This window comes from Myodes glareolus, chromosome 1 (genome assembly GCF_982192425.1).
Source record: "Myodes glareolus chromosome 1, mMyoGla1.1, whole genome shotgun sequence".
Lineage (NCBI taxonomy): Eukaryota > Metazoa > Chordata > Mammalia > Rodentia > Cricetidae > Myodes > Myodes glareolus.
In genome coordinates, this window is record NC_142026.1 from 142,811,335 (window position 1) to 143,388,050 (window position 576,716).

Consider the following 576,716-nt stretch of genomic DNA (forward strand, 5'->3'; position numbering starts at 1 on the left):
GCACTGCCTATTTTTTTTTTGAGAAAGTAATTTTATTAAATTATAATAGTTTCCATTTCCGCCCCTCCTCCCAACACCCTCCCACTCCCCCATTCCCTCTCCTCCTCCCTCTCCATCCCTAAAAGTAGTCAGGGTTTCCTGCCCTGTGGGGAGTTCAAGTTCCTCCCCCCTCCCTCCAGGTCCAGGAAGGTGAGTATCCAAACAGACTGGATCCCCAAAATCCAGTATATGCAGAGGATTTATGATCAAACTTCTATTTCTTAAGGATTGGGCTATGCCCAACCTGTACCCTTAACAATAGTTTGTGTTTACTATAAGATGGCTTTTAAGCCAAGATGGAGGCAGGCTGGTTATTTACTTCCTCCCCACTTATCCCATTGTCTTAGCACCCAACTCTAGCAGCAGTTCCATGGGAACCTTACAGCCAAGTCTACAAGAGAAGCAAGTAGGCCAGCAAAGCAATCAGGCAAGCTTCAGATCTTCACCATCCTTTCTTTTCTCTAAATCCAAATCACCATCTTATTTTCACCTCTGTATCAGACTTCCTGATGTTGTCTTTTCTCCTTCTATCCCCATTTACAGGTGACTAAGTAGCTGTTCATCATAGAACATGATAAGTATTTTTATCCTTCCTGTATCTGTCCCTGCTTCTTTAGCCCATTACTTCACAATACCTAGAAACACATTCTACCTTGAATGGAACCCCCAGTGGTTAAACCTGGTAGGATCTCAGAAGCATTCCCGACCAGGCAACACTAAACTCTCTAAGAGTCAGAGAGGTCAACAAAAAACCAAGGAGCAATGCACTCATCCTATAAAGACAAGACCAGATAGATACACCTATAATTACAGTTATACCAAACCCAGATGCCTAGATTCAAGATAAAAACATAGGAATAGCTACGATTATATAGAGGTTAGCAACTTTACTAGAGTAGACCCTGAGAAATGAAACATTCTGAAGCACAAGACACCTTCAATAGCCTTTATGAATGTGTTAGTGGTTCTTGAAGAGGAAATGAACAAATCCATTAAAGAAATCTATGAAAACACAAACAGTTGAAGGAAATGAGTAAAACAGTTCAAGACCTGAATGTAGAAATAAAATCAATAAAGAAAACCCAAACTGAGGGAAATCTGGAAATGAAAAATTTAGGAATTGAACTGGAAAGTCAGAGGTAAGCATCTCCAACAGAGTACAAAAGATGGAAGAGAGAATCTCATACATAGGAGATAGTAAGAAATGGATACCTAAGTAACAAAAATGTTTAATGTTAAAAATCCTAGGCCCAAAACATCCAGGGAATCTGGGACACCATGAGAAAAAACAAAACAAATCTGTAGCATGAGGGCTGGCTTGTTGGGGTTTCTGTCCTGCCCAGTACCCCACAACCAGCAAGCCCAAAGAAAATCACACACAGGAGTCCATAAGGTTATAAACTGATTGGCCCATTAGGTCAGGCTCCTTATTAGTCCTTATAACTTATGTTACCCTATTATCCTTATCTACATTAGCACATGGCTCCGTACCTTTCTCAGCTGGTCAAGTTACATGCTGCCTCTTCGGTGGTCTGCGCAGGAGTGGCAGAGGGACCTTCCTCTTCTGTAGCCTTATTCTATTCTCATTGCCCTGCCTCTACTTCCTGTCTGGTTGACCCGCCTATACTTCCTGCCTGGCCAATCAACGTTTTATTAAAATACATGATTGACAGAATACAGATAATTCTCCTGCACCATTTCCCTCTTTTTTTTTTAAACAAAGGAAAATACCCATAGTCTATTTGTTGGGAATGTGGGCGTAGTATTTCAGGCTACTTCCTGCTGGTTGGGGGCGCTGATGATCTTATGGGGACCTAAAGAAAATTTAGAGTTATAATCAAGTCCTGACTGGAGTATCCTGTGAGTCTTAATCATCTCAGGCAGCGCCTTGAATCCATTCTGGATGTAGAACTCAGACATCTGGGCCATCTGTTCCTACCGGAGATTGCTCAGGTGGTCTCCCTTGGCCAAAGATGACTTTTCTTAACTCTGAATAAATCCAGAGCCTCTCATTTTCTGTGGAAACAAAAGCAAAATCTCTTCTCCAAAGTAACATACCTTTTGACTTCAGTTTTGAAGCCAAGGTATTTTCAAAATGCCTATCTTGGGTTAGTTCAGCGGCATTTATAAACAAAAGTCTTTTAGCAGCTGTTACTCCTTCCTCAGCAATCAAACAATTCAAAGAGAGCACAATAGCATACAGTATCAAGATTCTCTGTATATTTTCCATCTTTGTGCAGCATTATTTTAACCTCTATTTCTTTTATTTTTACTTTTACTTTTGGCTTTTTGAGACAGATTCTCTGTATATATCTTTGTCCTGGAATAACTCTGTAGACCAGGCTGTCCTTGAACTCACAAAGATTCCTCTGTCTCTGCCTCCCCAGTGCTGGGCTCAAAGGTGTGTGCTACCACACCTTGAACTCACAGAGATCTGTCTGTCTCTGTCTCCCAGGCATTGGGATTAAAGGCATGTGCTACCACACCTTGAAGTCACAGAGGTCAATCTCTACCTCTGTCCCTTGAAGTCACAGAGGTCAATATGCCTCTGCCTCCCAGGCATTGGGATTAAAGGTGTGTACCACCACACCCTATATCTCCCTTTCTTTTTTTTTATTTTTAATGACTTTAACCTTTTAGCCTGCATATATTTTTAACACACTGTAAACCATTTAGAGGTTTTCTTCATCTTTGAATCTCTCTTTACTGTATATCTCTCTTTTTCTGACCACATGAGCTTAAAACCGTGGCTTTGACGGCTGGATCTAGGCCATTCCTTAGCTTTCCAGCCTCATGGCAGAGGTACTGCTGAAGCCATTTTTATTGCCACAACTCTGTGGCATTTCAAGGTCCTTGCTAGCAAGCAAGCCACAGCATTCTTCTCACAGACCACACTCAGTCGGACTGCCTGTCTGCAAGAGTCAGAGATTGCCCTGGCAGGACAGCCCAGAAAGCTGGCATTTTAAAACAGTGCAGCTTTTTTCCTGCTCTGCTGAAAACCGAAAAGCATGCATTCAGCTTTTCATCAACACCGTTTAAGTGCTTCGCGGCAGGACTTCTTAAAAGAGCTGCAAGGGTTTGCAGCTAAAGCTGAGTCAGGAAGCCTCTCTTAGATGAGAGCACTTGCTTGCCTCTAGCAAGCAGAGCAGACCCAAGAAATTGCTGCTACCAAGAAAACATGCTTTACTCTATTCTTTCCCAAACTTTCTCAGGCTTTCTGTGCATTCAGTTATCCATGTGGGTGCCATATGTAGCATGAGGGCTGGCTTGTTGGGGTTTCTGTCCTGCCCAGTACCCCACATCCGGCAAGCCCAAAGAAAATCACACACAGGAGTCCATAAGGTTATAAACTGATTGACCCATTAGGTCAGGCTCCTTATTAGTCCTTATAACTTATGTTACCCCATTATCCTTATCTACATTAGCACATGGCTCCGTACCTTTCTCAGCTGGGCAAGTTACATGCTGCCTCTTCGGTGGACTGTGCAGGAGTGGCAGAGGGACCTTCCTCCTCTGTAGCCTTATTCTATTCTCATTGCCCTGCCTCTACTTCCTGTCTGGTTGACCCGCCTATACTTCCTGCCTGGCCAATCAACGTTTTATTAAAATACATGATTGACAGAATGCAGATAATTCTCCTGCAACACAAATCTATGAATGTTAGGGAGAGTGGAAAGAAGAAACTTAGGAAGAAGGCACAGAAAAGGTTTGCAACAAAATAATAAAAGGAAATTTCCCTACCTTGGAGAGGGAGGTGCCTATCAAAGTATAAGAAGTATACAGAACACAAATAAACTGGACCAGAAGGAATTTCCCTTCACCACATAATAATCAAGCATTAAATGTACACAACAAAGAAATAATTATAAAAATTATAAAGGAAAAAGACCAAGTAACAGGAAAAGGCAGACCTGTTAGAATAACATCACACTTCTCAAAGGAGACTCAAAAAGTCAGAAGGGTCTAGATAGATGTTCTATAGATTCTATGGCAGCGATTATCAACTTGAGGGTCTCAACCCCTTTGGGGGGTGAATGACCTTTTCATAAGGGTTACATATTAGATATACTGAATATCCAATATTTATAATTCACAACAGTAACAAAATTACAGTTATGAAGCAGCGACCCAAATAATTTTATGGTTGGAGGTCATCCCAACATGAACTGTATCAAAAGCCTGCAGCATTGCAAAGGATGAGAATGGCTGCACACAGATGCCAGCCAAGATTACTATACAATAAAACTTTCAATCACAATATATTGAAAAGAAAGACATTTCAAGACACAACTAAATTTAAGCAATATCTATTTACAAATCCAGCTGTCCAGAAGGCACTAGAAGGAAAGGGTTGATAAGAACAAGCTAACCACACCCAGGAGAACACAAGGAATAAATAATATCGAGGCAGCAAATCAAAAAAGAGGGAGAGGGACCACATCATCACAACAAAATAACCAGAACCAATCAACACCGCTCATTTTATGACTCTCAACATCAATGTTCACAATTCCCTAATAAAAAACACAAAGACTGCTGGGTGGTGGTGGTGAATGCCTTAATCTCAGCACTCAGGAGGCAGAGGCAGTTGGATCTCTGTGAGTGTGAGGTCAGCCTGTACTACAGAACGAGTTCCAGGACCGACAGGGTTACACAGAAACAGTGTCTCAAAAAATCAACCAACCCATCAACCAAACAAACAATCAAACAACCAAACAACAAACTTCCCCACAGACTAAAAAAATGGATGTGAAAATGTATACATCTTTCTGCTGCTTTTTAAGACATACCTTAACAGTTAGGATAGACATCACCTCAGGGTAAAAGAATAGAAAAAGATATTCCAAGCAAATGGTTCTAAGATGCAAGTTGGTATAGCCATTTTAATGCCTGACAAAACAGACTTCAAACAAAAACTAATCAGAAGAGAGAGAATGACACTACACACTGATCAAAGGAAAAATCCACTAAGAGAACATCACAATTCTTAACATTTATGCACCAAATACAGGGGACCCAAGTTCTTAACAAAAGCTGACTAACTTTTCCTCTGCTAAGATACAATTAAATTGTATCTAGATAAAATTTTCAAAAATGTGTTATTTCGAAGAGTACAATGATTTTATTGAAAGTAAACATTCAAAAATAAAAGAATAAAGTCTTTAGGTATGCACTTATACAAGTGTAGTACACAGGAAAGGCTAAAAATGGAGGAGGGCTATGATCTTAAATTCTGCAGGTTTGTGTCCTACTCTATTATAGTGTAGGATAGAGATAAGATGGTGGAAAAAGAAAAATAAAAAGACAACAGATGTTTATAATGAGCTTGATTTTCATTTCCACTCATATAGACTTAATATAGCTTTGTATAAATGTGACTTGTGTGCACATACACACATCGATAAGTAAGCAGGTAAGTAAATAAATAAATGAACAAATAAAGATATAGAATATGTAATTTCAAATGGCTACAATCCTCATAAAAATCTTGTACCCCACATAAAGAGAGATTTTGATTTAGATATGGCTGTAGATTTGTAGTGACTTCCATCATGAAGATTTTGACATGAGCAAGGAAGTCAGGACCGTGAGGGGTGCGTCCACTCACTGAGACAGTGGGGTTGACCTAATGGGATCTCACCAAGGCCAGCTGGACTGGGACTGATGGAGCATGTGATCAAACCAGACTCTCTGAATGTGGCTGACAATGAGGGCTGACTGAGAAGCCAAGAACAATGGCACTGGGTTCTGATTCTACTGCATGGACTGGCTTTGTGGGGGAGCCTAGTCTGTTTGGATGCTCATCTTCCTAGTCCTGGATGGAGCGGGGAGGACCTTGGTCTTCCCACAGGGCAGGGAACCCTGACTGCTCTTTGGACTGGAGAGGGAGGGGAGAGAGAGGAGGGAGGAGGAGGGAAATGGGAGGAGGTGGAAAATTTTAATAATAAATAAATAAACAAACAAACAAACGAATGAATAAATAAAAGATTTTGTAATTGCTGATTTTTAGGACAAAAAAATCCCTGTCATTAAAATGAAGAGTTAATTGGATTTATTCATTCAAAGCTGGAGCCATATCTGCTTCTCTGGTGGATGTACACACAAATATGGCAATAGTATTGCCGTGACGACTTATAGAGAAAGCTGGACATATGCTACATCAAATGAGGACTAGACAAGGATGCTTTTTTCAGAGGGTACAATTCTATTCACCTCAAAGGACTACAATAACACAGACAAAACAAAAGTAGTGTTAGCTTATTTTAAAACAACTCAGAAATAGACAAGGCCCTCTAATGTCTAACAGTTTACCTGTTACGATCTAATCATTCAAATAGAAATAAAGTATTAGTTCAATGTGCCTTTTATATATGAAAATGATACTTCCTAAATGCTGTTGTCTAAAACACTGAATATACTGTTATAAAATAACTTTTACTTCTATCAACTCAGTCTCAATGCAAGCTGTGTTTTGATATTGTTTAAAGTAATATTTCTCAATTTAAAAGTAACAAATAGAAATGACTATCTGGTTGCAATTAGTATTATAAACATGTTAATACTTTTCAAAAAGTTTTTTTATTTCTGTATAGAATGTCAGTGAACTGTTGTTCTGAGAAACAAATTCTTAGTGTTCTAAGAACAATTTTTTTCTGCATAATTTTTACTTTCTGCAGCACATTGCTGTTCTTGCTGTCTCCTCCTTGTTTTAACTACATCTTTAAGCCCAGTTATATTTATTAAGAGTCCAAAATTCATTCTAGATCAATTACCAGGAACTGATGGCTCATGCAGGTGGCCCTTGCTTTTTAAAGTCTAATCTTCCAAAGTCCCAAACTTTAAAATGATTAGTGTGTGGCCCATTATTTGCAGCAAAATGTTAGTTTCGGAAACTAGCATCTTTGGTTCCATGTGAGTCTCCATGGCACCAATTGTTATTCTCAGCACAGAGACTGTCAGGCTTTGGTGCTTGTAAGACTGTAGACTGACCCTTCAGCAATACTGATCAAGCAGCCTTTGTTTTTCAATGTGCAAGCAATGTATGTCTTATGTAGATTTCGTAGGATAATTGACAGGTTTTCAAATTTATTATTGTGTTTCTACTGGCATTAAACATTTCTAATTATATTCTCTGATTAAAAGGAAAGCGTATGGGTTTTATTCCTAAGACAGTATTTCTAAGGTATTGTTCGGAGGAACAGGATGAATATGCAATTGTTCTCACCTGCTATTTTTAGATCGAGGCTCACACTGTCCTTTGCTACTGAGATTCGTAGGTGCTACCTGGATCATATATATAACTGTGTGTGTATATAACTATATATAGTTATATATGTTTTAACATGTCTATTTATAATATTTATATTATATAGTTTATTGTTTTATGTTCCTAGCTACAATGAGTTGTTCACGTATAATTAGCCAAGAACAGAAAGATTTAGGAAGTGTGCTCCTACAGCAAAATTAGTCTTTGTGAGATTGTCTTTCCTTCTTCTCTCCTTGGAATCCTAGCATCTAGCATAGAATTGTGCACAAGTTAAATCATCAGCACATCACAACTGGGAAATAAATGAAGTGATAATACTTTCTAACCTCAAGTGTCCTAAATTGTCAGGTAAAAGGTAGAACTCAACAAAAAATCTATAGTGTTTATTTATAATATTTCAACATGGGTAAAGGAATAAACTGATTAATTTTTTAGGTGAGAAAAATCCAACATTCCCAATTTTCCACATTTTTAATTTGGTTAGAACTTTTATTATGGTGGGAATATTTTTCCTCTCCAATAATCTTGTGAGTCTATGCTGTTCTTTGTCTTTGGCAGCGTATTTTGAAATCTTTATGTTACAGCTTCAGAGGAAAGTGAGTTCAATAGTATTCAACTCCTTACACTGTCCAGGGAGATAGTCAATGGGGAATTTATTTGCCCCTATATCAGGAATCTGATTTGAAAACCAAAGGGGAGAGACCTACGGAAGGAAAGGGTACACTGCCTGCTCATACATCATTTAAAAACCTTATTAGTCCTTTGAATGCCAATACAGAGGGAGGGAAGGAGAGAGAGAGAGGGAGAGAGGGAGGGATGGAGGAAGGGAGAGAGAGAGAGAGAGAGAGAGAGAGAGAGAGAGAGAGAACAAGCTTTCTTTGATTCTAGTACATCATGAATCTATTCCTTAATGACTGGCCATGTACAAATGTGTAATCACGGTTTACTTACATAAATCAATTGACATTACCCAAAACAACTTTGTATACAGGGATGGGATAGATGCTTGAGAATTAGAGATATGCTCATTATTTGGAGAGCTTGCAGGTTGTCCCAAACAGCAATAGGATTTTATTTAGTGCATGCTGGAGTCTAATAAAAAAGTATTCCCAATGGGCCTAATTCTATACTGCTTCCTGTCATAAAAGATCAGCATGTGTTACAGGAAAATTCTAGGGCAGAAGCCTCTGGAGAGGGAAGAGTCAATTTAATAATGCATTGGCTTCTGATTGTCAAGATGACATACACCTGCACTTCCACAGAGACTACAGTCAGCGATACACCAAATTATCAAAACTATGCACCCTGGATACACAGACACTGGAACACACACTGAAAAATGATTCCTATTGCTCTGCACACAGCATTATTTTTGTCTTTAATACTTAGGCAGTGGCAGTACTAAAGAAACAGAGCCGCGACACTTTTATATATGATTATTTTTTAATCATTTTATTTTTATTTTATAATCACATCCTTCACCACTTCCGTTTCCTCCCTTCATGCCCTCCAACACACCCATCTTTGTTCTCTTCTGTATTTGTGGCTTCTTTTTTCATTAATCATCTGGCATACATGCATATAAATGTATAGTTTTTATAATATATTTCTAAATAGAGAAATATATCCTTCTAAATTTGTATAATGTTGCTTTTATGAATGTTTTGAAGATGACCATTGTCAGCTGATGTGGTAAAATGTTGATTATACTACACATGCATATTTATATGCAGATTTTTGTGTATTATAGGGTCTTTTAAAGCAAATAATTGAGTTATATTTCTTAAGATTTTTCTTTCAGATATCCTTACTGCTGTATCATCCTCCTTTCTCCTTCTTCTGTGTTTGTTATTCAACCGCCACCATAATTAAAGCTCTTTCTCTATTTTTCCCACTTATGCCTTATCTTTGTTAGGGTTATTATTAATGAGATTAAACACCATGACCAAAAGCAACTTGGGAAGGAAAGGGCTTATTTGCCTTACATATCTCAAATTACAGTCTATTGAGAAACCAAGGTGAGAACTCTAACCCAGAAAAAACCTGGAGGCAGGAGCTCATTACTGTAAGAATAATAAGAGTGCTACTTACTGGCTTGTTCCTCATGGCTTCCCCAGTGTACTGTTTTATAGAACTCAGGACCACCAACCCAGGGGAGTCACCACTCACAACAGACCGAGCCTTTTCCCAACAATCACTAACCCTGATTCTATGGACTTGCTAACTTAGCTCAATCCTCTGAATGCATTTTATCAGTTGAGGCTTCCTCCTCTCATACGGCTGTAGTTTGTGCCAAACCGACATGAAATTTGACAGCACATGTGCCCAGATCACCTTTTGTTACTTTTGCTTACTAAAGTTGTTGACTCTTTGATATTAAATTAACCCTAAATTATTTTGTATAAATCAAATAATTTGAATTGAGATTGGTATGTTATTAGGAAGCCATCCACCTCCTTCAATGGCTACAATAATTATTTCCTTAGAGAATGACAATCCAGTACAGAGTAATTAGTACAACAGCAGTTTTGGAGAATACAGTTGATCCAAGCCAGGGAGAATGCACAATTGCTGTTCCTGTGTTAAAGGGCTGTCTATGACTGTTAGGTCTCTACCATCAATCTATTGTCAACTATTATTAGTTTTGTGAAAGGTCAGTTTTCAATAGTGGTATCAGCTATTTTATTCAATGAGAAGATAAAATATACAAAATTAGGGCACTCATGTTTGAAATAGCTATGAAGAATCCATAGTTTACAAAGCGAATGTTGTCAGTAATTTTTACAAATTTCAGTAAAACAGGTTTCCACATAGCGCCACCCTTCTATTGCCTTAAATGGCACTGATAGCTTGATAAGGGGCATATTTGCTCAACTTTCCCTCTCCTGGTTTTGAATCAGCCTCTTGACATTATTTTGATCTTTAAATATACCCATATTTTATCCCCTTTACCCTAGAAATAGTGAGGCAGGGTCTTCTTGAGTCAAAACATGATTTCTTTGAGGCAACAAAGAGCTTACTGATATAAAAGTGATTAAAAATGAATGAATAAGAGTACAGAAACTGGGCCAGATGGATTCCTGCTTTAATTCTCAGAACATAACGTTTGTAAACTGGTTGACGGATAGTTTCTTCAGGTCCCACTTCTTAGTTTATGAACATGTAGGTGCTGTCTTCCTTCTATGAAGAATCATGGTAAATATTACTTTAATTTTTTTGACATGTATAAACAATGTTTCAGAGGTTTTCATTAAAGATTAGTGTTCTTTTTCAAACTGTTGGTTTTGAAATAAAAAAAAAGAGAGTGATTTATGTAATTTTGGAACATCTCCAATTCACAAATTCTTCATTGCAGATTTAAGGGCGTGGAAGGATGTATAAATATTTGGTGAGCAGCCTGAATCATTCCAATAGAAATATTTCACCGCTACTATTTTAGTATGAACTAAAAATGCTCCAGGTCTAGGCTTTGGAATTTGATGCAAATACAGAAGATTAAAAAATACATGCAACATATAAGAACATTTCAGTCCCCACACTCAGTCTTCTATTTTCCACAAACACTCATTGTAAAATAGGAATTTTTCTGACATGTGCTAAAAGAGAGTATATTGTATGTCTGATATATGAGAGAGGTCTGGGCTGGAGTAAGGCAGCAGATAAAGAAGGAGCCATATCACCACTACCACTTCCTAATTCACACAGAAATAGTAAGTGGAATTTTTCCAAAAATCCCCTGCTGTAGTATTCATAAAAATCCTAAAACTGGAAGATAAAACCAGACTTTGCCCTATTCTCTTTTGCCTTTTAAACTCTTATGTGTATATGGTCTATGGACCTGTACTTCACAAGTCATCAGATTTTATTTTTATTTATTATTTCTATAATATTTTGAATGTATAACAACATATAGAATATTAATCCCACCATCAGGATTCATTTGTAATGTAATAGTCAATATCATCATACTAAAAATAAAAAAAATCGAAATTTTATACTCTTAATTATACCTGTTCCCCAAGTCCATATAGATTTCACTTGTGCTTATTTGACTTATAATATGTCTACAAGATTTATTTATGGTGCTGCATGATATAGTAGCTTTTTTGACTGAGGTTCTCTGTTCTGCCTGGTTTCTACAGTTGTTAAGTCCCAAAGAAATCACACAGACGTCTACATTGGCTTTAAACTGATTGGCCTAGTATCTCACGCTTCTTATTAATTAATTCGTATAACTTGTATAGCCCATAATACTTGTCTATGTTAGCCACGTACCTTGGTACCTTTTTTTGGCAAGGCTATCACATCATGCTTGCTCTGTGGCTGGGTCATGACTGCAGACTGCAGAATCATCTTCCCAGAATTCTCATTACCGTGCCTCTACTTCCAGCCTGGTTGCCCTGCCTATACTCCTGTCTGGCTACTGGCCAATCAGTGTTTTATTAATATTCAATTGACAGGGTACAGACCATTGTCCCACAGCATAGCTTGGTCTTTTTAAATACTGTGTAGTATTCTATTGTGAACATATCACAGTTTATAGTTTATTTTTCCATTCTACCTTTTCAGGATATGGCATGTTGTGGATTTTGTATATTATCAACAAGTCTTCTGGGAACACTATTGTACATGTCTTCCTTTGTACATAAGACCTTATTCTTCATTTGTACAGGTATCTAAGAGTGAAATTAGTGAGTCCTAGGACAAATGACGCTAACTACTCTGCCAAGCATTTTTTCAGTGATTGAGTTGCTTTGCAATCCACATCAGCCTGGTTACAATCTCCTTACAACACTGGACGATTCAACTGTTGTGTTGCATGAAGCTCTAGTTTTTTTGTTTTGTTTTGTTTTCTTTTACTATGTGGTGTTTCACTATTAGTATCGATCCATTCTACTGCTGAAATTTATGCAGGTTTTGAGCCAGCATTGTAGAACAAAGTCATCCTTCCTCCGTGGTTTCTGTTTACATTTCCCTGAGGATATAGAGAGCTGATTATCTTCCCAAACCCTTTTTTGAAACGAATAGCAGTTAAACAGTTAAGTGTTATTGTTGAATTGTGTCTCTCTTTCCAATTGATATGCTGAACTCTGCCTTCTGGTACCTCAGAATGTGGTAATAGAATCGTTGGAGATGCAGTTGCTAGGATAAGTTCATACTGACATAAGTTGACCTGTTTTCATATAAAAACTCTTTATGAAAAGCAAAAGAAAAGAGGAAGCTAGGAGAAGAAAATGTCTCAAGACAGGCACCATCTGAAGTGACAGAGGGCAAAGATGGTCATATAAGAATTGGCGAGATGATGCTGAAACCCACAACTCATCCTCTCACTATCCTCAGATGAAATTTACCTTAACACTATAATTTCAGATTTCTGTCCTCTATAGCTTTGCTACAATGTTTCTGTTCCTTTTTTTAAAGATTTAGTTATTTATTTTACATACCAACCACAGTTTTCCCTCCCTACTCTCCTCCCATTCCCTCCCCCCACTTCCTTTCTAACAGCTCTCCACAATCCACTCCTCCTCTGTCTTTTTTCAGAGAGGGTAAGGCATTCCATGAGAGTCAACAAAGCATGGCGTATCAAGTTGAGGCAAGACCAAGCTCTTCCTCACTGCATCAAGGCTAAGCAAGGCATCCCACCACAGGGAATAGGTTCCAAAGAACCACCTCATGTGTCAAGGACAGATCCTGGTCCCACTACTAGGGACCCCCACGAACAGAGCAGCCTACGCAACTACCACCCAGATGCAGAGGGCTGTTTCTGTTCTTCTAAATCACCCATCTTTCAATGCTGGCTTATTGTCACTCTATTAATTCTTAATATAACCCAAAATTGGCCACTCTGTTCTAACTATTCTTTCTATGTTTGCTAATTTTGTTGATACATTGCCAATCTTCAGGGTTAAATGTCACTTATTACAATCTCAATGGGGACCTTCGTTCCTCAGAATATATTTTAAGATCTGCCATCACAGAGGGAGAATTAGTGTGGGAATAAATTACATGAAGTAAAATGATCAAGTTCTATATTAATGGGGTGGGAAACCACTTGATAGTGTCAAACCACCTCGAACACATGAATTTATGGTGGTTTTCCAACTTTGCCTTTCCTCCCCTGGTTCTAAAAAAGGAAAGTGAGTTTTTCACTTGGCTTTTATCCAGGACTGTGTGCACTTCAGAGTCTGCTTAGAAATTCTATTTGTTCACCATATTAATTGATTAGAGATACAATAAAGCAGAAGATTTATGATTCTGCTAATGGTATTTACAAAGGGTTTGTTGATAATCATATAATTTAATTGATTTAAAGCTGCCACAGGAATCATATTTGAAACTCACATTTCAGTGCTATGCTACTTTTGCCCAAGTGAGTTACCTCCATGACATTTGCCATTCCACCATTGTCTGTCTCTGTGAGTTAGAGATTATCAGAAAACTAATGAAGCATTGGGGAATAAAACTATTAATTGCAAAGAATATGAAATTTATGAGGTACTTAGCAAAACACACTACTGCATGGCATAAATACATGGTTTACGTGTATTTATGTAAAAATTACATGGTTTACAACATGCCTCAATAGCGTGTATCTCTAGGAATATTTTTGGCGTCTTAGAAAATAATGCTAAAATAAGAAGAGAAATGAACACCCACGTTTGTTCCTATAGGAAACTATATTACTGACTGAGTATCTAAGCAGGAGGTTGATGTAGGTGGATCTTCTGTCTATGTGTTACTTTCATTGGTCAAATAAAGAGACTGCCTTGGCCTTTCATAGGACAGTAGCTTAGATAGGCGGAGTAGACAGAACAGAATGCTGGGAGAAAGAAGCAGAGTCAGGCAGATGCCATGGATCCAGTTGCCAGGTCAGACATGCAGAATCTTTCCCGGTAAGCCACCACCTCATGGTGCTACACAGATTATTAGAAATGGGGTTAATCAAGATGTGAGAATTAATCAATAAGAGGCTGGAGATAATGGGTCAGGCAGTGTTTAAATGAATACAGTTTCCGTGTAATTATTTTGGGTGTAAACTAGCCGGGGAGCCAGGATCCCGGAGGGAACATAACCCGCCACTCCTTATGCAACAGGAGGTATACAAACACACACACACACACACACACACACAAACACATATACACAAATGGACAAAATGTGATTTTTTCAGTTTCATTTTTCTCTCTTTTGCATTATGACTAAATCAGTGTATCTTAAATGACTTTAATGGCTACTTTGACATCAACTAATCATTACAAAATATTGAGAACTTTGCATTGATATTAGATATGAAAATTGTCTTCATAATTTTTTAAGCTAGAATAGCTAAAGAAAGGGACTAATTCTATTTATGAGGCAACACACAAAAAGGTCCCATATAAAGGTCAAGTGCTTTTCCTATCAACTCTTTTGTCTCTTTTTCTACAAAATTGCCCTTGGTGCATCCTGACATTTCTTTCCCACTATAAGAGGAAGTGTAATATCAAAAGTAGAAAATTTTCAAACCGTACCAGCTTATAGTCTACAAACGTTTCTGAAAATAGCCCATTATCACACCTCTTTTCAGAGCAATACATGACAATATGTCTTTTCCAGTGGCCTAGTAGTCATGATTAGATTTTATAAAAATGATTTACTTTACTGTACAGTATTTTTCATATTGCCTCTGCAACTGGATCACTATCCTAATTTACTGAACTGTGTGCATTTAGCATCAATGAAAAGGCAATTTTTAAAAATTAGTTTTATTGTTGCCTACAAAGTAATGGGTCCCATCCGACATTTTCATAAATGTTTTTTCTTATTTGTCTCTCTCCCACATTGCCTTTCCCTGTTCTAGATTTTTCATTCATTTCTTTTGGATCTTGGTAAACATTCAGCCAGTAGCACCTAAACAGGAATAGACATGGATCACCTACTCGCCTGTGCGTGTTAGGTTTAGTAGTAGCAATCACCAAGCAGGAAGAAGATACTATCAACCATTTTTTGGAAAATGTTCATTTGACTCCAGGCTCCATATAATAAACCTGGATCATATTATCTAAACTGCATTGAAGTATAAAGTACTCTTTATTCCTAGACATTAAGATTATGTATATTTCTAAAGAACTCACCCATTTTTTTTCTTCTTTTCTTTTTTTTTAAACCTGTCAAGTAGAGCTGCTTCTGCCCATATACACTTGGATTTGTAGTCTTGCTTTGGCATGTGGTCAGCACATTGGGTCTACATTGTTAATGAAAACTGACTCTCCATCCTCCCAGGAGTTATCACTGACAATAGTTCCTTAGATAGAGGTGACGCTTTATATTGACCTCCCCTCTCTGCAGGGATTTTGACTGGTTAAAATTGCTCAGGTTTCCTGCACACTGTCACAAATACTGTGCATTCATCTGGACAGCTATCTTGCTGTGTCCAGGAAAACACCTCTGCTTCCTTTGAAGTCATCCATTGCCTTTGTCTTTGACAACCTTTTTCCTGACATCCATAATGATTTCTGAGCCTTTGGAGGAGGGTTCTCATACAGATGCCCCATTTAGGGCTGAGTATTCTCTACACCTTGATAAGTTGTGGATCTCTGTCTTAATTGCCATCTACTACAAAAGGAGGCTTCTTTGATGGGGGTTCAGAGATGTGCTGATCTTGGGTATAATGATAAATCATTAGAAGAAAGTTTAATTTTATGCTCATGTAACAGAGTGTAGTAGTAGATTCTCCCTATTGTTTATCTGGCCAAAGATTTTTGGCCTCAATAGTAGTGCCAGATATGAATTTCAGCTTGTGAAGCAGACCTATAACTGAATCAGAAAGTGAATGGCCACTTCTATGATGTCCACTATGATGTCCATTGCACCATTGCATCTATTGGCATGTATTGCAAGGGGAGGGCCTGCTTGTTCTTCCAGGTCACCCAGCTAGCTTAGCCCTGAAATAACCACACAGAAATTGTATTAATTAAATCACTGCCTGGCCCATTATCTCTAGCCTCTTATTGGCTAACTCTCACATCTTGATTTAACCCGTTTCTATTAATCTGTATATTGCCACATGACAGTGGCTTGCTGGGAAAGATTCAGCATGTCTGATTCTGGCAGCTCCATGGCTGTTCTCTGACTCTTGCTTTCGTCCTCCCAGAATTTAGTTCTGTCTCCTCCACCTACCTAAGTTCTTCCCTATTAACTAGGCCAAGGCAGTTTCTTTATTTGTTATCCAATGAAAGCGACACATGAACAGAATAATCCCCTACACCATTTCCCCTTTTCTGTTTAAACAAAAACAAGCCAGTTGTTATTTTAGCTTTCAGGGTATGGTGGCTAGTTTTATATCGAGTTGACTTGAGCTAGGTATACTTAGGAACAGTGACTCTAGAGTGAGTAAATGCCTCTATAAGATTTTCATGGAGGCATTTTCTTAATAAATGTTGGGGGGGGGATCCCAGCCCATTGTGGGTGTTGCTTGAGTACTATAAGAGGGTAGACTGAGTAAGCCAAGAGGACCAATCCAGTAAGCAGTATTCTTCCATGGTTTCATCATCAGTTCCTGCCTCCCATTTACTACCTTGAGCTCCATCAGATAGACTTATAAGCTGTAAAGTGAAATAAAACCTTTCCTCTCCAAGTTGCTTTTGGTCATAGTGTTTTATCACATTAGTAGAAACCCTAAGACACAGGATCTATACCTGATGGATAAGACTGATGATCGATTGATGATTACTTTTCTTCTTTAGTAGAATGCATAGCATCGTCAGTACCATGAAAGTTATTCTGTAAGGATGAAGCGTCCAGGTCAATACAAACAATATCTCCATATTTTTTGAATCAAGTATGTGGTACCTTCAACAACAGAGTCCCATGGTCATTTTCTGGAGAGTAACCACAGCATTGGCAATAGCTCATAATGTTTGAGGTCTATGGGAACTAACTGGTTAACAGCTCCAAAAGCGGTAACTCATTCCTGGCACTGGACTTTCTATTTCTTAGCCTGTGGTATGTAGATGCATTGTATTTGTTTTGCCTCATTGTAGAATAACTCCATTTAATCTTTTTACATATAAGCATATGAATATATTTTAGTAAGCTTCTATAGTAGTAGGTTGTCATGTGACCTTTTGAGGAGTCTTTAGTGTTAACTCTCCTTCCCCACATTCCCTCTTCTATCTTGCTCTCCCACAATTCACACTGCTTAACCCTTCCCATTCCACTGTTCCTCTTTAAATTTTATACCACTATATTCATCTCTCCTTCCTTGAAGTCATGCCTTACCTTTGAACTATATGTGTATTCAAAATGGAACACAAATCTCTGAAGTGTTAGGAGCTGGAAACAATTCTGAATGAAGTAATCCAGACTCAAAAATCAAGTGTTCCATGTTTTAGAAATACTTCTTAACATATAAGCCCAAAACTTCAGAATTTGTAGAGTCTTGTATGTATGTAATAGGAAAAAAAATAAGGTGCTATGATTCTTTGAGGAATTTAGGGATAAAAGCTGACAAATTAACTGAAAGTCATTGGAAAGACGAACATTTCTGTGTGTGAGCACACATTAAATATGTGTGTGTATGTATAGGCTACACACCGCCTTGGAAATGTTTCTAAAATCTAGAATATTAAAGAAAAATCATGTAAACAACACTTGTAATTTTATTAGATTTTTAAATTTATTTTGATTCTTAAGTAGAAAAAAAAAGAGAAACATGTTTTTCTTCCAAATTACTAACTTGAAAATTAATCCTATGGCTTAAAAGTCACAGAAAATACCTCCCTTTGTCTCTGTCTTTCTCTTTCCATGTGTAGGTATGTGTTTTATCATAATGAGGCATCTTTAAGGGGATAATTGATATTTATAACTGCAGGAATAACTAAACATGAGTAGAGAAAGGATGTTCAGAAAAAGGATTTGGATACTGGTGATTATGATAAAAACAAAAAATTTCTGTCTTCAGTTGAGCATTTACTGTGCCAGATAAAACAATTTCTACATCAAAGTATTTTATATAATAATGCATCATATAGTAACACATAACATATAATGTTATCACATATAATGATATATAGTACTCTATATTATGATAAACTAATAATATACAAATTTTATAGCTTATATAGTATATATTAGTGCATATTGGTAGTAATTTTAAAATGGTAGCCTCTATAAATGAAAATAGAATGCACTAGACAAAGATTGATTCATTTTGAGCAACACAGAAAAAAGTGGCAACCTGAATGCAGATTTTAAATAATGTGATAGTAACAAGGATTGACAAGAACTTATTATTGTACAAAAATTGTAAAATATTTAAATGAATATTAAATTTAGTCTCTATCAAAAGTGATTTGGATTTTTTCACCTCTTTGCCAAAGAACAATCATAACAGTTAGAACCTTAGGGTTAAAAAAATTTATCAACTCAACTCAATTCAATAATATATTTTTAAAGTTAATTCCCTGAGAATTTATAAAATGTGTTTTGTTCAAATTCATTCATTTCCGTGGCTTCTCCCAATCTACTACCAATTCTCTCTCCTCACTGTTTTGTGTATTGCTGGCTTATTTATTTATTTGTGTATTGCTTCCTTGCTTGCTTATTTTTATATCCCAAAAGTCTTAATGTGACCTGTCCATCGATTCTTGGATTGCTGTGTGGCCTTTCATTGGAGTGTGGTCAATTTAGCATAGACCATACTCCTGAAAAAAAAAAAAACAACAAAAAAAGACTGATTTTCCCTCACTCAGCATCATTAATTGCAATAGTTCCTTGGCTAAGGTTAGGACATAGTGCCCACCTTTCTTCTCCATTTGGGAATTTGGTCTGACTTGAACTTACACAGACCTGGAATGTATTGTCACAACCACTATGAGTTCATCGCATAAGTGCCATTTTGTGTTCTGAAAATACTGTTTCTTGTAGCCATCCATTACCCCTGGCTCTTATATCCTTTCTACTTCTCTTTCACACCAAATTTTGAGCCTTGGGAGAAGGGAGTGTTATATAAATGTCACATTTAGGCAGATATTTTGCTGCCTCTTATTCTCTATACCTTGATGACTTGTGGGTCTATGTTAATCATCATTAATCATCATATATTGCGTATAGAACCCTCTTGGATGAAGTTTGAATGAGTGTGGTAAGTCATAAGGAGTCAGTTTAATACTATGTACACTTAGCAGAGTGATAGTAGTAAGCTATCCCCTAGGACCTAGGACCCGTCTCTAGTCAGATGTTCTTCACTCATTACCAGCACAAGGCATAGGTTTCAAATTGTAGAAAGGGTCTTGAATCCAATCAGAAAATAGTTGGCTACTCCTGTGCTGTTTTGGCCACTTTTGCACCAGTGGGTTTGTCTTGCCAGACCAGGTGTTAGCTTGCAGTGATAACAGCTGTGTAATTTGATGATTATTTTACTCCGGTAACATGTGTAGCACCTTCCAGCACTATTAAAGATAGCCAATAGGAATGAAACTTCCAGAACTGGAAAACCTTGACATCTGCTTGACTCAACTGTGTAGCATCTTCATCATTAATGTTTTATTGTCAAGCTCTGGAGAATCACAAATAGTGCAGGCAATTAAGGCTTATGAGAGCTTAATGGCAAACAACTCCAGAGGAGACAATCCACTATGTCAACGGGCTTTCTATTTCTTAGTCTGTGCTGTTGAACTAGTAGGTATATTGTCACCTGTTATAGGATGACTCTATTTTAAACATATACATAGGGAAGTTAATTTGTTGTTGCACAGATTTCCAAATGATTTTTCTAATAGCTCTTTAGTGATATTTATTCTTCCCTGTCTTCCTTCATCTGCCCTATCCTTGGATTCCCCACCGTAATGCAACCTCTCCTGTTCTATTATTTTCCCTCAAGCCTTTAAGCCATGGTTCTCTGTCCCCCAATCTTTGAAAGCCTCTCTACCATAAACCCTTGCTAACTTCCTCCTCTATATTTATATTCCAAATGAAGCATAAATGTCTGAATGCTCAAAACTGGCATTCACAAATGAGAGAGAACATGTGAGATTATGAAATTCACAGGTAAATGGATAGCACTGGAAATAATAATTTTGAGTGAGGTAACTCAGACCCCTCAAAAATCAATTGTATGTTTTTGTAGTGAAAGAGGATCTCTGCAAAGATTAAATGCAATGCAACTCTGGAATAATAAACAGATTATGGGTCTATTCATGATTTAGTGTGCCTTTCTGCATTGAGACATTTAGGTGGGACTATCCAAGAAATGCAGGTCTGACACTTGGCGTTTTGGGCAGCTCCATGCATTCATAATTTTTTTTAAAAAAATAAAAAGCAGCTTCATGCATAAATTCAGTTGTTTAAAAAAACATCTTAATTGAATTTTAATACTTGACTTGATACATGCACATGCAAACTGAATGCAAATAAAAAATCCATTTACTCATTCCCACACCTTTGCATCAAATCTTCCCCCAAGGAGAAGAACACAATATGCAAGTCAAAAAAATTTACTAAATTGGGGACCAATGCCATTTTTACAGTTTTACACATAATGAAATTGAGGGAAAGAAATGGTAAATTATGTCTCTAAGTTTGCTGTTACCATAGACATTATATTCAAACACTTAAAATGTCAACAATTTAGTAACATTTGAACACTTTGGGGGAACTTCTAGGTTTCTCTCGTATTGTAAAACCTCAAAGAAAAGGTAATACTTATTTTTCAAATTAGTAAAATTATAATAATTAAAATACAAAATAAATGGTTATTTATTTATTTATTTGGCATCTTGGATGCAGTTTTCCCTCTCTCTTCTCCTCATAGTCCCCCCACCCACCCCCTTTGGTCCTATTCTTCAATCTACTCCTCCTCTGTTTATGTTCAGGAAAGAAAAAGGTCTCCCATGGATATCAACAAAATATGGCATTTCAAGTCTGTTAAGAGTAAATAGATTGAAATAAAATGGGAATATTGCACAAACAAAATGTTATCTAAATGTTTACATGAAGATAGGTCCTAAAATTAATTTTATTTTCATACTTATTATACCTCTACCTTTACCCTGTGGGGATTTATACGTGATGTCTGCTTGTCTGTGGGTCATGGTATGGCTGCACTCAAAAGAAGTGTCAATACAATGAAAAATCTATTATAATGGAAGTGTATGAAAGATGTCTTATCAACAAGGAAGAGAGATAGAGTTGCTCACAAAGCATGAGAAAAGGATTTTGATTAAACTTTTATCATAAAGACAGAAACACATTTGGTGCCAGGTAGATAATTTTAAAGAGCTGATCAAGTTGTTAGATTGGACTGAGATAAGCCAGGATTCATTTCTCAATTTTGGGATTTTGGTTAAGTTATTCAAACTTTATAGGCCTCAGCTTACTCATCTATGACATCTGGATAACAATAAAGTTATGATTATAAATGGTGTCGGGAATAATAAATGATTATACTGTCTTTTTCTTAAACCAAAACAAAAGGAGTCCAAACTAAGTAAGAGAGAGTATATATAAAATCACACAGGAAGGGAGTGAAAACTCTACCCTTGTTGCCCCAGAAACCTCACACTCCCATTTGTAATTTCCTTCTTACTCTTTATTCTTAATTTTATATATTTATACAGTTCACATTTTGTATTACATACTAAAGATTCATTACCCTTAAAATTTACCCAGCTTTATAACCTGAGAAGATAGCTTAGTTGGTAAAGTACTTATAGGACAAGAATGAGAACTGACATCTATCTATCTATATCTATCTATCTATCTATCTATCTATCTATCTATCTATCTATCTAAATTTTGATTTTGTATTTTTTCTTTTTGTGGTTATTTAAATAGGTATGATCCCCATAGACTCATGTGTTTGAATGCTTGGCCTATAGGGAGTGGCACTATTATGAGATGTGGCCTTGTTAGAGGAAGTGTGTCACTGTGGAAGTGGGCTTTGAGGTCTTGTATGCAACACCCATTGTGGCACAGTTCACTTCCTGCTGTTGCATGCAGATCAAGATCTAAAATCCTCAGTTACCACTCCAGGACCATGCCTGCTTGCATGTTGCCTCGCTTCCTGCCATGACAACAATGAACTAAACCTATGAAACTGCAAGTTGGGCCCAATTAAATGTTTTACTTTATAAGAGTTTCAGTGATCATGGTATCTCTTCATAGCAATAGAGACTCTAATTAAGACACTTTTTAAAAACATTTATTTTATTATTATTTTTGATAATTTTATATATGAATACCATAATTATATAATTTCTACCCATCACTTTCCCCTGCAACTTTTCTATGTTCTTCTACTCTTCTCTCTCTCGCTCTCTCTCTCTCTCAACTTAATGGTTGTTTCTTTAATTGTTGTTTTGAATGAATATATAAATAAAACTTACTGAGTTCATTAGTAAATGTGTTTACTACAAATCCATATCAAAGATTCCAATGCTTCTGATCCATGGGAATGGCAAAGTCTTCATCAGGTCATTCTCAAAGAAATGACAAATGCCTTCCTCTGTTTTATGTACGGATGTTGATAGTGTAAAAATAAAGTAGACCTCCTACCAAGATTGGTTGAACCTGCGTCCTTGTTTGGTTCTATACAATAAACTTACTTGTTCAGTTCAGATTTATAATAAACATCCTGCTGAATTTCCTGGGTGCTGCGGTTGCATCTCCATCACAGCACATGGCCCACTTGATCTGTTTGTCTGTCTGTCCTTTCTTTGATTCCTTGTCATCCCACTCAGGCTAAAACCAAAGCTGTACAGTTTTGTGGTGTAGGTATAAAGAAATGTAAAATCACACAGGTAGATTGATGGAACTTGAAAATATTGTACAGAGTGAGATAATACATACACATTCTTATTTGTGAACCCTAGCTTCAAATCTTTAGATATAAGTATAGTACCTGTAGTAACCATAGAAACCAGGATAGTAAAATGGAGACCAGAGAGAGAGGAAGAGTCCATGAAAGGAAGATAGTTTCATACAGATGCTGTGAAAGGGGAAGTGTGAAAAACAAGGGAGAAATCTTTCTTGGGGATTAAGGAAGAGGACAGATGAAGGATAAAATCATCAAGGATGTTTTAAAAAGTCGTGAGGAAATATGATTGCATGTTTACTTAAAAATAAATAAAGCATGTGTATAAGTGTATGCACATATATATGTGTATATGTATATAATAATTTAAATGAAATTTTACTTCTTGGGAGTGATAGTGCTATCCTAAGGAATCATAGATTAATTAGCCAACAAAACCCTAGGCCTAGTCATGGGAAGCCTTCTGTTGAATCTTGGTCATAGGAGTCCAAAAGACTCCCAAAACAGTAGAGATTATCAATGTTCCTCATGGTTGCCTCTACAACGTGATCATAAGTCATAAGATCCTATTGTTGAAGACAACGCACACCTTGGATAAAGAATTTAGAATAATCGCAATGGAACTTGTCATAGGATTTCTATTGCTGTAATAAAATATTATGACCAAAAACAACTTTGGGAAGAAAGGTTTATTTGGCTACCATATACTGGGTTACAGTCCATTGAGGGAAGTCAAGGCAGAAAACCAGAGAGAGTAGCTAAGACAAAACAGTGCAGGAACACTTTCTGGTTTGTTTCCCTTGGCTTGCTCAATTTGTTCAATTTGTGGTATTAAGCACATGTACAAATAGCAATTTAACAATGGAATGAGTATAAAGAGTACTTGAATGTGGCCTGGGTAGATATGAGGGGTTGTGTTGCAAGGAGGAGATGCTTATTTGTCCCGGCCTCCAAGAACCAAAATAATCACACAGAAACTGTATTAATTAAACCACTGCTAGTCCCAATGGCTCTATCTTCTTATTGGATAACTCTTACATATTAATTTAAACAATTTTTATTAATCTGTGTATCACCACGAATTCGTGGCCTACCAGCAAAGTTTCAGCACATCTATCTCGGGCAGCAGTGGCTCCATGGCATCCCCTGATTGGCCCTTCTTTCTCCCAGCATTCAGTCCAGCCCTCCCCGCCTATCTAAGTTCAGCCCTATCAACAGGCCAAGGCAGTTTCTTTATCCATTAGTGGTAATCACAGAACACAGTGGGGACTCCCACATCAGGGTTGTCTGAGAGTGGGGTCTACAGAATGGAGTTTGTAAAAGGCCTAGATATGGTAACAATAATGACTGACAGAAAAGGTTGCCACAGAAGTGCAGGTAATTAGGAGTCCAAAGTGATGGATGCTACCTGCATTTCCAGTTCAAAAAGAATGATGGCAGTTATTGTACCCAGAAATGTCTGCCTTAGGATTCAGTAAAGTATAGCATTAATCAGGGTTGAGGGGGTGGGTTTTTTAGACACAAAGGGATTTGATGAAATAAGTGAATGTTATCAAAGTGGAAATGAGGAAATACTTTGTGTTGCAAATATTTCATTGTGGGTGTGTGAATTCACGCAGGTCTATGAAATGAAGACTCAGAAACACTGAGACACACAGCTGCAGGGACTCAGTCTCAGTGAACTGAAGCGGCTTTCCTTTGCCTCCCAGCACCTTTATTTTTCCTTATATTTACACTTTAGCTAGAAAATTTCCATATCTCAAAACAAACTGATAGAAGTTTGCAACAATACAATGCCAGGTGCAAATACCTGATTCATGAGGTACCATGGTTTTCGGGTTTCCCCTGAACCAAGCTTTGCATAGGCTTTGTAGCCATAGAAAATTTTCCATCAAGGTTCACATAGGACAACAAAAGGTATTTGTAACTCAAGAGCTAGGCCAGGTATAACCCAGTGGGGTTTCATGACTAATGGAGGTTACTTGCATTGCCTTTGACCTGGTATTCTGCCACAATTTTGCCCTAGGGTGGTATGGGAGAAAACAGATCTACCGAGTAAGTATCTAAGGAAAGTCATATCTCATATAAAGAACAAAGGACTGTTTATTTGTTACTTATGATACAATTTCATCTTCAGATAACTTCCATTCCTCTTCTTAACTCTTCATACCCATGTCTTCTAATAATACTACAGACATTGATCTAAAGGTATACCAGAAGTCTTTTTTATTTGTTTTTTGGAGTAATAGCATGTGGTTTTATTCTACATCCCTGGGCTATCTAGCCTCTGGTTCTTAGTCCCTCAAGCAGCATCAGGTACAGGTTCCATTTTGTGGAATAGGCCTTAAGTTAAATCAGATATTGGTTGCTTATTGACCAACTCCAATATGATAGTTTTTGTTTTATTTTATTATATTTTAGCTTGTTACAATTTTATTATCTCTTAGAAATACTTTTTCTAATAAGAAACAGAAAGGGAGAGGGTCTGGAAATGAGAAGAGTAAAGAGGAACTGGGAGAAGTAGAGAGAGGAGAAACTATGATCAAGATATATTATGTGAGAAAAAAATTCCATTTTCAATAAAAGGTAAAAATAATATTAGAGACACAACTTTTTGCAACATGTTATCTTTTTACAGCTTATCTATTAGAACTAAGTTATTTGATCTTTGCAAGTTAAGGGACTAGACTCCCCTAATTCATAATTTTGTGATACTTTACAGAGAAAAATTACAATGTTCCTTCTCAAACTTTCTCAAGTTTGCTCTGTTGCTCTTTCTAATACACAAATTAACTAGAAGTAAACTGGAGGTGTTCTGTCTTTCCCTACAAAAGTTAAAAAACTTGATAAGGAAACTCATAGACTTAATCCACTGACATTTTCATCGTCCATAAAGACCAAAAACATTAGCCCAATGGTATTCCCGACTTATGTGGGCATTCCCTCTGTGTGTTGTAATTACCATTAATGAATGAAGAAAGTGCTTTGAACCTATAGAAAGGCAGAACTTAAGGTAGGCAGGGAAAGTTAGGCTGAATGCTGAGAGAAAGAAGGGCAGGGTCAGGGAGAAGCCATGGAGCCACAAGAGAAAGACACTGGGAAATTTACTCTTTAAGCCATAGCCATGTGGTGATATATAGATGAATAGAAATGGGTTAAATTAATATGTAAGAGTTAGCTAAGAAGAAGCTAGAGCTAATGGGCCAAGCAGTGATTTAATTAGTACAGTTTCTGTGTGATTATTTCAGGTCTAAGCTAGCTGGGAAGCCAGGAAAAACAAGCACTCTTCACAAACACCCAACCTTGTGTTTAATTGTGGCCTAAACAAGAAGGTGTGGTATTAAGCACATGCAGTAACTAAGGACTGGTTTTCATCTTTGAAAAAGGCTAGAATGTAAGCTTTAAATTAAATTTAGTTAATGTCTGATGTTTACAGTGTTGATAAGTTTTATCCAATGGAATATATCATTTTTTAAAGCTTGATTTATGTGTAAGCTTTAATTTAATGTATTTGTTATTCATTTTAGGAGTGAGAGAATTTAACAAATGTATTTAAATAAAATCAACATAGGTTTGATTAAAACACATTTATTAAATCATTTGTTGCTATTCTTTTCTCAAATGGCAAACTTCTGAGACATTTACTGGTGCTCATTTACTTTGTTTTATGAAATTTAACCAAGCAAGTAGGACTTTAAATATCAATACTATGTTTCTGAGACATAAAATTAAGACTTGTTTACATGATTCTTAATTTTGTTTGTTTTACTTTGAAGTATATTTTCTGAACATTTTCTATCCACAACTCAACTTTTGTGCATCTTATCAGGATCTCCATTGATTAATACTACCTACTTTCTGGGCTTCTTAATCATTTGTAACACAACAGAGTTCTCAAAACTTTATAACTTGTTCTAATAGTGATACTTAGGAGAAAATGAAACATAAGTCCAGCAGGGTTATTCTTTTCTCTCTTTCATGGAATTTAGACTGGTAAGAACACACACACACACACACACACACGCGCACACACACACACAAACACACATGTGCGCACATACATACAATCACACTAACCTCCTGAAAGATTTACAAATGCTACTTTTTATGAAAATGAGATACTCCAAAAGCTATCAAAATAAGTATATTATTTTGAATCTTGGAACAGTTGACTTAAAATTATCAACATACACAGACCCCTATTAAAGAAAACAAAACGTCTTTGAAAACTGACCAGAAGTGGGGTTTCATGGTCCGGTTTCCAGAATTCTAATCTTGGCAGAACTGAATAGTATCAGCGAGTATTTTAGCATATTCAGTCACATTGTAGACTGTAGAGCTGTTGGAAGAGTCAAGTGTGATCTAAACACAAGACTGGACCTGTTTTTCAGTCAGAACTAAGTTCCTGTTTTCACTGGAGAAAAATGTATTACTTGATTTTGCTTGAGAATTGCTTAGAAGTTATTGTGCTTTCTTTTGACTGGTTTTCTGAACCTAGATTCAAATGAAATGTACTAATTAGCCTTTGCTTTTAAAGCACACTCAACAGAAAGAGAATCACTGTTGGGAGTGACTTGATTTTAGTAAAGTTACATGTAATTCTAGTAACAAGTGAGTGGGTTCTTCTCTGTGAATTTAGATCGTATGTCAAAAAAAATCTATAATATTTTTGGAAGAATTACTGTCAGATATCCAATTGTACATTACACAGAAAATTATATCCTGTTAGTCCTTTTTCTATCTTTTGACAGTTTTTCCATCTTCCTGACATTCTTAAAGATTGATTTAAAATTAAATAGAGCTTCCTGTTCATTTTTCAAACATCCTTGATATGATTTACCTACCTGTAGAAGTTTCTTTTGCAAGATTAATCCCCTCCTAAAGTCATTGCCTCAACCTTATCCAAGTCCTATACACATTGTGTATGACAAGTTCCGCCTAAATCAAGATTACATTGATTTTAAAATGCTATCACTGTGGATCTGATTCTTCAGATAATTTTTCTAGTAGTATTAAACTAGTAATTTGCTGTTCCAGACACTTTAAGAAATGATTGATGAAAATTCACAGAGTAAATTGAGGGTAATTTTATTACCTTCATTATTCACCCAGACAACTTGAAGTAAAATCTGTTAAGATCTAACTTTTCAATTTTTCTTTCCTTCTAGGTTTTCTGCAGTGCTTCACACTTAGAAACATTAATTTGACTGCTACTTTTGTTTAGTTTGTTTATTTCACATGCTATTTGGATTCCTCAACTATTGCTATGTCATAGTTAAAATATAACTTTTGAGAATGAAAAATAAACAATATGTCTCTTATTATCACTCAATTGTAAAAATTAGAATAAAATGAGCAGTTACTAATGTTTATATTCTGGAGTTTTATGAATATTTGTGGAACAAGAAAGTGAAAATAACTTTTCAGTATATCTTCATAAATAAGTCAGCACAGGCTTTTACTCAGCTCATTTGTAGAAGGCCTACCAATAATAGTGGATTAATTTATGTGGTTTTAGTAGTCCTTTGGAGATGTTCTAAAATAACAACCCGTGAATGTAAGAACAATAACTACATCAAAGCTACATGGGCTAAAAACTGTGTAGTATGTATAACTTATTTATGGAATCCACGGGAAAAAAGTCACAAGAAGTAAAATTTTGAAATCTTCAACTATAGATTTGTTTATCAGTCTACTCAGTTATTAACAAATAGCCACCTCCATAGGTTTAGTGATCTCAATTTAAAAATAGCAGTTAAATTTCACCTAAGAGTTCAGTAGTGTATCTTACCAAATTTTCAGAAGACCTCATGTATATTAATGTGTCCAATATAAAAAATATTTGTAAATTTTAATAACAGAAAATTCAGATTTAATTAAATAATTATCATAATAAACCTACAAGTGAATATACTAAGCTTTAGTTATTGTTTCAAAATAACATAAATGGAATAGTTGTTCTGGTTATAACAACTTGTGAAATTTTCTATTTTTAAGATTTATTTATTTTATTTTTATTATATGTGTATGAATGTTTTGCCTGAATGTATAGCTCTGTTCCATGTACTCGCAGTGTCTTTACATGCCAGAGGAAGGCACTGGGTTTCTTTTACTAGCGTTACAGACTGTTGTTAGGTTCCACAAAGATGCTGAGATCTGAACCAGGGTCCCTCCAAGAGCAACGAGTGTTTTTAACTACTGAGACGTCTCTCCAGGTCCAGTATTTAAAGTCTTTAACATTATATTTTTCTTGCATTAGTAAAATTAAAATGCACAATAGCATAATATTGGGATATTCTCAGTATCTCCTATCTGTCTCTGTACAGTTTTGCCATTGTGTGTGTATGTGTGTGTGTTGGGGTGTAGTGGTCCATATTCATATTCATATTCATATTCATATGGAGTGGTTCATATTTATGTGAAGGTCAGTAGTTGAGTCAGAAGTCTTTTTTAATCATATCCTCCTTTTTTAATTTTTGTTTTATGTGACAGATTTTCTTACTGAAGATGGAGCTTGCTGATTCACCTAGACTGGTTGTCAAAGGATACGCCTATTTCAAACTTTTCAGGGCGGAGATTTCAGATATTCATTACCAAGTCTCTCTCTCTCTCTCTCTCTCTCTCTCTCTCTCTCTCTCTCTCTCTCTCTGAGTGTTAGGGATATGTCCCAGTGAGTGATAAAATCATGACCAAAAAAAAATTGGTGAGGAAAGGGTTTATTTAGCTTATGCTTCTACATCACTATTCATCATCAAAGTCTGGGCAGGAACTCAGACAGGGCAGAACTTTGAAGTAGGAGGAGTTGCAGAGGCAATGGAAGAGAGCTGTTTACTAGCCTGCTCATCATGGCTTGTTCAGTATGCTTTCTCATAGAAGCTACAATCACAAGCCCAAGGATGGAACCACCTATGAGGGGCTGAGTCCTCCTTCTTCAATCACTAATTAAGAAAATGCATAAAGTCAGATCTTATGGAGGCATTTTCTTAACTAAGTCTCCTTCCCTTCGGATGACTCTATCCTGTGCCAAATTGACATAAAACTAGCGATCACAGGATGCAAACTTATGTCTCTATGTATGTGTAGCGACACTTTACTGGCTGAGTCATCTCCCAAGCTAATCTGCCACTTTTATTGAAGTGGAAATTCATAGACATAGTGTCTCCTGTAAACAGAGGCAGAATTTTTCTTTTGTCTCGACTCTCTGGTCTTAAATAATCACATAAAATTTATGTTATTTATGAAATGTTCAGCTCTAACACAGGTTTATTATTATCTATTACAACTTAAATTAACTCATTTCTATTAATCTACATTTTGCCATGTGGCTTGAGGCTTTACCTGTCCTCTAGGATGTCTTATTCTTCTGGTGGCAGGCTCACATTTCTCTCACTCCACCCTTCTCCATTCCAGTATTTTTGCTTTGGCTTTCCCACCTAGCCTTATTCTGCCTTGCTATAGGCCAAATCAGCTTATTACCAACCAATGAGAATAATACATAGTCACAGCACACAGAAGGATTATCCCACAGCATTCCTTTTGACCCTTCTTCCCTTTGTTTATTACTTCACAGATGATGCCAGAGAATGCTTAAAATTCTATAAATTTTGTCTGATTTAAACACACACACACACACACACACACACACACACACACACACACACTAGAAAGACTTATCAGCTGTGGTCTAGTTAAGCTAACAATGACTGCCTGTGTCTGGAAAGTCCAAGAACAATGACTGCCCATGTATGAAAGGTTCAAGAATAGAGTAATTGTTCTGTCTATGAGGCTGGATGTCTCAACTGGGCTTCAGTATACACCAGAATCCCAAGAAAGTAGGCTCTAATGCTAGGGAAGGAATGGACTTACTAGTGATGGCAGAGGTAGGAGGCAGAGAGAGAAAGAGCTTTCCTCTCCCATGTCCTATATATAAGCTTCCAGCAGCAATATTGTCCCAGATTAGAGATGGGTTTCCCATCTAGAACGTTATAGATTGAAAGTGTGTCTTCCCACCTCAAAGATCCTGGTTAGAAGTGGATCTTCCTACTTCAAAAGACCCCTTAAAGAAAAAAGAAAACCCTTTTAGGTGTGCCCAGTCATTTTTAGATTTTAGTTAATTCCAGAAGTAGTCAAGTTGACAATCAAGAATAGATATCACAAAAGTTTTGTCAGAAATATGGCTATTTTATGTAGGTATGCTTTTTCAGCATAAGTAAGTTTGCTATAGTTTTTCATCATTATATTTAATTTTTGTATTATATGGATAATTAAGATTTTTTACTTTGTTTCACAAAATAAGGACCTCTCCAACTAAATACTTAATTTTTTAAAAAGTAATTTTCACTCCCCAATGAGAAATTAATGATAGAATGGGACAATTTTTGCTAAGTGGAGAAAAATACAAGAAATCTTATGGTAAGAAAATATACAGAGCAATAATAACAGCTTTGTATTCCGATCTTTGAAAGTGGAAAAAGCAAAGATGAAACATCCCTGCTGTAGCCGTTAAATTTATAGTGACTGCAATGTATTGAAAAAGCACCTGCTAAACTGTCTTGGGAACAATGCTTCTGTTGTGCAACAAGTACTTCAGACCTACACAGTTGATGGCTCTCATTCTCAGAAAACTGTCGATAGGTAACTATGGGTTTTTGCGATTCAATAGAACACTATATTTCATAAAACCCTAGATAAATGTTAAAATGTATTGCTTTTAAATACATGTTTTTTAATTTATAAATTGTAACACGATGGCCTGCTTGTTGGGGTTTCTGTACTGCCCAGTCCCCCAGCAATTTAGTCCCAGAGAAAATCACATAGAGATCTCCATAAGTTATAAAACTGACTGGCCCACTAGCTCAGGCTTTGTATTAGCTCTTACAAATTATATTAACCCATTATCCTTATCAATGTTAGCCACATGGCTCAGTACCTTTTTCAGTAAGGCAGGTCACATCTTGCTTCTTCGGTGTCTGGGCAGGAGCCGTGAAAGAGCTTCCTTCTTCCCAGAATACCCCTATTCTCATCTCCTCACCTCTACTTCCTGTCTGGTTGACCCACCTATACTTTCTGCCTAGCCAATCAGCATTTATTTAAAACATGATTGACAAACTATAGACAATTCTCCCGCACCAATAAATGAGTAGTTTAGCTAATTAAAAATAATATATGAGCCTCTTCCCCAGCCTAATCTAACCAACCTTCTTGCACCAGGAACTGAACTTCACTCACAGATTTCTTATTAGCTACTTCTCCCACTCAGCTCCATACCCAGACTTCCCACTTCCTCCTCCAGGGTGTAGCATGAAGTAACAAAGGAAGTCCTCATGTGCAGATCTCATCACAAGAATAGAAATATTATGAAAGATCAAGCCAGTATTTTCTCTCCAAACCATACAAGTTCAAAAAGAATGCTTGCCCAAGAGAATTGCCTAGATGAAGCTGGGGCACAGTATTTAAAAGAACAATCATAAACTTGGTTTAAAAATTCAAGAAATCTGAAGAAGACACCAAGAAACCACTCAATGAAATCAAGGATAATGAGCATAGGTAGAATAAATGCCTGGCTACTGATCCAGAAAAGATAAGGCTGATGTACTTGACAAAGAAAATCCAAGGCTGAGAAAGGAATTCAAGAAGGAGAGAGAAAAACTGAAAAGAAGTCAGGATAAAATGAAGATGGACTTGAAAAACCCAGTTTTCCAACTAGAAAATTCAAAGGAAAGTCTTACAAATAGAGAGAATCAAGCAGAATATAGAATAGAATATTGCCAGGTCTAAGAGGTAACATATACAATATAGTACAAACAAAAAAGAAACATAAAATACTAAAAATATAGAAAAGGAACTAATAAGAAACATTGGACAATGTAGAAAAAAAAGACCAAAGCTTTGAATTATAGGCATAAACAACAAGAAGAATATTAATTTAATGGCAGAAGACAAGATCTTTGAAAGGGTCATAGCAGAAAATTTCCCTAATTTTTCTAACTAGGGAAATATTTATAAAAATTCAAGAAGCACACAGAACACCAAATAGACAAGATTAGAAAAGGAAATCCTCAGGACATTTAAACTAAAAATAAAGTATACATAGCAATGTGTATTGATAGCTTCTTGGGGAATGCAAATCACACATAAAAGAAAATTCAGAATAACAACTGATTTCTCAATGGAAACCTGAAAACCAGACTAACTTGGAGCAATGTATTTCAAGTCCTAAAAGACTCTTTCAAACAAACTAGAAAATTATTTACCATTATTGAAGGAGAAAAAAAAATCAGAATACAAACAGCCTAAAACAATTCATATCCACCAAATGAAACCTAAAGAAACTACAGGAAGCATCATCTCAGGCCAAAGAGAGGCATGAACAGAGCCAAAAGACTGAAAAGACATAATTACCAAAATAAAAAAAGCATTATGATTACAAACATTGACACAATAAAACAACAACACGATGAACACAACTCTCACACATTTCAATAAAACAATTAAATATCAATGGCCTCAATTCTCTAATCAAAAGGCACAGACCAACTAAATGGTTTAAGAAACAAAATCTATCTGTTGCCTCTTAGAAGCCCTTCTTAGTTTTAGATTAGTTTTAGACACTGCCTTAAGTAAAAGGACCGACAAAAATAGAGCAATTAAATGGGACTAAGAAGTGAAAAAGCATTGCTGGATTAATACCTGACAAAAAAGACTTCAAACTAAAACTTCTAAGAAGAGATAAAGATGGACACTCACTCTAATTAAGGGAAATTAAGGGAAGTATTAACCAAGGAATCATTACTATCCTAAATAAATATGCACCAAACTCTGGAACACTATATATCTATATCTATATCTATATCTATATCTATATCTATATCTATATCTATATCTATATCTATCTATCTATTTATATTACTGAATTTAAAGACACAGATAAACATTAATCAGTTAATTAGTAGGTGATTTCAATACTATGTTTTCTCCAAAAGGCATGTCATCTGAACAAAAAATAGAGAAACATCAGAATTAATTAATGTCATACATAAAATGGATTAAACATATCTTTAGAATATTCTATCAGAACACCAAAAGAAAAAACACATTTTACTTAGATCATATGAACACTTTTCTAAAATATACCACATCGTGGGATACAAATTAAGTCATTATAAATTCAAAAAATTTGAAATCATCCCTTTTATCCTATCTGAACAAAATGTAATAAAATGTACCATTATCTGCAAAAAACTCAGCTAATAATTTTGCAAACTTAAGTAGCTTAAATAATATATTATTAAATGATGAATGAGTCAAAGGTAATAAATAGATAAAGAAATAAAGAATTTCCTGGAACTAAATTAAAACATATACAACAACGCCTCTAGGGCATGTTGGAAGTACAAGTGCCAACATTAAATAATTGAGAAGAGCACAAATACTGGCTCAATGATGCAACTCAAACTGTTTGGAAAAATAAGACCAAAAATATCCAAACCCAGCCAATGGCAAGAAATAATAAAAAATAAAAGAGAAGAAATTAAGGAAATAGAAACAAAGAAAACAATACAAAGATCAACAAATCTAGGAACTGGACTGGTTCTTTGAGAGATTAAAACAAATTGGCAGGCTCTTGGCCCAATTAACAAAAAGAGAAGATTGATTCAAATTAACAGACTCATAAATAAACATGGAAACATTATAACAAACATCATAGGAATTCAGAATATTATAAAGGAATATTTTAAAAACATGTCTTCCTTTAAACTAGAAAATCCAAAAGAAATGGATGAATTTCTAAATTCAGCCTAACCACTAAAGTTAAACCAAAAAGAAGTAAAAATTCTAAAAGACCCACAAATAATTAAGAAATTGAAAATGCAATAAAAAGCTTTCTAGTAAAAAAAAGAAAGAAAAGAAATAATGAAGAAAATGAAAGAAAAGGAAAAAAAGCCCAGAACCAGATGAATTCCCAACAGAACCTCTCAGATGTTCTAAGATCAGTGACCAGCTCCTCTTAAACTACTACAAAAACCAAACCAAACCAACCAACCAACCAACCAACCAACCAACCAATCAACCAACCAAACCAACCAACCAACCAACCAACCAACCAACCAAACCAACCAACCAACCAACCAACCAACCAACCAACCATACAAATGGAAAGCACATTCCCAAAGTCTAATACCAAACTGGATAAAGATACAACAACAAAGAAATGAAAACTAAAGGTCAATATTTCTGATGAACAAACACTAAAAATACTCAATAAAATACTTGGAAACAAAATACAAACATACATCAAAAAGATTATACACCATGAACAAACTGAACTTATCCCTAAAATATATGATTCAGGGATGGTTCAACACATGAAACATGATAAATCTAGTAAACCACAATGGCAGGCTTCAAGACAAAAATCACACAATAATTTTAATAGATATAGAAGAAACCTTTGAAAAAATTCAATATTCTTTCATGATAAAAGGTCCTAGAGTGTGTAGTACTAAAGGGAACATACCTGAAAACAATAAAACCTATAAATGAGAAATCCAAAGTCAACATCATCTACCTTGGGGAAAACTTAAAACAATCCAAACAAAAATCCACTGTCCCCACTCTTTTTCAACATTGTGCTCCAAGCCCTAGTTGGAGCTGTAAAGAAAAAAAAAATTAAAGGGACACAAATGAGAAAGAAGTCAGTCTTTCCCTACCTGCAGATGACATGAAACTATACATTAGAGATCCCCCAATGTCTAACAGAAAATTTGTAGAATTGATAACTCCAGCCAAGTAACAGAACACAAAATTAGTTTGCCCAGTTCAATAACTTTTCTATATACCAACAACAAACACATGGAGCAGATCATGTTCATAATAAAAAAGTTATAAACAATTTTCTCATACCCACAGATAAGTGCAGTCTTCACTCCCCATCAAAGAAACTTCTCCTTGAAACAGAAGGATGCCACTGAGGAAAACAACAATCAATCAAAATGCAGAGTTGTGGAGCCTATTTTCAGAGAATACATGTACAAAACATTTCTGCACTTAAGGCTCAGGGAACAGTGTGAGAAAAGAGCCAATGAAGTTGAAGGAGAAAAAAAGAGTAGTATTTGGGAAGGTTTAGAGAGAGGAAAGGGAAGAAAAAACACTCATATTATATTATAGATGTAAAAAACAGAGAAGTCAAATGAAAAAATTAATTAATAAAAAGTTAAAAATATGAGAGAATGAACTTAAAAATATATAAAAAATTAATAATAGATACACAAATGGTAAACATCTTGAAATGCTGATTAGGATATACAAGCTTAAAAGTACCAGGGAAAATGCTACACTGAATAATTCAAAAGAAATAGACATTGTCTTTTTACTTATGGATGATTTTCATAGAATATCATGGAAGTAAGCCTGAGAACTTATACTTCTTTAGGAGTTTCCTTGATTATCTAACATGGATTTTTATCTTGTGGCTGACAGCAGTGTAAGCATGTATGAAGTGAGATACATTATTGAACAGACTTGAATATAAGGCAAATGAGCACAATAGTGTTTTGGAGATTAAGTTGGAGACCGCCACAGAGGCTTATACTTTTTTAAATACTGGGTACATGAAATTGGATTTGGAGATATCGAATGCCACTATTAAGTAGGATAAACAAATTTAAGTTTGCTTACAGTTATGTAGGAATCGAGTGTCACAGACTATCAGTTTACTTAACTCAGTGATTTTTAGATGGTACATTTTTTTTAACTTGAATCTAACTTCATGAAGCCTTGTACTACGAGCAGGATATACCCATGTATGCACATGTGTAAGTGAACTATCTCTTGAGCTAAGGAAATCAGACATTCATTAGGTGGCTCTGAACTTTTACTATATTTTTCACTGGAAATGCATAGCATTATTTTCAGTAATCCACACGGGCATAAAGTGATCTCAGCATACTGGCCTGCATGTTTCCCAGGACAGAGTCTGATATTTATTCGTAGCATTTCTTTCCTTCTTTCCTTCCTTCCTTCCTTCCTTCCTTCCTTCCTTCCTTCCTTCCTTCCTTCCTTTCTTTCTTCCTTCTTTCCTTTCTTCTTTTTTCTTTCTCTCATTCTTTTTTCCCTCAGATCCCTGACAGAGGCTCTGTGGCTTATGCACTTCATGTCCAACTTTATTTCCATCTAAGAAAACTGGAAGATTTACAACTCATTTATCATTATTGCATCACTACCACAGGCTGAAAGCTTATCTTAGGGAAAGTTAATGTGTGCTGTGGTATGGCTCTGCATTTATTAATCCAATGGAAATGAGTGCTCTCTTCCAGGTTGATGCTATTCAAAGACACTAAAGGAAGGGACTTCTTACTTATAACCACCATCAGCTTGGCTTCCCCTTCCCTCTGGATACAGGCAGCAGCCAGCTCTGTATTTTTCCAGCGCTCATCACTGTATTCACAGTATACTTTTCTCAGTTTGCTTGCTATGGCCATTGATTTTGGTGTGCTGTGGTATAATACTCTTGTACACTGTAAAGATTTGTCACTCATATTAGTTTAATAAAACACCAATTGGCCAGTGGTCAGGCAGGAAGTATAGTTGGAGCAACTAGACTAAGAGAATTCTGAGAAGGGGAAAGAGATGCAATCATCCGCCAGATGCAGAGAAAGCAAAATGAGGACTCACTGATAAAAGGTACCAAGCCAAGTCTGGCTAAACATAGACAAGAATTTAACTTTTAAGTGCTAGTTAATAATAAGCCTGAGCTAATAGGCCAAATAGTTGATAATTAATATAAGCCTCTGTGTGTTTCTTTGGGATTGAATACTGTGGGACCAGGCAGGACAGAAACTTCCACCTATATTAGTGTGATTATTGAACCACAATAATTCTTCCCATTAAGCATATATAATGTTATTTAATAAGGAGTTTTACAATGTACTTATTCAGGCACATACTCTTATTTTTAAAAGAAATAACATCTTTTTACTTGGATTAGATTTAATTATGCTCTCTTTGAATAATGTCCCAATTTAATGTCATTCTCCCGCATTGTGATACAGTAGGTTAAAATACACACTATGAAAGTTCAGGCTTTTGTTCAAAAGCCAGAGTTTTTATTCAACACTATAGACAAGTTATTCATCTTTCTTTTGATAAGGGATAATAATAACAACCTTAGAAAGCTGCTTGAGTCAATGTAAGTAAAGTAATCTTTACCTTGCCTGGTGTGTGGTAAGTGACCAATGGATACTATTTGGGATGGACTGAGTACATAATACTTGACACATATTAACAACATAACTATTTATTGAATAATTAAATAGAAGGAAGGTGGGCACAAAAGCTGGATCTTAGCTTCAGAAGTTATATTAGCATTACAGTCTTAAAATGTAGGATTTAATTCCTTTCTCTTCTACAAGATAGTGTCCAAACCTAAAGGATTATGCTTTTTTCACAAGTCTGTTCCATTCAGAACTTTCAACTTATTATACTGCAAATAGCAGACACAAATATTTTTTATTATTCTAAATCAAATTGTTGTAGTTAGTCTAGTCTTTGCCCTTGGGTTCCAGATGACTTGGCATAGCCTTGCTCTGCCACCAAGAGGCCAGAGAATAATCTAAAGTCATCTTTCAGTAAGAGCTGGCCTTATCCTGCAGGATTTTGGCTGCACTCCCAAAGTTGCCTGGTAGCTTACCCAAACTGGCGCTTTTCACCCACAGTGAGAAATTACAAGGCCTGCCCATCACATGTTGAAAGAGCTTCTTGCTGTCTCAACTGTCAGTTTGATTTTTGTTTTTCTGGTATGTAACACTGAAAATGGATCCCAGGAGGCATCTCTCACACTTGTTACTCTCCATTTCCTCAGCCTAACTGAGTGTAAGTAATGGAACTGCATTTTAATGGCTCACTGTCCCCAATGCCCTCCCAACCCTTCGGCAGATCTGCTTTGTAGCTTGACAAATATGACAGGCAAGGCTAACAGACCCTTAGGCCAGTAATTTTCTCATTTTGAATCCATCATGGACATCAAAAAATAATGAGATTTCTTGAAACCATGCCAGCAGTGAGCTCATCTGACACCGACATGATGGATTTACCCAAGCACTTACAAAGAAGTGGCCAGCACACACGGATACCCAGATAATTTTACAATGCATAGTATCGATACATGGAAAATCAGGATTTTAATTTTTTTTAAAAAAAAATCACATTGTCTAGAGTCTGTCTGCTCTCAGAACCTACTCCATTTCCATTTTCCATACCACTTCTGTCACGTGATTTATTCCCTAGTGTGTTACATGGAAATTTAATTCTGCCAGTCTTCTCTTGGGAAATCTGATGAGGGATATTCAAACCAGTGTGCATCACACTGCTGTTGTCATTAAGTGAGCTACTTAAAATGAAAGGTCTAAACTGGACAATGTGAATAGCCTTTAACATGGTCCCAGGACTGATATGCTAATGATTAGAGTGTTGGAAACATTGTTGAGAGACAGGACCTGATCACCATGGGCCACTGTAGAAATAGGCTGCTATTATTAATGATCACAATGCTTATTGTAGAAAATAAACAGATGTAAAAAACATTTTCCATGTTTCTGATAGGTCTATTGCTTTTCTACTTTTGGTCAGTCTGCAAAGAATATAACTTTTTGACACCATGGTAGAGTCAAGGCCACTTAATAGTAGTCTCCTCCAACAATCTACTAGTGGAGTGAAGTCAACTGTCTCCAGACAGCCCAAGATCTGCACTGGGTATTATGATTAGAAAAACCTTGCTTTTGTTCCATCTTAATTTTTGATTTAGAAAAACATGCTAATAGAATGAATGGCTAAGGAGGGCGGCTGAAGCTTCTGTTGCACCAGCAGAACCAGGTGGAGGAAACAGGAATCCCATTGAAACTACTGCTGCACTTGCCTCTATTCTCTGAAAAGGCCCACTGCAGTATCAGAGATCTCATCTGGAGAGAATCCTTATTGAGTCCTGTTTCACTGCCTATATAAAGGCTAACATCTGAGAAAAGCATGGTGCTTCTTTTGTCTATTAGAGAATATAATTAATCCTGAGGCCTTCAGGGGTAACTCGGTAATAGAGCATTTTCCCAACATGTGTGAAATTCTGCTTTCAATCTCTCTGGCCACAATATTTACTTATTGTAAAATAAGTAAATACATAGACACTCATGAGTAATACTATGGTTTAATTAGCAATAACAAGTTCTCCTAAGAGCTTGCTGAAAATACGGAGCCTTCAGGCATACCCCACCTTCATGGTGCAGACTTAGAATTTAGGAAGGTTTTTACTGTAATTTTACAAAAAGCAGAGATACAGTTAGATACAGTACTACCTAAACAGTGAAAGAACAAGGAAAATAGGATGTAGAAATGTGTCTTCTAAACAGAACAGACAGATTTAGAGTCTCTTGAGCCCTTTGAGGTCTAGTGAAGAAACTGAGACTGTTTAGAGAGCTGGGGTGAGAGTGGGTGGCATGCAATCACAGTGATGAACCTGCCTTCGTGCATCCAGAGGTAGAGAAGGTTGTGTGATGGAGGTGACATTCATGATTCTTGTTGAAACCAGAGGTGGCCTTTGCCACACAGGAGAGGTGCTGGTCTGTCTATAAGGAGATGCATCCTAGATATGACGCTGTAACTAGGCTTCTGTTCATAGTATCATGACTGTTCTTGGTTGAATAGAAAATATCCTGATGATTCCTTCAGTCCTTTTAACTAAGGGAAATTATTGTATAATTATTATTTACAGTGAAATGTAGACAAGAGTTAGAATAGAAACCAAAGCAGTTGTCTATCAACGGAGCATGTGAAAGTTACTACATCAGTTATGTCATTCTGAACTGAATGGATTAGTAATCTTATAGGTGAAATTTCATAAACAATGGTCTCTAGAAGTTACTAAATAACATTTTTCTCTTCTAATGTTATAACGGGGTAGGGATTGAGTGGACAGTGGACAATGGTTGCAATTCTTGAGGACCTTGAAAAATTCTAAATCAACCGGCAAGGGAAAAAGTAGACAGGACATTGATTCTGGAAAGTGGAACTCTTATCTATACGAGGAAGACAGTTTTGGAGAGAGGTAGTTCCCTAGAGCTCTGTGACTTTTGAAGAAAACGCCAGATGTAATAGTGCACTGCTTCACTTGCAATTTAGAGAGCAGTTTTATTGGGTGATTTAAAACTCACTTTAGGGTAAAGTTCATCAGTTGTTTTCAGGCTTCTGTGTTACCATGACAGATTTAACACAGCTGGGGAAAACACCACCTTGGCAAACTGGAAGCATGGCTTCCCTACCTAGCACATTACTCTCCTTTTGGCGTCAGCATTTGGTTAGTCTGGGCAGGCAATAATAGTTTTATTCTTTCCATATTATTGGTGGGAGGGTTAGTGGTAACGCATTAAGGGGGAAAGTTATTACTAGGCTGCTTCTAATGCTCACAGGGAGGTCTCCTAATGAAGAAGCTCTGCTCCAGCCAGCTATGCATGTAGGATTTCTCTGCTGCCTTATTGGATCTGGTCCTACATAGTTAACTCAGTTCTCTTTATGTCCTAGAACTAGAGCCAAAATCCCATAGTGTAGCAGGTCAGATTCTTCCCCTGCCACAATCCTCCTACTTTTTGGATAAAATGTATCCAGTAGTGAGACTGTAAAAGCTGTCACTTAGCAATACTTAAATATATGTCTACAACCACATTCATTGCCAAAGAGAGTATGGTTCAGTTATCTGGCTTCTGTGCAGATCAGGAAGCATGGAAGGAGATGAACATTTATTTATAAGCTTTCTTTGTGTGTGTGTGGGGAGGTTGAAAAATAGAAGTGTTCTTTTGACAGACCTAAATCTGTACTTTAGAATCATTTTCACTTTCAGCTTTGGTATTCACATTGTTTAAAACTATAATCACAGCATAGCATAGCACTGAAAAATCATGGGCTCTTCAGTAAGTACCAGACTCGTTCTCATTAGCTGTATCTGATTGCTAGAATTGTGAGTGAGTAGACAATGAGTCAACTGTTATAGCAAAGGAGTTGGAAATTAAGTTGAGGGGTAGACTCAATTGGGTCTTCAGGAAAAACTGTCATGACACAAAATTCTTTTGTTTGCTTTTGACCTGTGTCTCTGTTTTTACCCTACTTTGCTATGAATTGCAGAGATCTGACACTAACAACACACTTCATAATTTCTTTACCCATTAGCTTCGGGCTAGGCTTTATCAGTAGTAAGCATTTGTGAAGACTAAAAATTTAAAAGAAGAAAGAAAAAGCGAAGGTTTTTTATAAGTTTCTTTGGGCAATTTTTAGTACTGGTTTTGTTTGCTCCATAGTCTTAGCTAATGCAAGAAGACACGAAATGCCTCTTGCTTTTCAGTTTCATGAATACCTTCTTCTACTTGTGGTTTTGCAATGCTAGAAATGTTTAATGATTACTGCTACATTTGTTACTTTCTGTCCCTTTGACATTTTGTCTTCTGTAACTTTAGTTACTGATATAAAAAACAGTTTTCTTTATTCATTTTGGCATGAGTTTCATGAAAACAGTTGACTATTCAGCAGCTTTTCTTGGGCAAAAGAAATTCAGAATGGGTAATATGACCATAAGTTTGCATCAGAAACCATGCTAGATTAGAATCAAAAGAAAGCTGAGACTGATTATGAAGAAAGGGGTTGGAAAGAAAACCAAAGCAAACTATTATAAATGAGAAACTATCTGAATGGGATCATAGAAAAATATGGATATTGAAACAGAAAAACATTTTAATTAATACAAATGCTTAAATCTAGAGAGAGGGAGAGAGGGGGAGAGAAAGAGAGAGAGAGAGAGAGAGAGAGAGAGAGAGAGAGAGAGAGAGGGAGGAAGGGAGAGGGAGAGGGAGAGGGAGAGGGAGAGGGAGAGGGAGAGGGAGAGGGAGAGGGAGAGGGAGAGGGAGAGGAGGCGGGGTCGGGAAGATGCCATATAGCCACAAAAGGATTAACATTACACCGGTCAGCCACAGTCTCATGGCAATACATAGATTAATAGAAATAAGTTAATTTAAAATGTAAGAGTTAGCTTTTTACACTTAATGAATATTCTCAACATGGTCTGAGGGGATATATTGCCTAGTACCCAAGTGCTTCTACATTTTTATTCTATTAGCCATATATCCACCCATTCATCAATCTACCTATTTGTCCATTCATACATTTATCTATTCATGCATTTATCTAATTAATCTGTTTCTGGACCAAACTCTTGATCTCCTCTAACACACACACACACACACAGACACACACACACACACACAGACACACACACACACACACACACACGCTTGCGTGTGCACAAACTCCTGCTCTTCTATTACTTTTGCTGATCTTTTTTTAGAAATGCCTATACTTCATTGTATTGCCTCAGAACAAACAACATAAACCAAAATGAAAACTAAATGTCTAATTAATTTATACTGAAAAAAGTTGGAAATAACTTAAGAGACACTTATTACTCTCATGGTGGTGGTGAATATTATTTATATAACAATTTTGGCTAATTTACACAAGGAAAGGACTCTGCTATTGGTGGTAAGGCATTTAGGATTCAAAGCTGCATGTAGAAACTGTTTAACTGCTGTTTAGTCTTTTAGTTTTCTGCTTTTTTTTAAACACCAGTGCTGGGGGTCAACTCTCCTACATACCTATATGAGTTGTACCCCTATCCCTGGAAAACAGGTGTTGAGAAAGAAGAATGTTAGAAGCTTGATAAACAAGTGACAATATTTGAATTGTAGTACAGTATCCTATATAAATGTTCCAGAGTAAATAACCACAGGTGGATGTGTTGCTATAGTTGGATTAATCCTCAGTCATCTGGAAATATGAGTTTCAGATAGTTCAGATCATGAAAATTAAATTAACTCTCTTAACTTCTTTATTTCCCATGTGATAGGCAATCTGTTGCATCTATTACTGTTTCAATTAGTAATTGTTGAAAATGTCGCTGCAGGCTCACCTAGGATGCAGTAAGATATTCTGAAGAACAAGCCGTGGCTCCAGGAGGATCAGCAGAAAAGGTGTTGCAAGGGAGACATTTCTGGATCAAGGAATAAAATTTAAAACTTTCTCTAACTTAAATATGTATCCAGTATCGCATATGAACTTAATAGTATTGCTCTGAATAAAAGTACTATTTAAGGGTTGGAGATAGCTCAGAGAGGGTGAATTCTTGCCTTACAGTATGACAAGCAAGTCTCACTTCACAGTGGTCTATATCATTGTGAATTTTTCAATGGCTTAATTCATTGGTGAATTCACACCTGCATAATATATCACCTTTTGCTGATGGCATCAGTTGGAGTCAAAGTCTTCAACACAAGACCCTTCTTCATGGGTTCTTTATATACAAACTGTAACAACCTGTATAAGAGAATATTACTCAGTGCTGAGAGAAGTAAGATATCACCCTATTAAAAGATACAGATGACTTACAATTGTTAAAGAAGCCACTTTGAAAATGCTGTGTGTCATATGACTTCAATTATATGACATTATATAAAAGACCTATAGAAAATAATTAGTCGTTCAAGTTTCCAGAGGTTTGTACCAAGAAAGACAACCAAATGGTTGAATCATACGTTTTTCTTTGTTTTTTTTTTTTGGTGTATGTATGTATGTATGTATGTATGTATGTAGAGTGAAACAAACTATTCTGGTTGACTTTGTTTTGCAGTCTTGGAATTAGATTCAAAACCTTGCACATGTTGGGGAAGTGCTCAAGTTGCATCTTCAGACTAGCTGTATTTTACTTTCATGAGGTATATGCGACTTTAAGCATATGTGAAAGCAAATAAAACTTAACAGGATGAGGTAAAAATCTTAGTACTTAAAAACATTAAAAAACATTATATAGAAAAACAGTGGATACCAGATGGCATCAGAATGATAAAATAATCTTTCAGTCAAAAATGCATGAAATAACATAATTTAAAGGGACTGGGAAGGATGTGATGAACTAAACACATACAGAAATGAATTGAGTTCATTTGAGTAAAGATAAAACAAATGTTACATACACAGTGTGTTTCAGTAGAAAACATTTTTCTGTCTCAAAGATGCTTTTATTAGTAACCTAATAATATCTCAAATCAGAAATTGAATGTCCTCATAATGCCTCAGGTGGGAAATTCTCTGTTATGAAAATTGTTTCATGTATGTAATCACTGGAAATCGTACATCAAACCATTTTTAAGATTTTCTGGTAAGGTAAATATGGAACATAATTGATTTGTATATCTTATATGAATCTCATTTTAAGACATTTCATTATATATGCAATAAAATATGTTCTATAATTTTTTTTACTAAAAATGTAGACTTTTGTTCATGTGAAGGTATCATTATTGGTTTACTGATCATAATACAAATATCAGAGCCGTAAACAAAATACACAGTGGAGGCTGACTATGAATGCTATGGAAATTCTGTACTACCTTTAATTTTTCTATAACTCTTAAGCTACCTTATAAATTATACGTCACTATAAAGTGTAGATCTGTGATATAGGATTATAGAATAGATATAATAAATGTTAAATTGATAATTATGGAGACTCATATTGGTATATAACAGACCATTTTATTTACTTGTATATATTTTCCACAATAAATTTTATTTCATCTGTAACATTTACATATTTATATGACTATACTGTAATTTTTACACATGTACTCAATGGGTTATGATAAGTCAGAGTACTCAACATCTCCATCAATTCAATCGTCTATTAATTCCTTACATTTCAGGCCATTCAAAGTTCTCTATTCAGATTGTTTCAAACTATATAATATATTGTTAACGATAGTATACTGAAGTGAAATAATCTGTTCCTGCAGTTTTATTTTGCATTTTTGGATGATTAGTGATTTTAGCTCTTTATATAGATTATTTTGAGACATAGCAATTCAGATACTCTGCAGTAGAACCTATCTGTGCTTCTGTACCTGATATATAACCCCTTTCTATCCTTTCCTCCCCTTACTCTTCTCATTATCTGGCAAGCGTTGTCCTATTTTCTCATTTTCTGAGATCAGAACTACCATCAACATATGACTGAGATCATGTGAGTTTTGTATTTTTGTGCCTGGCTCATTTCACTTAACAAAGTGCTTGCTGCAAATATCAGAATTTTATTCTTCTCCTGCTGAATAACAGTTTGTGTGTATATCTATGTATCACATTTTCTTTATTTATTATTCTGTCAATGTATTTCCAAAATCATGATTTTAGATATCATATACCTAGTACTGGGATTGCTGGATCATATAGTAGTGATATTTTTAATTTATTTGCAGATTCACTACTGCTTCCCATAATGGTCATGCTACTTTACATTTACACCAACAGTTTGTAAGAATTACTCTTTCTCTAACTTATTGGTGTGTATTTTTATTTTTGTGATGAGTCTAATCTAACTGGATTGAAGTGATGTCTTTTTTTAACTTTTATTTGTGTTTCACTAATGCTTATGTTCATTCTTTATGTGCTTGTTGGCCTTTTGTATGTTTTCTTTGGAGAAATAGGTTTCAAGTCATCTACCAATCTTAAAACATTTGTACTTCTTTTGGGTATAATAACACGTTCTCCAAAAGTAGATAATGATAAATTACATTTGTAGAATTAGAACTATATGCACTAATTACTATATTACACTTCAGAATAGATTATATTAATTTTGAAATGTTAACTGGATAAGCTCCTTTAATATTTGATACATTTACGAGTCCTAGAACTAAAGTGACAAATTCTTTGTATACAGCTTGACACTTTATTATTTTTTTCAAGAAGCAATTTTTTCTTTTATTTTTAAAACATTTTAGACTTTTTCAGTTATGTACCTATGTGATAGGAGGCAAGCACGTGTATGTGAATTCTTTTTTTTTTTTTACTACTGACATTTTTTATTGGTACCTTAGAGTTTCTTCTTCTTCTTCTTCTTCTTCTTCTTCTTCTTCTTCTTCTTCTTCTTCTTCTTCTTCTTCTTCTTCTTCTTCTTCTTCTTCTTCCTCTTCCTCTTCCTCCTCCTCCTCCTCCTCCTCCTCCTCCTCCTCCTTCCTCTTCCTCTTCCTCTTCCTCTTCTTCTTCTTCTTAAAAATTTTCACCTCCTCCCATTTCCCTCCCCTTTTCCCCACTTCCGCTACCCCTGCTCTCCAGTCCAAAGAGCAGTCAGGGTTCCCTGCCCTGTGGGAAGTCCAAGGTCCTCCCCCCTCCATCCAGGCCTAGGAAGGTGAGCATCCAAACAAACCAGGCTCCCACAAAGCCAGTACATGCAGTAGAATCAAAACCCAGTGCCATTGTCTTTGGCTTCTCAGTCAGCCCTCCTTGTCAGCCACATTCAGAGAGCCCGGTTTGATCATATGCTCCATCAGTCTCAGTTCAGCTGGCCTTGGTAAGTTCCCATTAGATCAGCCCCACTGTCAGAGTGGGTGGGCACACCCCTCGCTGTCCTGACTTCCTTGCTCATGTTCTCCCTCCGTCTGCTCCTCATACGGACCTTGGGGGCGAAGTCCAGTGCTCCAGTGTGGGTCTCTGTCTCTATCTCCATCCATCGCCAGATGAAGCTTCTATGGTGATATGCAAGATATTCATCAGTGTGGCTATAGGATAGGGCCACTTCAGGCTCCCTCTCCTCAGCTGTCCAAGGCTTTAGCTGGGGACATCTCCTTGGACACCAGGAAACCCCTCCAGAGTCCAGTCTCTTGAAAACCCTAAAATGGCTCTCTTAATTGAGATTTTTACTTCTCTACTCTCATATCCACTCTTCCTCGAAACCAACCTTCTAATTCTCCCAAGCTCTCCTCATCCTCCCCTTCTCACTTCTCTCTCCCCATCTTCCCATACGCCCATCCCACCCCAACGCCCAAGCTCTCAATTCTTGCCTGGCAATCTTGACTACTTCCAACATCTAAGAGGAGAACTACATGCTTTTCTTTGGGTTCACCTTCCTATTTAGATTCTCTAGGATCACGAATTATAGGCTCAATTTCCTTTATTTATGGCTAGAGTTCACTAATGAGTGAGTACATACTATATTCCCCCTTTTGGGTCTGGGTTACCTCACTCAGTAAAGTGTTTTCTATTTCCATCCATTTGTATGCAAAATTCAAGGTGTCATTGTTTTTTTTTTTTTTACCGCTGAGTAAAACTCTAATGTGTATATGTTCCCCACCTTTAACCATTCTTCTATTGAGGGGCACCTAGGTTGTTTCCATGTTCTGGCTATTACAAATAGTGCTGCTATGAACATAGTTGAACAAATGCTTTTGTAGTATGATAGGACATCTCTTGGGTATAATCCCAAGAGTGGAATTGCAGCATCCTGAGGGAGGTTGACTCCCAGTTTCCTGAGAAACCGCCACACTGATTTCCACAGTGGCTGCACAAGTTTGCATTCCCACCAACAATGGATGAGTGTTCCCCTCACTCCACATCCTCTCCAGCATAGGCTATCATTGGTGTTTTTGAGTTTAGCTATTCTGACCGTTGTAAAATGGTATCTCAAAGTGGTTTTGATTTGCATTTCCCTGATGGCTAAGGAGGTTGAGCATGACCTTAAGTGTCTTTTGGCCATTCGAATTTCCTGTGTTGTGAATTCTCTGTTCAGTTCAGTACCCCATTTTTTAATTGGGTTAATTAGAGTTTTAGTATCTAGTTTCTTGAGATCTTTGTATATTTTGGAGATCAGACCTTTGTCTGATGAGGGGTTGGTGAAGATCTTCTCCCAGTCAGAAGGTAGCCTTTTTGTCTTACTGACAGTGTCCTTTGCTTTACAAAAGCTTCTCAGTTTCATTAGGTCCCATTTATTCATTGATTCTCTTATTGTCTAAGCTACTGGGGTTCTACTTAGGAAGTGATCTGCTGTGCCTATATCTTGTAGATTACTTCCCACTTTCTCATCTATCAGGTTCGCAATGGTCAGATTAATTTGAGGTCTTTAATCCATTTGGACTTGAGTTTTGTGCATGGTGATAGATATGGATCTACTTTCATTCTTCTACAGGTTGACATCCAGTTATGCCAGCACCATTTGCCAAATATGCTTTCCTTCTTCCATTGTATACCTTTAGCTCCCTTGTCAAAAATCAGGTGTTCATAGGTTTGTGGGTTAATATCCGGGTCTTCTATTAGATTCCAAAGGTCGACTTCTCTCTTCTTATGCCAATACCAAGCTGTTTTCAATACTGTAACTCTGTAATAGAGTTTGAAGTCAGGGATGGTAATGCATCCAGAAGTTCCTTTATTGTATAAGATTGTTTTGGCTATCCTGGGTTTTTTGTTTTGCCATATAAACTTGATTATTGTTCTCTCAAGGTCTGTGAAGATGTTTGATGGGATTTTGATGGGAATTGTATTGAATCTATAGATTGCTTTTGGTAGAATTGCCATTTTTACTATGTTGATTCTCCCAATCCAAGAGCAGTGGAGGTCTTTCCATTTTCTGGTATCCTCCTCAATTTCTTTCTTCAAAGACGTAAAGTTCTTGTGAAATAGGTCTTTCACTTCCTTGGATAGATTAACCCCAAGATATTTTATGCTATTTGTGTCTATCGTGAAAGGTGATGTCTCTCTGATTTCCCTCTCTGCTTCTTTATCCTTTGTGTATAGGAGGTCAACTGATGTTTTGGACTTGATTTTGTATCCTGCCACATTACTAAAGGTGTTTATCTGCTGTAGGAGTTCTTTGGTAGAGTTATTGTGGTCGCTTATGTATACTATCATATCGTCTGCAAATAACAAAAGTTTAACTTCATCCTTTCCAATTTGAATCCCCTTGATCCCCTTATGTTGTCTTATTGCTATTGCTAGAACTTCAAGCATTATATTGAAGAGGTATGGAGAGAGTGGACAGCCTTGTCGTGTTCCTGATTTTAGTGGAATGACTTTGAGTTTCTCTCCATTCAGTTTGATGTTAGCTGTCGGCTTGCTGTATATTGCTTTTATTATATTTAGGTATGATCCTTGTATCCCCAGTCTCTCCAACACCTTTATCATAAATGGGTGTTGGGTGTTGAATTTTGTCAAATACTTTTTCAGAATCCAATGAAATGATCATGTGGTTTTTTTTCTTTCAGTTTATTTATATGACGGATTACATTGATACATTTGCATATGTTGAACCAGCCCCGCATCTCTGGAATAAAGCCTACTTGATCATAATGGATAATTTTTCTAATGCGTTCTTGGATTTGGTTTGCCAGGATTTTATTGAGAATTTTTGCGTCGATGTTCATGAGTGAGATTGGCCTGTAATTCTCTTTCTTGGTTGTGTCTTTGTGTGGTTTTGGTATCAGAGTAACTGTAGCTTCATAAAAGGAGTTTGGCAATGACTCTTCTGTTTCTATATTGTGGAATACATTAAGGAGTATAGGTATTAGCTCTTCCTGAAAGTTCTGGTAGAATTCTGCATTGAAACCATCTTGTCCTGGGCTTTTTTTGGTAGGGAGATATTTGATAACAGCTTCTAATTCTTTGCGACTAACAGATCCATTTAGATTGTTCACCTGTTCTTGGCTCAACTTTGATATATGGTACATATCTAAAAAAATGTCCATTTCTTTTACATTTTCCAACTTTGTGGCATATAAACTTTCGTAGTAAGATCTAATGATTCTCTGAATTTCCTCTGTGTCTGTGGTTATGTCTCCCTTTTCATTTCTGCTCTAATTAATTTGCATGTTCTCTTTCTGCCTTTTGATTAGTTTGGATAGGGGTTTGTCGATCTTGTTGATTTTCTCCAAGAACTAGCTTTTTGTTTCATTGATTCTTTGAGTTGTTTTCTGTGTTTTTATTTTGTTGATTTCAGCCCTCAGTTTGATTATTTCCAATCATCTACTCCTACTGGGTGAATCAGCTTCTTTTTTTTCTAGAGCTTTCAAGTGTGCTGTTAAGTCTCCAATATGTGCTTTCTCCGTTTTCTTTAATTGGGCACTTAGTGCTATGAACATTCCTCTTAGCACTGCTTTCATAGTGTCCCATAGGTTTGAGTATGTTGTGTCTTTATTTTCATTAAATTCAAGGAAGACTTTAATTTCTGTCTTTATTTCTTCCTTGACCCAGGGATGATTTAATAGTTGACAGTTCAACTTTCATGAGTTTCTTGGCTTCCTGGGTGTAGCATTGTTGTTGAATTCTAACTTTAATCCATGGTGATCTGACAAGACACAGGTGGTTACTAATATTTTTTTGTATCTGTGGAAGTTTGCTTTGTTACCCAGTATGTGGTCAATTTTTGAGAAGGTTCCATGAGCTGCAGAGAAGAAGGTCTATTCTTTCCTATTTGGGTGGAGTGTTCTATAGATGTCTGTTAAGTCCATTTGATTCATTACCTCCAATAAATCTCTTATTTCTCTGTTAGGTTTCTGTCTGATTGACCTGTCCATTGGTGAGAGAGGAGTGTTGAAGTCTCCTACTATTAGTGTGTGAGGTTTGATGACTGCCTTGAGTTCTAGAAGAGTTTCTTTTACATACATGGGTGCCTTTATATTAGGGGCATAGATATTCAGGATTGAGACTTCTTCCTGATGAATTGTTCCTGTTATGAGTATGAAATGTCCATCTCTCTCTCTTCTGGTAGATTTTAGTTAGAAGTCAATTTTGTTAGAAATTAGAATGGCCACACTTGCTTGTTTCTTAGGTCCATTTGCTTGGAAAACCTTTTCCCAGCCCTTTACTCTGAGTAGATGTCTGTCTTTGTGGTTGAGGTGTGTTTCTTGTAAACAGCAGAATGTTGGATCCTGTTTTCGTATCCAATCTCTAAGCCTGTGCCTTTTTATAGGTGAATTGAGTCCATTGATATTAAGTGATATTAATGACCAGTGGTTGTTGACTCTGGTCATTTTTTTGGGGGGGGGTAGTAGAGTGCATGTGTTTCCCTTCTTTGAGTTGTGCTTGTGAAAGGTCGCCAAATGTCTGAGTTATTGTAGGCAGTGTTGGGAATGTTGGATTCCTTGGCTGTGATTTTCCTTTAATATTCTTTGTAACGCTGCATTTCTAGCTATGCATTATTTAAATTTGTTTTTATCCTGGAATATTTTGTTTTCTCCATTGATAGTGAACAATAGCTTGGCTGGGTGTAGTAGTCTGGGCTTGCATCCATGGTCTCTTAGTTTCTGCAGTACCTCTATCCAGGACCTTCTGGCTTTCATGGTTTCCATAGAGAAGTCTGGTGTAAGTCTGATAGGTTTACCTTTATAAGTTACTTGATCTTTTTCCTTTGCAGCTCTTAATATCCTTTCTTTAATCAGAATGCTTTGTGTTTTGTTATTATATGGCGAGGGGATGTTTTTTTCTGATTCAGTCTCTTCGGTGTTCTGTATGCTTCTTGAACCTTCATAGGGATATTGTTCTTTAGGTTGGGGAAGTTTTCTTCTATAGTTTTGTTGAATATATTTTCTGCAATATGATCTGCAATTCTTCTCCTTCTTCTACCCCTATTATTCTTAGATTTTTTTTTATTGTGTCCCACATTTCCTGAATGTTTTGTGATGAGAATTTGTTGGATTTGATGTTTTCTTTGGTCAGAGCGTTTAGTTTTTCTATGGTGTCTTCAGAGTCTGAGATTCTTTCTTCTATCTCTTGTATTCTGTTGGTTATGCTTGTTTTTGAAGTCTCTGTTCATTTACTTATATTTTCCATAGCCAGCCAGCCCTCGGTTTGTGTTTTCTTCATTGCCTCCATTTCAGTTTTCAAATCTTGAACTTTTTCCATTACCTGTTTGATTGTTTTTTCTTGGTTTCCCAGAGTTTCATTTACAGATTTACTCATTTCTTTAAACTTTTTGTTATAATTCTCTTCCATTTCTTTACTCGTTTCCTCAATCTTTTTTAATACTTATCTTCCATTTCTTTACGGCAGATTTTCACCTCTTGTTTAAGTTCCTCTATTATTTTCATTAAGATCCGCTTAGAGTCGATTTCTTCTATTTCTTCTGGAGTATGGTGTTCAATTCTACTAGTTTCATAATCTCTGGATTCTGGTGATGTCATGTTGCCTTTCAGGTTGTTGGAGGAATTCTTGCATTGGCACCTGCCCATCTCCTCCTCTCTGGATGAAGCTCCTCAGCACTCTCTGGATAGAACTCCTCAACACTCTCTGGATAGAACTCCTCAGCACTCTCTGGATAGGATTCCTCAACACTCTCTGGATAGGACTCCTCAGCACTCTCTGGATAGGACTCCTCAACACTCTCTGTATAGAACTCCTCAGCACTGCAGCAGGGATAGCTGGTATTCCAAGGACCCAGGAGACAAAAGGGCCACAGCAGTGGGGGCAGGGAGGCATCCCGTGGAACACTGAAGATCCTGCCACAGAAACTGAGGGTGGAGGACCTGTCTAGATTTGGTTTTTTTATTATGTCCCAGATTTCCTGAATGTTTTGTGATGAGTATTTGTTGTATTTGCTGTTTTCTTTGGTCAGAGCGTTTATTTTCTCTATGATGTCTTCATAATCTGAGATTTGCTCTTCTATCTCTTGTATTCTATTGGTTATGCTTGTTCCTGAAGTCTCTGTTTGTTTACCTAGATTTTCCATATCCAGCCGGCCCTCGGTTTGTGTTTTCTTTATTGACTCCATTTCATTTTTCAATTCTTGAACTGATTCCATTACCTGTTTGATTGTTTTTTCTTGGTTTCCCAGGGTATTGTTTACGAATTACTCATTTCCTCAAACTTTTTGTTATATTTCTCTTCCATTTCTTTACTCAATTCTTCAATCTTTTTGTTATATTTCTCTTCTATTTCTTTAAGTGAGTTATTCATACCCTGTTTAAGAGACTCTATTGCTTTCATAACAACACTGTTTTCCACTTCCAGAATAGGGTGTTCAAGTCCTTCTGTCGTAAGATCGCTGGGATCTAGTGTTTTCATGTTGTTTTTCAGATTGTTGTAGGAATTCTTGCCTTAACACCTGCCCATCTTTTTCTTCAGATGCTCTCCAATGGCTCTTCCCTCCGCTGGGTCTTCTGCGGGCTTGTGTGATGGGTCAGGAACACACTTACCCCTCCATTGTATCTTTTGCTACAGGATCCAGGAAAGTGTTTTCTATTTCCATTCATTTGCATTCAAAATTCAAAATGTCATTGTTTTTTACCGCTGAGTAGTACTCTCATGCGTATATATTCCACACTTTCTTTATCCATTCTTCCACTCAGGGGCATCTAGGTTGTTTCCAGGTTCTAGCTATTACAAATAATGCTGCTAGACATAAAGGAGTATTACTATATATTTGTAGTCAGATAAAAAGGTTCATCTCAAAGTATTAGTTATATTCTTACTACTGTGGCCAAATATATGATATAAAGCAACTTAAAAGAGGAGGACTTCTTTGGAGTACATAGTTCAAACGTATAATCTGTCCTGGTGGGCAAGGTGTGGTAGAAAAATGTAAACTGGACCTGTCATAACTGTAGGCAGAAAGCAGAGAGTGGGCAGGAAATGGAGCCAAACCGTTAATCCTAAAGAATCTTCTCTAAGTGACCAATTTCTTCTATGGGTTTTACAGACATCAAAAGTGCTGCCATCTAGGGATCAAGTGTTCAAGAACATGAATTTATGCTGAAAAATTCACATTTAAGCCACAATACTCAAATCATCCTATTGTACTTTTGTGTGTGTGTGTGTGTGTGAGAGAGAGAGAGAGAGAGAGAGAGGGAGAAAGAGAGAGAGAGAGAGAGAGAGAGAGAGAGAGAGAGAAGGAGGGAGGAAGGGAGGGAGGGAGAGAGAGAGCACGAGCGTATATGTATGTTTATGGGTAGGATACACATGCCTGTGATCTGTATATAGGTATGGGCCCGGACAGGGTTGTTGGGTGTCCTGTTTTATAATTCCCTAACTTATTTTCTGAGACAGCACCTCGCACTGCACCTGGTGGCCAATCCTCCTGCATCTAACACTGTACTGGAGTTACAGGTGCAAGTGTGATCACACCTGATGTTTTAGTCTAGTACCACTGTTCAGATTCAAACTCAAGTCATCACACTTGGAATTCATGTGCTGGAAGCTTAGTTCCACCCAAAAAATGTGCTGTTAGGGTATTTGAGACCACCTTCCCTTACTGGGTTAGTTCATTCGAGGAACTAATACAGAATGCCTTTGTTATCGAAGTGACTTCCATCACACAGGCCTTTGTCTTAAATCTGTGCCCCCTGCCATTTTAGGGTGGAGCAAGAAAGCAAGTAGCAATTGTTAGTGCATGACTTTGGAATTTTCAGTCTCTAGAACTGTGAGAAGTAAAGTTATTTTCTTTATAATTATCAACTTCAGATATGCAGTCTTGGTGACAAAAGTCAATGAATATATTAATATTCATGGAGATAAATAACTATATGCACATTTTAAGAGCTATAAGAATATATTCTGACATATTTTGCCATTAATTTCTTTTAAAAAAATCTGCAGGATTTTAGTTGGTCTACTTGACTCTCATCTGCCTTGCATATGCAAACGGAACCATCGTCTTTACTCAATGTACACAATTTACTCAATTTACTCAATTTACACAATGTAGTGTATTGTGTTCTCACGATTCCAGCTGTGTTCTATTATTGATGAAGCTATCAGAAAAAATGAACATCCCAGGGTGAGAAGATAAAAGGAATAGAAATAAGAATAGATGTGGCTGAAACTTGAGGACAGGAACTTGACATCTCTACTGGAAAGTTTTACATATAGGCGATGACACACAGTTTATTACTGTAGCTTCACAAATATGCACAATCTATCCCAACCTCAAATTTTTTTTCTTCTTCTTCTGCTTTTTAATCCATAACACAATCCACAGAGAACTAAATAATGAAATGGAAACTCATCCCAATTAAACCTTATTCTTGCAGAAATATGAATAGTACTATTTTCTTTTATGTTTCCTGTCACTTTGCTTTATCTGTATTAGAATGTGAGATTGCCCAAAAGAAGGCAAACATTTTAAAATAATCTTTATATTATTAGTTTTTTAATTATTATTATTTATAAATTATACTATTACCTCTTTCCCTTTCCTTTCTCCAAACTCTCCCATGTACTTTGCCTGCTTTCAAATTCATAGTCACTTTTTCTTTTACTGTTGTTAAAAAGAGAAATACAACCATCTCAGTCCTGATAGTGCTACCTATATGTGTATTTTCAGGATTGACTGTTTGGTATTGGGTCACCCATTGGTGTGGTCTTCCTTGTGGAAGACTAATTCTCTCACTGTAAATATTTGTCAATTGTCTGTAGTTGTGTAGGGTGAGGACTCCTGAGCTTTCCCCCATCTACATTAGCATGTCTATTCTTGTCATTCTTTTCAGGTCATGTTTAGGCAGTCATGATGGTGATGCTTCACTAATGTAGATCCTGACATTTCTAGGGGACATAATCTCACAGCAAACTCCTTGTTTCTCTGGCTTTTACAGTTTTTCTGCCTCCTCTGAGCCTTTGGTGAAGGAATTGTATTGTAGATGTATCAGTTAGAACTAGGCCCCACATCTCTACATTTTGATTGGTCCTGTTTATCTGTAATGGTCTCCATCTGTTGCAAAGAGAATTTTATTTGATAAGGAGTAAGGATTATACTTTTGTGTGGGAATGAGTACAAATGTTCATAGATTGTTGTTAGAAATTATTGTGATTTAATAAAGTGGTTGTAAATTCTCCTTTTCATAAAGCCATCTCCTTTATGGCTTGTAGGTCTTGTTGAGAGGGTCTTAAGTCAAATAAGAGAGCTATTGATTACCCCAAGGTATGTATTTTATTATCGCACTCTTCTGGTTATCGTGTGATGTTCGACATCACAAGTACTGCCTCTGTAATTCAGGGAACATCACAGAAGAGGAAATCTTCTATGAAACAGTCTCTTATAGAAATGCCTACATAAACAAGGTTGGAACAGTGATATTATCAATGATGTGCTAAATTGGAAAGGCAGAAATTTCATGGGATCCCATTCTTAAACAAGGAACTACTGGTAAGATATGTCTTCTGGGAGGCGAATTATCCTCTCCCAGAGAGAAGAAACCCTCTTATTGGTTGTCCATTACAGAGTGATTGAGCCTGAAACCATATACACACAAACAGTAAAGGTGAACTCAGTATGTGTGTGTGTGTGTGTGTGTGTGTATGTGTGCACGCACACACATATATACAAATAATATGTGTGTACCAGTAATAACCGAAGAAAAAGAGGTTATCAAATTGAGGGTGGGGATAGAACATTTTAGTGGTTTCAGAGATGGTGCCTGGGAATGTAGGAAAGGGAGGGCAAAAGTGATGCAATTCTGCCTTAATTAAAAATACATTTACAAAGCACATAATTTTAAATCTTCTAGCTTTAACCCTGTGCTCCAGGCCCCTCTATGCAACGATGTATAAGTTATCTAGATGCAGTGCAGGAACCCTTGAATTAACAAATCTCCAACGAAGCTCTTAACCACAGGAGTGGGAGGCATCACTTAATTCTTCCTTCTTCCGTCTTGTTGGTTCTCTCTAAGTCTCATAGATCTTTTCTTTTTGCTCCCCTTTTTACTTTTTTTCTCTCTCAACTTCCTTTCACTTCCTCAATACCTTGTGAGGCTGTGTTTGAGCTTTGGAACTCAAGTGATCCTCTTGCATCAGTTTTTGGTGTAGTTTGATCTGCATCGCTGAGCCACCATCTCTGGTTGTATTTTACCTAAGATACTCGCTATTGAAATAATTGTAGCATGGACCAAGTTAATTTTAATTTGAGTATTTTCTCAACTGTCTTGAATTCCTTATCTCTATTCATATTACCAAAAAGGTTTCCTCAATTCAAATATGAACACATTGTTTTTCCTTTCAAATGTTAGGGTCTCCCATTGTTTCTAAGAAAACAGTTTAGCATATAAATAAAGTTCCTAAAATTACTTACTGAACTTTGTGTCAGTGGCAACTCCTTGTGCCAGCATGCTTCTGCTTTTGCTGAAACTATCTCTCTCTGACTCTCTCTCTCTATCTCTGTTTTTCTCCTTTACTTCTTTCTTTCCTCCCCCTTCCTTCCTTCCTTCCTTCCTTCCTTCCTTCCTTCCTTCCTTCCTTCCTTCCTTCCTTCCTTCCTTCCTTTCTTTCTTTCTTTCTTCTTTCTTTCTTTCTTTCTTTCTTCCTGTCTATCTCTCTCTAGTAAAGTATTTCATGATGACTTTCCCTAAATGAACATTTTATAGATATTTCTTGGTATTTCTAGCCTAAAGACAGAAAGTTCTTATGTATTTCTCCCTGAAGTCCTCTTAAAAACACATTTAGCTGTTTTGAAAAGATTGACCTTTTGAGTTTCTTACTGGATTCTGAGAAGATTGAGAGTGTAAGCTATGTCCTCATCTGAAAATATCTTGTATGTTAGGTTACCAAGGTGGAACATAATAAGCACACTGTCAACGCTGGCTCAACGAAAGCAAATGGATTGTCACTTGGCTATAAAGAATTATTATTTATTCTTCTCTAGTGCAGGGATCTGCTCACCTGATATGAGCATCATTTTATTTTCACTGTTGTTTGGTTTGCTTTTGCAGAAAACCATTCCTAGCCTTAAGAACTCATTTCTCTGTGATTTCATTGGCAGTGGCAGCTGTTACATGTTTTCAGCATTGAAAAAAGTAATCTCTACATTTGGATTTGTTGGAAGAAATTAAAATTTATTCCCTTGGACAGAATGAGCAAGCTGTTCTCTACCCATCACTCTAGAGGTCTCCCCCTGGGTGTTTCGCTCTATCAGTCTGGTCAGGCCAACATCTGTTGCTTTGTCTCTCAAGATTTCTCTGGGAACTGTGTTAAATTGGATTAAAACATTCCAATTATTTTTCAGTATCTGAATTGCCTCCACTACAGTGAATTAATTTTGAAGTGAATTCATGAAACTGCTGTATCTTGACCCAAGTTCCTTGCTAATTATTACATATTTTAATTACCTTTACCGAGATTTGTGTTTGTAAGAGATAAAGAATACTATGTGTTGGAGTGTTAGGGAATCTAAACTCAGAGAAGCCTTTTGGTGATATGCTTCTTGCTCTATCTGAGACCTTCAAAATCATTAAATCCTAGGTCCCTTTGGTAGTTTTCAATTCCACAGTAGGGGCATAAGCCCTGTTATGGATTGAATTCCACCTCCCTGACTTTCAGATTTTGAAGTCCTAACCCTGAGTACTTAAGAATGTCCCCTTATTTGGAGATAAGGCTGTGGCAAATTAAAATGAGATCATTGCAGTTGGCTCTGCCCCAATATAACAGCTATCATTAAAAAAAGGAAAAATCTGAAGGCAGACATACATAGAATGAAACTACTGTGTGAATATAAATTTCCCTAGCAGTCTGATCAGAAAAACTGCCAACAAATAAGCAGTTATGGGAGTGGCACAGAACATATTCCCCAGGGACTTCCAAAGAAACCACCCTGATGTCGCTGCAATCTCATGTTCTAGGTTGATTAGCTATGAAGCAATATTTCTATGCTGTTTAAGGATTTGACTTATAACGCTCAATAACGAAGGTCCTACAGAACTGATACAGACCACTGTTCACTTATTTTGTGTGTAAGATAAGTTTATTCATGAGAAGACATCTGATAGAAAGTTATAAAATTCTGCACTTGGCAAAGCAAGAAATGCTAAAAAGTTGAAAGCAAATAAGGTTAAAAGAAGCGAAGTGAGGGAAGTAAGGAGGAAAGACGGGAAAAGGGGAAAAGGGAAGTCTCAAAAGAGAGGAAACAAGGTGTAAAAGGGAGTGGGATCACACAAATTCCACAGTGCAAATGCTACCACTTTCTAACACAGGAGGGACATGTGGTTCAAATCTATATCACCACTCGGTTATTAAGGCTCTATTTACTCACTCAGTATATATTTATTGAGTGCTTACTATATATTAAGCATTATTGCAGATGCTGATCATTTACTAATGAGCAAAATAAATAAAAATCTCTGTCATTAAGGTATTTGCCGTCTGGGAGAGTGTTTGTGTGTGACATTTATTTAAAAATGTTTCAGACTTATTTATTTTATGTGTATGAGTGTCTTGCCTGAATGAATACATGTGCAGCACACACGTTTCCAGCAAGTCATAAGGGGGCCAAATCTCCTAGAAATGATTATGGATGACTGAGCTGCCATGTGGATGCTGGGCACTGAACACAGGCACTCTCTGAGTGGAACAAGTGCTCTTTGCTGCTGAGACATCTATCTTGTCCCGGTGTACGGAACCATTAGTGAACATAAGACCTCAGAAATAGAGGTGCAAATTTAGTCAATATCTAATAGAAGAGGGGAAGGCAGCAAAGGGAAAACAATCTGGGTAGACACATCTCAAGGGCAGATGTTCTAAAGATATATCATGGACAAACTTAAAGAACGGTATGAGCCGTGAGATCAAGATCCATAAAAGGGAGCCCACAGAAACCATTAACTTGGGCTCATAGGAGGTCACAGACTCTGGACCAACAGCTAGGGAGCCTGCATGGGTACCGACCGAGGCCCTCTACATATGTGTGCCAGTTGTGTAGCATGGTTTGTTTGTGAGTCTCCTAGCATTGGGATCAGGGCCTATCTCTAATGCTTGAGCTGGCTTTTGGGAGCCTATACCCCATACTGGCTTGCTTTGCCCTACCTTAAGACAAAGGGAGGAGCTTAGTCCTACCTCAACTTTTTGACAACCAAGGGAGGCCTGCTTTTTTCTGAAGAGAAACAATGGAGGAGTGGATAGGAGGGGGGCAGAGGAGAGGCTGGTGGAGTGAACAGGAGGGGGAGGAGGGAAGGGAAATTGTAGTGGGTATATAAAATAAATGAAAAATTAATTAATTAAAAAATAAAAGAAGAGCAGGAAGATGGTCAGTGTATCTGAAGCAAGAGAGCAAAGAGAGTTCTGAAGCATGAGATCATAGGGATAATTTTGTTTTCTGCTTCTGTTTAATGTGAATCAGTTGAGTACCTAAATTTGACTGGTACACATGAAAATAGTTGAGTTTGGGTTCAAAGGAAAACCTACAGGAGGCTCCAACTGCCTTAGATGTTCAGGTGGAGGTGCTGACCAGCTAGCTAGCACTGGGAAGGAGACTGAATGGTTAGATGCACACTCTGCTGTACAGGAAAGAGGTCTGATCTGGGGTGTGTCCTGATGAGATTTGGAAAGGTCTGGATGTATAATTGTTGTGGGACAAATGGTCTGTATCCTGTCAATTATATTTTAAATAAATGCTGATTGGCCAGTAGCCAGGCAGGACATATAGGTGAGTCAACCAGACAGGAAGTAGAGGAAGGTCAATGAGAACAGAAGAAGGAAGAGGAAAGTTCATTCTGTAGTCCTGGCCCAGCTACAAAACAAGCAAGATGTGACTGCCTCACTGAAAAAGGTATTGAGCCATGTGGCTAACATAGACAAGAATAATGGACTAATATAAGTTATAAGAGTTAATAAGAAGCCTGAGCTAATGGGCCAATCAGTTTATAACTAATGTAAACCTCTGTGTGATTTCTTTGGGACTTAACGATTGGATTGTGGGAACCGGGTGGGACAGAAAACCTCAGACAACATATAATGACTGGAAAATATGACCCATTATTAACCCATCTTAACAGTGAGAATGGAAGGATCTGAGGAATAGAATAATCCCCCACTTGAGGGATCTGGTTTAGAAGTTATGTCTTTAAAGCAGACTCAATTCTTATTACAGCCAGTTAGTAAAGACAGCAAAGAAGTATTTGAGGCTATAGGGAATTTTGCTCACAGGGAATTGTGCAAGATTAATGGAAATTAGTCTCTAGGAATTGAAGAACAATGTTGAGTATGCTGTAATTTACAGAAATATGAGTAAAGAAAGAACATGATTAGATGCATCCTAATGGTTGCACATCACATGAGAGTGAAGGTCAGTTTTGTAGGAGGAAGGCTGGGAATCTTGCCGGGATTGCTAGGCTACAAACTTGACACATGCTATGGAACACACATGGGATGGGAGGGGCCCTGTCTCTGTAAGCAAGCAATTGTTTGCTATTTCTCTGGTAGAACACATACTTCTTTCTAATACCTGTATATTGATGGAAGCTTAAATGTGAGGTTCCCAGCATGCCAAGGCAAAGAGATCACAGATAATAACAGATAATAATACGCCCCCCCCCCCCCCCCGCCATGAAGCAGTTGGGGGAAGGAAACCTCAGAAATTTTCAGCACTGGATGACTTTTCATTCCTCTTGAGTTAAATATGTTTCTGGGAACACAGAAGTAATTGAGATTATCTTACAAGTGTCTGTTTTTTATGTCTTTTTGTTTGACCTCTGACTGGTTAGAAGAAGCTAATGTATTTTGGGGGCTTCAAATGTTTTTTCAAACAGCCAATTTAGTCCAGATAATCTTGAACTAAGTCCCAGGATTCTATGTGGTTATAATTTTGTCTTTAATTTATAATGTTCCGAGCTCTGCTGTAACAGAGACATATACACAATCATCCTACAGCTTCCTCTGGTTGTCTTTAATGTAAACTAAAGTATCAGTCTTGAAAGTAGAGATGTTAAGTTTTTTAAAAAGGGGGAGAAGTGAATGAAAGATTGGGAAGTGATGGAAACAGGGACAATATGGAGTTTGTTGAAAAAACAAATAAGATGTAAAACTGTGACTGGAGTGTGTATTATTGAGAGTTGGAAAGGTCTGGGTGTAGAAAGACTGGAAAAGATGACCAATTACTTACCCATCTCAATGGAGAGTATGGAGGGGTCTGAAGATGAGATTAATTCCCCAGTACTTCATGTAACTCAAGTTACCATAGATCCAGAATTCACTACCCAGAGACTCTCTTGATACATCATTCTTATCAGATTAATCTAAGAGTTATGAACCCCATGAAGATTCAACAGTGATACTGATGCTGTGTTTAATAATGAAAACATTGACGATTTTTTAATACCAGTTATTAATGAGTTGATAATACTTGTGGATTATTTGAGAATAGTTTTCATGTTTGATTAATTTCATTTACAATTATTTCCACATTAGCATTAAACTTACAGTCAACGTTTTAAAACTCAGTTTTGCGCTTAAATTTTTGTGTGGAAAATGGTGACTATGTGGAAATGACTGAGTAGATCCTATGTTCCATGCTCATTTGACAAGTAAACACAAGCCATAGCCTGTCTTCCTAATAATCCTAATGATCACTACTTCCTGTAAAATCCGACTCAAGCTTTATGGGTATTTTCAGGATGGAGCTAAAGCAATCTTATCAGCTTTAATTTGTCACTCTACAGCTTTCTCCGTATTCAGCTCTCACATCCAGAAAGGCCCATAACTTTGAGATTAGCTAAGCCTATGAGATAATGCATCTGATTTCTTAGGCCATCTGTTTTGTGTTGCCAGGGACTTATAAATGCTGGCTAATGCTTGTGTTTCCTTCAGGATACTTTAATCAGTCTTTAGAGATTTGAATGAAAAACTCTACAGCCTTGAGGAAAGATGACTTACTTATTCAGATAAATAAAGATACAGGGAAACTAGAATGACCAAATGAAACAAATAGGGTGCTAAGTCTGAAAGGGAGAAGGCAGATTTCCCAGCAGGAGCCTTATAGTTATAAAAAAAAAAAAAGCTTTAAAATTATCTGGCTCCAAACGAGACTTTCACAAGGTCACTGTGGATGTGAGCTGAGTTCAGCTCTGAAAGTCACCATGCCATTCACTAGGAAACCTTTATGTTCAGAGTGACTCATTGAAAGTGTGCTACAAACACCCAGTGCTAAGGAAATCTGAGATTCTGTGTTATTTAAAAATAGAATAAGGCAGGAGACATAGATTCACATTCAGACTGAAGGATTGCTTTTAGCTGTCAGAGGCTGTTGTCTCTTTTTTATTTGTAATTGAGAGACTTATAATGATTTGAGAGACCAACTTTGGTACACATATACAAGCCCTTACACACACACGTGTGCATGCGCACACACACAAACATACATACACACAAACACAAACACATCTAGAGAGGGGAGAGAAAATAGAAAAGGAAGAAGATGTTAGAGGTCAAAATCACAGACTACTTTTTCTCCTAAAGTTTGCTACTTTTGTATTTTTGGTTGTGAGCCTAGCCTTTAACGGCTGAGCCATCTCTCCAGCCCAGTTTGCTACTTTTTATTGTTTTTATTGAGCTAAATATTTTTCTCTGCTCACTCCATTCCTCTCCCCTCCCCTTCTACCCTTTTCCATCGTCCCCATGCTTCCAATTTACTCAGGAGATCTTGTCTTTTTCTACTTTTCTTGTACATTAGTTCCATGTATGCCTGTTTTAGAGTCCTAATTGTTGTCTAGGTTCTCTGGGATTGTGATTTGTAGGCTTGTTTTCTTTATTTTATGTCTAAAAGTCACTTATGAGTGAATGCATATGATAATTATGGGTCTAGGTTACCTCATCCAATATGATGTTTTCTAGATCCATTCATTTGCCTGCAAATTTCAAGATGTCATTATTTTTTCTGCTGTGTAATACTCCATTGTATAAATGTACCACGTTTTCCTTATCCATTCTTCAGTCGAGGGACATTTAGATTGTTCCCAGGTTCTGACTATGACAGACAATGCTGCTATGAACATAGTTGAACACATGTCCTTGTGGTATGATTGAGCACCCTTTGGGTATATAATCAAAAGTGGTATTGCTGGATCTTGAGAAAGGTTGTTTCCTAATTTTCTGAGAAATCGTCATACTGAAATTCAAAGCAGCTGTACCACTTTGCACTCCCACCAGCAATGGAGGAGTATTCCCTTTGCCCCCCATCCTCTCCAGCATAAGTTGTCATCAGTGTTTTTGATCTTGGCCATTCTTACAGGTGTAACATGGAATCTCAGAGTTGTTTTGATTTGCATTTCTCTGATGACTAAGGATGTTGAACATTTCCTTAAGTGTCTCTCAGCCATTTTAGATTCCTCTCTTTAGAGTTCTCTGTTTAAGTCTGTACCTAATCTTTTTTTATTGGATTATTTGTTCTTTTGATGACCAATTTCTTGAGTTCTTTGTATATTTTGGGGATCAAATCGCTGTCCAATGTGGGGTTGGTGAAAATCTTTTCCCATTCTTGTAGGCTGCCGCAAAATCATAGACTCTTATGTGACAGACTTGGACAAAGCCTCTCTAGTCAAGGCTCAAGGCTCAAATGGAATACCTTACTAAGTCTATGCTCTGGCTGCCTGAACCAGGCTAGTGTGGGGGTTGGAAAGGAAGGTGGAAAAGAGAGACAGCTGCAAAGCAGAGCAATCTGGAGAAACTAACACTGTAGGTAAGAAGCCATGGTTTGAAGAAATTCTAGAAAGAGATCATTTCAGAATGCCTGGCGCAATGCATCTTCTCTTGCCATAACACAAATCTCAAACGTAGAGCTGACACTCTAGCCAGCTTGACTCAGTTCTCACCATACTGAGGAGTGATAGCTCCAAAGTCATGTGTTGGGAGAGTCATCTCAAAGGACTATTACCTAAGTATCTATAGAGTTCCCCTGATCAGCACATAACTTTCTGAAGACATAGCAGTCGTGTTTCAATTATGTCTGCAACCATAGTGCTTAGTCCACAATTTGACCTTGAATAATAGCTTCATAAATAAAAGTATTATATTGTTGGAAATAGTGGATATTTTGTGATCCCTTTACAACTGGAAGAAGACCTGAAGAAAACAAACCAAGTGAAGCATTAGCCCTTGATATTTATTATTTGCTTTCTAACTAGCATTTATAAGTTTTAACTAACATTTCAAAGGTCAAGTATAACAAGAATTAAGAAGCTGTGTACTTTTGTGTTTAAACACATTGTGAACAAGTGTGATTTTTCTTTTGAGTTCTTTAGATTCTTTTTTAAAGCCAAGAAATCACACACACTTAAAGAAATAATACACAGGGTTTATTGATGTTTTTGGTGTAAAACTGATAAGAGATGAATGTTACTTTCATAAGATTCACAGGAGAGGATGGTGAGTTAAGTGGAACATAGCAGGTGGTCAGTCCACTTTGGTGATCATCCTATTGAAGATGGAGATGTCAAATCCCTGTGGTTCTAGAATATTAAGAGAAGAGAGATTGATTTTTGATTTCAATGGTTGTGAGACCATGTTACAGGTCTCAGGTTTAGGAATTCAAAGAGAGGATGAGGGTTTGAGAAGAAAGTCATCTGAGACAACAAATTAAGGTTTATTAACCTTAAGTTAACATTTGCTGGAACCGATTTCCTCTCAAAGGCCATACATACACTGTTCAAATACCCATGATTACAGAGTAAGGAGATGGAGTTTTATGTACGTTTTCAAAAGTATTTTTCAGTATATTATAATGACTTCCTTTCTCTATCCTCAGAAGTAAATTCTCTTCGTTTTAATGTTCTATACCCCTACCCTATTTTCTAATCTTTTTGGGGTTAATGAAGTTTCAATGGTCAATAAAGCCAAGATTTCTCATTGTTTTGTGTTTGATCCACTAGAATTTACCACTGAGGAAGGTAAGAAAGAATCTCTAGAGATTAAAATCATCCTTTAAACATTTCTTCTGTATAGTCAAGAAAGCTAAATCTTTAAAGAAGCTGGAAAAAGAAACTGATGTATGGTTAAAGTATTTTAAGAAATACAATTTTACGTTGTTTCCAGCAAATTCTTCAGTTGAATAGCTACAGAAATTGTGGGGTTCTCAGACCATAAAAATATAATAATCTATTGTAATGTTTAGGAAAAAAGAAGATCTGTTTGTGGGAAAGAAGTATAAGTGTGCTATCAGAACCATCATAGCCAAACCACACGTGTGTGTGTGTGTGTGTGTGTGTGTGTGTGTGTGTTGTATATACTGTTATTTATTTAGATGTGTAGATTTGTGGTATTTTTCCTCAGGTTTAGAGTTTGAATAATATCCAAAGAAATGTTTTCTTATTTCCCACAATCTACAGGGGGCTCATGTTCCCACAGTCTTACTCACATCCTAGACTCTGTTATATTATCTGCCTAGTCTCTTGAGAGTAGGTGATACTTCATCCCTTGGAAATCTAGCTGTCACATGGGTAATGAAACTTGCTGAGGAATGCAGGAAAATCATGAAAATAGGGAAGGCTACTTAAACAATACAGCAACTGCCGAATCTCAATGATGTCAACTCTCAGCGAAGCATGTGTTTTCCCCAAGAAATCTTAGCTGAAGCTCTTGTCATAGCACTGCCTAATATGTATTTTCCACATGATTTCAAACAAAAGAATATTACCAACACACAATGACTGCAGCAGCTAAGTCATCCTGTCAGAACATATGACATTTAGAGAAAAAAAAAATCTCAAGCTAAAGATTTGTTCGGAGACAAAGAGGAAATGTTCATTGTGAAATTTCTGAGGAAAAAAAAGGGCTTGGGTGGGGGTGACTTGGAAGGCCAGCAGACACTCTTTTCTGTTGCAGCTGCTTAAACATCCGCTATGAATTAAGACTTTGGGAGGTTTTCTTTGCTTTATGGCCATGATTCAACTCAGTGGTTTCAAACTTTTACTAAGGACAAACCGGTCTTGAAAATAGGTCTGCTTTCCACTAGTTCTTTAGAAAAGAAAATGTTTAGCTTTCTCCAGTCTGTCAATCTTGTGGTAAGAAAATGCCACCAAGGTACCTTTTATAAGAATTTGCGTGCAGAAACAGCTGTGTAAATCATATAATAAGATTTTCCTTCTTTCATTCAACTAAAATTTGAGTCTACAGCATTTTCAGACACATTATAAAGCAGACTCACACTGAATCCCAATCCAGAAGGGAGTTGCGTGCAACCATGAGAATCTTTCAGAAAGGGACATATGGAGCAAATTCACCTGTGATCCTATAAGCAAACTTGTCCTGGAGCTTTCTGCTTGCTGACAAATAGAAAGGGAAGCAGCTCACCAGCCGAGTTTCTGGAACACTCAGGAAAAATGTCCTTGAGAGATGATATGGAGAGTATTATTCTTTCATGAACTAATATACTTTTCTTGTCAGTTTTAAATGAAAGAAGGTTTTAAATCCCCAAATGGGAGGTGAAATAAAGGCTCCGCAGTACAAAGCAATAACAAGCGAATTGCTGAAACCAATTTCAGCCCCAGAGTAACAGATAACAGTAAATCATTTCCTTCCCCTTTAAAGTGTCCCCTCCCTGACAAAAATAAAATTTGTTCTTAGACACTACCCTTTAATATGTGATTTTTATCTATTTCCATGTTACTTTGTCACTAAAACACTTCATTCCCCTTTTTCATAATAGTCAGAATTAAGATACTATTGAATTTTTTCTTTATTAAAAAAGCATATACATTTTATTTTTAAATTTTTATTGTATTATTGTAGGAATCTACCCTGTTAAATTGTATTCTTAAATATGATTGTATTTTTAATTCATAAAGCAATTCTAGCTGCTTATGAAATACAGTATAACATTTCAATGAATAAGTACAATGTATAATGAAAAAATGAGGATAATTAGGAAATCCATCAAATCAGATACTTATCATTTTTCTGCTTGTGTGTTTCAAATCCTCTGTTGTTAGAAATGGTCCAAGAATGGAATTGTGTGAGGAAAAATCTGAGTGATTATGAGAAAGCTCCAAGAAAACAAGACAGGAGTTTTGTGACCTGTTTCTTCAAAGACATGAAATTCTTTTTGAGCTAATCTTTTGTGCTTCTCCCTCTGTAGCAGATGGGGTGAATTTACTTTCAGATTTTTTCGTTACAATTGGCTATTGTTATTAGTTTATATGTCTCTAGAGAAAAGCATGTTTCTGCCACATTCAACTTGTCTTTGTGATTGTATATTCTATTCATGTGACTCTTAACTCTCAGAGTATAAATTGTAGGATACCCTGAATAAAACTAGTAGTTGCATGAGACAGTAGACCACTTCAATTATTGGCTCCATTCTGTTAGGTTCCACTGTCTTTAGAGTGGTAAATACTCCATTAGCTGCTTAAAATATTCAGTTGCCATTGTCCACCAAAATCATCTCATCCTTTGCAAGAGAATACTAGAAGATTTTTCTCCAATCCAGCTACAGCCCGTGTCACTAATCATTGTCTCTATTCCCTTACCGTCTTCCAGACTGCTAATCATTATTCTCTAGTATATTTCAACTTTCACACATATGAAAATGTGTGGCATCTGTCATTTTTCGTGAATGATTAATTTTAATTAATACAATATCGTCCTTTCATGTTGCTACAAATTACAGAATTTTCTTATTCCACTGGACATTTATAATGTGTGTCCTTCATTTCAGTCATCTGCCAGTAGAATTTAATTTGATTCCATGCTTTGGTTATTATATAAAAAACATGACCATCAAATGTCTCTTCAGCACACTGGTTTCAGTTCCTCTGGATACACACCTGGGAATTAACACAGGATCATATGGCATGTGATATTTCAACCTGTAGTAAATGAGGAGCCTGCATAGTGACAGTAAGGATAGACATTCCTACCAGTTAACACTGTATTATAGTTTATCTCTCTCTATTTGCATTCTCATCAGCTTTTGTTACTTCTTTAATTTCCATAACAGCTTCAGTTGGGACCAGATGATTTGTCATTGTGACTGCCTTTTTCTGATCATTTGTGCTGTTGAACAATTTTTAAGGTGTTTGTTAGCCATTGATAAATTCTTTTTTCTGTTTAAATTGTTTTTATTCTGGAAACTACAGCCTTGATTGGCTCTTAGTTTACAGATGTTTTCTCTCGTTCTCTAGGCACCGTTTACTTGTGTATTTTTAAATTCCATCTGCCCAGTCTATACCTTTTAACTAAGAAATATGATCTGTTTCCTTTCAAGGAAATGTAAATCTGTAAAAACTGACTTCTGCATTTGTGGAGCTCGATTTCCTTCTGTTTTTATTTTGTGCGTCTGGTTTACATTTTTATCTTTGTATGCTGTAAGATGGTAGTTATCAAATTTGTTTCTGGTCTAGAACTCCCATATGTTTTTTGGGAGTCTTCAGTTTTGGCCTGACATGGAAAGAACATATCTTTATGGCAATTTTGAAGGATAAAAACTATCTGAACTTAGTGCTTCGGGTCAGCAACTCTGTGTTTCAGGAAAGTGAATAAACTATCACATTCTTTCCCTCCCTCTAAAACTTCTACTGAATCTACTAACGATCTAACAGGGGTTTCCTTTGTATGTAGTCCAGCTCTTCTCTCTCTGCTCTGAGAATTCTCTTTGTCTTGCATTATCAGTTGACTCTGAAATTTTTCTATATTTTGAATTCTTTATTCCTAGCTTTTAGTACTATTCTGAAGCACATATTCTGAAACTCCAATATTTGGGCAATTTTGGGAACCCTGCCTGGGAGAAGTAAGCCACGGGGTGGGCGTTTCAGGGTTATACCTACTGGTTTTAGTGGCGTTCTCTGTTTCATGGGTCACAGGCAAGTGAGGAAACTCTGCCATACTCTACTACCACCATGAGTCACCACCTTGGCCATGTCTTCCCCACCACAATGAGATGAAATCTTTCTGAAACTAAAGGCAAAAATAACTTTCCCTGTCTTCAGTTGTTTGGTTTGTCCAACACTAACATAATCTGTTCCTATGACTCTTCTTCAACAATCACATTTGAATGGAACAGCATAAGTCTTCAAGGCATTCTCTATTCTTAGTGATTTCTCTCCCCTCCCCTCCCCACCCCTCCCCTTCTCTCCTCTCCCCACCCCTCCCGAAGAATCTGTCATTGCATTTTTTTATTTTTTATTTTTTTAATTTATTTATTTATTTATTAAAAATTTCCCCCTCCTCCCCACCTCCCTTTTCCCTCCCCCTCCCCCCACCCTCCTCCCTCTCCAGTCCTAAGAGTAGTCAGGGTACCTGCCCTGTGGGAAGTCCAAGATCCTCCCCCCTCCATCCAAGTCTAGGAAGGTGAGCATCCAAACAAACCAGGCTCCCACAAAGTCAGTTCATGCAGTAGAATCAAAACCCAGTGCCATTTTCCTTGGTTTCTCAGTCAGACTTCATCGACAGCCACTCTCAGAGAGTCCGGTTTGATCACATGCTCCATCAGTCCCAGTACAGTTGGCCTTGGTGAGCTCCCATTAGATCAGTCCCACCGTCTCAGTGGGTGGACGCACCTCTCGCGGTCCTGACTTCCTATTTTTTTCGTCTGCCTGGGATTTTAAAAAAGACCTGTCTTCAAGCTCTAAGATTACTTCTTGTGGCTGGTCAGTTCTGTTTTCTTAGTTTTGTTTTTAAATTTATAAACTTCATCATAAAAAGAACTTGCTAATTAAGTAAAACATCACACACCTAAAGTAACCATGCCCAATAGCTAATTACCTCAATGAATTTATATGCACTGATAATAGTCATTCCAGAGGGAAGCTGCTGTGTTGTAGTGGCATTGCGCTGCTTCCTTCCTTCCTTCCTTCCTTCCTTCCTTCCTTCCTTCCTTCCTTCCTTCCTTCCTTCCTTCCTTCCTCCCTCCCTCCCTCCCTCCCTCCCTCCCTCCCTCCCTCCCTCCCCCCCCCCCCTCTCTCTCTCTTTTTCCTTCTCTTCATAGGTATAGTTGTGGGGTGTGATCTCTGGAATCTCTCTTAGTAACTTTTCTTCTTTATCCTCCCACTTTTTTGGACAGGTCCTCTCTTTCAAATCCAGAGATCTTAGCATAACTCCTATGGCTAGTGTTCTCTGGGAATCTCATGTCTCTCTCTTTTGAGGCTGGAATTGCAGGTTGGCATCCACAGTTGGTATTGTACGGGTAATGGTGATCGGAATTCTGATCTTCTTGCTGTGCTGAGTCACTGTTCTGTCACTACACTATATTTTTATTTCATATATTGAGTTCTTTGACACGAGATTTATATTCACATTTGACTTATTTTTATAATTTGCATCTTTGATAAATTTCTCATTTATATTATGAGCTGTCATCATACGATAATTGAATTGTCTATTTGTGTTTTATTTTATTACATTCATTTGTTTTCTTTAAAAGTCATTATCTGATTTCCTTTTCTTTAGGATGTAGTGCTGCATGGGTATCATGTTTCTGTGGATAATACCTTCTTTTTCCCTTGTTTCTTGTTCCCTTGTTGTTTGAGTGCCTGATAGGTCAATTGCTTCTACTAACTTTGTAGGATATTTATAGCTATTTGACAAGCTACCCTGCTAGAAGTTCTGTTTGTAGTATACCTTGTAGTAGCTGTGACCTTACTGTTTTCAGCATGTTATATAGAGGTGGAGTTGCTGCACTGGGCACAGTAAGATGCAGATTATACTGCTTAAAATGATAACAGGTGATTGTCAGTGCCTGGAAGCCATATAAGGTTCAGACCACAAAAGAATGTTTGTCAACATTCTTGGATTTCATGGTTAATGTTTTTGGGTCTTTAAGTGTTAGTCCTGTTGTCACGGTTGGGTCCTTGTGGATCAAGCTGCTCAGGACAATTGTTCATCATTTTCCCAATGCCAAGAATAGGCAGAAAGGATATTTGACTGCTTCTTGAGGAAGGATGAAGTGGCATTTCACTTGTTTTTTAATAGATTAAGTTTGCCTGAGGATCAGAAAAGTAAAGAGCCACACTAGCCAGCCTTACAGACCAGGTAGCAATGACAAACAACTTTAATCCCAGTAGCCACACTAGTTTGTCGTAGAAACCAGGCAGTAGTGGTGCATGCCTTTAATCCCAGAAAAAGAGTGGATTATAAAACGGGAGGAGACAGATCTTAGACTCAGTTTCATTCTGAGATTCCTGTAGGCAGGATCACCATTTTCAAACTGAGGTTAAGCTAAGAGCCAGTGGCTGGTTGTTTTCTGTCCTTCAGGTTGCACCCCAATCTCTATCTCTGGGTTTTTATTAATCATGCTTAATTTGGCACCCAACTTTTGGGTACAGATTTATGAAAAAGGTGTTTGCCAGAGGAATTTCAGCAGCTGGTATAGGTCAGAGCCGACCCCAAATCTAGCCACCTGGGTTTGGGAAGAGAAACTAGTGCTTCCATCTCCCATTCACCCCAGGTTAGCTTCCATGTAAAGATGGAAAATACACAGAGAATCTGGACACTGTATGTTATTGTGTTGTCTTTAAATTGTTTGACTGCTGCGGACGGAACAACACCTACTAAAAGACATTTGATAATAAATGCTGCTAGGTTAATTCAACCTATGTGTTTTGAAAATGGCTTGACTCAAAAATTTACATAAAAAGATATATTACTTTGGAGAAGAGGTTTTGTTTTTTTTCTTCCACAGGAAGTGAGAGGCTGTAAATTCATCCAGGTTAAGAAAAATCAGGTTTGATCAAGGAAGAATCCCTGAAAAATCTCCAATAGAAGCATATGGCCCAGATGATCCTTCATTTTAGAGCCCTTTTGTTGCAGTTTTTTCTGAGTTCTACATCCAGAATAGCTTCAAGACTGCTGGTTGAGATGATCCAGGCTCACAGATTACTCCAGTCAGGACTGGGCAATAATCCTAAATTTTCTTTGGGTCCGCATAAGATCATCAGTGCCTCTAATAAGCAGGAAGTATCCTAGAAAACTATGTCAACATTCCCAATAAATGGGAATATTTGTCATTGTTTAGACGTGGTTAGTTATAAATTATGGTGATTGGTAATGTATTGATAATGGTCAGGAAAAACTTAAACAAAGAAAATTAGATTCAAGTTTCTTGTTTTGAAAAGGAAAAAGGTGGATATAGATGCAGTAGGATAAAAGGGTAGATTACTGAATCTATTCTGAAAAGAAGGAAGGATATAGATATGATAAGATAAAAAGGTAGATTATTAAATCTACTTTTAAATATTTTACATTGAATTGGACTTTTTATGTTGTATACAAACTTTATATATTGAAATTAATTTTGTTAGAACCTACTGTACATAGATTTCTACTTTTGTTCAAAGTATTGTATCTATATAACTCATTTAACAATGTAATGCAAATCTCTGGTCCTTGTAAATTATTATTACCAGTTGTTTAGAACAATAAGGAAATGCAGGTTAGTAATTAGTCACCTATTATAATTGAACTTGAAGTCACATTAGATATGTTTTCAAAATCAAACAAAGATATATTTTAGATAGGCCATCTTCAAATTTGGAATTTAAGATGTCTTAATAATATATGTTATTTTTAAGACAATGATACATGTTTACTCCTAGCAGCACCAATCTACTTCAGAAAAGATAATGAACATTGAAGAAACTCCACATGAAGCTTACTTTCTTTGTGCCAAAAGTAAGACACTGGGCAAGAAAATACCCTTGCCTCGACTACAGACAGTATGCTGTCCTAATAAAACAAGTAGGACACAAAAGAGAGTGCAAAATATTGTCAAGACAAGGAGGGAAAGTCCTTCAGAATATTCTACTTCACAGAAAAGTTTATTGGATATGCTAGGCCCAAGATAGATGCCCCAATGTTGCAGAGGAACTTTGGGTTCTAAGATTATAAAATGAGAGGAGACAGCTCTCAGTCTCAGCCTTATTCTGAGATTCCTATAGATAGGATCACTATTTTGAATTAAGGTAAAGGTAAGAGTCAGTGACTTGCTGTGGGACAATGGTCTTGTACTCTGTCACTTGTATTGTTTTAATGAAATACTGATTGGTCAGTATCCAGGCAGGAAGTAGAGGCAGGGATATGAGAACAGGAAAGTTCTAGAAAGAGGAAAGAGTCAGTCTGCAGTCATAACGCAGACACAGAGGAAGAAAAATGGGAATACCTCACCAATAAAAGGTACTGAGACACATGGCTAAAACTGACAAGAATTATGGGCTAATTTACCATGTAATAATTAGTTAATAAGAAAGCCTGAGCTATTAGGTCAACCAGTTTATAATTAATGTAGACCTCTGTGTATTTGTTTGGGACTGAATGGCTGCGGGACCAGGCAGGACAGAAGCTTCTGTCAACAATGACTGGCTGTTTTCTGAATTTCAGGCTGAACCCCAATTTCTGACTCTGGGTTTTTATTAATTGTGTTTCAGAAGGAAATCCTGGGGCCCATAAAGCGACCCAGGGAATAAAAAACACTTGTTACCAGTATCCACATTGTAGAAGGAAAGAACTAATTACTAAAACTTATTCTTAGATCTCCACATAAGCACTGCTGTTGTATGTGTGTGCGCGACCTCCCAGGACACATACACATGCTTACTAAATAAATAAACAAACAAATAAATACGTAAATAAATACATGTTAAAGCTGCTTGTGATTGATTAATCTACTGCTCTCTGGGCTAAATATATGCAGGTGGGTCTGCCTGACTTGTTCTTACACACAATCAAGTTGTTTGGAGTTTTTCCATGGACCTCTGCAGGTAACCACGCAAACTCTCACTGTCAAAGTGCTTTGAGAAACTGAAGAAAGCTGGTAAAAAAATAACGTTATTGGTGCCAAAGGCTGAGTTTGGCAGCTGCAATGTTCAGTGACATAGCTGCTTCAATCCCAGATGGGTAATATCCCCATAGAATACCCTGATACATAATCGTCAGTGGTAGAGGCACAAGAGGAACTGAGCTTTTCACAGAAATGTATGGCAGTGGTGTGGTATACATATGTGGCCTCACTTCATACTAAGCTCACAATCTGTGAGGAACATCTGCTATGGATCTTGCACTTTTCTTTTAACTAACAAAGTCTTCCTTCAAACTTGGTCTCAAAACATTGAATGTAAGATGATATAGACTAGCTCCTTTCTGCACAAGAACATTGTGTTCTCTGTGTTCTTCAGCGCCTCTGCCACTTCCACAAGGTATGTTTGCACTCTGAATCGATTCACAGGAACTATTACACATGTGAGTTCTGTTACCATTTCTATATGTTGATCTACCTATCATTCTATCCTCTATCTATCTATCTATCTATCTCTATCTATCATCTATCTATCTATCTATCTATCTATCTATCTATCTATCTATCTATCTATCTATCTATCTATCTATCTATCTGTCATCTATCTTTCCTCTATAATTTGCCTTTCAACTACTTATATATTCTTTTATCTATCTATCATCTTAAAGTTTTGCTATGTTGCCCAATCCTTTTGTTTCACCCTCTAAGCATTCAGGACCACAGGCATATTCCACCAGACACAGCATCACATGAGTTCAAAAGCTCTCTTTGAAGTGTATTTGCCAAGTGCTTAGTGCAGCTGTACTTTTCAGGCTCTCACCACTCTCTTATGGGAAGAAAATAGAGGTTGGAGAGCAGATAGAAATACATTATAAATCGAGCTTTTTATGAAATTGATTCAACGTGTTTTCAGTATCTCACCTACCTCACTAGAGTTTACAAAGAAATTAAACTATTTTCTTTTAGTAGAGTTCATGGAGAAGCATAACTACAGAACTATTTTATAAATAATTTTTATGAAGTTATGTCCCTTCCTGTTTTAAGATCTAAAGGGCTCTGTTGGGCTTTTTAGAATATGAGGATTCCAAGGAAATAGGCACTACTACAGTGTCCCAAGAGAGCCCAGGACACTGGAGAAAAAAAAAGTTTGAAGATAAACAGAAGTGGTGGGCTTCAGATATATGAAATCAGAATTGTTGAGAAAACAGGAATTCTTTTGAGGAAACATACAAACATCATCAGGATATAAAGAAGATGTGGAGTGGAATGGGTGGAGCAGTATGGAGGATTTAGGAGGCATGGGGGGAGGCCAAACCATAACCAGAATGTATTCTATGCAAAAATTATTTTCAATAAAAATGCTATATACTAAGCAAACACACCAAAACCATAAAACTATAAGAAGTGGTTATTCGAGTGTTAAATAAACTGCTCAAATAATTAAATAAAAAATAAAGAAAAGAAACAGTACACTCTCTGATACAAAGAGAAAAGAGAGTGACCCACTTTCCTTTCTCCTCCAGGATGTTCATTTTGGACAGCTAAGTAATATTCAATAGTAATCATCAGATAATGAGCACCGGTTAACAGTGAGGCATGAGACTTGAACCCAATCACACAAAGTCAATAAAGGCTTGGTTTCTAAGGAGACTGAACAGACATAAAATTTACTCCGTGGAGTGCTGCCCATCTGGCTTGGAATCTGTCATTATACGCACAGCAGGTGGTGTGGTCCTTCCTAGGCTAGAGTTTTTAATTCCTCAGTATGTGCCAATGGCTCTGTTAGGAACTTTAAATTTGTTTCTCATTGGTAATCCTCCAAATTAGTACTGTAGGCTAAATATTATCTACCACCACTGTCAGTCAAAGGAGTCAGAATTTTAGCAATAGATAAAATTGTTCCAAATCCCCTGTAAACAGCAATACTGATATTGGGATATTTTCTGACAAAAAGACAAGACAACATCTAATCTATATGAAGATGCTGGTGTTTCATTCAGGCAAAATATATCACTAATATGCTTGATTCTTTGGTTATCAACTTCCAACTTCCTCCTATTTCTTTTAATCTCCAGTCTAGTTATATATATGAAATGGAAACATAAGAAATGATCATGAAGGAAAATGTTCAAATTGGTTGCACACTTCTTTGGAAGATACAAATAATCTCTCCATCTCCCAGATATGTCTGCATATCTGGGAGGGAGGGACCAAGAGAGGAAGGGAAGAAGTGAGAGGTGAGGGGAAGGAAAGTGTGATCAATTAACTAACTGGAAACATCACACAACACTGTGGAAATCTGAAGTATAGTATTAGTGTTATACTTTCTGTTTAGAGTAAAGGTTAAGATCACAGTATGTTCATTGTCACTGCTCTAGAGATGGTGGGACCTGGGAGAATGGAAACAATAAATGAGATGTTCTAAAGTCTCATGCAAAATCTGACTTTATTCAGAGATTCAGGCAATTTATACTCTGAGGATTAAGAAAAGATTATGTGAGGAAAGAATCATCATTTCAAACTCTATAGAATCACAAGTACAAGCCGCACATTGTAAACTCTTTTTTCAATAGGTAGTTTAAACGTTTAATTGAATAAAGCCAGCAAGCAATATCAATAATGTGTCATAAATACCAGTCTATACACTATATCTGGGAGGAGCTTCAGCACACATTGCAAGAGTAATTCCCACGCTTTGAAGAAACTGGAGTCACACGACTCTTGTCTTGTTTTCTTGTAGTTTTCTCACAAGTACCCAGAATTCTCCTTACATGACTCCATGCCTGGAATGTGTTCCTACACTTTATATATTAAATAATATTGGAAAAGTTAATCATGGATGACGATAGTAAATCCAAGTAATAATTTGGCTTGCTTCTCAGTGGTCTACCACTGGAAACATTAAAGGAAAATAAGTTATGATCATGTTACAGATTTCAACTTTGATTGTTGTGCTTCCATTTCTTTTTATTACACTAATTCTTTCTAAAAACTGCTATCTTTGGAATTAGTTAAGAAAGAGATTAATAAACATTCATAGAGCTGAGTAAACTATACTTATTAAATATTAAATATCTTAATATTATTAATTCAATAGTTCCTTTGCCTCTCACAACCTATATATTTGAAAACAGAACAGACACAAATTAAAATGAATACAAAACTCACTCCAAAGCCTGAAAGATTGGTTCTGTGTTCTTATATGGATATCTTAATCCATAGATATCCATGTATTTAAAAAAAAAAACATGATGTAGGAGTTGAATGTTATCTGTGCAAATCTTCTCATAGACTTTAAATGATCTCTAAGTCACTTACATTGCCTTTGAACAATATGAATGCTATATGAACATTTGTTATTTTATGTACTTTTGTGAACATCTTTATCTATGGATATATTGTTTAGAGAATAACAAAAAAATTCTGTGCAAATTTGATGCAGACACAGTAATTTCCTTTTCTGGTTAGGTGAATCTGCACATGGAGAATCTAAGGACAACAATGGCTGCCTACATATTAGATTCTCATGATATAACTAATTTTGCAAAATAGGTCATTGCATACTGACCTCTTCTTAGTCTTACAAAGATATTCAATTGATATTCCGTTATTTGTTTATCTTGGATAAGATTGAGCTATAACTACTAACAAGCAACCATTTAGCATTTTTCAGTGTTACAAGTCGTTTAATAGATGAATAAACATCATCATTATTCATCAAAAAATGTTAAGGGAGATACAAGATGCATGAGCAAGCATAGAAAACTATATTTAAGTATATGTTTTGTTGAACAAATATTTATTTATCACATAGTAGGGAAGAGGTGTGTCCTCAGAAGAAGAAAATGAGCTCAAGAAAATCAAAAATAATCTATTATCCAAAGATTAGTAATAAGAGCAGTGTGGTTAGACTGAAGTGCTGAAAGTGATGGAAAATGACATCAGAAAGTGCAAACTAATCAGATCATGACTAGACATCACAATGAGGACACTGAGCCCATTTCTCTGTGAAATGGGAAACCAGTGAAGGGTCTTCTTCTGAGGCATTGCCTGATCCAGAGTCTAGTGCAATAGGGACCTGTTGCTACATTTTCTAATTAATATCCTTTGTCTATGATCTGTATCTTCATGGACAATATGTATTCTTGAGTTTCATAGCCTGACCTATCATCAGCAGCACCAGATATTGTCATTTATGTATCCAAATAAATCTCTCTACATTACTGTCTATCTCTACTAGTACTTATGTGCAAATTAAGAGTCAAACTGTTGTAACGTTATTTAATAATTCTTCAGTATCTTCAAGTTTTGTCAGCATTCTTCAGTATCGTTGAGTTTTGAAAGTTTTATTTCCATCTGTTTTTTAAAATTACACTCTTTTGTAAGTTTATTTATTTATTATACATACATTTGCCAGAAGAGGGCACCAGATCTTATTACAAGTGTTTGTGAGCCACCATGTGGTTGCTTGGAATTGAACTCAGGACCTCTAGAAGAGCAGACAGTGCTCTTAACTTCTGAGCCATCTCTCCAGCCTTTTCCATCTGTTTTTAAAAAATCATTTTAGCCAGATGTTGTAGTCCATTCCTGTAGTTACATCAGTGGGGAATCTGAGGTGGGATATTTTTTATATGAGGCCAACCTGTCCACACAGTGAAAACTATATTACTAACAATAAAAAATAAAAACAAAATAAGGGCGTTCACCCACTGATACAAGGGGACTGATCTGATGAGAATTCACCAAGGCCAGTTGGACTGGGACTGAACGAGCACGTGTTCCAACCAGATTCTCTGAATGTGGCCGGATTTTCTGAATATGGCTGGCACGGGGTCTCTCTGAAAAGTCATTGACAATGACACTGGGACTTGTTTCCTGTGCATATACTGGATTTTTGGGATCCAGTCTGTTTGGATGCTCACCTTCCTGGACCTGGAGGGAGGGGAGAGGAACTTGAACTTCCCACAGGGCAGGAAACCCTGACTGCTCTTAGGGATGGAGAAAGAGGAAGAGAGGGAGTGGGGGGAGTGGGAGGATGTTGGGAGGAGGGGCGGAAATGGAAACTTTTATAAATTAATAAACTTTTATAAATTAAAAAAAAAGAAGCTACTTTGGGCCTATGGCAGAGCAGAATAGAGCTAGGCAGAAACTCCAAGCTGAGATAGAGGAGAAAAGAAGGGGAGTCAGGGAGATGTCATGTAGCTGCCAAAGGAGACAGACGCTTGCCCAAACTTTACTGGTAAACCACAAGACTCGTGGTAAAATACACAATAATAGGAATGGGTTAACTTAATATGTAGGAGTTAGTTAATAAGAAGTCTGAGCTAATAGGCTGAGCAGTGTTTTAATTAATACAGTTTCTGGGTGATTATTTCGGGTCTAGGTCACCAGGAAACAAACAAGCAGTCTCCATCTACAAATAACAATATATACTGCCAAAAATTTAAAGAAAAGGGAACCTTTATACACTGTTGATTCCTTACCATAGATGATTGCCCCCATTTCCTCAGTGTGACAGTTCATAACAGCAGGAGAGTGTGGTAGAAGAAGCCACCTGCCTTGGGACGACTGAGAGAAGACTAGTCTCCTGCAATGGTCTTGGAGGAAACATTCTCAGGGGGACTAGCGTCCCCACTGGTTTCCATTTGTTTGAAATTTCACCACCTGCCAATATCACTATGAAACTGTAAACATATGTACCTTTGAGGGCACCCCAGGTCCAAGCTATTACATCTGTCTCAGGGAAGAAGTGAAAGGAGGGGAGAGGAGGGCAGAAGTTCAGAATGAGTGCTTCTGAGTCCCTTACAGTCTCAACTGCAAGTATCTGGTATACCAATATGCCATACTTTGGGGATATCATAGTTTAAGACCCAACATTAGTAATGTTTATCAATAAATGCAGAAAGTTAAAAAAAACAAAATAAGGAATGTACTGTGTACCAGGTTAGAAAATAAATTTTGAGTTTTGGCCAAATGAATATAAGATAATGAAATTCTATCATTTTAGACAAATTTAAGTCGGAAATATTTTTCCTAATAAAATGTTCTGGATGTTACTATTTGAGACCACTCAGAAACATGTTTAATGTACAGTCAAGTAATTTAGGAGATATTGGGATAAATGTTAATTTGGACCATAAATATGTACCTTTGTTTTCATATTTGATGATAGACAGAGAGGAGGTATCAGTTAATGATTATTTTCCTGAAGAGTACTCTTTCTGACTGAGTATTGAAAGTTTGGACTTCCCAGTTAGGCTTCATTTTAAACACAAAGGTAGCACAATCCAGTCAATGAAGCAATTGGCATTTCAAATCAAGATCATACATAAAAGCATGAAATTGTTTCTTTGACACTTTTAGTTTAAGTTGAAAACAGTAAAGATAAACTTTGGGCTTGGTAGAGTGGTTTTTTTTAAGAATATTACATGTGAAAGAACATATAGATATCTAGACACTATTAAATGTCTTGACAAAAAGCCAAATAACTCTTTCTAGGTAGTTATGTGAAAATTGTATTAAGTAAATAGGAATGATGGGACATTTGTCAAGAAACAAGTGGAGCTGACATTGTGAACAATTACAATGACACATTAGAAACAGAAGGCAGGATTTAGTGTGCCTATATCCCAGGCTGTAGCTGACCATTAAAAAATATCACATTTACAGATGTAGTACAGAAAATAAAGGTATAGAAAACTTACATTAGTTGTTAAATCACTGGAAAATATAGCGTACATAGGAACTTTGGATAATATTTAGAGATATTTTTGATTGTTACTGACTTCTGGTAAGTAAAAGTAGGCATGCTGACAGGTATACTACAAATAAACAGAGAAGACTCACAGAAAATATTTACTCACTTCAGTGTATAAAGAATAGCTACCTAGAGTGAACTAACTCAATGAATATTTTTTATGTAAAAACACACAAAGAAATTTTAATTTCTAAAATTGTTCAAGTCAAGATTAATGGTCACCATGACCACACACTGAGTAGGTAATGTTGAAGTATCAGAGGCATTTTGAGTTGCCATCCTAAGATAAAAGACTGGGAGGAAATGGTGATTCTCCATCATGGTGTACTGTATAATAGTTACAAGCACCAAGTTAGATAAACACATATCATTATAGAAAAGCCCAAGCATTTATTAAAAAGTAAGGAGCAAAGCAACATCTTAAGGGAGTGTTTACAATTCTAGTCATTACAGCAATCAGTACTGCTTATATAAAGCAATATTATACATTTTTTTAAATAGCTGACAAATCCTCATTTGCTTGTTTTGATTGATTGGTTGATTCATTCTATTATTTCCAGAGTACTCTACTTTATGTTCTTAGAGGACAAAATACTATGAACTGAGATTATTGTTGTTGTTATAATGCTCATCTGATATCCAGAAATGCATGATGTTAAAATTATCAACTCTAAATAAGAATACTCAAGATCATTACTGATGGCAGTCCAACAGAATTCTAATTATACACATCAATACTCATAGGTCTTTTTTATTATGGAAAGATATGAAAGAAATATTTTTTCAGGCAATAAATATTGCTTAGATTAAGCAAATTTAGAAGCCATACACTGAGATCTTCATGAGAGGCAGGAAGTGAATCAGGAATTGTACAAACCATTTCATATTAGTGATCAGCCCATGATTAAGTTACAATTTCTGCTGAGAATTAGTTAACAGAACATGTGTTAACTCACCTTCAAAAAAAATCTACCTCAAAATTTGGATTAGTGAAGAATGTGTGGGGAGTGTAAATAATTTACTCGAAGCTGAGAGACTATTTGAAACACCTTATTTGAAACCTAAACAGAGTCTGTGTTGAGGTCAAGAACCCATGACCTGGAACAGAAACTTCTGATGACTAATGACAAAACAAAAGAGAATGTGGAAGAAAGGAGGAGGCAGCATTGCTAAGTATTCTGAAGAATGAATCAAAGCAAAACAAGATGATTGATGTCTTTTCTCGGCAGCTTGCAAAGCACTTTCTTTTGCCATAAAATTTATCCAGAGGGAAGGCAATTTCCTAGCCTGTTTGAGGTTAACTGCATTAATTCCTGTACCAAACGTCTGTGATGTCTCCAGTTAAAGCGTCTTCCCAGGTAGTATGGTTGCTAACCAAGGCAACAACAGCCCATGTTGTTCTGGGACCTCTGAGGTCTTCATGGCCAGTATCTTCTAGGAGGGATCCCATTCCTGACAATTTGATCTCCATTAATAAACCAAGCCTTCTGTGAGCAACATTGTCCTCCCATGCAAGAAGATTCTTTTCATGCTCTTCTTTATTTTTAAATTATCTTACGAACAGAAGATTCCTCTAAAGCTCTTCATACATCCTTTGTTTTGGTTAACTCACTCACTAACCCCTCTTCTTCCTTATCCTTCTATATTCATCCAAACTTAATTCTTTACCCCAGAATTTACCCCTCTTGTTCTATATCAACTCTATTCTATTACTACTACAAATTGCTCTGTGACATATTAGGCTTCCATGTAGCTTTTCACATACTTTCTTTGGGTTGGCCTCTCTCCCCTTTCCTCCATATTCCCATCCTCTTTCCCAAGTGAGCCTTTCCACCCTCAGTATTCAAATCTTCCACTCTAATACTATTTATAGTCTTCCATGCCTTCCCTTTTACAAGCCCCTGCAAAGGCCACTTTCTACTTTTCTCACCTCTATTGTGCTCTGAATTAAATACAAAACATTTGAAGCTAAGATTCACATATAAGATAATATGTCCTTCTGGACTTGAGATATATTACTCACTATAGTTTTTCCAGTATCATCTATTTATCTATAAATTTCCTGATTTTATTTTTGTTTAAGCTGTGATGTCCCATTGTAAATATGCACCACATTTTGCGTCTCTCGGAATCTGTTAACAGACATCCAGTTTGATTCCATTTCCTAGCTAAGTGATTAAAGCAGCAGTGAATGTGGGTGTGCAAGTATCTGTGCAGCAGGATATAAAGACCTTTGGATATATGCCCAAGAGTGGTGTATCTGGCTATATGGCAATTTTATTTCTAGTTCTTGAGGAACTTTCAGACTAATGTACAAGGTGGTTGCATTAGTATATATTATCATTAACATGCAAGAGTTCCCTTGTCACCTCATTGATTTCCATTGATATTCCTGATGGTGGCCATTCCGATTGTTGGAAAATGGAATCTCAAAGTATTTTTAATCTGCATTTTCTTGCTGGCTAAGATTTTGAGCCCTTTTAAAAAATTAGGGTCCAAGCCATTTGTAGATTTTCTTTTGAGATTTTCTTGCTGTTTGTTGTTCATTTTGATAACCCATTTTTTAACTGGGTTAAACCTCAGGAAACATAGAGGGGGCAGAAGGAATGTAACAGCTAGGTAATGGTGAGAAGTGTTGCGAAATGTAAATTTCTTCTGCTGGTATTTGCATACATGTCATCCTCATGAACTCATACCAGCTGTGTTGATCTGCCCAAGCTTAATTCAGCCAAAATTCCAGCATAGATGGGGAGATGCTCTCTAGGCCCTATCCATCATCGTTTAGGAACTGCACGTAATCAATAATTGATGGATATGGAGAATCTGGTTTTTATTTTCTCACATATGTGTGGACACTTTTAAATTTCATATGCTCCAGTTGATGAACCCCCCCCACAAATATGAGTAACATAAATTGAACATATTAGGCTATCAAAAAGAGAAGGGGATAATGAAGTTGGGAGGGAACCATAATAGGTATAATTGAAGAAGCTAAATCAGTATGGATATGATCATGATTCACTATATAATATATTAAATTCTCAAAAATAAAAATGTTAACTTAAAACAACAAAAATAAAGCAAAGCAAATATTTTCAATTAAGACAGTATAAGACGAGATCAGGCTTGTTCAGGGTGAACCTTACCAGCCTGGATATAGTAGAGAGGGCCTAGATGTGATAGGCTTTGTTTACTCCTCATGGGAAGCCTTTCCCTCTCTGAGGAGTGGATGGGGTATAAGGTGAGGGGAAGGTGAAGGACCAGGAGGAGGGGAGAGAGTTGGAACTGAGATTGGTATATAAAATTTTAATTAAATAATAACGAATTGTAAAATAAAACATAGAGGGAGATTTAAAAATTAAAAAAGATGGCATAAGAGAATTGAAACAATTTTTCTCACAACAATGAATTATAATTACTTCAGGAATTCAAATTTTAAGTACTCAGACAATAAATTATATGAAGAAGTAAAACAAAATTGAAATGAACAAATAGATTTTTCTTGATCTGAATCCCAGAACACAGTGAGATTAAATTAATTACCAGCTGTAGCCTCCTTCATCTTATATTTTCCTATTTTTTAACAGAAATTAACTGATTAAATTAAAAGGTTGTACTGTACCTCCATTTCCTGGTGGTAACCATAGTTTGACCCAAAAGTAGAGGAAGCATGTCAACCAGTCCATGTGATGGACACTTTAGGTGTCATTCATCCTGCACTTAGGCATTGGAATAATGGGCATGACTAAACAGAAACCTTCATCCCACAGTAGCTCAGTCTCAATTAAGTAGGAGAAGTGGTAATGGCATACAGTCACAGTTCATAGTGACTGGTCTTATAGCAGCTCACATAAAGTGATGTGACCAAGAACAGGGGCTGGAGGCTGATATTGTTCATGACAGAGAAATTGATAATTACTTAAGAATCACCATTAGATCCCATAAACCAAAACAAAATGAAAGACTCATTAGTCTACTCAAGTAGAAGATACAAATGTTCACTATGCCTAAGTGAAGGAGGATGCAACAATCACATTCTTTTTAAGAGAAAAAAATAAAACTAGAAGTAGTTTGAAGGGTAAATTAAATATGGTATGATTATACCCAGATAAGGGAAATGTTTGAAAAGTATAGGCAGATGTAGATAGATAAAAATGTAGTCAAGAAAGATGAAGAAAAATGAGAATTACACATAGAACTTGTTCAGAAGAGAAAATAAATAGTTTGCAAGAGAATCAGGAGTCAGGGGTGGCTTCAGGGGGTTAATATTAGTTTGGATGAATATTATTATTCTTGTTACGGGAGGAGAATATACAAATCCTTAATGAAGATGGAGATCTCTTGACTCCTTAAAAACATAACAGTACCGGAAAAATATTTAATAGAAAATTGAAAATGGAGCATTTGAGAGAAATGAGGTTTGAAAGCACAATATCAAAAACTTCTAGTGGAACCATAAGATGTCATTGTTGACAAGAAGAAAGTAATGTGTTTTTTTGTTTTGTTTTATTTTGTTTTTTTTGTCAGTGTCTCTTAAAGCTCTCACAGTGAGTGACATGTTAAGTTTACTTTCCATCCCTTGGATAAAACTCAGAACAGATTTACTACTACCATTCTTTAACGGTTGAACAAAATTAAACAAAGAAAATGTAAAACAAAAAATATCCATTCTACTAATTTTCTGAAATTATTACAGTTCTGACTTATCTGGGTCGAATATCAAAATGTAAATTGTCCAGGTAAAGGGTTACCGATGAATGTGTCAGCATTAAGTAGAAAGGTATCCCAAATGGCGTCAGGGACAATGAGGGCTGTAGTGAGCCAGGTGTTAGGTCACCATGCCAGAACAAGTTCCTGATCAATGGGCTACTAGCAAATTCACTTTGTCCTCATCCGCTGCCACGGGAGAAAGAAAAGTTACCAGAGTGAAATCCTAGGACATAATATATCAAGCATAATTATACTATTCTAAGTCTCCTGTATGAACTCTTTTACGGACCAAGGAAGACCTGACTATAATACGTGGCAGAACCTATATACACAGTCCTACTTCCCTGGCAATACTTTTCAGCAGGTAAAAACTTTTGAACTGCCTCCGCCCCGAACTCTCTCCTCTATGAACATTACTATTCACTGAAATACAGCTTTAGCTCTGGTTTATACTCACTAACATTGCCAACATCCTATTAATTCTTATATGCAATGACTTATTTCTTTGCTCACTGTGGAGAACATAACAGTGTGAAACATTCCCATGTTACAAAATCCAACTTGTACCCTTTACTTACTTTCCCCACTTCAATTCTGGAGGAGGGTAAGAATGAGGAAAATGAAGCAGTACATTTAAGAAGTTCAGTGAAATATGGGAGCTGGAAGCCCTCAGATTACGAGAAAGCCAGAGTTTAGAAACTAGAGATCGGTGCTTGTATCTAAGATCAGAACAGTTCCACCCATGTCATCCCATCTCCATCTAAGTCCTCTCATACTTTTCTGCACAGCTGAACATATAAACCCTGTCTAGAAAGTAGGATGAGTGATATGTAGGAGCTCGTCCCTGGCCACTTGAAACAAGTACTGAACCCTTCATTACTAGACATGTTTTCCTTCAGCAGCTAAGCCAAAGTAGCATACCTTTGAAAATGTCTTTATTCCCCGGTGTCATGAGGGAAAAAAATTGTTCTGTTTTGAAATCTTCAATTAGGGTAGCTCTAATGGGAATTTTATCTAATTATGGTAAGTTTCTTTATTTTTGCAAACATAACAATCTCTGGGTAAAATCAAAGTGTTTTCTTATTAATCATGCAACAAAAGAAAAAAAACAAATGAATAAAAAATTCAACACCGTTAACTTTGTGCTTTAATTAGATGTTTATAACAGACTAATTGGTTGGAAAATAGATCTTTGGATATAGCAAATTAACAACGCTCCTTTCCATTTGTAGATATTAATAGACGAGAGGGTATGATAATTTTTTGTTTACTAAATATTAGACACTTAATGAAATACGGCATCACTTGCAATCTTTGAGCACTGGTCAGGCAACTGTTTCTGGGAGGCATTTCTCTGGCTTCACTAGAGAAATGGCATTTTGCAAATAAATGCTTTCTTATAAGCTGTAAGCATAGTTAGGAGAAATGGCAATTCTCAGAGCTTCCAAAGCTTTTGATTTTTAAATGTATATTAACAGCAGATTGTCTTCTTTAGTTTTTCAATCTTATTCCACACCAGGACCTAGATAAATGATCTTGCTCATGCAGTTTGCAATGCACACAACAATGGTGATGTGCTCTATAGTTAAAAGCTACACACCTAAAAAGTAGACCCACATAGGTATCCGTATGCCCAAATAGTGTTCCTCACTCTCAGTGTTGCTCCATGTCATACTTCTTCACTTCTTTACAGGTTGAAATGATTCCACTACTTTACAGTAGATTACTTAGAATTGTACAAAAATAGTGAATTCTATAAAATGAGATATATTGTTCAGCAAAATTTTATGATATTCCTACAAAGGTGAATATGCACACAAAGTAATAAATGAAGATTTTCTAAACAAGCACGGACTTTTAATTTATTTTCTTTGAGATTTTCCCTGGAACTTAGTTTTTTAAATATGCCAAAAGAATGGTATTTTTAGAATTTACATTTTAAGGATCTTATAAACCTCACCTGAATACTTGTTCACTGTAGGAGTCATAACAGAATTCAAATGTGGTTTCTGATTCAGGATGGTGAAAAGTAAAAAAGACCTCATCGTGAGTACTCCTGGAGCATCACACCCAGTGTTTTTATTATTTACCTTATTTCTTCCTTAAAATTTTGTTAGAAAAACATTCACTTTCTCAACCTTCTTTCATGTAATAATATAATTCTGAGTAGAGAAAGTACAGTGTGGAAGAGGAGAAAGAGAAAAATGAAAAAGAAAAATCAGAAAAGAAAATAGAATCATAAGGAGAGGGGGGAAGCAACAAGAGGAGTAGAGAAGGGAGAAGATAGAAAAGGAAAAACCAATCTTCCCAATCAAGGAAAATGGAAAGACTCGAATTACAGTGTTGGGGGCCACACTTTTATATGTTTTAGATTGTTGTTAATCATGTTGATAAGTAAAGGTATTTAAAGAAAACAACATTAACCAGATTACACAACATGAAACTTTTGAAAACTGGAACAGTCAAAACAAGTATGTTAGCTTCAAAGCAGGTCTTCCATTATGTCCAACCAGTGATAAATATTAGCCCACTCAAAGATTGATGTATTGATTTATGCCACCAACATTTCATAAATATGTACAAACAGTGAATACCAATGAAATAAGAGTGACAGAACAGTATACTCCACAATGAAGCAATGTGTTCCAGGAGAATGAAAGAACAGGGACGACACCCTAATTTCATCCCCCGCCTATTTAGTCTTCTTTACCCTCAAAATCTGTTCAAAAATATGTGAACTAATCCCCTCCTAAAACCATAGGTGGCCTGACAATACAGATAAACAGGTGTATGGCAAAATTATTGCCAATCCAAGTAACCATCAAGATCAACTCTCATTTTAAACAAACATAATATCTTCATATGAACAGCTATTATTTCCTTCAAAACTGGAGTCGTTATGAAAGATTTTCCACTAATTTAAGGATTTTTAAAATATAACCTTTCGGACCATTAAGGAAATATACTTAGCAATTTTATACTATCCAGTTGTCCTTTCGGGTGGGTTTAACTGGTGGCCAGATGTGTTGCCAGGCCTCAGGATAGGTTTAGTAATTATATTTGTGAAATGTGTTTAATGCAAATGACACTATTAATAAGCAAATACAGTTGTAAATTTTGGGTCTTCAGATACTGGATGCCTGAACTGGCCTTGGCCCATAACCATACTGATGAATATTTTGCATGTCACCACAGAACCTTCATATGGCGATGGATGGAGATAGAGACAGAGACACATATTGGAACACTGGACTTAACTCCCTAGGTCCAAATGAGAAGCACAGAGAGGGAGATGGTGAGCAAGGAAAGCAAAATCAGAGGGGGCCTTCATCCAACGATGGATGGAGATAGAGACGGAGACCCACATTGGAGCACTGGAAGTCAGGACCTCGAAGAGTGCGTTCACCCACTGATACAAGGGGACTGATCGAATGAGAGCTCACCAAGGCCAGCTGGACTGGGACTAAAGTTTTTATATAAAGCAACTTTACACATGTAGATTCATTTCAAATCTTTAATATATATTTAGAACAACTCTCATATGTATTTAAAACAGTTCAATATCTTTCTTATGTAATTAACATGTTGTGCCCTTGAGAAATATATGGTTCTCTATAAGGTAAATTGTTTTCATTAATCATCTTTAAAATACAGTGTCTAAAATATCTGAAAAATTTTGAATTCCTCAATTAATTACTTCTAGCTCTTCAAGAGGAAATCAATAAAAATTGAATAAACTGACTTCCACTTTATGTATTCTCTCTAATATTCAGACAAAGGCTAAAAGTTGATGGTATTTGTGTTCTTAGTAATTTGTAACATTATTTACCTCTTGAGCAATAAAAAGTATCTGTAGAGAGTTTGGCTGCAATTTTCTAAGATGAATTATTGTAGAGAATATACTCTACAATAAATGTTTCATCTCCAGTGTCTGAATGACAATAATTCTATACAAATGATTCCAGGAGAAGCAAGGAATTTTATTTCCATTACACTCTTTGATCAATTTCTCTGTGCAAATACAGTAACTCACCCAACATCCCTTCATTTCTTTTTTCTTTCAAGTTTGGAGATTTGAAAAATATCTGAAAGTTTTAAAGTTAGTATCTGATACACAAACAAAATACCCATTGCAGTCATGTTACAATAACTAATTCTCAGAACATTCTAAAAGATAAGAGATACTGTGTAGTTATTTAGATACACAGGTGGGAAATAACAAGAGTAATCAGACACAGTCTCATATTTGAACTCAGATTCCCTGGAATTCGGAGTGAGATGATAAGCAAGGGAGAGAAAGGCTTAAGTTTGGCAGTAGTGGTGGGAATAAGTTTATCCCCAAACAGAACATAAAATAAATGTGGTCAGATGTTGTTTTTGAAGTTTCACATGACTTTAACAATTGCAGTGCCAAAGTGAGGACGGTCAATCATCAACAGGAACAGGAAACAACAGTTGAATAAATCCTAGCACTTACGCCTTTATACACTTACCCCAGAATCCCAGTGGAAGATTTTCACTATTTCAAGTCTTCAGTTCTAATAGAAGTTTACGTTCAAGAAGCCAAGATGATCTTAATTTATTTGGGGAATATTACATTAGTGTTCTCAGAATAGTAAAGACCATGGAAACCAAAATCTTGCAGAATGAAAACAACAGCTGTCACACAGCTGCTCTCCACACCATAGCTATGGGAAGGGAGTGCCGTGACCTCCACATTGGCTTTGCCTTTAGTTCTATTCAGCTGACCTTGGAGGATTTCCACAGACTTTTTTTCTCTTTACTAGTTGGAAAGTTTTTTTTTTAAAAAAAATAACGGGACTTTGTGTAACTCAAATGGTTATGGAACTGAACATAAAATTCTCAAAAGAAGAAATAAAAATGACTAAGAAATCACTCAAAAAGAGTTCATTGTGCTTAGCAATTTGGAGAATGCAAATTAAAACAAATTTGAGATTTCATTTTGAGCCAGGCAGACTGGCTAATATCAACAAAGTCATCTAGAACAAATGTTGGCAAGGGTGTGAGAAAATGAGAACCCTCATTTACTGTTGGTGGGTGTGTAAACTAGTACAACTACAGTGGAAATTTATGTGAATCATTCTCAAGAAGCTAAAAGTAGATCTACTGCGTGACTTACCCGTACTGCTTCTTCACACGTGCCCAAAGGAGTTGACATCCTTCTCTGCAAATACTTTTTTAACAATGTTTTTCTTTCTAGTCACAACTAGGAAATAGAAACAACCTTCTAAATGACCTTCAACTGATAAATGGATAATAATAAAAATGCAGTACACATACCCAATGGAATACTATTCAGCTTAAAGGAAAACTGAAACTGTGAAATTCGTAGGTAAATAAGTGGATGGTTGGATATAGGTGCAATAAGGGGGAACATGGGCAAAACAGCAGGATGAGACATTCCTGAGGAGGGGAGAAGACAATATAAGAGCCGAAGGAGGAAAAAATAACCATAAGAATATTTTAAAAAACTCTATCACTTTGTGTTTACTTAAAAACTCTAAAGTATCACTTTGTGTTTACTTAAAATTATACATACATATTGTTTAAACAAAGTTATATTTACTTAAAATTATACACACATAGTATATTTATATACATATATATATTATATAATATTAAATGAAGTTATGCCACTTGGAATGATAAAGCTCCCTTAAAGAGCCATAGATTGTATAACAAAAATCCAAGTACCAGGCATGAGAAATGTCAAGTTGTTGGTTATAGGTATACAAGCAACTCCAGAAACAGTATAGACTATTGATGTTGCCCCTGGCTGATTCACAGAATTCAAAAGTAAGACCCCCATTGCTGAGCATAAGTTAGGAGGAATAACTCTGATTCTGACCAAGCTCAGAAGTCTAGTTTTCCGTAGTACCAGAAGGTGCAGATGAGAATTGTCAAGGAGAAAAGCACTGAATTGTCTTATCCAGCTGTGTTGCCCAAGAACCACAACACTTACCAGTACGGCATGATATTATTAATCGTGTAATAGTGGCATTCTTATCTTGACAGTAACTGATAACTGTCTAATTGGACTTACATATCACTCAGCAAGGGGCTTTCTTGTCTGGTATTGTAAACCAAGACCATTATCCATGAGTAGTGAAGGCACAAAACCTAATGAGAAACCTACTACAGGCACTTGTATAAAGCAATACAATTCCTAACTGCATTCTAAACACTTATCCTTTTTACTGGATAGTTTTATATCAACTTAACACAAGAGAGAGTAATTAGAAGGAGAGAGCCTCAATTGAGAAAATGCCCCCTTAAGATCAGGCTTCACACAAGCTTGTAGAACATTTTCTTAATTAGTGATTGATGTAGTAAGGCCCAGCCCATTGTGGGTGGTGCCATCCTTGGGTGGTGGTCCTGGTTTCTACAAGAGAGTTTGTTGAACAATTTATGTGGAGCAAGTCAGTAAGCAGCACCCCTCCACAGCCTCTGTGTCTGCTACTGCCTCCAGGTGCCTGCCTTGTTTTGAGTTCCTGGCCTGACTTCATTCAGTGATGGACTATGGGAATAGAAGCATAAGTCAAATAAACTGTTCCTCCTCAGTTAGCTTTTGGTCCTGCTGTTTCATCATAGCAATAGTAACCCAAACTAAGACATCCTTATACCTACAAATTCATGTAGCTCTCATTTCTCATCAAAGAAGCTTCTCTGTCCAGCAATTGGAGCAGTGATTCTAAACCTGTAGGTCACAACCCCTTTGTGGGTCAAATGACCCTTTCACAGGGATTTTGACTAAATTATAGAAAAACACAAATTTTTACATTATGAATCATAATAGTAGCAAGATACAGTTATGAATTAGCAACTAAAATAATTTTATAACTGGGGGATCACCACAACATTAGAAACTGTATTAAAGGCTCACAGCATTAGGAAGGTTAGGATCACTGAATTAGATAGATTATTACAGAAGGGAACAAATGGTGAAAATACACAGAACTAACTGTGGGGTGTACAGCTCCCACAAATACATCTGCAATACAACACTTATACCTAGAGCTCAGAGAAAAATCATGGAAAAGAGAGAAGAAAGATTAGAAGAACCAGGGCACTCTCTTCTAAATAATTATTTTTTTATTTGCAAGTGGTCAATTTCTGTTTAAGAGAACTAAAACTAAATTAAGGTTAAAATTTAATTGCTAAAAGAAAACATTGTACCATAGACTTCAACCAGAATAAAATCAGCTATATTTTTATCTTTTAGGTATTTTTTTCTATCCTAGTCATGATTTTTCTCTCTGAATATTTAACCATTTTTTAATCAACATTCTTTCCTGATTCTCACATACTTTTACCTTTTTGCTGTCTAGTTTTGTTGGTTTGAAGTCCAAAGTGTAATTAACTGACCCTGGCCAATTCTCAGCTATAGCATCCATTCTAAATTTCTAAACTTGGAGGATTGTTATTGCTATTATTTTAGGTTATTTAAAGCTTTCTACTATATCTTCCTGATTTCTTTCTGTTTCCTTAACATTTAGACACAAAGTTACCATTTAGTTATGTCTAGTCTTTCACTTGTTAAGTTCCTCTCACTGCATTTAATTATTACAGTAGACTCCAACTTTGCCAACACCTCCTACGGGATTAGGAGACTCTTCTGCCTGGTTTCATTCAAATCCATCTTGTTTGTTCTTTACTATCAAATTTGCAATTGTTCTTTTCTCTACATATAACATGTTTTGAAATATTTGCAAATTTTGATTTTGTGTCTCTGTTCTGAAAATCCTTGCTTTAGTTTCTCTTTGGTATAGACTTGAGGGACATCACCCAGATCTTTCTGTGAGGAGGAGGATGCTGTTGAGCTGTGAGGTGCAATCAGCATTGTCTCAACTCCCAGCTTTTCCAGGGTTGTCTCTACCCACTTAAGGGCTTCCTGATTCTGTGGTCATTCACATTCACTGACTGAAGTAAAGCTGAAGAGGATTTAGTCATAGGCACATTCTAATCAGCAAGTAACACCTGCTCAGAGCTCTCATGTGAGTTAACTGATACTTTGTGTGGACTAGATCACATAGTATTTTTTTTTCTCTCTCACTTCAGGAAAATCAGTTTTACTAAAAAAATTAGTTTTAATAAACTAATGAAAGTCTTAACCCTTAAATTTTGCCAATATCTGTTTGGAATCACAGAGAATCTAAACTTGGATGCCAGTCTTCATGTTTGCTGTCACCTTGCCCTCCTTCTGTGCTTTTTGCTTCCTTTATAGCATCTAAAACAATATTATACACGTCGTGTTTGCTTGTTCAGTTATTGCTCTATGTTGTTCATAATTCACTCCTGCTGTTTAATCTGTATTTAAGTAACACAAAATACTATATGGCACATAAAAGCTGTTCAATAATATATGAGCAAAAAAGAAGTAAGTTTCTCTGGGCTGGAGTGAAGTGTCAACCACTACTTTAACATTCTCCTGCAGAACAATGTGTTCCAAGTTGGTAAATACTGTGGGAATTTAACCCATTTGTAAAGTTAGAGATAGACAGTATATACTGATTAGAACTTAACTATTTTAAGAATTAAACACATTTATAGCTATGAGAGACTTATTATATGCTACAAAATACGGTTCTTTCTTCATTTGTAAATGACAACTGGGTCAGACCTTTGGTCATCCAGCTCATCTTTGCATCATTAATCATGATGGATAGTTTATAAAAGCAATTATATTATGTGTGACTTGGATCTTGATGAAAAAAGATAAAAAAAAAACCTACAAGCTCATGCAACACAGCAGTTAGAATTACATTTGGAGAAAGGCTCTACCTTGAACAGCATCCAAATCAGCCAAATCACCATCAGCATCATCTTCTGTAACTCTCTGAGTAGTTAAAACTATCGTTATGTTTCCAACTGCCTGCCAGACTTTGAGAGTCCTCGGTCACCCAGTCCTGGCCTTTAAGTCAGCATAGATTCCTTCTTATCTTATTTGCATTTCAAATCATCTTGGAAATACTTAGATGATTCTGAGGCATGGCAGCAACACTATCATCTGTTACTCATGCACTATGGTGCAGAATCCTGAGGGGTCTCAAGGGATGTTATTAAAATTTTTCTTGATATTAAAACCTGATAGATAAAATAACTCCTTAAATGCATACTAAAAATCTCTTAAACTGTGTGCATTTTCTTCTTCCCAGTATTTAAATCAGTTGTAGTACTATATGTTCAGAGAACAAAATTCACATTTATGTATAGTTACTGGAATGGGTAGTGTTCATGGTGGTATCTGACTCATAACTAGTAATACATAGTATGAAAGACATAATCCATATAATGAGTTATTTAAACTTGAAAAAAATCCTTTTTAGAATTTTGAAAATACTAACTTTTAAAAGCAAACATGAAACAGCTTTGTATATTTGTTTGAATTAGACTAAACTTTCATTACTGTTATTATCCTAATAAAAGCGAACATAATGCTTTATTAAACAGAAATGTGTTATAATTTGGATAGATGAAAGATCATAGTGATAAATGTAGTTCTAAATCATGAGGCACAGGAAAAGTAAGAATAAGCAAGCTAGGGTTTTGTGTAAGAGATGATAATGATGATTGGAGTATGATTTCCAAATGTTTAGAACAAGTGTCGTGAAAGTGACAATACATTACTTGGAATCTTAACAATCAGAGGTCATGGTGGATATGCTTTAGAGAAGCAGCTGTTTTTCCTGACTCTCAATCAATGTGTAAAAACTTTGCCCTTTCTGAGACTCTACCATGAGGGTCACCAGAGTTTATTTAGTGTGGAGTTGGGAAGGATGTGGGCAGTGTCGCTAACTTTGGTTATTTGAAAGTCCTGAGCTGTGAACCCACCAGTGTGAAAGACTCCAACATATGAAACTCATTTTCAAGCCCCATAGGGATCTTCCCAGAGCTCAGTCACCAACTGTCTTCCATCTGTGCAATACACAAAATGTGAATGTTTGTGCCTGAAGTGAAACCAAAGTGATTTACTGTAGACGAAGGATTCTGACAGAGATGCTTACTAGGGCATAGAACATGCAAGCAATGTACGAACAGTGTCTGCATTGGAGTTCCTCATTTTGCTTCATTTTCTCCTTCCTCTGAGGTGGTTTTCATTTTCACAACATGTGAGAAGGTCATAATGAATTATTCAAAACCTGTAATCATGATAAAAAGCAATACAGGATATTTGTTTCTTTGATTTCTAGTTTTTTGATTTCTTTGTCTATTTTAGATATTAGCACTCTATGGAGTTGGTAAAAAAAAATCTTTTCCCATTATGGAGCCAGCTGCTTTATCCTAATGATCATGTCTTTTGTCATACAGAACGTTCTCAGTTTCATGAGATTCTAATTATTAGTGTTGTTTTTAGTGGCTGTGCTATCAGTGTTCTGCTCAGAGACCCTCTTCTTGTATCAATGAGTTCAAGGTTATTCCCCAGTTTCTTGTCTACCAGACTTAGTGCGTCTGGCCTTATTTTGAAGTCCTTGATCCCTTTGAATGTGACTCTGGTACAGGGTGATAAGTATGGATCTCTTTGCATTCTTCTATATGCAGTCAAACAGTTTGTTCACCATTATTTATAGAAGATGCTCTCTTTCTTCCAGTATGTATTTTTTGGCTTCTTTTTTAAAGCAAACCACAAACAAACAAGCAAGCAAACAAGGAAGTGTCCATAGGTGTATAAATTTATGTCTGGGTCTTTAATTTTATTTTACTTATCATGTTTGTTTTTATGACAATGCTAAGCTGTTTCTATTACTATTGTTTTGTGATACAATTTGAAATTGGGGTAGAGATACCTCCAGCAGGTATTTTTCATTATTTAGGATTGTTTTAGCTCTTCTGGATTTTTTTTGTATATGTTTCCATATGAAGTTGAAAATTGTCCTTTTAAAAATTCTGTGCTGTGTTGGAATTTTTATGAGGATTGCATTAAATATGGAGATTTCTTTTGATAGAATGACCACTTTTACCATATCAATTCTACTGATCCATGAGCATGGGAGATCTTTTCATCTTCTGATATCTTCTTCATTTTTTTTCTTTGTTGTTTTAAAGTGTTGTTTTGCCAGTCTTTCACTTGCTTTGTTAGAGTTAAGATATATATATTTTTTAAGGTTTTTTGTGGAAAGATTTTGTTTCCCTGATTTCTTCCTCATTTCATTTGTCATTCATATATTGGAAGGCTACTAATTTTGTAAGTTAATTTTGTATCCTGACACTGCTGAAAGTGTTTATCAGCTGTAGGATAGTCCTAGTGAATTCTTTAGGGTTACTTATGTATACAATCATCTTTAACAAATGGTGCTGGCATAACTGGATGCCAAACTATAGAAGAATGAAAATAGATCCAATGGGCAGACTAAAAAGTCAATGATAATGGCACTGGGATTTGTCTCTACTGCATGTACTGGCTTTTTGGGATCCTATTCTCTTAGGATGCATACCTTCCTAAGCCTGGATATAGGGGAGGGGGAGGGCCATGGAATTCCCACAGGGCAGGGTGCCTTACTCTCTCCTAGGACTGGAGGAGGGTGGGGTGAAGGGCGTGTAGGGGAGTGGGAAAGAAGTGGGAGGATGGGAGGAAGTGGGAATTTTGATTGGTATTATTTATAAAGTAATAAAAAAGAGAAAAAAGGACATGACTACATTGAAACGCTATAAACTACAAGTGACGTCTTTTATAAAGGTAGAGAAGCTGTTTACAAGGCATCTAGGAAAAGAGAAAGAAAAGTATTGTTAGTATTTCGGCTTATGTCCTCATCTGTAGCCACTAAGAGCATTTCCTGTGCACTTTCTCTATGTTCCCTGTTCACCTCTCCCCCCTCTCTCTCTCTCTCTCTCTCTCTCTCTCTCTCTTTCTCTCTCTCTCTCTTTTCTTCTGCTCCTGTCCCCCCCCCAGAGGCCAGTCTCCCCTCTCCCCTTCTGTCTTTTATGTTCCCTTTCCCCTAAAAAAAACTGCTCCATGTGAACTCTGTCACATAGCGTTGCTGTGGGATAATGCTCTTGTACACTGTAAAGATTTGTCACTTGTGTTAGTTTAATAAAATACTGATTAGCCACTAAACAATCAGGAAGTATTGGTGGGGTGACCAGACTAAGAAAATTCTAGGAGGAAGAAGGAAGTGAGTCATTTGCAAGCCAGACACAGAGTAAGCATGATGAATATGCCTCACTGAGAAAAGGCACCAACCATGTGGCTAAGCATAGAAAAGAATTATGAGTTAATTGAAGTTCTAAGAGCTAGTTAATAATAAATCTGAGCTAAAAGGTCAAACAGTTTATAATTAATATAAGCCTCTGTGTATTTCTTTGGTTCTGAATGGCTATGGGATTGGGCAGGACAGAGACTTCTGTCTACAAGTGGTGTTCGAACATTTGACAAGAATTTCCACGTGAAGCCTGGGAAAGCTTTAAAAAAAAAGTGATTCTAGACAAGCAAGAACAGAGTCAAGTGCAGCTTCTTGACAGCTGTCTTTTCTCATTAGGCTCAGTTTGCTGGAGGCAAGCAGAGGTGTGGCTTCTTTAAGAGAGTCTTCCTGACTCAGTATTAGCAGCGAAAACCTTGCAGCTCTTTTAAGAGGCTCTGCTATTAAACACTTAAATGGTGTTTATGAGCAGCCAGCATCAGGGTTCTTGGTGGTGGCTGGACCTAGAAACCCCATAGAGTTGTGACAAGAAATGTGGCTCCCACCAGTACCTCTACCATGAAATTAGACTCCCAGGAATCTAAGGAATGGGGCAGAGTCAACTGCCAAAGCTGCAGTTTTAATCCTAGTCAAGCTGTTTAGCAGATTAAAAACTCATGTGCTCAGAAAAGATAATTTATGCAATAAGATCAGATTCAGATGGAAAAGAAACAAAAAAACCTCTATATGGTTTACAGTATGTTTAAAAATATATGTAAGCTTGGGAGAGAGAAAGTCCTTTTTAAGAAAAGGGGAGTAGTCAGATGTGGTGGCACGTTCCTTTAATCCCAGCACTCAGGAGGCAGAGGCAGGTGGATCTCTTTGAGTTTGAGACCAGCCTGGTCTACAGAGGGAGTTCCAATACAGGCTCCAAAGCTACAGGAAACCCTGTCTTAAAAACAACAACAACCAAGACAAACACATAAACAAAAACCCCAAAATTTAAAAAAAAGCAAAATTAAATCACGAAGAAAGTAGGAAAGTCATGTAAAGATGGAAAATACACAAAGGATCTGGATACTGTATGTTATTTTGCTGTCTTTGAACTGTTTGACTGCTAAGGGAGGAGCAACAGCTGCTAAAAGACATTTGATTATAATGCTGCTGAATTAATCCAACATACATATTTTGAAAATGCCATGACTTCAAAATTAAAGTAAAAAAGTATGTGACTTTGAAGAAGTTTTGATTTTTTTCCCACAGGAAATAAGAGGCTGTAGATTCATTCTGGGTGAAGAAAAAATAAGGCTTGGTCAAGGAAGAACCCCTGAAAAATCTCCAATGGCAACAGATGGCACAGATGATCCAACATTTCAGAGCACCTCTGTTGTAGTTTCCTCTGAGTTCTACATCCAGAATAGCTTTAAGGTGATTGGTTAAGGTGATCCAGCCTCACAGACTACTCCAGTCAGGACTTGACCATAATCCTAAATTTTCTTTGGGTCCCTGTAGGTAGAAGACTGTTAGTTTGTTCCCTGCAGCTCATTCCAGAAAGAATCACACAGAAACTATATTATTTGCTACTCTGTTTGGCCAATCGCTTAAGCATATCTCTGGCTTACTCTTATATCTTAAATTTGCTCATTTCTATTCATCTGTGTATAGCCACATGGCTGTGGCTTACCTGCAAGTTGTCTACATGGCTTCTCCCTGACTCCACCTACTCTCTTTTTATATATGTCTTCCAGCCTGGCTATTTTCTGTTAAGCCATTGTCCAAAAGCAGATTCTTTATTAACCAACAAAAAACAACACATAGACAGAAGGACTTCCCACACCAGGTCCTCATAAGATTATCAGTACCCCCAATCAGCAGGAAGTAGCCTAGAAAATTATGCCCACATTATCAAAAAATGGATTATGGATGTTTGTCTTTGTTTAGCATGTTGGTTACAAGTTGTTATGGAAAATGGTAAGAAAAAAGGCCAAACAAACAAGATTAGATTCAGAGTTCTTGCTTTAAAAAGAAAAAAAGGAGAAATGCTGGAGAATAATGCCCTTGAGACTTTAAAGATTTGTCATTCATATTAGTTTAATAAAACATTGATTGGCCCATAGCCAGGCAGGAAGTATAGGCAGGAAAACCATATGAGGAGAATTCTGGGAAGAGGGAGGCAGATAGTCAGTCACCAGCCAGATGCAGAGAAAACAAGATGAATATGCTTCACTGAGAAAATGTACCAAGTCACATGGGTAAGCTTAGAGAAGAATTATGAGTTAATTGAAATTGTAAGAGATAGTTAATAATAAGCCTGAGCTAAAAGGTCAAATGATTTATACTTAATATAAGCCTCTGTGTGTTTCTTTGGGATGGAATAGCTGTGGGACTGGGCAGGAACTTCTCTCTACATGGTGTTTTTCTCTCTTGTGCAACTCTTTTTTTTTAAATTATAAGTATTATCTGCAAATTCCTAACCCAGTATCCTAACTTCCTTCTGTTAAGCCCAGGATCTTATAGATTTTGTCAACCTCCAATAGCACCAAAAACTAGTGACTGCTAGCCAACTTTCTACCACTTACAAGTTCCATTAGAGAATTGACTTTCAAAGGACAAAACATTGCTTTGCCTCATGATTTCAGTTCATGGTCACTTCAAGTTGCTTTGTTACTTTGGTAAAATAAAGTACATTAAGGAATGCATGGAACAGAGCTTTTCACCTGGTGTTGGAAGGTAAGAGTAGAAGAGGGAGAGAGATAGGAGGGATGCGGAGGTAGAAGGTAATGGAGAGGAGGGAGAAAAATAGACCCAACAGGTACTTGTCTCTGACAACCTACATCCTATAATTAATTTTCATTTTCTAAGGCTTCCATCACCTTCAAATACCCCCATTTTAATCAATCAGAAGAGTCTACTGCTATGGTAAAATCTCTCATTGTCTAATTGAACCTTAAGTCCCATGCCTGAACAATTCTGTATTAGTTTCCAAGCATTTTACACAACTTTACCAGACATTTAATATCTAAGATATAACAGCAACCAAGTACACATTTGTGCTTGGGGAACACTTATTTAAACCATTAACAGCATGCACTACTTTTTAGAATCTAAGTTTGATTCAGACTCATAGGTACTTAAGAAATATAAATACAAGTTCAAGAACAAAGATGCTGTTGAATTTTAAGAGTAAACAAATACATTCAGAAAAGAGAAGCATGTGGCATCTTATATGTGACCTATATTTTCTATTTCTATTTCAATTTTTAAGAGGAAATGTAACTGTTCTCCAGGGAGTTTGGAGGCAGCTATAGAACTAAAAGTTTTACTTTTTTGGTATATCAGTAATTAAATGATGTCATCTATGAGATAACAATGAAAGATAGAGCTTTTCAGAGTAAAACAATAACCCATTTATTTGATAGCATGATGTGCAATCTTTTAAATTGTAGACAATCTCAAGGTTCTTAGTTTATACAGCATTCTTCATATTCTAGTACCAATGGTATTTTCCCCTCACAGTTTTTTTTTTCAGGTATACATTTCTCTGCATAGAACACCAGTTTAGTTTTTAGGTGTTAGCAATGATTTTTATTCTTTTATTATTGAGATTATAGTATAACTATATATTTTTCCCCTTCTTCCCCCCTCCAGCTACCCCATATACCCTTCCTTGCTCTTTTTCAAATTCAAGGCCTTTTTTCATTGTTTCATGCATGCATATATATACATATACATAAATATTCTTAAAATAAACTGCTCAGGTGAGAATGCAAACTTGTGCAGCCACTGTGGAAATCAGTGTGGCGGTTTCTCAGGAAACTGGGAGTCAACCTCCCTCAGGACCCAGCAATTCCACCCTTGGGAATATACCCAAGAGATGCCCTATCATACTACAAAAGCATTTGTTCAACTATGTTCATAGCAGCACTATTTGTAATAGCCAGAACCTGGAAACAACCTAGGTGCCCCTCAATAGAAGAATGGTTAAGAAAGGTGTGGAACATATACACATTAGGGTTTTACTCAGCGGTTAAAAACAATGACATCTTGAATTTTGCATGCAAATGGATGGAAATAGAAAACGCTTTACTGAGTGAGGTAACCCAGATCCCAAAAGAGGAATATGGTATGTACTCACTCATAAGTGGATTCTAGCCATAGTTAAAGGTCTTTGAGCCTATAATTCGTGATCCTAGAAAAGCTAAATAAGAAGGTGAACCTGAAGAAAATCATATGGTTATCCTCCTGGATATTGGAAGTAAACAAGATTGCCAGGCAAACTTGGGTGCAGGGCGGGGGGGAGGTGGAAGTAAGGGGAGATGGTTAGAGAGAAGGGAGGGGGGAGGATTGGGGATGGCTTGGGAGAATGGGATGGGGGGAGGGAGGAAGGATGGATATGGGAGCAGGGAAGTATATATCTCAACTAAGGGAGCCATTTTAGAGTTTGCAAGAGACTTGATTCTAGAGGGGTTCCCAGGCCCAAAGAGAGGTCCCCAGATTATTCCCTGGGCAGCAGAGAAGAGGGTGCCTGAACTGGCCTTGGCCCATAACCATACTGATGAATATTTTGCATATCACCATAGAACCTTCATCTGGCGATGGATGGAGATAGAGACAGAGACCCACATTGGAACACTGGACTTAACTCCCTAGGTCCAAATGAGAAGCAGAAGGAGGGAGAACGTGAGCAAGAAAGGCAGAACCAGAGGGAACCTTCATCTGACGATCGATGGTGATAGAGACGGAGACCCACATTGGAGCACTGGACTGAGCCCCCAAGGTCCAAATGAGGAGCAGAAGGAGGGAGACCATGAAAAAGGAAATCAGGACCGCGAGGGGTGCGTTCACCAGCTGATACAGGGGGACTGATCGAATGAGAGCTCACCAAGGCCAGCTGGACTGGAACTGAATGAGCATGTGACCAAATCGGAGTCTCTGGATGTGGCTGACATGGGGGCTGACTGAGAAGCCATTGACAATGGCTCTGGGTCTTGTTTTGTCTGCATGTAGTGGCCTTTTGGGATCCTAGTCTGGTTGGATGCTCACTTTCCTAGACCTGTAGGGAGAGGGGAGGAACTTGAACTTCCCACAGGGCAGGAAACAATGACTGCTCTTAGGACTGGAGAGGTAGGAGGAGAGGGAGTGGGGGGGAGGAGGAGAGGGAGTAGGGGGAATGGGAGGGTATGGGGAGGAGGGGAGGAGGTGAAAATTTTGATAAACAAATAAATAAATAAATTTGAAAAAAAATTAAAAAAAGAAACTGCTCAAATCCATAGAAAGAACTGTAGGCAATAGTGGAATGCTGAAAATGAGAGAAATAATCTTTTCCTGGGAACAGTACACCAAATGATCAGTCCTGAAAACATACCCACAAATAACATTATACAAACTGAGTAGAATCCCTTTTACTAAATATTTTATTCAGTGTGTGCCTTCATGTGCTTACATATGCAATAACAGTCTCCTCTATTCTCTAGCTTCTTTCAAAATCATATAACTCAAAATATCATAAAAATGCTAAATTTCTAGGAAAGTTTCCCGTTCATGAAAGTCACGATTAATCAATCTAATTAATTCCCATTGTTTGAACTTGGTGTAAGTTTTACTGAATAGCATAAATTAAAAAGGATAATTCATGCATTGAATAATTGAATAAGGATGCTCAATCCAATAGCTTATGTCCCTATCAGACTATTGTCTACTTGTGGATAAAGTCTTCAATGTATGAAAACTATAGTTGAGCAAGAAATAATTGTCAAATGAATGACAGAGTGTTTTCATCAGCAAGGAAGCCCTAGATATTGCAGACAGGGGCTGTTGTTTCATGTTTCTCTTTCTCTAATATGAAAAGGCACAAAGTCAAACCTCATTTAAATAAAATTATTAATTTTAAAGAAAATTAAAGTGTCAATTTTGGGTTCCCAATAATCTGTGTTTTCTCTGTTATATCACTAACAAAAATTATAACTAATACATAATTATTATGAAATATAAATTCTTTCATCAGAGTTTTTTTTAATCATACATACTTAGTGTCAGTACTTATTTGTGTGTGTGTGTGTGTGTGTCCTATAAAGTCTAGACTAGATAGCCACAAATTCCTGGGGTAATCTTCATTATCTTTTCCATAGAGCTAAATAGAAAATTAGTTACATCAACACTTTTACTGAGTATCAAACACAACTTCTTGGCTATTTTTCTCAATCTTTAATTCTGTCCTCAATATGCCTTTGAAAAATTGTTGCAAATGAAAAGAAAACATAATCTGAGATAAAATGTACATATAAATAAGTAGGCAGTGTTTGTTTTTATTCATTCTTTAAATTAATAAATTTTGAAACCAGAGCAATAGATCAGTGACCAAGAGGACTTGATTTTGAAAAAGACCAAACTTTGATTGTTATCGCCCACATGGTAGTGCAAAGCCATCGATAACTCCAATTCCTGGTGGTTCCAATGCTCTCTTCTTTTCTTCCTGGGCAAGGCATGCAGGTGTTGCAGAGGAATATATGCAAGCCAAACAGTCATAAACATAAAGTGAAATAAATAAACATTAAAATATTAAAATAATGGCCGGGCGGTGGTGGTGCTCCCCTTTAATCCCAGCACTGGGGAGGTAGAGGCAGGTGGATCTCTGTGAGTTTGAGGTCAGCCTAGTCTACAAGGGCTAGTTTCAGGACAGCTAGGACTGTCTTGCAAAGCCAAATAAAATAAAATAAAAATAATAAAAAACAAATAAAATAATAAAAGGAAATAAATTTTCCTTCACACAGAGGAAAGGCTTTGAGAATGCTTTTATTTTTGCTAGCAATGCTAGCTAGACTGGATATATCCAATAGATTTGCATAATGAATGACAGAAATAAGTTTTATATCACCGCTAAAGTTAATTAATGAGAGAATGGGACTTATTAAGGATTAGGATTTAGTAGTCCATATAAAATGAAGAATGGTTCTGGAGGATAATGTTGAGTTGAATGAAAACACAGTAAGGCTCATTAGAAAGTGGTTTTATCTGCTCATTGTGATGACCTTTGTACTGCACAGAGGATTTCCAGCCTTTCGTAGGCAATGTGTCTTCTAGAACTATGTATTTCTACTGTGTCAAATGCTAATTTTAGTACACAAATGCTGAAAATTAAATCTTATGACACTAACAAAGTCAATAAATCACACAGATCTAAATCAAGAGTGTTTGCTGATACTGGTTGGCCCAAATCTGTGACCTAAGTTGTAATATATGCATATATTATATTATATTTATGATCTTATAATATATATATATATATATATATATATATGAATTAGAAAATGTACTTTGGAGACTCATTGCCTACTAAAGCATGACAAGTTGAAGGTCTTTATATGTGCCTGTATAAGTACAAATTTACAATGTTTTAGATTAGTAAGATGGTACAAAGAGCAGTTTAATGACTGAGGAGAGATAGGACCACTGTTTTTTCCTCTGGTACAAATATTAACATTTGGTACTCATCCTTATCCAAACTAAGAAGCTTCAAGAGAAATAAATACTATTGCTTCTATTATAAAAGCCCCAATAAGTCTAAGAATATTTTTTCTTTCTAAAAGTTATCATTCAATAATGGCATTGTGATTTAGCCTAAACCAATGCAACGCGAAAAGAAGTGATTTTCTCTGGTGGTCAAACTGATCATCATCCCTTAGTTTGACTGACATGAGATGGATTAGCTTCACTCAGTGTGTGGACCTGTAGGAGATGCTATTGTGTAGTGTGTGTGGAGCTGAATGCAGTATTTCCCTGCCTGATGTAAAAGCTACTAACCCTCTGGTTACCAAAAATTTAAATTTAACATGGTTAAAAATAAAATAGCCTGTAATTGAAGGGTCACTGTTCCAGTGCTTGATAGCCATGTGTTTTGCACGGCTGTGAAAGAACACTTTTTCATTCCCAAATGTTGCACTGGACAATGTGAGTAGGGAGAATCTCAAGGAAACATTGGAAAAATGGGATTAAATCAACCCTGATGATTGATCAGCCTCTGGACTTCCAGGCATGCAAATAAGTAATTATCATTGTTGTTTGAGATAGCTTGAGCTCAGTTTTCGGTTTTTTTTTTTTCATCTAGCAGCATCCTAGCAAATTAGATCTTTGAATTGTTTAAACATTCAAATTTAAGATGTTCTGTGTACTAAGTAAGATATGTAGTTCCTTAAATTTTTCCTATCATCACATCAGGACCCTTAATGTCTATAAAACACTTTTGTTCAATTTATAAGGAAATGATTGAATGAACTGCCAGGCCTCTTACATTTAACAGTTTTCTCACAAAATAGCCTTTTATTTTATTGTTTATCTGAAATCAAATTAATTTATTTGAGTCTTTTGAAATAAAGTACAGCATTCTTGAAATTTTGTGCTAGATAAAAGTTCTACTAAAGCCACCAATTCAAACTGATTTAACTGTACAAAGGCAGCTTCTTTTCAAGGTCTTGTGATTTAAATGGTTTAGCATCAGATGTAACCGTCAACCGTCTTGCACACCATCCCTTCCTATTTATCATATTTAGGTGCAGGATAGGACTCACTAAATGGCAATGTAACAATAGGGGTCAATTATACTTTTATCCTGAAGCAATCACTTTCCTCAGAAAAGTTCAGACCCCCATCTGTGACTTCTGCCTTAGGGGGGCAGTTTTCCTTTGATAATTCCACTTATTGAACTGTCATGTTCCATTGCTCAATTAATTTAGCCTAGGATATGGTTCAATAAAATGTCCCCTCTACTCAGGCATTTTGACTCTCTGTGCTCTTTCAGACCAAACACAATGAAGTCAAGGCATGAGTCCCCGCAGCTGCACACAAAATCTTCCAGACCCTGGATGCCCCGAGGTATCCTCCTGTGGCCCCTGCTTTGGGGCAGATGGCGAGAGAGTGTTACTGATCTTTCTCTATGCCTCTGAGAAGCAACCCAGCTGCTTTTCTGTGGCCCAGGATTGTCAGGTTAAACAAATAACTAAAATCCCCAATAGAGAGCTATGCCTCACATATGACCTCTCAACTCAAAAATAAACCCTTGTCATCACAAAAAGAGTGATTTTTATCTGGCTTGTGCAATGTTCAAAACATCTGTTTAGTCTTCTATTCAGTGATATATTTGAATATTAATAATAGTAAGCCACCACCACTGGCTAAATGTTCTTTAACAATATAAATAAATGTGCGAAATTTTCTCTACTTTAAAAGAAGCACAAAGAGCGAATAGAAAAGTTATTGTCACCCCCACTCTAATCCCACTTTTCTGTTTACAGACTTATTATCAAATTTAATGAATTTCCTTATAGAGATGTTTTTGAGTGCTTGGGGGCACATGCTGATACACACATGTATAGCATGAGTCCAGTCTACATATATGAAATCTTTTTCTGTGCAATATGATGTGTCCAGCTTTATTACTTAGCTAGAAAATATGTTTTGATGCACATAACTACCATTCCACAATGAATCTATATGTTCACTCTCTACCATTTTAATGATTCTTCATGTTAACAACTTTAAGTTGTCTGAAGATCCACAAATATAGTTTTGTGCTCTTGGTAACCATTGAGAGTAAGCATACACTTAATTTTTCATTATTTTTAAACTAGTCTTGGGGAATCACCTATTTTTATGTTCATCTTAATTTTAGGTTAGACTTAGATTGTCATTTTGTATTTATACCTATCTATGATGGATTTGTGATGTTTATGGTGGATAACAAGCTTTGGTTTTACCTCTGCCAGATACTTGTTTGGTTCTTTCTTCTTACATGCCAATATTTTCTATAATGAGTATGTCCATTTTGTTTGTAAAAATAAATTTTCATGTATATATATAATATATATATATAATGTTAACAGTTAAATATGAATGTGGTTATCATATATGATGAGTTATTTTGAAGTATATATGAATTCATCATGGAATTACTAAATATAGGTACTTAATATATTGACTACACATAGTTTGTCATAGTAACACACATTTAAATTAATTAGTAGTGATTTTAAACAAAATAATGCTACTGTTTATAGTCACTATATTTTACAATTGATCTCTTGAACATATTTCTTCTGTGTAATGGGTAGTTTGCATCTTTGATGAACATCTCTGCCCCTGCTAGCAAGCATCCTACTGTATGACATCAGCTTTTCTAGTTTAATATACAAATGACATTTCTCAACATCTTTCTTTATGTAGTTAATTAATTTTGACTAACATATTGGACCTCTGAATACATCTACAGTGGTCCAAATGATAGTGGCTAAATTATATTCTATTGAATGCATTTATCTTATCTTATTTATTTATTTGTTGATGGATTTCTAGATTGACTTCATATTGTGATTATTGTAGGTAAAACTGTAATAAACACAGGATAGCAGATGTCTATGACATATGGATTTGTATCTGTTGAATATGTGCTCACTAAGGGGATTGCTGATCATCTGGTATTTCTATTTATAATGCATTGAGGTTTTCCATTCTGTTTTACATAATGGATCTACAAATGAGTGTCTCCATCAATATTGCAAATAAGTTTCTTTTTTATTAAGGTCCTTTAAATTTCCTCTTTTTAAAAAATCAGTTATGAAATAGTGCTTATAATGTACTCTGATAGTGGTTATGTAACTAGTCTTTCTCTGTCATGGCAGCCAGTTCCCAAATAATTACGCAGTAACTTATTATTAATTATGAAAGCTTGACCTTAGCTTAAGCTTGTCTTTAACTAGCTTTTACATCTTAAATTAACCCATTTCTGTTGATCTACATTCTGTCACATACCACCCCTGTTTCATCCATGTCTGTTTGCATATCTCTCATGTGCCTAGATTCCTTCTTCTTCCTTTCTCTTCCCAGAAGTTCCACCTATACCTCCTGCCTAGCTATTGGCTATTCAGCTTTTTATTATACCAATTAAAGGAACACAACTTCACACAGTGAACAAATATCCCACAACATTTCCCCTTTCTTCGAAATAAAACAGAAAGGTTTAACTCTAACATAGTAAAACAATATACAATAAGAAAAATTATCAGGTAAGAATTATATTTACAATATCCTGTCCATTTGTATTTTGCATATTTGGAAAAATACTCTATTATCTATTGTATCTTGATGAATTTAAAGTTAAATACCTAAACCATTTTTATTATAACTTGTATTATAATCCTAAAACTATCTTTTTAGACCTCAAAACATTTTTAGATAACCAATTTAAGCAAAATAAGTGTAAAAGTTTACAAACCTTATATGCTATATACCTTTTTTGTGATCTTTTTTGAAGTTGGTATCAAGGAAAATTGTAACTATAATTATCTCATCTTTAACTGCATCATAGACCTGAAAAGGATATAATAATGCCTGAGTAAGCACGACATGCACAGCAAGCTAATTTCAAAACTATAGAAATGACAGAAAAATCTGGCTTTCTGGACAGTTACCCAAAGGTCCTCTGCAATGTTGGGGAATCCATCTTTGACCTACAGGCCTAGAATATCTGGCAGACTTTTCTGGGAAGCAGGAATTTTGAAGGACAGTCCTACCTTGTCTTGGCAAGGTTCAGCAGTCACCTTCTGTTGTGTCCTGCTTTTCCAGTTCGGACAACATCCTGCCAGCCATGGAGGCAAGGGCAGTTTCTTGCCCAGTGGCAAGCAAATAGACACAAAAAGCAAATTATCTGTTAAAAATAGACTTCAACTCAAAACCTATCTGAAAAAATGAGAAAGGACACTACATACTCATCAAAAGGAAAAGTCAACCACAGGGATATTGCAGCTCTGAACACATATGGACAAAACACAAGAGCACAAAAGTTAATAAAAAACCACTATTACAGCTAAAATCTCATGTTAACCCCCACACAGTGATAGTAATGACTTAAACCAGAGAATGACTTTGAAAAAAAATCAGGCCTAAAGGCAATTATTGTTTTTTTTTCAAAAGGTATCTTTCTTCTACCTTCTATAAAGGGAAAATTAAGAACTGTATTGGTAAATATGTTGGCTAGGTTATCAAAGGAAAAATAATCTGACAATCTAATTCACAATATTAAACTGATCTTGGGCAGAAAACTTTTAAGAAAAAAACTCTAACAGAAAACTCTCAGGAAGAATTATCAGGGAACAAGGTATGGTGGCTCACACCTGTGATCCCAACAGTTGTGAAACAGAGACCACTGCATATTTGAGGTTAGCCTGGGCCATACAGAATGACTGTGTCTCAAGAAAGAAAGGTGGGGGGGGTAGAAAAAATTAGTATGAGATTTGATGCAATTTATTGACAATAAATTGAAAGTCACTTTTGGATGTGGGCACCAGTATTACAGTACCCACATTTTCTACAAAGAGGAGAATAATTCATATAGCTCAACAAATCACATAGTTCTACATGTTAAACATATATTATAATGGACTGATCACAATTGAAGAGTATTTGTCAAGGATATTATAAAGTATGCCTATCTCTTTAAACTTGAGGTTTATACTCACCAAAAATTATACAGAGAATAGATTTATAGGATCCTATGTCTCATTTCGAATGTAACTGACAGTATAGTGTTGTTCTTTACAAATTTACTAATATACGATTTACCATAATAATGTAAATAAGAGAAGACTTAAAGAAAATTTAATATGTTCAATAGCATTCATGGAGAAATAAAACAAAAATAAAAATCACTCTAGCAAAACCTTGTTTGCGTCTGAAGATAAAAACAAACCTCTTCATTCATTTATGTGAGCTTACAGCTTTTCAAGAGGAAAATTTGTCAAAGAAACTGTAGATATGAAAACTGTTCACATACTTCAACTTTACATTTCTGCCTCTAATGTATGCGAGTAGCATTTATATGGAGAACCATCAAAGCACAGTTTATAATATCAAATGCCTGGAACCAAATAACTGCCTTATGGCAAGACATTGGTTGGACAAATAGAGCTGCATTTATATTAAGAATATTGCATAGTCATTAAAATAAATGAAGATAAATATTGGTTGTGACAACCTGCAGAAGATTATGTGTGTAGTAGTATACTGTTTTAAACAATTTACATTCCTCACTTTGTACAAAGGAATGAGTGCTCATAAATTCTTAAATATACCAAATAGCTGAAATGATACAGAAACTAACAAGACATATTTGCCATTGAAAGACCGTGTGTTAGGTTTAGAAAGGAGACTATTTTATAGTGTCTATGATATTTACATTTTAGTTTTATGTGTTTACTTTTTCTATTGTAAAAGCAATTGATTTCTACCCCTTATAGTTGGTCTGCTCTTAGTTTACAATGAAAGCTTCAGGTGAACCTCACACTTACGTTCCACCACACTTTAGAGAAGTTTCATTTGCCTGCAGTATTTCTAAAACCAAATTTTAACAAAATATATTATAAGTAAACTTCTAGTACTGTTGGCTATTACATAATATGCATCCAATAAACAACACTATTGCTTATGTCTTTATTGATGGCACAGTTTTTATAACTTTTAAGGTTTTTAACTACCATACTGCTTCACAAATTATGTTCAAAACTCTTTTCTTTCCTGATACCTCAAGATAAAGGTTTGAATAGTATTTTTAGGGTTGTAATTTCACCTTAGAAAATACGCAGATGTTTTTAAATTTTTCTTCTCCTGTTTGTTCACATTCCAGCAAAATTTACTGGCACAGAAGAAAGCATGGAGGATTATGAATCAATGAGAGTAATACAAGTGGATGTTGACAATTTGAGCCTGTAGAAACAGCTGTAATTTAAAAAATTACACCAATGTTTACTTCTCTGAAATACCAGGAGCAGTGTTCCTGCAGAACTGCTATTGTAAACAGTGTTGCTTTAGGTAGTGGGATAAATTATGTCCCAGAATTCTAAAGAGCATATCCTTCCTTGTAAATGTGAACTCTTCAAACACAGAGACAGATTTTGGTGAATTCTGAACACTATTGATGGCAGATGTTCACAGACACTAATATTTTAAAAATTCTAATTATTTAATTTGGGCAACCAATCTTAATATGTATAATATTTTGATAATCTTTTATTCACTCAATTTTGGGGACTAGCAATTTTAGGTACTGAGTGGTTGCTTACCAAGAGAACAAAATTGAGAAACCACATAAAACCATTCTGCTTCTTTTAAAGTATTTATCTTTTTATGTTTTCTAAGAATTTCCTAACAGAACTAAAGAAAAGAAATATGTAATATTACAAGTTTTATAAACTGCAAGCAAAACAATAGTTGCATAAACATTTTAGTATTTAAAAAGCGGGTCCACTAAATAACTTTTTAAAATTAATTAATTTATTTATTTATTAAAAATTTCCACCTCCTCCCCACCTCCCATTTCTCTCCCACTCCCCTCAGGAGTATCAGGATTATTACAGAGGAAAGGAGACAGAGCACCATAGGCCTGAATTCCTACTACAGATAACTACCAGATGCCGAGTCATTTAAGGACAGTGCAGCTTAGGTAAGAAGGTGAAGCAGATGTGGGAGCTACCTATGGATGGAGTTTGAGGGTTTTAAGAGCAATATAATTGGTGCAGTCAGAATGAAACCTGAAATTTAGGGCTTTGGCTGATGAGACTCATCTGAGGCATTGACAGACGGATGAAAACAGAAGTTATAGCACTGACTGAGATGGGGTGGAAGCAGACACTCTCTATATTCTTTCACAAGGGAGCAAGTTTTAGTCATTCTGCAAGCATTGCTCAGTAATAAATGTGTGTATTTACACGTGTGTGTATTTGTTCATATATATATATATATATATATATATATATATATATGTATAATTTCTACATTTAAGGTATCACAAATTCTGTTCATCAATTTAATCCTCACCACATTTTAGCTATTCATTCATTTTGGTAGTTCCTGGAGATTCTACCTTATAAACATTACTAACTTCATTCCCCTTCTGTTGCTACCACTCATTAGCAAGCCACACTCATTTATCACTTGGGTAAGGAAAGGGCTTTAAGAAATGTTAAAGGTATTTCCCTGATATACACAAATGCTTAAATGCTTACACCAATTGATTGTTATCTAAATTATTCTTTTGTTAATGTCTTCTCATTTCTTGATTAAAGAATGATGTGGGATTCCCCTCTGTGAATATTATTGGTTAATAAAGGAACTGTTTTGGGCCTATAGCAGAGCTATAGGGGAACAGAGCTAGGTGGGAAAAACTAAACTGAATGCTGGGAGAAAGAAGGCAGAGTCAGAGAGAAACCATGTAGCCCCAACAGACACAGATGTCGGAACTTTACCCAGTAAGCCAGAGCCTTGTGGTGATACACATATTACTAGAAATGGGTTAAATTAAGATATAAATGTTAGCCAATACAAGCTAGAGCAAACGGGTCAAGTAGTGATTTAATTAATATAGTTTCTGTGTGATTTTTTCGGGACTGAGCATACAGGAACCAACAGGCAGCCTCCTTAAAACAAAAGGACATCCCACCTAACATTACCATTGTATAGTTGAGAGTCACTTTTTATGCTTGCAGACATTTTCATGAGTAACCATTACCATACCTATAAATTTACACATTGTTATTATTTTATATAGCTTTCATAATTGATTACATTTATTTTTAATTGTTCACTTGTAAAATTGGTTATTTGAAGAGACATGTCTAGACTCTTGATAACATCTGTGGTGAAATCACCTTCCTGTTTGGTTGTGGGACTATGGTTGCAAGAGGACTTTGTAAGTAAAGTTGCTTGCTGCCAAGTCTGACAATCTAAGTTCAGTGCATCGGACCTACATGGTAGAAGGACGAAACTGACACCTGCAAGTTGTCTTCTGACCTTCACATGCACATCTTGGCACATGTGCACTCCCCACATAAATAAGTAAAAATAAATTAATTTGATTGTGTCCCTTTTGCTGGACATTTTCATCATTAATGCAAAGAATATCCATGGCTTACTTTCTGGTACTGAATAGTCCAAAATAAATAACTGGACTGAAACTTAGGCATATTTAGCATGAAAACAATGATATTTGCTCAAGTTTGCTTCTTTTCCTGCTCACCATCTCCTCACTGTCCCTGAGACCAGCACAGTTTAATGTTAGGTCAAGATTTCTTAAACTGGCCCACTTATTGAACATTTTTATTTTCATGAATTAGGTCTGTACTTCTCCATGATGCAGTTCCTTCCTTCTCATTGCCTTCCTAATGTTCTTGAATTAATCCACTGAAAAATGTCTTCCATCTGTTTTATCATGTGTATCATGATTCTTTCTTTCTTTGCTTGTAACAATATTGTATGCTTTCCTACAGTTTGATTAACTGGGTGTAAGAAGTAGACTCAAACTAGACATTGCCTTCTTAGGAAACTTCTCTAGACCAACCTTAGATGAGTGCTTTATTGTGTGTGTGTGTGTGTGTGTGTGTGTGTATGAAGGAAGATTTACCTACAGTACAAAGGTAACTAGCATTGTGATTGACAAATACACACACAAAGGCTTGGCCCTGCCTTCTTTGTCTATTTTAAATGTCCTCAATCAAGATTAATAATATAGGTAAAATGTTAAATAATGAACAAGGTATTAAGTTAGTTGTCTTTGGGTTGTTGTATCTGGTGAGATTTGCTTTGTGTTTACGTATGTGGTGAATCTGGAAGAAAGTTCCATGAGGTGCTAAGAAGAAAGCCTATAGTTTTGTATGTCTGAGTAAAATGTCCCTCACATATCTTTTAGGTTTATTTAATTTAAAATGTCTGTTAGGTTCAGTATTTCTCTGTTTAGTTTTTGTCTAGATGACTTATCTCTTGGTGAGAGTGGAGTATTAAAATCACCTACTAACAGTACGTGAGGATCACAATGTGATTTAAGCTGTAGGTTTTTTTTTGTTTTGTTTTCAGATTTGGAAGCTTAGATGTTAAGAATTGAAATATCATCCTGGTGGATTTTTCCTTTGATAAATATGTATTGTCCTTTCCTAACTCTTTGGGTTAGTTTTAGTTTGAAGTCTATGTTGTTGGATATTAAAATGGCTACACCAGTTTGTTTCTTAGGTCATATGCTTGGAGTATCTTTTTCCAACTTTTACCCTGAGATAACATTCATCCTTGATGTTGAAATGTGTTTTTTGGATCCACTCTGTTAGTCTGTATGTTTTTATTGGGAAATTTATGCTATTGGTGTTGAGAGATAACCACGGCCAATGATTGTTGACTTCTGTTATGTGGTTGCTGTTGTTGCTATTGGTAGTGTATGCGTGTTTTCCTTCTTTTGATTTTGCTGCTGTGAGATTATTTATTCCGTGTGTGTGATTTTTGGGAAAGTTTGTAGTTAGCCTCTTTAGTAAGGAATTTTCCTCCTAGTACCTTTTGTAGGATTGGATAAATAAATATTACTTAAATTTGGTTTTATACTGAAATGCCTTTTCTCCATGTATGACAATTAAAAGTTTTGCTTCTGTTATTAGTTTGTGCTGCCATCCATGATCTCTAAGAGACTGCAGCATATCTGTACAGGCCCTTCTGGCATTAGTATCTTCATTGAAAAGCCAGGTGAAATTCTTTGTTTTAAATTTTTTATTGATTTAATTGAGCTCTACATTTTTCTCTGCTCCCCTCCCTTCCTCTCTGCTCCCTTTCAGCCCTCTCCCATGGTTCCCATGCTCCCAATTTACTGAAGAGATCTTGTCTTCTACTTCTCCTGTATATTCGATATCCGTAAGTCTCTCTTATGGTCCTCATTTTTGTCTAGGTCCTCTAGGATTGCCATTTGTAGGTTGAGTTTCTTTGCTTTATGGTTAAAAACCACTTACTAGTGAGTACATATGATAATTGTCTTTCAGGGTTTTGTTTACCTCACTCAATATGATGTTTTCTAGCTCCATCCATTTGCCTGCAAATTTCAGATGTCATTGTTTTTTTCTTCTGTGTAGTACTCCATTGTGTAAATGTGCCACATTTCCTTATCCATTCTTCGGTCGAGGGACATTTTGGTTGTTCTAATAGGTCTGCCTTTATATATTACTGGGTCTTTTACCCATGCAACTTTTAATATTCTTTCTTTGTTCTGTAAGTTTAGTGTTTTGATTATTAATTGCCAAGGGGACTTTCTTTTCTTATCTAATCTATCTGGTATTCTGTATGTTTCTTGTACCTTTATAGGCATCTCCTTCTTTAGGTTAGGAATTTTTTTCTTCTATGATTATGTTGGAAATATTTCCTGGGCCTTTGAGCTGAGATTCTATTCCTTTTTTTCCAGTTATTCTTCTTAAATTGGGTCTTTTCATATTGTCCCAAAATTTTTGGGTGTTTTGTGTCAGGAGCTTTTTAGATTTAATTTTTTCTTTGAATGATGAATTTATTTCTCTTTTTAAAATTAATTTATTTAGTTATTTATTAAAAATTTCCACCTTCTCCCCGCCTCCCTTTTCCCTTCTCCTCGCCACCTCCCCCTCCCTCTCTAGTCCTAAGAGCAGTCAGGTTTCCATGCCATTTGGGAAGTACAAGGTCTTCCCCGCTCCATCCAGGTCTATAAAAGTAAGCATCTAAACAAACCAGGCTCCCAAAAAGTCAGTCCATGCAGTAGAATCGAAACCCAGTGCCATTGTCCTTGGCTTCTCAGTCAGTGCTCATTGACAGCCACATTCAGTGTCCAGTTTGCTCACATGCTCCATCACTCCCAGTTCAGCTGGCCTAGGTGAGCTCCCATTAGATCCGTCCCAGTGTCTCAGTGGGTGGACGCACTCCTTGTGGTCCTGACATCCTTGCTCATGTTTTCCCTCCTTCTGCTCCTTATTTGGACCTTGGGAGCTACGTCCAGTGCTCCAATGTGGGTCTATGTCCCGATCTCCATCCATCGCCCGATAAAGGTTCTATGGTGATATGCAAGATATTCATCAGTGTGGCTATGCGACAAGGCCAGTTCAGGTACACTCTCCTCTGCTGCCCAAGGAACAATCTGGGGACCTCTCCTTGGACCTGGGAACCCCTCTAGAATCAAGTCTCTTGCAAACCATAAAATGGCTCCCTTAGTTGAGATATATACTTCCATGCTCCCATATCCATTCTTCCTCCCTTCCCCCATCCAATTCCCCCAAGCTATCCCCCATCCTCCCCTTCTCCCTTCTCTCTAACCATCTCCCCTTACACCCACCCTGAACCCCCTTGCACCCAAGTTTGCATGGCAATCTGGTCTACTTCCAATATCCAGGAGGATAACTATATGATTTCATTTAGGTTTGCCTTCTTATTTAGGTTCTCTAGGATCGCGAATTATAGGCTGGAAGTCCTTTAATTATGACTAGAAACCGCTTATCAGTGAGTACATACCGTATTCCTCCTTTTGGGTCTGGATTACCTCACTCCGTAAAGCGTTTTCTATTTCCATCCATTTGCATGCAAAATTCAAGATGTCATTGTTTTTTACCGCTGAGTAAAACTCTAATGTGTATATGCTCCACACCTTTTTTAACCATTCTTCTATTAGGGGCACCTAGGTTGTTTCCAGGTTCTGGCTATTACAAATAGTGCTGCTATGAACATAGTTGAACAAATGCTTTTGTAGTAAGATATGGCATCTCTTGGTTATATTCCCAAGAGTGGAATTGTTGGGTCCTGAGGTAGGTTTACTCTCAGTTTCCTGAGAAACCACCACACTGATTTCCAAAGTGGCTACACAAGTTTGCAATCCCACCAACAATGGATGAGATCTCCCCTTACTCCACATATTCTCCAGCATAGGCTATCATTGGTGTTTTTGATTTTAGCTATTCTGACATGTGTAAGATGGTATCTCAAAGTTATTTTGATTTGCATTTCCCTGATCGCTAAGGAGGTTGAGCATGACCTTAAGTGTCTTCTGGCCTTTCGAAGTTCTTCTGTTGAGAATTCTCTGTTCAGTTCAGTACCCCATTTATTTTAAATTGGGTTAGAGTTTTAGTGTCTAGTTTCTTGAGTTCTTTGTATATTTTGGAGATCAGACCTTTGTCTGATGAGGGGTTGGTGAAGATTTTCTCCCAGTCAGAAAGTAGCCTTTTTGTCTTACTGACAGTGTCCTTTGCTTTACAGAAGCTTCTTAGTTTCGGGAGGTTCCATTTATTCATTGTTTCTCTTATTGCCTGTGCTACTAGGGTTCTACCTGGGAAGTGGTCTCCTGTGCCCATGTCTTGTAGACTACTTCCCACTTTCTCTTCTATCAGGTTCAATGTGGTCAGATTAATATTGAGGTCTTTAATCCATTTGGACTTGAGTTTTGTGCACGGTGATAGAATTGGATCTACTTTGATTCGTCTACAGGTTGACATCCAGTTATGCCAGCACCACTTGTTAAAGATGCTTTCTTTCTTCCATTGTATATGTTTAGCTCCTTTGTCGAAAATCAGGTTTTCATAGGTTTGTGGGTTAATATCCGTGTCTTCTATTCGATTCCATAGGTCAACTTCTCTGTTTTTATGCCAATACCAAGCTGTTTTCAATACTGTAGCTCTGTAATAGAGTTTGAAGTCAGGGGTGGTAATGCTTTCAGAAGTTCCTTTATTGAGTAAGATTATTTTGGCTATCCTGGGTTTTTTGTTTTTCCATATAAAGTTGATTATTGTTCTCTCAAGGTTCGTGAAGAATTTGGTAGAATTGCCATTTTTACTATGTTGATCCTCTCAATCCAAGAGCAAGGGAGATCCTTCTATTTTCTGGTATCCTCCTCAATTTCTTTCTTCAAAGACTTAAAGTTCTTGTCAAATAATGTCTTTCACTTCCTTGGTTAGAGTTACTCCAAGATACTTTATGCTATTTGTGGCTATCGTGAAAGGTGATGTTTCTCTGATTTCCTTCTCTTTATCCTTTGTGTATAGGAGGGCAACTGATCTTTTGGAGTTGATCTTGTATCCTGCCACATTACTAAAAGTGTTTATCAGCTGTAGGAGTTCTTTGGTAGAGTTTTTGGGTTCGCTTATTTACACTATCATATCATCTGCAAATAACAAAAGTTTAACTTCTTCCATTCCAATTCGAATCCCCTTGATCCTCTTATGTTGTCTTATTGCTACGGCTAGAACTTCAAGCACTATATTGAAGAGGTATGGAGAGAGTGGACAGCCTTGTGTTCCTGACTTTAGTGGAATGGTTTTGAGTTTCTATTGTGTTTTTGATAACTGAAATTTTTCTCTTCCATTTCTTATATTCTATTGGTGAAATAACACAACTTGCCTCTGTAGTTTCTGTTTGAATTCCTAAATTTTTAATTTCAGAATGCCCTCAATTTGAGTTTTCTTTATTTCTTATGATTCCATTTTCAGGCCTTAAATAGTTTTGTTCATATTATTTCATTGTTTTTCTTTGTTTTCTGGTATTCTTTAAAGGATTTATTTATTTCTTGTTTTGTGATCTCTAAACCATACAAGCTGTTTCCAGTCTTCTCCTTGTGCCTGAGTTTATTGGAATATTTAGGACCTGCTGTTTTCTGTTGTAGGTATAGACAGCTTTGTTCCTGGCTGCACAGACCTGAATAATCACACAGAATCTATATTAATCACAACAATGCTTGGCCACTAGCTTAGGCATATTTCTAGCTAGTTCTTAGATCTTAAATTATCCCAAATTTATTATTATTTTATATTTTTCCACTAGCCTCCTGGTTTGTTATCTCTTGCATCTTGGGCAGCTACACGGTATCTGCCTCCTTCGGCAGCTACATGGTACCTCCCTGACTCTGCCTACTCTCTCTATAACTCTTCCAGCCTGGCTATATTCTGTCCTTTTGAAGGCTGAAGCAACTTCTTTATTAATCAATGGTAATAAAACATATTCATAGCATACAGGAGAATCCCACATCATACGGTGGTAGGTTGGTTGGGCTCTAGTAGAGACATATTGCCCAGGATGTTATTGATTGCGTTTTTATGTTGATGTCTAGGCATCTGGGATTGGGAAGATTTTCATTCCTGGTTGACTGGGTGTGTTGTTACTTGGTTTCTGTTTCCTTTCTGGATTTTTAGGAAAGTGTGATTGTTATGTTGCCTGGTAAGACCTGCTCTGTGGATCTGATAGGTGTGGCCACTGGGGGCTCCCGGTAAAATGTGTTTCAAGATATTGGGAACTGACATTTAAGATTGGAAATTGGTGAGAGATCTTAGGAGGTTCACAAGAGGGAGAAAAGCAGAATATCCCATCAGGACCTGATAATTTAGTCTCCCTGGAATAGGGGTTGAGCATGAAGAGAGGACACCCCAGAAGGTCTGCAATAGCACGGGGGTGAAGCAGGATTAATGAAAACCTAGAGACAGATATTGGAGTTCAATCTGAAGACCAGAAAAGCAAAGCAGCCAGTCACTGCCTCTTACCTCGACCTTAGTCCAAAACTGGTGATCCTGCCTCTTGGAATCTCAGTATGAGACTAAGTCTGAGAGCTGTCTCTTCTGTTTTATAATCCTCTCTATTTCTGGGATTAAAGGCATGTACCATTAATGCCTGATTTCTTTGGCAATCTAGTGTGGCTACTGAGATTAAAGGTGTGTACCATTGTGACTACTGGGATTAAAGGTGTGTGTAATTTCTGCCTGGTCTGTAAGGCTGACCATTGTGACTGTTTTACTTTTCTAATCCTTAGCCAAGTTTTATTTATTAAAATCCAAATGAAATGTCACTACAGGGGTTAAAACTGGGGGATTGAATCAGAAGGAGAGGTGAAGATCTACAGTCAGCCTACCTGTTTTCCTGACAGCAGTAGTTTGTGGGTTAGCTGACAGAGTTTGCTATAGTTGGGGGCTGGAATAAAGCAAGGATTAGGGGAGGGAGATAGGAGGGAAAAGATTTGTGGTATCTGCGGGAGATGTGTCTGTATGTGTGAGAGCATGTGTATGTGTAAGCATATGTGTGTATGCCTGTGTGTATGCTTGAGAGTGTGCATACATGTGTGAGCATGTGTATGGGACTGTGTGTATGTACCTGTAGGTGTGAGCATGTGTGTATGCCTTTCTGTGTATCTGTGTGTGTGTAAACATGTGTGTTTGGAAGAACAGGATGGTTGACTCAGGGGATGGTAGGAGGTGAAGAGAATTGATAAAAAGGAAATGTGTCAAAGACAAAGCAAAAAGTCAGGCGCTGCTCTGTTTTTATTCTTAAATGTAATGTTGCTGCAACACTAATTTTCAGACAATTTTCTTGAGGAATCTAATTTCTGCTGTGCTTTTTTTCAGCTGGTTTCCTTATTTGTTGTTTTCATACTCTCAAGGAATGTACTATCAGCCACATTTTCCTATTGCTTTCCTGTCTTTTCCTTATGTTTGCCCTTCTTGGTAGAGCAAATTCAATTTTCTAGCAGCTATGGACAGATTTACAGATCTCTGCTGTAATCTAAGGTTTGTAAAGAGGGTATTAGAAAGGAGGAAAGAAGATGGGAAAGTAGAAAGGGAAGTGAAAAGAGTAAAAGAGAAGAGAGAAGAGGGGGAGATTGGAAAGAGAGAGAGGGAGAGAGAGAGAGAAAGAGAGAGAGAGAGAGAGAGAGAGAGAGAGAGAAGAAGAAGAAGAAGGGAGGGGATGGAAATTATTGTCAAGTTGCAAACTTTCTTGTTTACTCATGAAATGGAATTTCAATACCTGTGTTACTCATGTTTATAATGTTTTTCAAACCCAACTGAATCAAAGAATTAGTGTACTCTTTAACTAAGATGATATTGAGTCTCTGTTTTGTACAAAGAGCAATAAAACACAGATAGGAAATGGAAGTACAAGCTTATCATGAATTTTCTATTCATCCATAAGTGTTCTGGCAGAAGAACAGTTTCCTTAGAAGACTAAAATTGTGGATCAAAGATACATCATCCTTCAAATCATCCACACCTTATTGTCTGTATTTGTTGAAGTACACCTGGGTAAGTCAGTATCTCCAATGCATGGCATCAACATAAACAAGATGGCCCACACCTTTGACTTACACACAGCATAATAACTATACAAACTTGTGATCTTTACACCATGTCTATGAATCATATTGAGAAAGAACTATGTAGCACTTGATTTTCATTATAATATCTAAGAATATTATACACTTTTGTGGTGGTTGATTTCTAAGATGCCCCAAAGAATATCAGAATATCAACTTACTATTTTTGTGTTAAGGGTAAGGTCATTAAATCTGAGTACATACTACATATGCAGTAAGGTTTTATAATAAACTGACATAAGAATACTCTTGACTCCAATTGCAAAGTAATTTATATCAACAAATACAACATGGGGATTCAAAAGATACTGTTTATGGCCCAACATTCACCTCATTATTATAGCCATCAATCACTTTTACATTCCAATTAGCCTCTCTGGCCCATCAGTTCAGCTCTCTCACTAAATAGATTTAAAATGCAGAATTATATCATTATAATGATGAAAAAATGGTCATATGAATTTAAAAATAAACAAGACAAAGATTTGTGAGCTGTTCTGTTTACCAATTCTCTTTCTGTTGCAGTCCTTCGGAAAAACTATGAAATATGACCATACTATTATTAGTAGTTAGAAAGTTTTCAGATAATTAAATAGCTGTAGGAATAAATGAAGTCACCAGCCTAAGAATATGGTATAATTGCATTATGATTATGGAAATATATGAGGCTTATTTCTGAGTTCTCATTGAAATTTCATCAGTCAACCTCAAGAAAGGAATATTTCTTTTCATTCATTTCAAGCAGAGGATAAAATTTAGGACTGGAGAATGAGAACAATCTATTAGGTAAGCAGAAACCATCTTCTTTCATCTCCATGCTCCTACATTTCATCTAAAAATTACATAATTCCAAAGAAAGGTGTATCTCAAAATGATCACACTGACCATCTGTAAAATTACAAATGGTATTATGGCCACATAAAGCATATAATCAATTGCATTCTTATCAGAATTTTTCAGAAGTCTATTTTACAAAGGGTACTTTCAAACTGGTGTCAAAGAGTTTTCAAAAGGAATATTGCTTTTTACTTTAGTTAATAATGAGAGTAGTTCAACTTGTGAAGCCACAAAGTGTTATCTATGCCATCTGGAATGAAAATTCTGCTGATTGAATAGTATATTTAAAACTTTATACCCTTGTGAAATGAGTATTATTGATATTTTTGGGCTTCAAAAGTAAATTTTAGAAATGTTATAAATTGGATTGGGGTCATATTGTGAATTATATAGCTGGTATAAATTCATTCTTTTCAATATTCAGTGAATATGTATCCTAAGTCAAGCTATATAGCTCACACAGGAAGCACAGTTGTTAACTACACTGTGCACATATGCTGTGATGGCAGAGAAATAAACATGTTTGAAAATAATTTTGCTAAGAAAAGAATAAATGCTAATTTTAGCCCAGTAACAGTACTCATGAAGAGAATATAACATAAAATCAAGAAAAGATCCAAAGTGTTCTAGAGACAGAAATGAGCTGTTTATATGTTTGAAGTAACAGGAAGACAGTTCAATTGGAGGTTACAGGGAGTAACCTGAGAAAGTTGTGGAGAGTCAATGCGTTTCTACACAATCAACCAAATTAAAAAGCCTGTGATTGTCATTAAACCCGACAAAATGACATTGTTCTGTTCAGGTGTCCAGCTGACTGATAGAGATATTACCAATTTCTTTTGCAGGAAGACAAGCCAGCTGCTGCTACGTAGCACTCTGACTATGTAGCACACAAGGTATGATAAAAGTCACTAATTGTCTTTCCAAAACGTATGCAAGAAATAGTGTCAACAAGTGAGCGCAGGTAAGATGGTGCTAACACTTGTATCCTGTCACTCCTTCATCTTGGTCATTTGTTATCTTTCACCTAAATTGTGGAACCCACTCCTCAGTTTCCTCCTTCTTCTCAGGTCTATCTGCCACACATCCCACACATTAAACTTACTACTAAACAAAAAAATTTACTTCCTAAACAAAAATTTGTTTATGAAATTCTTTGATATAAAATGATTCAAATTTTTCTCCTCATCCATAGAATTAAATCTAAATATAGATGATGGACTCCACACAGACGACACCCTTGACAGTTTGCCACCTTCCCTCCTTATCCTTTTTATATACAACCACCACGCACCTTCGCTCCCTCCGCCAACTAGCACATGTGCGTTCCTACCCTTTAGTATTGCTAGGCAGAGTATCAGCAGTGGCATCTTACATGAATCTAATTGGAAATAGAGAGCTTAAGGCTTAAGGATTTCACTTTTAAGGAATTAATACCTTTATTGTTTAATGTTTTGCTTTAGATAGTAGAGTCATTCTCTATCCAGTTCCATTTTGTACTTTTCAGACATTGTATCCAATTTTTAAGAAGTTTTTTAACATCTATAATAAATATATTAAATTCATTCCTAAGTACTATGAGATATCTATTGTTTTACATGAGAGATCCAATTACATTATACAATTACTTGATACTGTAGAGCAGTAGTTCTCAACCTTCTTAATGTCTTGGCCCTTTAATACAGTTCTTCATGTTGTGATGAGCCCCAACCATAAAGTTATTTTGTTACTACTTCATAGCTATAATTTTACTATAGTTATGAATCATAATGTAACCACCAGAAATGCAGGATATCTGATTTATGAACCCCCGAAGGGGTCATGACCTACAGTTTGAGAATCACTGCTACAGAAGACTGTTTGGTATTTTGATAAGGACTATTCATCCCTTTGACACTGTGACATGATATTGTTATCTACAAATTTATAATGTTACATTCCCAGTTATTCTAGGATACATATTCCAGAAGAATCACTGGTTGTTCATTCCTGGTAAGATAATAATTCAGTAGCATTCTGACAGGCCTACACAGAATTTGCATCTAAAACAAGACTTAGAAAATTATAGTATCATCAAAGGTTGTGGAACCTCAGAACTCTGAGACCCACCATGTACTTTCAATGGTAGACAAGCTTGAGAAGCCTTTTGTAGTTCTAGGACACTTGGTGTGGGAGGCCCTTCTGTCTATTGTGTTGCTTTTATTGGTTAATGAATAAAGAACTGCTTTGGGATTGTTGATAGGGCAGAACATAAGTAGGTGGGGAAAACTAAATGGAATGCTGGAAGGAAGAAGGCAGAGTCAGAAAGACGCCATGGAGCCACCAAATCTTTGCCGGTAAGCCACTTCCATATGACGATATACAGATTAATATTAATGGGTTAAATTAATATAAGAGTTAATCAATAAGAAGCTAGAGCTAATAGGACAAGCAGTGTTTTAATTAATTCAGTTTCTGTGTGATTATTTTGGGGCTGAGCAGCCGGGAACCAACAACTGTTATTTAATTGAACCCATCTTGGTTTCTCTTTACTGCTTGTTTTGTATAAGCTCTTTTTCTGGCTATCTTCAGACTCTCTCATCTTCCTGACCCAATTCAACTTTCAGAATAAAGCTTCCCTTTTTGTACCAGTCCAACTACATAGATTACTACAGGCTTAGTAAAGTTTGTGTCCCTACAAATCTATAATTCTCTAATTTTAAATTAATTAAATTTAAATTAATTAGAGTTAAATCAAGATTAATTACAAGTATAGTTTTCTTAAAATATACTTAAAATTTTATTTTAAGTTATAAATTATGTGGAAGAATAAAAATTGTTGTACTTAAGACTCATGATTTTTAAAATGTTTAAAAATCTGCTGTCATTTTGTTTTGATTTGTTTTTAAAGCAACATGTCATTTCCCCTAGCCTATTCTTTTCTCTGCTTCCTCTTACAATTGCAGCCACTATATTCTTCTTTCCCATTTATATCCCTGTTTTTAAGGATCCATGTTTTAAGATCCATAATCTCTCTTTTTCTCTTTCTTCCTTCCTGAAGCCCTCCCCCAGCTCTCTCTCTCTCTCTCTCTCTCTCTCTCTCTCTCTCTCTCTCTCTCTCTCTCTCTCTCTCCCTTCCCCCCGTGTGTGTGTGTGTGTGTGTGTGTGTGTGTGTGTGTGTGTGTGTATTTGGTTTTAGTTTGTTTTCTTCTCCAGTTCCTAGCTTATAACACTCTCCCAAATACAGGCCTCCTCGAGGACCAGGTCAAAATGGATCTTGCTACAAATCTCCTAAAGCAGAAAAACAACAACAACAACAACAACAAAAATTAAAAAAAAGACAGCTTTCCTGTGTCTCCCTGTCCAGTCATTTCACAATTTAACTATTCAAGACATCTCCATAAAACCCAAAGGAAGAGGTTTGTGGAGTTTCTGGAAAGCTAACCACGGTGGCTTATGGGAAGAAAACAAGAACTTTTGGATCCATTTGCTAAGAACTCCCCAGGGATGGAAGTTTCTCTTCTAAGGATCCTTTCAGAACTTGCCCTATGTACCTTTTCACCTGGCTGATAGTTTATACCAGGCAAATGCAGGCAAAGTGTTTCTAGTCAAGTGATCAAGCCAGTGGAGATGATCTGTGGGTTGAGCCCTCACTCTGCAGGCTCTGGCATTTCTCCAGATGGGTGATTTTGTAACTCTAAAGTGGATCAGAGGACGACTAACTTTGTCCTCTGCTACAGAACTGACTGTGTCGTTTGTGGAGAAATCTCCAACCTTTCAGACTTACAGAAGTTCTTTGTGCTGATTGTATGGTAAGCACAGAGTGAAAGAGTTTGGATTCACACGAGGAGACACGTGGAGTGAGCCTTAGTGCTCACTAAGGACAAACTTCCTTAGTGAAGTCATGAGGACAAACTTCAGGTTTAAATGGTAAGAAGAAATTTTAGGTATTTTTCTCTTTCCATAGACAAACTTTCAAAATCGTGTCCGTCTTTGAGTATTCTCTTTTCCGATTCTAAATTACATTTATGATAAGATTATCATGTTTATCCTATAGAGCGTATTAGCTCATTGTCTGTAGATTACAAATCCTGAGTTAAAAAAAATGTATAACCTCAAAGTCAACAGGACCCAGCAGAGGAAAAATAAGGCCTGATTTCAGAGAGCTGTTAGCTTTCTAGTTCCCCATAGGCTTCTGATTGGAGCTTATGAACATGCTTTGATATTTTATCCATTCTGTTCAATATAAATTTTAAAACCTTAAAATTTATTCAATATTAATATTGTTTTCAATGAGCAAGCTACACACACTGCCAGAAATAGGACTAATGATTCTCTTCCCTTCTTTCTAAAGTATAATCTCTGCCAGGAAGGAGTCTTAATCTGCAGTGTTGATAATTTCATCTAGTATTCAACCACGTTTTGATATATAACAAACAGTCTGTAAACATTTGATGGAAAAATAAGCAAATATATAAGAAAACACAGCATGGAAAGAATGTCTTGAGACATTGGGCAAGAATTATTGGGCAGAGAATTTAACGAAATAGAAGTATTTTTATTAGAAAATTAAGACTTTATGATGTGGGAAGTCCTTTTATTTCTTAATGAACAAAGAATCTTCCTTGGTCCATGATAGGGCAGAATAGAACTAGGTGGGGGAAACAAAACTGAATGCTGGGAGAAAGAAGGCGAAGTCAGGTGACACCATGTAGCCCTGCTGGAGACAGATGCTGGGGATGGAACTCTACCCAGTAAGCCACAGCCACGTGGCAATACACAGATTAATGGAGATGGCTACTTTAGAATGTAAGAGCTAGCTAATAAGACACTAGAGCTAAAGGCTAAGCAGTGATTTAATTAATACAGTTTCTGTGTGGTTATTTTGAGTCTAGGCAGCCAGAAATGAACAAACTACCTCTACCAACAACTTTCTCTGACTATACCTGTTACTTCATAATAAATTCATTAACTTGTTTACAAGGAAAATCCAAATATGACATGGAGTAAGGAATCTTTTTATGGAGTAGAGAAGGTTGGCACTGGAGAAGTCACTGGGGAGTATAGCACTTGTCTACTAAATGCTGAGTTTAAGCTTTAGAACTAGAAAAAAATATTAGCAAGGGCTAAATTCTATTTCGGATAATGCTGTAGCCCTGACCTTGTATTTTGTCTCTGAGTTCTCATTATTTTTAAGTCCCAAAACTTAATTCTCTAGGTATTAACAAATATCATTCTAAACAAAAGTCACTAAAATATCAGATGAATTTTAGAAGACAGTGAAGAGCATGGTTGTAGCATTTCAAAGAAAGCTAAGGCTGTCTGGGTGTTTGTCTTACAGTGAACTCATGCCCGCTAAAGGTACTGTGAAAAATGAGATTTCACCTTAGGAAATCATGAATGATTACTATCATCTCTCCTTGTGGGAATTACAATTTTCATTGATTTTTCATTTAAAGTTATTTTAAGTAATTTTACAAGTACAGATATGAGAATTTGCCATTTTTAAACTGAAAGAATTTCTAGAAAAGTCAAATTCACTAAATAGGAAATAATGGTTTCTCAGTTTAAGTGATTTATCTTTTTCTTTGAGTAAGAATGATAAAAAATATTTATGGCAAAAAATTGAGAAACACACACTGGTTACTATTTCTTTCCAGGAAAAATATAAGTTGACACAAGGAACCATTATTGTATAGAGAACTCCCCCCCTTTTTAAACTCCCATTGCATCTAAAACTACCGCACAGTATCTTTGGATTCCCATGAGAAATATATACATATATATTTTACAGCACAGGGTAAAAGATCCTGGGAGTAAGAAAAATTCAAAGTCAAGTAGAATGTCTAAAAGAAAGGAAAGAGCAGGGAACCACAGGATGCTGTTTTCTCTTAGAAGCCTGTTCTTTTCTAATGGGACAAAGGGTGTGGATCCAGAGTGGAGGGGAGAGGAGATGACGGGGAGGACGGAGAGGAGGGCACTCTATGATCAGGATATTCTCGATGAGAAAAGAATCTATTTTTTTAAACTGTGTTTTGTTTTTTCCATTTCAAATAATTTAACTAAGGAAAAAAATCCCCACAGGTGTAACCAGCTGCTGGATCTTAGTTAATTCCAGATGTAGTCAAATTGACAACCACCCCTAGCCATCACTGCCTGGGAAAGAGTCCTTTCCTGGTTTCTGTGCTGCTTTGTGAGCAAACCCAGCTTGGTAAATGTACCCAAAACAATTTTGTTATCTCTGAGCTGAGTCAGGCATACAGATTTCAGAAGAGCAAAGCTTATTTCTTTATCTCGTCACTATCTTCCTTCTCGAAATCACTAAAATTTTTCAAAATAAATTGCCTTTCTTGTTAGACTGCTTTGTCAAATCCAGCTCATTTCACATGAGAAGCAGATGGCTCAGCACAGTCCGTACTAGTGGAACTAACGCACAAAGGAAGAAACAAGAAAAGCACATTATTTCCCCAAAGAGCTGCCAATCCAACAGCTGCTTGGAGCAGTTGTAGGTACTGCTCTGTAAAAAGAGCGATCTTTTCTTGGCACAGTGACTCTAGGAAATTACAAAGTGAAAAGTTGGCTTCTTTACACGATTAGTGGAAAATATAAATCCTTTGCTTTTTAGAAACAAATAAGTCAAACAGACTAAAATTATTTATGAAATCTCTCCTTGGGCACAGCTGCTTTTAGATCCCAATGTAAAACATTAATTAAGAAATGAATCGCTTTAACTTATTTTGAAAAATTCATTATTGTTATCCTTTTGAATAAGAATAATGAAAACATAGATGTTAATATGCTTATTTCTAAATTTTAATATCTTAACTTACGGTAGTGCTATGTAGAACAGTTGCTACTTTTAGATTATAATAGTGCACCTTTTGTTTTATAAATATACATATGCTTTCATAATCAGTTTTAGTAGGTTTTCCACAGATACTTTGCTTTTAAGCTTTTAGCAAATATAGCAATGCCTTATCTTTCAAGATCTATCACCTGGTTTGTGGAAGAGCATTTTGAAAGAGGAGTCATTTGTGTATAATTCTCTATTTCTTCAGATGTGACTTGCTATTATGATGCACATTAATGTGCATGCAAGTGAGACAAGAACACATGCTAGATACCTGGCAGAGAAAACAGCAATGCAGTGGGCCATTTCTGCCCTCAACAATTGCATTTTCTCTTATTGGAATTAGATTTGCTCTGTCTTCTCAGAATAAGTATGACTACTCTTTGAGAGTACTTATTTTTATTTCCGTGTAGATCAGTGTTTGCCTGAATGTATGTATGCTAACTGAGTGTTCACGCTTTGTGCCTGTGGGGCCAGAAGGGGGTGTGAGAGCTCCTGATCCGAAGAGGAGAGTTATGAACCACCACAGAGGTCCTGGGAAGCTAACGCAGGCCTTCTTCAAGAGAAATGAGGGATCTTAACCACTGAGGCATCTCTCCAGTCCCAGTACATATTTCTCTTGAAAAATAAAATAATGACACAATGATTTCTTTACACAGGATTGAAAACAATTATAAAAGTTAATACAAAATAGAGCTCCTGTGGGTGTAAATATATTGTGAGGCCTTTATGTGTCACAGCATTCTTTCTGACACGAAATAATTCTAATCTCAGAAAAATTCTATAAATATTTTAAAATGGAATAAATTCTTTATATATAATAGTTTTCTTCAGTTATGTATGAGTACTAACACTAAATAAAACCAAGGCAGTATAAAAAGTTTAGTAAATCCACTATAGTAAAAAGGAAAAATTTCATATACATATGGAATGAGGATGATCTGTATATAGGAAAAAGCAGACAGAGGAGAAACTGATGGGCATATGTCAATTTAAAAACAATGGCTTATTTTTTTCTTTGAATAATCTTATATCTGGCACAGTTTTGTATATGAACATACTTTAAATGCTCTTTAATACTGAGGTTAAATCAAGTTATCTTGGGTTACACCCACATTTATTCAATAATCATTTATTGACAGTTACCTTAACCAGTCATTGTAGAATATAGTATAAGTCATCACTATGTTGTAGAAAACTAACCCAGTCTTCACTCCTCATTCTGGAAACTTATCTTGGAAACAGAAGGAAACCACTGCAGAAATCCACAAGCAGTCAAAGCACAGAGTTGTGTAGTCCAGTTCAAAGGATATATCTACAAAACACTCTCACCCTAATTGTTCAAAGAACACTGTGGCAGATGGGGTGGAAAGATTATAGACATCAACGGATTATTGTGTTCTCTAGTAAAATTCAGTTCTCAACTACATACATGACCTGAAAAAGGACAACAGCAACAGCCATGTCAAGGTAGATGAGGTAAATCTCATCAGGCCTCAACTCTACACAAAGAACTATAGGCAACTGAGCAGAGTTGGAAATGAAAAAGGCGACCTCCTCCAGAGAGGAGGAAGAACACACCAATTGGTTGTAATGTGTCAAACTGTCAGCCCTAAAAGCATACATAGAGGTAGCATTGTATGAATACATATAATAACAATTAGTAGACCAAAAAAGTCACAAATTTGAGGGACAGAATGGGAGGGTATGTGTGAGGGTTTAGAAGAAGAAAAGGAAAAGGAGAAAATCTGTAATTCATTATAATTTAGATACAAAGAGAAATATTATTAGGGTTTTGGGGACTAATTTTATTGTCATCTAATTTTTAAAGTATGTAGTTTAAAATTGTTTTTCTGTAAATAAATACTGTGAGAAATAAAAGGAAGGAAGGAAGGAAAAAGGAAGAAGAAAGGAAGGAAGGAAGGAATGAAGGAATGAAGGAAGGAAGAAAGGAAGGAAGGAAGGAAGAAAATGCAGTTTGTCCAGAGCTAACTAAGGAGATGGAGATTTCTCCATGTTCGACAGAGTCTCACTTAGACACCAGGCCTCTCCAAGTTACTTCAGCATTCAGGGATTGACACGGAGTTCTTGCACAGTCACATTTTGATCGGGTTATCTGTTAGGAAGTGCTGACTGCAGGATCTAACTTAGGAAAATCTGTTTTAACATAATTAGTTCTGGTGGATGTGTTGTTAGAAGCCATGCAATAAGCCAGCTGCACACAATACCGCTAATTCCAGTCAATTTGTCTTTGCCAACTTGTCACAACCCTGAATGCTTACTTTTGAAGAAGCACAGACCCACTGCAACGAATACTGCTGGGCTTCACCTTTATAAAGCTGTTGCTTCAGGCTTTAGAAAGACCAGTGAAGTTAGACTCTATTAGCCTGGCACAGTGGTCCACACCCTCCATTCATAACCTGCTTGGGGAAAGGTTTTGGACTGTTTCCCTAGCAAAATAGTGAGTGCAATGATATTCTTTATTTTTTATAGTTATATTTTAAAAGGAGAAGAGCTGTGGTAATGCAGTATAAATCACAGATACCAGGAGATTAAATGAACTTCCAGTCTTATTTTAATAGTGCTCTTTATTTTTCATATGTTTATAAATTTCCTCTGGGTTTTATAGCCTTAACTCTTTTTTTCATTGTTTAATTAAAAAAACATTTTGTTAAATTTCTTGTTTGGGGTAATTGGTACTGTTTGGAGCAATTGTCACTTTTGAGATGTTTGGCATACTAGTATTCAATGGGAATGAAACAATTTGATGGAATGTAACCTGTTTATACTTTTTAAAGTTTAATATTAACATATACAATGAGTATTATAAAAATTATCATAAACCTTTTAGGAAAGAAGTATGTGCATTTGTGTTTCTCAAAATATAAAATACAAATGAAAAAGCGAATTTATCAGTAGACATATAGTACTTGTCTATAGAAATCCTTGAGATGTAGAACAGGAATACAAAAGTCATTGTAAATTTGTGTTTCTCTCAGTTGGCAGTGTCCATCAGTAGAACAATTTTGGATCTAATGGGTTTTATACTCAGGACATTTTTTAATTTTTGAAGGACATTATTATAGAAAAACAAAACTTTATTCATGCACCTGTAATATTTCTTTACAGGAAAGTTAAAGTATCAATGGTCACAATCATTTTAATATTGATGTTATATCCTATACAGTCTAAGCATGTTTAGTCCCTAGTTGACACTATCCCATGAGCTTGAGCCAATGTGTCCAGGATCAACAGGAGATATGGTTATAAATCATACTCTAAGGACCAGATTAAAATGAGTTGAGGATGCAGTTAGGTGGCACAAATGCTGGTAGGAAATAAAAGGACACAAGCTCATTTCCTCATTTTATCAAGTTCACTTTTAAATTTGTTATCAAAACTTCTTTCAACTTTAGTCCATTTTTCAAATATCTTGGATAATCAAAACTGGACTTCAAGTAGAGTTATTATTTTGATTTCTTCACTAGTTCTGAATTTTGAGAAAATCTGGTGGCAGATAAGTCTGAGACTTTCTGTGAACTCTGTGCTGTGGTTTCATATAATCATAATTTTATTAACTGCTCCTTTATTCATACCTATAAAATATCGCACATGTTACTTGCCCTCTACTGTTATTGTAAATTACTATATGTTATTCCTTTTCCTCATATAAACTTGTTCTTGTTTATCCTTTGAGTTTTATTATTATATCATCCTAAAATGAAGAATAGCCTTAACTGATGCGTGTGCTCAGACATGTTATGTCACCAGGTATTATTCAAATAGTATCACTGAAAACATTACATACGTTGTAAATATTGTCTTTTATTGACAATAATTGCTGTCATACAATACAGCTTGATTACAGTTTTCCCACCCCCTACTCCTTTCAGTTCCTCCCCCTCATTCCCTCGACTCCGGATCCACATTCTTTCTTTCTTTAGGATAAAAAAGAACCAGGCATCTAGTGGTTATTAATAAAATAACATAAAATATAATAAGTTAAACAACAACAAAAAATGGAATAAGACAAAACAACCAAACAAGAAAAAGAGCTAAAGATAAAAGACAAAAAAAGAGAGAAAAAGCACATATAGATGCAGAGACATATGTGTTTTCACACTCAGTAATCCAAAACTGGAAGTTGTAATATATACACAAAGGACCTACATAGTAGAAAGCAAAACACAACAAATGAGTGATTAAAAATACCCTAATTTAACATTATAAGACAAAGAACCTCCAAAGATGCCATTGAATTCATTTTCTGTTGGCCATCTACTGCTGGGCATGGGGCCACCTTTAAGAGCCATTTGTTTCCCCAGTGAAACCCTAGAATAAAAGAAAATTTTCATTAGCAAATGGATATAAATTGGAGATAGCTTCTGAGTTAGGGATAGGGGCATGTGTCTACTTCTCCTTTCAGCTCTAGGATCAATTGGGTACAGACCAGTGAAGGCCCTGTCTATGCTGTCACAGTTTCTGAGTTCATAGGCACATAAGCTGTGCTGTGTTTGGAAGGCCTTGATTCCTTGATGTTCTCCATTCCTTATGACTTGTATTCTCTTTTCTTCTCATCTGCAAAGTTCCCTGAATCCTGGGGGGAGGGATTTGATGGAAGCATCATTTTTTTAGGGCATGTGCTATAATCTCAAGCAATCTTCAGTTTGAAATAAGTAATACTCTCTTAGTACAACATGCAAGACAATCTTTGGCAAACATTCTGTTTTATTTATAATTTAGATTCTTCTCAATATGGGAAGAAAATAGATTTCCAATGTAAAGTGTAAATATGTGTCCTAAAGAAGATACTGCAATAAAGTAAAACAAAGAATTTTTCTTCCTTTATGTTGCAGTTACAAAATTTCTCCATTCTCTTTCCTCCCTCAAAACCCTCCTATATAATCCTTCCCATTGTTTTTTTTAAATTTGTGGTCTATTTATTTTTTTCATTAATTGATTATGTGAGTGTGAGTGTGCATGTGTGCTTTTGTGTGTGTGTCTGTGTGTATTGCTAAATATAACCTGTTCAGTCTATATAATGTTACTTGTATGTATTTTTTATGTTTTAGGACTATTTGATATTGTGTTTTCTTCCTTGGATAAGCCTGCCTTGCTCATTCCCAGTTTTCCTCAGTTACCTGCAGTTCTTTGGGTAATGTTGAGACCTTATGGTTCCATTTTAGCATGTTCATTAGTGCTATTCATGTTTAGCTCACTGTTAAGCAGTCATGCTGGTGAGATGTGTGTAACTTCTGACATTGCTAGGAGACACAATTTCATGGCAAGCTCCCTGGTCCTCTGGCTCTTTACAATCTTTCTTTTCCTGTCTTCCACACTGCTCCTTTAGCATTAGGTGATGGAGTGTTTTATAGAAATGTTTGTTGTACTCTATGACTTTATATTTTGATAGTTGTGAAGGATTTTTCTTGATGAGGACTGAAGAAAGTCACACTCATCTATGGGTTGTCTGTGGACAAATGTTTGTAAATTGTTGTTAGGAATTATACTGGTTTAGTAAATTAATGGCTGTGGAGTCTCCTCCAATAACCATGACTTCACTAGCACCTTGCAGTTAGCTCCCTTTTCAAGCATGGTCTCCCTCTTATCGAGCAAGTCCTGAGTTCAGTTAGAGAGCTGTTGGTTACTGCCAAGACATATTTGCTACTACTGCAACCTTGATGTCATTGTGTCATGCTGGGTGGCATTGATGTGGCTCACAAATGTCATGGTTGGGTGGGAGCATTACAGGTTGCTTCCCTCAATTTGAAGCTTGTACGGTACCTTCTGGCACCATGAAAACTAGCTTTCATGGAGGAAGCACTCAGGTCAGTTCTAGTTTAGTGGCCTCTGGGCCCTGTGTCTGAAGCACATGTGTCCACATCTCACCTTCTTCCCTATTTACATTCCTCCCCCTTCCTAAAGAGCCCACTTTACTCCCTGGGATATCTTAATGGCTCAGTGTGGACATCTTGCAGGGCAGATTCTCTGACTTCCACATTACTCTGTAAGTATTACGTTGTATCTTGTACCCTGAGAATTAACTCAGCACTGAAATTCAGAGCTTTCTTTTCTTGAAGAATTTCAGTACTAGAGCTAGAGAGATGACTCCGATGGAAAAACACTTGCCACACTAGGCTGACAGCCCTAGCTTGATCCCAAGAACACAGAGTGGGAGGGGAGAGTGAACTCCTGAATGTTGTACATTGACCACATGTGTAAGATGGCATGTGTATACCTACAATCATACCACACATATGAGCACACATGCGCATGTGTGCACAAACATACATGTGCAAGCATGCACACACACATACATACCCAGTGGAAAGAGAGAGAATGGACTTCTGAATGTTGTGCACTGACTACATGTGTAATGTGGCATGTGTGAACCTACTACCCCCACACAAATACACACACACAAATAAAATTTTAAAATAATTTCAATATTTTAAATAAAAGTGTGTTTTACTTTTGAACACTTTAATGACAAAAATCAGTGTAATTTCCATTATTAACATTCAAGTTTTATTTCTATTTCAGAATTTGTAGTTCTAAACCTAAATGAAATTTTGCTGTCTCAGCACAATAATGAAAATAACCTGCCAGCAAAAGACAAAAAATAATTAAGTTATTTTTATCATCTATTTATTTAAAATACCATTTTAATATGAAATTTACCCTTTGATGAGTTTATGACTCTTCTAAGAATGCAATTATTTCCTTCTTTAGCATTCTTTCTAATTACTTATAATACATCAATTAAATACTAGGCCACCATTAAATGCTCTACTGTAAATGTGCAGACAAAATCAGATTAAGCAATTAATGATTAAGATTTATATATAAAGCACTGTACTTACCAATACATTGTATACAATTATGGATGAGTAAAAGTGTTTGGCCTCAAGAACATTACTCAAGTAAGACAAATTAAAGTCTATACCTAAAGTTTCCTGGCTGTATAACAAGACAGGAGAGGATTAATATGTGCTTCAACCAAACTATAATATTAAAAATAACTTCAGAAATAATAGTGACTTTTAATCATGATTATAGACAAATATTACATAGGAATCCTCCCCCAACATGCTTTCCCATAAACATGCACACACCTATAGAGAAGGCCAGTAAGTAAAATAAAGTTAAGACAAACAATCAGAAAATCCAAGTCAATGGAAGTTTGAGAGTTCACTGAGTTTGGAAAAGCACTGGAAATCATACCCAACACATGGTAGACAAGTTCTCTGCCTCCGATATGCCTTTGATTATTTGTGATGTGTTCCCAGTAGGGTCGTAGCCATTTCATATGGTAATTCCATTATTAGATTTTTAAGGAGTTTCTATATTTAATTTTTAAAATATATTTTACAGGACTTATTTTATGGAAACATGGGTTAACAGCAAAAAATAAAGATAGCAAATAAGCATGGAAAAAAACTTTAGGCTGTAGTTAATAAACACATTTGGTATTTTTTGTGATTTCTTTCCAATATTAGTCATTAATGGACTAGGTGTTCCACAAAATTTCACCCTAGCTAGAATAGGTATGGTATGTGCCTCACAGGTGTGTTTCTAATCTTGGCATCTCCATGATGTTAAGTAGATAGATGCAAGGGTATAGAGGTCTTCACCAAATGAGATTTAGTCATGGGCTCTTTTAGAGTTGTGGAAGCCTACCATACCAGAATGTTCTGAATGTAAGTGAAGCACTGCAGTAGACTTTCTTGAACCACCAAATCATGACACAGAGACTTATTAGTAGCTATAAATGCTCTGCCTTAGCCTAGGCTTGTCCAACTGGCTCTTGTAACTTTATTTAACCTGTTTTTCTTATCTGCATTTTGCCACAGGGATTTTTACCTTACCTTCCTTCTGTATAACCTTCTTTCTCTGCTTATAACTGTGTCTGTCTGTCTGGACGTTGTCTGTCTGGCGGGCCTCTGGCTGCTCCCTCTCTTTCTCCCTTTTCCCCATTCTCTTCTCGAACCTAGATTCCTCCTCCTCTATTTTCTCTCGGCCCACAAGATCTGCCTATTCCTCTGCTGCCTAGCTATTGGCTGTTCAGCCTTTTTTAGACAATTCAGGTGCCTTAGGCAGGCAAAGCAACACATCTTTACATTGTTAACTAATGCAGCATAAACAAATGTAACGCATCTTTGCCTACAGTAATATTTCACAACAAAACACCATCTTTCATCTAAGTACAGATGCTACTGAATATTAAATTGAAAAACTAATGTTTTGTTCTATTCCTAGGAATATATGAGAGAATTAAAAATATGTTCCCATAAAATCTTAGGCAGATTTTAAGTTAAATTGTTTGTAATGGAAAAAAAGAAAAAAACTAAGTCAAATGCTCCTTAATGACTAAGTTGACACATAAATTTTCTATAGTCAAACAATGGAATATTATTCAGCAGTAAATAAAAATATAGTAGTACATTAGTTACTTTTGTGTTGTTGTGACTAGAGGTCTGAGAGAAGCAAGCAAAAGGAGGAAATCATTTTAACTCATAGTTTCACTTTATCATGGCAGAAAATGCAAGGTGAAGAAGCTCAGTTCTTGGCAGTAGGACTGCATAGTGGAGATGTTTATGTCCTGTCACACCAGGAAGGAAATAGTTGAGCCAATGGTAAGTCTATAATCTTCATGGCCTTTCTAGCGACCATCCTCCCAAACATTCCACAGTCTCCAAGCTAGCACCACCAGATGGGAACTAAGCACCCAGATCATGCGTGACTCTGTGGGAAACACTTCATATTCAAGCTGTTACAAGTAATGAAGGATCTGGAAGATGGAAAAACCTTGAAAAATGTAGAATGCGTGAGAGAACTGAGAAATGAAAGACTATTTAACAATAATTCAGTTATATGAAACACCTAGGACCAGAGAAACTATCAAGAAGAAATTATATTCCTGGTTTTAGGACTCAGTGTGGAGACGAGAAGGGAGAGATTGCTGACTGGCATGCAATTTCTTCTGTGGGAGTGAAAGTGTGATCAATTTAATTGTAATGCTTGTGCAGCTCTATGGGTGCACCTGAATCTACCTAATTGATATCTTAAAGTGTTAATTTCATGGTGCTTGAGTTACCTCAACACAGCTGTACTACAAAAGAAAAATTATGCACATAGTGAAATATTTTTTTTGCAATGGAAATATATAAATCAGTTATTTTTGTGGGAATACACATGAAAACATGAGACATAAGCTTTATGATACATGTGAATGTCAGGATTTTTGTTGTGTGTGTGTGCAAGCTTGTATGTGTGTGAGTATGAATGCATCTCTCATTTATAAATACATATATATATATGTACATAGATATACATAGATATATGAAAAGGATGATAGCACTTATTTAAAATACCCCATCCTTTACTCTTGTATTGAAGAGAGTTTAAATAGATAATGGACATGTTCAAGCATAGATGTTTATTATAAAAATATACCCTCTATTTATATTTGAAATATAGCAAGAAATTTTTTAAAAAGAGGAACATAGTCATTGTTAGAATTGTGAACAAGAAGACATTCTGTTGAGCAATTCTGATTCTTCTGAGCCATCTTCTTTTCTCCTTCAGTCTCCAACTTATAAATGGTGCTATTCGAAATCCTTTGAGAAAGGAACAACTTAGATTCTGTATTAAGGAACTAAGTCAGGAAGTGGCAGTCAGTTATTCACATGTAAGACTGATTTATCAATGGTTGAAATATAAAGTATGAAAATTCCAGCTCAAACATAAATAATTTCAATCAAATTCCATCTGTGAAAACTTCCCACCAGCACAGGAAGAAGTTGTTGCATCCATGTTATCTACCTGACACACAGGGAAGAGCACATAATAGCAGGAGTCTGAATCTAGAACTTAGTGTCTCTATTTTATTACCCATGAGTTTCTGAGGGAGTAGTAGTGTCACTGGTTGATTAGTTAATTTTGAAGGTTTTTTTTTTTTTTTCCAGCGGTCAAGAACAATGACATCTTGAATTTTGAAGGTTTTTAAACTTCTATGTGAGTTATCAGAAATGGCTTTGGTCATTTAGTATAAACGTCTTATTCACAGTTTTAATTATTATAGAAACACATTTTGCAATGCTTCAGCAGAGAAAAAATGGTCTTCCATCCTCAGAGAATCAACACTGTAGATATATGACGTTTTATCACTGTTAGCAAATCACAATACAAAGGTGAACTGTGTCCAAGTGGAGAACCATGTGGGTTATTTCTAATCATGAGGTTGTTGAGGACATAGCAAAAAACCTTAATTTCTTTAATTCAGATTTTCTGCCGTTTGATAGTGAAGTAGCAGCTCAAAGCATACACTCTGAAGTGTGAAAGTTGCTTTTATGAGCTATAATAATTTTTTTCAACCAAAATACAACTATAATTAAAAGATTACTTTGTAGGTTGTGGTTCTTATTCCTGAATAGTCATGTAAATCTATCTTTTAAGTATAGTGCACAGCTCCATGATGCCAAACACTAACACATACTTCACTTGTATTTAACATGTGCCTGATTTAAATTTCAAGGCTGAGTCAACACTGGAATGTTTGTGGAAGGTACAGAATGAGGTAATAACCAAGAGTTTCAGAAAAGAGGGAGAGAGACTAAGAGAGACAAAGAAGGAGAGTCATTGAAAATCACATAGAGAGAAGTATTCAAAAAAAAAAAAGAAATTGGAAATTAGCCAAGACTCCTAAGTAGGAGCTCATATGTAATACAGCTGTCCCTGTTCTTCTCTCTGCAGCTGCTGGGGAATTTTACACATCCAAATTGACCAGTAATTCGACACAGATGAATTTTGTGGGTTATATAATTCTTTGAGTAAGTTCAATTGTTTAAGGTACAGCATACAAACAGAAATTCTTAAACCTTCCCTTCCCTACACTGAGATGAATGAGGGGATACAGAAAGCCTGGGGAGTAGCTAGAAGTACAAGTGGGAGCTAGAGGGCCCAACAAATCAACAACAGAACTCCAAGGTTACTTCTATGTAGGCTAGTTGTTAAAAGTCTCGTAGAACTTGTCCAATTCTACAGAGGTGGTAAAGACAAAGCGGGATTTTAACCTGAGCAGTAGATTCCAGAATGTGTTCACACTGCAAAAATTACAATATTGGTTCAAGAACTATTAGGACCACATATTAGTAGTTAAACTAAATATTTTAAATGCTATTGTTAGTATTGAATAAATATCAATACTTAGTTTTCAAAATACATACAATGTGCCTTTCCATCCCAGTGTCACATCCAGAAACAATATCAATGATCAAAGAGTACATGGTTTCTTGTCAATTACTCCAATTCAGCAATCATGCATGTATTCAGGTATCACATTGTGCCAAGTGGATGAGCAATTATGTTGATCACGTACTTTTTCAGTGTTTACAGAGACTCAAATATCTGTGAATTGATTGTTTGACTTTATATACAAGTATCAAATATTTCTAGAGAATTATGGTTAATCTTGATTATCAACATAAGTGTAGGTAGAGATGCCTAGGAGATTGATAACATACATTTCTGTGTTTCCATAGAGGATTAACTGAAGGGGGCTGACTCAGTGAGTATAGCCTCAACTTTAATTTGTCAAGAGGCTTGACTGAAATTCAAAGGGAAGTCTGGTAGAATAGACATATTTTCTTTCTTCCTCCTGGATGTCATAATGTGAATTATTTTTTTCTTCCTTGCCTTTCCATTGAGATTGATTAATTCCTTTAAAACTGGAAGCTAAAATAAATCTATTTTTCCCTGTGTTGCATCACTGCAGTGACAAATAACTAATACAGCATAGCATCTCATCAGTTTGTACAACTAATATAATAAAGACAAATATACATTTAGTAAAAGAAAAAATGTTGTTTCTTACCAGCATATGGCACAGTTTTAGTAGTTTAATCCTTCATAACTTGGTCACAGTTTGCAACTAAACCCCTTATTTAAGCAATCCTGTATGGGCACATATAAAAGCATGTTCAAGAAAAGAAAAACAAATCACAGTTTCTTACATATACACAATTTTAAGCTAGTTTGTTTTCTTTAATGGCATGGCCCAAGCTCATAATTAAAACAATTTATTTCATATCTTCTGTCTTTTGACTCCCCAAACACATACACCTGTGTCTAAGTGATTAGCCTTACTATGGGTTCTTTATCTGTAAGCCACTCCTAGATGAAAAATATATTTTAAAACTTTCATCTGTATTAAATCTTTTCACATTAGTTCTTTCCTGTATCTATTTTTTAAGCAACATGGTGGAGAAATTATTTGATATCATGCATTTCAGCTAAATTACAAGTAATTTAGGGGTAGTTTAAAGTATAGAAATATAGATACACAGCAGCGTTTTGTCTTAGGGACTTGAGAGTATATGAATTTTTATATCTTGTTTTGGGTCTGAGCAATAATGGCCCTCAAATAGAGAAGAATGACTGTATACTCAAAACTACATAGACATGTAAGCATATATGCTAGTTTTATTTAATTAAATCATGGGTCGTATTGATTACAGCTTTTGGAATATAGTTGCAGTGTTTTCCTTTCTACAATTATATATCAATATAAAACTGAATTTAAACATAGGAAAATCAGAGTTGTCATATTTCATGAAAAATCCACTGCTGACATGAAGACAAAGCAACGTAACTTTGATTTTGCATTTACAAACGGCAGTTGCTTGGTTTTAATTTTATTTTGTGTTTTCGCGAGAGAGATGTGATTGCTCTTGGAGCAATGTCACCTCACATCAGGAGGCAATCAGTTCCCGTAGCATAAATTTTTTTCAGGGGAGAGAATGAGTGATAATGGGCTGTTATCTTTACAAATTCTGCAACATTAGCTGCAGATAAAGGAATTTTCCCAGTGCATTGACAAAGATGTCCAGGTAGCCCCTGGCTGAGTCCCAGTGCTTCTCTCTGTGACCTTTGCCAACAATTCTTGTACGATTTTTATTTCACACAGGAAATCATTACCCAAACAGGGGAGAAATAAATAGAATAATCAACTGGAATTATGTGGCAATTAGATAGTTAATTAATGCCTTGTCCTAGTTCTTAATCATTCATCTGTTATTCAGTATAATCAAGGTTATTTGGTTTTGCTGATGCTTCTCTTCAATATAATTAGTCAGAGACCAGGTCTTAGAAACGAAAGAGAACTGGATGTTCTTATCATCATTCAGTTCAGGGTTTGTAAAAGGAAACTCTGAAAACAAAACAAATGTTCTTTGGTAGGTAATAGGAGGGAAAATTAAGCTTCCTTTTAGTTGTAAACTCATTAATCTCTAGTGAGATGCAAGTATTGATATAAAAATGCTTTATCATAAATGATATGATAAATGTGGACACAGGAAATGGTGCTAAACAGAACATTCAAGGGGAAAGCATTTTGGAGCTCAATTTTTTGTATGCTACTGAAATACAATTGTTTTATAAAATCAAATAAAAATTTTAGTTTATAGTAAGTATAGCTTAAGTGTGAATGAAGTCACTAAAATTACTTCGTTTTAATTGTATACCTTTACATGTGTTGATAGCTTTGGTTTACAGTAATATTTGTACAAATAATTATTTCTTATTGATATCTATGTTCTCTTAGAATGTAGAGATACATTGTTAAGTTTATAGGTTCTTATACTACTTCTGCCAATCTTAAAAGACAGAAATTATTAAAAATTTTAAAAATACAATAAAGAATGAGATGTAAAGGTATATAGTGTGAACATCTATGCACATAGACATTAAGGAAACTATATTTTTGAATATATATATTCAAAACTATGAATTAGAGATATCTGAGGAACTATTTGCAGTTAATGGCAACTAGGAGAGAAAGAGTTAATTTTCTTCTGAGGTGAGATCCACGTGCTACTGCATGAACCCATACCAATGCCTACATGGGCAACTATATTGGACTCAGGAGGTTACTGAAAATAAAGATATAAAAGTATAAATTTGGACACTGAAGTGTTTTAGAGTGTCAGAGACTAGTTTTTACAAAGATACCACTTACCAGGGTATGGGCATAGGGATTATAAAAATAACTAAAGAGAGCTAAGATGCAAGTGAAAACAATAAAACAGAAGTGTAAGATACAACCAGGAGGGAGTTCCAGTGAATACTGAAATTTGCCCGTGTTTAATTTTCTATACACCTTTATACCCCAATACAACATGGGGAAGAGGGCAAAAGACTACTTTAACATGATACAAAGGACAACTAAAACAGTTACTTGCTTGCATACTTTGAGACATTAAGCCATTAATTCATGAGAAAAACATTCTGATATTTAGGCAGTGAACCCAAAATCGATCAAGTACCCTGAAGGGAGCCACACCCTAGCTCAAACCTCCTAATTCAAAAGAAGGAGAAGAAGTATGCTTGAATTCTCTGACCTTTGGTCAGGGTTGTAGGGGATCTACCTGTATGGGTCCTCTTAATGTCCGAAACACCAAGTAACCGTACCTTAGGCAGGGTGTGTAGCCACACTTGTCAACAACTTTGAACAAGCTAAAACTCTATGACCCTCCGATAAGGTGGAATAACCAGAACCAAAAATATACAGATGAGTTACATTACATGGAGTGAGCATGCTATAATTAGGAATATGTATGCATGCACACATTTAGAAATGCATGCAACAACTGATGATAAAAAGAGGCCATGCATTTGAAATAGATAAGAAATATGTGAGAAGGCTTGGAGGAAGGAATCAAAAATAAAAGGAAAAAGTAATTAAAACCATAAACAAAAAAATCACAAAGGCATGGATACATAAATACATCAATTTAGATGGCTAAAAAATCACCAAGCATCACTTTAGAGTCTTAATTTGTGTTTTATGGATCACAAAAGCCATTTTTTTCTACTGATAAAAAGTGAAAAATGCATCATAAGGCACATAACTGTCCAAAATTTGATTTGTAGATGAAAAACTGTTCTGAAATCCATGTTATTTTAGAACAATATAAAAAGGAAACATCACTGCAACTCAATCTCAAAATATTTTTTGGTGCTTCATATTAATGAGCTACTATATGTGAAATATTAAACTCAGACAGCTGCTTTGCCAAAGCAAACCAGCCAGTTAAAATTAGTGTAATCAAGTAATTCCTAAGGTTACATATTTAGGGATGACAATATAAAATCAGTGTTTCTTTGACTCAGAAGGCCTTTGAAAATTCATAGGATGCAGAAAAAAAATCTCTGGGCATGGTATATGGAGTTCTTTTTCTCTGTCCTTTGCAGTGTTATAACTTTCTGGTCCATTTGCTCTTTTTTCCTCTTTCTTTTATCTTCGTCCCATGCAGACCAGGAGACATGAGGATTCAACTTTCTTCTTGTTACTCACTTCACTGTATTTACTTATCATACACTTGCCTGTGTAGCCCTACTCAAAGGTACCCAGGATTTGAGTATAAATATATTAAAGGCAGTATTTTAAATGCAAATAATACCTTTAAATTTAATGTAAAAAATATTTCTGTGTTGGGAATTTGATTCAACACTCTTCCATTAAATCAATCCATTATGAAAGAAAATACTTGAACAAGCTAATGCATAATTATATGTTCAATTAATAATTAAGAAAGACATTTAATATATTCATAATTTTACTATGGAAGTTCTTAAAAATACAAAGGAAGATATAAATATGTAAGGAAAAATATTCACATGTTACAAGAAAGGCATTCAGTGGGAGAAAAAGAGGAAGATTTCCTTAGAAAATGGTACTGGGAACACTGACAGACTAAAGTCAACTTTAAACCATGCATCACACCAGGTTAAATTATTTATGACATTTTCCCTAGGCATAGGCAGAAACAGAATACAAAATTAAGTATTACCAAAATAGAAACCAAGTTTAGTAAAAACTTGAAGCTCCTCTACTCATCAAAAAGAGTGACTAAAATTGAGACATTACTACAAAATGGAGGAGCATTTATATATATCACAAAGGATTTATACTCAGAATATGTATAAAAACTGAACTGTGTTCACATATATAACAATAATACTATGTATAATATGTGTTAAAAGATACTTTTCAGTTTAAGCCACAATCTATACAAATAGGAAAAATATTGAAGAGATAACAATAAAAGACCATTTATACAGAATCCAAAATGTCCTAAAATTAAGACTAAAAATAGAAATGAACCAATGGGGATGTGGAGAATTGAACTCTCATGTAGTTTTAGTAAAAATGTAAATAGTATAAACAAAAGTGTCATAGACTACTACCTCCTTGGAATTTTCCATATAAAAATATCAGAAAAGAATTAGATTGGGCTTTGGGGAGTTAATGTTGGTTCATAATAGGGAAATACACGAAACAGAAAAAAATGTCAAATATGTCATTTAGAAGTCTTTCCTAGATCAGACAGATTTGTGCAAGAGGCAACCATGTTCACCACTTTCTTCTGTATTAGACAATTTGGTAAGTATTTTACATGACGGCTCTCATTATGCCTCTCAACCGCTTTGTGTGGTGGATAGTATTACTTGCATCCCCATGAGGAAACTGATATTCAGAAAGCTAAAAGACAAGCTTACATTTATAGATGCTCAGCGTTTGAGTCAGAATTTCAACTCATTTCTCTCTAGCCCCAGGTCATCATTGCTCTTACTCTAAATTTTCCAGTTACAAAGTTAAATGTCTAACTTTCAGTTTAAAGTGACTGATATGTAATAAGGTGATATTACAGAGTTTCCACTAAATAAAATACTGTATAGTTGGAGGATGTATTTTTCAGTGTTCTCTAGTAACAACTTATAGAACGATTCTCTCTCTCTCTCTCTCTCTCTCTCTCTCTCTCTCTCTCTCTGTCTCTCTCTCTCTCTCTCTCTCTGTCTCTGTCTCTCTCTCTCTCTCTCTCTTTCTCCCTCTCCCTCTCTCTGGAATTTATTAGAATGATATAGGCTAGAGTCTAGCTAACCCAAAAATGGATAACTGTGAATGGAAAGTCCAGGACCCAGTAGTTGCTCAGTTCCTAAGACTGGATATCTCAGCTAGTCTTAAATTTATACTGTAATCTCAAAGAAGTAGGCTTCAATGACAGTGAAAGAATGAATGAATGTGCTAGCAAGGCAAGGGCAAGAAGGCAAAGAGCCAAAGCTTCCTTCTTACATGCACTTACATAGGTTTCCAAGAGAAGGCATTGCTCAGATTTAAGTTATATCTTCCTGCCTCAAAAGTCCAGACTGGAAATGAATTCACCCAAGCAAAAATATCCCTCAGAGTATGCCCTCTTTCTGAATTGTAGTTCATTCCAGATGCAGTCAAGTTGGCAACCAAGGGTAGCCATCACAGAGGGGTACAAAAAAATCTCACAGAATTCAAATACCGTAGTCACCATTTATTTATATTATGAAGGGTGATACAGAAAGATGAAAATTAAACTATAATTTGCCATTTTTATTAGGCAAATAGACAGCACTTAGCATGAGCTTACTTTCGGATTCATGTAGCTGGTATCTGTTCCAGGCAGAAAACTGAATAAGAATCCTTTGCACATAATAGATTACTTCTGTGTCTTTACTGATTCAAAATGTCAATTCCAGGGAAGCAGAAAAAATAAAGGAAAATAAAATTATACAGAAATAAAAAAGAGACTAAAAGAGTGTTTTACACTGATAAATGCACATCAAATTAAACATCTTAGACAGAACTAGACACCAGAGTGTTGCTAGAATACATAATGGAGAGTTGGTTTTCAAATCATTCTTCAAATGAAATAGAAAATTTATGTGCATATAAAGAAGAATGTTTTTCATGCATTTCATATGCTGCCAATATTAGAGAACCATGACTGTTATGTTGCTGACTTAGGCCAGCCAGGTGAACCATGGAGAATCAAAAGAAGTTTACAAAAGTGAAGAAGAAGGATTCCTGCCTTTCCCAGATGTCATAGGCTATTAAATAAAAGGCCTAATTCTAGGTGTGGGGTTCCTCTTTTTCAGTTATTGGTCAGTGTGATCCCAAAGATACCTGAAACAATGCAGGTTATTGGTATTACTCTTCATAAATGAATGGTGAGACCTGATTGCTGAAGAGTCTACATAATTAGGTCATAGAACATGGAGAAATCAAGTTGGGACCAACCTGAAAGCTTCATTCTTCTTGGGTACCTTTTAGAGTAGTGGGAGGTGCTGCACATACTACTAAAGAAGAAGAATAACCATCAATCTCTAGTAGCTGTGCATGTTTTGAGCTATCACAATGATCTGCTTGGCAAGATATTCCCATTGCTACAATACTGACATCAGTGTTAAAGAAATAACTAACCTTTCTCATTGGAATTAAGGCCACTGCACATGATAGAGCTCATACCTGAGATCGTTGGCTGGTCTGAAAACTTGTAGCAGGTTAGTTTGTAGGCCCTAGAGAAGAATCTAATTCTATTCTTCTGCTGACTGTACACAATATTAAACTGCATCATAAGTTCTTATCTCTTTACCCAAAGATTTGTACAGCTCTAAATCCTTATCAGAGATGCTTCTTCTTGTTCTTGTTCTTCTTCTTGTTCTTGTTCTTCTTCTTGTTCTTGTTCTTCTTGTTCTTCTTCTTATTCTTGTTCTTCTTGTTCTTGCTCTTCTTGTTCTCTCTTCCTCCTCCTCCTCCTCCTCCTCCTCCTCCTCTTCCTCCTCCTCCTCCTCCTTCTTCTTCCACATGCCAGAACCATTGGACTGCTCTCAGAGAAGTTTCTTTGTGAAGGAGATGATGACTAATACAGAGACTCACAACCAATTCACATGCAAAGAAAAAGAAGCTGTGGAGCTCTTAGCCCTCACACATCTCTCCCTACAAAGGCTCAGTAATCATTTTGTGAGGGACAGGAGATCTGTAAAGCCAGAGGTAGTAAAATACTGCAGTGAAACATCATTTTACATACAATGTAGTAGCACACATGAACTCAGAAGCTGCAAAATCATTCATGAAACCACCATAATATCAAGTCAGCTGAATTTCCTACATGAATAGTGGAGGGACTCATGATGTTCCTGCCACTCGTGACTAAAGAACGAGCGGTGACTGATAGCTCCTGGGAGAAGTAGAATCAGTTGACTTTGATATGGTCCCCAAAAATCTGCCCATGTTCCAGTGGGTGGCTGTACACCCATGTACTTACTTGCAGTAAGAAGTACAGTCAGACAGTTTAAAAAGTGTATATGAGGTTGGGAGAGGAATGTAGCAAGAGGGATATAGTGCAAGTGGAAGGGAGAGGAGAGGGGTGGGTTTGATCAAAATCCACAATACATTTTAGAAAGTGTTTTGACTTTAATAATTTGACAAAGAACTGAAATTTCAAAAAAAGCTAGACCTAGAGGAAAAAGGGCAAAGATGAAAATAAAGACACCAGGAAAAATTTCTGGAGATACAGAAAGCAAATTGTACATTTGAAGTTATGAAAACAACAAATCTGACAACAAGAAACTGAAGGGCTTGGCATCTGGCTCAGTGTTCATTATGTGCCCAGCATGACTGAGACCTAAGGCTGAGTAGAACCAAGCATGGAAAAATGTATGAAATGTATGAATTAACTTTACTAGAACACTGGAAACACAGAACTGATAACTTATGCCAGAATCACAGAAGTCCTGAAAACTAGGTATTTGAATGTACAGATAAAAATTACTCTTAAGACTTTAGGCTCTGTCTTGGAGCAAAGAATTATATATATACACGTTCTAACAATATTTGTCATTATGATGATAAAGACATAGAGCAGCTAACATCCAATGAAATGTGTTAATCTTAGGTTTCTCAAAACGTGACATTTTTTAAGAAAATGGAGCAAGGTTTACAGAGATTTTAAAATAAAGTATGATCTTAAATTGTGTCGGTAAATAGAGTCCATTGATTCCAGAGAATTCTGTAAAATGGTATAAAACATGGCCCTCACAGTTATTCCACCAAAGAAGGAAAACAACTGAGTATGGTGATTTGAATGAAAATGACCCCAATAGGCTCTTAGATTTGAATGCTTGGTCCTCAGAAAATTGCATTATTTCAAAGGATCAGGAGATGTGGCCTTGTTGAAAGAAGTGTGTCACTTGAGATATTCTTTGAGGTTTCAAGAACAAAAGCCAGGTTCAAAGGATCCCTCTCTCATTTCCTGCTGCCTGTAGATTCAGATGCAGAATCTGTAGCTCCTTCTCTAGCACAATGTCTGCCTGCACACTGCCATGCTTCCTATCAATACTGATAATGAACTAAAATTTTAAACTCTAAGCAAGCCTCCAGTTAAATGCTTCCCTTTATAAAAGTTGGCATAGCCATGGAGTCTCTTCACAGCAATAGAATGTTGACTTAGACAGTATTACCTCAACAATTTTTAGCACTCATTGGTAGAATGACGACTCTGGCACTTTCCACAAACTGTAAACCATAACAAGCAGGGTAGATCTGGGATCTAGAACAAGAACATTAGTGGAACATCACATTCCTTTCATATTTGCTGAAATTCTCTTATATATGAAGGGAAAATTGTATACTTAAAGATTCAAAAGTTTGAAATAGCCTGTGGGCTGAGGATGGAGCAGAATTAGTGTTATCTTCGTATGTATGAGGTTTAATCACTAGAGTGCGCGTGCACACACACATCAATTAACTGAGTACTGGGAGTAAGTATTACACTTGAGCAAGTGATCAATCAGAATGTAGCATAAGATTCAAACGTAATTCAGCAAAAAGAATGTCAGTACCATCATATGAAATGTCCAACAGGTTTCATCTCTACTCACATTATCTGAAGGTAAAATATTTGCAAATTAATCTTAATTTCAAATAAGAACGACCAGTCACTGAACTTTTGGAATATATTGGATGGTTCTATTTGTTTGGTATATATTATTTCACTCCATTTTCAGAACATTTATTTGAAGCAAATATTACTGTTATTCATACTTCTTAAAGGAGGCAAATAAATTAACTGTAACAAGAAGGCAAACAACCGAGACATGAGTCCTTTCTATCTTGACACATGCTCTTTTCAGAGTAATGTATAGTTAGTTCATGAGAAAAACAATAATCTCGGTGCAAGTGTCATCAGAAGACTTTCCTGGCTTCTGTGTTCATTCATCTCCTCACTGAAGTGTCGAAAGCCACCTGTAAAATAGTAGTTCAACATATATTTATCAAATGCTGGCTTCCACTATAAGTTGTTTCCTATCATTATAAAAAATACTGTTGAAAGTAATAAATCCTTCCAGAAAAAACACTAACGCAAACACTAACACTAGCATATAAATATCAATTAATATAAAAATTATGATGTCAGAAAAACCAAATGAATACTTGTAAAGAAAAAGGTCTAGAAAAAACGAACAACCCAAGAATATTAATTTTGAAAATGGGTAACCTCAAAATCTTCATTATATTTGGGTCTCCTAATGATAGGAGTGGGGCATCTCTGACTCTTTTGTCTGCTCTTGGGACACTTTTCCTTCTACTGGGTTGTCTCACTCAGCCTTGATATGAAGGTTTGTGTCTAGTCTTATTGTATCTTGTTATGCCATGTGTGGTGGAGATTCCTGGGAGGCCTACTCTCTTGTGAAGGGAAATAGAGCACCACTGTATCTGGGGGAGAGGTGAAGTTGGGAGGGGAGGAATAGGAGGAGTGGAGGGAGGAAAAAACTTTGGTCAGGATTATTGAAAACAAAAAATAAAAAATACATTTTTCAGTAGGTATTACTCACAGAGAATTTGGTTCACTGCAGAAAAAGTAGCTCAATGATTCTCTACAGACAAGTCAATGGCCCATCTGTCTTTGCCTTGGGCTTTATGAAGGACAGCTAAACACATTGCTTATAGCTGAATAGAGCTTCCATAAAATTTTTCAGCTACAACTTGTGGTAGCTAATAGTCAATTGTTGATCACTTTTAGGTCTCCTGAATAGTTAAATAATATTCTTTGGGTAAAATCATGGCTAATTCTCCTAAAATTTGAAATGACATCACTTTCAGATCTTATTAAAATGATTTCCATGTTTCTAAAAATCTCTTCCTTGCATACTGATTCCTAACCACCTTGGAAGCACCTGCTGTTTGTTTCATTGTTCTGGAATGACTGGTATTATTTGGCCTTCAGCTGGAAGGGTACCAGTCATGTAAATAAATAGCTTTCAACATCCAGCAAAGCCAAAACCAATCCAACACCTTGGCCAAGAAATAGACACATCAGTTTAGCATTATATCTTGACTTTCTCTATCCCTGCCATGGAAGAGATAGCTTTTGCCTAGAAACACTCCTTGATTGTGAAAAATTAAAACTATGAATAACTTTATGTAATCATTTATTAATAATCACATGTCAACAATTAATAATTACTAAATGTTGCATGAACATGTGTGAATATCTTCTTTAGTTTATTTTTGTTTTATTTAGGGTTTGCTCTTTTATCTAAGGTTCAATTATTTTCATGTAGAAACAGGATCTGGCTATATTGTTCAGGCTTTCTTTAAACTTATAATTCTTTTTCTTTATCCTTATGATTGCTAGGATTGCATGACTATGGTCACATATTAAATATTTATTTTCATACAGCATTATGCCCTTTTTCCATTTACATATGAGAAAGATATTTTTTGAAGCCTAAGTACCAAGTCAAATGTGTAACATTTTTATATTCCACAAATTGCTAATAAAGACGGCAAACTCAAATGATACTTTTCTTAGATTCTTAATATTGTGAGGGATTATAATTTATCAACAGTAAGTAATATGGCTATATATTTTTATATGTAATTATCATTTTAGATTATTTCAGAAAGCACATGACTAGATAGTTCTTTCCTTTTGTTAACTTACATAAGTAATCTCACTTTTGGGTGCAAAGACAATAGACTATCACACATGCCAACTTTAGTTTGTCTTATGTATGTTTTTATACCTATCCTTGGGTAAGGCAACTTATTACTAATTTAAGTCCATATTAGCATAACCATTCTTTTATGTGGCTACATTAACAAAAAAGGACAATAAGTTCTTAATGTGATTCTTGTATTAAATTCCTATCTCTAAACATGCATAAAAATTGTAGGAAAGAAAAACAGAAACATAATACACAGAAACTCCAGGACAGGGATCAATCTGAGACTAGGTGAAGGCATCATTTCCAGAAGAAAACAAACATTTTCACCATAACAGTAATGACTGGAGCAAAGACCTATTAAAGAGACAGATGTCACGTCAAGGACTGTGTCAGAAAATTCTATGTTTGCTCCTACTTCAGTACCAAAGTAGTGAGTCTGTGCCAAAGTCCCCATGATCTTTGCAACCTTTATTGATCACTTTGCTAGTAAATAAATATTTTTTTTCTAGAGACTAAAGGTCTGTGTCCACAACATTATCACTTTAGTTCTTTAGTTCGGGATGGAAGGTCAGATTTCAGGGTTGAAAATCTTTTACTTTGCTAGAAGAAGTTACCACCTCAACACAAATATGAGTCTGGGTTATTCTATGCTTTTCACTATAGATGGTTTATAGGAAAGCATTAGTATACTTTAGTATACTGTTCAAAAAGGAAAATAAGAGAAAACAATGAGCTTGCTCAAATATCTCAGTAAGTACATGCAAGTGGCTGTTTACTTCTACAATTAGGTAGCTCTTGTATCTTTACATCCTATCTCCCAAATATGAAATAGAGTGAAATCTCAAAATTGAGATTATTATTAAGCCTTTGTTCAATAATAGTTTTGTTATGTAGCTTTACTTCAGTGATTTAGGACTCTAAGAGAGACATCTGATGAAAACTAACTTCCATTGTTGGCAGATCTCTGCGGCTTATGTGACACAGTTGACTGGCAGCTTAGGTCTTAATTTTTTTAATCATAAATTTTATATCAAAAACAAAAGATTAATTTGTTGATCTAGATCTGCTTTCTTTTCTCAAACAAAACAAAAAACTGAAAATAATCTTCCAACAAAACCATGTTTCACTGAAACCCTGTTACCTTTGTCTGTGCATGTTGAGTGTTTAAATATTTCCTACTCTTTGTCATGAGTCAATAACTCTCCCTTCAGATTTTGAAAGGCTTGTAATAACCTACTTCATCTGGTGAGACACATCTTTATTTCCATGGTGTAGGAGGCAGAAGGAGAGACAGAAGCAAGGGAATCTCCATGAGTTCAAGACCAGCTAGGCCTAAATAATTAGTTTTACCCAAATTCACAATTGACATATTACATTTGATTCATCATCAGATCAAGACTCTAATAGGAGTGTAAGATTTGAAAGGATCATCAGAATTTAGTCATTACACAGGTAAGTGTTCATTCTTCAAATACAGCCTGGTGACAATCTTATTGTAGTACAAATCCTGAGCATCAATATAACAAATTTGCTAATACAATATAACAAATACAACAAAATTCCAAGATACTGTAACTATTCACAACCCAAACTCTAACTAGAAAAAAAATGATTAAAAATGCCAGTTATTTAATTAATTCCACTTTATTTAAATTAAAATAAGTAGACATGAGGTCTGTCTGTAAAAAAAAAAAAATTCCAGCAAGCCTTGAGTAAAAATCAAATGAAGAATTAACATATTTTACTGGGATAAAAATAAAAGCTAAAGTACTCATAGATTTCAGTTATTTCACATTTTTCAAGGTCTGTTTTGCAATACAATAAAAAATTTATAATTGTAATTTATTTCTTAAAATACAAGGTGTTGTTTTACCATCATTACAGTGACTGCACTTTAAACTGCTAGTGACCACCAGCCCCCTTCAACAGTCCCTCACTCCCACACACATCCCCCAGCAAGGCCTTAACCTAGGGGGAATTCTGTTTCCCCAGACAATGGATCTGTTGCTGCCAGGAAATGTAGTTCTAATTAAATCTCTGTTGTTCTAATATAGCTCCATAGATTCAAAGCCTAGGGTGAAAACCTGTGAGCTCAGAGAGTTACAGTGGCAGTTGGCTAACTTTCTCTCTTCACTGGCCCCCTGAAAATCACTCCCTTCCACCCTGCCTCAACTAAATAACCCACATTAAGGTCCTTTCTGATACTTCCAGTCAACCAGTTGCAAATGGCCCTGAGTCCGAGTTAATTTTATTTAATTAACACAAGCATAGCACATCTGTACATAGTTAATACATGCAGTATGAACAAATACAACACATCTTTGCTGATTAAGCAAGTATTCCACAACAGCAAGGACCTTATACTCCTTACATGATACATGATTAATAAAGTAATCTCTGAAGCATACACATTAACCTTAATAAAAAGGATAAAAATATACACACTTTTTGATAAGCTTTCCTGCAATAACATAGAGAAAAACTCTCAAATTACAACAAAAACCCATTGTAATCAAAAGAAAATAAAATATATCTCTCATAACTGCTGGTAAAATAAGAACGGTCAAACAAACAATATCTTTTGTTTGGGATATAGTTTGGGTAATTTATATGGAAACAGCAATGAGAAAAACCCCACACTGTGATGACATGTTTTTTTAAAAACCTGGTAGAAAATGAATGTTATTGACTATGAGTCTCTTCTTATAGTAAAAAGAAACACTTAAAGGAATTAAATTATTTTTAAAAACGGCTTGCAATGAACTGTTCCCAGGAACACACCTTTAATCCCTGCTTCTCCAAAGTCTCTCTCTCTGCTTCTTCCATAATGACCTCTTGATTTTAATTTATTTTCTGTTCTTTACCTTTGTAGGAATTCAGATTGTCAGTTGAGCTGCAAGCATAGCAAACTTTGTCATTATGATAATAATTTACTATAATATATGTTTGGAACTATTTTTGAAAAGAGCTCTAATATGAAAAATAAACTTGGCACAGAAAAAAACTGGTTTTCTGCAATTTATGGTATCCTTCTTACACAATAAAATCTAATAATCATTCTTATGAAAGCCTGAGTCCTCCTTTTAACACACTAAATTACCTGAACATCATGGGAATTAGAACTTTTATTCACCTTGGATGAATCAAATGAAACTGTCTCAGTGGTATAACAATGTGGAAGGAGGTCCAGAAAGCACTTTGTATTTCAGTAAATAGGATCCCTAGGTCTAGGACAGTTGATAGAAAACATTAAATATTTCATGAAGGCTTGATATACTCTCTGCAGATGTATACTGTATAATCAATTCCATTTTTTAAAAAAATTCATAATTTTATTCATGTTTCCATTCAAGACCAATATTTGATATTAAAAACACTTTATAATTGATTGCTGGGTAGGTCTCTAGCCATTATTACTCCAAGAATAAGATAAACATTTAAACAGCAAAAACATTTGCCATGAATGAGGAGAAAGACTTTCCATGACATAAGTGGCCTAAAACAATTATATCCAACAAATGAAACTTAAAGAAAATCTATAAAGTATTATTTTAGGCTGAAGAGAGAAATGAACAAAGCCAAAAGACTGTGGAAGGAGATACAAAATCATAATTATTAAGACATATATACCTGTTCTTGCTCCTGTTATGTCTGTGGTCTCTTTTTCACATCAGTAGTTGTTGCATGCTTATTGGATATATGTATACAAATATATTCTTCAATATAACCTACTCGGTCAGTATAATTCTATTTGTATTTGTGTTTTCTAGATTGAACATTTGGTATTGAATAACCAATTGATATGTTTTTTCCTGAAGTCTATTACTCATACCCTCATCATTCTTTAGTTACTTGTAGGTCTTTGTGTAGAGTTGAGGCCTTGTGGGCTCTTCTCCATACATTCTGGCATGTCTATTGATGTTCTATTTGTTCAGTAATTTTTGAACAGTTGTGTGTAGGAGGGAGGCCACTTGTTTCCCAGCTGCCCAGCAGCTTAGAACCAAAATAATCACACAGCAACTATATTATTTAAATCACTGCTTGGCCCATTAGCTCTAGCTTCTCATTGGCTAGCTCTTACATCTTAATTTAACACATTTCTAGTAATCTGTGTATTGCCATGAGGCTGTGGCTTACCTGGTAAAATTCTGTGTCCAGTGGGGCTACATGGCTTCTCTCTGACTCCACCTTTTCTCTCCCAGCATTCAGTTTAGTTTTCTCTGCCTAGCTAAGTTCTGCCTGTATAGGTCCAAACAGCTTCTTTATTAACCTATTGTATTCACAGCATATAGAGGGGAATCCCACATAACCTCCCCTTTTCTATTTAAATATTGAAATTTTAACTTTAGCATAGTAAAATTACTTATGAAAAAACAGATATAAAGTAAGAATTATAGTTACAACGTTTATATCTACTTTATCTTTCATCATAACTAAGAAAAACTATATTATTACTATCTACTTTTCAATTCCATCGAAGACTCCAGAAGGGTATAATATTATCTAAGTAAACAGGCAGTGCATTGTAAGCAAAATCCAAAACTCTAGAATTGACAGAGACATCTCACTGCCTAGACAGTCACCAAAGTTCTTCTGTACCATTGGGGCACCCATACTACAGGCCCATAGTATTCAGCAGACTTTTCCATGAAGCAGGAAATTTCAAAGGCAGTTCCAGCTATATTGGCAGTTTGTCAGTCACATTCTCCTGTGACCTACAGAATGTCTTGCAGACTCTTTCATGAAGAAGGAACCCTGAAGGATGGTCTCACCTTTAGGCAAGTTCAGCAATCATTTCTTTGTGGGTCCTGCAAGTTCACACAGCATATCATCAAGCAGTCCAGGCAAGAGCAATTTCTTGTCCTAATAGTTAACCAACTCCATAAAGAGCCTCTTTGATGATCATCTTCCTTTTGAAGTAGCTTGGTGTTGCCAGCAGCACATTTGTCTCATTGTCATGAATAGTCTTAAGCTCTTAAAATTCTTTATATGTCTTATTCTGAAGGTCTTTGAAAGATTTGAAGAATACCTATCTAACTGAAATATAGCTCTATATATTTAGAAAACCTAACAAGCATTACTGACTACAAGCTTGACTATTATAGATGATTGTCTATTAACCTATGCTTTTAGTTATAAATTACATTTTTAAATTAGCTACACAAACACAATACCTTAATCAAGACCAGAAATATGCATATAGTAAAATTGACCTTTCAATAAACTAAGATCCATGCCAACACAAATCTCTAGAGCATATCCCCCTTTAAAAGTAATGAAACATTTATAAACAATATTTGGTATTATGGGCATAGTTCTCTCCAGTCTGCTTCCTGCTATTTATTGGGTGAAGTATTATTTTGAGGGGTGGTCACGGTGACCTTCCAGGAGGTCTTGGTTCATCAAACCACATTAGCCTGGAATGAATCCACAGGTTCTCATTTTCTATGGAAACATAAAAAGAACCTCTTTTTCAAAACAACATATCCTTAGGTCCAAAATTTGAAAGCAAGATACCTTTAAAGTATATATGTTGGTTACTTAGCTTCTTCAGTCAAAAAATTCAAAGAAAACACAATAATATACATAATCCAGATTCTCTGTAAATTTTCCGTCTTTACATGGCTTATTAATTTTTTTACTCTATTACTTTTTAATATTTATTTTATTATCTTTACTCCTTTAGTCTATGATTGCCTGTACTCTGCCTCTTTAAAGACTTTATTTTTACCTCTTTTCAAAACTATACTTCTTTTCTTCTCTCTCCCAAGCATATGTACATTTATCCAACACTGTGACCCCTTGAGAAGTTTCTTCTATCTGAATTTGTATTTGTTGTGTATTTATAATTATTTACTGACCAGAAATGCTTCTTAAAATGCTAAGCATTTCTTATGAACTTAAGCGGTGCCATTGCTAGGGGAACTATGGCACTGCCTGCTTGCCTTGCCCAGCCCAACGTGGGGGAGCTCTTTAATGCCTCTGAGTATTTTGTTGATGGTGTTGTTGTTACTTTGGTGGGAAGGCAATTGAGACAGCATCTCCTCTATGTAGCCCTGGTTGTCCTTGAAGTCACTATGTAGAATAGGCTGATCCCTAACTAATGACGATGTATCTGTCTCTGCCTTCTGAATACTAAAATTAAAAGCATGGGTCACAAAGCCTGGCCGGTCAATTCTGAATGTTTGAATGGTTGTGATTTTCTGCAGAGGTCCCCGTCTATTACAAAGGACTAGTCCCTGAGTAAAGATGCCACTTAACTCAATGAGATAATAGGATAAATGTTTAGATTCTTGTTAAGGATTATGCTGGTTTAGTAAGGTAGGGGTTATCAGTTTTCCTCCAAGATTCATGGCTTTCCTATCATGAGTCCTTAGCTAGACTTCCAGTATCTGTCAGTTTCCCTCTTGTTGAGTCTGTCTTACAGTTTTTTTTTGTTGTTGTTTTGTTTTGTTTTTTGAATCTTTATTGAGTTCTTTATATATTCTGAATATTAACCCTCTGTCAGATGTATAGCTGAAAAGAGTCTTTCCTTGTTTGTGGAGTTGTTTTTTTATTTAGTTTTGTTGTTGTTCTTGTTGTTGTTTTTCTTTTTCTTTTTGCTTAGTTAATTGTTTCTTTAGGTGTGCAGAAGCATTTTAGTTTTATAAAGTCCTACTTCCCAATTATTGGCATTAATTCTTTGCACAACTGAGTACCATTTAGAAAGATCTTTCCTACACCTCCATCGTGTAGGATACTGCCTATCTGAGGGTTGGCTACACAACTTTGCATTTTATTTTTCCTGGGGTGTTGTATTGAGACAGAGTCTTTCTATGTAGCCTTGGCTTTCCTGTACTCACTACGTAGATCAGGCTGGCCTCAAACCATCAGCAATTCATCTGTCTCTGTCTCTGTATCTGAAAGTTATTCTGCCTTTTTAATGCTAAAATGCTGTAGTATTTTGCTTTTTGTTATCAGAGTTAAAAATAAATGTTAAATGGATTTTATTTATAAAGTAAATTAGAGAAAGGATAATTCTTACACAAGTGACATTACAAGTGGGATACTGTAATTCTAGATAATGAATAATTTCAAGCAAGAGATCAGGCATATGATAGACTGATTTGGTGAAGGTGTAGTCAAGATAAAGAGTAGTTGATAGCTTCTAAGAAAATATAGAATTATTCTAAACACCTTCACAGTGTAGGCTCCAAAATATAGGATACAGATGATACCAATTAAAAAATAGGACAAATGAGTAAGATCAGATAAAATAGTGATGTAGAAAATGAGCCATAGATCACCTGAGGTCTGAGAGACAATAGTGCAGAAATGTTGTAGCTCAATTAGCTGTCTTCAGTAGGTAAATAACAAGCATAGGTCCTACATTACAAGAGAGTGTAGGCAGAACTGATAAATAAAACAGGGAACAACAAGAGTGTCATAATCCTTTACTTAATCCTCAGGGCATACTTAGCAAGATACCTACACTGTAGGTAGTGTTCAATAAAAGCTTGTTGAATAAATGACAGAAACCACAGGATTCTGGATGTCAGAGTCTATTCTACACACTCTGCATTATTCACGGCCTTCATAACTGTGCTTGTCATTGTTCAGTGAATATTTGCTGAAAGAATGACAGTGCTGACAGTCCTCAAATGTGTTCATGGAAGATGAATCCCACAGGCTTCTGTGGTGTCAGTCTGTCCCTGAGACTGTTTACAAGGTTTTGTTTCCCATATCCTGTGACAGAGTATTTGTCAAATATGTATTTCACATTGAGATTTTGCCACTTTGAGTTATGTGATACTAAGTTAAATTTTAGAATAATTGTTTTCTCTAGTGTTTCTGTAAATTTTGTGTTCTAATCATTCCATAGTTGGCTTATACTTTAGGGTTTTAGATTATGTGGTAATGTTAGTTACAATAACTTTTCAATTGGCAAATAATTTCTCTCAGGAGATTAGAGACATATTCAAGTAACTGTCCTTTGAACAACTTTAATGCAGTGCTAAAAAGCTAATATTCGGTCCTATGACCACTTGTTAGGCTAAGCAGCAAGTTTCACACAATAGTGTTGTGGGATATTTGTATACTCTATGAAGATGCATTCCTGTGATTGATGTAATAAAAAGCAGAATGGCCAATAGCTGGGTGGGAAAAATAGGCCGGACCTACAGGCAGAGAGAGGAAGTCAGAGGGATGAATCCAGGCATGGGGGAGATGTCAGAAGATGGAAGTACAGGAATGGAGAAGTTTTAAAAATCACGTGGTAGAATGTAGATTAATAGAAGCAGATTAATTTTTTATAAGAGGTAGTTTGGGGCTAGCCTAAAGGCCAAGCTTTCATAATTAATAAGAAGTCTCTGTTTTGGTTTAGGGGATTGGCAATCCAAAGATGATCCAACAAAAAGTTTGCTACACACCAGACATCAAATTAGAAGATATGGATTGTTGGTCTAAATTAACCTAAGATACAGAGTACAGATAATAATAGTAAAATCCACTTCATTAAAGAAAGTAGATGGGGCATTCTATGAAGCATTTACTCATGGAATGTTAAAATACATTATATTTATATTGAAGTAATAAATTTATTTATGGATCTTACTCCATTAAGAATCGCAAGAAAACAAAAGAATTAAAACAATTTCTTTCAAATATATGAATAGTGATATAAATATTTGCAACAAATAGGAAGCATATTGTTTTTATTTTAGAAAGCTGATTAACCTGAGAAAATATTTAGCAGAAGTTTGCCCAGTTGTATTTGTTGTTCTTGTTGCCATATACTCTTTAAAACAAAACTTCCTTTCTGCCTCAAGTATCAACAAATTACCAGCAATTATTCTAATATTTTTTTAATTTTCTACTCAACTTATATGTATGATCATATCTTTCCAAAAATATCTGAAATAGATGCTCACTATAATCTTACTTAATTCTTTTTTATACATATATCTTTCTGACTTACTCCTTTGCTAGTTTATAATCAGACAGTGAAGGGGAAAAGCAAGCTGACTGCACAGAACATCAGCTTGTCTATTCTGTGAGGATCCTTTGTCAACCCACATGAGCATTGCTTTGTGAGTCATAGACAATCACTTGTCAAGTATTATCTTCAGTGTGCAATGAGGCACAGCTGAACTATTTTGTAATACAAAAACAAATGATTATCTGGCAAATATGCTCGGAAAATCAAATAAAACCCAAGCCTGACAGTACGTTAGAAATGTCAGGATAGAAACGGCAGCACAACATGTCATGTTATTGATTTTCATTACCAGGGAGAAGTTTGAAATGAAACAAGAAGGAACTTTTTCTCAAACTGCATAACTAATTATAATGTTTTGCAATTGAAAGAAGTTTTATTCTGTGATTGTGGAAGGTTTATTGAATTTTGTAAGGTTTGTTTCTAGCACACAAATTATTTCTTTCCCTTGCATTCTGTTTCCCTCATAATTTACCTGTTTTCTCCATCCTCTCCCTTTTCTCTTTCCAAATTTATTTATCTCTTCTTAATATAGTATTGCTAATTGAGGATGAAAGAAAGAACGATGATCCCAAGGGGGTCTGGAATGAATGTTCTATGTGCTCAACTTATGAATTCATGGTAATCCTGACCTTTCATAATTTAATTGTATGAATGATGCTAATTCAATGTAACTAATGTGCCTATAAATGAATTTTGAAATTGTACAGTTATATAGGAAAGATAATGAAAAGATAAAAAAGATGACCTCTAATAAGTCAAAGAAAAATCTTAGAATATGACATTAACAGGAATAAAGCCTTTTGACACCTTAACCATGGACTTTTAGTCTCCATAAGAGGGAAAAACAAATTTCTGCTGTGTAAGCCACCATGTCTGTGACATCTTTATAGACCAACTCTGACACGCTAATACATAGATGATCCTTTGATTTACAGTGTGATTATTTCGCTATTAACTCATTATAGTTGAAGATATTAAAAGTAAAACATGGGTGTTTAAAATGCTTAACCTAAAAAAATACCCCAGTTTAGCCCCAAGGTCTTCATTAGATGAAGCATTTGTTGTTCATCCTCATGAGAGCTGTACTCAGAGATTGGATCTCTGTGCCAGAGTCAGGAAAGAAGAAGAATTGAAAATTAAAAGATTTATTTCTATTGAATTTGTACTGTTTTCTCACCATTGTAAAGGAATAACCTGTGAGTTGAAACATCCTAACTCATGCTCAATCTTTACTGGGATTCTCTGGAATTATGTCTAACTACTACCAGGAAGTTCCAGGTGTTTGTTTTCCAAGCACTCTTATTTGAAGGCAAAGTATATATATGTAACTTTAGCTTCCATTGCCTTTATTAAGCCTTTGAAGATATGTTGACAACCAGACATTTGAATAGCCTTCTTCCATTAATATTCATTCAGTATCTTGTATTAATATTTATTTGGAAAAATAACTGGAATAACTTAAACTTTATGATAATAAAAAATTATCAGCCACATAACAAAAATTCAAACCCTTGATGGTTGAGACAAATCAGAAGTAGTTACATGGGAAATTAAAAGTAGGTATGAATTTTTGACATCACTGCTCAAAGAAATTGGGTTGTTTTTTTTAACCAGCTGAACCTTGTTGGGTCAATAGTTAATGGAGTAGAACTCTAACAGCTGCAGTTTAAATTCAACAGTATCAAGAGCTTCTTCCCTCCCCCTTTCTTTCTCTTCCTCTTCTTCTTCTTCCTCCTCCTCTTTTTCCTTCTTCTCCTTGCCCTTCTTCTTCTTTCTTTCTTGGAAGACAGTTACTATGTAGGAAACCCAACTATTCTGAAACTTCTGCAGTGAGAAACTCACACCTTGCTACACAATGAGTGTCAGAATTGTCCAGTAACTTCTGAGTCACTAGACCTGTGGGAAAAACTCCTTCAATCTTGACATAGTCATGATTTAATGCTAGGTGTCTTAGTTACTTTTTCTATAACTGTGAAAATACACTGTAATTAATGCAACTCTTAGAAAGCTTTTAACTGTGTGCTTGCTTGCAGTTTCAGAGGGCTAGTCCATGTTCATCATGGACATGGTGGTGTGCAGGTTAGTGTGGTGATATAGTAGTGTTGCCAGCTTAACCTCCTGATCTGCTGACAACAGGCAGAGAGGGAAACACTGGATCTGGCATGGCTAAAAGCCCACATCCAAAGACACACCTTCTCTAACAAGGACACACTTATTCCAACAAGGTCACACTAGGGAAGCCAGGTACCTTCGCCCACAGCAGATCTAGGTTAACATACCTGTTTTAGTTGATTTGGGATGCTATAACAAACTGGTATGGATTAAATGAATAAATCAGTAAATATTTGTTCTGAACAATAGGAAATCCAAAACCAAAGGGTTGACAGAATAGTTTTCTGAAGAGGGTTGGCTTTTACATTTATAGGCAGGTGTCATCATGTTGTATACTCACATAGCATGACAAAGAGGGAGGAAGGAAGGAAAGAGGAAAGAATGGAGACAGACAGATAAAGGGGGAAAAACAGAGGGAGAAAGATAGAGGGAGAACAAACTGATCTCACTCTCAAGGTCTGTCCTAGAGGCCTCATCTCCAAACAACATCATATTGAAAACTGATTTTTGACATAGGAGTAAGGAGGGAAGTGTATTGTTCACAACTGGCCTTGATTAAGATTCTGTAGCTGATCTATATGTGTTGGAAACATTCTACCTGTACCTTCAAGAACCAAGCTGAGATGCTTTCTGATCTTGAGACAAGAGAGTAAAATTAAAGTGTTAATTCAAAGCATTGTATGTTAGAATAGTTTCTGTACAAAAAAAATTGTACTGAAACTATCTTAAGCAAGCTTGTAAGGGTCAGTGGCGGTCACTTAGAGTGTCCTGAAACACATTTAGATAATAAGCACTGAGTAATATGAACTTCCAAATGCTGTGAATTTTTATCTTACCCAGCTTCAAACTTGGAATATTGGTGTAAATATGGATTTCAGTGGTACAGTGACTGCCCTATCAGCATTAGAGTTCTTCTTCAGCATGAAAAACTGCAACAGAAGCCTACTATCTTAGTCACTGCTTAACTGATGGGAAGAGACACCATGACCAAAGAAATCTTTATAAAAGAAACTAATTGGAGCCTTGCTCACAGTTTCAGAGATTTAGTCCATTACCATCATCATGGGGAGCATGGTGGTAGGCATAGCAAATATGGTGTTGGAGTAGTAGCTGAAAATTCTACATCCTGATTTATAGACATTGATACACTTCCTCCAACAAGGCCACACTTCCTAATCCTTCTAATGTTTTCAAATAGTGCCAATTCCTTGTGACCAAGCATTCAAATATAGGCGTCTAGGGGAATGATTCTTATTCAAACCCCCATATCCACTAAGGAATCACTTTGGTCATGACCACACTGCTTGAGGTCTCAGGCACAGTTTCAAGTTAAACTAGTTCAATTTTCTAAATTTAAACAATAATTTGTCTTAGAAAATGTAAGGGATCAGTGTTATAGGATCAATATTTAAAGTGGAACAATTTCAAATTTCTGGGAGCCAAAGCAGTTCTCTGTAATACTACTTTTAATTTTATTTTATATTGATATGTGATATTGTATGTATTTGTTAAGCAAAGCATGATTTTTAAAAGTATTTCTGAATTATAAAATAACCAAATATAGCTAATTGAAATAAGCATTGCCACACATTAATGTTTTATTGTAGTGGTGATGAAGCTATGCCATTTTCTCTAAATAAAGTCAATATGCAATATAATCACCAACTATTAAAAATAACTATCATTTAAAGCTATTTATAAACTATTAAATTGATTCTTTTAGTAATTCTCACAATTATAAGATTTAAAAGTCAACATTGAAAAAAAAGGTTTTCCTAATATTCATACACAGCACCTTATCAGCAATATATATAAACACCTTGAATTGTGTACTCTCACACACATTTCAGTATAGACTAACTGCTTGCTTACCTTTTTATTGTACAATTTTGAAAGATAACATGTCAATTTTTTCCTAAAATTTTGGGCCTTACATCTCTCAAAGTGTGTGTTATGGGGTAGTGTACAAACCACAGAAAATTTCTGCAAAGATTTCAATATAATTGAGGTTATTAAACTGTTAATTTAATAAAACGCACCTCAATAGGGCATTATTGATTCATTGATTAGAAAGAAATCTCTAGAGGCAGCAAGCCATGTGCACCCAGAGACGAGGCACTTGATACTTGCTGGCCTTCTGCTGCTATGTACTTTACTGTGCTGTAAGCCAGTGGGGAATTCTGTGCAAACAAACTAAAACTATATCCATATTACAATGAACACAAAGGAAGAAAACCTAATTAAACACAGATTGGGTTCATTATTGTATAAATCTCCCCTTGGAAAACAAAGTTAATCCTGTGTCCCCAAATATTAAACATGGCACTGCTATCGTAGTACAGAGAGCTAATACACTCATCTTTACCTTGGCTCTACTCAGTCATGTTAACAAGGCATGCGTGTAATAGCTGTGGCTTTTGCTCGTTAGAAGAGGGCCTACAAGATAGATCTGGATTCAACTATCTGGCTAGCTGCACCATTTTCCCCATAAATCTTCTTATACTGAACTTCCTCAATCTCCCTTTGGGACAAGTCAATCAGGGGTTTCAAGTTGAAAAGGTCTTGGTTGTAGTATTGCTCAGTGATTACCGTGTAAACCTTGTAAACCTCTCCAGAATCTGAATCGCACCATGGGAGGCCTGTTACTTCATATGTGGTGTGCAAATTTGAAATATAGCACATTAATTTTTTCTAAAATGGGAACCTATAATTCTAATAAAAGTATACATCACCTCTATCCCCTACAAAGAAATAAAAGGGCTTCTGAATTACTTATTATATTACTGATGGAGAGTAGAAAGAGATTAAAAAATTCTCAGGAAACATAAGAATGCAAAAACAAAACAGGGTAAAGAATTAATAAACACAAGGTAGAAACAAAAATTGCTTCTGAGGACCCTAAGAGAGATACACATGGATCTAATCTACATGGGAAGTAGAAAAAGACAAGATCTCCTGAGTAAAATGGGAGCACGGGGAGCATGGGAGAATATAGAAAGGGAGGAGCAAGGAAGGAGGGGGAGCAGAGAAAAACATAGAGCTTAATAAAAATAATTTAAAAAACTAAAATAAAAGCTCTTGAATTTGACTATATGTCTGCCACTTTTGGCATTGTAGACAAGATTTCTTCAAGCTGACTTTTTATGTGAAATCTAATTAATAAGAGACTATAATAGGAGGGCTTGGAATGATGAAGCCAAATTTTCTTTCCTTATCTAACTTCATAAACAGTGTTCTAACAACTTGGCTCATAGAAATTAATCAAACAAATGATGGCTCCTTAATCTTTTATTTATTTAAGGGACAATATGGAAGGCTGCTCTTTAAGATTTTTAAAATTAACAAAGATTGCAGCAGGAAAATTATCAAGTGATTCTGCCAGTGTTAAAATGATAGAAATATGAATGTGAAGTCTATCGATCAGGTAACTGACATGTTGAGCAAGGATAATTTTCATTGCAAGTTGTAAACACCCTATAATCTTTAGTATTTATTTAGAAGGAAGTTAAAGGTTAAGAGCAGACCCAGAAGACTTCAGGATGCAAGGAACTAGACCAGGGATTTGTTTTTATTTTTTTTATCCTTCATGGTTTACTTTTTATATAATGCCATTGTACATTTTCCAGTGTCTTTGTCACAAAGTTTTAGACAAATGAAATCAAGAAAAATCGGCAATAAAAGAAATGTCCTTATTTGTTCAGAGATGTTACACACAAATCTTTAGGTATACTAAATAAAACTCAGTTTCTTCCCACTCACCAAAAGACAAAGCCTGTGTAATCTTTTTATTTTCATACCCTTTCTTATAAATTCTAATTCACAAACACCTTACTAGTTTTTAAAGACTACTTTAAGCCCTTTCTTAATTATAAAACTTAGAAACCATTTCCCCTCTATAATGTTATAAAGTATCATTTGTAGCAATCATTTTTCAAGCTTTATAAAAATTCTTATATAAATGATGCCCTAAATCAAATCAAATAAAATTTAAAAGTCAATGAGAAAAACAAGTTTAAAAAATCAAAAATATCAATATCTTAGCTTGTTGAAAGATGTAAAATGTCTTTCTTATAATTGTATTGCAACATATAAGAGAAGGCATCATTTCAGTTTTAGGACTTGAATTGGCAAAAATTTAAGAACCTGGGTGAATCAATATAAAATAATGCAAAGATAGGAAAAAGTGGTTTATCAGACAAGTCAATTGATAAATGAAATATGAAGATATACCTAAAATTTGCCAAAATTATAAATAAAAACTTTTAAACATACAAAAAAGACACATTTTATAACTCATTGTTTTTATTATATTTATCAAATACATTATATAAATATTTAAAACAATTTTAAATTAAGTATATATTATTATAAAAGGAGGAACCCTAAAATTATGGATACCAAATATTAATTCCTTCATTGAAATCTAGCGATTCAGCTAGAAGTGGTAGTACATGAATGCCTTAAGATCTAGCGCTTCCTAGGCAGAGGTTGGCTAATCTCTATGAATCTGAGAACAAAAAGGGTCATATAGTGAGTTCCAGGTCATCAGGGCTACATAGAAAAATGCTGTACTAATAGTTAGATGTTTGAAAGACATATGATGGATAGATAGATGATAGATAGATAGATAAATAGATAGATAGATAGATAGATAGATGATAGATAGTAGATATAGATAGTTCTATAAATTGTCATATCATAATTTTCTCCCAAAGTTTATTAGCATAAACAAAGTAGAAAGTGATTAAATATATCTGTCTCTCAACTTCTCTCAATTCAAGTTTCCTCAACTATAAAATGATTGTCTGATATTATTATTATTATCTCTGGTTACTCAACTATCAAATGTCTTTATAATTATCTAAATGTATGTAAAATTAGAGTCTAAAAATGATAATTTCTGTAACTTTAAACATTTAATTCAAAGGGTCAAATTTTCAAGAAGATGGGTCAATTTTTAGGGTTATCATCTTTGATGGAGTTCTTTTTTGTTTCATAAGTCAGCATTTTAATTACAGGGTTCATGTTAGATCGGAGCTCAAAAGTACTTGGTTCTATTTGTTTCAGAATCATATACCTCTTATCAACTGTCATACACAGATTTTTCACTGGTATCATGAGACGATCAGGAGAACTTAAGTGTCTCAGTTTCACCATCAGGAAAGGCACCCCAAGTACCTTTTATACCAGTAGGCAGAAGACAAGTCTCCTCATATTACATTTACATTTGTTGTAAATGAGCATGGCAAAAGAAAAAGTATTTCTTCACAGAAATTTTATGATTCTATTTAAGAAGAACTTCATAAGCAAATTATAATAGACAAATGAATTCTCTTCCTCATTTCAGCACTTAATAGCATGCAATTTCACTACTTACAGAAATTATTCACACTTTATAAGTTCATTCTTTGCCATCTCTCATAAAATAAAATTATTCATGCCTTCATTCATTTATTCTATGCATAATTTGTGAACTAACAATTTATGATTGAAGCATATATCACATGCTTCTGGAGATACACTAATGAGTGCAAAAGAAGTTGGACTCATAGGACACAAACTCATGAAATGATCTTTTTCTTTCCAAATATCTAATTTCCAAACATCTCCTCCTTCACCAGGCGACTGTTACCTCTGTGCAAGGACTATGCCAAGTCCCTTCACAAGTCTTCTGCCCCTGTAATCCATTCTCTAATCTTTAGGAATTCTGCTTTGTTAAAGTTCTCACTGGTATTTGTTGTTAGCCACTGCTATGGCCTGAAAGATAATGAAAGCTATTTCCACTGACAGACTCTAGAGAAGCAGTCATTTGGTGTTATTGTAGGAAGGATAGTGTATAAATGTTGTTTCAAGAAAGATTGCTGACCTGAATAAAGAATATTTTAAAATCCATATAACCCCTCAGGAAGTTTTGGAGAATTTGAAATATTAGTCCGTGAGGACTTACTTTGCTAATGAGGAAAAGCTTGGTCCTTTGGAAGAAAGAAAAAGACCTTTCAGTCATAGTGAATTGAAATGCAATGTGCACATGCTGCTCATTTTCCAAGAAATTATATAACAGAATCCTAATATATGATATTTTTAGTTTTAATATTTTGTGTATGTAATTATTTATGATTTTTCTCCTGTGCTCAAATCGCCAAGCTTGGGCAATCACAAGAATATTAGAACGCACTTTACGCAACCAATGGTCTAGCAAAACCATTGCTTTTGACCTCCCAAGCCATGAGATTTTGATTAGACTTAGAGTACCAATCATGAAATTTCTCTTTTTATATCAGTCTTCAAATTCAATCAGAAAGTAGATGATTAACCATATCAAAAAGCATGCTGTTACTGCATTAATGTATACATTCTTATTAGTTGGGTCCAGCATTGAGCAAAACTACTGATTCCATCCTCCCCTATCACCCTATGTCATCTTTCAACAGTGTAAAAGCTAACCAACAGATTTCTGGGGCAGTTTGTAACTGATTTGTGCATGTCCTCCAATCAAAGTATACTATGTCTTCAGCAATTGGGTCCTACTCTCTAATTCTGATAGGTAGTATTAGCAATAGCCTATGTTTTTTTTTTCAGGACACACAAGCATCATTTTATCTGTCTAGCAAGGTAATCTAGCAAACTTTGAGTGGTAGTTTAAGCATCCTCGTAATTATACCCAAATGGCTTGTATGTGGAATAGCAAAAGCAATGGAAAAAGTAAAATCTCAGCCCTCTGAAGGAAAATGACTGATACTTTCCTTGATATAAATCCTTATTTTGCTGCTCAGATCTCTTTTATAAATAAATATTGAGCAGACAAGGAATAAAATCTGGCATTTCCTTCAAGCATGTAACTTCTGTCTGTTCTACCATTCACTTTCCCAGCATGCAGATAAAAGGGTAAAATAGTTCAATGAGCTATTCCTAACCATTGTGACCATAGAAAGTCAGTGTCTGTGCCTGACAGGAACATACCAACAAAACAGATAATGAACAAAACAAAAGGCTTGGTTTCTGTATTTTCTACAAGGATGTTGTTAATCTTGTTAGCATTTTAATAGCTTTCATATGTCAGACTGCTATAGATAATTACCCATGATTTTGCCCTCAGCTCAATCTTAAAAAATGCCAATCTCATTTACCATTTTATTATTTTTCTTTGTTGGAAAATATTTAGATGTTTTTAGAAGAGTATGACATTAACATAAAATAGCAATATTGGAAGAAAGTATTATAACTAAAACATTGATATTGAGAATAATATGGCAATAAAGAATCAAAAGAAACAGCACAATTTTTAGTATAATCAGTATAGATTATTCCAGGAACATTGATGTAGGAAGGTCATCTGTCTATGTGTTACTTTCATTGGTTAATAAAGAAACTGCCTTGGCTTTTGATAGGACAGCAGCTCAGATAGGCTGAGTAGACAGAACAGGATGCTGGGAGAAAGAAGCAGAGTCAGGCAGACGCCATGCAGCCAGCCACCAGGTCAGACATGCTGAATCGTTCCTGGTAAGCCACCACCTCGTGGTGACATACAGATTATTAGAAATAGGTTAAAGTCAATACGTGAGAGTTAGCCAGTAAGAGGCTGGAGATAATGGGCCAGGCAGTGTTTAAATGAATACAGTTTCTTTGTAATTACTTCGGGTAAAGCTAGCCGTGAGCTGGGTGGCGGGATATAGCCCGCTGCTCCTTATCACTACAGAACATTGCACAGGAATGTTTGCTTCTAAAAGTAAATACCCAATTGGACAACATAAGTCCATGAAAAAAAAAAATACTACTTGTTTACATTGAAATAGGCAGACAAACCCTGAGAAGAAGAGACATCAGAGATCTATCTACCTAAAACTGCCCTCTACTCAACACTTCTCTGGTGACTCACTAAATGCTTCCTCTGTCCTAGAAAGTGAATAATTCATCATGTGAACTTCCCCTCATGGTCAACGTGAAACCAGAAGTGTTTGGTAAAGTTCACTGATTTGTGAATAATGGTGCTGCTCACAACAATGAGCAAATCACATGGAAGGAATCTGCAGGTAATGAGCTGTGCTTGGACTGACTAGGCAACAGTAGTGTTGCAAGCCACAAATGCAACTTTAAATTATCCAGGAGACATATTTTTAAATTGGAAATGAGGAAAATAAATTTCAGTAGTAAAATATTTAATCCAAAGTAATCAAAAAATGATCTTGATGTGCAATTAGTATGAAATATTGAGAGTGTATTGCCCATTACTTTTCTAGCATTTGAAATTGTGTGTTTCTCTTACATTTTATCAAAACCTCTACTTTCCAAATTAACCCCAGTTCAAGGCTTATCATTCATGTGTATCTTCTCTGGAATATTCAAAAATAATTTATAATCGTTCTAACATTATTATTGGTTTGTTAATTTTGTATAAAAATACTGAAAATTATGCTTTATTCCCGGAGAGAAGCTGCAGTTTTAGAAGATTTAAAATGGAAATAATATGTTTTTATTTTTTTTAAACAACCCTTTCTTCTTTTACATACCATCCCAGTTCCCTCTCACTCCTCTCCTCTCTCTGGCCCACCTTCCACCCACCCCATCCCCCATCCACTCCTCAGAGAGGGTAAAGCTTCCCATGGGGAGTCAACAATGTCTGGTGCATTATTTTGAGACAGGACCAAAGCCCTCACCCTTATATCTAGGCTGAGCAAGCTATCCCTCCAAGGAGAATGAATGGGCTCCAAAAAGTCAGTTCAAGCATTAAGCATATATCTTGGTCCCATTGCCAGTGTCTCCACAGACTGCCCAAGCCACACAACTATCACCCACATTCAGAGGGCTTAGTTTGGTCCTATGTAGGTTCCCCTGCTGTCAGTCCAGAGTCAGCCTATTAGCTCAGATCAGTTGTTTCAGTGGATATCCCCATCATGGTCTTGACCCTTTTGCTCATATTATCCTTGTATAAAATCAAATCAGACAATATGCTGGTGTGGATTGGGGAGAAACTCATCAAGTCCTGCCTGAGATGCTAGTGGCAACAAATGCTAAGAGGAGAGGGGGAGAGAGAGAGAGAGAGAGAGAGAGAGAGAGAGAGAGAGAGAGAGAGAGGCGCAGTTTTCTTCAGGGATTTAGCCCCCAAGAGACTACCCATGCTCCAGTACTTGATCCTATACCCATAGACATGTAGGCTTTAGTGAGTAAAGCTGTGACATTTCAAAAGAAGAGTAAATTAAGTTTGAAGAGAGAAGTGGTTGATTGGCTAGCGAATGGATTGAAGAGAAGAAATGGAGAACAGATTTAATTAGAAAATACACTATATGCAGGTATAAAATTCTCAAACAAATAATGGGGGAGAAGATATTTAAAAAGTAAAAATAATGTTTTTTATTGTTTTTAGATTTTTAAAAATTTTTGACAAATATTGACACCACTAATATTTTTCTTTCAGAAGATATTTCATATGTTCATCAGTATGAAATTAAAACACTGTTCACAGAAAACTAAAACTTACATATGTCATAAACCAATTTTATGCTCAGCTTGTCATCAATATTTGTTATAAATCAGTGATGGATAATCTATTCTACCATCAATGTTGTGAGATATATGCTTTGAATATTTGTAGGAAATGATACATAGTTATGTATGCACACAAACACATGCATGTGCTCATTACCTCATGTGTTAAACGTTTAAGTGAAGTTGTCTTATAGAGTTTGATATGGTTTCCACATCACCGATACTGTAGCTGATTCTGTTACAAAAAGTCTGATATCCAAGAAGAGAGCTTTTAGTTTCTTTCATTTCTAAACAAGATTCTTCAAATACACAGTTATGTTTTTATGTTTTCTTTATATGGTAAATCAGAAAATTGAATGGCACATTAATTGGAAATTATTTCTGAAAAGCAGAATTACATTATAATTTGGAAAATGTTTGAGATTTCTTTCTTACTAAAAATGTTTTTGGTAAAGAATGGACTGACACTTTAGTAATCAATCTAGAGTTTTCTCAAAAAAACCCACTATGGATAGAACATTTATATGACCCAGTTATACCACTCCTAGGGATCTACTCAGAAAAAAATCTCAACAAACCTTTCTGAAAAGAAGGCATAAATTGCCATAGATAATATAAAAATGTTCAATATAAGCAGCCATCACCAACTTTGCATTAAAACCAGAATAGGACAACACCTGACCCAACTAAGAATGGATATTCTCAAAATATATATATATATTTTTTTTTTTCTCAGCTAGAAATTTTATTCTCATTTTAGGTATTTTCTATACAAATCTATTTTCTTTTTTTATAGTTTTTTTTAAAGTAATTTTATTAAATTATAAAAGTTTCCATTTACGCCCCTCTTCCCAACACCCTCCCGGAGGAGTGGGGGGGAGTGGGAGGGTGTTGGGAAAAAATATATTTTTTAAAGACTAATGATATCAAATGTGTCGGCGAGACACATGGCAAGAATGTGAAGAACTCTTGGAAATATTAGTGTGAATGTCAATTACTTTCCTAGTATAGAAAAACATGGACCACACGATCCAACAAATCCAGCAAGCATAGATAACTCAGGAAAGTGAAATCGTTAGATATCAGTGTAGACAGAGACTGTATGTTCATTTCCTGGCTGCTCAGACCAAAATAATCATAAAAATGCTATAATAATTACACCACAGTTTGTTCTGTTAGATTAGGCTGCTTAATAACTAACCCTTACATCTCAAATTAACCCGTTTCTATTATTCTATATTCTACCAAGAGACTCGTGGTTTGTTGCCTCTTGCTTCTTAGGCAGCTACATGGGAACTCCTTGACTCTGATTACTCTCTCTATATATCTCTGTTCGGATTTCCTGCCTGGCTTTACTCTGCTAAGGCATTGGTCACAACAGCTTTACTCATCAACCAATAAAAGCAACACATATACAGAAGGACATCCCATATCACATCAGCATATGCATAGGTTTGTAGCATTGTTTATAGTATATAGGATATGAAAATTTTTTGTTTCCATGGATGCTTTTTTTCATCCATCATCTGATGCATGGTAAAAAATGGTTCATAGAATCAAGAAAATACTATTGGTCATAAAATTCTATTAAAATAAATACGTGCTTGGTGGACAGCAGAAAAAGTGTTTGCCACTAATGACTTGAGTTCAGGTCCTGGAACCCACGTAAAAGAAAGGATTGACTCCAGGAAGTTGTCATCTGACTTCCAACCATTTGTTGTGGCACACACACACACACACACAAACACACATACACACACACACACACACACACACACAATGAAAACATTTAAATTGCCATCTTTTTATTCACAAGAACACATACAGAACAGGAAATCCTACATTCAGTGAAGTAATTCAGGCACTGCAAAACAGATACTATAAGTCACATGTAAAAAACAAAAATAATAGTTGATCTTCAGATTGAAAATGATTAAAAAGATCTAAGTTCAGTTCTGAGTATCAACATTGCCAGCTCACAACTGCACGAAACTCTAACTCCACAGAGCAAATTCTCTCTGCTGGCCTCATTCATGAGCTCAAACCTACACACAGACACAGAAAATAATAAATAAATACTTTTTTTTAAAAAAAATAGAAACCTGATTTATATAACTTGAGAGTAGAATGGTAGTTATCAGGTGCCTGGGAGAGCAATGAGAAAGAATGAATGTTAAACTATGAATAGAGAAGAATGAGAATGAGAAAACCTAAAAGGATAGATAAGAAACCTAGTCCTCATTTTAACATTTTACAATGTATGTGTGTATTGGCATATCACATTTATCACATAAAATGAACTACTCTTATTATTTTACAGATCAGTTACAAAAGGAACAAATTTCAAGAAATGGTAACAACTAATTTTTTTTGCATTTTAGAAGAAGATATCTTCTGAAGGGACAATGCAGCTCAAGGGTGTTAGCAGAATCCCTGCTGAGCACAAATCTCAGGACTCAAAGCTAGCACTGTACTACAAATACAGATAATTCATAAATCAGTGCACTTGGACATATAGCTAAAAATTATGTGTACAACAATAATTTTTGCATGTTTTTATATGTTTTGAAGCTTGGGGAAAATTCTGAGAAAAGAAATTCAACCATTTACTAGGAAAGAATCATGTCTCCATTTTCTGGGTACTTCAATTGAAAGGTTTTTAAAAAGTCAAGTCAAAGAAAGAATGTGATTGAATTTGATACTATTTGTAGTAAAATGAGTAAGAACATAAGTCACCTAAGTGTGACTAGAGGGATGGCTCAACAGTTAAGTGCTTTTGCTGCTCTGGTAGAGGGTCCAGGTTCAGTTCCCAGTACCCATGTGGGAGCTCACACTTGTCTCTAACTCTATTTCTGAAGGAAGCAACCCTATCTTATGGCCTTCTCTGGCACTACATGCATGAGCTACACTTACGCACACACAGGCAAAGCACTCACACATATAAAATAAAAATAAATAAAACTAAAGTCATTGGAAGTCTTCTCTGGTTTATTAATGGGTTGCACTTTAACTCAAGACACCCTACACATTTGGGAACTGCACAGTTTCTAGAAAGAAACAAAATAGCTTATGATTGCATTATATAATGACTTACTCAATAAAACTGATTTAATAAAATTAATTAAGTAAGTAAGACCCATGAAGTGTAGGTCCTAAGAACAGATGACCGATCATTGTATCTGTTAACTCACACTGACAAATATAGATATCTAATAGAAACTATTAAAATAAACTCATGTACCACTATAATATCTGCTCTTTCACAACTGATACTTAGAAAATGAATCAGTTTCATTCCCCCAAGTAATCATTGGATTATTGAGCTTTTATATTGATATTAATTGAGCTTAAAAGAATTTCACATTTTAAGTGATTATTCTATTATTCAAAATGTAAATGAGTGAAAAATAAGGGAACAAATGATGGTATGGAACTTTCCTCATCTGTGTTCTTCACAGGTGTGATAGTTTGATGTATTTGGTCCCCATAAGTTCATAGAGAGTGGCACTATTGGGAGGTGTGGCCTTGTTGAAGTAGGTGTGGCTTTGTTGAAGGAAGTGTCTCATATATGCTCAAGCTTTCCTAAGCACAACACACAGACCCTTTCCTGTTGCCTTTAAGTCAACATGCAGTAGCTCTTTCTCCAGCACTATGTCTTCCTGCATGCTGTCATGCTCCCCACTATGATGTTAATGGATTAAATCTCTAAAATTGTAAACTTTCACTTTAGTTAAATATTGTCCTCTATAAGAGTTGCTGTGGTCATGGTGTCTCTTCACATCAAAAGAAACCCTGACTAAGACAATAGGTATTTACACTGTTGTGTTCTATTATCATTACCTGTGAAGCAATGAGTGTTTTTTATTCCTTACTACATTACAAATGTTCCATTTTGCATAAGGGACACTTTAACAGATATTACTATGTGGACTTGCAGGCATTGTTATCGATTTATGGATATTAAAAGTAATTCAGACAAAGAGGTGTAGTAGCAGACCGCTTATTGGTTCCCCCTGCCCAACTGAAATAATAACACAAAACTGTATTAATTAAATCACTGCTTGGCCCATTAGCTCTTTTCTTATTGGCTAGCTCTTACGTCTTAATTTAACCCATTTCCATTAATCTGTGCATCACCATGAGGCTGTGGCCTACCAACAAAGTTTCAGCACATCTGTCTCTGGTGGCAGTTAAATTAAAATGTAAGAGTTAGCCAATAAGAAGCTAGAGCCAATGGCCCAAGCAGTGATTTAATTAATACAGTTTCTTTGTGATTATTTCTTTTCTGGGCAGTCAGGAAACAATAAGCGGCCTGCTGCTACAAATTGGCGCCCATGTGGCCAACTAAAGTCCACTTAAAACCTGAGAGGACTTGAAAAGGAATTCTCAACACAAAAGTACAGAGTTTAACACGGCTTCTTACTGTTTGCTGGCTGTGTGCTGCAGGTCCTTTAAGAGAGGTTTTCCTGACTCAGGGGCAGAAAAAAATTCCATGTCTCTAGAATGCTGGCTTTCTGGGCCATGCTCCCAGCATGACCTCTGGCTCTTTCAGGAGATCCAGCATTTGAATGGGGTGTGAGCAACATGTTGCAGCTTGTTTGGTGACAACATGGACTGGCTGTGTGCCTAGTTATGGGGCATTGTACATGGCTCTCCAAAGCAGCATTTGACTGCTTTGCATGCTGGGTGGCTGGGATGAATAAGCAGCTTTTTATTACAAAGAGGTGGGTTATTTTTAATTTCTCAATGAAATCAAGAGAGTTTTGTTTTAAAGGGAAAAGTAAGAATTTGTTAGCTAGTTATATCTTTCCTCAACCTCCATCATTTTTTACAAGATTCTTGAAATATTTGTTGATTTACTTGAATTTATAAGAATGTAGAAGAATGTCTTATTTAAAACATGGTTGAGCATGACTAAAATCAAATGTGAAGTTGTTATCCACATGTATTTCAGTTTTCTTATTAATCAGGATTAGAAGAAATAAACTAGGCTGTATTAGGAATAGTCTTGATATTTTCTATGTATTATTTGACTTTTTACACTAAGTGAATGTGTCATCTTTAAGGAATATGTGGCTCTGCTCAGTCAGATTGTGGGACTCAAATGTGAATTACGTACTTAACAGCATTCAGTCAAAATAGAATTCAGTTAAGATCGAGGAACATTTACTAAATGTATCAAAAGCTTTTTCATTTTACAGTTGACTAAAACTTGCACAGCACATTTTGCTCACTACTGATAGTTCAAAACAATAAAATAATATAGACAGTGTATCAAATAAATGAACTAAATGAAATATGATGTTTATTTAAAAAATATCTTTTGTGGGCTTTGAGTGCTTCTCAGTGTTTTCTGTCCAATCTCCAATTCAATAGGTTTAATTTAACAAGTGACATTTAGCTCTGATGGATATGAATAATACATATTTTGAAAACATTAATTTCTAAAGCAGTATAAAGTGTACTTTGGGCGCTTTCATCAATTTTATGAAAGGAAATCAGGTGTTCAGAATCACAAGTGATACATTCTCTTCTCAGTTTGTATCTTTCTGTTTGGTTGATTAAGACTTTACATAATTAAACAACCATAGGAATAAAGGGTGTATGACTAATGTCAGCATGAGAGCCATGAATAAAACAAGGCATCCACAAATAAAGGGATTGAGCTATTATGAGGCTTATATATGATAATTTATGTCAAAGTACTTGGAAAACCAAAGCATGGTAATGTAAGGTGTTATTATTACTATTATATGCTTATAATTCTATACCAGTAGAATGACAACCAAATCTATTGTAAGGCAGCATTCTTAGAAGACAATGAAGCTAATTCTCATGATGATTCACAGGTGTCTTTTGTATTTGTAACATTAAGCAAAACGAGCAATCACTAAAAACTCATAGATATTCCAGAAAATTCTCCACTGAGTCTCCATGCAGTGAGAAACGTTTTGTCTGTAAAACATAAAGAGATTTTTTAATATGCCTTTCCTTTTTATTCCATCAAGTTAAGGTAGAGTGAAGTGAGAAATAAGGAATCGGGATAGCTTTACTAATAGTTTTCTACACGAACATAAAGATACTCACTCAAGCTTCTCTCTCTCTCTCTCTCTCTCTCTCTCTCTCTCTCTCTCTCTCCTCTCCCCTCTCCCCCTACTCTCTCTCTCTTTCTCTCTTTTATTACAACTGTATTCAAAAATGCCCATTTTACAAAGTTTGGTGGAATGAAACAATTAAGTACATGTCATAAATCTGAGTATGTAAGTTGTTCAAATGACTGTTAAAAACTGTTGTAAAGTTTCTTCTGTGTTTATCAACCTGTCATAAAGAGAATGTTACCTGCTTATACACTTTCTTGGATTGTCTCACTACCTTCTGGAGACAGGAAGCCATCACAACTTTTTGCCATTGTTTGGGAAGAGCCCCTAAGACCTTCGTTAGCAGCATCATGAAAGCACACATCTACAGCCCTTGATTCCCCTGTAACTGCCATAGTGTCTCTGCTTTGGTCATGGAACAGTTTTGTTCATAAGGGGTACCAGTGTTGAGAGGATGAATGACCAAGCCCCCGTTCCTAACTCAGAAGTTATAGCCAACTGATACCTGCCTGCAAATGTGAAATTCTTTCTCTCTGATGTATTTACAGGCAACTCTTAAGGCCTGGCTCCATGCCTAGCAGGAGCTGAACAACAGAAGCAGTTACATAGCCTGGTCTGTTTGTAAGGCTCCTAGCAGTGGGATTAGGACTTGTCCAGCCTTGATGCAGGGGGAGGAGCTTTGTCCTGCCTCAACTTGATGTGCCAAGCTTTGTTGAAACCCATGGGAGTCCTGCCCTCTTCTGGGTGGAGAGGGAGGAGAGTGGATGGGAAGGTGGATGGAAAGGAGTCAGGCAAGGAAGAAAAGGAGGGGGGAAACTGTGGTCAGTATGTAAAATACATGAAAAAAATATAAATAAATAAAAATGATAAATGGCATTCTTAGAAGTTCTTTAATTTTCCCCTGTAGGTCTTTTGTATATATATATTATGTTTTCAATTTTGTGTTCTTATCCAATTCCTATTTGTGTGAACAATTGTTGTCTCTGCATCTATATGTTCATCTATATGTTTCTTTAGGGGATAGGCTCCTTTTCTTCTGTTTTTCTGCTTTATCCTATTCTGCTTTGTTTATTCTTATCTTATTACATTTCAAGATGTTTGTTTGTTTTCTAATGAGATTTGGGAGAGAATTTGGGTGAGGGTATGATTGGGGAGGAGTTGGGCAAAGAGAAACAGTAACCAGAATATGTCGTATGAAAGAAAGGTCTATTTTCAATTTTAAAAATAGGGAAGGAAAGAAAGAAAGTAAATAAAACACGGAACACCACTTGACTTTACAAAGAAGTGTCTATTCTTTTTCTTTTTTCTTTTTTTTCTTTCTTTCTTTTTTTTTTTTTTTTGATTTTTCGAGACAGGGTTTGACTGTAGTTTTAGAGCCTGTCCTGGAACTAGCTCTATGCAAGGCTAGTTTTCAACCTAGGTTCTTGAGAAATGTTTCTCAAATTATTTTAAAGAAACAATTTTTTATTGCCAATCTATCCAAGACACCCAGTAGTTCAGATACAGTGAATAATGAACGCATGTTAAGTAAATAAAGATATTTATTATATGACACAGATGCCATCATTTTCTTCATTTTATAGCTATAGAGTCCAAGGCTAAAATGCCATAAACTCTGGAAATTAGTTTGTGTGTCAGTGGAAGAACCAGGATGCACTGGGTACTTTGACTACAGAGATGGTTGTAATATCCAAAATGGCCTGGTCTCTTCAAGGTACTACCTAAAGATTGCACATGCTCTTGTCATGATATGGAGCTTATTCATCATCAAATAACCATCAGTGTTATTTGAAAAGAAGGGACTTAGTTCTAAGTGCTTTGACAGTCCATTAGATACTGGGCCTGATAAATGCAACCTTCTTCTTAGGCTTTATAGTGCTGAACATTTTCATGTACGTCTCACTGAAGAATTACAGAATGTATTCTAGACATGATTAGCTCACTAATCTTAACAAAATCTTAACAAAAAAGACAAAGTTAGTAAATTAATTATCCTTGTCTTACAGAAAACACCTGAGGTATACAAGGGCACAAAGTGTATCTGAGGCAAGAACTCAGGTGGTTTCTCTTTCCTTCATCATCCTCAGGGATTCACCAGAGAAACTTTGTGTTTTGTACAGAACTTAAGTTAGGTATCTTTTCCATTTATCACTATATACCATGGACTGAAATTCAAAATCAATTGCAAGTTTAATGTATACCATCTGTTTATTTAATTAAATCTGATAAAGTTATGAAATGGGAATTAATACACTATAGTTTTGCCAATGATATGTTTACCACATTGAACACTGTCACATGATGATAGATGAATTCTTTCTCCATTTTCATTACTGGATGTAATTTCAATACTAACATGAAGGTTGTTGATAAGGATTGTTACGATAGCATAATTGAACTGGTGAGGTGATTTAGTGTGTGAGTCATGATCCCTCAGTCCTAGGCCAAAATTTCAACTCTGTTAAATGTTAAGATTTATGTACCTAAGTAAGTCCTTTAGGTTTATTAATCTTTTTTATTATGGAAATAGAGGTGGCAATAGTATCTATTAGAAGATTCTTTTGAGTATCGCTGGCATGGTGCATTTTCAGGACTTGAATTCAACCAGCTCTCCGGAATAAATAATACTATTATTTATTATAAGTCTTACCATGATTATAACTGAAGTGATGACCTGTTATTATGTCACATGATAAGCTATAAAATTACAGTTCACTATTAGCAGAAAATGTTTAGTAAAACATTGCTGCTATGGAAGCGAGAGAAGAGGACGTGCAAGGACAAGCTGCTTTGGGTACCTTCCATTAAACGGAGGCATTCTTTACTTTCACTCGCATGCCTTGCATAAGATTTGAATCTCTTAATGCAGTCAAACCTACTTTTGGATTATTAATAATATTCACCATTGACTTTGAGTAACCATTCTCATATCAAGGCCCAAATCATGATAACTTATAGTTATTTTATTATTTTTAATTTTAAATAATGTTTTAAACTCTAGGGGCTTTCATGTTGAAATCAAACTTATTCTTGAAAATAGTAGAACAGAAACCCAACTCAGACAAGATTTATGATAAGGATCTAGAGAAACTGACCCCACATTGTACAAGATCATACCTCTGAGATGAAATCTTATTCAACAACTCAATCTCATATTATGTATGCATGGATTGCATACTTCTGCTCTTGGCTTCCAGTCATCTTTCTGAAGCCAGTGCAACAGGCCCTTAGACCTTAGTAGATCCTCAGGCCTTAGCACACTGACTCCATGATGGAAGTATCATTCAGATCCAAAGATTCAGCATAGACAGCACCACCTGCCAAATTCAAAACAAAGACCTAATTCCATCAAAGTCCGTAGTTCTGGGAAAATTTCTAAATATACTAACCTTGTCTGTTTGGCTTTGTAGTTCTGCTTCTGACTAATTGTTTTTGTTAAGTGAAAAAATCTCATCCCAAAGCCAGCCAAAAGTGCTGTACCTCATACTGGATTGCCTTACTCAGTCTTAATACAAGGGGAGGAGTTTATTCCTACCTCAACTTTATATGCCATGCGTAATTGACACCCATGAGAGGCTTGCTCTTTTCTGAAAGGAAACAAAGGAAGAGTGGATGGAGGAAGGGGAAAGTGGCACAAGGGAATGGAAGGAGAAGACGGAGAGGAAACCAGTAGTTGGGATATAAAATAAATGAATAAATTTAATTAATAATAAGAGTAATAAACCTCACTCTGAGAAAGGCTTGTGGCTACACCAGGATCCCCAATACCTAGTGTAGTTGCTGATTAGCCAATAAGGACTTTTTATTGGTATACACCCATGTCTGAACACAGCAGTATTCTCTGGTGGATACCTCACAACACCAGGTTCCTCAGAAAGAGTCAGATTTCATGGTCCCCTGTCCTCTAAATTTCAAGTAGCTTTTTGTTGTTATTCCTTGTAATCAGATCTGACCTTCAGACCATTCCTTAAATCTTTCAGCCTCAGCACCAAGTGTCAAACAACTATTAAAGACCTTGACATCACTTTCACATTTTAGAGAAACAGCTACCGAGCAAATGTTTTGTATTTCCCACAGACTTTGATATTGAATTGTTTTATGTTCGTGTTAATCTTCATTATATTTTTGGTTTTGATGTCTTATTGTGATTTTTTTTATTTTTAGCAGGTTTATCTTGTTTTGCATTCTTGAAATTCTTAGGTACACTACCTATAAATTGAATGGGTTTTAATCAAGAAGACAAATAAAATCAAATAACAGTACAAAATAAATTTGCATTCCCACCAACAATGGATGAGTGTTCCCCTCACTCCACATCCTCTGCAGCATAGGCTATCATTGGTGTTTTTGAGTTTAGCAATTCTGACAGGTGTAAGATGGTATCTCAAAGTGGTTTTGATTTGCATTTCCCTGATCGCTAAGGAGGTTGAGCATGACCTTAAGTGTCTTCTGGCCATTCGAAGTTCATCTGTTGTGAATTCTCTGTTCAGTTCAGTACCCCATTTTTTAATTGGGTTAATTAGAGTTTTAGTGTCTAGTTTCTTGAGTTCTTTGTATATTTTGGAGATCAGACCTTTGTCTGATGAGGGGTTGGTGAAGATCTTTTCCCAGTCCGAAGGTAGCCTTTTTGTCTTACTGACAGTGTCCTTTGCTTTACAGAAGCTTCTCAGTTTCAGGAGGTCCCATTTATTCAATGTTTCTCTTATTGTCTGTGCTACTGGGGTTCTACTTAGGAAGTGGTCTCCTGTGCCTATATCTTGTAGACTACTTCCCACTTTCTCTTCTATCAGGTTCAAAGTGGACAGATTAATGTTGATGTCTTTAATCCATTTGGACTTGAGTTTTGTGCATGGTGATAGATATGGATCTACTTTCATTTTTCTACAGGTTGACATCCAGTTATGCCAGCACCATTTGTTAAAGATGCTTTCCTTCTTCCATTGTATACCTTTAGCTCCCTTGTCAAAAATCAGGTGTTCATAGGTTTGTGGGTTAATATCCGGGTCTTCTATTCGATTCCATAGGTCGACTTCTCTGTTCTTATGCGAATACCAAGCTGTTTTCAACACTGTTGCTCTGTAATAGAGTTTGAAGTCAGGAATGGTAATGCCTCTAGAGGTTCCTTTATTGTATAAGATTGTTTTGGCTATGCTGGGTTTTTTGCTTTGCCATATAAACTTGATTATTGTTCTCTCAAGGTCTGTGAAGAAGTTTGATGGGATTTTGTTGTGGATTGCGTTGAATCTATAGATTGCTTTTGGTAGAATTGCCATTTTTACTATGTTGATTCTCCCAATCCAAGAGCAGGGGAGGTCTTTCCATTTTCTGGTATCCTCCTCAATTTCTTTCTTCAAAGACTTAAAGTTCTTGTCAAATAGGTCTTTCACTTCCTTGGTTAGATTAACCCCAAGATATTTTATGCTATTTGTGGCTATCGTGAAAGGTGATGTTTCTTGTGGAAATCAGTGTGGCGGTTTCTCAGGAAACTGGGAGTCAACCTCCCTCAGGACCCAGCAATTCCACTCTTGGGAATATACCCAAGAGATGCCCTATCATACTACAAAAGTATTTGTTCAATTCTGTTCATAGCTGCACTTTTTGTAACAGCCAGAACATGGAAACAACCTAGGTGCCCCTCAATAGAAGAATGGTTAAAAAAAGTGGGGAACATATACACATTAGAGTTTTACTCAGCGGTAAAAAACAATGACATCTTGAATTTTGCATGCAAATGGATGGAAATAGAAAATGCTTTACTGAGTGATGTAACCCAGACCCAAAAAGAGGAATATGGTATGTACTCACTCATAAGTGGATTCTAGCCATAGTTAAAGGTCTTTGAGTCTATAATTCGTGATCCTAGAGAAGCTAAATAAGAAGGTGAACCTGAAGAAAATCATATAGTTATCCTCCTGGATATTAGAAGTAGACAAGATTGCCAGGCACACTTGGGTGCATGGGGGTGGGGAGGTGGAAGTAAGGGGAGATGGTTAGGGAGAGAGGAGCGGGGAGGATTGGGGATGGCTTGGGGCAATGGGAGGAGGCGAGGGAGGAAGGATGGTTATGGGAGCAGGGAAGTTTATATCTCAACTAAGGGAGCCATTTTAGGGTTTGCAAGAGACTTCATTCTGGAGGGGATCCCAGGTTCATGGAGAGATCCCCAGATTTTTCCCTGGGCAGCAGAGGAGAGGGTGCCTGAATTGGCCTTGGCCCATAACCATACTGATGAATATTTTGCATGTCACCACAGAACCTTCATATGGCGACGAATGGAGATAGAGACAGAGACACATATTGGAACACTGGACTTAACTCCCTAGGTCCAAATGAGAAGCAGAGGGAGGGAGATCGTGAGAAACAGAGGGAGCCTTCATCCGACGATGGATGGAGATAGAGACGGAGACCCACATTGGAGCACTGGACTGAGCCCCCAAGGTCCAAATGAAGAGCAGAAGGAAGGAGAACATGAAAAAGGAAGTCAGGACCGCGAAGGGTGCGTTCACCCACTGATACAAGGAGACTGATGGAATGAGAGCTCACCAAGGCCAGCTGGACTGGGACTGAAGGAGCATGAGATCAAACCGGATTCTCTGAATGTGACTGAAATGGGGGCTGACTGAGAAGCCATTGACAATGGCACTGGGTCTTGCTTCGTCTGCATGTACTGGCTTTTTGGGATCCTGGCCTGTTGGGATGCTCACTTTCCTGTACCTGGAGGGAGGGGAGAGGAACTTGGATTTCCCACAGGGCAGGAAACCCTGATTGCTCTTGGGAATGGTGAGTGAGGAGGAGAGGCAGTGGGGGGAGCGGGAGGGTATTGGGAGGAGGGGAGGAAGTGGAAATTCTTTAAATAAATAAATAAAGGAAAAAAACAGTACAAATAAAATGCACTTAATATTCACTAATTCCAGAGAGACTTTTGTGGGAGGACTCTGATTCAGCCAGTTTTCACTGAACCTATTAATCTCACAAACTATAAAGAGATGTAGAAAACAAGAGTGGACGTGGTGATAAATGGATCGGATTGACTAATCTCCAATTGATTCAAATAGTTCCTGGTGGAGTTAATTAATAATATGTCTGACAGAATCAATCTGTCACTATCATCACCTCCTCTTGGCTGATAGTGTAGAGACAGCTGGACTTCTGACTGAATTCTAAAAGTGGATAATTGCAAACATCAGTTTATTGGGCCATGTTTAGAAAACTAAACAATTGCATGAAATTAATCCGTCTAACTCTGGAGCTCACGTTTCTTCATCAAATGAATAAAAGGTTATTGTTCGGTATTGCTGGGATTTAATGGTAAATTTCAAACACATTTACAATGCTTCTTTGATGACTTTGCAAAGGAACCCAAGTGCCACTGTGTCAGAACTGTTTCCTTCTCGAATCATATTTTTGTATTTAAACTGATAATATGAGGAAAGAGACACATGACAGGTGCTTGAGAGGTGAAGGGACATTGGCTTAAGTCACCTAATCAATATCAAGGGTGTAAATGTTAAGGATGCATCAGTTTTTTTTCTAACTGCATTTTATTGTAAAATCAAGAATTTAATGATGAAATCAATTTTACTTCCATTTTCTAAACATGGTCCAAAGGGGGTTGGGATTAGAGGTTTTTGATTATTACTCTCATAACAGATCTTTATTCCTCAGCTCCCCATATTGTTTTCCACTGTGGTTGTACTAATTTACATTCCCACTAAGACAGCATGAACAGTCCTTTATCTTCATATCCCTATCGGCATTTGTTATAACAGGTATTCTGAGGTCAGGCATTTCCCTGAAGTTTTACTTGATACTTACCTGCTGGCTAGTAAAATTAATCTGATGTTCTATATTTTTGTTAGCTATTTCTTCTTTTGAAAAATGCTCATGTAGGTCATTTTTCATGTTTTAAAATGGATTAGATATGTGATTTTTGTTGTTTTTGCTCTTTATATAGTCTCAATATTAACCCTTATCAGGTGACTAGATGCTAAAGTATTTTACAATCTATATATTTTTCTTTACTATACTAATGATTTCCTTTACTGTGAAGAAGCTTTTTGATCTCATTTGTCAATTTTTTCTTTTTATCCTGTCTGCCTAAAGTTCTATCCTGAAAATCTGTGCCTTTAACAATGTCATAAAAGGTTTCTCTGTAGTATCTTCAGCAGTTTCAGAGTCACAGGTCTTACCTTTACACCATTACTATATCTTTAGCTAACTTTTGAACAGATTGAGTGATAAGAGTCCCATTTCAATATTCTGCATGTCTCACTGACAGTTAAGAAAGTACTTACCCTACTTGATTTTTTGTAATAACTGATAACCCTATTTGCGTTATACTTAAAAGTTAAGCTTATTTTTTTTTCTGGGCTGAGATAGCAAAGATATCTTAATATGGATAGCCAGTCATAAGGCTTTATGTACTGGAAAAGAACATGCTGCCAATGTAACAAAAATTCTTGGTGTACTAGGAGGAAGCCTTTTTTTTTTTTATCCACACTGACTTCTACCAGATATATCTTATCCTGGTCACTTCAGGAACCTCAGGCTGACAATATAAGAATTCACATGTTTCTGCAATTCTGATTTTTATGGATTTTCAAAAATCTCAGATTTTAAAGATGCAATATTCCTTTAAAAAGCTTATAGAACACATGTAGCCTAGGTAAAAGCATTAGCAATTGCCTCGTTGTAAATTATTTTCCAGATGGTAATATGGAATGCAGAAAAGGCTGGGTGACTCTGCATAAAGATTTGTTTTGTTTATTATTTAAAGAATTAGACAACCAGAGTTCCATTTATTGTTTATTCTTAATTTTGAATCTGATCACTGTTACCAAAAGGAGGTAGTTACCAACAGACAATAACTAAAACCTGTATACTGGTAAGAAGGAAGGCTGTAGATAGGTGGCCAGCAGTGGGAACCCTGAAAGAGCATTCATAAATCCAATAAGATTACTTTGCAGACAATTCTGGTCTTTTATGAATAAAATCTTAAATTATCTGTATTAAATTATACACTTGAATTATCTCCTAACATTTTTTTTTCTTTCTTGGGATTGAGACTGGGCAAATATCATTGCATTTTTAATAAAAAAAATAGCTCTTTTGTGCTTCATTTTAAAAATCAATATAGCACAATCTATTCTTATCACAAAAAATAACCAATGGGTAAGTTACAGAATAATGGGTTTGTGATTTTCACTAACAGTCATTTATGAAGATGCCATGTTAGCATTCAGAGTCTATTTTTAGGTTGTTGTTCAGTGAATCAGAATAAGTGCCAGCTCAGTTTCACAATCTAGCTCATGTAATCACAGTGGTACAGGAAGAGATTGGGCATGCACACCCCAGAAAGGTCTGTGCCACAATTTCTGCTTTCATTGCACTAAGCGTAGTTAGATATACTCACGTAGAATGCTCTTAGTCACACAACTGAAAAGTTACTCAGTTTCTACTGCCTTTTTTGAAAATCACCAAATGTCAGTTCCCATCCTGAAAATTCAGAAATTTTCCTTTGTCTTCCTTGTCCTCATGTTTCACACTCTGGCAACTGACATGTTGGCATTTGTTTTAGCTGCTTCTTATACGTTACTACCAAGATGTTTAAGAAACTTCATAGATGTCCAAGAGTTAACCCCAAAGAAGTATTTTTCATGTATATATACATCCAAATGATGATATTTTATTATAAAATTTGCATTCTTTTAGAACAAGACTCTCATTTGATTCCAACACAAACCCAGCACTGCAAATATACTTGAGGGCTTCCTGCTACCACCATTGGCTCTTTCAGAAAAAATCTGTTTTTTTTCTGTTTCAGAATGGAGATTAGACGTGAGTTTATTATCATATTAGTGACTAATTATTAAGTTCCTAAAAACAAATTTCACAAAATTCTGAGGAAAGTAAACAGTTAAATCCAGGAAAACTAAAAGAAATGTAGCTTTGGAAGGCTAAATCCATTTCCATTGAGGAAAACAGATTTTTGCTTGATTGTTGTGTTCCTTTCTTCCTGGAGTTGATAGATATAACAGGTGAGACCAGGAAGATATAGTTAGACTTACTGCTCAGAAACCACAGCTGCACAGTCCGCATGATTGCTACCCTCAATAACATTGGCTATGTTTGTCCCATAAGCTAAAACCAGTAGGTATTTTTAACAATTGGTGCAGGGAACGCAACATGATCTAGAACTAGAGAATTGGGAGCATTTCATTTTTATTTATAGTTATTTATTTATGTGTGTGGTATGGGAATATGTACTTTATATTTGTTTTTAGGAGTACATGTGCATACTTGTGAAGATACACATGCATACTATGTACACATGTACACACAAAAGGCTAGACATCGATTTCTCTCCTCATTTATTTATTTTTTGAGACAAGTTTTCTCATTGAGCCTGAAGATCACCTTTTGGTGAGGCTACCTCATCTTTGCACACCAACGATCTTCCTATCTCTGTCTCCCCGGTACTATGGTTATAGATGCACACTGCTGTGCCCTTCTTTTTCTACATGGTGCAAGGAATACAAACGGAGGCCATTATGTTCATGTGGTCTGATTAAGCATCACCCCAACCTCCTCTATTGACTGTTGAAAAATTGTCCCAAAAGTTAGTGGCTTTAATTAACAACCATCTTATTAGCTTACATAATGGTCATTAAGATCTTTAATTTATAAATGGTAACAATTCTTTTACTTCAAGGTCATTCAGTCAGTCTCAGATGACCTAAGCTAGGGTGGACTAGAAGGCCCAAGAAGGTTTTACTCACATCACTGTTCCTAACAGTTTTCCTACATTGCTGACTTTATATAACTTAGACTCTTCTATAGATTGATTGAAGGCAGGATAGTAGGCCTTCTTAGCAGGATCTCTGACTTCCATGTGTTCTATATGGAAACTATAGACTTTTGAAATCCCAGTAGAGGATTTTTTGTAGTCGTTTCTGCATTATGTTGGTCAAAACAGGCACAGGGTCATCTCAGATTCTGGGAAAGAAGATAAAGACTGGATAATCACTGAGGGAAAGGGGAAAAACAGCCACATTGGAAAACAGCATGTAAGACCTCATGTGTTTCTGTGGGCAGTACATATCTATATTTATATCTAACTATATCTATATCTATATTCACCCTTTCTCCTCAAAATGAGCTATGTTACAGTATCAGACTAGACATGCAGGCTAAGATCTAACCATTTAAATCAGGTTCAGAATAGATATTTTCGTCAAACACAGTTCATCAGATACATCATCTTGGCTTAAGAATACAAAATAATTTATTAGGTGGTTATCATAAAAATTCTTCACATATTATATTTATGTCCACATATAACATAAATAAGTGGTCTCATCCCACATCATCTTTTTAAAAATATCTTGTTCATTTAGTCGAAACTAAGAGTAGATAAAATGAGGTATCTTTTTCTATACTTCAAATTATGATCAACTCATTAGACAAAGGGTAGTTCCACAAATATATTCAGGCTAAGCTATCCTTTATTCCAAGTTATGACTGAGGCTTCCAAGGGCCAAATCTTTATAATACTTAGATGTCCTTTCATCAAAACTAGATCAAAGAACTGACATTGAATTTTTCTGAGATCTTAACAAAAGGTCTTCCAGGAAGATGATAACTTAAATTTGACCCTAAAGGCACATGTTGAAGACAGCACCTTACATTTGACTTCAACCCTTTGTCTTGATCTTAATTTGGAGAATTTTCAGCAGGAGAAGCTAGTAGTGATAATGACTGATTTTCTAATCCATCATGACCTTAATTAGAATCAGTTTCTCTGAACTTTTCCTTGACTATGAAACACTCCCTATTCTGTAGATTTTTCTCACTTTGTTTACTACCAGGCGGTTAAGTCAGGTTAGTTAACACTGTTACTAATCTATCTTAGTCAGATCCACTAACGGTCTTCCTTTCTACCTTACAAGGCACTCAAGGGTACAAACTATGCTGTCAACCTTTCCACCTGTTGTTGAAATAATCCACCTTTCCACCAGGTTCCAGTAACTGTCATCTCCATGCCTTTATACTATCCTTGGTGAATATTCTCAGTTTAAGGCTTTTTCCTTTTTGTGTCTACAAGTGACTCTGTAGTAGTGAGACTAGAAGATTCTTCTGTAAGTTTTGTTTTCATTCAACTGCTAAAGAGCATTGCTATGGTTCTAGTTGGACTGAACATTTTCTTTTTGTTTTAAATTTCAAAGCTTTAGTCAGATTTATGGACAGCCATTAAAAGTGAAGTCTATGCAAAACGGTATATCTGTTCTGCACAAAGCTTGCACAGTTACACTGAAAATACTAGCTTTTTTTCCTACAAAAGCATTGACTCAATGTTAAGGACAGAAAGTGCACATATAAGACGCAAACTAGTGGAGTGGAAAAAGCATATTATATTCTTAAAGATCACTTTATTGTCCTAATTAGCATATATACATAAACATAATTCAGTCTCAATTTGAAACGTCTAATTTATGGGTTAGTACATTATATGAAAGCTCCAAATATTTCATCTTTAAGTAGAATGCTTAACATACTGATACATTTTATTATTTTTCAATTGCTCATTTACAATATTGAATGGATAATGAATTGGAAACCATCCAACATCTTAATGGAAACACATACCAGCATTCTGCCTACAAAGATGAATTCATATTGGCAGAGATAGAGTCAAGATGGAGAGAGGAAGGGAAGTGGGGAGGAGGAAGAAAAAGAAATTAGAGAATGGGAGGGTAGACTTTGAAGTATATGGGAAGACATTTATCCCCCCATTATTTTGAGAAGCCTAATAATTGTGCTGTGTGGTTCAATAAAATTAATTCTTTGTCACACTCTTACATTTCATTTTTTAATTTTTTAGTTTATTTTTGTTTATTTGCTTGATTTTGAGAAAGGGCCTCACTGTTCAACTCAAACTGGTCTAAATACACTCATCCTGCAGACTTCACTTTTGGCTCTCTCTTCTACCATCACAGTTGCTAGGACAAGCAGCAGCTGTGTTTATATCTTACCTTGAAGAAGTGTGAAATTAGAGGAATATGGCAGACCTGGGCAAAATATCACCCAAAGTTTGTTTTAATATATTTAATATGTTTGATAAAGAAATGAAAACTCACAGGAAATCTGTTTGGGCACCTAAATCCGTGTGCATGAGAACATAAGAGAAAAAAATACTTTGTGATTCCAATTTGTGGTTGAACATTCAGGAGTTCATAGGGTTATTAAGCATACCACAGTATCTATTAAGCACTAACCTTTGCCACAGAGACTTGCTGTTCTCCTCAGGAAACAGCACAGAAAGAGAGCCTCTGGTTTCTGTTAGATACATGCGGAATATTGAGCTGATCAAGTCATGTTTGTGATAGCTGTCCAAATATAGACTGTGGGAAAACAAGATAAATTATGGTTGAAGGGGGAAGGCTAATTGATATTAATTAAGTGGTCTAAAATTTCATTTCAATTAAATCACTCTTAATGAGCTTCCTGGTGATTTAGCAATTCTTCCTTTTGTTTATCGTATTACTGTAAGAAAACCACAGTGATACAGGAAAAATATACCATAAGGAAAGCCACATACTCTGATGAAATTGAATATACACCCAATTTTCTGCTTTAAAATCTTTAATAATAAACTCAGGATCTGCCCATTTTTTGTTTATACTCCACTGTGGTTTCGGGTGGGTATGCATATAAAATTATTTTATTCCTATAAATATCAAGTGATATATCCAGCATTATTATCTCCATTTTACATAAAAGAACACTGATACATGGAGAAATAAAAAAAAAACATGTCAGTATTTACACAGACTCCCAGGGGATTTTAACTAGAAAATGTCTTCACAAACAAGGGTCATCCTCAAGTGATCTCTGGTCTTCTTGATGACAAACCTTTTCTTCTAAATCAGTGTTTGTCATCCAGTTAAATTACTCTAGGATTTGAACAAGCAACATCCTTCCTCAATTTATCACAATTTCTTACTCCCTTTTGGTATCAATTTCCTTGAAAATACAAGGAAATATGTCTTTTTGTAGAATTTATGTTCATTGATTCCTAGTTTTGTCACTCCTGTGTCCTCTCGTAAGAGGCTATGGTTATCTCTAAATTTTACATCTACTCAGTTGTACGATACCTTTGATTACTAACCTTGTATTAAACCTAACATTATTTTTGGGTATTAAGAACACATACCACATAATATACGTGAAGGTCAGCTATAATAAACTATATTTTCAGAAACTTAAATATGTATTAAAATTATCTACCATCTACACATATGCACACACACACACACACACACACATACACACACAAGTAGATCATGCTACATGAGCTACAATATAAGCTCAGAGTGCCTGTTTAGTAATATTCATTTAGCAAATAAATGAAAGGGAAAATTATTTATGTTTTTAACTTTCAATATTATAATAATCTTGAATAAATAATTAAAAGTGAAATGACTTCAAATAAATTTTAATTTATATATTAGCAACTTTCAATTCTAATATGACTGATAATCATACAATATTCCTTCCTTATTTTGAGACAGGGTCTCTAAATTATGTAGTGTGAGATGTTCTAGAACTATGTAGACAAGGCTAACCTTTGCCTCACAGAGTTCACTTGTCTTTGCCTCCTGAATGCTGGATTAAGCATCTGTGCCACCATGACTGGCATTGTACAGTTCCTTCTTACATTCAAATACATTAGAATGAGATAAATGGTAGAAAACTCAAAAAGATTTGAGAGATATTTGTTGTGTGATATTTAGTTTATGAGTATTGACAAAATATGCCTGGTAATCAGAGGACAGAGCTAACCATAGAGGCCAGATGGTGGTGGTTCACTTTTAATCACAGCACTTGGGAAGCTCACACCTTTAATCCCAGCATTTAGGAAGCTCATTCCTTGAATCCCAGCACTTGAGAGGCTCAAACCTTTGACCCCAGCACTTAGGAGGCTCTCACTTTTGACCCCAGCACTTGGGAGGCTCACACCTTTGATCCCAGCACTTGGGAGGCTCACACCTTTGACCCTAGCACTTGGGAGGCTCACACCTTTGACCTTAGTACTTGGGAGACTCACACCTTTGAATCCAGCACTTGGGAGGCTCACACCTTTGACCCTAGCACTTGGGAGGAGGAGAGAGGAAGTGATAAGGTGGGGGCAGAGACAGGATCTCAGCCCTGTTTTTGGATGGAGGATGAAACAGGTAGGAAGCAACTGGTGACTGCTCCAGGTTCTCTGGTCCTCTGGGCTTTACCCCAATATTTGACTCCTGATCTTTTATTGATTAAGATTATTTATACTAATGCTTCAAACATTTAGAAAAACAAGGTAACTGTTATTTTCATAATTGATTGTGAGAGGTAAATAATTTTGCTAAATATGAACAGAAGCTTTAATTGTTATCTATCAAATATAAGTAAATGAAAAGAGAGGTAGGAGGAATGAGGGTTAAAAGCCTATAACTGGAATTCTGGGAGCAAGCTACTGCTTAATGGTTCCTAGGATAGTTTGCCATACAGAATATGTGTGGCTTGGGGAAATGTTAACACAGGAAACTGCTCCTTGATTGCACTAGCAGGCCCACTTATACAATCAAACATGTTTAAATGCTTCAGTGACTATGGTGAGTATCTATGACCTTGTGGGGAACAGAAATAATATCTAAATGAATAACATTTTCAAGAAAGACCTCCATCTTCTAGGGAAACATACAAAAAAAAAAGAAGAAGAAGAGGCGGCCCTCAGAAAAAGACAGCATTCAATAAAGGATATACATGACAGATCCTCCCCAATGTGCTGCATCCATTAAGGTGACTTAACTGCGTCATCTTCCCCTAACCCTCAAAATGAAGAGATATTGGCAGTAGCTTGGATGACTCATAACCACAATAACACATTTCACAAGCATCCTCCGGAGCATGAGCCACAATCTATTAGATAACAGCCATTATCCTGCAAGCCAAGAACGCTTTGAAACAAAGACACAAGAGCAAAAGGAAACTGCAGTGTACATAGATGCCCTGGTCAATTCAGAATTGTGTACAAGTATAATTTTAGCTGCATAATTAAACAGTGATTTATCCTTTACATTTTAGCATCAAGTTAAGAAATGTTTCCATTTCTTTTTGGGCTTTTTTGAAATATCCCCTTATGTACTCTTTCCGCTGGTTTTAAATTATGGTATTTTTATTTATTTTTGAGCCTGTATGTAAAAAAAAATCTGCTCTTGGTATTTTAACTTTCATATTTAACATTTAATAAAATATATTCAAAATTAAAATGCTGTCCTAGAACCCAAAGACATGATTTTAATTTTCTTAGATGAAAGTGATTAAAGTACCTGTACAATGCATCAAATCAATAGTCATCATGCTTATTTAAACTATCAAGTGTTATTTACTTTAAACTTCTTGAATTTTGAGCCATACAGAGGGCCATCGGAGGGGTGAGTGTGCTTCGGGCCCGTGGCAGGGGCCCGGCAAGGAGGAGCTAGGACTTTCCCCGACCCCATAGACTCCCAGGTCAGCCTGCTCTGCTGGCTCTACACTGCTAGCGCCTCCGCCAACCATCCCAGCTTCCATCCAGAGGGCCATCAGAGGGGTGAGTTTGCTTCGGGCCTGCAGCAGGGGCCCGGTGAGGAGGAGCTCGGACTTTCCCCGACCCCATAGGCTCCCAGGTCAGCCTGCTCTGCTGGCTCCACCCTGCTAGCGCCCCTGCCAGCCATCCCAGCCTCCAGCCAGTGGGCCATCGGAGGGGTGAGTTTGCTTCAGGCCAGCGGCAGGGGCCCAGTGAGGAGGAGCTCGGACTTTCCCCGACACCATATACTCCCAGGTCAACCTGCAGTGCTGGTTCCACCCTGCTAAGCTCTCCCGCCTGCCATCCCAGCTTCCATCCAGGTACAAATTTCTATATTTCTCCCCTCCCACTGGGGCCATAAAATTTCCCCAGCTCAGCTGCCTTGCACACTGGGCCTGCTCTGTAGGCGCATCCCGGAAAGAGGGAGTGCCTGTGCTTCAATAGCCTGCCTGAGAAAAGGTAGGCATTCTATCAGTGAACTCCCTGCCCAACAAGGGAACCTGACCCACTACCAGAAGTTCCAATAGAGAGCATTTGAACGAAGAGATGGGCAGACGCCAAGGCAAGACCTCCTCCAACAATCTGAAAAACAACATGAAAACACCAGATCCCAACGACCCTACAACAGAAGGATTTGAACACTCTAACCCAGATGAAGTGGAAAAAAGTGCCATTATGAAAGCAATAGAGTCCCTTAAACAGGATATGAATAACTCCCTTAAGGAACTGGTCGAGAAGTATAACAAAAAGTTTGAAGAAATGAGTATAGAAATGGATGAGAAATATAACAAAAAGTTTGAAGAAATAAGTAAATCCGTGAATGATACACTGAGAAACTTCTTGAATTTTGAGAATTTGACAATAAAAATTACTTATTTCTCTTTTTCTAGATATAGATACATTTTATTCAAGAGAAATAAAATTTCAATAAGTCTAAGGAACTGACATTTCTTTAAATTTGTTCCTGTTCATTTTTTAGACCTTGAACATCACATTTAATTTAAAATTATATAGTAGAGTCATAGCACATATAAATCTAATCAAATTTATAAATAAAAGTGTATTTTTACATTGGTAGAACACAATCAATATACAACATAACAAAAATTCTTTATTATGTTAATTGTTTCATAAGAGTTTCTTCCTCCAAATTTAGCAATATTTGTAGCCTGGGAGGCTGACTTTTAGAAATAATATCTAAGGTTTCTTTTGCTGCTGTATTACTATGGTAAATGCTACCTACTCATTTCAGAAGAGAAAGCAGATGAGAACATAGCTTTCTAAAAAGAACTTTTCAGAGATATCTGCTTCCAAGTTCCAGAACCAGTGGATTTTGTGCTTTACATGGTCAGAAACACTTTGTAAATGTGATTAAGTGATAGAGTCTTCAGAAAGGGTTTCTATTATGCATTTCCCTTTTGGGTTTAATATGCTAACACTGTTTTTTGACAAGAGGGACATAGGACTAAATTCATAATGAGGGAATTAAAGACAGAATGATACAAGGTTAGAAATCACAGAGAATGAGATGCAGCTATTTATAATAATGCAACATCAGGATTTTAGTTCAATATGACCCATGTAACATTGTTTACACCAGAACTAAAAGATTAATATATATTCTGTAATCCACTTGGAATGTATATTTGTTAGAGCAACACTCCAAGTCTCAGACATAATGTAAAAACAAGCATTGTTTCTCTCAACACCATCCCTGTAGGAATAACACCAGGTAAGTGATTTCATAAACTAAAGGCTATGACTGGAGTCAGATTTTATTCATTGCATTTAGTGTCTCTAGGACCCAGCAGCCACGAAATTCCCTCCCCTTCAGTCTTTAGCGTCATTCTGTACAACCTTTGTTTGTATTCTTAAACTCTGACAAAAATTATTTAAGTAATCTATCAAACCACTCAGTCTGGAAATGGGAATAGTTCCTTCAGAGACAATGAAACTCTGTAATTTTCAACTACTTACTGAAGCAGATTTTCCTAATTGTTAGTCCATGCATTCTATTTAAATCTATATTTTTGGCACTTTTCATCTGTTTTCAAAGCTATTTATTCATATTTGTTTATTTAGTATATATGTATTGATTGCCAATTATGTGTCTGACCTCATGAATACTAGTTACTGTCTTACTAAGTTTGAAGTCTTATGGGGAAAGGGAAGCAATAATGAATGAGTCACAATACAAATACTACTGTAGTTTTACTTAGTGTGGTGAGTGAGAAATGTAAGAGAGAATGAGTTTTCTTAACTGTGGAAGCTAGACAAATCCTGCTTACTTACTTGAAGAAATGATATGTAACTGAAGATATGAAGTATAAAAAAGAAGAGAAAGTAAGACCACATTGGACAAAAGTAAACCAGAGTCCTACAGTACGAGGCCTGTTGTAGTAGATCCTACCTAGTAAGAAAAACCTCAGCACTGAGGATGGGACAAAACCTGGAGAAACTGGAAATGCAGACCATTAGTATCCAGTTTACTAGATTTTCTTAAATGCTATATTATTGCATGACCTAAATAATGAATCCCATGATCTATTTTTATTTAGATCAATAATTCTGATGAAATATATTCATATTTAAGAGGTTAGGTTCAGCAAATAACAATTTTGGCAACCTAGAATGAAGGAGTGAGCTTCATTAAACAGCTAGAAATGGTTATGGTTGACATTGGCTCTGATATGAGATTAAATTCTAATAGAAAAGTTTTCATTGGAACTGCTTAAAACATTGGCTGATGCTGTTAACAAAGGAAGGAAGTAGTAGAAGAAAGCTAGTTTTAAGAGGAAGTATAATCTGCGAATTGTGAGTTTTAAGATTGAATGACTTCCTTGAATGAAGAAATTTTTCGGTTGGCCTCAGTAGAAAATTCGGTACAAAATGAATCCAGAAAACGATTCCAACAGAATGATTAATGGAGAGGTTACCTGTTAAGAAGAATTCGCATTGTACCTTTGGTAAGTACATTTACCTTTGGAAAAAAAATGGCAAATCTCCTAAGGAACAGGAAAGGTGTAGGCATAGAAGTTAAGGGGAAAATCAGGAGGGAGGTATCATAGAAGAAAAGGGGAAAGAAAGATATGAATCTACCTGATCTTTTGGTATCGAATTCATTAGGTACAAATTTACTTAAGCCACAATTTTCATATATTTCTATATTGTAGTCACAGGTAAGTACAAAGATATTAACAGTGATTTTTGTAGGTGTTCATTGCCACACATTTTCAGTGTAACATCCTGGCATGTACACAAGATACACATGTTTTCATAAAAATATCAGTCATGTATAAGCATGTCAGATTTTGTCTTGACTTCTTTTGTGGAAATCTCTCCAGTAATTAAAAAAAGAAAGTTGGAAGGAAGGAAAGAAGGAAGGAAAGAAGGAAGATGCTTAAAAAACATGAAACATTTCCAAAATATATGCACCCAGCAAGCCAATAAATTAAGTAACCATATTTTTAAAGTAACTTGCTACTTTCCAATGCAGTCATTATAAAGGATTTGGTGTTTAGGCCACTCCAACTCCTAATATTGAAACTCTAGCCCTAATATAAACAGAACTAAGATGTTGGGTTTATGGAGGTAGTCACTGAATTACGAGAGTGGAGTCCTTATAAGTCAGGGTAGTACCCTTATTAAAGGAGTAACATAGAGAACCTTCATATTCTTTTCAACAGATGAGGACACAACAGTTTATGATATGGAATAAGACACTCACCATGTCAGGCCCCAGCCCATGCATTCCGATCTCACACTTCCAGTGTCTGGAATCATAAGAAATAAATTTCTGTTACTGACACTCTGATCTGGCTAAATCAGCAACACAGAAGTACTGTGTAATGGGAAAAAGGCATGGCTGTCATCAGTCGGGAGTTTAGAAATGGTTGGATTGCAGTGAAGACAGAATGTCTTTATGGCTCTTATGACCAAGTTTTGGTATCCCGCTAAACTTCTACAATTATATAAGGCCCTATCCTGTAGTGTTAATGTCTTAGCTACACTTCTAAATAACCTAAATTACCTATTTCATAAGTTGTTATAGTAAAAGAAATCTATAGTCCAGGTCTATTGATAATATAATTCGTATACATAATTTAAAGAATTTCAAAATCAATGAGGAAGGAGGAATTTCTACTTTAAGAGAGCACAGAAAAGGGAAAGAAATCAGTCACACGATCATCCCACAGATGCTTTTTAAAATAAAATCAGGGAAAAGTATGTATAAGAATCCTTTCGTGCGTTTCTCTAGCCATTTTCTTTTTTATGTTTCCACAAGATCTTTTGAAATCTCCTTTCTTGTTTTAATTTATTTTGTTGCCCATAATACTGGGTCAGATTTACCCAGGTCGTCTCTACTATTTATATAAAGGGAGACTGAACTAATCCTTATAAACATTCAGTCACTAGCCAAGCAAAGCTACCCTAGGGGCTGAGAAACACGAGAGCCTTTATGTCCATATGGAGAAATGAACAGTCCTCACAAGGGGTGAGTCCGTCAGAATAAAAGTCAGATTGGCTGGCATTATCCCTGCTACTACTGGTGCTGTAGTAGACCAGCCCTGCACCCTGTAAGCCTGCCCTCTGAACCCACACATTCAGACTTGGATAGAGAAAACTTGAAGCTGGTCCTTGGCTCCAGTCAAGCGAAAGTTTTGTTAGTTACATGGGAAAGGACAAAGCGCGAGGAGCACGCAGTGAAGGGAAGCTGAGGGAGGAGCATGTTATTTAGTTATTCTTTTGATTTTTGTTTCGTTATTTCAAGACATGGTTTCTCTGTGTACCCCTGGCTCTCCTGAAACTTGCTCTGTACTAGGGTTGTCTCGGATTCAGATCCACCAGCCTCTGCCTCCCGAGTGATGGGATTAAAGACACGTGTCACCATACCTGGCTTTGTTTAATTAACTAATTGATTGATTAATTCTGGTTTGGATTTTTTTGACACACTCTTGCTGTGTAACATAGACTGGCCTCAAACTCCCTGAAATCTTTCCTTCAGTCCCTGCTTCCCAAGTGCTGAAACGATAACCACGCAAGAGCATGTCAGATTCATTATTTTTGAGGCAATTCAAATGTGTTAGTTTTGTCTTATTTTATGTTATATTTTAACTTACTATTATCCCTTAGAAGTCTGTTTGTTTTTAGTGGGACACAGAGAGGAGCTGGATCCAGATGAGAGGGGACGTGAATAGAAACTTGGAGAAGGAGAAGAAGAGGGAGACATAATCAAGATTATGTTAGGAACATAAGAGAATATCATGGTGTCTGAAAGTCTTCTCTGGGCAACACGTGAAGCCAACAGGACAGCAGAATACAATTTGGAGAGTAAGATAAAAAAAAAATCTCAAGTTAACTATGGATGACTCCTAGCCATCTATATTATGTGAAGAAAGCTCCATTTTCAATAAAAAGGAAAAAATCGTCTTTATAGAATTCTTTATTCTAGCAATTAACTTTCTAGTGTATCCAATATTTATTCTTACAAAGGTTTTATTACATATTTCACAAGATGCAATAATGCAATAATCTTCTCTATAATAGTAAAATATGGGAAAGAAATTTAATTTATACCAACATGGCTGAGAAATTCATTCATATTATATACATAGCATGAACTATCACACAACTGCGAAACTCTAGAGTAGTTTTTTGTAAATTGGAATGAAATGGTGTTCCTGTACTAATCTTGTGAAAGTTCAGATTAAGTTGCATATGATACAGTTTTCATTGTTTGTAAACGCATAAATGTTGGGAGTGGAACTATTATAATTTGTGATAAGTCAAAGTATTTGGTAAATATTTGAAAAGATACTCAAGAAATAAAGACCATTTTTTTTGTTTTTCAAGACATGATTTTTAATTATACAAGTCCACACAGGAAATGTTAATTATTATTGGCTACCTGGCAAATAAATATTATATAATAAGGTAGATAGATAGATAGATAGATTCTCATGCTAATTAAAATTATTTTAATAGAACAATTCAAGATGATTCCAAAATAAGTTACATAGAAGCATCTAAAATTTCCTTTTACTCATAAGTAGTCTATAATTATTTAAAAATATCAAAATAAATTCAAAATGTTTAAATTTTTTAAATTTTTTATTTTTATTGCATTTAATTATTTTGTGTGCATTTGTGTGTGTGTGTGTGTGTGTGTGTGTATGTGTGTGTTTGCTCACTTAAGTACACTGGTGTATATGTGTGGATGTCAGAGGACAAATTAAGGGGTCAGTTCTCTTTCTGTTATGTAGGTCCCAGGGATTAAACTTAGGTGCTCAGGTCTGGTGGCAACATTTACTCACTGAGAAATTATACTGGCCTGGTTTTGAATTTTTGAATGGAGCCTTTTATATTCTAAAATTATTACAATAACCAAGTTGAAGTGGGCATAGATCATTAAGTCAATTTTAATCACTGTTGTACAGGAATTTCTATTGTTTATTTATAACAATCAAACAAGAATCTTTACTACTTGATATAATGATTAATTTTATTAATTAATTCTAATAATAAATTAAAATTTAATTTAATAATTTAATAGCAGTACTAACTCTGATATTAAAAAAAATAGACTCGATACCAAAAATGCCATAGTCTCAAGTGGAACCATCTTTTCCCTGATCCCAAGATACCTTCTGCATCTGGTGATTTATGTGGACATACAAAAAAAAATCAATAAAATGGGCATACTATCTTTTGGAAGACTTTTATAAAAAGGCATTTCTGACAAAATTATAGCCCGTTTCTTCTTGTGATTTTCTATCCTAGATGGGCTAATTTGTTCACCAATTTTTTGCACAGTCTGTATCATAAATTAAAATAATCCCAGCAGTTTGCTCCTCCATGAACATACAATACATGAGGAAAACAGCACTGACCCCTGAGTTTATATGTAATATTTCAGAGGCATGATTGCATTCAAGGAATAAAATATTATTCAAGGAATAAAATACATTTTAAAGCCAACTATACTATTCCTCTGTGGTTAAGTTTTTTTTTTTTTTTGCTAAAATACTTTGCCCATTTCTTGCTTAACGTATTTAATGAGCAACTGAAAGTGTTGCTCCAAATATGTGCAGATTTTTATCCTTTTCTGAGAAAGAATAGAAATTGTTTAAGAATTTCATTGTTCACAAACCAGAAATAATTAGTAGCTAGCTGTATTTTATATGATGATCTGGATCCAGGCTTTTCATGGTGAGTTTTATGATGACCAGTGAAACAGACATTTAAGAATGTGTCATTCACTCACAGCCATCTCACGATGCAGTGGCAGTCAGAGCACCTAGTAAATTCCTCTGCGTTAGAAACCCTAACTTTAAACACATTCAGCAGGCTAAGATTTTAGAATCTACTTGGAAATGTTATATTTATAAGGTGAAGCAATAACAGACTCTGCAGGCACAGAAATTAATGGATAAAAGGGAGAGTCAACAATGAAGTGTACATGGTGAGCAAATTTGCCTCCCTTCTTCCTTCCCACTGGCTCTTGACTGTGAAGGTTCTCTGAGACAGTTTCAGAACTCACTTCACAGAGGACTCATTTACCTCTCTTGAGATCTCTTCCCTATCCCCCTACTTTCTCTTGCTCAAGTTTGCTTTTGCTCCTCTTTAGCATAAGTCCACCAAAGCACAGTCATTCTTTTTATTGTGTTATTTCTAGTACCTAAACTCTACCTGACACTCAGAAAAAGATTATTTAAAAATGTGAAAATTTAGTCAACAAGATGTTGCATAGATTTTTTTAAACTGATTATTGGACATGTTCGAGAACTTAAATAAGTCTAAACAACTAAAGTTTTTTTCACTGAAGCTTTGTCTTGAAGTTACTGGAAGCCTTGGAAACACAACTAAAAATGGGCACATTGACAGGGAGATGTGGTCAGTCTATGATTATTGACTGAGATGAACTGTAAAGTTTTCCTACTTGATGAATGTTGGCCTGCTTTCACACAAATCAATATAAAAATCTCTCATAGATTTGATGTGATGTGTGAATCAGTTTCTGTACTCAGGGTTTTTCAAGCATTGCTACTTAGAATCAACACACAACAAATAAGACTTTCATATCCTAGCAAAATGCTAAATATACAAAGATGGGAGTAGAATGAAAAATAACAGTGTCAGTTAAGGAAAGTAGGATCTAAAATCAGGCTGCACCTCTTAGATTTTAGTTGTCATTGAGAATCTATAGCATTTTGGAACTAATTCACTTCTGAATTTAATTATCTTAACAATGCTTCCTTCCTAAACTAGTGGGATGTTTTCGCTGATTCAAATACAAAGCATTTTATGTTCTTAGCACACAGAAAGAGCTCGATAAATTATGATTTGTTAGGCAAACCTTACTAAGGTTTTCACTGTTTCCAAAGATTAAGGACTATGTCTTTTGTTCAGAAAATTATTGTTGATTAGTTTCTAGTTATTATTTATTACTGGATATTTAAATATTTCTTTCCATCTTCTACACTTTTGTAGACCAAAAAACCCCTCAAAAAATCATAAAACAACACACTCTCCCTTATTTATAGGATGAGAACTTTCAAAGGTAAGAGAAGGGTCTTTATTGATTAATTCTCAGCCTCTGACACAGTCTCTGGTACACAGTATGATGGCAGAGGCTGCTAGTTCGTTTCCCGACCTCCCTGATGCAAAATAACCACACAGAAATTGTATTAATGGCCCATAGACTCCCAGGTCAGCCTGCTCTGCTGGCTCCACCCTGCTAGCTTCCCCGCCAGCCATCCCAGCTTCCATCCAGAGGGCCTTCAGAGTGGTGAGTTGATTCGGGTCCCCGCGGGCCCAGGGAGGGGGAGCTAGGACTCTCCCCGACCCCATAGACTCCCAGGTCAGCCTGCAGTGCTGTTTCCACCCTGCTAGGCTCTCCCACCTGCCATCCCAGCTTCCATCCAGGTACAAATTTCTATATTTCTCCCCTCCCACTGAGCCCATATAATTTCCCCAGCTCAGCTGCCTTGCACACTGGGCCTGCTCTATAGGGGCATCCCGGAAAGAGGCAGTGCCTGTGGTTCAATACCCTGCTTGGGGAAAGGTAGGCATTCTATCAGTGAACTCCCTGCCCAACAAGGGAACCTGACCCGATACCAGAAGTTCCAATAGAGAGCATTTGATCGAAGAGATGGGCAGACGCCAAGGCAAGACCTCCTCCAACAATCTGAAAAACAACATGAAAATATCAGATCCCAATGACCCTACAACAGAAGGATTTGAACACTCTAACCCAGATGAAGTGGAAAAAAGTGCCATTATGAAAGCAATAGAGTCCCTTAAACAGGATATGAATAACTCCCTTAAGGAGCTGGTCGAGAAGTATAACAAAAAGTTTGAAGAAATGAGTATAGAAATGGATGAGAAATATAACAAAAAGTTTGAAGAAATAAGTAAATCCGTGAGTGATACCCTGAGAATCCAAGAAAAAACAATCAAACAAGTAAAGGAAACAGTCCAAGAATTGAAAACTGAAATGGAGGCAATGAAGAAAACACAAAATGAGAACCGGCTGGATATGGAAAACCTAGGTAAACGAGCGGAGACTACAGAATCAAGCATAACCAATAGAATACAAGAGATAGAAGAACGAATCTCAGATTCTGAAGATACCATAGAGAAAATAAATGCTCTGGTCAGAGAAAACGGCAAATCCAACAAATTCTCTTCACAAAACATTCAGGAAATCTGGGACACAATAAAAAAACCAAATCTAAGAATAATAGGGATTGAAGAAGGAGAAGAACTGCAGATCAAAGGCCCAGAAAATATATTCAACAAAATTATAGAAGAAAACTTTCCCAACCTAAAGAATGATATTCCTATGAAGGTTCAAGAAGCATACAGAACACCGAATAGATTGGATCAGAAAAAAACATCCCCGCGCCATATAATAATCAAAACACAAAACATAAATATTAAAGAAAAAATTTTAAGAGCTGCAAAGGAAAAAGGTCAAGTAACTTATAAAGGTAAACCTATCAGGCTTACACCGGATTTCTCTATGGAAACCATGAAAGCCAGAAGATCCTGGATAGAGGTACTGCAGAAACTAAGAGACCATGGATGCAAACCCAGACTACTATACCCAGCCAAGCTATTGTTCACTATCAACGGAGAAAACAAAATATTCCAGGATAAAAACAAATTTAAACAATACGTAGCTACTAATCCAGCCTTACAGAGAATATTAGAAGGAAAAGCACTACCGAAGGAATCCAACATTCCCAACACGATCTACAATAACTCGAACATCTAGCGACCATTCACAAGCACAAATCAAAGAAGAAAAACACATACACTCTACTACTTAAAAAAAAAAATGACCGGAGTCAACAACCACTGGTCATTAATATCACTTAATATCAATGGACTCAATTCACCTATAAAGAGGCACAGACTTAGAGATTGGATACGAAAACAGGATCCAACATTCTGCTGTTTACAAGAAACACACCTCAACCACAAAGACAGACACTTACTCAGAGTAAAGGGTTGGGATAAGGTTTTCCAAGCAAATGGACCTAAGAAACAAGTGGGCGTGGCCATTCTAATATCTAACAAAATCGACTTCAAACTAAAATCAATCAGAAGAAATGGAGATGGACATTTCATACTCATAACTGGAACAATTCATCAGAAGGAAGTCTCAATCCTGAATATCTATGCTCCTAATATAAAGGCACCCACATATGTAAAAGAAACTCTTCTAGAACTCAAGGCGGTCATCAAACCACACACACTAATAGTAGGAGACTTCAACACTCCTCTCTCACCAATGGACAGGTCAATCAGACAGAAACCAAACAGAGAATTGAGAGACCTATTGGAGGTATTGAATCAAATGGACTTAACAGACATCTATAGAACACTCCACCCAAATAGGAAAGAATATACCTTTTTCTCTGCAGCTCATGGAACCTTCTCGAAAATTGACCACATACTCGGTAACAAAGCAAACTTCCACAGATACAGAAAAATATTAGTAACTACCTGTGTCTTGTCAGATCACCATGGACTAAAATTAGAATTCAACAACAATGCTCCCCCCAGGAAGCCAACAAACTCATGGAAACTGAACAGTCAACTACTAAATCACCCCTGGGTCAAGGAAGAAATAAAGAAAGAAATTAATCTCTTCCTTGAATTTAATGAAAACAAAGACACAACATACTCAAACCTATGGGACACTATGAAAGCAGTGCTAAGAGGAAAGTTCATAGCACTAAGTGCCCAATTAAAGAAAACGGAGAAAGCACACATTGGAGACTTAACAGCACACTTGAAAGATCTAGAAAAAAAAGAAGCTGATTCACCCAGGAGGTCTAGAAGACTGGAAATAATCAAACTGAGGGCTGAAATCAACAAAATAGAAACAGAGAAAACAATCCAAAGAATCAATGAATCAAAAAGCTGGTTCTTGGAGAAAATCAACAAGATTGACAAACCCCTATCCAAGTTAATCAAACGGCAGAGAGAGAACATGCAAATTAATAAGATCAGAAATGAAAAGGGGGACATAACCACAGACACAGAGGAAATTCAGAGAATCATTAGATCTTACTATGAAAGTTTATATGCCACAAAGTTGGAAAATGTAAAAGAAATGGACATTTTTTTAGATAAATACCATATACCAAAGTTGAACCAAGAACAGGTGAACAATCTAAATAGACCTGTTAGTCGCGAAGAGTTAGAAGCTGTTATCAAAAATCTCCCTACCAAAAAAAGCCCAGGACCAGATGGTTTCAATGCAGAATTCTACCAGAACTTCCAGGAAGAGCTAATACCTATACTCCTTAATGTATTCCACAATATAGAAACAGAAGAGTCACTGCCTAACTCCTTTTATGAAGCTACAGTTACCCTAATACCAAAACCACACAAAGACACAACCAAGAAAGAGAATTACAGGCCAATCTCACTCATGAACATCGACGCGAAAATTCTCAATAAAATACTGGCAAACCGAATCCAAGAGCACATTAGAAAAATTATCCATTATGATCAAGTCGGCTTCATTCCAGAGATGCAGGGCTGGTTCAACATACGCAAATCTATCAATGTAATCCATCATATAAATAAACTGAAAGAAAAAAACCATATGATCATCTCACTAGATGCTGAAAAAGCATTTGACAAAATTCAACACCCATTTATGATAAAGGTGTTGGAGAGACTGGGGATACAAGGATCATACCTAAATATAATAAAAGCAATATACACCAAGCCGACAGCTAACATCAAACTGAATGGAGAGAAACTCAAAGCCTTTCCACTAAAATCAGGAACGCGACAAGGCTGTCCACTCTCTCCATACCTCTTCAATATAGTGCTTGAAGTTCTAGCAATAGCAATAAGACAACATAAGGGGATCACGGGGATTCGAATTGGAAAGGATGAAGTTAAACTTTCGTTATTTGCTGACGATATGATAGTGTACATAAGCGACCCCAAAAACTCTACCAAAGAACTCCTACAGCTGATAAACACCTTTAGTAACGTGGCAGGATACAAGATCAACTCCAAAAAATCAGTGACCCTCCTATACACAAAGGATAAAGAAGCAGAGAGGGAAATCAGAGAAGCATCACCTTTCATGATAGCCACAAATAGCATAAAATATCTTGGGGTTACTCTAACCAAGGAAGTGAAAGACCTATTTGACAAGAACTTTAAGTCTTTGAAGAAAGAAATTGAGGAGGATACCAGAAAATGGAAAGACCTCCCCTGCTCTTGGATTGGGAGAATCAACATAGTAAAAATGGCAATTCTACCAAAAGCAATCTATAGATTCAATGCAATCCCCATCAAAATCCCATCAAACTTCTTCACAGACCTTGAGAGAACAATAATCAAGTTTATATGGCAAAACAAAAAACCCAGGATAGCCAAAACAATCTTATACAATAAAAGAACTTCTGGAGGCATTACCATCCCTGACTTCAAACTCTATTATAGAGCTACAGTATTGAAAACAGCTTGGTATTGGCATAAGAACAGAGAAGTCGACCTATGGAACCGAATAGAAGACCCAGATAATAACCCACAAACTTATGAACACCTAATTTTCGACAAGGGAGCTAAAGGTATACAATGGAAGAAGGAAAGCATCTTTAACAAATGGTGCTGGCATAACTGGATGTCAACCTGTAAAAAAATGAAAGTAGATCCATATCTATCACCATGCACAAAAATCAAGTCCAAATGGATTAAAGACATCAACATTAATCCGTCCACTTTGAACCTGATAGAAGAGAAAGTGGGAAGTAGTCTACAAGATTTAGGCACAGGAGGCCTCTTCCTAAGTAGGACCCCAGCAGCACAGACAATAAGAGAAACAATGAATAAATGGGATCTACTGAAACTGGGAAGCTTCTGTAAAGCAAAGGACACTGTCAGTAGGACAAAAAGGCTGCCTTCTGACTGGGAGAAGATCTTCACCAACCCCTCATCAGACAAAGGTCTGATCTCCAAAATATACAAAGAACTCAAGAAACTAGGCACTAAAACTCTAATTAACCCAATTAAAAAATGGGGTACTGAACTTAACAGAGAATTCACATCAGATGAACTTCGAATGGCCAGAAGACACTTAAGGTCATGCTCAACCTCCTTAGCGATCAGGGAAATGCAAATCAAAACCACTTTGAGATACCATCTTACACCTGTCAGAATAGCTAAAGTCAAAAACACCAACGATAGCCTATGCTGGAGAGGATGTGGGGTGAGGGGAACACTCATCCATTGTTGGTGGGAATGCAAACTCGTGCAGCCACTGTGGAAATCAGTGTGGCGGTTTCTCAGGAAACTGGGAGTCAACCTCCCTCAGGACCCAGCAATACCACTCTTGGGAATATACCCTAAAGATTCCCTAACATACTACAAAAGCATTTGTTCAACTATGTTCATAGCTGCACTATTTGTTATAGCCAGAACATGGAAACAACCTAGGTGCCCCTCAATAGAAGAATGGTTAAAAAAGGTGTGGAACATATATACATTAGAGTTTTACTCGGCGGTTAAAAACAATGACATCTTGAATTTTGCATGCAAATGGATGGAAATAGAAAACGCTTTACTGAGTGAGGTAAGCCAGACCCAAAAAGAGGAACACGGTATGTATTCACTCATAAGTGGATTCTAACCATAGTTAAAGGTCTTTGAGCCTATTATTCGTGATCCTAGAGAAGCTAAATAAGAAGATGAACCTGATGAAGATTATTTAGCTATCCACCAGGAGGTAGGAAATAGACAAGAGTCCCAGGTAACCTCGGGTGCATGGGGGGGTGGGAGGGTCGATGGAGGGGGAGAGGGCTAGAGAGAAGGGAGTAGGGGAGGAACGGGGAAAGCTTGGTGGCCGGGGATGGGGGGGGGGAGGGAGGTAGGATGAATATGGGATCAGGGAACAATATATTTCAACTAAGGGAGCCATTTTAGGGTTTACAGGAGACTTGATTATATTTGGGATCCCAGGTCCAAGGAGAAATCCCCCAGATTGCTCTCTGGACAGAGGAGAGGGTGCCTGAATAGGCCGTGGCCCATGACCATACTGATGTATATTTTGCTTATCACCATAGATCCTTCGTCTGGCGAAGGACGGCTATGCAGTCGGAGGCCCACATTGGAGCAACGGATTGAGCCCCCCGAGGTCCGGAGGGGGAGCGGAAGGAGGAGGAACATGAAAGACGAAATCAGTACTGCGAGGGATGCTATCACCCACTGATACAAGGGAACGGATCTGATGAGAATTTACCAGGGCCAGTCGGACTGGGACTGAACGAGGACGTGATCTAGCCAGATTCTCGGAATTTGGCCGGATTCTCTGACTGTGGCTGGCCCGGGGTCTTTCTGAAAAGCCATTGACTATGACACTGGGACCTGTTTCCTCTGCATATGCTGGTTTTTGGGGATCCAGTCTGTTTGGATGCTCGCCTTCCTGGACCTGGAGGGAGGGGGAGGGAGCTGGAGCTTCCCACAGGGCAGGAAACCCTGACTGCCCTGGGGGACGGAGGGGAAGGAGGGGGGGAGTGGGGGGAGTGGGAGGGTGATGGGAGGGGGGGCGGAAATGGAAACTTTTATAATTTAATAAAATTTACTAAAAAAAAAAAAGAAAAAAAAAAGAAAAAAAAAAAAAGAAATTGTATTAATGGCAATAGTGTTTGTCCAATAGCTTAAGTACCACTTACCGAGATAAATCAAGACCAGGTGAACAATCTAAATAGACCTGTTATTAGCGAAGAAATAGAAGCTGTTATCAAAAACCTCCCTACCAAAAAAGCCCAGGATCAGAGGGTTTCAATGCAGAATTCTACCAGAACTTCCAAGAAGAGCTAATACCTATACTCCTTAATGTATTTCACAATATAGAAACAGAACATTCATTACCAAATTCTTTATATGAAACTACAATTACCCTGATACCAAAACAACACAAAGACACAACCAAGAAAGAGAATTACAGGCCAATCTCACTCATGAACATTGACGCAAAAATTCTCAACAAAATACTGGCAAACCGAATCCAAGAACACATTGGAAAAATTATCCATTATGATCAAGTAGGCTTCATCCCAGAGATGCAGGGCTGGTTCAACATACGCAAATCTATCAATGTAATCCATCATATAAATAAACTGAAAGAAAGAAAACCATATGATCATTTCATTAGATGCTGAAAAAGCATTTGACAAAATTCAACACCCATTTATGATAAAGGTGTTGAAGAGATTGGGGATACAAGGATCATACTTAAATATAATAAAAGCTATCTACAGGATGCCGACAGCTAACATCAAATTGAATGGAGAGAATCTCAAAGCCTTTCCACTAAAATCAGGAACACGACAAGGCTGTCCACTCTCATCATACTTCTTGAATATAGTGCTTGAAGTTCTAGCAATAGCAATAAGACAACATAAGGGGATCAAGGGGATTCGAATTGGAAAGGAAGAAGTTAAACTCTCGTTATTTGCAGATGATATGATAGTGTACATAAGTGACCCCAAAAACTCTACCAAAGAACTCCTACAGCAGATAAACACCTTTGGTAATGTGTCAGGGCACAAGATCAACTCCAAAAAATCAGTTGCTCTCCTATACACAAAGGATAAAGAAGCAGGGAGGGAAATCAGAGAAACTTCACCTTTCACGATAGCCACAAATAGCATAAAATATCTCGGGATAACTCTAACCAAGGAAGTGAAAGACCTATTTGACAAGAACTTTAAGTCTTTGAAGAAAGAAATTGAGGAGGATACCAGCAAATGGAAAGACCTCCCTTGCTCTTGGATTGGGAGAATCAACATAGTAAAAATGGCAATCCTACCAAAAGCAATCTATAGATTCAATGCAATCCCCATCAAAACCCCATCAAAATTCTTCACAGACTTTGAGAGAACAATAATCAAGTTTATATGACAAAGCAAAAAACCCAGCATAGCCAAAACAATCTTATACAATAAAGGAACCTCTGGAGACATTACCATCCCTGACTTCAAACTCTATTACAGAGCTACAGTATTGAAAACAGCTTGGTATTGGCATAAGAACAGAGAAGTCGACCTATGGAATCAAATAGAAGACCCGGATATTAACCCACAAACCTATGAACACCTGATTTTCGACAAGGGAGGTAAAGGTATACAATGGAAGAAGAAAAGCATCTTTAACAAATGGTGCTGGCATAACTGGATGTCAACCTGTAGAAAAATGAAAGTAGATCCATATCTATCACCATGCACAAAACTCAAGTCCAAATGGATTAAAGACATCAACATTAATCTGACCACTTTGAACCTGATAGAAGAGAAAGTGGGAATTAGTCTACAAGACATAGGCACAGGAGACCACTTCCTAGTTAGAACTCCACTAGCACAGACAATAAAAGAATCAATGAATAAATGGGACCTCCTGAAACTGAGAAGCTTCTGTAAAGCAAAGGACACTGTCAGTAAGACAAAAAGGCTACCTTCCGACTGGGAGAATATCTTCACCAACCCCTCATCAGACAAAGGTCTGATCTCTAAAATATACAAAGAACTCAAGAAACTAGACACTAAAACTCTAATTAACCCAATTAAAAAAAATGGGGTACTGAACTTAACAGAGAATTCTAAACAGAAGAACTTCGAATGGCCAAAAGACACTTAAGGTCATGCTCAACCTCCTTAGTGATCAAAGAAATGCACATCAAAACCACTTTGAGAAACCATCTTACACCTGTCAGAATGGCTAAACTCAAAATCACCAATGATAGCCTATGCTGGAGAGGATGTGGAGTGAGCGGAACACTCATCCATTGTTAGTGGGAATGCAACCCACCAACAATGGTGGCTATAGCCAAAGGACATGGAAAGGGCAAGATTGGAAAAATCATGAGAAAGACATCTGAGGAGAAAGTATATAGATAGCTCTCTCCAAATGGAAGAAGGATATAAAGATATATGTGCCCAATGTGAATGCTCATCAAAAAGGGACTTCAGCAGGCAAGGAGTTCAATGATCAAGTAGATAGGATGATGTGTTTTGTGAACAATCAGTCTTTTTATTCAGACATCTCTGCCATTGCCCAATGGTCCCTTAGCAAAATGGCTATTGTTGTAGAAATGGTTGTTACACATGGGCTGTACAACTTATTCTTTTTTCACCAAGGCTGACCTGGATACAGCTCTGCTGAGTTTCAATTCTGCCAAAAACACACCAACACTGAGACTCTAACATTGGATATTCCCTGTGATGATTATCCTGAAACCTGGATACTAATTGTCTACATTTGATCATTTCCTTTGTGGAAAAGGTAAAAACACTTTGTACTTACTAGAGTATATACTTGTTGAAGGGGTAGGCTGCTTGTTCATCCTGGCCGTCTGGCTAGCTTATCCCTGAAATAGCCAAACAGAAATTGTATTAATTAAATCACTGCTTGGCCCATTTGCTCTAGCCTCTTATTGGTTAACTCTCACATCTTGATTTATCCCATTTCTATTAATCTGTATGTTACCACATGGCAGTCAGTGGCTTATCAGGAAAGATTCAGCATGTCTGACTCTGGTGGTTCCATGGCAGCTTTCTCTCACTCTGCTTTCTTTTCCAAGCATTCAGTTCTGGTTTTCCCATCTACCTAAGTTCTGCCCTACAAAAGGCAAAGACAATTTCTTTATTCATTAACTAATGAAAGCAACACATAAACAGAAGGACCTCCTACACCAAATATTTACTGAGGTTATGAATTTGCCTTTTCTGTAAATAATGTTTCTGTCAAAATACTACCTATGTCTTACAGTGGACATGTTTTTTCATGGTCTTAGAATCCCATCCTATATTTCTTCTGACTAAGGAAATCACTGTGCAGCCAGAGAAGTGCAACAATGAGCACAATATAAAGGAGCCTACTGGTCTTACCATATCCTCCACGATCCTGCAGAATTTGGCCTAATAGAAAGATAGAATGGCCTTTCAAAGACACAGCTATAGTACCAATTAGTTAGCATAAGTATAGAGGCTGGGGCAAGTGTCTCCAGAAGACTGTATATGCATGCCATGTATCGGAGTTCAATATTTTGCATAATTTCTTCCATAGCTAGGATCCACAGGTCCAGAATTCAAGAGGTAGAAGAGGAAATATTATCACCCCTAGTGATTTACTAGGGAAATTTCTGTTTCCCCTACTGTTGCAGGGAGGTAGCTTACTCATCCCGGCTGCCCAGAACCAAAATAATCACACAGAAAGTCTATTAATTAAAACACTGTTTGCCTCATTAGCTCTAACTTCTTATTGGCTAACACTTGTGTTCTAATTTAATCCATTTCTATTAATTTGTGTATCACCACTTGGCAGTGGCTTACTTGCAAAGTTTCGGCGTGTCTCATTCTGGTGGCTCCATGGTGTCTGTCTGACTCCATCCTTCTTTCTCCCTGTGTTTAGTCCAGTCCTCCCCATCTATCTAAGTTCTGCTCTATCAATAGGCCAAGGCAGTTTCTTTATTCATTAATGGTAATCACAGCACACAGTGGGGACTCCGATATCATCCTACAAGTTTCGTTTCTAGAGCATTGAGCAGTGATCCTGACAGGAAACATAAGAAACTTTCTATTGACCTGGAAGCCTAGACTTCCCCCTGGCCACTTTGGACTTCTGATACACATAAGCCAACAGGATAAGAAAGGAATAACAATAACAGTGATAGAAGGAGTGATTGATCCAGATTACCAAGAGTAAAATGGATTATTTTTCCATAATGGAGGTAAGAAAGATTATATCTGAAGTATAAGAGAATCTAGGACATCTCTTGGTGTTTTCATATCTTGTGATTTAAGTCAGTGGGAAACTACAACAATTTATTCCAGGTAGGATGATAAAGTGACAAACCTTTCAATAATGAAGGTTTGTGTCACTCCTGCAGGAAGTCAAGACCTGCTGAAGGGCTTTCTGAGAATGGAGAAAATTCAGAATGGGTGGTAGATGAAGGTAGTCGTAAATACTAGCTAAGACCACGTGACCAGTTGCAGAAAAATAAGGATTATAATTGACATAAGTGTTTCTGTCATATTTGTTAAAAATGTGTTTGTATAAGTAACTATTTATGTTTTATTTCTGGAATGTCTTTATCATGTAATGTAACATCAACTGAGAAAGTATCACTGGTTATCATATTAAGTTTTGAGATACTAAAAATAGTACCTCAAAGATATTGCCACCTACTATAAATTTATATATGCATATATAATTTTAGTATATTAGCCATAATTATAAGCTGGGTAAACATATTATGTGTTTATGGTTGTATGTGTAATAGTATATATATGACATAATTGTGACATGGTTATTGTGTATATATATATACATGTGTGTGTGACATAATTGTGACATGGTTATTGTTTTCACTTGGATATTAGCATGACATAAAGAGATATGATTATGTGTCAAGTTACAGGGGTGGGCATGTGATAGATATTCTTAGTTGTCACCGTCACTACATCTTACAACCCAAACTTGGCACACCTGTGAGGGATTGTTTTTATAATTAAATCATTCAAACTGAGAAGACTCTCTTTTATGTCTTTTGAGGTAGGAAGGTCCACCCTTAGTCTTGACTACAACTTCTGGTGGCAGCCTATATAAATGACATGAAAGAAGGAAGATTTTTGCTCTTTGTCTTCTTGACTTTGTTTTGCTGGCCAGTCCATTCCTTCACTGACATTACAGCCTACTTTTTTAGGATTCTGCTGTATACTGAAGACCACTGGAGATAATTAGCCTCATGGACTGAACAATTACTAGATTCTTGGACTATCCTTTGTTAGACCATCATTGTTGGACTCGCTGTACTACAGTTGGCTCTATACCTTCAATCAACTGAGCTGTCTCTCTGAAGTTGACTCCTGGACATTCTTTCTGTCATGTTCAATGCTGTCATAACCCTGCTCAACACTTCTACTTTCTTTGTCCTCACTGCCCAGTTGTTAACCCCGAGGTCACCACAACTTTGAAAGTAAAAAAGACAACAAACTAGGTATAGGACAAACCCCAAAGTATGTAGATGTTATGTGCTTCTTAAAACGTTCAGTGAGTAAAACAGCAAGAGAATGTAGTTTGTGAAAGCAGCCTCCATTTGTTTAGTGCTGGTCTATAGAAATGTGATTGAAGATACAGTGTGCTGGGGCATATTAAATTTAGTAAAATGATTTCTTTGATTGCTGAGGAAGAAACTGTCATTACTACTATCAGACACTCAGACCTTTCTTTGTGTGGCTCCTTCATGTCCTCCGTCCATTCTGGGACAAGCGGACACCATTGGCCCCTCAGTGTGTGGTGTCTTGATTAGGTCAAGATTATGTGAAGCCAGAGTAGTAACATAAGTCACAAATCTTTAATCTGTGCCTTAATTTCCTCATCTCTAAAATGGAGACAATAGCATCTAAGATTAATGTTACTACAAAATGTCATAATACAAAATATTTAAAATATTTAATACCTATCATTTCATAAGCTCCAAACTGTTAGTTAGTAGACACTCACTAATGACAAACTTGGAACATGCATTAACTATAAATATGTAGATAATTATCACCATGGAAAGAGTCATATAGAATGAGATTACCTTCTATTGTCTTGTATATACAGAAATAGCAAGGGCACATATGAATAGGAGTTGCATATGGCTAATAAATGGTCAATAACTGGATAATGCATGTTTTGAAAATTAACCTCAGTTACCAGGTAGCACAAAAGTATACAAAACATAAAATTTTCTTGATATCATATTTCATCGCTGAAATTCAAAGTATTTATTTTCATTTGTCGAAGGCACACATGCATATGTATGCACACACACACACACACCCCTCTGCAAAAAACACTGATTATCATATGTCCTTTAAGTGTGTCTTTAACTTTATGCTGTTACCAAATTGGTTTAATAAAAGTACTAATGTTTTTGTTTTAATTTATATGTATTTTATAAAAATAAGCGCTGTCATATCTTCAATGCTAATTTTCAGTTATCTTTTGTGTCATTTTATTATTAAAAAATAAAAAAAGACAACAAACTTGACCAATCATTTTTTCAGGAGAGTACAGAATTGATGATGCACATCCTAAATGTTTGGGTAGCATTTGCTAATCATTAATAATTGTCTGCTCTGCTGAAATAGGAGGACAATAATGCCCTGAATTACTTTGCCAGAAGTGAAGGGAAAGAATTTGAAGATACAAAATCAGGTTACAAAATGGAGTTTTATTTGGTGAGAATCATTACTTTGCAAAACAAGTTGTCTCCAAAGAATTTCATCTTAGTTAGAGTAATGGTTCATCTTTAAAACCCACCAAAATCAAATGGAAATTTAGAAACAATTTAACAAAATGATCAAGTCTAATACAGAATAAGGCTTCCAGGAAGAGGCAGCAAGAGGAATCATTGAGCTTTCTATCTGGTTTTCTGACCATTCTGATGTAGGCACAGATGAGTTGAGAGTATTAATCAAAGAAGATATTTGACTACATCGCTTAAAATACTATTGGGCTATTGATATGGATGATGAAGGAGAGGGGAAAGATGATTTCATCATGAGGGTGAAGATGAAGAGGAAGGATTTCAAGACATTAATGAAAAGAGTAAGGGTGAAGACAAACATAATGAGGAGGAGGAAGGAGAGGATGATGAAAGAGAAGATGACTAATACAACAGAGCACTGATGGAATTCAGTGTTTATTTTAGTTTAGTCTTTTAATTTTTAGTTTTTCTTAGTCTCTGGAAGGAAGTTGTAGTCATTTCCTACATTCATTTTGTGTCTGGTTGCACTGTTTTCAATGTCTCTCTTTTCACAACACCATAATTCTAAACTAATTTTGGGGAATATTGAACAAAATACAACAGAAAAAAAGAATCTCCCACTTTTTGCTTAAATTCATTTTTATCCTTTATTATCTCAAAATTTGTGGATGCAACACTACCAATATGCTCTGAGGGAAAAAAGAAAAGGGTCATTTTTCTGATGAGGGCTGATGGGTGCTAGGCCCCTGTGTATAAGTGAATAGTTGGTGTGGGAGGTCGTTCTGTCTATCTGTTGCTTTTATTGGATAATAAATAAAGAACTGCTTTGAGCCTATGGCAGAGAGGAACAGAACTAGGTGGGGAAAGCTAGACTGTATGCTGGGAGAAAGAAGGGTGGAGTCAGAGATGGATGCTGGAAACTTTATCCGGTAAGCCACAGTCACGTGGTAATACACAGATTAATGGAGATGGGTTAAATTAATATGTAAGAGTTAGCCAATAAGAAGTTAGAGCTAATGGGCCAAGCAGATTTAATTAATACAGTTTCTGTGTGATTATTTTGGTGCTAAGTGACCGGGAACCAACAAGTGGATCTCTCCTCCTACAAATAGTATTCAAGCTTTCTTTTTTTCCTCTGTGTAATGGGCTCAGAGATTTTACTGTCTTTATGTGACTATGGACAGTTAGCATTTGTCAACATGCATTTGTGTACTTTCTCTAGTTTAATAAATAGAAAGAAAAGTTGGGAGGTTTATAGAAGGTCAGTAAAGGGTGAGTTTGTGATGTCTGTGTGGGTTAAGTGGGCATTTAGACAACATGATTTCACTTTTGTCACATTTAATTGTGGTCTAATGAATATCCTTGTATTTATTGCAGTTTAAGATAACACTTTTAAAATAAAAATCCTCTCCTAATAAAAAAGAAAAGTGACATCCGAACAGGGCATGAAAAATACTTGCAAATTAATACGGTAGTGAAGAACTGGTCGGGCATGTCATTCTAGAGCAGTTACACAAACAAATTTAAATCATTGACAAAAATCTATAAAAGGTACAATCAAATGCTGTCCCTGGCTTTTGTTAAGTATTTAGTTGAAGAGTTACAGGCAGGAAAAATGATAAAATTATAAAACCGGATTTTGATGATGGTTTCACAGCAATGTGGGTATACTTGGTTCAGCAGTAAAATTCAGTGCAACTTGGACTAGGAGGCTGAAATATTTGGCTCAAGTTCCCATAAATATTTAGTTTCGAAAATCAAAATAAAACACATCTTTTAAGTTTTTGTAATTATGTTGTCTCCTGTAATTAACTTACTTTTAATGTATCCTAAAAATTTCTTCTCGTTCAAATATGGAACAGCTGTATCATGTGGTGATGAAATCAGGTTTCTTTCCTCCCAGCAATTGTGGCTTTTGCTTCCTTTTACGGGAAAAAGAGAATATGCCATTCTTCTTTTATCTATTTATCTGTCTGTCTATCTGTCTTGAGGTCACATCTTACTAACTTTACTTAGACTTGTGTTCAACTCACTATATATATAGCCCAAGTCGACTTTTAACTTGTTTGATCCTTCTGCCTCAGCCACTGAGTAGCTGCAATGTCAGACGTGTGCTGTCAAATGTGACTTTATAACTTTTCTTTCCTAAAAAGTATTACTTTGTCTAATTCCTGAAACCATGATCTACATTTTTCACTTTAAAATAGAAACAAAATCCAGATCTGGAGTGTAAAAATTAATTTACATTCTGCTGAACAATGTCCTTCAAAGAAAAGGAGGGACATATTTTTTAATTTATTCTATTTTTAATTAAAATAATTATATAATTTCCCATCTCTCCATAGGAACCCTTCCTATGTTCCTCCTACTAATCAAATTTATGGGCTCTGAAACTTTGTTATTTTTAACAATGAAGTATTGTTAATATGTCATATATAACATATATTATATATATATGAAATTGTTAATATGCCATACATAACATATTATATATATGAAATATATGTGTATTTACTGACATATATGGGGCATATATATATTGACAAATAATGGAGCAGTTAGGAGGGGAGGATTAAAGTAACAAACATAACTTTTTGAGTCCATTTAGTGTTTCTTATATGCATATAATTTTAGTGGTGACCGCCTGATAATAAATAACTCATTAGAAGGCTCATCATTAAGGAAGACTAATTCTCCCTCTCAGTAATCATTAATCACCTGTGAGTGGAGTCCTGTTAGAGTTACTTTATGTATGCTGTTATGTCAACTGGTATTGTTATTTCTCAGGTCTTTTTAGGAAGCCATATTGTTGCAACTTTATGATATATCTTTCCTATCATAACTTGACAGTAGACTTCTTGGTTCTCTGATTCTTACCCTTTTCTTCTGCTTTACTGAACTTTAGGTATAGGGACTGTGTTGTAGATATATCAATTGAGGCTAATCACCTCAGTTGGTGGCTGGATAAAAATATAAATAAATTTACCCAGTGGTGTATCATCCACCAGCATCAGTGCAGGTGATTCTCGGAAAAGTAAAATTTAAAGGAATTTTAACTTATACTCCATTTTATCTGCTACAACTTCAACCAATATCTGAAAAAATACAGTGTATTTCAGTTTTAAAGTAACTTTTATGCATCTTAATGTGTTGCATATCAGGAGGGCATAGATTGATTTTCTAAGAGGTTCTCAGTTTCAATGTTACTAGTTTTCATTAAGTCAAACACCAATTTAAAAGGTAAAAACAACTTAAACATTTCTGATTATTTGCATTGCACTTTCAATTAATGGGGCAGTTAAGAGGGGAAAATTAAAGTGCCTTTTTCAATTTGTAAAGAATTTAGTAGCATTAACACCACAACCTGAAAGAGAAAAGGAAACCAGAGCCTGATAAAATTACTCTCCAATAATTTGTTTCATCTTCATTCTTTGCTTGCATCTATAGACTAAATGTAGCAGTCACTTCTTCATAACAAGAGCAAAATTTCCAGAAATAGTATGAGGAGAATTGATGTGGAATTTCCCTCTGTGTGCTGTGATTACCATTGATTAATAAAGAAACTGCTTTGGACCTATAACAAGGCAGAACTTAGCTACATGGAGAAAACTAAACTGAATGCTGGGAGGAAGAAGGTGAAGTCCAGGAGAAGTCATGGAGCCGTGGCTGGAGACAGACACACTGAAATTTTGCTGACAGGCCATGATCACATGGTGGTGCACAGATTAATAGAAATGGGTCAAATTAATATGTAAGAGTTAGCCAATAAGAAGCTAGAGCGAATGGACCAAACAGTGGTTTAATTTATACAGTTTCTGTGTGATTATTTAGGGTCTGAGCTGCCGTGTGTCCTGGAAATAAACAAGCAGCCCTCCTTACAACAGAGAATAGATGGAATCAAGCAGGGACATGGAATCATTAATTCCTTCCCTAAGCATTGATTTTGGGCATTTACTGATTCCAAAAACAGGATTAGGAGCATATGAATTTGATTTAATATTATCAAAATATAGCCTGTTGAGTATATGTATAATTTCAGAATCAGTGTTTGAAAGTTACTAGAAAATAAAAGTAGATAGAGCTAAATTGATATATTGGGACAATTCCATTAAATCAGATGAAAGAAAAAATAATTTAACCAGTGTTAATTTAAGTAAAAAGCAAATTGTTATGTCTTAGAGTTTCTATTGCTGTGATAATACTCCATAACAAAAGCAACCTATAAGAGGAAAGGGTTTATTTCATCTTTCAACTTAGATTCCATTACCTTAGAAAGTCAAGTAGGAACATGGAGGCAGGAGCTGGTACAGAGGCCATGGAGAAGAGCTGCTTCCTGGCTTGTTCCTCATGTCTTGCTTAGCCTGCTTTATTATAAATTCAGGACCACCTGCCCAAGGGTTGTACCACCCACAATGGGCTAAGTTCTCCCATATTAATTAACCAAGTTAAATCACATTACATTGGTTCTGTTTTAATGAGTCATGTTTGTGATTTGAAGAGAGATATAATGAATACAACTCCTGTATATTTAAGACGTTAAAGGTTATGCAAATTATAGTGTAATATTTTTAATTAAATACATCATTATTTCTGAATTACTGTCATGGTCATAATTAAGGTAATGGAGCTTTCACAAACTTGCACTATCATATTTCCACCATTACACTCTGTGTAGTTCATAAAGGCAGTAGAGAGCAATGTTGAAACCTAAGCACCATGGTCTTCATTCTGCATACAGAAAATGGACTTGATGTTTGGACAGTTTTTAAATGTGTTCACACCAAGATCCTATCATGGCTGGGTGGTGGTGGCACACACCATAATCCCAGAACTCGGGAGGCATAACCTGTGTGAGTTTGAGGCTAGCCTGGTCTACAAGAGCTAGTTCCAGGACAGATAGGGCTGTTACACAGAGAAACCCTGTCACAAAAAAGCAAGAAATAAGACAAAACAAAACCCCCCCAAGATCCTGTCATTACTGAGTTTCGATATTCCCCAATTGTAAAGAAGGTATAAAGTCATAAAGATATTTTGGAGTATTAACTAAATGTCAGCTAAAATTCTCTTCCAAGAATATTTAAAATACTCAGGCATTTCCTCTGCCTCAAGGGTTAGAGTATAGAAAATACCTTTACAGAAAGATGAATTAAACACTGCATGATTCAGAATCAGTCTTCCTTGCAGTCAGTGTACTTTGGATTTCAGAACTGAGTCAAATCTTCAACTTTCATAACAAATTATAATTTTCCACTGTGATGAATGACTTTAACTCTTTAATTGCTCTATTTTTCAGCACATATGCCTGTAGTCAGAGACTGCTCATTCATTTCCTGGATGCTCAGAGCTGAAATAATCACACCGGAACTCTATTAATCAAAACACTGCTTGGTCTATTAGATTAGGTTTCTTATTAATTAACTCTTACTTCTTAAATTAACCCATTCGTATTATTTTATATTTTACTGCGAGGCTTGTGGTTTACCTGAATGGTTCTGGAGTGTCTGTCTCCTTGGCAGGTACATGGTTTCTCCCTGATTCTGCCTTCTTTTCTCTTCTATCTCTGCTTGGAATTCCCACCTTGCTCTATTCTGCACTGCAATTGGCCCAAAGAAGATTCTTTATTAATCAACGGTAATAAAACATATACACAGCATACAAAGGGAAATCCTACATCACATGTCAAGTAGCACACTAGGTTAATGTTCATTTTCATCTGTCTCAAGCTTAAAATAGCCTAACCCTGTTACCATTAGACATACACTTCTGTCAGTAAAGACCTCCAGTTGCCATTATGTCCAGAATCTTCCAAACTGTGTTCACTTTGACTCTGAGAGTTAAGTACCACCACTTGACCTCTGCTCTGTGTGATTCCTATCGTCTCTGTTAGCATTGGGTGTCCAAATACACAGCAGTGTATGACTAGTTTCTTAATAATGCATGTTCTTTACATGTTATTATTGCTTGTTTTCTCAGAGCTTATATTAAAAAGTTATTTTGATATGGTATTTTAAAACTCTTTCTCAGTACTTTTGTAAGAGGCACACAATTTTATCTCATTTACAACCTGGTTTTCAAACCCCAATTCCTACTTTAAATTCTGTGCGTAAACTCAGGATAGACTCAAAAGATTTTAGCCTATTTTCAATTCTTTTATTCTCCATATATCCTGGCATGTTCTTCTGTTTTTGCCACATACATTTGTCCGCTATGTAGTTATTTTTAATAGATAGTCCTTTTGTTCTAACACAAAGAAATACGTTTTGTGTTTGTTCTTTACTGAAGATATTCTCTGATCAAATAATACTTTCAAGATAAAAAAACAGTTGTTGGATTGGAAGCAATAATTCAAAGATGAGTTTGGAAGGAGAGATGTGTCATCTTGTAAAATATTTACCTCTGGTGTATTTATGTGGAACACAGATATTGAGACTCTACTCTCCTCTAATAAAGAGGAGGGAAGAGTTTATGTTTTCTTCATAAAGTTTCTGAGTTTGAATTTTCCGAAATTATCCTTAGACGAGAACTTAAAGCTCCACTATTTCCCTAAGAATGTGATCTTAATTTAGCAAACTCACTACCATTGTAAATACAACCTCCTTCTTATTTGTTCCTCTTAATGTTAAACTAGAAATCTGAGTTTCAACACAACCTGCTGTCTAACGTATGAAATAGCTTTTTATTTCTTTACTACACAGGAATATGATTTTAACTGTTAAGGTGACTGAGCTTCTTGCCTTTCCTGGATATTTTAACAGCAATTAGAAACTAACAAAACATTCCAGGCGCTATTGTCTCTTCATTGTTCAAGCATTGCAGGCATTGTAGAGTCACTTGCTTTCCTTCTTCCCCATTTATGCAATATCAGTTCCCTATAAAAGAAATATTTAGTGGTTTCAATGTGACAGTAATTCAAAAATTACCATCTGACAAAAATCTTATCCCAGGAGCCTTTCTTGTAAAACTGTTTGGGTACCACCTGTCATAAGTTGGAGTTGCCAGTCTGTAGACATTAAAACAAGGGTTTTATAAAATTGGATTTTGGACACGGTTCTGTGAAGTGCTGAAGAAAAGAGGGATATGAGCAAAAGGAGATAGGAGGATGCCAACAAAGGATGCCAGATGGAATGCTTGACTGCAGAATTTACGTGGAACCCAATACAAGTAGGAAACACTGGGTGGCAAAGGAACATATATATTAAACATATCCCATATAAGTAACTAGAGATCTAGATTATTTTCTTGTCATTTTTCATCAGTAATTCATTGATTTATGGATATTCATGGAGTTAAGGTGGCTATGTATCTATTAGCAGGGTTATAGAAAACAAAAATAGTCTTTTGGTAAAAAGACAATTGTATCTCCACTTGTAAGCATTGTTCTCAGCACCTTTTTCTGTATTTAAATGCACAGCAACATTTAATGCTCAATATTTCCAATGAATATCCAGCTGTTGAGTTTCTGCTTTCCCCAAGGAAGGTGATCGCCTTTGTCTCTCTATTCCATCTATTTCCCTTATGTACTTGGTAGCTCTATGTTCTGACACATGTAGATTTGGAAAATGGAAAGGAAGTCAAACTGGGGAGCCTGAAAACTTCTGACGGATCTGGCATTGTCACACACTAGTGAAAAGCATTCCTTGGAGCCAGTACTGCTATTAAGCCTGCTTTTTGTCTCCTGGAAATTCTCCTCAGCTTCCCTGGGCTCCCTCCCCATGATGGTCTTTAAATTAAGTCTTTTCTGATTCACAGGCTTCTAATCTTGCAGCCCTAAGAAACCATTAGTTACCAATTCTACCCTAAGGCTTATTTGCTTATGTAGGAATCCAAAATCAAGCAGAATTAAAGTTTACTCCATGCTGGTCTTTTCTGGTATACGTGAAGTTCATAGGTCCTCTGAAAATTTTCCTAACCCTTTGATTCTGCTAATGTTCTGAAAATGTAGATTACCATGCAATCATCTGGCTTTTTTTTTCCACAAGTGAGAAAGTGAAACAGATAATATCGAATGTTTTAGGTATTTCTATAGATGGGTCCAATACCAGTCCTGAATAAGTCTAAGAACAAGAAACCTATTGAAATTCTGTGACTTGTCTAATTGAAACTTCTTCTATAGGCTTAAGAGTGGACACAGAAATTTCTGACTTCCGTTTCAAGGTAGAAAAGAAAACTTTAACAGATCAAAATCGCCATGAATTCCTAAGTCTACTGTCACAACGCCTGAGACAAGACTGAAACAAGATGACTCAATTTTAACAGATTTGTATAATTTTTTTAAAGTAACATTATTTGAAAACTCAAAATGTGTTTGCAGAAATATATTTAGAAATTCATTTCTTATTTCAGAAATATTCTGTGAGTGGGTCAGCAAATATAAATAAGAGAGAAAACCATAACCCATCACTCTAAAAGACACAGATAAACAATAATACATCATTTTGATTGATTGCTACCCAGTAACATGCTATTCCATACATATGGTTCTTACATGCTATAGTAAAGCTCTGTATACAAATTCCCTTTGGTATGCCTTTTGATTTAGTTCTGACATTTTCCATATGATTCCTAATTCTTCACAAAAAGAAATAAAAGGGGCAAATTAATCCATGGAGAAAGACATACTGTAATTTACTTTTCTTCTTCTATTTCTAAACATTATGATTGGCTCCAAATTTTAGCAATTAATACTATAAACATTTCCCAGCCACCAATGCTTTACCTCATGTGTAAGATCTAGCCATGGAGGCAAACATATGGCCAAAGGAAAAACAAGTCCTAAAGATGTAAAGACCTCACATAAGTTTAAACCTTGAACTTGCTGCTGTTTAAGCCTGAGTAGTTAAACTCTGAAAAGTCTGAAAACATGAGCTGAACAGAAACACCACCAATGGACATGCCAGAGTGGATAGAGAAAAGCCCGCATGGCCTCAATCCTACACAAAGAACTATAGGCAACAATGATAAGCTGGGAGCAAAAGAGATGGTGGTCCTTCCCAGGGAAGAGCATGCTTTTTGATTGTTCAGATAAAGTCAGACCTAAGAACATACAAACAAATAACACTATATGAACTGAACAGGTTATATTTAGTACTATACATGTATATACATATATTCATATCATGACAATTAGTTGGAAAAAAAGGCCATGATTTTAAAGAATGGGGAGGGACAAATGGTAGGGCTTGGAGGGAGGAAAGGGAAGGGAGAAATAATGTAATCATAATCTCAAAAAATTAAAAATAAAAATAATAAAAACTAAATTAAAATAAAAAATACATTTATAAAGAAAAGAGTTTAAAGGAGTCAGAATACAACAAGGGCCAAATTCCAGTCTAGTATTAAATAATGAAACTTTAGACAAAAGATGGAGGAAGCCAAAGCCCAAAGATGCTCATATCTGAGAGGTCATTATGAGAAATTATTTTGTCTAAAATGACTATATTTACTTTACATCATAGAAAGTAAAACTCATTAGAAAATCAGATTTTTAGTTAAATTCAATGGTAAAACCTCCAAGGCATACAGATCATGAAGAATATCTAGATAAGTAGAGAGAGTTTACTGGATCTGAAACAAACAAGAGTTTGGGCTCATTTAATGTAAAATAACCACTGCTCTTCTGGTGCAGGAGAATTGTCTGTATTCTGTCAATCATGTATTTTAATAAAACGCTGATTGGCCAGGCAGGAAGTATAGGCGGGTCAACCAGACAGGAAGTAGAGGTGGGGCAATGAGAACAGGAGAAGTCTAGGGATGAGGAAGTTCCCTCCGCCATTCCTGCCCAGATCACCGAGGAGGCAACATGTGAGCTGCCACGCTGAGAAAGGTACTGAGTCGTGTGGCTAACATAGATAATGATAATGGATTAATATAAGTTACAAGGACTAATAAGAAGCCTGACCTAATGGGCCAATCAGTTTATAATCTTATGGAGTCCTGTGTGTGATTTCTCTTTGGGGCATGCCGACTGTGGGGTTTTGGGAGGGACAGATACCCCAACAAGCTGGTCCTCATACCCTCCTGTTACACTATTCCACAAATAACTTTATTGAACTTATCAAATAGAATTGGAGCATATCTACTACAACCTAAATTTCAGATAAACAAGGTGCAGTTTTCCATACAAGTTTTCCTAAATATCACACAGAATATAATAATGTTAAAACTTCAATATTTACTAAAATCCAAATTACCTCGTGTCTCAGTATTTTTATATCAATATAGATCCACTTAACTGTTGCCATCCACATTTCTCATGAAATCTGTCTTAAAGTGCTAATAACTTGTTCAATGTGTTCTAAAAATTCATCTGTGGTCTAGATTATTAAGGCATTATGCCTTCAATTAGGGACCTCTGACAGATTAATATACAGAAATAAATTAGACAGGTCTACCATTGGGAGGAATGATTTGCACACATATTAATCTTGTCTTCTTTTTCCAAGTTATTGTTTTTAGGGAAGTTGGGAGTAGAGATGGATTAAAAATGGAACCACATGGTCACAATGCCTTTGGAAAAAGGAGAGTGGAAGAAGGTTAGCATAATGTTAGAGAAAGGAAACCCCTGATACCACATACAAACTTTTCTCCCTAGTTACCTGAAAGAAATCTAAACCTGTAGTCAAGGAAAGTCAGGATGTGTTCTCAAATGTTAAATGTGTTTTATCAAACTTCATAAGGTCAATTTTTAAGTCAATACCAAAGAAAATCACAAACAATTTTCTTTTATGTTTACCCTATTAAGAAAAACTTCCAAAAGAGGAAAACATTAAAAATTCTATGAATTAGTCTTTACTGATAAATCACACTAATGTGGTTTCCTTTTAAATCTGTTTATTAATTAAGCATTTCTGTGTTTATTTAGTATGAAAACTAAGTTTTCTTAATCAAAAAAATCTTCTCTGCATCTAACTTGGCAAGAATAATTTCCTTTGAAGCAGTGCAAGTCTCAATTTCCTAATTAAAATAAAATAATGGCTTTCTAGTTGGCTGTTGGAAGGTGACATTTAAAGAATTATGAGAACTTCACAAGAAACACCCATGATGAAGAATTAATCCAGGTAGTGGAGCACTCGGCTGATTCAGTGAATGGGTGAAAGAGGTGGCATTTACTTAGTGCCAACCCTGAATGTAGCCATATAAATTGTTTGGCATGTGCAGTATTATGAGTCAAACAGCTTTGTGCCTGTGAAATAATTTTTGATTCCGAGTTCCCTGGAGACAGTTACCAGAAATCACTATTCAGCACATAGAACTTGATTCTTAACGTTGGCTGGAATAGGCTTATTGGTATATGCTCCCTAACAGAATCAAATGACATTCTTACTATCCTTACCTAGGATGTGAACATTCTGAGTCACAACTGAGTTCCAGGATTTTTGATGAGATTTTTAAATTATTAATTAATAACTAACTGTAAAATATAGTCTATTAGGGAGATCGAAAATCTTTACTCTTTTATAAGGAAGAATGCTGGACAAATCAATGGAATAAATATCAAATTCCATGACTGAGGAAATAGTCTAGTTGATAGGCAGTTGCTTGACATGTAAAATTGGGCACCCCTAACACCCATTTAAAAACCAGGCATGCCAGTATATGTCCATAACACCAGGAGGACTTAGGGGAACAGTTTGAATGGATCCCTGACTCTTTCTGCCCAGTAATTTGAACTAAATTGGTGAGAATCGGGCTCAAACAAACAAACAAAAAGAGAGATTAAGAGCTATGAGAAAAGAAAAAGACCATCAACCTCTGGCTTCTACATACATTCATGTATGTGCACCTGCACATACATCCACATTCACAAGTACATACAAACATGTATACAATGTACACACACACACACACACACACACACACACACACACACACAGAAAGAGAAAGAAAGAGAGAGAGAGAGAGAGAGAGAGAGAGAGAGAGAGAGGAGAGAGAGAGAGAGAGGAGAGAAGAGGAGAGGAGAGGAGAGAAGAGGAGAGGAGAGGAGAGGAGAGAGAGAAAGAGAGAGAGAGAGAGAGAGAGAGAGAGAGAGAGAGAGAGAGAGAGAGGAATGAGTACTAATTCAACCAAAATAAATACTGGATGCTAGGTGAGGGAGAGTGTTTCCTCCAGCCACAAGCTTCCACATAGGGTGTAGGGTGTCAGTTGTCCAATCAAATTGTTCAGCCTTAGACCTATGCATATATGAGCAACAAATATTAAATGTACTCAGTAAGTTGTTTCTAAATATGAGAGTATGATATTTTATATTTGTGTGTGTGCTATGCAAGTGTGTATTTTATAAAACAATTACAATGAAAGAAAAGGAGTCGTGAATTGGGAGAAAATATGGCGGGAACAGGCGAAATTGGGGCTAGGACAGGAGTGATATAGGTATAGTATGCATGTATGATGTCTTAAAAATATAATAAATTAAAATAGTAGTTTATTTCATTAAGACAACCTCTAAACATATGAGTTGTTAAGTCAGGGCAGCAAACAGGAGTGGGTGCTTATTTGTGTGTATGTGGGGTAATGATATTTGTATAAACAATGATCTACAGCACATTGTTTCTAGTATTCATCACTAAGCACCAACCTTCATGTGTCTGAAAAAGACTTTTGTTCACCTTAATACTTCTCCTCTATCTCACTCTCTCTTATTAATTTTTATAGAATTACTAACAATATAGCTATCTCATCATAAAGTTTGGAACCATTCCAGATACCTTTGACACCAGTTTTTACTAAATCATCTCACTTTTTCCTGATGAATAGCCACTCTCTGTTCCCACTACTAATGCCTCCAATATATGCACTTTAATATATAGTGCCATATATAAGTTATATTGTGCTATATATAATTTTGATACCAGGTTATTATTTTCACAGGCTGTTATCTCCAGAGTGAGTTGCCTGGAACAAAATCTGATCACTCAGCAAGATAAATATTAAATATCCTCCTCTCAATCATGTTTCCAGCTTTTATGTCCAATCATAAACTATTCCTTACAGATAGGAATATATATTTAAAGACATCCAGAGGAAAAGAATTGCCCATTCTAATACTTTCCAGTGTTCTAAACAATATTCTTCCCTATGTGAAAGTGTGCCTTTTGTAATATATTTTAAAGATTTCCCTACTTTGTTTATTCATAATGTTATGATTTTCATGAATTACAAAATATGTATGAGAGCAATTTGTTAATTTCCCTAATGTATAACCCACCTCTCAATTGCATCCCCATTTCAAAGGCTGCTCATATTTCAGGAAAGGACTAAAACTGTTGAGAAGAACAGTCTTTGACATACAGAACCCTGTCTTCTGTCTGTCAGTATTGACTGTTCAGTCCTTAAAAGCAAAGGTCCTCTAAGAAGCATTACCGTTGCTCTGCATACAAGCTGGTAGAATAGACTCTTTCAGTGGTACCATGACTAAGTGAATTGATAGAAGTTTGTATGTATGTTAGATTTATAGAGTAATACTCACAGCTGATGTATGTAGAAAGGATGGCATAATGTGCTTTGTAATTCTGGCATTTCAGAACCCCACGACAAAAACTTTAAATGAATGAACTAGCATTTCTCAAGAAGGAATACCATAGATTTTAAATTCTCTGAGTATTCCTTAATTATCTCTTTCTCTAAGAATCCATTTGCTCACATTTTTTCCTTTTCTTTGTTGTTCCTCAATTCCAATAAAAATATGATCTTGCTCTTCGTCTTTATTATACCCCACCCCACACATGCACTCCAGTCTACAGAACTCTGTAATAGCAAACAAGGACTTTGAAAGCCAGTGCCAGAAGCCTTTGAAGATTGGAAGGTAGGGGGCTTAGGCACCCTCGGTTCTATGATTTAGTCTGAGATTGGATCCTCCAGCTTGGATTTTGCTTTTGATGACTCCCTAATAGGTAGTGAAAACTCATCTCAACTTGAGATGCTGAATCATTAGATTAAACACAAGACCTGCCCCTAGTGAAGATCTAATTGGAGGTTAGTGTAATTGATATCAAAGCACATTCCACTTTTTTGATATCAATTAGCTGGCTCCCTGCTGCACACTTTTATTTTAGGATTCATTTCTAGTCTTCTTCATAATCGTGCAAAATAAAATACAAAATGTGCTACCTGTAGTGAGAGCTCTATTTAAAAGTCCTCAAAATTGATCTTTCATGGAGAGCTTCAATTAAGTATTTAAATTTCATTTTTATTTTGAATAACTGGGGTGCTAAAAAATAAAAGGATATAGCCAATTCTTCCTAACAATTTTTGTGTTTTTTCTTTCCTGTGTCTAGAATGTTGTGTTGAACATACAAGCTATAATTTTCACTTAGTTAGTAAAGCCAAAATTGTTAAAGTCTAACATAGTGTCTGGTGTCTATATTATTAAATATATGATTAAGAGAGGAATATATTACCTTATAAACATGATTTAAATTTATTGTAGAACAAGAATTCTGTAAATAACAATATATTATATAAAATTTCTAAGCAAAATAAATACCATGTATTTTCATCTCCCAAAATAAGTATGTGTGCCTTTTCTAACTTGTGTTATATAACACATGCATATTTTCTTGTGGTATGATTGAATGTCTTTTGGTTATATACAAAGTAGCAGTATTGTTGAGTCTTGAAGTAGATTGTTTCCTAATTTTCTGAGAAATCACCATACTGATTTCCAAAGTGGCTATACAACTTTGAACTCCCACCAGCAATGCAGGAGAGTTCCCTTTACCCCACATCTTCTCCAGCATAAGTTGTCATCAGTGTTTTTGATCTTAGCCATTCTGACAGGTGTAAGATGAAATCTCAGAGTTGTTTTTATTTACATTTCTCTGATTGCTAAGGATGTTGAACATTTCCTTAAGTGTATTTCAGCCCTTTGAGATTCCTCTGGTGAGAGTTCTCTGTTTAGGTCTGTATTTCTTTTTTTTTTAGATTATTTGTTCTTTTTGTGTCAAGTTTCTTGAGTTCTTTGTATATTTTAGAGGTAAATCCTCTACTTGATGTGGGGTTGGTGAAAACCTTTTTCCAATCTGTAGGCTGCCATTTTGTCTTGGTGACCATGTGCTTCACTTTACAGAAGCTTCTCAGTTTCAGAAGGTCCCATTTATTGATTGTTTCTCTCAGTGTCTTTGCTACTGGTGTTATATTTAGGAAGTGGTCCCCTATACCAATGTGTTCTAGTGTATTTCCCACTTTTTCACTATGAGGTTCAATGTGATTGAATTTATGTTGAGGTCTTTGATCCATTTGGAGTTGAGTTTTGTGCACAACAATAGATATGAATCTGTTTTTATTCTTCTACATGTTGATATCAATTTATGCCAGCACCATTTGTTGAATATGTGTTCTTTTTTCTATTTTATATTTGTAGCTTCTTTGTCAAAAATCAAGTGTTTGTAGGTTTGGGATTGATATTGGGGTCTTCAATTTGATTCAATTGTCTGTTTTTATGCCAATGAAAGGCTGTTTTCATTACTGTAGCTCTGCTATAACAACAATATTTGTAATAGCTGGAACCTGGAAACAATCCAGATGCTCCTCAACTGAAGAATGGATAAGAAAATATAGTATATTTACACAATGGAGTACTACACCATGGTTAAAAAATAATGATATCTTTAGATTTGCAGGAAAATGGACAGATCTAGAATAAAACATATTGAATGAAATAATGTAGACCAAGAAAGACAACTATGTATTCATTCTTAAGTGATTTAAGACATAAAGCAAAGAAAAATCAGCTTACAGTCCACAACCTCAGAGAAACTGGACAACAAAGAGGACTCTAAGAGAGACATACATGTATCTACATAGGAAGGTGAAAAATACAAGATCTCCTGAGGAAATGGGAAGCATGGTGGTCATGGGAGAAGGTAGAATGGGAGAGGGGAGGAAGGGAAGGAAATGGAAAATAATGTATATAGCTCAATAAAAACAATAAAAATAAAAATCATATATATTTCAAATTAACACATTTTATGTAAGTGTTGTTTAGCTATTTCTTCTAAAATAAGGGAAAGTAATACTCATAAGACTTGAGAAACAAAAGGCACTTACTGGATTCAAGAACTGTTACAAGGGCCAGGAATCTTGCTAAATTAGAAAATTTGTCAACTCCCACCACAACGTTCTAAAAGCAGTAAACACGATTGCAGAGAGGAAACTCTTAAACTAGCCAAGTTGCCCACAGTTCAGACTTTTTTAAGTCATTCAGGCTTCGGTGCACTTTTATGTGATGCACCTGCCTTTAAATCACCGAGGCTCTTGTCAGTAAGCCACAAAACTCACTGACTCACTAAACTAGAGCTGGGTGAGATTATACTTTGTTCTGTTATTCCCCTTTCTAAGGTTAATAAAATGTTTGCATCTCTCCAGGAAAATTAACACAACAATAAGTAAACACCTTTATGTTTATCAATTAAAATAATTTTAAAAGAATTACTGTCAAAACAAGTGTCCATAGAAAATAATTTTTGATTCATTAGTCATTGTGTTTTCCCACCACACCTTCTAGCAAGAAAAAATGGGTTGTTCACTACCTGATGAATACAGAATATCTGAATGTATAATTTTGAATATCACAACAAAACCAAACATTAGCACTTGCCCTTGTAAAGTGACATGCCACCAAGAATTTAATAAAACCAACACACTGATGACTATGGTTCAAGTAGGTTTGTGCGCAGAGTCAATAATCTCTGAGTACTGAGGCATGAAGGGCTGTGGTTCACCTGCGTAGAGAAGTCACGAAACATTCACATGTGATTTCTTTCTTTGCTACTGAATTTTCAACTCATATATTTTAAGGACTGAAAATAATATTCAAGAATTTAACTGTTGAATTTGAGTTGAAATTCTGACATATTTGTATCTTACCTTTGAAGGTACTTTTACTCATAATCATCTTTAATTCTTCCTTAGAATATAAAACTTATTGTTGGATAGCATTATTCTAGGCATTGTAAGGATTTCAAAACTATATGAGCTAGTGTCAAATATGAGGGATATAAAAATTATCTAAGGCAAGTATAAGAAGTCACCATTATATATCAAGAAAAGTCACATAAAACAGAAGTGAGTCAAGAAGAAACAGGAGAAATATCATCTTCAAATGCACCTTGAAACCTAGATAAAAAAGTAGTGAGTAGAGAGATAAGAAACCAAGGAGATGCAATGGCTAACAACACTTTTTACTACTTAAAGTCAGCTTACTCACTGAATATTGATATAAAGCATGTGACAATGACTTTGAAAGAAATAGAAATTTATAAGAAAACAGCACATAAATAAGGCTAAATAGATGACTCAACAAGAAGAAGCATTTGTTCAAAGTCCAAAATCCTGAGTTTGATTCTCAGAGATACATGATGGAAGGAAAGAGATTAAAGCAAGTTGTCTTATCGTATCCACATGTGTATGTGACTTGTGTGTTTACCCCATTCCTCACACTAAATGCATAAATACTTGTATTTTGAAAATTAACATTAAAAAGTTAAAGTACAAAAATTAAAAACCACAGGGAAATATGATAAAATTATTAGGAGTTTATTGTTTTTCTATAAACATTGTACACACTTTACATTTTGTTCATACACTATGGTTCATGGTCTATAATATACTGTATGTAGTGCATTCTGGTAATGTTATAATTTTATAGAGAATGCAACAGTATTTATTCATCTTAGATAAAGATATCTTAGATTAGGTAACCATGAGCAAAACAGTCCAAGGAGACCAGAGAGTTCTTCTTGTTGCCCTCCTTATCGCTGATGCTAGTGGAATGTGTGAGAACCAAGATATTTTAAAATTTATATGAAACAAAAGGGAAAACAGCTGTAAAAGATGGGATCCAATAGATGAATGTGTCTAAGGTGGAAAACAGATGTTGCTCTAACTTATTTCCTGTTTCTTCCTGTCAATGATGTAACACTGAATTCAGACATTAAGTCCAGATGGTTTAGGCAAAAGGAGACCTGAAGCCAGAACATTCATCTAAAAAAATGGCAAAAAATAAATAGCTCTTTATATTATATTACAGCTTCTTAATTTCATAGTGTTTAATTTATAAATTTAAACTGTAGCATATTTTAAAAATGTACCTAAGAAGTATTTATATCTGGTCAGATTCAACCAAGAAATTATTTGGAAAGATTATCACAATCAAGTCCAACCACTGTAAACTATTCTTGGCAGCACAGGAAGAGCCATATGACTGAGACTGCAATGAGCATCACATTTTTCTTAACCTCACAGGGAATTAGAGCTAAGATGACTTATCAGACCAAAGAATTGTTGTAAGCATAAATGATAATATTCATTGCAAGAAGTTTAAAAATAAAATTAATAAAGATTGAGCATGAATAAATAAAAGTGGCACAATTGTGGAAAAATAACATTAGAAGTAAGATTTAGAAAGACTAGTAAATTGCTGGGTGGTGGTGGTGCACGTCTTTAATTCCAGCACTCAGGAGGCAGAGGCAGGTGGGTCTCTGTGAGTTCGAGCCTGGTCTATAAGAGTTACTTCCAGGACAGGCTCCAAAGCTACAGAGAAACCATGTCTTGAAAAACAAAACAAACAAACAAGAGCAAAAAAAAAGAAAGACTAGCAAGATAGAATCTTACATGATCTAGAAGATTTCTGGATTCAAAAATCTACTGGAAACTGGAGTGAATCAAAGCTGTAGAGTGTAAACATTGAGCTCAGGTAATTTCAACCTGACAGTTGTTAAGTGTACGAATGGTGTGGGATTCTCCTCTATATGTGTGTTAATATGTTTTATTGTCATTAGTTAATAAAGAATCTGCTTTTGGCCAATGGCTTAACAGAATAAAGCCAAGTGGAAAATTCAAACAGAGATGTATAGAGAGAGCAGGCAGAGTCAGGATGCCATGTAGCTGCTGAAGGAGACAGACACCAGAAAACCATACTGGTAAACCACAATCCCCATAGTAAAATATAAAATAATAGAAATGGGTTAATTTAACATGTAAGAGTTAGTTAATAAGAAGTCTAAGCTAATAGGTCAAGCACTGTTTTAAATAACATGGTTTCTGTGTGATTATTTTGGATCTGGGTAGCTGGGAAAAGAATGAAAAGCCTCTGTCTACAAATGAACTCTATCATAAAAGCATATATAATAAATAAAAGCAACATCTAGTTTAAAAACTAAAAAGGTATTTAAACAGTTTTATTAAATATTAAATACACAATAAAATAAATATTTTTTACTTCTCATTAATTCAACCCTGTCCATCAGAACCTGATATAAGCTATGCCACTCTTGGGAATATACCCAAAGAATGTTTCATTCTACTATAGAGACACTTGCTTGATCATGTTTATTGCTGCTGTATTCATAATAACCAGGAAATGGAAACAACCTAGATGTCCTTCAACAAAAAATGGATAAAGAAAATGTGGTACATTAACACAAGAGAGCTATGAATGAGGACAACATGAAATTTGCAGGCAAATGTATGGAACTAGAAAAAATTATCCTGATTGAGATATCCCAGACTCAGAAAGATACATGCAGTATGTATTAACTTAGATGTGCTTATTAGCTGTTAAGTCAATGATAATAAGCTACAAATCCATAGATCCACAGAGGGTAGGTATAGAGTAAGGGACAAGAAGGAACAAATAGAATAGAACAGGTAGCTATGATAGATGAGGGAGGGCTAGAATGGGTAGATCAAGTGGGGAGGGGTAGTTGTAGGATAGAACACACAGAGAGAGACTAAAGTTGGACTTTCCTTTGGCCTGCCAGCTCACAAATAATGGCATGGATACTTATTGTTAATTATGAAAGCTTGATCTTAGCTTAGGCATTTCCACAAATAGTCTTATAACTTGAATTAACCTGCTTCTGTTAATCTATGTTCCTCCACTTGGCTCAGTTACCTCTCCTCTGTACCATATGTCTGACTCCTTCAGTCTCTCACATGTCCAGATTCATCCTGAGTTCCTCTCTCTGCCTTAAAGTCCTGCCTATTTTCTCTTGCCTAGATATTTGTCATTTAGTTCTTTATTAAACCAATCCCAGTGACAATATTTACATAGTGTAAACAAATATCCCACAATATTTCACCCGTATAATTTTCTGTTGGAATATTAGTGGTCATGCAGAGTGCTCATTCTATAAATAAGCTTTATATAGCTTTCTGTACATGTTTCCATGTTTGCTTCAGAATCGGGTAATTAGAAATTAAATTGATATACCCAAGATAAACTTAATAGTTTATGGTCCTCTAACCATTTGGAGATCTACTGTACATGGTGTTTAAAATTTTTAAGTTTTCTGCAGTGAACCTTTACCATTGCTAATAGAGACCTTTGAGTTCTCCAAAAAGATGCTATGGCCCTGAACCACAAATATACCTGGACTGTGATAATAGTATGAAACTGATGAACACCAACCGAAGAGCAGTTTTAGACTATAAACTACTCAGGACAACTTCAGAGATGCTAACTGAGAGGGTCCAGCCTCACAAACTCCTCCAGTCAGGACTTCAGATAAACTTTGCACTTTCCCATCACACAGAGACTGGATAACAAATGATGCAGTTAACTTACCCAGGACTTGACCATTCTTTTAGCTTTCTTAAAGTCCCTTGAAGATGCCTTCACCCCCAGACAATAAGAAGTAACTTTAAGAAAATGGTACCCCACATTCCTAAGAGATGGGATAGATGTTTTTAGTCATTAGAAGGATTATGGATGTTTATCATCATTTATGGGTTTGGTTGCAATTTGTTTTTGGTCATGGTGAGGGAGAAAACAAAGCAAAGGATATTAGATTCAGGGATCTCTTTCTGAAAATATAAAAAGGGGGTAATATAGAAACTGAAGACAGAAGTCACAGAATAATCTCACACCAGATCAGAATTAGGAATAATAAAGGGTTATTGTATTTAAGGGAAACTTATAGTTCCTGTCCTAGATAACAGTCCTCTGTGTGAACAAGAACAGAGTCTAGCGACCGGAAGCAAGCCAGAATCAAGAGAGTGAGCACATGCTTTACAGCTGCATTTATAGTATAAGAGACCATGGCCAAGTAGGCTGATATCCTAAATGCTTATTGGCTGAAGAAGCAGAATGTGTTCCCACAGCAAGAAATGATAGGGTAGATTATTGAATATACTTTTAAAATAAAAAGCAACTACTGTTCTCAAATACTTTACATTGGTATTGATTTTTGTATGTTGATACAAATTTAAGGTTATTTTGTTATAATATATTTTATACGCACACATACATATGCATATAGTGTTTCTAATCTTGTTTAATGTATTGTACCTATGATTCTCATTTAAAATGTAATGTAAAGTTCTGGTCCTTGAAATCTACTATTACAAACTGTTTAGGACTACTAAATGCATGTTAGTCATCTATAGCAATCAAACTTATAGTCATTTTAGGTATATTTTCAAGGTTAAACAGAAATATGTTTTAGATAGGTGGTCTTCAGGCACTTCAGAGACCTCCAGAATATGTCATTTATGATGTTTCAATAATATAAGACTTTTCATGACTGTAAGATTTGTCTTCTGCTGGCAGTACCAATTTCCTTTAAAAAAATAAAAGATGATGGACATCAAAGAATCTCCATATGGAGTTTGCTTTCTTTATATCAGAGTTAGATACTGAGCTAGAAACTTTCACTGCTGCCTCAACTGCTGACAGTTTCTACATTGGAAAAACAGGATACAAAAGAAGGTGACTGCTGAGATTTGCCAAGACAAGGCATGAAAATCCTTCATAATTCCTACTTCATATAAAAATCTGTCAGATAATCTAGGTTTGTAAGTCAAAGATGAATGCACCAACATTTCAGAGGAACCTTGTTGACTGTCCAGGAAACCATTGTCATTTCTACAATTTTGAAACTTGAATGCTCTGTAAACCCTGTTTGTTGTGATAATATTATGTCCTTCTTGTGTCTTTGATATGGTTGAAGACTAGATAGTTATAGTTTTCCTTGTTACCAAATTTAGAGACTAAACTCACAAAGGAGATGTAAGTATAAAGGTTGAAAGTCAAAGAAGCTTAAGTTGCTTATCTAAGAAAATGTTCTAAGATCTAAAAAATATTTCTAGGTTGGTAATAAAATTATGATAGAAAGTAAATTAGGTACAAAACTTTAGATTTACCAATAAAGATAGATCATAAGTATTTTCTTCAAAATTTCCAAATACAAATGGACTGGACATTGTAAATGTAATCCTTTCTTGATAATTGCTCTTATTGTATATAGTTCTACTGTGTTAGAGTTAAAAAAAACTTTCCCTTTTACAGACAAAGAAGGAGATGTTGCACAATTAATAGAAACTCAGAGATAGAAATTGGGATTCAACCTGAATGTTAGGAAGGCAAAACAGCCAGCCATTGGCTCTTACCTCTACCTCAGTCCAAAAATGATGATCCTGCCTCCAGAAAACCTCAGAATGAGACAGAATCTGAGAATTGTCTCCTTCCATTTTATAATTCTCTCTAGGTCTTGGATTAAGGGTGTGCACCATTACTGCCTGGTTTATATGGCAAGCTAGTGTAGCTACTGGGATTAGAGGTGTGTGTCATTGCTTCCTGGTCTCTAAGACTGGCCAGTGATGCAGTTGTACTTTTCTGATCTTTAAACAAAATTTATTTATTAAAATACAAATGGAATGCCACTATAGGGAGAAATGTCTGATATTCTATTGCACTGTAGATGCTGAGTTTGCATTTGCATTAGTTAATGAAATCTACCTTGAGTCAAGAGGTTGAGTTAGGAACTAGTTGTCAGAAAGTAACCATAGAGAGTCACAGGATATCTGGAAGATGATAGAGATGCTCAGGAAGTAGTAGGGAGGGACTTTGAGTGATGTGTTTTTTTCTTTTTTCTTTTTCTTTTGCTTTGGTGGAGCAGAAGGAAATTCTCTTTAGAAGACACTGGTCTGGAGAGAAAGTCCTCTAGTTGCTACTCAACTTCTCTGGGCTGGCAGGTTTTCACGCTATCCTCTGACACTCAAGTCTTATTGATAAATAGAATGATAGATTTAATTAAAAGCTATATTTAGTAGAAACAACAGAGCCAGTGCTTGTGGAAACAGATTTCCTACCATGCCTCTGCTTGAGCAGCAGGGTTGTTGCCAGAGAAACAGGCTAGTAACTGTGAAGCCACAATTATTGGTTAACATAGCAGTAGATTAAAACACAGCCTCTGTGCCGATGGAAAAAACAACAAAAGACGGCTAGAATTAAGGGGCACTGTGGAAACCTAATACAATAGAAACTTCCTAAAATATATACATGCATGGAGGTGAACCAAGTGAAATAGCTAAATAATGGGGCAGATATGATCCCAAGTGGACATCTGGACATCTTTTGTTACCAAACTAAGCTTTCTCTACCAGGATTGGGTTACAAAAAAAGAAGAAAGGAAAAAAGAATCTGATATCCTACTTTCAAAAAAAAAAAAACAATGAAAGTCAATGCTATTTTGAAATATTTGTAATGACTAAAACATAATTTTTAAATCTTTAAATTCTTCTATGAAAAATTTAAGCATAACTGAAAACAATTTTGTGTTTGGTACAGCTCTCACAGTGGGTGAACATGCTAAAATTCAGTTTTGATTTCATGAAAGTAAATGTAATTATTTTCAGTGCATATTTAGGATACTTTGAATATTATCGTGCATTCTTTGATTCACAGTATATAAGAGTTACAAAGGGAATTTATTTAAGATTTTTATATTTCAATTTCTGAAGAAAGACACTTAAAAGAAATCCCACACTAGCTAAGAATTGAGAAATAGATGGTTATTTATTTAGGAGTAGACTCATAAATCAGAATCCTCTGCTTGAACGGAGATCAGAAACCCAAATCCCACAGCTGGAAAAAGAGAGCAGATGCATGTTCTATATCAGCTTTTATAGTATAAGAGGCCATGGCCCCAGTGGGTGGGTAACCACAGGCTGTAAGACTTTCTACAGCAAATTTCCTTATCAGTATGAGAATATTAGTTCCACTTACCATTAATTAGCGATGTTACGATAGTGTAATAAAACATAAATCTGTTAGATGAGTTATGCATGTATTTGTTGTTGATGATGTGTGAGTCATTCACTAGACAGCTAAGTCTTACCTAATAAAATTCAATACTAAATGTGGTTAAAAGATAATGGCCAGTTAATTTAATAAAGCTCATACAATTACCTAAATAAATCAAATAAAGAACACATATAAAAGTAGTCATTGATATCTTTCACTTATGAACATATCTATAAAAACTCTAAAATGAAAAGTAATATATTATTCTTTTAGACCATGTCTCATCATTAGAAAATTTAAAATTGTATTTACTACATTACTGGTGTGGGAGAATTGTCTGTATTCTGTCAATCATATTTTAATGAAACGCTGATTGGCCAGGCAGGCAGTATAGGTGGGAAAGCCAGACAGGAATTAGGGGTGGAGCAAAGAGACTGGGAGTCTTCTGGAAGCAGAAGCTCCCTCCGCCTCTCCTGCGCAGACCACCAAAGAGACAGGATGTAACCCGCCCAGCTGAGAAAGGTACTGAGCCCTGTAGCTAATGTAGATAAGGATAATGGGGTAACAAAAGTTGTAAGAGCTAATAAAATAGCCTGACCTAATGGGTACGATCAATTTATAATCTTATGGAGTCCTGTATGTGATTTTCCCTTGGGGTATGCCGGTTGTGGGGTACTGGGTGGGACAGAAACCCCAAGAAGCCGGCCCTCATGTTACACATTACTAATGAACTGATAGATAATAATGACATAATAATCATAAAATTATACTTTCAATATTCAGAATTTATTTGGGACAAAAACTTTAGGGAACAATAAGAAGACATGAATATGTAATGGAATAAAGCAAAATTTTTATTTAATGGAATATATACATGAAGAATCCTATAAATCAGGTAATAAATTCACAAGAATATTCCACTGTTACTCATTTTGTTATTAACACTTATTAATATAAAAATCATATTAAAAGAGTAATTAAAATGGTATAGAATTATTAAGGTATAGTTCATCTAGATATAAAATTAGCAGAATAAATTAAAAATTTCATTAGTATCAATAAGAAACCTTAATAAGCTTGTTGAAATCAGGAGAAACCTTTTGAAAAGTATTTAGTTCTCTAAAACTTACACAATTTGAAATAAAATAAAACTGGAAATAACATATTATTAGTAGTAATAAGACCTAATGATTGTAATAGTGAAGAACTAGATTCCCTATCTCATCAGAACTACTGGTTTTTCTGAATGTTGCAAATAAGTAGTGGAAAGAGTACATGATATTGGATAGGCACACTATAATTCTTTTCTAACTAAAAACTTCATTTCAGTAATGCAATTGGCTGTCAATGAATTTAATAATTGTATCTTAAAAATTATAAAGAAATATAATAGTCCATGGGGATTCTAGATTTTAGAAATTCTAAAAAAATACCAAAGCAAAGAATGACCCGACAGTAAACAAACTTGAACTCTGATATAAATACAAAATAACATAACTAAAAGACCACATGCAAAAAATCGGTATAATGAAAGGTGAGGCTTTGACTAGACTAATTTATGTACAGGGTTTCAAAAATGTACAAAGATGTTCCAGTAATTGATTGGCCAAATATAACTTATTTTATATAATTTTAAAGTATTTTTATTTTGTAAATCTCTTTTTTATTAAAAATTTTTATAAAGCTTTTTCCATATTTTCCATAACTATCCCCCATTCCCACTCCCTCCCCTCCTCCTGCTTCTGTTACCTTCCCCGCACCCAACCCCCCACATCCACTGCTCAGCAAGGACAAGGATTCCCATAGGGAGTTAACAAAGTCTGACACTTCACTTCAAGGCAAGCAAGACCAAAGCCCTCCTACCTGTATTTAGGCTGAGTAAGGTATCCCTCCAAAAAGAATATGTTCTTTGAAGCCAGTTCAAACACTAGGGATAAATCCTGGACCCACTGCCAGTGGTCCCACAGACTGTCCAAGCCTCACATCTGTCCCCCACATTCAGTGGGCCTAATTTGGTCCTGTGCAGATTCACCTGCTAGCAATCCAGAGTCAGTGATTATCACTAGCTCAGGTCAGCTGTTCTTGTGGGTGTCACCATCATGGTCTTGACCCCTTTGCTCATATCATTATCCTCCCTCTCTTCACCTGATCTCAGGTAGCTTGGCCCAGTGCTTCTCTGTAGATCTCTGTATCTGCTTCCATAAGTTGCTGGTTGAAGGTTCTATGATGACAATTAAGGTAGTTACCAGTCTGAGTACAGCGGAAGGTCAATTTAGGCCTCCTCTCCATTGCTGCTTAGAGTCTTATCTGGGGTCATTCTTGGGAAGGGGTAACAGATAAGACCTTCTGAGAAAATAAGAAGTGGGGGAGAAGGGAGGGTAAAGGGGGAGGGGAGGAGAGAAGGGTAGGAAGGAGGAGAATGTGAAAAAATGGCATGCCCAAGATGGGGGAAGGACAGTGAGAGAGAGAACAGAAAGAGATATATACCTTGATTGAGAGAGCCATAAAGGGCTATCAAGAAACACAGCACTAGGGAAATGTGTATTTCATATATTATCCTTCCAAATTATTTTGAAGATTGTAAAGACAAAGTCATACTCAATGCCATTAACAATTAAAGTCATAATGTACAATGTAGAATTCATGGAGGAAAGTACTTCTTGAGCAAACACACAAAGGGAATGTCAATGAATCAAAGAATTTCTGCCCAATAGACAGACTGATGATATACGGGACAGTACTCTTCAGGTGAAACAAAATGACATGGAATGTATTATTTCTGAGAGGATATACAAAGTCATAAGGAATCAGTATGATTTCTATAATTAGAAAAAATAATTAAAAACTGCAGGTGTAGCAAGTAAAATGCCTTTCCCAGATGACTGGCTGTTTTACTCACTTTCTTCAAAGCCTTTGCAAATCTGAGAGTTAACTGAGGACTGCACATGGCTTACAGAAGAAACTTTTTGCAGAAAAGAGAAGCCACTGAAGTTTCTGAAATTAGAAAATAGGAAGCTGGACAGAAAGTTTCTAGGACATCATGCAACTCTTCACACTTGCAGGGCAATTAAGAGTCAAAAATCAATGAAATAGGAGGGTTTGTGTCCAACTCTAAATCAATAGTTCACTTTAGATTTCCATGCTTACTGTAAATGAAGAAGGCTGAGGGCTTTTTCCCAAGCACCTTTGGAAACGTGGAGACAGTCTCATTTGTTTCTTAGTCAAGAAGCAAAATGTGCTTATTTTATGCCAATCAGGGATGTGCTGAATATTTCTTGACTATGACTTAATTCTAAATTATCCAAATAACCTTACAAATGAAGATTAGTCACTCATTTTATCTACTCAACTGACAAAAACAAAAATATCCCCAGAAAAGAGCAGTTGATATTCATTTACATTCTATGCTACATATGCAGGAAAACTTTATTAAAACTCCAGCATGAGGAGAAAAGGTCTTTGCTCAAGAGAAAAGTTGGTCTACATATGCATATAATGATTCAGCTACTGCACTTCTGGAGTCAGAAGGTAAAAACATATATATATATATATATGCATACGCAAACACACACACACATATATACATTTATACATGTGCTCATACATGTATGAGCACAAAAGAAACACAAATAGATGAAAAGATCTGGACTATCAACAGAGAATTGTATTAATTTTAAAAATTAAGAAATATTTAATTAAAATTAAAGTATGTACAAATGTCTTTATTTATTTATAATCATGAATGCATTTAGTTCACCAGATAAGTTCCACAGAAAAAAAGAATTGGGGAACTCAAAATAGATCAGGACAAAGTACTTACATAAAATCACAGAAAGATAAAAAATAGAAAATTGTAGAGAAGCAAGTGAGGCAAAAGTTAAATCATAGAAATTTAATAACTAATAGAAATGGGTTAATTTAAGATTAAACAGCTAGCTAGAAACATGCCCGAGTCATCAGCCAAACAATGTTGTAATTACTAAAGTTTTTGTGTGATTATTTGAGTTGGGTGGCCGGGAAACAAACAAGTAGGCAGTCTCTGCTAGAGTTAAGCACTACTTCTTGATAGCTGTATTTTTTTTTCAGATAGGCTCTGTTTGTGAGGCACGGCTCCTTTAAGAAAAAGTAGTTTCCTGGTTCATTCTGCCTCTTTTGGAGGTCTTGTCCTCAAATGGGTTTTTTAAAATTACTTTATAAATAATATCAATCAAAATTTCCACTTCCTCCCCTCCTCCTACTTTCCTCCTGCTCCCCCCCCACCCCCCTCTCCCCCCCCCACCCCCTCCAGTTCTAAGAGAGGGCAAAGTACACTGCCCTGTGGTAAGTCCTTGTTCCTCCATCCAGGCTTAGGAAGGTATGCATCCAAATAAAAAAGGATCTTCAAAAGCCAGTACATGCAGTAGAGACCAATCCCAGTGCCATTATCATTGGCTTCTCAGTCTGCCCCAACTGTCAGTCACATTCAGAGAGTCCAGTTTGATCACATGCTCGTTCAGTCCCAGTCCAGCTGGCTTTGGTGAGTTCCTCTTAGATCAGGCACACTGTCTCAGTGGGTGGACCAACCCTTCGCCGGCCGTCCTGACTCCTGGCTCATTTTCTCCCTCCTTCTGCTCTTCAACTGGATCTTGGGAGCTCAGTCCAGTGCTGCCATGTGGGTCGCAGCTTGCTGCTAGTTGCTTAGTGGTGACTTCGACCCACTGCTTCCCTGGAGCAAGATCTGTGAGCTTCGCTCACAGAGGCGGTGAGCATACCTCCCCCAGGTTGGACTTGGGTTGAGTGAACAGAAAGGGCTGTAGAGTTGGTCCTAGCCACACCTGCTTAGCATTGAAAAAAAAGAAAAAAGAAAAAAGAAGCGCTCCTGTTCAGGAAACCATTACAGATAAGTAATAAAGACAGATTCAGATAAAAAGAGACTTCTGAATGGTTCACTGTGTTTTAAAATTGTACATAAGTTTGGGAGAGAGAAGAAAATGGGTATAGACAGTTATAAAAATATAAATAGTTTTAAAAAATAAAACAAAATCTTTAAAGAGACAGTAAAAGTAAAATAAAAGAGTACAGGTGTCAGATGTCATAGATTAAAGGAATAAAAGAAGCCTTGGAATATGCACAGAGTCTGGCTTGTGTACTTTTTTGTGTTTTTGTTTAATTTTTTGATTGTGAATTACCTACGTACAGAGAGACATTTCATTACACAGGCTGCTTAGTTAAATCAGCACATTTTAAAGGCACTTTGGAAAAGAGGATCTGCTTTTTTTTTTTACATAAGATGAGAACCTATGGATTCCTTCTAGGCTAATGTGATTTGTTGGTACAAGACTCCTCAAATGGTCTCTGTGAACCCTAAAAATACTTCACCCAATGAACAGTACAAATCAGTTTGGAGTAAACAACACCTAAATTTCCAAAATATTTGTTTTCATTTTAAAAGGAATATAATATAGAGATGAATACATTAGTATGGATTTTGGTTTATTGATAAATTTAAGGTCAATTTTGTTATATGTATATTTCTACTCTTGTTTAAGGTATTATGTTTGAGCAGCTCATTTAAAACTATAATGTGTAATTAAAATTACAGATTAATAAATAGTCATTTAAAATAGTCAAGCTTGTATTTTTTTAGTTAGGTTTTCTAGATGTACAGAGATATATTTCAGATGAATAGGTATTCTTCAAATCTTTCAAAGACATATAGCATTTAGAATGTTTTAAGAACTTAGACTTTTATTGTCAGTGAGACATGTCTGCTTCTGGCAACACCATCTACTACAAGATGATGGACATCAAAGAGGCTCCTTATGGAGTTTGCTAGTCATTTAGGCAAGAAACTGCTCTTGCCTGGAGTGCTTGATGGTATACTATATGAACTAGAAATGCAGGACCCACAGAAAAGTGACTGCTGAAATTTCCAAAAAATTGGCATAGTCCTGCTTCACAGAGGAAACTGCTAGATATTCTATAGGACATAGAAAAACGTGACTGACAAACTGCTGATACAGGCAAAACATTCTTTCAAATTTCCTGCTTAACTGAAAAGTCTGGCAGATATTATGGCCCTTAGGCTGAAAATGAATGTCCCATTGTTACAGAAGAATTTTGGGTGACTGTCCAGGCAGTGAGATGTCTCTGCTATTTCTAGAGTTTCAAAAGTTGTTTACAATGCACTGACTGTTAACTTATATAATATTATATCCTTTTGGGGGGTCTTATGGTGTTGAAGATTAGGTAGTTATAGTGATATTTTGCCTTAGTTATGATAAAAGATAAATTATATATAAAACTTTAGACTCACAAAGATAGGATAGATAATAGAGTATTTTCCTTAATTTGGCAAATGTAAATGAACTAAATATTGTAACTATAATTCTTGCTTGATAACTATTTTTTATATTTAATTTTACTATGTTAAAGTTAAAATCTTCCTTTTTAATTAGATAGAACAAGGAAGATGATGTGGAATGTTCTTCTGTATATGCATTGCCTTTATTGGTTAATGAATAAAGCTGCTTTGGCCAATGGTAGGGCAGAAAATAGACAGGCTGGAAGAGATATATAGACAGAGTAGGTGGAGTCAAAGAGATGCCATATAGTTGCCACTGGAAGCTTTGGGTAGGCCACAACCTTGTGGCAATATGCAGATTAATAGAAATGGATTAAATTAAGATATAAGAGCTAGGTAGGAATACACCTATGCTTTTGGCCAAACAATACTGTAATTAATATAGTTTTGGTGTTACTATTTGGGTAAGGAAAGCCTGGAAGCTAACAAGCAGTCTCCTTTCACAAAAATAAAATTGGTGTGGGAATATAGTATTCAAAAATATCTGAAAATATGTCAGGAAAAATAGAAACTCTAAGGAAATGATTGAATAGAATCAGAAAATTAACAGAGGTAAAATACTAAACTCATGTGATCTGAAAAATATTTTAAAACCTATATATTGTATAAATATAAATTATGCATAAATATATTAGAAAAAATTATGATCAATAATGTTAAATTTTGGTTGATGTATGTAAGCATACTAAATGTGCTTCACTGCTAGAGAGGGTCTATGCAGGACAAAGAATTTTAAAAATTGCCTGCAAAGATTTAATTAACATTAGCTCCATATCTCTTTAATCTTCCTGCTAGCTATGGGCAACAGACTTATCACAAAACTCCATAAGGAATTTGTGCAAACATTTCTATCACTGTATCATTGGCTGGGAAGTGGAACAAAAAAAATCTGATTTCCATTTTTAACTATTTATAATGAAATGTGTGAGTCAATCTCTGAAATGCTAAATGTAATTTGGAAACAACATAGTCATATGACCTACTGGGTATGTAGAGTATATCTGTATTTATAGCTAGCTAGTTAAGAGTCTGAAACAGATGACTTGTTTGGGCCCAGGAATTTAAGATTAGCATAGGCAGTAGAGCAAGACCCTATATTAAATTGTTTTTAATAAAATATTTTTATCCACACATGCTATTGTTTAGAAAAATACAAATAATTTGTCTCAAATCTTATGAATCTATGGTACAATGGGAAGGCTATGAACCATATAGGAAGCAAGGGAATTCATATTTGATTACTGTTGGTAGAAACAATAACATAAAGAATAAAAAAACTTAGATACTGAGCACATGGGTGAGGACCTAAAACTAAAGGAAGAAAATGTTTGCAGAGAAAGGAAGAGTGAAATAAAATGGTAAAGTAACAGAGGAGTTAGGGGAAAAGAGTTATGTAGGCTAGTTTTCTGCCAAAAAGAATAGAACAGTGAGAACTCTCTTCAACTTCACACCCCAGTTTTTATAATGGGACTGTTTATTTTTCTAGTGTTCTGCTTTTCGAGTTCTTTGTTTATTCTACACATTAATCCTCTGTCAGATGTATATTTGACAAAGATTTTTTTTTCCATTCCCCAGGCTTCTTCCTCAATGATGTTCTTCTTTGCTGAACTGAAGCATTTTAGTTGTTGCATGAGTATCATCTGTCAAGTGCTGGTCTCATTTACTACACTACTTGAGTCTGTTCAAAAAGTCCTTAACCATGTTTATAAGTTGAAGCATACATCCTAATTTTTCTTCTAATGGATTTAAAATATATTATCAAGTGTTGAAAGGTTCAATGTAGGGGAGTAAAATTCATCACAGTTTCACTCAGTTAAAAACTCTGGAACTAAAATAGCAATCAATCCATTGGCCCATGGATGTTATAGAGTGTAACTAATCACTTTCTGTTTGGATCCAAGACAGAAATCCCATTATCACTCATTTCCAAAGCTTCACTTCAAGAATAGGCATGGAGCTTCTTCACAGGCTATGTGAAAATAAATCATAAATAAGATACAAAAGTTTTCCATCTAGAAATATTGTCCACTACACGTTCTGGGACATATTAAACTAATATATTACTGACTTTTATAATTCACAGACAAACAATTGCTGTGCAAATGATAGACAATATATAGATGATATATGATAGATTTGTAGATAAAGATGAAAGATAAATAGATAACAAAGATGGAGATGATTTATTGATAGATCGTAATAGATAGATAGGTAGATAGATAGATACATATATAGATGATAGGAGGGTAGATGGTTAGATAAATGATAGATAAATTACAGATGATATATAGACAATAGATGGTGCAAAAAATTTTATACTTACTGCTTTTATAATAAAAGTAAAAGGTCTTATGATAATGATCCAAATCTTTCATCCTTGTCTCAATGACAGGAAAACTTGTATAAATAAATCCATTGTATATTCAATTGAAAAAATAATTTCACATGTATTATGACACTTTTTCAAGATCTCTAAGAAATAATTTGGATACATTTTATACTGTTGCTATCATCTTTAACCTGTTAATTAGTTAACTTATATTCGATTATCTAGGAAGAGAGTAGAAAAAGCTTTACCTTGAATACTGTCTCTTTATGATTCTGTTGTTAGTTATCCCAAAGTATTTTTTGTGCTCGTAGCTTAGTCTAAGACATTTGGAAATAAAACTCATGGATTTAACCTCATTAGCAATAGCCTATGCTAATTAAACCAAGAAACAAGCATGATTTGACATTGCAGTCCTTTTGCAAAATGCAAATGGTATGTAAATACCTTCTTCTGGTTTCAAACTTAGATAGAACACAAGATTTATAAAGTAATAAAAGAAATGGAAACCTTATTTTGTCTCTCATTTAACTATTGTTATAATGCCTGGTATAATCTCAGAAAAACATATTTTCCTGGGAACTCTATTGTTTCAAGTATATTGCAATTTGATATTAATAAGAACAGGTATATATATATATATAATATAATTTCTACTTACTTAAGAATAGATTATTTAAGAAGTTTTATATCTCAATAGTTTCCTTATAACCTATGAGTGCTTATTGACCTACTGACTTTAAACAAAGTAAAGTACTTTACTTGTTTAAAATACTTTAAAGAAGTACTTGTTAGTACTTTTAATATGTAAGTATCTTAAATATAAGCAAGCCTTTTACTGCTTCTATTACAGTATATTGTATACAGTAGTTGTATTGTTGATATAACCCAACATCCAATCTTTCCAATATTAGTTAGTCTTTTAAAATTATCAATGAGCTATAACCTATTTCTCAAGGGATTGCAAAGAAAACATCCCTGTGTTGCAGGGAGAACCACTTGTTGGTTCCCAGATGCTCAGCCTCAAAATAATCACACAGTAACTGTATTATTTAAAACATTGCTTGACCCATTAGCCTTAACTTCTTATTGGCTAACTTGTACATCTTAATTTAACCCATTTCCATTAATCTGTGTATCACCATTGATAGTGGCTTACCAGAAAAAAGTTCTCTCTGGCTCCAGCAGGGCAACATGGCTTTTCTCTTGACTCTGCCTTCCTTCTCCCAGCATTCAGCTTAGTTTTCCCCACCTAGCTCTGTTCCTCTATAGCTCTGCTATAGGCCCAATGCCATTCCTTTATTTATCAATGGTAATTGCAGTATACAGAGGGAAATCCCACATCATCCCAGCATACCCATTGATCCCCCACAGAAAAATAAAATAAAATAAAACAGGGAAGCAAATCATTTCAATAAATCAAATCCCACATATTTATCTGTTAATGGAGCCAAATATTGAGTAACTATGTATCCAGAAATAACTGAATTGAAGCTGTTTGCCAGAAATTATCTAATAATTCAGATAGAAGAAAATAAAATAACCATAAGATTCTCTAAAATAAATAGCTTTCTCTATATCTTCATTTAGCCCTGAGAGGGTTCAGGCTCTCAGAACATATAGATGAAGAAGTGTCTTGTTATATACCTAAGTGGGAAAACTTGAGGAAGGTCTTATAGAAATATAAATTGCCAGATGACATCTGCACTTCATATTAGCTCTTACTAAAAATGAGAAACTCACCAGAGACTGAGGAAGTGAAGAAGAAGGAGGGATGAAAAGAGATTAGTCATTGGGTTCAACATTTCAATTGGAAAGAAAAAACAATCTTGGAGTTCCAAGGCCCAGAGGATTAACTATAGATTTAAAAAAATGTATGTTTATCTTCTCAGTCATACACAAAGACCTACAGGAAACCAAGGAATACAGGAGTGGAAGAAATAGATTTCATGCAGGAAATAGCACAATTGACTATCAATATCAAATAATCAGCGTTAAAACATACAAACAAGTAACATTATACAGACATACAGACTGCGCATGTTGTATTTGTATATTTATGAATGTGTGTGCATGTATATATGTATGTAATAACAATCAATGAAAAAGGATGCCATGAATTTGAAAGAATGCAAGGAGGAATATGTGGGCGAGATAAATGGAGGAAAGGAATGGAGAAAATGGTGCAATGGTAGAATTTCTAAAACTAAAGGAAACTGTTTAAAGCTATATTAAGGAGTTAGAAGATTTTTGGGTATTTTTACGCAATAGATTGATGTATGTTTAAAATTATTAATTTAAAAGGGATTTACTTATTACATGTACTCCTATATGAAACATTTTATTGTATTCCTCAAAATTACATAATTGTTATGTGCTATAGACTTCAAAATATAAGTAAATAAAATAAAAAAATCAACATCAATTCTGAAAATATTTTCATTCATAAAAATGTATTCTATTTGCATTTTATTTTGATAATTATAGCAGGATTTGTCAATTATAAGACTTAATGTCCCTTAGATGAAATGTTTGAGAATAGAGAGCACCCAATTTTGAGAAATTCCATATATTTGTAATGTTGTCATACATTTAATCAGTTGAAATTCTCTAATCTCTATATCCAAAATCTGAATGTTTCAAAAGTTCAAGGTATTTTTTGTATCTTCCTGGTGGATTTGAGAATCTTCTTGTTATAAATGCTCTGTAATAATCCAGATATGGTATCATAAGGCATAAGAGTCGCAATACAAGGTCATCTTTCCCTGATTAGAGATCTATACTTTAAAAAAAAGACATGGAGCCAGGTGTTGCGGTAAAGTTCAAGGTATTTTTTGTATCTTCCTGGTGGATTTGAGAATCTTTTTGTTATAAATGCTCTGTTATAATCCAGATATGGTATCATAAGGCATAAGAGTCGCAATGCAAGGTCATCTTTCCCTGATTAGAGATCTATACTTAAAAAAAAAAAGACATGGAGCCAGGTGTTGCAGTTTATACCTTTAACCCTAGTATGGAGGAGGCACAGATGGAAAGATCTGTGAGTTCAAGGCCAGCTTGGTCTAAGTAGTAAGTACAAAATAACCAGGGCTACACGCACATGCGCACACGCGCACACACACACACACACACACACCACACACAAACTAAAAAAATCAGACATGAAAAGAAATACTTGTCTTTGATGAACATTAACTAACAGTATACTTGATAAAGTAAAGCAATTAATTTCTAGAGATGTAATGCTACTTAACCCAAAGAAGTAATATGGGTAGACGGAGGGAAGAAAGGAATTAAAAAATAACTGGAAATCTGCAGGGAAGACACTTGTGAACAATTCCTTTCAAGTGCTTTTGTCAGTAAAACTATAGTAATAATCACATATTACAAATATTATAGATGAAATAGAAAAATGAGCATAAAACACAGATGTTTTCCCAGAAAACAACTACAAAATTAATATAATAATGCATGCCTTTAGAAGAAGGCATAGACTATGATCAGTATTGTAGAAATCTTGGATGTATGCCTTCCTTATTATAATCCTCAGTTCTGCATGAAAATAATTATTATTGTATTTGTAGAAATACTTTTCTCTCTGTCTTTTAATTTACACAAAGTTAAATGATATGAAATACTTCAACTGTTGTCTTTTTGCTTAATATTATCTAAACTAGCCTTTCGGAAAGAAAGATGAAAAGAGAGAAAAATGGAGGAAGAGGGAAAATTGAGAGAAATGGAGAAAGAGAAGTAAAAAAAGAATAATCTGTTTAAGTTAGCCTAACTTTGAGACTAGACTCAGTTTTGAATGCCCCCTCCCAAGTAGAATATAGGAAATGATGTGAGAATTATTATTTAGATTAATACTTGAATGCCAGTCCCTACAGAAGGGTGAATCCCTGCTGGTAAGGCAAAACTGGAAAAAAAAGTCAACTATATCTGTGAGTTTTCTATTAGTGTTATCATAGGAAATATTCCAATATAAAGGCTCCCAAATGTCATGACATCAGCTGCTTATTCATTGACCTTCTTTATAATGCTATCTATACTGACTTCCTGATTTTCCCTGAGTTGTTCTTTATTAAAGAAGGAGCTGGAAGTGGAGAGTTGGCTCAGTGGCTAACAACTCTTTTCACACGTACAGGGAACAGGGGTTCAGTTTACAACACCCATATAACTATAACTACCTGTATCTCTAGTTCCAGGGGATTCCTCACCCCTTCTGTTCTCCACAGGCACGAGACACTCAAGTGGCATGGATGCATTCAGGAACATCCACTGTAGGGGTCAACTAAAACCCTCACAACACTACTTCTATAGAATTGTTTGTGTACATACACATGCTGATTTTATAGTACATGTGCACTTTTAATTTAGTTTCTACTTAATCAGGTGCTGAACCATGTACTGGAGGAGGAGGAAGCAGAAGCGGAAAGCTGTCTTACAGGAAGTGAAAGTTCTCAGAACTGAGAAACAAGAGACATAGAAAAAAAGTTTTGAGACAATTACTCAGGAAACACATCTTGGTCCTAATTCAGGAACATTTTCTGCTTTTATTATGAGTATCACTAACTTGAGTTGCACGGTCCGGTTATTAATGCCTTCCTCTCATTCATTTTAAATGGGAGTCTCTATTGTTGGCACCTCTCTCTGGTTCACTGCTGTATACATGGAGGGACAGAGTCCTTGGATTTTAGGACACGAATATTTGAATCAAGAGTTGCTACAACCCAAATACCTCATCCACAATCAGACCTGATCTATCTGGTTTATGAGAACATAGACTGATTAATTGATGAGATGACAATATGAAGCCATGGGAGCTTAAGAAATGTTGAATATGTTTTGTGTACTCCTAAAACATGAATCACTGGAACTGGAGGTAAGACTGTGACCAATGTGGAATTCACTGACTCACAACTTCCTATAAACATAATATCACAAGATCACTACTTCAGGGGATTTGTGTTTGTCTATGGGATATCAGCAAATTCATTGGATGCAGAGATTCCATAGTTACTTACACATCAGGGTTTGTGGTCTTTGTAAAAATATTCATTCATTCATTCATTCATTCATTCATCTATTTTGTGTGTGCCTGAATATGTGTGTGTGTGTGTGTGTGTGTGTGTGTGTGCATATATACCATGTACAAGCAGAAGTCTGTGGAGATAAGAAGACTAGGTAATTTCCCTGAAGCCAGGGTTACAGAGTCACCATGTTACAAACCTATGTCTTCTACAAGTGCTCTTAACTGCTGGAGTCCTGGAGTGTGTAGAGTTTTGAAACATTGCTACCACTAGGGGTAATTCTAGCTACATGAAGTATCAAACACCACACAGAAAGAGGCACTGGAATGCTCTTTCTTCCTTCTTTCCTTCCTTCCTTCTTTCCTTCCTTCCTTCCTTCCTTCCTTCCTTCCTTCCTTCCTTCCTTCCTTCCTTTCTTTCTTTCTTTCTTTCTTTCTTTCTTTCTTTCTTTCTTTGTTTTTTTCCTAAAGCCTGCATCCAGCAAGTTTTCTAACTGGGTACCTTGGTATGATTAGGTAAATGTAACAAAAGAATTACCCAGCTATTGATTAGGAAGTAATAGCAAATTTCTCTGAAACCCTATGTTGCACAGCATTATCCTCTCAATAGAAATGCAGCCTCTGCACAAAACTAGTTATGTCTCCTTGCAAAAGATCTTTACAAATGGGCTGACTGACTGCAGATATTTTCTTGTAAAAGAAGAGGGTGGTGGTCATTAGCAACTTTACCTGAGTATTCAGCCAGTTGTATGCAATTCTGTTCAAATTGCAAATGGCCTCAGTAGCTGAAAGCTGAGGTTAAAACATAGGCTAGAAAGATGAGGGGAAGGGAATTCCATTTATGCAGCTATAAGAAAGCCAACATATATGCTGGGTGAAAAGTCTACAGTATGGCTTCTTCGGCACACTTTATAAGTAAACCCAATAAACTCACTGATTCCCCAGGGGTATTTGGAGGACTAAAGCTTGGATTTGTTGCTGGAACTTTAGAACAAGTGGGAGTAGATGTCTTGTTCTCACCCTCAATCTTATTCCCTGTGAAATAGTCTCAAAACACACAATTATGCTTGATTAAGGTTAAGAAATAGTAAACATTTAGTTAACAACCCCCTTCACCCTTCACTATCAACTAGTTTTCTCCAAAGATGCTTTAGTTGCTATACTTTATATCCACAAATACATACTATTTTTTTTTCAAGATGGAGTTTCTCTGTAGGTTTGGTGCCTGTCCTGGAATTAGCTCTTGGAGACCTCGAACTCACAGAGATCCGCCTGTCTCTGCCTCCCAAGTGCTGGGATTAAAGGCGTGCACCACCACCGCCGGGCAATACATACTATTTTTTAAAAAGATCTTTACTGAATAAGAGTTTTGTTAGTTGTCCTTAGCAATCTGCTACTAAAAAGATAAATTCAGGTAAATTTGAATATTTTTTTCTGCCTTCTTTGTTTTTAGTGTACGATGATATATAAATTGAGAAGATCTTAAAAGGGTTTTATAGCTTGGATCAAGTCTAAACTTATCTACTCATGCATATTCATGTTTGACATTTGGAATTTAAACTGAAAAATCTGGACTTTTCCTGAAAAATTTTTGCTGAACCTGAAAGGCAAGACTTTGAATGTAGGATGAGAATGGACACCTAATAAAAGGTAACAGAGTCTTAGGATGATTACCAAGCTTTAGTAGTTTACTTGAACAAATATTTTATTTTTTTAAATATTTATTTATTATGTATATAGTGTTCTGTCTACATGTATGCCTGCTGGTCAGGAGAGGATGCCAAATCTTATTACAGATGCTTGTGAGTGACCATGTGGTTGCTGGGAATTGAGCTCAGCACCTCTGGAAGAGAAAGCTGTGCTCTTAACAACTGAGCCAACTCTCCAGCCCCAAATAAATATTTTCTAATTTGCTGAATACATAAGTCAGTTTCCACAGTTCAGAAAATACTGGTGTTTGTAATTTTGCAAGATTGTTACCACTTTTCATAGAAAGTATTTCCTGAGCTTCCTACTCAATCTTTCTTCAAGTTTCCTGAAATGCTTCTATGTTTAAAGTCCTTTTAAAGGACCTTCTTACTAATATCCAAACAGTATGCCAATATTCATTTATGTAAATCTATATTATAATTTAATGCTATTGGCCATGCTTGCTGGTTCTTCTTGGCCTACCCTTCGAACACTTAACTTGTTTTCTCAATTCTGTTTATGTAATTTCTTCTCGAACAAAGTGTATAATTTTTATGCTCCAGCTCATAAAAACCAAGAAAGCTATACCATCAATAGACACATTATTCCCCAGGGAAAACTCTCATTCTACAAGTGATCTGGCATAGAAACTGAGTCCACACAGATGAGTGCTTACCCTGGATCTCCGAAAGAAACACAAACAAGGAAACTCTTGCACCAATCTCCAAAAGAGACAAGAGAAACTGCTTATTGATTTAGAGACATATTACAAAGTGAATTAAATGATGTATATAGACAGAATTCCTTTTCACAAAATCAGTACTTAACATCTACCTGTTTATAGATATCAAATTCAAATTCGAGCACTGTGCATGATGAGAAACCTATATTAAGACAGACACTGACATAAGAGCTGGACAAAAAGAGAATAAAAAGCTGTGGCCCCAGTAAAACTGTATCCACATTAGCCCTCAAAGATTCTTAAATGAAATGTTCATAGAAGGTAGATTTACAGGTGAAATACCAAAACTTATGGGAATAATAATAATAATATGGCCTAAGATGTTATAGACACAAAATTCATATCTAAAAAGTTGAGGCAAATAGGCCAATAAGAAATGGCAGTGATTTAAGTACATCCCATATGTAATCTGCGAAGTTATTAATTCCTTAAAAAATAGAAAAGATATAAACAAGAGAAGTCACACTTGAGAAGTACACTTTGTAAAGTTATTGGAACAAAAACAATTGTACATGGGCCAACTGTGTATGAGATATTCTTGAAAGAAGCACGAAGAAGCTGAAACAAAGAGTTTCGACATAGAAAGATACGTGGGAAAAAAATAAAGAAATCACAACAACCACAGAGACGGTTCAAGCTGGGATATCAACTCAACAAGGTTTAGACTCACTGATGAGACAAACTCTGGGCATGTCTATGAGTGATTGTCTAGGTTCAAGTAATTGAAGTGAGTAGGCCTCCCTAGATTTGGACAATGCCATTCTATGCGACAGATTGAATGAAGAATATAAAGTAAACTAAGCGCTCAGCATTCTCGGCTTATTGACTAAAGATGCCATGTGACCAACTTCCTGGAGCTCATATCCCCATTACTTCTCTGCCATGATGGATTACATTCTAGAAGTAAGAATAAATAAACACTTCCTTCTTTAAGTTTTGCTGGATGTTATGTTTTAGCCACAAGAGGAGTAATACAAATTTCAGTCACTATCTTAGACACTTTTCCCATGAACCCTGAACTTGTATATCCAAGGGTCTACTCTTCTATTTATAAGTGTATGTCTAATGAGTGTCTCCAAATTACATACCTAATATTGTATTTCTAATTCTTTCATCAAAAATCTATGCTATTTACCAATATTTTCATTTCTACCAATGCCAACTTTATCCTTCTACTTACTTGGATCAATTACCTGAATGTAAACTTGGCTTGCCCCAATAAAATATGTAAAAGTTAATATAGTATCAATATGGTAACTAATTTCAAAACACACATCATATCTATCTCTCATCATCTATTCTTCAACCTGCCTGTTTGTGCCTCCTCATATTTCATTAATGATAACATTTCACTATTACAATAGCCTTTCTTCGATCTGCTTGTACTACCCACTCTCAACACAGAAGCTGATGCAGCCTCTTTATACTGAAGTCAAATCCATGGCCATCCTGTGACCAAAATTTAACGACTTCATTTTCATCTGAGTAAACATGACAATTTTATACTTTTCACCAGAGTTTATTAATTATATAAAGTGTTTCATTTTGACTTTCTTGCATATGTATGAAATTGACTTTTATGCTTTACTATCTCTTGATGCTCCCTTTTCCTCAATCACACTCCCCTTCCTAAAAGGTTCACCTTCTACTTTAATGTTTTTTTTTAAAAAAAAAGTAAAAGCTTTCCCAACAACAAAAACCTGTAAATTATTCCACTCTCAATTTTCAAGGGTCTTTCCAATCTGCCATTTGCACACCCACCACCTGCCTCACTCCTTTCTTCCTTTCTCTGTTACTGATAGTGTTCCATATACAGTGGGATTTTTTTAAATAAATTTAATAAACTTTTGAGATTTTTAATATAATACATTTTGAACATATTCAACCCCCAGCAAATTTACCCTAACCAACATTTTTTTTGAGTGGGGAGGGAAGTCAAGACAGGGTTTATCTGTCTCTGGCTTTCATTTTGTAGAGTAGACTCAAACTCACAAAGATCCACATACCCCTTCCTCCAGAGGGTTGAGAATAAAGGCATGGGCCATAACTGACAACCCCTAACCACTTTTTCAATCTGCCCGACCCCTTCCCACTTAACTTTGAGATTCCTTCTGATTTGTTTGTTTGTTTTTTTCCCCATAAAGCCTAGTTGCTTGTGTCTTGGGATTTAGGGCTGCTTTGGTTTGTATCCAGCCTACTTGAAAGTCTCATGATTCAAAAAACTATAACAAAACTGACTCTTCCTCTCCCAGCAGCTGCTATCAAACTCTAGCAGCTCCCCAGCTAGAGGAAGGATAACATAGAGACTTTTCCACCCTCTATACAGTGGGGTTCTTAGGACTCCCTGGTTGTGTCTAATGTGGTGTGTCCTGAGCCTTTGCCTCCGGTTTCTACTTCCTTCTGGAACAGTCCTTATCTAAAAAGTCAAGGCTAATTCTCTCATAAAGTAACTGCTCCAAAGTCTTTTCACTGAGGATTCTTTGACTCTGCTATTTAAACTTCAAATCCGTCTCTCAAACCAAGCATAGTCGGTAACCAGATTAAATACTTATTAAATGTCAGTGATTGATTTACTTGACCTAATTTTTTTTTAGAAATAATGAATTGTTAGGTAATGGTGGTATGAAAACACATTAAATAGAGAAAGCTACTTGATTTCACTGAATTATGTTAGGATACATAATGAACATGGACAAATACATATATTTATATATGATGGTGTCATGATGTAACACTATTTTTTACAGAAAATGTATCTTAACATTTAAAAATGTCATATTGTTCAAAGAAGGTAAAGTATAATTTTAAGGACATGATTTACTCTGAATGAGAAACTAGACCCAAATTAATTTAGCTGTAAATTGCATGGGACATAAGGAGGTGACTATTACAACAAGCCTGGCCACCCACAGGAGTTATTAACCCAATGCTGGTAAGGATCAGCTTGGCAGCCTTAATGTATGTACTGGAGAGTGTTTAACATAACAGTAAGAACTAAAGTCTGTAGCAAATGAGAAAGTACATAGCCAGTAAAGCGAACCAACTATATCACCCCAAAGCTACACTCCCTCAGGAGATATGACTCCTGACTCCTAACAAAAAGTACTAAATTCGCAGACATGCAATTTCTTTGTTTCTGTTGGCAGATTATTATTGCCTGAGATAATTCTAGTGAAAGGCCACATTTAGACATTCTTTAATGGAGAGTTTCCAAATGTGTTAACAGCCCTGCTTCTGTTCCTAGTGTTCTGACTGCAAGAATTACTTAGGTACACTTGAGTGTCTTTGTTTTAAAAATAATTTCAGTGTTTGGTCTTAATCTAGTATTTGAGTCCTTATAGGATTCAGCTGTCATTTCTCTGGTATGCAAACCAGGCGCTTGTAGGAAAGATTCTAGGAAATGACATAGACATTACTTGCCATATGGCTTGCACATGCATTTTCTGCATGCATGGTTAATTCAAGGGCATGAGAAAACACATGCAAGTTCTATTGGGCATAAAAATTCAGATGTTTCTTTGAAATGTTGACCTTAAGATGTTTAACACCTGCAGTATACAGGATATGACAACATCTCCCAAAACTGCAAATCTTCATTGTAAATACTACTGGGAATGGTCATTCATGAAAGGAGGGGGAAGCTTATTATCCACATAAAAGAAATTCCCAATGAGGTAAATTATTAGAACAAAGATAGCTATCTTTTCCAATGGGGTATTTTTCTCAAGGTAGGCAAGGCAGTTATTTTAAATAAAATTTCCATAATCTTACAACCTACACAAACAATGAACAAATAACAAAATGTTCAGGATCAGTCTTGTGCAACAAAACTAAAAATCATGCTTTAACCACTCTGTTTTCTCCTTTGCCATAATAGTAAAATGCGCAATATCCTGAGTTTATAAATGTAATGGCTTGTCTTTCACTTAATTTGAAAATGTCCTGCACAAGGAAAGCATATTCCTATAGGAATAGAAAAACCTGTGACACTTTAACCATAACTATATTTTTAATTAGTATTATATAAGCTATATGAGAGAAGCTATTTTGGTTCCTTAAACCTCTGTCTACTCATCTGTAAATGGGTAACTGACATAACAGGTTATTTTAAGTATAAAATATATTAAGGCAAACTTGCCTGATTTATAAATTATGAGATACTGTCCATAAGATAAAGTAGAGCAAAGATGCATCAAGTAGGAGATGAATCTTAATCCTTTCTCTTGGATGCCATGTTTCTCAAATGTATTTCTCTGTATATAGAAGATCTACTTTAGTGGCGGTGTGACTATTAGGATAGCCTATGACAGCCTTTGTTTCAAATTCTGTGATTTAGGTCATTGCTGAAGCAGAACTAGAAAGTGTTACGGGCAATGGAGTGGAATTGACCAAGATCAAATATCAATAGTAATAACTCACTGTAATTGATATCAAATATCAATAGTAATAACTCACTGTAATTGATGTTTTCTGAGAAGTTTGCAAACATACAAGTTAGGGTACACAAGTCTCTAACCTTTTTCAGAACCGTTATAAAGAAATTACTAATTACTAAAATAGAGCATCTCAGGAATAAGCCAAAACAGAGTAGGGGCAACTAGCAGAGGTGGAGATACAAGGAAGATTTTTCCCCTTCTCTGTTCATTAGATTTGATTATATGCTGATAACAGCATGAGCAAATTTTTCATTACAATTTCTGCTGTGTCTAAAGTAAATACACAGTCACTTTGTAAATATTTAAATTGTGTGTGTGTGTGTGATTGTGTTCTTCCCATCTGTGTCTTCAAATATTATTTAATCTTACAATACATCCTTCAGAAAAAGTATTAACAAAATTACTTAAATAAAACCCTCAGCTTTGTGAAATATGCATGGAGAGACCTGTGATATAAAGATAAGAGAAACATGGAAAAAACTTTGATTCATTTAAACCGAAAAAAAACCTCGTAGGGACATCAGGAACTTGATATATGAGTTACCAAATCTCCATCTTGAGATCAGGTACATACTACAGATGCACCATAATGTTTTTAAACTGTATCCATGCATGGCCTTTGGCTCATTCTTAATATAGTTCTCTAGGCGGCTGCCAATTTTTTGATACTGTTGCACGACATGAAAACATATTTGTCACCCATGTTGAAAATTGTTCTTTCAACTGCTATTATGCAATAAAATCTTTTAAAATGTTTCTTTAAATATTAACAATGTCCTGGTCCTGCCAGAAATTCTGACTCATTTAGTGTGAGTAGAAACCAAACTCCTAGATGTTTCTTAGTATTCTAGCTTGCAATCGTATTGAGAAGCGCAGGTTAAGATTGGAAATAGGCGTGATTATCACTGTGTTCCAAGGGATACAAATTCAAAGAATAAATTAACATGGACCTTTCCTAAAAGATGTAATTGGAAAATAAATTAATAAAAATGTAACTATTGAATCAGACTCTAAATTTTAAAGACTTGAACGTAAAGTTTCTCCAAATGGTTGAAACAGTTAAAATAAGCAATGTGATTAACAGAGGTTTCAAAGTGGAGACAAAGGTAGCTTTATCTTTTCAGCAAATGTTTAATCTATATTTATAACCTATATTGTCTTCATTTCTACTCATGTCCATTTCTTATGAGAGGCAATTACATTTATTTAAAAACCACTCACTTTTTTACATTCTATAAAATTCTTTGCAGTACCCATAGTAATTTTAATAAATGTAAAACGAAGTAATATTTTTCACTAATATCAACTTTTTTCTTTAACTAAAAGGTACACACAAACTACACATGCACACACATAAACTGTAGTCTGAGATTAGCAACAATGTCGTTCTATTCTTATTCCTAAGCTGAAACAAAGAAAATCATTAGAAAAAGTTTTGTGCCAAGGTGAAATGAGAAAGGTGTCTTCAGGACACTGAATGGTCTTCTGCTGAAACTACGGTGAAATCGCTAGTGTCCACTGACATTCTTTAACAATTTGGTAGTTAAAGTCTTTGAGTTACAAATCAGCAGACTTCATTTCAAACATCTGTGGACATTTAACTTTACCAGAAAATTGGCAAAATTATCCTAAAGGATAAAAGACACTTGAGAGTGGTATCAGTCATCCATCATCTCCTCATTCCAGCAGAGAGACAGACTCAGAAAGCTGGCATTGGGCTGGACTCCTGCCTTTTCATGATTGCCAAACTGCTTTCCTTGCTTTCAAGTGCCCCACGAGGTGTTTTCATGGTGAAAATTGTTCACATAAGCATTTATAGTGACTGATGGATGGCCAATTCATCCATGAAAAATGCCTCCAAGTGACCTCTCACCAAACATGTCACTCCGATGACCCAAGTCAAAGAAAAATGTGGCAGTAAGACAAGTTACAAGGGCAAATAGGAGCAAAGACATAAAGAGTAAAAGAAAAAAAAGTACAGCCCCTGAAGATGAATTGTTAGCACCAAGCTTTATTTAATTTCCCTTATTGTCCACCACTCTGTCATTGTTTCCAGGGTTGATGTAAGTTCCTCTCTTAAAAATAAAACAGATAAAAAATTTATAAAAATTATCTGAGACCAAGAAGACAATGAATAAGTCACGGTAAAAGATTTGCTTAAATGTTATTTGCTTTTTATGTTACTACATAATGTAATATATTTAAGGGTAACATTCTCCAAAGTTGTTCTAGGAGGTTTTGGAGTTCCTGGAGGATTTCAGGGCATACACAAGGTGTGTGTGTGTGTGTGTGTGTGTGTGTGTGTGTGTGTGTGTATTGTGTATGTGTGTGTGTTGTGTTTATACACTTCCATTTTCTTATGAAGACATAGAAGATATTCCAGTTTTATATGAAAAGGCTATTAAAGTATATATGTTTGTGTGAGGCTGTATATTTTCAATAGACTTCAAACAAAAGAAGAACTAATTTTGCTCTTTATTTATTCACCCAGATATCAGAAAGATTTATGGAAATATAAAACGATGAGTTTATTATCAATAATATTTACTTTTTAATTTAGAGTGTTTGATACAAATATTTTATTATATAAGCAAGTGTTGAGTTTATTGTTTTTTTTGTTTTGTTTTGGCTTTTCAAGACAGGGTTTTGCTGTAATATTTTTTTATTTTTAGAGCCTGTCCTGGAACTAGCTCTTGTAGACCAGGCTGGCCTCTAACTTACAGAGATCTGCCTGCTTCTGCTTCCTGAGTGCTGGAATTAAAGGTGTGCACCACCGCCACCCGGCCAAGTTTATTGTTGTTTTATTCAACTGATGTATTAAATAAGTATGTTTTAAGTGTTTCAGCTTTAATTTTTTTAGTTCAGTAATTAAAATAATAAAACCCACATAAACTAAAGCTTTGGAGGTTCCTAAAAATTTTAAGGTTTTTCTAATGAACAAGTGACGGGAAAATTTCTGTTTTAAACTACTGGTAACTATGATCAACTAATATTGTATACTTTGTATCACCTGTGATTTTTCTTTTTCTTAAAAAGATAATTGTGTACTAGCATTGACATGTTGATTTCCAATACCATTCAATTAAAGGAGCCAGAGTTTACTTAGACATAGCTGGATCTAGGACTTTGGCAGGAAATATCCGCGATGAGCCAGGAGGATCTTGCCAAGTTGGAAAGCAAGGTAATGCAAAAAAACAATGAACAGCAAAGCGAAGACAAACAAACAGTAATGGTGGAGCCAACTAACAGAGTGACCAGGGATGGAATATCCTAAAAATCAACAAAAATTTTGAAAAGTAATGTTGGTTCATGACTCACAGTAACACTTATTTATTTAATAAATAAATATGTAAATAAACAGACAAAATGAGATGTAAAAAAAGCTGAAAAACAATGTACTCTTAATAATCAACAATCAAGAGCTTACCAATTTGATGGGGAAAGACATGAGAAGAGTGTCAGAGGGAGGAAGTGATAGAGGGAATGTGATGTGATTCCCTGATCATCCCTGGAAACACACATGTGAGTAATATTAAACAGATGTGAAGGTTGTACTTAGGTTGTATTTAACACTGCACATACATATATGTATATAACACAATTGAAAAAAGGTCAAGAATGTGGAAAAGAGCAAAGAGAAGTATGTGGGAGGGTTTGGAGGGAAGAGAGGGAAATTATCTCAAAAATAATTTTAAAAGATATAGTTTAAGTGATCACAGACAAGGAAGGGTTGAACAATCATCACAAAATATAGAGACCTAAGGAGGCATGACAACAAAACACAAAATGGTATCCTAGGTGAGATGCTAGATGAAGAAAAGGCATTAGGTAAGGTAAAGAAAACTTTTTTATCTCTTTCCTCATTTGTAACATTCTTTTTGTTGCTGTTTTCTTTTTTTTTCATAGATTTTATTGAGCTATACATTTCTCTTTGCTCTGCTCCCTTCTGTCCCCCTCCCCTTCAACCTTTCCCATACTCCCCATGCTCCCAACTTGGAAAACTTAAATGAAGCATGACTTTGGTCAGCAAACCAATATTTGTTCTCTCATTATGACAAGTATACTGGATTGGTATATACTGTTAATTAAAGAGAAAACTGGCTACAAGGTTGAATCATCTGAATTATTTTCATGGTTTTGCTTTTGGGTGTTTCCTAGGTCTAAAGCTGTACTAATAATTGAATCATTGATTTCCAATGATGAACATTTTGTCTGAGTTTTAAGGTAAATAAGTAGAAGAAGAAATAATTGTGGAAGATCTATCACCTACCACGATTCTAGGAACACCTGCATGAGAATCTGGGAAAGGAGCTCAATGAAAAGAGATCCCTGCATCTTTCCCCATGGAGTTCTATTACAAGAACAGGTCTGATCTCCACTTGTTAATGAAGATTGATATATTAATCTGAAAAATATTTTCTGTGTCATTATTGACTTTATTAAAAGAAACAGAAGGAAATCTGACCAAATAATAAACAAGCAGCAGATCAAAGAAAAAGAATAAATAAATGATAATAAATAATATAAGTGATATAATATAAATTATAATTATTCATAATCATCTTTGTCAAAATTATTTCAATTATTCCAAGGCTGTTCAAATGTATTTTCTCAATATTAAGCTAATAGATGATTGATGCATAAATCATCAGAAAGGTAATTAATTGTGTGACAAATTCTAGTGTCATTCTAAAATTAGTTATGCTTTTTCTTATACCCAAGATTACTTAGGGAAGTGTGGTGATATTTTGTTTGTGCTATAATAAATAAAGCTTGCCTGAAGATCAGAGTGTGGAGCTAAGCCACTTGTTAGCCGTAGAGGCCAGGCAGTGGTGGTGCACACCTTAATCCCAGGTCTGGGGAAGTAGAGAGAGAAAGTAATATGGCTGGGTGGAGAGAGAAATATAAGGTGGGAGGAGACAGGAGTCTGAGATGTCATGGAGATATCATTCAGTTGGAAATTTGTAGAAACAGGAATTTGCACTGTTGTTTCTGAGGATGTCGTAGAGGTAAGAACTGCTCTGCTTCTCTGATCTTTCAGCATTTATCCCAATATCCGACTCCGTTTTTTAATTATTGAGACCAATTATAATTAGAGCAACAGGGAAGGACAACCAAGTCCTTCTAATTTTAACTCAATTTAGAATTTATAATGAGTATAGTTAATTTGAAAAGTCAAACTAATCTTTGCAATTAGTTAACTACAATTGTTCTTTTATGAAGTAAAATTTTAGGAAGAAACAAGAATGTGGTACAATTTGGAATGATGAAGAAAAAGATCAGTGTTAGAGGGGTTGAGGAGGATTTCTGAGAGCAGGAGATTTTTCACCCCCTTCCACATCACACCTGTCGTTCTCACCAATTCCAGCAGCATCAATCCTTTATAGAGTGAACCCTCCTCACAAAGATCCACATTTGCAAAGCAGGTGTGGTTGAATGATGGCCAGATTGTGCTCTGGAAGTAGTTTGTATTTTACAAACAGCACGTAAAGCTGAGTTTTTACTCACTATTCTTCCTTTATCCTTGATGATTTTTTGAAACTGTACAAAGAGAAAAAACTATATTCACTGCACTTCTCTCAATTTCCGAAATCTTTTATTTATTTATTTATAAAACTTTTATTTACAAAAATTAGATTAAATTTCTAAATACTTAACCTTGATGAGAATTAAATATTAAAATGTCTGAAAATATTTAGCCAATTAACATTTTCATAGAGCATTACAACCGTGCGGGGAAACTGGATGACTGCTTCAGGTGCACGTGACCCAAGGCCAGCACAGATGCTTCAGAGCTAAGCTAGGGCCCCTAAAGAGAGCACATAAGCATTTCATCCCAGTGTTTACCAAGTCTATCTAGGGATAAGATTTGGGTTTGTCAACTAAGAGTGGAAAACAGGGAAAAAATGTATCTGACTCCCTTCCTTCTTTCCTTCATCCCTCCTCCTCTCTCTTCCTTCCCTTCCCTCCTTCCTTTTCTCCCTTCCCTCCATCTGAAGTCTAGCAGAGACTAACATCTTGTTTTTCCCTCTGTTTTCTCCAGTACTCAAATTTATAAATTTCTTTTGTAATCACTGTGACAAGAATACCTTACCTCTAATTTATCTTGTTTTCTGTTTTTATCTTACTTGTTCCTTGATGTTTGCAACATTAAAAATTTAAATACTATAGTATTTGATTTTTTTTCTTTAAAAACTTGTGTGCATGTATTGGGTGCTTCATGGTCTAACGGTAGAGATGAAGGCCAGACACAATGCAATCTGAAACACTTAAGGAGGACACTGTACAGACATTAATTATAAATCAGTCTGCCTAATGTTTAATTCCATTTTAAGACTCAATTCTTCCATGTTTTCATGCTAGTAAAATATATTATCAGAGAAGTTTCATGACTAAATGAAAACATGATCATAACAGAAATACTTTATATAAGTTCAGAATATATTTTCTTTCATGCCAGCATAATTACATAGGTGTGTTAATATGGGGACAGTTGAATTGACTGTGCATTCGACACTATGAGAATATGAACTAAAATGAAGGCATCAGCCTCTGTGTCCCTGATTTGCCATTTAATATCAATCTCCTTGGTAAATATGGGGAAACAGCTCATGAATGTTTTATATATATCAAAAAACTCATTGATGAGTTGGAAAATTGCATATAGTAAAGCATGTAAGGTCTATCTTCATTAATAAATACTTTAAAAATAAATCTCAACCTTAGAAAGGTACTTCTCTTTATTAAAAATCTAACAGAGATTCTGTTCCTAACTGCAACTTCATGTCTAAGTCTTACCCGACATACACATCTCAAACAAGAAAAATCCTCTAAAAGAGATCTTTGCAAGTTATTTATTGTCAATTGTTGTAATTAATATTTATTCTTAGTATAAGTATATCTACAATGAGTGATCAATACAATAAGTATCTGTGCAAAGTCAGATAGTCAAGGAATATGGCAATATAGTGAAAACAAAAAGTTAAAATCAGTTTGTTGCTTAAAAATAGTCAAATTTGTAATAAGTGAATTAGACTTTACTTGTGCTGGGTGAGAGGGTAACGGGGAGAGATGGTAGGAGTGAGATGCATCATACACACATAGAAATAGTGTAGCAAGCAGCTCCCAGAAAGAAGCTTCTGTTTACAGCAATTAGAGGCCACCACAGAAAACCACAACTGGACACAGTGCAGAGATCAACAGATCACAGGGAGCCCAACCCAACTGAGTGCATCTGCATCACAATTCCTACATCTATGGCTCAGGGAACACTAAAGAGGGCCTCAAAGATTCTAAGAGTCAGAATACCAGGAAGTCTGTTGTGGAACAATCTCTCCTAGAACACAAACAAGACCAGAACAATAGCAAGGAAATGTTAACATGGAAAGGGGAAATTTTCATGGCGTCCCACCTGTAGATAAAAAACTACAGGTGATTAATGATTGCTGGGGAAGGAGAATTAGCAATTATTAGGGTTGAGTCACCTTATTGGTTGTCTACTACTGAGTGGACAGTCCTGAAACTATAAACACACAAAATAAATAGACTCAGCAGAGTGTGTATGTGTGTATGTGCAAACACACATAATAAATACATGTATGTATGCATATCTATAACAAATGTCATCAAAGGAATAGAGTCTAGCAACCTTGAGAGTAGAGAGAGACAGAAGCGGTTTGAGGGAGAGTAGTAGCTGGAAAGACCTGAAGGAAAGAAAGGGGGATGCAAAATGATATAATTTTAGTTCAATTAAAACATACACATTTTTAAAGTAATTAATAAAAAGAAATGCATTCTACATAGGCACAATCTACTTAACTACTCACAGCTTTAGCACACTGTGATAAATATCTCACAGCTTCATCAAACATTTAATAATTTTGCATATCTAATTCTATTCAGCAAAGCCTTGCAATAAATTAATTCCTTCTCTCAACCACACATGAAAATATGAAGACATGTCACAATTAGCAAAGAGTTGCAGGTACAGATAAGAACTCTTTGGGAAGTACCCAGATAAGTAAAAATGCTGTACAAAGTATACTATAGCTCACTGTTCTCAAAACATACTGCTAGAATACCGTCTCCAAAGCAAGTCCAGTTTCTTTCTTTGAGTATCATATTTTTTACTTTTTTATCATGTATTGTGTAACATGATGAGTTTCATTATAACATTTTAAAATGTGTGCATGTGTTACTGAATGTGTCCCCTATAACTCACAATTACCTCCCATCCAATGCTCTAGTCCTTGACATTACCTTCTAATTTCAATTATACTTTCAGGTTTTAAGAATGCACATATGGAAGAAAACATTAACCCATTGTCTTTCTGAATTTGACTTATCTTGTTTAGTATGATGACTTCTAGTTATAATCATTTAACTAAAAATAATATAGTTTACCCTTTCTTTATGGAGAATGATCTGTTCACCTGTTGAGCACCAAGCTGATTTTATGATTTAGCTATTGCAAATAGTATAGCAATAAATATGGATATAATTTTCTCTATTGCATTCTGCTTTTGATTCTCTGGGATATGTATCCAGGAATAATATAGACAGAGCATGCTATAGTTGTATTTTTACTTTTTGAAGAGTGTCCATACCAAATTTCACCATGGATATAATAATTTATACTTTTAATAACAGTTTGCAAGGCTTTCTTAACCTTCCCTTGTATATTCACCAACATGCGTTTTGCTTTATTTTGTTTTTATGAAGACAATCATTCTGATTAGGAAGAAATGGGAGATCAGCATAGCTTTGACATGCAGGTTCACTATGATTATTGTTTTCTTTTTATTTGTTTATGCAGGGCTTTGTGGCTGTGAAGAGACTTTTAAATTCTATTGAATCTGATTTACCTGGTTCTATTATGATTAAATTAATATTTTAAATATATGGCAGTGATTTTTCTATTAACTATTTTTCATTTGACACATGAATATTTTGTGCACTAAATCTTGTAAAATATCACTCAGCAATACTCAACAGTGTGAATCAGAACATCTGAGTGCATCCACCATGGTGAGTGTGAATATAGAAGTCATTGTCGCTGTAGAACACTACATTCTTCTCTACTACCACTGCTATGACCAGTCAATGAGCTGATTTTTGAAATTTCGTTAAGTGCCAATACAATAACTATCTAAGAAAATGTGTTATAATTTATGAATACCAGTTTTGCAACTAGAAAATCAAAGTACATGTATCCTCAGAATTATTTTTAAGAAAACCTTAAGACAAAAATTAATTCCATTTTTTCTATTTAATGAAGAGCATGAAACATTAGATTGACTGTATATACTTGAAACTCTGTAACACTACATTCTTCTTTCTAAACTTTCTATCCAGCTTTACGCTTGGAGTTAATGATAATTTATGTACTATAGCTGCTAAATTCCAGTTTAGGTAGACTGTATCTATGAATTCCAACTTCTTCATACATCAAACCACCTTATCTAATTGGTCACTGAGAAAACACTTCTCTTAAGTCATATCTTTTCCACCCCAATCCCTTCCTTCATGATGCTAATGAACATAAATCTTCCTGGCTTTGTTCTAAAGGTAGAGACTTTTATTGTTTCTCCTAGTGTCATTGTGACACAAACTGCCTTCTGATAAGAGCAGGATCTATTAAGCTAATAACAGTAGAAATAGGGGAGAACAATGGGAGGAGCCTCCACGATAATGTCAGGACTCATTACTGTGCTACTTCAACAGAACAAAGGCCTGTACCTGCTGTTAAAGTCACTTGCTACAGCTATTAGCTGTGCAGATTAAGTACGTAGGCAATGACACCATGTGTGCTCTTTGAAAGTAAAAGTGCTGACACCTTGCTAAGTTAAAGACAAGGAAAAATGGGAGGGGGCAGAGAGGTGAGAAAATAATAATGGTCCTGTAGACACAGCTGGATTACAATTATATCATGCAAATATTCCTGGAACCTTCACAAAAAGCCTAATCTTTGAATATTTAGAAAAGTACGTAAGATGTTTACCAAGTCTAATTCTTTATAAGAATTCTTTAAAAGAAGTAAGCTGTCATTAGTGAGAAGGGGCAAAAGTAAGATTACCAGTCTTTATCTATAATTAAACCAAAACAAAATTGTAAACTTTAGGAATTATAAATGAAAGTAACCTGTCCCTTTATCTAAGTCTTGGTTATTGACAATGTTTATTTTGCATGTTTTTCATATTGATACATGCCTGTGCATGATTCTGTAATAATATTGCATTATATGTAATTCTTATACAGAAAAATGTATAACATATTGTATGATTTGTGAATTTAAATTTTGGTACTTTATGTTTCCTTTCTTTGTACAGTTATCAAACAATCATAAATATTCATTCTCTAAGGTCTCTTGTTTGTCTAACTACAAACACTTTCCAGAGTTCCTGTCTGTGGCACTATTGGGAGGTGTGGCTTTGTTGGAGTAGGTATGACCTTTTTGAAGGAAATATGTCACTATGGGGAGGTTTTGAGGTCTCTTTTGCTCAAACTTTGCTCAATGTGACTTTAAGTACACTTCCTGTTGCCTGCAAGATATAGCACTCCAACATCATGCCTGCCTACACATTGTTGTGTTCTGCCATGATGATAATAGGCTGAACCTCTGAACTGTAAGTGAGCCCTAACAATTAAATGTGGTCCTTTATTAGAGTTGCTATGGTCATGACATCTCTTAGACAGCAATAGATACCCTAACTCTAGCCCTGCACCTACAACAGATTGTAAAAGGTACTCAGGTAAATGTCCTAATAGGTGAATTCAATTGTTTTGTAGTTGTCCTGTCTTGAAGTTGCATGAGGAAGAAAAATGTAATGCTGACTATGTACTTTCCATATTTTATTATTCAAGAAAAGCATATTGAGTATAATTCACTTGAAGTCCCTTTGCTTCATTGGTATAGGGGGTTCTTCTGTTCATGTGTTGCTTTCATTAATTAATGAATAAAGAAACTGCTTTAGACCTGATACGACAGAACTTAGGTAGGTGGAAAATACAGAACTGAATGCTGGGAGGAAGAAAGTAGAGTGAGGGAGAAGCCATGGATCCTCTGCCTGAGATGGACACCAGTTAGAATTTCCGGTAAACCACTGACACGTGGCAATACACAGATTAATGGAGATGGGTTAAACTAATATGTAAGAGTTAGTCAATTAGAAGTTAGAGCTAATGGCCAAGCAGTGTTTAAATTAATACAGTTTCTGTGTGGTTATTTCAGGTGTAAGCTAGCCAGGTGGCCGGGACAAACAAGGGGCCCTCACTTCATCCTAAAAGTTAAAGAGTTTTAATGATGAAAATAGAGTGTAATTAAATACCAAGACAAATTGAAATCTAGAAAAGATTAACAAGAAATTGTTTTTGTTCTGGATATTATTTTTTTTTCAAAAAGAGAACAAACTATCTTTTTTTCTTTATACAAATAAATCCAAGTTTGTACTCCCTCCCCTTCTCCCATTTATTCTACATACCCCTCCACCTCACCCCCATCTACTCCTTAGAGAAGGTAAGGCACATTGCTTTGAGGAAGGTCCAAGGCCATCCCGACTATATCTAGGCTGAGCAAAGTATCCATCCAAAGAGAATAGGTTCTCAAAAAGTCAGTACAAGTAGTAGGGATAAATCCTGGTACCACTGCGAGTGGCCCCTTAATTTGACCCAGCCATACAACTGTATGAGGTATAGTTGTATGTACACATTCAGAGGGACTAGTTTGGTCCTCTGTTTGTTCTTTCCCAGTCTGGCTGGAGTTGGTGAGCTCCCATTAGTTCAGATAGACTATGTCAGTGGGTGTACCCACCATGGTCTTGACCTCTTTGCTCATATTTTCATTCCTCCAACTCTTTAATTGGACTTTGGGAGCTCAGTCCAGTACTCCAATATGGGTCTCTGCCTCAGTTTCCATCAGTTGCTTGTTTAAGATTCTATGGTGTTATTTAAGATATTCATCAGTATGACTACAAGACAAGGCCAGTTTAGGTCCCCTCTCCTCTATTGCTTAACTGGGGTCATTTTTGTAAAAGCGTGGGAATTTCTCTAGAGCCAGCTTTGTTGCTAACTCCATAATGGCTTCCTCAATCAAGATACCTTTTTCTTTGTAAATAATGACATCTTGAAATTTGCATGCAAATGGATGGAACTAGAAAACACTATTCCTGAATGACATAACCCAAACCCAAAAAGATGAATATTGTATGTACTCACTCATAAGTGGATACTAACTATAAACAAAGGGAATTGAGCCTATAGTTCATGATCTTAGAGAAGCTAATTAATAAGGTGTAGCAGGATTCTAAGAGAACCATTGTCTGCTTTGACCTCCCTAAAAATACTGAACAGGATTTTGACACCTTCGATGGGATTTTGCCTGTCTTAGAAGTGTGCTGACTAGTTTTAAGCCAACTTTATACAAGCTAGAGTTTTCAGGAAGGAAGGACCCTTCCTTGAGAAAATGCTTCTATAAGATCTGACTGTAGGCAAGCCTGCGGAGCATTTTCTAGCATGTAAGAACCAACGATGATACAAGATAGCAAGGAATCAGGTCTTCTAAACAAAACACAAAGCAAATATGACCTCACAAAAATTGTAGTAGCATGGACAAGGCCTGCACAGGTCTTTACCAATGGATACAAGAGCTGAGGGAAGTGGACAAAAGCCCCCACCCTCAAACAAGATGCTATCTCCTATTAATAATCACTTGCAACTGTGGAGGGGAACCTTTTAGAGCCTGGAAGAGAAGATGTGTGTGCTGCAGAGCTTGAAGCTGGAGAAAGGGGTAAAGGTCCTTTGGGAGAACCCAAAAATGGACCCCGGACATCAGACACTGAGCTGTTTACACAATTGGAATTTGACTTTGCTTTGTTCAAATTGTGAATGTATCTTGGATTCTTCCTATTTGAAGTAAGAAAATATTCAATTCGTTTTTTATTTTACATGAGTCTATATTTGAAAATTTTGAACTTTTCAAAAGATTTTGGAGTTTTACAAGACTTTGAATTTGAAAGTAGACTAAATATTTTAAAGAGACTGAATTTGTGAAGTGTTTGAATTTATAAAGACCATGAAACTTTTTAAGTTTGTATAAAAGTATACAAAAAGTACTTTATAATGTGAAGTCAATATTAATGTGTGATTTTTGGGATAAACAAGAAAGAAAAGGTGGCTTAATAGTGATGCAATTGTGTGTCTAGTTAACAAGGGGTCAGTTGTGCTGGCTGGTTTCTTCATAGCCATAGTAACCCTAAATAGGACAAGTAGAGACTGGGGAAATTATGAAGGAAAGAATAATAAATGCTTTCTTGAATATGGACTTTTCCACTTAGATCTCAGAAAAACTAGGGACATACCGGTCGGAATTTTGAACAAAGCACATTTACTGGAATCTACTAATATGTCTCACCTTTAAAATTGAAGTCAAGTGATTGGGAACCCAGGGGAAGCACCCAGCTCTCCCCATTTGTGTCTTTTCTTGATTATTTACTTATTTTCCATCTTTTTTCCAAGTTGTGTGAAAAAGGAACTCACAAGATCTAAAGGTTAAAAAATCTAGAAACTCTGATTGTGGCCATTTCTTAGAAAATCTCCAGGTGTTTTGTGAAATTTCTTCCAGTTTCTTTTCCCATCACACTATGTTGCACCTTCAGATTCTGCAGGAAGCAAGTACACATGTGGTAATAAGTTTTCAGATATTTCTCAAGCTCATACCTTTCCTCCAATTAAACATTTATTCCTTGGATATCTATCTGTCTGTCTATTTAAATCCAGATGACAGACTATGTTCACCATAGAACTAGCTGTCTTCCTAATACATTTGACCTGCCTATTTCACAATAAGTCTTTCAAAACAAAAACATATACATTAAAATCAATTTTTACTTTTTCTAATCCACTAATGATGGAGGAGGGTTATCTGTCTATTGTGTTATTTTCATTGGTCAATAAAGAGACTGCCTTGGCCCCTTGATAGGACAGAAAATTAGGTAGGCAGAGTAAACAGAACAAAATGCTGGGAAGAGGCCTATGAGGCAGACGCCATGGAGCCAGCCACCAGGTCAGACATGCTGAATCTTTCCCGGTAAGCCACACCTCATGGTGTAATACAGATTATTAGAAATGGGTTAATATCAAGATATGAGAGTTAGTCAGTAACTAACTCTCTAGAGATAATGGGCCAGGCAATGCTTAAATAAATACAATTTGTATGTTGTTATTTCTGGGACTAAGCTAGCCATACAGGAGCCGGGCGGGATGAAAAGCAGGCCTGCCCGTAGCTCCTTTCTACACACTATATCTAATCAGTAGCTATGATTTCCTTCTGAATCCATTTTCTGTTTCTGTTACTAGCTTGATTTTGATTGTATCCCTCTCTTCTCTCCTGTATCTCTCATTGCAGCTCAGAATGGCCTTGATGTTTTATCTTCCTGTCTTTGCCTCCCAAGTGTTACATATAATCTACATTGTCTGTATTGGTCTATTTTGACAATCACATATGCGAACCTAGGCCAGCCTATGCTCATGGTTACCTCAACCCCCATAATGCTCCTTTTTTATTTTTACTATATACAAGGTTTCTACCTAACCTCTAAATGTTATCTCCTTTCCAGTTATCTCTTTTAGTACTGGCCCCACCATGCACCCCACAACCCAACCCCTCAAGTTTCCATACACACACACACACACACACACACACACACACACACACACAGCCCATCCTCCCGGGAGATCTCTCATAATTCACCTACCTAAGGATATCCATGACTCCCCACCCTTGGGCCCTCCTTGTCACTTAGTTTCTCTGGGCCTGTGGATTGTAGCATGGTTATCCTTTACTTAACAATTAATATCAGCTTATGAGTGAGTCCATGCTATGCTTGCTTTTCTGTGTCTGGGTTACCTCACTCAGGATATTTTCTAGTTTCATCCATTTGTCTACAAGTTGAATGATGCTATTGTTTTTAATAACTAATTCTCTGTTGTGTAAATGTACTACATTTTCTTTATCCCTTCTTGGATTGATGAAGCATGCAGGTTGCTTCCAGGTTCTGGAAATTACAAATAAAGCTGTTATAAGTATAGTTGAGCAAGTTTCCTTGTAGGTAGATACTGACTAAATTTGACTTTATCATGAAACATCTTGTTTTCTCCATCTACAATAATTGAAAATTTTGCTGGGTATAGTACCCTGGGCTGGCATCCATGGTATCTTAAAGTCTGCAAGATGTCTGTGTAGGCTTTTCTGGCTTTTAGAGTCACCATTGAGAAGTCAGATGTAGTTCTGATAGGTCTGCCTTAATGTGTTACTTGGCATTTGTCCTTTGTCGCTTTTAATATTCTTTTTTTAATTCTGTATGTTTAGTGTTTTGATTATTATGTGGTGATAGTAGTTTTTTGATGTGATTTCTATTTGGTGTTCTGTAAGCTTCTTGTACCTTTAAGAATATGTCTTTCTTTATGTTGGGAAACTTTTCTTCTAAGATTTTGTTGAATATATTTTCTGGGCCTTTGAACAGGAAGGCTTCTTCTATTCTTATTATTCTTACACTTGACCTTTTTATAGTGTCCCAAATTTCCTAGATGTTTTGTGTTAGGAATTTTACAGATTTAGCGTTTTCTTTGATGAATCTACTTCCTCTATAATATCTTCAACACCTGAAATTCTCTCTTCCATCTCCTATATCTTGTTTGTGATGTTTGATCTGTAATTCTTATTTACCCAGATCTTCCATTACCAGAATTCCCTGGGTTTGTGTTTTCTTTATTGCTTCTATTTTCATTATCAGGGTTTGAACAGTTTTTTGTGTTTCTGTCAACTGTTTTTTTTCTTGGTTTTCATTACATTCTTTAAGATATTTATTGATTTTCTCAAATCTTTTTTATCTTTTCCTCAATGTCTTTAAGGGATTTTTTTCATTTTCTCTTTAAGGACCCCTATTATCTTAATAAAGTTATTTTTAAAGTTGTTTTCTTCTGCTGCAGCTGTGTTGGAATGTTTAGGCCTTGCTGTCACAGGATAGCTGGGTTCTAGGGTTGATATATTGCCATCTCTGTTACTGGCTGTGTTCTTACATTGTCATTTAGTCATCTAGATTGGTGATGACTAAAGATCTAGGTGTTGATTCCTATGTTTTTCTTTGTTAGACAGATATTTTGTTCCTTTGTTTATATTTCCTTTCTGTTCTTCTGGCCTAAGTGGCCAAAGGTTCTGATGACTGTTTAACTTTCAAGTCTAGTAGGAGTCTCTGCTGGGTTTTTGTGGGTGTTGGGTCTCCAAATCAGACCTGAACTATAGCAAAGCCTGAGTCTTCTAGAGTGTCTAGAACAAGCCCGACCTCTGGTAGAGCTTTTGGGGCTGTTCTTCTAACTGGTGTAGACTGCGCTTGGGACTATGGCATCTGTTCTTATAATTGGTGTAGACTGGATCTGGTAAAGTCTGCTGGAGTTCTGGGGAAGGGTAAGCAATGAGTAGGAGATTCAAGCAATGAGAAGAAGAGGAGGAGAAGGAGGAGGAAGAGGGAGGAGGTGGGCAGTGGTGTGGGTCTTGAGGGAGCAGAATCCAGGGGGTGTCTGCAGTCCAGCTGGCAGGCAGGTCACTCACCTGCTCTTTGATTGGCAGGGCCCATCAGTGGTGCTGGTGCCGAGATGGGACTGGGCCAGCCACAGGACAGGAGAGTCATTCACCAGTTATGGCTGGCATGGTCATAGTGTTATAATCAGTTCATGATGACTAATATTTTCTTATAGTTTAGAAAAAGATAAAGGCAAACATCCTTCAGAATAAATGAATCAAGAACACATTGAATAAGCAAGAGATCGAAAACAAAATGACCTAAGTTTTTAGAAAAGGTGCAAAGATTTGGGAATCAGAAAATAGTACTGCCTTTAAATATCTGTTGCATATATACACATGTGTGCAAATGATAACATGACTACAACACATGTGAGTCTTGTTCTGTTCAGTAACCCAAACATACTGCATATTGTAGTAAGTAAAATAATCCACATGGCACAGAAGGCCACACTGACCTCTTTGAATTGCTCAGTTTCCTTTTGAATTTCTCAATTCTCTCCTCAAAAGATTTTCTTTTGTTATGCTTTTCCACTTTTATTTTGTGCTCATTTACACTCACTTTGCAGTGTCTTTTCACTTTGTCTATGTATTAACCTAAGAAATCAGAAGATGTAATACAATTGCACTTTTCATGTCCTGTTTATTGATTATGAGGAAAAATAAGAGGGTAGGTTTATGGGATAATAAAATAGACAAGAATAATTGGAATTTCTAACCCTTGTGACAAGCCCTGCCTTCCACACCCAACCACAGGATCATTTAAACATTTCTTCATATCTCAAGTCCTTGCCTTTCTTACACTGGTTTACAAATCTTTACTACCATTGACTGGTGAGCTCTTTGCTTCATCCAATCTCAGTATTAGCTCCACTTTTCAATGATGTCTTCCCTATCTCTGATCTACAACAGACCCCTTGCTGTTCTCCCCAATAGCGTGTTTTCTTCTCATTACCAGAGATACTACAAACTCATCTATAGGATTATAGGCAGAATACTCTTTCTCATAATAGAAAGTGCACTCTATAGCAGAAGGCTTCTACTTTTCTTGACACTGTGACACAATACTCAGATAATACCTAGGTTTGTATATGGAAAACACACAACAAATATGTAAGGAAATGAAATGGGGAGAAAAAATTGATGAAACTGAAGAAAAAGAAAACTAGAAAGAAATTGGACAGTAACTTTTAAAAGAAAAGGAAAGATGAAACAAAATGTACAGAATTAAGAAAAGATAGAGATAGAAGCAAAAGTTTTACAGATTGTTGGGAATAAAAGTAAGAAGAAAGCATAAAATCAAAGCACAGTGAGCCCTAGTGAAGTCCAGCAAATCTAGTGGTATCCATGAATATCAACTAGCCAACCATGCTGAAACCGTATTTTGGTGTCAGCAGTGAAAAATGGTCAGACTGATGCCTCCTTGAATGCCTGCTTTGGTTTATGGGCCCAGACTTCCTGAGTCAGCATCACAAATCTGGCTAATGATCTTTAGAGTTTCTCTTGTCCCTTCAGGTCTGAATTTAGCTGACAGATGTGTAGAACCCCTATGTCCAACTGTCCTGTTATTGATTGCACATTGGTGAGGCTTATAAGGTCATGTTTTGCAAACTAAACTCAGTTTTACCTTAAGCCCATGTCCTGATGCTGAGCTGTCTGTATTTGAGAGCATGACATAAATTTAGGCAATACTTTGGCTACTTCTATCTTCTTCTGCTGGTGTTTGCATAGATGAATATGGAAGACATTGATCTAAAGTTCTCTTCTGGGAAATAATGTGTATCCATGAATTTTGGGAGGAGGCCAAAGTTTCGTTCCATTGCTCTCTTATACATGAGTAAAGCCAAGTTTTGAAGCTGGCAAAGGACATACCTAAGTGAATTCAGGGAAAAAAAATAAAACCATTAATGAATCCTACTTTTATACTTAAAGCTGTTATATTATGAATCTCCCTTCTCCTATTCTTTTGTTATTGTTGTATTTAGTAACTTCTCAGCTATTCTATGATTTGCACCATTTACTATTTTAGTTACTTGAAAATAGAGATATCTTTTCAGAAATGGGTTATAAGATGATTTCATGGCTGTAGGAAGATGATAGAATATACCTTAAAACCTAAATATAATAGGCTATTACATACATACATAAGTACATATATAATGTGATATATTTATACATATCTACAAGGGCCAGTCTAGTGTTCAAAGGGTCATGATAAACAAAACAAGATTACATCAGGCTCAAGATAAAAAGATTCAGTGAGAAATGTACTAAACACATGATGTATGAGACTACCGCTGCATGGTGCATCTTTAACTGTTTCATAATAAATACTTTTTACATGTAAATTATAAATTTCAAGTTCTTTTTTATTTTTTAAACAATTTTTTATTATACATACCAACCCCAGTTCCCCCTTCCTCTCCTCCTCCTGCTCCAGTCACCTTCTCCCACCCCACCCCTATCTACTCCTCAGAGAGGGTAAGGCCTCCCATGGGGAGTCAACAAAGTCTGTCACATCACTTAAGGTAGGACCAAGGCCTCCCCTATGTATCTAGACTGAGAAAGGTATCCCTCCACAGGTAACAGGCCCCAAAAAGCCTGTTCATGCACTAAGGTTAGATCCTAGTCCAAATGCCAGTGACCCTGCACACTGCCCAAGCCACACAACTGTCACCCACATTCAGAGGGCCTAGTTCAGTCCTGTGCCGGTTCCTCAGCTGTCAGTTAAGAGTCAGTGAGCTTGCCCTAGCTCAGGTCAGCTCTTCTGTGGGTTTCCCCATTGGGGTCTTGAGCCCTTTGTCCTTTATTATCGCTCCTCCCTCTCTTTGACTGGACTCCCGAATGTCGGACCAGTGCTTAGCTGTGGATCTCTGCATTTGCCTCCATCAGTTACTGTATGTAGGTTTTATGATGACAATTAAAATATCCCATCAGTCTGATTACAGGGAGGGCCACATCAGACACCTTCTCCACTATTGCTTAGGGTCTTAGCTGAGGTCATGCTTGTGGATTTATGGGAATTTCCCTAGCAACAGGTTTCTCGCTAACCCAATAATGGTTCCCTCTATCAACATTTTTTTTCCTTGTTCTCCCTCTCTGTCCTTTCCCCAACTCGACCTTCCCATTCCTTCATGTTCTCCTCTCCCTCCACTTCTCCCAGCCTCCTCCCATTCCACTCTTACCTTCTTCCCCATGTCAACCCCAGTGAAGCTAGATAACAAGGTGAACCCTAAGAAAGACATACATGGATACTATTGGGAAGGGGACATATATTTAATTTTCAAGGATTCATTAAAAATACATGTAGTAAATGCATAAACCTGTAGCATAAGACAGGCAGTGGTGGTGCATACTTTTAATCCCAGCACTTAGGAGGCAGAGAAGGAATATCTGTGATTTCAAGGCCAGCCTGGTCTACAGAGTGAGTTCCAGGATGACTAGCCTGTTGCAAAGAGAGACCCTGTCTCAAAATACGAACAAACAAACAAACAAACAAAAACAAATACAAATCCTGTAGCATAAAAGTTTATTAACCTTATCACATATGATAACTGTATATGCTGTACTTTTATATGGCTGACTACACAGTTAAGTAGGTTTATTTACACCACAATGTGCTGCGTATGATCTAATTAACATTACAGAAACAGGATTTCTTCATGTCCATTATAATCTTAAGGATCTCCCGATGTCGATATCTATTTTTTTTGTTGTCTAACAAAATGTTATGCAGCACCTGACTGTATTTTATTCTCTTCCCATTAGAATATAAGTGAGTGAGGTCAATATGAATATAATCTCTGGGTGCACTAATGTAGTCTAGATACCTAAAACAGAATGTGCCACATAATGGGCATGGGGCCCACACTTTGTTAAATGATGAGTTGATGGATGAACAAGTGGATTAAAAGCAGCCTTCTGTATTGTGGAAAGTAATGATGAAAACACAAAGATGTACATTTTTGAGGATCTTTACCTTTGAAGAGAGTGAATTTTAGATGGAAGAATAAATATGTGAATGAGAAATTGAACAATAACACTGATCAAATGATAACACTGGAAAAATATAGCTGCATAACTAATAAACGCAGTTGGACTATGTGAAAGGGAAGGTTGTGTGTCAGGAATAACACTAGGCAGCCATCCTCACATAATAACTTCTTAACCATGCTTCTCTCAGTAATCTCCACATTTCTTCCTCAAACTACTGTAGGGAGGAATCATTTCTTTGGCCTGCCATCATTGCTCTTTCTGGAATGAATGGATTTTGTTCACAGATCCCAGGAAAAGTAAAACGAATGCTTATTAAAAACATTTATTCAACAAATGTCTATTGGAAGAAGAGATTTTATTTACAAGAAAAAAAAACAATCATAGTGGTTAGTTTAATTGTTCAAGATCATTCAGTTAACATCAGATTAGAATCCTGAAGCTCCTGATTCTAAGCCTGTGTTACTGAAAATAGAGCATGGTGCCAACACTGGCCCTTGATTTTATTCCTATGAGCAATTCTATTTCTCACACATAACAAAAATTTATTATTTGTTCTAGAATAGGGGCATCATTTCCCTGAAACAACCTCATTAGGCTCCAAGATGTCTAAGCTCTGTCTCTGTTTAATCGGTTTACTTGTGAAGGAGCAATTTGCTTTACGACCTCTTTGCAGAGTCTGAAGGGTTTATGGCCATGTGGTGTCAACAAGGAGCCCTAAGATGCTTTCAGTTCCATTTAGTAACTCCAGACTCTTCAAACTGTAGGAGTCCATTTGTTCCAAAAAGACTGGAGTTTGAACATTAAATCTGCGCATCCTCATGCTTTTAAGCTTACTGTCAAATGGAACAGTCATTTCTTATGGTCTATTGCACAACCAGCATGGGATTCAATAAGACAGTGTAATCAGTAACAGTATGATGTATTTTTAACTGAAGCACAGACTCACTCTTTCACAAGGCTTTAACCAGGCTGGGTGTTCTTCTTTCATTAATCACATAATGCTTTTGTTAGTGGAAATACAGATTTCTAAAGACCTGACAGACACATTATCTCCAACCAGATGTCATACTGAAAGGTACCATGATCTTGAAAAGACTGTGCTGTGTCCTTTCTTCCAAATGGATGAATTAAGTAATAAGAGAAATCATTTAAAAATTCAGAGAACTCAAGTCTTTTAATTATGCAATTAATTACCTCAATGTGATTCTTAAGTCATGTGGTCCAAGGCTACAATAATGCTGAGAGAGGGGACAAGTGACATTAGGGTCACAACTAAAAATGAAAGCAAATTCTAGTAACTGCTCATTCTCAGTATACTTGAAAGGGAGTGTTTGTGGTGCAGATGTTCTGTTGTAGCAATCTAAGAGTAAATGAAGAAATGATAAGCCAACACTGACTCTCAAATGCTACCCTGTGTCACAACTCTCTTCGCAACACTCCATTTCATATCTACCATTTGCTGATTAACCAAATGACTTTTTTCTCTTTATTCACCAACAATTATATGAATCTTTCATGGCTATTTGACAATTTGACAGTGTTCACTGATCCAGTTTTTGATGTCTCAATTTCTACCATACTAAAGAGTAAAAGAATTTCACTTATCTTTCCAATTTTTTAGAACTAGGCTGCCATATGACTGGGGAACTTCAGGTTATATGGCCATATAGAGAGCAAGGGCTAGAGTGGGGTTGCTCCTACAGTAACAAAGGAGAAAAGTGCTTGTGAGTAAAGATCTGGAACAAATTCACCTCTCCTTGAAACCACTACCTTGTCTCAAGAGAAGCTACTAGCATCACTGCCCTTGGTTGTTTGTGCCAGTACAACAGGTCTCCCCACATCCACATCTTTCTCTTCTAAATACTGCAAGCTTCAACCAACCAACTTTATTATTTTATTCTAGTGCTCCGAACCATAATGGTATATACCCTGAGTGTGCCACAAACTCCAAATTTTTAATGTACCTCATCTGTCCCATAGGCACATCTGCAATCCTCATTGTTCCTCACATCTGAAGTATCATGCATTAGAAGAAATGCTTCTTTCTAAAACACACCACTGTTTTTGTCATTTCTACCTGCAATATACCTCTTTCTTTTCATTCCTTTGAAGATATATATTTCCTTTGAAATATAGATGCCAATTTACTTGTTCTATTTCCCACATACTAGCATAGGTACCTCATGTGTATTCTTGTGTTAGTATGTATTAGTCTCTTGTCTGTGTTTTCACTCTTCTGTACCTATCATTTCTATAAGAATTTCAGTCCCCAGGAGACAGACTGTGAGGTATACTGGGAACTCAACCCACCTGAGTCTGTTGGAAATGTAGGCACATAAACAAGGACCAGGGGAAGCCAAAATTCTCTCAGATATCTCTAGAGGTATCTTCCATTCCTTTTCTCTATAAAATGTTTTTTTTCTGACATTGTTTGATAACCTCTATTTTATTCCTTCATCGTGATGAAAAAAAAGCCATCAGAGTTCACAAATCATAGTCCCTGTTGCTTAAAAATATAAATTCTTCAAAAATATGTTAGTATTATTCATATGAGTTACCCCAAAGATAGTCTCATTGATTATAAAACATTACTTTTCTTGTCTGCAATGTGCACTCAAAGACATGCCTCAGAGTAATTGAAGTTATTTGTAATGGGCTAGCTTGCTGATAGATGTTTAGACACATACTGTAACATGACGGGGGCCGGCTTGTTGGGGTTTCTGTCCCCGCCCAGTACCCCATAGCCAGCAAGTCCCAAAGAAAAATCACACACAGGACTTCATAAGGTTATAAACTGATTGACTCATTAGGTCAGGCTATTTATTAGCTCTTATAACTTATGTTAATCCATTATTCTCATCTATGTTAGCCATAATGACTCTGTACCTTTCTCAGCTGGGCAAGTTACATGCTGCCTCTTCGGTGGCCTGCACAGGAGTGGCTGAGGAAGTTTCTTGTTTTCCCAGAATACTCCCAGTCTTTTTGCTCCACCCCTACTTCCTGTCTGGCTTTCCCGCCTATACTGCCTGCCTGGCCAATCAGCGTTTTATTAAAATATGATTGACAGAATACAGACAATTCTCCCACATCATTTCCCTCTTTTTTTTTAAACAAAGGAAAATACCCATAGTCCATTTGTTGGGAATGTGGGCATAGTATTTCAGGCTACTTCCTGCTGGTTGGGGGCACTGATAATCTTATGGGGACCTAAAGAAAATTTAGAGTTATATTCATATCCTGATTGGAGTATCCTGTGAGTCTTGATCATCTCAGGCAGCAGTTTGAATCTGTTCTGGATGTAGAACTCAGACATCTGGGCCATCTATTCCTGTCGGAGATTTTTTAGGTGGCCTCCCTTGGTCAAAGGTGATTTTTCTTAACTCTGAATAAATCCAGAGCCTCTCGTTTTCTGTGGAAACAAAAGCAGAATCTCTTCTCCAAAGTAGCATACCTTTTGACTTCAATTTTGAAGCCAAGGTATTTTTAAAATATCTGTATTGGATTAATTTAGCAACATTTATAAACAAAAGTCTTTTAGCAGCTGTTGCTTCTTCCTCAGCATTCAAACAATTTAAAGAGAGCATAATAACATACAGTATCAAGATTCTCTGTGTATTCTCCATCTGTATGCGGATTTATTTCAACCTCTATTTCTTTTATTTTTACTTTTAACTTTTGGTTTTTTGAGACAGTTTCTCTGTATATATCTTTGTCCTGGAATAACTCTGTAGACCAGGCTGTCCTTGAATTCAGAGATCCCACTGTCTCAGCCTCTCCAGTGCTGGGATTAAAGGTGTTTGCTACCACACCTTGAACTCACAGAGATCTGTCTGTCTCTGCCTCCCAGGCATTGGGTTTAAAGGCATGTACTATCACACCTTGAGGTCACAGAGGTCAATCTACCTTTGCCTCCCAGGCATTGGGATTAAAGGTGTGTACCACCATGTCTGGGTGCCATATGTAGTGAGGGGCTGCGGGCAGGCCTGCTTTTTGTCCCACCCTGCTCCTGCAGGGCTAGCTTAGCCCTGGAAATAACAACACATAAATTGTATTCATTTAAATGCTGCCTGGCCCATTATCTCTAGAGAGTTAGTTACTGGCTAACTCTCACATCTTGATTAACCCATTTCTAATAATCTGTGTAGCACCACGAGGTGGCAGCAGTGGAGGAAGAAAGAATATGACAGTTTAAGATGGAGAGATGTATAGCACAAAGGTATATTATATACATGACATAGACCTTGGTCTCATGAACTTACCGAAATCATGGATGTTTATCCAAGATTATGTCCTTTAACAGTTCATTATGGATTAGGTAAGTGACCATAACATCTCACCCTTCCCATAGAGGCGATAGGCAACCCATGCTTGTAGGGGTAGATATGCCACCTTTTTGAGTGGGTCACCACAGATATATTAGCCTTGCTGCACTAGGAAACTCCTCACCCACCCTTAGGCAAGTAACTGGCTTTAATTAAAAGAAGACATGGGCTGGGTGGTGATGGCACACATCTTTAATCCCAGCACTCAGAAGTTAGAAGCAGACAGAGCTCTGTGAATTAGAGGCCATCCTGGTTTACAAGAGCTAGTTCTAGGACAGGTTCCAAGCTACAGAGAAACCCTGTCTTGAAAAACAAAACAAAAAAGGAAGACATGAACATAGGAAAGGAACACTTAAAAATAAGGACGCTAATGAGAGAAGGATAAGAAAGATGGATGAGAATGGAAGGTGAAGCTAATAAAATTAATTTTAAAAATGTACAAACATGTTAAATAATTTAAAAACAAGAAAATAATCAGGAGTGTGTAAACATCTTTGCTAGGTATACATCTGATATAAGATTGGTGCTATAATATGGAAGGAGTTTTTAAAACTTAGATGTCTAGAAAATAAACAACCCAATTAAAAACATGGTATACTGAACTGAATAGGAAGTTTTCAAAAGAAATATGAAAAAGTAATGAATACTTATAAAATAACTAATAAATGCTAATAAAAATGTTTAACATCTTTAGCCATCAGGAAAATGTAAGTCCTTCAAAGGAGGAAAGCAACCAACAACCCTACCCAGCTGTGATATCTATGAACTATAACAATGATTAGCATGGAACAATAACTCAAAGGATGCAATGGTGCCACACATAACTAACAGGTAATGAACTGCTCTCTAATTTGACATAAGTCTGGCTCAACAAGGAAGAAATCATGCATGGTACTGGAATCGTAGCCAACTGCCTAGGACTAGTGAAGTCATGAATATTGAAGAAGACCCTGCAACCACCACTCTACTAAACCAGAATACTCCCTAACCATATTCTAAACATTTGTCCTCAACACCCACGGATAAGTGAGGTCTTTACCCCAAAAGAAACTTCTCTTTTTTACAGATGGAAACCATTATAAAAATATACAACCAATCAAAATACAGTTGTGGCTCTCAGTCCAAATGGATACATCTACAAAATAACTCCCACATATAGAGTTTAGAAAACATTGTGGAAGAGGGGACAGTGTAGCAAGCTTTCTTATTGGACTTTCTTGAACTACTAGTCTGCAAATAATGAAAGCTTGGCTGTTAGCTTAGGCTTTTTTCCAACTAGCTCTTATAACTCAAATTAACCTGCTTCTATTAATTTCTGTTCTGCCACATGACTTTTACCTCTCTTTTATTCTTTACATCTGACTTACTCCCTATCTTATTAGCTGTTGGTTCTCCTGATGACCTAAATTTATTTGTCATTCCTCTCTCTACCCCAAAAGTCCTGCCTGTCCTCTTCTGCATAATTATTGGTCATTCAGCTTCTTATTAAACCAGTCAGAAGACACTTTGGCAAAAATTTGGAGGGAGGACAAGTAAGAAATAAATGGTGTAATTTTATTATTATCTTAAATATAGCAATTTTTTAAAATTCAAGATATTTCTTAATTTTAAAAAAAATGGACTTAAATAATAGATTTTGATCAGGTTCATCCTCCTTAATTCCTCTAAGATCCATTTTCCTTTCCTACCCACTCAAGTTTGTGTCCTTATTTTTCGAAAAATTCATCAAGTATAATTTGTGTTACCCTTATATTCTCTGGTATATGACCATCCACTGTCAACACTAAAAACAAAACAAAAAGCAATATAGACAGAAGTTTCTGTCCTGACTGGCTATCTCAGTCAATAGAGCATGAGACTCTTAATCTAGGGGTCATGGATTTGAGCTCCAAGTTTGGCGCCAAAACAATAAGTGGCTCTCCTTCCCACAGCAGCTATCAATTGCTGCAATCTTCTCTACTAGGGATAGGACTTTGTCCCTTCCTATTCTCCCAGACTGGGATTTTTGTCAATCTTAACCTTGCACAGGTTTTGTGACTGCTTTTTTTTTTTTTTTTTTGGTTTTTTCGAGACAGGGTTTCTCTGTAGCTTTGGTGCCTGTCCTGGAGCTAGCTCTTGTAGACCAGGCTGGCCTCGAACTCACAAAGATCCGCCCGCCTCTGCCTCCCGAGTGCTGGGATTAAAGGCGTGCGCCACCACCGCCCGGCTCTTGTGACTGCTTTTATAACCACTATGAGTTTATATATAGACCTGTCCTACTATTTCCAGAAAATACTGTTTCCTTGTAGTTATCCATGATCTCTGGCTCTTACACTCTTTCTGTCCCCTTTACAACAATGATTCCTGAGCCTTTGAAGGGGGATCTATGCATGCAGATGAATCATTAGAGTCTGAGAATTCCATAATCTAATTATGTTCAGAATGGGAAATATCAAGAAAACATATCATTACAAATTCTGGTGAGAATTTGGAAAAAAAAAGAATTTGAAAAAATCTTTTCATTATTGGTAGGAGTGTAAACTGGTACCGTCAATATGGAAATCAGTGTGGAGGTTCCCCAAACAGCTAAGGTAGAAATGTCAAATGTCCCAGTTATAGTGCTCTTGGGGATATACTCAAGGATTCCATGTTTTATAACATATATACATGTATTTCCATGTTTATTGTGATTTTATTCATAATAGTCAGGGAGTAGAACAAGCCTAAATGCACATCTACTGATAAATGGTTAATGAAAACACAGTACATATGTACAATGTACAGAACAAAATTTCATTCAGCAGTAAAGAAGAATGAAATTGTGAAATTTTCAGAAAGTGGAACTGGAAAAATTATACTGAATAAAGTAACCTCTACTTCCAAAGTCAAACAGTGCATGGTCATCCTTATATAAGGATCACAGCTACAAACTAACAGTGTGCTTTAACATTACATATTGATAACAACCAGAAATATTAAAAAGTGGCCAGTTGAGGACAGGAGTAGGGAAGTAGAACACAGTGGAAAGAAAGTAAAGCTGATTATTGGATATTCAAATATCTAAGCAGGAACTAATGAGAAGATGGGAAAATAAAATGGAGAAGAAAGAGGTAACTAAAATTAAGGACATATGAAACCTCCTATTTTGTAATTTTATTAAAACACATGCTCCTGAATCAAAATACCTTCTGCAAAAATATTGTTCTTCCCAGAAACCATAGGTAATTAAATGAAAATCTCAATAGGGGACATTTCCCACACGAGTTGTTGGCCATGGAGGCCACAGAGATTCTAAAAATAATACATTTATTGCCACTGCTCCTGGTTGTGCATCAGACATTAGTGATAAGACCCCATTGCAGAATACAACATACTCCAGTTAAAAGACGAGAATAAATCAAGCTGGAGATGATCTGGAAGCTTTCTCCTACTAGGCAGTCTTCATCATGCCAGAGGTGCCACGGTGACTACTATGGAAGAAGTCATCAACAGTCTTATCACTTAGTGAATCCTGACAGCTACAATATTGACATTTCAAGATGTGTTCCTTCCTACAACAGTAGCATGGCTACCATGGGGGTAACCAATAAAGTTTTGATTGAACTTAAGCTCTGCATCAGTGGAGTAAATTAATGTTTGGTTCTGTACTTTGGTCAAGAGTCTCTAGATGGGGAAATCATAGACCCTACGGGGAGCCTACTACTACTGTTTTGCTTGTAGTTATGTTGTCAACGTGTCCCCATAAAATTCTCATATTTATACCCATAAATTAATGCTATGGCCAAAATTAATCAAGAAAGCTTCTTACAGTAGTGGATAATAGTTAACCCGGAAACCCCTCTGTGCTGGCTAGGTTTTGCCAACTTTACACTAGCTAGAGTCATCTTAGTGAAGAGAATATCAGGTGAAAGAGAAAATGCCTCTGTAAGACTGGCCTGTGGACAAACCTGTGGAAGTATTTTCTAGATTAATGATTTATATAAGAGTATTCAGCCCATTGTGGGTGGTGCTAACCCAAGTGATCCTGGAGTGCATAAGAAAACAATTTGAGCAAGCCAATAAGCAGCATTCACCCATCCACAGTTTCTTCTCCCAGCATCCTGCCTTCAATCCCTACCCTGGCTTTCATTCATAGTGGACTACAACTGTAAGCTAAAATAAACCCTTCCTTCCCCAGTTGCTTTGGGTTGTGGTCTTTATCACAACAATAAAAAAACACTATGGCACCCAAATTTGCCAAAGTACTGAGAATAAGTGGTGTTCGGAGTGTTTGACCTTAAATTGGGAGGCTACACCCTTTAAGGCTCAGGAAACATCAAGGAAGAGAGGCAGAAACAATGAAATGCCAAAGGATTTAGAAACATGCATTGAAAAGTTGTGTTCTAACATGACATAGCAATTATAGTCACAGACTCACTGCAGCAACTGTGGTTATAGACAATATCGGACCCCTCAACATTCCATCATGGATCCAGAATGATCAGTAAAGCCTCACCCTTCCCAGGGAAACTATTGCTAATTAATTAGCGGTTACAGGGAGAGAATCATTTTTTTTTCCAGAAATAGCTCCTGGTAAGTTGCCCTTTCTCCATTAAGTAGTCTCCCACACTCTTAAAAAAAGAACTCTAATTAATCTCTGTGTGTCACACACAAAAAGAAGACACAAAAATACAAAGAGTTGAGAGAAAAGGGTGCCAATAGGAAAGGAGAGAAGTGGGGAAAGCAAAAGAAGAGTCAGAGATGACTACAGCTCATTATAAAAATGTATTAAACTTAAAGCAGCTTAAAAATTAACACACACACAATCACATTCCTTTATATCTTCCATGGAGTTATTAATAACCATGTGTATATGTTTATGTATGTGTGTTGTGTGTGCTACATGCACATGAGTGTGACTGTGTAGAGCATGCATCTGTATGACTATATGGAGGTCAAAGTAGGATGTTGGGTATCTTCTGATCTCTACCTTATGACCTTGATACAGTATCTCTCACTAATTGCAAATTTCCTATTGAGGTAGGCCTAGCTAACCATTGAATTCTTTGTGTCTTCCTGTAGCCATGAAAATGCTGGGGTTGTAGACATGTGCAACATGCCTGTCTTTTAACGTGGGAACCAGAAATTCTAACTTAGTTCCTCACACCTACAGAACAAGTGCCCTTTCCCACTGACCCACTCCAGCTCAGCAATCTTTTAACTAGTTTTAATTTCCACTGATTAATTCCAAATTGAATCCCCCTACTGTCTGAAGTTTCGTGTCACATATCTAGAACATTTTCAGTACACAGTAATTTATCTTCAGGATTCTTATGTGTCCTTAAAGGCCTTGTGTGGAAGAAAAATGTTATTTAACTTTTCATTTTGTATTCTAGAAATACAATCTGATTAACATGGATAGACATTTAGTAATTCATGAATCGTGATTCTAACTGGGTTTAAAATCTATTGATATTCTATTGTGGTTGTGCATAGATTTTTAGAAAAGCAATCACTTAACTCACATTGCTTGGTCACAGGCCCAAAGCCAATTTTCTATATAGTACTTTATAGTCACTCACAAGCCAGCATCCCATGAGCAGAAGCAATCTGTGTGAGTTTATTGTTTCGATGTCACTCATTCGAAAAGCAGAATAAAAAAATTAATTTTTAAGTGGAAGCTGTCAAATATTGATGGCTATTTTTCTCTTTTAAACTTCTGGCTCCTTTTTTCTGGTTTAACAAATAAACAAATTAATTGTAGAAAACCCAAACTATCTTTTTTATAGCATTTCACTGAATTCCAGTTAATAGAAATTTTTCCAAGAAATGAATATCTCTTCAACTTGGTACATTTCTCTGTCTTTGTTCCTGGACACACAGATCATATGTCACAAATGATAATTTGCCCTTGTCTAGGTTGCTCAGGGAACCTGTTGTTCTTGTTTTTGAGAAAATAGCAGTAACTATAGCATTGTCTTCTTTAAGCTGATATTCTCTAGAGTGAGGTGAACACTTTATGCTTTTCTATTACTTATTAGCTTTAGTATTTTCAAATTAAAATGAGACATATCATAACAATGAGTCTCTGCAAAGGGTTAACTTATAACATTCCAAATGCAAAGCAACATGCAGAAAGAAGAAAATAAAAAATGTATTAATTTTATTTCTATTGTGATGCTTTGTTTTTTTTCTTTAAACATCTAAGCAAAGTATAGCTTTTTTTGCAACATAACAATTTACTTTTTTTGAGAAAATTTTATTTTATTTGTAATTTTATTAAATTATACAAGTTTCCATTTCCGCCCCTCCTCCCACCACCCTCCCACTCCCCCCACTCCCTCTCCTCCTCCCTCTCCATCCCTAAGAGCAGTCAGGGTTTCCTGCCCAGTGGGAAGTTCAAGTTCCTCCCGCCTCCCTCCAGGTCCAGGAAGGTGAGTGTCCAGACAGACTGGATCCCCAAAATCCAGTATATGCAGAGGAAACAAATCCCAATGCCATTGTCAATGGCTTTTCAGAAAGACTCCGGTCAGCCACATTCAGAGAATCCAGCCACATTCAGAGAATCTGGTTGGATTGCGTCCTCGTTCAGTCCCAGTCCAACTGGCCTTGGTAAACTCTCATTAGATCCGTCCCCTTGTATCAGTGGGTGATCACATCCCTCGCAGTCCTTATTTCCTTTTTCATTTTCTTCCTCCGTCTGCTCCTCATTTGGACCTTGAGGGGCTCAGTCCGGTGCTCCAATGTGGGTCTCCATCTGTATCGCCATCCATCGTGGGATGAAGGTTCTCTCTGATCTTGCCGTCTTTGCTCACGTTCTCTTTCCTTCTGCTTCTCGTTTGGACCTAGGGAGTTAAGTTCAGTGTTACGATGTGGGTCTCTGTCTCTATCTCCATCCATTGCCAGATGAAGGTTCTATGGTGATAAGCAAAATATTCATCAGTATGGTTATGGGCCTAGGCCGTTTCAGGCACCCTCTCTTCTGTCCAGAGAACAATCTGGGGATCTCCTTGGACCTGTGATCACAAAGTATAGCTTTATGATTAAATAGGAATAATGGAATTTGTGCTTGGACACTTCAGTCATCTTTGTTTTACATATACCATGGAAAATATCAGCCTGTTCCAAACATTCTTGCTTAGATATGAATTTGACTTACGTTGTGAATTTATGCATTAAGAAGCAAGTTAATACACTCAATTCTTCAGTTCTTTCCAAAAATAAGAAATTAGCCAAAGTCTTATTTCATTAAATATTTTGACAAAGCCTTCATGTACTCTATTCTCATTCCATTAAGCACTTCTCCATAAACCTACCTTCTTCTTTGACCACATTAGATTTGCTCTCTCATGAAAAAATTGTAATCTCCTAATGGTTGCTTTCAATTGTTCTCTTCTATAATCTAAAGTACATTTATTAACTCTGATGTTTTTCACTTATCTTTCTTTTCAGGTCTTCATGTGTCCTTTTTATCACTGATAATGCTTATGTTGATTAGCAACACCTGAGACATTTTGCAGGTTTCAGCTCTAATTTTTAAGTGAAACTAATCATTCTTGCTTATCTACAGAAGTGTCAATTTCAAAGAATAAACTCACTGCATTGCTCTTAAAATTCACCATTCTGATATCAACAAGCTGATACCAAATTTTATATCAATATAAAGGACACTGGAAAGCTGTAAAACTTTCGAAAAAAGTTGTATCATAAAAAAATCCTAATTTAGGACCTTCTACAGAACTACTGGTGATATTAATACTTCTGCATACTTCTAAATCAGTGGAATAAAGGTGAGAATCAATAAAAAAGATTTAACATTATGGTCAATTAATTCTTGTTAAACAAGTCAAAGCAATTCAATTTGAAAAATAATTATCTTTTTAATAACTGGTAATAAAATAAATCAATGTTGATGCCTGATGGTAGACTTCTATAACCTTTTTAAGTTATAAATAAAAATAAATAGAAAGTATATTATAGATTAAGAATAAGAGCCAGAATTGTAGAAATCTTTATAGTAAACACATTAATAAACTCTATGACATACGTTGGCATAGGAAAAGCACATTTAATACAAAATTTAAAATTTGTGCAGATCAAAATACACTATCAAGAAAGTAACAAAGACTAAATATGTGCTATAAGAAAACATCAACAACGGATGTATCTGACAGGAAATTTAATCCAAAATGTAAAACAAATTCTTAGATACCAATTTTAAAGACAGTCCAATTTTGAAAAAAAAAATTGGCATATAGAAATTTGTTGAAAAGTTGCACAAATATTCTAACCACAGTTTTCCTTCCCATGTCTACTCCTGTCCCCCTCAACTCCCAACTAATTCATCCCCCATCCATTACTCCCAGTGGGTAAGGGCTCCCATGAGATGTCAACAAAGTCTGGCATATTAAGTTGAGGCAGGACCAAGCCCCTCCCCCTGCATTAGAAAGAAAGATATTACATCAATTGAATTATTTTTCTTATTTTCTCTTTTTATTGTTTTTATTAACTATACAATTTTCTCCATTCCCTACCTTCCAGCCCTGAAAATTCCATGTCTGTCTGTCTTCCTTTCTTATCTTTTCTCAGTTCTTTTGGGTGAAAGAAAATGTTCTCTATCCAGATTTCCAGAAAATATCAGAAGTTACTCACTCTTCTGTGTCTCGAGAATATTCAACAATAACTGGCAAGATTGTTTATTAAGAAAAAGAACTTTCTGTATAGCCTCATAACCCCAATTCTATTCCTGAGACTCACATGGTGGGAGGAGAAAACTTGTTCCTGAAAGTTATATTCTAACCTCCGCATGTACACCACTACATGTATACACACACTCACACACACACACACACACACACACACACACACACACATACACACATGCACAAACAAGACTAGAAGAATGGGAGTATCAGTGGACATGCTAAAAGGAGGAAGATTTCCACTCCCACCTCAACATAAAAGGCTACAGGCAACTATTGACTGCCAGGAGAAGAAATAACAGTATTTCTCATGAATAAGCCCCTTATTGTTTGTCCAAGGAAGTGGTTAGCCCTAAATGGCAAACAACAAAAGCAGAATCAGTAGATTGTGTGTGTGTGTGTGTGTGTGTGTGTGTGTGTGTGTGTATATACATAAATATATGCATCTAGATATCTATCCATGTAAGTAAGTAACAAATGTTATCAAAGAAAAAGAGGCTGTCAACCAGAAAGTGGAAGGACACATGGGATTGGTACATGGGATGGTACTTGAAATGACCAGAGGGAGGGGAGAAAGTACTGTAATTCTATTTCAATTACTAGGGAAATTACCAGGAATCCACAAGGACGACCCCAGCTAAGACCCTAAATATTAGTGGAGAGGGTGCCTGAACTGACCTTCCCTTTTAATCAGATTGATGAATACATTAATTATTATCATAGAACCTTCATTAAACAACTGTTGGAAGCATATGCAAAGATCCACAGTTAAGCACTGGGACAAGATCCCAGAGTACAGTCGATGAGAGGGTGCTGTAGGAATTCCTAATGCCAGTAGCCTTTAAGCAACTGGCTCACTAGGGTGTGACCTCTTATACTATTTATGCCTATGTAAAGTGCACGTTTGGCCTCTTTTTCGGCTGCAGGATTCAGTTACCATTCTCCATTCCAGCAGAGGATTGTGACTTGTAAGTTTACCCCTAAATAAATAACCCTCTAGTATTCTCAATTCTGAGCTAGTGTGGGATTTCTTTTAAGCATCCTTCTTCAAGAGGGAGAAGTGATAACAAGAGCAAAGGGATCAAGACCATGATGGGGATATCCACAGAAACAACTGACCTGAACTTGTGAGAGCTCACTGACTCCAGAATGACAGCCAGAGAAATCTGCATAGCACCAAACTATTAATGTGGATGGCAGTTGTGTGGCTGGGCAGTCTGTGGGACAACTGGCAGAGGACCAGGATTTATCACTAGTGCTTGAATGGCTTTTTGGAGTCCATTTTCTTTGAAGGCATACTTTGCTCAGCCTATATAGTAGATAGGGCCTTCGCCCTACCTCAAGTGATGTGACAGACTGTTGGAGGAGGCCACTTGTTGGTTCCTGGCTGCTCAGCCCCGAAATCATCACACAGAAACTGTATTAATTAAATCAGTGCTCGGTTCATTAGCACTAGCTTCTTAATGGCTAACTTTTACATATTAATTTAACCCATTTCTATTAATCTGTGTATTGCCACATGGCTGTGGTTGACTGGCTAAAGTTCTGGCATGTGTCTCCAGCAGGGATACATGGCTTCTCTCTGACTCCGCCTTCCTTCTACCTTGCTATAGTTCAAGCCAGTTTCTTTATTCATTAACCAAAATAAACAACACATAGATAAAAGGACCTCACACACCAATAGACTTTGTTGTCTCCCTATGGAAAGCCTTACCTTCTTTGAGGAGTATATGGGGGGGGAGAAAGTGGGGATGCAGGAGGAGGCGAGGGTGTAGGAACTGGAATTGGAATGCAAATTATTATTTATTTATTCAAAATAAACAAATAGGTAAATAAGAATGAGCATACCCAAAGCAAAGGATTTAAACAAAAACCAAATAAACAGCAATAAATAAAAGCTAATACTCAAAGAGCAAGTAAAACAGGAAAAAGTATAAGAAAGCAACTCTAACATTTGGATAATGTTTTTATTGTTGTTCAATTGATTTTAATTTTTTTCCTTTTATAAATAACAATTGAATAAACAGCAATGATTGTTGTGATCCTATGCAGCATACATATACTAGTAACTGAAAGATATTTACACATAAAGCTAATAATATGTGATACTCAATCCACCTTCACAACAGACTTAAGACTCACAATTTTTAAACGTAGAATATAAAGGAAATGTGATTTCAAAAAGCCCCATCCACTAACTTCTTAAACTTTCTGGTGTTTTGTGCTGCCTAGAAAAAATTCTGCAAATAGTAATTGACTTCTACTGCCCATGATTGCTAAGCAAACATGAAAGAATCTTGAGACCATTGGCTCAAATACCTATATTACATTATTTCCTTTCAACTTCTTACATGAGAATTTGAGGATATAAAACTTTACAAAATAATGTGAGCTCTCACAAAAGTAGAACAATTAAGTGCACCTGTGACTAGCTGCTCCATTTAATATTTTTAAAAAGACCTCTATAATCCTCTGGTGGTTTGTTTACCCATTTGATCCTTGATCCTTTTATGGTTCTCTTGATGTAGGGTGGTTGTGTATTATCTGAAATTTAATCAAGCAGCTACATTGCTATGTAATTAAATAGTAATCTGGATTCTGCCTTGTCAGTACCCTTTGACCAACATTGGCTCAGTGGGATAAGGTATATGGAAAAATTTAAGATTTTATTTTAAGAGCTAAGAAAAGTAGCTATGAGCATTGACACTACATTATTTGTTCCCTGGTGGAAATTGAGTCCTGGCTCATCCCTACTGAAAAGTGTATAGACCCCTTCCCAAAACTATTTGTATCTTCTTTGTAAACTAAAAATCGAGTTTTAAGTAGTTAGTATGTGTATTCTTCTGAAAGGTAGGTAGACCTATTGTAATTCGTGATCTGTAACTTTTAACTTAATTTGAGATATTTCTAACTTAATTCTCTAGTACATTACTAGAAATGAACATAGGTGTTGTAAAGGTCAGTAATACTGAAGTAGCTATATTCCACAAAGAGAATAAGTTCCCTACATTTTCCATGATGGTCCTTTGGGGAGTGAGCCTATTTTGTCTACCTTTATCTGCTCCTGAAGTGCATAAGTATGTCAGTCAGGACTTTGCAATGAAACAGAGTGTGTGTGTATGTATGCATCATAGATGTAAGGATATAAAATTTTTTACTTAGTAGACTAATTCAAGTATTAATCTCATCCAGAAAGAATTTCAGAGAACAACAAAATGATATTTAGAGGCATACTATACAGTTGGGGTGATAAATAAATTGATCATCAGGAGGCAAAAGAGACATCTACATATGTACAAACACTTGCCACAAAAGCTTGACAACCTGAATCTGTTCTCTGGAACACCTGTGAAAAACCAGACAGTGGTATATGTCTGGTATCCCAGTATTTCTATTGCAAAATTGGAAGCAGAAATAGAAGAAACAACCAGAGATTCTCGGGGAAGACAAAATACACAGTACCACAGGAGAAGCAAGAAACATCCTGCCTTAAAACAAAGTGGAAAAGGAGAACAGACTAATAAAAAGTTGTCCTCTGATTTCCACATGGTCACCATTGACAATGCATTTACACATGCACACACAAACACACACACACAGCTTTCTAAAGTCAGTATGCATATCAAATGAGAATAATTTCAAAATGTAATTCCATACAGAAAGATTTCAAGATACTTACAATGTCTCCAATATTTGCTTTCTTTGTAGCACCAATTTAGGGATATTCAAAATGCCTGGACTTCACAATTACATAGATTCCACAGTACAAATAGACACATCCTCCTTTGCTGGCTTGTCACTTTGCTTGTTTAATGAAAGATTGATGTTACATGAAGGGCCTGCTTGTTTGTGTTTTTCTGTCCTGCCCGGTACTCCCTGCTGTTTAGTCCCAGAGAAAAATCACACTGAGATCTCTTTAAGTTATAAAGCTTATTGGCCCATTAGGTCAGGCTTCTTACTGGCTAACTCTCACATCTTGATTAACCCATTTTTCTGATCTATGTTAGCCATGTGGCTCAGTACCTTTTTCAGTGGGGCAGCTCACATCCTACTGCTTCAGTGATCTGGGCAGGAGTGGGAGGAATCAACTTCCTCCTCCCCAGAATTCTCCTGCTCTCCTTGCATCATTTCCACTTCCTGTCTGGTTTTCCCACTTACACCTCCTGCCTGGCCAATCAGCGTTTATTTAAAACATGATTGACAGAATACAGACAATTCTCCCGCACCAGATGGTACTTTGTTTACTTCTTTGGCAATTAAATTAGTTCTTTATTAAGGATTAATTTGAAGATGCAAAAAGAAAACATTTCTACTCAGCTCTTTGCATAGCTATTCCTAAGATATTAATGAAGAACAAATGAATACAGAACCTGGAATTGCTCTTGGATTGAGCAATCATATTTTCTGTGTCAATACATTAATTCAAGACTGAATCTTGACTTTATCTTTACTTGAGACTAAATACCTATCATTCTGGGTGCAAGAGAGCTATAGGGAAGTCTTCCACTAGAGATTTCTGGTATCTGAAGAAAGTCTACAGAATTGCCACTTGTAGAGAAGCACTGTGTAGATCAAACTAGACAAGTTTGTCATCCAAATCCTGCCCAGAGAAACTCAGAACTGAAAGCTGATTCATTTACAGCCCAATGTCATGAGGCTAGCTTTTCTCACAAAGATTTACAGTATCAACTGCAGTCATCATGTTAGCAAAATCTTTTCTTGAGATAGGCATCATGAACTATATTAGCGAAAAATAATGCAGCCTCTACAAGCTTCTATGTGCAAAGGCACAAATGTATCCAAAGACGTTCAATTCCTAATTATACAAACTATAATTTTGATAAGAAAGTTTCCTTTAGCTACAAAATGAAAGCTATTCCATTGCCATGGAGATTCATCATTTCCAGTTTTCAAAACTCACCTATGTAAGTGAGGGATCATTACTTTTTGTAATTATCTTCTTTTATTTTGAAATTATATGATATATACATCATTTTTCAACTCCTTTTCCTCCCTCCAGACTTACCCATATATACTCATTCTTGCTCATTTTCAAATAAATGTTTTTCAATAATTGTTGTTCCTTAATTATATGAATATATATATGATATATGTATACATATATACATATATTGCCAAATATAGCCTTCTCAGATATATATGGCTACTTGTATGTATATTTCCAGGGCTGACCATCTGGTATTTTGGTATTAAAAAACCAATTAGTGTGCTGTTCCCTGAGGAAGAGCATTCTTTAGTTGACTATAGTTCCTTGTGCAGGGCTGAGGTCTTGTGGGCTTTCCATGGTCCACTTTAGTGTGTATAATTATCATCCTTGTTCAACTTAGTTTTCTTCTTGTTATTGTTCCTAGTTCAGTTGTGCTGCTTAATCATGTACACTCACCAGGCTAAGCAAACAGTAGACAAAGCAAAGAAATGGTGCAGAGGTTTTTTTTCTTTTATTTATTTATTTATTAGAAATTTCCACCTCCTCCCCACCTCTCTTTTCCCTCCCCCTCCACACCTCCCTCTTCCTCACTAGTCCTAAGAGAAGTCAGGGTTCCCTGCCCCGTGGAAAATCCAGGGTCCTCCCCTCTCCATTCAGATATATAAAGGTGAGCATCTAAACAAACCAGGCTCCCACAAAGTCAGTCCATGCAGTAGAATAAAAACCCAGTGCCATTGTCTTTGACTTCTCAGTCAGCCCTCATTGACAGCCACATTCAGCGGGTCCAGTTTGATCAAATGCTCCATCACTCCCAGTCCAGCTGACCTTGAAAAGAGGAATATGGTATGTACTCACTCATAAGTGGATTCTAATCATAATTAAAGGACATTGAGCCTATAATTCGTGATCCTAGAGAAGCTAAATAAAATGGTGCAGAGTTTTAACCTTCCTGAAGGACAGGGATTGCTGAACTGTTCTGCAGTGGTGACTCATTCAGTAGGATACTGATGACCTGTGAAAGAACTCAGTCAAACCCACAGGAAACTGCATGATGGCAGTCCAACCCTGGAGTTATTTACGTGAGCTTCTTTAATCATCCAACTAAAATTTTACGGAAATTGAGAGTAAAAGTTAGTGTACAATATTGAGAACTAAAATGATTTGAAGAACATTTGTCTTCTCTCTTCTAGTTGGTTGTCTAACTTATACATTCTTAGGACTTTAGAAACCCGTATAGAATAGATTTCCAAATTCCAATCTCAAGTCCCACCCCATTTCCTTGCACTATACTTATCGTTACAGAATGCAGATTTCCTGTGCTCAATACTGACAACTTAATTCTCTACCTTTCCTGTCTTTTGATAGACTTTTCCATTTCAATTATCTCATGAACATTCTGATGATTAAACAAACATTTAGAAGTCATCCTTGATTCCTTTTCTGTAATGGAATAAATCAGGAAACCCTAACAACCCACTCTAAATAGGTATGAACACCAACAGCACACTATCACTGCAGCTGTTTTCCTGAAGCACTGAAAAGCCGTCCTTTTTCTCCCTGATTTTAATGCCCTCTAAATCGGACACATTTTCAGCCTGCTCATTTGTATTCTTGTGTCCATATAAAATGCATTATCCTAGAAAGAAAATAACCTTGTCCACAAGGAAATGGTTATATCAAATAATAAGCATGACATACACACACATATGTGCCATGACTTAGAAGGCCTATGAGACACAGAGAAAAGATTTGAAATAAAGTTTTGCACAGCAAGGTGTAAGTTGAAATAAAACTATTTTAGTTTACTTGTAGCACTTTCCAGCATATATATTATGCTGCTAGTAAGAGGGAATACATGTACATATGATCTTAAAAGCACATGCCAAAATCATAGGACAGTCTGCTTTGCATAATTTAAGCAGTGAAATCAAACTAGATCAGGAATCCTTGGTCAACTTACCAGGAGTGGGTCTGATGTTTCTATTTTTTAATTTTTATATGATTAAATTACATGCATAGTTGAGAATCACCATCTTTTGATATAGTCTGACTTTCTGTGTTTTCCAGAATTTTCCCTTTTGTTTCATAGTAACTATGAAATTAGTTCTATTCTTATCATCTCAAACAAATTTCATAATATCTTTACATATTTTCAGTATCTATAACTCATAAATGATACTGACATCTCACAAGTGGAGGCCAAAGATTTTGCTAAACGTGATTATATACAAGTGTCTTCTCCACAGCTAAGAATTACCTAGCCCAGAATATCTACACAACAAAGTGTACAAATTCCATTTTGAGGATGAAGTGTGGGGGACATGTGTTTTACCTGTAACATTCTGGTTTGGTTTCAGCAATAAGATGTGAATCAATAAATTCTGGAAGCAATAGCAACTTTTAAATTCCTAGTAGTGTTGTATGAGGCTGTTTATTTGTCCCCAGCTGCTCAGACCCAAAATAATCACACAGACACCATATTATTTTCAATATTGCATGGCCAACAGCTTAAGCATATTTCTAGCTAATTCAAATCTTAAATTAACCCATCTCCATTAATCTGCATATTGCCACAAGAGTGTGGCATAACAGGGAAATTTCCGGCATCTCAGGCAGGACTACATGGCTTCTTTGTGAATCTGCCTTTTATCTCCCAACATTCAGTTTAGTTTTCCCTGCCTAGCAAAGTTCTGCCTTGCTATATGCCAAAGCAGTTTCTTTATTCATTAACCAATGAAAGCAACACATAGACAGAAGGACATCCCACACCCTTTCCCCTTTTCTGTTTAAATAAAAAAGGTAGGTTTTTAACTTTAGCATAGTAAAATTACATATGACAAAACAGGTATCAAGCAAGAATTACAGTTATCATTACTAAGGAAAACTATAACTAACTATTCTTCAATTTCATCAAAGACTCCAGAAGGATATAATATTACCTAAGTAAATAGGAAGTGCATTGCAAACAATTTTCAAAACTCTAGAATTGACAGAGATCTCACTATCTAAACAGTCACACAAAGTTCTGTATCACTGGGTCATCCAATCTTCAGCCCATAGGCGCATAGTGTCCAGCAGACTTTTCTATGAAGCAGGAAATTTCAAAGACAGTTCTACCTATATTGACAGTTTGTCAATCATATTTGTCTTTGTCCTGCAGAATGTCTGGCAGACTTTTTAATGAAGCAGGAATGCTGAAGGATGGTCTCACCTTTAGGCAAATTCAGCAGTCATTTCTCTGTGGGTCCTACATGTCCAGTTTATACAGAAGAACATCAAGCATTCAAGGCAAGAGCAGTTTCTTGCCCAAATGGCAAGCAAACTCCAAAAGGAATCTCTTCAATACCCATTTTCCTTTTTAAGTAATTGATGTTGCCAGAAGCATATGTGTCTCATTGTCATGAAAAGTCCTAAGTTCTTAAAACACTTTAAATGCCATATTTTATACTCTTTGAAAGGTTTTAAGAATGTCTATCCATATGAAATACACCTCTGCAGTTCTAGAAAACCTAACATAACTACAAGCCTGACAATTATAGATGACTATTTATTGACCTGTATTTCTTAACTATACATTACATTTTTAAATGAGTTGCACAAATAAAATAATTCAACAAGAGCAGAAATACACATAATAACAAAATTGATTTTTAATTTGTATCAATAAACCAAGATCCATACCAATGAAAATCTCTTTATCATATCTATAACATATTCTCCTTTAAATGTAAACAAACATTTATAAACAATATTTGGGAATATAGGCATAATTCTTTCCAAACTTCTTCCTTCTTTTTGTTAGGTGAATTAGTTTTTGAGGGTTGTTCACAGCAACCTTTCACTGGGTCTTGGTCTGTCAAGCCACATTAGTCTGGAAGGATTTCACAGACTCTCATTGTATGTGGAAACAAAAGAACTTCTTTACGAAAGAAACAAATCTTTAGACCCAAATTTGGAAGTCAAGATACCTTTAGAACATATATGTTGGTTTAGCTTAGTAGTTCCCAGAATCAAATGCCTCTCTGCAGTCAAAAACCTTAAACTTTGAAAACACAATAATATACATAGTTCAGACTCTCTTAGTATATGCCATCTTTATGTGGCTTATTTTTCTTTATTTCTATTACTTTTTCTACAAGTTTACTCTGTACCTTTAAAGACTTTGTTTTATTTTATAAAAAACATTTACTTCTTATTATAACTCTCTATACTCTTTTTCTTCCCTCTCCCAAGCCTATGTGCATTTATCCAATGCTATGACCATTTAGAGGGTTTTTTTTTTCTAATCTGAATCTGTCTTCATTGTGTGTCTGTAATTATTTTCTGACCAGGACTGATTCTTAAATTGGTTGGCACTTCTTAAAAAACTAAGCAACGGTGTGACAACTACGAAGGCTGTTTTGCCTTTTGGCTTCACCTGGTCTAGCATGACTGAGGCATGTTCACAGCCTCTGCAAGCCATGTACACCATCCCAGTTCCAAGTATGCAGCAGGTTTATGTCAAGCTATTAAGCAGTTTGTAACACACTGTTTACAAACCCCATTTAAATGCTCAGTCTCCTGAAAGAGTCAGAGTTTGTGCTGGCAGGATGCTTCCATTTTGAAACTGCAAAGATTTTTTTCTTTTGCTACTACCACTGAATCAGGAAGACCTCTCTTAAAGGAGCCATGCCTCTCCTTGCTTCTAGCAAACAAAGAAAGAAGCTGCATTAAATTACATTTTCTGTGTCTAGAACTACTTTTCAAGTTCTCTCAGGTTTTTATGTTAATATAGTTACCCACGTTGGTGCACCAATTTTTTGGATGAGGCCGCTTATTTGTTTCAAGCTGAAAAGCCTCCAAATAATCACACAGAAACCATATTCTTTGCAATATTGTTTGGCCAATAACTTAAGCGTTTTTCTGGCTAATTCATATCTTAAATTAATCCATCTCCATTAATCTGTGTGTTGCCACAAAGCTGTGGTTTGCCAGGTAAAGTTCTGATGTTTGTCTCCAGCAGGGCTACGTGGCTTCTCTCTAACTTTGCCTTTTTCTCACAGCTTTAAGTTTAGTTTTCCTTTTCAGTTCTGCCTTGCTATGGGCCAAAACAGTTTCTTTATTTATGAACCAATAAAAGCAACACATAAACAGAAGGACCTCCTACACCACAGAAGTAAGAGAGAGAGAAGATAAGAAAATGGGAACAATCCAGTGAAACTAGTAACTTCGGGCAAATGAAGCTTTTAAAACTTGTTTTCTCTTATTTCTTCCTGTATATAACATCTGAAAGTGCAAAATTAATCATTTTTTTGTTTTTCAAAATAATTTAATGATTTTTATTTATTTTGTCCATGTGAAAGCCATAGAAGAACTTGTGAGATTCAATTCTCTCATTTCATCATATGGATCCTAGAAATGGAACTCACATGCTCAGTATTGGCAGAGAAACCTCCCCCACTTTGAGGAAAAGTCGCACTATGTAGCTATGACTAAGACAGAATTCATTCTGTAAAGCAGGCTGACCTTGCCCTTGCCTCTGCCTCTGCCTTTCAAGTACTGGAAGGATGTATGCCACAATTGCTAAAGCTAGTACATTTTTAATGTTTTTCTTAGTTCTAATTTCCTGCAATTATAATTCTTTTTTATAAAATAACAGTAATATTTAATGGGGTGACATTATTGGTCATAAACTTTGTAATATACTCTCTTGTGAGATTGCAAAAGCTTGATATAATTTCAAAAGATCCAAATAGTTTGCACCCAACTAATGGGACAAGGCTTGGATTTAAAAATGCCATTTCTCAATTATTTGTTTAAGTTCATTCATACAGACGTAATTATGAAAAACACAATGCTTATTTGGGCTTTCCTTCATTGATGTCTGTCATTGATTACTGTTTCTCAGCAAGCTGTTCATGCTAATTTTTGATAACACATTCTATGTTTTCTATCAAGACTTTTCCCTTAAAGTAAGTAAAAGTGAAATTATGTACAGAAAATAACAGAAGACTTTATTATCTTTTTGGCCCTTCTTAAAATTACCATTAATTTTGAGAGCATTTTGTTATTCCTACTGTTTTATAGCATGAAAATTAATTGAGGAATAGAATCAAGGTATATAATTTATTCATTCTAGGATCTATAGTGGTTCAAAATAAAATAGCCACCATAGGCTCATAGAGAATGGCACTATTAGGAGGTATGACTTTGTTGGAGTAAGTGTGGCCTTGTTGGAGGAAGTGTCTCTGGGGCCAGGTTTTGAATTATCAGAAGATCAAATCATACCTAGTGGCTCAGTGTCTCTTCCAGAAACCTGCAAATCCAAACGTAGAACTCTCAGCTCCTTCTCCAGTACCATGTCAGCCTGCATGCTGCCTTGCTTTCCACTAATATGGTAATAGACTAAACTTTTGAAACTGTAAACAAGCTCCAATTAAATGTTTTTTTTTTATTTGAGCTGCTGTGGGGGCTGGAGAGACGGTTCAAGTAGTTGGCAGTACTGACTGTTCTTCCTTAGGACCTGGCTTTAATTCCCAGAGCCACATGATAGCTCACAACTGTCTCTAACTCTACTTCCAGGGTACTCAACACCCTCATAAAGACATACATGCAGGTACAGCACCAAAGTACATTTAAAAAGTTGCTGTGTTCATAGGATCTCTTCACAGCAATAGAAACCCTATCTAATGCAGACTGACAATAGAGTACCCACTGGCATTATTTTCACTGAATTATGCAGAGAAAAGTGTGCTTTCTAAGCAAATACTAATGAGTTCAATAACTAGAGGAATTTAAAGTTGACTGTTCTCTGCATATGTTGCCTCTTCTGCCTAAATAAAGAGTTCTGGAATTTTTTTTCCAAAGTAGCATATTGCCATAGACTCATAATTAAAGAATCAGTAGCTAAATGGAATACAAAAGTTATTATTTATGAGTAGTTGTTATTTAACCAGAAAAAGCAAGATTTGCTTCATCAAATAGTGTTTGAGGAAAAATAACAGCACAGATACTGTCAGCAAAGTGAAATCCAGACCAAAGTAGGTTAAGCAGACTTGTCCAAGTGCCATTTGGCAAAGTGGTACAACCTTTAATGCCAATATTTTGGAGGTAGAGGTAAAATGATAACAAATATGATACCCTCTTAAGAAGGAATGAAGGAGGTCTGGATGCAACTTAATGGTAGAGAGCTTGTCTTCCATGAGCAAAGCTCTAAATCTGATTTATAACATTGAAAAATTATTAATTGATGATTGATTGATTAAAATGAAACAAAAATCTGTAACTTCCAAGTTACAGATTGATATGTGACATTGAAAAATCTTTGTGTTTCAAATCCTAAGTCCATCTTATCTTAAATTAGCACAGAATCAACCTTTTCTAATTCTGTTAATGAATAGTACCATCTGATGTTTCTTTGAAAGGGTTATTAAGTACTGTGTAAATATTTTAGAAGTCTTTCACATATTATGAAAAAAATTTAGTAGCAATAATTCAGTCAACAACACTATTTACAGTGGCAGTATGGTATAATAGAAGAAAGCTGGCATTTTCTCTCTCCAGTTCTAGCCATTTATGAACTGGTAGATTCTTGATGTGGGATGCACTTCTGTACACTGTGAATATGTCTTGCTTTTACTGGTTAATGAATAAAACTGCTTTGACCTATGGTGGGGCAAAATATAGGTAGGTGGAAAATTCAAGCAGGGTTACAGATAAAGAAGGGCAGGAACAAGGGAGCCACTGGAACAGCAAGAAGTACTTGAGAACAGGTAATGCCACAAAGACAAGTGGCAATTATTAGATATGGGTTGATTTAAATGTAAAGCTAGTTAATAAGAGCTTGAGCCATTGGCCAAGCAATTATATTAACATTAAGACTTTAAATGATTATTTTACAAGCAGTTGTGGGGACCAGTGGGTAGGAAAGAAACCAGTCCAGCAGAACCAGACAGGACAGAAAAACTTCCAGCTACAGATTCCAAAACTATTGCTTAAGACCAGTGGATTCTAGGTTTTTCATTTATAGAATAATGAGAATTGCCATGTTGTACCTTATATAATGTATGTTTAGTATTTACCATCTCTATAAAAGACAAGGGTTTTCTGCCAATTTTTTTTTATTGAACAGGAGATATCAGGGATAACCATTTCCATTTCACACAACCAGTTTGAGATTGTTAGTTCAAATCTCTTAGTGATTGTGCCTCTAAAGACCCCCTGAAGAGGCAAAATTTAGTTTAGATACAAATCTACCACTAAGGTTTACTCTGAATAAGTTATTGTCGGAGAGACAATATATGGTTATGGAAGAGAAATACAGAATTCACACCTAACTATAATCATGCAGATTGGTCTTTCCTTACTAAATAATGAACCTGAGTGAAAGTGTTAGCACCTTTCTTTGTAAAGAGAACAACACAGTTAGGAAGCATCAACGACCTAGGAAGAAAGTGAGATGAGGAGACGGATTGTGCACATCTAGCCTGTGGGTTCAAGAGAACAATCAAAACTTTTTGCAAGATTTTGTATAAGATTATCAGATTTGTTTGTTCAACAAGGATGAAGTGAGTGGACATTCTTCTGATGCAGGATCCTCATCACAAGTGTATCTTCTGTTGAAAGCAGATCCATGATTAAAGCAGTTTCCTGATTTGAACACATTCAGGACCGTTTACTCTTGTGTAGAATAATTTCAGGAAGCTCATTTCTCTGTTCTGCTAGGCCTGAATCTAAGATGAGCCCTAATCTAACTCACTGCCTCCACAGCCCACTTACACTTCTACACCTTTAAAAATAAAGTCATTCAAATTAATTACATTTCTTTTTTTTCTTTTATCCTTTTTTTGTTTACATTTCTGTTTGCTGATTTTCTCTTACCTGTGGCTCCATCACCTTACATACAAGTATGTGTCTGTCCTCTGTTATGCTAAATGGAAAAATCTCCCAGAAATGCAAATGGATCCTTTAAGCTAAAATCCACTTGCAGTTCCATTCCAGAAACCCAAAGGAAGGAAGTGTACATCTTACACTGGAAATTGCTGAGCTCTCTGTATGAAGGCACTCAAAGATCACTGGAAACATTATCAACAGATTGAGCTTCCAAAGAGAGCAAAGAGACCAACACTAGTGTTATCTGCCATTTGGGTTTGTGCCAGTATCCTTCTCCATTTACTGCCTCACTCCCGCTCAACAACCTACAAATCTGACAGTCAAATGCTTTGCACATTTGACCACATAGTGGTTGACACGGCCTTTTCTTCAACCATATTATTTTCCCCCTGATACAAATTGCTTACTGTTAAACAAACTTTATATCATATCTGCTGATCCTTTCTTGAAATGGCCTCATTTCTATGTGGGCAGGGTAACTTTTATATAATATAAAGTATTTATGTTACATTCAAATATAAGTGCTGACCTGAACCTCACTGATATAGCTTTGTGCTAAAATCACAGTCATGGTCCATACATTAAATAACACTGATAGAAGGTAAGAAATTTATTTTGAAAATATATATTCTACTCACAATGGCACAGAGATAGAAGGGAGACTTTAAAAAAATAAAAATAAAAGGAATATATGTAAAAAGTCTTTTGACAAGAAAGCCAAATAAAATGTTAATAAGACTTGGATCTGTGTTACAAAATTTTCCTTTCTAATTTTGAATTATAATATTAATTTTCCCTATACATTTAAAAATTCTGTGGAGAAAAATTCAGTAGGAAGTGATTAAACAGCTAATCATAGTAAGAAATAATTTTAGCACTACATTTTACCCTGAATTTTTCTATAACATAAAATAGTAATTATTGAAATTCCAAACTGCTGAGATGTATTTATAAATCCTTTCTACAGGCATTAAATGTTCTTTTAGAAAGACAGAAAAAGGAGAAAATATTAGAAGAATTTGTGGGCACAATCCTGTCTGATTTCTTCTACTGAAAATGTAAAGCAAAGCTGATTAGAATCACACTCTTGTGTTCTGAGACCAGCACCTACTTACACACTCAATGTATACTGTGTGAAAGAACAATTCTGTTGCTCTTCTCACTGTTTTTGAGAGTGGCATGCATACGATAACCCCCCCAATCTGTTGAATGAGTCTTTTATGTTGTCCATCCCAGTCTAGTATATGTAGAACATATCACATACTCAATGCTTTTTCTGTTTTTCAGCAGCAAATATCTCCCTTCTCTAAACATAATCAGAAATTAACATTGGGAACAAATAAAAAAAAAACCCTCATCCATGATTTGAAAACTTACAGACACTAAGCCACAAAGTATTTCATCAAAGCAGAAGAGAAATTGATGTCAGATTCCCCTCTGTGTGTTATGAATATGATCTATTGTCATTGGCTAATAAAGAAGCTACTTCAGCCTGCAACACAGCAGACTATAGCAAGGCTAGAAGATATATATATATAGAGAGAGAGCAGGTGGAGTCAAAGACATGCTATGTAACTGTTGAAGGACAAGGACACTGGAGTGGAACCCTACCAGTAGATGACAGCCTCGTGGAGATACACAAATGAATAGAAATTGGTTAATTTTAGATATAAGAGCTAGCTAAGAATGTGTCTAAGCTATGGCCAAACAGTGTTGTAAGTAATATAGATTCTGTGTGATTATTCAGGTTTGGGTGGCTGGGAAACAACCAAGTAGCCTCTGCTTACATAATGGCACCCAATGTAGGGCTAACATGCATGGCCCGCCACCCACTTTAGTTCTGGATTCTTGTACACCCACTCAGGGTTGGAGAAAAGTAGTGGAGACCACACTAGCAGCTCAGCACTCTCTGCCTGGGAAACCAGCCAGATTAGGTCCACTGAGTGTGCAAAGGCAGGTGAGCATGGCAGATTCACACCACCATACACAGGAATAGTTTCAAGCCACACAGTGGCAGGCTTAGCTTTTACTCAGTTAAAAAAGGTTTATGTGCTGCACATTCCTTCGCAGAGTGGAGTTGATGAGCTTGGCTCCTACCTGACTGTCCCAGAGTTGGTGGTAAAGGTACTTCTGCCATATTGAAAAACTGAGAGAGTAAGAGCCAGCATCCAGGGCCACTACAACCACACTGCTTACCATTTAAAATGTTCCTAGTCAGAAAAGGGTTTCAGATATCTGATAGAGCAGATTAAGGTCTAAAAAACCTGTAAATGAGACACTTGGGAGATAGAATAAAAAGAGTATAAACAGTTATAAAAAGAAATAAATAGTCTGGAAAAAAACCAAAGTCTATAAAGAGACAGTAAAAGTAATATAAACGAGTACAGACAGTCAGTCATAGATTAAAGAAATAAAAAATGCCGCTAAAAATGGAATATAAACAGAGAATCTGGATTATGCATATTTTATTTTCTCTCAATTTTTTGACTTCAGAGAGACATTTGATTCTGGGGCCTGCTAAGATAAACCAACATATATATTTTAAAGGTATCTTGACTTCAAAATTTGAGTCTAAGGATATGTTAATTTGGAAAAAATGTTCTATTTTTCTTTCCATGGAGGATGGGAACCTATGGATTCTTTCCAGCTCCAATCTATATGGTACAAACTTGGGGTGGTATGATCTGCATCTCCAATCTATACGGTACAAATTTGGGGTGGTACTCTCTGCAGCTCTAATCTATACGGTTCAAACTTGGGGTTTGTACAAACTGCTCTGCAGTTCCCTTAACTTGCCCATAGAACACTTCTTCCTCCTCCAAAATCTCTAGATTTCTCCTATTCTTTCTACACTCTAGTTTTAAGTCCAGACAACCACAAGTATCTCAATTATCCTGGCTTGATTAGAGTTTGGTTAGTCTGCATCTTAAGAGTCCCTGTGTGATGGACTGTGTGGGCCTGGAGGCATTCTGAGACTTCCAAGACCAGACAGGAAGAGCTCTTCTACTTACTCACTTGGATCCTTACCACTGTAGACATGAGACTTGAGATGTGCTTTCCAGGTTTCTTTGGTCACTTATTTTGTTGTTATTTAATAAATTAGCAATACCTTGTAATATTCAGGTAGAGTAAATTGTTATTACAGATTTAATTCATAATTTCCTTATTTGTTTTATCATTAGTTCCTTGAAAACTCTTGAGAGATTACTAAGCTGATAAACTTGTGAAGAGTCAATTCATGTTTACTAGTATTAAAATCATTGAATATATTCTATTGAAAGGCTATTTTAATTTCCCTGTAGATAATTAACTTAAATATACTCCTATTACTCATGAGTTATATAAATATCACCTTAACTTTAGAATTTTTGTGAAAAATTTATTTCTTTTTTAATTTTATGTATTCTTCTCTCATATATTATATCCAAAACAGTTTCCACTATCTTCTTTCCTCCAGCCACATCCTTCCCCAGAGGCATTCCTACTGTTTCCCTTTAGAAGAGAATTCCTTATAATTTCTAAGACAATTTCAACAAGTCCCTAAAATTTCACTATGTATTTCTTTTACTGTCCTAAATATATTTTCACCACCCTTTGCATTCCCTCATACATTTTAATGCTAGAAGATCAAAAATGTTTTTGCAGGATCCATATTCTTTGACTTTTTCAGAAGGAAATTACATGTAGGTGTTTATCCAGATTTTCTCTCTACATTTAATCGTATGTACCTGTATTTCTTTCTTCTGTTTCTGGAGCTTGATGGCTAGTTTCTTTATATTCGTGACTCATATTTCATTTTTCTAATATAGAAAAGTTTATTTGGCAAGTCATTTAAGAAAAGATCTCCTGGCTGTTTCTGTGTTCTTGCAGTCATGATACAAAGAGTTATAGATCACTTAGACAAGGAGCACAAATGCTTATTTGCTAAGTGTATTACTTGCTTTTCTGTTGCTGTGATTAACACACCATGACCAAAAGCAACTTAATGAAGTAAAGGTGTTTATTTTGGCTTAAATTTCAAGATGGAAGAGTCCATGATGACAGAGTGGAGGCATTGCAACATGTTCACCTATACAAATAAAGGAATCTGTTGAATTCTCTAGACTTTCTATTCATTATTGTGATAGAACTAAAATTGCTCTATAAAGCCAACATTTTTCTTTAGTCTTTGCAAAAAGATAAAACTACCTTTAATATTTCTTAAACATTCCATAATATCTATATCAATATACATTGATCCATGTGATGATGTCTAGAGAATCAGCTTTTAGAGATAAAGGACAAAATAACTCCATAGTCGCCTGTACTTACTACACACTATACAAGTATATAATCCTATCTGAGACAGTCTTTCCCATACAAGTGTCTGTGACAACAAGGGTGAAAACTAAATGAAACACCATTCATTTGCACAAGATTTGTTGCACTGTAAATGTTGCTCCTGATGTACCTCTATAATAAAATTGGTAAATTAGAGCACAGGAGAAATAGAATATTATAGGATGGAAGACTGGGGATTCAACCTCCACAGTCTCCGTTTGCTGATAATTTTATTTTTTTTACTCCTTGGAAATAGGTTGGCTCACCAAGTAGTCATTTTTAAAAGCTTTATACACAATGACATATACATAAATCCTCATAATATTTTTATGGGAATGGGGTGGGTGGTGGTGGTATGTGTAGGTGAAAGTTTGGGGCACTGATTGATTTGTCCAGAGTCATTAGTATCCAAGGACGGTTAGCTTGAAAGCAGTTTTGTTCATTCTTCCTCAGTCTACTGTTTGCTAATTAATGTAGCCTCACACTTAGAGAAGACAAGTTGAAATGCATGGAGTTTGACATGTCACCCTAAAGGATCTCATGTGTTTCTCTGTAGATGTCAGTTATTGTGTACACCAATAACCATATATGAAACCACTTTGATATTAGCCATTCTACAGTTTCCAAATAGAACAGAAACAAGCAACATTTTTATTTTTAATTAAAAATACTTTTCATGAAATATATTCTGCTGATGGTTTAACTTTCCCCAACTCCTATCAGATTCTCCACACCTCCTCACTCACCCAACTCTACAGCCTTTCTTTCTGTGTCTCTCTCTTTAGAAAACAAACAGACAAACAAACAAAAATAAAAAATAACCAGAAATACACACATACTAACACCCCACAAAATCAGAAAACCATAATATGTAAGTAAAAGACCAGTAGGACAGCAAGCAACTTCTATCTGAAATTCATGAACAATATATGTCAAAAGCTTTAAAAAACTGTTTTGTACTGTGTTTTCTCTATTTCAACATAAATAATATAGAAAGAATAATTTCAAAACTCAAGTAGCTAACCCAACTCTGCCAAAGGATAAACATGGTTGAGAAACAACAGGAAATAGAAGACAACCTAGTCCTTTCTTCCAAAATTGTTTCCAGTAAAAGCCAACATATTAACTTCAGTTTTAGAGATTTTAAGTCTAAGACTGACAATAAACTTTTAAGTACCCTGAAAAGTCAAATGAAAAATCTTTCATGTACATGCAAACGAAGTAGACTGTGTAGTGCAGAGACATAACCCAGTTATGGATCATCATTAAGCACAACCAAAACCAGGGTGGCCCTTACTACCTCCTCATAGCAACACAATATTTCTTTGTAACTTCAAAAGACCTTATATTCTATTGGAATCATAATATTTACTGTAGTAGTAAGTCAAAATAACACTCTCTTTATTTTTTCAAATAATACTTTTTATTCTTTGAAAATTCAATACATTTATACAATGTCTGTTGAGCATACCCTTCCACCATTCTCTCCCACCAACTCCTTTTTGATTCTCCCTCCCTTTCAGCCTCATACCCCATTTTTATTTTCCTAATAATATCCCCCTACGTCCAACTAATGCTTCAAATCACATGATTATGTGTTCACCCACTGGGGCATGAGCATCACATCTGTAGTCATACCCCAAAAGAAAAGTTACTCTGCCTCCCTTAGCAGCAATCAACTTCCAGTAGTTTATGTGGTAGGCTTAGGAACTCAATGGTCTCTCCTTGATGCAAAATGGGACACTCTTTACAGTAGCTCAGTGCAGTGGTATCCCACCTGAGCCTTACCACATCTCTCTTTGTTTCCTGTGTGTCATGTTCTTTATCTGTGGATTACATTTTCATTTCTAACTACTACATCTCTGAAGCTTCTGTTGAAGAAGGGTCACTTGTTGGTTCATGTTACAGTTTATAGCCTATCACTTACAGGAGTCAGGGCAGGAACTCAAAGAACCCAGAGTTAAGAACTGAAGCAGAACCATGGACAAATGCTACTTACTGGCTTATTCTCTATAGCTTACCTAGCCTGCTTTGTTATAAGACCCAGAGCTCTTGCCTAGAGGGGAAATCACACATATCAAGTCCTCCCACATCAACTATTAATCAAGAATATATTTACAACAGACTTGCCTACATACCAATCTGATGAAGGCATTGTTTCAGTTGAAATTTCCTCCTTTCACATGACCCTAGCTTGTGCCAAGTTGGCAAAACTCTAACTAGCACAAACATGTTTTGATCATCTTTACCACCTCCCTCAACTCTTCTAGATCCATCTCCCTTACCTGCCAACCTAACTTTGTGTCCATAAAGACCAATATGTGCTGTTTAAGCTTTCTTAGATGTATGGTCTTCCACTGGAGCATGGTCTCAGTAACTCTTCCAACAGCTAACCATTTACAGTAGTTCCTCAGCTAAGGGTGGTGCATGGTGCCACTTCCTTTTTCCATGGTGGGATGTGGTCTGTCCTGAGCTTTTACCAGCTTTTGTGCAGGCTGATAAAGCTGTTTTGACCAATGGCTTAGCAGGGTATATCCAGGTGGGAAAGATTGATAGATAGATAGATAGATAGATAGATAGATAGATAGATAGATAGATAGATAGAGATAGAGATAGAGAGAGTAGGTGGAGTCAAGGAGACACAATGTAGCTGATGAGTAGAAAGACTCCAGAACCTTACCGGTAGGCCACAGCCTCGTGGTGATACACAAATTCAAATAAATGGGTTAATTTAAATTGTAAAAGCAAGTTAGGAATGTACCTGAACAATTGGCCAAATGGTGTTGTAATTAATAGTTTATGTATGATTATTCTGATTTGGGCAGCTGGGAAATGAATGTGGTATCCATTTACACACCATTTCTTTGTAGTCATCCATCAGATCTAGCTCTTATACTCCTTCTGCCCACTCTTCTGCAGTGATTCATGAGTTTATGGCAGAGGGTGTTTGAGAAGCCCCATTTAGGGCTGGTAATTTCACAGTCTCTTATTTTCTGTACTTTGACCAATTGTAGGTCTCCGTTAATTGATCTATTTCAAATACAAGCTTTTCTGATGAGAGCCAAGAGATACATTAATCTATATGTATACCAATAAGTCACAAGTAGTTGATTTAACTGATGTCCATGTAGTAGTGTAATATTAGTAAGTTCTCCCTTATGGCTTGTAACCTATAGAGGCATAGCTTCTTAACCTGGTAATATCATTTGAGATTTCTGGATGGCAAAGGTTAACACATTCCCTGTCTCCCTCAGAGTGATAATTCTCTATTCATTCCTTGTCTTTTCTCTGTTCTTGTTGTCTACATTTACCTTTGGAAAGGAAACCATTGCTATAAAACATGTCCTGTGCTCCCAAGTTGCTAGATGCTCTTTTACCTGTACTTTTGCTTTTTTCTGGCATTTCAGTCAAATAACCCACATCCTTCCTTTTACAAGCTGGATTAAATAGAACGTTCTGGCTATTGAAAATTAAACAATGGCAAGCAGAAGATTTTCTGGAAAGAAGTGTTGGACAACTGCTTACCCCAAGTAAATTCCAAATTCTCATAAAGTTATTTTTTCACAAGTTCTGTTTTAAAATGCAGCACATAGCTTTAAATCAGTTAGTTTTGTCATACTTAAAACTCAGAACTATTTATTATTTGGTTATTTATTAACTTATTTCCACTTTTCCACATTGAAACTGAAGTTGCAAGGCTTCAGAGACTTCATTTGTCTTTTTCACAGTGGAATCCGGAGTACAAATATTCAGTACTTATTTTCGAGTGACTAAATATAAACATCTGTGTAGTGTCTTGAGGAAAGTGATGTTGGGAAGCTGTGTAAATGGACTGGTATTAATAAACATTGTGGATGGAGGCAAAGCTTGATTTTTAGAATAAAAATATCTCTTGAGGCCCACAGTTTGAGTTTACTGTTCACGGTGTTGAAGATTATGATAGGGTATTTCTGGGTTTTCTATTGCATTCTATGATTCTGGTGTGTAGTTGCTTCTCTAATAACTTGGTCAAAATAAAAATAGATATAATGTAATTAATAAAATGAAAAAAGTGGGCTCATTTTTTGATATTTAAAATTTGTTTTAAGATAATTTTTATTGCTTTTATTGATCTATATATTTTTCTCCACTCTCCTTCCTTCCTCCTTCATCCTCTTCTACCCTGTCCTATGATCCCCATGCTATCAATTTTATCAGAAAATCTTGTCTTTTTTAACTTCCCATGTAGATTAGGTACATGTATGTCTCTCTTAAGGTTCTTTTTGCTGTCTAGGTTCTCTAGGGTTGTGGATTGTAGGCTGACTTTTCTTTGTTTTGTGTCTAAAAGCCACTTATGAGTGAGTGCATATGATATTTGTCTTTCTGGGTCTGGGTTACCTCACTCATTGTGGTGTTTTCTAGATCCATCCATTTGCCTGTAAATTTTGAGCTGTCATTGCTTATGCTGGCCAGGATTTGGGGTAAAGGGAACACTTCTCCATTTCTGATGGGAGTGAAAACTGGGAAGTCACTTTGAAAATCAGTATTATGATTTCTAAGAAAATTAAGAAATAACCTAACTCAAGACCCAGCAATACCACTTTTGGATATACACCCAAAGGATGCTCAATCATGCCACAAGGACATGTGCTCAACTATGTTCATAGCAGCATTATTTGTAATAATCAGAACAAAAGTTGTCTCGTGTGTGTGTGTGTGTGTGTGTGTGTGTGTGTGTGTGTGTTAAATACAGATTATCAACTGTCTACCTTGTGACATTTCCTAAGACTTTGTGGGTATTAATTCATAACTAAAAATTATCTTGACATTAAATCACTAGAATGTTAATGCCTGGAAGAGACATAGACATAAAAACACAAAATGCTGATGAAAGTTGCATCATTGTCTAGCATAGTTAACTCATTTCAGATGTGACATTTGGAAGTTCAGGAAGCAAGGAAAATTCACTGAGAAAGTATATTTCTTAAATAAAAAAAATTAAATTGCCTGAAAATAACCTTTAGTTAGGATGAATCTCAATTCAAAAGAGAAGAGTGACATAGTGTTAAACTTTTATCCTTGAGTTAGTAGTACAGCCAGATTTTAAATCATGTAGTGGTATTACAGTCAAGCAACTTTGGGTCCAAGAAATTAAATTATCCAGTGTTGGTTCTACTAAGTAAAAACTAATGTAACAGCTGTTTCTTCCACAAAATTATTAATATGAAGATAGGTTGTTTGCATTTTATTACTTTAAATATTGATTTTTTTCACCTCACTCATCAAGTGTATCAGACTCATTTGCTTTGGGATGCATTTTCTGCGGCTATAAATATATTTACCTCAATGAATTACATAGGATTTGATTAACTTTCCCAGGTAACACACAATCAGACTATGTGAATAGCTTGCCAGCTTTTCCCACTCTCTGCCCATTTAGTATGTAACACCATGACAGGAAGCAAACGGCACCAACCCCCATAATACCTTCTGTTTTGAACATCTAGAATGGCTGTGCCATGTGTGTATGTGCTTATTCCATTGTGTCCAAGATAGAAAGACATTTCTCAGGAATATTTGGATTTATAACAAAATAACAGATGAATTATTTAAAGAAAATGGGATACTTTAATATTTGAGTTACAAAACAAGAATTATCTCTGTGGTTTGCTCATACTAAAGCACTCTTACTGATAAAAATGAAAAATTTGAGAAGTTTAGGAAGAAAATTTGAATTGGAATATAATCATGTGCAGCTATTTATAGAAAGAGTGATTACTATTGCCTGATATTCACTATGACTCCTTCCTCCTTCTGGAAGCAGAATCCATTTTCCTGACCATAAACAGAGCAAATAAAGAGCTCTTAGACAAACGTGACAAACCTGGTGCCTCTAACTCAAAGTATCGAGCTTGTGCCTAAAGCTGAACAATCAGTCTTTTCCCAGATCTGTCAGAAACTTCATGGAAGACATAATTCTCCTTGGTCATTACCAAAATCTATCCCCAGTGATAGCAGCTACCACATCCTTCGTCACATTGGTAATGCTAAAACAGCATTTGTCTAGGACCAGCAGACAGGAGACAGACGGGTCTGGTTTTTCTATCCTCTACCAAAGACACGCAGGTGTACACCCATGCAGCTCTTCAACTGTTATGTACAGGTATCCACCCACCTGGACAGCTCTTCTACTCCTACTGTCACGTGACAATGGTGCCTATTTGTTTTAGCTAGATTGCGTTAGGAATCAGTCATTTTCCTCCAGAGAACCCCCACTAAAAACTACCCTTAAAATTAATTTCGACATAGACATATTGAACTGTAGTGATTTTATTTTCTCAAAAGTAAACACTCAGACTATGAAAGATTGTGAAACAAAGGTATTAGGGAGAGTTAAACATGAGTTAAAGTTGTATCTTTTCCCATCTTTTTCATTTATGAAGAATATGACATTGGAGTAACTAAATTTATACGATTCTCTGTTTTTTTCTCCATAAAATAAAAATAATAATAGTGTGAGTTTACCATAATTTCTTTGAAGTTTACATTGCATTCAGAGTCTTAAGACGTTGATCATTCCGAACACTATAATTTCCAGTGTGGAGACAGGAACACTGAGTTCTAAGAGGCTATGATTTCAGTAAGGATCCAACCCTTTTTGTTTAAAAATTTGCCACTTCTTTAAGCATATTAGATTGAAAAAGAGAGAAAAGGAGGCATAAGAGATAAATACTCTCCTTTGAGGATGAAGAGATGGTTCATACATATGGCTCATGTTCAGTTTTCAGAACCCACATGATGGTTCACAATAATCTGTAACTATAGTTCTAAGGGATCCAACACCCTCTTCTGGCCTCTCTAGTCACATAGACCTGGTATTCATGTGTACATTCAGACCCTCACATATACACACAAAAATAAGTAAATAAATCTTCAATATTCTTCTTACATTGTTAAATTCAACTGAATTATCTTTCCTCTTCATTCTCTTCACTTTTTTCATTATCTACTGGTATTTCCATCACGGAACTGTAACTAGACATAAAAATTCAGAAATCAGTTATTAAGAGAAATTGTTACTAGTGGATTGATCATATATCAGACATCACAATAAAATAGAACTTTTGAATTAAAATGGTACATTTGTGAGGACAGGATAGCTACACATCATCAATACTGTAACTCCTAGAAAAATGATGTCAGTTAAGTTACTTCTGATCCCTAAGCTGGCATCAGCTGTTAAAAATTATTGGTAGGAGTTATTGGTCTACAATATATTGTAATAAATAGCCCTTTGATATTTATATTCCATCTAAAACCTAGGACTAGAGTAGATGAGACCAGCTTTTCTTATAGCAAAAGGGACTTATAAAGACGGCACAGAAATTATTTGCCTGGCATAAAGGAATATTTTCCAAATGAGATCCCCTTCTGATGACATTCAGCCCTTCAGTGAGAAAGCTCTGGGCACAACTCCCTAAAGGAAAACGGTGGTTGTGGGTGTATCTCAGTCCAGGAACCCTAAATGGCATTTTCATTAGAGCCTCACCTTGACTAATTGCATTTGTCACTGTTGGGGCCCAGCAGGACATTACTCCACATTTTATAAACCTTGTCTTTCATTAGTTCCCATTATCTCAATAAGACAGACAAGAATTGCCAAAGCAAACATTTAAAAAAATATTGAACAAAACAGTGCAGTAAAATATTCAAAAGAAGGATTTGTCAAATATCCTTCAAATATAACAAAATATAAAATGAGACATTGCCCTGATTTCTCACGATTTTAGCTAAAACCCCAAAAAGTAAGGGCAAGAAAAAATCTCCCTGCTTTATAATGGAAGCCATCAAGAAGCTACCAGATGCCTCTATCTCTACAGATGCCTCCTAATTCATAAGGTAGGTTTATTTGGATCAATGAAAAAGGTTGGAATAAGGATTGCAACTTTAGTGGAATAGGATTTTGTATCCTTAAATTGGTTTTCATTGTTGTAATGAAACTATCTTAATAGTTGAGGATGACTAAAAGTTTTCACATTGGTGTGAATCCTAAGTTTTTAAAGGTAAGAATGTAGAACTCAAAAGATGTTTTTTGGTATTTGACAAATTAAAGAAGAATGTGATTATATTGCCTATTTTCAGTCTAATTCAACTAAGCTAACGAAACAAAATAATTAGAAACTTTGTAGCTCCTGTGGTCCATTAGTACTTATTCTGTACAATCAAATAAAATATTCTTTTAGAATGCTCATATATCCTACATTGCAACTAGCATTTAAAACGGCCAGACAATTTAATAGATTTGCACCTTCAAAAGTTTATATAACTGTATATTAACTTGTATTAATAAATTTAATATTTTAAAAAGTGATCATCTCTTTAATCTCTATTTCCCCTCACTCGTCTCAATGCTGAAACTTACATCTTACTTTAAAAGTATTTGTTTCATGCTCCCTGCACAATGCCCTCTCGTGCCTTCACATATTCTGATCTTCATTTTTTAAGCAGTATCTTTTAAAAGATTTTATTTTTATTTTATGTATATGTGTGTTTGCCTTCATGCATGAACGTGCCCATGGTGCTTGCCTGGTACCCAAAAAGCCAGCCAATAATATGTGGTCTAGAACTGGAGTTACAGGTGGTTTTGAGCCACCATGTGAATGATGAGAAATGAACCTGGGTCCTCTGCAAGAGTAATAAGTGCTTTATCTACTGACTTATTTCTCCAGCGCCTGTGTTTATCATTTTGCTCTTACCTATTCTATCTTTCTAAACCCTAGAGCCTCAGGACAGATATCTCCCCTTCACTGTAAGCCTGACTTGAATCCCACTTGCAGAATCAATTATTTTCTGGCCTCTATTCAATTGTGTCATCATTGGGCTGACCCTAGAAATATATTCTATCCCATTGGAATTCTGCTAATAATTTTCATAAATTCTCCCCAAGTAGACCATCAAAACAGACATTTACCTCATTTATCTGTAAACCCGATTCAATATGCTTACAGAGCTTTGGAGAGATGGCTCAGTGGTTCAGAGCACTGACTGCTCTTCCAGAGGTCCTGAGTTCAATTCCCAGCAACCATGTGGTGGTTCACATTCACTTATAATGAGATCTAGTGCTCTCTTCTGGCCTACAGGCAGGATACTGTATAAATAAATTAATTAATTAAAAAAGAAGTCATAAATTACACAGCTGTTAAAATCAGAAGTAACTAAAAAGTCAAAGATAAAGCCATCAGATTATCAATATACAAGATTTCTAATTACATTTGAAATTAATAAAAATAATAAAATATCTTTCAAATTAAAGCTTTCAAAGTTTCATTATCATGATACTAACAGGGACTAGAAGCCTTCCTGACACAGTTTTACAAACAAGGCTGAGAGTGTAGGTCAGCATTGGAACACTTGGCTAGTATTCACTAGGCCCTGGGTTCTGTCTCCAGACGTCACCTAAAAGATGAACAGAGCTCATATTTAAAAGAGCAATGTTTATGTTTTCTGTGACATCGTCTTCAAAGATACCCTTTTAAAAATATAGCATAGACTTGTACTCTTCCATTGTTCAATACCAAATTGCTATTTACATTCAATTCAAAATATATTGAACCTAGAGGCCAAGCCCTGACAGTTTTAAACCTAGAGCCACTGTCAGCAGTGTGTGCTGTGGAGCTAAGCCATCTGGCCTGCCCTTTGGATAAGCAGGAAATTATGAAAAATAGTCATGAGTTAGAAGAATTTGTGTGGGCGGCATCCTTGGAAAGATCTAGGGGCAGCACTGGTTATTATAGGATTATGATCCAGCATTTCCAGTGGGAACAGACCTGAAATCTTCCAGACGGTGGAGGCAGCAAGAAAACAGGTACAATTGACAAAGAAAAAAAAAAACGAAAAAACTGAAAAGCACTAAACCAGATTTCAAAGAGTCAGAAAAGGCTATTTATTGTTCAATACTGTAAATACATATCTTCTTAAACACGTGATCTACCAACTTTCACAAGACACACAGAGTGTCAGCTAAACAGTGATCTGTCTCTGGACATATGCGTAAACAATAGAACTGCTGTTGCTTTTGTGTGATTTTTCAATACCCCGTTTATCTCGCAGGAATTTGCAGTTTTTCCTCACTACTAAGAAGCACATATCCTGTTCAACTGAAACAAAAAGAGAAGGGCCCGGCAGCAGAATCTAAAGGCTTTTTACATAGGAAATTGTATGAAAATTTTAATCTGTGGGCTGAATAAAGCCCTGGGACCTGGTTTGTTTTGAATATATTTCATAAAAAAAGTAGCTACAGGACTGCTTCCCGGTTGATTATTGGACATCATAATAGATGCACATTTTCTACATAGCAATTGTTAGTCTTGGTCTCCAGAGAAACCAAGGACAGACACAGCTTGGAGATTTAATAACCTATCATTTTACACACCTCCAGTATGGGATTTGAGATCTCTCTACTAAGTAGAATGAGGTCTGTGCTTTCTCTCCTGGTAATTTGGAATTTATTAATCTCTTTAATGTTCTATTCACATGTAGTCTGGTTTTAATTTCACTTAAAACAAGCCTCCCCTCATCTCCAACACTTTATGAATGCTTATTATTTTGTAAAAGAATTAAACCATGCATATTTCTGCACTGTGAATTGTTTCAACATCCTTCTGAATTCTGACTGCTTTTAAAATGAAGCTTTCAATAATCATGGTGTCAGTGAGATCCAAGCAACATGATAACTTGATGTAAGTAGAGGGAAAGAAACAGAGTTGTAGGGACCACTAAATTATATAGAAGATCCAGGTAACACTTACCCAAAATGGTCAAGGAGGCAGAGTTAATCTGTAGAAAAAAAGCACCACTTGAATTACCACCCTTTCCCTCTGACACTCTTGGTTTTCATAAAACAAGAAGTAAAAGAAACCATGAATCATGGAGGAGGAAATGCAGTTGAGGCCATGGCAATGTGGTTGTAGGATCCTAGTTTTCCTTTTGCCAGATGAGTGGACATTGCCGAGTCTTGCCTAACATGACATTCAGCTAGTCATGTAGCATGATTATAAAGAGAGTTCCCAAAATGTGCACTTTAGTAATTAGGTCTTTCAACTAAGTTTATTAGTACTATTGTTTTGGTTTATGATCAACTGGAAGTGGATATTTCCTGATGTCCAATAAATAAATGCAAATAAAATTTTCAGATTATTATCTCATTAGCATGTAACTCTGATGTGGGATTTCCCTCTGTTTGCTGTGATTACCATGAAAGAATAAATAAACTGCCTTGGACCTATAGCAGGGCAGAACTTAGTTAGGCAGAGATAACTTAGCTGAATGCTTGGTGTGGGACAATTCTGTATTCTGTCAATTATGTTTTAAATAAATGCTAATTGGTCAGTAGCCAGGCAGGAAGTATAGGCAGGACAACCAGACAGGAAATGGAGGCGAAGCAAGGAGAACAGGAGTCTTCTGGGAAGAAAGAAGCTCTTTCTGCAGTCCTGTCCAGACACCAAAGAAGTAGGATGTGACCTACCCCGCTGAAAAAGGTACTGAGCCATGTGGCTAACATATACTAGAATAATGGCTAATATAATTTATAAGAGCTAATACAAAGCCCGAGGTAATGGGTCAATCAGTTTATAACTTCTGGAGACATCTGTGTGATTTTCTTTGGTACTAAATGGCTTGGGAAACAGGCAGACAGAAACCTCAGTCAACAAATGCCAGGAGGAAGAAGGGCAGAGTCAGAGAGAAGCCATGGAGCCGCCACAGGAAACAGATATGGTGTAACTTTGCTGGTAGGCCACAACCTCATGGTGATGCACAGATTAATGGAGATGGGTTAAACTAATATGTAAGAGTTAGCCAATAAGAAGCTAGAGCTAATGGGCCAAACAGTAATTTAAATAATATGGTTTCTGTGTGATTATTTCGGTGCTAAGCAGCCAGGAACCAACAAGCAGCCTCATATCACAAACTCCTTAAGACTAACAAATTCATCTTTTTGTTCAAAAACTAAATTTAATGGGTATTTTATTTTAATAAAGCCAGAATTTGGGATAGCAGCAAAAATGGAGGCATTTGTATTAAATGCAATCAGCTTTTAGTTAGCCCATGAGCTAAAGTGTAGATACTAAGCTTAGCATCATGTGCAAAATCTAAGTTTAAATTTATCTTTGTGTGCCCCAAGCTTTTGTGACTAAGCATGCCAACACTGATTCTAACATAGATAATCACCATTCTCTAGCCCCTACTCACTTTTCTTAGAGTTCCTGCTTCTCCCATGCTAAGGAGGACTATCTAAACTTCTTTTTTCTAACCCTCCAGATGCCTTCACCCAAGAGTACTTATTCTTCCTTCATTTATCAATGTCTTTCACATATGTTGCTTCAGGTAATTTGCAAATTTCTATTAGGAAATTCTTGCTTATTTTTGATGTCTAGTGGTAACTGTTGAACAGGGCACTTAGTACCTTTATCATTCTTTCATAAAAAGTATTTTTCTCCTCTCGCTTCATATAGACTCGCTTAATATACATTTGTATCTTAGACATTACAACACAAGGGAGGGCCACAATGAAAACCCAGGAAGGGAAAATTGCATCAAAACTATGATCTATTGGATGAAAATTGGTACATAAAGGAATCCAGCAGAGACTGTACTATTGTATGACAGAGTCCACCAGTGACTGGACCGTTGTATATTGGCAGTTCACATTTTGTCACTGAGTTTCAATTTACCTGCTAACATTAGGCTATATGCTCTCCTAAGTTATTCCATACCATAAAACAGCAGTATTTTAGACCATGCCTTATCTTGAAAGTCTCCATTTTGCACGAAATATTTGATTATATTTTGAACACAAATACAGAAGTAGAACGATTCTACACATTGGTGAATAATGCATACATATCTCTAACACCATGCAGAAATATGGACTGACTAATAACTTGTAAAATTTATGATCTTATAAATTTATAAAAGTAAACTGAGACTGTAGAATCATACTGGTATATTAAATTCATATCAGAAAAACTAGACACAAAAACTTATCAGACACAACAGACTGAGAAACAAAAAGTGCAATACCCTTACCAGCACTCCATAATGACTCTGCAATGGCAACAGCCCCACACACATTTCTTTGGACTATCCAATGTATGTCGAGGGAATAGGACTTACAGGCAGAGAACTTCCAAATGTCTCAGGGTCTTAGTTGGTTTCAGTTCCCACAGCCTACTTGCACTGTTGTCTATGAGTCTGACTGTTTGTTTATTGAAACTAGGTTGTTCTTTCCTTAACAGCTTCCACAAACCTGTACTTATAGTGATATTTTATTTGTGTTTAATAAATAAAAGTTTGCCTGACAATCAGAGTAAAAATTAGCCATTCTTGACTGACATACAGGTCAGGCAGTTGTGGCACACATCTTTAATCCCAGTAGTCACACTAGTTATCCATAGCTGGATGGTGGTGGTACAGGCCTTTAATACCCCAACACTAGAGAGTTATATAAGATGGGATAAAACAAGGATTCACTCTCTTCAGTTTGAGAATTTTTGTGGAGGAAAGAGCTCTCTGGTGGTTGGCTGCTTTGTTTTGCTTATCTTTCAGCTTGAATTCCAGTATCTGTCTACAGGTTTTTATTGTTTGTGCATCATGTACTTAACTTCTGCAGCTAGACCCAACCCTGGGCCAGGGTTCCAATAAATCATCCTCAGTTTACATCTGCCACTCTCACAGACCTTCAGTACAGTTAGATATATAACTACTATGGCCCCAGATGTTTTGGCATCTCTGTCAGGGTCCTAGCTACTGCCTGACAATTAGAGTTTTTAAAATTCTTTGAACCCTGCTATGGCTTTCCTAACCCTTTGTAGCTATTGTGTAAACTACATGTTTAGATATATTTACTATTTGGTGAGTAATATGTAATCAGAGAGTTAAGATTTGTATCAAAGAACTTGCATTTGTCTTAGCCAACTATCAAACAAAGCAAGGCACCTGACAAATTTCTACCTAGAAAACAAATGTGCCTTGTGACTATGCTGTTATTCTATAAATTCTAACATTTTGGAAAGAATTAAATGTGTCCATTTATGTTGCTGACATAGCATGCTCATATCACTCCCCAATTATAAATCAATGAACATCTTTAAATTTTGAAGTTGTTTTAAGAATTAAGTAATATATAAAAGTATGCCTTGTTTGCTCAAAAGTGTGTGGATGACTCAAACGGAAGAGTAAAAATGTGCTTTTCCAAAAGTTGTTACTTCTCGCACATCCTGTGTCTTTCCTTTTTAGTTGTTTCAAACAAAAGCCAGACTGATTTCCCTGTTTGCATTCTTACATGGGCAGTCAATTTAAAGGTGCTCCTCTTGGGGTTGGAAAGGTGGTTTGGTTGTTAGGAGTACTTGCTGTCGGTGTATGAGGTTCTTCTTTCAATGTTTTGCTTTCATTGGTCAAAGAAAGAAACTGCCTTGGCCATTTGATAGGGCAGAAACTTAGGTAGGTGGGACAGAACTGGACACTGGGAGAAAGAAGGTAGGCAGAGAGAGCTGCCATGAAGTTGCCAGAGTCAGACATGCTGAGTCTTTCCCGGTGAGTCACGATCTCACGGTGACATACAAATTATTAGAAATGGGTTGAATCAAGATGTGAGAGTTAGCCAATAAGAGGCTAGAACTAATGGGCCAGGCAGTAATTTAATTAATACAATTTCCATGTGGTATTTTGGGGAGGTTAAGCTAGCCGGGCAGCAGGACACGGCCTGCTCCTCTTACTACATGCTGTTGTTGCAAAGGATCCAGATTGGATCTTAGAACCTTCATGACAGTTCACAGCCATCTGTAGCTCTAATTCTAGTGGATATGATGCCCTCTTCTGGTCTTTGTAGGTACCAGGCATGCATGTGGTACACTTGCATATACTAGGCCAAAAACACAAAACAAAAAAAAAAAAACTCATACACCTAAAATGAAAATAAATAAGTCTTTAAAAGCACTCCCATTTCATCCCTTAATTTGACATCTAAGGCTGCTTTCACACTGATAATTGGAACAAATATTGTTAATGATAAAGCAACGGCAATGCTGAAACAAGAAACATTGACTGAGAATATTCACCCAAAGCAGGCCCCTCTCCTCCCGTATCCTGTGAAACACTGTAAATTCAGCACTATGAATTCAGTTGTCAGAAAGCACGTTGCCTCTTCAGTGTTGAAGACTATTTGCTGTTCTTCAACACTTCATTGGGATCTTGAAGAACAGAGAGAACTCAAAGTCACAACTTCATCCATTTACATACCTTTAGAATCTCTGGGCTACTTTTGAAAAAATCATAAAACTTTACCATATGATGTGGATGCATTTATTTTGTTGCTTTTAGGCCTTTGTATTTTGCTATTATTGGCCTAAAAGAAGGACATATTTAGTACTAGGGACAAATACAAGCTTTCATACCCAAACTAAAGACCTGTCCTAAGTTTGCCTTTGTTGTAATACTTCATATTCATTTTATCCATGTGAGCATTGTTTGTAAGATAACAAGGAATTAATATCTCCCATCAGGAGAGTACTATGGGTGTTGTAATGATAACCTTTATATTGTTAAGGAATAAATCTTAATAGGAGTTCTAGTCCTACCTTTTCTGTGTGCTATGTTTTAACTTGTAAGCGAGTCAAAAGATTAGTTCATCTTTAAAATGGTAATGTATGATCCATAAATAACTAATAAAATGTGATATTGACAATATAGAGAAAATAGTTGTACAAGGGTATAGAGAACATAGAACAATGCCATTTGGTTTCTTCTCATTCCCAGAAGCTGGTTCCCCATTCTGAACTTGGAACAAGACAGGCAACTAAAGGAAGATTTAGTGGCTTTTACTACCTACCTGTGCACAAATTACTCCATTTAGTTTAAAACCCATATGATGGTGAATGCTCCTAAATACTTCAGTAAACAGCAGACTATTTCTTTTGTAAGGAAAACTATCTGTGGTAATCAGTCTTTTAAACAAGAGCAGTGTGATCAAATGTACTCTTACTATTAGGCTGAAGAATTTCTCTTGTGAAATAAATGTGTGGATTAGGTAATTATCCAATAATTTGATGCATTGATCTGTTCTTACAAATTATTGAACAACAAGAAAGGAAGAGAGAAGGAAGGGAGGAAGGAAGGAAGGAAGGAAGGAAGGAAGGAAGGAAGGAAGGAAAAAGAAAAAAGAAAAACTTTGTGGTTCTTTCTAGCCTTATCCTCTTTATTTTTACATCAGCAACATTAAAGGCTTTTCAAACATAACACCATGACAGAAAATGGATCTGATTCCTTATAAATCCATTATTGTCTAACATAAAATTGTTTCATCAAACTACAGAAAGACTACAACGAAGTAGTCTCAGATACATAAATGCCACCAGGAGCAGGAAGGGCACTGTGGAAAACTCCCGAGAAGAACCTCCATAAGACACAGAGACCAAAGAAGTTTCAAGGGTCATGGTTTATGTCCATTACTATAGCTCTTTGTTTGCAGTCTGCTTTTTGTTTGGTTTGGTGTTGAATTTCCTTTCTTTATTACAGTTCTTTGGTAGATCAGAAAACCAACCATTTTTTATAGGCAGGCCCAGTAAAAAATAACTAAATTTTATTATACAAGTTTGCTCTGCATCTTTCAGGACACACAGTAGAGTCAGTTATTTTGCTTATTTATAAATTGGCTGCCAAGGAGATGAAATAGGAAAGGTTTAGCAATTGTTTTAATCCAGAAAGGTTGGTATGAGGTCTTCCTGGGCATTTTACACATAATGAAGCCAGTTTCATTGCAGGATGTTGATTGCATAAGTCAAGGAGGAATTACCCTACTACTGTATAAAAACTAAAACTAAAAATATAAAGTCAGATCCATAGTAACTCTGTTTCCACAGAGACTGTAGTGTATACATGTTACGTTTGGAGGAAAGGGTGAAAACTGACTTTTTTTTAAAACAGGGAATTAATCACTCATATCAGTTTTCCTTCTACAAATGGTGATGGAACCTGAAAGGTACATTATATATGTATATTTTCAGACCCTTGCTACTTGCCTGAACAAAATCATATGCAGTTTTCTCCATTTGTCTTAAAAATATCTGAGGAAACTGCATATACTGGATTTTCGGGATCCAGTCTGTTTGGATATTCACCTTCCTGGACCTGGAGGGAGGGGGGAGGAACTTGAACTTCCCACAGGGCAGGAAACCCTGACTACTCTTAGGGATGGAGAGGGAGGAGGAGAGGGAGTGGGGGGAGTGGGAGGGTGTTGGGAGGAGGGGCGGAAATGGAAACTTTTATAATTTAATAAAATTACTTTCTCATCAAAAAAAAATATCTGAGGAAAAATGTTCTACAAAATATTCTCCCCATTAGTACAATCACAACACATTCTGGATGATACACAAACTTGAGGGACACGGTAAAAACACCAGCAAACCTCTGTTATCAAACACCATCTTCTCTATATATCTGGTTTTAGTGCTTCATGAAATCAGGTTAGTGTCTCTTGGCTTCTGACACTTTCTTATCTATCTAGATTTCTCAATAAAATGCCTACTTTGTAGAACTTGTTTGTAAACTTTCTTAGTAAGTCAAATTATCACCGTCCATTTGTAATCGAGAAAGAGAAAGGTTTTAAGAAATAACTACACTACATTTTGTGATTTAAGTGACATCACCAAATGGTAAAAAACATGGAAAATGAAAGAATCTAAAAGAATAGTCAGAAAGGCCTTATTTGCTCTTTGTGATTTTATGAATAGAAAATTATTAATTTTTTGTTATTACCAAGTTTTTATATTTTCAAAATATGGTTATAACAATGCTTTGGGAGAAGGTTGTTTCCTAATTTTCTGAGAAATTGCCATACTGATATCCAAAGGGGCTGTACCAATTTGCATTCCCACCAGCAATGCAGGAGTGTACCCTTTACTCCACATCCTCTCCAGCATAAGTTGTCATCAATGTTTTTGATCTTGGCCATTCTTTTGTTTTGCTTTGTTTTTTTATTACTTTAAAAATAATACCAATCAAAACTGCCACTTTCTCCCTTCCTCAAGATTCCCTCCTGCTCCCCCGACACACTCCCCCCGAACCCCCTCAGTCCTAAGAGAGGTCAAGACACCCTGCCCTGTGGGGAGTCCAAGGCGCTCCCCACTACATCCAGGCTTAGGAAGGTATGCATTCTAAGAGAATGGGATCCCAAAAAGCCAGTACATGCAGCAGAGACAAATCCTAGTGCCATTGTCATTGACCCCCTCAGTCTGCCCCAACTGTCAACCACATTCAGAGGATCCAGTTTGATCCCATGTTCGTTCTTTCCCAGTCCAGCTGGAGTTGGTGAACTCCCATTAGCTCAGGCACATTGTTTTAGTGGGTGAACCAAGCCCTCGTGGTCCTGACTTTCTTGCTCCCGGGTTTCGGCACCAGTTGCTGGGCGCTTCCTTTTCAGGGTCCCCCAGCGTAGTTGTCAGGGTCCCTCGGCGTCTCGGGTTGCGGCACCAGTTGCGACGCACTTCCTGACCAGCAGGAATGAACGCCACTAAAAACGAGAATTCCTTCCCTGGTCACGTCTTTATTCGAGCATTTGATTGAGGAAAATTGGGGGAAGGGAAGAGAGCAGGGACAAGAGAAAGCTTAGAGAGAGCAAGTAGAGCCCAGAGGCAGCTGCTTTTAAATGGTGGAGAGGCTTGAACGCTGTCCTGATTGGTTAATGCCATTCTGCTGGACTGAGCATGTGCAAGCAAGGGTGCAGGCAAGGGTGCTCAGCCCCACGTGGCTAAGCCAGGTATGGACTTGTATACCTCCAAACTGCAGGACCACCTGTGCCTCCAGGTGGCTTCCTACATTCTCCCTCCTTCCACTCTTCAACTGCACCTTGGAAGCTCAGTCCAGTGCTCCAATGTGGGTCTCTGTCTCCATCCATCGCCAGACGAAGCTTCCATGGTGCTATTCAAGATAGTCATCAGTCTGACAACAGGACAAGGCCAGTTCAGGCATCCTCTCCTCCACCGCCCAGGGTCCTACTAGCTGGGGTTATCCCTGTGGACTCCTGGGAAGCCCTCCAGAGCCAAACCTCTTGCCAACCCTAAAATGGCTCCCCCAATTAAGATATCTCCTTCCCTGCTCCCATATCTGTCCTTCTTCCATCTTAACCCTCCCACTCCCCAAGCTCTCCCCAACACTTCCCTTCTCCCCTCTCTTTCCTCCTCTCCTCTACCCCCTCCCCCACACTTCTCCCATGCTCCTAACTTTTGCCAGGTGATCTTGTCTGCTTCCAATTTCCAGGTGGGTCTATACATGTTTTTTGTTGGGTTCACCTTATTACTTAGTTTCTCTAGGATCACAAACTGTAGGCTCAATGTCCTTTGTTTATGGCTAGCATCCACTAATGAGTGAGTGCATACCATATTCAAATTTTGGGGTCTGGATTATCTCACTCAGGATAGTGTTTTATAATTCCGTTCATTTGCATGCAAAATTCAAGATGTCGTTATTTTTTACTGCTAAGTAGTACTCTAATGTGTAGATGTGCCACACTTTCTTTATCTATTCTTCCATTGAGGGGCATCTAGCTTGTTTCCAGGTTCTGGCTATTACAAATAGTTAGTTGAACAGATGCTTTTGTAGTATGATTGGGCATCTCTTGGGTATATTCCCAAGAGTGGTATTGCTGGATCCTGATGTAGGTTGACTCCCAATTTTCTGAGAAACCACCACACTGATTTCCAAAGTGGTTGCACAAGTTTGCATTCTCACCAGCAATGGATGAGTGTTCTCCTTACTCCACATCCTCTCCAGCATAGGTTATCATTGTTGTTTTTGATTTTAGCCATTCTGACAGGTGTAAGATGGTGTCTTAAAGTTGTTTTGATTTGCTTTTTCCTGATAGCTAAGGAAGTTGAACAGGTCTTTAAGTATAATTTATACATTTGAAATTCTCTTGAGAATTCTCTGTTTAGTTAAGTACCCCATTTTTTAATTGGGTTATTTAGAATTTTAATATTTAGTTTCTTGAGTTCTTTATACATTTTGGAGATCAAACTTTTGTCTGATGTGGGGTTGGTGAAGATCTCCCATTCAGTAGGGTGTCTTTGTGTCTTAATGACTGTGTCCTTTGCTTTACAGAAGCTTCTAAGTTTCAGGAGGTCCCATTTATTCATCATTGATCTTATTGTGTATGCTACTGGGGTTATACATGGGAAGTGGTCTCTTGTGCCTATGCATTGCAGGCACTTGGCCATTCTTACAGGTGTAAAAACTTTCCTCAAGACCCAGTAATACCACTTTTGGGTATATATCCAAAGGCTACTCAATCATACCACAAGGATATGTGCTCAACTATGTTCATAGCAGCATTGTTTGTCATAGTCAAAACCTGGAAACAATCTAAATGCTCCTTGACCAAAAATGGGTAAGGAAAATGTAGTACATTTACACAATGGAGTGCTACACAGCAAATAATAATAATAATAATAATAATAATAATAATAATAATAATAATGACATCTTAAAATTTGCAGGCAAATGAATGGATCTAGAAAACATCATATTGAGTGAGGTAACCCAGACCCAGAAAGACAATTATCATATGTGCTCACTCATAAGTGGCTTTTAGACATAAAGCAAAGAAAATCAACCTACAATTCCCAATCCCAGAGAACCTAGCCAACAATGAGGACACTACGAGAAACATATATGGATCTAATCTATATGGGAAGTAGAAAAAGACAAGATCTCCTGCGTATATTGGGAGCATGGGGACCATGGAAGAAGGGTAAAAGGGAGGGGAGAGGAAGAGAGGGGAACAGAGGTAAATGTATAACTCAATAAAATTGATCAAAATTTTTTTAGAAAGTGCTTTTGGGAAGAAAGAATGAGGGGAATGTTTCAAAGATTTTTGCTGAACAGTTACAGCAGCCTCTAGTCAAACAGTGCATTGATCAAACGTCCAGGTAGACAGTGAGGCAAACCTTGAAACCTTATCTCTCAGTTCTTCCTCTTGTCCAGCTAGATACTAGCTCACACAAAAGTATTTAATAATAAAATAAAAATAATATAATATAATAATAAAATAGCAGGTATAAGACTAAAGAATCATGTTGGAGAGTATTAATCTGTAATTAGTAGTGACAAAACTTACCTAACACGTAGATTTCATAAACATGATGATAATACCCACACAAACAGCTGATCTGAGCTAATGAAAGCTCACTGACTCTGGACTGACAGCTGGGAAACCATCATAGGCCCAAACTAGGCCCTTTGAATGTGATAGTTGTGTGACTGAGGCAGTCTGTGGGGCCACTGGCAGTGGGAGCAGGATTTATCCCCAGTGCTTTAACAGGCCTTTTGGAGCCCATTCTCTTTGAAGGGACACCTTGCACAGTCTAGACATATGGGGGAGGACCTTGGTCCTATCTCAATGTGATGTGCCAGAATTGATGACTTTCCATGGGAAGCCTTACCCTCTCTAAGGAGTGGTAAGGTGGGGTGGGGTGCGTAGAAGCCAGGAGAAGCAGGAGGAGGGGAGAGAAAGGGAACTGGGATTAGTATGTAAAATGAGAAAAAAATTGTTTTAAAAAATAAATTAAAACAAAACAAAAAAACTTGTCCAGGAATAGTGAGTCTCTAAATTTTACCTCCCATCTAATAATTTAAAATGTCCATAATTCCAACCAAGGGGATAACTAAGGTTTTAATGAACTAATCCAGTTGAAAAAAACACATCAAATTAATTTCTCCTAGTTTTTGAAGCGTTCAGCGTGTTGGTTTTATCTATTGTCACCCTACTGTGCAATACTGCGTCAGAACTCCTTGTTCCTGTATAACCACTGACTTAGTCCCAATGCTCTTTCTAAATCTAGAGATTATATAATTGGATTAGCAGAAGCCAGTACCACAACTGCTACATTATCTACAAGTATTGGCATGCTACAAGCATCTGCCATTGGATGCCAGAAAAGGAGTTGAAAGTAACTTATAAGTTAGACTATGTTTTTTGTTCCTTGACAACAAAAATATATGTATATGTATGTATGTATGATGCTTAAATTTTGTAGTTTTTTTCTCCTCCATTACTCTCTCTCTCATCTCCCTGTGTATCCTACTGAAATCCATTTTCTTTTGAACAAGCCCCCTCCTGTGTTGATGCCTGTTTGTACCTACTAGTTTAAGAACAGGGAGCATGAACATCAGTGTGAGGGTGTTTGCCTAAATATAGGCAACATGATTGGCTGCATCATTAAAATAAATGAGACTTTCTCCCAATACCCACTATTTTGTGATAGTCCCTCAGTAAGTTGTGGGGCCTCATGAACTCCTCCCACAAAGAGTGATTGTTCCAATCATGTGCTGGCCTTATGCAGGTAAACAAAACTGCAGTTAACTTGTGATTTCAACAGCCTTGGCATGCTCATGAAATTGTCCTGTATCATAACTCTCCAACGTCTAGCTATTGCATTATTTATTTTAATTTTTAAAATATATTTTAATTTTAGATAGAATTATATCATTCCCCTGTCTTTTTCCTCCCAACAAACTCTCCCAGTTACTTCTCCCATGTCCCACCCATTCTTAAGTAATTTCTTCTTCTTTTATTATTTGTTATTTACATATATATTTATGCACAAACGTGTATAAATATAACCTGACTCTATTCTAAAATCTCTTTCCTGTCATCTAGATTCTATGATTTCAGAAAATACTATGCAAGCTGCCAGGGGAGGGAGGCAGAAAGTCCTTTCCAGCAGCAACTCCAATGAAACACAGCAATTACCAGCATGGCAGCATATCTTGATTTTTCATGCATAACATATGCATAAAAGTGTAATGAGTGGAACTCACATGTTGGTGGTAGCCAGTATCTGTTGAATTCTACTTATGGTCCACTTTTTTGGTGGGGGAGCACCTCTTCTGAAGTGTTCCCAGAGACTTTAGAGGAGGTAATGTCACTGTGCAATCCAGGTACAAGCACTTCATAATTATTTAATCTCTGCAAATTGATCAGTTGTAAATCTCTGTATCAACTACAACCTATTGAAATAGAAAGTTTATGTGATGAAAACTGAGATAAGCATTAACTTAATGGTGTAAACATGAGTGTTTGGAAGGCAGTTTGATATTATGTCCACTGAGCAAAGCAATGATAGCAATTTTCCCCAAGGGTCTTCAGCCTCTTTACTTAGAGACTTTCAGTACAGTTGATAGAGCAAGGCACGAGTTTCCTCCTGTGGGATGGATCTTAAATCCAACAAGAAAGTAGTTGGTTGTCCCTATAAGAATAGCCATGCCATGATTGCATACATCTTGCCAGACAGGCAACTGCTGTAGCTCACAGGGTGTATACAGTTGGATAGTAATGTTATGGCTTTTCTCCACTAACAATTTACACTATAAAGTTACCCAGCAGAATAACTCTAGCTCACATATAGCTTGATTGCACAGTGCCCTGCAACTCAAGTATGTGGTATTTAAACAATATGGTCTTATAATTTACTTATGGTAGGCAATCAAGGAAGTTAGCCTACAATGTTTGGGGGGGTTCTCTGCGGCCTCCTTGACCAACAACTGGTAGGGAGGCATCACAATCAGGTACTTGAATTTTCATTTAATAACTTAGGATTCTAGGAAGAAGTTTCTCAACCTATGCAGGGTCTTTCAATTTAAATTTATTTTATTTTTTTCAGAAGATTTATACAAGGTAGATTTACATAGAGCTTTTCTATACATATCTTTGATTCATCTCCTAGTGTGTGTTTTTTTAATTTTTTAATTCAATGTACATACCAACCACAATTCCCTCTCCTTCTCCCACTCCTACTCTCCCTCCCTTCCCCTAACTCCCATCCACTCCTCAGACAGGATAAGGCAAGTCAGCAAAAGCCTACTACATTAAATTGAGGAAGGATCAAGTCCCTTCTCCTGCATCAAGCAAGACATCCCACCATATGAAATGGGCTCCAAAAAGTCAGTTAATGCACCAGGGATAGATCCTGATCCCAGTGCCAGGGGGCCCACAAACACACCAGGAAACACAACTGTTGCCCAGATACAGGGGGCCTAATTCAGTCCCATGCAGGCTCCCCAGCTTTTGGTCTAGAATCCTTGAGCTCCCATGAGTTCGGGTCAGCTCTCTCTGTGGGTTTCTCCATCATAATCTTACACACACACACACACACACACATGCCTTTATTTATATAATCCCTCCTCCCTCTCTTCACCTGGACTCCCAGAGTTTGGCTTGCTGCTTGTCTGTGGATCTCTGCACCTGTTTCCACCAGTTACTGGATAAAGCTAGGTAACAAAGAGGACACTAAGAGGAACACATGGATCTCCCTGGGAAGAGGAAATAGATGAGATGTCCTGGTTAAACTGGGGATAAGGGAAGAGGGGAAGGGATGGGTGGGAACATGAGAGATCAGGATGGTTGAGTTGGAGGAGGTACAGAGGGTGAGAGTAATGAAAGAAATAGAGGATGCCATTATGAGGTTAGAGATAAACCTGGTACCAGGGAAACTTCCAGGAACCCATAAGGATGACCACAGGTAAGGCTTCTAACAATAGTGGAGAGGGTACCTGAACTGGCCTTTCCTTGTAATCAGATTGGTGACCACCGGAATTGTCATCATAGAACCTTAATCCAGTAATAGGTGAAAGCAGAGATCCCCACAGCTAAGCCATGGGCTGTGCTCTGGGAGTCCAGTTGAAGAGAAAGAAGAAGGATTATATGAGCAAGGAGGGGTTGAGATCATTATGGGGAAACCCACAGAAACAGCTGGTCTGAGCGTATGGGCGCTCACAGACTCTGAACTGATATCTTGGGAACTGGCATAGGACTGACCTAGACCCTCTGTATGTAGGTATAGCTTGGTCTTTTACACGCTCCCTCCCATTGGGGAGTCAACAAAGCCTGAAAGTCTGTCACATTTCTTGAGGCAGGACCAAGGCCCACTTCCCTTTATCTAGGCTGAGCAATTTATTTTCCCCCCACACAATGAAGAATGGATTCCTAAAAGCCAGGTCATGCACTACAGATAAATACTGGTTCTTTGGCCAGGAACCCCACAAACTGCCCAAAAAAACTGTCACTAACATTCAGAGGGCCTAGTTTAGGCTTATGCAGGTTCTCCAACTGTCAGTTCAGTGCTATGGAACAATGGCCTTGTACCCTGTAAAGATTTCTCACTTGTATTGGTTTAATAAAACGCTGACTGGATAGTAGCCAGACAGGAAGTATGGGCAGGTTGACCAGAACAGGAGAATTCTGGGAAGAGGGAAGGCTCAGTCTGCTGTCACCACCCAGATGCAGAGGAAACAAGGTGAGAATGCCTCAACTGATAAAAGGTACCAAGTCATGTGGCTAACACAGACAAGAATTACGTACTAATGTAAGATGTAAAAAATAGTCAATAAGAAGCCTGAGCTAATATGCCAAACAGTTTATAATTAACGCAAAACTTTGTGTGATTCTTTGGGACTGAGAGGCTGTGGGACTGGGTGGGACAGAAACACCTGTCAACAAAAGTTCAGAGTCAGTGAGCTCCCACTAGCTCAGGCCAGCTTTTTATGTGGGTTTCCTCATCATGGCCTTGACCCCTTTACTCATATTATCACCCCTCCCTCCTTATGACTGGATTCCAGGAACTCTTTATCTCTATTTCTTGTTTAAAGACCATTAATTTCAAAATGGTATTTATTCATTCAGAACATGCTTTAAGAAAAATCTGCAGTAAATGTACTTGAAAACTAAAGTTCACACATACAAAAAAGCTCATACGTTTGTATCATTAGAAACAACACACATAAGAGTAACCACTGTATGACTCTTTAACACCTGAAGGGAAAGATATATTTTACTTTCACTAGGCTGAATTGATAAAGGGTTTTCATGACTTCAAACAGAAATGATGTACATAATTATATTTCTTGAAATCTTTTTTAAAACCTCTTCTTCAAATCAACCTAGCATTAACTCACATTTCACTTGTTTTGACTCTGAATAGAGCCATTTTTACAAAATGACTTCCCTTTAATTAGGTATATGAAACATACAGAAAAAAATGGTTCTTATCATATGTCCTAGTTACCTCTGTCAACTTGACACAGCTTATAGTAACATGAGAAGGAAGTCTAAACTGAGCCATTGCCCAAATCAGAATGACCCATGGGTGGCATGTCTTGATTTTTAATTGAGGTAGTAACTAAAAAACATTGTATTATCTTGTTAAGTATGATTGCTATGTATTTAAATGAATCTTTAAGCAGACTATTGTGTAGAAATTTAAAACACCTGAGGAATTCTTGTGTACATTCTAATTTTCTAAGAAACCCCTCTCAGCAATATATATCTCATTGGGCATATTGGCCTCCAAGCCTGTTTTTATATGTGTTTCTTGTGCTATATCCTCTCTTTTGCATGAAAAAATGAAAAAGGTTTTCTGTTTATGTTGCTACCACAAACAAAAATTAAAAATAGGATTCTCTTGTAAAGTAAAATTGCATGTTGTATATATGTACTGAATGCCACAGAAATCACAAATATAATTGTCACTAAGTGAAAAATTGGAAGTTTGCTTTATAGGAGAAAAAGGCATGGTATTAAGACTACCTAAATCAAGCTTGATAGTGTAGTTTTAACAAATTTAATCATAATTTTTCACAAGAAACACTCATCAAAACTCACCATCCTAATTTTCCTCAATCTGTAAATATTTCTAACACCCATTACACTATTAAAACAGAAGTTTAGTATTTTTTCCTCTCTCACTTCTAATAGTCATTTTATTATTTTCTTTCTTAATACCGTTAAGGGAACAACATCCCCATTTCATAGACATAGTCTTGAAATCCCTTGTAGCTTGTTGCAGGAGTCCTCTGTTTGTCTCTCTATCCCTACTTCATCCTTTTCCCAATCCACCTTTTCCCTCTACAATAGAAAGAATGGTACCTTCTTAACATGTAATAAATATTGCCTTAAAATAAAACACAAATTTATCTCATGTAGGAGTACAGAACCAGTACAAGAATTATGAACCCCAGTCTTGATCATTGTTGCAGTACCATAGAGAAAATACCAAAGTAATTATGATTTCCCAAAAAATCAATTTTACCACTTGGCAAAAAGCTGAGACCAACAATATCTTAACTCATATGCCTGGGCATTCTTAAGTATAATTAAAAATTCCGTGATTAATGCCAATAGTTCTAAATTCCTAGGAAGAGGGAAAAGTTATGTCAGAGTCTACTATGAATAAGATTTTAATAACTTTAACTATGCAACTGAGATTTTTGGTATGTATTTGTTTGGTTGGTTGGATGACTGATTGGTTAGTTGGGTTTTCCTGCAAGGAAAGAGTTGAGGTTAAAGAATAACAGTTTTATGAGTTCCAACTACAGGTAATTCTATCTCATGCAGCACTTTATTACCTTAGTCAGATAGTAGATTAACTACTAAAATGTAGTTTAATGTGGTGTCACAGCTCAATATTAAATGCAATAGTGATTTTTTTGTATTTAGATAACCTTAATTATGTTTATTTCAAGAATACGCTTACCAAAAATATCAGTAAACTTCTATTATGTCACTAATATGAAGTAAATTTTCTTAAGAAAGCTTATGCTTCATTGTGGTTATATTTTGTTTGTAATCTAACAAATAAAACTTTCCTGAGGATCAGTGTATAGAAAGAGCGACTAGTTAGCCACAGAGGCTAGGCAGTGGCGGTGCACACCTTTTATCCTAGTATTTGGGGGACAGAGACAGATGGATCTGTGAGTTCAAGGCCACAGATTGAACTGCTACACTAGATTGATCTGGTCTCAAAGAGAACCAGAGTCAGTCAGTGGTGGCTCACACCCTTAACCCCAGACTTGGAAGTCACATGCCTTTAATTCCAACACTAGGGAAATGAAAATAGGAAAAATATGGCTAGGTCAAGAGAGGAATACAAGCTCGGAGGAGACAAGAGCTCAGGGCATTCAGTCTGAGGTCCTGTAGAGACAGGATGCCCTATTCAGTCTGAGGATTTCATAGAGGTAAAAACCAGTGGCTGACCACTCTGCTTATCTCAATTTTCAGCTTTCAACCCCTAATATTTGACTCTAAGTTTTTATTACTAAAACCAATTATAATTTATGCTACACTTCACCACTACCCAAATTTATTTAAATAGAATAGGCTAAATTATCCTAGGAATAGAAATTAATTAACTGTAATTAATGTGTCTCCTAGGAGTCAATAACATCTCAGAATTTCTAATTAGCTCTGAAATTTTATAGAGAATTATCAAGTAAAATATTATACATATTTTATTCATACAATTGATAATTACTTGCTATTTGTGGATAATGTACATGAAACAACAGAAGTTATATAATTATGTGCACTATATTTTCAATATAATTTTATATCAAAAGTGTTATATATATTAAAATCTATGTAAGATGTTATGCACATTATGCCAAATAAAATCCATATGTACAAAGTCCCTTAGGTTCTCAATTAGTTACTCCCACTGGTTCTTTCCTGAATGGTATCTTGTCATCTCTCAGTAGCACAATGCATTCCTTCCAGATTCCTTGCTCTCCCTTTTAGCTTCTATTTGACATCATTGAAAGTATAATCAGCAAAGTGCAGTGTTCTTAACAAACATTCATATCAAGTTCTGTCTATGCTCCAACGTAGCCATTACAGTGAATAATTTTATGGATAGTTTGAGCCCCCAAAAAGCCTAAAAGACCCGTTATAGCCTATTGTATCAAATAAGCTTGCAAAAAGAGGGCCTCAATTTGACTTTCAAACAGAGAGTGAAATCACTCCCTAGGATCTATGAAGTGCATGTTAAGAGTCTCTCAATCCACAAAGATATGAGTCATTTTATTCTAGTTTATGAATGACTCATCTTGTCCAAATACTGCCCTAATCAGAGCCAAGAACAGTCCCTTATTGATTGATACATCACTTTCTAGTCTTTAAAAATGTAAAAAGAAAATTTAGACTTGGTCATTTCCCAAAAACTGTCTAATTTGTGGAACACTAAAGATGATCTCTTTAGTGGATGCTATCTACTAAGCCTTAAATTGTTTTAATTTTATGTAACTAGTAAAACAGTACATTGGCAACAGAGATCCATATATTTCCTTGTGAATACCCTCAGCGTCACAACTTAATTTACTGAGTCAACAAAATTGGTGCCTTGGCAGTCTTCAGGAGAGTATTTTTTTAAACATGATAATTTGGGGAGAGGAAGCTTAGTGGTAAAAGCAAGTTCAAACAAAGCGTGTATCCATGTTGCCCTATATACAGAGGGCAGTATATATATATATGTATGTATATATATGTATGTATGTATGTATATATATGTATATATGTATGTATACATATATATACTGAAGCAGTATGCAACATACTGATAGTACTCCAGCTCCAAACATGGACCCTGAAGTCTATTATATATCTCTATATTCAGAGATAAAGAATATTAAGTCCAAAGATGACAAAAAACATGAGATTTCATTGATATAGTGAATAGTATAAGGACAAATATGTAGCTAAATAGTCTGATCATAGTACTATTAACATTTTCATTTGATGATTAGAAGAGCATCCCTACCTGAATGGAAAAACTCCTGACCTTAATTGAAACAAACAACCCCACCTAAAAAAGAAAGAAAGAAAGGAAGGAAGGAAGGAAGGAAGGAAGGAAGGAAGGAAGGAAGGAAGGAAGGAAGAAAGAAAAGAGAAGAGAAGAGAAGAGAAGAAAAGAAAAGAAAAGAAAAGAAAAGAAAAGAAAAGAAAAGCTGGTGACTGTGAATGCAGTCCTTTTGTAATCCTGAGATACAACAACCAAGAGATGAGGTCCAGAAGAAAACAGACTTCAAAAACCACAGAAACTTGGTTATGATATCTCAACAACCTTAACATATGGATTAAACTATCTAAAATCTATATCCCTACAAAAATTTCTAGTTATTTCATTGATTCATGTAAACAAATCTGTTATTGTTTGAGCCAGTTTTCCAGCCTTAAAACTTAATAAAGATTATCAATGGGCTATCTCGACAAGATTATGGAAGGAGGATAGAGAATAAATGGGTCTAGGAGGAATAAATAGCAGCTACAACAGCTTTAATGACATCAGAATTTTCTTGAGTCTTTGTAAGATCATTACTAATACTGGGGAAGGGTGGGTTAAATATAAGTATAGAAAATGTTTAGTTCTCACACCATGATAGTTTGAGTATCAAAATAACTTTATAAAGTAAAAAAAAAATTGATTTGACTCTCCATTCTACCAAGTAGCAGAAAAATTAATTATAGATTTAGTTGTTTCAATTGTGCCCTGAGTAGTTTTAAATGTTTCCGTCTCTTTCTTTCAGATAGTGTTAAATCTCAGGGGACTTTTTATTATATCATAGCAACAATGGAGAAACTGAAATGATCATCATTTTAAAGCTAACACCAACTGGATAAATGTCACCACTTTGTCTCTTGAAGTCAACACTATCAACTAGGATACAATTGAGCTGTTTGGTTAAAGGTCCTGAATTCTCCATGAATACATCATGAGGTACACTGAAATTAATTCAGACTTTCTAAGCTTCCTCTAAGCACTTCTGTGTATTGAAAATAATGCCCAGGTGCACTTCTCTGCCACCAAAATTCTGGAAAAACAAGGTTAGAAGTGTTGACCTTGTCTGTATTCCAAAATTGTTGATTGCATCTTTTTATTCCACTGAAGTGGGACCAAGCCAGGAAATCTGCTTTTCTGCATTAAAATGGCTACTTGCCCTTCTGATTTGCACAAGAAATTAATATCTGATGTTTCTACCAAGATAAAATTCCTATAGTACCCAAATGAGGTGGATTCCAGTGACTAGTATCTATCTACCTATGGGGGAAATGGTGCAAGACAAACCTGTAGGTATTCTACAATTATATCTTATCATACTCCATAGTAGCATATTTATATCAAGTTCACCCAATATAAAAAGTATTATATTTTAGGACTGTATTATGTCTGTAAACATGATAACTGTATCATTGCATTTCTTACAGCTTGAATGCTGTAATCTTTGCCTTCCCATGAGAGATGTAGGAGGTAGAGAACTTTAGTAGTTTGGAATCTTCAATGTCTTGGGGTAGAATGGCTGTGATGTCACTTTTCCACATCTAAGATTGTAAAAATAATTTTCAAATAAGATAGGTTAGGTAAAATATATGAAATAATTACCATAGAACTAAGTCAGAATTAGACAAGGAAAAGAAATGAAGTTATTGAACAAATTTAGAGTAGAACAGAGAAAGAGAAATAAATGTCATAGTTTAAAGTAGGTAAAAGACAAGCATGTTTTACATTTAACATAGAACTTACACAATCCCTTGAACTGCCAATGTGGTATAATCTATTGCAGTATAGAACAGGCACAACTCAGTATTAGAGTAGGGGTATTTGTAATACTGAAGTTACCGGCATAGATACGAAATTACTCTCATGGTTCTAAACAAAAAATAAATACTAGAAACTTCACTCATATGAACAATGCCATCTAAAGTGGCCTTTCATGAATAAATAGTCCAGAATATATCAAGAACCAGAAAGTTCTAGAGAAAAAGGAAAAATAAAACTAATATTCCCATCTTGTTGTAGGGGGAATGGCGGGCTGCATCCCACTGCCCAGCTAGCTTAGCCCCCCCCCAAAAAAAATAACCACACGGAAATTGTATTGATTAAATTACTGCCTGGCCCATTAGTTCTAACCTCTTATTGGCTCTCACATATTAGTTTAAGCCATCTCCATTAATGTGTATTGCCACTTGACTGTGGCTTACCTGCATGAATCTAACCAGCATCCGTTTCGAAGAGGAGAGCCATGGCCTCTGCCACACTTCCTTTCTTCCCAGCATTCTGTTTTCTGTCTACTCCGCCCACCTAAGGGCTGCCCTATCAAAAGGCCAAGGCAGTCTCTTTATTCAACCAATGAAAGCAACACACAAACAGAAGAGCCTGCTACACCACCATCTGGGTATTTTATGCTTCAAAATGTTTGCTTCCATGAACAGAATGTATCCATGGATAGATGAAGTATTTTGTATTTTAAATATATAATCATTTATTGGTTGTTTTAATGTAGGATCATAAAACAAAATTTAAAAATCAACAGGAGATAATCTCATATATTAGAATCTCCTCCAAGTTATCAATCCATTTCTATTATACAAATGCTTTTGCCTAACCTTTAAAAGTAAGTTACGGTCCAAAAGTCCTCCATCTAAGTATCTTGGAGCAAACTTTTAGAAAGTACCTTCCTAGGATAGAGATGCTGCCCAGAGACAGACCAGTTGCCTACAATGAACAACATACTGGATTTGATCTGCTGGTGCAGGACAATTCTGTATTCTGTCAATTATGTTTTAAATAAATGCTGATTGGCCAATAGCCAGGTAAGAAGTATAGGCGGGACAACCAGACATGAAGTAGAGGCGAGGCGATGAGAACAGGAGTATTCTGGGAAGAATGAAGCTCTTTCTGCAGTCCTGTCCAGACACTGAAGAAGCAGGGTATAACCTGCTCCGCTGAAAAAGGTACTGCACCATGTGGCTAACATATACTAGAATAATGGGTTAATATAAGTTATAAGAGTTAATAAGAAGCCTGAGCTAATGGGCCAAACAGTTTATCATTGATATAGACCTCTGTGTGATTTTCTTCTGGGGGTGAACAGCTGTGGGACCTGATGGGAGGACAGAAATCCCCAACAAGCAAGCCCTCATGTTACACTCTGCACTACAAGAAATTAAAATTAAAAACTAAAAAACATATATCTAGTTCTTAATCAATAGATTCTAGATATGAACTAGATATATGTTTTTTAAATCTGTATCTTATCAAAGTTTATAAATCATTCTTAGTAGAGTCTAACAATTGAATGTTGATGACACAAAGTATTAGTTTATCAAAAGTCAAGACAGTATTCATCTCAAATGTTGGGGAAGACATAAATTGAAATTACTGCTTCAACCTGATATCATTTTTTGACCCTAAAATCCCTACAAGGTGCAACTGTTCAATGTGTACATTATTCTCTCAGGATTTGCCATGTAAGTGGCATTTCTACTGTACTAATATTACAAGCTTTTAGTCAGAATCTATAAAACAGAGTCAATTTAAACTAGGACTTCACTTTCTGATTTTTGTTTTTATGACTTTTTAAAAGTAAAGTGTCTGCACCTCTGTCTTTCTGTTCCTCTGAAAATTCAGTATTAGCAATTAGATTCTCAGCCCCAAACTCAAGTAATTTTTCATCATTGAATGATGTACCATGGCTCTGGACAGTGTATTCTGGTTTTATATGGAGCCAGGTTGGGCAATGATTACTGCTGCCTTAAGCCCTTTCATTAACACAATCACCAGTGAAATCATGGAAAATTTCAAGGCCTACTAACTTACAGGAAGTACAGCTAAAGTTTTGGTCATCAATACTAGCAGTGGACAGTGGTGAATTGGTGCCTGTTGCTATGCCTAGACAAATCTTCTGTGAAGTGATGATTTCACAGCTTGTCTTGATTTCCTTTGCTTCTCTTAGTTGTCTCTTTTCAGGGAGGAACAATAAAGAGTGCAATTGAATCATTTCTTAAAAATATATCATGATGTCACACAAAGCACATTTTGGCAGAGTGGGTTAGAAAATCCTTTCAGATTTATGTTTGTTAATTGAGTAATTATGTATTTTAGCAAAATATTCCAGGCATTTTGATATCTTTCATTTATTTCAGATGGATTAAAATTCTTTATAGTATGCAAATGCCTCATTCTAATGTGGATCAACATAAATTGCCATCAATAGGTACATCACATACAAGGGAGAAATACTTCTCATAGTTCAGGACAGCAGCAGACTTGAAGGCAGGGAAAATCCTGTTTCCTTATAAGGAATATCTTCTTGTTGTTTCAGACAACAAATAACCAACCTCTCTTAGGTCCCTAAATTAGAAGATTAATCTCATTCATGAAGGTTCTGCCCTTATTATGTAATGAACTTAAGCTCATAGCAATCTGCCTGCCTCTGCCTCTCAAGTGCTGGAATTAAAAAGGTGTGCCACCACTGCCAAGCATGAAATGATATTTTAAAATCCTTCATAATCAAAATTTAAAATTTTTAATGCAAATTCATTAGACTCTATTATTCCTCTTTTAAAGTCACTTAAGGAATACGTAATCAATTATTTCCAAATTCTAAAACTTAACCTTTCTTTCTTTCTTCTAACTCACAAATGAACTTTTACTTCCTCTTTGACCTATCAGTACTTAAAGTTTTAAAAGGATACAGTAGATTATTCTGCTACTAAAGGAATCTAGGCTATGTATGGGTAGGCATTTGATATAGGTAATGTCTTAGTATTTCTATTGCTTTCAAGAGAGAGAGGGAGGATTGGGGATGGCTTGGGGGAGTGGGATGGGGGGAGGGAGGAAGGATGGATGTGGGAACAGGGAGGTATATATCTCAACTAAGGGAGCCATTTTAGTGTTTGCATGAGACTTGATTCTGGAGGGGTTCCCAGGCCCAAGGAGAAGTTCCCAGATTGTTCCCTGGGCAGCGGAGGAGAGGATACCTGAACTGGCCTTAGCCTATGACCATACTGATGAATGTTTTGCATATCACCATAGAACCTTCATCTGGCGATGGATGGAAATAGAGACAGAGACCCACATTGGAACACTGGACTTGACTCCCTTGGCCCGGATGGGAAGCGGATGGAGGGAGAGTGTGGGCAAGGAAGGCTGGATCGGAGGGAATCTTCATCAGACGGTGGATGGAGATAGAGACGGAGACCCACATTGGAGCACTGGACTGAGCCCCCAAGGTCCAAATGAGGAGCAGAAGGAGGGAGAACATGAAAAAGGAAGTCAGGACCGTGAGGGGTGCGTTCACCCACTGATACAAGGGGACTGGTCTGGTGGGAGCTCACCAGGGCCAGCTGGACTGGGACTGAACGAGCATGTGATCAAACTGTATTCTCTGAATGAGGCCGGATTCTCTGAATGTGGCTGACATGGGGGCTGACTGAGAAGCCATTGACAATGGCACTGGGTCTTGTTTTGTCTGCATGTACTGGCTTTTTGGGATCCTAGTCTGTTTGGATGCTCACCTTCCTAGACCTGGAGGGAGTGGGGGAGGAACTTGAACTTCCCACAGGGCAGGAAACCCTGACTGCTCTTAGGACTGGAGAGGGAGGAGGAGAGGAAGTGCGGGGAGTGGGAGGGTATTGGGAGGAGGGGAGGAAGTGGAAATTTTTTATAAATAAATGAAAAAAAAGAGACACCATAACCATGGTAACTCTTATCTCTTACAAAGGAAAACATTTAATTGTTCTACAGTTTCAGAGATTTAGTCCATTATCATTATAGCAGGACACGGGAACATGCAGGCAAACATGATGCTGGAGAAGGAGCTGAGATTTCTACATTTTGATTTAAAGGCAACAGAAAGTAAACTGTGATGCTGGGAATATCTTGAGCATAGGAACTCAAAACCCACAACCACAGTGGCACACTTCCTCCAGCAAGTTCATGCCTACCCTACCAAGGCCATACTTCCTAATGGACCCTTTGGGGGTCATTTTCTTTCTAACCACCACAGGTAGAGTTTACCTATACCAAGGCTTCAGTACTCCACATATTCCATGCATTTTCTGTCGCTACAATAAAATACCATGACCAAGGCATTTCATAGAATAGTTTATTTGAGAAGGATAAAAGTCCATCATGGTGGACCAAACTCATGGCAGCAGGATCAGGAAGCTGAGGGCTTACATCTTGAACCACAAGCATAAAACAGTAAGAATATCTCAGAATAATGAGAGTCTTTGAAACTTCAAAACCTTCATCTCATAAAAGACAGAATTGTTTTTCGATTATATCTGAATGCTATTACTTAGTGGATGAAACAGAAAAAATGGCTATTTATTCCTTTATTATGCTTCTTTAGCTTCTAACTAAAACATCTACTTTCAAAATTTATGTTGGAAGGAGACCATTTGTTTCCCTACTGCTCAGCCTTGAAATAATCACACAGAAACTGTATCAATCAAAACACTACTTTGCCCATTAGCTCTAGCTTTTTATTAGCTAACTCTTACATCTTAATTTAATCCATTTCTAGTAATCTGTGTATGGCTATGTGGCTGTGGCTTACCGAGTAATGTTCCATCTGGCTCTGGAGGGGCTACATGACTTCTAACTCTGCCTCCTTTCTCCCAGCATTCAGCTTAGTTTTCCCTGCCTAACTCTGTTCCCCTACAGCTCTGCTATAGGCCCAAAAGCAGTTCCTTTATTAACCAACGATATTCATAGCATACACAGGGGAATCCCACATCAAATTTAGTATTTTATAAATTTAAAAATGCTGCTTTACAAAACCAACAAATGTGTTTCTTAGATTCTCTTTTATTTTTCTACATTATTTGATTCATCCCATGGGTAAAATAACTGTTCTTAGAGGGAATAAAATCCACTTTTGGAGGAGTCAGAAGGGAGAGATTCTAGTCAATACTTGTAAACCTCAGTTAATACTACTAAATTTGGTTCACTGCACACCTGCCATAAGTGTTTTCATATTATACATTCTGCATAGGGACATGACTGTAGAGGTTGTAGATGCTGTTAGGGTGACATTAGCATGGGCAGATGATATTTGGTTTCTAATTTTACATATACACTTGTGTAATGGATACATGTTGGTTTATAAGATATTTTAATATATTTTCTTACTTTATAGTGTTTGAAATCTTCATGAAGATAAATGATCTATCACTGACATATATTTCCAGCCCTTTAGATTTATCTGTTCTGATATAATGTTCTCTTTAATGATTCATAGAACCTTAGTACTCAGGGTGAGTAACTAGAGGTTGCATAATTAGAACTTTTCAGCTGAACTTGATGACACACAACAATAATCCCACCACTCAGGATATAGAGATGTAACCTTCACAAGTTCTAAGCCAACATCAGCACCATAGTGAGACCTTTATTTTTAAAAAAATAGGAAAAAAAATTCAAAAGAAAAGGAACAACAAAACAGAACTTCTTTCTGAAGCCACCTTGTGATGCCACAAATTAAAATGTTCATGAAAATACTGCTTAAAAATGTGATCAACTTTTTCTATTAACTTATAGGCCTGCTACCAATTCTGAATGCTTCTGAGGTTGTATAAAATATCATTCAATTTAAGCTTAATCCAGTGAGTCTTTATAAAAAATTTATCATTCGTATTATTGAATATCATAAAGATGCCAAGCACAGAGATTGTGTACTAACAGACAGATGAAGATTGAATACTGTCTACATCAATTCTAAGAGCTGTTTTACAACTAATTTATAAAATTCAGGATCCATATCTATTGGTATGGGGTGAACGTGCAACAGTTAGTATGTAGAATACAGAATATTCTCTAGAAAAGTTAGCTTCAGATGAGAGTTCAGTGTGCAACTAAAACCTCCATTCAATTCTCCTCTGGATATTCTAGTGATTTCCTTGGAGGATGTTAAATATACAAAACCTCTATTAATGTAAAGGATCTTTATGGTATTCTATCCGCTTGGGAAGCCACGGAAATAATTCACAAATATAATAAAAAAAAGTGACCTCTGGTCCAGCTCTATAGATTGGGAATTCTAGTGCTATTACTTAGTCGATGAAAGTTCTGTTACAAAGGAATAATACATGAAGTAGTCAATACAATATCAATAAGTAGACAGTGCCCTATATGTGGCAATTATTATTTACATGTGTTTGTTGCATGTGTGTGAGTGCATATGTATGCAGGTACACATTTATACACATGTATGCACAGGGCAGAAGAAAGTATTTAGTGTCCTCCTCTATCACCATGTTCCTTTTTCCCTTCTATGGGCAAAACTGTATTCTGCCCCAGTAAACCCCAGCACTGGACTTACAGGCTCATGCATAGCCCCATGTAGATTTCTATGTAGATTCTAGGGATCAAAACTTATGAAATATTGAACTTTTGATTCTCTGATTTTGTCATTATTCTTTCTAAATTATCTAGCTGTTATAATAAAAAAATTCTTTCATGTCAATCATACAGTTTAATATAGTGAACTGAACATCTACTGACAAGCATTATGGAAGAACACTGAAAAGTAGAAAAATATAACTGAAATAAGAAAACATGAGATACTAAATAGCTGGCAGAGGCATATGTTCACCAAATATCAAAATTATGGCCTTTAAAAATATTCAAGGCCTGTCTGGGAAGGGAGCACAGCCCTCCCCTCCTCAGCTTCTGCGGCAGGGTCTTCGGTGTTCCAAGGGACCCCTCCCCTCCCCCCACTGCTGCGGGCCCTTTGTCTCCTGAGTCCTGGGAAGACCAGCTAGCCCTGTTGCCCTGCTGAGCAGTTCTTCCCAGAGAGGGCTGAGGAGCTCTATCCAGAGAGTGCTGTGAAGTCCTACCCAGAGAGTGCTGAGGAGTTCTATCCAGAAAGTGCTGAGGAGTTTCATCCAGAGTGGAAGAGATGGGCAGGCGCCAATGCAAGAATTCCTCCAACAACCTGAAAGGCAACATGACACCGCCAGAATCCAGGGAGCTCGAAACTAGAAGAATTGAACACCCTACGCCAGAAGAAATAGAAGAAATTGACTCTAAGCGCTTTTTTATGAAAATAATAGAGGAAATTAAACAGGAGGTGAAAATCTGCCGTAAAGAAATGGAAGATAAGTATAACAAAAAAATTGAGGAAATGAGTAAAGAAATGGAAGAGAAATATACCAAAAAGTTTGAAGAAATGAGTAAATCCGTAAATGAAATTCTGGGAAACCAAGAAAAAACAATCAAACAGGTAATAGAAACAGTTCAAGATTTGAAAACTGAAATGGAGTCAATGAAGAAATCACAAACCGAGGGCCGGCTGGCTATGGAAAATCTGGGTAAACGAACAGAGACTTCAGAAACAAGCTTAACCAATAGAATACAAGAGATAGAAGAAAGAATCTCAGACTCTGAGGACACCATAGAGAAATTAAACACTCTGTCCAAAGAAAACAGCAAATCCAACAAATTCTCATCACAAAACATTCAGGAACTGTGGGACACAATAAAAAAACCAAATCTAAGAATAATAGGAGTAGAAGAAGGAGAAGAATTGCATTTCAAAGGTCCAGAAAATATACTCAACAAAATTATAGAAGAAAACTTTCCCATCCTAAAGAACGATATTCCTATGAAGGTTCAAGAAGCATACAGAACACCGCATAGACTGGATCAGAAAAAAACATCCCCTCGTCATATAGTAATCAAAACACAAAGCATTCAGACTAAAGAAAGGATATTGAAAGCTGCAAAGGAAAAAGGTCAAGTAACTTATAAAGGTAAACCTATCAGACTTACACCAGACTTCTCGATGGAAACCATGAAAGCCAGAAGGTCCTGGATAGAGGTACTGCAGAAACTAAGAGACAATGGATGCAAACCCAGACTACTTTACCCAGCCAAGCTATTGTTCACTATCAACGGAGAAAACAAAATATTCCAGGATAAAAACAAATTTAAACAATACGTAGCTACTAATCCAGCCTTACAGAGAATACTAGAAGGAAAATCACAACCCAAGGAATCCAACATTCCCAACACTGCCTACATTAACTCAGACATCTAGCGACCCTCCACAAGCACAACTCAAAGAAGGAAAACACATACACGCTACTACCCAAAAAAATGACCGGAGTCATCGATCACTGGTCATTAATATCACTTAATATCAATGGTCTCAACTCACCTATAAAGAGGCACAGACTTAGAGATTGGATACGAAAACAGGATCCAACATTCTGCTGTCTACAAGAAACACACCTCAACCACAAAGACAGACACCTACTCAGAGTAAAGGGTTGGGAAAAGGTTTTCCAAGCAAATGGACCTAAGAAACAAGCGGGTGTGGCCATTCTAATATCTAACAAAATCGACTTCAAACTAAAATCAATCAGAAGAGATGGAGATGGACATTTCATACTCATAACAGGAACAATTCATCAGGAAGAAGTCTCAATCTTGAATATCTATGCCCCTAATATAAAGGCACCCACATATGTAAAAGAAACTCTTCTAGAACTCAAGGCAGTCATCAAACCACACACACTAATAGTAGGAGACTTCAACACTCCTCTCTCACCAATGGACAGGTCAATCAGACAGAAACCTAACAGAGAAATAAGAGATTTACTGGAGGTACTGAATCAAATGGACTTAACAGACATCTATAGAACACTCCACCCAAATAGGAAAGAGTATACCTTCTTCTCTGCAGCTCATGGAACCTTCTCGAAAATTGACCACATACTTGGTAACAAAGCAAACTTCCACAGATACAAAAAAATATTAGTGACCACCTGTGTCTTGTCAGATCACCATGGATTAAAATTAGAATTCAACAACAATGGTACCCCCATGAAGCCAACAAACTCATGGAAGTTGAACAGTCAACTACTAAATCACCCCTGGGTCAAGGAAGAAATAAAGAAAGAAATTAAAGTCTTCCTTGAATATAATGAAAACAAAGACACAACGTATTCAAACCTATGGGACACAATGAAAGCAGTGCTAAGAGGAAAGTTCATAGCACTAAGTGCCCACCTAAAGAAAACAGAGAAAGCACACATTGGAGACTTAACAACACACTTGAAAGCTCTAGAAAAAAAAGAAGCTGATTTACCCAGGAGGAGTAGAAGACTGGAAATAATCAAACTGAGGGCTGAAATCAACAAAATAGAAACACAGAAAACAATTCAAAGAATCAATGAAGCAAAAAGCTGGTTCTTGGAGAAAATTAACAAGATTGACAAACCCCTATCCAAACTAATCAAACGGCAGAGAGAGAACTTGCAAATTAATAGGATCAGAAATGAAAAGGGGGACATAACCACAGACACAGAGGAAATACAGAGAATCATTAGATCTTACTACGAAAGTTTATATGCCACAAAGTTGGAAAATGTAAAAGAAATGGACATTTTTTTAGATAAGTACCATATACCAAAGTTGAACCAAGACCAGGTGAACAATCTAAATAGACCTGTTAGTCGTGAAGAACTAGAAGCTGTTATCAAAAATCTCCCTACCAAAAAAAGCCCAGGACCAGATGGTTTCAATGCAGAATTCTACCAGAACTTCCAGGAAGAGCTAATACCTATACTCCTTAATGTATTCCACAATATAGAAAAAGAAAAGTCACTGCCAAACTCCTTTTATGAAGCTACAGTCACCCTAATACCAAAACCACACAAAGACACAACCAAGAAAGAGAATTACAGGCCAATCTCACTCATGAACATCGATGCGAAAATTCTCAATAAAATACTGGCAAACTGAATCCAAGAACACATTAGAAAAATCATCCATTATGATCAAGTAGGCTTCATCCCAGAGATGCAGGGATGGTTCAACATACGCAAATCTATCAATGTAATCCATCATATAAATAAACTGAAAGAAAAAAAATCACATGATCATTTCATTGGATGCTGAAAAAGCGTTTGACAAAATTCAACACCCTTTTATGATAAAGGTGTTGGAGAGACTGGGGATACAAGGATCATAACTAAATATAATAAAAGCAATATACAGCAAGCCGACAGCTAACATCAAATTGAATGGAGAGAAACTCAAAGCCTTTCCACTAAAATCAGGAACACGACAAGGCTGTCCACTCTCTCCATACCTCTTCAATATAGTGCTTGAAGTTCTAGCAATAGCAATAAGACAACATAAGGGGATCAAGGGGATTCGAATTGGAAAGGATGAAGTGAAACTTTCGTTATTTGCAGACGATATGATAGTGTACATAAGCGACCCCAAAAACTCTACCAAAGAACTCCTACAGCTGATAAACACCTTTAGTAACGTGGCAGGATACAAGATCAACTCCAAAAAATCAGTGGCACTCCTATACACAAAGGATAAAGAAACGGAGAGGGAAATCAGAGAAACATCACCTTTCACGATAGCCACAAACACCATAAAATATCTTGGGGTTACTCTAACCAAGGATGTGAAAGACCTATTTGACAAGAACTTTAAGCCTTTGAAAAGAGAAATTGAGGAGGATACCAGAAAATGGAAAGACCTCCCCTGCTCTTGGATTGGGAGAATCAACATAGTAAAAATGCAATTCTACCAAAAGCAATCTACAGATTCAATGCAATCCCCATCAAAATCCCATCAAACTTCTTCACAGACCTTGAGAGAACAATAATTAAGTTTATATGGCAAAACAAAAAACCCAGGATAGCCAAAACAATCTTATACAATAAAGGAACTTCTGGAGGCATTACTATCCCTGACTTCAAACTCTATTACAGAGCTACAGTATTGAAAACAGCTTGGTATTGGCATAAGAACAGAGAAGTCGACCTATGGAATCGAATAGAAGACCCAGATACTAACCCTCAAACCTACGAACACCTAATTTTTGACAAGGGAGCTAAAGGTATACAATGGAAGAAGGAAAGCGTCTTTAACAAATGGTGCTGGCATAACTGGATGTCAACCTGTAGAAGAATGAAAATAGATCCATATCTATCACCTTGCACAAAACTCAAGTCCAAATGGATTAAAGACATCAACATCAATCTGTCCACTTTGAACCTGATAGAAGAGAAAGTGGGAAGTAGTCTACAAGATATAGGCACAGGAGGCCACTTCCTAAGTAGGACCCCAGCAGCACAGACAATAAGAGAAACAATGAATAAATGGGACCTGCTGAAACTGAGAAGCTTCTGTAAAGCAAAGGACACTGTCAGTAAGACAAAAAGGCTGCCTTCTGACTGGGAGAAGATCTTCACCAACCCCTCATCAGACAAAGGTCTGATCTCCAGAATATACAAAGAACTCAAGAAACTAGACACTAAAACTCTAATTAACCCAATTAAAAAATGGGGTACTGATCTGAACAGAGAATTCACAACAGATGAACTTCGAATGGCCAGAAGACACTTAAGGTCATGCTCAACCTCCTTAGCGATCAGGGAAATGCAAATCAAAACCACTTTGAGATACCATCTTACACCTGTCAGAATAGCTAAAGTTAAAAACACCAATGATAACCTATGCTGGAGGGGATGTGGAATGAGGGGAACACTCATCCATTGTTGGTGGGAATGCAAACTTGTGCAGCCACTTTGGAAATCAGTGTGGAGGTTTCTCAGGAAACTGGGAGTCAACCTCCCTCAGGACCCAGCAATTCCTCTCTTGGGAATATACCCTAGAGATGCCCAAACATACTACAAAAGCGTTTGTTCAACTATGTTCATAGCAGCACTATTTGTAATAGCCAGAACATGGAAACAGCCTAGGTGCCCCTTAATAGAAGAATGGTTAAAAAAGGTGTGGAACATATACACATTAGAGTTTTACTCAGCGGTAAAAAATAATGACATCTTGAATTTTGCATGCAAATGGATGGACATAGAAAACGCTTTACTGAGTGAGGTAAGCCAGACCCAAAAAGAGGAACACGGTATGTATTCACTCATAAGTGGATTCTAACCATAATTAAAGGTCTTTGAGCCTATTATTCGTGATCCTAGAGAAGCTAAATAAGAAGACGAACCTGATGAAGATTATTTACCTATCCGCCAGGAGGTAGGAAATAGTCAAGAGTCCCAGGTAACCTTGGGTGCATGGGGGGGGGGGTGGGAGGGTTGATGGAAGGGGAGAGGGTTAGAGAGAAGGGAGTAGGGGAGGAATGGAGAAAGCTCGGTTGACCGGGATGGGGGGAAGGGAGGAAGGATGAATGTGGGATCAGGGAAGAATATATTTCAACTAAGGGAGTCATATTAGAGTTTACAGGAAACTTGATTATATATGGGATCCCAGGTCCAAGGAGAGATCCCCAGATTGTTCTCTGGACAGAGGAGGGGGTGCCTGAACCGGCCTTGGCCCGTGACCATACTGATGAATATTTTGCTTATCACCATAGATCCCTCATCTGGCGTTGGATGACGATACAGATGGAGGCCCGCGTTGGAGCACCGAACTGAGCCCCCCAAGATCCAAACGAGGAGCAAAAGGAGGAAGAAAATGACGAAGGACTGCGAGGGATACTATCACCCACTGATACAAGGGGTCGGATCTAATGAGAGTTTACCAAGGCCAGATGGACCGTGACTGAACGAGCATGTGATCCAACCACATTCTCTGAATGTGGCCGGATTTTCTGAATGTGGCTGGCCTGCAGTCTTTCCGAGAAGCCATTGACAATGACACTGGGACTGGTTTCCTCTGCATATACTGGATTTTGGGGATCCAGTCTGTTTGGATGCTCACCTTCCTGGACCTGGAGTGAGGGGGGAGGAACTTGGACTTCCCACAGGGCAGGAGACCCTGACTTCCCTAGGGGACAAAGAGGGAGGAGGAGAGGGAGGGGGGAGTGGGAGGGCGTTGGGAGGAGGGGCGTAAATGGAAACTTTTTATAATTTAATAAAATTACAAAAAAAATAAATAAATAAATAAAAATATTCAAATAAAAGAATTTCAATGTTAACTCTTTAATGGCATTTTACTTGGCTTCTAAAGTCACTCCAATGAGATAATAATCAAAAATGTGTGTTAATGCCCCCAGTGTAATCACATTATCATAAAGTAAGCAGGACAAAGTTTCATCTTTTTAGTATGAACACTGTTGTAAAATCAACACAATGATGAACAATTGTTTTCTTAACATCCCTAGCAAACCATTATTTCATCCAGCTAGTAGTACTTTATGAATACACTTTCTACAGATGGACAGCCTCAAAGGGCAGCTTACAACAAGCAGACAATTCAATCCTCTTTTAAAACAGCTGTATTTTTCCCTACTATAATGTGACTGTTTCAACCTTTTAATTTAAACTGAACTTTGGTTTAAATGAAGCTTTATCTGGCATGAGATTTTATTTTTAGGGTGTGTTTGAGCTTCAACCTAAAGGAATACAGTAGCTGTAGCAAGGAGCAGCTCACAGATCACATACCACAGTATTTTATCGATCATTTTTTATACTTATGCTAACAGAAATGCTTAATTAATTATTCAACACTAGCATCTAATTTATTTCTGAGAAAGATAGAAATTAATTAATTTAAACCTTAAGTACTGGGACCAGAGAGATGGTTCAGTGGTTAATAGCACTTGTTGCTCTTGCAGAAGACCTGGGTTTGGTTCTCAGCACCCATGTTACAACTGTATTTACTGCCAGTTGCATGGCATCTGATGCTCTTTGACCTCTATGAGGAACTGCCTGTATATGGTGCACATAAACTTATGCAGGCATACACACAAAATCATAAATAAAAATAATAAATAAATCTTTAAAAGAAACTAGCAGCAAGTACAAGTTGGAATAGTTTTAATAAATGTGAACTCCTGAAACTGAAAAATTTTGCAAGACAAAGAATGCAGTAAATAAAATAAAATGAAAGCCTATAGAATAGAAAGCGATCTTCACCATCCCCACATCTTACAGAGGGCTGATCTCCAAAATATATAAAGAATTCAAGAAACTAGACATAAAAATACCAAGTAATCCAATTGAAAGATGGAGTATAGCTAGGTAGTGGTGGTGCACACCTTTAATCCCAGCACTTAGGAGGCAGAGGCAGGTTGATCTCTGTAAGTTTGAGGTCAGCCTGGACTACACTAGCTAGCTACAAGACAGCTAGGGCTGTTTCACAGAAAAATCCTGTCTTGAAAAAAAGCAAAAAAGCAGAGTACAGATCTAAACAGAGAAATCGCAACAGAAGAATCTCAAATGGCCAAAAGGCATTTAAGAAACTGCACAGCATTCTTAATCATCAGGGAAATGCGAATCTAAAGGACTCTGAGATACCATATTACACCTGTCACAATGGTTAAGATTAAAAATAATGAGGACATTTTATGTTGAAGAGGATGTGAAGTAAGAGGAAAACTCCTCCACTGCTGGTGGGAGTGCAAATTTGTACAGTCACTTTGGAAATCAGTATGGCAGTTTCTCAAAAACTTGCAAATCAATTTACCTCAAGACCCAGTGATACCACTTTTGGGAATATACCCAAAAGATGCACAATCATACCATAAGGGCACATGCTCTACTGTGTTCATAGCAGCATTATTTATAATAGCCAGAACCTGAAAACAATCTGAATGCCCTCTTTGGATAAAGAAAATGTGGTACATTTACACAATGGAGTATTATCAACTGTAAAAAACAATGACATCATGAAATCTGCATGCAAATGGATGGAACTAGAATAAAAATCCTGAGTGAGGTAACCCAGACTCAAACACAGTATGCATTCACTCATAAGTGGATACTAGGTATAAAGCAAAGGATAATCAGACTACAGTCCACAGTTCCAGAGAAGCTAGGTAACAAGAAGGACCCTAAGAGGGACACATGGATTGTTCTGGGCAGGGGAAATAGATGAAATCTCCTGAGTAAATCGAGGGTGGGGAGAATAGAGAGGAAAGGTTATGGGATGAAAACATGAGGGAATGGGAAGGTCGAGTTGGTGGAGGGAGTGAGCCAAAGAGAAATATCTTTCATTTGAAAAAGATAGCTTGATAGAGGGAACCGTTATGGAGTTAGGGAGAAACCTGGTGCTAGGGAAATTCCCAGGAATCCACAAGGATGACGCCAGCTAAGACTCCTAGCTATAGTGGAAGGGTGTCTGAACTGACTCTCCCCTGTAATCAGATTGGTGAATACCCTATCTGTCATTATAGATCTTTCATCTAGTAACTGACAGAAGCAGATGCAGAGCCAAGCACCAGACCAAGCTCTGAGAGCCCAGGCAATGAGAGGGAGAAGGAGTTATATGAAGTGCGGATCAAGACCATGATGGGGAAATCTGTAGAGATAGATGAACCAAGCTCATGGGAACTCTTGAACTCTAGACCGACAGTTGTGGAGCTGCATGGAACTGTGCTGGGTCCTCTGCACGTAAGTGAACAGTTATGTGGCTTGATTTTTTTGTGAGGCCCCTGACAGTAGGACCACGATCTGTTCTGGGTGCATGAGCTAGCTTTTTGGAGTCTGCTCCCTATGGTGGGATGCCTTGCTTGACCTTGATGCAAGGGAGAGGGGCTTGGTCCATTCTCAACTTAATGTGCCAGGCTTTGGTAACTCCTCATAAAAGGTCTTATCCTTTCAGAGGGGTGGATAGTGGTGGGATGGGGGAGCAGAGTGTGAGGAGTGGTGGGAGGGAGAACTGTGGTGTGATGTAAGATAAGAAAATAAAATAAACATGGCAACAAACCTTAAGTACTTGCAGTTTTCATAGAAGGTAGGTAATTCTTCAAGAGCAAATTAGTAAATACATTTCTTTGGTGGATTGCAAGTTCTCAGTCTCAGCTCTGCCACTGTGGTAAGAAAGCATACTAGTCAATATATGTTCAACTAGGCAATGTTTGTTCCACCATCACCTTTATTCATAAGACCAGGGACTGGTTAGGCTTAAAGTGCAGTTTATGGAATGTAAAAGGGATCACTTTCAAAATACAGAAAACATAATTCACTCTGTAGAATACTCTGTGCAAAATTCACGATGGAATGCTACCAAGCCACAAGAAACTATTAAGTATATTCTCTATACAAGATTAAATATCAGGTTCTATGAAGGAACAGTAGTAATATAAGATCAAGTTCTTATCCTCAGGAAACTCATGATTTTCCAGGGAAGCCAAGACTTGAACCGACTGCATTGACAGCAATACTAGACATTATGAAATTAAGTGTTAGTTGGATATGTTTAAATTAAGCTCAAGCCTTTCAGGGTTCCACTGGGGATAGACATTTATTTATTATATTTTACCTAAGTAAGTTGAGTGAATAACATTATTATCTTTGGAAAAGAAAGTCAGTGCCTTTTTTATCAATTAACCTGTTATGCATAATTACCTATTATTCTACGTATCCACTTCCTTGACTGTCTATTATGAATGAGATTGTCAAACATCTGCTTAGGGATACAATATAGGGCCATAAGAAGTTGAACTTAAGATTACATTTTAATGATGTTAGGGAAAGATGGAATGTTACCATTTATATTCAGTAAATACATATCAACTTCACAGAAGTTTTAATGGGTGCTGCAAGTTAGCTTGAATCCAGAGGCCTAAACCCAAAAGACATAATGCCAGAAAAGATTTACAAGTATGAATAGTGATATTTCAAAAAAAAAAGCTGTGGTTATATTCGTTTGTCTCCTATTAGATCCACTGGCGATTAGCAACAAAAAATTTCATTAGACATCAAGTTTAAAAACTTCTCTGGAATAATGTCTAAAATGATATGGGTTTTTAAGTACAGCTATGTAAGAATCACTACATTTATAAAACTATTCAAAGCTACTTCTCAGGAGAAGTATTTCTCCCAAGGCCTTATGTCCAAGACCTGATAAATCCTTGTTCTGAAGCACAAGGTTGGGGTGATTTTTCAAACAAGAAATATCTTACAGTGTCCTTTCCCCACATTTTAACCTTTAAAATATATGAGCTATTGAATTGCCTTGCTGTGCATAACCTGATCTGTTTCTTTTGGAGTTTTGAGTTTATTATTACAAAATAAGAGTAAGAATTAAGTTTCTAGAATCATAAACTGACAAAAACCCAGTACCAAGTATAAGAAACATCCCAAAATAATATAGGCTGTTTCTGTTCCCCTTGCTTACTTGATGTGGGATGTCCTTTGTATGCTATGAATATGTTTAATTGCCATTGATTAATAAATGGTTTATGGCAGGGCAGAATATAGCAAGGCAGGAAATCCAAGCTCTAATAGAGAAGAAGAGAAGAAGGAGTCAGGGAGACACCATGTAGCTTCCAAAGGAGAAAGATACCAGAACCTTACCAGTAGGCCACAGCATCGTGGTGATACATAGATTAATAGAAATGGATTAATTTAAAATGTAAGGGCTAGCCAAAATAATGTTGTAATGAATATAGTTCTGTTTGATTATTCAGGTCAGGGCAGTCAGAAAACACAAGAACAGACTCTCTTTATACTTACTTCTCAGAGAATATAAGAACCTATTGTAAATGACACTGTACACTTAAGGCACTATGACTTGAGATGAATCTAATCTGAAAATCTCCTTCCTGTGGCTCTTATAATAACAGAAAGTATTACTCAAGCTGCTAGTATAAGAAAGGAATTAGTGGTCCTACCCAGTTGTAACACCTATGAACCACAACAGTGGCAGGATATCTGTAGAAGTGCAGAAGACCCTCTCACATTTGGCAGTAATAACCAACTGTACTTAAGACCCACTCCGTGGGTGGTAAATATTCCTGGTCCTGCAAAACTAGCCAGCTTCCCATACCTAAAAGGTCATGATTCATAAGAGAAAGTCTACTGCAGTTATTTTGCTAGGTCAATAAAATTCCTAGCTTCATTACAAATATTACTCATATATACAGATATTGTTTATCACACTTCTCATCAAAGAAGCTTCTCTTTGCAGCAAATAAAAAGCATTATGGAAAACCACAACTAGATACAATGCAGAGACCAATAAATCATAGCGCTCCCTGTCTCAATGAATATATTGACATCACAGTTTCTGCATCCATGGTTCAGGAGATATCACAGAAAAGGAAGTGGAAGTATTATAAAAGTCAGAACTTCAAGAATTCAACTCCAAACCTGTCTCTCCTAGAAATGGTTGCATAAATAAGGCTTGAACAATGGCCATATCAATAGCATGGGAGGGGAAATTTTTATGGTGTCCTATCCCTACACAAAGATGTACAGGCAACTAATGACTGCCGAAAGAGGGAGAATCAGCACTCTCTTGAATGAACACCCAAATTGGTTATCAAATACAAACCTGACAGCCTCCAAACCACAGGCACACAAACAATAAAAACGAAGCCATAAATTTATTTATATATTTGTGCATTTATGTAACAATAATAAAGGAAAAGGCTTTCAATTTAAAATGGGTGGGTAAAAAGAGAGGTTTGAGGGGGAACATGAGAAGGTATGAATGGAAGAAAGAGAAGGGGAGAAGTGGCATAAGTATATTCTAATTTAAAATGTTCTTTAAAAGAGTTATAACTAAATGGAGAGACCATAGCTCTGACATGCACTCTGAATGGAACAGTGCTATTGAGTAGCTTCAATCATCTCCTGTTAATGGGAATAGTGTAGTCTGTTGATGGTTGCCACAGACACGAAACGCTCCTCTTCTCTTTCTCATTAACTTCTGGACACACTTGAATGTTCTTGCTATGACACTACTTTGGTTATTTCTTTAGGCTGCCCTTAGCAGATTTTTAATTCATTCTCCTTATTAGTGACTCCTGCTACTGACAATGTAGAGACACACATGTCTCTGATTCTGTAATGCAGCAAATGCTGGAGAAGCTTAGCTTTTCTTTTATTTCTAAATATACTATAAGATTGAAAGCTTATACTTTCCAGACATAGTGTCTTAAAATATAGCACCTCAGCACTGAAGAAAACAGCAGAAAAACTTCCCTTTTATGAAAGCAAGAAAGATCACTCTGATCTTTGGCTGCCCATCCCCCTCTGTCAGGCCATAGGATGCTATTAGATACATTACATGCCCTCTAAACCTGAAAGAGACAGTCTACTTCCTCAGCATGTGTGATGTATGAAGACTGATTCAATCACCAGTGACATGTTGTTTGGTCCTCTTATGCTATTCCTAATATTCTTTATCGAATCTTATCTTAAATTCAACACACACACATGCACAAGTGCACACACAGAAACACAGACACATACATACACACACAGACACACACAGACTATATATATACAGTTCTTTGTGTCTCCTTTTCTATAGTGAGTCTTCATGTAATATAAAACTTTACTAAATTACTATGTTTGGTTTTTTTATTAATTGAGTTTGGCATAGAGACTTAAACAATAAACTCTTTTTGGCAATAAACTTTTATTAAAAGAAAAAAAGCATTTTTTCAATAATAAAAACAAGCAGGTTGACCAACCAGTATCAAGGATTCTAATATGTTCTTCCTGTGCTTTGCTTCATCAACCAACATATTGAGCTGCCCAATAATTTACACATATGTAAATTCAACTTAAAATTAAAATTATTATTTCAAAACTATTTAAAGTTTCTTTTGGGACAGATAATTAAAATTAATTAATACTAGTATTCCATTGACGTTTCTTCCTCTTAAGACTTCTTTAGGTTTGGGATGTTTATCTAGATAGTAATATGTGAAGGTAATATGTGCTTTGTTTCCCAGTTCCACACAGGATGGGGAAAGTCAGTTAAAGGGCTTTGGAAGAAAAAAAATGCTTGTCTGTAAATGATATATTCTCATTCTTTAGTGTCCCACGCCCAGTCTCGCCAGCAAGAACCACGCGGAACACTAGGATCCTTCTGCAGAAATAGCTTTAATACTTCTTGGGAGAGAGAGTATCAGCCAACATGGCCGGGGACCCAGATATGAAGGAAGCCATCCCTTATATATGAAACAGACCCTGCTTCGGACGTGTCACTCTTGGATTGGTCCGCTGCTCCCAGTCCTAGGTGATGCCTCGGGAGTAGTGGAAGGTTACCAACACGTGTGAGCTTTCTTGCTCACCTGGCGGTGCAGCGCCATCATATGGTGGAGAGTGTGGTTGCGGCCCTCTACACTTTAGTTTGCACCATCTACTCAAACATCAAGCAAGTAATTATGAAATAGTAAAGTCCTTTTAAATGACTCCAGTTCTATTCATAATAATACAAATCAAGCTGGGTGGTGATGCACACCTTTAATTCCAGCAATTGGGAGGCAGAGGCAGGTGGATCTCTGTGAGTTCAAGCCAGCCTGGTCTACAGAGTGAGTTCCAAAACAGCATCAAAAACTACAAGAGAAACCCTGTCTCAAACCAAAAAAAAAAAAAAATCAAAAAAACTAATTAATAGTTATGTTATCATTGTTATTCTCATAAATACCACCAAACACCAGTTATGTTGTATTTAATGTAAGTGTTAAATTGTTCCCGCTCCTATTGTATTCACTCAGTTTATTCACACTAAGATTTCTGCTCTTACACTATGCCTTATTAACTCCATCCATATGGAACACAATTAGCAAGTCATTTAAAAACTATTTCCAAAATGTACATTGTATGATCATGTGTTTAGCTTCCAAAACACATTATTTTTCTATGACATAAGAAAAGAAGAATGTAAAATAAAATAATGGATTGCATTATTACATAATTTCAAACATTTCTCAGACATCTCTTGTTGCTGATTTGCTCTGACACAAGAACAGAAGAAATTGCTCCTAGTAAGAGTTGCTTCTGGTTTCTGTTAGACTGCAGGAGCAGTTGGGAAACATAGGGAAGGGTCCCTTAGGCTCATCTCTGAGTTTCAGCCCATGATTAGGGTTAGCTGCTTTCACTATTCTGTGACTGAAGTGAGGCAGATCCAGACTGGCGGGCCAGCATCAAAGCATGCAAGTCTGGAGGCAGAAAAAGAAGGAGCCAGACCAAGCTATGTCTTTCTGGGGAACACCTGCAGTGTGCTACCTCCTCCAACTAGCCCACTTGTATTTCACCACTTCCTAGCAATGGCATCAAGTTATGAATCCATCAAAGTAATAATCCACTGATTTGGCCACAGGGCTCAGGACCCTGTCACTTACAAAATCCTATCAGCTGGTAACCAAGTCGAGCTACCCATAGGAGCCAGTGGGTAGCATTTCAGAAACTATAACACAAGTTCTCTCAACTTCATTCATTAAAATGTGAAAAGAATTTGAAGCTAAACTATCTATACTGTAAGTTATATGCCCCATGTTGGAGATCATGTAACAGGTATTATAATGCTATAGTCCCTGAGGAATCAAGATAAACTTTTAGAGCCAAAGTTTTTTTTTTTTTTTTATAGAATCCATTAAGGTAAACTGAACACAGAGTATGCATCTGTACCTTCAGCAGTCATGAGGCTAATGCAGAAGGATCACAAGTTCAAGGCTACTCTGGGGTACCTAGTGGGAAAGACAAAACTATAAACTAAGTCTTTGGATTTCTGAAACAAAAATTAAACTCACTGTGTTAATTAATCCCATTCTGTAGTAGCTAGTATAGACAAAAATTATATTCTGGTTAGATCAATATTTTATAGACTACATACATTTCTCTCTTTTTTATTTTTGTTTTTGTTGTCTGGTTGTTTTTTTTTTAAGAGAGCATCTTACTGTGTAACTCTGAATGTCTTAGACCATGGCATGCAAACCAGGCTGGTCTCAAACTTCCTGCTTCTGTGTATAAATGCTGGGATTAAAGAAATGTACCACAATGCCCAGCCTTCAAATTCCATTTTTAATACTATTTAAAGATAAATTTTACTGATTTTAAAATCCATGTTTCTACTGTAGCATTTCTGAGAATGGGCACTTTGTCTCAATCAGAACCTTATGGTCCCTAAGAGTCAGGCACCAGCCCTGCAACAGAATCCCAGCTCAATAACGCCAGGTTTTTGCTGTCATCTGTGATGACATAGCAGATCAACTGTCACTTCATAGTTCCGACAACATATCACAACACAGGGAGTGGATCTTAGCAGTTGGAAGAAAATCTGAGAGAAAGCCATAAAGTGCTTACAAAAAAGAATACTGGGTGGGGCAGGCTCATGATAGCAAAGTTCAGGATATTTTAAGAGAAAAAAGCTGTAATTAGTGCACAACTGACAGAAAAAAAGTGTCACCAACAAGGTTGACTCTATTGTTCACATTTCACTATATATGTATTTAGATGACAGACATTTGACAAACAGTTACTACACATGAAGAACTATTGCAGCAAGTATAGAATATGAAGATGTTTTTTCATATTTAATTACCACTTTCCCCATCATCCTAAATAGTAAATTAGGATTCTATAAATTATGGTAACTGTGAATTGTGACAAGGTGAATTTTAATCTTTTTTTTCCTAAAATGGAAAAGTTATTTTCTCACTAGTGGTTATTTTCAGTCACTTTGCTTGTCTAAATAATACTGACACAACCCTGAAATTATCTAATCCTTTATGGAAATGAGTTTACACACAGCCTTGAACTCAGGCTCATTTAGAAGAAATGTAATGTATTAGTTCTCTGTTTTATGTTCTATGGAACTCAACTGCTCATGAAAAGTAGTGAATGAACCCTTGAAGTAAAGTTAGGCTTCAGGTACATCTGTGATAACTAAGGATTTTTCCAATTTTATGTATTCAAATTTACAATTTCTCATGACAATTATTTCTATGTGTTGTGATCAAGAGAAAAAAATACAATGGTAGAAAACAGTGACAGAATCTGAAACAAAATGAAACATTTGAAATTTTTTTTCTAAGTTTATTAAATTATGAAAGTTTCAATTTCCGCCCCTCCTCTCAACACTCTCCCACTCCCCCCTCCCCCTCCTCCTCCCTCTCTATCCCTAAGAGCAGTCAGGGCTTCCAGCCCTGTGGGAAGTTCAAGTTCCTCCCCCCTCCCTCCAGGTCCAGGAAGGTGAGTATCCAAACAGACTGGATCCCAAAAACCCAGTATATGCAGAGGAAACAAGTCCCAGTGTCATTGTCAATGGCTTTTCAGAAAGGCTCCGGGCCAGCCACATTCAGAGAATCCGGCCACATTCAGAAAATCTGGTTGGATCACATGCTCGTTCAGTCCCAGTCCAACTGGCCTTGGTGAACTCTCATTAGATCAGTCCCCTTGTATCAGTGGATGATCGCACCCCTCACGCTCCTGAGTTTTTTTTTTTTTCATGTACTTCCTCCTTCTGCTCCTCATTTGGACCATGGGGGGCTCAGTCCGGTGCTCCAATGTGGGTCTCCGTCTGTCTCGCCATCCATCATCGGATAAAGGATCTATGGTGATATGCAAAATCTTCATCAGTATGGTTATAGGCCAAGGCCGGTTCAGGCACCCTCTCCTCTGTCCAGAGAACAATCTGGGGATCTCTCCTTGGACCTGGGATCCCATTTATAATCAAGTCTCTTGTAAACCCTAAAATGACTCCCCTAGTTGAGATATATTCTTCCCTGATCCCATATCCATCCTTCCTCCCTCCCCCCATCTCAGTCCCCCGAGTTTTCCCCATTCCTCCCCTACTCCCTTCTCTCTAACCCTCTCCCCTTCCAACAACCCTCCCACCCCCCCCCATGCACCCGAGGTTACCTGGGACTTTTGTCTATTTCCAGTCTCCAGGAAGATAAGTACATGATTTTCTTCAGGTTCACCTTCTTATTTAGGTTCTCTAGGATCTCGAATAATAGGCTCAAAGACCTTTAATTATGGCTAGAATCCACTTATGAGTGAATACATACCTGGTTTTCCCTTTCTTCTTTTTCTTTTTTGACAAAAAAAAATATAATTTCATTAAATAATTTCCATATTAAAATTTGAAGGCATCTGAGAAAGGGTTCATTTTTTCTCAGATGAACTGAGAATTGAACTCAGCTGCTCTCCCAGAGGTCCTGAGTTCAATTCCCAGCAACCACATGGTAGCTCACAACCATCCATAATGTGACCTGCTACCCTCTTCTGGCCTACAGGTGTACATGTAAGTGGAACACTATACATAATAAGTAAATAAATCTTTTAAGAAAGAAAGAAAAGAAGGAAGGAAAGCAGAAAAGAGAAAGAGAGAAAAGGAGGGAGGAAAGGAGGAAGGGAGGGAGAAAGAAAGATGGAAGGAAGGAAGGAAGGAAGGAAGGAAGGAAGGAAGGAAGGAAGGAAGGAAGATTTGAGTTTAGTATGACAGATACAGAGTTAGGATCTAAGTTTTCTTCTGTATCTCCAAACTATATTATATACAGGAAATTCAACAGTAGTGATAAGACTGTAGTCCTGTGTCTAGTGGTCTCTTTCAAAATTATGCCAGACATCAAAGCTCTACATAGTGGAGATTTCCTTCTATATAATGGGCCAAATAGTGTCACAGAGTCACTGCAATTCAAAGAATGTACAGTTTTTTAGTCTTGCTGTGTAAATACAACCAGAATAGGAATAAGATTTGGCTGCTGTTGAGATCATGATGTACATATGTTCATTCTGAATATTTTTAATTTATAGAAAGAAGAGTGGGAATGTTAGAAAACATGTTGTCACCAGAAGATAGATAATACAATTCTATAAAATGTATAATTAAATTATCTGGGAGACTCTAGACCTTAAGATGCTTTTTAATTATTGAGAAAATTAAAATAGTAGCCACTAAAATTTTACAACTAAATTTTATTTTTTCTTGTCAAAGGATAATACGGTTGAATTTACCTATGTTGTAGGATTTTGAGGACCTTTCCTGGGATGTATGGACAAATACCTATTTACCACAGTTAAAGCATCCTTGAAAGACCAAAAAAAAAAAAAAAAAAGCCTACTTTTGTAGTCGGGGGATGCTCATTAGTTCCTGGCCACTCAGACCAGAAATAATTACACAAACTGTATTAATTAAAGCACTGCTTGGCCAATCACTTAGGCATATTGCTAGCTAACTCTTGTACCTTAAATTAACATGTTTCTATTATTTTTATATTTTACCATGAGGCTCGTGACCTACCAGCAAGCTTCCAGCAGGCAGCTTGTGTCTTTCTCCTCTGGTGACTACATGGTGTCTCCCCAACTCTACCTTCTTTCTCCCAGCATTCCCTTTAGTTTTCCCACCTAGCTCTACTATTCTCCAATGTTATAGGCCCAAGAAGCTTCTTTTTTTATTTTATTTTTTCAATTCAAAAATTTACACTTCCTCCCCTCTTCCCATTCCCCTCCCGCTCCCCCACTCTTCTTCCTTCCTTCCTCTCCCTCCTTAAGAGAGGGCAGGGAACCCTGCCCTGTGGGAAGTCCAAGGCCCTCCCCCCTACATTCAGGCCTAGGAAGCTTTGCATTCAAATAGAGTAGGGTACCAAAAAGCCAGTACATGCAATAGAAACAAGTCCCAGTGCCTTTATCAATGGCTTCTCAGTCAGCCCTCATTGTCAGCCACATTCAGAGAGTCCGGTTTGATCTCATGCTTGTTCAGTCCCAGTCCAGCTGGCTTTGGTGAGCTCCCATTAGTTCAGGCACTCTGTCTCAGTGGGTGGACCAAGCCCTCAAGGTCCTGACTTCCTCGCTCATCTCCTCCCTCCTTCGGCTCTTTAACTGGACCTTGGGAGCTCAGTCGGTTGCTCTGATGAGGGTCTCTGTCTCTATCTCCATCCGTCGCCGGGCGAAGATTCTATGGTGAAATTGGAAACTGGAAGCAAACAAGATTGCCGAGCTAAAGTTGGGAGCATGGGGGTGGGGCTAGGGATGGGAGTGAGGATGGGGGAAGAGTAGAGGAAGAGAGAGAAGGAAGAAAGGAAAGACCGGAGAGAGCTTGGGGGAGTGGAAGGGTGGAGATGGAGGAAGGGTGGATATAGGAGCAGGGAAGAAGATATCGACATTAAGGGAGCCATTTTAGTGTTGGCAAGAGACTTGGCTCTAGAGGGGATCCCAGGTGTCCACAAGGATGTCCCCAGTTAGGTCCTTGGGCAGCAGAGGAGAGGGTGCCTGAACTGACCTTTCTCCACTATCACACTGATGACTATCCCAAGAAGCTTCTTTATTCATTAACCAATAAAAGCAACACATATACAGAAGGGCTTCCCACATCATAGTTTGATGAACGAATGAGCCTTCTGTAGTTATTTGCACAAGTATGGATGAAGGTTTATTATTAGGACCATGTGTAATTCAAAGGCAATTTCATCTCTGCTGGTGATTTAATATTTTACTTATCTACCACTCTTTCTGTGTTGCCTCCATAGCTTTGTAGTCACATTTGTTGTTCTTTTCTTCTACAGTGTTCAATCTGATAATCTGTTCCAACATTTTCTATTTTTTCATCTTTATCTTTAGAAATTAAATTTGTTTGTTAAATTACTTCCAATTTCATCACAAGATTGATCTTTTTTTTTTCTTTCCAGCCCATACTAAAACTGTTATCATAGATGTTGCAATGGGTTTCTCTACTAAGTCCATCATGTGCATGTATGTAAAGGTCTTCATGTCATTCCTCATCTTCATTTTGTTGTCTTCACAGTCTGTGGAGATACTTGGTTATATTTAATTTTTTAACTGAATCTGAACTTGTCATTGCCTTTTTATTTGTTTTGGTGGACAACGACATATATTTGTTCAGCACAACCTGTGAAATACACATATTGTGGCTGGGTATTTCTACTCCTAGTCCCCTTTTCAGGACCAAATCATTCATTGCTCCACTGTAATGAAATACTTCTGTGATTGTTGGGTACCTCGTTTAACATTTAACATTTATTAACTTTATTCTTGCAGTACAGGCAGCAATTCACTATTTTCTTTCAGTTCCTTCAGTATCCAGTCATTGAGCAAGCTCTCCTCTAAGCCGGGAACAGTTGGTCAGTTTAAGGATACTTTTAATCACTGCTGAACCTTTTCATCCTCCAATACATGAGACGTTTCATATTCAACCCTAGTTCTACTTTGGAATTCCAGAATTTGTTTTCTGAATCTGAATTTTGCTTCCTGCTTGTTTCACTTCATAAAGACTGTCCAAGAAGCTTTATCGGTTGGCACTCTGAGCCTTCCCTCTGATTTGGGAGCATTGGGGCAAATGGGATGTGGTACAAATAAGAGCATTCTTAATATACAGATTTAGTCTCACTACCAGTCACCCTGAAATACACTTTGATCAGTGAAATACAAACTATTCCAATCTGAGCTTTCTCTGGACAAAGCTTCAACTTCTTCCTGATAATACTATTCCTTTTCTGATAGTTTCCTGTTGCAATTTGAGGGTCCCTTTGTTTGTCCCAGCTGCCGGGCTAGCTTACACCCGAAATAACCACACAGAACTTTATTAATTAAAACACAGCTTGGTGCATTAGCTCTAGTTTCATATGGGCTAATTCTTATATCTTAATTTAACCCATTTCCAATAATCTGTGTATCACCACGTGACTGTGGCTTACTGACAAGATTTTAACCAGTGTCTGTCTCGGGCAGAAGATCCATGGCGTCTCCCACTCTGCCCTTCTTCCCAGCATTCAGTTCTGTCTACTCCACCTACCTAAGTTCTGCCCTATCAACTAGGCCAAGGCAATTTCTTTATCCATTACCCAATGAAAGGAATACATGAACAGAAGAACCTCCTACGCCAGTTTCCATTCCTTCTTAGGTGGGTCACATTAGTCAAAAGATTTCCCACCATACTTGACTTCGCCAAACTCTCAAGTGTCAATCAGACAAGACTGTTAGGGTGTGTTGAGGCTCACATTTCCTGCAATGGAGCTTGGAAAGGATGGCCAAGTGGCAAAGGTGGCCCTGATAACCATTGCAGCTGTTTAAGGAAGAAAGTTTAATCCAGATTGTGCTATTATACCTTAGCCAGAAGAAGAAATAGGAGCAATACCCTCTCATTTTGTTTTGTTTTGTTCATGTTTTTCTTTATATTATGTTGGATACTGGAATGGCAAAGCATAGTACTTAGAAGTAAATATATATGTATATGTATATATATACATATATAATCAAATATGCTATCAATCTAAATAAGTTCTGCAAAACAAAGGGAGAAATCAATAGAGTGTAGGATCAACCTACAGTAGAAGAAATCATTTGCAAAATACATACCTTACAATGGGTTAATATGCAAAATGTATAAGGAACTCATAAAGTGATTGCAAAACTCAAATAATTCAACTAAAATAGCAATATGTCTAAATTGCCACATTGTAGAAAAGGCAGACAATGACAACATAAAATAGTGAACATCACTAATCACAGGAGAAATGTGTACAAAGAAACCACAATAAGGTATCATATAACCATAGTGAAAATGGCTACTACCATAATGACAAAGGTTACAAATTCTAATGAGAATATATAGAAAAAAATAAATCATTTTATTTTTATTATTAGTAGGTTATTGTAACTACTGTAGAAAATAGTAAGAAACCTCATACTTTAAAATATAGTGACTATATTGGCCTAAAATTAACAGTAAAGAATTTTTTCCTAGTGAAAAGAAATCAGTTTGCTGAGGAGATACATGCTTTCTCATGTTCCCAAAAACATTACTCACAATATCTAAGAAATGGGAACACCTAAGGAAAAGATAAAAACAACATGACACATATACACAGTGGGAAGATAGCCACAATTTAAACCATTCATTTGCTAAGGGTAATCCAAGTACAGAAAAAAAAACACGTGATCTCTCCACATGTGAGATTTAAGAACTCACAATGAATAAGCAAAATTGGCCAAAATAACCTGTCAGCAAACCAAAAGCACAGTGAATAATGATGTTCACTCCTAGCCAATCACATGTCCTCCTGTGGCAAATAATTTCCCTAATCCCATAACCCTTTTCCCCCTTCTCCCAGCCTTTCACAATAAAGAGTCTCTGCATTGGAATCTTCCAGAGTCTGTGTCAGTGCTTCCTGTCTCCTTGCTCCAGTCTCCCAGGAACCGAGGATCACACAAGAGGCCCAACAGGTTTAGGATACAATATCAGTATATTAACATTTTCCACATTTTCACATATTATAATTAAAATATAAGCCAGTAATTATAAAAGTTGTACTTAATGAACACATAATGTTATATCCCTTCATAATTTATTTCCCTAATAAACAAGTAATGTGTGTGTGTGTGTGTGAGTAAATATCAAGTAATTTATGAGTATGAGTTTAATACTAAGAAAAAATAGAATGTTTGGTTCTTAATGAAAATAGTAATATTCTCTGTTAGTCCCTTAATGGTATGATTATTTTCTCTTTGATTCCTCAGAACTTATAAAAAGCCTTCTAAAAAGCCTCCACCAGGTTTCTAGTTTTGTTTGACGAAGCTCATTTTAAATATTTACATTTGTTTGCTCTGTTCTACACAAGTACTCAGAAACTGTTTCTTCCTGATCCTACTTGCCGCACTAGAAAGTAATAGTTTCCATATGTGGGTATTTCCATATGTTTCTGCCTCTGTGTCCTGCTACAGGTGCCTTCTACGTGTGCTGAATCCATTCACTCTTACATATCTGCTCAGAAGATCCATGAAACAAGTGAATATAGGAGGACAGATTTTACAGTCCTTCAGAATCTTCTAGTGATATGTTAAATATCCTAATGACTTTAAAAATAATTTTATTGCAGTTATTTACTATTGAGGGGTTCAGCATGTGCATGCCATCGTGTGCGTGTGGAGATCAGAGAATGATTGCCAGGAGCTGATTCTCTACTCCTACTAAGATCTTAGGCACTGAACCCAGGTCATCAGACTTTGATACAAGAGCCATTCCTGACTGAGCCCTCCTGGCACCCTTCTTTTTCATTCTTCTTGTAACACATATTCTCACAATGTGGAGAAATGTTGGAAGGTCATATTCAGAGAGTAAGGCAAGGCCTATCTCCTTGTTGTCTTAAGCCCAAGAGTTTATTATTATAACATAGATATTATGCTGTGGGACAATGGTGTTATACCCTGTAAAGTTTTGTAAGTTGTACTCGTTTAATAAAATACTGACTGGCCAGTAGCCAGTATAGGCGGGACTAACTTAATTTAAAAATAATATTAATAACAATAGTTAAAATATCAAATAAAGCATAAAACAAGAAAACAAGAATTCAGAGCAAACATTGTCGCTATGTATTTAGTGAGTCACATCTCAGGAGAGAGCAAGAGGAAGGAGACAACTACTGACACTTCACAGTTCACAAAATTCCTTCTCTTTTCTGCAAGGATAAAAGCCGCCTGCCCTCTGTCCTGCTGAGGATTCCTTCTGGATCCTGACAGCAAACTTTACCACTATGCAGCCTTTCATGAGGCAATTAATATTCACACCATGAACACTGGATTTGTAGTAATAATCCCCCAAACACCTAGGCAAGCTTCCAACAGAATCTCTAATGTGAATGCTTTGCAAGCTTGGAGTCAGGGAAAGGTGATTTTACTTTACACAACCAGCTCCTGTCAAGACATTCCAGCAGCACTTCAGTAAAACTTGAGCACCTCATGATTCATTTGCAAATGACTCTTAGGCTGATCTGCCCTCCCTTGAACAAAGCTCCTCTCTGGATCATGGGATCTGTGCACTAACTTCCCTGAATCCACAGAGCTTTCCAGAAACAGGCTGTGTGCCAACTCATTATTACTCCAGTCATGTGGTCCTCCGTCAAGCAATTAGAACATGAGGAGTTTTATTATCCTAGGGGAGAAATGAATACATGGAAGCAATCTATGAAAAGGAAGAACAAGAAAGTCAGAACTTCATGGCGCTGTACACTAGTCACTGGGAAGCCCATATTCACTGCAGATATGAATAGACAATGACATCCACAGATGAGCCACAGATAAGCCTGAAAACTTTATTTTCTCCTTACTTTTGTAACCAGTTGTCAGCATTTAGATACTTGCTTTGTCATTTCAGATCCATGTCACACTTTCTGCTTAGTAATTAGTTCAGGGTGTAATTTAATAGATATCACTAATTTTTTTCTTCAATAGTATCATTTAGTCCTCAGCCTAATCCTATACAGAGGCACTGTAAAATAATGGAAGCTATTGATGCTGAAAATTATTTAAACCACATGGACCAACCGAACAAAAGAGAGCTTTTAGCTAAAAGGCATTTTAAAGATGAAAATCTGTGGTAGCATCACGTTTACTGCTAGTTATATTTATTTATCCTTAGTGATCAGTCTAGTGCACTGACCCTTTTATAATTCTCAGACAAATGCAAATTTAGGTAAACATTTTATTTTATTGCATAAGTAATTAGATTTCCTTGCTAACATAAATTTTAAAAACTTGAAGGTGGAGGTGAGCAGCAAATTAACTTCTTTGCCTCATATAAACTTGCATGTGTGTACATACAGACACGTACACATAATTGTCGTCACCATCCCTTAGCTGGAGGAAATCTGAGTGGGAATGGATATTTCAATCTGCTCTACGGAGTAAGAGTGGTGATACTAGGATGTTTATTTGGGCAGTACTAAAAAGATATCTAACTTTGTGATGTAAAGTAAGCTTTGATTACTTTCTTGAAAGTGAAAAGAAATGGGGAAAAGATATATGAAGATATATGTGAAGATCTATGTGAAACCTAAAAGGGAGAGGGCCTCCTTTTGCTGTTATTGCTCTCTGGATAGCTATGCTCACCCACCCAAACTTTAAATCTCCCTTGAAAACTCAGGCCATTTGCTGCCAGATTTCCAGAGAGGCAGTCATTGAGTCTGAACAGTTCCATACATTGCACGAACGTCTCTGTTTAACTGCCAGTCCCCAGTCCCTCAGAGTTAGCTTTTTAAAAGTCCTTCTTCACTTCACATTTCTTTTTTCCCCCCTCCAAATAATTCAATTATAAACTCACTTGCCACAAAGAAACTAAGAAAAACCTTAAAATTCATTTTATTACCATGACTTGTCTACCAAATTTGTTGCACATATTGGAATTAGATGGCACCTCGCATCAAGTCAGTTTTAAGAAAACCGCTCTCATTATGAGCAGTTAACTCCCTTCTGCTTTAAATCCCCACAGAATCTATCATTTGTTCACAGATGCTTTTGTGGATTGCTGATATTGTCAAATCTCTGCTCTTCAGTATGTGTACTTTATATAGTCCACTAAGGACACATTATCACAGAAAGCCTAAAAGCAATGAGTTTGCACCATCTGTTCTGATCATGTTGTCTCCAGATCTAGCCTACTGCCTCAACTATAGACAATGAACTTACACGGATGACTCAATGAATAAATAAGTGGTTGTCTCTTTATGTATAGGTAGTTTTGTGTATATGTATATGGATAGATAGTTTTTTATGAATAATATTCCCAAAACTTATCATTTACAAAAAATAGTCATAGTAGTTTCAGTTGTCAAATTGATATACAAGAGAAGAGAAAACCTCAGCTGAGGAACTGCCTTCATCAGATTGGCCCGTGGGCCTGTCTATGGGACATTTTTCCCATTGTTTTTTAATGTAGAAGAATCCAGTCACTTGTGGTGGTACCATCAGTTGTCAGATGGATCTGAATTGTTTAACAAAGATAGCTGAGCATGAGTCTTGGAGCAATCCAGAAAGCAGCATTACACTATGGTGTCTGCTTCAATTCCTGTCTAAAGGTTACTACATTGACCTCCTGCCCTGATTCTCTAGATGATGGACCTGTAAGATGAAATAAACTCTTTGTTCCCCAACTTGGATTTGGTTGCTGTTTTATCACAGTGGCCAACAATCATACTAGGACATAAATTGATACCAGAAAATATGTTGCTGTAATGGACATGATCGTGTTGTTTGGGGAGTAGATTGTGGAAAGATTTGGGAGATTTGGATTGAAAAAGTTCTTGAGCTCTCAGAACATAATGGGGTATTCAGGAGAAAGATAAGAATATTAAAACTATTGCAGACAATGGGGGCTTACCTTATGAAGTTTTAAAGAAAAGTATAATATTTAGGCTTTTTGTGTGATATTTTTCAGATAAGAATCTATACAGGTGAAATCTTTCTTTACTGGAGAAAAAGGGCTGGCTGTTAGCTGTTGCTGAAATTATTGAGAAGAAATCAGCACCACCGAGGTGAAATCCTCTGAGAAGTATTTCCTTTGGATGAGCAAGCAGAAACTGTGGTGCAGAAGGAGCCAAAGCTGTACCAAAAGCTGGAAGTCAAACTTGTTTATGTGTAGAAGTCTCCTGGTCTTGAAAGCTGCAATACCGAAAGGGTCAAATGGGGAGACCATTGGTAAAGGTGCAACCTGAGTTTCAATGAAGATACAGAATATTGAAGGCACTAGGACAATAAAATATCCACCAATGACAGAAGGCGATATGGAATGGAGCTTTCCTGAGTCTCCTGACAAGTTAGGTGTGGTGAGGTGGCAGAGACAGAAAAGGGGATATTCCCAAGCCTTTTGTAAACAAAAGATTATGAACCCCAATGTTGGATATTGAGCTTTTCACATTATTGAATTTTGATCAGACTGTAATTATGCTCTGATTCTTCTTGCACTAAGTTGACTTATCCTCTTGATGCTGCTACTGCTGCTGGTAATGATAATGATGATGATTCTTTGATGATAAGTAAATTGGCATTTCTAGGCTTTCATTGTTGGCTAAGAAGCAGCAGATCTCCAGGAACCCATCAGATTTTTGGTATCAGATTGGGACTCTGAGGCATCCAGCCTCATAGACTGAACCATAAGTGACAGCCAGTTTGGGGCTACACCAACTCAAGTATGAGACATCAATATTATAGCTAATATAGCATATTAGCTATAATATCATATATGTATTATCTATTTTTACTAGAAAGGAAAATCATATTCTTATTTTTGGATCTAAATATTCAGAAGTAAGTACTACAGTTATATTAAACACCATAAATTGAAGCTAATTAACATTTAAATCTCTGACCTTATAGAATTACTTCAAATAGGAGGTACATCAAGACAGCCAGCAAATGTAACGTAAAATTTAGAAATTCATTGTATAACACACTAATTAGTAAGGAGTAAGTGTTTCTTATTATCACTATAAATAAATATAGTTTTGTAAGAAATTCAGGTTTTACTCTATTCCCCACCCTGGTAAAAGAACATTGGTTCAGACATAAAATAGAGGGCTGGCAATTCCACTATACCTCTGGTCCAGTTGATCATAAAGTGTTAGTAAGAAACAAATTATGACACCATAGTAAGCACGTCAGTAAACAGACATAACTGAAGTGCCCTTTCTCTAGCCAGATCCAAACAACTTTTCCTGTTCTAGGCTTGTACAAAAAGTTTCTCCCCATCACTGCCGCTTCTTACTACACACCTATCCAACAGACTTCAAAAGCTAATTTATCATTTTCTCTAGTGATAAAAAGTAACTGAACAAACCCCTTCCTGCATGGAAATAACAGCATAAAACTCTCCACACTAAGTCATTGCCTTCTAGAAGCCTTAAACTCCAGCTGAAAGTGCTACTACCTAAAATGTTTCCACATTCAACATATTTAGACATTTGACTGGAGTCTAACAAAGGAAAGTTCCCACCGTTTTCTTGTAACAACTGACACTAAATTAATCTCAAATTATAGTTCCCATAAAGATTAGTGGAAGATCTTAAACTAGATGCTACAACTGAACCATTCTCCTGGTGGAATCAATTACCTGATGAAATAGCTAGAGCCCTGATACTCAGAAAACTCTAGGAAGTAGATCAACTCCAGGTGTTTGGAAGTTCAATGTGACAACAGAATTATGGTCCACATTACATGTATCCAGATGCACAAGCAAGGTGTAAATCTGCAATTCTTTGCTATTCAGTGTACATGTAACTGTGGAATATCTGATATTATAAAATAGAGAGCTAGTTCTATTGCCCTTAGTCCTAATCAAAGCATCTGTACTCATGTCTCTCTTTTTCATCTGGACCAAGTCTTCCTCACCAAGAAGTACCAAGATGTTAGCACCCTAATCTTATCTCTGTAAATGAGGAGAAACTTTCTGCTCTAAATATCTTGGTGGTCAGCAGTAAATGAAGGAAGAAAATACACAGTATATTGAGCATTTTCTATTTTGAACTCCAAGATGGCGGGGGGGGGATCAATAGCATCTTCAATAACTAAAGAACAAGCTAGCAAGAATGGTTGTTAAAGTGATATGATCATGGAAATGGAAAAGTGTGGCTCTTTAGTAAGGGGAAGGCAGGCGGGTAGAGAAAAAAGAAAAGGTAGATACCAGGATTTAGTGATTTGACAGGGGAATAGGAAAGAGAGGGCTTTCTAGAGAGTAGGAAAGTAAATACAGAAGAATAGAGAGGGTAATATAACAATATATATGACTGAAACACCATTAGAAATCATAAGATTTTTAACTATCTGAAAATTATAATATACACTGTTCAATGTATAAATATAATCTATAGTTTGATAAACCTTTGTCATCTGGACTGATAGTACTCCCTCCAAGAGCCAAAGACCTCTTAACATAAACCCCAAAACTAAACATGAGAAGCCCCTTTTCGGAATATTGGCCATGGCTATCCAAGAGATTCCCAAGACATGCTATTACTTCCTTTGATTTCCCCACAAAAGTGTAAGATAAAACCCCACTGCTGAAGATATCAAGCATTTTATAAACAAGACTCAGAGACCCCTGAGCTAAACTACCCAGAATATCCCTTATATGACAACTAAATTTCATGGTATCAGAAAGTGCCAATGGAAGGAAACAAACAATTGCACCCAGTTGTGATACCTATGAATGACACAAAGGAATAGGTGGTACAATAACCCTAAGGTTGGAGTAGTGGTACACAATACCTTAGCAGTAACCAGCAACTCTCTAGTTGGACTTAAGGACTGTTCAACAAGAAAGAAACCATAACTCATACTAAGAACTTCAGTGCTAATGAAGTCATGGCTATTGAAGGATAATCTATAATCTTCAATTTACTAAACCAGAATAATCTCTAACATCAATCTAAACACTTCTGTCTCTCTCTACCCATAGATAAGCTTATTTTTCACTAGATGCAACAGATGGAAACCACTAAACAGCCTAGCTGTGTTTTAGAGTCCCTTGTGCATGACCTGGCTTTTTGGAACCTATTCCCATGCTGGAATACCTTGCCCAGCCTTGATGTAGGGAAAAGAGCTTAATCCTGCCTTGACTTGATATAGCATGCTTTGCTGACTCCCATGGGAGGCCTGCCACTTTCTGAAGAGAGAAGGAGTGAATGAAAGGGTAGATGGGAGGTGGGGAAGGGGACAGGAAGAGTAGGGAAACTGTGGTTGCTATGTAAAATAAGTGAAAATTAATAAAAATTGTTATGGGATAATGCTCTTATACACTGTAAAGCTTTGTCACTCATATCAGCTTAATAAAACACTGAATGGCCAGTAGCCTGGCAGGAAATATAGGTGGGGAAATAAGACTTGGAGAATTCCGGGAAAAGGAAAGGGAAAGATGCAGTCTATAGCCAGATGCAGAGTAAGCAAGACGAGAATACCCTACTGAGAAAAGGTACCAAGCCATGTGGCCAAACATAGACAAGAATTATTGATTAATTTAAGTTGTAAGAACTAGTTAATAATAAGCCTGAATTAATAGGTCAAACAGTTAACAATTAATATAAGCCTCTCTGTGTTTTTTGGGACTGAATGTCTGCCGGCCTGGGCAGGACAGAAACTCCTGTCTGCAGAAAAGAAAACCACAATCAATTAAAATGCAGAATTATGGAGCCTGATCTCAACAGATATACCTACAAACCACTCTCACTGCTATGACTTGGGAAACATTGTGGAAGAGAGGCCTGAAAGATTGTTAAGAGTCAGAGGATAAGGGGGTTTCCCATGAGATTGTCTTTAGTTAATGATAGAGTTATACCCATACAGTCTCTCCAACATGACCTCTCAAATGTCACCTGAACAAGGACTACACCCAATGAACATTCCAAAGTTAACCAAAGAAAGCTCACAAGGTCTCAACCCTACACAAAGAGCTATAGGCAACTGAGGAAATCTGGGAGTGGAAAGAGATGATGTTCCCAGTGAAGAGCACATCAGTCGGTGATCCAAGGCCAATGGGCATTCCTGAAAACACACATGCAATTAAACTTATATTGACTGAGCAGGATATGTGTGTATACGTATGTATATATGTTTGTATGTATATATGTACGTATACACGCATAGATATATGCATGTAGCAACAGTGAAAAAGAGGTTGTGAATTTGAAGGATAATGGAGAATGGTATATATGAGGGTTTGCAGGAAGAAAAAGATGGGAAGAAATGTAAAAAATAGTATAATCTCTAGAAAAATATGATTGAGTAATTTAAATTTGTAATTTAAACATGTAAATAAAAATACATGGCCACAACATGTAAATAAAAATACAAGGCCACATTTTCCTTTCTAAACCATCTAAGAAAGTATTATGACTTTTTCTTCAACAAGAAAGGAAATAGTCACTCATGCTGTATATGTATGAATGCTGTTATTTATACAAACACACAACACACACCAAGAATACTCTTAAATACTCTAAAAAACACTCAGAACTTTTCTGAGTTTACAGAAAAATTTTACTGAATGATTGTACCAAACATATGAATAGTCTTCCATTCCTCCCCCTGCTAAAAATGTTACAACGAAGTAGTGAAAACACTTCCCTCCTAATTAAAAAGCACATACTGCTTCTGTAGTAAATATAGGTCTCATTAGCATCCAATGAGAGATATGGTATCAATCACATTATGCAGCCTTTATATAGTCATATTGTTCTAAGTGTTTGTATCCTTTCCACCTTTCCATGTTGATAATAAATTATTTAGCTATAATTTAGTTTGTATGAAATTGTGTGACTGTTTATATTGCTGAATTATTTTGCTAAGAGGTATGGAGGTAGAATAGGGTATGTAAAATAAGGCTGTGGAAAACTGAATAAAGATAAAAATATCTGGCTTGCTTTTTTGTTTGTTTGTTTTTGTGTGATTTAGTAGTTTTTCCACAAGCAATCTCCAATAACAATCATTGGGGTTAGAACATTTTCAAATCACCTATCCTAGATCTATGCCATACTTTCTTCACTAATAGTCTTCATCTTACTTAAAGGAGAAAATAATCAAATGTTTTTTTAAACATGAATTTATTACCAGTCTGTGCCTAGCAGCCACTTTTCCCTTGTTACTTTTGTATAATAGTTAATGTGAGCAGCATTTAGTGGAAAATGGATGTCACTATCTACAATATTAAAGTTTTAAATAATTTGTTGAAATTTTCAGCTTATTGTCTTAGGTAAATATAGTCTAATATATATACACAATCTCCTAGATAGTGAAAAAGAACATTTTAACATATTTATGGAGAAGTATAATAACTTTTTATTTGACTTTTGAATCAGTCTGTGAGCTCCTAGAACTAGGGACTATCTCTTGTACAACTTTGTGTATTTAAACACTTTTCTTTTTATTGACTGAATAAAGGCTATATAAAAATTGGAGGAAGAAACTCTCCTTCCTGGCTTGATGATGTGAGGTACTATATTTCTGAAATCTCTGTGACAAAGAACTGTGTATAACCTCTCAGATCTGCCTGAATGCCAGTTGAGAGCCAAGAGAGCACCAGCCTTTATATGTACCCTAAACCATCAAACATTTCAGGAATTAAAAATAAACACAGCTTAGGAATTTACCAAACATCTTGCTTTGTGACTAAGTTATTCCTGACCTCTTTTGAGAATAAAGTAATGAATTTTAAACATTTTAGAAGTTGGGATCAAGAACCACAAACATGGTCACAAGGATGAGACAATGTAATGGGCCAAGTATGCCAGATGTAAGAAAACAGAGTGCTTCTGGATTGCAAAGTTGAAATGAACTGGAGAACACATTTTCTATCTAGATGGCAGAGACACCCATGACCTTGCATTCAAATAGATTGTTCCCAGTGTTAAGAGATATGCTTTATTCCCAACAAAATTAAAAAATGTGAATTTCTTATTGGGGAAAAACACCTGCTTCCTAAACATTAAAAATCTGACTATTACAAAATAAAAAGTTTTGACATAATTGTGAAGTGCTGGCTGAATAAAATGTGCACTATGGTTTAGCCTAGGTCTGCATTTTAGAGATGAGGAAAGGACATAATATGAAAAAATTACCTATAAAAACCCTATAATTAGGATATAGAAAAGTCAGTAATTATAACCCCAGTTCATGTAATTAGTGATAAAATAATAAAAATTGAGGATACACGTAAAATGTTTTAGTGTAAATTATTAATATCGGGACATTTTCGAGGACATGGTACAGATGGTTGTACTAAATATGATATGCTTTTGAAGCTAAGGTAGTCTTTGTTTAGACATCATAAGTCAGAAGCAAAATAAGTGAAAAAGTCATTTGCTTTGTGCTTCTCAGGTCACTGTTTACCAGTCAGGTGCAATGACAGCATTGTTTTAAATATTCATTCGCTTCAGAGTGAGGGTGTCAGCTTTCCCACTTTCCCCTTTGTCTGAATCACATGGCCTTTCCCAGGCAGAGAATGAATGTCATATCACAGCTGGGCTTCTTGGTACAGAGACAATTAAAGGACTCCCAGTAGCAATGTTGCTTTCTGGGACGCATAGGAAATAATGAGAGAAAAGGCATCCAGCAGCATTCCTGTCTCCATGTGAACCATGCAACCTTTCACTGAGTCCAGATTGATTTAATGAGTTGGATACAATTTAGGTTCTCAAAGGTCTGTCGTTTCAGTGATAATTGTTCAGGTGTGACAGTAGGGAAGATGATACGTTGTGTCCTGGATGGTCATTAAATGCTCACATTTTTGTGATCTACATGTCAGGCAAACTAAGTGACAGATCATTCAGGATGCCTCTTAGAGAAGATTTAGGTATGAAAAAGGTACACTTGTAACCATTTTTTTCTCCTTAAGAATGCCCAGTGAAATTTATAATTAAGCTGTGCTTGCTTTGTATAATATTGAAGTTTTTTGAACATGTCAATTATTAACAAGTTATACAAAATAATAAAGTAATAATGCAATCCATCTAAATAGCAACTACAAAGGATTTGGTTCTGGCATATATTGTAGAACTTTTCATTTATTGCTTCTGGCATACCAAACTCCTGTTTTGGGGATGAGTCACCAAGAAACTAAAATGGAGGCATTAAAGATTAGCCAAATGTCTCATAGTTTTATGGTTTAACACCTGCTATTCATTTTAAACAGATTAGGAACTAATGAAAAATCATTTGACGAAAATTCTGTTTCTTCCAAGTTTTGAGCTTATAGTCTTACTCCCCATTCTACCACAAAATAAAAAGTTTGGGAAAAGTAACTTCCCCTTGCGTATCAAAAATATCTCCATCAAAGTAATGTGTTCACAGGCTTTAAATTATTAAATTAGTATAAAAATACTTATTTGGAGTCAGATGTGGTGACTACATATACCTACAGTCCTATAATTCCAGCACCTAAGAAGCAGAGACAACCTGGGTGAAATAGCAAATTCCAAGCCAATCAGGGTACATAGTGAAACCCTGCCTCACACAAAATGAAAACAAACTTAAAAAAGAATTGTTTTTAAAAGCAACTAATAATCATTATTTAAAATTTCACCCAGTAACTACATTCAAACTTCCTAACTGATTGTTAAAAATGTTTGTTTACATTTTAATGGGGATATACTATAGATATGAATACTTTCCATTGGTATGGATCTTGGTTTATTGATACAAATTTAAGGTTAGTTTTGTTATATGTATATTTCTGCTCTTGATTAAGGTATGTGCTTGTGTAGCTCATTTAAAAATGTAATGTATAATTAAGAAACATAGATTAATAGATAATCATCTATAATAGTCAAGCTTTTAGTCATGTTAGTTAGGTTTTCTAGATATATAGAGAGATATTTCAGTTAGATATGTATTCTTCAACTCTTTCAGAGATCTTCAGAATATGGCACTCAAAATGTTTTAAAAATTTAGACTTTTCATGACAATGAGACGAGCCTGGTCTATAAGAGCTAGCTCCAGTACAGGCACCAAAAACTACAGAGAAACCCTGTCTCGAAAAACCAAAAAAAAAAAAAAAGAAAAAGAAAGAAAAAGAAAAAAGAAAAAAGAGAGACCTCTGTTCCTGGCAGCACCTATCTCTTCAAGAGGATGATAGGCATTGAAGAGGCTCCTTATGGAGTTTGTTAGCCATTTAGGCAAGAAACTGCTCTTGCCTGGACTGCTTGATGGTATACTGTATGAACTGGACATGCAGGACCCACAGAAAAATGACTCCTGAACTTGCCTAAAGGTGAGACAGTCCTTCAGTGTTCCTTCTTCATGAAAGAGTCTTCTGCAGGACACAGAAGAAAGTGACTGACAAACTGCCAGTGTAGGCGGAACTGTCTTTGAAATTTCCTGCCTCATGGAAAATTCTGCAGGATACTATGAGCCAGTAGGCTGAAGATGGGTGCCCACAATGTTACAGAAGAACTCTGGGTGACTGTCCAGGCAGCAAGATGTCTCTGTCAATTCTAAAGTTTTGGAAGTTGCTTAAAATGTACTTCCTGATTACTTAGGTAATATTATATCCTTCTAAAGTCTTTAATGGAGTTGAAGAATAGATAGTTATAATCACAGTTTTCCTTAGTTATGATAAAAGATAAAGTAGATATAAATATTGTAACTGTAATTTTTGCTTGATACCTGCTTTGTTATATGTAATTTTACTATGTTAAAGTTAAAACATTCATTTTTATTTAGACAGAAAAGGGGATGTGATGTATGCTGTGAATATGTTTTATTGCCATTGATTAATAAAGAAGTTGCTTTCAATTAATGGCTTAACAGAGTAAAGCCATGCTGACAGAGATAAATAGAGAGAGTAGACAGACTCAGAAAAAAGCATGTAGCTGCCCACAGGAGACAGATGCCTCCACCAGAGTCAACCATAATCTTGCCAGTAAGCACAGCCATGTGGTGATACACAGATTAATAGAAACAGGTTAATTTAAGATATACGAGTTAGCCAGAAATATGCTTAAGCTATCGGCCAAACAGTATTGCAAATAATATAGTTTCTGTGTGATTATTTCAAGTCAGGACAGTCAAGAAATGAATTAGCAGCCTCTGCCAATATTCAATGATTTATGTGTTTTTTCCATTTTTGAAAGCAGCCTCTCTCTATGTATATCACAGGTTAGTCAAGGATAGCATCAGACTTCTGCTTTCATATCTTAGTGCTCCCAGATCACAGACATGCACCCTGTATAACTTAACATTCTTAGTAAAGACTCATATTATTGCTTTCAGAGTTGTTAAGTGGTGTTTATTATTTCTTGACTTCTTTTCTTATGATAAAAAAGATAAAACCAATTTCCCAAGTAAAATTATTTTGTTCAATAATTTAATGAAGTGGTTGGTTCTCATTCTGGCACTGGTGGTTGGGGTCTGGGTCCACTGTTTTCAGCCCTATTACCCAAAGAATTAAAAATAAAAATGCACAGAGATTTTTAAAAAGCAAGGCACCTTCAGTTGAAACAAAACCAAAACAGTCATGCAGGTTATAAAAAGAGGCACTATCAAGAATGACAAAAGACCACAAGAGTGGGATCATTCAAGTGCCTCAATTATCGTTCATGGCTTCCTTTTAGAGGATCCAAGAGAAGGAGTTTAGTCACTAAATAATGTACTTTGGGGGCATCTCTATTTTGATTGATAAGTTATATAATATTTTTCTAATGTGCATATTCCTTTCATTATTCATTTGATTTTAATTATATGTAAACACAATTATATGTATATGATGATAAAAAAGGGTCTCTCTAAAAGGTTACTAGTACATGTACTACACATGCACCCCAAACCAAGTAAGTCAGGACTGGTTCTTCTATTGGCACATACCCCAATATTTTGGAATTGTACTTGAGTAAAAAACTGCCCAAATCTGATTGATTCAAAAAAAGAGAAATTCACACCATTATTCAGAAATGGGAATAAATATAGTCAATGTAAGTGGGAGAAGTAAGGAGTTTGGGTGGTTTCTAGGTGCTTTGATTGGAGAAGAATACATGTCCATAGTATGTACAAGTGAAGGAACCAGTTTACCAAGTACATTGTTACAATTTGATATGTGTGTGTGTGTGTGTGTGTATGCTCAATGTAAGTCAAAATGGAGTTCCAAGATAATATTTCTCCAATGCCTGCCTCAATTCTATGTCTCTGTGTATGACAATTCTCCAAATTTAAGAAGAAAGACGTTCACTGAGTAGCATGCTTTTCTTAAAGGGACTTTTTAAAAAAAAATCTCACTGTTCCTTAAAGTGTCTGTGTGCTGGAATTCTGTAGTGGTATTACAATATTGAACTAAAGAATGACTGTAGGTACTAGTTGGTGAATCTGTTACAGCTATTTTATTTTTTTCTTCTGTTTCTTTTCCTTTGAACTGTAAGAAATGCATCTAGATGATGTTTTAAGGATTCCCTTAACTTAATTTTAAGTGATCCCTGCCTTCTTACTTCCTCATTTGGGCTTCAGCTTTACTCTTAGTGTGTGTGGCTTAAGTTTCCTACTTGTACTAGTTTGCTTTTTATCAACTTGATACAAGCTAGAATCACCTGGGAAGAAGCAACTCCAATTGAGAAAATGTTTCCCTCAGACAGACTTTGAAAAAGTCTGTGGAGTATTTTGATTAACAGTTAATGTGGGTCGGCTCAGCTCAAATATAGGCCATGTTGCCCCTTGTAAGTGATTTAGGTGCTATAAAAAAGTGTCTAGCAAACCATGAGGATTAGGTCAGTAATCAGTGTTCTTCTGTGGATTCTGCTTAAATTCCTGCCTCCAGGTTCCTGCCTCGAGCTCCAGCACTGATTTCCCTTCATGATGGATTATAACTTGGACATATAAGCCAAATAAACCCTTTCCTCCCCATGTTGCTTTTGACATGGCATTTTAGCACAGAAAAAAAAAAGCAAACTAAGATATTGTTCTTCTATTTTCATTCTGTCGTTATGATAAAAAACACTTTGACCAAAAGCAACATGGGGCTGAAAGGATTGATTTCGATTTACAAATCCCAGCTAACAATCCATCATTAAGTGAAGTTGGGGCCAGAATTCAAAGGAAGAGCTAAAGCAGAAACCATGGGAAACTGCTGCTTACTGGCTCACTTCCGAGCTCTTGCTCAGCTGGGTTTCTTGTGCAGCCCAGGAGAACCTGCCTAGGAGTGAGGTGACACATAATGGATTAGGCCCTCCCATATCACTCATCAATCAAGACAATCTCTCAGAGACATCACCACAGACCAATCTGATTAAGCACTTCTTCAGTTGAGGTTCCCCATGTCCAGATTACTCTAGATTATTAGTTGACAGTGAAAACTACCTAGCACACACATTTATTCAGTTCTTTCAGTTCTTAGACCTAATAACTACTAACTTACCTCATTTTTATCAATAAACAGGCTTATCTTTTTTACCATAATCTCACTACATTTCCATCAAACATTTAAACCTGAATTCACAGAAAACATGGGCTGCCAAGAGCCAACAATCTAAATTCTAAGTCTTTATTTGAATATGAATCTTAGGACACTGAGAATAAGGATTAAATTAAATAAGCCCTACAAGAAACCAGCTTGCTTGATGACTGGATAATAAAGATCCTCATGGTTTTCAGGATTCCCCTTTCCTCGGTATGCGTCATGGACATACCAATTATGTAGGCCAACTTCTGCTGTAATTAGTAATCAGAATAATCTAGTCACCCAACAATATTTATCGCATTCCTACCAGGAGCAGAGGACCTGATAGACTCTATATCTTTATTGAGTAAGATACAAACTCTAAATCAGAATGTAGCGTTGTTAGTAATGCAACATGTGGCTTTGGCCCAACCATTTAATGTACCTAGGATTTTTGGTTTTTCATGTACAAAGTGGAAAATGTTTAGTCTTTTTTTCTCTAATTGATTTAGGAATTGCTAATGATTATATTAAAAGCGATGTTATTTACTATCTAAAGTAGTAGGTAAAAGAAGGAAGAAATGTTTTTATAAGTGCAATATAAATCTAAAAAGAATAAACTAATTTCATGGGAGAAAACAAGTGTATCCCTTACTCTTTGAATAAAGTTTATAATATACATCCTCTCATTTTCCAGTTCATCGCTGTACGCTCAGTGTTATTGGGATTTTCACCTTGAGAGGAAATATTGATGTGACAAAGCAAAGCATAAAATGTGATTTTAAAGATAAATACTTTTGTGGAACTCTGCCAACTATAATTCCATTCTGTACCAAGCTGCATTCAGATTTGAACTTTAAAGCAAACAGCTGAACATGTCCCCAACATTATGTCAGTGTGATGGACCCAGCATATTAAAATGCTTAAGCAATTATCCCTACAGTTCAATAGTTTAAAATGCAATCACCATGCAACAAACACAAGAATATAATGAGTACAAATTCAAAGCATTGGATAAGTAGCCACTGTTGGATTTCACAGAAGCAAGCAGCAATGCATAGATATCTATCACCCTGTCTAAAAAAAATAAAAAAGGTGAAATGCTATCACATACATACATATATATAAACACATGCATATATTTCTATATGTGCATTCCATTGTGTACATTTGTATTTGTTTTTGTGTAAAGTGAATGAGGCTGAAAAGAAAAGAAGGTTTATCTTTATAGTAAAGTTTGAAGACATGAAATGCTTTTTGCTAATGCTTGATATAAAGTCAGAAACGTAAAAAGGAAATCTGTTGGATTTTAGGAACGTTGATGTTTGAAAAAGTCTACATTTTCATGACAGTTACCATTGCTGAGCAGATTCAGACCTTGGAGAATCGCATCTTTTGAGTGGTGCATTTATGTATCAGGATGCAAGTGAGTGGCTGGCTCCTCCAGTACTTAGGATGGGAATATGACCTGCTCACCTCAACAGACTACCTCAACTACTTAGCCATTTGGATGGGGCTATCAAGAGGCCAGTTTCTGGATTTTATTAAAAACTGTTTTTGCCCTGTTTTCCTAACACTGAAAAAGTACCATTTTCTTGTATGTGAAGAAAATAAATATCGACTATAGAAAGACATGGTATGGCCTGACATGGAGACAATATCTTCAGAAACATTATCCAGGTACCAAAGAGTACAGGAACAAGAACTCGTCAGCTTTTTAAACTGGGAGTAGAAACGTATGATGACACTTTGAACATGGAATACATGGGATGAATTTTGAAAATTATTAAGTATATTTTCTCAGGAAACTTTTCTAGGACCTGTATAGTGCTCAAATTCTGTCATGGTCTCTTTAAAATGTGGCCACTGGGACTGCTCTCACGCTGCAGTGACAGCTCACTGCACGTAATTGTGTCTGTTTGTTGCAGCCTCTCCCTAATACTTCCTTTACAGCAGCTCATTTCCTAAGATAGTACAGTATTTTTGATAGGAAATATGAGAACTTTTTTTCCTTTTTTTTTCTTTCATAATTTATTTGGAAATTTCCCATTCTTGAGCACACTCACTTTCTAGTCCACTCAGGTACATCTCAGCCTTTGAGACCCTCTCCCCAAAAAAAGAAGAAAAAAGGTACAATTTGAGTTGCCTATGTTGACTGGAGCATGGTCAGACTTTCCATGGCCGGCCCCTTGAAGAAAATGGAGTCTTTCCCCACTCCACCTCACACACAAGAAGCCATCAGTTGTGGAGAACTATCCTTCTGCATCTCTATCATGAGTTTTAAGAGCTCTCTTTGCTGACTTTCTGTCTAGGTTGCTACATTAGGAAGGGAGTGCTGGAGATGTCCAAGGAAGCCTTCTTTGATCCTCTTTCTTAGCTGTGAGTCTGCAATCATCAACACCATGACAAAAGTAGCTTCCTTACCCTTTACTGTCAGTGGGAGCAGGGATCATCTACATGGTCTCCAACCTCAGCATGTGTCATGGACCCCAGCATAAGAGTCTCTGCTGGCAGTACAGAATATGAACAGTATCACATCCCTCTGCCACCACACATTGGTCATGGACCCCATCATGACAGTAGCACAGGCCAAGGACATAAACATGTCTTCCAGTGTCAGTGCAGGCCACAGATATCAACACAAGTTCAGGTTGCAGCTCAGATAATGGACATCTGCTTAACCTTTGGTGGTAACACAAGCCACAAACATCAACACAGACCCCTTATGCAGTAGGATCACAGACCCAGACATGGCCCTCAGCAGCATCATAGGCCACAGACATCAACACGGGCTCAGGAAATCTATATGGTCTTTAGTGGTAACTCAGGCCAGGGACATCAACACACTCTTAGCTGCTCTCGATCCACAGATATCCACACGAGCCTTCGGTTTCAACACAGACTGGGATAGTAGACCACAAATACCATAGTGGCCTCCAGGGGCAGCATGGACCATAGAGGTCTTTCAAGGAGGTCTAATCCACAAAATGATCTCTGGACAGCCTTCATCTTGGATATTCTGTCATTGCTCAGAACCAGGATGATCATGTGGAAGGGCAGTGTGTTTTGGGCCTGAGTTGGAGTGCAAGATCTAGGCTGTTGCACACCACCCTGTTGGCCTACTTGGTAACAACATGTTCCATTGCCCACCATTTTTCCCACTTCTCTATCAAATATTCATTCACCATAGTAGGACTGGAAATTGCTGTGTGTCACATAACACAAACACACACACACACACACACACACACACACACACACACACACACACACACTAATCAAACGGTGTTTCATGAAAGTATTTACTGCAATGAGTTGTTGGTCTGGTTCAAGATTTCTGGTTTCTAAAGCCCCATAAACACTGGACAGATATCCTACTGTTGCCCAAAGACAGGTGGTGCTGCAGTTGCGCAAGGGGTCTGGGGGCAGATTCTGTGTGAGCTCCTAGTGGCCCTGCCCTCTATGTCTGCCACCCAGAAGGTTTCCAGGCCTACCTTTATGCTCATAGCCTGCAGGCAGTGCTGGTGACCCACACTCTTTGTCTCCCAGGAGGCCAAGCAGCACAGGTTGCAACTGCAGTGGCTCCATGCTGGGTGTTGGCTGGCAGACATAGAACCAGCCCTGATTAGTTATGACAAGTTTCTGCAGGAGCTCCAGGCCATGGCACATCTCTCTGTAATCAGTGCTAACCACCAGGCATGACTGCTGTGCCTGCAGGATGCATGCAGCACCGCTGTTCTTCGTTTTCATCTCTCCAGCAGGGCAAACAGCCTGTTGTATCCTTTCTAAACATTATTTTGTTTTTGTTTTTGAGATGATAATGTAATTATATCATCACTCCCTTCCTTTTCTTCCATCCAAACCCTCCCATATACTCTTCCTATTTAAACATGAATTTATTGAGCTAATAAATTTGACTTTAAACTATTTTTCAGAGGAAATTAAGCATTTACAATCTGGATTTTGATAACAAGACAAAGTAAGTAGTACTTCTTTACTTTAAAAAAGCAAAATAGAATGTTCATATCCTAGGGTACAAAAACCTCAGAAATATATTTTCTCATGAGACAAAACTATTTGAGAAATATAATTCTAGATAAGCAAAATCAAATTAAGCAACTTACATCTCAATATGTCATGTTATTAAAATATTGAATTATAAAATATATGCTGTTCTCCACCTCACTATATGTGAAGGAGGAGACTACTTCAGTATCTGAGGAATTATCTGCCATCAGAAAACTCTCACCAACAGTCTTCTGTGAAACTGCAGGTGCGTAGTAGCTGTGGCTTGACTTAGCTGGGAGGCTGCTTACTAGACCTTACAAAGATATGGATATTATAATAAAAATCTGACAGTTACAATTTCAATTCAGCCTTGATCCTAAAACCAAAATCACCTACAGTGTCTCAGTCCCCTCTGGACTGTTTTTTGCATGCTATATCCATGCTGTTGTCATTAACCAGTCAGTTTCTAAACAAAAGAAATATTAACTTTGGCATCTCCATCATGTTTAATCTCTATTTTTGACTGTTTTGTGAACCATACTGTCATTCTGTGTTGTCAATTGTGTAGGTTTTGTTAACCAATTATTATTAGCTCAGATAAGCTTACGTATTAGTTTCTATAACCATGTGAATAACTCATACAGGATATTCTTGAAAGGAAACACAGAACATGCAAAAAACAATGAACAAAAAGACTGAAGTAATATGTAAATGTTTCATAAAATATCAAGTCTTCATATATTCAAATAAATATGCAGACTCTTGAATTAGGGGGATTGCTGAGTAGCCCAGAGAAAGTCACTAGATTTTGAGGTATGAGAAACCTTTGATGATGGAGGACAGAGCTTTACTGTTGTAAGACCTTGCCATCAAGGTGACTTGTTGTTACCAACACTGCTCTCAGGATTACGGAAGAGATAAACTCAGAAATAAAAATATGCAAAAATGAGCTGAATAAGCCAGTAGGATTCACAGCTAGCTCAGCAACCCCCCAAACAAACAAACAAAACAGCCACAGACTTTACAAACACTTCACAGATCTAGAGAAAAATGGCATGCCTGATATTAATTGTAGTTTAAACTTTTAAGAACTCATCAAACAGTCTGCCTATGGCTTTTCACTAAATGCCATGAGGCTGTGACAATGTAGGGAGTTGGATCCTGGCCAAATCTGTGATGCTGTAATGTAGTGAGGGGGCTGTGGGCAGGCCTGCTTTTCATCCTGCCCAGCTCCCACACGGCTAGCTTAGCCCCAGAAATAATAACACATAAGTTGTATTTATTTAAATACTGCCTGGCCCATTATCTCTAGAGAGTTAGTTATTGGCAAACTCTCACATCTTGATTAACCCATTTCTAATAATCTGTATAGCACCACGAGGTGGTGGCTTACCGGGAAAGATTCAGCATGTCTGACCTGGTGGCTGGCTCCATGGCGTCTGCCCCATTGCCCTCTTCCCAGCATTCTTTTCTGTTTACTCCGCCTACCTAATTTTCTGTCCTATCAAGGGGCCAAGGCAGTCTCTTTATTGACCAATGAAAATAACACAATAGACAGATAACCCTCATCCATCATTTCCCCTTTTTCTGTTTAAACAAAAAAGAAAGGCTTTCATTTTAACATAGTAAAATTACATATAACAAAACAGTTATCAAGCAAGAATTACAGTCACAATATTTATAACTATATCTTTATCATAATAACGGAAACTATAACTATGACTATCCATTCTTCAACTCCATCAAAGACTCCAGAAGGATATAATATTACCTAAGTAAACAAGAAGTAAGCAACTTCCAAAACTCTAGAAATGACAGAGACATCTCGCTGCCTGGACAGTCATCCAAAGTTCCTCTGTATCGTTGGGGCATCCATTTTTGGTCTTTAGGCCCATAATATCCAGCAGACATTTCCATGAAGCAGGAAATTTCAAAGGCAGTTCAGTCACTATCTTCTGTGTCCTGCAGAATGTCTCACAGACTCTTTCATGAATCAGGAACCCCGAAAGATCATCTCACCTTTAGGCAAGTTCAGCAGTCCTCTCTCTGCGGGTTCTGTGTGTCCAATTTATATGACAGTCCAGGCAAGAGCAGTTTCTTGCCCAAATGGCTAACCAACTCCATAAGGAGCCTCTTCGATGCCCATCTTCCTCTTGAAGTAGATTGGTGCTACCAGGAGCAGACGTGTCTCATTGTCATGAAAAGTCCTAAGTTATTAAAACATTAAATGCCATGTTCTGTAGTCTTTGAAAGATATGAAGAATGCCTATCTGAAATATATCTATGCACATCTAGAAAATCAAACTAACATTACTACAAGCTTGACTATTACCAATGATTATCCATTAACAACCTATATTTTTAATTATACATTACATTTTTAAATGAACTACATAATCACAATACCTCAATCAAGATCAGAAATATATATACATATAACAAAATTGACCTTAAAATCCATACCAATGAAATTATTCATATCTATATCATATCCCCCTTTAAATGTAAAAGAACATTTATAAACAATATTTGGGAATATGGACGTAGTTATTTTTCTCCAAACTTCTTCCTGCTGTACAGAATATCCTTAGATCCAAATTCTGAAGTCAAGGTATTTTTAAAATATCTATCTTGGATTAATTTAGCAGCATTTATAAACAAAAGTCTTTTAGTAGCTGTTGCTCCTTTCTCAGAATTTAAACAATTTAAAGAGAGCATAATAGCATACAGTATTAAGATTTTCTGTGTATTTTTTATCTTTATTTTAACCTCTATTTTTTTTATTTTTATTTTTACTTTTTGAGACAGGTTCTCTGTATATCTTTGTCCTGGAATAACTCTGTAGACCAGGCTGTCCTTGAACTCAGAGTCACTTGTCTCTGCCTCCCAAGTGCTGGGATTAAAGGTGTGTGCTACAACACCTTGAACTCTCAGAGATGCTTCTGTCTCTGCCTCCCAGGCATTGGGATTAAAGGCGTGTACTACCATACCTTGAGGTCACAGAGGTCAATCTACCTCTGTCCCTTGAAGTCATAGAGGTCAATATGCCTCTGTCTCCCAGGCATTGGGATTAAAGGTGTGTACCACCACACCTAACTACTTCCTTTTTTCTTTTTTTTAATGACTTTAACCTTTAGCCTGTATATATTTTTAACACATTGTAAACCATTTAGAGGTTTTTTTCCTCTTTGAATCTCTCTTTACTGTATATCTCTCTTTTTTTGACTACATGAGCCTTTAATTTACTAAGCAATATGGAGAGCCGTGTCTTTGACGGCTAGATCCAGCTCATTTTTTAACTTTTTAGCCTCATGGCTGAGATATCAGCCAGAGCTGTGTTCACTGTCACAACTCTATGGCGTTTCAAGGTCCTTGCCAGCAAGCAAGCCGTAGCATTCTGCTCACAGACCACATTCAGTCGGACTGCCTGCCTGAAAGAGTCAGAGATTGCCCTGGCAGGACAGCCCAGAAAGCCGGCATTTTAAAACAGCACAGCTTTTTTCCTGCTATGGCTGAAAACTGAAAAGCATGCATTCAGCTTTTCATCAACACAGTTTAAGTGTTTTGTGGCAGGACCTCTTAATGAGCTGCAAGGTTTTGCAGCTAAAGCTGAGTCAGGAAGCCTCTCTTAGATGAGAGCATTTGCTTGCCTCTAGCAAGCAGAGCAGACCCGAGAAATTGCTGCCACCAAGAAAACATGCTTTACTCTATTCTTTCCCAAACTTTGTCAGGCTTTCTGTGGATTCAGTTATCCACGTGGGCACCATTTGTAGTGAGGGGGCTGCGGGCAGGCCTGCTTTTCATCCTGCCCAGCTCCCGCACGGCTAGCTTAGCCCCAGAAATAATAACACATAAGTTGTATTTGTTTAAATACTGCCTGGCCCATTATCTCTAGAGAGTTAGTTACTGACTAACTCTCATATCTTGATATTAACCCATTTTTAATAATCTGTATAGCACCATGAGCTGGTGGCTTACCGGAAAAGATTCAGCATGTCTGACCTGGTGGCTGGCTCCATGGCATCTGCCTCATTGCCCTCTTCCCAGCATTCTTTTCTGTTTACTCCGCCTACCTAATTTTCTGTTCTATCAAGGGGCCAAGGCAGTCTCTTTATTGACCAATGAAAATAACACAATAGACAGATAACCCTCCTCCATCACTGTAACTCCTCCCTGGTTCCTAAATTTTCAAGACACTCACCCTCTGTTTCTTCATTTACACATTAGGGGAATAGCAGCAACCACCAACCTAATGCATGAGGCTATACATACATTTTTAATAGGATACTATTTATAAAGCAGGGGGATCTTCCAGAAGAATACAATTATATAAATACTAACTATTCTTAGGGTGCTATTTGCATAGTCTATTGCATAAATGAATGTTTTTATGAAATGGAAGATGGCTAACAGGAAAAATATTTCTTCAGTGAGATTTAAAAAAAAGACTGTTGGAGGATTATGCCTCTAAACCTCTAAATGGTTTATAGTGTGTTACAAATAAATGCAGGATAAAAGTTAAAGTTCTTAAAGTAAAAAGAGAGTAGTTAGGTGTGGTGGTACACACCTTTAATCCCAATGCCTGGGAGATAGAGGCATATTGACCTCTGTGACTTCAAGGGGTAGAGGCAGATTGACCTCTGTGACTTCAAGGTGTGGTAGCACACACCTTTAATCCCAATGCCTGGGAGGCAGAGACAGAAGCATCGCTGAGTTCAAGGTGTGGTAGCACACGCCTTTAATCCCAGCACTGTGGAGGCAGAGACAGACAGATCTCTGTGAGTTCAAGGACAGCCTGGTCTACAGAGTTATTCCAGAACAAATATATACAGAGAACCTGTGTCAAAAAGTAAAAGTAAAAAGAAAAGAAATAGAGGTTAAAAATAAAGCTGCATAAAGATGGAAAGTATACAGAGAATCTTGATACTGTATGCTATTATGCTCTCTTTTAATTGTTTGAATGCTGAGGAAGGAGCAACAGTCGCCAAAATACATTTGCTTATAAATGCTGCAGAATTAATCCAAGATAGGTATTTTGAAAATACGTTGGCTTCAACATTGAAGTCAAAAGGTATGTTACTTTGGAGAAGAGATTTTGCTTTTGTTTCCACAGAAAATGAAAGGCTCTGGATTTATTCAGAGTTAAGAAAAATCATCTTTGACCAAGGGAGGCCACCTGAAAAATGTCCGACAGGAATAGATGGCCCAGATGTCTGAGTTTTACATTCAGAACGGGTTCAAAACTGCTGCCTGAGATGATCAAGACTCACAGGATACTCCAGTCAGGACTTGATTATAACTCTAAATTTTCTTTAGGTCCCCATAAGATTATCAGCACCCCCAACCAGCAGGAACTAGCCTGAAATACTACGCCCACATTCCCAACAAATGGATTATGGGTATTTTCATTTGTTTAAAAAAAAAGAGAGAAATGATGCGGGAGAATTGTCTGTATTCTGTCAATCATATTTTAATAAAATGCTGATTGGCCAGGCAGGCAGTATAGGCGGGAAAACCAGACAGGAAGTAGAGGTGATGCAACGAGAACAGGAGAATTCTGGGAAGCAGGGAGGTTCCTCTGCAACTCCTGCGCAGACCACCGAAGAGGCAACATGTAAGCTGCCCCGCTGAAAAAGGTACGGAGCCGTATGGCTTAAATTAGAATAATCAGTTAAGATAAGTCATAAGAACTAATAAGTAGCCTGACCTAATGGGCCAATCAGTTTATAATATTATGGAGTCTTGTGTGTGATTTTCTTTAGGCTTGCCGGTTGTGGGGTACTGGGCGGGACAGAAACCCCAACAAGCCAGCCCCTCGTATTACACCCACATGGCCAACTTTTGCCATAAAGAAAGAAAACTTCATATGGTGTTTCTTCAATGCCTATCATCTTCTTTGAAGTAGATTGGTATAGCCAGGAGTAGATTGTTGTGGGAGAGGAGCCGCTTGTTGGTTCCTGGTCGCCCAACTAGCTTAGACCCAAAATAATCACACAGAAGCTATATTATTTAAATCACTGCTTGTCCCATTAGCTCTAGCTTTTTATTGGCTAACTCTTACATATGAATTTAACCCATCTCCATTGATCTGTGCATCACCATGAGATTATGGCCTACCAGCAAAGGTTCAATACATTTGTCTCCACTGGTGACTCCATGACTTCTCTCTGACTCCACCCTTCTTTCTCCCAGAATTCAATCCAGTCCTTCCCTGCTTAGTTCTGCTCTGCCCCACCCTGCTCTGCTATAGGCTCAAAGCAGTTCTTTATTCATTAACAATAATCATAGCATACAGAGGGAAATTACACATTACCAGATATGTCATGAAAATCTTTAGGTTATTAAACATATTAAATGCCATATTTTATAGGTCTTTGAAGTATTTAAATATCTATCCATATATCTATGTATGTATGTATGTATGTATGTATGTATGTATGTCTCTATCTATCTATCTATCTATCTATCTATCTATCTATCTATCTATCTAAATATATCTGCATATGACCTTAAAAGCATACTTAACATGACTATAGGTTTGACTATTATAAATGACTATTAATCTGTATTTAACTATACATACAATTTAAATGAGTTGCATAAACACAGTAATCCAAAAAAGTAGAAACATACATATAATATAATAGAAAAAACTTTAAATTTGTATCAATAAACTAAAATTCAAACCACTGCAAAATATTTAAGATTAATAGTTGTTTTTTGGGTTAAATTCGATCTAATAATATACCCTTTTGTCCTATCATTTCTAAAAATTCTGTGGAATAATTCTTCTGTATACTATAAATATGTATTACTCTCAGTGATTAATAAAAAGCTGACAGACCAGTAGCCAGGCAAGGACTGAGGTTGGGAAAACAAACTGAAAATGATAGAAAGAAGAAGGACAGAGTCTGGAGGTGCCAATCAGCCACCAAGAAATCAGGTTGCCTCCCTCCTTTGAAAGCTCACATATACCTCCTGGGCCATGAGAACTACTACTCAAGAAGGAGGCACTCAGGTCAGTTCCAGTTCAGGGATGCTTGTTTGTTTCTGAAGTACATGGTGTCTTCAGCAATAGGGTCGTGCCTTCCAGCACTGGAGAGTAACTAAGTGCACCAGAAATAGGCTGTCTGTTTAGAGAGTCACTTAGAAAGCCTTGGCCAACAACTCAAAAGAAGGCTTCTCATGTGCAGTATTGGTTTTGTTAGGTGGTCTTTGGCCCTTGGAGTGAGCGCCATTAGCCCAGATGAGAAAAGATTACTAAAATTATATAACAGATATTGTAGCCTGTGACCAGATTGGTGCCTGGCCCAATTGTCATCAGAAGAACATTGTTCAGCAACTGATGGAAATGGATGCAGACCTGTAGTCAAACATTGAGCAAATTTCAAGGATTCCTGCAGAAGAGGAGGAGAGGGGATCATGGGAACCAGGGTTTCAGGGACACCACAAGAAGGCTCACAGAATCAACTAGCCTGGGCTCATGGGGGCTCACAGAGACTCAACTGACAGCCAGAAAGCCTAAATGGGACTGACCTAGGCACTCTGCATATATGTCACAGTTGTGTAGCTTAATCCACTTGTGGGACTCCTAGCAGTGGGAATAGAGGTTGTTTCTGACTCTTTTGCTACCTTTTGGGACTCTACACCTCATACTGGGTTGCTTTGCCCAGACTTAACACACAGGGAGATACTTAGTCTTATTGTAACTTGATATGCCCTGTATATTTATGGGACAACTGTCCTTTCCTGGACAGAGGTGGAGGAGGAGGATTGGAGGGTGAGAATAGAAGGAAAATGAGGGTGAGGAACTGGGAAGAGAGGAGGAAGAGGAAACTGCAGTACCAATGTAAAATAGATGAATAAATTTATTTTTTAAAAAAATACATTTATAAATACATGGAATTACATGCATTATAGTTTTTATTAGATAGTTAGTGGTATAACTTGTGGTTTTCAGCCATTCATATTGATATTTTACCTGCCTAACTCCTTCTCCTGTATTTACGTCCCTCTCTCTTCCCTAAAGAGACCCCTTTCCCATTTCCACTATCAGATCAATAGTATCCTGGCATTCCCCTGTATCTTCTTTCCACATTCTTCTGTCTTTACTTCTCTCTTCCTCCCTAAAGAGTTCTCTGTGCTAAACTGTGTCTACTCGACACAGCTAAAGTCCTCTGAGAGGAGGGAATCTGGAATAAGAAAATGCCTCCATAAGATAGAGCAGTAAAGTATTTTCTTCATTAGTGAGTCGTTGGGGTGGACCCAGCCCATTGCGGATTCTGTAAGAAAGCAGGCTAAGCAGGCCTTGAGGAGCAAGGCCAGTAAGCAGCACCCTTCCATGGCCTCTGCGTCAGCTCCTGCCTCCAGGTTCCAGCCCTGCTTGAGTTTCTGTCCTGATTTCCTTCGATGATGGTATGGAGGTGTAAGCCAAATAAACCCTTTCCTGCTCAACTTTCTTTTAGGTCATAATTTATTTCATCTCAGCCATAGGAACCCAAACTAAAACTCCCCCTTCCCTATTTTCTCATCAGATTACTTGTGCCCTGCTATTCTCTTCTCTATTATCATTATCACTATGGGAAAAATAACACTGCTATGATCCATATTCTGACTTCAGACTGTAGATTTAGTTACTATGCCCCAAGGCTCAAGAATGTGTGTGTGTGTGTGTGTGTGTGTGTGTGTGTGTGTGTGTGTGTGTTCTGCTGTTCCTAGACTACCAGAGTCTGTATATAAAAGAAGCATACCAAGCCTTCAACAGCATAATAAATGGAAAGTAGATGTGTTTAACTTAAAAGCTAACATCGAAAAAAAAAGGTAAGGGAATAACTTGAAGTACTACATTAAAAATATATTATGGAATTCCTTGAATTTTATGGGAGAGAACATAGGCATTTTCATCAAGCAAGAGAAACTCATTATAATCTTTTGAGCCAAAGAGGCTAAGACAGGCTGAAAATGAACACAACAGATCAAGAGGTGAGTGATCAGTCAGTCAACTGGGCACACCACACTCTAGGCCCTCAGTACAGGGGCAAAACCATGACCCCCTACCCCACCTGCCTCAGCTTCACTAGCCAGCCAGCAGGCAAGCTTACTTCAGATAGGCTGCTCTAACAACCCACATTGATCAGACTTTGTAAGCTACAAGGCCCACTCTGCCCCCAAATCCACCCATCTCCTGTGACCTCAGAGGAACTCTGAAGTACAGGCTGCAACTGCAGAGCAGACCAAGAGAGCAGGCCAAGAGAGACCTCAGCTGGTCCCTAAGACACAGGGAACAAATGCAAGGATTGAACCAAGAGGCAAAGACACTGACACTGTGGGTACTAATTGGAGGGAGAAATGGGTAGTGCCAATGCAGAAATTCGCTCAACAATCTAAAAAGCAACATGGTAACACCAGAAGATAGGGCTCATACAACAGAAAGACCTCACTGTCCTAACCCAGAAGAAACAGAAGAAAACAATCTACAATATAAGTTTATGAAGATGATAGAGATCCTTTAAGAGGAAATAAAAATTTCCTTAAAGAAATGGAAGAAAAGACAAACAAAAAATGGAAGAAATCAATAAATCTCTTAAAGAAAGTCAAGAAAAGCAATCAAACATGTAAAGGAAACAGTTCAACACTTGAAAACTAAAGTAGAGGCAATAAAAAATGCATACACATACAAACCGAGGGAATTCCAGAGATGGAAAAATCTGGGTAAATGAACAGGAACTATGGATGCAAGCATAACCAACAGAATACAAGAAATAGAAAAGAGATTCTCAAATGTTGAAGATACTAGAGAGGAAATAGATTCATCGGTCATAGAAAATGATAAATGCAACAAATTCTTAACACAAAACATACAGGAAATCTGAGACCCCATGGAAAGACCAAACTTAATAATAATAGGGATGAAAGAAGGAGAAGAACTCCAACTCAAAGGCAGAAAATATATTAACAAAATCATAGACAAAAAGTTGCCCTACCTAAAGAAGGACATGCCTATGAAGGTACAAATAACTTACAGGCTACCAAATAAATTGGGTCAAAAAAAAGTTCCCCCACCATGTAATAAAACACAAAGCATACAGAATAAAGGAAAAATATTAAGAGCTGCAAATGAAAAAGAAAGGTCAAATAACATATAAAGGTAGACCTATCAGAATTACACCCAACATCTCAATGGAAACCATAAAAGCCAGAAGGTCCTGGACAGATGTGTTGTAGACACTAAGAGACCATGGATGCAAGTCCAGACTGCTATACTCAGCAAAGTTTTCAATCATCATCAATGGAGAAAACAAGATATTTCATGACAAAACAAATTTAAACAGTACCTGTTCACAAACGCAACATTTAAGAAAGCACTAGAAGAAAAGTTACAGTCCAGGGAAGCTATCTGCATGTAAAAAAACACAGGCAACAGATACCCTCACACCAGCAAAGCCCAAATAAGGGAAACACACAAACACTACAACAAAAAATAACAGAAATTAACAATCACTGGACATTAATATCTCTTAAAATCAATGGACTGAATTTACCTATAAAAAGACACAGGCTAACAGAATGGATACAAAAGCAAGATATATCCTTCTATTGTATACAAGAAACACACCTCAAGCTCAAAGACAGACACTACCTCAGAGTAAAGGGATGGGAAAAGATTTTCCAGTCAAATAGACCCAAGAAATAAGTGGGTGTAGTTATCCTAATATCTAACAAAATAGACTTCAAACTAAAATAAATCAAAAGATATGTAGAAGGACACTTCATACGCATCACAGGAAAAATACATCAAAATGAAGTCTCAATCTTGAACATTTATGCCCCAAGTACAAGAGCACCAACATATGTAAAAGAAATATTACTAAAGCTTAAATTACACATCAAGCCACACACACTAATATTAGGACACTTCAACACCTCACTCTCCCCAATAGACAGGTCAACCAGACAGAAACTTAATAAAGAAATAAGAGAACTAACAGATGTCATGACTCAAATGAACTAAACAGACATCTCTAGAATCTTTCACCCAATCACAAAAGAATATAACTTCATCTCAGCTCCTCATGGAACCTTCTCTAAAACTAACCACATTCTTGGTAACAAAGCAAACCTCAACAGATACAAAAAAAAATGGAATAACTTTCTGTATCTTATTGAATCACCATGGTTTAAAGTTAGAATTTGACAACAACACTAATTGCATAAAACCTACAAACTCATGGAAATTAAACAGTGCTGAATTAAATCACCCCTGGGTCAAAGAAGAAATAAGAAAGAAATTAAAGACTTGCTAGAATTCAACAAAAATGAAGGCACAACTACCCAAACCTGTGAGATACTATGAAAGCAGTGCTAAGAGGAAAGTTCATAACACTAAGTGTCTACATAAGGAAAGAGGAGAAATCTCACACTAGCAATTTAACAGCACATGTGAAACTTCTAGAAAAAAAAAGAAACGGACTCACCCAGGAGGACTAGATGATAGGAAATAATCAAATTGAGAGCAGAAATCAATAAAATAGATACAAAGAATCAATGAAACAAAGAGCTGGTTCTTTGAGAAAATCAACAAGATAGACAAATACTTATCCAACCTAATCAAAAAAGAGAGAGAGAACATCTAAATTAGCAAAATCAGAAATGAAAAGGAGGACAAAACATCAGACACTGAGGAAATCCAAAGAATCATTAGGTTATACTACAAAAAACTGTACTCTACAAAATTGGAAAATATGAAAGAAATCGACAATTTTTTGAATAGGTACCACATACCAAATTAAATCAAGACCAGATGAACAATTTAAATAAACCTATAACCTGCAAGGAAATAGAAGCTGTCATCAAAAGTCTCCCAATAAAAAAAAATCCAGGGCCAGATGGTTTCAGTGCAGAATTCTACCAGAATCATCTTACAACTGTCAAAATTACTAAAATCAAAAACACCAATGATAGCTCATGCTGGAGAGGATGCAGGTGTAAGGTCACCAATGATAGCTCATGCTGGAGAGGATGCAGTGTAAGGTGAACACTCCTTCATTGCTGGTGAAAATGCAAACTTGTTCAACCACTCTGGAAATGAGTATGATGATTTCTCAAAAAATTGAGAATCAACCTACCTCAGGACTGAGCAATACCACTCTTGGCCATAGACCTAAAGGATGCTCAACCATACTACAAGAACTTTTGTTCAGCTATGTTCATTGCAGCATTGTTCATATAGCCAGAACCTGGAAACAACCTACATGCTCCTTAACTGAAGAATAGATAAAGAAATTGTAATACATTTACACAGTGGAGTACTACTCAGTGGGGAAAAAATGACATCTTTTAAAATTTGCATGCAAATTGATGGCAATAGAAAAACATTATCCTAAGTGAAGTAACCCAGACATAGAAAATTGACCATGGTTTGTACCCACTCATAAATGAATACAAGCTGTAAAGTAAAGGATAGTCCACAATCCCAGAGAAGCTAAGTAACAATGAGATCCCTAAGAGAAACATACATAGATCCCCCTGGGAAGGGGAAATAGACAAGATCTCCTGAGAAAATATTGAGCATGGGGGCAGGGGAGAAGGGAAGGTAAAAGGGGAGGAGATGGAGAACAAGGAAAGAGATATCAAGATTGAAGGAGTCATTTGGGGGTCAGAAAGAAACCTAGCACTAGAGAAATTTCCAGGAATCCACAAGGATGACCCCGGGTAAGACCCTAAGCAATAGTGGAGAACTGACATTGCCCGGTAGTCAGATTGATGACATCTTTTTTTTTTTATTTAATTGGTGTGGGAAAATGGTCTTTATTCTGTCAATTATATTTTAAATAAATGCTAATTGGCCAGTAGCCAGGCAGAAAGTGTAGGCAGGACAAACAGACAGGAAGTAGAGGTGAGTCAGTGAGAAAAGGAGAATTCTGGTAAGAATTCCCATTCCTCTACAGTTCTGTTCCAGCCACAGAAGACATAAGATGTGACTGCCCTGCTGAATAACGTACTGAGCCACATGACTAACACAAATAAGAATGATGGGCTAATATAAGTTGTAAGAGTTAATAAGAAGCCTGAGATACTGGACCAATCAGTTTATAACTAATGTAGACCTCTGTGTGATTTCTTTGGGACTTAACGATTGAGGGAAACAGGCAGGACAGAAACCCCGACATTTAATTTTATTTTATGTGCATTGGTATGAAGGTGTCAGATCCCCTGGAACTGGAGTTACAGAGAGTTGTGAGCTGACATGTGGGTGCTAGGAATTGAACCCAGGTCCTCTGGAAGAGCAGCCAGTGTTCTTAACTGCTGAGCCATCTTTCCAGCCCCTTGATGACTATCTTAAATGTCACCATTTAACCTTCATCCAGCAACTTATGGAAGCAGATGCAGAGAACCACAATGGAGCATTGAGTTGAACTCCCAAAGTCCAGTTGAAGATAGGGAGGAGTGAGAATATGAGCAAAGAGTCAATACCATGATTGGGATACCCACTAAAATAGCTTATCTGAGTTATTCAAAGCCTTCCAACTCTGGCCTGACAGCAAGAGAATCAGCATAGGACCAAACTAGGCCCTCTGAATGTAGATGACAGTTGTATGACTAGGACAGACTGTGGGGCCACTGTCAGTAAGACCAGAATTTATTCCTATTCCTTGTTCTGGCTTTTTGGAACCCATTCTCTCTGAAGGGATACCTTGCTCAGCCTAGATATAGTGGGGACCATCTTGGTACTGCCTCAAAGCAATGTGCTAAATTTTATTGACTCACCATGAGAAGACCTGCCCTCTCTGAGGAGTAAATGAGGGGTGAAATGAGGAAAGAGGGGATATGGAGGGAGCAGGAGGAGGGGAAATAAATTTGGCATGTAAAATGAGAAAAAAAATGGTTTCTTTTTAAAAAAAATAAAATTAAAAAAAAAGTGGCTAGATTACTCACTGAATGAGCAATGGGCCATGGAGTGGCAGGGTGAGAGAACAAGAGGAGGTAAAGTAGCTGTGCTGCTTGTTCAGATATGAGAGATAAGTTCAATCGTGCATAGAAGGAGAATGAATAGAGGGAGTGAATTCAGTAGACTGCAAAGCTCACAATGGCAAAGTGTCGGTGCACCTCGTTATGCAGAGATCCAGACCAAAGCAAGGGCATTCTTTGAACACAAAATGTTGCTTTCCATCCCATTACTAATTCCACCTTTCTCCTCCGGGGATGTTTGTTGCTGTTACTTCACCTATGAACCTAGCATTGTTTAATCTCTGCCATCTTTAGTACCAAAAATATTATTTTCACCAATCATGGATTGTCCCTGATTCTTGACAGCATCCAACGACGATGTTATCTATGGACTCCTAATCCCTCACAGAATTAAAACTGTACCCAGTAAGTAAATGATCCCTATTCCTTTGACTGAAATGCTTTTTTCCTCAAGTGTGTTCTTTGATACTACAAGCTAGATAAATGTAGCTTTGTTTGACTAGAGACGTATTCCTGGTGACTCTTAATTCATAGACTTCAACAAATAACGTCAGCAAGGAAAATTTAAATAATAAGTCATTGGTTGACATAATTCAGATGGTTGAAAATGACTAAGGTTTGAGCGTAAGTAAAATAGTATTATAGATGGAATATAGAGTTGCAGAAATATGGACTAACTTCAGACTTGTGGAACTTAGGGAGGGTAGTGTAGCATGACATTCAAGAGAAAATGTGACATAAGAAATATATTTAGGGGCATAAGAAGTGGAGGAAACATCAAGTAATTCAAGGGTTGAAGATTAGAATAAACGTGATTATAAGAATCTCAAAAGTAAGGTGACTTTGAAGGGAAGGGTCAAAGAATATACAGTTGTAAAGGTGAGCCAGTATGTTAGGATTTAAGAACACAGAATGTGTCCTTCAGATGCTCTCTTGTGCAACCAGGCACCTTTAATCTCTATAATGAGTCTACAATGTGTAGGCATGAAGGCATTCAAAGATCCTTATTAAAGTATGTTCAGTGATTTGTCAAATGAATTTTTTGCCCAGAATCACTGTATAGATCAAGTCATTATCTAGACTGAAAACAAAGTAAAACAATGATGTTCATCTGCCCCACTGATGTGTTTGCTCAGCACCACATCTAACACATTATATCAATACTCACTAAACAGGTTCAGTGTGTAAAACACTTAGAGAACAGAATCCACATGTGTTGGTCCATACAATTGTGGAACCTAGAATCATTGTCCTAACTCAGAAATCAGAGTGTACATTTTCTAGTGTCAAGAAGAAAAAAAAGATTATTTCCAAAACTGTACAAGGAATAAAATGAAAACCCAAAGAAAGTCAAGCATACTGAGTCTGAAGAAGCATTATCACTCAAAACACACAACTCAGAAATACAGAATCCCAACCTTCATTCAAATCCCAACCTTCATATAATGTCCTAGAAATCTCAATACAATTTTTGTATCTGTTTCCACAATATTGACTCTATTGAGAGAAAATAATATGTGGGTGAAGATTAATAAACAATGATTAAAACAAAGCAACAACAAAAAGAAAATTAAACATTATATTATACCTTTGAGGCGACTACACCCCTAAACATACTGGAGAATATGTGAAAATGCTGAAATATTTTTATATGATTAATTCATAAACAAAATGGTGTTGTTGCTGTAGAGAACAGCATGGTGGTTCCTCAAAAATTCAAAATACAATTAGCACATGACTCAACAATCTCACATCTTCTACTTGTGTGTATAAACCCAAAACTTGAAATCAGGGTATCAAAGATACTCTTTTATACCTGTATCCACAGGAGCCTGAAGATGAGAAGAAGCAAAGAATTCATGAAGATAAATGGATTAACAAAATATAGTTAGTGCATAAAGTAGATACCATCCAGTTTTCAAAAGGAAGAAAACATGGATACTGTTATAACCATGGTAAAACCTAGAACATTATGATAAATAAATGAAACAAGCCAGAATGACAAACACCACATGATTCACTTGTATTCAATAACTAGAACAGTCAGATGCATAAAGTAGGGTGGAATTGCCAGGAGATACAGTGGAAAGATAGAGAGTTGATATTAATGAGTTTCAGTTTCACCCTAGCAAGGTGAAAGACCTATAGAGACTGGGTGCACAGCAGTGTGGTTTTATAAAGCTGAACTGTACACTCATCAAGATATAATGAAGATATAGCATATATATAGAGATAGAAATAGATATAGATATAGATATAGATATAGATATATGACTGACTTAGCACGATGATTTAAAAACAAACACAACAGTAACAATGTCTTGTGGTGATGAAATGTGTCCACCAGAGGTCACCCTCACTCAGGGTCAATGCAACGTTCAATCTTGTCCAATAGCAAACCTCTTCAAAACAATGTTCTTCAACTATTGCTTAGATCATGCTCTTAATTATGTTCAGAGTGAGAAAGATAGTAAGGAAAGGTAATAAGAGAGACAATCCAGTAACTTTAGAAAAACTATTGTTCTCGGAACTGTTTCCTTCAGAAAAAGAGCATCCAGTTTAGAAGCCAAAAACTTTGCTAGATAAACAAGGATATAAGAATGCTAAGATGAACATTTCCTTAAGTGCCTTGCAGACAATTTAGATTACTTTGTTAAGAATTATCTATATAGTTCTGAATCCCATTTTTCATTGGGTTATTTAGAATTTAAATGTCTAATTTCTTGAGTTATTTATACACTTTGGAAATGTTCAACATCCTTAGCCATCAGGGAAATGCAAATCAAAACAACTCTGAGATACCATCTTACACCTGTCAGAATGGCTAAGATCAAAAACACCAATGATAGTTTATGCTGGAGAGGATGTGGAATAAGGGGAACACTCATCCATTGCTGGTGGGAATGCAAACTTGTTCAACCACTTTGGAAATCAGTATGGTGGTTTCTCAGAAAATTGGTAATCAACTTACCTCAGGATACAGAAATACTATGGGCATATACCCAAAGGATGCTCAATCATACTACAGAAGCATTTGTTCAACTATGTTCATAGCAGCATTATTTGTAATAGCCAGAACCTAGAAACAACCTAGATGCCCCTCAACTGAAGAATAGACAAAGAAAATGTAGCACATTTATATATTAGAGTACTACTCGGCAGTAAAAAACAATGACATCTTGATTTTTTTCATGGATAAAAGTAGAAAACACTATCATAAGTGAGGTAACCCAGACCCAAAAAGATAAATATGCTATGTTTTCATGTAGAAGTGGATATTAGCTATAAACAAAGGACATTGAGCCTATAGTTCATGATCCTAGAGAAGCTAAGTAATAAGGTAACCTCCCCCCCCGCAAAAAAAAAAAACATATATGGGTCCATCTGGAACTTGGAAACAGACAAACATCACCTGAAAAAAAATTGGAGCATATGGGTGGGAGGAGATGGGAGGACAGAAAGGGAAGAGGAGGGGAGACGGGGGTTGAGGGAAACTAGAGGGAATGGGATAGTCAAGATGGAGGAAGGACAGAGATGAGAGCAAGGAAAGAGATATCTTGATTGAGGGAGCCATGATAGGGTTAGCAGAAACCTGGCTCCAGAGAAATTACTAGGAATCCACAAGGATGACCCCAGCTAAGATGCTAAGCAATAGAGGAGAGGGGGCCAGATCTTGACTTGCCCTGTAGTGAGACTAATGAACACCTTAAATATCACCATAGAACCTTCATCCAGCAACTTATGCAAACAGAGGCAGAAACACACATTGTAGCACTGGACTGAACTCCCAAAGTTCAATTGAAGAGTCGGAGGAATGAGAATATAAGCAAGGAGGTCAAGACCATGATGGGTCCACCCACTGAAACAGTCTCTCTGAGCTAATGGGAGCTCACCAACTCCAGCCAGACTGGGAAGGAACAAGCATAGAACCAAACTAGTACCTCTGAATGTGGTTGACAGTTGCATGGCTAGGGCAGACTGAGAGGCCACTGGCAGTGGCACCAGGATTTATCACTACTGCATGTACTGGATTTCTGGGATCCTATTCTTTTGGGATGTTTTCCTTGCTCAGCCTAGATATAGTAGGGAGGGCCTTGGATGTTCCCCAAACAATGTGCCTTACCCCCTCTGAGGATTGGATAGGGATGGAGTGGGAGAGTATGTGGAGGGAATGGGAGGAGGGAAGAGAATTGGAATTTGGATTGGTATTTTTTTTTAAAAAAATCTAATATTTTTTTAAAGGGAATGCTAAAATGCCCACTGAAACAGCTTACCTGAGCTCAAGGAGCCCACAAACTCCAGCCTGATAGTGAGGGAACCAGCACAGGACAAAACTAAGCCCTCTGAATATGGGTGACAGTTGTATGGCTAGGGCAGACTGTGGGTCCACTGGCAGTGAGACTGAGATTTATCCCTACTGCTTGTACTGGCATTTTGGAACCCATTCTCTTCGGAGGGATACCTTGCTCAGTCTAGAAATAGTGGGGAGGGGCTTGGTCCTGCCTCAAAGCAATATGCTAGACTTTGTTGAAGTCTTACCCTCTCTGAGGAGTGGATGGGGTGTGGGAGGGGAAGAAAGATGGAGGAAACAGGAGGGGATGGAATGGGAACTGGGATTAGTATGTAAAGTGAGAAAAGATAATTTTGTTAAAAATGAATAAACAAAATTTAAAAATAAAAGAGAACACTAAGATGCATACACCTTTTATGTAATTAGAGAGGTGAACAGTGCAGATAACATTTTTCAAAAGCATTATTTAAAAATAATTTTCAGGAAAAAAAAGTATGAAGTTATAGAATTCCAAACAGAAAAGAGTGGATGATCAGGAAAGCAAGATATTTCTGGTAAGTGAAAGAGTAGTCAATAAGATTTCAGGAGACAGGGATCTGCATGCTGGCCAGGCCTTTGAGGTCCTTGTTTCCTGTTTGTAATGAGAATGTATGACTGATAGGTTTTGGGGTGCATTCTAACACAGAGAGAAAAAAAACACACAAGGTTGATGATTAGAATGTCAATGCTAGATTTGGAGAGAACACTGGGGGGATTTGAAGTTACATTAACTAAGAGAGATCATGGAGATTGTGATGGGAAACTGGGAGAACAGACAGTAGTCACTGTTGTAAGAAAACTATTCTGAAAGGAATGAGAGAACATATCAGAGAGCAGTGGTGATAAACATGAAACATAGCAATGCTGCCTTCTCTTCTACGGGAGGCCAAATAAGGTCATGGCTCCCTAAGACAATCAACCCTTAATCTATAGAATAAGTGAATATCTCACCTTATATGCAAAAGGGAATTTAGAAATCTGATTAAAGTTCATGAATTTGAAGTGAAGGTGTCATCTGAGAGACCCACTGTAATCATATGAAGTCCTTAGAAGGACCAAAGTCTCCATCTAAGTCAGAGATGCCACATGACTGGGCTTGAAGTTGAAGGATCAGAGGTGGTCACCTTGCTTCTCTTCTTTGAAACTCCCTTGATTTTGCCCTTCTTCATTCCCAAATTTGCTCTGCCCCAAAAATACTGCCTAGCTACCAGCCATTTAGCTCTTTTATTAAACCAACCACAGTGACATATATTCACACAATGTAAAGGAATATTCCACATAAAAAAATTGTTCTCTTTACAAAATAGACTACAATATGTATAATTTACAAAAGAAATACAAATACATAAATATGCAATAACTATTAAACCGCAAAAATTCTCAAACATAAATCTTATTAATGTAAGAAGTATAAATTAAAATAATAATATGCTTCTTGCCTATTGAGTCAGATGTGATTAAAAGAATCAATCTACTGTTGTTGCAAGCAGGCAAGTTACTTTTGAATTCATCACAAACTCAGGATTCTGAATATGTACTTTAAAAAATTAAAATGACTGGGTCTGGAGAGGTGGTTGGGGCTGGAGAGGTGGCTCAGCAGTTAAGAGCATTGCCTGCTCTTCCAAAGGTCTTGAGTTCAATTCCCAGCAACCACACAGTGGCTCACAACTATCTAAAATGATATCTGATGTCCTCTTCTGGCCTGCAGGCAGACACACAGACAGAATTTTGTATACATAATAAATAAATAAAATATTTAAAAATTTAAAATGACAAAAATATCCATTATAATGTTATTGCTGTATTACATATGAAACAAAACAATATAAACTCTGAGAATATAACAAAGGTATAAACTAGAGAGTTCATTAAATCAAGCACAATGTGTACCAGCATCTATTTATTTAAATGTAAGTACCCCATAATCTGCTTTCTCTTTAAATTTCATGAATCTTTCACCTCTTAGAAAGCATCTGCATGTGCATAAGTACACATATGAATGCCAGGAAAGAAAGAGTCATACTATCTTGCTGAGTGACAAAATTAATACATAGTAAGTTCTATATTTGATGACATGGTCCATTTAATGTGTGAATGTATATATAACTATCAAAATCAGTGATGGCTTTTATTTCCTTTATTTTCTAATTTTTTTCTGTAACTGTAAATTTGGTTGATAAAAATAACAATAATATTGCATAGATGCTGTTTTTGAAGACTTACATTGACCAGAAATGTTAATGGCATCAAACTGATTGGGAAGGGAGAATAAAAAGCTATGTGTTCAGTCACCATGATTAAGTAAAGATTTTGAACAGCGTAGTGGCATTTCATTTTTATTTTAATAAATAATGCTTGCCTGAAGTGCAGAGAGTAAAGCAGCCACACTACCAGGTTTATAGACCAGGTTTCAAAAATATGCACCTTTAATCCCAGTTGCCATAGAAACTTCAGTGCATGCTCTTAATCCCAGTGGTACACACCTTTTGTCCCAGAAATAGACAGAATTATAAATCGGGAGGAGACAGCTCTCAGTCACAGTCCCATTCTGAGATTCCTGGAGGCAGGATCACTATTTCGGACTGAGGTAGAGGTAAGAGCCAATGGCTGGCTGTTTTGGTTTCCTCACCTTCAGGTTGAATCCCAATTTCTGTCTCTGGGTTTTCATTAATCATGCTACAGGACAGAAAGTAGGATTAAAAAATACATTGCCACATTCACAGTCAGAATATGTATGTAACTTTTTTCTTCTGTAGTTTATGATTTTATTATATTATGAAATATCTTTATTACTAAAATGTTAATTAAAGGCCTTGATTGGTATTTTGTTCTACTTGCTTCCATAACTGAATGACTTCCGTCTGCAAAGAGGACTTTTATCATTGTTGTTTTTCTTTTCTTCACAGTCCACACTGCTTTGTTCAATAAAAGCTTTCAGCTAATTTATTTCCCTCTTCCTCACACCAAGCTCATATTCATATCTTCAATACAATCCTTACTGGTACTCTATTTCTGTTCTTCTACTTCACCCTGAGATGATGATTCTGAAACATAATTCTTTATCCTGCATATGACCATAAAACATAGCAAGTAAAGAGTTGTCTAAGCTGCAATAGAAAACTTGGAACCTGGTCAAGGCAGGGTCTGATACTGATAGCTACAAAGGGATTTCTGTATGAAAGAAGATCATCTAACAACAGAAACAAAGATGAGATCTGTGGCATCCCACAGAAGAAAAACAGGAGCTATCACTATTAAGTTCTAGCAGGAGGAAGACCCAGCTCTGAGTCATCAAACTACATTAGGTCCTCAAGGAAATCTGTAAAATTAAGTCTATAAAAGCTGACCCAGCTGGTTAATTAGCACACTGTACACCAGATGATATTGTAGAGTTAGATTTTTATATTCTAAACTACTGCCAAATAAGTCAAACCAATTACATTACCAAGGACTTGAGTGTCCTCATATGAGCTCAGCAGGCTACTAACATGCATTTACAGACAGGCAGGACAACCATGCCTCATTTCTCAGACCTGCATGGTAAAGCTCCCACAGTGAACTTCTTCTAACTCAGGAAATGCTGTGTCCAGCCACAGCCACTACTAACCAAAGGAAGTGATTCATTTATGAAGGTTGTAATTATAGACTATAAAACAGCTGGTCATAGGCTCTTTCTATTGGCCTGAGCTTCTTTACAACATCTGTTAGTATAAGCAGAGTCAAACACTGACATTTTCCTAAGGATGTGCTCCTTGACAGGAAAAATGTTATATTTCAGAGGCTTTAGAAGGTTCTACCATAATAATATCAAATGATGAAGGCCATTTGCTTATACTAAAGACTTGTTATAACACTTCTTAATTCAGCAAAAAACCTGTAAACCTGTGTCTCACTCAAGACAGTTTCTAATTAATTTTCCAACCATCCAAGAGGATGAGAATGCTCTAAAGTTGCTCTGTTATCCATGTTCATTTCAATATAGAATCAGGATTTCATAGTCTCTGTATCTGTGTGTCTCTCTGTCTCTCTGTCTCTCTCTCTCCCTCTCTCACCCACACCCATATGCACACATACACAAAGAAAAAGATACATTTTAAAGATGTATGTATGTGCATACTTGATACTCAAGTAGGCCAGAAGAGGGTGTTATTGGATCCTCTGAAACTAGGGTTACAGGCAGTTGTGAGCCAGTATGTGGGTCTAGCAATTGAACCCACATCCTCTGTCAGGGTAGCCAGTGCTCTCAACTGCTGTGCCATCTCTCCAGTCATGGTATTTTTCAATTTTTCCACATATATTTTAATTTACTTGTATTTTTCCATGCAGATTAAATTAAAACACTGTAAAGCACCTTGAAAAGTGATTGATGCATGATGTGGAAGTCCCCTCTGTGTCCTGTGATTACCATTAATGAATAAAGAAACTGCTCTGGACCTATAGCAAGACAGAACTTAGGTAGGCAGGGAAAGCTAGGCTGAATGATGGGAGAAAGAAGGGCAGAGTCAAAGAGATGCCATGGAGCCACTGCCAGGGTCAGACATGCTGAAACTTTAGCTGGTAAGCCACAGCCAGGTGGCAATACACAGACTAATATAAATGGGTTAAATTAAGGTGTAACAATTAGCCAATAAGAAGCTAAAGATAATAGGCCAAGCAGCATTTTAAATAATATGGTTTCTGTGTGATTATTTCGGGTCTAAGCTAGTCGGGCAGCCGGGAACCAACAAATGGCTCCTTCCTTCAACAGATACATTAAAAAAAATATTCCTTACCCCAAGTTCTATCATTCCTTTCAGAAAGGTGAGTATCTTGGTCTGACTGGAATGCAGTTTTCTCTTTCTACTTGTGAAGGGTGGTTTCATTTTTAAAAATCATTTTTCTCTAATTCCAACTTTAGCTTTAGTTAGATTAATAACACTGTATTTTGACCCCTCCTCTTAGTATTTTCTTTCTCCCCCTATCTGAGGGAAGGGTTTGGAAAAAAGGGGAATAGTTGTTCAGTGAACCATATAAAAACCACAGATCCAAACTCTGCACTAAATACCTTTAGCTAATAGCACATTTTTTTTCTTGTCAATTGCTATAGAAAATTTTTTTTAGGTTTTGCTTTATTCCCCTTTTGTAGGATTATACCATTCATTGCTATTAGCACTGCCTTATCTAGTTCCCTATTGGATTAGTTACATAGGGGGGGTGGCTAAATTGTATTTCCACTGTCTCCTGTTGCACAAAGATTTTGATATGAATGGACAGTACAGCACAAATGTGAGAAGTTATATTAAAGGACTGAAGCTGTGCATGAATGTTTAATTAATTTACAATGTAAGAATCTAAAAGAAATCCATGTATATGGTAAAAGACTCTTATGCATTAACATTTTCTTTGAAGATGAATTTCAAGTACCTACAGTCTTCCTCAACCATAGAAATGTTTAGCTTAGCTAGATAGACATTAATAAAGAAAATATCCAAGACAACTGTTTCTGTGTGTTATAGCCTTTAATCTTGTTCTGAATGTAAGGACCACATGTCTCAACTCCAACAAGACAGCTTGTTGATGACAGTGTGAATGGCAGGATGAATAAGTATTCAAACACAAGAATATTAGAGTCAGTGTGGTGACTGAGCAGGTTAAGGCAACGAATGACCCGAGTTTGATCACTGAAACCCATGCTGTGGCTAGAACTGACTTTCATAAGTTGTCTTCTGACCTACACACACACACACACACACACACACACACACTTAACACACATTGGTAATAACATACACAATGAGAGAGAGAGTTACAGAGAGGCAGAGACTGAGAGAGAGAGACAGAGAAAGAGAGAGAGAGAGAGAGAGAGAGAGAGAGGATAGATAGATGATGATGATGATGATAGATAGATAGATGATAGATAGATAGATAGATAGATAGATAGATAGATAGATTGAATTAAATTTTAAGAGGAATAAAAGGGGCCAATCTACTCCTTCACCAAGATCTGAACTGTTGTTGGACATTTAGTGACACACCATACCTTTATGTACATACATTTCTCTTCAGCAAAATTAAAGACTTAGTCTTGTCTAGTCCAAATGTTATATTGGTGCTATTTCCAAATTAGTTCATGAATGATCTGGCTAAACTAATATCAGACATTTTTAAATAATGTGAATCCTTGCTGATTTTCTTTAAGTATCACAATTAAGAACATAATACAATTTTTGAAACTGAATTTCAGCTATCTTTGTCAGTTTCTTTATCAATATAATAGGGAAAAATAAAAAAAAAACTTGCTCTTTACCATGTGATTGTGATTAATATCAAGATTTAAGAAGTTTTATGTGATATGTACTTTCTGTTTGTATGTATGCACCAGTATGCATTTGTGTTTGTGCATGTGGAGGACAGAAGACAATCTTGGGTGTTGCCATTCACTTCATTTTTTAAACCAGCGTTTCTCACTGTTCTGGAGAGCACCAGGGTAGGCTGGCTGACCAATGAGCCCAAAAGATCACTTGTCTCTTCCTTTCCAGGATTCAAATATATGCCTGACTTTTTTACTTGAATTCTGTAAGATTCAACTCAGTCCTGCATGCTTGCAAAGCATGCACTTTGCTTATCTTTACAACCTTATTAAATATTTTTTGAATATTATACCATAGGAGCGTGAGGGAAAACATTTGTATAAAACTAAAATGTGAAGTATGTGAACTTCCCTGTGTTGGCTATTAGTAGCTAGTAGCCACTCAAAAGGCTATCTTTATCCATCTCTAAAACATAAAACTATCTCTCTACATGAGCAACTATTTATGGAGAAATATTTACAGTATTATGGAAGAATTAGATCACAACTAATCATGTCTTTCCTGATGATCTCTTCCAAATAAAGTTAATAAACACATGTGCTATTTCATTCAAGAGCTGCTAATCTCTACAATAAATTTTCATCTTCATGTTTGTGAAGCAAAATTGTAATTCAGTTCCCTGGGTAATTTGGAATATGCATGATTCCCTTCGCTATTTCATTACTCTCTGTCTGTTCAATTCCACAGTTAAGTGATATCTCATCTCAAAAGTATTTCTCTTCACAGACCTAGGATATAATCTTTAAGAATATATTTAATATGCAAATTTATTTTAGTCCTGACATTGGTCAGGTGGCAAGTGATAAAATGAAGGAAGTGAACCAAACATTTAGTATACCATCATTTAGGACAATTAGCAGCAATTACTAGCGTTGTACAAAAGAGCATATTTTTAAGGCTCTTTAAAGATATATGTACAGAGAAGAATTCAAAATGAGCTTTACAAATTGGACTTTGACCTGAATAAATTGTTGCAAGAATAATAAGCAAAAACTAGAATTTTAATTCTTCTTGTCACATAATCTCATAAGAATAGTTGAGATTTTTGTTTTTTGGTTTTTTTTTCAATAGGGCTGAATTATCCTGGCAGTAAATTACCTCATCTTTGGAGATCAATAAAACACTTCAAGCTTTATGTTCTTCTTTTAAGACATGAATATAATGAGATGACACAGCAAATTGCCTAAGGAAGAAGACAGCACTAAGAAAAGAAAAGTCAAGCCTACTGAATGTCAATATCATTAACATTTGTTAGTGATAAAAGGAGATACCATAGCAACCTTGTAAGAGCATTTGATAAATAGACACTTAGGTATTCTGATCATCCAAGTGCTCTATCCTGAGAGACAAAGGAGTTGCAGAGTACAAAAGGAAAAAAGAGAGTGATTTTGGAGAATGTGTTATTATTTACACATACTTTGGAAATGATTTTTTATATCAACTCCTGATAAATATTTGTATCTTTCTAGATTTAATGCATATGTTATACAAATAAAGAAGGAAATTGAAAATAGCACATACATTACATCTAGAAATATAGCAAATATAGGAGCATAAGATGAGAATAAAAGTTCAAGTGTTATTTTATTGTTTAGCTGAAGTTAAGGTCAATACAGAGATACAGAATTAATAAATTGCTTTTCTTTAGCAAAAATTTTTAAAATATATGTATTATATTTACAATAAATTGGTAAAGTTTTCCAATACCTTGTAATATCCCTCAACCCATTATGACAGAAATATATTTTAATTTTATTTAATTCAAAAACTATATATATATATATATATATATATATATTCTTTTCTCTTTTCCTTTTTTTATTGATTTTATTGGGCTATACATTTTTCTCTGCTCCCCACTCTTCATCTCCCCTCCCCTTCAACCCTCTTCCATGGTCCCAATGGTTCAGTTTGCTCAGTAGATCTTTGCTGTGGAGCTCCTTTAGTTCCTTCAGTCAATAGCCTTTAAGATACCAGTCCACTTGGGCATGGCTGCTTATACTATAAATGTAGCTATAAACTGTGTACTCTCTCTTGCTTGCAGTGTTCACTTATGACTTCTAGACTCTGTTTCTGTTCTCCATTCCTGTAGAGGACTGTGATCTAGGACAGTGACCTGTGAGTTCCCCCTAAATAAATAACTCTTTATTAAACACAATTCTAAACTAGTATAGGATTATTTTGTAACTTCTGTTATCATATGGTGTCCAAACATGGAGACCAGTCCATACTTTTTGGAGTCAGTTCACTAGCCAGGTGGAGCATTGGGCACTGACTTTCCTGCCCATAGCTCTAGCAGGCCCTCAGACACAGAAGGTTACTGCTCGGCACTCCCTGGCTCACAACCCACATGCTGCCTCTCTGTATATTACACACCAGCCTACACTACTGCAGTCTGTGTTCCCTGTAATACACACAGTCTGCAACTTGCACTGATGGAAAACTTTGGATTTTTTCTTTATCCTGGGCCCCAACTCTCAGAATTATTTAATTGTCTTAATAACTGCTCTTAATTTGATAAACAAAGCATCTTTTTCAGTACCTAAGTAAGTAACACATGCTGTTCACTGCTGCTAGTGTCTCTTGGCCATGTGGCTGCAACTGTGAGACCTGCTTGCTGATAATGATTTTTACACCTACTCTAACTCATTGTAATTGCCTTATGACAGGTAAGATCTGAAAAACTATAAAAATTATTAATTACATCCAGGAGTTCAATAATTATTTTGCTTATACCATGGAAGATATTCTGCAAGGCTTACATGACTTTCCATCTATACCCCTTTATTTGATTCTAGGAATTAGCTTTGTTTTCAATATTATCTCTTTAAAAAATGATTCAGTGCTACAGAGAAGGATAGCATCAATTTGACAAAATTATCTGAAAGAATTTTTGCTGTTGAATTTAACTATTGGAATCTGTTGAAAAGTTATATGTCCAAGATGAGACATTATCTTTACGGGGCAAGTTTTATACCTTGGGATCCTCAGTGAGGACATTAGAACAGAATACTGGAAAGGAAATCCAGACTTTTAAAAAGGCAGTAGTAAAAAGAATTGAAAAGACTGAGGAATTTATTGAAATTTATGAGCAGGGGAAGAAGGTACAAGGACAGAATTTAGCCTTATCAGTATATGCCAGACCCTGTGATGACTTACATAGATTTTCAACTGCATATTCAGTAATTTTCTCAGAAAGATCATCTGGCACAAAGTACCCTAAGGTACTCAAAGTATATGCATGGGAACCAATATGTGTGAGCGATCTAAAAGAAATAGAACAAGCAATAGTTTCTTATGGATTACATTCATCACTTGCCAAAGAAATGGTGAAAACGTGGCCTTTAAGCACATAGGCTATGCCAGACAATTGGCTTCAATTAATTTCAGAGGTCCTAGAAAATGGAACTGTTATTTGAGAGAAGAGGCAAAAATTATAGCAGCAAGACTTGAGACTTCCTAAGATCAAATTTGTGGCAAGGATCATTACTCTGTTCCTCGGGACCAGGCTCACTATGACAAAGGCATCATGTCCCTATGTAGCACAACAGCTTTAAATGCTTGGGGAAGGATTCAGAAATCAAGAAAAAGGATTGAGTCATATACTAAGGTTAAACAAAGCTAGAGAGGACCCTTTACTGACTTCTTACAAAGATTAATTAAGGCTGTATAATTAGGAATGACAGACCCTAAAGCTAGGATTGTACTAATTGAATCCTTGGCTTTTGAAAATGCCAACTTAGAATGTAAGAAGGTCCTTGGGATTTTAAAGGTTAGATCAGCACCCATAGATGAATGGATCTTGCATACAATGAATGTTGAAACATTTAACTATAGTACTAAAGCTTGTATAGAAGAAGCAATTTCCAATGGTATGAGGAGACACCAAAATGCCAAATGATTTTTAGTAGAAGAATAGGACATCTAAGAAGCAACTGTAGACAAGGAATTCCTAGGAATAATGTCTTCTTTAGGAATGGCAAGAATAGGAGAACTCAGCCTTCTGGTATATGTAGGAGGTGTAACAAAGGCGGACCTAATAAATGTAGGTCAACAAGAGACAGACAAGGCAACTTGATACCACCAGGAAAATCTCTGGGGGACCTCTCACAGGCCCCAATGTCAAACAAGGTCCAGTCATTCCCAGTCACTGTGGAGAACATGTCTCACCGGGAAAATTTAAAAATTCCGTGCCTACTGAAAAAAACCATACTGTTCTGGATGATGGAATAGACCTGGAAGATAAGTCAAAAACTCCAGTAGGAAATAGGAAACATCTATTTTGGAAGATTTCTATAAATGATCAAAGACCAAAGCTAAGAGTGTATATAAATGCCATTGTAATTTAGGGATTACTAGACACAGGTGTGAATGTGACTATCACTATTAGAGAATCTTGGCATCCAGATTTATTGTGGTAGAATTGTCTGTAATCTGTCAATCATGTTTTAAATAAACGCTGATTGGCCAGGCAAGAGGTGTAGGTGGGAAAACCAGACAGGAAGTGAAAATAATGCAAGGAGAGCAGGAGAATTCTGGGGAGGAGGAAGTTGATTCCTCCCTCTCCTGCCCAGATCACCGAAGCAGCGGAATTTGAGCTGCCCCACTGAAAAAGGTACTGAGCCACATGGCTAACATAGATCAGAAAAATGGGTTAATCAAGATGTGAGAGTTAGCCAGTAAGAAGCCTGACCTAACGGGCCAATCAGCATTATAACTTATAGAGATTTCTTTGTGTTATTTTCTTTGGGACTAAACAGCTGGGGGGCAGGGCAGGACAGAAACACAAACAAGCAGGCCCCCTCATGTTACACAGATTAGCCTCTTCAAGAGGCAGATAGTCAATTCCCAGGAATTGGAACCCTATCTCAAGTACAACAAAACATGAGGTGGATTGAATACATAGGGACAGAAAGACAGAAAGGAAAGCTGAGGCAATATGTAGCTAATATTGCAGTGCATTTATGGGGCTGTGACCTAATACAAGAATGGAATACCTAGGCTAACATTCCTGCAGTCCCAAAAATTCATGTTTCTTGGAAATAAGATATTATAAACAAAGGTCACCGGCCATTCCGGCTATACAAAAACACAAAGCAACTATCAAACCTTTAGAGGTACTATCGACATTGTCTTTAAAATGGTTAATTGAAAAACCCATATGGGTTAAACAATGACCTTTAACGAAGACAAATTGCAGGATCTAGAAAAGCTGGTACAACAGCAACTAGATGCTCACCATATTGAAGAACCAACCAGCCCTTGGAATTCTCCTGTATTTGTTGTTTAAAAGAAATCTGTAAAATGGAGAATGGTAACAGATCTAAGAGCTGTCAATAAGGTTATCCAACCTATGTGCCCTCTACAATCTGGAATGCTTCTGCCTGCTCTATTGCCAAAAGGATGGCCTCTTATAGTTATGGATTTTAAGGATTATTTCTTCACTATAACTTTACAAGAAAAGGATAGACAAAAAAATTGCTTTCACAGTACCTATTTATAATAATTGCCAGTCTACTAGGAGATACCAGTGGACTATCCTCCCACAGGAAATGCTCAATATCCCCACCCTGTGCAAATAGTTTGTAAATCAGCCATTGGAAATAATATGCAGGCAATTTTCTGAGTCTATAATTTCTCATTACATGGATAACATTTTGTTATATGACTCAAATGCAGAAACTTTATTATAATGTTAGGATATATTCTTTGCTTAATATTGTTTATGCTGGTTGTAATTCTAATTATATACTTGATATCTGTTCCTAGTGTATATATTTTGTATTGGGTTTAGAACTCCCTTATTTAAACAAATTGGGGAGTTTCTGTGGGAGCTCCTTCAGTCAATAGCCTTTAAGATACCAGCCCATCTAATGTGGTCTCTCATACTATAAATGTAGTTCTCTCTCTCTCTCTCTCTCTCTCTCTCTCTCTCTCTCTGTCTCTCTTGCTACTCGTTCTCACTTTCAGCTGCTAGATTCTGTTCCTGTTTCCAATTTGTGCAGAGGACTGTGATCTAGGACAGTGACCTGTGAGTCTCCTCTAAATAAATAACCCTTTATTATATGTGGAATTATTTTGTAACTTCTGTAATCAGATCTTGTCTTTTTCTACTTCCCATGTAGAATGGAATAATTAACCATTTGAAAAAACAGATCACCCTGACTGAGCCAAATGGATGGACTGAAATGTTTTGTCTGCCAAACTTTTTGCAGTGTACAATTGTCCTTTACATTTGAGACTGCTATACCCAATGAGACAGAGAACTAAGCAGGCAATATTTTGCTATAAAAGACACATGATGGTTGTTTTATGATCATAGGATTCAACCTACATATAAGACTGGAATCAGTTCAAGTTTTCCACTGATATTCCTGTTAATTTTTGTTACACCTTGAAGTAGTCAGGGCAAAATTATTGGGCTTTGGATTAGGCATCTGATAGTTGTTAATAAATACTCATCTTTAAATATATTTTATATAATGCCTTTATACAATACTTTAGAATTCATCATCCCAATGAAGAATCAGTAATATATCATAATTGAACAATCACTTGATATGTTATCATCACAATAATGTGTGAGAAGGAAGTATTATAATCCCTGTTTTACCTATAAAGAATCTGAAGAAAATGAAACACAAAGAGCAATTTCTTAGTGGGAAGACCTGAATTTAAACTGGACTCCAAGTGATGCCAAATCCAAACCCTTAACCATTACCGCATAATGCTTCCAGTAAGAGAATCTTTTATACTACCAATCTCCTATATAGATATCTATGACAGAGATTGTAATTTCTGAGAAAAAAGATATGCATCCTTTACTCCAATGACTTACATTTAATCATCTTATTAGCATATGTAAAACATGCAAAACATTTTGTTTTGTTGTAACTTTTCTTACATGTAGGTAAATGGATACTTGATTATATTCACCTCTTCCATTATCCTCAATAGTCCCCCACCCACTTCCTAATATTTCCATATTCTTCCCAAATAATATTGCTTCTTCTATAGATTAATTCCAGACTAATGTGGTTTGATGGACTTAGACACCCTGAAAGGTCACTGTGAATACCCTCAAAAATATTTCACCCAATAAACGGCAGGAAGCAGTTTGGAGAATAACTATGCCCATATTCCGAAATATTGTTTATAAATGTTCTTTTACATTTAAAGGTGGATATGATATAGAGATTTGCATTAGTATGCATCTTGGTTCATTGATACAAATTTAAGGTAAATTTTGTTATATTCCAGGTAGATAGATAGATAGATAGATAGATAGATAGATAGATAGATAGATAGATAGAGATAGATATCTGCTCTTGATTAAGGTATTGTGATTATGCAGCTCATTTTAAAATATAATGTATAATTAAGAAATATAGGTAGATAGTCATCTATAATAGTCAAGCTTGTAGTCATGTCAGATTTTCTAGATATATAGCGATATATTTCAGTTAGATAGATATTCTTCAAATCTTTCAGAGACCTTCAGAATATGGCATTTAAAATGTTTAAGAACTTAGGACTTTTTCTAACAATGAGACACATCTGCTCCTATCAGCACCAATCTACTTCAAGAGGATGATAGGAATTGAAGAGGCTCCTTACAGGGTTGGTTAGCCATTTGGTCAAGAAACTGCTCTTGCCTGGACGGTTTGATGAACTGGACATGCAGTTCCCATAGAGAAATGACTGCTGAACTTGCCTAAAGGTGAGATGGTCCTTCAGAGCTCCTGATTTATAAATGTGTCTGCAGACATTCTGCAGGACACAGAAGAAAGTGGTTGACAAACTGCCAATATAAGCAGAACTGTCTTTGAAATTTCTTGCCTTATGGAAAAGTTTGCCAGATATTATGGGCTATTAGGCTGAAGATGGATGCCCCAATGATACAGAAGAACTTTGGGTGACTGTCCAGGCGCAAGATGTTTCTGTCAATTCTAGAGATTTGGAAGTTGCTTACAGTGCACTTCCTGTTTATTTAGGTAATATTATATACATCTGGAATCTTTGATGGAGTTGAAGAATTGATAGTTACAGTTTTCCTTGGTTATTAAAAGATAAAATAGATATAAATATTGTAACTATAATTCTTACTTGATACCTGTTTTATTATATGTAATTTTACTATGTTAAAGTCAAAATTTTCCCGTTTTAATTAAACAGAAAAGGGGAGGTGATGCGGTGATATGGAATTCCCCCTCTGTATGCTATGACTGTGATTAGTTAATAAAGAAAGCTGGTTTGAGTCTATGGCAGGGCAGAGCAGAGGAAGGCAGGGAAGACAGAACTGAATGCTGGGAGAAAGAATCTATGCTGCCACCAGAAACCATGCGGAAGTTCAGGATCCGCGCTGCTGCTGGCTGCTATGAACAAGGAAGTCTCTTTTGTGGTGGTGTCAATGCCTGCAGACTCACAACTGAGAATGAGAGACACTGAAAGCTTCTCTGGCAGCCCCCTCCCAACAAAGAAACAGTCAAGACCAGAAGTTACTATAGAGAATCCTTAAAACTGTGGTAAAGGTTTTATGTTGACAATTAAGATAGACATCAATATGATTACATGGGAAGGCCAGTTTAGGTATCTTCACTGCTGCTTAGAGTCTTAGCTGGGGTCATTCTTGTTGATTCCTAGGAATTTCTCTAGTGCCCTGTTTCCCACTAGCCCGTTAATGGTCCCCTCAAACAAGATATTGCTTTCCTTTCCCTCACTCTCTGTCCTTTTCCCTTCTTGAGCATCCCATTCCTTCATGTTCTCCTCCTCCCTCCTTTTCTCCCCTCCGTTTCTCCTTTCATCCTCCATTCTCCACCCCGCCACTCCCAATTTTCTTAGAAGATCTTGTCTGTTTTCCTTTCCCACGGGAATCTATGTATGTCTCTCTTAGGGTTCTCCTTGTTACTTATATTCTCTGGGATTATGGACTATAGACTATCTTTTGCTTTAAATCTAGTATTCACTTATGATTGAGTATATACCATGTTTGCCTATCTGAGTCTGAGTTACCTCACTTAAGATGTTTTTTTTCTAGTTCCATCCACTTGCATGCAAATTTCAAGATGTCATTGTTTTTTGCCCCTGAGTATACTCCATTAGGTAAATGTACCAAATTTTCTTTATGCATTCTTCGGTTGAGAGGCACCTAGGTTGTTTCCAGGTTCTGGCTATTAAGACTATGGTACTATAAACACTGTTGAGCAAATGTCCTTGTGGTGTGAGTGTGCATCCTTTGGGTATATGTCCAAGAGTGGTATTGCTGGTTCTTAAGGTAGTTTAATTCCCAATTTTCTGAGAAACCACCACACTGATTTCCAAAGTGACTATATAAGCTTGCACTCCCACCAGCAATTGAGGAGTGTTCCCCTAACTCCACATCCTCTCCAGCATCATTGCTATCATTGGTGTTTTGGTCTTCACCGTTCTGACCAGTATAAGATGGTATCTCTGAGTCACTTTAATTTGGATTTCCATGATGGCTAAAAATGTTGAGCATTTTCTTAAGTGTCTTTTGGCCATTTAAACTCTTATGTTGACAATTTTCTGTTTAGATCTCTACCTTATTTTTATTGGATTATTTGGTAATTTAATGTCTAGTTTCTTGAGTTCTTTATATATTTTGGAGATCAGTTCTCTGTTCAATATGGGTTTAGTGAAGATCTTTCTCCATTCTGTAATCTGCAATTTTGTCTTAGTTACTGTTCTGTGCCTTACAGAAGTTTCTCAGTACCTTAATTGTCAACATAGAACCTTCATCCAGCAACTGATGAAAGCAGATACAGTAATCTACACTGAAGCACTGAACTGACCAGTCCAAGAGCAGGAGGAGTGATAATATGATCAAAGGGGTCAAGACCATGACGGTGATACCCACAGAAACAGCTGATCTGAACTAGTGAGAGCTAACTGATTCTGGACTGATAGTGGGAGAATCTACATAAGACCAAATAGTCATTGAATGTGGGGAACAGTTTTGAGGCTAAGGAAGACTGTGGGGCTACTGGCAATGGGACCAGAATTCATCACTAGTGATTGAACCAGAGTCTTGGAGCCCATTATCTTTGGAAGGATACCTTGCTCAGCCCAGAAATAGGGGGGAGGGCCTCGGTCTTGTCTCAAAGTGAAGTGTCAGACTTCCTTGACTTCTCATGGGAAACCTTACCCTTTATGAGTGCATAGGGGTGGGATAAGAAAGGGGTGGGGAAGGAGGAAGGGAGGGAGTGGGAATAGGTATAGCTTTGTAAAATGAGAAAAGATTGTATTAAAAATTCTTAATAAAAAATTAAATTACAAAAAACTGTGATAAAAAATCTGAAAAGTAGCTCTTCACAGTTGATGACTTCTGGCAGGAGTGGGAAGGACTCAATTTTCTCTAAGTAGCTGGCCACTAGGAGTTTGATAGTGCTCCAATGAGTATATGGGCAACACAAAATGGATTTGATGGGTTTGTTTGTTGTTTCTTTGTTTGTTTGTTTGTTTTGAAGGAGGGAGGGTACAAGGATGGGAGGGTGGACCAGGAAGAAATGAGAAGCAAGTATGATTGTGATGCTTTGTGCAAAATTTCCAAATAATTAATAAAAATAGTATTTCAAGGCTGAGAGAAGAGAGAGAAATCCAGACACAGGCACTTTATCACCTGACACACATACTCCCTAAAAAAGTATCTGTATCCTCAGAAGACTTTGCTGCATTATAGTATCATTTGTCTGGTGTCCCTCCCTCATCACCATTTTGTGAACCTTCTAAAGGATCTCTAAAAGAGAAAATGAAAATCTTATTTAGGAATTAAAATGGACTGTGCTATATGCCAATACCTTGTTAAAAACAAAAAACAAAAAATAAACAAACAAAAAAATCTCTTAAAATTCCACATAACCAATGGACTGCTATCTACCCAATATGTGTCCATTCACTCCAAAATCTCTCTTGGGTATACTACCCTTTACTTTGTCTTACTGAATAAACTTGTGCCTAAAATGTTTTGTGTCTTAGTTGAATCATTTTCTTTGTAATAAACTCAGGAGAAAATTTTACCTAGTAACAAAATCAAATACTGTGATAACCTCTGAACTGCTCTTTTGCTCATGATTTTTTTAGGTATTTGTGATCTTTTGTACTCCTCTAGTGATTCATACTGATGCTGATTTGACAGGTTAGTATTTGTGAACTTCAACTGTAGTAGAAGGGCCCATTTGTTTGTCCCAGCTGCCCAGAACTGAAATAATCACACAGAAACTATATTCATTAAAACACTGCTTGGCTCATTAGCTCTAGCTGCTTATTGGCTACCTCTTATATTATTTAATCCATTTCTATTAATCGGTATATTACCATGTGGCAGTGACTTACTGGGTAAAATTCCCTGTGTCTGTCTCCAATGGCTCCATGGTGTCTCTCTGACTTTTTTCCTTCTCCCAGCAATCAGTTCTGTCTTCCCTGCCTACCTAAGTTCTGCCCTATCAATGGGTCAAGGCAATTTCTTTATTCATTGACCAAGAAAATCAACACACAGGCAGAAGGACCTCCCACACCACTCACCCCTGGATATGCTTGTGAAGGATTGTCTTAATTAAGTTAATTGAAAATGACTCACCCTAAAAGTGGGTAGCACCATTCCCTTGTCCTTTGTCTTGAATTATATAAGAAGGGGAAAAAAATCTAGGGTCTGATAGATGGCTCAGGAGGAAACAACATTTGCTGTGAAAGCGTAGAGACCCAAGTTTGTCAAGCCTAGGTCACATGTAAACGTGGAAAAAGAGAACTGAGTACAGAGTTGTTTTCTGAGACCTGTGCACATGGTACCAGGCAAGCCCACCCCAACACCCATACTCACTTAACTGCTAAACCATATCACTATCATCTCATTAGGATATTCTATACATTTCCTTATTCATCTTGATTTGAATAGCTCCCTTTTAATTGATTTAAGGACCCAAGTGTACTACTCCCTTATTTTTTGATCATTTATTACCATAAGGATTCATCATTACCAGAATCAAAGTGTAAGTTCCCTTCAGAAGAGGTAATTATATTATAAACATTATAGTTACAGTGGTATGTTCCCCAAAAACTAACCATATATTCCCCCTTTTTTGGCTTTTCATCATACAAATCTGTAAATGATAATCCCAGTGGAAAGTGAGGAAAAGCGTTATAGCTTAATAATCAGTATTAAAGTGAATTCTTTTTGACTTTCAAAATAACAAACAGAAAGGTACCATCAGATTTCCTAATCAACAGCTAGTGTTGCAGATAATGACTAAAGGCATATTTTTCTCTTGATACAGAAATCTGACAAAATTATTATGACTTTTTTTGGCACAGTCATTCACCAGATCTGACTGTCACTAGGGTGCAAAAGTAACATCACTAGGTACCTAGCAGAAGTGTGCAAAGATCACTTGGGTACTAAAATGTCACATGTCCAGTAAAAGCCAGACATCATCACAAACGCTACTCTAGGGATCAGACATATACCCACATTGTATTCAGGTTCTCAATGCTAGTAATTCACCCAGAAAAAATGGGGAATTTGAAAATGGAAAGCTGTTAGTTACATTCTGACTAATTTTTCTTTATTACCTGATTATTATTTTATAAATAAGAGGTTTGTATTTTAACTTACATAAAAGGGAAACGAACTCTCATTTTGTTACTTGGAATAATGACTAGTAGTCTCTAAAATGACTGTATATAATATAATTGGAAAGAAGAAAGAAAGAGGAAGAGAAGAATCCAGAGAAGCGACGGCATTTTCCCACAAATAATTGGTAATCGTAATGCCAATCTTCTCTTGATTAGAGACACACTAGAAAAGGAGAAATGTAAGACTACCCTATTATCTTTGAAAGGAATGAAAATTATCATTTTCTGTTTGAAATGGAGATAAGAAGGGAATTTCATAATCCTTTTAATAATTGAGCATCAGCTCCATTGCTTAATGCCTTTTGGGTGGTTATAACAGAGGATGAGCCTTTACCAGTTTACACCCAGGTGAGGAAAGATTGTATTTAACTTACACAAGAATATAAAATGCGTGAATATTTCAGAAATACACTAACTGTAGGAAAAGCCTCTTCACTAAAATCCAGTTATCTCCTCTATTTAGGATATTTTTAGGGAGGGCAAGAAAAGATATCTTGCCTTATTGTCCTCTGCCAAATGTAAAAAATGTACAACTACATTATTTGCAATAGAAAAGAGATATATTTGTAGAAATGAAACTATACTTAACATCATAAAACCCATACATCATTTTCTCCATGAAAACCAGCTTCAAGAAAACACAGTTTAAGCTACAATAGGTTTTGAGGTTAGTTATGCATGTTAATGCTATCATAACACAAGTACCTTACCATTTGACTTACAAAAAGAGAAATGTCATAATTTGTGGTACTCGAGTATAAGAAATGTGAAGAAATAAACTTTTGTATCTACATGTGTGCAGAGGTTATATTTCATCAGACCATTTAACTCTGACTCTTAATTAATCAGTTTTAGAATACTTAACTATTGATGTTCATTTCTAGTTTGTTTAAATTCTCTATATAATTTTAGAGTTAAAGTTTCTAATGAAGAGTTCAATTACTAAAAATTTTCATATTGGTCAAATTTTCAATAGTATACCTGTAACTAAAGTCATAGTCAATAACTAACAACTAACTCATTCTCTCTCCCTTTCTCTCTCTCTCTCTCTCTCTCTCTGTGTGTGTGTGTGTGTGTGTGTAAGAGAGAGAGAGAGAGAGAGAGAGAGAGAGAGAGAGAGAGAGAGAGAACATCTGTTCTCAGTTATAATAGAAATTTTAACCTATAACACTTACTTTTGAAATTACATAAATACTTCTTTGTCCCTCAAATCACCATTTAAAAGATAAAGATAGCTGATGGGAAAAAATTCCATCTGTTGTCTCCAATAGACCTCACTCACAAGTCATTCATAGATATAGAATCAATGGATGGAAGTTATTTTTTTATAATGCAAGAAATTTTTTTCAGGTTTTATTATTTTATTATTATTAAAAATTTTCACCTCCTCCCCTGCTCCCATTTCCCTCTCCCTCCCTCCAATCCCCCTCCCCCTCCTTCTCCAGTCCAAAGAGCAGTCAGTGTTCCCTACCCTGTGGGATGTCCAAGGTCCTCCCCCTCCCATTCAGTTCTAGGAAGGTGAGCATCCAAACAGACTAGGTTCTCCCAAAGTCAGTACATGCAGTAGAATCAAAACCCAGTGCCATTGTCCTTGGCTTCTCAGTCATCCCTCCTTGTCAGCCACATTCAGAGAGTCCGGTTTGGTCACATGCTCCATCAGTCCCAGTCCAGCTGGCCTTGGTGAGTTCACATTAGATCAGCCCCAACATCACAGTGGGTGGGCGCACCCCTTGCTGTCCTGACTTCCTTGCTCATGTTCTCTCTCCTTCTGCTCCTCATAAGGACCTTGGGAGTTCAGTCCAGTGCTCCAATGTGGGTCTCTGTCTCTATCTCCACCCATCGCCAGATGAAGGCTCTATGGTGATATGCAAGATATTGATCAGTGTGGCTAATGCAAGAAATTTGAAGCTGAGCTATGTGAGGTAAAATCCAATGGCGATCATATCCTCTCTTGCCTCTGAGTACAGTCGCTTGAAGTGCATTCATTTCCACAGTGTTTCTGAGGTTGGTGTCATTGGAATACACTCTTCCTCCTCTGCTTTTCTCCCATACCCTGCTTCTTTGGGTTTGTATATTTTTAAAAAAAATTAGCAGCATAAACATATGTTCCAGGCTCTGAACTTTCCAGCAAAATTAGTCATTCCAGGCCTCTTCAAATCAGATTCTATGATAAACATGGCAATTGAACCATTTACTCTCAGTCTCATTTGATCCTAGGCTCCAAATCCATCTCTTGCAAAACAAAAAAAGGGTGTGCTATCTTATCTCTTAATGAAAATATCATGTAAGGGTTAAAGAAACATAAAAAGGAGTAGTGACCTTTAGAGATTGGAGAGAATAACTGCATGGTTAGAAATGTTTGTTATCAAGTAATTTTTTCAGCTGAGAGTGTAGCCTACTTAATTGGCAGAGTGCTTTCCAGGCATGCATGAAATCTTGGGTCAATACTCAGGGCTGTATAAGCTGCATGTGACTGCCAACAGCTGTAATCTCAGCAATCAGGAGGGAGGCAAAGATACTACCAAGATAGTGTGAGAAGCCCCTCACACTTGCCTGAGGAGCAAGGGCTACAGTGAAGACACAGGGAATCTTATCTAGAGCCCTCTGGTTTTCTTATTTTGGGACCCTACCCCAGCACTAACTGTGCACAGGAGCACCTCACAGATCACCTTAAAGGAATCCCTAACTCAGCTATCTCAATGCCCTTTAGGACAGTACCTCCAATACCAACAAATTCCCACTGATCAACAACTAATATGCTTGTTCTTGCTCTCTTTACTCAGAATTTAGAGCAGATTTTATATATAACTCACTCCTATGCTTCCAGGTAGACAAAGTGGGTTCACCAACATTTCTCTCTGGGTGATTTAAATCCTAGACAATGCTCGGAACTTGCCCACTACACATATCTGATCGTGTCTCCCAGACACTCCAGAGAACAAGGCTGTCAGGAGCTCTGCCAAGAATTCCTGTAAGGAAGACAGAAGAGAATTCATTCTTTCGGCAACAGTTCCCTTTTGTGGGTTCTTAGTTATGTTGATAAAATGACTTTTAAATGGACACAGAAGAAAACTATAGAACCACTCTATGGGAGTTTGAGAGAAAAAATAACAGAGCAGTTAAATGGTAACTCTTGCTAGTTGTTGGGATGCGTGTGTGGGAGAAGGGGAAGAAAGCCATGTCTGTAGCTTGAGGATCAGTATGTATCTTGGGGATCAAGGATGGTAGAATTAAATCGCTTTCAAATCCACCCAAGTAGAGTGTGCTCCAGGTTCCTGGTCCTGAAAGTTGAAAAATGGAATTCATGAACCACAAAAAGGTAAGTTTCAGAAGGATGTTTTATGTAGGATTTTAGATGACTGTCTAAGAGAACAAAGGCAGCTCTTCTGTATAGTAGGAATAGGTCCCTGGATATGGAATGCTGGCATGGGGAGTCCTTCTGTCTATGTGTTACTTTCTTGGTTAATGAATGAGGAAACTGCTTTGGACCTGTAGCAGGGTAGAACTTTGGTAGGCAGGGAGGACAGAACTGAATGCTGGGAGGAACAAGGCAGAGTCAGAGAGATGCCATGGAGCTGCCGACAGTGATAGATGTGCTGAAACTTTGCTGGTAGGCCACGACCTTGTGGTCATGCATAGATTAATGGAGATGGGTTAAATTAAGATGTAGGAGTTATCCAATAAGAAGCTAATGGGCCAACCAGTGATTTAAATAATGGTTTCTGTGTGATTGTTTTGGGTCTAAACTAGCCGGGCAGCCGGGAAGAACAAACGGTCCTCCTTGCAAGAGAATGTCGCTGAGCTGTCATGTCAGTCTAGGGTCTTCTCATGGTACTTATGGTAGAAACTACAGTGAGGCTCAGTGAGGAGGGGGATTTGTTGATCATATTTTTGGTCTGCTTAAAGTGGGTCCAGGAGCCTATTGATTAAAATTGTTTCTCACAATTAGTTTCCAGGCCTGGGTGCTCATGCAGGGGAAAAAAATAACAAACCAGACATTTTACAACTCTAACTTCTAGTAAAGGCAAAACTCCCCCACAGCACCAAGGATATTTCTGGCATCTAGCTGAAGACAAGAATCAAAACTGTTTCCTTTTTGAGTTCCCATCCTACAACTATCTGCCTAGTTTCTGGTTGCTGCTCTCATTATTAAGAGAGGGAAGTTGAAACCAAATATCCTGACCTGAAGCATTCATTCCTAAGTGCTGCTGCTTAGAATATGATGCTCCAAGATAGAATCCCCAGAAACGCTCTTTTAAACTTATCTTTCTGTCTCCAAGTTACCATTTTGTTACCTAAAACGAGTCACAGAAATTCAACCCCCTATTTCTCAAAACAAGATATACAGTTTCAAAATGATAATTTTTTATAATTTTCTTTCATTAATGTGTCTTTTGACCCTTTATGATGGACAGGAAAGGGATCACCCACTTTTCTACCCCTATGTAGAAAAGATCTGAATTGGTTTTTATCGTGATATTCATATGAGTAATTGTGTTAGGAATTTGATAAAAATTCTTGACCTTCTTAGTGTGATCTTGTGTTAATCAGCATAAAAATTTCGATATAGAAAATAATATACAACAAAGATATTAAAAGTATGTTTTCAAGCTCCAGTCTGAAATAATGATCTTTAAGCTGGGTTGGAACTTAAAAATTAAGCATCTGGCAAGACTCCCAGACAAACTGTTTCATACATTAAAGTTTTAAAGAGCTAACAATATATTTAAAGTTTCTTTCCAATCTTATGTTGCTCCCACCTCCACCTCTCTCATCTACTAACATTCATGAGACACAAATTTGGTTCATCTTATCAAGGCAGTGTTCTCAGGAACTGGTATTTGGGGTAGAATATGAAGAGGTGATGTGAGACAGGCAACAATTACACTTGATTCCCAAAAGGCTTGGAACCTTGCATCAAAAGAAATGGAAAAAACAGGCATTTTTGGATCAGCTTCAGAGGATATTTTTCTCAACTCAAAGCAAGGCAATGTGTGTTTTTCTTGCGTAAGAGATGTACTGTGCTGGAAGACTTAATATTTTCAAAGACAACAGGTCTCCTGTTAGTCATATTCATTTATTAACTGTTTCCTTAAGGCTTTTCTTTCAAAACAAACTGTTATTGTCTAGTCACATGTTTTCTATATAAAATTTAATTAAGTCATAAAGATTTCTAATCATATAAAGAAAGAAACACACACACACAAATAGAAGATGAGGTAGAAGAAAATTTCAAAGGTCATCTTTTTCCCTGATTAAAATTCTTAATGAAATTACAACAGCTATGTTTTTCATCAAGGAAGTATTTAAGCAGCTAATTTTTGTATAAATATATTTCATGCTTGTTCAATAAATTAGGAAAACGAGAATAATCTTGTTAAGATATGACCCAGAGGGAAGAGTGGATGAACAGCTATTAACATTTGAAAGCAATGGATGAATGTACAAAATAAGCCATATGAATTATTCTCTGTTAGTCAACAGAATTTAGGGGCTTTTTTTATAAATTAGGTAATAATTACTGATGGAGTGATTAATTACAAAGTGTTTTAAAGTTGAAAGACATTTTACTTTCATGCGTTTCTGTGACACCTTAGTTCCATGGCAGTTTGAGGATTAAGGATTACAGCTATGTCCCATTCAGATGCTTGTGGTAAGGCCTGCTGTATGTCAGAACCTCATCTTCTCATAGGCTTGCATGTAGCTCTTCCAGAAATTTCATGCAAAGGACTGTGTGCTCATGTCAGGTCAAAGGCACATAAAATAAAAGTCCGTACACGCCACTCTTGAGTTTTCTTTTTAAACCACAGGTTTTCTCCTCAAATTCTACTCAATTAGTTTTTGTCATAAATTGCTTTATTTCTTCCATTCACTTGAAAAGTAAAAGGGTCTGCAAATTACAAATTGCTACTCCTTCAGTGAAGACGCATGGTCGATCAATAATTAACCAGGCCAACTCAATACAAAAAGATTTAGCTTTTAATAATTGAGAAAAAGGAGAAAACTTACATGACCAGAGATCCCACGAACACCAGGAGAGCAGGGAACCAAAGAGAGGGCAGGGAAGCGCACCTGCCAGGTTTATAAGTAAATTTTTGCCTTAGGGCAACACACCCCATGGACAGAATGTGATTGGCTGAACTCCCCTATCACTTCAGGTTTAGCTTGATTCATCATCTATGCAACCAAGAAAGAAGGGAGACAGTTCAGCCTAACAAAGGTACTTGCTTACTTTAATCTCTCTCAAGTGCTTCATTAAGTTTTGTCTAATTGATAAAACTGCAGCTCAGGAGAAGCAGCAGTCATTCTAAAAGGAAACATCTCCACCAATGCCCCAGGCTTCTCCATGCTCACTTCTGTGACTTCTTATCACTCTGAATAGAGAAACATGTGTTCTGACTCAAATATTCAAAACTGATGTCACTTAAACAACAAGGAGGAAGCTATTACCAAGCACAACTATTTGACAAAGTTTTATTTAAAAGTCTCTAAATACTTATTTTAATATGTAAGTGAAAAAGGAACAACTACATTTAAAAGAAGAGAAATTTCATATTTGGAGAAGATTAAATGCACATATTAGTTGATGGCAGATACATGGTAATATGATACTATGATCTTGATGCCATAAACAAAATCACTTCTAACTCTGGCAAATTGTGGCACCTTGACATTAGAGAAAGGCCAGAGGATTGAGTTGATGCTTTTGTGACCTCATCCTTTTCCATGTAGCAGGGCACAGGCCCACATTCAAGAGAACAAAGACCTTCCCTACAGGTAAATATACACATTTTCCCCATGACTATTCTCCCTTCAACACAAGCATCATTAAACAATCACCACTCTTCCTGATTCATTTAGATCCTAATTCCTGACACCTGTCATGTCATTCATAATATACTAAACTTATTAGTCTGTGTACTGTTATAAGGGCTAGGTCATGAATCTAGCTAAGAATAAAGAAGATATATCCTCATTTGGACCTTGGGAGCTAAGTCGAGTGCTCCAATGTGGATCTCTGTCTCTATCTCCATCCATCGCCAGATGAAGTTTCTATGGTGATATGCAAGATATTCATCAGTGTGGCTATGGGACAAGGCCAGTTCAGGCACCCTCTCCTCTGCTGCCCAAGGAACAATCTGGACCTCTCCTAGGACCTGTGAACCTCTCCTTGGACCTGGGAACCCCTCTAGAGTCAAGTCTCTTGCAAACCCTATAACGGCTCCCTTAATTAAGATATTTACTTCCCTGCTCCCATATCCACCCTTCCTCCATCCCACCCATCCCATTTTCCCAAGCTCTCCCGAATCCTCCCCTTCTGCCTTCTCTCTACCCATCTCCCCTTACATCAACTCCCCACCCCCATGCACCCAACTTTTGCCAGGCATTCTTGTCTACTTCCAATATCCAGGAGGATAACTATATGATTTTCTTTGGGTTCACCTTCCTATTTAGCTTCTCTAGGATCACGAATTATATGCTCAATGTCCTTTAATTATGGCTAGAATCCACTTATGAGTGAGTACATACCATATTCCTCTTTTTGGGTCTGGGTTGCCTCACTCAGTAAAGTGTTTTCTATTTCCATTCATTTGCATGCAAAATTCAAGATGTCATTGTTTTTTAGCGCTGAGTAAAACTCCAATGTGTATATGTTCCACACCTTCTTTAACCATTCTTCTATTGAGGGGCACCTAGGTTGTTTCCAGGTTCTGGCTATTACAAATAGTGCTGCTATGAACATAGTAGAACAAATGCTTTTGTAGTATGATAGGGCATCTCTTGAAGGAGGGAGAACATGAGCAAGGAAGTCACGACCACGAGGGGTGTATCCACCCACTGAGATGGTGGGACTGATCTAATGGGAACTCACCAAGGCCAGCTGGACTGGGACTGATGGAGCATGTGATCAAACTGGACACTCTGAATGTGACTGGCAATGAAGGCTGACTGAGAAACCAAGGACAATGGCACTGGGTTTTGATTCTACTGCATGGACTGACTCTGTGGTAGCCTGGTTTGTTTGGATGTTCACCTTTATAGACCTGGATGGAGGGGGGAGGACCTTGGACTTCCCACAGGGCAGGGAACCCTGACTGCTCTTAGGACTAGAGAGGGAGGGGGAGGTGGAGAGGAGGAAGGAAAAGGGAGATGGGGAGGATGTGGAAATTTTTAATAAATAAATTAAAAAAAAGAGATATCCTTTCCTCTCAACAGTTTCATTATCAACTTCAAAATAGTTATCACATCTAAGGTATACAGTAGCTTCAAACTTATAGTAAAATTTATTAGATTATAAATTTCCTAAAATGTTAGTGGATAGAAATCAAAGTTTTAAAATAAGCTTCATAAAATTTACCATAATTTTGATTATTTTGGAATGTTTTAGAGTAACATATTTAGCCAGATATTTCATGGATTCTGAAATGATGATGTGTGGGAACTTCTGTGTGTGTTGTGCGAGAAGTCAAATTCAGGACCTTCTACTTGTGAGCTATAGCTACAGCCTCAAAATAGTAATTTTTAATATTTAGAAGTCAAAAAATCCATGTCTGTGGCATATTATTATTCTACATATTACTAATTTCCCCAATTACAACTTCTTATCAAAAAACACATTTATACAACCACTAAAATGGAAAATATTTATTTGACAGTCAGAAATGTCTGTATTTGATTTACCATTAATTTTCAACATCCTTGTCCAAAGATATTTTAGAAAAGGCAACATTGCAAAGTTCAATGTATCATCCACATTCATCTAAAATCTTAAGTTAGAACCTATTCTGTGTCAGGACAGCTAGACATTAAGAATAGCAATGCAGAAGGTGGACATCAATTGTGTAAACATGTTAAGACTCTTCTGCCAAATGAAATCACATCTACCAGGACCCCTTTGGAGCCACAGAGCTACTACAAGGAGAGTAAAGTAAAAGTGTCTACAAATCACAGATTGCTACTCCTTCAGGTTTAGCTTGTCTTCAGGGTAGAAGACAAGAATGCCAGAATACTTCCAACTTTGATGCTTTCAGTACTCACTGTTCTTTATGTAGATGGTTGTTCCTTGGTACAGGTGTTAGCCTTGCTGCACTTGGCTTTTCCTGAAGTCTCAGAAAAATGCTGACAGTTACTTACTTATAGTGTCTACCATAGCACACAAACCCTTCCTCAGGTATTGGTAACTGACAGATGAAAAGATAAGAACAGGGCAGCATTTGGTCATTTGGTCCACACCCATAGCTTACTCATCTGTACCTGCTCTTCTTGAATAGAAAATGGGCTATTCTGTGAGATTTTCAAAAACAGATATGGTATAGAACCTATTCAAGGTCCATCTAGTAAAGCTAATAGTACACAAGACAACTACAGTCCCCAGAAGACGACATAGCGCCATATAGGAAAGGACAGCAACAGTCCTTCACTTACCAATAGTGTATGTCTGTATGTTTACCTGGACTCAGATGTCCCTACATACAGTAGATTGACACAGAAGATAGAAAAAGCACTCGCATATGAATGACCTTGAAGGAAGCTACTCATTTATTATTTTCGTATTTTCCCTATGTCAGAAACTGGGCCTAGTATGCCTGACTTTCTGTTCAGCGTTCTGTAAAATGTCAAGGTGTCAGGTAGCCTGAACTTAGACCATCAGATCTCAGTGGCATTCAATTTTAAGACAGAAGCCTACATCTTTTTCCTGACTGTCAACTGAAGATAGTTCCCAGTTTTCTTACATTTTGTCTACTATGAGATTATCTTTAATTAACAAGACATGTGCCTTTAATATATTATTTGATCACTTCAAAGAGGTGTATCTGACAGTTCTTTCCTGGAATTCAAACTAGTACCTGATGTGGTTATGAGTACACAACTACTTTTAGAAAATGATAAGTTTTTTGAAAAAATATAGATTTTATTTCTGTTCTTTGTGTCCCATGTGCTCCAGAGTGAGGCATTTAAGACCTTTAAAAATCCATGTTTCTCTTCTATTTTATTACTCCTTTAATTCTGAGGTTATAATATAATTACACAATTTTCCTCTTCCCTTTTTCTCTTCAAACATTATCATACATCCCTCATTACTTTCTTTCAAATTAATTATCTTTTTTACTAATTGTTTTACATGAGTATATGTGTGTGTATATATATAAATATATATTCCTAAACCCCACTTACTCAGTCTGTATGTATAGCTTTTGAAAATACTATTTATAATTACAAGAATTTTTATTTTAATGACATTTCATATATATGAGTAGAAGGCCTGAAGAATATTCCTACTCATTTGCTCTGTTTTCCTGAATTCTTTCTTGTAAAAACAACCAAAATAGATTTTCTGTGGATAACATTTTAGAAATATCTAGAGATGGCAAGAGTGTTTTTAATGAGTTTGGTAAACCATTTCGCACACATAACTGTGTATATATGCTGATGTTCTGACAAGACTAAGCGAGCTCTTGATTAAAAGGCCCATTTATATTTTCTCCTATCACAGGAAAATAGATGGCTTTCCACACCTTCTAACTCAGATGTGAGGAGCCACAAACCATCTGGGGCTGACAGCATGTAGAAAGACGGCTTTGCAGGTCTTCGAAGTAATGTTCCTTTTTGTATTGCTGGACTACAACAAGGAAACTCCAAGATTCAATGACTACTGGGGACTGTCTTTCGGAAGATGAGCAACTGTAAGAGACTAGTTCACCACAATAGACAGATGATCTCAGGGATGGCAGAGTAAAGACCCTAAAAGTAAATTATTTAAATACTAATTACACCATGTCTGGCACCTTCCTAGCTTCTAAACTTCTATTACATTTTTCAAACCCTCGTTTTTAACTTCTTTAAGTTGCAGCTTTTGCTTACTTCAACCTCAAGTATAACAAATGATATAGAAACTGCTAAAGATGTAAGTAACAATAATTACTTTCTTGTGAGCTAAGTAAAAAAGTCAGTACTGGCACTGTTGCCCATTGCCCGTGTAGCTATGGTATGGTACACTATCACTCTTAAGAACAACTCATAAATTAACCAAGACAAATTAATGTTTTGTGAAGAAAAGAGTTTCTGAATTGGAATTTTGAGCAATGAATCCTTCGACTGTGAGAATGTATATGGTGCTTAGACAAAAATAATATTTGTCATTCATAGAGAAGCTAATGTAGGGTCTAAGTAGCACCATTGGACCGGAGACCCCAGTGGCAACTTCACACACTACAGCAAGACTGCTAATGGATTCAATTGTTCTTAGCTAAAATATCAAAGAGTGATGAACAAAGAAAGATCTTTAATCATATGCCTGTGTTTTATTTAGTGTCAATCAACCAAAAAGCACATTGCACAGATGGGGAAAGAGGAATCAAAACTGTCTCTGACATTCAAAAATTGTTCTTTCTTTACTTACATCAATGTGGGAAAGAGGATATTCAATTTAGAAATGCTGTGACCCTTTACAAGTTGCTGGAATGAGCACAAGGAAGAAATGGTGTTTCTGGCATCGAACATTAAAAACGGAGTTTGAAGTTCAGATTCACAGCTAATTCCATAACTTGTTTAAAGTAAGTGCCATGAAAATGCACAGTAAACAAGAACTGATAAAAAAACAACTGTGTGTGATTAAACTGTGTTTGAAATTTCATTATTGTAGGAAAGTTGTCTGCACCTGAAATCAAACTAAAGCATGAGATTCACAGATTCTTTTTAAAACGAGGACTATATTAGAGCAGTGGGGCAGAGGTGGACACAAAACCAACCACAGTTCTATGAGAAAAAGAAAAAAAACATGGCTTAAAATATACCTTTTGATTTGAGTTAGAAATACCTATTTCTTGGCTTGGAAGCACCTTTACTATGTTGTCCAAGACTGTTATGAAAGCCAGGGGAGCCACACCAGAGTCCAGTCAGCAGGGTGGGGCACAGGAAGGATTACTACACTGCTTAATCGCTACCCTTCATCTGAGCACATTGCCAGTTTGATCCAGCTCCCAATACTTTAGTTTTTCAAATGCATCTATTAAGGAGAGTTTTATATATTATAAAAACATGAAATATTATATTTTATATCATATACAGAAAATGCATTTAAGAAATAGCACAGACAAGCACCAGCAAAGTCAGGAAGAGACTATAAAAATTAACCTCTTATAGAAGTGTTTAACTTTGATTGTACTTAAAAGAAAGAAGGCAGATTAAAAAAACATGTCTGAGATGTCTTTGATTCCTTCTAATTCCCAAGATTTAGTGAAACTAAATTCATGCTCTGAGCTAACAGCCAGACACCCTCACATACAATGAAATTTCTGATTTTACCTCAGTTCAAGAATTCACTATCTTTTGGCTACCCAGGAAAACAAAATTTCCTAATCAGTCCAACTACCCACAGTCTCTCCTCCAGACTGCCAAGTCCATGTCAATAATAATCAGAGTGTTTGTCTAAAATGTGTGTTACTCACCTACTGTAAAAATTAAATTACTTCTGATTGTCAGAGCAGTGTGTTCTGTTGGAGCGCCACGCTGGGCCTTTTTAATAGTTCCCATCACTTAACTAACCCAGCTTCACTTTCTATTACCCTTTGGTCTCATTTTAATGTTGCATAATTTCTAAGCTAACTGCAGTTTCCTTGTGTATGGTAAGCTTTTTTGCCTCGCAAACATTTCTGAATTTACCCAGCATAACATGTTCCTATTCTTTCTTTTGGATAAATGTTTCAGCACACACACCCACCCACCCACCCACACACACACACACACACACACATTTCATCATTTCTCCAAGGCTCTTTACCAAATCCTAGAAAACCTTGGAAAATTTGAAGCAATGAACACTATGGCTTTTATAATCCATGGAAATGACAACATTCTCTAATCCTAATCCACATGCAAGAATTATTTACACATTTAGAAAATGTCCAGACTTACTCTGCTGGGTGCAAAGAAAGGAAAGAAGGGATTTCTTTATGAATTCTTTCCTACTTTACTCATACAGTTCCAGAAACCACTCGAGCATGTAAGCCTCTTCCAAAGGCTGTCTTATATCACTCTGTCTAGGTATATATTGTAATTGCTTGCGTACGTATGTCTGCATGTTTGTCTATGTCTACGTCTGTATGACGTGTGTGTGTGTTTGTGTGTGTGTGTGTGTAGGAGGAGGAGGAGGTAGAGGAGGTCTTATGTCTTTCTCAATCTCTCCCTCTACCTTGTTCTTTGAGAAAAAGTCTCTCACTGAACCCGGAGCTCCGGAATTGACTAGACTGGCTTTACAGAATACTGCAAGAATCTTCCTGTCTCTGTCTCCCCAATACTAGGTTTACAGGTGTGTGCCACCACCCCAGATTTTACATGGGTGCTGGGAATGAAATCAGGTCCCCATGGTTGCATGTCAAGTGATGGAGTGATGGAGTCGTCTTCTCATTGCCAAGTCACTTTGTTAAACTGTCCTTGTCTTCAGCACAGTATGTAATCTCAGCCTTAAATCCTGTTGTTGAATGAGTGCAGTAGCATTAGAAGCCTTTTAGTATCTGTAAGAATAAATGAATATTTGCTCAGAATACATTATTTTTGATGGTGAAGAAACTCTCTAGGGTTTTGTAAACTGTGGTTGTTATTTTATTTTTGAATAAGAAATACATTATACAGGTTTACAACATGAAATGAAATTTTTTATCTGACCTTCTGCTTGCTCATACTAATACCCATCAATATGTTTGGATTTTTATCATGGGATAAAAATGTTTGGATATTTATTCTTTCAGTGATCTAGCATGCACACACACATGCACACACACACACACTTTCACTCAATACTTTAAACAGTAATGTACTATAGCATTCATAATCACTTTGTGCCCCATTTGTGCCATTTTTCATAATAGTACATAAACAGCTGCCTTATTTGTACTGGTAGATAGCATTTCAGTATGTGATTGTATCAATATTTATCAAACTTGTCTTTAGTTGGTGGACATTTAAGTTGTACATATTCTTTCATTATCACAATTAATAAATTTAATGTGTTATTAAATTAATACATCATGTCACAATTTCTTGAAGACCTTTTAAAGATACATCCCAGAAACTAAATGATCAGGTGACAGAGTGTTGCACTAGAAGCTTCTAAAGATCATGCAATTAATTATATGTGACACAGAGTGGTCTTGAACTTCAGGATAGCTAGGAGTACTGGCATTGACACCATGTCCAAGTTGGTCACCTTGATCAATATGCCTGGTCATAATCTGTGACAGACACGCAGTCTTATTATCCCAACAATGGGTCTTTTATTGTTCTCTCATATGACCTCACCAAACTGTTCAAATTTTGACTATCATGTTAATGAAAAGATGTTATTTTACTCTTGTATAGTTATCTTTTTGTTTAAGGGAATGCCTTTAAAATTAATAATATTTTATTTATTTAATCTATAAGTGAAGGACATGCATGCCACAAAACACATGGGGACATAAAGCCAGTTCTCTCTTCCTATAGTGTGGGACCCAGGTATCCAACTTAGGTAGTCGGACTTGACAGTAAGAAACTTTCCCACTATAAAAATTTTAAGGACTCTTGATATAATATTTCTGAGATGAGTTCTCACTTAGCAGCACAGGCTTGACACAAATTCATGAACTTTCAGTTTCCCAAAGCAGCCACAGTCAGATACTATTTTCATGTTTTAAGATATTTGTATTTCTTTTTTCTGGTGAACTGTTAGCATTTATGCTTTTATATTTTCCAATAGAGTGACCAGTTTTGATCTCACCAACCTTTTTTCTTGTGATATAGATATTAGCAAAATCCAACCTTTTATAGTATGACTTAAAAAAGAATTCTTATCAATGTTATTAGCTTTTTAAATTTGCTTGAGCCAGTTTTGTCATATGAACACTTTAATTCATATGTGATTCAGCTGAGTAGTGCTTTCTTGTCCATATTTAGATCTTTGAATCTTTAAGGAAGCCTTTATGTCTTAGGGTCTCTATTGCTGCAGTTAAACACCATGAGGAAAAAGCAAGTTGGAAAGGAAAGGGTTTATTCAGTTTACCCTTCCACATTGCTGTTCATCACCAAAGGAAGTCAAAACAGGGCAGGAATCTGGAGACAGAAACTTGTGCAGAGACAATGGAGCGGTACTGCTTACTGGTTTGCTCCCCTGATTTGCTCAGCCATCTTTCTTATAGAACCCAGGGCCACAAACCCAGGGATTGTACTACCTAATATGAGCTGTGCCCTACCCCACTGATTGCTAATTAAGAAAATCCCTTACAGCTGGATCTCATGGAAACATTTCTTCAGCTGAGGCTCCTTCCTCTTTGAGGACTCTAGCTTGCATCAAGTTAACACAAAACCAGCCATCACATTTACCAACAATAAATAAAACTTGCTTTCTGCATTGCTTGTTTTATTATTTTAGCACATATTTTGATTGTAATATCTGGTACATGTATAACTTATTCTACTGTGCATGCAGTTGTCTTGTATGACAGATCTGAGCACCAGTTCTTAGGATTGTACTTTGCATTGTAAGGATCACAATACTTTACTGCTCAAGTCTGAAGGAAACACAAGATCTTCACAGGTTTGAGCCATCAGAATCTTAGCACTAAAAGAAAGAAGTGGACACACAAACCCACTCTTATGCAAAGAGCTATTTGCAATTGATACCCACAGGAAAGGAAAAATTAGTTTTCTGCAATAAAAAAAACTGTGTACATCAACCACATCTCAGCAAGTCCATGTTCAGGAAGAACTGGTCAACATAAAATGAACTCTACATTTTTATTTGTGTTGGGGTGACTCTGTTCTGCTTTGTTTTATTTGAGCATTTTAATGACATGTTTTATAATACATTTGTTTTGCTCTCAAAATCTAATAGACATTTTATTTCTTTTGCTACCTTTTTGCCTAATTGCAACATTTATCCTTCCTTCTCCTTGCTTCTAACTCTCCATTATAAGTTTCCCCTCTCTCCTTCAAGTTTATGACCTCTTTTTTTGCAAATTGTTATCACATGAATACATGTATTTGTATAAAAATCCATATTCCTAAATAAAACCTGTTGATGTCATATATTACTTTATACATGTTTTCAAAGCTTACCATTTGACATTGAACTACCAATTGGTGTGCTCTTCCCTAAAGTCATCCTTGTTCAGGTCCTTGATATTGGGCAGTGAGGTTGGTAAGACTTTCTGGGTGCATCTCTGACATTATAAGGAGACACAATCTCCCTGTGAACTCCCTGATCCTCTGGTTCTTACAATCTTTCTACCCTGTCTTCTGTAATATTTCCTGAGTCTATGTGTAGATGTGTTCTGTAGATGTATCTACTGTGATAATCTGTTGTCAGAGGCTGTTTGTTCGTTCTGACTGCCCAGACCCAAAATAACCACACAGAAACTATATTATTCACAATACTGTTTGATCAATAGCTTAAGCAGATTTCTAGCTAGCTCTTATATCTAGAATTAATCAATTTCCATTATTTTACATTTTGCTATTGGTTTTGTGGCCTACCGGCAAGGTTCCAACTGGAAGCTCACATCTTTCCCCTTGAGAGCTACATGGTGTCTCCCTGACTGTGCCTTCTTTCTCCCAGCATTCAGTTTAGTTTTCCCCACCTAGCTCTGTTCTTCCCTGCTATAGGCTCAAAGTAGTTTCTTTATTCATTAACCAATAAAAGCAACATATATACAAAAGAACTTCCCACATCAGGGATTGGACTCCACAGTTCTGGGTTTTGATTGTGTTTTTTTGTAGTGGTATCCATGTGTTGAAAAAAATTTTTCTTTATAAAGTGTAAGGGCTACATGTATCTGTGGATATAAAGACAAATATTAGATTGTTGTTAGGGATTATGCTAGTTTATTAAATTGGTGGTTGTAGATTCTCCCATAAGAATGATTTCATTAACATGGCACATAATTCAGTGTATAAGTATGCACACATAATTGAATGAAATTTTCTCATCTGGGCTAATAGTACTCCCTTAATATTCAAAGACCACCTAACAAACACCCCAGTATCAGACATGAGATGCACTTTCTAGAGTTTTTGGACAGGTTATCTAAAGACTCCAAAAACATACAATCCATTATTGTTGCATTTTGTTATCCTCTGGAGGTAAAAGGTTAAGTCTCATTGCTGAAGATATATATTCTTCAGAAACAGGGCCAGGAAAAATCTGATCTAGAATTACCAAAATGTACCCTCTCTAAGGACTAGATTTCATGTGAGTTTACAAAGTAGGGAGGCAAACAGCAGAACTACTATGATGCCTATGATCTATTTCAAAGGCCAGCATGGCATGATCACCCTGTGGGTAGCACACATGTCTTGTCAGTAACCAATGGCTCTCTAATTGGACTTAAGACTCACTCAACAAGAGAAATAGCATGCCTGGCAGTAGAATCCTAGCTAGCTATTCAGTACTAGTGAAATCATGTTCAGGAATTTTTTGTCTTACTGCTTTTTTATTGTTTACTTTGATTTTTGTTATTGTGGTTTTACAGAGATTTGGTTTTTTGAAAGAGAGAAAGAACACAAAGTTGACAAGGTAATAATCTGGGGGAGAAAATATGATCAAAATACATTGTATGAAAAATAAAAATAAATACATAAGTGAATCAACTTAAAATAAACCAGAAGCATCCTGAGACTTATGAAGCCTTGTAACAGTTCTGAAACTTCCAGTTTTCTGTGTGCTTAGAGGCCTGATCTAAAGACTTACATAAACACAAAGGCTGAGTAAATTTTACTCAAAAATTACTCCTGACCATAGAGAGCCTGTAAGTGCCAAACTTCACATTGTGGTGGAAAGTATAACTAATATTAAAGCAACAGACATTCTAGAAAGTATAAGACTTACATTTTTGCTTACATGATTTAAAAAGTTAATATTTGCAAGAAATTAAAAATAAAATCTATTTTTTTAAAAATTTGGTAATGTTAATGGAAGAAAGTAAGTTATTTCAACATTTAAAGAAATTTTATTACCTGCAATCAATAGATATAAACTATAGTAGCTAAGTTGTGTCAATTATTTACTAGGGTAGCAAGTGAATAGCTGGCACTTCCCATTTTAAGAATCTTTTAATGCAACATGAAAAGAGACAGCCATCTGTCCATCTGCCTGTAGATTTCAAGATGCCATTATTTTTTATGCTGTGTTGTACCCCATTGTATAAATGTACCACATTTTCATTATTAATTCTTAGGTCAAGGGACATTTAGGTTGTTTCCAGGTTCTGGCTATGACAAACAATGCTGGCATGACTATAGTTGAGCACATGTTCTTGCGGTATGATTGAGCATCCTTTGGGTATAGACCCAAAAGTGGTATTACTGGGTCTTGAGAAAGGTTGTTCCCTAATTTTCTGAGAAATCACCACACTGATATCCAAAGGGATGTACCAGTTTGCACTCCCACCAGCAATGCAGGAGTGTTTTCTCTACCTCACATTCTCTCCATCATATTGAGTGAGACCCAGAAAGACAAATACCATGTGTACTCACTCATAAGTGGATTTTAGACATAAAGCAAAGAAAACCAGCCTACAATTCACAATCCCAGAGAACCGAGAAACCTAGATGACAATGAGGATCCTAAAAAAAGACACACGGATCTAATCTACATGGGAAGAAAAAAAAACATCTCCTGAGTAAATTGGGAGCATGGGGACCACGGGGGAGGGTAAAAAGGGAGGAGAGAGAAAGGATGTGGAGCAGAAAAAAATGTATAGCTCAATAAAATCAATTTTAAAAAAAAGAACAAAAAGAGAAGAGACAGATATTGTGGGACTTAAAGGGAAGTTATAATTTTTTTAGTTATTTGAATCACTTTGCAATTTAGGAAATATTACTTACCTACCAGAATTAGAAATGTTAGGGACTGGTGTGACAGTTCAAAGGGTAAAGGCACTTGCCACCAGTTCTAACAACCTGAATTTAACTCTCTCTCTCTCTCTCTCTCTCTCTCTCTCTCTCTCTCTCTCTCACACACACACACACACGCACACACACACACACACACACACACATTTTCTTAAAATAAGTGGTCAATAAGTAAGAAATAACCTAATATCAGCAGGTACAAAAACCCATATTGTTAAGCAAAGAAAGAATAGAAGTAAAGTTCTAAAATCGAAGTAGATTACTATGTGGGGAAACAAATACTGTGTTTTGAAAAATGGTTAGAAAAAGTATATAGCACCATTACTCACTGGCTCTTGCAAATGCAGTCATTTGACAGTGGTTTTTTTTCACTAGAGAGAAAGAACAATAAAGTTGAATTTTGGTCATTGATCTCCAAAGATACTCTGAAAAAGTGATTGATTGCAGAAAAGAAATGTAATTTCTGAGACATCAGGTCATTAAAGGAAGACGAATGGCTGCCCTGCCTGATCATATTTATGAATCTCAGTGCAGCTGGGAAGATGAAGTTCCATGTAGCTCTGTCTTCACTCAAACAAGTAAAACTGGTACTTTTGTGCTTTTGATTCTCTGGCCAAACTAAGGCACCACCTGTATGCTGAATCTACATAGTATGAATTTCTTTAATACTAGCAGTGTTGGTTCATACAGTATCCTCTGAAGCTTCCCTGTTGAAGTTTGTAGGGGAGAAAAGAAATCTACAGCCTGGTCATGCTCAACCTTCTTAGTGATCAGGGAAATGCAAATCAAAACCACTTTGAGATACCATCTTACACCTGTCAGAATGGCTAAAATCAAAAACACCAATGATAGCCTATGCTGGAGAAGTTGTGGAGTAAGGGGAACACTCATCCATTGTTGGTGGGAATGCAAACTTGTGCAACCACTTTGGAAATCAGTGTGGCGGTTTCTCAGGAAACTGGGAGTCAACCTACCTCAGGATCCTGCAATTCCACTCTTGGGAATATACCCAAGAGATGCCCAATCATACTACAAAAGCATTTGTTTAACTATGTTCATAGCAGCACTATTTGTAATAGTCAGAACCTGGAAACAATCTGGATGCCCCTCAATAGAAGAATGGATAAAGAAGGTGTGGCACATATACACTTTAGAGTTCTATTCAGTGGTAAAAAAAAAAATTGACAACTTAAATTTTCCATGCAAATGGATGGAAATAGAAGACACTTTACTGAGTGAGATAACCCAGACTCAAAAAGAGGAATATGGTATGTACTCACTCATAAGTGGATTCTAGCCATAAACAAAGGACATTGAGCCTATAGTTCATGATCCAAGAGAAGCTAAATAAGAAGGTAAACCCAAAGAGAAACATGTATTTATCTTCCTGGATATTGGAAGTAGACAAGATCGCCGGGCAAAAGTTGGGAGCAGGGGAGTGGGGGTCTGTTGGAGGGAAGAGGAGATGGGGAGAGAGAAGGGGAGAATTTGGGAGAGCTTGGGGGAATGTGATGGTTGAGATGGAGGAAGGGTCGATATGGGAGCAGGGAAGAAGATATCTTAACTAAGGGAGCCACTTTAAAGTTGGCAAGACACTTGGCTCTAGAGGGGATCCCAGGTGTGCAGAAGAGGAGAGGATGCCTGAACTGGTCTTGTCCCATAGTCACAGTGATGAATATCTCTTATATCACCATAGAACCATTATCTGACGATGGATGGAGATAGAGACAGAGACCCACATTGGAGCACTGGACTGAGCTCCCACAGCCCAGATGAAGAGCAGAAGGAGAGAGAACATAAGCAAGGAAGTCAGGGCGGCGAGGGGAGCGTCCATCCACAGAGACGGTGGGTCTGATCTAACGGGAGCTCAACAAGGCCAGCTGTACTGGGTCTGAACGAGCATGTGATCAAACTGGACTCTTTGAATATGGCTGACAATGAGGGCTGACTGAGAAGCCAATGATAATGACACCGGATTTTGATTCTACTGTATGGCCTGGCTTTTTAGAAGCCTGGTCTGTTTGGATGCTCACCTTCCTAGACCTGGATGGTGCGGGGGCTCAGACTTCCCACAGAGCAGGGCACCCTGATTTCTCTTAGGACTGGAATGGGGAAAGTGGGAGGAAAATGGGAGGATGGGAGGAGGTGGAAATTTTTAATAAATAAATAAATAAAACCTAAAAAAAAAGAAATCTACAGCTTTGGCTGTCTAGGGGGTCATGTTTCTTCACTGGAGAGTAGTACATCTGTGGCTGACAGTACAAACTGAACCAAAACCAAAAAAATTTAACAGTTTGATAAAGCTTCCTCTGTAAAGATTATAAAAGTAATGAATGTGAATCCCATTTATATAAATAAGGAAACACGGGTTTCTTGACTTATAAAAATATGGGAGTGGCTAATAAAAGAAGACCAGTCAGACACAAAAGAGAGTATACTACTTTCTAAAATAGCGATGTACTGCTGGTCTAGTACTTGACAACTGAGCATCCTCATCTAGCGACCTTGAGTGAGAAGATTGATGCAAAACTGTCACATGAGTTTGTGATCTGAGAACATAACCCTGACACAGCAAGTTTTATTTGTTCTAAAATGCTATTTTTCTCTCACTGTAAACAGAAAGAAAAGAATTGATGAGTAATTAAAATCCTATTCTGGTATGTTCTAGATTTTAAACAGCTCAATATTGCCTATGTGGACATTCAATCATCAAAGACAGAGACAAAAGTTAAAAATCTTGAGATCCCATTGTATCCCAATCATTTTATAATAATGCCAAAAATGTTTATTTGTGGAGAGTTGTCACGAACAGCATGATCAAAAGTCACATGAGAGTCAAGCTCCTTCCTCCCCTGTCTTTTGGTTGCTAGCCATTTGAGCTGATGTTAGAGATGCAAAACCATTAAGAGGAGAAAAAAAGAAGAAAATTCACAAAGTGTTGGCTAAAACCACTGACTTTTCAGACTAAGGAAGCGACAGAGCATTAAATGTAGATCATCAGTGTCTGTCAGTAACTGCTCTGAAGTACACAGAGCAAGATAGACAGATAAGAGTGCATATGGCAACTCTACACACAGGCCAGCTGAAGAACAGTGGCTGGGGGCATGTTGCTAAGTGGAGCACTGAGAATGAAAAACAAGTCACAGAACAGCTTCTGCAGAATCCGTCAGTGTTACCAGGTAACCATTCTGGGAGGCTGCTGAAATTAACAGCAATGACTTTGTCTCATCCTTTGACTGTACAGACATGTCCCCTTCCTAGAAGACCAAATACATAAAGGAAAGAGAAAACCAAACCACCAATGAATTTTGTGACCAGAATATTTGGAGGTGACTCTAACAATTTGCTCTTAGTGTTCCTAAGTCATAAAAAGAAACCTGTCACCTCTATTCCAACTGAGGTAAACAGACATAACCTCGCATGAATTCAGACTCAGCATCATGTCTCCACAGACTCGCCAAATTCTTCAGAGGATCTAAAAACAGGATCCTAACAAAATTTCCCAGAAGAAATCTTCAATGAGCAGATCTATCAGCTGTGAACTTTTACCCCATTCTAATAAGAAAACTGGTAAACATATTTCAGGGACTCCATCTTGAACAGGTTGGAAAAACACTGATAATAACTCGAGAGCTTGGTACTGTCATGTCTTCAGAAGAAATTAAGTAGACCTTTCATGAAAAGGAATGGGATTGTTGCTTTTGGAGGCTTCTAAGTTAATAGCTGTCCATAGTAAAAGCTGTTGGGAAGGTATTTTCAAGGGGACAATGTACTGATGCCTCTTTTTCTGCTGCCCTTCCTCACTTTTCTTACACATGTAAGACTGTCTTGTGCACAGAAAACTTCCAAAAAACAGCTATTTTTAAGGCCTAAACTGTAAGCAACCAGGATTTTATAAAGTGCATTTAAGTGATAAAGATTAATTTTAAGCACTGATGCAAATTCCACCTCTGCCATTATGGTTGCACTTTGTGAGCCTCACTGGAGCAAAGTCTACTAATGGTTGATGCAGGAGTATCCATGGATCTATATCTCTGTGTCAATCACTTGAATCCCCTGCTTTCTGGTCCACAAGGAGAGGGCTCATGCCTAGCTCAAAATTCAGTCTGCATTGCTGAGCTGAAATAGAGTTCTACTTTCTTTCTGTCCTAATTTTGATTGCTGCTGGTTGTTGCTATAATTCAGACTTATTTTTGATCTTCAAAAAAGACAACATAAACGAATCTCTAAATACTTGCAACTGCCTTCACTACTTCATTTATTTTTTTCATTTTACTTCTGTTTGCCCTCTTGCTCATCTCCCGGTGCATTCCTAAGAGTATCCAAATTGGGTCTCCATGTCAGAATTGTTCTTAAGAACCTCACAAATGTCACAAACCATAAAATGCTTTAAAAGAATAAATCGTCAAGCTGACAGTGGGGCTCGGGGTTATAGAATACTCAGAGGAAGACTGTTCATTTTTGCGCACAGAGGCAAGATTCACATATGCTGACCCACATGCAACCCTAGAGGAAAAGATACCCACACTGGAGTCCAAAGAACTCTACCTACCCAGGAGGTCTTGAAAACTATACACAATGGAATTTTACTACACTCAAAAGAGTGTACAAAATTTTCAGGTAAATGGATGGGCCTTACATATATATATATATATATATATATGCATATATATTAATTTTATATATATATATGTATATATATATATTAATCCAGTTCCCAACCTTCATCAAAAAAGCTTATTTTTGCAGTGAACATAAGTTAGTTACCACAGAGAAGCACAAATAATCAAAATGTAGAGAATAAGTGGCTGTTCTGGGCTCATCACAAAATAGAACACACACCTCAGGGAACAGCATAGAAAGGGTAGAAAGATTGTAAGAGCCAGAGGTTTAGAAAACCTGCTGTGCTATAATCTTCTCTGGACATTATAGGGATGTACACTCATAAACTCCTAAGAAATATGGTTGCATACACAGACCTGAAGGAGACCAAGCTAGTCAGCATTCCACTATGGATGTGACTGGGGGCTCACAAGGACCCACTCCTAGTTTATAAACTATAAGTAGTCTACAATGGGGCTCCTGATACATTGCCCATGTTACAGTAGACATTCATGTGCTTTCAGGGACCAGTAATTGGTCTCTGTGGGTTATATGTAGTCTTTGTTTATAAAAGGAAATGAAGAGGTTAGATATTGTAGAATATTATTTTAAGATGTGTTACATTTGTTTATGCTGTGGCATATTTGTTTAATGATCCAAAGATGTGTTGCATTTTTTTATGTTGTGTTTGTTTAACTGTGAAGCTGTGTTACTTTTCCTGTCTAAAACACCTGATTGGTCTAATAAAGAACTGAATGGACAACAGTCAGGCAGGAGAAAGGATAGGTGGGGCTGAAAGGCAAAGAGAATAAATAGAAGGAGAAAAAGACAAAAAAGATCAAGGAGAGAGAGAAGGAGGAGGACTCAGGGGGCCCGCAACCAATCTATACAGCCAACTATGGGGTAAGAAGTTTAAAAAAAGATATAAAGAAATAGAGAAAGGTAAACATTCAGAAGCAACGGATAGATGGGATAATGTAAGATAAAGAGAAAGCTGGCTAGAAACAAGTCAAACTAAGGCTGAGCATTTATTTTTAAAAAAAGGCTAAGCCTCCATGTGTGATTTATTTGGGAAGTTGCTGGTGGGGCCCCCCAAAGAACCAAAGAACAAAGAGTGAAAAATAATGCACAAAACAATCCCACACCAGTTTGTATTCAAAGGGGTATTTATTTTAGGGGTAAAACTTACAGAACACCGACAGTCAGGAAAGGAGTCTAGTCTCTGAAGTAAGAGCCAGAACCAAGAGAGTGCGCAGAGGGCTGCCACTCTTTTTTAAAGAGAAATAGACCACGCCCCAGTGGGCTGGTATTTCAGTGGCTATTGGCTGAAGAAGTAGAAGGCGCTCCTGCAGCACCTCCTCCTTTTGTTTAAGAGAGTTCTAAACCTACTACAAAATTATATACAATAAGAACAAATATTCTATCCTAACTAACTTAAGTCTTCCATAATAAATAACTTGGCCAAGTCATGAGAGAAAAGTAGCTACGTTTATCTAGTCTTCAACCTCATTGAAGATCTGAGGAGTGAAATAATGTTACTTGAGTAATTAGGAAGTGCAATCAAATAACTTCCAAAACATGCAACAAATCACAGAGATAGCTGGCTATCTGGGCAATCACCCAATGTCACATTTGCAGCGTTGAAGCAACCAACTTTGACTAAGGCCCAGACTAACTGACAGATTATTTTAAACAGGCAAAAATTTTTCAGAACCATCTTACCCTGTCTTGGCAAGATTTGACAGTTCTGCTTATCCATTTCTGGATACTGCGTATTTTGTAAATAGTTGAGGTATGGGCAGTTCCTTGCCCAGAGGCTGATTTTGCCAAGAAGACAAGCTCCAAGTGGAGTGTATTTGGTGCTCAGCAATCTCTTGGGAATAGATTGGTGTTGCCAGAAGCGACTGTGTCTAGCTACCACAGAACTCTAAATTAGATTAAATGCCATTTTCTACAGCTCTTTGAAGCGGTTGAAGATTATTTATACAGAATATAATCTCTATGTATCTAAAGAACCTGATTAGTCTAACTATAAATATGACAGACATAGATGACTATTGATCTACAATTCTTAATACCTATCTAACTTAAAGACTAAGAGAATAAACAACTGTGCAATAAATGAGGACAATGACCTCCAAATGTAAACAATGTACAAACAATATATAAGTATCTTAATCAGAGGTAGAAATGTACACTGCAATATGGTAAATATATATATCAATACAATATGTATATCAATACATAAAAATGTTTTAAACAAGGGTAGAAGCATGCATGCATACAACATTCAATATAATTTAACTTTGTATTCATATACAAAAATCTATGCCAATGTAATTACCTATAAACAATAACTCATAAATACCAATCTATTATCCTATCCAAAAAAGAAAAAAAACCAACTAGCTACAGTTAGGAAGGAGACCTGGGATGAAATGGAGCAAAGGATTAGGGGTGGATTTTATAAACATATAATGTATTTCTCCACATTGGAGCACTGGAAGTCAGGACCGCGAAGGGTGCGTTCACCCACTGATACAGGGGGACTGATCGAATGAGAGCTCACCAAGGCCAGCTGGACTGGGACTGAACGAGCATGTGATCAAACCGGATTCTCTGAATGTGGCTGACATGGGGGCTGACTGAGCCCCCAAGGTCCAAATGAAGACTGAGAAGCCATTGACAATGGCACTGGGTCTTGTTTCGTCTGCATGGACTGGCTTTTTGGGATCCTGGCCTGTTTGGATGCTCACCTTCCTGGACCTGGAGGGAGGGGGGAGGAACTTGGATTTCCCACAGGGCAGGAAACCCTGACTGCTCTTGGGAATGATGAGGGAGGAGGAGAGGGAGTTGGGGGAGCGGGAGGGTATTGGGAGGAGGGGTGGAAGTGGAAAGAGTGTTTTCGGATACTTGAATAAACAAGTCTAACTGGAAAAAAAACATAAAAAAATCAACTAATTTTAAGCTTTATTAAAGTCAAAATATTTTAATTTAAACCTTCTGGCATCGGTGATAGTTAATTTTTATATCTTTAACAATCCCTTAAAAATCATTAGTAGATAACAAAGTATAAAATCAGTAAGCAAATTTATATCTAAGAAATGTTCCAAGCACAGGCAAACAGTTAATAGATCACTAATAGTCACAAGATTTAAATTATATCAGTATTATGCAGAAAGAAACAATGATGATGGGGCAGAAGAGGGACTGGAAATGACACATACATATACCAGAAATCTGAGATATACACTGTTTGCTTAAAGTCACAGTGGCCAATGTGAAAAGAACAATTGGCAGTAAATGACCATGTCTAAAATAGTAACAGGGTGACACAAACCCAACAGTCATGTTTAAAGTGACTCCAGCAGTAAGTGCTAGAACTTTCAGCATGCCTAGATAGGGAGACCTCACAGAATGGACCCTTCAAAAAGAGAAATCAGCTGATGAGGAAAGTCAAAAGCCAGAAGGTGGAGAGTAAAGCACCACATTTTAAACCAGCTACAAAAAGAAAAAAGAACAAAAACAAAACAACAACAACAACAACAAAAACTTGACAAGTATTTTCCTGAGAAGGTTCATGGAAAATTACTTGCAAAAATACTACAGTTAAAAGGCCAAATTCTTAAAAATATTGTTAAAGAGAAAAGGAGACTAAATATCAAATTAATGATTAATGTCACTCAATGTCAGTCAAAACATGCCAGAAAGAAACCCCAGCATCAGAACCTTAACTAATCTATTTCAAAATAAACTAAAAGTAGCTAATAAATTACAGTAGACACAAAAAAACAGAATTAGAAGGACTCAAGGAGATGAGAGAGCCCAGGACATAAACAGACCTAAAAGAATAATAAAAAAAAATAAAGACTTAACTAGAAATAAGAACACAAGTAAGTATAGCATATGATGACATAATAGAAATAAATGTGTGAAGGCATAGAAATAATGACAAGAGAATAAAGAAAGAAAAAACGGAAAATGAGTAAAAAGTGTCTAATATTGAAAAATAAAAATAATTCAACTTGTAAAGGATAAAATAAAAACAAACTAGCACACAGAAAAATCCAAATACTTCTACTACTGATAATAGTAGTAGTAGTAGTAGTAGTAGTAGTAGTAAACTTCAGAAAATATAGTTGAAGGAAAAGTACTGAAAGATCTTATAGTAAGCCTCTTTAAGTAAGGGGCTATAAAGATGGCTCAGTGATTAAAGGCACTGCCTACACATCCAGAGATCCTGGGTTTGATTCACAGCACCCACATGGAGACTGAACAACCACTTCTAACTTCAATCCAAGAGGATCAGATGCCCTTCTGGCCTCTCCATGTACTATATACAATATACACATGGTGTGTAGAGGAACATGCAGGCAAAACACTCATACATACACAGAAAAAAATGAAAGTAAAAAAGTAAATATATCCTGTATTTAACAACATAACCAGAATAACCAACACACAAAAAAATGTGTATATCAAACTGCTACAATAAGAAAAACATAAACATATGTTTGAAATGTGGTAGAAAGGTAAAGATTGCTGTTTACTGCTCTAGAGGTTGTGGGACATGGGAGAATGGAGCTGATAAATGAGGCTGACTAAAGTCACACACAATAGACAACTTTATTCAGAATGGCAGACAATTTATAATCTGAGGTTTAAGAGAAGTTGCATGAGTAAAGGGTACAATCACAAGGACAAGCCACATGTGACACAAACATGTTTTTCCATAGATGCATATAAACAGTTAGCAGTCAGTTGTAATGAATAATCTTAGTAAACTCACTCCTACGTACTATACCTGTTAGGGGCACAAAAGCATATTCCAAGAACAATTCTGTGTTTTTATAAGAAAGAGAGATCACAAGTTTTCTTGGAGTTTTCTCATAAACACTAAGAATTCTCCTCACAAGACTCCTTTATTGAACTGTGTTCAACAGACTACTAAAGGGAAGAGGATGGAACAGCCATGTGTATTTTCAATAGCCAGTGTTTATACCTCAAGAAAATGAAATAGCATTCGAAATACACAGAGTGTATAGGCCAATGATTTTATATGAAGAAACAACTGCATTTGACTTTCAAAGAACATAGGCAAAATGTTATCCACATGTAAAGATAGAGAATATCGGTCTTACACATTTTTGCTGAGGAATCTAATTTCTAAAGTGAAATCAATCAAAAGCATTAGAGAACTTTCATAATCAATGGGTATGATTACCTTCTGGACTATTAGTCAATGAGATTAGGAAAAAAGAATCATAGTAATCACAGCTATGTAGACCAGGCTGGTTATGAAATTGCAAAATCTGCTTATCTGTGCTAAGAGTGCTAAGACCATAGGCATTTGTTGCCATACCCAGTCAATAGCCTGTTTTTAAACATAAAAATCAGGGGAAACATTAAAGTCTTAGGTCTCAGTCAGGAACAATTTTGACTCCCAGGAGTCATTTGAAAATGTCTATATCCTTTGTTTTATTGTCACAAATGGGAGTATGCTACAGGAATCTAGAAAGTAGGGGTCAGTGATATTGCCAAATATCTTACAAAACTTTCTTAGTTTAGTTTCCTATTACTGTGATAAATACCAGTACAAAAAGCAACATTGGAAGGAGAGGAGTTATTAGACTTACTGTAGGGAGCCACCTGGAGGCACAGGTGGTCCTGCAGTTTGGAGGTATACAAGTCCATACCTGGCTTAGCCACGTGGGGCTGAGAACCCTTGCCTGCACATGCGCAGACTAGCAGAATGGCATCAACCAATCAGGACAGCATTCAAGCCTCTCCACCGTTTAAAAGCAGCTGCCTCTGGGCTCTGCCTCCTCTCTCTAAGCTTTCTCTCGTCCCTGCACTCTCTCTTCCCTTCCCCCAATTTTCCTCAATCAACTGCTCCGAATAAAGACGTGATCAGGGAAGGAATTCTCGTTTTTCGTGGCGTTCATTCCTGCTGGTCAGGAAGCACGTCGCAACTTACATTTCCAAATCCCAAGATATAATAACAGAAGTCAAGACAGGAACCCAAGGCAGAAACCGGGAAGCAGGGATTGATGTAGAGGCTGTGAATGAATGTTGCATTGATGTAGGAGAGTCTTCTGTCTATGTGTTACTTTCATTGGTTAATAAAGAAACTGCCTTGGCCCTTTGATAAGACAGAAAATTAGATAGGCGGAATAAACAGAACAGAATGCTGGGAGGAAGAAGACAGTGAGACAGTCGCCATGACTCCCCTCTCCAAGATGGACGCAGGTTAGGATCTTTCCTGGTAAGCCATCACCTCGTGGTGCTACACAGATTACTAAATATGGGTTAAAGCAGGATGTGAGAATTAGCCAATAAGAGGCTGAAACTAATGAGTCAGGCAGTGTTTAAAAGAATACAGTTTCCGTGTAATTATTTCGGTAATATAGCCGGGTGGGTGGTGGGAAGTGGCCCGCTGTTCCTTCTACACTGCATACTGTCTTACTCCCCATGAACTGATTGGCAGGTTTTTTTATACCACTCAGAATTACTTCCTCAGAGGTGACACTACACAGAGTGAGCTAGGCCCTTCCACATCAATTGTTAATCAAGAAAATTCCCCTAGACAGGCAGCTTGTTGGAGGCATTTTCTCAATTGAGGTTTCTTTTTCCTGAATGACTGTAACCTCTATCAAGTTAGAAGACAAAACATAAAAACAACCATCACAAGAGCCCGGGACAAAGATCCCACAATAAAGATTTATTCATACTAAGACATCAATAGTGGCAAGTCAGTACTAGGGCTATCACTCCCAGAGTGCTTGACCACCATGTGTAAGGCCCTAGTTCAATCCCTAATACTACTCCCCACAAAAAAAAGCAAAGGGAAGAAGGAAAGGAAGAAAGGAAGCAAGGAAGGAAAGAAAAAAGAGTTCTACTGAGACATAGTGTTCTAGTCTATTTGTACATACAATTTTTAAATTACTTTTTTATAAATTTATGTATAAACAGAATATTAACCAATCTGTGTATAAATCAACAACCAAAAGAAATTAAACATTCAGACTTGTTTCAACCACATAGACTATAGCCATAATTAAAACAACCAAGTGTGTAAAGATGCTGTTTTTCTGAGCACAGGATCCATATAATCCCTGGTTTGTTTTTATCACTTAACTTTTTTTCTTATATTTCAGCAGCCAGAGGAGCAGCAGGCTGCATTTCTAGTGCCCAGCCACCCTGCTAGTTTACCCCCGAAATAATTACACGGAAACTGTATTTATTTAAACACTGCCTGGCCCATTATATCTAACCTCTTATTGACTAACTCTCACGTATTAGTTTAACCCATCTCCATTAATGTGTATCTCCACTTGACTGTGGCTTATCAACATGAGTTTAATCAGCATCCATCTTGGAGAAGAGAGCCATGGCATCTGCCTGACTCTACTTTCTTTCTCCCAGCATTCTGTATGGTCTACTCCTTCTATCTAAATTCTGCCCTATCAAAAAGCCAAGGCAGTTTCTTTATTTGACCAATGAAAGCAACACATAGAAAGAAGACCCTCCTACACCATATTAGGAAGCACTAACTTCAAGATTTCCATACTTGTATCCCCTCTGCTTTATCTGATCAGAGTCATATAAATATTCCACACAGTTATAGATCTTAAGTAAATTTCTTTTCCTGCAATTAATATGCAAAGACAAGAACAGTTCTGAAATAAATTCTAGTTTCTAATTTAGTAATTCAATGCTTTAAATTACCAAAAGTAATTTAATGATTTAATGATTTAATGATTTTCCTTGTGTAGGGTTATTGCTTTCTCAAGACATACTATATTGGTTCTTAGTCTTTTTTAATAGCTCATCCTCAAAATGCCACAGAGGGGTTTGGAGCACTCCACTAAATTCAAATGTAGGAAGGCATCTAAAGAGTATATTTCTCCCATCTAAAGAGTATATTTTGCTTAGTCTTCTGTGTAACCAGAGACTGCACTTTTGTTTTCCTGGATTCCCAGACTCAAATAATCACACAGAAACTATATTAATCACAACACTGTTTGGCCCAAGTGGGTGTAGCTATCCTAATATCTAACAAAATAGACTTCAAGCTAAAATCAGTCAAAAGAGACAAAGAAGGACATTTCATATTAGTCACAGGAAAAGTCCATCAAGAGGAAATTTCAATACTGAACATCTATGCCCCAAATACAAAGGCATCCTAATATGTCAAAAAAAAACCTTCTAAAGCTTGAATCATACATTAAACCCCACACACTAATAGTGAGAGACTTCAACACTCCCCTCTCACCAATGGACAGGTCAGTCAGACAAAAAATGAACAGAGAAATAAGAGAACTAACAGATGTTATGACTCAAATAGACTTAACAGACATCTATAGAATATTCCATCCATACAGAAAAGAATATACCTTCTTCTCAGCACCTCATGGAACCTTCTCAAAAATTGACCACATACTCGGTAACAAAACAAACCTCAATAAATACTAAAAAATTGGAATAATCCAGTGTACCTTATCAGATCACCAAGTTTTAAAACTAGAAGTCAACAGCAATACTAATTCCAGAAAAACCACAAACACATGAATATTAAACAATGCTCACCTGAATCATCAATGGGTCAAGGAAGAAATAAAGGGGAAAATTAAAGACTTCCTAAAATTCAATGAAAATGACCACACAACATACCCAAATTTATGGGACACAATGAAAGCAGTGTTAAGAGGCAAGTTCATAGCACTAAATGCCCACATAAAAAAGCTGGAAAAATCCCACAATAGTGAATTAACAGAACATTTGAAAACTTTAGAATAAAAAGAAGAAAACTAACCTAAGAGAATTAGACAGCAGGAAATAATCAAATTGAGAGTTGAAATCAACAAAATAGAAACAAAGAAAACAATACAAAGAATCAATGAGATAAAGAGTTGGTTCTTCGAGAAAATCAACAAAATAGAAAAATTTTATTCAAACTAACCAAAAAGCAGAGAGATAATATCCAAATTAACAAAATCAGAAATGAAAAGGAGGACATAACAACAGATATGGAGGAAATACGGAGGATCATCAGATCATATTTTGAAAACCTGTACTCCACAAAATTGGAAAACTTAAAGGAAATGGACAATTATCTGGATAAATATCACTTACCAAAATTAAATAAAGACCTGATAAGCAAATTAAACAGACCTATAACTGCTGAAGAAATAGAAACAGTCATCAAAAGTCTTCCAACCAAAAAAGGCCAGGACCAGATGGTTTCAGCTCAGAATTCTGCAAGACTTTCAAAGAAGAACTAATACCAATATTCCTGAAATTATTCCACACAATAGAAACATAGGGAATATTGTCAAACTCTTTTTATGAGGCTACAATTACCCTGAAACCCAAACCACAGAAAGACAATACTAAGAAAGAGAATTACAGACCAATCTCACTCACGAGCATTGATACAACACTGTTTGGCCAATGGCTTAGGCATCTTCCTAGCTAGCTCTTACATCTTAAATTAATCCATTTCTATTCATCTATGTATCTTCATGAGGCTATAGCTTACTAGTAATATTCTGGCATCATTCTCCTTTGGCCACTACATAGTGTTTCCTTTACTCTGTCTAATCTATCTCTCTGTCTTTTTTAGCTATCCTGATTGTCTTTACTCTGCTAAGTCACTGGTCAAAACAGCTTTATCATCAACCAAAAAAGCAACACATATACAGAAGGACATTCTACATCCCTTCTGCATGACCATGCCTTATAAAAAACATATTCCTCTTCAATTGCTACTACCAGAAGCCATGGCTAACATCATTATATAACTACAGTAGAAATAAGGCCCTCATGAGAAATCATCCCCAGACAGAATGTGTTGCTTCAAATTAATGAGTTGTAAACATTGTACAAATGCTTCAGCATTTTTCTCGATAATAGTAAAGTAAATTTATTGACTTCTGATCTCAATGTGATAACAAGACATAAGTTAAATTAAGTAACATACTCTTAATATTTTGAATAACCACAGAATCTGTTTAATTAGGCACTGTAAACTTGAGAAGTCTGTGGATTTGACTGGATAAATAGCAAAGGCTTAATTAATGCCGTGTTCCTCAGACAGTAGGTTAAAGAGAACTGGCTGCAGAAAATATCGACATCCTCATGGTTTCAACTCGGAAAATGTGCTAATTTTTAACATTAACCAAACTATTTGAATTCTCACTCTTTAAATATGAAGTTAAGTTATACATCTAAATTGTTGGATGGCAATTTTAAAGCCATTCTCTGTTCATCATGCCTAGAAAAAAATAGACTGTCATTGAAGTAGCATGTGTATAGCTCATATAAACGACTCAAATTTCACACTAACAGGAATATTTTAAAGTTGTTGACAATTCAACAGCAATGCTTCTCAGTAGAGCTACTGGGTTTAGAAAGGCACCATTTTAGGCATTTCAACTTCACTCATCGTCTTAGCTTTATATTGTTGTGATAGAAACCAATGGCATGATGGGGAGGAATTGGTTTATATAAGCTTAGAGTTCCACATCACAGTCCATGACTTAAGAAAGTCAGGGAAGAACTCAAAGCAGGAACCTTGTGACAGGAACTGAAGCAGAAGCTTGTTGACTTGCTCTTGATGGTTTACTCAGCCTGTTTTTCCTTACAACTCAGGACCGCTTACGTAGGGTGGTATTCTTCCCCAGTCACATAGGATGGGCCCTCTCACATCACTATTAGTCAACAAAATGCCCCTCAGGTTTAAACACAGGCCAGTCTGTGGGGAGGTATCTTTTTAATTGAACTTCTCTCTTCCCAAGTGACTCTAGCTTGACAAAATCTAGCCAGCATACTCACAAATACACCAGAGCCATCAAGTAATGTTTCTATACAACATAATTCAAACACTCAATTGGAAGCTTTTACTGATTTTCTACTTTGTTACCAATTCATGGGACATAACAATTCATCTTTATTTTCTTAGATAATATATACATATGTTATATATAATGACATAATTAATACTAAATATCCAAAGAGCAGTATTGAATAACTCGAAGCAGGTTTTGGCAAGGTTCTTATATCTCAGAGCATCCATCTGTGCCTTAGATCTTGGCTGTAGGTAACAGACAAAACTTTTTAGATCTTCTCATTATAAACAGATTAATGTAGTAGTAATGATTTCTAGGAGAGAAAATGTTTTCTGTTGCTTGACATATCCATAACACATAAGGCTACATTTCAAATTCTTTGCTATCAAAGAATAGCAGGTTAGAAATTCACTTTGAAATATAGACATTTACTTACGTTTTTATAGCAAATTGTACCATAATACTTTCAGTCCATCTACTTTTTAAATTTTATGTGAGTGGGATGTCCTTCTGCACATGTGCTGTTATTATTGGTTAATGAATAAAGCTGCTTTGGTCTGTGTAAGGTCAGAATATTGCTAAGCTGGAAGAGATAGAGAGTAGGCAGAGTCAAAGAGATGCCATATAGCTGCTAAAGAAGTAACATGCTGACACTGGTAAGTCACAGCCTAATGACAATACACAGATTAATAGAAATGGGTTAATTTAAATGTAAGAGTTAGTTAATAAGAAGTCTGGGCTAATAGGTCAATTAGTGTTTTAATTAATATAGTTTTGTGTGATTATTTGGGTCTGGGTAGCCAGGAAATGAACAGGTAGTCTCTGTTTATATTTATGCCACTATTTTTGTATATTATATCTGAAAAAATATCAGTAACATTAGAATATTTTTAAAAGAATTGTCATCAAAGATAATGTGAAATACAATTACATATTGATTCATTCAATTACTAAAACTCCGTAAAGGAAACCACAGCCCACTATGAATTCATGAGTTCAATGATGCAGTCATATCCAAGATACACTCTACACAACAGCTACACAAAATCAAACAAGTCACAATTCCAGCATGGATTGGGGAGGGACTGACAAAGGCCCAGCACTAGCTGAGGGGTTTTAACAATTGAAGGTTTTCAGAGAAAGAAGTGTGCTGGATAGTTTCCTATCAACTTGACACAAGCTAAAGTCATCCTAAGAGGGAACCTTAAGAAGATGCCTCTATAATATCCAGCTGTAGAACATTTTCCTAATTAGTGATTCATGGGGGTGGGCCCAGGCCAATCCCTGGGTGGTGGTGCTTGATTCTAATAGAAGGAAGACTAAGCAAACCATGGAGAGCAAGTCAGATCCTGCCCTTGCTACTGCTGATAACAAACTGTTATGTGGAAGTGTGAACAAAATAAACCCTTTCCTCCTCAAGTTGCCTTTGGTCAAGTTGTTTTATCATTGTAATAGTGACCCTTTAAGAAAGGAGGTTTCAGTTTGCTTCAGAAGAGTGATTTCTGGCAACTTGCCCTTATTCTAGTGTATGGCCCTACACATGTGCACAGACAGACAGCACTGATTGGACTCAGTGGGTTATGAAAATAGGGCAGGAAGTTGGGGATATATGAGGGGTGTCTGGAAGAACTTGGAAATAAAGCAAGGGAAGGATATATATAGAAATTCTAAAATGATGAATTGTTAAAACTATGAAGTAGCTTTTCTTGGTCTTTTTTTCAGATAAAGATATGGATAAATGCAGATTAAGCAAATTTAGAGAGGAAAAAGAACAGAGATTCATTTTATGCATATTGGTATTAAGACTGGACTTTAATTCACTATTCTTAACTGGCTTACCCAAGGTTATGTATGAAAAGTCATACTGAAAAATATGGTTTATAGTGCTGGGTAAAGTTTCTTGATGTCCAGATAACCATTATATCTGCCATTATAAACTTGCCATTATAAACTTTGCTGAGCTTTACCCAGCTGGAGAAGGACATCCTTGACAACATCCTTCACTTCTCATAGTTCCTCTGGGTCTGGTTTTTTTTTCTAGTATCAATGCTCTTTAGGACTTTGCACTTGCTTCTGACTAGGGTGTCTAAAGTTTAAAGGGCTATAGCATAATAAAGCTATAGGACATTCACTGAAGATAAAATGTTTTGCTGGCATAAATCATTCTCAGTAATGAAGAAAACACATTTATTTCATATCCACCTTGTTCAAAGACTCATATTTTTATCTTAAATATGTTTGTTGTAGCCATAGTTATAAAAAATTTAATCTGTAAACACATGCAAAAATATTTTTTTACATTCATTTGCTTATTTTTGTTTGTGCACATGTGAGTGACATCCCACAGGGTGCAAATGAAGGTCAGAGGACAACTTATGGGAGTTGGTTCTTTACTTCTACCACATGGGTCCTAGGGATGAAACTCAGGGGTCAGGCTTAGCGAAAGTTCTTTTTCGTCCATGAGTTATTCCACTGATCTCTCAAAATAATAAATTTTTGCTTTCATAATTTTAAAATCCAATTGATTTGTATTTTTTGAACTCCCAATTCTTCTATTGAGTTAGTTTTATTTAATATTTTTTCCTTTTTCCTTTACTGAAAATAGATTTTTCTCACACACACATCCTGATTATAGTTTCCCCCCTTACTCCTTCATTTTCTCCCCATTTCTGCTTCCATCCAGATCCACCCCCTTTCTGTCTCTCATTAGAGAACAACAGATTTTTAAGGGATAATAATATAACATAATATAAAATGCAATATAATATAATATAATGATAAATCAAAAACTAACACATTGGAATAAAATAAACAAACAGAAGAAAAAGAGCCCGAGAAACAGCACAGGAAACAGATATAGCTACAGAAACGCGTACATTCGCATACTCAGGGATCTTAAAAAATACTAAACTGGAAGCTCTAATATGTAGGCAAAGGACCTGTAGGGTAAAAAGAGAGAAGAAACAAAATGGCAGCAGAAGGGGCCTGGACCTGAGTAGAAACTTGAAGAGGAGAAAACAAGACCCACTCAAAACAGTTCATTCAAAATTGTGTGTCCATAGGAGAGACAATGAGCATTCAGGTAAGTAATGTTGTCAAAGGGTGGATACTACCATGAAGTAGAATCATACGGTAGGCAGAAGTCAACTTTTGTAACTACTATAGGTCATGGTGAAGAATTTAAGTTTTGTGTAAAGTCTAATTGAAAGCCATTAGATTGTTTTTAACAGAAGCCTATCATAACCTGGCTGTATTGTGAAATAAATAGAGTACATGCTGTTGAAACAAATGGAGGTGTGTCATCAACTTAATTGAGGTCGTAAAAATTTACTTAATCTTTTTTAATTTATTTATTGTGTTTAAAAAGATAAATGACACAAATATTAATTTAAAAGAGCTTTGTAAGTTTAAATGAACAATACACAGAAATTCTTTTGACATGTATGTCAAACAAATTGCAATAAATGTAGGTTCATTCTTCCTGTTATACTTGTGTTTTCTCCTCAATTCTCCAAAACAAGTTTATGTTAACTGTACTTTCTTCTGGGTGCTTATGATATTTCTTACCTATAGAAATCACTTTAATTTTTATCTCATAAATATGTTTAGAGCAGTATGCATGTATGCAGTATTTAATGGTTTTTAAAATTTCAATGTACATATGCACATATACCAACTATGTGATATTCATGTATAATCAGCAAGATTTTAAGTATAAGGCATATATAAAGAATGTTAGTACAATGTTCTGGTTAGATTTTTGTCAACATGACATAAACCTAGATATATGTGAGAAGGGGTAGTCACAATAGAGAAAATGCCTTTGTATGATTGGCCTATAGCAAGCCTGTAAGATTTTCCTAATTAGTGATTGATGTGGAAGGGTCCAGCCTATTGTGAGCAATGCCATCCCTGGGCATATAATCCTGGTGGATAAGAAAGCAGGTTGAGGAAGCTTTATGGTAGAAGCCAGTAATCAAAATTCCTCCATGGCTCCTGGTACTGTTCTTGTCTCCAGGTTTCTGCCCTGACATTCTTCAGTGATGAACTCTGGTGTGGAAGCATAAGCCAAGTATTTTCTCTCACATAATAATGTTCATGAAATACTTAGTTGACTTTAATAAATTCTTAGCTATTATTGATTTCTTTCTAGATCAACCTATAGGAAATCTGAAAGTTGAACAAGGTCATGGCCTATGGTAAGTTTTGAGCTTGAAGAAGATAGAATAACCCACAGAAAAGATACAATAATTAATCATTTATAAATGAAATGAAGTTCAAAGAAAGTGTGGAAAATGTTCACATACCAGGAAATGACTCACTCAGATCCACATGTGGCACCTACTGCACATGTGCAAGGAGCTTGAGCATCTGACTTTCTCACACAATCTGGCTGAGACATCAAAACCTAAACACCCAGATTAAACACTTCAGACCCTGAATTGCTTTAATCCACATAAAGCAATAAATCTCTAGGATAAAAGACACATAAAATGGCAGAGTTCAATGAAAAGCCATGTGCAAGCCATGTTTGTGTGTGATTTATTGAACAAAGATTGAAAGCTAAAAGCCACTTCCTTGCCTTCTTTGTTAATATTAATACAGAATTAGCAACACCATGTACTTCATAGTGTGCAGAAGTAAACATGATCAATTTTTTTGACATTTCAGAGTGCAGCCTGAAGTCAGTTTATGATGATTTTCCGAATAAAAGAATCACAGAAGGAATAAAATGAGATTGAAAGCAATAGAAATGTTTTACTATTTTACAAGCACAGCAAGACTGAGTACTCACAACTACATAATTTTTAATACTGGATTGTGTTTTGTGGTGCCTTTCAAGAAAAATATAAAGAGGACACTTTTCAATACCACATAATTAAATCAAATAATGGTTGCTCTATTTTGCTTACTTTGCACTTGTGATTTATGTGTTTTGCTGAATACATAGTTAAAGCCATGTTGGTTCTGTAGGAACAGCAGCATACCCCTGCATGCTCCATAAATCATGTACAAATTGTTGTGAGTACCACCATTTACTGAGAGCAAATGATGTTTTCTGTAAACATACTATTAATGTGAGCATCAAATGCAAAATGCTTTCTAATGTAGTTCAATATTCCACAGGATCATCTGAGTAGTATAAGTCATTTTCTCTCTTCAGTTGTCACATCCAATTAGTTCTATCTTCTTGTAGGTGTTCACCATGCAAAGATATGTCTTGACTATTGCCATTTATCAAGGAAGAATTATTCAGATCACAAAATCCAACCTAACATTCTAAGCTCTGATAATTCCAGATACCTTTTATTCAGTTCCTTTATTTCCACAATCAAAAATAAATAAGTATTAAAGTCATTACCATCCAAACAGCTGTAAAGGTCTCCAGAAAAATGCTACATGAAGTGAGCAGATGGAACAAATATAGTATATGTGGCCAGATTCATAAAGAGCAAATTAAAGTGAATGGCATTCATATTCTAAAGAAAAAAATCCAAACCTTAAAGAAAGAATTAAAAATATATTTCCTTACTGGAAAAAAATCAAACTACTTCATCGCTTATACCTGAGTCCAAAATAAGTAGGTATGGAGAGTGGACGGCCTTGTCTTCTATCTGATTTTAGTGGAATTTCTTTGAGTTTCTCTCCATTTAATTTGATGTTTACTGTCAGCTTGCTGTAAATTGCTTTTATTGTGTTTAGACATGTTCCTTGTATCCCTGATCTCTCCAAGTCTTTTATCATGAAGACGTGATGGATTTTGTCAAAGTTTTTTTTCACCATCTAATGAGATGATTATGTGTTTTTCTTCTTTCAGCTTGTTTATATGGTTATTAAATTGACAGATTTTTATATGTTAAACCAACCCTGTATCTCTGGGATGAAGCCTACCTTGTCATGGTGGATGATTTTTTGATGTGTTCTTGGATGTGATTTTCCAGTATTTTATTGAGTATTTTTGCATCAATGTTCATGAGTGAGATTGGTCTGTAATTCTCTTTCTTTGTTGCATCTTTGTGTACTTTGGGTATCAGAGTAACTGTAGCCTCTTAGAAGGAGTTTGGTAATGTCTCTTTTGTTTCTGTTGTGTGAAATGATTTAAGGAGTATTGATATTAGTTAGATCTTCTTTGAAATTCTGGTAGAATTCTGAAAATCTCCTGGTTTTTGGCTTTTTATAATAATGATGATGATGATGATGATGATGATGATGATGATGATGAGACTTTTAATTACTCTTTCTATTTCCTTATGGGTTATAGGTCTATTCAAAATGTTTATCTCATCTTTATTTAATTTGGTATGTCGTACCTATCCAGCAAATTGTACATTTCTTTTAAATTTTCCCATTTTGTGAAGTACAGGTTTTTGAAGTATGACTTGATGATTCTCTAAATTTCCTCAGTCTCTGATATTATGTCCTCCTTTAAGTTTCTGATTTTCTAATTTGTATGTTCTCTCTGCTTTTTGGTTAGTCTGGATAAGGGTTTTCCTATTTTGTTGATTTTCTCAAAGAAAAAAGTGCTTTATTTCATTGATTTGTTGTATTATTCTCTTTGTTTCAATTTTATTGATTTCAGCACTCAATTTGATTATTTTCTGGCATCTACTCCTTCTGGCAGAGTTTGTTTCTTTTTGTTCTAGAGCTTTCAGGTATGGTGTGAGATTTATCAACTTCTTTATGGAGGCATTTAGTGCTATTAACTTTCCTCTTAGTACTGATTTCATAGTATCCCATATGTTTGGGTGTGTTGTACATGTTTCCATTGGATTCTAGAAAGTCTTTAATTTCTTTCTTTCTTTCTTCCTTGACTCAAGGGTAATTCAGTTGAGTATTATTCAGTATTCATGAGTTTGTAAACTTTATGGAATTTGAACTGTTGTCAAATTCTAACTTTAAGCCATGGTGATCTAATAAGATACAGGGGGTTATTCCAAACATTTTGTATCTGTTGAGCTTTGTTTTGTGGCCAAGTATGTGAACAGTTTTAGAGACGGTTCCATGAGGAGCTGAGAAGGTATGTTATTTTGTTTGGGTGGAATGTTCTATAGATGTCTATCAAGCCCATTTGAGTAATAACATCTGTTAGTTCCCTTATTTCTCTGTTAACTTTTTTGTCTGGCAGACCCGTCCATTAGTGAGAGTGGGGTGTTGAAGTCTTCCATTATTAATGTGTGGGGTTTGATGTAGAATTTAAGTTTAGTAATATTTCTTTTACAAATGTGAGTGCTCATGTATTTGGGGCATAAATGGTCAGGATTGAAACTTCATCTTGATGGGTTTTTCCAGTGGTGAATATAAAAAGTCCTTCTTTATCTCTTTTGGTTACTTTAAGTTTAGTTTGAAATCTATTTTTTTAGATATTAGGATAGCTACCCCAGGTTGCTTCTTAGGTGCATTTGATTAAAAAGTCTTTTCCCAATCCTATAGCCTGAGGATATGTCTATCTTTGAAGTTGAGGTGGGTTTCTTGTATGCAGCAGATGGAAGGATCCTATTTTTATTTCCATTCTGTTAGTTTGTGTCTTTTTATAGGCAAGTTGAGTCCATTAATATTAAGAGATATTAATGACCAATCATTGTTAATTCCTGTTATTTTTGGTGGTTGTGTGTCTGTCTGTGTGTGTGTGTGTGTGTGTGTTTTTCCCTTCTTTAGGATTTGGTGGTGTGGAATTATCTATTGCTTGTGTTTTGGTGGGTGCAGTTAACCTCTTTGGGTTGGATTTTTCCTTCTAGTGCCTTTTTTAGGACTGGATTTGTAGATAGGTATTGTTTAAATCTGATTTTGTCATGGAATATCTTTCTTTCTCCACTATGGCAACTGAAACGTTTGCTGGTTCATATAGTAGTCTGGTTTGGGCTCTGTGATCTCTTAATGTCAGCACAATCTCTGTTCAGGACCTTCTGACTTTCAGAGTCTCCATTGATAAGCTACGTGTTATTCTGATAGGTCTGCCTTTATATGCTGTCTTCTTTATAGTTCTCAATATTCTTTCTTTATTCTATATATTCTGTATAAAAAAGGACTGGTTTTTTTTGTCCAGTCTATTTGGTGTCCTATAAACTTCCTATATCTTCATAAGCATTTCCTTAATTGGTTGGAAAAGTTTTCTTTCTATGATTTTGTTGAATATATTTTCTGTGCCTTTGGGCTTAGACAACAATGAGGACACTAAGAGAGACTTACATAGATCTAATCTACATGGGAAATAGAAAAAGACAAAATCTCCTGAGTAAATTGGGACCTTGGGGGAGTGATGTGTGGAGGAGGGGAGAGGCAGGGAGGGGAGCAGAGAAAAATGTAGAGCTTAATAAAAATCAATAATAAAAAAGAAAAAAGGAAATAGATACATTGGTCAAAGAAATCATTAAAGTCAACAAAGTCTTAACACAAAAATTGATTTTCTTTAAGGGATTTATTGATTTCTTTCATTTTTGTTTGTCTTTTCAACGATTTATTTAAGTGAATTTTTCATAATCTCTTTAAAGTTTTCTATCATGTTCATAAACTTATTTTTAAGATCATTTTCTTCTGATTCTTCTGTTTTGGGATGTTCAGGTCTCATTGTTGTAGAAACACTAAGTTCTGGTGGTTCCATATTGCTCTCTAGGTTGTTGAATTTATTCTTGTGTCTACCCGTATCTTTCTTCAAAAGAGGCAGTGTCTGTACCTCTTGGTCTAATTGTTGCACTCAGTGTCTGTGTCTCAGAGAACCCCTGAGATTGTGATAAATGAGTGGATTTAGGGGTAGAGTGGGACTTGTAAATCACAGGGTCTGATGGGAAAGTAGAGCAGCCTGCCCTCCGGAGCCTTGCCTGCTTACCAGCTAGTGCAGCTGAGATAGGTGGGGAAGGGCCCCAAATTTGCTCAGGGGCCTAGAATCTAGAGACTGGGCTGTCCAGCTGGAAGGCCAGGCATTCACCTCTTGGTTCAGTCAGCATCTGTCAAGTTAAGTTTCTTAAACATCTACCAAATTACATAATTAAGGCCAGCTGAACTGGGACTGATGGAGCATGTGATCAAACCGGACTCTCTGGATGTGGCTGACAATGAGGGCTGACTGAGAAGCCAATGACAATGACGCTGGGTTTTGATTCTACTGCATGGATGGGCTTTGTGGGAGCCTCGTCTGTTTGGATGCTCACCTTCCTAGACCTGGGTAGAGGGGGGAGGACCTTGGACTTCCCACGGGGCAGTGAACCCTGACTGCTCTTAGGACTGGAGAGGGAGGGGGAGGAGGAGTGTGGGGAGTGGGAGGGAAATGGGAAATGGGGAGGAGGTGGAAATTTTTAATAAATAAATAAATAAATAGATTAAATTTAAAACTAAAAAAAAAACCAAAAAATAACATTTTTATAAGTAATAAAGTATCAACCCAATTAACAATGGATGCATAACACAATAGTGACAAGCAGTACTTTTACGAAGGGTGCGTCCACCCACTGAGACGGTGGTACTGATCTAATGGGAGCTCACCAAGGCCAGCTGGACTGGGACTGATGGAGCATGTGATCAAACTGGACACTCTGAATGTTGCTGTCAATGAGGGCTGACTGAGAAGTCAAGGACAATGGCACTGGGTTTTGATTCTACTGCATGGATTGACTTTGTGGGAGCTTGGTTTGTTTGGATACTCACCTTTATAGACCTGGATAGAGGGGGGAGGACCTTGGACTTCCCACTGGGCAGGGGACCCTGACTGCTCTTAAGACTAGAGAGGGAGGGGGAGGTGGGGAGGGGAAAGGAAAAGGGAGGTGGGGAGGAGATGGAAATTTTTAATAAATAAATAATAAATAAAATAGAATTAAGAGGAAAGGTATATGTAAATACATTGCACATATAGAATTATATGTCAATCTGTCTGACAAGAAGAAGCAAATGTATAGCTCAGATGATTTGATTTGTGGGTATAATCCATTGTTTTTAGCCTGGGAAAAAATAGAAAGCTTGATAGGCTTCAACAAAGATGCTTGATCAGAGATGCTTGTTCTATGCAACCTACTCTGCCCACATGCATTGGCCAAGATGAAAGAACCAAAAGAGAGGATGGCATACAAGAAAATGTCTGTTCATGAGGGCATTAGAGCTTCGTGCTATACTTAGACTCAAATTTCAGAGAAGTGATAGAAATATTTGAGAATAAAAATGAGACTGATATATTGGATGAGACAAAAGGGTTAGGAGTTAAGGGTCTTAACCTTTTACAAGTAGTGGTATTTCAAAAACAATATTCATTAATCCACATGAGGAATACTTTTTGAAATTTTCTCTATGTATCAAAGTCTCATATAAATTATGGAGCACTCACATTGGGTTAACTCTCAATAGTAGATGAGAAAATTAAATATTTTGTTTTTAATTAAAAAAAATTCTTGTGACATATTAACTAGCTGGTATCCAACAGCACCCATTTCTGTTGAAGGAATAACTTCAATATAGATACTGGAAAATTAATCCTACCTTCTAAAATTACTTTTCTAAAGTCTAAAATGTGCTACTTTTAACAGAAGTTACTTGTTTGAAAAAGTCATAACACAAAAAAGCAGAAGTAGCCTTGGTCCATAACCATACTGATGAATATTTTGCTTATCACCATAGAACCTTCATCTGGCGATGGATGGAGATAGAGACAGAGACCCACATCGGAACACTGGACTTAACTCCCTAGGTCAAAATGAGAAGCAGAAGGAAAGAGAACGTGAGCAAAGAAGGCAAGACCAGAGGAAATCTTCATCCGACGATGTATGGCGATACAGACGGAGACCCACATTGGAGCACCGGACTGAGCCCCCCAAGGTCCAAATGAGGAGCAGAAGGATGAAGAAAATGAAAAAGGAAATAAGGACTGCGAGGGATGCGATCACCCACTGATACAAGGGGACGGATCTAATGAGAGCTTACCAAGGCCAGTTGGACTGGGACTGAACGAGGACGCGATCCAACCAGATTCTCTGAATGTGGCTGGCCCGAAGTCTTTCTGAAAAGCCATTGACAATGACACTGGGACTTGTTTCCTCTGCATATACTGGATTTTGCGGATCCAGTCTGTCTGGACACTCACCTTCCTGGACCTGGAGGGAGGGGGGAGGAACTTGAACTTCCCACAGGGCTGGAAACCCTGACTGCTCTTAGGGATGGAGAGGGAGGAGGAGAGGGAGTGGGGGGAGTGGGAGGGTGGTGGGAGGAGGGGCGGAAATGGAAACTTGTATAATTTAATAAAATTACTTTAAAAAAATAAAGAAAAATTAAAAAAAAAGCAGAAGTAGAATCTATTGAAAAATAAACACCTTTGGGACTGTTCTAATTAAGATTACTATTTTTCTCTTTTTGAAAATATTTTATTAAGTGTGTTTTTTGCATGCATGTAAAGTATTCTAATTATTCTCATCCCTGACCTCTTTTATCTTTTTCCCACCCCATATCAACATGCTTCCTCCTAACCAATTATACTCATGTCTTTTTGTTTTGTGACACATTGACTTTAATCAGGGCCATGTGTGTGACCGTGTATTTATCACTAGACAACAGAACGTAGTGTAATAACATACTTAAGACAACTTCTAGAATCTATCAACAACCAATATTAATTATGCAGTGGGTTGGGGAGAGCAGGGCCCTGAGCCTCAAATCTAAACATGATAGATTGTTGATGAGGCCAGTTCAGGTAACCACAACTGCTTTGAGTTTGTGGTTAAAATGACTATGTCATGCCCACGAAAAAAATGGTGTTATGGGTCCCTTTTCCTTTTCTGACTCGTCCATTCCTTCCACACTTTCTTCCATGATGTCACTCACTGTGGCCTAGAGGGAATGATGTAATTGTCTTGTCTAGAACTGAGAAATCATCATCACTTATTCTCAGCACCACGAATAGCCAAGAAGATAGGCTTCTCTGCTTAAACCTGAAAGTTACTTTAGGAAGCAGTTTGGCACTATGCCAAGTTAAATAAGCTTAACATTCCCACACCTAGACATAGAATTTTAAGAGCTACGTGGTTTTGACCAGGTTTATAGTACCAGACATGGATTGTCTCTTGTGGGCCAGGCCTCAAATCCAACCACAGAATATTTGGTAAATCTCTTAAAGTGTTATATTTTATCACTGATCATCTCTTGCCTGAAAAGTTGGTCTTGTAGTTCTCATGTTTCATAGCTGGGTTAGACTGTTGATGCCTTTTAACAGTCTCCTGAATACTGGCATTATAATTGTAGGCCATTAAGTCATATACTTGAGATTCAAATTATTTTTTACTTTAGCTTGTATTCTACAGTGTGTGTGTGTATGTATGTATGTGTGTGCTATGTTGGCATATGTGTGTGTGCAGATATGTGTGTAGATATACTTGCTTATGCACACATGTGGAGGTCAAAGATAAATTTCAGGTGTTATCCTCCACCACACTACTACCTTATTTTTTGAGACAGGGCTTCTTCTTGAATATAAGTTTTATATTTCCTCTAAGCTGGCTATCCTGTGGGCATCAGGAATTGCCTATATTTACTGCCTTCCCCCAACACTGGGGTTGCAAATGTACACCACCACATCCAACTTTTATGTCGGGACTGGAGATTGAAACACATGTCTTCATGCTTGTTCAGCAGACATTAAACCCACTTAGACAACTTCTAAGTCCTAGATTTTAGTCTGCTGGTCTCACACTATCAATAATTGCTTTACAATAGTAGTATGTCTAGAAATTTTTTTGCTTTAAATTTTATTTCTCCCCAAAACTCATAAAAGAGTTTAATCCCCAAAGTTACTTGCTAATAGTACTGAGAAACTGGAAAATTAATTTGCCTATGATTTTTTTAAAGAGTGGATCCTTTGAAGTTATTAGAACAGAAAAAGCCCCTATTGTTACATCTTAATGGATTTATAAGAACAGGGAAAGACTCACACATGAACTGTCTCTGCCACATGATCTGAAATTCTTCTATGGACATCATCAGATTAATTACTTAGATCTGAACATCCAAAATCATAAGCCAAAATAAATTTCTATTTTATTGGTAATGTGCATTCCTTGGTTCTTTCAGTACAATAAAATGGGACTGCTGTAGAAATCCTTCTCCAAATGAAGTGACTTCACTGGTTGGGTGGTTCTGATACCAGATTCACAATGGGTTGTATCGCTTTCTGAAGATAGCCAGTTGAACACAAGCTGAAAAGTTCTATCTGAGTAATTTCATTAATTTTAGGACCAAGGATAGAAAATGCATTTTACAGAATACCCACATGCTATTGCAGAATATTTAACTATGCAAAAATGTGTTGCATTTGTTATGTAAAGATGTATTATATTCATTAATGTTTCACAATATTTGTTTAACTAAGTAAAAACGTGCTTATTTTGTTTAATTATATAAAGATGTGTTGCTGTTTTACCTTACCTTACATCTGATTGATCCAATAAAAATCTGAATAACTAATATCAAGGGAAGAGGTATAGGTGGGACTTTCAGACAGGGAGAGTAAGTAGGAGGAGGAATTTCGGCAAAAGAGACACCAGGAAGACATCAGGGGTCAGTCAGACAGACATGGAGGAAGCAGGAAAGTAGGACATACAGAACACAAGAGTGGTAAAAAGCCCCAAGGCAAAATGTAGATGAATAGGAATAGAAACAGGTTAAATATAGTTAAAAGGGCTAGTGGGAGAAGCATAAGCTAAGGCCAAGTATTCATAATTAATAAGTCTCCATGTCTTTATTTGGGAGCTGGTTGGTGGCCAAAAAAATTCTAACTACACCGTGCTAAATAACTAACATAGTAGGCAACAGCATGGAAATTTCTCATCTCTTTGTAAGTCACTGTTTCATAAAATTTAATATTAGCCATGAAAAGAATTATCATACATTTGAATTCACTTTTTCATGAGATTAAATGTGTATAGGAAAGTTTTATTTGTTGAAAAGCATATAGGAATATTTCAGTCTCATTATTGCTTTTAAATGTGTGTGTATATTAAAGAAAAATCCAATACAATCCTTATACAACTCTTAATCTTCAGATATATTCAGTATGGCTATTATTATAGCATATGTACTTATTATCTATTCAAATGCTATAAAATATGAAATATGTAAGTACTGTGATAACATAGTATTTCAGGCTCAGTATAAAAACTTAAAATTATTATAAATAAAATGGTTTTATGTCATTGTTACAACTTTCAAATCAAGAGTCTTATGAACTATAACAGTATAAAATGCCATCTAGATATTTTAAAATCAGAATGTTTTATTTTAAATAAAAGTCAATTTGCATTTGTGCATCATAAATCATTTTCATACAATATGTTGCCATTCCATTTATTCAGCTTTAGCATAGATAACAGGTTAAAGAAGGTAAATAACATATTTTAAGTCTAAATTTAATCTGTGAATGAATTCAAATTAATCTTTAATCTAAATTTAGCTTTTCTGGCTCCTTGTAATTAGAATTTAAGAAGTAAAGACTTTTAAAAATCCATTATTGACTTCAAAAATATGCCATTGTAATCAGTCATATCTCCTCTGCAGGAAATGTACCATCTCAAATTCAATTTCTTGAAAATCTACGAGAATGAACTGAGTATTTATCATTTGTCCTGAGGCTATACCTGTTTATCAAGAAGGATTTTTTTTCTGTTAGACGTTAAATGGCAGTAGCAAAAATGTCAGTGTAGAAGGAAGACAACTTCAGACCATTCACAATCTGGTCTGTCAGGCATAAAAACAACAGAACAGGTGTAAAAATGCAAATGAAAAGCTCTACATCCTCCCTGCCTGTGTCTGTGGTGTCACAAGGCTTAAGATCAAATTATATCTTTATTCTCTCTAATTCCAACTCTTTGAAATTTCTCTGTTCATGTGCAGAGAAAGAGAGATCCTGGCAATTCAGTGTTAAGTGGAATATCTTCAAATCCATCACCCTCAGGACACTTGGAGAAATCTACAGAAGAGGACACAGGAAGATTGTAAGATCCAGAGAGGATAAAGGACATCAAGGAAACAGTATCTTTCAGGCACTGAGACATAAATGAACTCCCAGAGACTGTGAGAGCATGCACAGGGACTGCACATTTCTAACTCAGATGGGGTCTCAGCATTCAGAGAAGAAAATAGACACAAACTCCGATCTCCAACACCAAAGTTAGCTCCAATTAGAAAGTACAAAAGAAAAATTAATTTGCTCCAAGAAAGTCTCACTAGGTATACAAACCACCATGACAATACAATTAAGAGCAGGACCCATGCCCAGCAATTAAGGACCAACACAAAACAAACTCAAAGGTATTTTTGGAGATTGTCACATAATTCCTTCTTTGAACTTTTTTTTAAAACTGAACTTCATGATCTTTTGCTTGTGCATTCCAATTGTATTATGATGAGTTTCATTGCTGTGTGTATCTGTTTTTCCTGATCATTGTTTATTTTTGGTTCTTAGTTTATTCCTTTTGTTTTATCCTTCTTTGTTATTCATATTTGCCTGTTTTCTTAGAGTGAAAGGAGGCATGAAGATGGATGGGGAGAAGGAAAGAAGATGAGAAAGCAGAAACCATGATCAGAATATGAAGGGCGAGGTCAATCGGTAGTTAAAAATTAACCAGACTAGCTTAATATAAAAGTTACAGCTTTAATAAACCGAATGAAGGAAAAACTTACACCAGAGTCCCAATGGTCTGTCCGGGAAAGCAGGGGCCAAGCAAGAGGAAGTGGCAAGGCACTTTGATCTTTTATTTGTTTTATGTGGCCCCAGGGGGACACACCTTAAGCAGAATGTGATTGGCTGAGGTTCCCCATCAAGGATATTTTGTATTAATTTCTTTTTTTCAATTTTAAAAAAAAGAAGAAATAAATAGCTCCATTTGTTCTAAGTGAAGGTATGCCTTTCTGGGCAACCAACTTTCCATGGAAGGAAACCCTTCATCTACTGCTTTCTTTCCCCTCTATCCTTAGACATATTTTGGTGGGCACACAGGGGACAGAACATCCTATCACAGGTCAGAACAGGAAGGAAGAATAAAGGCAATTTACTGTCCCACTCATATTTCCAAGAAACCCAGAGTACTTCAGTCCCCAAAACTGGAAGCAGACGCCAAGAGCCTTAATGCTAGGTATCATTGACTAACTTCTTTTCTGTTAAACAAATAAAAGCTTAGCTGAAAGGCGCAAAGTTGGGAAACTCAGGTCTCCCAATTCCCAGCCCAGGGTTCTTGTCCTTCGCTGATGCCCTGTTGGTATCATTTTCATAAATTCTGTTTCTGGAGAAATACTCTGTTCAAGTCCTGCTAGCAGATTGCTGTTCTCCAGTCTCCTGCCTTGATGCGTTCTACCATCCTTGTTCCTGTCCATGGCTCTTGAAGAGGTTTTCTCCTCAAAGACACTGTGCATGATCATCCTAACTAAAATTCCCCAGTTTTCTTTCCAAGCAGACATGTAATAAAAGTTGGAATCATATTTTCTATTGATTTTTTGGTGCGGGAGAATTATCTGTATTCTGTCAATCATGTATTTTAATAAAACGCTGACTGGCCAGGCAGGAAGTATAGGCGGGTCAACCAGACAGGAAGTAGAGGTGGGGCAATGAGAATAGGATAAGGCTAGGGAGGAGAAAGCTCCCTCAGCCACTCCTGCGCAGATCACTAAAGAGGCAGCATGTAACTTGCCCAGCTGAGAAAGGTACGGAGCCATTATGGCTAACATAGATGAGAATAATGGGTTAATATAAGTTATAAGAGTTAACAAGAAGCCTGACCTAATGGGCCAATCAGTTTATAACCATATGGAGTCTTGTGTGTAATTTCTCTTTGGGATTTGCCGGCCGTTGGGGTACCGGGCGGGACAGAAACCCCAACAAGCTGGCCCTCATGTTACAAATGGCGCCAACGTGTGGACAACTGTATCCACATAAAGCCTGAGACAGCTTGGGAAGTAATTCTAGAACAAAATAACAGCATTATGCATGGTTTCTTGGTAGCAGCAATTTCTCGGGTCTGCTCTGCTTGCTAGAGGCAAGCAAGTGCCCTCATCTAAGAGAGGCTTCCTGACTCAGCTTTAGCTGCAAAACCTTGCAGCTCTTTTAAGAGGTCCTGCTGCGAAGCACTTAAATGGTGTTGATGAAAAGCTGAACGCATGCTTTTCGGGTTTTCAGCAGTAGCAGGAAAAAAGCTGCGCTGTTTTAAAATGCCGGCTTTCTGGGCTGTCCTGTCAGGGCAATCTCTGACTCTTTCAGACAGGCAGTCCTACTGAGTGTGGTCTGTGAGCAGAATGCTCCAGCTTACTTGCTAACAAGGACCTTGAAACGCCATAGAGTTGTGGCAACAAAAATGGCTACAGCCAGTACCTCCGCAGAGGCTGGAAAGTTAAGGATCTAGCCTTCAAAGCCACGGCTTTCCGTATTGCTTTGTAAATTAAAGGCTCATGTGGTCAGAAAAAGAGAGATATACAGTAAAGAGAGATTCAAAGATGAAGAAAACCTCTAAATGGTTTATAGTGTGTTAAAAATAAATGCAGGATAAAAGTTAAAGTTCTTAAAGTAAAAAGAGAGGAGTTGGGTGTGGTGTTACACTCCTTTAATCCCAATGACTGGGAGGCAGAGGTACCTTGACCTCTGAGACTTTAAGGGGCAGAGGTAGTTGACCTCTGTGACTTCAGGGTGTGGTAGCACACACCTTTAATCCCAGCACTGGAGAGGCAGAGACAAAGGGATCTCTGTGAGTTCAAGGACAGCCTGGTCTACAGAGTTATTCCAGGACAAAGATATACAGAGAACTTGTCTCAAAAAGTAAAAGTAAAAATGGAAGAAATAGAGGTTAAAATAAAGATGGAAAATATACAGAGAATCTTGATACTGTATGCTATTATGCTCTCTTTGAATTGTTTGAATGCTGAGGAAGGAACAACAGCTGCTAAAAGACTTTTGTTTATAAATGCTGCTGAACTAACCCAAGATAGGTATTTTGAAAATACCTTGGCTTCAAAATTGAAGTCAAAAGGTATGTTACTTTGGAGAAGAGATTTTGCTTTTGTTTCCACAGAAAACGAGAGGCTCTGGATTTATTCAGAGTTAAGAAAAATCATCTTTCACCAAGGGAGGCCACCTGAAAAATCTCCGACAGGAATAGATGGCCGAGATGTCTGAGTTCTTCATCCAGAACAGGTTCAAGACTGCTGCCTGAGATGATCAAGACTCACAGGATACTTCAGTCAGGACTTGATTATAACTCTAAATTTTCTTTAGGTCCCCATAAGATTATCAGCACCCCCAACCAGCAGGAAGTAGCCTGAAATACTACGCCCACATTCCCAACAAATGGACTATGGGTATTTTCCTTTGTTTAAAAAAAAAAAAGAGGGAAATGGTGCGGGAGAATTATCTGTATTCTGTCAATCATGTATTTTAATAAAACGCTGACTGGCCAGGCAGGAAGTATAGGCGGGTCAACCAGACAGGAAGTAGAGGTGGGGCAATGAGAATAGGATAAGGCTAGGGAGGAGAAAGCTCCCTCAGCCACTCCTGCGCAGATCACTAAAGAGGCAGCATGTAACTTGCCCAGCTGAGAAAGGTACGGAGCCATTATGGCTAACATAGATGAGAATAATGGGTTAATATAAGTTATAAGAGTTAACAAGAAGCCTGACCTAATGGGCCAATCAGTTTATAACCATATGGAGTCTTGTGTGTAATTTCTCTTTGGGATTTGCCGGCCGTTGGGGTACCGGGCGGGACAGAAACCCCAACAAGCTGGCCCTCATGTTACAATTTTTTCACTCAGTTATTTGTCACTTTTCTAAACTAGAATTTATATTCCATGGGGCACAAACCATAGTGATTTTCTCTATCATACTATGGTAAACTATCTGGCACATAGTAGGTATTTGCTGTAAAATTTTATACTTTGTGATAGAAAAGCAAAGACAAATGAGCAGCATCTCTACCCATAGAAACTCATGATCAAATAGAGGAAATGGGTAAGGTTTTCTTACTGATTAAAACATCTATGCATCCTCCAGTTAGTATCTGATTTTTCATGTCCTTGCAGATATCTTGGTTGTACTTTAATTTCCCTTCTTCATACACAGCATTACTCATATTGGACCATAGGACTCCACTCCTGAGATATATGTCCTCAAAGGATTAGAATGTATATATAATAAGCCATGCTTTTAATTGTCATTCATGAAAGGACAGAATGGAATAAAAAGAGTTGAAAACTCAGCTCTAAAATTTTATCTTTTTCAGCATTGGAAAGATTAAGAACTTGACATAATCAGACCCATATGTCACCAGCAATTCTGGCAGAAAGTCTCTGGCAATATCTAATTTAGAAGACAAACTACAACAAAAATACATGGGCCCATTGTAAGTGTTTAAATGAGGAAGATACAGGCTGTATTAATGTAAAAAGAAAGAAAGAAACTGGTAAAAATATTATTTTAACTGGGAAATATTATTTTAATGTATTCTGGTTAAATATAAAATACAACAATTTAATTGCTTACTGGGAATATGGACATAGGTATCAAGAGACATTTAAAATCACAGAATTTTCACTATTATAAATCAGACTTACCTCCACTTGATTTTAACTTTGGAAACTGTCTTAAGGAGCAATATTTCAATCCAATGCAGTTGGTTCCAGTTTCCCCTAAATGCTTTGGAGAGGACTGTCTGTGTCAAAAGTTAGTATTTATTATTTAGAATTAGTAATACATTAAAAATGTTGTTTGAAGCATTATGGCCTGGGTTCTAGAAAAATGTCTCTATCATCTGCTCTAGGACAGAAATAAGGAAACTTTAAAGATCTAACTTTTGAGAGTCTTTTGATGGTACAAGCATCCATTTCCACACAGGTGATTTGTGCTTCTCAATTCCTCCATTTATTTCATTAACTTTTACCTCAGTACCTGTAGAAAAGGTTCTACACCCCGACAAACCTCTCTGCTGACACAATAATCTGAATCAGACCAAATCAAACCAAGTTAGAAAAAGCCCAGGTTTAATGGATACTAACGCTCCCGGATGGCTTTCCAGTCCCCTAGAGAGAAGTCTGGGAAGAAGACCAAAAAAAAAAAAACACGTGTTTGTTCTCTGGGGTCTGTTCAATACTCTGTGGGAGTGGTCTTGAGGATCTCTGGGGAGCAGTCATCATTTGGCAGGCTTTCTCAGAGGTGGAGTTTGGGCTGAGGTAACTTCCAGGGGAAGGGGCTTGGGATGGAACTTCCAGCGGAACATTCCAGACTCTTTGGATATATGGATGCCAGGGGCTGGTACAAAGCCTAAATCCAAACATTCCAGACTCTGGGTATATAGATGCCAGGAGTTGGGGTGCGGCTTCCACCCAAACACCTTTTGCATTACTAGACTCAGAGGTCTATCATTAGATAGCATTACTAGACTCAGAGGTTACAAAGATCCATGAGAGAATTGCAAAATCCAAGAACATGTATATGCAGCCTGCAGAAATTTATCTATATAGTTCTCACAACCACCTTACCCTTTGGGATAAGCCATAAAGCAGTTAAGTAACTTGTTCAAAGTCATCCAGATGGCTAGTGAGAAAAAAAGGAATTAACCATGAGCAGTATATTTCTACAATCTGCTTTATATTACTTTGTCTCTGGGGACATAGTTAATGTCCTAAGAAAACTTAAGAGTCCAGAATATGAAAGTATATACATTAAATTGGGTAAATTAGTTCAGTGAGGCAATAGATAAATTCAACTGAACAGTTGGGTAGTGATAGGGAGACTGGGAGACCAAACCCCTTCAAAATGCTTGGTTCCTTTTTTTAGTCAGGTTACCATGGTTTCTGAAACATTCTGTAAGTAGTTAAGGAATTCTGAGTGTTTCTTTGAATCTGTGCCTCACTGTGACTTTGTACAAAAGTCAGTCATAGTGTCAAGAATCATCCCATGAGGTAGGGCAATAATGTAAGCACAAGCAAGTGCATGTAAACTAACAACGAATAAGCAAAATTGGCCAAAACAACCTGTCAGTGAACCAAAAGCATGGTAACTAATGATGTGCACCCCTAGTCATGACAACAATCCAGCAGCGACCACCACTTTCAAAAGGAGCAACCAAAAATGTTCCTGCGGCAGCTAAATTTCCCCTAACTCTGTTAAAACTCCTTTTTTTTTTTTTACAATAAAGAGCTTCTTAGAGTCTGTGATGTTGCCTCCACGACTTCTCACCACCGACCCCCACCCTGGGAAACAGGGATCACACAATAGACAGCAGCAACAAGCCTGCAACAATCCCATAGATAGTGTACTCAGTATCTGACTCACTACTAAAAATGAAAAAATGCATGTGGAGAATATTGAGTCAGACAAAAGTAAGCTTGGAATAAAGAAAGAGATACAGAGGAAGAGACTAGCAAAGGCAAATTTTAAAATATTTCAAACCTGGCTTTCCAGTAGGTGATTTTTCTCTCAGTCAACCATTGATTGTTTTGCAGTGTTTTAAACAAAACATTAGGCATCTAAGTATTTAATTGCTTATTGGTCATGTTGCCTTTACTTGAAGTAGGAAGACAATGCCATCACAGATAATCTGAACAAACAATGGGCTCTTCAGTGAAAGATTCTCTGTTTGGATTTAGTGTTAACTTGAGTGTGCATAGAAGCCATTAAAGGCCTAGATATATTTTATTATCTTTCCTTTCTCTACTCTCTCCAAATGACATATATTTATGTTATATTCTGAGCTAACAAAGCAACATAATTTAATGTTTTTGACAATAATGGTCATGACATTATTTGAGTGATTTAGAGAGATATAACTTTTTCTTACAAAAAATTACATCACCTAAAAATAATTTTGTGATATAGCAAAGGTATTTAACAATTGGCTTAGAAAAATGCTTCAGTAAGTCATGATGGCCTTCAGGAAGGAAGGGAGTGGTTTAAAGATCATAAATATTAAAAGAGCAAAATGTCAAGTTTTTTCATCAGATGGAAATTCATTGAGGTTTGAGAATGAATAGAAAACCAACTGTATTTTCAGGAAAATAATAATACTCCATCTCTTCAGTTTTGGCTTTAACAATCTGAGATGGTTAATGTGCACACAACACATGCTAACATAATTGTCTAGTTGTAACACTGCAGGTGTCACATACAAATATTTTGGACAAATATCTGTTTCACTCAATTATCTATCCTTCAATGATAAAATACCTACAGTTATAAGTAGTACTTCTGGTTACAGATATTATATCATAAATATACACACTATGACATTTGCCACATTTATATGCATGCATTTTGCATTAATTAAACAAACCATTTCTCATATTATTTTTTAAAAATTAAATTGAGTAAAATTATCAAGTTCTCTTGAATTTCATAACTATTTTCAGAAATAATATTTTAAATGCACAAGTGAATACAATATGGAAAAATGAAAATGCCTGACATCATGAGCTACCAGGGAAATGCAAATCCAAACCACAATAAGACATAATCTCAGACGTGTCAGAATGTCTCCTTTCTAAAAGAAAAGAAATATCAAATGCTGACAATGATGCAGAGAAAATAAAACTTTCTACATTTTTATTTCATATATTAGTGATACTGGATATGTGTGTGGTAGATAAATGGCAACTTTTGAAAGCCAGTTCTCCCCTTCCACATTATTGAGGAAAAGTTGTTCTTGTTTTTGTTACTTCTTGGTGATTCTCCAGCCTCAGACTCCCATCTCATTGTAGGAGTACTGTGATTCCAGATCACTGATTACCACATCAAGTTTTTACATGAGATCTTTAAGAGAACCAAACTTGTCAAACCTGACATACACAGCAAGTTATTTACTTACTGAGTCATCTCTTTGAGCCTAGAAAAAAAATATTCATTAATGGTAGAATTACAATCATTATAGCCATATGAAAAAAGAATGAGATTTCCTTTAAAAACTAAAAACATATCTAACATATGACTCATATGTCCCTTTTGTGGGTATATATCCATAGAAACTTTTCACCCCTTTATCTATTGCCACCATTCACAATAATCAAATAAAAAAAATCCACAAAGGTGTGCACTGATGCATAAATGGACAAGGAAAATGTGTCTTATACATGAAATAGATTATTCAACATAGGAAATACTGATGTTCTACCACTTGTAGAACAATAGAATGGGGTGGTTGTATTAGGTCAACTAAAGTAAGACCGACACAGAAAGACAGATAATTCATTCTCATTCATATGTGGTAACTATACACACACACACACACACACACACACACACACACACACACACACACATACAGAGAGAGAGAGAGAGAGAGAGAGAGAGAGAGAGACTTATCTAAGTAGGTCAGAATACAATAGCAATTTCTAGAAGCTATTGTGAAGGGGAGGAGAGACAGAAAACTGAAAGCATGTGCCAAAATACAGGGAGACAAGGGAATGAGTTATTAAACTAATAAGAAATGCTAACCACCCTGATTTCATCATCCTACATGTCATACTTAATAATGATAAGTACAATTATTATTTACTAATTGAAGGCTGTGCTTTTTTAAAAAATGAAATAACATTGAAGTTTAAATAAACACTTCCTTGGGAATACCCAAATATACAAATGGTCCTCAAAAAAAAAAAACCCTGCAAATTCTTCTACTATAGAAAATGCATTAGGAATGAAGAATTCCCAGGGATACAGCCTAAATGCTTACAAATTCCTGGAAGACAGTAAAAGAGTTCCAATCCTTAAGGGAATTGTGCAGCTAGAGAGAGAACAGCCCTGATAAGAGGATCACATCTACAAGAGTCAGGTAAGGTAAAAGTCTCCGTGTTGCGGGATCATCTTTTCAAAGGAGAGGGATGTTAGAATGATTTGTGAAAGAATTTATTTCTTTATATTGGTAATCAATGATTCTAATTGAATACTGTTTAGGGTAAATCTTGGCCTTTGACTTTTTTCTAATAACAAATTTAGTTTTAAAATGACTAGTTATATCTTCCATGTAATCACTCTCAAAATACTGTGTTCTATAAACATTAAAATAATTGCTATTATTTATCACACCTATGATGTATCTTTTTAAATTTGGCAATTCAAACATTTCATAACCCTGAGTGTTATGAAGTATACCTATACTCCCTTATTGGCAAAGTAGCTTGCCAGAAATAAATGACATTGTGAGTGGTGGGTCCATGTCTTTTTCCTTGTTTTCTCTTGTTATTTTTAGACCACACTGGGAAATCACCACACTATCCTGAGAAACTGTTCTGTGAAGAATATGGAATCTTTCCATTCCCTCTTGATAACAGTGTGGGTCCATCAGTCTCAATATGTATACCAAATTTTGAATTAGAAGATATATCACTTTGTGAAATAACTCCCAATGCCATAATAATTCATGAAAACAGGAGCTTAAGGTGGTGTTTATGGAAGGAGCTTTTCTCTACACATAGATTTCCTCAGATTGGCTCATCAGAACTTCTTGGTTTCTAGATAAAGGTTTGAAATTCACATGCTCATTGCCTGGCTTAATTTATCACATGTGTGGCTGTTTGTGTGAGGAATGATGATGTAGGCATGTGGAAGCACTGGAAAGTCCTTTCCCCACTGTGATGGAAAACTAAAAACCATTTCCTCTAAGAAAGCTGGGTCCGTTAGTGTCACCATCAAAGACTTGAAAATTTCAATGTTTTGATTTATACTGCTGACCCTTTGACACTGCCTCATTGACTTTTTCAGCTGGTAGACTGACCTCAGAGGACAAAACTTAAGCAGGTGATGATGGTGGTTGCAGCTGTTTCTTCTGTTTTAGTGTTTTGCTGAGGGAATTCAACACAACAGGCACCTGGTACACAGCTTAGCTTTGAAAAATATCCTTTAAATACGTTTAAAGTATGGTTAGACAAAAACAGGTCATTTTCATGCAGAATGAACAAAAATATATCTGAACGTTCATTTCAGTGAAATTTGTCAATTTCTGCTCTCCTCACTTAGCCTGTAGAGATCATTGTCCCATTGTCTCATAGAAAATTTGTTCCATTATATGGAAGACATCACATTGACTGAACCAAATAAGCCAAATGTGGTGAATATCTTTGGAAGATATGTCCATGTCATAAAATACAAAATATGCCCATGAAAATGAAGCTTTACAACATGGTGTATCTAGGAACCCAATGGTCTAAAGCATCTCTGGAAAATCTCCCGGGGTAAAAGACTAGTTGTTACACCTTACATTGACAATTGCTAAACATATGGACATTGGGATTTCTTCTCGTTTAATGTTTAAATAGCATATAATCAAATGATCTGACCCATCCACTGGATAAGAGAGAAGGCTATCAAATCTTGATGTGCTTAGAGAATGGATGGCTATGTAGCATCTAGGCTGCTTTACAAGCTGACCTGCCACTTGGGGCCTATGCCAGAACAGATTTAGTGGCACTTGCATCAACAAATGAAGACATTCTGTAGATTTCAACATCCTGCAAGGAGAACAAAAGTGTGAATACTAAGATTTTCTAGAACAAAGTCATAACACTTCCTAAATTCAAATCTGTTTCAAGATAGACTTTATCAGTGTGTTTCAGAGAGGCATAAAGTGATTGTTGAGAATCTATAACTTCTCTTATTTGCAGAAAAGACGAGAGTTATGTTCTCATTACACTCAGCAATATTACTATTACTATTGCAATAATACTATAAACAGTATCTCCAACATTTCTTTGCTAACAGACCTTTTATTCATTTATCTTATAGGGAGAATATAGGAGATATTGTTAGGTCTAAATCTCAATTTTTGACATATCACTCATAATGGAAAAAGTATTTTAATTCTAAGCTGGGAAAGTTAAATTTACTTTATTGTCAGATTGAACACCAAAAAATTTTTACTTGCTAAGTAATAATCAAAACACAAAATATACAAAATAAGAAAAATATTAGGAAGCTGCAAAGGAAAAGGCCAAGTAATATATAAAGGAAGACCCATCAGAATGACATCCAAATTCTCAATGTATACTCTGAAAGCTAGAAGGTCATGGGCAGACATTATGCATACAGTAAGAGAACACAGATCCCAAGCCAGACTACTATACCCAATAAAACTTTCTATCACTATAGATGGAGAAAACAAGATATTCCATGACAAAATCAGATTTAAAGAATACCTATCCACAAATCCAGCCCTACAGAAAGCACTGGAAAGAAAACTCCAACCCAAGGAAGCTAGCTATACACATGAAACCACAGGCAAAAGATAATCCCACACCATCAAACCCTAAAGAAGGGCAACAGACATACACATTACCATCAATCAATAAATAAATAACAGAAATTAACAATAACTGGTATTGTTCTTTAAAAAGATAATAGGTTGGGATGCCCCAGTGGCCTGTGAGCCAGGAAGAGGCTGCCACCAGAGCAGTGCAGGTTCTCCGGGCAAGCGGCAGAGTCAGGCGACTGAATGTGGTGGACGGCAGAGTAAATGGACATAAGGCTATACATAAAGCTAAACATTTATTACTTAAAGAAGAGGGAAACAGAGAGACATGGAAAGAAACATAGAGAGAGAAACAAAGACACGTGTGCACATGTCAAGAGACGGACAGGAGAGAGTTAAGATGGCGACCAGGAGGTCAGAAGTGGCTGGGAGTGGGCATGGTTAGTCCTTAAAGGGACCGCAAAGGAATAACAACTGTTCATTAGTATCCCTTAATATTAATGGACTCAATTCTCTTATAAAGAGACACAGACTAATAGAATGGATACAAAAACAGAATCCACCCTTTTACAACCTACAAGAAATACACCTCAATTTCAAAGACAGACATTTCCTCAAAATAAACGGTTAGGAAAAGACTTTCCAATAAAACGGATCTAAGAAGCAAGCTGGTGTAACTATCACAATATCTAACAAAATAGACTTCAAACTACAGATAACCAAAAGAAATGAAGAAGGACTTTTCATATTCATCACTGGAAAAATCTATCAAGATGACAGATGTCTCAATCATGAACATTTATACTCCAAATACAAAAGCACTCACGTTTGTAAAAATAAACATTACTAAAGTTTAAATTACACATCAAACACTACACACTCATAGTGGGAGACTTCAACACTTTACTCTCACCAATGGGCAAGTCTGTCACACAAAAAAATTAACATATAAATAAGGGAACAAACAGATGTAATGACTCAAATGGACTTAAAAACATCTCTAGAATATTTTTATTTAATTATTTATTTATTAAAACTTTCCACCTCCTCCCCTCCTCCCATTTCCCTCCCACTCCTCCCACTTCTCCTCCCCCTCCCTCTCCAGTCCTAAGAGCAGTCAGGGTTCCCTGTCCTGTGGGAAGTCCAAGGCCCTCCCCCCTCCATCCAGGTCTAGGAAGGTGAGTATCCAGACAAGGTTCCCAAAAAGTCAGTCCATGCCTTAGAATCAAAACCCAGTGCCATTGTCCTTGGCTTCTCAGTAAGCCTTCATTGTCAACCACATACAGAGTCTGGTTTGATTATATGCTCCATCAGTCCCAGTCCAGCTGGCCTTGGTGAGTTCCCATTAGATCAGCCCCACCATCACAGTGGGTGGGTGTACCCCATTGCTCATGTTCTCTCTCCTTTTGCTCCTCATTTGGACCTTCGGAGCTCAGTCCAGTGCTCCAATGTGGGTCTCTGTCTCTATCTCCATCCATCACCGGATGAAGGTTCTATGGTGATATGCATGATATTCAGGAGTGTGGCTATAAGGTAAGGCCAGTTCAGGCACGTTCTCCTCTGCTGTCCAAGGTAAAAAGCTAGGGACATCTCCTTGGACACCTGGGAACCCCTCTAGAGTCAAGTCTCTTGCCAACCCTAAAATAGCTCTCTTAATTAAGATATCTAATTCCCAGCTCCCATATCCACCCTTCCTCCATCCCAACCATCCCATTCACCCAAGCTCTCCCCAATCCTCCCCTTCTCAATTCTCACTCCCCATCAACAATTACCCCCACCCCAACCCCACCCCCGTGTTCCCAACTTTTGCCTGGCAATCTTATCTACTTCCAATATCCAGGAGGATAAATATATGTTTTTCTTTGGGTTCACCTTCATATTTAGCTTCTCTAGGATCACGAATTATGGGCTCAATGTCCTTTATTTATGGCTATATGAGTGAGTACATACATATGAGTGAGTACTTATGAGTGAGTACATACAATATCCATATTTTTTGGGTCTGGGTTATCTCACTCAGTAAAGTGTTTTCTATTTCCATCCATTTGCATGCAAAATTCAAGATATCATTGTTTTTTACCGCTGAGTAAAACTCTAAAGTGTATATGTACCACAGCTTCTTTATCCATTCTTCTATTGAGGGGCACCTAGGTTGTTTCCAGGTTCTGGCTATTACAAATAGTGCTGCTATGAACATAGTTGAACAAATGCTTCTATAGTATGATTGGGCATCTCTTGGGTATGAGTGGTATTGCTGGGTCCTGAGGTTTCCTGAGAAACCGCCACACTGATTTCCAGAGTGGTTGCACAAGTTCGCATTCCTACCAACAATGGATGAGTGCTCCCTTTATTCCACATCCTCCCCAGTATAGGCTATCATCGGTGTTTTTGATTTTAGCTATTCTGACAGGTGTAAGATAGGATCTCAAAGTTGTTTTGATTTGCATTTCCCTGATTGCTATGGAGGTTGAGCATGACCTTAATGTCTTTTGGCCATTTGAACTTCTGTTGAGAATTCTCTGTTCAGTTCAGTACCCTATTTTTAATTGGGTTAATTAGCATTTTAATGTCTAGTTTCTTGAGTTCTTTATATATTTTGTCTGATGCGAGGTTGGTGAAGATCTTCTCCCAATCAGTAGGTTGCCTTTTTGTCTTAACAACAGTGTCCTTTGCTTTACAGAAGCTTCTCAGTTTCAGGAGGTCCCATTTATTCATTGTTGTTCTTATTGTCTGTGCTACTGGGGTTATGCATAGGAAGTGCTCTCCTGTGCTGATATAGGAGGGTTAACTGTCCATGTGTTACTTTCATTGGTTAATAAAGAAACTGCCTTGGCTTTTGATAGGACAGCAGCTTAGGTGGGTGGAGTAGACAGAACAGAATGCTGGGAAGAAGGCAATGAGGCAGTAGCCATGACTCTCCTCTCCCAGACAGCCGCAGGTTAGAATCCTCCCAGTAAGCCACCACCTCGTGGTGCTACACAGATTATTAGAAATGGGTTAATCAAGATGTGAGAGTTAGCCAATAAGAGGTTGAAACTAATGGGCCAAGCAGTGTTTAAAAGAATACAGTTTCTGTATAATTATTTCAGGGGTAAGCTAGCCGGGAGCCAGGCGGGAATGCAGCCCACCGCTCCTTTTACACTGTGCCTATGTCTTGTAGACTACTTCCCACGTTCTCTTCTATCAGGTTCAGTGTGGTCAGATTAATATTGAGGTCTTTAATCCATTTGGACTTGAGTTTTGTGCATGGTGATAAATATGGATCTATTTTCATTTTTCTACAGTTTGACATCCAGTTATGCCAGTACCATTTATTAAAGATGTTTTCTTTCTTCCATTGTATAATATTAGCTCCTTTGTCGAAAATTAGGTGTACATAGATGTGTGGATTAATATCTGGGTCTTCCATTCATTTCCATTGGTCAACATCTCTGTTTTTGTATCAATACCAAGCTGTTTTCAATACTGTAGCTCTGTAATAGAGTTTGAAGTCAGAGATGGCAATCCCTCTGGAAGTACTTTTATTGTATAGGATTGTTTTGGCTATCCTGGGTTTTTTGTTTTTCCATATAAAGTTAATTATTGTTCTCTCAAGGTCTGTGAAGAATTTTGATGGGATTTTCATGGGGTTTGCATTGAATCTATAGATTGCTTTTGGTAGAATTGCCATTTTTACTATGTTGATAATCCCAATCCAAGAGCATGGGAGAACCTTCCCTTTTCTGGTGTCCTCTTCAATTTCTTTCTACAAAGACTTAAAGTTCTTGTCAAATAGATCTTTCACTTCCTTGGTTAGAGTTACCCCAACATACTTTATGATATTTGTGGCTATCATGAAAGGTGATGTTTCTCTGATTTCCCTCTCTGCTTCTTTGTACTTTGTGTATAGGAGGGCAACTGATTTTTTGAAGTTGATCTTGTACCCTGCCACATTACTAAAGGTGTTTTTTGGGGACTGGAGAGAATGCTCAAAGGTTAAGAGCATTGCCTTTTCTTCCAAAGGTTCTGAGTTCTATTCCCAGCAACCACATGGTGGCTCACAACCATCTGTATGAGATCTGGTACCCTCTTCTGGCCTGCAGACACACATGGAAGGAATGTTGTACACATAATAAATAAATAAATCTTAAATAAATAAATAAATAAACAAATAAATGTATTTAGCATCTGTAGAGTTCTTTGGTAGAGTTTTTGTGGTCGCTTATGTACACTATCATATCATCTGCAAAAAAAAAAAGGTTGACTTCTTCCTTTCCAATTCAAATCCCCTTGATCTCCTTATGCTGTCTTATTGCTATTGCTAGAACTTCTAGCACTATATTGAAGAGATATGGAGAGAGTGGACAGCCTTGTCTTGTTCCTGATTTTAGTGGGATGGCTTTGAGTTTCTCTCCATTTAATTTAATGTTAGCTTTAATTTAATATAGGCTTGCTGTATATTGCTTTTATTATATATAGGAATAAACCTTGTATCCCTAATCTCTCCAAGATCTTTATCATAAGGGGGTGTTGAATTTTGTCAAATGTTTTTTCAGCATCTAATGAAATGATCATATGGGTTTTTTCCTTCAGTTTATTTATATGATGAATTACATTGATAGATTTTCATGCTGAACCAGCCCTGCCTCTCTGGAATGAAGCCTACTTGATCATAATGTATAATTTTTTGAATGTGTTCTTGGATTTGGTTTGCCAGTATTTTATTGAGAACATTTGCATCGATGTTCATAAGTGAGATTGGTCTGTAATTTTCTTTTTTGTTAAGTTTTTGTGTGGTTTTGGTATCAGGATGACTGAATGATGTAGATGGGCCTTCTGTTTGTGTTATTTTCATTGGTTAATAAAGGATTGCCTTGGCCCTTTGATAGGACAGAAAATTAGGTAGGCAGAGTGAACAGAACAGAATGCTGGGAAGAAGACAATGAGGCAGATGCCATGACTCTCCTCTCCGAGACAGCCACAGATTAGAATCCTCCTGGTAAGCCATCACCTCGTGGTGCTACACAGATTATTAGAAATGGGTTAGATCAATATGTAAGAGTTAACCAATAAGAGGTTACAGATAATGGGCCAAGCAGTGTTTAAAAGAATACAATTCCCATGTAATTATTTCGGGTAAAGCTAGCCGGGTGGCTGACGGGAATGCAGCCCGCCATTCCACACTACAGAGTGGCACCCAACATGGTCACTAAATCCACGTAAAAACCTGAGAGAGCTTAAAAATAAGGGAAAGAGAGTTTAACACAGATTTTGCTGTTTGCTAGGGCGTGCTGTAGAGAGATTTCCTTTTCAGCATTAGCGGTAGAAAAAAAGCTGCGCCATTTTAAACCACGGCTTCCTGGGTCCTGCTGTCGGTGCAAACTCTGGCTATGGAGCGTTTCTGGGCCCGGACATTTGTGTGCCCACTTGAGGTTGGGAAGAAAGTACTCATGAGTACGCCAATGGCTCAGTGCTCCCTGCCTGCACCTGGGCAGAAGGCGGAATCAGGCTTAGGCAGGTCGGAGAGCATGGCAGATTTCTGCCTCCATACAGAGAGATGTTTCCAGGATGTGCAGTGCTCTGCATGTCAGATTTGACTGTAACTTGGATGAAAAGAGTTTCTGTGCTGCATGCTCAGTCTCAGAATTAAACCGCTGAGTGCAGCTCCAATGTGGACCTGCTGTGTGCCTGGAACTATGAGGGGCTCTGAGGCTGGAATGGCTCTGGCTCCACTAAGCCATGCTAAACTGTGCTGACTTCAGGCAGGAATGATTGTAATTATCATAATAAAAGCACAGTTAAGGTTTAGACTGGGCAGGAAATAGACAGTACCATATTACCTCTACATGGTGCAACTTAAGTTTTTAAGAACTGCTTAGCATATTAAGAAGTGCTCCTGGATACTAAAAAAAAAATTACAGATTCACAATAGGACAGATTCAGACATACAAGACCTATAAATGGATCACAATGTTGGATGACTGTATGTAGGCTTGGGAGAGAGAAGAAAAAGAATATAGAGAATAAGTTAATGCCTTAAAAAAAGGGTAAAGTCTTTAAAGAAACAGATTACAGATAGTTATAGATTAAAAGAAATAAAGGAAAATAAGCTATGTAAAAATGGAAAATTCACAGAGAGTCTGGATTATGTACATTGTGTTTTCTTTAAAATTTTTGATTGTGAAGGAGTTAAGTACTGAGAGACATTTCATTATATGGGCTGCCAAGTTAAACCAGAATGGATATAAGGGTATTATGACTTCAGAATTTTGATCTAAGGATATGATACTTTGGAAAGGAGGTTCTTCTTTTGTTTTCACAGAGGATGAGACCCTGTGGATTGTTTCTATCCCAATATGGTATGATAGACCACGTCCTCCTGAAAGGTTGCTGTGAGCACCCTCAAGAAATTACTTCATTCAACTGCCACCTGCACACAGGTTATCATGAAAGACCTGATTAACAGCACCCTTATTCAGCAGGAAGAAGTTTGGAGAGAAATAACTGCGCCCATATTCCCAAATATTGTTTATAAATGTTCTTTTACATTTAAAGGGGGATGTGATATAGATATGAATAATTTGCATTGGTATGGATTTCGCTTTAGTGATACAAATTTAAGGTCAATTTTGTTATATGTATATGTATTTCTGATATTGATTAAGGTATTGTGATTGTGTAGTTCATTTTAAAAATGTAATGTATAATTAGGAAATATAGGTTGTTAATGGATAATCATCGATAATAATCAAGCTTGTAGTCATATTAGTTAGATTTTCTAGATATATAGAGATATATTTCAGTTAGATAGGCATTCTTCATATCTTTCAAAGACTACAGAATATGACATTTAATGTTTTAATAACTTAGGGTTTTTCATGACAATGAGACACGTCTGCTCCTGACAGCACCAATCTACTTCAAGAGGAAGATGGGCATTGAAGAGGCTCCTTATGGAGTTTGTTAGCCATTTGGGCAAGAAACTGCTCTTGCCTGGACTGTTGTATAAACTGGACACAAAGAACCCACAGAGAGAGGACTGCTGAACTTGCCTAAGGGTGAGATGATCTTTCGGGGTTTCTGATCCATGAAAGAGTCTGTGAGACATTCTGCAGGACACAGCATATAGTGACTGAACTGTCTTTTAATTTTCCTGCTTTATGGAAATATCTCTGGATACTATGGGCCTTTGGGCTGAAGATGGATGCCCCAATGGTACAGAGGAACTTTGGGTGACTGTACAGGAAGCGAGACGTCTCTGTCATTTCTAGAGTGTTGGAAGTTGTTTACTTCTTGTTTACTTAGGTAATACTATATCCTTCTGGAGTCTTTGATGGAGTTGAAGAATGGTTACTTATAGTTATAATTTTCCTTAGTTATGATAAAAGATAAAATAGATATAAATATTGTAACTGTAATTCTTACTCGATAGCTGTTTTGTTATATGTAATTTTACTATGTTAAAATAAAAGCCTTTCTTTTTTGTTTAAATAGAAAAAGGGGAAATGATGTAGATGGGTCTTCTGTCTGTGTTATTTTCATTGGTTAATAAAGAGATTGCCTTGGCCCTTTGGTAGGACAGAAAATTAGGTAGGCAGAGTGAACAGAACAGAATGCTGGGAAGAAGGCAATGAGGCAGATGCCATGACTCTCCTCTCCGAGACAGCCACAGATTAGAATCCTCCTGGTAAGCCACCACCTCGTGGTGCTACACAGATTATTAGAAATGGGTTAGATCAATATGTAAGAGTTAGCCAATAAGAGGTTACAGATAATGGGCCAAGCAGTGTTTAAAAGAATACAGTTTCCGTGTAATTATTTCGGGTAAAGCTAGCCGGGTGGCTGGCGGGAATGCAGCCCACCATTCCTTCTACAATTGAAGCTTCATTTGTAAATCATTAAAGGATTTAGGCAATGACTCCTCTGTTTCTGTTTTGTGAAACACATTAAGGAGTATGGGTATTAGCTCTTCTTGGAAATTCTGATAGAATTCTGCATTGAAACCATCTGGTTCAGAGCTTTTTTTGGTAGGGAGTTTTCTGATGACAGCTCTAATTCCTCGTGACTTACAGGTCTATTTACACTGTTCACCTGGTCTTGATTTAATTTTGGTATATGGTACTTATCTAAAAAAGTGTCCATTTCTTTCACATTTTGCAATTTTGTGGCATACAGGCTTTTGTACTAAGATCTAATGATTCTCTGAATTTCCTCTGTGTCTGTGGTTATGTCCCCCTTTTCATTTCTGAGCCTGTTAGTTTGCATGTTCTCTCTCTGCCGTTTGATTAGTTTGGATAGGGGTTTGTCATCTTGTTGATTTTCTCCAGGAACCTACTCTTTGTTTCATTGATTCTTTGGATTGTTTTCTGTGTTTCTACTTCGTTGATTTCTGCCCTCAGTTTGATTATTTCCAGTCTGCTACTCCTCCTGGGCCAATCTGCCTCTTTTTTTCCTAGAGCTTTCAGGTGTGCTGTTAAGTCTCTAATGTGTGCTTTCTCCATTTTCTTTATGTGGGCACTTAGTGCTACGAACTTGGGTATGATGTGTCTTTATTTTCATTGAATTCAAGGAAGACTTCAATTTCTTTCTTTTTTTCATCCTTGACTCAGGAGTGGTTCAGTAGTTGACTGTTCAGTTTCCATGAGTTTGTAGGCTTTCTGGGGTTAGAATTGTTGTTGAATTCTAACTTTATTCCATGGTGATCTGATAGTACACAGGTGGTCACTACAATTTCTTTGTATCTATGAATGTTTGCTTTGTTACAAATTATGTGATCAATTTTTAAGAAGGTTCCATGAGATGCTAAGAAGAAGGTATATTCTTTTCTGTTTGAGTGGAATGTTCTATAGATATCTGTTAGGTCCATTTGAGTCATTGCATCTGTTATTCTCTTATTTCTCTGTTAAGTTTCTGTCTGGTTGACCCGTCCATTGGTGAGAGAGGAGTGTTGAAATCACTGACTATTAGAGTGTGGGATTTTGATGTATGCTTTGAGTTCTAGTAGCGTTTTTTTTTACATATGTGGATGCTTTTATATTAGGGGCATAGATATTCAGAATTGAGATTTCCTCCTGATAAATTGTTCCTGTTATGAGTATAAAGTGTCCATCTCCATCTCTCTGATTGATTTTAGTTTGAAATCAATTTTATTAGGTATTAGTATAGCCACACCCACTTGTTTTGTTGGTCCATTTGATTGGAAAACCTTTTCCCAACCCTTAACTCTGAGGTAGTGTCTGTCTTTGAGTTTGAGGTATGTTTCTTGTAAACAGCAGAATGTTGGATCCTGATTTTGTATCCATTCTCTTAACCTGTACCTTTTTATAGGTGAATTGAGTTTATTGATATTAAGTGATATTAATGACCAGTGGTTGTTAACTCCAGTTATTTTTTCTGGTGGTAGTGTTTGTGTGTTTCCCTTTTTTGAGTTGTGCTAGTGGAGGGGTGTCAGATGCTTGTGTTATTATTGGTGTTGTTGGCTTCCTTGGCTTGTGGTTTTCCTTCTAGTATTTTCTGTAAGGCTGGGTTTGTGGCTACATATTGTTTAAATCTGTTTTTGTCCTGGAATATCTTGTTTTCTCCATCCATGTAAATGCAAGCTTTGCTGGTTATAGTACTCTGGGCTTGGCTCCATGATCTCTTAGTTTCTGCAGCACATCTATCCAGGACCTTCTGGCTTTCATGGTTTCCATTGAGAAGTCAGGTGAAATTCTGATAGGTTTCCCTTTATATGTTACTTCATCTTTTTCCCTTGCAGCTCTTAATATTCATTCTTTATTCTGTATATTTTGTGTTTTGATTATTATATGGTGAGGGGATGCTTTTTTTTTGATCCAGTCTATTTGGTGTTCTGTATGCTTCTTGTACCTTCATAGGAATATCCTTCTTTAGGTTGGGAAAGTTTTCTTCTATAATTTTGTTGAATACATTTTCTGGGCCTTTGAGCTGTAATTCTTCTCCTTCTTCTACCCCTATTATTCTTAGGTTTGGTCTTTTCACAGTGTCCTAGATTTTCTGGATGTCTTGTAATAAGAATTTGTTGGATTTGTTTTGTTCTTTAATCAGTGAGTTTGTTTCCTCTATAGTATCTTCAGTATCTGAGATTCTTTCTTCTATCTCTTGTATTCTGTTGTTAATACTTGTCTCTGTAGTTCCTATTCATTTACCCAGATTTTCCATATCCAGCCTTCCCTCCATTTGTGTTTTCTTCATTACCTCCATTTCATTTTTCAAGTCTTAAACTGTTTCCCTTACCTGTTTGATTGCTTTTTCTTGGTTTTCTTGGGTATCTTTGAAAGATTTATTCATTTTCTCCACTTTTTGTTTGTCATCCCCATTTCTTTATGGCAGTTTTTCACATCCTGTTTAAGGTCCTCTATTATTTTCATAATGTTCTGTTTAAAGTCGATTTCTTCTATTTCTTCTGGAGTAGGGTGTTCAGTTCTTCTTGTTGCGTGATCCCTGGATTCTGGTGACATCATGTTGCCTTTCAGGTTGTTGGAGGAATTCTTGCATTGGTGCCTGCCCATCTCTTCTTTCAAATGCAGCCAGGAGAGTCTTGGTGTCTTGGTCCAATCTTTGCTGTGACTGACTCTCTGGGTGGATCTACTCAGTGCAGAAGCAGGAACTGTTCCCATCTGGATGGAACTCTTCAGCACAGAAATAGGGACTCCTGGTAATCCAAGGACCCCACAGACAAAAGGGTGAATGCGGGGGGAGGGCAGGGTCAAGAGTAACACAGAAGACCCTGCAGCAGAAGCTGAAGGTGCCCTGCACTCCCTTGTGGGGACCTTCGGCCTGCCTGGCCAGCAGACACTCACCCCTCTGGGTGGATAGCCTTTGTGCAGGAGTAGGAACTGTTCCTGGGCCAAGGACCTTTCAAATAATAGGGCAGGCTTGGGGAAAGCAGGGTCGTGTGTAACAAAGAAGGCCCTGAAGCAGGAGCTGAGGGGGGCCTGTGCTTCCTTCTGGGACAGTCTGCCCTGGGGATGGTACACACTCACCCTTCTGTATAAAACTCCTCAGCACAGAAACAGGGATGCCTGGTAGTCCAAGGACAACGCAGAGAAAAGGCACATTTATAGAATATTCCACCCAAGCAGAAAATATACCTTCTTATCAGCACCTCATGGAACCTTCTCTAAAATTGTCTTTTATATATATGTGATCACATATTTGATCACAGAACAGATCTCAACAATTATGTTTTTTTTAAAAAGATGGAATAAACCCTTGCATCTTATGGAATCACCATGGCTTAAAATTAGAATTCAACAACAATGTAAGTTATAGAAATCTTAAAAACTCATGGAAACTGAATAATGTTCAACTGAATCACCCCTGGGTTAAGGAAGAAAGAAAGAAAGAAAGAAAGAAAGAAAGAAAGAAAGAAAGAAAGAAAGAAAGAAAGAAAGAAAAAAGAAAGAAAGGAAAGAAATTAAAGACTTCCTAGAACTCAGTGAAATTCAGTGAAAATGAAGGTAAAACATACCAAAATTTATGTGACACTATAAATGCAGAGCTAAGAGGAAAATTCATAGCAATAAATGCCTATAAAAAATAAGTTAGAGAAATCTCACACTAATGAATTAACAACACACCTGAAAGCTCTGGAACAAAAAGAAATAAACTCACCCAGGAGAAATGGACACCAGGAAATAATCAAATTGAGGGCTGAAATCAAAAATTGAAACAAAGAGAATACAAAGAATCAATGAAACAAAGCATTGGCTCTTCAAGAAAATCAACAAGATGGACAAACCCTTATGCAAACTAACCAAAAGGCAAAGAAAGAATATTCAAATTAACAAAATCACAATTTAAAAAATGGGACATAACAACAGACACTGAGAAAATCCAGAAAATTATCAGATTTCTGTACTTCACAAAATTGAAAAATTTAAAAGAAATGGAAAACTTTCTTGATAGGTTTCATACACCAAAATTAAATCAAAACCAGTAAGCAATTTAAATAGACTTATAATCCCTAAGGAATGAGCAGCAGTTTTTAAATGTCTCCCAATCAAAAATAAAAAAAAAAGCCCAAGAGCAGATGACTTCAGCACAGAATTATACCAGAGTTTCAAAGAAGAGTTCATTCAATGAAAACCCTAAGAGAGTAATACATGGATCTAATCTACATAGGAAGTAGAAAAAGAAAAGATCTCCTGAGTAAATTGAGATCATGGGGACCATGGGAGAGGGTTGAAGAGGAGGGGAGAGAAAAAGAAGGGAGCAGAGAAAAATGTATAGTTCAATAAAATCAATTTTTATGTATCTCAACTAAGGGAGTCATTTTAGAGTTTACAAGAGACTTGATTATAAAGGGGCTCCCAGGTCCAAGGAGAGATCCCCAGATTGTTCTCTGGACAGAGGAGAGGGTGCCTGAACCGGCCTTGGCCCATAACCATAATGATGAATATTTCGTATATCACCATAGAACCTTCATCTGGCAATGGATGGAGATGGAGACAAAGATCCACATTGGAACACTGGACTTAACTCCCTAGGTCCAAATGAGAAGCAGAAGAAAAGAGAACATGAGCAAAGAAGGCAAGACCAGAGGGAACCTTCACCTGTTGATGGATGGAGATTGAGACAGAGACCCACCTTGGAGCACAGGACTGAGCCCCCAAGGTATAAATGAGGAGCAGAAGGAGAAAGAACATGAACAAGAAAGGCAGGACCATGAGGAGTGCGTTCACCCACTGATACAAGGGGACTGATCTAATGAGAGTTCACCAAGGCCAGTTGGACTGGGTCTGAACGAGCATGTGATCCAACCAGATTCTCTGAATGTGGCCGGATTCTCCAAATGTGGCTGGCACGGGGTCTTTCTGAAAAGCCATTGACAATGACACTGGGACTTGTTTCCTCTGCATATACTGGATTTTTGGGTTTCAGTCTGTTTGGAGGCTCACCTTCCTGGACCTGGAGGGAGGGAGGAGGAACTTCCCACAGGGCAGGAAACCCTGACTGCTCTTAGGGATGGAGAGGGAGGAGGAGAGGGAGTGGGGGGGAGTGGGAGGGTGTTGGGAGGAGGGGCGGAAATGGAAACTTTTCTAAATTAATAAACTTTAAAAAAATAAAATCAATTTTAAAAACTAGGTGCTGTATTAAAAAAAGAGAAAAATAATAGCTAATTCCAATATTCCTAAAATTGCTCTACACAATAGAAACAGAAGAAACATTGCCAAATTCCTACTACAAGACTGCAGTTACCCTGATACCCAAACCACACAAAGATGCAACAGAGAAAGAGAAATACAGACCAGTCTCCCTCATGAACATTGATGCAAAAATACTGGCAAACTGCATCTAAAAACACATTGAAAAAATCGTCAACTGTGACCAAGTAACTTCATCCCAGAGATGTAGAGTTGGTTCAACATACAGAAATCTGTCAGTGTAATCACATATAAACAAACTGAAAGAAAGAAAGCACATGATCATCTCATTAGATGCTGAAAAAGCCTTCAACAAAATCTAACAGCCCTTCATGATAAAGGTCTTGAGAGATCAGTGATACAAGGAACATATATAAACATAATAAAAGCAATTTACAACAAGCCAACAACCAACATCAAATTAAATGGAGAGAAACTCAAAGTGATTCAGTTGAAACCAGGAACAAGACAGGGCTGTCCATTCATCCCATATCTATTCAATATAGTGCTCCAAGTTCTAGCTAGAGTATTAAGACAACAAAATGAGATCAAAGGGATACAAATTGAAAAAAAAGGAAGTAGAACTTTCACTATTTGCAGATGATATGATAGTATACATAAGTGACTCAAAAATTCTACCAGGGAGCTCCTAAAACTAATAAACCCTTTCAGTAATGTGGCAGGATATAAGATCAAAGAAAAAAATCAATAATCCTACTATATACAAACGATAGAAGGGCAGAGAAAGAAATCAGAGAAACATTACCATTTAAAATGCCACAATAACGTAAAATATCTTGGGGTAATACTCACCAAACAAGTGAAAGACCTATATGACAAAAACTTTAAAACTTTGAAGAAAGAAATCAAAGAATACACCAGAAAATGAAAGATCTCCCATTCTCTTAGATAGATAGGATTAACATAATAAAAATGGCAATCTTACCAAAAGCAATCTACAGATTCAATGCAATGCCCATCAAAATCCCAACATAATTCTTCACAGATCTTGAAAGAACAATACTCAACTTCATATGGAAAAACTAAAAACTCAGAATAGCTTTTTAAAAAAATCTTGCACAATGAAGGAACTTCCAGGGATATTACTATTCCTGTCTTCAAACTCTACTGTAGAGCTATAGTAATAAAAACAGCTTGGTATTAGCATTAAAAACAGACAGGTCGACCAACAGAATAGAATCAAAGACCCTGAAAATAATCCACAAACCTATGAACTCTTGACTTTTGACAAAGAAGGCAAAATGGTACAATGGAAAAAAGAAAGCATCTTCAATAAATGGTGCTGGCATAACTGGATGTCAACATGTAGAAGATTGCAAACAGAGCCATATGTGTTGCCATGCACAAAACTCAAGTCCAAATGTATCAAGGACCTCAAAGTAAATCCAGTTACAATAAACCTGATAGAAAAGAAGGTGGGAAGTAGCCTTAAATACATAGCACTTCCTAAATATAACACCTGTAGTACAGACACTGAGAGCAACAATCAGTAAATGGGACCTCCTGAAACGAAAAAGCCTATGTAAAGCAACGGACACTGTAAATAAGACAAAATGGCAAAGTAGGAAATTGGAAAATACCTTCATGAGCCTCACATCTGACAGAGGACAGACCTCCAAAATATATAAAGAACTTAAGAAACGAGACATCAAAATACAAAATAACTCTATTTAAAAATCGGGTTCAGGACTAAACAGAGAGCTCTCAGCAGAAGAATCTCAAATGACTGCAAGACATTTAAGGAATTACTCAACATCCATAATCATCAAGGAAATGTAAATTAAAAGGACCCTCAAATATCATCTTACACCTATCAAAATGGCTAAAAAATCAAAAGTACTGAGGACAGTTTATGTTGGAGAGCTTGTGGAGTCAGAGGATCACTCCTCCACTGCTGATGGGAGTACAAACTTGTACAGCCACTTTGAAAATCAGTATGATGGTTTCTCAAAAAATTGAAACTCAATCTACTTCAAATCCCAGTGATACCATTCTTGCGTATATACCCAAAGGATACTTAGTATATCATACCACAAGGACACTTGCTTAACAAAGCTCAGAGCTGCATTATTTGTAATAGCCAGAATCTAGACGTCCCTCAACTGAAAAATGGATAAAGCAAATGTGGTACTTTTGTACAATGGAATATTACTCAGCTGTAAAAAAAAAATGACATCATGAAATTTGCAGGGAAATGGAACTAGAAAAAAAATCCTGAGTGAGTTCACCCTGACTTAGAAAGGCAAATATAGTATGTACTCACTCATAAATAGATACTAGATGTAAAACAAAGGATAACCATACTACAATCCACATATCCTAAGAAGTTAGGTAACAAGGACGAACCTAAGAGGGACACATGAATCACACAGGGAAGGGTAATTAGATGAGATCTCTTGGGTAAACTGCAGTAAAGGGGAGAGAATGAGAGATGAGAACGTGAGGGAATGGGATGGCTGAGGGGTAAGAGGGACAGAGTCGGAGAGCAGTTAAAGAGAAATCTTGATAGAGAAAGTCACTGTAGGGTTAGGGAGAAACATAGCGCTATTTTCCCTAGAATCCACAAGGATAACTCTACCTAAGATTGCTAGCAATAGTGTAGAAGGAGCCCAAACTGGACTTCTCTTGTAATCAGATAGGTGAATTCCCTAACTATCATCATAGAGTCTTCATCCAACAACTACTGATGCAGGGATCCACAAGCAAACACATGACTCAGCTTTGGGAATGCAATTGAAGGGAGGGAGGAGGGAATAGATGAGACAGGGAGGTCAAGATCATGGTGGAGAAATCTACAGAGACTGCGGAACCAAGCTCATAAATACTCATGAACTGTAGATGGACATCTGGGACACCTCCATTGGATGAACTAGGACCTCCTATTGTGAGACAATGGTGAAGCTTGGACTATCTGTGGGGCTCCTGACTATAGGACCAGGATCTATCCCTGATGCATTAGCTAGCTTATTGGAGCCCATTCCCTATCGTGGAATGCCATATTCAGCCTTAATGCAGGGGGGAGATGCTTGGATCTGCCCCAACTTAATTTGCCAGGCTTTGTTGACTTCCCATGGGAGTCCTTTCCAGTTAGGAGGAAGTTGGTGGGGGTAGGGGGACTAAGAGAGGGGATGGGAGAAGGAGTTGGGGGGATAATTGTGGATGGAATGTAAAATGAAATTTAAAAACTAAATTTAAAAAAGAAATTTACTCTATAGTTATTTTCCTCAGACTATACAGTATTGTGTGCTTTAATTTTTAATTAGGTTGATTTTACATAAAGTAAAATCCACCATCAAAACCATTTTTGAATATTCATTTAGTTTACTCCCATGATGCCCACTAATTATCATGCATCCATCTTCACAAGGCTATCTTGGTGTCTGTGCCAGGTCTAACATTCTGTAACATACAGAAACATGTAATTTCCTTTGCCATTTACTCCGCTATCCTCTAGAACAACTCTACCACATGTATGTTCAACTGCTTCTGTAACTAATGGCCTACAAAACTAAGAAGGTTCTAACTTGTTAATCTGTAATTAACATGATTAAAAATAAATTGTTCTTTTTCTCAAAAAAATTATACAGTAAGAAAGCATTAAGTCAAAATTAAACATAATACTGGGTACTCCAACTCTAGGTGTGATGTGCTGCTTGGTGAACATATGAGTGCTCATTAAATTAATCTATTACAGGATCTAGCTGCTTAAAACATAAATACTGCCTCCCCAATAAAAATCTTCTAAATATGTATGTTAGAAATTCAATTTAATCCTCTTTTCATTGAGAAGCTACTGTGTATTAGAAACTACTCAAATCTGTGTCAGCAAAATACACCTACAAGCACACATTCACACACACACACACACACAAGAAAAAAGAGGGAGAGAGGGATTCATGTATGAGTTAAAACAATCTTATAAAGTTTAGTCACTCAACATACTAATATTTCTATGAATGTCAAAATTAGCAAATCATTGCAAAATTCTTTAAGAGTCTGATTACATACCATTGTATGATTGATTGTCCTGGGATGAAGCACATTTGGGGACATCTGCAGCATTGGCTTGTAGCATAGTTGTCCTGGGGCTTAAGTGAGTTTTGGTGTTTACCTTCTGGCATGCAGGTGTCTGTATTGCTTAATTTAATGCCAAAGGCACTCTTGTGAAACACAAAGGTTAGGAAAAGATATGGTAAGCAGTAGGGTTGAAAGGCAAGCTAGTATGTCAGGTGAAAGGCCACAGAAATCTATTTTAGCACCTGCAGAAGTATGTGGGTATTTATATAACAGTCTCTGGGGATTTATGGGAAATGTCAATGTAAGACACACTACCTTTTCTTCATTTGTTTCTTCCAGCCATCTGTTGGTAATATGTTCAGAGAGTGGATGATCTGACAAAGTAGGAAACACAACAAATGGTAAGGTTTCGAGCCTTGCATAGCAAAATACAAAACAAAGATCAAAGTCGCAGGAAAAACTGGTGATTGTTTGGTTTTCTAAAAGAACAGCCCAAAGCAAGGAAAAAAATCCAACTTTTAAACAACTAGAATACCAGCAAAACATAAATAAAGTATGTTTATCTTATACCTACCACAGCATTTCCTTGTGTCCCTTTTCTGGTTAAGCTGTTGGGCAACTGGACACACTACAATGGACATCCTGCTTTAATTTTCTTAGAGTGAGAAGTTATTTTGAAGTTCTGGTAATAACTCTTGTGAAACCGAATTCAAGAAAAAAAAACTCACATGGGCAAATGTGTAAATCTATGAAAACCCAACATATAGTAAAATGAAAATAAACTCCAGAAGGCAACAAAAAATTCCAAGCAATTTTGTTCTATGTTGATAAAGGATCAACATCTTTGAAGAGAAAAAGTTCACTCTGTAAAGACAGTTTTGCCCTATCAGCTGGACTTCTTTCATAACTATGGGGTAGAGCAGAAAACACACTTTTTCTTTCTATGACAGTAATATCCACAGCCAGACATTAAAATGTCTCACTGTCCAATGTCCCTTATGATTCCTTGAAGCTAAAAGAGGGCAATAAGTTTATTCTATACTCTTTTATCAGCACATTACTCTAACTTGACAAATATCTTTATTCCATCAATTCTATAGGAATTTTTAAAGATTGTCTTGATAGCCAGATAATTGAACTTAATATGACTAATGCAGTGTCTTTGTCACATTAAGCTAATGCTCAATATTTTCTCAGTGTTTCATTTTTTTAATATTTATGAATACAAAGAAAACCAAATCAGAAATATAATGTGTGACTTAGCAGAAATTTGGAATTTAGTATAATGTTTTAAAACTTTTTAATCATTCCGTCTTGGTAGGCAGAATACAGGATGCTCTTGAGCCAATGTCATTTTGAAATTCAGATATATTTTTTAAAATATCTTTCAACTTCTCTGTCTTCCATTTATAACTAGAACTTAGTTATTATTACCAGATCACTTTCTTTTCTTTTGAGACAGGGTCTCATGCAGCCAAGACTGACTGGCTTCGATTTCACTATGCAACTGAGAAGATAACAATTTTAAACTTCTAATCTTCCTGCTTCCACATCTTAAACATTGGGTTAACAGGTATGCACTATCACACCTGGTTTACATACTGCCGAGGGTCAAACCCAGGGTTTCATGCATGAGAGACACATATTTTATCAACTGAGGTGCATCTCCATCAAAGTCTCTTTTTTTTCCATATATGGTATGGGGAGTATTAGGAAGGTGGTTAAAGGACTTATGAGAGTTGGCTCTCCTTTCATCTTGTCCACCCCACCTAAATCATTTGACCTTACTAGATCAATACCTAACATTTGTGAGACTTGGAGCCAAGTATACAATATTTTGTCTATATGCTTGAGTTATGAATCGAGCTAATAAACATAAAATAAAATTGAGCTATTTCAAACAGCTGAGTTTTAATTTAGAATTTTTGGTATCCCAGAAATTCTACAATAGAATGCATAGCCAAGAAAGTGCTCACTTCTAATTTTTATTCTTTGATCCTATGATCTCATCTCTCCTTTTATCAACTTAGTAACATGCCCTACATGGACATGTAAGCGTTAATGACCAAGTGCTGTCATTCACACCCAAAGCTTGTAGCTATCCCTGTTCTTCACCAAGAGTACAAATGTGTAACATGTACAGTCCTTAGGAGGAAATACCACATGGACTCTAAAAGTATGTATATGTTTTGGACCTTCCAAGCTAAATATCTGGGGGTCCTGAGAGCTGGAACTATAAAGTAAGTGCATACAATGCATTGTCCCAGGGAAGAACACAACTGAAAGAAGCCCAAAGATGTTCCTTCAATGCATAGGGAGCTGGACGAGAGGTGTTTTTGCTCTTAATTATTGGTAAAACCGGATCTTACTTCTTACTCTGTTGTCTTTGATTCATTATGCTTTTAAATGATAAGTCCAAAATTATGGTACTATTAGTTCATTCTTCAACTTAGAAAGAAAGCATCACAATCTAAGTACTTCTTTAAAATAAAAACTTTTGGGCCACATTAGATTCTCCTCCTAACTCACTCTTTCCATTGTTTTGATTCATTAACTAAAACACCTCTAGCACCAATAATTTCATTCCAACTCAAATAGCTGTTATACAAGGTAAACTACTCTTTGTCATCCTAGATTATAATAACAATAGTTTCTTAACTCCATTTTCTACATATGCTATGTCCTACCTCAATTCATTCCTTGCCATTTTAAGGATATGTTGTGATGAAGATAATGTTATCTGTAAAAAGTTTTATGCCCACTCATTGCAGAAATAACAAACTGAGCAGGTGAGTTCACCACAGGCAGCTTCTTTCACCATTCCTCCAGTATCTTCACTGAGATGGAGAAGGTCTTTCATCTCAACCTTCTTCATATCTTTTTCTTTTACCACACTGGGCTACACACCATTTTCAGAATAGTTCATTCCTTTTCACTTTTATTGACTATCCATGCTATTTCATCTACCTGGAATGCTATTCTTCAGTTTTAGTACATGTGAACTTTCTCATTTTCTAAGTCCTGTTCAGAATTTAATTATTTATGTGTCATTTATCTTTAGCTCCATTGGATTGTGTCTAACATTACATAGCATTTATGAAATTAGCATAATTCATTCTGGGTTTAATTTACATTAACATTCTCTTAATTTAGATTGCCTGCAGAGACACACCATGAGAAAAAGATTTGTATGGAAATAATTCATTTGATGCAGGAATCATAAATACAGAGTAAAAAGATGTGGGAAGAAAAGAATTCAGCCAATTTAAATCAAGCCAGACAATAGTGTGGGCAAGTTTGTGATATCTACCCTCTTAAATGACATAAGGCAAAAACTCTAGATGATTAGAACTATCTAGGAAAAGCTAGTTTGTTTTTTACTTTAATAAGAAAAACAAAACAAAATTATGGTGTAGTTCAAAGATAAGATTTGAACATTTATCATGTTCAAAATATATAAACAAAAGAGGAAAGGAAAATAATAAACTGGAGGAAGAGGTAAGGGGATTAGGGAGATAGAAAAAGCTAAACAACAATAAATCCACCATTAAGTCGTATGATAAAGACACTCCCAATGTTTTTTACTGAAAATAGATTCTTCTATCATCCGGTACATACCAACAAGTTTCCCCATCCTTCACTCGTCCTAGCTCCCTGCCACCTGCCTCCCACTCCCATCCATTTCCCTTCCATCTTCCATCAGAAAAAAAGCAGGCTCTCAAGAGGCAACCAAACACTACAAAACAAATTACAATAGAACAAGACAAAAACCCTGATATTGAGGCTGGACAAGGCAACCTAATAAGAGGAAAAGAGTCCAAAAAGCAAGCAAAAGAGTCAGAGACATACTCTCTCCCACAGTTAGGAGTCCTACAAAAACACCAAGCTGTTAAACCACAATATATATTCAGAGGACCTGGTGAAGACCTATGCAGTCCTGGTGTTTGCTGCTTCAGTCTCTGAACCATACATACGCATACTGCTTGGTTGCTTTGGTGGGCCATGCTCTCCTGGTGTCCTCCATCCCCTCTGACTGCTACAATCTTTCCACTCCCTTTCCCTGAGATTCGCCAAGCTCTGGGGGTGGGGGGGACCTGATGAATATCTCTGATTTAAACTATCTCTGTATAATGTCTGGCTGTGGGTCTCTGAATCTGCTCACATTTGCTGCTAGAGAAAGCCTCTCTAATAACGACTGGACAAGGAAGGCAACAATCTATAAGTATAGCAAAATACCATTAAAAATAATTTCATTGATATTGTCTTACTTAGTGTTACAATTGGTCCTAAGAAATACCATAACCAAAAAGCAAGGTGGGGAGGAAAGGGTTTATCTGACTTACACTTTCACATTGTCATCCACCAATGAAGGAGGAAGTCATGACAGAACTCAAATAGGGCAGGATCCTGGAGCAGGAGCTGATACAGAAGCCATGGAGGAGAGCTTCTTACTGGCTTGATTCCCTTGACTTGCTCAAACACACCTTCTTCAAGAACCCAGAACCAACAGCCCAGGGATAGCACCACCCACCATGGGCTGGGCCCTCCCCGATTGATCAGCAAATAAAAAAATACCTTACAGCTGGATTTCATCAAGGCATTTCCTCAACTGAAGCTCCTTCCTCTGATGATTCTAGCTTTTGTCAAGTTGACACACAAAGTCAGCCAGTATGTTGGTTTTCTTTTCACCAGACATACTTGGTTCTACCATAGGTCTCTGGGTTATCCAGTCTTCAGTTCCCAACTATCCAAGCAGTGCTGGGCATGGGCTTCCTCTTGTGGAGTGGATCTCCAGTTAAATCAGATATTGTCTGGCCACTCCCACAAGTTTTGTGCCACCATTGCCCCAGAACATCTTGCAGGCAGGAGAGATTACTGATCAAAGATTTTGTGGCTGGTTGGTGTCCACATTTCTCTTTTGGTAGCCTTCCTGCACCAAAGATAATAGAACATATGAGTGATGATTCCATGTAAGCAAGCAGCTTGACCTCTCCAATGAGTCATGTAAATGTTGTCCTTGTCAATGAGGTCTGGTTATAAGTTTGCAGAGAGCAACCCTGTCCTAGCATCAATCTAGATTGTTTAGGGATCTCCGTAGGACCTCCTTGTCCAAGAACTCAACCAAATGCAAGACAGGACCACAAGTAGAATCCTTGCCTGGCTACAAGAGATAGCCACTTAAGACTCCATATCCCCCATTTCTAGGAGTCCTCACTAGGATCACCCTCATAGATTCTAGGCAGTTTCCACTGCCTTAGGTTGCCACACCACCCCTCAAATTCACCCCAGTTTCCAGTCATTCTCTCTGACTCTCTCCTTCCATCCCATCCCCCTCCACCCCAATCTGGTCCTTCCCACACTCACCCCTACCTGGCCCCATTCTGCCCACAAAATCAATTCTATTTCACCTTCCCAGGGAGCTCCATGAATCCTGCCTAGACCTCCCTTTTTTATTTAACATCTCTGGCCTGTTTGGCTAGTCTGAGGATCACACAGTCTCTGATATTTTTAACTTTGTCATAGATTGTGTTTTGTGGAGGGGGTTATTCAGGAGTGAAAATGTATTTTATTAAGAATCAAAATTCTAGTGCTGAAGTATTTTCATTATCTATATAGAACATCTTAGCTTGTCTAGCAGTTGAAACTAAATTGAAGCTCTGAGTAACTAAATGAACTATATATTCACATGGTCAGCCCTTTTAAGTGCTAGAAATAAAATCCAATATCCTCAAAGAACAGTGTTTTCCTTGCTATTTAATTTACTTTTGATATTACTATCTTATAATTCTATATAATTGCTTGACAAAATCTTGGCACAACTTAATTTTGACAGCATCTTGAACAAATCTACTATCTATGCTGCCAACATTTCTTTATATTTTGAGTCTGGGCAGTTATAGGTTATATTATTTCCTTTTACAAATATGCTACAGATCTGTCACCTTATTACTACTCTGCCCAGCTGTGACCTAAGTTGAGCAGCATATTTCACCCTGATACTATTAAAATCCCCCTGCTCCTGGTCTCTTTTTCCTCCTCCTTCAGTCTATGTTGCCTATACTCATTAGAATGATCCTTTAAAACTAAAGCTCTGGGCCAGTGAGATTGTTCAGCAAGGAAAGAAATATGTTTGCTGCACAAGCTGGGCTCCCTGAGTTCTATCTACACAGTGGAAGAAGAGATCAGACCCCTGCAATTCGTCCTCTGGTTCTACAGTAATAAATACACATAAATAATTCCAAATTTTTAATCCATAATCTGATCAAGGCCTGAAGTCACACACAAATCACTGCCTTAGAATAAGACTCCAACACTTCATGACATTACAGAATCTGGTCCTGATGATGTCTCCCACCTTCACGCTCTTGGCACTCAGGTTCCTGAACTGGACATGCTGTTCCTTGTCACTTTTGTTAGCTTTCCTTAGAACAGTTTTCTCCCCTTATCATGTAATTAACTGACTCTCACCTCTCCATATGCCCTTGGGTAAACTTTCTTTGGCACTCCTCCAACCCCTGAAGTAGTGAGGTGCCTCACTTCTAAGATCCCAAAGCACCTTGGACACAAATCAATCATGACAGTTTTCCAGCTGCAAGACAAATGCAAATTTGCATTCCTATCTCTGCCACTATTCTTGAACTTTCTAGCAGTAGGAGCCCACTTTCATCTCTGCATCAGTGGAGCTTTCAAGCACAACTGAGACTTATGACTAAATACATGAAAAAATGGTTGTAAGTGACTACATGAAAGAATGAATACATTGGAAGGACTTTTATATTTTACTAAATTTGTTCTTTGAAAAATTCATATATGCACATAATGTGTTCTGATTACTGTCACCCTCACACTCTCTGTCCTCCTTCCTACCCCAATGACATACTCCCTCATCACAAGTCCCCTTCCCACAACTGTGTCTTTTTGTCCAATAGAGTAGAATTTCTATAGAACTAATACATAAAAGTATAATTAGTCTATGACAAGCCACAGAAGAAAGGTTCTGTTACAGATAAAAAGCCTAACAGATAAAAGGAATATGCACAACCTTCTGTCTATGCAATTGCTAAAGAAAAGTCTGAATCAGCATTGTTTATTTTTCAGATGTATGTTACAGTGAACTTCATCTACATTTTGGCTGCTTTGCTCCTTTTTTTTTTATTGATTTTTATTGAGCTCTACATTTTACTCTGCTCCCCTCGCTGTAGCTCCCCTCCCTTTCAACCCTCTCCCAAGGTCCCCATGCTCCCAATTTACTCAGGAGATCTTGTCTTTTTCTACTTTCCATGTAGATTAGATCTATGTAAGTCTCTCTTAGTGTCCTCATTGTTGTCTAGGTTCTCTGGGATTGTGATTTGTGGGCTAGTTTTCTTTGCTTTATGCTAAAAACCACTTATGAGTGAGTACATGTGATAATTGCTATTCTGTGTCTGGGTTATCTCACTCAAAATGATGTTTTCTAGCAAAATTCAAGGTGTCATTTTTCTGTTGTGTAGTACTCCATTGTGTAAATGTACTACATTTTCCTTATCCATTATTTGGGTGAGAGGCATTTAGGTTGTTTCCAGGTTCTGGCTATGACAAACAGTGCTGCTATGAACATAGTTGAGCACATGTCCTTGTGTTATGATTGAGCATCCTTTGAAAATATATGAGGTATTACTGGGTCTTGAGGAAGGTTGTTTCCTAATTTTCTGAAAAATCATCAAACTGACATCCAAAGGGGCTGTACCAGCTGGCATTCCTACCAGCAATGCAGGAGTGTTCCCTTTACTCCATAACCTCTTGAGCATAAGTTGTCATTAGTGTTTTTGATCTTGGCCATTCTTAGAGGTGTAAAATGGAATCTCAGAGTTGTTTTGATTTGCATTTCTCTGATGACTAAGGATGTTGAGTATTTCTTTAACTGCCTCTCAGCCATTTTAGATTTCTCTGCTGAAAGTTCTCTGTTTAGATCTATACTCTATTTTTATTGGATTATTTGTTCTTTTGATGACCTATTTCTAGAGTTCTTTGTATAAGAACTCAAGAAATTGCTTTGCTCCTTTTGATGGTATTGTAATCCTCAACATAAAATGGAGTGGGAAGTCCTTATATCTATGTGTTGCTTTTATTGGTTAACGAATAAAGACGCTGTTTGGTACTATGGCAAGGCAGAATGGAGCAAAGCGAGAATTCCAAGCAGAGATAAAGGAGAAAAGAAGGTGGAGTCAGAGAGATGCCATGCAACTGCCAAAGGAGACAGACATCCTGGAACCTTATCAGTAAACCACGAGTCTCATGGTAAAATACAAAATAGTAAGAATGGGTTAATTTAAGATGTAAGAGTTTGTTAATAAGAACCCGGAGCTAATTGACCAAGCAGTGTTGTGATTAATATAGTTTCTGTGTAATTATTTCGGGTCTAGGAGGCTGGGAAATGAACAAATAGCCTCCTACTACAATAAAAATGTTCAGTATTTTTAATATGTAGTCATGAGATCTGACTTCCATCCTAGTGATTAAATAGTGAGATTCCTGTTCAAGTCAAACATCATATAAAGAGACAATGGGGGAGGTTGTTTTCTGTGGCTGTTGCTTTGTACAAAAGCTATGACATTCTTGCATAGAAAGTATGAACTATTTCTAATAGATACTATGAGAATATGAATGCAGTGGATAAGATATTCAGTCAAAAGGAAAGCAAGTGTCCTTTACCACTTCAATCTGTGACTAAATGCGACAGAAAGCTTTCCTCTGATCTTTTCGGTGACCTTTTCAAATACTAATTAGTTTTTTTTAATGTTCTATGAATACAAATACATTTGTCATTGCCCTTCTTATGATGCATTATAAGACATTAGCAAAGCAAAATAAATTTAATAGTGAAGGTTTAATTGCACAGCTTGTGCACACACTTCAATAGGCATAGCAAACCCTTCTCAGCAGGTGCACTATGAAATGAAGTGATTTTTCATGAATAATTCATTTTTATTACAAAAAAGCACTTCTGGTAAGATACAATTTGCAATAATGTTTTCCAAGATAGATCAGTGAAAATCTGAAGCTGTCATTGTCAATTTGTTTTAGCTCAGATTTGAAAGGTCACCTCCTTGGCACAGTGCAAACAAAAAATGCCCTTCTCCACTTTTTCATGTCAGCGTGTTACGTTCCTTATTTTTCCTTTTGAGGTATTTTTAAAACCATAATAGTAAACAATTTTGCATTACATAGTAAAAAATGTATGTTACCTCAAACAAAATAGAAATTTGTAAAACTTTCCCCATAAGTCATATTCAATACAATTTTCTAAGGAAATAGAAATCCTTCCAGGACCTCCTACCATGAAGTAACCAGTAGATTTATATAAAACTGCATCTGACTCTTCCATGGGCCAGGTAGCTATGATTCAAATTATGGCACGTAGAATGTTATCTTTAAGGATGTTGTAACTATGCATGCTTGAAATCCCAGCATTCAGAAGGTTGGGACAGGAGGCTTACCATTTCAATATCAGCTTGAAACTACACAATAAGACCTAGTCTCAAAACAAAAGCAAACAAAAATAACCTTATGGTCAATTTTTTTTCTGAAAGAAACATAATAATCTTCAATAGGAATTTTTGCACACAACAGACTTAAGCACCCTGATATTATTTAAGGAAGGTAGAACAAATAATAATGTAATTACTCAGATGAGAAAACTGACAGAATAAAGATTCTGGACAATGCCCTTAGAACTTTACACTGAGCAAAGTGCTAAACTCAAGAACTGCATCTGAAGTGCTTCCACCTACTAGACATCAGGGTGACTATCCTTTCATGTTTCCTTTCTTATAAAATACATTTGAATTGCAGGTAATAGTTTTTCAATACAGGGTTTCTCTGTAGCTTTGGAGTCTCTTTGTACTAGACTATCTTTTCTCTAGGAGTCTGCTTAGCCTTATGTCTGATGACAGGTTTAGTGGCAACTATTGAAGGGTCCTGAGGGACATCAGTATTGCCTTGCCTGGCATCTCTTTCAGGGAAAGTCGCTGCTGGTTTAGTAGATGATGAACTATTTTTCTCAGTCAAAGGATGCAAAGGTAATATTTTAGAGGGTGGGAGTATATCTTCTGCTAATGGTGGGAAGGATACTTCCTGAGGTGTGATAAGACCTTGAGAATCTGAGGGTTCAAAGTTCTCAGGCTCAGTGAGGTTCTCCCACACATCTCCATTCCAAGTTATAAGATCCCATTCTTTACCAATCAATGACATTACTTTAACTGCTGAACACCCTCTGAAGCTTGGACTTAAATTTCCTTTGTAATGCAGTCAACCTTACAATGAAGGTCTTTGGGTTAAATTTTTTTCGTGACTTGAAATTTGTGGCTACTAGAGAGAAGATTCTCCTCAAGGACACACCTATAAACCTTTAGACTATTTATGCACATCTGGAGCTGGTCAATTGTAGTGGCATATTATTTTTATTTTGATAAATAAATCGTGCCTGAAGACTAGAGGCAAAGCTAAATCACTAGAGGTCAGGCACTGGTGAAACACCTTTAATCCCAGGAATTGTGGAACAGAGGCAGATGAGTCTCTATGAGTTCAAGGCCACCCTCAGCTCCAAAAGATCAATGCAGAAACAAATCCAGGTGATGGTGCTTTACTTTTAATCCCAGTAATAGGGGGTATGCCTTTAATTCCAGAACTAGAAGGAATATAAAATGAGAGGAGGCTGGCTGTTTAGTTTATGGTCACCCAGTCTTAGTAGAGGGAGGTAAGACTTCTCTAGTGGTTGGCTGCTTTGCTTTTCTTGTTTTCAGGTTGAACCTCAATATCTGTCTCTGGGATTTTATACACTCGTTCTTATCACAAAGTTTATTGTTTTCCTTTCACCATATTCTGAGATACTACAAGTTGGTGAATTTCTTTTCATGGAATTCATTCTTTTCCTTTGTCAAATTATCTAGGGAGGCTAGGATCAACGAACTAGCATTAATATTTTTCTTATTATCACACAAATTATCAAAAGTTTTATATACAGAGTCACCAAATTTCTTGCCTCTCACAATTGGTAAATCATGGTAATCAAATACATCTGTCTTGGTAAGTGTGTAAAAAATATTTCATGCCATAGGCTTTCAGTACTCTCTTAGCTTTTAGGAGAAACTTTTGTTGACCAATTGAAAAACCAATTCTAGATAATCAAAAATTCTTCCTTGTACTTCTGTGGCTCTAAAACTACTTCCTGCACCAAAATCTGCGTTAGTCAGGGTTCTTTAGTGACACAGAACTGATACAATGAATATATTTATATAAAGGGATAAGAGGGACTTACTAGAGTCATTTACAGACTTTGGTCCTGCCAGTCCAACCATGGCTGTCTACCAACAAAAAGTTCAAGAATCCGGTAGTTATTCAGTCCCTCAGGCTGAGGACTTAGATGGTCTTCAGTAAATCATAGAACCCTAAAGAAGCTGAAGAAGAAGGCTCTACTACAAGGGAAGGAATGTACTTGTCAGAGAAAGGAAAAAGAAGGAAGCAAAAATCAAAAGCTTCCTTCATCTATGTCCTTTATATACACTACCACCAAAAGGTATGATCCAGATTTAAGGTGGATTTTCCCAACTCAAATTTCTGGATTAAAGGTTGATAGTCCCATTTCAAATGATTTAATTATGAAAAACCCTTCATAGTTATACACAGCTGCTTAAGTTTTACTTAATTACAGATGGAGTCAAGTTTACAACCAAATATAGCCAACATACCAAAGCAAGTATGTGAACTCAGTGAAGCCATGATTTAGGCATAGTGCTGCCTGGTTCAAAATAACTACTTTGTAAATAGTTGCTAATTTAATGGATGAACCAAGACAATAACATTTGCATTTTGTCATTCACCATTGTACTTGCTGGTTTTATGTCAATTCGATCCAAGCTAACGTCATCAGAGAGGACGGAGACTCATAGTCTCATCTATGAGATCCAGCTATAAGACATTTTCTTAATTAATGATTGATGGGGGAGGATCCAGTCTATTGTGGGTGCTGTCATCTTGAGGCTGGTAGTCCTGGGTTCTAGAAGAAAACAGGTTGAGAAAGTTATGTGCATGTGAAGCAAGCCAGTGAGCAGCACTGATGTGAGATTTCCCTCTGTATGCTGTGAATATGTTTTATTACCATTGGTTAATAAAGAAACTGCTTTGGCCTATAGCAAGGCAGAATGTAGCAAGGCATGAAAACTAAACTGAATGCAGGGAGAAAGAAGGCAAAATCAGGCAGTTGCTGTGTAGCCACCCAAGAAACAAGATGTGAGGTAACAAACCACAAGCCTCATGGTAAAATATAAAATAATAGAAACTGGATTAATTTAAGATGAAAGAATTAGTTAATAAGAGCCTTGAGCTAATAGGCCAAAGAGCATGTAATTAATATTAAACCTCAGAGTAGTTATTTTATAAGTGACTTTGGGAACAGGCTAGTGGAGAAAACCCAGGCCAGGGGTACCAGCAGGATGAAGAATATTTGTAGAAACACAGCACCCCTTCTTGGCTTCTGCATCAGCTCCTGCCTCCAGAAGGCTGAGCTGTTTGAGTTTCTGTCATGACTTCCTTCAATAATAAAAGCAATATGGAAGTGTAAGCCAAATAAACCCTTTTCTCCCCAACTTGATTTTTTGGTGTTTTGTTGTAGCAATAGAAACCCTGACTAAGACAGTCATCAAGTATATTTTCCATAGAACAATTATATTTAGAAACCGTCAAGTCAAAGTTCCTTGCACAGCATCTGGAAGACACTTCTCCATCCTCAGATAATGCTGATAAATTGTAACACCATCAGCGTCATCAAAACAGGCTCATGAAATACTCAGTGACACCACCGTATTCATTTTCATTACTTAACACATCCAGTCCTAGGGTGACTGTGTTGTGGGAATTTTTAGACAGTGATAAAAGGAAAGTTGAAATAGTCTAATAATGGAGTCTTGAAATGATTCTCCAAGAAGACAGTACTGTAAAATAAAGTATTTTTTTTAAAATATTTTTGTTCAGTTCACTATATGTATGTTGCCAAAACAAAATATAGATCTTAGGTATATGCAGCAGAATGATATTTGCTCTTTATTAACAAATAGGTTTTTCACCTTACAATTTAGATTTAATATCTCAAAATGTCATTTATGCTCTTAAAAAATTCACTTGAAATATTGCTTTCTATCTGCTAAAATAAAATCAGATTAATATTTGCCTATATCAGTGAGACACTTCAAAATTTAAATTCCTCAGAAAATGACAATGTAATTTTATATAATATGCCTACAAGAACACATTACCAAACAATCGAGAGCAATTTAAACTACAAATGAATTCTGGTTGGGACACATGCTAGACAAGTGTTCTACCATTGAGCTCTACTCTCAACTCTAAAGTAGCAGTTTTGAACTAAAAAAGCATATCCCACTTTCGGAGCATCTGCTGCTATAACTACATTTTACCTTTGTAAAGAAAGGCAACATATACAAAGATTAGGTGAAATAGAAAATCATTATAAGATAACATGTAACATTATCCTGTTAACTAATACTTAAACTTTAATTTTATGAATGAAATTTCTTTTTCTTATTTTTATTAAAAATTTCCACCTTCTCCCCTCCCCCCATTTCCCTTTCACCTAACAGGAAATATATTAAATCTCTAAACAAAGAAAGCGGAATATTTTAAGTCATTTCTAGGTAATATTATTAATATTGTTTAATAGGAAAAGTAGGATGGCACCACATAGGCACAATATAATTCTACTAATAATAGTCTTCTTATTTCATTTGGATACCAACATCTTGCTATGTATGGGCTTCAGATCTGAAGGTATCCATAGCTAAATTCATTATTTGTATTTTTGTCTTTAACCCATTATCTTGTGATATCTGTCAGAGCTAACTGTTTGCCTACATACTATTCTCCTAAGCTATAATCTTCAAAGCATTTCTCAAAAACACCTTCTCAAGTGTCCCACAAACTAGTATACCCTTTTCATTCTATGTCATTTCTCTCCTGCCTGGCCAAGCTTGCCTCTGTATTCTCTGATTATTGTCTTTCGAGTGGACTGATGCATAGATTGAACAAACTACAAACCTCACTCCCAACCATTTTCACTTTAGTACAACACCTATACTACTCAAAGAGTTGTCTCCATTATGGGGATGAGGCTTGCGTGGATAGAAAAATGGGATGGTAGGGTAAAGGAGGGAGCAAAGAAGGGATAATTGGAACTAAGAATGTTTGGAAAAAACTATATAAAAACTTACTATTTTATAAGCTTCTTAAAAATACATTTTTCATGAAAGAATTTATTACACTATATAGGGCATGCTGCTCCTCTCAGAAGTCATAGGTTTCTCAATGAGAGATATAGGAAACCTTTTCGTGGAATTGTTGGTTGGGGTGAAAAGAAGACTCCATAACAACACAGGTTATTGTTACTACTCATGGTTGCCCACCAGAACTTGATGGGAAGACTTTATTATAGAAGATATCACAGACTTTGGTTACGGGACTTGAATAAATAAAGTTGATACTAACCAGGAGGTTAACTCCCTATGGTCTAGCTTTTTTCATAATACCTGAAGAGCCTATTCAGTCTCCTGGGGAAGAAAATTCCTTCATCACATTAGCCTGTAGGCAAACCTTTGGGAACATTTTCTTTATTAATAATTAATGTATGATATTAATCACCTTTAGGTTGTGCCACTCCTGGGCAAGATGTCCAATTTATTTAAAAAGCAAGCTGAGCAGGTTATATAAAGCAAGCTAGTAAGCATATGGCCTGTGCTTCAAATCCTGAACTCCTGCCCTAACTTCCCTTCATGACTGTATGCAAGTTGTAAAATGAAATAAGCTCTTTCCTTCCCATGTTTTTTTTTTTTTGGTCATATTATTTATCACAACAATAAAGTCACAAACTAGGACACCAACTCATGAAAGAATTGAACAGGCATGGTACAGAATCACCTGTCCACTTCCTGTTGCTTTCTGATCAAGGTGTAGCCAATAGCACAATGCCATGCTCCCCACCTTCTGGAAAACCTCCTTCAGCCTATAGCCTTTGAGATGCTGGACCAAGTTGGACATGGCCTTGGATACCATAAATGTGTGTGCTCATATGCCTTGTTCTCTCTTTCTCTTTTCTTTCTCACCTGGCTTCTGGATTCAGAAGTTCCTGCTTCCCATTCATGCAGAGTACTGTGATTTGTGAATCCCTGTGCTGTAGGAAACCCTTCAGCCAGTAGCCTTTAAGTTACCCATCCACTTGGGCATGACCTCTTTATACTATAAATGCCAATGTAAAGCACACTCCTGCTCTCTCTCTTCCAGCTGCTAGATTTCTAGTTTGCTGTTTCCCATTCCAACAGAGACTGTGATCTAGGAGTCCACTCTCAAATAAATAACCCTTTTATACTCAATTTTGAGCTAGTGTGAGATTCCTTTTTAGCATCTGTCTTCATTTGACACCCAACATGGATCCCAACTCCACACCTACCAGATTTCCCCAATAAGAATTTTAATGCAAAGAGAAGATATCTTAGAATGGATCTTTTTACCACATAAATCAAGTAAAAATTAAAAACTTATGGAGAAAAGGTCTCTGAATTAATTATAAAAGGAAAATTGAGACTTCTTCAACTACCAGGAATAGACCCAGCAGAGATTATAGTGCCTTTTACTACTGATGAAATTAAAAAATAATGAGAAGACAATGAACCTTGGCAATGAGCTTGTGCTATTTTTTAGGAGAGATTAATAGCAGTTATTTCAAAAGTGAAAGAATTAACCTTATAGAGAGAACTACTTAGATCCTTCCCCACATGATACATCAATAACTAGAGACCATACATTCTATACTGATGCAAATAAAAAAAGGAAAGGCAGGTTAAAAATAAGAAAATTTAAGTATTGCAAAGCAAAGCCCTTATAATTCTGTGCAAAAGGCAGAATTATATGCTATTCTCATGGTACTAAGGGATTTTAAAGAACTCTCAATATAGTTACTGATTCACAATATGCAGAAAGAGTTGTCTTGCATATTGAAACCATTGAATTTATACTAGATGACGCAGAATTGACTTCATTATTCATACAGGCTCAAGTTATAATCAGGAATAGGCTCTGTCCCATATATATAACACACATCTGATCCCATATGGGTCTGTCAGGTCCTCTACCACAAGGTAATACCGAAATTGATAGATTGACTAGAAGTGTGTTGAAGGCCTCAGAATTTCATCAAAAACATTAAACCAATGGTAAAGGTTTAAAGAGTTTTCTATTACATGGCAACAAAATAAAGGAGATTATAAAGAGATGCCCTACTTGTTCTTCCTATAACCAAACATCACTACCTGCAGGGAATAACCCACAGGGTACTCAAAGGAATGAAGTCTGGCAGATGGATGTGTTCCACTTTGCAGATTTTGGAAAATTAAAATATGTACACCACATCATTGATACTTATTCAGGTTATTCAATAGGAAACTGCTTTGAGCTCAGAAAAGACTGATTCAGTAATCATGCATTTATTAGAAGTTATGGTCATCATGACTTTACCTGCACAAATAAAGACAGATAATTGTCCAGCATATGTGTCTAAGAAAATGAAACAGTGTTTTGCTTATTATAATATAAAGCATACTACAGGAATACCAAACAGTCCTACAGGTCAGGCAGTTATAGAAAAATCAAATCAAACTATAAAGGATATGTTAAACAAACAGATAGGGATAAAAAAAAATACCCCAGAAATAGATTACATAATGCTTTATTAACCTTGAATTTTCTTAACGCTAATGAGAAAGGAACAACAGCAGCAGAGAAACAGTGGATAATGAAAAATCTTCTGAATTAAATCAGTCAGTGTATTTCAAGTATGTGTTGACCTCACAATGGAAATCAGGAGATGTGTTATATTGGAGAAGGGGTTTTGCTCTTGTTTCAACAGGAGAAGAAAAGCTATGGATACCATAAAAATTAATAAAAATGTAGTTTGAAAAAGAGAAAGCTCCTGACAAAGAGAAATGATGGCTCATCCACAGAGATAACAATCATTACATATGATAAGAAAATCTCATAAGGGTTGGGACAGGGTTCTGTTCTTGACTTTGCAAGAAAATACTCATCTTCAAAAAGTCAAAAGACTCTGGATATCTAGATACCTAAATAGGAAAGGTTAATTATCCAGATAGGATCACCAAGAAAAGAGAATTATGACTTATGAGGACAGGTCATCTGAGGATAAGAATCACTGAAAAAGAAATATATATATATATATATGTATATAATTTATAAATATATATATATGCTACCTACTATAATAATAGTCATGTCTCATTTAAAAATCAAAGTTGGCTTTGGAGTTGGACAACGGCTCTGTCCTTCTCTAAATCCAAGCATGTTGTTAAAAGAAAAATTCAGAGTTTCTGTCTCATGTCAGGAGCCATCTGGTATGGGACAGAAAAAAAGAAAGAATTTTGAAAAAAAAATTATTTTTCTTCATATCTATTTTTGTCTCTATTGTACCTTTCATTTAATATATGTCTGTAAAACTAATGCTTAAGTTTTCCACAATGAACAATGATTTTCCTGCAGTAACATTTGAAGTGTCCAGGATGAAGATGAGCCCTCACAACAAAACTCTACCTGGTTGATATGATGTCATGATGCTGATAGTACTACTATAAGACCTGTTTTAGGTACCAGGTGCTCAAGATGGTTCCAAATTGGTTAGCTGAAATGGTGCACCTTTTTACAACGTTCTGGCCAGAGCTTCAAAGAGGATCCTCAGAAAAACCATACCAAATAGTCAGAGACCTTTTGCAATTATATCAGACAGTAATCTTGAAACTTTACCATCATTTTACTTTAACAGGATCCCATAGAAAAAACATCAACCCCACAACAGTTGGAACTAATTCTAGAAGATGATGTCCCCTCTCCCAACAAAGTTTGTTCTCAGGGTTAGGGACATCAATTAGGGGTTGATTATAATTGGTATAGGGTTGGTGGTTTGGGTCAAAATTATCTAGGCTTAGGGGTCTCTTTGGAAAAAAAGAGGGAAATTGGATGGGATAATAGATTAGTGTGAGCTTACTCACACTAATAATAATAGCATGTAATAAAGTGAGCTATTATTTATAAGCAATTTACATTGGCATAGATTCTTGTATATTGATATAAACTTAAAATATATTGAATATGTTCTTATTTTTATCTACAATATTTGTACATCTAGGCAAAGTTATTTTGTCATATTGTATGCATGCATGTTTCTACCTTTGCTTAAGACATCTTATATATTGATACAATATATATATACAATTTTAGGATATATTTATCATATTGCAATATACATTTCTACCTCTGATCAAGATACTTATGTATTGTCTACATATTGAGTCATTATCCTTATTTGCTCACAGTTGTTTAAAGATTATTTAATATTCTAATATGAAGTCTTAGTCTTTAAGTTATATAACTATTAAGAATTATAGGTCAATAGTCATCCATATTTTTCATACTCACAGTTACACTAATCAGGCTATTTAGATACATAGAGATTGTATTCTGCATAGATAGGTAATCTTCAACCACTTCAAAGAGCTGTAGAATATGAAATTTAAAGAATTTAGGGTTCTCTTGACGTGAAACACGATTGTTGCAGCACCAATCTATTCCTGAGAGAATATTGAGTATCTAAGACACTCCACTTGGAGCTTGTTTTCTTGGCAAAACTGGCCACTGGGCAAGGAACTGCCCATGAATGGACCACTGTCAAAATGCATGATGTCCAGACAGAACCAGCAGGATACAAAAAAAAGACTGTCAAATTTTGCCAAGACAAAGTAAGACAGTTTTGAAAAATTTCCTGCCTCTGAAAATGGTCTGTTAGTTACTGTAGGTGTTAGCCAAAATTGGTTGTTCCAATATTGCAAATGAGACTTTGGGTGATTGCCCAGGTAGCCAGTTGTCTCTGTCATTTGTTGCATATTTTAGAAATTGCTCGATGGCACTTCCTGCTTATGCAATATTATTTCCCTTCTCAGGTCTTTGACGGCACTGAAGACTAAATGGTCATAGTTGCTTTTCTCTCATGACCCTTCCAAGTTATTTATAATACAAGACTTAGACTCATTAGAATAGGATAATTAGTGAAAGATTTATCACGTTTCTTGCTTCATATTGTTTATGCTTGTTATAATTCTAATTTTGATACTTGATATTTGTTCTTATTGTATATAATTTGTATTAGGCTTAAAACTCTCTTATTTAAACAAAAGGAAATCCTTTGGCCAGTAGACTTTAAGTTACCACCCACTTGGACATGTCCTCTTATACTATAAAAGCCAGTGTAAAGTGTCTCCCACTGTCTCTCTTCCAGCTGCTGGATTGGGTTGCTGTTGCCCGTTTGATCAGAGAACTGTGATCTGTGAGTCTACCCCTAAATAAATAACCCTGTTTATACTCAATTCTGAGATAGTGTGGGATTTCTATTTAGCATCCATCTTTACCTCCCTAAATAAAGAACCCTTTATTATACTCATTTCTGAACTACTGTGTGACAACTTCTTTTGCATTCTCCTATACCCACCATGATGAAAATGAACTTAACCTCTGAAACTGTAAGTCACCATGTCAATTAAATGTTTTCCTTTATAAGAGTTTCCATGGTCATGGTGTCTCTTCACAACAACAGAAACCCTACAAATGCCATGTTTTCAATGAATATTTTTACCACACATTATGTTAAATATGTTTTAGTCTCTTTGCAGATCATTAGACACTCACATGTTTGAGATTCACTTAATGGAGTAAGTGAATCTTCACAAGACAATCCCACACCAATTTGAAATTATTATTAATAAAAGGGTTATTTATTTAAGAGGAAAAAACTTACAGATCACCATCCTAGACAACAGCCTCCTACATGATCAGGAAAAGTGTCTGATAGCCAGAAGCGGAATCCGAAGCAAGAAGCGAGCAAGAGGGCTGCCACCGCTTATTTTTAAAGTAAAAGACACCACACCCCAGTGGGTATCTCAAAGGCTATTGTTTGACGGAGCAAAAGTAGTTCCTGCAGCATTCACTCCCTGAAAAGTACAGAGCTAATTATTTTATTCAGCTAAAATATTCCATGTCTAGGATGATTGGCTGAGCCAAATGGCAACATGTCTATAATCAGCACTCAAGAGACTCAACCATGGCCCAACCAAATAATTAACAAGTAAAATCACTAGCTCCCAAGTTTGATTATCTGAGTTCAATCCCTAGGACCTATATGTTGGGAAAGATGATCCAGTTCTGTAAGTTTTCCCCTACCTCAAATATGCACTATAATACATGTTTTCCACACATACATTCATGTAGGCATGAAAAAGTTATACATGCATACATACTTACAAGTGTGTGTATCAAAAAAGATCATAAAGAAGGTGCCATGAATGAGACATTTTAAAGGGAGTAAATAAAGAAAACCAATAAAAGATGGAAACATATCTCAAAAGAATCAAGGTTATAAGAATACCATTTTTCCTAGACTAAAAAAACAGAAATAGTACTTGGATCCTGATAGAATTCTACCTCCTAAAGGAGGCTGTGTAAGACTATATGTATCCTTTTATATAATTTATGAATTTGTATATAGACACACAAAGTCATACAATTACATTATCTGACATAAAAGTAGAAGTAAAACTGTTTGGGGAGTTAAAAGTACAATTGAGAATGGGGAGGACCAAGAAAAGTGAAGGTAGGGAGGTATGGGTGTGCGCGTGTGTGTGTGTGTGTGTGTGTGTGTGTGTGTGTGTATCTATATATACATATATATATATTGTCATGAAAGCTTGACCATATAACTAAAAGTATAAGAGCTTCAAGAAGTCACATTAATGTATCTGACTTACTAGACACAAATCACTATAAAAACTTATACATTTATGCCATTGCTAAATTTTCTACCAAGTTATGCAAAAGTTTATTCCTCTAGAGACTCAGTTAACCAAGTTAACATATTAACTGAAATAAAATGGATACAACCATTACAATTAATTAAGAGATGTAATTTACAATTAAGTGTTTTTTAAAAATATTAACAAATAATGACCAAAAGCTATTTATTCTGCTTGCAAAATTATATAAATTCAAACTTTTAATTTGAAATATAATTAACATTCCAGTGCCTTCCCTTTAAACATGTTAATACCAAGGCATGGAGCTACCAGTCAATGAAACATCAATTTTAAGAACTATAAGTTGATTAAAATAATTTTAATAGCTGAGTTAAAACTGTCTTTTTTTCCAGAAGTTTTCATTCTTTACGTGTAAAATTCAACAAAATTAACACATAAAACATTATTGCTATAATGCAAGTTTATCTGGGTTGGTAAGATAATTGTCAGATTATTATGAAGTAGAACAAGTGCAATATCAACTTATGAATGTGTGGAAAGACCATAGGTGCAGTAGTTGTACTTCATACTATGGGCACTGTGCTGAATAAGAGACAAAACACCTGCTTTCCTGAAGTGTGCATTCTAGTGGAAAGAGAGACAGGGTTAGTGTATGAAAAGAAAACATCTAATCCATTTTAGCAACAAAAATTGGGTATCTCGACAGACCAAACAGTATATTTGTAAAATTTTGTTGATGAAAGTTATAGAATGCTATTAGAAACTATAGCATCTAAATAAGGAACTGTGCTGCAATAGATTGACACTTTATAGCAAAGTCAGTTCATCTCAAATGAATTACAGCTACAACTAATAAATGGTAAAGGAGACACCAGTAAAAAATAGCATGGGCATTTCCAAGGGGCCAATAATAAAAGGTATGAAGAAAAGGTACACCTTAAGAAATCAAGACTTGGGGCCAGAGCAACCCTCAGGCAGTGAACTCCAAGAGAGCAGGAGTGGAACCTGACCAGGGTCATTTGGAAGCAAGACTGGTAAGGTGACCTAGGCCAGAGCAGGCCTGAGGCGTGAGCTCCACAGGAGCAAGACTGAACCAGCTACCTGGGGTTGAGTGAGCCTGAGAAAGTAAGCTTCACAGAAGCGGTCCAGGGACATTCGTGGACCAGGATTGAACCAGCAACCTGGCCAGAGCAGACCTGAAACTGCAAACTCCACAGGAACAGATACAGGGGAGCTACCACCGAGCTAGTGAGCTAGAGACAGAGACTGTTGTGGGTCAAGATGTGAATCTGGGACCTTCAAGGGGGAAGATCTAAGCCAGGACCTCTGTGGGTCTGGGTGTGAGTATAGGGCGTGAATCTGGGTCCTCTGAGGGAGTAGGAAGGAACCAGATTGCTGCAGGTCCGGGCATGAGTATGGGACCTCAGAGGGAGTAGACCTGAGCCAGGACCTCTGTGGGTCCAGGCGTTGGTCTCGGACATCAAAGGGAATAGGCAGGAACCAGAAACCTCTGTAAGTCCAAGGATGAGTTTGGGACCTCTGAGGGAGTAAGCCTGAGTCAGGTCTTCTGGCGACCCAAGCCTGGGAACTCCAAGGGAGTAGACCGGAGCCAGAATCCTTTACAGGACCAACCCCAAGCCAGGGGCCTTTGTAGGAACCGAGTCAGACCAGAGACATTTAAAGAAACAGGTCTGATCCCTAGAGCAGGCCTGAGACAGCACACTCCAAAGGAGTGGTGTGAAGCCTGGGAGTGCTGAGTAACCAATAGGGTAACTAGAACCGTGGCACTGACTGTACCACAAGTAACTACCATTTGAGCCTTGGATTCACTGCCACCTAAAAGATTAATCAACAGAATCAGAGACAGCCCCAACCACACTTATTAGAGGAAAAGATGAGTTTAAAAGGTAAGAACACATGCAACACCACAAAGAGCAACATGACAACAGTAAAACCTAAAGACCCTACAACAGCAAGACTTGAACAACCAATAAGTGACTTTTAAACATAAAACAAAGAAAGCCAGCCTATAATTCACAATCCCAAAAAACCTAGAAAACAATGAGGACCCTAAGAGAGACATACATAGATCTAATCTACATGGGAAGTAGAAAAAGACAAGGCCTTCTGAGTAAATTGGGAGCATGGGGACCATGGGAGAGGGTTGAAGAGAAGGAGAAAGAAAGGGAGGGGAGCAGAGATAAATGTATATCTCAATAAAATCAATAAAAAGGTTATACCCAAAAGGGTTACACTTAAAAAAAAAAAGTGGTTGTGATCTGTCTTGTGTGGTGCTAGTAGCCAAATCCCAATCCTTTGTGAGAAAAGCAAACACAACCACCAAGCCATCTCTGCAGCATTATAATCTGAGTCTTAAAATGTCAAAGACTTACTGACGGTATCTATCAATAGTAACCTTTTTCTTTGCAGTCCTGAGAATCAAACTCAGGTCCTCATTCATACCAGACAAGTACTCTACTACTGAAATAAAAAAATCAAACATTTTTTAATTTTTAAGTTTATTTGTGTTTTGGTTTTTAAGGTGGGGTTTTACTCTGTATCTCCCCCCCGATTGGCTTGGAATTCAGCACATGTGCACAGGCTGCACTGAAACTCATAGGACTCTTTAATCTCCTGAGTACCTATAACACAGGCCTGACCACGAACAGTAACTTAATTGGAAATAGACAAAGCATAGATTTGAAACATCAAGGCAGATAAGGCACCTGAAAGAACTAGAAGACTTTCAACATAACGTCTCCATTTCCCAAAGAGAAAGAACGCAGAAGGTCAAGTGAAAAAAAAAAAAAACCACACCTGCATTTCATCCCAGTTGACGACACACCAGGTCTTTACTGGGCATTTGTGTCAAATTTGATGCTGGATGGTGAAAAGTGAAAAGGAAATTATAGTCTGGTTCTTGGGAAATACAAGAGCCCACACAACCTAGGAAACTTGTTACAGCAGTTCCTGGGGAAGCATAGCATTGTTCATTGACATGGCCCACTGAATAATCTAGCTGTCTAGATAGAATTCACAAAGGTGAAATATTCTAACTTCTAAAATAGATATACCAACTTTTGTTCCAAAATGCATGAAATGCCTGAATTGTATATAGTTCATGTATGAATTAGTGAAATTTTGAATTAAAACTCTCACTTCTGTCTGCATTTGAGTCCTTCGTGATTAGTACAATCGTACCCTTTATAAATCAGTACCAAAACTTAGCTAAAAACACTACATTTTCCAGCTTACTTTTAGAAACAAATTTCAACCACATAAAACTTTACTTGTATCTCTAATTCTGAGATTTCTTGAGAGCAAGGCTCTGATTTTATTGTCTTAATTATTTTTATTGCTAATAACATATTTCTGATAAAAGTAGACATTGTTATTGAGCACAATTCCTGTCTTTATATTCTTCAGTTTGTTTCTGCAAAAAATAAATAAATAAATTTTAAAAATAGTACATGAACCTATCATAGCTGGAATCTGTGTTGGTACCCTCTGCCCATGTTGCAGCAAGGGCCATTTGTACACCCGTGATCTAGGCTGCCACCTAAGGCCATGTTGATGTCCAAGGGCCATGCTGTTTCCAGGACCATTTTAATCTGAGTGGTCTACACTGCCACTGGGATGAACTGTAGCTAAGGGCCATGTCTGGGTCCGTGGTACTACTCCAGCTAGTATCTGTAATGATGTCTCTGCCCTGTATTAGCATCAGGGGTCATGGTAGAACTGACCCGAGTGTCCTGGGCATTATAGAACTCATACTTCCCACCCCACTGGTACCTCAGTGGAAGAAATGCCATCACCCCCAACCCCCATACTCTGTCCAGGGAGAACTGGTCCCAATGGCATGGTCATTGGAGAGCTGACCCAATCCTTGCTGGCCCTGGGAGAACTGCCCATCCCGCTCACCGGCAGTCACAAAGGAAGAACTGGCCACATCCTACCATGCATGGGAGAGCTGGCCCTGTACTGACCAACTCAGCTACCACCTAGGCACACATTCAGGACTATGAGTTGGCCCACCCAACATCTACCCCATCTATGACCTGCTGGAATGCGTGAATGAACTGATCCTGAAGAATCATAGCCACAGGATTTCCATAACTCAGGGCAACAGCAAGATATTGGAGAGAAGTTTTGGTGAGAGTCTAGTATGAATGGTGTACCAGAAGCCAGAGGTCTTAAACCAGACCAACAACTCATTGAAATGAATATTTGCAAATAAAGCTATTTGGGGAAAAGGATATACTGTTTGCACACCACAGCTCCTGGGGCCACTATGTCAAATGAGTATGTGATAGGCAGGAGAGATGGAGACGTGAAACATTTTTCTTTTTCTCTTTTCTTCTTTTTTGGCAGGGGGGAGCTTCAAGGGTGGATGGTGGACATGAAAGGACTGGAAATTAGTGGGATTAGGGTATATGGTATGATGTTCCCAATGAATAAATAAAAATAATTATATTAATTAAAAAGAGAGAAATAATCACTACATGTATGTAACAGGAGGAGCAGGCTGCTTGTCATCCTGACCGCCTGGCTAGCTTACTCCCAAAGTAATCACACAGAAACTATATTCATTTAAACACCACCTGGCCCATGATCTCTAACTTCTTATTGGCTACTTCTTACATCTTAATTTAACCCATTTCCATTAATCTGTGTATTGCCACATGACTGTGACTTACCGGCAAGATTGTAACCAGTGTCTGTCTCAGGCAGGAGATCCATGGCATCTCCCACTCTGCCCTTCTTTCCAGCATTCAGTTCTGTCTTCTCCACCTACCTAAGTTTTATGTTATCAACTAGGCCAAGGCAGTTTCTTTATTCATTATACAATGAAAGCAACACACAAACAGAAGGAACTCCTACACCACATGTAAGAAAACCCAGTATAATTGGAGAATGAGATCTAACACAGAACTGCCAGATTAAGCAAGAGACCATCTTTCTGGGTAGAGAGAGATGTTCCTTGTTAGCAGAGACCTGGAGTCATGCTGGTGGCATATTGGTGACATCCTGGAGTTTGTTGAGAGAGCATAAAAACAGCTGGGCTGGACAGTCTCCAAAAGCCACCACTGCCAACACCCTGACTCTGGAAGAGGCACACAGCTGGCACCAGTGTCTCAGAGTCCTGTGGTCTCCTGCACAGACAAATGACACAGTGTAACTTCAGTCTGATACTCTTGAAACATGTGTTCGGCATTTTGGGGAGAATGCAGAGAAGTTGATTTGCTATTAATAAAAGCCAAACACTATTTTCTCTCTTTTTAAAGTAACATATGATTATAGAAAATATACCCAGAAATCTTGGCACAGTGGCACATGCCTGTCATCCCAACACTGGGGAAGAGCTGAAACAGGGATCCATAGTTTGAGGTCAGCCTAGACTACACTGCAAGATCTTGCCTTGAAAACAAAAAGCAAAAACAAAGAAGGAAGAGAAGGAAAGCAAGAGTGAAAGCAAAAGAGGAAAAGAAAATAAACCACAAAAATAGAATAATGTGTCAGATGATGATGATGACTTGTAGAACTCTGGCATGGTTTGTCTTGTGCTCAAATGTGAATGTAGTCGTAGTAGAACTGTAAATAATGAGCTGAAGAGGACAGTGAGACAAACAACACCAGCTTGAGTGGGCAGCTTTCATAAAGAGTTCCTGGGCTTGAGACAAGAAAAATACATCATTATTTAAGATGGAAATGTAACTTGTTTGTCTCGGTTTGAGGCTAGTTGGTGGTTTTTGCCTATGACAACTTCAGCTTCACATTCCTAAAATATAAGTTCAGTTCCTGCTCTGAGTTAAACTGGTTTCAGCTTGTTTAGGAAGAGCTCAGGGTATTTGAACCCCTTAGGCTAATTTCCTCTAATTAATTTCAATAAGAGCTTGACTAAACTCAATCTACATACAAAGAAATTATTAGAATATTTTAAATCAAAATTCATGAAAAGTAATTAAAATATTTCCCCATAATACAAAATAATATACTTAATGTAACTAATCATAATATACTTAATATATAATTGCAAAAATAATAAAAATCTAAACATGCTTCTAATAATAAAATCTTACCTTAAAATCAATTTTCCCAAAATAAAATGGATCAAAAATATAATCACAGTAGCCACCAAGTGGACAAATCTTGGTAATGCATCTCAATATCTTCATACTAGCTATGCCTTCTGTGGATGTCATGAAAAGATGGACCTGAGAGCTTAGCAACTAAATAACACACCTTACATAATTAGCAAATATACTGTCACTGAAGAATAGAGAAAATAGCTATCAATATGTACCCATCAAATTTCAGAACCTAAATGAATGAATTTTAAAAAATTATGAAGTAAATACTTTATAAATCAGGAGTTCTCAAGTTGTGGGTTGCTACCCGTTTGGCAAACCTCTCTTCAAAAAAATTTCAATTAATATTCATAACAGTAGCAAAATTACAGTTATTAAGTAAGAACAAAAATAATTTTATGATTGGAAATCACCACAGCATAAGGAACTGTATTAAAGGGTAGCAGCAATAGGAAGGTTGAGAACCACTGCCTTAAATCAATTGAATAAATATAAAATCAATTTAAAGAAAAACACAGGTAAATCCTTAATCCTATAATAATTTCCAATATTCATAGGTAATAAATTATTAAAAGGAAACAATAAAGTACAAGATCACAAATTCTATACATTGAAATATCCAACATCCAAGAGAATGTTTGTGTTACCTTTGCACACACATCACAAATATGGTAACTGCTGCCCAAAATAGGGTGATAGGTGAGTCCCAGCTGTATCCATCCAGGTGGACCTCTTTAGAATCCTGTCATTCAAGAAAGTAAGTCCTGTCTGGTCCAGAAAGTAGATCCTGTCCAGAAGAATAATCACACCAATAATAGTATCCAATATCTAACAGTGTTTCTAAGTATTTTGTACAAATTAATTAGTCTTCATAATAAGCAACTGTGATAAACTTAATAATGTCCAACAAGTGATAGCACATCCTAGACCTTGTTAACATTGCATTATGAGGATAAAGAGTCTTCACAGGTGTGATTAAGGTACCTTATATGGTGAAGTTATCCCATATAGGTCTACATGTAATCAAAACTGTCTCTACAGGAGAAGAGCAACAGGAGATTAGATACACAGAGAAAAAAAAGATGCATAGAAAGGAAGGTAGGTGATAGAAGGCAAATGCAGAGGCTGTCCCTTGCTTCAAGTCACCCTCCAACTTCTTTTAGAGTGAAATTTTAGCTGCACAATACTTGACTCTCTCTCCGGTAATAACCTAACTTTGAGCTAAGTGTAGCTCCTGACCAGTCATATATTTACAATAGTTTTTGCAACTAAGTCAACAAAAGATGATCAAAGACAGTATCTGTAATTTGAGTGGTGATCACAGAGTGTAGCAAATACAACCTAAGAATATGGCCAATTTGGCTAACTAGATTGATTAAGCACCAAAATAGAAGAGAATCTAGAGCTAGACTCACAGGTCAGAAGAGCCATATTAGGTGTAAGGGAGACAGACTGGAGACTTAAGGTGATATGAGTAGTTCTGGATAACACTCCTCTCTGTGTAAGAAGGAATGTTCTTTTCCATCCACCAATGAATCCAGGTTAGACAACAGGCATGAGTCATTTAGACCTTACATAGTCTAACCGCTAGTCAACATCCTTTAGAAAGAATGGTATGTTTTGGTATATTAATTTCAAAACTATTAAAATACTTTACTAATTCTAAAAAGTCACATAAGAGTTAAAAGTTAAACCATTTCATCATTAGTCACATTTTCACATCTACCTTCTATGTACTTCCCATCAAAATGATTTATGATTTAAAGTTATTTTTCCAATAGTACAATGGCTTAATTATGCCACATAAGTCTCACACTAATTTCAGCTACAAGTCTTTGTAGAATATAAAGGCAGGTTCCAATTCATATGGAATACAAACACAATATTGAATTAAGAGTTTAACTTCAAGAAGTGTCACATAGTATTTTCATATCAAAATTATATTTCAAACATGGTCACCTGTAGCAATACTGTTTGGTATTGAAGTATATTCAACACCACTGTGAAACTTGAGACTATTAATATAGTCAATATTGAATTAGGGGGTGGAGCCAGTAACTAGTCAACAGGAATAAGTCATAGAGAGTATGATGGAACCAGGAGGATGAATAGAGAGATGCACAGGAAGGAGTGGGGGGGGGGGGATTGAAATTTCGCAGTCCTTTGGTTTGAGACCACTGGAAAGATGTTCTCTCGTTGGGTCTCCAGTCAGGAAGGAAAGTCACCTGGTTGCTTCTCAGCCACTTTGAGCTGGTAGGTTTTTACCCAAACATCTGACTCCTGAGTCTTTTTTTTTATGAACAGAACAATGGAGACTTAGTTAAAAAACTATATTTGGCAGCAGCAGCCAAGCTGCAGCCAGCAGGTCTGGAAATCTCACCAGACCATGGTCTGAGCAGCAGGGTACAGACTACGGGGCCTCAGGGTCACAGACAGTTGTCTGTCATTTCTAGAGTTTTGGAAGTTTCTTATGATACACTTCCTGTCAACTTAGGTAATATATCCTTCTGGGTTCTTTTATGGAGATGAAGAATAGATAGCATAATTATAGTTTTCCTTAGTTATTATAAAAGATAAATTAGATATGAAACTCTAGACTTGCAAAGATAGAATAGATGATGGAGTTTTTTCTTTAATTTGTCAAATATAAATAGATTAAAATTGTAACTGTAATTCATGTAAAGCAGAGTCAGGAAGACACCCAGAAGCCACTGGATAAGCAAGATGTGAGCCACAGGCCTTGTTTGTGTCAAAATATAGAATAATAGAAATGGGTTAAGTTCTAAAAGTTAGTTAATAATGAGCTTGAGCTAATAAGCCAAGAAGTTTGTAATTAATATTAAGCCTCAGAGCTGTTATTCAGGAACTGGTGATCAGGAGAGGAACATCCCGTTAGAGATGGTAGTTACTATCAGCAGATTCTGGTGTAGCTGCTAAGAAAAGCGACATCTGGCACCCAACATGGTGTGCTAAATGGAGTCAGCCTTTCTTTAGGCGGCCAGCTCCCAAATAATGACATGTAGACTTCTTATTAAGTATGAAAGCTTAGCCTTAGCTTAGACTTGTTCCAAACTAACTTTCATAAACTTAAATTAACCTAATCATATTAATCTATGTTCTGTCATGAGGCTTGTTACCTCGCCTCCGTACTGTACATTTGACTTTCCCCTTGTCTCACCGGCAAAACCCACCTCCCTGATTCTTCAAGTTTTCAGTCTCCCCTGAAATTCCACCTAACCTCTCCTGCTCATTATTGGTCATTTACTACTTTAATAAATGAATCAGAAGGTGAATTAGAAAGGTGAGGTAAAACAAAGACGTCTTTATACGGTGTGATCGAATATCCTGCACCACAGATGGACTGCAGGGATGATACTTCCAGCACATCTTTTCTCATTCGTTATTCTATTAATGAGCCTGTGTTTCTGGTGTTTCCATATGAAAATGAAAATTGTCTTTTTAATTTCTGGGAAGAATTGTGTTGGAATTTAGATGAGAATTGCATTGAATCTGTAAATTGCTTTTGGTTGAATGGTCATTTTCACTACATTATTCCTACCAATCTATGAGCATATGGTAGGTTTTTCTATCTCCTGAATCTTCTTCAATTTCTTTCTTCAAAGTCTTCAAGTTTTTATTATGTAAATCTTTCACTGGCTTGACTAGAGTTACCCTAATATATTTTTGAGATTATTGTGAAAACTATTTTTCCTGATTTTTTTTCTCAGTTTGTTTGTTGTTTTTATGTTTAATTTATTTTATATGTTTATATGTTTATTTTATTGTGTATGTTAATTTTTTATACTACTACTTATGTAGAATTGTTTGACAGCTGTAGAAGTTTCTGGGTGGAGTTTTAGCACCCTAGCATTGATGGGACTAAGGTAAGAAGATCATGAGTTTGAGGCCAGCATGAATTATAGAGTAAGGACTAGCAAAATAAATAAATGTTAATTACATTGGACTTTAAAGTCAAAGACAGGCGGTGGAGAATGGCTCAGTGTTTAAGAGTACATACTGACATTATGGAAGACCCAAGTTTTATTACTAGAATATACCACATAGCTCAAAAATACATAACCCCATCTCCAGGGAAATTTGATACACTCACCTGAACACACACACACACATGCACTTGAAATAAAAATAAATCTTTAAAGTTTAACACATAGTATTTGAATTTTAACTCAATCTGAGTTTAGGTAAATTACCTAGCTTATAAGTTAGGAATAATAACAAAATTCCTCATAGTTTATTATGAAGATTAAAGACTCAGTTGAGGACTTAGTGGAATTCCTAGCACATAATTAATGCTTAGTTAATGTGTGCTAATAGTACTAATATTCTCTTCTGATTTACAACATGGGGTTCACAAGGGGGACCTGAGAATTCTCTCTGGGTGTCTCATTTATGTTGGTGTCTGTGAGATAGGATCTATATGAGAGTGTGTTGGAAAAGATAGCATATAACTCAGACTTTTACATACACATGCACACACAGAAAGATACACACACACACACACACACACACACACACACACACACATGCTCAGCTCTGAAAATCTAAGCAGATTTCAAATTTGCTTAAATGGCTTTCCTGGCCAAGAGTCACATAAGTTGCCAACTGGCAATAAAATGATTTTCCATTCAAATTTGGCAGCAAAAGGATTTTTTGAAAAGCTAGGAAAAGGGCAGAGGAAAAGGAAGCATTATGCTTCCTTCCTCAAGGGCATTTTTTAGACTATTTGGCAGCAAAGAGAAAAAATGTAAATGAGTAAATTCTGTATGAACTTATATTTATTTTTATCAAAAATAAGAAATTGCTAGTTAACATCAGTAAAAATATGTCCTTTCTACCACCATTTTTACATGCTGTGAAGTCCCTTTTTGAAGCTATCAGGGTTTCTCCATTTGGGTACTCTCCTGCAAGGAAAGTGAATCTACACAGCCCGCCCGCATCCTTCTGCAGGGATGGAGGCCAGGCATTTGACTTCAGTGAAACCATTAGAAATTCTCTCTTTAGCATACAAAACATAAATCATCATCAAAAATATTTGATATTCTCCTCACTCTTGAAAGTCAAAGAAGAGGAACTGAGGCAATTTTGAATAGATTTTTTAAAAAATCTTCCCTGAGCAGAATCACACCTGAAAGTATTGAGGAGCAGAAGGAGGGAGAACATGAAAAAGGAAATCAGGACCGCAAGGGGTGCGTTCACCCTCGGATACAAGGGTAGTGATCGAATGAGAGCTCACCAAGGCCAGCTGGACTGGGACTGAACGAGCATGTGATCAAACCGGATTCTCTGAATGTGGCTGGCACGGGGACTGTCTGAGAAGCCATTGATAATGGCACTGGGACTTGTTTCCTCTGCATGTACTGGCTTTCTGGGATCCTAGTCTGTTTGGATGCTCACCTTCCTAGACCTGGAGGGAGAGGGGAGGAACTTGAACTTCCCACAGGGCAGGAAACCCTGACTTCTCTTAGGACTGGAGAGGGAGGAGGAGAGGGAGTGGGAGGGAGGAGGAGAGGGAGTGGGGGGGGAGGAATTGGGGGGGAGGAGAGGGAGTGAGGGGAATGGGAGGGTATGAGGAGGAGGGAAGGAAGTGGAAATTTTTATAAACAAATAAATAAATAAATTTTAAAAAAAGGTATTCTGATAATTTTTAACCAAACTAAGAAACTTGCAGGGATGAAGATATCATATGCCTATTGACTGAGGCTTCTGTCCTGCCCTGTTCCCGCAGTCATTAAGTCCCAAAGAAATCACACAGAGGTCTACATTAGTTATAAACTGATTGGCCCATTAGCTCAGGCTTCTTATTAACTCTTATAACTCATATTAGCCCACAATTCTTGTCTACGTTAGCCACATGGCTTGTTACCTTTTTCGGTGTGGCAGTCACATCTTGCTTCCTCTGTGTCTGAGTGATGACTTCAGACTGTTTCCTCTTCCCAGAATTCTCATTGCCACACCTCTACTTCTTGCCTGCTCACCCGTCTATACTTCCTGCCTGGCTACTGATCAATCGGTGTTTATTTAAAATTCAAGTGACAGGGTACAGACCATTGTCCCACAGAATATGCCTCATCGGAAAAAATAATGCTCAAAAGCACTAACAGGAAATGTTTTCTTATTTATGTAAATATGGCTTAATTCTTAAACAGATTTTATATATCCTAAAATACACTAAAATGGGTCTCTTTTTGTCAGCCAACAATATGTGCGGAAACTCTCAACATGAATTGCTGGTCACAGTGGCCTGGGAATCAGGATGTTGATTTATACTCTTTCCTGTCCTCCACTGAAAATTCCTTCTCTCATCTCCAGATATGTAGCAGACTTCTTGCAGAGGGTTGTCGTCCATTAACTTCACAGTTAACAAAGCTTTCCAGCTTCCCATGGACTCTATGATCATCCTCTTCTAGACACTCCCATTTCTTCCCATCAAACACCAATACCTAGAAACACTTTGTACTTGGGATCCCCAGTGATTGTTCATTGATAACCCTCTACATCCATGGTCTCAATTCCCAAATAAAATGAAAAGACTAACAGATTGGATTTGAAAACATGATCTGTTATTCTGCTGAACCCAAGAAACACCCTAACCTCAATGATAGCCATCACTTCAGGGTGAACGAGATAGTAAAAGATTTCAAGCAAATGAATCCAAGAACCAAGTGGTATAGTCATTTCAATATCTGACAAAATATACTTCAAACCATAACTAATCAAAGAAACAAGAAAGGAGACTACATATTTATCAGATGAAAAATCCACCCACAAGATATTGCAGTCTTAAATGTTGAAACACCAAACACAAGAGCACCCAAATTCATGTGTATTTCTCATGTGTTTGGTGCTTTTTTTATCCTGTTTGTTAGTTTTATTTCATTCTGGTTTGATTTATTATTATTTGTCTGTTTTCTAAAAAGACAGAGAAGAAAGTAATGGAGTTGAAAGGGTGGGGAGGTGAGGAAGATCTAGGAAGGAATGAGGGAGGGGAAGTCATGATCAGTACACACTGAGTGAAAAGGTTTTTTTTTAAAAAAAAGGTTTATTTTCAACTGAAAAAGATTTACAAAACAGACTTTTGAAAAAAAATTCAGAGCACATCACCTATATACAAGCTTTTATCTCAAGTGAGATATCTGACTTTGGTAATCAAGATGATGAAATTTATTTTTAAACAAGAGGTAAGTCCAACACACACAGAGTGGGGGAGGGAGGGAGAGAGGATATCAACATATCACAGTAATATACTTTGTAACTAAAATCAATTCACTTATCCCACAGATATTTGCTGAAAGCATCAAGCTAATAATAATGACTATTATACGCCTATCTCATAATTTTATGTTTTTAAACCTTTTCTTCACAAATATAAAGGTTCTTGGTGGCCCTCCAAAATGTATTCTGTAAGTACACATTATAGTGTCTGTAGATACTGCAAAAGAAAGATACATCTTTAAATTCCTAAATGGGAGCCTCTAAGGTAGCTCATTGATGTGGGATTCCCCTCTGTATGCTGCGGATACCATTGGTTAATAAAGTACTGCTTTGAGCCTATCCTTTGAGCAGAGCAGGGCAGAAAGAGCTAGGCGGAGAAAACTAAAGTGAACCCTGAGAAAAAGAAGGGTGGAGTCAGGGAGAAGTCATGGATCTGCCTCTGGAGACAGATGCACTGAAACTTTGCTGGTAGGCACAGAATAATGGAGATGAGTTAAATTAAGATGTAAGAGTTAGCCAATAAGAAGCTAGAGCTAATGGGTCAAGCAGTGATTTAATTAATACAGTTTCTGTGTGACTATTTTGGGGCTAAGTGGCCAGGAACCAACAAGCGGCCTGCTGGTACAGCTCATGAAATAAAGGCACTTACCACCAAGACCGATGACCTTAGTTCGATTCTACATGCACACTGTGGCACTCAGCATCCCCTTCCCCTCAGAAACAAACAGAAAGAATTAGAAACAGAGACAGAGAAAGAATGACTAAATAAATAAGCAAACAAAACAGGGGAAGAAGAGTAAAGATAGAAATCTTCAACTTCTAAACTGAAACAGTTCTTTAAATTTCTACATTATTGAAAGCATGATAATTCTAGAAAATTCCAGGCAACACTTTTTTATATAACACTGAATTGATCTACATTCACCCCCAGCTTTATGAATAATACACAATTTGGAGAAGTATTTTGTCACCAAATAAAAACAGTTATAATTATATGCTTTCTTATAGCCCCTTCCTAGTCTGCTTTCTGTTACTTTGATAAAGCACTAACTTGGAGAGGAAAAGGTTTCTATGACTTACAGGTCACAGTCCCTCATCAGGAGAAATCAAAGGGGAACCTACAGTCAAGAACTGAAACTGTGACAGCTGAGGAACACTGCTTACTGGCTTGTCCCAGGCTTGTTCAGCTACCTCAGACAATCCAGGACCTCCTGCCCAGAGGTGGTACCACCCAGAGTGATCCCTCTATAAATTAACAAACATGAATGCCCCATCAGACACGCTGACAGGTCAGCCTGAGAGGGAAATTCTTCACCTGGGATTTCCCTCTTCCTGGATGTCTCCAGTTGTGGAAAGTTAACAAAACTAGCCAGCACAGCCTTTCAACTTAAAAGTTAGCTACCAGCTAACTATAAGTAATCAGACTAAATATGCACCAATTATATTTTGTTTTTTTTTATTTTCTGAACATTCATTTTTATTTTTTTTGAAAGTAAATTTTATTAAATTATAAAAGTTTCCATTTCCGCCCCTCTTCCCAACACCCTCCCACTCCCCCCACTCCCTCTCCTCCTCCCTCTTCGTCCCTTAGGGCACTCAGGGTTTCCTGCCCTGTGGGAAGTTCAAGTTCCTCCCCCCTCCCTCCAGGTCCAGGAAGGTGAGTATCCAAACAGACTGGATCCCCAAAATCCAGAATATGCAGAGGAAACAGGTCCCAGTATCATAGTCAATGGCTTTTCAGAAAGACTTCGGGCCAGCCACATTCAGAGAATCTGGCCAAATTCCGAGAATCTGGTTAGATCACCTCCTCGTTCAGACCCAGTCCAACTGGCCTTGGTAAACTCTCATTAGATCCGTTTCCTTGTATCAGTGGGTGATAGCATCCCTCGCAGTACCGATTTCGTTTTTCATGTTCTTCCTCCTTCTGCTCCTCATTTGGACCTCGGGGGGCTCAGTCCGGTGCTCCAATGTGGGTCTCCGACTTTATCGCCGTCCTTCGCCAGATGAAGGATCTCACTCAGTAAAGCGTTTTCTATTTCCATCCATTTGCATGCAAAATTCAAGATGTCATTATTTTTTACCGCTGAGTAAAACTCTAATGTGTATATGTTCCACACCTTTTTTAACCATTCTTCTATTGAGGGGCACCTAGGTTGTTTCCAGGTAGTGGCTATTACAAATAGTGCTGCTATGAACATAGTAGAACAAATGCTTTTGTAGTATGTTAGGGAATCTTTAGGGTATATTCCCAAGAGTGGAATTGCTGGGTCCTGAGGGAGATTGACTCCCAGTTTCCTGAGAAACCGCCACACTGATTTCCACAGTGGCTGCACGAGTTTGCATTCCCACCAACAATGGATGAGTGTTCCCCTCACCCCACATCCTCTCCAGCATAGGCTATCGTTGGTGTTTTTGACTTTAGCTATTCTGACAGGTGTAAGATGGTATCTCAAAGTGGTTTTGATTTGCATTTCCCTGATCGCTAAGGAGGTTGAGCATGCTAGTATCATTGTTTAAATGCATTTCCATTTGACAAAAGGTTTGAATAGAACCACAATAACAACAGCCCTGGAAACTCAAATGATATACTGCAACCTGGAATATATTTTAAAAGAAAATTACCTAAACAAAAGACTCTTTTATATACAGCTAGACAAGCAAGTGTATTTGTGAAAAGAAAGCTACAGGAAATTAAATAAAAGGAATGAACTCTATTACAATTGCAAATTACTTTTCCAAAAGTATTGTGGTCACGATGCTGAAATAGTGATTAGATGGTTTCAATAAAAATACTATAATTGTTAATTTAATAGAATTATGTTTCTTATGACCAGCTTTGCTTTAATGTCACATCTTATATTGCATTAGTTATCGTAGTACATGAAGAGGAAACTCTGCCACCGATTAGGGAAGCTGTTAAAAGATAATATCATATAATTTAATCATCATCTTCAGGAAAATCTATTAGCAACCAACACAGTTACTTCTCACTGTGTAATTGGCATTGTATTAAAGATGAAAAATTTACTCCTACTCCTGGGTACCTTGAGTATTGAGGAGCTAAATAATGTTGCCAAACTTTGATTGTGATTTTTAATATGTTCATTTGAAGAAAACTATTCATGTTTTAAATTTTAGGCCAACAAAATTATATTAATTCCAAAACTACTCATTAGAAAAAAATGGGAACATTGGGCACAATATCCTCAAAACTAAAGAGTTTTTAAAAAGTTGATCATATCTACAAATCTTCTGATTTCAATGTGTTCTGTAAATAAATTAAAACATAAGGGTACAGACCATGAACTTTCCTTGGGTAGGTCCCTCCATCTCTCAGCTGCTCTAATGGACAGAAATCTCAGGTGCTATATCAATCAGACCTTTCTTGAATAAGATTCTTTGGGAATGTTTTAAATTGAAAATGCATCATATGTGCAAAGAATAACTTTGCTTCCTTTCTATTCAGACATGTGCTATGATGATTCCCACCACTAATCCGACATTCTCACTTGTCTTAGTTAGGATTTTTATTGCTGTGATGAAACACCATGACCAAAATGAAAGTTGGGAAGCAAAGAGTTTGTTTGGCTTACACTTCAGCATTGCTGCTCATCACTAAAGGAAATTAGGACAAGAACTCAAATGGAACAGGATCCTAGATGCAAGAGCTGATTCAGAGGCCATAGAGAGTTGTTGCTTACTGGCTTCTCAGCCTGCTTTCTTATAGAACCCAAGACCATGAAAGTAGGGATGGCATCACCTGCTATGAGCTGTGCCCTCCCCCACTGATCACTAATTGAGAAAAATACCTTGCAGCTGGACCTCATAGAGGCATTTCTTCAATTGAAGCTCCTTCCTCTCTGATGACTTTAGCTTAGATCAAGTTGACACAAAAACTAGTCAGAACATGACTATAAAAATATTTAAGATTAAGTTCAATTTTTGTGTGACTTTTGTAATCTATATTCAGGTGTTTTTCAGACCCTCAAACAACTAAAACTCATTCTTAAACCAATTATCCTATTTTACACTGAAAGATAAACTCCACCTGCTAACAAAATTAGAATTACCTTCATTAACAACGTTTTTTGAACAAATTAAATGTAATTGTATAGCTCTAGTAATTCTAAAACTGATAATATAGTGCTTAAATTCCTGTGCTATGTAATGTAAACATTAGTGAGAGCTCACCAAACCACATCAGCTTCCTTTCAACAGAGTTAGGTTCTCCTCTTTCCTATACCTGAGCTTCTCATCACTTCCCAAAGGCCTTGAGATACTCCAGCTTGGATTACTGTGTCACAAATATGCCACCACAATGCCTACAAAATAGTGCTGTAAGAGGACTGTAATGTCCGCTGGTTTATTTGTTTTTCTAAAATGTCAGTCCCTGAAAGACAAGAACCTCATTTATTGCTTTAGTATATTTAATCAGAAGATTTGGGGGAAAGGGAGAGAAAGTCAACAGCAGCTCTATCTCTTTTGCTTTTCTTCTTTCTCCAATTTTGAATAATTCAGGCAATTATTTGTGACATGGTAGAAGGGATCGATGTCTAGATAAAACACCAGAAGAATGAGGATGTGTCCAGCATGCTTTGTAAGTACTTCAGGGGAGAGAGTAGAGATTTATGTAAGAAGTCAATCTAGTACAGGAAGTCAAAATCCAAGTAAGCATGATGCAGAGGATACCAGAGCCAGAGCAGGGAGTAAGAGATCCCGGAGAGTCAAAATAAAGTCATCTTCAGACATGGAGATGACTCAGCTAATGATTCCAGAGCCCTGGTTATCTGTGAAAAGAATCCAATATGAAAAGTGCCTAAAATAGGAAGATAGAATACACAATCTAAGGTGATTGCCCATATGGGAAGACAACCTATCACAAGGTTTGTGAGCTGAGCCGTAATGTGATAACATCCCCATAGAGGATCTGAGGGTTTGTGCATCAGTCTCAGCATACAAGCAAGACAGATAGCCACTTGTGAGATAAAAGGCTCAGTTGCTAGGAACAGCAAGACTGATAGCGATTAGATAAAAGGAGTTTGAGCATAAACAAAGTGAGAAATGACTTCCAAGAAGCTGGGAGCCTGATGCAAGGTACTGACTGAGTTCAGGGACAAGGACTTTTGCACGGAGACAAACAACGCACTGGCCAAGCCCAGGGTATGAGCTGTGCAATAAGCTGAGTCCTAAAATGTTGACACATCGACAGCAGAGCACCCACATAGACAACAGTAGCATTGATTACAGTCAGTGACATGGGACAAACAACTAACTTAAGCAAAGATACAAAGTTCCAAAAGAGTCAATTAGAAAGGGGGCAATCTCACCTTTAGAGGTTGGTTCTTCCTCCTTTCAATTACCTTTACACTGGCCCACTCCTTATAGTAAAAACAAAATTTATTAGAAGGGCTTACAGGCTATGGTCTGACTATTCTAACACTTACTGTCTCTTGACAGAAAGTCTAAGAATAAAATAGTTGTTTGGTCCATAGGACTGGATGTCTCAGCTTGTATTTAAATTGATGGGGAGCAGATGAAAATTCCTTTGTATAAGCTCCAGTCTATTCTTGCAGCAATTCCCACTTCCTATCAAGTAATTCATTTTACTCTCAACAAATAATTTACCTAGAAATCAATATATATTTTCCCTAACCCTGATCTCTCTTTTCTCCCTCCCTCCTTACCTTACTCCTAACACACACACACACACGCAATCTTTAAAAACATAAAATATATCTTAAAGAAAAAGATGGCCATCTTATAACTAGCCTTTCTCCTCTCAGAAAAGCATGAACATGTTTGTAGGCCAGAATTATGTCTTAATGTTGGTAAAATTTGTGGATAAAATTATATAAACTCAGGAATATGGGGAAATAACTCATCACTTAAGAGAAATCCCAGCTCAGTTCCTAGCGCCCATGTCAAGCAGATCACAACTCTCATCCTCTTGAAGGAGGTATATTTCATAAGGGATTTCACATTTCAGGACCATAATGAATATACTGAAATATCATCATGCTGATTGACATTTTAGTTGTGGAATTTATGATATCTTTGGTTTTGGTGACCTGTGTTCTCAAATACAAATTGATCTATAATTCCAACTCCAAGGGATGGGTACCCTATTCTGGCCTCCATGGGCATTAACACACATGTAAAGGCACAAATTCAGACATATATCAACATATGTAAATCATTAAAACAACAACAACTTAGGTATTATGGGGTATGAATATAGTTCCAGCATTTGATGGACTGAAGCAAGAAGATTCCAAGTCACTGATAAGCTTGAACTACATAGCTTGATTCTAAAAATAAAGGAAGGAAGGAAGGAAGGAAGGAAGGAAGGAAGGAAGGAAGGAAGGAAAGAAGGAAGGAAGAAAGTTCAAAGAAAACAGAAAGTAAATATAAAAACTCAGACCCTGTTAATAAAATAGCTTTAGCAATCTGATAGCTTATCATTTGCTTCTTTTTAAAAAAAAAGTTTAAATGACCCCTTCATAAACAAAATTTTCAAGAAATATCAACATAAATTTTAAAATGTTTAAGCTAATAAGTATGTAAGTACTTTATTTCATGTCATTTAGAAGCAATCTTTCATGTGTGTATGTTTGTGTGTATGTGTCTATGTGTGCATGTGGGCTGGAGAGTACATGTGTGCTTTCAGAAGGAATCATACTAAAAATATTAATGAAAAATAAAATTTTTCTTCTGGAATTCAATAATTCTGACATTTAATATAACTATTTTTTAATTTTGAGACTTTACGCATGTTCAATCAATTTATTTGAGAACATAGGCCACCAAAACCAAAGACATCATAAATTCCACAACTAAAATGTCAATCAACACGATGCTATTTCAGTATATTCATAATGGTCCTGAAATGTGAAATCCCTTATGAAATATACCTCCTTCAAGAGGATGAGAATTGGATATTTGTTTAAAATTTTAAAATGTACTTTCAATGAGAAAAAAATGCAGTAAACTTGTAGAACTAGCCTATGTCTAAAACTAACCTGTGAATCAACGAGTCAAATGCATGAATATGGTCTATAGATAGATACACAGACAGACAACAGACAGACAGAGACGATAGACATAGGTAGATGATATATAGATAAATACAGATATATAGATCCATGATCGATCCTTCATTAACAAAACAAGACTCTGCATCATCTCTGCCAACGCCCTGCTCTGAATGGAGAAAGCAAAGAGGAGGCTACAATCAAACTGCAATCAAGGAATGGGCTCTGTGAATATAATGGGTGCATCCTAAATTACATCCACATGAAATTTCTTTGAAAATTCAAGAACACAAGGTCTACCCATTGATTTAACCTTTCTTTTCTTATAGTTGTGTAACAAACTGTCAACCTGAAAAGGAGCTACAAATACTATCCCTTAAGCAAAGAAGAAAAATTCACATGATATGATGTAGTTTAATAGCTTAAGCCTACTTTGGGTTACACTCGTAAATTAAATCAAAAGAAAATGGAATTATTTTCTTACAAGATTTTCTTTCACAAAAGTGAAGTTTAATTATGTTGGCAAGTATTTTTTATTAAAATTGTTCTTGGACATTTTTAAAGAGTTTGAAATTTTACCTTTTTTTTTTTCATTATGTTTGTTATATTATCCTAGCATGGGAAGTAACGGGTTAGTAGTAAGAGAAATACTAAAAAACTGCCAAGTATCGTTCCTCCAGTCCTACTTAAAGCCCATTAAAGGTGAGCTGCCTGTGTAATTAGCTAAAAGTTCACCACACAGAAATGGTACACAGCACCTTATTCTTAGCTGTGGTCCTTGCGCAGCTAATGCTAATGAGAGTGCCTCAGATCACAGCAGGAAGACTCTTGGACACGACAATCTCAGTGACAAAGCAGAGTCTCTAATTAGCGAATGTTTCTGGTCTGGAAGTAAAGAACTTGCTCAGGAAATAGTAACAGGCATATAATGAGGAAAGGCTCCCTGGATGGTTTCAAGCACAACGGTTGCTGAGAACTCCCTTCCATCTGCAAACTGACAGACTCAGGTGACAAAACAGTGCTCTATAAACTTGGCAAAGAATAAAAACATTTGATATATGATAACATTCTCCAAAATAACATTCCTGTTGTGTCCCTGAATTAGGATGAAGCAATTTCATAGGCCATATTATTTAGTTGCGTTGCTTTAACAATAATAAAAAAAATCTGAAAACTTTTGTTTGGTTTTGTCTAAAATCTTTCTTACATATTAATTTTGTGTTAAGGAAACATCTGGGAACTTAAGTAAACATCAGAGACAAAGCTCACATTAAAGGTTACAGTTTAGTAGAAGACACAGACATTCAATGGTGACAATTGTCTAGAATTACACATAAAACAAGAATCTAAAATTGAAATTAATGAGAATTTAGCTTTTTTGTCTCACGATGCAAAAAGGTTACTAGTGGTCCCAAGTTGTTTGTTTACATGCATAAATCTTTCTCCCTTCTTTGCTTTCTCTTTTAATTCTACAATCTCATGAGTAAGAAAAGAAATAAAATCTTTTTTGTTAAATTTAATTGAATTTGGAAAAGTACTTATTTTTGATTGTTTATCAAAATAATATACATTCTTTAACAAATAAAGTAGATAAATATGAATTGTTCATCTTTCCTACTTCACCCATTCAATGTGCTTAACTACATTAACTATTTTCTAGAATATTTATAAATAAAATGACATATATACTATTTTGAAAATACTAATGCTTTTAAACATTTTGGTGATGCAAACCTGCCATCCAATATTTGTTTAGGAGCAATTAAAACTCTTGCCTCAGCAATAAAATAATAGTTGGGTTTATTGAATTATTGATATTCAGAATTATAAACCTCAAGTAAAACAAGTTAGTAGGTGACCAAAAACAATCTTCAGTTGCAAGTGTTGGGGTTCAAATTTCAAGTGAAGATTACTGTAAAACAAACGTCTGATTTAAGTATTATCAAGCATCACCCATACAAATGCTAAAAAGTCCTGAATTGTGAAATATGTCTGTCCTCCAATATTTTATCATAATGGAAATGATAGACTGTGAAGCTGTATATTCATCTTAACAATCAGGACACCAAGAATTGAGCTTGTTATTCTCTCTTATATAAATATTTGAAGCATTATGTGCACTTTAAAAATATACTATTTCCTTTCCTTCCCTTGTAACAGGCAACACTCTCCTCTTGCGGGAGAACAGTGAAACTCTGCTATACTGAACTCCAGTAAAACAAAGGCATTTTATCTGCCCCATCTCTTATAAGGTGAGAGATAAATTACATGCCGATACATGTTCAACAGTACCCTGAGACTTCCAGCAAGGAAAATATGTTCAACACAGAATACAGGTTCTGATTAACCAAAGTGTTAGGTAAATAATCTGTCTATTTAAAAAAAAAAGTTAATGGATGTAAGCTTCATTATTCAGGAGGAAATTACTAAGTTTGAAAACCAACTGCTTATAGATACTAAATACAAGCATTGAAGAGCATCACCAAGCTTCAGCTCTTTGTGATGACACAAATGGTTGCTAGGTCTTAGTCCATGCACTTTATTTGCTAACATACCCTCAACTCTCAATTACCAATTTTGGATAATAATTCCATAGTCATCTGATACTTTTCCTTTATATCAGCCTCACAATGAAAGTTATACTGCCAGATACTCAAGGGAAAAACATGGGTTAACTATGGGTTAACTATGAAAGGTCATAGAAAATGGACTGAGACCAAGAATTTCTACTATTCTCTCTGGTTACCCAAGCATTGGATTCTGGAGAAAGCACTAAGAAGCACAAATCCATTTCTTTCATGATTGCAATTTGATCTTCACAGTATTAACTAAAGCTTACTAAAATCTGAGGATTGTTATAAAATGTTTGCCAAAACATACATCTAAATGAGTATTGCACTTAAGGTACTCATTCATTTTCTGAAGAATAATACCAGTTTCTTCCTAATCATATCCCTTTATTTAAAAACACATTTACTGTGACTCCCATCATCCTCTAGCACAAAACAAGGAAGTGATAGCATTTTCTTATTGTGTCTTTTTTGTCACCACAAGTGTTTTTAAATGTATGTCTTTTATAATCCAAAATACATACTGTAATGAATCTTACTGTTCTATCTAGTCTTTTCTCTATTCATAGCCAGCTTAGTAAACTAGGTTTGTAGAAAACTTAAAGGGATATTCATGGCTGAAGTGCATATTTAAAACTTAAAGGGATATATTTGGCTGAAGTGAATCTTTAAAACTTAAACGTTAAAGTTCTAACCCTAATGCCTTAGAATCTTAAAAAGTACAAAAAGTGAAGCATGGTCAATATGGTACACCTTAACCAATATGAATTATAAGAAGAAATTAGAACACAGTAATACATAGATGGAAAAAGTAGGAAGAAAACATATTTGTAAGTCAAAGCAGAAAGTCCTCAGTGAAAAACAGCCTGGGAATGCCTTGTTCTTTTTCTTTAGTATGAATTTCTAACTCCTAGAACAAAATCATTTTGTTTCTTTTTTAATTAATTAATTTATTTATTTATTAAAAATTTCCACCTCCTCCCCACCTCCCTTTTCCCTCCCCCTCCCCACATCTTCCTCCCTCTCTAGTCCTAAGAGCAGACAGGGTTCCCTGCCTCCATCCAGGTCTGTAAAGGTGAGTATCCAAAGAAACCAGGCTCCCACAAAGTCAGTCAATGCAGTAGAATCAAAACCCAGTGCCATTGTCCTTGGCTTCTCAGTCAGCCTCCACCGCCAGCCACATTCAGAGAGTCCAGTTTGAGCACATGCTCCATCACTTCCAGTCCAGCTGTCCTTGGTGAGTTTTCATTAGATCAGTCCCACCGTCTCAGTGGGTGGACACACCCCTCGTGGTCCTGACTTCCTTGTTCATGTTCTCTCTCCTTCTGCTCCTCATTTGGACCTTGGGAGCTATGTCCAGTGCTCCAATGTGGGTCTCTGTCTCTATCTCCATCCATCGTCAGATGAAGGTTATATGGTAATATGCAAGATATTCATCAGTGTGGCTATGGGACAAGACCAGTTCAGGCACCCTCTCCTCTGCTGCTCAAGGAACAATCTGGGGACCTCTCCTTGGACCTGGGAACCCCTCTAGAGTAAAGTCTCTTGCCAACCCTAAAATGGCTCCCTTAATTAAGATATTTAATTCCCTACTCCCATATCCACCCTTCCTCCATCCCACCCATCCCATTCCCCCATGCTCTTCCGAATCCTGCCCTTCTCCCTTCTCTCTACTCATCTTCCCTTACATCCACCCCCCCACACACCCCCATGCACTCAAGTTTTGCCTGGCAATCATGTCTACTTCCAATATCCAGGAAATAACTATATGATTTTCTTTGGGTTCACCTTCTTATTTAGATTCTCTAGGATCACGAATTATAGGCTCAATGTCCTTTATTTATGGCTAGAATCCACTTATGAGTGAGTACATACCATATTCCTCCTTTTGGGTCTGGGTTACCTCACTCAGTAAAGCGTTTTCTATTTACATCCATTTGCATGCAAAATTCAAGATGTCATTGTTTTTTAGCGCTGAGTAAAACTCTAATGTATATATGTTCCACACCTTCTTTAACCATTCTTCTATTGAGGGGCACCTAGGTTGTTTCCAGGTACTGGCTATTACAAATAGTGCTGCTATGAACATAGTAGAACAAATGCTTTTGTAGTATGATAGGGCATCTCTTGGGTATATTCCCAAAAGTGGAATTGCTGAATCCTAAGGTAGGTTGACTCCCAGTTTCCTGAGAAACCGCTACACTGATTTCCAAAGTGGCGGCACAAGTTTGCATTCCCACCAACAATGGATGAGTGTTCCCCTTACTCCACATCCTCTCCAGCATAGGCTATCATTGGTGTTTTTGATTTCAGCCATTCTGACAGGTGTAAGATGGTATCTCAGAGTTGTTTTGATTTGCATTTCCCTGATCATTAAGGAGGTTGAGCATGACCTTCACAAACCTATGAACACCTGATTTTCGACAAAGGAGCTAGAACTATATAATGGAAGAAAGAAAGCATCTTCAACAAATGGTGCTGCCATAACTGGATGTCAACATGTAGAAGAATGTAAGTAGGTCCCTATCTATCACCATGCACAACACTCAAGTTCAAATAGATTAAAAACCTCAATATTAATCTGATCACATTGAACCTGATAGAAGAGAAAGTGGGAAGTAGTCTACAACACATGGGCACAGGAGACCACTTCCTAGGTAGAACCCCAATAGTACTGACAATAAGAGCAACAATGAATAAATGGGACCTCCTGAAACTGAGAAGCTTTTGTAAAGCAAAGGACACTGCCATTAAGACAAAAAGGCAACCTACTGATTGCGTGAAGATCTTCACTAATCCCTCATCAGACAAAGGTCTGATCTCCAAAATATACAAGGAGCTCAAGAAACTAGACACTAAAACTCTAATTAACCCAATTAAGAAATGGAGTACTGAACTGAACAGAGAATTCTCAACAGAAGAAGTTCGAATGGCCAAAAGACACTTAAGGTCTTGATCATTTTGTTTCTTAAGCAATATAGTGTGTACTTTGGTGTTATAGTAGCCTTTACAAATTATAATTAATATGGCATCAATACCATTATTTGATCCATGAGCTTAACCAATAATTTTAACCTCTGGTCACAGTATATAAAATTTATTTTCTTTTGTTTAGGGATTTGTATAAGTTACTTTTCTTGTTGCTTGTTGTTGTTGCCTGCACTTTTCTGTGAACACCCGGACCTCGAAACAGGCGCGCGCTTTCCCGAACTGAGCCCACGAGAATGGATTAATATCCTAAAGGGTTGAAACACACAGACACAGGAGACCGGCTCATTCACCAAGTGAGCAGATGGCAAATGGCAACTTTATTAAGCATAAGTCGGGTATATATACTGTGGGGCAGAAGGACACCAGTCCCCCAACAGGAACAGGCAAAGGAAAAAATCAGGCGGCCATGCCCAAGGTCAAAGAGCAGCTGATCAGGGAAAGAGGAAGTCAGGTGGCTGTGCTCAGGGTCAAGGGAACCTTGCCTGCTGCAAGAACCTTGCTTGCAAGTGGAATTACCATAACAGAAGAGGGAGAGTTCTCTCTAAGCTATACCCTTGGGCTGTAGGTGAAATTATCATAACAGGAAAGGGTGAGTTCTCTCTAAGCTACACCCTCAGGCTGGTGCAGCGGAGCAGAGGAACCAGGAAGCAGAGGAAGAAAGGCTCTGCATAGCGCCTGGAGCAAAAGGGGGAAAGACCTGTGTACCTACAGTTGCTATGACCAGATACCTTATAAGAAGCAACTTGAGGAAAGATGGGTTTGTTCAGGTTTACAATTGGAAGCAATACAGCCTGTCATGGTAGGAGAAGCATGAAAGCAGGAGCTCGAGTCAACTGATTACATTGCATCTGTAGTCAGGAGTGTGGGACCCAGCTATGAACTCTTAAGACCTACCTTTAGTGACCCATTTCTTTCAGTTAGGCTCTACCTCGAAAAGGTTTTGCTATCTTCCAAAACATTGTCACTAGATGGCACCAATACTCCAAACCCATGAGCCTGTGGGGGGATATTTTACATTCAAACCATTTATTTCTGGTCCTGGTGACATAGAATCACATCCATCTTATGATGTAAAATGCACTAATTCCAAATTCAAAAATCCTTATAGTCTTTAACAATTTCAATAGTGTGCAAAAGTCCAAAGTACAAGTATCTTCTGGGATTTCAAGCAACTTGTCAATCATGATTTTCTATAAAAATAAAAACGTAACTTCTAACATACAATTACATAAAATGAACATTCCAACTTAAAACATGAGCAACAAGATGTAGTAATAAAAGGTTGAGATATGGAAGAAGTGATGGCTCAGAGCTTGCTATACTTTCAGAGGTCTTGAGTTAAATTTCCACCACCCATATTAGATGACTCTTAACTACCTGAAACTCCAACTCTAAAGAATCCAACACTCTCTTTTGGGTTCTGCAAGACCATTCACAGGTATGACATTCAACAACAAAGACACACATGCACTTAAATAAAATAAAATAAAATATTTTAACAAAGTATTGAACTAAACTAAGGCAGAAATCTAGCAGAGCAAGTATCAAACCTGCCACTTTGTTTCCAGCATCTGCAACTCATGTTGGAATTATCTGGACTTCAGTGTTTTAGGTGGTTTCAAATGTTCGTCTCTCCTATCTGTAAAACAGGATCTCTCAGTGACATCTCTGGAGGTTCCTTTTCTCAGAGTATTGTGTCAGGGTTTTTTTAACCTTACAGATGCCGTATGTATATATTACGCTTTCCAGTTTTGTGTTTTCTATGGGATTCCAAAATGTGTGAACATGGGTGTGTCTGCATTTTTGTGTTATTTTATGTTTTTTCTTTGACTCGTTTTCTTGTTTTGTCATATTCTGATCTTTTTGTTTCCATTTTATCTTATTTTACTTTATTTTATTATTGTTTCTTAAAGGCCTATATATTTTCTAATTAAAGACAAAAAGGGCTCTCTAGTCCAGTTCTCAATAGAGTCCTGGTTCCTCTCTGAAACATTATGAGCCAGGCCTAATGTCTACATTTCTCTCAGCATTCTGGTCTTATAAAAGCTATGCTAACAACATTAAATGGGTTTTCTTATTCATTCTTTAAATGACCACAATGTCAGATTTATAAAAGGAAAAAAACACTCCTGGTACCTATTTTCTGATTAGTTAAATTTCTTATTACTGTACCCAAATAACTGACAAGAAGCACCTTGATGTGATATAGGATTCTCATCTGTATACTGTGATTATGTTTTATTGCCATTGGCTAATAAAGAAGTTGCTTTCAGCCAATGGTTTCACAGAATATATCCAGGCTGGAAAAGATATAGAGAGAGAGTAGGTGGAGTCAGAGAGATGCCATGTAGCTGCTGAAGGAGAAAAACACTTGCTGAAGTATGCCAGAACTTTGCAAGTAGGCCACAACCTTGTGATGATGCACAGATTAATAGATATGGGTTAATTTAAGATGTAAGAGCTAGCTAAAAATATGCATAAGCTAATAGTCTAAGCAGTGTTTTAATTAATACAGTTTCTGTGTGAAATTTCCAGTCTGGGCAGCCAGGAAACAAACAAGCAGCCTACGACTGCATTGACGTAAGAAAGGGTTTTTTGTTTTATTTTGTTTTGTTTGAGGGTACACAGTTCAACAAGTTGAGGAAGGCATGACAAAAGCAGTAGAGATTGTTGGTCACATTGAGCCTGAAATCAAGAAGCAGAATAGATAGTACTTCAAGCTAATCTCTATAGCCTCAAGAACTGAACCCAATGAACCACATCTTTCACAGAGAATCTATGATTCTAACAATTCCCCTTTCAAAATAGTTCCACAAACTTGATAACAAGTATTCAAACACAAAAACCTATGCCAAGTATTTCATAATCAAACCCAAAATCAATTTTTAATTCTTATACACAATTTCCTGAACTTAAAGCACACATTTGGTGCCCTTTGTTCTCAGCCTCTTCCTATCCTTCACATTGACATCCATTTGCTTAACATAGTTTGCACATATTCCCCTTCAATCTTGCCACTTAAATCAATAGACTTCATCTTTAAGTTAAAAAATTCTTGCAATTAAAAAATATGTGTTTTCTTTTATTTTGTAACTTAAAAATCCTTTTCAGTCAACCTGTATTCTTCTTCCTTATATAGGAATAGTCAAACTTCATTTTGAAAATTATATACAGAAAATATTTTGAAAGTTATATACAGTAAACATATATTTATTATACTGAGCATTCTCTCTGTATTCCTTTTTCAGAAATCTCAACATACATGAATATGTCATAAGGAAATCCATTTTTTTATATAGTTAGCATATCCAAATAAAAATTAAATCTCAAGGAAACTCTAAATCATCCATATTCATGCTCTACTTTTAAATGCTATAGAAATTGAAATATTTTTCTGTGCATTAATTTCAGGTAAACTCTAACATTCTATGATAGTATTATTTAAGATAATATTAACAAAGGGTTATCCCAAATATAACAAACAGAAGACCAGTCAGGTCTATTATCATGACATTTAGAAAAACATGTGACTATAGGTAAAAAAAAAAAATCCTTTGAGTGAAAATAAACAAACAGAAACAAACTTTTAATACAAACACTCAAACATACAGTTTAAACTCATTTTAAAGATATTTTACAATGTTTAAAAGGCTTTTTTGAGTTGGGGAAATGGACTCAATGGTTATCAATTGCTCTTCTAGAAAACCTGAGCTTGGTTCTCAGCACCCATGTCAAATAGCTTACAACCAATGTAACTCAACTTCCCCAGAAATCAGACACTTTTAGACTCTGCAGGCACCTTCTCTCAAGTGCAGATAGGCACACCCATACATATAGACATCATTAAAAATAACAAAAGTAAATTTTTTAAAAGGTGTTGTACTATGGACTGTTAGTCTCTACTGATAAAATTATTATTATAAATAAACAAACAAAAAATTAACAGTACAAATTGTTTTCATCTTTACACAAGGCAAAACTTATTTTTTACATGTTACTAACTCCAGCATGTCTCCATTGACAGAATTATAGGCAATTACAGTGTCTATTACTGAAAATTGGATAATTTATGTTTTCACTATCTTGAAACAAAATCTTTAAACAAAATAGTTTACACTCTATTGACAGCATTTTGAATAAATAAATAAATAGTAATTTCAAAGCAGATGTAGGGACTATTAGGAGGAGAAAGAGGGACCAGCAAGGAGCATAAGAGGAGGCAAACAAAAACAAATTATGAGGTGGGGGTAAATAACAACAAATTATGCTGGTATATACATATGAAAATATAACAAAGCCCATAACTTTGTATACAAGTTTTAAAAATAAATTGCAAAACAGAAAAAAAGAAAAAATGTTAAAAACCAATAACAAATGTTCTTCAAAGATATGTCATGAAAACCATAATTCGGATTTTCCTGGATTGTTCCACCATGTTGTAATAATAATAAATATTATAACATTCATTACAATTATTTTACCAATTTCTATATATAGAGTTAAAAGACTAGGCAAAAATAAAGGAAATATATAGGTAACAAGAGTCACTTACCACTTACAGAGAAAATATTATCCTACTAAAAGATGAAGAAAGGTATCTTGCAAGTCAAGGTAACCATGGCTAGTCTATAAGTTTATATATTCTTTAGTTGTAAAAAATAAATTCAATAAAGAATCAAGTGCTTTCAAAAGTAAGAGAAAGATTTATTGTCAAAAATAACTGAACTGTCAGGGAGCACATTTATATTTATTTGGGACTGAATGGAATGTGGAAGCATTTTAATACTTTTGGTCTTTATGTATTCACTTAATTTTCTTTTCTAAAAGAAATAATTTTTGAATTATATAATTACATTTTTTTTCCTTTCACTTTCTCTATCCAAACCCTTCCATGTATCCTCCTTGGTCTTCCCAAGTCCATGATCTCTTTTTCCTTAATGGTTGTTAACTACATAAGTACAGCTAGCTCAATTTAAATAACGCTATTTGGTGTGGGAGAATTGTCTGTATTCTGTCAATCATGTTTTAAATAAATGCTGATTGGCCAGGCAAAAAGTATAGGTGGGTCAACCAGACAGGAAGTAGAGGTGGGGCGATGAGAACAGGAGTATTCTGGAAAGAAGGAAGCTCTTCCCCAAGGCTTGCCCAGACAACGGGAGAAGCAGGATGTGACCTGCCCGACTGAAAAAATGTACTGAGCCATGTGGCTAACATAGATAAGAATAATGGGTTAATATAAGCTGCAAGAGCTAATAAAAAGCCTGAGTTAATTGACCAATCAGTTGATAACATATGGAGACCTCTGTGTAATTTCTTTAGGGGCTTACTGGCTCTGGGAACTGGGCAGGACAAAAACACCCACAAGTGGACCCTCATGTTACAGCTATTTATGTTTGTTTTCAGAATAATCATTTGGTAACCAACTGGTATGCGCTCCCCTAGGGAAGACTATTTCTCCCACTCTCAACATTCCTTAGTTGCCTTCATGTATCACTAAATCTTCAAGTACAACCCAGAAGTCTCTGAGAAACTTTAGAATTGCCTTTGAATCCTTACAACCCATAAACCTCAGTATTCACATCAACAAGCTCAGAAAAATAAAGGAAAGCATATATTCCAACACTCCTACCCAAATGTCCCAAAGTTTATTAAGTTCAGAAGAGTTTTGGTCACATCTTCTTGGGTGATATGCTCTATATGGTGGGACCTCACTGAGTCTTACTTGCCGAGTTAGGCATGAGATCAACCCAATAACAAATACTGTAGGAGAAGGGAGCAGCACATTGGCAAACCACCATAACTTCTGAGATATAATCATGTGACAGCTTGCACTTTTCAAGAAACCCCTTACACATGATATTAAAGAACTTTACTTACTTTCTACTGGGTTTCTACCACTACATAACAACTTTATATTCTTAAAATATTACCTAGACATTATACCTAGCTATTATCTTACAGTTGTTATAGGTCCAAAGTGTAGGTCTGACTAAAGTTTCTTCAGTGTATTACAAAGCTGAAATAAAGGTACTATCTGAGATTCATTCTCATCTGGAGCTTGGGTCTATTTCCATGATTACTGGTTTTGGCAGAACTCAGTTTCTCAGTTTCTTGTGTTTATAGAGCCGGTCACTGGTTTTCTATGCTACTAAGGACTGCTCTCAACCACTAGAGGCCACTGTAAGGTCATTGCCTCAAGATCCTCTCAAGTACAAAACCATCAATAAAGACCCTCTCTTAAGCAAAAAACCCATTACTTTTTCAATATACTTACCAATCTTCTGGCTCTGATTACAAGACACAGATTTTAAATCGTTCTTGTGACTAAGTGAGTTCCTTTAGAAAAATAATCTCTAAAGAGTCGCTTTGCAGCAAACATAAATGCCCAGAAATCTTTAGGATGATCATAGATTTCTGCCTGTCACACTAATAATATTTGTTTTAAAGAGAATGAAGTGGACAGGCTAGATAAAAGAGATTGATATTTTTGTCAAAGAAATCTATTTGTTTCAAGGAAAATATTAAAAGAAGAGGTGGAAGATGAGGAAGGAGGAAGACACAAGGTGGAAGAGAAAGAAGAGGAGGAAAGAAGATGGCTATGGCACAAGAGAATTCATCTAAAATATAATAATAATAAATGTAACATAGCTCCCGCCTGCCATCCTAGCTCCCATCCAGGTACGAATTCCTATATTTCTCCCTTCCCCCTGGGGCCATAAAATTTCCCCAGCTCAACTGCCTTGCAAGCTAAGCCTTGGCTGTAGGCGCAGCTCGGCTCTAGGCAATTCCTGGGTCTTAAAGGCCTCCCTGAGGACAGGTGGACCAGGTGCCAGCTCAGCCACATTCCTGACTAGCAGGGGCCCTGACTTCTAGCAGAGGGCCATCTGTGGGGTGAGCTTGCTTCGGGCCGTGGCAGGGTCCCGGCGAGGAGGAGCTTGGGCGTTCCCCGACCCCATAGACGCCCAGGTCGCTCTGCAGTGCTGGCTACCCCCTCCCGCCTGCCATCCCGGCTCCCATCCAGCAGGGGCCCTGACTTCTAGCAGAGGACCATCGGTGGGGTGAGTTTGCTTCGGGCCGGGGCAGGGTCCCGGTGAGGAGGAGCTTGGGTGTTCCCCGACCCCATAGAAGCCCAGATCGCCCTGCAGTGCTGGCTACCCCCTCCTGCCTGCCATCCTAGCTCCCATCCAGGTACGAATTCCTATATTTCTCCCTTCCCCCTGGGGCCATAAAATTTTACCCAGCTCAGCTGCCTTGCAAGCTGGGCCTTGGCTGTAGGCGCAGTTTGGCTCGAGGCAGTTCCTGGGTCTTAAAGGCCTCCCTGAGGACAGGTGGACCAGGTGCCAGCTCAGCCACATTCCTGACCAGCAGGGGCCCTGACTTCTAGCAGAGGGCCACCGGAGGGGTGAGTTTGCTTCGGGCCTTGACAAGGTCCTGATGAGGAAGAGCTTTGGCATTCCCCGACCCCACAGTCGCCCAGGTCGCCCTGCAGTGCTGGCTACCCCCTCCTGCCTGCCATCCCAGCTCCCATCCAGGTACTAATTCCTATATTTCTCCCTTCCCCCTGGGGCCATAAAATTTTACCCAGCTCAGCTGCCTTGCAAGCTGAGCCTGCATTGTAAGCGCATCCAGGAAAGAGGGAGTGCCTGTGCTTCAATAGCCTGCCTGAGGAAAGGTGGGCATTCTGTCAGTGAAGTCCCTGCCCAAGAAGGGAACCTGACCCGGTAACAGAAGTTCCAATAGAGAACATTTGAAGTAAGAGATGGGCAGACGCCAAGGCAAGACCTCATCCAACAATCTGAAAAACAACATGAAAACACCAGATCCCAAGGACCCTACAACAGAAGGGCTTGAACACCTTAACCCAGAAGAAGTGGAAAAAAGTGCCATTATGAAAGCAATAGAGTCCCTTAAACAGGATATGAATAACTCCCTTAAAGAATTGGATGAGAAATATAACAAAAAGTTTGAAGAAATGAGTATAGAAATAGATGAGAAATATAACAAAAAGTTTGAAGAAATAAGTAAATCCATGAATGAGACCCTGAGAAACCAAGAAAAAATAATCAAACAAGTAAAGGAAACAGTGCAAGAATTGAAAACTGAAATGGAGGCAATGAAGAAAACACAAACGGAGAACCAGCTGGATATGGAAAACCTAGGTAAACGAACGGAGACTACAGAATCAAGCATAACCAATAGAATACAAGAGATAGAAGAACGAATCTCAAAATCTGAAGATACCATAGAGAAAATAAATGCTCTGGTCAAAGAAAACGGCAAATCCAACAAATTCTCTTCACAAAACATTCAGGAAATCTGGGACACAATAAAAAAACCAAATCTAAGAATAATAGGGATTGAAGAAGGAGAACTGCAGATCAAAGGCCCAGAAAATATATTCAACAAAATTATAGAAGAAAACTTTCCCATCCTAAAGAACGATATTCCTATGAAGGTTCAAGAAGCATACAGAACACCGAATAGACTGGATCAGAAAAAAACATCCCCTCGCCATATAATAATCAAAACACAAAACATAAATATTAAAGAAAAAATTTTAAGAGCTGCAAAGGAAAAAGGTCAAGTAACTTATAAAGGTAAACCTATCAGGCTTACACCGGATTTCTCTATGGAAACCATGAAAGCCAGAAGATCCTGGATAGAGGTACTGCAGAAACTAAGAGACCATGGATGCAAACCCAGACTACTATACCCAGTCAAGCTATTGTTCACTATCAATGGAGAAAACAAAATATTCCAGGATAAAAACAAATTTAAACAATACGTAGCTACTAATCCAGCCTTACAGAGAATATTAGAAGGAAAATCACTACCAAAGGAATCCAACATTCTCAACACGGCCTACAATAACTCGAACATCTAGCGACCATTCACAAGCACAAATCAAAGAAGAAAAACACATACACTCTACTACCTAAAAAAAAAAAAAAAAATGACCGGAGTCAACAACCACTGGTCATTAATATCACTTAATATCAATGGACTCAATTCACCTATAAAGAGGCACAGACTTAGAGATTGGATACGAAAACAGGATCCAACATTCTGCTGTTTACAAGAAACACACCTCAACCACAAAGACAGACACCTACTCAGAGTAAAGGGTTGGGAAAAGGTTTTCCAAGCAAATGGACCTAAGAAACAAGCGGGCGTGGCCATTCTAATATCTAACAAAATCGACTTCAAACTAAAATCAATCAGAAGAAATGGAGATGGACATTTCATACTCATAACTGGAACAATTCATCAGGAGGAAGTCTCAATCCTGAATATCTATGCTCCTAATATAAAGGCACCCACATATGTAAAAGAAACTCTTCTAGAACTCAAGGCAGTCATCAAACCACACACACTAATAGTAGGAGACTTCAACACTCCTCTCTCACCAATGGACAGGTCAATCAGACAGAAACCAAACAGAGAATTGAGAGACCTATTGGAGGTATTGAATCAAATGGACTTAACAGACATCTATAGAACACTCCACCCAAATAGGAAAGAATATACCTTTTTCTCTGCAGCTCATGGAACCTTCTCGAAAATTGACCACATACTCGGTAACAAAGCAAACTTCCACAGATACAAAAAAATATTAGTAACTACCTGTGTCTTGTCAGATCACCATGGACTAAAATTAGAATTCAACAACAATGCTTCCCCCAGGAAGCCAACAAACTCATGGAAACTGAACAGTCAACTACTAAATCACCCCTGGGTCAAGGAAGAAAGAAAGAAAGAAATTAAAGTCTTCCTTGAATTTAATGAAAACAAAGACACAACATACTCAAACCTATGGGACACTATGAAAGCAGTGCTAAGAGGAAAGTTCATAGCACTAAGTGCCCAATTAAAGAAAGCGGAGAAAGCACACATTGGAGACTTAACAGCACACTTGAAAGATCTAGAAAAAAAAGAAGCTGATTCACCCAGGAGGTCTAGAAGACTGGAAATAATCAAACTGAGGGCTGAAATCAACAAAATAGAAACAGAGAAAACAATCCAAAGAATCAATGAATCAAAAAGCTGGTTCTTGGAGAAAATCAACAAGATTGACAAACCCCTATCCAAATTAATCAAACGGCAGAGAGAGAACATGCAAATTAATAAGATCAGAAATGAAAAGGGGGACATAACCACAGACACAGAGGAAATTCAGAGAATCATTAGATCTTACTATGAAAGTTTATATGCCAGAAAGTTGGAAATGTAAAAGAAATGGACATTTTTTTAGATAAGTACCATATACCAAAGTTTAACCAAGAACAGGTGAACAATCTAAATAGACCTGTTAGCCGCGAAGAATTAGAAGCTGTTATCAAAAATCTCCCTACCAAAAAAAGCCCAGGACCAGATGGTTTCAATGCAGAATTCTACCAGAACTTCCAGGAAGAGCTAATACCTATACTCCTTAACGTATTCCGCAATATAGAAACAGAAGACTCATTGCCTAACTCCTTTTATGAAGCTACAGTTACCCTGATACCAAAACCACACAAAGACACAACTAAGAAAGAGAATTACAGGCCAATCTCACTCATGAACATCGACGCGAAAATTCTCAATAAAATACTGGCAAACCGAATCCAAGAACACATTAGAAAAATTATCCATTATGATCAAGTCGGCTTCATTCCAGAGATGCAGGGCTGGTTCAACATACGCAAATCTATCAATGTAATCCATCATATAAATAAACTGAAAGAAAAAAACCATATGATCATCTCACTAGATGCTGAAAAAGCATTTGACAAAATTCAACACCCATTTATGATAAAGGTGTTGGAGAGACTGGGGATACAAGGATCATACCTAAATATAATAAAAGCAATATACAGCAAGCCGACAGCTAACATCAAACTGAATGGAGAGAAACTCAAAGCCTTTCCACTAAAATCAGGAACGCGACAAGGCTGTCCACTCTCTCCATACCTCTTCAATATAGTGCTTGAAGTTCTAGCAATAGCAATAAGACAACATAAGGAGATCAAGGGGATTCGTATTGGAAAGGATGAAGTTAAACTTTCGTTATTTGCTGACGATATGATAGTTTACATAAGTGACCCCCAAAACTCTACCAAAGAACTCCTACAGCTGATAAACACCTTTAGTAACGTGGCAGGATACAAGATCAACTCCAAAAAATCAGTGGCCCTCCTATACACAAAGGATAAAGAAGCAGAGAGGGAAATCAGAGAAACATCACCTTTCATGATAGCCACAAATAGCATAAAATATCTTGGGGTTACTCTAACCAAGGAAGTGAAAGACCTATTTGACAAAAACTTTAAGTCTTTGAAGAAAGAAATTGAGGAGGATACCAGAAAATGGAAAGACCTCCCCTGCTCTTGGATTGGGAGAATCAACATAGTAAAAATGGCAATTCTACCAAAAGCAATCTATAGATTCAATGCAATCCCCATCAAAATCCCATCAAACTTCTTCACAGACCTTGAGAGAACAATAATCAAGTTTATATGGCAAAACAAAAAACCCAGGAGAGCCAAAACAATCTTATACAATAAAAGAACTTCTGGAGGCATTACCATCCCTGACTTCAAACTCTATTATAGAGCTACAGTATTGAAAACAGCTTGGTATTGGCATAAGAACAGAGAAGTCGACCTATGGAATCGAATAGAAGACCCAGATATTAACCCACAAACTTATGAACACCTAATTTTCGACAAGGGAGCTAAAGGTATACAATGGAAGAAGGAAAGCATCTTTAACAAATGGTGCTGGCATAACTGGATGTCAACCTGTAAAAAAATGAAAGTAGATCCATATCTATCACCAAGCACAAAAATCAAGTCCAAATGGATTAAAGACATCAACATTAATCCGTCCACTTTGAACCTGATAGAAGAGAAAGTGGGAAGTAGTCTACAAGATATAGGCACAGGAGGCCTCTTCCTAAGTAGGACCCCAGCAGCACAGACAATAAGAGAAACAATGAATAAATGGGATCTATTGAAACTGAGAAGCTTCTGTAAAGCAAAGGACACTGTCAGTAGGACAAAAAGGCTGCCTTCTGACTGGGAGAAGATCTTCACCAACCCCTCATCAGACAAAGGTCTGATCTCCAAAATATACAAAGAACTCAAGAAACTAGATACTAAAACTCTAATTAACCCAATTAAAAAATGGGGTACTGAACTTAACAGAGAATTCACAACAGATGAACTTCGAATGGCCAGAAGACACTTAAGGTCATGCTCAACCTCCTTAGTGATCAGGGAAATGCAAATCAAAACCACTTTGAGATACCATCTTATACCTGTCAGAATAGCTAAAGTCAAAAACACCAATGATAGCCTATGCTGGAGAGGATGTGGGGTGAGGGGAACACTCATCCATTGTTGGTGGGAATGCAAACTCGTGCAGCCACTGTGGAAATCAGTGTGGCGGTTTCTCAGGAAACTGGGAGTCAACCTCCCTCAGGACCCAGCAATTCCACTCTTGGGAATATACCCTAAAGATTCCCTAACATACTACAAAAGCATTTGTTCTACTATGTTCATAGCAGCACTATTTGTAATAGCCAGAACCTGGAAACAGCCTAGGTGCCCCTCAATAGAAGAATGGTTAAAAAAGGTGTGGAACATATACACATTAGAGTTTTACTCAGCGGTAAAAAACAATGACATCTTGAATTTTGCACGCAAATGGATGGAAATAGAAAACGCTTTACTGAGTGAGGTAAGCCAGACCCAAAAAGAGGAACACGGTATGTATTCACTCATAAGTGGATTCTAACCATAATTAAAGGTCTTTGAGCCTATTATTCGTGATCCTAGAGAAGCTAAATAAGAAGATGAACCTGATGAAGATTATTTAGCTATCCACCAGGAGGTAGGAAATAGACAAGAGTCCCAGGTAACCTCGGGTGCATGGGAGGGGGAGGGTTGATGGAAGGGGAGAGGGTTAGAGAGAAAGGAGTAGGGGAGGAATGGGGAAAGCTCGGTGGCCTGGGATGGGGGGGGGGAGGGAGGAAGGATGAATATGGGATCAGGGAAGAATATATTTCAACTAAGGGAGTCATTTTAGAGTTTACAGGAGACTTGATTATATATGGGATCCCAGGTCCAAGGAGAGATCCCCCAGATTGTTCTCTGAATAGAGGAGAGGGTGCCTGAATCGGCCGTGGCCCATAACCATACTGATGTATATTTTGCTTATCACCATAGATCCTTCATCTGGCGAAGGACGGCGATACAGACGGAGACCCACATTGGAGCACCAGACTGAGCCCCCCGAGGTCCAAATGAGGAGCAGAAGGAGGAAGAACATGAAAAACGAAATCAGTACTGCGAGGGATGCTATCACCCACTGATACAAGGAAACAGGATCTAATGAGAGTTTACCAAGGCCAGTTGGACTGGGACTGAACGAGGACGTGATCTAACCAGATTCTCGGAATTTGGCCAGATTCTCTGAATGTGGCTGGCCCGAAGTCTTTCTGAAAAGCCATTGACTATGATACTGGGACCTGTTTCCTCTGCATATTCTGGATTTTGGGGATCCAGTCTGTTTGGATACTCACCTTCCTGGACCTGGAGGGAGTGGGGAGGAACTTGAACTTCCCACAGGGCAGGAAACCCTGACTGCCCTAAGGGATGAAGAGGGAGGAGGAGAGGGAGTGGTGGGAGTGGGAGGGTGTTGGGAAGAGGGGCGGAAATGGAAACTTTTATAATTTAATAAAATTTACTTTCAAAAAAAAGAAAAATAAATAAATGTAACATTTATTGCAATTATTTCACCAGTTTCTATATCTATATTTAAAAAGCTAAGCAAAAACTAAAGGAAACTATAAATAACAAGATTTATGGGGAGAAAATATAAAATTGAAACTAGAAGACACACAGAATTCTCTGGAATTTTGTTTTAATTGGATTCTTAAATTTTTTGTTTCATAAGAATGTCTAGTGGCAAATACAAAACCTTAAGTGAAATAGATTTTAGAGGCAGAGAAAATTATTTTGCTGAAAATATAGCTCAGTTATAAACTAAATGAGAATAGGTTAAGCACCTACTACATATTCTTAGGAAACAGAGAAGAAAAACCAAAGAAATTGTCTTAAAATTCCAAATCAAATATTAGCTTATAGGAGTTGTAATCATCTTGACTATTTTCTTGTTCAAAATTTATCTTATTAAATGACTGTGTTGAAATGAGAAGTGATGAGAGGCCACAGGAACCACATCCAGCCTTTCAGGAAGGCAGTCCTACATCCAAGGGTTTGGGATGTAGAAGTGGAGCACTGCCCTCTAGAGGGACAAGCATTTCCTAAAGCGGGTAGCTATTTCATAGCAACCAATGCAGCTTTCTTCACACCACATCCAAATTTCAAGTAAAAGACTTTCTCTGGAGCATTGAAAAGAAATATAAAATACATCATGTGTTAATAATGGGAATTGCTGTAATACTTTTAATAAGACTTTAAAGAAAATATGTACAGTAAAAACCTTTTACAGTGGTGGGCAATCTATAGGATATGGAAGATTTCTTTACATGCCATGAAAATTACTCCTTCAACTCATCCACCACCTTATGCTGACTTACATTATTAAGCGGGGCACTTCTTACTTCTGTCTCACCCAAAGCACCATGCTATATTTGCAAGCCTACACATGTGTTTTGAAATATAAGAGTGAGAATCTTTAATGATCTACTAAGGAAAATCACCAACAAAAGTTCTGGTTTGCTATGTTGTTTTTTCATGTGCAAAGAATTAAATTAGTCTTTAACAAAAGGATGATCTGTCAAGCCTCAGTTCTTCGTCATTTTGGTAAGTCATTACAGTGCAAAATCTCAGCCACTTGTTTTAAATAAAAGGTAGACTAAGGCAGGGTTTTAGAACACAAATTTTTAGGCTTTCTTAGTTGTGGGATCTGAATGGTCAGGCTTACTACATAACCCTGCCTTGTTCTTCAATGAGAAAATTAGCACAGTTAGCTGCCCTGCAACAGAAAGAATCAAACTCTCCCTGGATTAGTTGCATGAATCTTCATTTTCTTCTGATATGCACATTTACCTACTCTACTAACTGATGGGCAAGTAATTCTGAAGCTCCTCTATTTCCTCAGCCTTCCAGCTAAGCCAATTTCAACACTCACAGCACTTCTTCGGCTTCCAGCCTCCTGATAGGCCAGTAGTAATCCTTCCCCCAACAAGACACTACATATGTCTTCTTCAAAATAATTTCTTCTTCTAAAGTAAGGTTTTAAAACAACTCTCTACAAAATTAAATGTATGATACAGTCAAGTGGAAGTACACTCAGAATGAACATAGAATAATATTGTAGCCCCAGAGAATATTGGGGTCTAAAGGTTTAAGTGGGAATGGGATTGTGAGGTGGAGTGGAGAAGGTAGGAAGGAGATAAGTTAATACAACTAATGATGTATTAAGAAAGATTATGAAACCCCACTAGTTATAAACTAAAAGTACAACAATAAAGTAGTTTGAGCTGAAGTGCCTCACATTAGTGAAGAAGGCATGGATTATTACATGAAGTCTTGGTGTTGGAATAAGTTACCACCCTACCAATTATTTGTCAGGGAGACACCAGAGACACCCAAAACAATACAAGATACAGCTCTCAGTTGTCTATCCTGAGTATTTTGTAAGCTTCTATTGCCAAAGACATTGTATGCTTTGATTGTACAACACAGACATACACACACACACACACACACACATACACACAATTTAAAAGTAAAATAAATGTCAAAAACAGAAGCCCAAGACTAGCTATAGTTTACCTCTTTTCAAGCTATTAGTCAGTAGTACCACAGAGAGCTTCTCACCAAACATCATGGGCATTGTCGTCGGTCTTGGCTAACTCTCTGGAACTAGACAGTAATACCCTATTGCCAAAACCATCACATAATTGAATTACAGAACATGAAGAAATCAAGCTGGTACCAAACGGGAAGCATCATCCCTGTAGTAAGAGACTGCTTGTTCGTTTCCAGCTGCCCAGACCCAAATAATCACACAGAAACTATATTACAACACTGTTTGGTCAATAGCTTAGGTATATTTCTAACTAGCTCTTATATCTTAAATTAACCCATTTCTATTAATCTGCATATTGCCATGAAGTTGTGGCTTACTGGGCAAGGTTACAGTGTCTGTCTCCTTCTGCAGCTACTTAGGGTCTCCCTGACTCCACCTACTCTCTCTCTCTCTCTCTCTCTCTCTCTCTCTCTCTCTCTCTGTCTGTCTGTTCTGATTTCCTTCCTGGCTTTTCTCTGACAAGACATTGGCCCAAACAGTTTTATTCATCAACCATTAAAAGCAACACATAAACACATATACAGAAGGACATTCCACATCACATCCTTACCAGCTAGCTTTTCTGTGCTGGGAGACTCTATGCAGTATACCAGGGTAAGAAAGTCATCACAATCTTACCCAGATGTGAATTGTTCAAACTACAATAACAACTAGGCTGACAAGAATTGTCCACTAATGAGTGTCACAAGTGTTAGAGAACAACCAAGAACTTTCTGATTAGATTTAATGGCTAATTCACAACACAGAATTCACACCTAGTAGAGTTAGCTGGGACAAAAACCTGTGTCTAGATAGGTCACAGGCCTTACAGAAGAACTTAATATTGGACTGCTAAAGGAATGCAGGAATAAACTGCCTCCCAAATTCTTGCCTTTATACCCATAGATTAGAGTATTTATCAACTCTCATCAGGGAAGCTGATTTTTTTTGCATTATATGGCAATTAATATGTCAAGTGTCAAGAATAAGAAGCAGTAGAGTACTTAGCTCTAAATGGGCTATCCATATCATATTCCATCCAACCAAATCTCAGGAACCATTCTGGAAGAGAGGAAAGAAAGACTATAAGATCCAGAAGTAATGGGTATCTGAATTCAAATAGTATTTGCTTGACATGACAGGACCATGGTACCAAAGAACTAACAGCCCCTTTTACCATATGCATAAGATCAAGGCAGACAAAATTCCAGCACATTAAATACTACCCCTAGCCAAGACGATATTAATGACTGCTTGTGGAGGGTGAGTCAGTTTGCTTCACAGATGTAGTCCCTGGGAGGCTCTCTATGCTCTAGATAGTTTTACACATATATGCACATCCTGGCACATGCTAGATGCATTGAGTGGGGTCAGTGGGATTTTTTCCATCCCATGGGCATCAACATGACTTCAGATGGCAGCACCGATGATGCCTTCTGCAGTAAGACAGAGCACTAAAAGTCATACGGAAATCATCGGTAGCATGGACCTTGAACCTCAACCTTGCCTCCAACTGCAGCTCACACCACAGACATTAATATGGCCCTCAGCCATAGCACAGACCACAGATACCCTCAAGGCCCTCATGGCAGAACAGACCACTGACACCAGCATGGCTTCAACAGGCCAACAACACCCATAATAACATAAGCATCTGACAATGCTCCACCAGCACAACTCAAAGAATAGAAACACACAAACTCTACCACCAGAAAAAATAACCGGAGTTAACAACCACTGGTCATTAATATCAATGGACTCAATTCACCTATAAAAAGGCACAGGTTAAGAGAATGGATACGAAATCAGGATCCAACATTCTGCTGTTTACAAGAAACACACCTCAAACATAAAGACAGACACTACCTCAGAGTAAAGGGTTGGGAAAAAGCTTTCCAAACAAATGGATCAAAGAAACAAGTGGGTGTGGCTATACTAATATCTAACAAAATTGATTTCAAACTAAAATCAATCAGAAGAGATGGAGATGGACACTTTGTAGTCATAACAGGAGCAACTCATCAGGAGGAAGTCTCTATCCTGAATATCTATGCCGCTAATATAAAAGTACCCACTTATGTAAAAGAAACATTACTAGAACTCAAAGCATAAATCAAACCACACACTCTAATAGTGGGATATTTCAACACTCCACTCTCACCAATGGATAGGTCTACCAGACAGAAACTTAACAGAGAAATAAGACAACTATCAGATGTAATGAACCAAATGGACCTAACAGACATCTATAGAACATTCCACCCAAATAGAAAAGAATATAACTTCTCAGCATCGCAAGGAACCTTCTTAAAAATTGATCACATAATTGGTAACAAAGCAAACATCCATAGATACAAAGAAATTGAAGTAACCACCTGTGTACTATCAGATCACCATGGAATAAAGCTAGAATTCAACAACAATTCTAACCCCAGAAAGCCTACAAACTCATGGAAATGGAACAGTCAACTACTGAACCACCCTGGGTCAAGGAAAAAATAACGAAAGAAATTAAAGTCTTCCTTGAATCCAATGAAAACAAAGACACAACATACCCAAACCTATGGGACACTATAAAAGCAGTGCTAAAAGGAAAGTTCATAGTACTAACTGCCCACATAAAGAAAACAAAGAAAGCACACATTAGAGACTTAGCAGCACACCTGAAAGCTCTAGAAAAAAAAAAGCATATTCACCCAGGAGGAGTAGAAGACTGGGAATAATCAAACTGAGAGCTGAAATCAACAAAATAGAAACACAGAAAACAATCCAAAGAATCAATGAAACAAAAAGCTGGTTCCTGGAGAATATCAACAAGATTGACAAAGCCCTATCCAAACTAATCAAACGCCAGAGAGAGAACACGCAAATTAAAAAGATCACAAATGAAAAGGGGGACATAATCACAGACACAGAGGAAATTCAGAGAATCATTAGACCTTACTAAAAAGCCTGTATGCCACAAAATTGGAAAATGTGGAAAAAAATGGACACTTTTTTAGTTAAGTACCATATACTAAAATTAAATCAAGACCAGATGAACAGTTTAAATAGACCTGTAAGTTGCAAGGAATTAGAAGCTGTCATCAGAAACCTCCCTACCAAAAAAAGCCCTGAACCAGATAGTTTCAAGGCAGAATTCTACCAGAACTTCCAAGAAGAGCTAATATCTACACTCCTTAATGTGTTTCACAATATAGAAACAGAAGAATCATTGCCAGACTCCTTTTATGAAGCTACAGTCACCCTGATACCAAAACCACACAAAGACTTAACCAAGAAAGAGAATTACAGACCAATCTCACTTATGAACATCGATGCAAAAATTCTCAATAAAATACTGGCAAATTGACTCAAAGAACACATTAGAAAAATTATCCATTATGATCAAATAGGCTTCATCCCAGAGAGGCAGGGTTGGTTCAACACATGAAAATCTATCAATGTAATCCATTATATAAATAAACTGAAGGAAAAAAAACATATGATCATTTCATTGGATGCTGAAAAAGCTTTTGACAAAATTCAACACCCATTTATGATAAAGGTCTTGGAGAGATTGGGGATACAAGGATCATACCTAAATATAATAAAAGCAATATACAGCAAGCCGACAGCTAACATTAAATTAAATGGAGAGAAACTCAAAGCCATCCCACTAAAATCAGGAACAAGAAAAGGCTGTCCATTCTCTCCATACCTCTTCAATATAGTGCTTGAAGTTCGAGCAATAGCAATAAGACAACATAAGGAGATCAAGGGGATTCGAATTGGAAAGGAAGAAGTCAAACTTTTGTTATTTGCAGATGATATGATAGTGTACATAAGCGACCCCAAAAACTCTACCAAAGAATTCCTACAGCTGATAAACACCTTAGCAATGTGGCCGGGTACAAGATCAACTCCAAAAAATCAGTTGCCCTCCTATACACAAAGAACAAAGAAGCAGAGAGGGAAATAAGAGAAACATCACCTTTCATGATAGCCACAAATAGTATAAAGTATCTTGAGGTAACTCTAACCAAGGAAGTGAAAGATCTATTTGACAAGAACTTTAAGTCTTTGAAGAAAGAAATTGAAGAGGATACCAGAAAATGGAAGGATCTCCCTTGCTCTTGGATTGGGAGGATCAGCATAGTAAAAAATGGCAATTCTACCAAAAGCAATCTATAGATTCAATGCAATCCCCATCAAAATCTCAACAAAATGCTTCACAGACCTCGAGAGAACAATAATCAACTTTACATGGAAAAACAAAAAACCCAGGATAGCCAAAACAATTCTATACAATAAAAGTACTTCCGGAGACATTACAATCCTTGACTTCAAACTCTATTACAGAGCTACAGTAATAAA